The sequence below is a fragment of the Pagrus major genome, chromosome 6 (genome assembly GCF_040436345.1).
Source record: "Pagrus major chromosome 6, Pma_NU_1.0".
NCBI classification, from domain to species: domain Eukaryota; kingdom Metazoa; phylum Chordata; class Actinopteri; order Spariformes; family Sparidae; genus Pagrus; species Pagrus major.
In genome coordinates this window covers 6,703,066-7,272,333 of record NC_133220.1, presented here as the reverse complement: position 1 = coordinate 7,272,333, position 569,268 = coordinate 6,703,066, and the positions used below count along the sequence as shown (strand labels likewise).

Sequence of the window (569,268 nt, the reverse complement as noted above, 5' to 3'; positions counted from 1 at the left end):
GATGGTTGTGAAAAATAAAAACGTGATGTGTCACAGTTGTCCTGATGGATTGTGGTGCTGCTACACTCTCATTCATGCGCTCTCTATACATTCCACTCATGAGCGGTTAAGTCATGTGAGCCACCTAGTGGGCAAATTTGGTATTACCAGTCCAGGATGATGAGACAACTTTGGTTACTCTGTATCGCAAAAGTGACGATTCTCTCCGACCAATCTGTAATCTGCAGTGTTTTAACTCCACCTTTTAATATTGGCTTGCTAGGAACAACACCTGGGGTGGTACCACAAAAAGTACCAGGTACTATAAGCGAGTCATACCGTGTGGTGGAAATGAGGCATTTATGGCATAAAATTCAGTTTCAGCTATAATTGAACTCATCAAGTTACAGGAGGCCTGAGTTATCCACAGTGAAGATTTTGAATCGAATTTAATAAAATGCTGCGGAATCAAACCAGCAACCTTCCGATTACTGGACGACCCGCTCCACCTCCTGAGCTACAGTCACCCCACACACACACACACACACACACACACACACACACACACACACACACACACACACACACACACACAGCATGAAAGCATGTGCTATCATCATTCAAATGTCTAACATTGTTCATCGGACCAAAAAGCTGAGCTGCCAGACAGTCAAATTTCTGAAGCAAAGCAGAGAGAAAACCTCTGCATGCACCTGCATGCACCTACACGCATGCACGCACACACACACACGTGCGCGCACACACACACACACACACACACACACGCACACGCACCATGTGACCCAGGTCTCCATTCTCCATCTGCAGCCCTGGGCTGTCTGTGTTGTTTCTCTTCAGGTCAGACTGTTGAAGATCATTTCTGTGTTTCCACCAACACCTGCAACAAGAGGATGAACAGCTGGTGAGATGGTTGCCATGGAGATAAGCAGCCAGCTGATGCTGCATTGCCGTGGCCCAGACATCATCTGGCCGATTAGTCTCGCGTCCCTGATGTGTCCACACTCTGCCAGCCAGTGAAAACCGGAGGAGGAGCTGTGGACCTCATTTCTTGAATCTCAGAAATGAACTGATATTTAAAACACATGAATGACCCTCGCTGCGGCTGATTAATGAAACTCACACAGCATTTTAAGAAGCTATGATTAAATCATCAGTAATCAGACTCCGCTGTGGTTAAAAGGTTGTGTGCCTGTCAATTTCAATTCAAATGTTATTTTTAAACCAGCGTGCTGTAAATTGAGACAAAGACCATTCTCAATTAACTGACTGATTAAAAAAGGAATAACACAGATGCAGCAGAAGTCTTTTTCAGCCACACATTCTCCTGCCTTGTCAAAGCCTGGCACCTTCGCTACCCACAATGCAACTTGCCCACTGACAGTTTGCTTATAGATTTGCGTGTGCTATGCTAGAAGTGACTGATCGCCTGGAGTTGCAGGCCTAAAGCAGAGATAAGGAGAGGTTGCACATCTTTCTAACTCAACACCCTCATTTTTCTTTTTTTCAAATTTCAAACTTGTGCTCTTAAGCCCCAGATGATGTTGCCTCAAGTGACCTCACTGGAGACAATCCATCAGACTTTTCACAGCTCCCTCTGGAGCCAAAAAGTGTTAGACAACATTTTCACATATACTGTAGTCCTCACCAATGCCTGTTATCAGACTTTGATGTGTAAAACCCCCTTAAAAAACTCTCAAGAGAATAATAAATCTAGTTGCCTCTTGTTAGCTGTTTTCTTTATCTTGGAAGCTGCTATGATCATTATTCTTTACATTAACAACCCACAGAGAAATAAATTACCACACTACTCTGCTCTCTCAGCTCTACTGAGCTTCATAGCCTCTTTCATCTCTTTGTTTAGGTTTTCTGGCCCGCAACTTTACTGTTTTGAGTCATGCTCACTGATCTCATCAAAGGTGTTTCCAGCAGCAGGCAGCTCTTTTCATCAAATGAGCTCTGATGAACCTGCTGTGCACTTCCTGCACAGCACCAAACTGCAGACAGACATGTAAAAACAATAGTAGAGAATCACAATGGATTTAAAGGTATACTATGCAGGACATTCCTGATAACAACAGCGCATAAACGTACACAATCAATCTCAATGATTACGCATGATTCACTTCAAGTGTGTGGCGTGTTTGTATCTGCAGACCCCCTATCCTCTGCCTGTAATTTCTTAGTATTTTGCTGTCTTTTATTTAGGACGTTTGGGGGCATCAACCATTGGGCAGTGATGTGTAGCTCCCAGGCAATAACAGCACAAGATTGGGACCAGGGTGGTGAATTTGATTAACCCTCAAGCCACAGTGGCAGGTTAGCAATTTGGACAGGAGGATTTTCAGACAGAGAGCACTGAATTGAGTTACACAACTGACCTGTTGGGGCAGCAATACGCCTGTGCTGCCGCTAGTCTGTACCAAATGCCATTATCAGTAGAAGATCAAGTAGTAGAAGAAGGCCGAAGAGCGCGGAAAGAGCTGACAGTGGCGAGTTACGTGACTGGCTAGTTTTTGATGAGAGCAGCCAGTCTCAGTATGTCTACTCATAGTGAGTCAAGGAGCTGCCGTGGAGGGAAGTGAGCAAGAAAGTCAGACAACCTTGTAAGTTTTGGAAATATGTCTCAGCACAGCATAGCATACCTGATCGTTACAAACTCCATTCAGGGAGCAAGCATTTTGAAAGTTGTTTGCTTGTCCTCTAGCTGACAGACCCGACAAAGCATGAATTCAGCCTTTTTTTTTTTTACAAGGCAGCATTATGAGGTCGTTATTTTCGGTGTCCTTTTGATACATTTATTGCAGTCAGATCACAGCGAAATTGCTTCGTTTTAGGGTTCATACCAAACACATTAATTCAGTCTACGTCTACTTGCTTTTCACAACATACACAAAAAGATGATGCATTAGCTGACTGCTGAACTCTTGAGCCCCAAAGCTGTTTCTGTAATAACAGTCGGGGTGCAATCTGACGGATATACAAAGGCTGTATATTCACACTGTTGTGTCTGAGGACATTCCTTTCTGTCTGGTCTGGTTTGCTGTAGGTGTGCAGGTGTGGCCTACCACCTGCTCTACAGGTTTAAAATCCCCTCCTCCACCAAGCAACATCCCCTATCCCTCTGTTTCCTCTTTGTTTTCTTTAAAATTATTGAAAAAAGTTTCCAATTTCTTTTCTCTCTTTATGTTGTTTCTCTTGAGCCAGGGTCGTTAACAACATGTACCTGAGCTATTATGCTAGCATGAGAAATTCAGCATAATGGATGCGAGCAGAATATTAACTCATCCACGCGAGAGCTGATGTGATTATTTGATTAGTTGTTAGACAGAATTATTTTTTTTTCTTCCCATTTTTTAATATCATTTTACAGGCTTAAGACTTAAATAAAAAAAACAAACATTTGACATCATCTGATAAAACATTAAATTAACAGATAGTGAAAATATTTGCAGCCCTAATCAGTAACAGAGCAGAAAAAGTTGATCAACTAATCGATTAGTTGATTGACTATCTTAATTTAAAGACTTACGCTACTCAAAATGAGTTAGGAATATTGTGATATTTTAGTGTTTCACTTGATTGTTTATTCTGTGAGATATCAGAATTTTTATTTGGTGTTTTGTGAATATTTTTGGTCCCCAAAAATAATATGACACATTTCATTTTATCATACATGCACCCGTATCCCTCACTAATTGTATGTAGTGTAATCTTTGGCTTTAAATTGTGATATTGTTCATGATTTTAACTATTTAATTTCAATGTCTCCATGTTCAGACAGTGAAACATGTGCACCACTTTCCAGGACAACAACACGCACTGAGGCACCAGCTTGTTACACAGTACCACAGCAGTACAACACAAACCCTGAGAGGCACGATATTATGTCAGCTGTTGTTGTTTGGTGGTGCTGAACTGGACTGCGTCATACTGTTAAAAACAATCCTAGTTTTTCCAGATAATCTCTGAACATGAAAGTGATGCTAACCTGTTGTGTGCGATGGTTAGTAAACACTTGCTGTCTCCCTGAATGAAGCTAATCACTGCGGCTAACAGCTAGTTAGCATAAAGTGTACGTGATGCAGAAAAAGACGTCACAACGTCAATTTCACAGATTTAATAAAAAAATTTCTTTAAAAAAAAGTCTGTTTGGTCTTACCTATAACATCCCCATCGCTGCTGACTGCTGCTTTAACGCCACACACAGCTGGAGGAGGAAGCCTCTAGCTAACGCGTCTGTTTACCTCCATCAGCTGCACCGTCACTACCACTGGCAGCAGACTTCCGGTCAGACCTGTCAAAATAAGACCTCATGAAATAAAAGAAGTTACTATGAACATGAGAATAAAACAATGAAATGTGTTATAGGGTAAATACTTAAAGAAAGCCATTCTAGTCAATATCAAATTAATAAATAAGTGTATGGAATACATATATATATAAGTAAATAAGTGGGTAGGAACTTTTTCAAAGAAGACTATTAGTATTTTCAGGGCACTTTTATTTCACCATGACACATTAATTTACACAATGATACATTTATTTATTTCAGGGGGACTTCTATATCAGAAGAAATGTGTCATTGTGAAATTAAAGTCCCATGAAATAAATAAAAGTGTCCTTTGAAATGTATTTTTATATCTATTGCCCAATATATTCATTTCGGGAATTATTTATTTAATATGGACTAAAATGGCTTTCCATACATACTGAGCTGTAGAAATGATTGAGAAAATACTGAGATCATAAGTATCGCTTATTTTCATTATTGAGTTGTCTACCGATTACTTTATGGATTAATTAATAATTTTAGGATTTGGTCACTAAGAAATATCCATCACAGAGGCCAAGTCATCACATTAGAAAATCTGAAAAATGGCGAATTTTTGGCAACTGTTTTTTTTAAAGATTTCAAAATTAATCAATCATCAAAAGTGTTTCAGATTTATCCGAGATTCAGTTTCGTCCTCTGTCCTCTGAGCGTGTAGCTGGACGGACATGCAGTGTCGCCCTCCCGCCACCTGGGGGCGCCAGCGGCGGTCTGCCCGCTAACAGCAACACGGAAACTATCTTGTTTATCAGTGGCTACATCCGGTTGGTCACAGCTGTACTGTTTTCTATCTGCTCTGCAGTTACATCTGCCCGCTGTTCCCTCTTCGCAGCGTTGTAGATCGGGCAGACTTTGCCGCACACGTCGCTCAAAGCGCCCGGGAGAGTTTTACACTGAAACATCTGCCTGGAAGTCTCTGATTTTCTGGCGGGCTTCAGTGTTAGCTAGCACTGTTAGCTAGCACTGTTAGCCTGCTGCTGCTCCGTGGACGGCGACGACCCCCGACAGAGTTTTTCTTTCTGCGTATTTCGATTGGTGACTAAAACCGGAGCCCCTCCGTTTTACTATGGCGAGTGAAAACACCGAGACAAACGCGGGGAACGACGAGGAAACCGGCCCCCCGTCTGAGACAAACGAGCACGACTATGCCCACTCCGCGGCTAATAACACCTTCGCCTCCACGGATGCGTCCTCCTTCTCTGGTACGCCGGCGGCTGACGGCGGAGTCCCCGCACAGGGAAGCTTTACTGCGGCTGCTGGAGCCGAGCAGAGCGGGTCAGCTCAGCCCACCATATCCGTAGAGCTTCCCGAACCGGCCGTGGGCGCGGAGGTGGACTGTCCTGGTGGAAACGATGTGGAGGCATCCTCTCTGCCGCAGACCCCTGCAGCCTCTGACCTCGCCGATGCCGCCGCCTCCTCCCCCGGCGTGTCCCGGAGCGGCCGCCGGCGGTCCATGCGGCCGGAGGACCGACACTGCTCCTGCTGCAAGTCCGAGTTCGAGCGTCAGGGCCGCAGCTTCAACCGCAGGGCGGTGTTCACCTTCACCACCCCAGAGACTGTGCAGTGGGCCTTCCCGGGGGCCACCGTGAACGAAAAGTCCTTCCTGTGCGAGATCTGCGCGCAGGTCATCAGGAGCAAGTGCAAGTGCAAGCGCAAACAGAGTGGGAAGAGAGTCATGTGGCTGAAACCGCCTGCGTTAAAACCGGTGTGTGTCTCTCTCTGTGTGTGTGTGACTCATGATATCGCGATATACCGGTAACAGTGGTATCGCAATTCAGGCGATTCTCACATATAGTCCCAATACTGTCTCTCTACTGTATTGTTAGTATAGTCAAGTACAGAGTTTTAAGTATCGGTTTGTTTTTTTGTGAAAGATAAGCAGCGCTGTAAAAAAGTACACAAAAGTCAGACTTGGAAGAAAAAAAATCACTTCAGTAGACGTGACAGTCACTTATATGAATAGTACTCGAGTAAAAGTATTAAAATATCTGATAAAAATATACTTTGGTATCAAATATACAAGTAAAAGTAGATTATACCTCTACGACTGATTATCAGCCTGGCCAGTTACTGGATGGATCAGATATTCAGCATATTTCTGATTAAGGATGCACATTTTAAGCAATTTCTTCAATTGATAGTCGGCTGCCTTTAACAATCAATTATCAGTTGACCATTAAAAACATGAAATATGTTGGACGTTTTTCCATCAGAGTAGGCTACGTTAGGATTCAAAAGAATAGATAAAGTCATCATTAAGTTACTTGAATGATATACTAATTGACACAAAATAATGACTTTATTTTTAAGTGAAAGTGTAAAATAGAAGAAAATGGAAAAAGTACCTCAAAATTGTGTTTATGTACAGCACCTGAGTAAAGAAAGTTCCTGGAAAAACTCAGGCTTTTATTAACACTTGAACACATGTTGATTGTAATTCAAAGACTCCTCGGTTCATCACGATATAAAGATATTTTCTTCGAATTTATAACAAGTTTCCCTCTTTGCAACTACTTTTCTAAAAAATCCACACAAAGCTATGTTTATGTTCTGTCCAAAATTGCTTATGATTTACTATTTAGTATGCATTTTGTAATGTTGCCTCCGAATATCTATCGACAATCATTAGAGTAAGTGTTTAACATTCAGTCTCTGTCCTATAAATTATAATATTGGTCCAGCCGACTCAAGATGTCCCAAAAGTAGTGTACAGTCGATGGTGACAGAAAGCTTCTAGTCTGCAAACTGCCGGCAGATGAAAAGGAAAGAGTGGTGTCCAAAAAAGTTCCTTTGCTTTTAACAATAATCCTCTACATAGATGATTTTGGACACAGCCGTAAAGTGTAATATAACATGGCATTGTGATCTGTAGTGATCATGCTTCATTCACTTGTCATGTTTAAATATGATTTCTGTGTTTTTTTGTTGTTTTTTTTGGTGTTGCTGAGTGCAGTCAGAGATTAGAGACAAAAAGAAGAAAGGTCGCAGGATGGGGAAGAAGAGCAAAGCGGCGGAGCTGGTGAGCAAGTCCTGCTACAAGGCCGCTTTCAAAATGCTCTGGTCTGCCAAAGGTGCCCGGAAGCCCATGATGGATTTCTGGGTCAAACAGTTGAAAGAAGAGGTGAGAACAGAAGATCCTTGTGGTGGCTTTAAGTTTTCAGAAGTAGTATTTTTTTTTTCATTAAGTAATCATGGCTTCGTTTGCGTCCTGGTGCTGGTGTAGATGAAGATGCTGACGCGACAGACGGACAGTCCCTTCCATCAGAAGGTGTCGAGCAGGAGGCCGCTGTCGTCGTTCCCCTGGCGGCGCTGTCTGAACTGGTTCCAAGACAAAGCTCCACTCGTCACCACCTGCCTCACCTCGCTGTTCCCAGACATCAGCCACCTCTCTAAGAGCAGCCAGTAAGTCTGAGCCAGGTTAGACTGGTGCTTGGTTCACACAGTCCAGAGTCCAAATTACTTACTAAGAACTCATCATGGGTGGTGGTTGAATCTATGTTCTGTTTGTGTGGCAGCCAGATGTCAGAGGAGCAGGCCCAGACGCTGCTGGAGCGCCGTGTTGTGGTGGCACTCTCCATCCCGCTCTTCACCAGGAACATCTGGAAGAACAACTACCTGCAGGCCGCTCTGGGGGCAGAGCTACGCCTGCAGGGCTGCTCCGGCTCCGCTCTCGACGCCCTCAACACCATGGGACTGTGTCAGAACAAGGACACCGTCAGGTTACTGCTGCAAAGGCTCCGAAACGGCAAGAAGAACGTGAGTATTATAATTAGCTGTGCTGGGAGTGCTGGCCCAGAACTAACTTGGTACTCAAACAAACTTAAGTCAAGTTCACAATCGTACAATCGACAATATCAGGTTAGTTTAAGAAGCATACAATTTGTTCTCAATAAAGGGGTTGACAGATTTCGGAGTCCTTCGTGTGTTGAAGTCAGTAAACATGAGCTTTGTTCAGATTGCCATCCAATATTGGTTTTTTGGTATTCCCAGATGGATTTTAGGAAGTCTGCACAGAAAAAAAATGCATGAAATGCAATTTTTGCAAATCGTTGGTGGTTTGATATGTAATTAACAATTAACAAATTTTGCTGACATGGGTATTTTTCTTGCATAAGGCCAATTATGTGCCGTTATTTAAGCTAACATCCATCAGGACTGTCTCCTTACCAAGGATATGTTTTGAACTCCCGTTGGTGTGTTTTGAGGCCTCTGAGGTGAGGTGTTTGTCCTTGGGTGCGTTTTGATGTGTTTCACAGCTGCGCCTGTGGGAGTGAGTTTTGCTGTGTTCTTATCAGGACCTCTTGGATGGCGTCGATCCAAATACTCATTGGCGCTCTGCAGCTGTGGCCTTGAGCCTTATCTGAACTCCTCTCTGACTGCATTTTGGTTGCTTCTTTTAATCTTTGGTTACATTTCACACTCACAGGTTTTACAATACAGTGTTTCAACTGATAGGTGCTCATTCAATCAACTGATGTGGAATAACATACATTTTTAACCATCTATCATGATTTCTTCACACTGACAAAAGCTCTTAAAAAAACATCAATGAGCCACACCATGAACACAGACACTGTAGTTTATGTTGCCTCGGTCAGACGCACACAGTCCTGCTGCCCCAAATACTCACCTGAGCAGCAAATGTGGATTAATCTACCACTGAAAGTAGTCACCAACAAATTCACTATTTCCTTCGGTTTGAGAAACGTTTGCTTAAAATGACATTGAGCAGCTGTTTAAGGAAACTACTGAGCCTTCACTAAATGTTTTAAGATTTAAGAACCACTGGGCCTGAGGCGGAGTGCAAAAGTCCGAAAGTATTGAGAGATTAACTCATTGTTGGTTTTTGTCATGTATAGAGGATAAACTGCTTAAATTAAGCTCAAAACATGACGTATCTATGGGACAAACTTCAGTGTCCACTGTATTTTAGATCAGTATCAATCAAACATCAAACAAATGTTTTTTTAAACCTGAGAAGCAAGTTCGTCTCTTAATTTTTTGTCAACCCCAGATCATTTAATTTGAAACAGCCAATGTTAAGTTTCTTAACTTTGTGCTCTTTTCTTTTCAGGCCACACAAAACGGACAACAGAGGATGAAGATAAAACAAGAGCAGATGAAAAGAGAACACATGACAGACATGGATGATGAGGAAGAGGAGGACGAGGAAGATGAGAATGAAGAAGAAGCAGAAGAGGAGGTAGACTTGGAAATGGAGGAGGAGGAGGATGAGGAGGAGGACGAGGAGGAGGAGGATGATGATGATGATGAAGAAGAGGAAGAAGAAGAAGGGGAGGAATTGGAGATGGCAGCAGAGGAGGAACAAGAGGAAGAAATAGTGGACGGAGTGCAACAAGAGGAGGTAGAGGAGGTTCAAGCAGCAGAGGAAAAGAAGAGGAGGAGGAAGAAGGCGAAGAAGCAGAGGAAGGAGGAGAAAAGGAAGGAGAGAGGAAAGCGAAAGGTGAAGGAGACTGAGGAGGAAGAGGAGGAGGAGGGTGATGAAGGGTCGGAGGAGAAGAAGAGGAGGGTGGTGGTGGTGAGACTCGGCCTGCTGAAGGGACACTCAGAAGTCGGACGATCCGACCTCTCAGCTCCTTAAGACTCTGTAGACTCCGCCCAAGAACTAAACAGGCCCCGCCTCCAACCAGAGAGCAGGCAAGAGGTCCCGCCCTCTTCTCTGGGAGGTGTTGGAAGGCATTCTGGGAATTGTAGGAGGTCAGTAACTGGGGAGGGAAACTAATAAGAGCTTTACCTTATTTTCATTTTTGTGACATTTAAAAATAAGCCAGAAGTGAGAAACTGCTCCACTGAAACTGAGACTAACATTTACATGTTATTATCTGCGTCACTTTTACCCCTGATGGTCGTTTAACAACCAACCAACAAACCTTTTGTTCCACTTTCACAATTTGATGGAACATTGGTAACATTTTGTTTTACAGCTTTCACAACTCTCTGGTAATTCACTGGTAAAGGAACATGATATATCATTTTCAGATCTTTGAAATGCTTGAGGACAGAACTACGTAATTTGGTGCTAATTGTAGGGACATATGGAGTACCAGTCATAATCCAGAAATATAAGATCTGTTATGAGATTAAAGCCATAGTGTAGTGAAAAAACTGGCCAAGAAACAAATACACTGACTATAGCCAGACTTGAAATTAGGGCTGCAACCAAAAAGTTGATTTAACTGTCAATGAATCTGTTGTTTTCTCGATTATTTGTTTAGTTGTTTGGTCTGTAAACTGTCACACAAAGATGAAAAATGTTGCCCAAAGCTGGAGATGACTCCCTCAAACGTCTTGTTCTGTCCACACCCAGCGATCTTCAGTTTACTGTCAAAGAGGACGAAAGAAACCAGAAAATATTCACACTTAAGAGTCTGGATTAAGAGAGTTTTTCCTTTTTTTCCTTTTAAGAAATGTCTCAAACTGATTTGACGATTATCAAAATAGTTGGCGATTAATTAAATAGTTGACAACTAATTGATTCACGGATGCAGCTCTACTCGAACTACCCTATGCAATTCTTCATTTCTAACATTAAAACACAATATTGCATTAAAGATAACTCTCATCCCGCATGCTGCTGTCTGTACCACATATTGCATTGCTTACAATACATCACCCACGGAAGAGACTGTTAAGTGATTGTCTGATCAGTATAACCATCTAATTGGCTCCGTCACTCTCCATTTGTTCACGTAGCTTTGATCTGCTAGTCAGTGAGGTGAAATGAAGCTTGGATTCAGAAGTCAGCGGACATTAAAGGGCAATTTGTACAATTTGCCTTCATGATTGACCCACACAAAAAAAAATTGATGATGTTCTTTATTGGCTACTGGAGGCAATATTTAACTTGTCTTCTGCTGTATCATTTCCTGGTTTCCTTATTGAAAACTGGGCATTGACTATGTGTACTCTCTCAAAATATTTCCGTATAGTTAGAACCAAATTACCTGTTACTTATTTATGTTTTACAAACTTTGAATTTTGGCCTTCAGAAGGGAAAAACTAAACTCCACCTGGGGTGAACGGTATATAAAGGAAAGTAAGGTACAGATAAGTGTCCAGCAGCCAGAGCCTCATCTGTTCTTAATGTTTATCCAGCTGCTGGATGATGGTTATTATTAAAGTTATCAGGAGGTAAAAAGTGCTCATTTCTTAATCCTGTTAAGGGTTTAAACCTCGTTATTAAAAGTGACTGCAGCTCCTTCAGTTCAGAGTTTGGTTCCTCTGACATAAAGTTTATGAACTCACAGGAACAGAAAATGGTATTTTTTTCTTACGAACGCTGTAGATGTTGAGGATGTTTCTGTTCATCGACTGAAGCTGTTTGTTTGTTTTAAACGATGTGTGCGAGCAGAGTGGAAGGACCTGGAATTTACTGCATCTTTTTCTAAGTTTTATTTTCTTTGTTAATTGTTTGTCGGCCACAGTGAACCCAACAGAACAGAACCAAGGCTTCAGCGTGCTTGTGTGAAGCACCATTCAAACAGATTTTGACCAACAAGGTTAGTCTAAGGTGTCTGTATATGTTTGGTTTTCAGGCATTTACAGATTTTTAGGAGACAAATCTGCAATCTGGCATTGCTCTCTATTTTAGTAAAAGCACAGCACTGAACATGAGACGATGTGAAATTCATCTACAGATTTATACGCAGAGTAAAGTTTCAACATTTTCTGAGTTACGTTACTTTTCCAGGAAGTTAGAAATAATTTATAGATGCATAAAATCCATAAAACAAAATGTGTAAACTATCCTGTTCTGTGGTGTTCACTGAATAATTCGACACTTGGCTCAACTTTTCTCTCCTGGTCAGACTGTTGAAAGTTTCTGAACCGGGAGACGTGTAATATAGTTTGATTTGTAACGAGAGCTTGTTCTTTGAGTTCCTCAAAGCTTCTTCAGAAAATCAGACGGATGTGTTTTCTGACTGTTGGTCTGATGCAGATCATCAGATCTGTGTTAGTTCCTGTAAAGGTTTGCCAATAAAAATGTTTAAGGCTTCACCTCGTTTTGTCTCATCTGTCACTGACTCAGTTTTCGCTCCTGCTCCCCACTAAAACCAAGCATTATTTCCCAGGCAGGAATCATATCATTGGATAACTTCATTACTAAAAGTCACCAAGAGCTGTTGCTTGACAAAAGGCCCTCATCCACTGTGGTTCTGGCTCGTCTATTGACCACCGATTACCCTAATGTCAGGGTAATTATAGTAATGTAATAACCTAACCCCATTTGCGACCTCATTGACACAAATACCAGATTTTAACAGGGTCATCCTGATCAAAGATCATCTCGAGTAAACATCTCTGAAGCTGTCACTATGACCCACATCCACAAACCAACCAGCCAATCTGACAGAGAACTTAACCTGCTAAGGACACAAAGCAAAACAGGAAGGATACCGCAAGGACAGAATAAAACTGAAAGAATGAAGCATCACGAAGGACTGAAAGGTTTTTATTTCTGTAACAGAGTCATTTACAGCAACAAAAACATCCACAGAGCTGCTGCAGCTACAATAAATATTCCCGACCACACTCCACCTCCAGCACTCAGCTGGCCCATTCTTCTTCGCTGCTGCTTTTAGAGACGAACCAGAGTCAGTGTGAGGAATTACAGTAAGTGAATAGACTGACTATACAATATGTTTTGGTGGTTAGAAATATGTTGGAGTTAATGGACAACAAAACTACTGAGAAATTTAGTCTGCAAGTGTAAATTTGAGAGCACACGGGAACAGATCAGGACTCAAAGTACTTTTCTCAATACTTAGTTTGGGGAATAAAACATTTTGACCCATGTTTTCATTTGACAAAATTAAAAAGGTTTGGTATCAGTGTGAAATAAATATCCAAATAAAGTGTCGCGCTGAGCAATTTCTTGAAATTGCAATATGGTCAAGTGCAACATCCAAATCACTTTTTTGATAAAAGTAAACTGTCACAAAATACTGTTATAAGTGAAGCACTGGGCTACAGAGAAGCTCTGGGGTGAAGAAACAGGATTCTTTACACAACAAACCTGCACACTGATCCAACCCTGACATTGTTTTGAGCCCACTCAGCAGTTTTGTTGTTACCAAACATCCTTAGAAACACAGAAAAGCCTACAGGAAAGAGCAAGTTTTATTTTGAAGAGGAGGGGGTGGAAAGAGCAGCCAGAGTCGCACACAGAGTTCGGTCAAGTCTGTCTGCGAGTTGACCGAGCCCTGTGTGTCCACCGCTCTGGGTGCAGATAAACAGCTGTGCGCTTCTTTCACCAACATCTGGTTGGAAACATTAATCTGGAGCGTTTTTAAAGGACCCGTTTGGCTGTATTTACACATGGTTCAAATGTTTGCAATGTCTGTGTGAACAAGACAAAGAGGATTCCTGTGTGTTTGTGTGTCAGACATTGAGGGTCTTTTTGACAGAGAAGATGATGTCTTTGATCTGCGGCAGGCTGTTGTCCTCCAGGATTTTGGCGTACGGCATGGGGATGTCAACACCCGTCACCCTGGTGGCCGGGGCATCCAGGTAGTTGAAAGCGGGACCTGAAAACACACAGAGGAAGTTTACAGTTTTATTCAAGTGGCCCTAAATGTTCTCCAAACTCACTGCTGATATTTCACACCATCAAGGAGAGTTGGGAGCTGTATGTCATAACAAAATCTTAAAATCAAGACATTCCAGGTTAAGCCTTTCAGTCAGTCTACTAGCAGACCAGCCAACGAAAAAAATTGAAAGACTGGAGGGAATAAAATGACCAGCACAACTAGCGTGCCAGCTGTCTGGTATTTCCTTGACATTTGCTTTTTTAAAAAACAGTCTGCATTGATCTATAAATTAGTGAGAAGAAGACATGCAGCAAGAGAAACAGTAGGCACATTAATCAGGCTGACGGAGCAGCAATAATCAAGTCAGTTACCTTCCATGACCCTGGCACAGATCTCAGCTCCGACCCCAAACTGAGGCCAGCCGCCCTCCACCGTCACCAGGTGGTTGGTCTTCATCACGCTGGTCTCAATACAGTCGACATCCAGAGGACGGATGGTTCGCAGATTGATCACCTGACACAAAAGACACACAGGATGTAGTTAAAAGGCTGTTGGCGCAGGTCATCTGTGTCACACAACTACAGGTGTGTTCCTTCCTCTACCTCGCACTCGATTCCTTCCTTGGCGAGGACAGCGGCGGCATCCAGGCAGTGACTGACATACCGAGAGTGAGTGACCAAAGTGACATGACTCCCTGAAACACAGAAAGGAGAAGAAGTAGAGAGTAGTTCAGACACATACAGATTTCTGAAGTCCAGGTCACCTTTAGCTTAACATCCTCACAGACCTCACCTCACACTTCCCCAAAAGTATCATCACCATACTAAAAGTCTGATAACAAAAAAGGCTAATATTCAATTTTTTTATGCAAACCATCAAAATCTAAATATTTTCTATAAAACTATTACAGACTGCTGCACCTCTCCTGATCAATATAAACCGTATTATAAGCTGAATCTGTTTGCTGTTGTGTGAAGCTTCCTGTCGTCACAGTGAGGTCATCATGTTTGGTACCATCAAGTCTCACCTTGTCTCTCAACCTTGGCCTTGCCGATGGGAATGGTGAAATCTTTGGACTGTGACTCTTCTGACATCTCGAAGGGAACACCGTACATCAGCTCGTTCTCCAGGAACACCACTGCAACACACACACAAACACACACACACACACATTGAGGCAGATCTCATTTACATTTAGTCACTTCATGCATCCTCAGAAAGCTATCCAATGTTAAAACAGTGGAAACTTTCAAGACAGCTTGGGGGTTGTTTGAGATGCATTCTAAGCAGGATGCTGAAGATGTGTAAATGCATCAGTTTCTCCCAGATGGAAACTTTAAGCTAAAGTTACACTGAAATTAGCCAAAGCTCTTCTTGTTGCTTGAGACAGAAAGAATGACAACTGCTACAACTAGCAAACCACGAGCAAGCCATTGTCTCTGTCTTGTCAGCTGTAATGTGGTGTTTTACCTGGGTTGTCGTCTCTGATGGCTGATTTCAGGAGACCTTTGGCATCTTCTGCGTTCCAGGGACTCACAACCTTCAGACCTGGACAGTGACCATACCTGTAGAGACACATCACACCATTGATACCAGGAATGTCACACCAGCATCGCCTACTGTTACTTTAACTACTACTTCCAACATTAAAGGGTTGGGATCCTTTTTTTTGGGACATATTTTCACAGTTTTGTCTCCTTGATTGTTTAACTATTTCATGTTTCTTGACAAAACTCCAAAAATAAGTTGTGATAAAGCTACCATACAGGACACTGCACGCGGTATTCAGAGCTAAGTGAAAGTAATAACAGTATCAAGTGTAAGTGAACGCACCATGCAGCGAAGCACTGCGAGTGCTGTGCAGCAACGCCTGCTGACGCTCCGTTGGGTCCTCTGAAGACGATGGGCACCGACTGCAGACCGGCGGACATGTAGTAGGTCTTTGCTGCAGAGTTGATGACCTGGTCGATGGCTTGCATGGAGAAGTTAAAGGTCATGAACTCACAGATGGGTCTCAGGCCGGCCTGAGGGGGACAGCAGTTTGATATGAGAAATTAAAGTTGTCTTTTTTTAATAATGTATACTTGTTTTGTGTTACAACATAGGTATTTGGTTATTGAGCTGTAATAGAAATTCATCAAGTAGAGTTCTTCACAGGTCTATTCACTCCCAGTAACAGAGACCTAGTAACCGATGTTGTCATGTGGATAAAAAGAAACTCACCATGGCGGCTCCGACAGCGATTCCGGCAAAACCCATCTGTACCAGAGAGAGAGAGAGAGACGTTACCAGCTGAGAAAAGTTTCTCTGAAGGAGTGTTTGGATCACAAAGCCAACACAGTTTACAACAGAGAATGTGAAGAGCGTTTCACCTCTGTGATCGGAGTGTCGATGATGCGTTTGTCTCCATACTTCTTCCACAGACCCCTGCTCACCTACACACACACACACAGACAGGGTGTTATCAAGTAGTGCTTATCTTATCCTGACCACTTGCATTTCCCGCCTTGCTGGGCTTCTTTCTAGTGATCTTCTTTGTCTTATCAAAGGCTAGTTTGAATCTCAGCATGAGTTGACGTGCTGAAATAAGTCAAGCTGTCTTCTACTGAGCGTCTTCTCACCTTGTAGGCGCCGTCGTACTGGGCCACCTCCTCACCCAACAGGAACACACGCTCGTCCCTCTCCAGCTCCTCGTCCATCGCCTGGTTCAGGGCATCACGGACTGTCACCTGACAAAAAACAATAGCGCCACAGTCAGTACAGACCCGCTACTGCCACCCACAGTACAGAGGTCACCCTCATGTCTTTCACATGTGAAGACGTCAGATCGGTGAAGACTGTGTAACATATTTCTGTGGTTATTTCTGCTGCTGTTACCAGTTGTTTCAATCATATTCCCCCTAAACCCTGTTGGGCGTGGTGACAAGTTAACCTGTACTTTCACAGACATTTATGCATTCTGACTTAAAACAACAGACATCCCTGATTTCTCTACACAGCCATTGGATGACAGTCAGATATTAGGCAAGCATGTCAAAAGCATCTGAAAACTATAGCCAATCGCAATGTAGGACATAGGAAAAAGACACAACAATGCTGTGCAATGCCACATAAAATGGGACAACTGGTCACCCTGGGTCAAAACTAAATCTAGTGTACAAGTGTTCTCGGTTTCTCTGTTTCGTATGGTTTTAAACTGAATCATTGGTTGGATGAACACAAAACATTTAAAGAAATCACCTTGGAGGTGCACTTCTACCTTTTTCTGACATTTTGAAGATGATTACACAAGTGATTAGTTCACAGGTTGAATTTAAATATTCACCATCCTTTAGTCTTTAACTTTAATTTATTTGTTACATTTTTGTGACATTTTTTTTATGTGTAATGCAGAGAGAGCAATGTAAAACAGAGGCTAACAAAGCGGATTCTGATTCAACAGTATATTAAAATAGTTAAGACTCAGTGAACTAAACATTTCACTGCACTGATACCTTGTTTATCTCTTCATAGGACAATAAAGCCCTTGAATCATGTCAAAAGTTAAAAAAATAATAATAATGTGGCCATTTTTTGTTAGATTTTTACAGTCTGTGACCTAATATTGTCATCCACAGTGTCAATAAAAAACAACAAAGGAGCAAAATCCTCATTAATCTTACAAATACTAAAAAATTGAGGGACTAACCTTTAACATTACCGTGAGATGATTATCTATGATATTTAGCAGAGAAAATAATATACAAGAGGACAGCTAATCTTTCTCTTTTTGCTTTAATGTCTGCTGTTGCTACCAGTCAACAGTTTCACATGTAGTCTCAGTGGTTTTATCCAAATCTAAGCTAACAGTTAAATCAGGTTTGACATGATGTGACAGCCCACATCTCTGCTCGGTGACCGGACAGCAGCAGAAAACTCTTAAAAATGACTCGTTACCTACTCCGACAATGAATCCACTGACAATAACCACTGCCAACTGTGCTTTGTCATTTCACTCTTTAGTTGTAGCAGCTTACAAAAACAGATACAGCAAAAAAAACAGCTGGGATGGTTAGCTTTAGCTAAAGTTAGCCTGCTAGCTGCTAACACTGACCTGCACTGCGGCCGGAACACTCCTGTGAAATTCCCGCCGCCGCAGAGCCGACACGGCATTCTGTCGACACACAAAGACACGTTATAAAAGATATTAACCATCGACGAACACAAAATGATGATATAAAGGGCAATTTCTTCAATAATCCCCAACCTTTCCTGTGCGGAGAAAGCACCTCAGGGACGCAGCCATGTTGAACCTGTCCTCTGCCGGGGAGAGGGCGGGGACTCTAACGAGGTCGTAGGATTCCAACCAATCACAGCTGCATGACAGAACGTGTCATAGCACAGAGCCAATCACAGGCGTTCAGCTGAGACGGAGGCGGGGTCAACAGCCACAGGGTGAAAAAAAGGAAACAGCAGCCAAGGACACTGTCCTGAGCTGTCTGTGTGTGAGGAGGATCAAAGCTGCCACGAGGAAAAATACATGAAATGTGACAATGACAAGGGTAAAAATACTAATGAATGAATTACTGGAAAGTCAAGCTTTTTTCATATAGTGTCAAGATAAACATATGCCCTTAAGCCAGATGTGTAGCAGCTGCAGATGTGAAAAATCCAAGCTTAAAATGATGTTGCCTGCGCTGCCAACAGCAAGTGGTAGCTAAAGATTTCCCTGTTGGGAAAACTGATAGTGTAGCGTATTAGTACACATCTATTGATCTGTTTGACCAATGCAGCTGAAAATAGCACTGATGTAGCTTAAATCAGCTCGCTTTGAATTGTGATTTGACTATTTGAATATAAAGTAACAAAATCTTTCAAATGTTTTGATCATCTATAAACCTGAATATTTCAAAGTTTTTTCTTCATGGAAAATAGAAATTGTTAAATCAACATACTCACTTTCCACTTCTCCTACTGCTGGAATATTTCCATAAATTAAAAAAATATTTAATATAACTCATGGTCAGAATGATCAAATAATAAGTCAAACTTTTTACTAAAAGTAAAAGTTATAGGAACTTTGACTTATCATAAATAAATTGTCATACAAAGTGCATTGTATTTTACTTCATTTTCTTGAATTGATTGTATTTAGGCATTTTAAATCTTCCATATTTCCAAGGTGGGTTGAAAAAAAAAAACAGTTCACCACAAGTATTTGCAATAAACACAAATTACTCTCAATTTTCCTGAACCATTTTTATTCAAATATTCATTCGGTTGATACAGTTATCATGTCATCACAGCAGGCTCGCTATTTTTTATTTCAATATTGATGATGAGGATATTCGCAGCTGCATTAAATGTAGAGGAGATGATTTTACCTAAAGGTGAGATTGGGACAAAACATTTGATCCATCTATTGTGTGGAAACATTAAATGACCTGGAGATTGAAGAAGAGTGTTTTTTTTAATACCAATTTTCTCTGGAAGTCTGAACTGAATTGTTTTCACAAACACAAACACGTCTGGAATTGTCTTCATGGGTAAAGTGCTGCAGAGAAACATTCTGATACAATTCAATGACCATTCAAGACCATCGCATTGGACCGGATTGCACTGAACAATACAAACAAACGATTTCGGCAAAGAGCGGCCGTTAAAAACACGCTCCGAGTGCTAAAACTTGGACTGTCGTGAAAAGAGTCATCAGGCGGCAAAATTCACCTGAACTCAAGATTCACGACAAAATCTGCTCCAATAGCCGCTCTGTCTGCCACATAGGCTAACACTTTAGCACACAGCATGTCAGGTAACCACAGGTGGGGATTCATGAGAGCTCAGACTGTGCAGATCTGCTACTGCTGCTTCCACTGGCAATTCTGCTGAAGTTTAGGAGAAAAGTAGATCCTGGCGGCCTCATGATGATGTGTTTCTACCCCGACAGTCCACGGCAGCTCACACACACTTTTAAAGGAATAATTCTACATTTTGGGGAAAAGCATTTTTTTTCCCCCGCTTAACATCCTGTGTGCTAAAGTGTTAATATCTTCTTCAGACAGAGCTTCAAACATACCAATGATGTGGTTACAGATATTGTCACACACACTATTATAACAAAAAAACATTCAGATTTCCATAGGCACAAGGATCCATATGGCACAATAAAATAAAAGAATCTCAGCTCTGTGACAACGACAAACATTAAAATACGACACAATTAAAACAAAAGCAAAACACTTAAAAATAATAACAGGATTCAACACGATAAGGGTCTGAAATTAACCCTCGACAGCCGTCAAATGACGGTTAACTGAGCGCTGTGGAGGTTATCAATGTCAAAGTTACCAGGACGTGTAACTATTTCTGTCTGCTTGTTAAACATGTCACGTCTCTGATGACCTGATGTTCTTCTTTCAAGGCTGCCAATGAGTGAAAGATGTGAAACTTGCTGCAGAGAGAAAGATTTATTTGCTTTTATTGTTTATTTTTATCTTATATAAATGACATTATGGTTTCGTGATACTGCACTTGTGAGCAGGGACTGTTTCAAAATCATTCCTCGGTGATGAAGCTATAAACACATCAACATGTCATCTGATAAATGAGTCGGCTCGTTGCCAAATCTGAATTTTTCAAGCCCAAACCTGCTTCCTCATTTTGTTTTGTCTTGTGCTTCAATTCCCCCTTTTCCTTTTCTATTGATATATTTTGGGTTTTTTTTAAAAAAACCCTCAACATTAATATGAGTGTGTCCTCATCAGTGAGTTATTATGAGTACTAGATTATTCAAATTTCGACTCGAGGGTGCCTGACTAACATTTTGAACCTCTGACAGGACAGAATCAGTTACTGAAAAAGGCGTTGCTTTCATGATTGTTTAATACAGTCCCTGCAGGAAACTTCAAACGACCACATGACTGTAACGTCATGTTGACTAAATGTGCGACTGTGACGGATTTTCACTCTGTAGCAAGTTTCAAGTCTCTTTTTCTTTTTTTCAGAGAAACAACAGCTGCCTGGAACACAGGAAGTCTAAAAACTGATGAAACGTTTTAAAGTTAGCGGACCCAAACTTGCAAAAGCAGCTGTCTGGGTCGTGCATGTTGAATAATGACATTTAATTCTGTTTTTGAAAAATCTAAAACTTACATTTTGGTATTTTTAATCTCCTGCCACCGCTATGGTGGCAGGAGATTAAATATACCAAAATGTAAGTTTTAGATTGGTGGAAGAAAAAAAAAAAAAAAATCAGATTAATTTCAGACCCTTAATACAATCAGAGCCGAGCGGCTCGTCGCTGTTGGGTCCGTGTTGCTCTGATCTGGGACAGAATGGACGTCAGAACAGAATCTGTGTCTTACAGGCTTTCACACCAAAAAGTGCAAGTTTGACATCGCGTAGAGCGAGGACATTATTTCCAATGGAGAGAGCAGCTGCACGTACACTTCTTTCTCTGCCACGTTTAGCAGCCAAAGTTCAGCTAAATTGAACTGGAACGACATGTGTCCAGTGGTGTCCTCTCACTGATGCGAGGCAGAAGTTATGACGGTGATAATTTCACTGTAAGAATGGCGGAAACGTTTATTGTGCTTCTCTGGCTTCTAGCAGTTTTGTAGTCTTATTCTCCAGTCCTACCAGGACTCGACTTAAAAAAATAAAGAATGAGAGGATGAGATGTAAGAAGATTTATATTATGATTGTTTTTACATCCCGTTTGTCAAGTTTCCGTCCAAATGAAACAAATTTCCAGAGAATTGGCAAAAGACAACGTGAATTAATGTGCCTTTCTATCCACTACTGTTAACGAGTATTGGGAGCATCGAGATCAACAGCTGGTGGCGCCCGTTTGAGGAAGGTTACAGTCTCCTCGTCGCTCCACACAGATCTGAGGTTTGCATCTGTAGCTATGTTTAGTCTCTTTAGTGGAAGACTGAGTGGACGTTTAAACGTATATTATGATTTATCCATTGCACAGTCGTATCCTGTTTTTATCTAAGCTCCAACGTTTCCATCTCAGCCAAGCGTAAACATTTTTTGCAGTGTTTTCTCTTTTTTAATCCACTCAGTTTTATTATGTGCAAAAAACATGTCCATGATGGATGGAAACACACTTGGCGGTTAGCTGCTTTGTAGTATTATGTGCTGCTCTTCATTTTGCACTCGACCTCGTGCAAACTAGTTCGCTCTCGGGTTTGGTCTGAAGCAGCTGCAGAGTTGCTCAGATTTTCTCTACAGCTGACCGATCAGGACGTCTCGCGATACCACCGTGACTGTGGCGACAGATTGTGACACATTGCAACAAACATCCTTCTTATTAAGTCACTTTTGTCTATAATTTGAGTCGTATTTTCTTTAAACAAAAACACAAATCTGCCAATTTGTTTTCAATGCAAATCAACTTACGTGTGAATATTTTTAAGATCAGTTTCCTGTTTTCTTGTTTCCAATACAGCGCTCTGCCTTGTTTTTCTCTTTTCAAGATGCAGAAACATTTCATGTGTTAATACGACATTTATTTTTATCAAAGCTACTACAAGGAACTTCCTTTTTTTAAAAATTGATTCTTGTGTTTTATCTGTTCTTTCCTTCTCAATTGATCCTCAGCACTTCCCCATAAAACGTAGTTTTGATTTTATAACTCGTCAGCCCGGATACGCCAGAATCTGACCCGGTTACAGGCGCCAAGAATAACTACAATGTTTATACAGAAATACGAGTCTCCTCGCTGATGGTCTCGTTTGCTTTTTTAGGTCATAGAGAGGCATCAGTATTAAATCAACTGTTTCATAACCAGTTAAAAGTTCCTTCTAGTACCTTTATATTGAAGAATGTTTCCAAGAAAAGTTTGTTTTTGGGGCTTAATTATAGACAGAAATTGCTTAATAATGGTGCATTTTGTTTGCAGGGTAGCTCTGTTGATTTTCTGGAGTTCTTTGTCACTTACGTCCTGCAGTCAAACGGTCCCAGCAGAGCCTCGAGTGTTCAGGGATGATTTCAAAGACAGAAAGCTGGAGTTTGGGCCGATTTATCTGCTGCTCCAGGATCAGGATCGGGATCAGTACAGCGCCATGACAGCGTCAGAGCACTGATGTTTTGAGTTTTGGATCCGGGAAATCCAACCTCATCATCCAGCGGCCTCCAAAAGTTCCACTTCCAAACGTTCAGCATCCACTTTTATAAAGCAGAAAAAAACCAGCGGGCCACCTGCTGAAGCAGCCCCTCAACCAGACAAGCTCACCACACTCAGGTTAGAGTTTACCACCTTCTTTTCCATCTGGAGCCTGGTGGCTGCCTTCTCGTGACACAGCAGTCAGAGGAGACAAACCTTCAGGTGCCTAAGATTGTCCAGAGTTTTTGAAAGGGCCGACTGAGAGCCTCCCTCTCCTCTCTCTAACCACAGCAACAGATTTTTAAAATTTAAAAGCAGAAAAAGCAATAAAAACTAAAATGGTAATTGGATTTTTTTTGTTTTGTTAGTGATTCCTTTTCACATCTCGAGGAGCGTCGACGTGAACCAGTCCGGACCACAGTGCAGAACCAGCGGGTCAGTCATGTTGCCGTAGTGACAGTTTGCCAGTCGAGGACAGGTCGCGGAGATGGGCGGGGTCAGATGATGGGCTTGCTGCGGTCGGTGGTCTCGGCCTTCTTCAGTTTGCCCTTACTGAAGCCCTGGATGGAGCTCAGCAAGGCGGAGCGGCCTCCTCCGGCTCCGTCAGAGGAGGACAGAGGAGGAGGGGGACAGGAGGAGGAGTTCAGCATAGGAGGGGGAGGAGGAGGCGGAGGAGGAGGGGGAGGAGGAGCAGTCTGGGCTCCTGGATGGAAGAGAGAAGAACGAAAGAGTGTGAGACAACAACACGACTGGTTTCCGGTGAGTTTCTCCAGGAGCTGGTTGCACAAAGATGCTTCAAACTGGTCGACTGATTCACGACGTGTTGTAGTTTTACTCTAAGACAATTTATGTGTCTCTCACTTCAGTTTAAACATTTACAGGCTGCAAGAAAATGTGTCCGCCTCGTGTTTTTTCTTCTTTGCTTTCATAAACACACTGAAGTGACAGAGGCACTTAACATCACAGCGAGTCATTGGCTACAGAGTAAACATGGAGAGGCTGTTGACTTCAGACACACGATTACTTTGGTAGAAACTAGTTTACAATAAGCCACCCTTTGTAAAGTGGTTTTAACTAATGGCTTAATTAATTCACAGTTAACAGATAATTTACTGATGCTTCACAGATCAGTTATGAGCCATTAATAAGGACTGCTTTCAAAAACACCTCATTTATAGTCAAGTCATCATCTGCAGTAATAAATGTTAATATGATGTTAATGAATGCAGTTTGCTCCAAATGCTCTGTAGCTGTTATGTAGAAGGGAGGTGATGCAGTGATCCACTTGAGGCTGACGGAGGATAAACAAAGTATTTTAGAAAACCTAAAAACAGACAAATGTTTGTTTACATTTTGGTAAACTGGCACCGTGAAACGAACTGTCTGCCAAATTAGCGAGGCTCTTCAGCGATGTGGATCTCTCACGAATGTCCAACAGCTTGATGCTGAAGAGAACCTACAAACCTGATGTTTTCAGGCAAGTTCTGGACATAAAAGCTTTTTTTCCTCTTTGATTTCTCAGCAGCTTTATGGACGTTTCTGAGAGACGGACATCTGAAATAATGACATCACAGATATTTTTGGATCGAGTTACGACTCTGAGGAGGAGTGTGAGGAGGCGTGCTTCAGCCTGTTGTGATTAATTACTCATATCTGTTTTATAAAGCATTAGTAAATTATTTATTAATAATTACTGAAGTCAACAGATACAACCTATGAACCCTTTATAAAGGCTGACTTAATACAAAGTGTAGCTTCTCAAGAGACACGTTTCCAGAACGAGATCATCTTTGTGTAACCAGCAGCTGCAGATCAGCGTCCAGGCTGAACTCAATCCACCATCAGTTTCAACCCAACTTCTAACTTCCAACTTCCAACTTCAATGTCTTGAACCGACACACGTTGGTTCCTACAGTAAATACATTTAAAGTGTTTCCTCTGTTTATTTTGTATGTGTAGTACCTCTGAAAACTACAGTACCCATGAGCCTCGGCAGCTGTTGCTAAGGAGAAGGAATGAAATCAGAGTTCAAGAATATTCAGATCAAACTGATCCGAAATCCAAACAATATATTTTATTTTATCTAACGAGGCTCAACCTCTGAATTCACCTCACCAACAGCTGCCCGGCAACAGAATTAGCCAATCAGAGAGCTTCAAATTCTACCAGCAGCGCCCTGTCACAATAATTAAATCATGAAGCAATCGTACATATCTTATCAATTTATTGATATATGTACATGACCTGGATTATGTTTGCCGACGTTGATATTGTCCTTTTAATTTATTGTTTTAGCTTTGTGGTTTTATTTATCTCTATCAGAGCTTTATTTAACATATATATAGATATTTTAACATTTGTTTCATATTACAATTCCAACGTCTGAATACTCCTAAGATTTAAAAGTTCATCTCTCCTTGTTTTTGCAACATTATGCTGTGATAATATCATTAGATTAGTGGGGTAAAATGGTCTTAAAACGACAATATCATTTATCACAATTATCTCTGGGACAAGATATCGTCCAATAAAAATAGTGATCGTGACAGATTCCCTCATAAAGGTGTTGTGTCCTGGACTGAATGAGCTGCTGCTTCGGCTACAGAGATAACTGATGGTGAATTGAACCTAAACCTGGTTCATCTCTGTATTCAACTGTGCCATTTTGCATCCCAAACTGAACCCGGTAACCCAGCGATTGCAGGCAGAGAAATAAAAAATGTTGTGAAGCTCCAACATGAAGGTAAAGCAGAGGTCAAAAGCTGCGACTGGAGTCCGCAGACTCCACGTTCTGTCTGACTGCACAGTGAAGCTTCTGCAGCGTAATGAAAGGACATCCGTCAGTCTGACAGATGGTCACCAAACCTGGAGGAAACTTGTCACTGCAGAGATAACTAACATGTTTGAAGATGATGTTTTCTATTGGATGTGGTGACCACATTAGACATTTTCAACAATGACCAGAACCACTGAAGTCTGCAGCGGGGACAGATTATCTCCAGGATGGATGTGGAACAAACTTTCATTACATTAAGCAGCCACAGTGACCTTCAGTGTTTTGACTGTGACTCTTCGTCCACAGTCACACCTTCAGTGAGACCTCAGTGATCAGATCAGAGCACAGCTGTGGCAGCATTTCACAATCAGATGTGAAATCTGTGCTCAGATCTGCGATCACATGCTGACACTACATCTCCAGATTCACCTAAAAAAAAACCTGAAAAAACTACAATATTTCCCCTGCTGTCAAAGCGAGATGTTGCTTTTCTCATTTTTTTTCAAAATTATTTTATTATTGTCATAATGAGCATCTCTCATCCTCTGCTAGTGGCTCCTAATATCAGTGGAAATAGTCTTTTCCTTGGGTAAGAAAGTTAACCAAATGATTTTACTCTTAGTCCTAAAAGAAGAAGAACAAAAAAAGCCTCACTGGCCAGTTAGGACTGATTTTCTACTCGGACAGAGCTGATAAATATGGGCCCAGATCTCCAAAATCATCATCAGTGATGTCAATTATAAAATATTTGCAGTTGATATTAAACCTGGCAGTGTAAAGACACCACACCGAGTGCAAACGAGTGTGATCTGGCTGGTTCAGATCACTGTGGACAGACTAATAACTGGATATTGACTGAAGGGTTTGGTCAGCTGTAGAGCAGCTCCATAAGACTGGGAGGAAAATCTACGGGTGACAAAGAAACCGATATTCCCACAAGGATAAACGTGGAGGATAAGAGTAATAATCAGTGTCTTCACCGTGACACCCGTCCCAAAAAACAGACACACAAGCAGACGAAACAAACAGGAACAGACATGCTGTAACCGACTGACCGAGCAGACAGACAGAAGTGACAGATCACAATCTCCAATGAGAACAGCGGGTCTGAATCAGTTGGACTGTCTGTGAGGTTTGGACGTCATTGCAGATTGTGAGGTTTTTATAAAGATGTGCGTACACCCCGTTCCAGGCGAGCAGAGACTGATTGATTCAGAGAGGAAGCTTCTTCACTTCAGAGCTCGTCAGGCATCTTCACACCGACTCAGTTCTGCTTAACCGTCCTCAAACAATGTTGGGCATCATGTTCTTAATATGCACTATGATGTTAAGATGGTAGAATGAGGAAAGACACCATGATGTAGTTTGTCCACCAGAGAGCACTGACAAGTTTATTTTCTTGTTTCTATACTGTCAAAGGTCTCACTCAGTACCTTCTAGTAACAGAGACAGAATATGTTATAGTTTAATAATAAAGTTTGAACAATGACATCACGGCACCGTTAGAGTAAACTTCTCTTTTTAATTTAATAATCATGAATCAACTGAGCATCTTTAATGCAATTTTATGTCTACAAAACAAAAGTTTCACATCAGTGCAGATCGCACAACATATACGCTATTACGATATATTGTATCTGTTGATAATATCGGCCAACGAATGTATCGATCGGGCTCTACTAATTAAAAAATTGCTGTGTAATTTGTATTCAGTAACTGACTACAAAATAAGTTTAAATTCCCAAATACCGATATCAGTATCAGCCACAGAAGTCCTGTATCGGTGAGGCGATGTTTTTAATGTTTTGTGTTTCATTACTGACAAATTATTCTTACGCAAGTTTCAACACATTTCATTGTCTATAAATCACTCAGAGTTAAACTAGAGACATAAAGACGAAGGATTTTTGGGCATATTAGTTTAGGGGAAGCTCTAATCAGGCTTGTGATCTCACGCCATCAATTTTCCAAGTCAGTTTATTTTTCATTACTTGATCGTAAGCATGTGGCCGGTCGCTGTGACCAGGAGCTTGCCGGGAAACGAGGGTGTACGACAGCTTTAAAAACCGCCAGAGACCTTCATCATCATCATCATCGACATTATAAATCGACATTTTACTTTACCCAACGACACGGTCAGAATGGAGCATGCTCTATGGTGGAGACAGCACAGGAAGAAGAGAGAGAGGGAGATGACAGTTATCTGTTCAGTGGACCAATCAGCATTTACACACAGTATCACCGGGACAAAGAGGAGAGGAGGAGGAGGAGGAGACGAGGAGAGAGGATAGAGGAGAGGAGAGGAGGAGAGGAGAGGAGAGGAGACGAGGAGAGAGGAGAGAGGAGAGGAGGAGAGGAGGAGAGGAGGAGACACTAACAATGCCCTAATATCAGGGTGGGAAACTGATGCTGCATTCCTGTCAGTCTGGTGATATTCTGTATTTTTCTCAGGAGTATCACCAGACGTATACTTTAAAATATAAAATCAAACATCAGTGTTTCCCATCCTGCGTCCAGCTAGCTAAAGACACGACAACGTGAATAAGACACACTGCTGTCACAGAGACAGATACCTGTCTGAAAACCAGTTAAAATCACATGACCAGAGAGGAGGTGAAGAGACAGACAGAGACAGAGACAGAGACAGAGACAGAGACAGACAGGTCAAGTTAAATAATTAGTCTTCATAATCACACAAGCAAATTTCAGATGACAAGTGAGGGCAGAAATTCAGAGTTAAAGATAAAGATGCTGTTATTGATCTGGGCAACGTGCCGAGACACACTTCTCACCACAAGGGGGAGCTAAACGGTCTGTCCAATAATGTCCCAAACTGAGAGACGGACAGACAGATGAGAGGACAGACAGACAGACAGACGGACAGACAGACAGACAGAGAGCCATACCTGTGGTGGATGGGGGAGTGGGGGAGGAGGGGCATGTGGGAGGAGAACTGGCTCCAGAACCTGAAGACAGACAGAAAACTAAACATTAATCCTGCTGTCGGAGCAAAAGTTTATCCAATCCTGATGACGACAGCAACGCGCCAACAGACGCAGTGAAGAAAACTAGCAAGCTAGCAAACATGGATGCAAACAATGTTGGTGTCAGTTTCTTTTTTGCGTCACAACACCAGAATTTGATCCATTCGGTGCGATCAAATCTGGAAAGTCAAGAACAGCTACATGATTAAATACTTTTATCTTGATTAAAGTTAGCTGAGGACTAAACCGGAAGTTAGTCGCTCGGCTCTAACGTGCATGCTCCATCTATGGACCTACTGTATATTTTAGACTAGCTCAATAAAACACCAACAACATGAACTCCTCCGGTAACCAAAACAATACCCACCAGGCTAACTGGCCATTTAATTAGCTTTAGCTTGTTAGTAAGGATTGCTATCATGCTAACTAAATAACTGAAGAGTGTAAGTGTTTGTGGAGGTGAGCGACAGCAGCGACCCACCAGAGTTATTGTTGTTTCTGACGGAGACGTCTTCTTCATTTTCATACGCCGACTGTCTGGACTTCTGCAAGGACAAAAACACGACACTGTTTTGGACTTCACTGTGTTGTTACTTCACTATAGCTAACATGCAGCTACATGTACGACTTCTAGTAATCTTGTAGAGAAGCCTGCCGCCCTTCACACACTAGCCTTTGTTGTATTAATCTCAAGCGGACATGTGCATTAAACACATTTCATTTCACGGTACAGAGTTAACAAATCTGCCTTGTCTTTCTAAAAAAGACAAAACAACCCATGAGTCTTAGTCACACAGGTACTGATAATGTTTATTTTGATCTGAAGTTGTTGAATGCCTTTAAAATAATCTGTTTTATTGCAAAACTGACCAGCAATCAGTCAACACGTTATCTTGATATTCAGATGTCGTGAGGTTTATTTGTATTGCTGTGTGTGGGAGACTCTTTCCTACCTTCCTCGCCAGAATCTTCCTCCTCTTCTTCTCCTCCTCTGAGCCGTGGTGGGACTGAGCTCTGGTCAGCCTCCTGTGCTGGTGGAGCTTCAATCAAACATTAAAACACGACTTTATCCTCTATACAAAGAGCAAACTCCATGTTTACAAGTTTCTATGCCGCATTACGCAAACTTTGCCTCGGCGTGGGAGTACATTTCAGCAGGTGAAACCTGGTAAACCCACGTGATGTCACCCTATTGGCTTGTGGACTACCATTTTGAAGCCTCAAGTTTGGAATTACAGCATTACGCCCGTTGTCATCCTGGTTTTCAGGAGCCAGAAGTGAATATATTTGGACTGGAGGGTTGAGCTGGGGAGGATGTCGTGACTGGATCCGAGGACACACCGTAATAGCGACTTGTCAATCACAATGGTAGCCACGCACAAAAGCATACCCCGCTTTGTCGTCTATTTTTGTCTAAATGGGACCATAATTTACAAAATGAACAGAACGCTGTATTGAAGAAGACTTGAAACAAGAAACTGAGGCCATAAACTCATTCGAAAACTGCTCACTGAGGTAATAATCTCATGTGATTTGTCATGCGAGTAGCTGCTGAGGGTTAAATTGCTCTCACTTTCACTCCTGCCTGTTCCTGGAGTCTTTACCCAGTGACCATTACGGGAAGAACAGCTTGAAATATTCCACATTTATGTCAGCACAGAGCGCTTGTGTTTGCAACATGTAAAGGTTGTGGGAAACTATGTGGTAAGGATTTTCCACAGCCGCAAGAAGCAGCTAAAATTCCTCTGTGAAGCAAGCCTCGTGTCCAGCTCACCTAGAAGGTCACTGATTTGAAGTATAGAGATTTGTGGATTGTTGATGTAGCCCTGAGGAAGGCACATGACCTCCTAAATGTCTCCAGCTGAGCAGCTCAGTGATAAAAAAACAGAGAAGGATGTGAAATGAGAGTAGTGACGCACCACTCTCTGCTCCTCGTGCAGCCTCCTCTCCAGACTCTCCTTTGCCGTCTTCAGTGCCTCTTTTAGCCTGCTGGGAACCTGCAGGAGTGGAGAGGGAGTCAGATAAGTGTTTTAATTTGTATGTTTTTGTATTAATCAGAGTAACTATTCTCAAGCAAACCCTATCAATGCATGAACAAACTCTCAAACCGAGCCTCTCACCTTGATCTGGAGTTTTTCTGAGTGTTGGAGATGGACGTCACTGAACAGCCTGCAAAACACAAACTGTGACTCAGATGACAAAAAAAGATTAAGCTCTGCTTCCTGTTTCATATTCAAGACATTTGTTTATATTCAATGAAATTAAATAAAAAACTGGTAACTGTTCTTGTAAAGACGTACGATACTGAGGTTTCTGTTGACTTTCAGCTTTAAGGAGTGCCTCAACACTAAACCACCGGGACAAGTGTCTATTGATCGAACGTTAAATGAATGACAGTTTAGAAAATTTTGGCAAAAACGGAACTTGTAATATGAGAAAATTGAGGATGTAAGACCACAAATGGAGAGAAAAGGGGGCATTTTCATTTTCAGTTTCAGTCAGTCTATTTAAAATGTCGTTTTGAATCAAGCTCCACAAACAACGTACTGTGTAACGAAAATCTGTCTGAAACAGGTGAACTCACGGTGTCTGTATGAGCTCCGATACTGTTGGCATCCCGCTCTTACAGGCTTCTGTGGACAGGATGGACTGCAGCACTGACACTGAACACACACACACAGACACACAAATAGATAAATATCACATAAACAGACAGACGCAGCCACCTTTTACACCGCGTACCACCTCAGAAAATATAAGGCTCTCCAAGTCCCACCATTATGACTGACGTTAAATACAGTCACGTAGGTTTACTCCACTCAGTCGCTGTTTAAGTAGCCATTAGCGAGTTGGCTCATGTTGTCAAGCTCAAAATATTCTCCTCCTGCTCTGCACTTCCGTCCCTACACGTCCCGTTTGAAGCCGTTTTTGGACCTTTCATCTTAAATAAGCGCTAAACTCACGCAGGAAAAACAATAATTACATTTTCAGTTTACATATTCTAATTCAAATTTCTGCATTTTGACAGAATTATACTGTAGTTTTTTCAAATGAACTTATTTCATTTTCAAAAAACATTTCTGGGACTCCTAAGCGTACCACCAGAGGGAGCTCTATAGTTTGAGAAAAGTTGTTTTAGGACATTTCAGAAAATTTTATGTTTCAGGTCAAGATGTCAAAACATCCTGAGGTACAAAGAAGCCACATGAAAGCACCTGTGTGTATATTATGTTAATCTGTGTGTGTGTGTGTGTGTGTATAAATATACTGACCCACAGTCGTGTAGGGGACAGCAGGGTATTGATCGATGGGGACGCTGTCTGGCGGACGGCCGTACGTCATCTCGTACAGTAAATGTCCGAAGCAGAAGACGTCGATGCTCTCTGTGGACTGCAGACACAAACACAAACACACTCAGGTGAATAAATCATCTTTCTTTTTTGTAATCTAGATATTCAAGACAACGCACATATAAAAGAAAAGAAAAAGAAATAAAAGTACGTTGATCTTCCTGAGCTGTGTGAAGGCGGGTCGCAGCGCTGAGGGGACTCCCAGCATGCCGTTCTCTACGTCCATCAGTCGGCACACGCCGTCATCCACGATTACGTTGGACGCATGCAGGTGACCGAAAAATACGCCGCCGTCATGGAGGAGCTTCAGGCCCTGCGCACGCACACACACACAGCCAGACTGCTCTAGTGACGAGTAACAGTGTGTGTGTGTGTGTGTGTGTGTGTGTGTGTGTGTATGCGTGTGTGTGTATGCGTGTGTGTGTATGCGTGTGTGTGTGCGTGTGCGTATACCTCCAGGATCTGACGGCCGTACTGTTTGATCTGCTGCAGTTCGAGGCCCTGGCTCTTCTTTGGGTTACAGTACTTCTTCAGGTAACTCTCTCTGGGCTTCACCTGGAGGGAGGATGATGAGGAGTCAGGTGCTGTTCAGCCATCCAACAAGCACTTTGGTTGAAGCGTATTGTTGTCTTTACACACACACACACACACACACACACACACACACACACACACACACACACACACACACACACACACACACACACACACACACACACACACACACACACACACACACACACACACTGTTTACCTTACAGATGTGGTCTCTCAGAGAGCCTCTCTCACTGAACGGTCGGATGAGCAGAGCTGAAGACTCACCGGTGCTGGAGAACAGCAGTGGACAGAGATATGGAGTCTGGAGAGGAGGAAGAGGAAAACACTGAGCTGACAGTCAACACTACTCTGCTATGACAGTTACTGTGATTTACTCTATTGTGTTTAAAAATGCTATTTTAAACAGAAATGATAAGATTGTGTGGCACAATAATTGTTTCACTTGATAAAACAGATGCTAAAAGTGGGACACACACACACACAGACACACAGGCACACAGACACACACACACACACACACACACACACACAGATAGCAGCAGCGTGTACGTACAGAGAGGCTAGTCAGCAGCTTCATGGCTGACTGCAGGTCTTTGTCTGACAGGAATTTATCAGGACCCAGGTCCACCTACACACACACACACACAATCACACACGAGGGATTAGACATTTTAATAACTAGAAAAAAAGGAAAAAAAAACAATTGTTGCACAATTATTAATCAAACTTAATCTTTAAGTGCAGGTCAAGGTAAAACAATGAATTCCTTCAAGTCTGTTTTCAACAAACCCTCACCAACAGAAATGAGAAGAAAAAAAACACTCTTACAAACTTATAAGCTGCATTTTCTCAAAACATTTCTTATGATCTAATCACGGCACATTATATTTTGCATTGAAAGCTTGTTTGAAGTCAATAAGAAGAACTTGAGTGTCACGTGATCTCTGTTGTTCTCACCCAGCTCAGCAGGTACCGCTCCTTGGGCAGCTCTTTGTTTTTGATTAGAAAATATTTCTTCCTGATCCTCCAGCCTGAAACACAAACATCACGTCAATTCATTTATCTCCGTGTTCATTTCTGACTCTGTCTATAAGAATTAAAAAAGAAAGCATCTGACATTTATTTAAAATACTTCTGTTTATTGCTTTAGAGCGACACAATGTACCTTTTGAGATAAGAGGAAACACATCCTTCCTCTTACAAAGGGAAGAGCTGATAAGCAATAAAATGTCTGATACGATCAGTAGCTTGTGGTAGCGAATGTTCAGAAGCGAGTTAATCGTCTTGCTTTAAACGTTGGTGTGAAGCTTTTCTGTGGGGTTATTTCAGGTCTTATTTTATTTATTTTCTCTTTTCTTGATTATGAGCCTCATCAGATCATCGTGTCGTCTCAGTGACGACGGCAGCTTGATTAAATGTTTGACTGAGTAGATGCAGGTTTCACAACAACACGTCGTCTCACAGCTCATCTTGAATGGAGAGTTGAAAACAATGGTTGCTAATCACCGTGTTTACATTTCTTCTAATCATTTGCTTAAAAAACAATACTCAGGCTGAGGTCTTACTCTGAGTGACTGGAACAGACATTACCATTCAAATGAATCTTGTTTCGTCCAAACAACAGCCTGGTTTCTTTTTAATGATTTAATTCACCAAAGTCAGAGAGTAAACAGCGTGTTTGAATGAATATAATGAGGAGAGATGAAACAATTAGGCTTCTAAAATGTGAGGATTCACTTCTTTTTCCACATCATTGGATAGTTTGAGCAGTTTGACGATATCATCTCAGGCTTTTTAAGAAATTGTGACAGACATTTGTCACTAAACTACAAGTTTGTTGACTTATCGAAATAATCAAGGAAATTATAGGCAGATTAATCGATAATCTAAATAATAATCGCAAGTTGCAGCCCTGATAAAGAATATACAGTAAAAAATACAATAAAAAAAAACAAAGTAAACGTTAAACATTTCAGGTTCGGGTCGACCCGGAGTCTTACCCATGTCTCTGAGAGGCTCCAGGACCTCCCACTTGGGGTCGGACCTGAAGAACATGGAGACCTGCTGCAGGGCGATCTCTGAGGAGGACAGGCAACGAGAGACAGACAGAGAGACAGAGTACACTTTAATGAGCTTACAAGTTAGATAATGTCTATTTTTTTAAAGAAAGGACAGCGATAACTCAAGTGGAAACACCGTCTTTGCCTGCTGATGTCCTCCTTCACCTCTGAATAATACAAAATAATCTCTCAGTGAGGACGAGGGGACACACCTGTGTAGTTGGCAGAGTAGTTGTTGGGGTCCAGAAACTTCTTCACATACAATGAACTGCAAAGCAAGGGGTGCTGGGTAATTGAGTCCAGATAGGTCTGCAGTCCTCTCTGCCTCTCTGCGATGAACTCCCTGTCCATGTTTCCAATTAGCTTCTTGGGTGGAAGAGGGAGAGTGATGCCACACACCTGGAGGGACAGCGAGGAAGAGAGAGCCGTTGACACATGCTGCGTGTTTGTTTGTTTTATTACCATTAAATGTGTTTTTTATCAAATGTTGCCCTTTTCTAAATGTTGCAACCACGTATTTTAAGATGAACGTCAGGTTTCTGACAGTGTTGCTGTATGTTGACTGAAGATCAGGGGCTGACTGGAGGTTGGGGTCAGTGCGAGACCCCAGAAGGAAACGAGCAGGCGAAACGTCAGCAGAAAAACTGCTAACTTCCTGTTATCCAAGAATGTGACCTGACCATAAGACGAGTCACAACCAGTAAAATCTGACCATACATCCCAAAGTCAGATCCACTTCAGTGCGGTGCAGTGCAGCTCCACTGATTACAGATTAATTACAGATGGAAGATGTGTTTCCTAGAGCCACATGGCTAAACAATTATCATAAAACGAGCCCCATGTCATCAGCAAGAGCGGTGCAGAGTGAGCAAACTGCAGCTTTTTGCACAGATTCTCCTGAAGAGTGCTGCAGTGCACCCGTAAAATCAATTCTAAAACCAACACTCATCAAACTGCCCTCTAACAGCACTGGCAGGGGCTTCTGGGAAATCAATGACACAACAGCAAAGATCGAGCATGTTGTAACGACCTGCCACAGAGATTACCCAAACAGGAAGGAGATTGGCTAAGACGAGGCTGGTGTGTGTGTGACAGTGAGTCTCTGTGTGTGTGTGTGTGTGTGTACAGAAAGACTTGTCAATGTAACCAAAATATGTTGTACATTGTAGAAAAGAGTATGTATGTACACCCAACTGTGGTTGTATACACAATGTTCTGACCGCCCACGGACACTAGTTGTTTAATCTACAGGGCTGAGTCATCATGACGAGCTCTCTCTCTTCACTGTATCAAACACCGAGAGCTGAAAATGTGTCTGTGAAAAGTTTGTAGTTTCCTCCTTCAGCAGCAGACGAGCAGCTTGACTTTATGTCAGACACAATACATTTCTCTGCTGTCCATCAGAATGTCTCATGGTGCGTTCATGTGCCGTCAGAATTATAAGAACAATGTTTTTCAGGTGAATGCCCTCTCAAGTCTGAACAACAACTTGTAAAGTCTGAGATGTAGGTACACAAGCTGCTGAGTTGACATCATATGACGCTGAAACATGGCAGAAGAAATTAAACATTGGGTCGTGTGTTGCATGGTCATTGTATCGTTTCCTTTCCTTGTTACTCAAGTACTGGAAAAAACTTCTTTTAGGCGTCCATGTTCCCGTAATCCAACATGACGCACGTGAACACAACAAAGTCAGAAAAACGACTTTCCAACTCGGGACATGGGACCAATCGAGGAGCACGTGAATGCAGCGTTAAACACTGAGAGTGATCGATGTGGGACTCACCATCAGGCTGCTGTTGAGAACATCGAAGTCACTGTAACGTCGAATCACCTGCAACACACACAAACACACCTATTGGTTACAGACAAAATGGCTGTGATTGGTCAGCTCGTCTCCTAACACATTCTCATTTGTCCAATGATCTGGTGCGGACATTTTCGTTGGTCGGTATTTTTGCCAAACAATCTGACTCATTGGCTTTGCAGAGTTGTCAGGTGAATTCTAATTGGTCGCCCACCTGACCACCCGAGGTTATGATTGGTGCATTTACCTGCCAGCTATTCTCTGAAGACACGCCCCTCTGGACTCGGACGATATATTCCTGAGAGAAAAGAGAGAACACAATCATCATTATACTGTTTTTTCTATATAAATAAAAGGAAAATGACTTATAGTAATTATCATGAATAGTTAAAACATTACGATGGGGGGGGGGGGGGGGGGGGGGGGGGGGAGAGCTGAAGTGAAAAAAGGTGAAATGATCCTTTAAGGTTTAGACAGCAGTCACTGCATGAGTCCGACAGTCAGCCAGCTGTGAGCAAAAATATGCATCGTTACGACATTATTGGGTTAATTTTGAGTGAAAAATGTCGTAATATAGTAAATAAGTTATTTTAGAATTTAAAAAAAATCAAATTTTGGGGGAAAATATCCTAATTAAATGCAAATAAACCAGGTTTTATAAGAATAAAAGACAGTGAAATCACTGACAACACTCAGAGTAGGTTTATGAATTCATAGTTCATTCATAAGTTGTAAAATAGTCATAAAAATACACAGAAGATATTAATATCAATAAATATTATGAATATCAGATTGTCATTTCACTTAAAAAGTTGCAAAGATTAAGTGCGACTTTTACAATAAAAACTTTTAATTGAATTATGTCGTCATATTAGTTGAAGAGTGTAATTTGGTGATTACTTTTCTTGTGACTTCATTCTTAAAATGTCATGATTTTCTTTCCTTTTAAATTAATCTCCATAAATTAAAAACATCTAACTTTGTCCTGAGAGTGGTCCCACAACCCTGCAAAGGATGAGGAAGTTATGGATAATGAATGGTTTGTTGTGGTGCCAGGGGAGAGGCCACGCCGAGCCAGAAGAGATCGCATTTCACATTTCAGAGTTCACTTTCTCTTTCATTTCTAAATAAATGGTTCAGGGGACACTGTTGAGTCGAGGATCTGTGGATCGTGTCATTTACAGATCTCTGCGACGGGGCGGCAGCGTCGATGGACAAAATTATGAAAACAAGAAGCACAGTGTCAACATGGAGTTTTTCTATGATCTAATCCTCTCAGTCCTCTTACAGTCTAATTCCTGCTACAGACTTTGGTTTCTGATGTAATCCTGCATTCATTCATTCATGTGTGCTGAGCGGCTACACAAATAGCCAGGAGGATGTAAACAGCTGACTTCACTTCCTGTCCAGCTGCTGTGGCTCACGACACTCTCTCATTAAAGATCTCTTTCATCAGTCTTCCCGACAAAGTTATTTTAAAAAACGATTAATGAATCAGAAACGACAGCCTGCGTGGAGTCCACCCTCTCTTTTTAGCTGTGATCTTTGACGTCTAAAAGTTCAATGTGACATTTTCTGACAGCTTTTTAAAGTCTTATGTAAAGAACTTATAATTGCCTTGTAGTCCACGTTGCCTTCATTCTCACAGCTCTCCACTTGACTTGAATCTGTCAAGCTTATGACCTTTAACCTGCACTGCTTTTGGGCTCACTGAAGCCGTGAATAACAGGGATTTAACGATATAAACGCAGCATTACGCTGGATTGATAACTTCACCAGTAGCAACCTTACTAAGCAGATCAGGCAATCCACATTAAATACAGTTAACCCCCAGCCCTAACCCAGTGACATGTAATTGAGAGTTTCTGCTGCATTCATTCAGTCGTGGCGAGCTGCTGACTCAGTGTTTGGTGCCACAGTAATCTCCGGCCTCATGTTACTTAACATAGAAATGATCTTAATGAGCTCCACACCGTGTGAGCTGCGCAGATTTAAAGCGTGGGAAAATAAGAGCGCTGAGTTGGAGTATCAATATTTGGAGAATAAAGACTAAATCAATGCGTTCCTGTTGAACTGTTGATGATATTTTATCTTTTTGAGTTTTTCTTTCCATCCACATTCAGACAGATGGAGTAAAAAGGTTATTATTCAGTCCTGGATTATTTTAAATCTTTTTTTTTTTTAAATGTGTGTTGCTAGAAATGTCAAATGGTGGCGTGACTTTGAATTGGAAATTTTGGTGTAATTAATAATAATTTTGCCACTGCCTGTATAAACAGTGCATTTTGTTTACTATATGTTACAGCAAACGGAGGGAAACACACAGAGAAATGCCATCTGTGGACTTTCTTTCCTTCTAGTCAGTGATTTGTAATTGGTTACTGGTGGTAAATAACTTGTCCTTGGCGAGAAGCCTGAAACAGATGTCAACTTTGTCCTGTGGAGGCCCGTCCTCACAGTGTCACAGTCATTTCAGAGCTGCTTACATGTTGAGAAACTCTGGAAAGTCATCTGACAGATTTTGCATGAGGCAAATCTGCAATAATTCTGTTCTGACTTCCAGGAAAGCTGCTGTTTGGGTTGATTTTACACTATTTTTACACTAACTAACTCTACAAGGACTAAAAACACAGACATGTAAATATATAAACCATCAGTCATCAGCAAGTCTCTGCTGCGTCTTTATGGCTCTGTTTTACAGCAGCAACATCATCAACGTGATAGCTGAGATTAGCATGCTAAGCTAACTGGCTCAGCTGATCTCAGCCGGACTGTCAACAACAAACCCACGAGATGTGCGCCCATTATCGGACACACGGCGGATATCCTGCTCTATCAGGCACATTGTTGAAGCGCCGCTTTCTAAACTTACACACGCGTTCAAAGTTCACATTTTACTAGAAAGCAACGCTAAAAACCAAACTTTGCCCCCGACACTTGAGTTTTTAATGTTGGGAGAGTTGCCACACCAAACTCCGTAAGAAAATCGTACTATTTAACGTTTCCGTGCACTACAGCAGACGCGTGATATTTTTTTCACGGTACTTTTCATAATTATAATCACAGAACTAGTCTCTCTTCAATTCGGCATAGATAATTTTAAAAAAAATGCAGTCACTATTTTAATGACATCTCATCATTTATGCCCGTCTCATGGTCTTAAAACAGTGTTACCAGAGAGCTGACGACAGGCGCGAATAATAAAACTACGTGTTTTATGACAGGTATCTGGTGGAGGGGTGTGTATGCAGGAAAACCATGGGAGAAAACCTCCAGGAAATCAGTGACAGCGCTTCAGATCCGACCCAGTGAGCCGCCCGCCCGCCACGGAGCCACGGTTGCATCACATCACAAAAAAAACACTGACTGTCTGCCTGTCTGTCGTGCCTTTATAATTGACCGGTTTGTGAGCGATACACACACAATTTACAGAAAAAAGGAGACAAAATGAAGCGTCTACATCTGTGTCCGATAATGGAACTAGTGACGCAGCGATCGACCCCAAACGCCCCCTTAAAAAAAACCATCTAATTTTAAAAAACACACCACCAGCGACGTGTCGGTGCGTCTGTGGCGGCTCACAGATGGATGTTTGGCCGGTAAATCTTCAGGCTGTTAGCGGGTGAAGCGACGCTGACTTCCAGCACAACACTCACCGTGTGGGACTGCAGGTTCTGGCTCGCTTCGATCACCGCCGTCAGGGGCACGGTGTCGTCCAGCAGCAGCCTGCCGGGGGACGGCTTCTTCTCCAGGAAAGACATCCCGGAGGATTAACCGGGGAAAGTCTGATCCGAGTGTCCCGTCTGTCACCGACTGAAGCCGCGGGGAAGACACCGAGGAGGAACCCCGCCGGAGGAGCAGGAGGAGGAGCAGGAGGAGGAGGAGGAACACCAACAAACCCCGAGGAAGCGAAATAGCTGCTAGCTTTTAGCTTTTACCGTAACCAGGAAGTGCTGCTCCGCTCTGACGTCACCAGGCTGCTCTGTCATCGTAATTGGAGGATGGAAAACCACGTGAGGTGCGCGTCACCGCCACCTGGTGGTCCGGAAGAGGAACTGCCAAAGAAGATTAATGGGGGAAAATACTTAGGATAAAATAAACACTTTAGCTAAATAAATACACAGACTATAAGAGCTTATAATGACAACTAAAACAAACATGTTTGCGAGGCTAAAATAAAGAATGAATAAAGTGAATAAAAAAATAAATAACATGCTCCTGATTCACACTGTAATGCTGACACTTTTCAACCACAGGTGCTCTCCTGATTATGATTTCACCATCCAAGGCCAACATTTGAATAACCAGGTGTGTTAGACTACAGGTGGCCACACAGATACTGATAAACACTAGAGCTGCAATTGCAATTAATTGATTAGTTGTCAACTATTAAATTAATCAGCAACTTTGTTCATAATCAATTCAGCTGAATTAATCTAAATAAATCTGATTTCCTGGTTTCTTAACCCCTTTAAGGTAACGAGATAATCCTTTATTAGTCCATCAATGGGGAAATTACCATTATTACAGCAGCAAAGAGGGTGGCAAAAATAGAGAAGCATCAACAAAAACAAATACTATATAAGTAAAAAGTAAAAAAATAAATGTGTTTTTTAAATAACCGTAAACTGAGTAAGTTTGGATTGTGGCCAAAACAAGACATTTGAGGATGTTGTCTTGGGCTTTGGAAATACTGATTAACATTTTTCACCATTTTCTGACATTTCATAGACCAAACAACTAATCGATTAATCGAGAAAATAATCGGCAGATTAATTGACAATTGTTTGAAAAAAAGAATTGTTGTTTAGCGTTTTTATTCCACACATTAAACAAAATACAGGGCAGATCTTACAAATTAAACACGCTACAAAAATAAATCCTCAACGACTGACATGTCTCTGTGGTAAACACTCTGTCCAGTTGCACTTCTTGTTGCCAGGATTCAAGTACATGATCAATAAAAAACAAAAATAACAGCATCGTGGAGCAAATTCCATCGTGCAGAAAAATCTTTTTCAACCAAATTAACCTGACACACGCCGAGCAGCACGGTGTGTCCTCCTCCTCTCACTCCCTCTGCTGCTGATCCTCAGGCATCATCACCATCACCTCCCCCTCCATCACCACTTTGTCCTTGACGGAGCATGTCACCGCAATGAAGGCGAACGACATCTTGATCTTGCGGACCTCGGCTTCAGCCAGCACCTCCTCGCCGATGTAGAGCGGCGCAGGGAAGCGTATCTCTTGGTACAAGAAGACGCAGCCACGGCCGGGCATCTTTGTGCCGAGCACGGCTGAGATCAGGCCGTTGATGAGGACGCCGTGGACGATGGGTGTCTCGAAGGAGGTGGTCTTTGCGTAGGCCGGGTCCAGGTGGAGGGGGTTGGTGTCACCTGTGAGCTCGGCGAACAGCTCCACGTCCCGGGAGGAGAATGCTTTGGTGAGGGAGGCTCGCTGTCCGATGTGAAGCAGCCGACAGGAGGACGGAGCTGCTGCGACGGACGAGAGGCAGAGCCGAGAGTTATTAACGATACTGCTCCACATGAAACTCATCCTGAAGAAAACAGCAATCCTCCTCCTACTCCTTCAGTCCAGCTGCAGCTCCCGACTGTTTCCTGTCAGCGCAAGCAGGAACGGAGACACCTGAAGTTGACATAAGAGAAAGATAACACAGTCTTTAATGTCTGAGAGGGAGGTTTGTTTTCACAGCTTCTACGGATTCAACACTTCAATATAAACACAATACATGCAATAATATACAATTTACCACATATACATTCACGCCCCAGACTGTATCCAAACCATACGAGCTCCTGCCAGAGTGAACTCCATTTTAAAGTCCTGAATCTACAATCCTGATTCCAAAAAAGGCTGGGACACTGTGTAAAATTAGATTGCACTATCCTGCTGTGGAAAAGTGCCTTTAGTCAGTCAGACTGACAGAAAGATTATTTCTGGACACTGAGATGAAGTGAAGTCTGCTGACCTGCAGCACTCTGAAGGCACAGGCCTGGTTCTGGTAGGAGCCCAGCAGAGTCAAGGAGCTCCACAGCTTCACCAAACCCCTGAAAACAACAACAAACATTTTTTTAAAAATCTAATCCGGGACAAATTAAAATTTATTCCCATTCTGCTGGTGTTGACCTCACCTGCTGTAAACACGCAGAAAAGCAGTGAGGGTGTCTTCATCGTACTTCAACAGGTCAAAGGTCAACGCTGCTCCCACCTGAAGAAAACGTATACAAGTGTATGAAAAAATGTCTTGCAAACAGACAAACAAAACCATGAACTTCTCAATCACAAGAACTGGAGGGCGACAACTAATGAGAATTTTCATCATTGAATTATCTTCTGGCTATGTTTCGATTCATTTTTCGTACCTAAAATGTTAGAAAATAGTGTAAACGCTCATTAAAATTTCCTGATGTCACCACGATCTGTCTGATCAACACTCCAGAACTCAAAAATAGAAAGTCAGCTATCACATAAGACAAAAAAAAAGGAATATCTGGTATTATTAAGTTTCTGTTTGTCCCAGCGTCAGAGCAGATCACACTGTGTTCAGCTGACTGTGGTGATGATCTCACCTCTCCATACAGACTCTTCAGACCTGAGATGATAAACTGCTTCAAATCAACTGCGCTCAGTCTGGTAGATTCATCTTCCAGCACACTAAACACACACAGAAATATTATGAGGGATGAATCTATAGTTATTATTAGTTACTACTATTGACATGTATTATCAACACATTTATATAACCTTTTAAGGAATACAAACCACAATATCACTATGAAAACGTTTTAATAATAAATAATAGTGAATTATATGCACATTAATAAAAAAATGTATATTAATTATCACCCAAAAAACATGTCACGGTGACTTACAGGCAGACCTTCATGTAGTGATACGGCGAGGCGTTCTTCAACACGACCCGTTGGTAAACTGCAGGTTTGTCCTTCTTGTCTGTGGGGCTCATTCTATTAAAGCATCAGTGACTCCAACAGGTGAAGAGCAGCAGGTCGATCAGCTGACTGGAAAACAAACCACTGAAGGTCAAACAGACATCAAGAAAACTCAGCGTGATTTCAAACCACACAATGTTGGGTCTGTATTTTGTACACATACAAGTATCTGTGTGTGTGTGTGTGTGTGAGTGTATTATGTAGTTCAAACCTGATAGTGGGTCTGTTGTTTTGAGGTTTTCGCATTGTAATTATTTCATTAAACTTTGTAAACAACAGAATTAAATCAGCACGAGCCAGACAAAGGATGTAAATGAATGTATCCACATGAGCCTAAATTGATTTCTATGTATTAATTTGTACAGAACACCAAACCCATTCAAAGATCCTGAACAACAAAAAACAGAGAAAAAATGTGATTTATCCTAAAAAGAGTAGCTAAATCCAGAGTCCCCCAACAAAACAAATGGAAATGGTTCACAAATCCTCCACAATGCGTCCGACTTCAGCTCAATTTATTAGAACCTGACCGATGGATCAGTTGGCTGATATTATCAGCTGATATTGGCCGACAGCAGATAGATCAATATCTGCAAATATGTTGCCTGATATGCACACATGAAAACTTTTTTTGCCCCCCAATAAAAGAGATTATAATGCAGAAAGAGATGCTGGGTGTACTTTAGAATTAATAACTTCCTGGCAAGGTTATTGTTTTGGTACACTAGTGTCATCTTTGCAATAACATATGTATTTATATACATATGTTATTATTTATTTATTTTACCATGGTAAGACTACATACTAAATAAATACAATCTTGCTGTTTTCTTTCTTCCAATAACAAATCGGTATACGTCTCTACAGTATTTTTGATATGAAGGTCACAGGACAAAAACAATAAATAAAAAAACAGCTCTGTCAGACTTTTACAGCAAAATCTTTCTTTATAAACACAAGTGAAATTGTATTCGTGGACACAAACAACGTATGTAAACATAGCTAACAAGATAGCAGCTAACCACCAGGCTTAAGCTGTTGAACTTAAAATATTTATAATTTATAAATAATTATTTTTTACTTACAGGCTCCACATGTCTGACAGACTTAACATTTCCACGTGTGAGTGTCAGACACTCTGCAGTTTAGCTACACGGCTGCACAACCTGAAGGTAAAACCAGCTAACAGGAGGTCAAACATTAGCTAAGTTAGGTGGCTAACTTCAGCTATGCTAACTCGCGGCTGCTACACTGACGGCTAAACACAGCTAACATTCAATGAACTAGTGTTTGTTATTGTTGAATATCTTATAAAGTAAGAGTCAAACATTTAACTCACCAGCTACATCCACGTGAAGAGATGACAGCGTGTTGTGAACAGCTCAGCCTCCATGTAAACTTCAGAGTACGCAACCTGTCTGCGCATGCGCAGTCATCACAGCCGTGTTTAATATCAAAGAGGTGTAAAATAGTGAGATGTGTCATACTGTCAGATCTTCGGACATCGAAAGGTAGATCCAGTTTGTATATTTATGCCATGAAGTTTTAAATTTGAAATATTTGTATTGATGACAACATTAGATTCACAGAAATAAACATGTTTTCCTACAGACAGTAATCAGAAGTCAAACTAAAATGTGGCATTTGACAATTTTTCATTTTGAGGACACGATCGAGTTTGTGTCTCTTTTTAATCCTTTAAAAAATCATGCAGATGAAAAGGTAGGAATGATAAAAAAAAAAAAAATACACCAAATTTCTCACTATTTTTCAGTATATGAAAGCAAATAATTTTCAACCTAAAAAGATTGAATGTTTCTACTGTGGAGTGGTACATCTTCATTCAAATATCTACTCTTTGATGTTGATAAAGCTGTAGAGATGTGTCGCCCCCCAGCGGCCTGGTGACGTATTACTACATCAAAACAAACCAGCACAAGTTTCCAATAAATTTTCAATGAAATCATTTTCTTCAGGAGATTTATTTTTATAATCCAAAGACACTCTGAAATTATGGAATCATCTCGTTTAACAAACAGTAAAATGAATGTGACAGCTTTCTCACTTACAGTACTCAACACCCTTCTTTCTTGAATTTCAAATCTGAATGTGTTTTTATGAGGTTAAATATGCAGTCGGTTCAGAGCGGGAGACTTCACATAAAACAAAAGACCGAAATACAGTTTCTTATGGAGGCAACATGTGCAAAATCCCAAAGCAGAATGTTCGACATTAACATAAAAAAGAGACCACAGCCACCTGCGACTAAACAGGTAAACACTTCAGCAATATCTGACAGTCTGTGATATTTTTGTGCATTCATTCAATTCTCACAGATGTCAACACTGTCATAGAAAACTTTTGTATCATCACCTTCAGTGTTTACATCCTCATCATAACCTTCATTCTCCTCGCCTTCATCGTCCATCGTGAGGTCAGGGGTCAGCATCGTAGACGTATTAAGTAGAAACATTAAACACACGGTTAAAACTTTTTCTTTAGGAATGTTTCTTAGCATTTTCACCGTTGGCTTCCTCCACAGACAGGAAGTCCATGATGAGCTTTGCAGCTTTCCTGGGCCGCTCCAGCGCCACAGAGTGACCGCAGCTCTCCAGCAGCTCCACCTGGCAATTTGGCAGCGTCGACTTCAGCACCGTCGCCCCCGACACGTCCACCACCTGAGACGGTAGACATGTTTATCAGCAGCTTGTCAAGTTTGTGGATTTTGGTAGCACCTCCTATATCGACTATGACCTGCTGTTTGGCTATTTCTATCCTCATTACAGTAAAATTTATAGAATAATCAAGAGGTGTGCGGTTATGCCTTTTTCCTTGACATATTTTTTTTAACAACCTTCGCTGCATCGCTGTGCTTCTTTCATACCTGGTCCTCCTGCCCCCAGATGACCTGCACAGGTGCTGTGATTAGATGCAAGTTCTCCTGCAGCGAGTGACGAGACTTCTCCCCGACGATCTCCATGAACACTGAACGACAGACACAACAGGTGCTATCAATGTAACGCAACACTTCATTATTCTTTATTTGGATCCCCAGTATCATGCGAACACACTTGTCTCTGAGCTGCTGAAGGGCTTTTAATGTGAAACACCTGTGCAGGAAGTGTTTAGTTTCATCTTCAACATCTTGACAGAGCGGTACGATGGAAACAGTCTAGGTGTTAAAAAAGATGGAGTGGTGAGAGCGACATGATCCTGTAGGTGTACTGACTGAATTAGTGCTGTGCAAATGTATATTATTCTGTATTTATCAAGACAACAGTTCGCATGGAGGAAGTGTTGAGTTTGGATCATCAACAGGAATTAATCTTTCTTATTAATTAAAAGAAAGACAGAAAAGTAAGGCAGTGTTGGTGATCGATATGAGCAGACTGACCTTCTTTGTAGAAACCATTGTTGGGGATCCTGTTGTCAAGGAGACCCCGCATAGCCTGACAACACACACACACACACACACACACACACACAGACAATGTCAATGGGTATTCCCCAAATACTGCAGTAACAGTACTCGCTGTACAATACTTGTTAAGCACAGGTAGTTGCACTGATATTCTTGTACTGTACGGTACATGAAGTTGTGTGAAGCCTTTAAAGTGTGTTAATCTGGATTTTAGAGCAGGTAGCGCGGTTCTGTACCGGCCGGGGGAGGTTGATGGGGGTGTAGCAGCAGAGCGTCAACATGTCCTCCAGCTCCTTAATGGTGGAGGGGATCAGAGGGATCGGCTCCTCCTGCTTGTCATTCTTCTCCAACTCCCTCAGACGACTGATGAACTCAGAGTCCGTGGGATAAACAAGACCTGGAGGACAGGGAGGAGGACAGAGAGGAGGACAGGGAGGAGGACAAAGACACATCTGTAGTTCTGCTTCTTGCAACAGTCTCAAGGAAAAGTTATCAGGTGTCTGCTGTGTTTACCTGCCGGGCAAATCAAGGTAGCACTGCACAGATAATCGGGGTAATGGGCAGCGTACACACCCGCGACGTTCCCACCCATCGACGTCCCGATCACATGGAAGGGTTTTTTGTCCAGACCGATACTCTGCACAAACTGAACGGAGAGACACAAACAGAGAAATGTGTTATCTGACTGATTATCTCTCAGGAGAACAACAGTTTATCCATCAGGTCAGCATCTACACGTGACAGATACAGAAGCTAAGCTAACCATGTCCTGCCTCCAGCTCCAACCTAAACATCTCATTATCAGGAAGAAGAAGAATGTGTGTGTTTCCCAGAACTTTTCTTTTAAGTAACTTGTGACGGCTAAACAGCTAAACTAACGGCCGGACGGCTCACAGGGATCAGTCAATCTGCAGGGCACAGCTGAACAAAGGTGAACCTTGACCTCAGATACTGAACCAGAACCAAGCCTTAGCTTGCAGAAATTCCTGACCTGCGTGCAAAGGTGACTGAGCAGAGGCCGCCAAGGACAGACTTCACAAGATTAAGATTGTAAATCACACCGAAGTCGTCAAACTAACCGAGAGAAGGCAAAAGATTTGTGACATGCTGGTTTTTTCATCAGAGATGCTGATGCCGTCTCCAACTACAACAGGGTCCCTCAATCTGCATCACTACAGCTCTTATCCCAACCTAAACCTAATTCTAACCAGGTCTCATCCAAATTCAATGTTTTTGAGGCCAAAATGTTGCCAAAAAGCAGAGATGTCGTCACGATGCCGTCACTCGTACAGACCTGGTGGATTCGGCAGACCTGGCCCTGGATGCTGTAGTCCTCTGCCCCGGTGCGACTCGTCCCCTCGTGTCCCGGCATGTCCACACAGACCACATGCTGGTTTCTGGGGAGATACTGGAGGAGAAAACAAACACACCCAACTGAAATGAAAGGTGGTCCACACTTCTCAACACTGAGGCAGGTTTATAGTATCTTCATCCATCATTTCTGCCCCTCGTTCCATCCGACCATCTCACCTTCTTTCTTCTTCCAGAAAAGTTTGTTTGAGAAAGATAATCTCACATTCCTAAGAGTGTGTGTGTGAGAAGAGTTGTGTGTCTGTGTTACCTTGACCACAGGCAGCCACATGTCCTTGGTAGCGGAGAAGCCGTGCAGAAACAGCAGTGTCGGCGTGGCGCCCCCTGGCGTCCCGCGGCTGGAATAACAGAAGCGGTAACTTCCATAGTTGGAGTAACGGACCACGAGGCCCAGCCTGCGACGCCAGTACCTGCAGAGGATCACAGCAGGGTCATCATCAGTTTTTATCATCTGTATAGTTTGCAAAAGCATAATGTGTATAACTCTATCATCCGTGCAGGATTTAGTGTTTATTATTCCACACAGTCCACAAAACTTGATTTGTAGTTGTGCTACGGAGACACGCATGTAGCATGTAGCTGACGTGTGTTACTTCTGCTTCACATAACGTTCATCACTATAGATGTTGTTAAAATTTCTAAGGTTTCTCCCAATGGAGAGCAGTGTTAAACGGACCAATTAATCAAAATGGCCGTCCTCTTGGGGATAAAACCATTGAACGAGACTAACGCTGTGATCCAGTCAAAGTCAGACGTCTGACCTCGACACGTTCCAGCAGCAAAACGCCAAAAAGTAACAAAAAACTCGGCTGACTGTAACAAAATCACGTGTCTCTGACTAGTGTACACACAGTTTTACCCTCAGTAGTGCTGCCTCCTTGCATATTTAAGGGGTTACGACCAAATTACACATTCGAATAGTAACGTCAGCGTTCAACTAGTATTAATTTTCTCACCATTCAGACTTTCAGAATACTTATTTAACCCTTTATAAAAGCTCGAATATGTTGTTTCATCTGCACTTCTCCTTGAAAATCCTGTTGTCATTTTACCTAATTTAAATCTAATCTTATTTCATGCGACGTTTCAGTGTTTTGTAGCATTTTATAACTTCACAAAGAGGTTATTATATGACAGTGACTCAGCTCTGTGTGTGCCTGTGTGTGTGCCTGTGTGTGTGTGTGTGTGTGTGTGTGTGTGTGTGTGTGTGTGTGTGTGTTGTGTACCTCTGACGATAATCTGCCAAGTGGCCAACAAATAAGCTCTTTTTTTTACAGCTTGGACGAAGTTCAGTAGGCAAGGTCACAGTCCTGCCCCTTCACAACATAATTATATTCTGGAGACAGCAACATTGCAGCAGCAGAAGCAGCTGTGACTTCACATTCGGTCACAAAACTATTATTATTAAAAGAAAATAAATAACAGCTTCAGAATCGTGTTGATGGTTCAGTGTCTTGTAACAGGGTGAACGGTGTCTCTGTCACTTGTTCCTGCACTATGTAACCTCGGTGAGCGGGTCGGGTCACAGTGTCACATGTTTCAACACATCACATTGTTGTGATGTAATGAGTTTTGTTTGTAGTAAGCACCTGCATTACATCACACAGACTGTTACAGGGATTTGTATTACAACTTTGGTGGCCCATATTGCACAAAATGCCAATTTCTACATACTGTTGCTTTAAATATGTTTAAAAACAGCAAGATAACATGCTTGTGGAAACACGACTTGAAGCCCTGCAGGACATCTGTCTCTCTGCTGTCCGCAGTAACGTATATTGTCTTTAATTTGTCCTGAGGGTTGTTGCTCTGCACCGGAGAGTTCGACAAAAAAAATATGTAAAATTAATCAAATTTTCTCAAGTTGTATTTGTTTATTTTCTATATATGGACAGTATGATGGACGAGAAGAGTCATTTTTATTTCTATTTATGCCTTAGATTACCTGAGAGGAAAGTTCATTGATAGATATTGTAAATAAGCCTGTGATGTAGGAATTAATGGGTACAATGAGAGCCAATGAAATCTAAAATTCATATCGGAAATAATAATAATAAAATAAACCTCTTTTACCAGTTGTAGGCCTTCAGGAGCTGCCCTGGCCAGAACAGGACGGAGGTGATGAAGGCGAGGACGGGGACGACCAGAATCCCTCCTGACAGCATGATCAGCTCCATCGCTGCAGCCTGGTTGAAAAAAACGACGACAAAAACCCCACGACACACAAACAGACGTCATCATTTACCCACACAGGCCTCTTTGAATACTGACTTGTGTTCAGATGAATTGAGATGTGCAGTTCCCTCTGACCATTCTGGGAAACTTAGCTGATTCCCTGAGTCACATGGGAAGGTGAATATCAGTGTCATGAAGTACAGATGTGGTACTGTGATTCGTCTTTAGCCTAGCTTAGCACAAAGACTGGAAACGGAGGCAAACTGCTAGCGTCCATGAGCTCATTTTCTTGCCCAAGGCGGCCGAGCTGTTAATTTACCACAAATATTCAAGACACTGGTCAATCATTGAGCCTTTGTGTCCTCATAAAATAACAGTGACTAACTGCAAACCATCACCCATTAGAAAAAAATACAAATTAAAAAACAACTCAAAACTACTGTCATAGTAATTAAAGGGGCATTCCACAAATTTACCCGAGGCCGTTATTAGTCGTAGTCAGCCTGTGAAACAGTTGTATAACATCTTCTGTGCCTCTGGCGGAGTTTTATCAGGTCTGAGAAAAAAAACCCAGATGATGGCATAACAATGTCATCAAGGTCATTTTCAGCATGTGATTAACGATATGTCATTTCTGCTGCTCGAAGGCTCTCAGGTCAAAACACAAACACAAAATTTGTGCACAGCATGCAGTGTTACATTTTACTACATACTAGTCAGCTACAAATGAAATAAAAAATGTTTTTAAATGTGATTTGTCTGCATGTCCAGAGATTTTCAACACAGAGGAAAGTATCTTTATATAAATGAGCAGAGGAGGGAAGAGTTACAGTGCAAAATGATGTCTTGCACACAATCTACATACAAATCTTTAAAAAAAATGTTTCTTGTGTCATATTTCATTCTAGTTGCACGAATGTTAAGGTGGTCAGTTTGTTTTTCTATCTACAACTCCTGTACAATTAAACATTATTGATTAAAGTATACAAAAGTCATACTTTAATAAAAGCAAAGATATCGTGTTAAAATCTTACTTTGGTGGAAGTGAAAGTCGTCCAAATGAATTGTACTTGAGTAAAAGTCTGGAAGTATTTGCTTTTCAATGTACTCAAGTATCAAAAGTACAAATAAAAGAAAATTCTAATTGTATTTTTTAAATAAATGTGATACTTTAAAGCAAAGTAACTAGTGATTAAAGTAATCAATTAAATGTAGAGGAGTGGAAATGGGAAGTAGCAGAAAATGGAAATACTCGAGTAAAGTAAAAAATACTTCAAAACTCTACTTAAGCACAATACTTGAGTAAATGTACTTAGTTACATTTAATCACTGCTATTCAATGATATGATAATAATGTAAACATCTTGAGGTGTTTTTTCCCCACAGATTGACATAATTTAGGATCAATACTGAACTTTGCTGCTTTGAGCCGACACACACACACACACACACACACACACACACACACAACAGGTGTCAAACTCCCTCCACCGATGAGCCCGTGAGCAAGAAGCCTTTGGGTCGAGACTGTTTTGTAAGAAAAACAAAGTTAAATAAAGTTTTTATAGAAACGAGAGGAGGTGTGGAGTCTAAAAGGGGAGTAGATGTAACTTCCCTTTAACAAGAAACACCGCTGCTTTCATGTTATTGTAGAATAATTGTTTATATTTCTATAGTGAATGATTGAATAAAGAGAGGAGAGTTCAAGATAAAAGGTACACAACAGGTTGTTTCACACACACACACGTGTGTCCTGGTTTTGATTCCTGTTGGAGAAAACATCACATCTCAAACACGACACAAGGAAACTGCAGGTTGGACACAAACACACCGACTGAAAGACACAGTCCGCCGCTGAAGTGACGACACATTATCTTCATTTTCATGATATCATGTTTATAATGAGCTGGACAGGAGCAGCACTGTACCTGTGAGAGTCCTCTTCGACCTGTCAAAGGAAACTGTCCTCCATTCAGCCCGCTCCTCCTCCTCCTCCTCCTCTTCCTCCTCCTCCTCCTCCTCTTCCTCCTCTTTCACCCACATTACACAACAGACACTTTCATCTGCGTTAAAGGGGCAGTACAGTACAGGCCGAGCTGCGTTCAGGCACTGTCGGAAATACCACAGTGGTGGGAATACACAGCTTCACAGTTTCATTTAACAGTGTTGATGCGCATCTGTCCAGGAAGCAATAAAAGTTTAAACATTTTTTAAACAAGTATCTGTAAATCTTAAAATATCTATATATCTTAAAGTAAATGTATTTCTTAAAGTAAATGTATTTCTTAAAGTATCTGTATCTCCTAAAGTAACTGTATATCTTAAAGTACCAGTATATCTTAAAGTATCTGTAAATCTTTAAGTATCTGTATTTCTTAAAGTATATGTATTTCTTAAAGTATCTGTAAATTTTAAAGTATCTGTATATTTTAAAGTATTTGTATATCTTAAAGTACCAGTATATCTTAAAGTATCTGTATATCTTAAAGTATTTGTATATCTTAAAGTATTTGTATATCTTAAAGTATCTGTATTTCTTAAAGTATCTGTATATCTTAAAGTATCTGTATGTCTTAAAGTATTTGTATATCTTAAAGTATCTGTATATCTTAAAGTATCTGTATATCTTAAAGTATATGTATATCTTAAAGTATTTGTATATCTTAAAGTATCTGTATATCTTAAAGTATCTGTATATCTTAAAGTATTTGTATATCTTAAAGTATCTGTATATCTTAAAGTATTTGTATATCTTAAAGTATTTGAATATCTCAAAGTATCTGTATATCTTAAAGTATTTGTATATCTTAAAGTATCTGTATATCTTAAAGTATTTGTATATCTTAAAGTATTTGAATGTCTCAAAGTATTTGTATTTCTTAAAGTATCTGTATTTCTTATTTGGATGGTGCTCGGGGATTTCTGAGTGTGGATGAAGATCTTGATACTACACTGAGGGAAGAATTTGCAAGTATAATGTGTATACATGCGTACATAATATATTTTATTTGTATCTTTATCTCTATATCTTATCAATATTAATTTTTTTTCTGACCAGCTATGAACTGATATCCACCTAAAGTGAACTGCACTGTACATTGTATTGTAATCTCTGTGTATGTGACAAATAAAGAACCTTGAACCTTGAACGGGTTAATTTAGTTTTCAGTTTGAACATGTTGTAATCCAGAAGGTGGCAGCAATGCAACGCATATTGATGCCAAACATCATAAAATAAGAAGAAAGTTGTCAACAAGGAAATAGTTTGACTCTGTTCACTTGTGACTGAGAGGAGACACATCTAAAGACAAGATTTACCGTCATTACAAAGTTTCTGACTTCAGCTGAGAGAGGACAGTTACAGGTAGGAGTTTTTAAATAATGAAGGAATGAAGAAGTGAAATGCTTCAGCCAGTATGGAGCTAAATCGGGGTCAAATGTTTTGTACTTGGAAAAAGTAAAATTTGAAACTGAAATTTCAAATTTTCATTTTTTTCAGGTTAAAAATAATTATGATCAACTCTGGTAATTCTTTTGAATAAATCATTTATTTTCATTTTTCACTTTCATATGTTTTGATATTTGGGATCCTATTTCTTTCAGTTACATGTTTTATCTTTTCAGATTCAGATCTTAGTTTTTTTTACAGTTTCAGACTTTTGACCCTGATCTAGCGTGGGGGGCGTGGCATCAACTGAGAGGGGCGTGGTATCAACTGAGAGGGGTGTGGCATCATGACAGACAGCTTAACCGAAAGGCTACAGACCTTCCCCTATCATGTTGCCTTCAGGGAACGTAGGATCTAAAACGATTCGGCTACGCCACATGATTGGCAGTGAAAAAACTGCTGTCAGTGACAAACTTCCATTTGCACACCATGCACGAATATCCTGCACGGCTAAAACTGTTTTAATTTCCAAGGCTGTTTAGATGTGAGATGTGGAAGCTGTTTTAGACAGTACTGAGGACCAATTGTAGTACAGGAGCAACAAAACCACGCCAGATTGTGCACAGACACCCACACTTTAAGTACTGGAAAACACACACAAAGACTCAAAGTGAAAGTAACTGAGGCAACTCTCTACAGCAGGGAGGGGACACACACCTGACGTCCTGTTTTAACGTGCTGTCTGCTGTGTTTTCAGCTCCACTCAGAGAAGACATGGCTTCCAGATCAGAGGAGGATCTCTGCTGTCCGGTCTGTCAGGACATCTTTAGAGATCCTGTTGTCCTGTCATGCAGCCACAGCTTCTGTAAAGACTGCCTGAACAGTTGGTGGAGAGACAAACCAACACGCGAGTGTCCAGTTTGTAGGAGAAGATCTTCAAGAACCCAACCACCTGTTAGTCTGGTGATAAAGAACCTGTGTGAGACCTTCCTACAGGAGAGAGACCAGAGAGCTTCAGCCGGGTCTGAGGCTGTCTGCAGTCTGCACGGTGAGAAACTCAAACTCTTCTGTCTGGACCATCAGCAGCCAGTGTGTCTCGTCTGCAGAGACTCAAAAACACACAACAACCACAGATTCAGACCCATCGATGAAGCTGCACAGGATCACAGAAAGGAGCTCCAGAAATCCCTGAAGCCCTTACAGGAGAAACTGAAGGTCTGCAAAGAAATGAAAGGAAACTTTGATCAAACAGCAGAACACATGAAAGTCCAGGCCCGACACACAGAGAGGCAGATTAAAGAGCAGTTTAAGAAGCTTCATCAGTTTCTACAAGAGGAAGAGGAGGCCAGGATCACTGCTCTGAGGGAGGAAGAGGAGCAGAAGAGTACGATGATGAAGAAGGAGATTGAGGCTCTGAGCAGAGAGATAGCAGCTCTGTCAGTCACAATCAAAGCCACAAAAAAAGAGCTGAGAGCTGAAGACCTCTCATTCCTGCAGAACTACAAGGCTGCAGTGAAGAGAGTCCAGCAGCGCCCCCTGCTGGATGATCCACAGCTGGTCTCAGGAGCTCTGATAGATGTGGCCAAACACCTGGGCAACCTGACCTTCAACATCTGGAACAAGATGAAGGAGTTGGTCTCCTACACTCCTGTGATTCTGGATCCAAACACAGCTGACTCAGAACTCATCCTGTCTGAAGATCTGACCAGTGTGAGATGTGGAGAGGAACAGATGCTTCCTGAAAACCCAGAGAGGTTTGACTGCTTTCGCATTGTCCTCGGCTCTGAGAGCTTTGGCTCAGGGACTCACAGCTGGGATGTCGAGGTTGGAGACAGTACTGACTGGGAACTGGGTGTGATATCAACATCTGTCCATGGAAAAAGAGACATAGACTCTGGATTATGGGGAGTAGGGTTTGGAGTAGGTCAGTACTTCACACGCTCACCACCAGGTCCATACACTGGTCTCGTACTACAAAGGAAGCCCCAGAGGATCAGAGTTCATCTGGACTGGACCGGAGGAAAGCTGTCGTTCTCTGATCCTGACACTAACACACACATACACACCTTCACACACACCTTCACTGAGAGGATGTTTCCATACATTTACTGTGAGGATGAAATGAAGATATTACCACTGAAAGTCTGTGTCACAGCAGCAGGTCTGATGGAGTGCTTGGTTAGAAGGTGGTGATGAGTAAACAGTTAACTCCTCTAAAGTTAATGTGTTCATAAACGTGTTTGTGGAGGATAACACATGTAAAGAATCAGATCAAATACATTTGTCTCACACTAAAAATATCCTTTTCAGGCTTTTCTTTCATGGTTCAGGGTTGGGATTTCTGAGTGTGGATGCAGGTCAATGGGATCAACTTTGTGTATAGTGTATATTGTGCTTATGTGTTTATGTGCAGTGTATATGTTGTGTATATAGTATGTGTATACATGCGTACATAATATAATATTTTATTTGTATCTTTATCTTTATCTCTATATCTTATCAATATTTTCCTTTTTTTCTGACCAGCTATGAACTGATATCCACCTAAAGTGAATTGCACTGTACATTGCATTGTAATCTCTGTGTATGTGACAAATAAAGACCTAAAAACCTTGAATGGGTTAATTTAGTTTTCAGTGTGAACATGTTATAATCCAGAGGGTGGCAGTAATGCAACCCATATTGATGCCAAACACCATGAAAGAAGAAGAAAGTTGTCAAACAGGAAACAGTTTGACTCTGTTCACTTGTGACTGAGAGGAGACGCACCTCAAGACAAGATTTACTGTCATTACAAAGTTTCTGACTTCAGCTGAGAGAGGACAGTTACAGGTAGGAGTTTTTAAATAATGAAGTAATGAAGAAGTGAAATGCTTCAGCCTGCTGCTGACTGGAAAAACACACAAAGACTCAAAGTGAAAGTAACTGAGGCAACTCTCTACAGCAGGGAGGGGACACACAACTGACGTCCTGTTTTAACGTGCTGTCTGCTGTGTTTTCAGCTCCACTCAGAGAAGACATGGCTTCCAGATCAGAGGAGGATCTCTGCTGTCCGGTCTGTCGGGACATCTTTAGAGATCCTGTTGTCCTGTCATGCAGCCACAGCTTCTGTAAAGACTGCCTGAACAGTTGGTGGAGAGACAAACCAACACGCGAGTGTCCAGTTTGTAAGAGAAGATCTTCAAAAGCTGAACCACCTGTTAGTCTGGTGATAAAGAACCTGTGTGAGACCTTCCTACAGGAGAGAGACCAGAGAGCTTCAGCCGGGTCTGAGGCTGTCTGCAGTCTGCACGGTGAGAAACTCAAACTCTTCTGTCTGGACCATCAGCAGCCAGTTTGTCTCGTCTGCAGAGATTCAAAAACACACAAGAACCACAGATTCAGTCCCATCGATGAAGCTGCACAGGATCACAGAGAGGAGCTCCAGAAAACCCTGAAGCCCTTACAGAAAAAACTGAAGCGATTTAAACGAGTTAAAGGAAACTTTGATCAAACAGCAGAACACGTGAAGGTCCAGGCCCGACACACAGAGAATCAGATTAAAGAGCAGTTTAAGAAGCTTCATCAGTTTCTACAAGAGGAGGAGGAGGCCAGGATCACTGCTCTGAGGGAGGAAGAGGAGCAGAAGAGTACGATGATGAAGAAGGAGATTGAGGCTCTGAGCAGACCAATAGCAGCTCTGTCAGAAACAATCAAAGCCACAGAGGAGGAACTGAGAGCTGAAGACCTCTCATTCCTGCAGAACTACAAGGCTGCAGTGAAAAGAGTCCAGCAGTGCCCCCTGTTGGATGATCCACAGCTGGTCTCAGGAGCTCTGATAGATGTGGCCAAACACCTGGGCAACCTGACCTTCAACATCTGGAACAAGATGAAGGAGTTGGTCTCCTACACTCCTGTGATTCTGGATCCAAACACAGCTGCCTCAGAACTCATCCTGTCTGAAGATCTGACCAGTGTGAGATGTGGAGAGGAACAGAAGCTTCCTGAAAACCCAGAGAGGTTTGACTTTTATCGCATTGTCCTCGGCTCTGAGGGCTTTGGCTCAGGGACTCACAGCTGGGATGTCGAGGTTGGAGACAGTACAGACTGGGAACTGGGTGTGATATCAACATCTGTCCATAGGAAAGGAAACATAGAGTCTGGATTATGGGGAGTATGGTGTGGTGAAGGTCAGTACTTCACATCCTCACCACCAGGTCCAGACACTGATCTCGTAGTACAAAGGAAGCCCCAGAGGATCAGAGTTCATCTGGACCGGACCAGAGGAAAGCTGTCGTTCTCTGATCCTGACACTAACACACACATACACACCTTCACACACACCTTCACTGAGAGGATGTTTCCATACATTTACTCTGAGGATGAAGTGAAGATATTACCACTGAAAGTCTGCGTGTCACAGCAGCAGGTCTGATGGAGTGCTTGGTTAGAAGGTGGTGATGAGTAAACAGTTAACTCCTCTAAAGTTAATGTGTTCATAAACGTGTTTGTGGAGGATAACACATGTAAAGAATCAGATCAAATACATTTGTCTCAGACTAAAAATATCCTTGTCAGGCTTTTCTTTCATGGTTCAGGGTTGGGATTTCTGAGTGTGGATGAAGGTCAATGGGATCAACTTTGTGTATAGTGTATATTGTGCTTATGTGTTTATGTGCAGTGTATATCTTGTGTATATAGTATGTGTATACATGCGTACATAATATAATATTTGTATCTTTATCTCTATATCTTATCAATATTTTCTTTTTTTCTGACCAGCTATGAACTGATATCTACCTAAAGTGAATTACACTGTACATTGCATTGTAATCTTTGTGTATGTGACAAATAAAGACCTAAAAACCTTGAATGGGTTAATTTAGTTTTCAGTGTGAACATGTTATAATCCAGAAGGTGGCAGCAATGCAACGCATATTGATGCCAAACACCATGAAAGAAGAAGAAAGTTGCTCTGAGTCAAACAGGAAACAGTTTGACTCTGTTCACTTGTGACTGAGAGGAGACGCACCTCAAGACAAGATTTACTGTCATTACAAAGTTTCTGACTTCAGCTGAGAGAGGACAGTTACAGGTAGGAGTTTTTAAATAATGAAGTAATGAAGAAGTGAAATGCTTCAGCCTGCTGCTGACTGGAAAAACACACAAAGACTCAAAGTGAAAGTAACTGAGGCAACTCTCTACAGCAGGGAGGGGACACACACCTGACGTCCTGTTTTAACGTGCTGTCTGCTGTGTTTTCAGCTCCACTCAGAGAAGACATGGCTTCCAGATCAGAGGAGGATCTCTGCTGTCCGGTCTGTCAGGACATCTTTAGAGATCCTGTTGTCCTGTCATGCAGCCACAGCTTCTGTAAAGACTGCCTGAACAGTTGGTGGAGAGACAAACCAACATGCGAGTGTCCAGTTTGTAAGAGAAGATCTTCAAAAGATGAACCACCTATTGGTCTGGTGATAAAGAACCTGTGTGAGACCTTCCTACAGGAGAGAGACCAGAGAGCTTCAGCCGGGTCTGAGGCTGTCTGCAGTCTGCACGGTGAGAAACTCAAACTCTTCTGTCTGGACCATCAGCAGCCAGTGTGTCTCGTCTGCAGAGACTCAAAAATACACAAGAACCACACATTCAGTCCCATCGATGAAGCGGCACAGGATCACAAAGAGGAGCTCCAGAAAACCCTGAAGCCCTTACAGGAGAAACTGAAACGCTTTGAACGAGTTAAAGGAAACTTTAATCAAACAGCAGAACACATTAAGGTCCAGGCCCGACACACAGAGAGTCAGATTAAAGAGCAGTTTAAGAAGCTTCATCAGTTTCTACAAGAGGAAGAGGCGGCCAGGATCACTGCTCTGAGGGAGGAAGAGGAGCAGAAAAGTACGATGATGAAGAAGGAGATTGAGGCTCTGAGCAGAGAGATAGCAGCTCTGTCAGACACAGTCAAAGCCACAGAGGAGGAACTGAGAGCTGAAGACGTCTCATTCCTGCAGAACTACAAGGCTGCAGTGGAGAGAGTCCAGCAGCGCCCCCTGCTGGATGATCCACAGCTGGTCTCAGGAGCTCTGATAGATGTGGCCAAACACCTGGGCAACCTGACATTCAACATCTGGAAGAAGATGAAGGAGATGGTCTCCTACACTCCTGTGATTCTGGATCCAAACACATCCAACCCAGAACTTTTCCTGTCTGAAGATCTGACCAGTGTGAGACTTGGACAGAAACTGAAGCTTCCTGAAAACCCAGAGAGGATTCAAATGCACCGCATTGTCCTCGGCTCTGAGGCCTTTAATTCAGGGACCCATGACTGGGATGTTGAGGTTCGTAATGATGCATTTTGGGGCCTAGGTGTCTTAAGGGAGTCTGTCAAGAGAAAGGGACAAATACTAGATGGATACTGGGAACTTTGTCTCCTTGATGGAATATACAAAGCCGTCTCACCGCCACTCCCACATAAAGTTCTTGCAGTAAAGAAGCTCCAGAGGATCAGAGTTCACCTGGACTATGACAAAGGAAAACTGTCGTTCTATGATCTTGATACTAACACACACATACACACCTTCACACACACTTTCACTAACAGGTTGTTTCCATACATTGGCACCCGGAATAAACTGCCACTGAAGATATTACCAGTGACGGTCTCTGTAAAAATGGAAGACCAGACAGTGTAGACAGGCTTCTGGCCTAGTCTCTAGTCTTAGCTAGACATGCTATGTGTTATTATTTTCAGGTGAGGTTAGCCGACTCAGAAATGTCATCATTTGGCGTATCAGTGATACGACTTCTTACGAGTTCTTGGAGTTGAATGAACAGAGGAGCGTCAGTGTTTCATGAACATTTATGAACCATGTTGTTGTGAATTTCTGATTTTTTATTGTTTTTTGAAAAAAATTTACTGACTGTGTTAAATGAAAAAAAAGCTTTTGATTTTGTTACTTATATTGTTCTACTTTCTCTAATGTTCTTACTTTGAATACGATGATGACGTTACATCATGTGTGCATATAGTGATTCTGAATATTTGATGCTGCTTCACCATAAATCAAGATTGTGGTTATGGTCTGGTGAGGTGTAGGCACAAAAAACACTTGCTTAGGGTTAAGATCAAGTTTTAGCTTCCCTGCTTCTGTTTTCAAAACAAAAATGGCTAAAAATGATCCTGTCTCGTCAAAAATATATATTGCTGCCACTTACATGGCGGGAACCATCTCAAACAGTCTCGCTAAACTAGCACTCTGACACTATTTTCTCATACCACCTGACATGAAAGTCAGCTCATGTAATCTGAAGGTAATATTTGTAAGAAATGTTTTGAGGTTTAGGCACAAAAAACACGTGGTTAAGGTTGCTTCCTTATAACCCAGAGAGGTTTGACTGCTCTCACATTGTCCTCGGCTCTGAGGGCTTTGGCTCAGGGACTCACAGCTGGGATGTCGAGGTTGGAGACAGTACTGACTGGGAACTGGGTGTGACATCACCACCTGTCTATAGGAAAGGAAACATAGAGTCTGGATTATGGGGAGTAGGGTTTGATGAAGGTCAATACTTCACACGCTCACCACCAGGTCCAGACACTGGTCTCGTACTACGAAGGAAGCCCCAGAGGATCAGAGTTCATCTGGACTGGACCAGAGGAAAGCTGTCGTTCTCTGATCCTGACACTAACACACACATACACACCTTCACACACACCTTCACTGAGAGGATGTTTCCATACATTTACTGTGAGGATGAAATGAAGATATTACCACTGAAAGTCTGTGTGTCACAGCAGCAGGTCTGATAAAGTGCTTGGTTAGAAGGTGGTGATGAGTAAACAGTTAACTTCTCTAAAGTTAATGTGTTCATAAACGTGTTTGTGGAGGATAACACATGTAAAGAATCAGATGAAGAGCTGAATTATTCTCTGACATGCTCTGTAAACTCACCCTCGTCACGCTGGGTGCTATTAAAGGCCATAAAACTGCAAATCAAATAAATTTGTCTCAGACTAAAAATATCTTTTCAGGCTTTTCTTTCATGGTTCAGGGTTGGGATTTCTGAGTGTGGATGAAGGTCAATGGGATCAACTTTGTGTATAGTGTATATTGTGCTTATGTATTTATGTGCAGTGTATATGTTGTGTATATAGTATGTGTATACATGTGTACATAATATAATATTTGTATCTTTATCTCTATATCTTATCAATATTTTCCTTTTTTTTCTGACCAGCTATAAACTGATATCCACCTAAAGTGAATTACACTGTACATTGTATTGTAATCTCTGTGTATGTGACAAATAAAGAACCTTGAACCTTGAATGGGTTAATTTAGTTTTCAGTGTGAACATGTTATAATCCAGAAGGTGGCAGCAATGCAACGCATATTGATGCCAAACACCATGAAAGAAGAAGAAAGTTGTCAAACAGGAAACAGTTTGACTCTGTTCACTTGTGACTGAGAGGAGACACACCTTAAGACAAGATTTACCGTCATTACAAAGTTTCTGACTTCAGCTGAGAGAGGACAGTTACAGGTAGGAGTTTTTAAATAATGAAGTAATGAAGAAGTGAAATGCTTCAGCCTGCTGCTGACTGGAAAAACACACAAAGACCCAAAGTGAAAGTAACTGAGGCAACTCTCTACAGCAGGGAGGGGACACACACCTGACGTCCTGTTTTAACGTGCTGTCTGCTGTGTTTTCAGCTCCACTCAGAGAAGACATGGCTTCCAGATCAGAGGAGGATCTCTGCTGTCCGGTCTGTCAGGACATCTTTAGAGATCCTGTTGTCCTGTCATGCAGCCACAGCTTCTGTAAAGACTGCCTGAACAGTTGGTGGAGAGACAAACCAACACGCGAGTGTCCAGTTTGTAAGAGAAGATCTTCAAAAACCCAACCACCTGTTAGTCTGGTGATAAAGAACCTGTGTGAGACCTTCCTACAGGAGAGAGACCAGAGAGCTTCAGCCGGGTCTGAGGCTGTCTGCAGTCTGCACGGTGAGAAACTCAAACTCTTCTGTCTGGAGCATCAGGAGCCAGTGTGTCTTGTCTGCAGAGACTCAAAAATACACAAGAACCACAGATTCAGTCCCATCGATGAAGCTGCACAAGATCACAGAGAGGAGCTCCAGAAAACCCTGAAGCCCTTACAGGAGAAACTGAAGGTCTGCAAAGAAATGAAAGGAAACTTTGATCAAACAGCAGAACACGTGAAGGTCCAGGCCCGACACACAGAGAGTCAGATTAAAGAGCAGTTTAAGAAGCTTCATCAGTTTCTACAAGAGGAAGAGGAGGCCAGGATCACTGCTCTGAGGGAGGAAGAGGAGCAGAAAAGTACGATGATGAAGAAGGAGATTGAGGCTCTGAGCAGAGAGATGGCAGCTCTGTCAGACACAATCAAAGCCACAAAAAAAGAGCTGAGAGCTGAAGACCTCTCATTCCTGCAGAACTACAAGGCTGCAGTGAAAAGAGTCCAGCAGCGCCCCCTGCTGGATGATCCACAGCTGGTCTCAGGAGCTCTGATAGATGTGGCCAAACACCTGGGCAACCTGACCTTCAACATCTGGAACAAGATGAAGGAGTTTATCTCCTACACTCCTGTGATTCTGGATCCAAACACAGCCGACCCAGAACTCACCCTGTCTGAAGATCTGACCAGTGTGAGATGTGGAGAGGAACAGAAGCTTCCTGAAAACCCAGAGAGGTTTGACTTTTATCGCATTGTCCTCGGCTCTGAGGGCTTTGGCTCAGGGACTCACAGCTGGGATGTCGAGGTTGGAGACAGTACTGACTGGGAACTGGGTGTGATATCAACATCTGTCCATAGGAAAAGATACATAAAGTCTGGATTATGGGGAGTAGGGTGTGACGAAGGTCAGTACTTCAGATCCTCACCACCAGGTCCAGACACTGGTCTCGTACTACAAAGGAAGCCCCAGAGGATCAGACTTCATCTGGACTGGACCGGAGGAAAGCTGTCGTTCTCTGATCCTGACACTAACACACAAATACACACCTTCACACACACCTTCACTGAGAGGATGTTTCCATACATTTACTCTGAGGATGAAGTGAAGATATTACCACTGAAAGTCTGCGTGTCACAGCAGCAGGTCTGATGGAGTGCTTGGTTAGAAGGTGGTGATGAGTAAACAGTTAACTCCTCTAAAGTTAATGTGTTCATAAACGTGTTTGTGGAGGATAACACATGTAAAGAATCAAATCAAATAAATTTGTCTCACACTAAAAATATCCTTTTCAGGCTTTTCTTTCATGGTTCAGGGTTGGGATTTCTGAGTGTGGATGAAGGTCAATGGGATCAACTTGGTTTATAGTGTATATTGTGCTTATGTATTTATGTGCAGTGTATATCTTGTGTATATAGTATGTGTATACATGTGTACATAATATAATATTTGTATCTTTATCTCTATATCTTATCAATATTTTCTTTTTTTCTGACCAGCTTTGAACTGATATCCACCTTAAGTGAATTACACTGTACATTGTATTGTAATTTCTGTGTATGTGACAAATAAAGACCAAAAAAACCTTGAACGGATTAATTTAGTTTTCAGTGTGAACATGTTATAATCCAGAAGGTGGCAGTAATGCAACACATATTGATGCCAAACACCATGAAAGAAGAAGAAAGTTGCTCTGAGTCAAACAGGAAACAGTTTGACTCTGTTCACTTGTGACTGAGAGGAGACACCTCAAGACAAGATTTACCGTCATTACAAAGTTTCTGACTTCAGCTGAGAGAGGACAGTTACAGGTAGGAGTTTTTAAATAATGAAGTAATGAAGAAGTGAAATGCTTCAGCCTGCTGCTGACTGGAAAAACACACAAAGACTCAAAGTGAAAGTAACTGAGGCAACTCTCTACAGCAGGGAGGGGACACACACCTGACGTCCCTGTTTTAACGTGCTGTCTGCTGTGTTTTCAGCTCCACTCAGAGAAGACATGGCTTCCAGATCAGAGGAGGATCTCTGCTGTCCGGTCTGTCGGGACATCTTTAGAGATCCTGTTGTCCTGTCATGCAGCCACAGCTTCTGTAAAGACTGCCTGAACAGTTGGTGGAGAGACAAACCAACACGCGAGTGTCCAGTTTGTAAGAGAAGATCTTCAAAAGCTGAACCACCTGTTAGTCTGGTGATAAAGAACCTGTGTGAGACCTTCCTACAGGAGAGAGACCAGAGAGCTTCAGCCGGGTCTGAGGCTGTCTGCAGTCTGCACGGTGAGAAACTCAAACTCTTCTGTCTGGACCATCAGCAGCCAGTTTGTCTCGTCTGCAGAGATTCAAAAACACACAAGAACCACAGATTCAGTCCCATCGATGAAGCTGCACAGGATCACAGAGAGGAGCTCCAGAAAACCCTGAAGCCCTTACAGAAAAAACTGAAGCGATTTAAACGAGTTAAAGGAAACTTTAATCAAACAGCAGAACACGTGAAGGTCCAGGCCCGACACACAGAGAATCAGATTAAAGAGCAGTTTAAGAAGCTTCATCAGTTTCTACAAGAGGAGGAGGAGGCCAGGATCACTGCTCTGAGGGAGGAAGAGGAGCAGAAGAGTACGATGATGAAGAAGGAGATTGAGGCTCTGAGCAGACCAATAGCAGCTCTGTCAGAAACAATCAAAGCCACAGAGGAGGAACTGAGAGCTGAAGACCTCTCATTCCTGCAGAACTACAAGGCTGCAGTGAAAAGAGTCCAGCAGTGCCCCCTGTTGGATGATCCACAGCTGGTCTCAGGAGCTCTGATAGATGTGGCCAAACACCTGGGCAACCTGACCTTCAACATCTGGAACAAGATGAAGGAGTTGGTCTCCTACACTCCTGTGATTCTGGATCCAAACACAGCTGCCTCAGAACTCATCCTGTCTGAAGATCTGACCAGTGTGAGATGTGGAGAGGAACAGAAGCTTCCTGAAAACCCAGAGAGGTTTGACTTTTATCGCATTGTCCTCGGCTCTGAGGGCTTTGGCTCAGGGACTCACAGCTGGGATGTCGAGGTTGGAGACAGTACAGACTGGGAACTGGGTGTGATATCAACATCTGTCCATAGGAAAGGAAACATAGAGTCTGGATTATGGGGAGTATGGTGTGGTGAAGGTCAGTACTTCACATCCTCACCACCAGGTCCAGACACTGATCTCGTAGTACAAAGGAAGCCCCAGAGGATCAGAGTTCATCTGGACCGGACCAGAGGAAAGCTGTCGTTCTCTGATCCTGACACTAACACACACATACACACCTTCACACACACCTTCACTGAGAGGATGTTTCCATACATTTACTCTGAGGATGAAGTGAAGATATTACCACTGAAAGTCTGCGTGTCACAGCAGCAGGTCTGATGGAGTGCTTGGTTAGAAGGTGGTGATGAGTAAACAGTTAACTCCTCTAAAGTTAATGTGTTCATAAACGTGTTTGTGGAGGATAACACATGTAAAGAATCAGATCAAATACATTTGTCTCAGACTAAAAATATCCTTGTCAGGCTTTTCTTTCATGGTTCAGGGTTGGGATTTCTGAGTGTGGATGAAGGTCAATGGGATCAACTTTGTGTATAGTGTATATTGTGCTTATGTGTTTATGTGCAGTGTATATCTTGATGAAGGTCAATGGGATCAACTTTGTGTATAGTGTATATTGTGCTTATGTATTTATGTGCAGTGTATATGTTGTGTATATAGTATAATGTGAATACATGTGTACATAATATAATATTTTATTTGTATCTTTATCTCTATATCTTATCAATATTTTCTTTTTTTCTGACCAGCTATGAACTGATATCTACCTAAAGTGAATTACACTGTACATTGTATTGTAATCTCTGTGTATGTGACAGATAAAGAACCTTGAACCTTGAATGGGTTAATTTAGTTTTCAGTGTGAACATGTTATAATCCAGAAGGTGGCAGTAATGCAATGCATATTGATGTCATACACCATAAAAGAAGAAGAAAGTTGTCAAACAGGAAACAGTTTGACTCTGTTCACTTGTGACTGAGAGGAGACACACCTTAAGACAAGATTTACCGTCATTACAAAGTTTCTGACTTCAGCTGAGAGAGGACAGTTACAGGTAGGAGTTTTTAAATAATGAAGTAATGAAGAAGTGAAATGCTTCAGCCTGCTGCTGACTGGAAAAACACACAAAGACTCAAAGTGAAAGTAACTGAGGCAACTCTCTACAGCAGGGAGGGGACACACACCTGACGTCCTGTTTTAACGTGCTGTCTGCTGTGTTTTCAGCTCCACTCAGAGAAGACATGGCCTCCAGATCAGAGGAGGATCTCTGCTGTCCGGTCTGTCAGGACATCTTTAGAGATCCTGTTGTCCTGTCATGCAGCCACAGCTTCTGTAAAGACTGCCTGAACAGTTGGTGGAGAGACAAACCAACACGCGAGTGTCCAGTTTGTAAGAGAAGATCTTCAAGAACCCAACCACCTGTTAGTCTGGTGATAAAGAACCTGTGTGAGACCTTCCTACAGGAGAGAGACCAGAGAGCTTCAGCCGGGTCTGAGGCTGTCTGCAGTCTGCACGGGGAGAAACTCAAACTCTTCTGTCTGGACCATCAGCAGCCAGTGTGTCTCGTCTGCAGAGACTCAAAAATACACAACAACCACAGATTCAGACCCATCGATGAAGCTGCACAAGATCACAGAGAGGAGCTCCAGAAAACCCTGAAGCCCTTACAGGACAAACTGAAGCGATTTAAACGAGTTAAAGGAAACTTTGATCAAACAGCAGAACACATTAAGGTCCAGGCCCGACACACAGAGGGGCAGATTAAAGAGCAGTTTAAGAAGCTTCATCAGTTTCTACAAGAGGAAGAGGAGACCAGGATCACTGCTCTGAGGGAGGAAGAGGAGCAGAAGAGTATGATGATGAAGAAGGAGATTGAGGCTCTGAGCAGAGAGATAGCAGCTCTGTCAGACACAATCAAAGCCACAGAGGAGGAACTGAGAGCTGAAGACCTCTCATTCCTGCAGAACTACAAGGCTGCAGTGAAAAGAGTCCAGCAGCGCCCCCTGCTGGATGATCCACAGCTGGTCTCAGGAGCTCTGATAGACGTGGCCAAACACCTGGGCAACCTGACCTTCAGCATCTGGAACAAGATGAAGGAGATGGTCTCCTACACTCCTGTGATTCTGGATCCAAACACAGCCGACCCAGAACTCATCCTGTCTGAAGATCTGACCAGTGTGAGATGTGGAGAGGAACAGAAGCTTCCTGAAAACCCAGAGAGGTTTGACTGCTCTCACATTGTCCTCGGCTCTGAGGGCTTCGGCTCCCAGACTCACAGCTGGGATGTCGAGGTTGGAGACAGTACTGACTGGGAACTGGGTGTGACATCAACATCTGTCTATAGGAAAGGAGACATAGAGTCTGGATTATGGGGAGTAGGGTTTGATGAAGGTCAGTACTTCACACGCTCACCACCAGGTCCAGACACTGGTCTTGTACTACAAAGGAAGCCCCAGAGGATCAGAGTTCATCTGGACCGGACCGGAGGAAAGCTGTCGTTCTCTGATCCTGACACTAACACACACATACACACCTTCACACACACCTTCACTGAGAGGATGTTTCCATACATTTACTCTGAGGATGAAGTGAAGATATTACCACTGAAAGTCTGTGTGTCACAGCAGCAGGTCTGATGGAGTGCTTGGTTAGAAGGTGGTGATGAGTAAACAGTTAACTCCTCTAAAGTTAATGTGTTCATAAACGTGTTTGTGGAGGATAACACATGTAAAGAATCAGATGAAGTGCTGAATTATTCTCTGAGATGCTCTGTAAACTCACCCTCGTCACGCTGGGTGCTATTAAAGGCCATAAAACTGCAAATCAAATAAATTTGTCTCAGACTAAAAATATCCTTTTCAGGCTTTTTCTTTCATGGTTCAGGAAGCGGCTGTCAGACGGTCAGCGAGGTGACGTAACCGCTCAGGAACGCTGGCTGAGAAACCACAGGAATAACTCGCATTCCTGCTGGGAGTAGGTCAGCACACACATACAGAACATCAGCAGAGGTTTATGATCTTTGTTTTAGGACTAACTTATAATTTTCCCGACTTTACACAAGAGCTCTGACTCAAAGCTGTTAAACGTTTTGCTCCAGCTGGACGGATTCAGTTCACCGGGACCTGAAACTGGATCAGCTGATTGATTTTGCTGTAATTTGTGCTCACGACTACATTATAGATTATTGGATATTGTTTATTATTGCTTATTAATGCTACATATTTTTTTAATGGCTCTGAAGTTCACCAAAATTGGTTTCCAACTTGTGGATACTTTTTCAAATCTAATATATTTGCACGTCATCATTTGTGACAAAGCACAGTTGGCAGCTTAACTGTTAAATTCTCAACATGAATTAGTGAAGATATATTCACAGATTAAACTTGTATCTGATCACTGAGTGAGACTGATCTCCGCCCAGCTCTCTCTAAATAATGACGACAACAGGCAGTTCAATCAGAGGTAACTTTTAATTCCAACCAATCAGCTTTCAAAAAACAATCAGCAGAATAATCTCTTGATTCCCTCAAATTTGTGATGATTTTGTGGGATTATCATTAATCCCTGCAGGTGAAGACATAATCACTTTAAAAACATTTTATATTAAACACCATCACTGCTGATTTACAGCATGAAAATATGTCTTACATATATCATTCACTGTTCACTGTGGAATTCAGTAATTAGTATGATTTTTTAGTGTTGTTTACTTTATCCCACAATGCAGTTGAAAAAGTGCCAAACACCTGATGGTTACCTTCAAAGCACGATTACTGCACGCTGTTTTTTATTCATAGTAGACCTTAATATTTAATCGGTAACTCCTCATCGTGAATGTTGAATAACTTTAAACACAGTATCAAACTTCCTATTTTAAAATATGAGTTGTTACAGTTTTATATACGGGCAGCTGCTCAGGAAGGTCCTGAATGTGTCAATCTGACAGTTTCTGGTCTTTTTTAAATTTCTGCACATTATGTATAAAAAAAAAAATGTCTAATTTCCTTCAGAGCAGATTTTTTTGAGAAAATCCTTGTTTATCATCTTAACCTGACAAAAGATTAACTTAATATCTCATCTCGACAGATTCATCTCATGACTAAGCCAGACTAGGCTAGCAGTTTCCCCCACTTCCAGTTTTTGTGTTAAACTAGGCTAAACACGTCATATTGGACACACAGACATGAAATTACTATCAATACTCAGCTTGTTATTGATATTGCTAAATTCTGCTGTCATCTTGTCCGTCAGATGACATCATATTGAACAGAATTGTTGTCTATGCTACAGATTTAAACTAAACTGCTAGCTATACTGTTTTCCTTGTTTCTAGTTTAAGAATTAGCGTCTCGCTAGCAGCAATCAATTCAAAAAGTAACTGAAGGATTAAAAAAAACACAAGCTCATATTAGCTGATGCAACGCAGACTGATTGTATTGATACATTTGATTTCATGGAACAAAAACTAAAGCAAATGAGCCTTTTATTTAGTTTCTTTTTAGGGATTTCAGCACAAGGCAAATATAATAATTTTGCAGCCGTGGATCTGCAGTCGGAAAAGTGTTAGCAAAATGCAAAAGATTTTCAAGATTAGCTAAAGCAGCGTTTAGCAGCAGCAGAGATTCATGTTCATGAAAGAGATTAAATGTGAAATAATAGTATTTTGCCTAAAATAACACATGAAATGACATATTTGGCTGATGATCATCAAATACATACTTTCTACTCGTAAAATAAGTACATCAGAAACACGACCCAACTTCAACGGGTATTAAAATACAGAGAATCTACTGTACAATCTAGTTATCTATAAAGAAACAAGCCGACTATGAATCACTAATTAGTTATATGCCTTCTCCAGCCCTCTGCTCGTCCAGTTCTCTGAGGTTTAAATCAAACAGTTTCTAGATTATTTCATCTGAAAAAAATGTTAACAAGTGAAATCTGCACAGATTCAAACCTGACATGTTAAGAATTAATTCCAATTTAACACACGTCTAGCTAAGTTTTCCATTTGAAAATGTGTTAAAATACTCTCACAGCACTGGCTCGTTATTTCACCTGTTTTAAGGAACAAAAAAAGACAGTTTTTGTGTGTATTGCTTCAATATAATCAGGTTTTCTTGACCCTTTATGGACCTGCTACTATATTTTCATAACCCCAAAAGTTTAACTTAATACAGTATTTCATTGTGACTCTACATGGGAGGATCCCAAAAGCTGAGAAACTCTTTGTCCAGGACAAAATAAATCCTGTGACGTGAGTGAAATAAATAAAATCTATTATTGAGCTTGACAGTCCCTTCATGGTAGATGTTTAAAATGTTCCCAATGATGAAGATGGTGCAAAAAGCTCCCAAGCTAGTATCACGAGTGGAGGCTGTTTTATCAAACAAGGTCAAGAATGTGGTTTCAAGCTTGACTCTTGACCCGACATGGGACAGAAAATAACAAATAACTGTGAAAAATGACTTGAACATCATCACTTCTGTAATAACTGCTGATGCAGACTGGTTGAAACTCTGAAACCTGGTTCAAGGTTCAAGGAGGACCTTGAGTTAAGAGTTTTTGTGTTTACAGAAACATTTATTTCTCTCTTCTTCTTTTTTTTTTTTTTTTATCATTGACTCATTTGTTTCCTAATCGGTCGGGTCTGGCTCTTCGTCCTGTAAATTGCAGTTTGTGTCTGAACCACTGCAGGATGAAACCAGCACATCTGGCTCCAGTCACTGTCAGTACTTTAAGTGCTACTAAATCAAACAAATGATTCTTTAAGTACTTTAAACACTTTTGTGTCAACTAAACATTTCATCAAGTACTTGAAACACCAGTAGGCTCAACTCAACAAGTCCTTGAGTACTTCGATGCCAGCTAGATGGCTTAAGTATTTTAAACATCAATATATCAACTGGACGTTCTCTCTTTGTTAGATTCAGTATTGTGAATATTAAACGTCAACCAAACACATAATTTAAAGGTTTTAAGCTCTACTTGTTTGCTATTATTTATCTGGTACTTAGTTCTTTTGTTTTTATATAAAACAAGCTAACCAACCACTCACTGTCAATATGTACTGTAATAATATTTTTGTCTTCACTATCTCTGCTGCGCTTAAACGTCTTAAAACCACATTGTGTTGAGTTGTACATTGTGTGTCTCAGTGCTGACAGGGTGTATCCAGGCTCTGGCCACACTTCCAGCAGCAGTAATGATGTTGATGCCACGTCCGTCCATCTTTTGTCGAGTGAAATGACTGGCAGAAGATCAGCTGAGGAAAAAAACAGAGAGGAGATAATTAAATCAGCCACTACAGATAAACATTATTCAGTGTTTGTGGTTACTTCTCCAAACTAAATATAGTCAGATGAACACAAAAATCCTTACGACTCAACAATGTCTGTTCACAATTTTATCCCCTTAGAGTCGATCTGGTTCTCATATTAATCGTGTCTCCAGGAAGTGATGTCATCTCATCTCACCTCATCACAGCCTGAGCATCGCGGCCAGACCGACTGACAGTAGTGTCTTCCGCAGAACAGCTTCTGATTGGACCAGAAGTAGACCAGGTCCACCAATCCCTGGCCACACTCTGAACATTTGAAGCAGGGGGAGTGCCACAGGGCGCTATGGTAACCTGCACGCTCAGCATGAACAGCTGGAGTGTCCTTGGCAACCTCACCTTGGCAACCGGTACACCGCTGGAGGACAGAGGATGAAAGTGAAAGAAGGTCGTGTACCAAACTACTGAAACAATACAGTGAGGCATTTTAGGGGAAGTTTGAGTATTACATAATCTGCATGAAGGGCATTTCTGACACAAAGAGGAAAAGGTGGGTGGGACTGGTACTTTATTCAGGGAGACATTAAGGAGTCTGAAATTCTTACATATTCGGTCTTCGTGCTGTCATTTGTTCCGTTAGTGGAACCAGCAGCGGCAGCAGTGCTGAGGTTGGTTGAGCCGTGGTCCTGGTGGTCCAGAGCCTCCTTCTTGTTGCTGTTGCTGCGGTCCTTGGCCTCCTTTGCTGTCCTCTGAATGGCTGCTTCCCTCAGAGCTCCGCCCTCGCCAGGTAAGGCCACCTCCCCGACTCCCAGCACCTCCTGTTTGTATTGCTTCACGAACAGCAGCATAGAGGAGATCTGCAAGAAGACGTAGGAGAAATAAAAGATTAATGTCAACTTGCAACAAATAAATATTGTTTCATTAGACTTTTCTATCACATAAACACAACTTAAGTAATAAATCAGCCCATAGTGAGCTATATCAAGTGCTAATGTTAGCATGTTTCCCGTGTTGTTGCCTACCTCCTCCTCACTGGCGAGGCTCTGACACTTCATGGGGTCCTGATCGTAGACGGGGAGCTGACTGAAGAGCTGCCTGCGACGCTCTAATGCTCCGACTGTCCCCGACACCGGACGTTGACTCTCTGGCATGAGCTCCATGTACTGCATAGCCTGAGGAGGATCAGGGGCATATTACTTTTAAATACTTTTGTAAGTAATTTATGACTATTACAGCAGTTTAAAGTACATAATTCGGAAAACGCTGGTCTTACATTGGGGATGGGCTTCAGAAATATACATCAGACATGTGCTTGCCTGCCTGTAGCTAAGATGGCTTGATAACAGAAGAGTCTGTTTCAGTTGTCGTCACTCTGTCCAGGTGTTGTTAGTGACACATCTGTGTGTTGTCAGATGACTTCACCAGAGTAAGACGGTGACAAACAGTCTGCAGCTGCACCAGCACACTCATACATGTTGCAGCAATCATTTCACAGCACAATAAATAACTGTCGGATGAAACAAACAACATGCTGAAGATCTGGAGAGCAGTCCCAGTGTTGGATCTGTCTCTACAAGTTCAACCACAGTAATGTCCCCCGTGACTCTGCTGCCGCACTGCAGGGCTCAGTAATCACTGTCATCCTGATAATTGTTGGTTGTGAAACCTGAAACATACTTGAGTTTCACTTAATGGAAACCAGACGCTGCTCGAAATGCAGAGAGGGCTGCAGAAACTAAACTGTAATAACTGACGAGTAAAGTGTCAAATCCCAGTGGTCAACCTTCAGGATGGGAGTTCGTTTTTCATGTCGACAAGAGGAAGGAGGAGAATGCAGCCCGACACCGGCACCCAATGGCTGGTTCAAACCATAAACCTACATCCCATGAGTCAGACTAACCCAACATTGTGTCATCAGATCTCAGCAGCATAGCTGGTCAGTAAAATGTGACTTTTTATGCTGACACAGACCAACAGACTGCAGCTTCATACGAACAACCAACCTCCTGTACTTCACACTGATCCTCACCAGTGTCTGGTTGAGGCCGGGCGGCGCCCAATCATACGTGGTGGTGTTGAAGGTCGGGTCTTTACGCGACACCACCGGATTGGTCACGATCATGCGGTTCCTCTTGTACATGCGAAGGCCGCCGCCTCCTTTAACCTTCGCCGTCAAATGGCCGCAGGGTGAGTCTGCGAGCAGGCGTCCCATTCGCTGGTCATCTTCAACGTCGCCTCCAGGAGCGTGGTCGGCCGTGCTGCAGCCGCAGGTGATACAGGCTTTCCTGCACAGCAGATAGGTCAAGAAGAACAGGAGGAGAGAAAGAAGGCACTGAGTAATGAGACATCAAAGTAATGAATGTCACATGACCAGCTTGCTTTAACTTAATTGGGTTGGTAAAATTTGGAGCTTTGGAAAGTGTGTGAGCAGTAAAAGCCGTCTGTTAATGTTTATTATAACATTAAAATAGAAATAGTTTCATTGCACTGCTCATCTTCTCATCTTCAGCCAGTGCCTTCAGTCAATTGGCCAAAATATGCAAAACCACTAACATGTTCCTTTAAGAGCCGAGAAGGAGAGAGGGAGAAGTGGAGAAACCACGAGGACTGTATTCAGCACTTTCCGTTCTTTTTCTTCTCATTCCTGTCACTGTTTTTTTTTCCTTTCATTTATCAGGAAATAGAAACGGTACCAAAAAAAAAGCGATAGGTTGTACCTCCAAGAATGTGGCTGGAATCCAGAGCAGCTCCCGTCACAAACGAGACACACTGCTGCACCTCCCGCACTCTGCTTTACTGACATCTGTGTGTGAAAAAAAAGGAAGAAAGCACAAATGATTTCATACATTCATTTCGTTTATATAACTCCCATCCTGTGAGGTGCGGTCCGATTAAGTCTCAGGATTATAAGCAACCAAACAGTGAGTGTGTCGGAGATCAGAGGTCACAACAGCCTGACAAGATCTAAAGATGATAAAAACAAAAAAATACTATAGTGAGTAAAAAATATAAACACTATATATCAGGTGTTTATCCAAAGCCTGATTTGTCTTATTCCTCTGTGTCATAAAGCTCCATTGTTGTCCAAAAACAACTTTAAATTTAAACTATTATGTAAAAACTGTTCCTTGTACTCACTTAAGCCCAAAATGTGTATTAATCTGTTACTGAAAATTGTCCCCCATAACTGCTCTATTTCCTCCTTTTTAGGTAACATTTAAAAACTACAATGACCAGATGTTTTAGAAAATGAAACTTTATATTTGTGACTAATTTTTAAATATGTGTTTAGTTTGAAGAAGTGGTCTTGGGGCTGAGTGTCACAGACAAATAAAGGAAGTCAGAAACGTTTCTAGGCATGTTGGACCACTCTCTGGTTTCTTCAGTAACAGACAGACCTGAGCCTGTTCAGTTCCTCTGTACCTGATGAGGAACCAGTGCTGGCCTGAAATATAAAACCTTTCCTCATGCAATGAAGACAGGAATTTACAGTGACAAGTTTTGACATCATAGCAAGTAAATTCCTGATTAAATCATGAACCACAAACTGAGTGTGAAGTTCATTCTTGACTTTTAAATAATCTTGACTTCTAAGCTAAGTTTAACCAAGAAACCTGCTGATGAGATGTGGGTGAAAGTTTAAGTTTAACCTCAAAGAACTGAGCCAAAACCGAACTGAACAGGTGTGACAGCAGTTTGTTGGAGGAAAACAGAAATTTGCAATGATCTGATCTGAAAAAAACAACCAATTATTACATTTGTACGACACCGAGCCTGAAGTGATGATGATCATTCAGACATGTGAAGAAGTGTTGGACGAGATAGAAGAGTTGTTGTTTTGAACTCTTCTCTGTGGGAGGACAAGAAGGGAGTGAACGCACATACTCGCACCACACGTGCAGGGTGGATGATCTCATTGGCCCACCCAGTGACATCATCATTACAGTACTGACAAACACTCTTATCTGTCGTCCAAACACTCAATTCCTCATATCCTCCCCCTCGGCTCTACAAACTTTTAGTCTTTTCTCCTCTTTTATCTGTTTCAGCTGTCTCACTCTGTTTTCTTTTCCGCTCCTCTCCTCCTCGTCCTTACTTTGCCTCAACCTTCCCCCTTTCAACACAACATGCCAACAATCCTCTTCCATACTTATACTTGGCTTGCATAATAATGCTCGCCTTAGGTGGCTTTTGACTTAATGAGAGGTGGAAACACCTTCTCCAAGTAAGTTCTGACTTAGCGTATGTTAAACTCACATTACTGAACTGCTGTTTCTGTTGCTGCTGCTGCTAAGAAGAAGAAGAAGAAGAAGAAATATTGTTTCCAAAGTCAATAAAGTTAAAGTTTAATTTGGCAATCTGTCTGCTTCTAATCGACCTGAGATTTGTGTATGTGTGTATGTGTGTGTGTGTGTGTGTGTGTGACTGTTTTTAAACCTTCTGGCAGGAAACATGACGACTGTTCTGCTAAAACAACCCGCTGGTATTTGTTTCACAGAGAGACGGACCGTCCACCTGTCCATCTGTCACCAGGTATTAAACCAGCACATCTCGACTGAAATTCATACACGTAATATACTATATATATATATAGAGAGAGAGACACAAGCTCTGCCAAAATGATGATTTAGCTGCAGGGATGTGCTTCTCTTCGGCCATAAGAGCATTAGTGAAGTCCAACTCTGATGATGGGTGATCAGGTCCGGCTCACAGTCCCCATTCCAGCTCATCCCAAAGGTGTTGGATGGGGTCAGAGCTCTGGGCAGAACAGTCAAGATCATCCACACCAAACTGGGACATCTATTTCTTTATGGACCTGGCGTTGTGTATGGACGCTTTGTCATTTTGAAACAGGAGAGGAACGTCCCCAAACAACCTTGAACTGGCTGAACTCTGTTGTCTAACATATCACATAAAAGGGGCTCTGTGTAACAATTCGTAGCAATTAACATGTTATTAATCACTTTTTTATTGTCCATATGTGAGCGGATTTTAACGTGACATGAAAAAATGAGACCTTCCCGTCTCTCTCAGTTCTCTATACAAGCCTGTGTACTAATTGTTTAGTTGTTTGATGCTGCTGGACTTTGTGAAGGACTTGGGATGGGATGAGATGTGACTTTATGCACGTTCTCGAGTGCCTCGTCTCAGTGCCTCTCTCTGCTCTGCTAACAGAGAGCAACAGTAGCTAATGTTAGTTTAGAAATTTCCTTTAAGATAAACTAACAACCTGCAAGTTCCACAGAGTTGCTTTAAAGGAAAAGTTTGACATATTGCTCTTTCACTTTTTTCTGGCTGGGGGTTAGATGAGACAATTGATACCACTGTCATGTCTGTACAGTAAATGTAAAGCTAAAGCCACTGGTACCTTCCTGAAGTCTCCGCTTGTTGCATGGCGACTGGTTGCCACGAAATAATCTGACACATAATCCCCAATAAAACTAAAAAGAAATCCTCTTGTACAGATTAAACAAATAGGATGTAAAGGGACAATAAGTGAGCTTTAGTTACTGGAAGATAGAAACAGCAGGCTAGCTGTTTCCCCTTGTTTCCAGCCTTTGTGCTAAGCTAAGTTAGCAAGCTTTACATTTATTGAACAGACAAGAGAGATTTTAAGGACCCAAACAAGGAAAACAGACCCAGACCAGTGGCTGGATGCAGTTTCCACATACACCTGGCCATATAGGGTGTTGTTTTTAACCACACATTTTTCTATACACAATCATACAGGGAAACGTCAGCTTGTGTTGACTGTTGCATTGTTGCTCACATCATTTTTATGTTGCTAACAGGCTCAATTCTCAGAGGGAGAGCCAGTGTGACACATCAGATGTTAACAGGGGGAGTCATTAGCTGTGATAGAGGACAGATGAGTGTATTTAGAGGTGTGAAGAGAGAGACGGAGTGTGTGTGTGTGACAGTGAAGAGGCTGTTGATTGGTCCGTGTTGAAAAGGTCACAGCGCTGACGGCCAGAAACAGAAACAGCTGACGAAGAACAAGACTTCATTACATCCCTGTGGAATACACTGACTGACAGTCCGTGTGTTTTCATTGTTATGTTACTGAGTTGACACCAGCTAACAGCCACCAGAACTGCTTCAATACGTGATGACATCAGAGACGCACCTTTCTGAAGTCAGCTTTAAAGGAACATTCCACTTAATTTAACTACCTGCTGCTGGTAATGAGCGTCACATCTTTGCTCATTGTAGTATTTAAGTGTAATTTTCTTCTTGTTTGTCACCAGTTTGTCTAACAGTGTGTCACTGTGACTCTGCTGGGAAAAGCTTGTGAGTCACAGAAAGAGCAGACGTGACTCCAAACGTGAAATAAACCCTATTACTCAACCTGCAACCAGTCATGACACGGCTGATAAGACGCAGGTCGTGATGTGTTTGTGTTGTGACAATCGAATGTGAATCTGTGTGAAAACTCCAACAAGTTACGCTGACAAACTTTTGCAGCATTTCCTCGGGGTTGCACATACAGCGAAATTGGTTTTCGAAATTTCCTCTATCATAATTTTTTCAGGCAGTTAATGCTTTTACTGGAACAATGGTAGAGGGATGACTGGAAAGACCTTAACCACAGGGTCACCAAGGAGTCCCAGTTCCTTTTAACAAACATGAACACATATGCCTCAACACAAGAATGAAGTGAACTGAAAATGTGTGGTTAGAAAACCAAGATCATGACAATTCAAAGTCTTTGTCGATCAAGACAAAACAGGGCAGTTTGTCAGTTGTGATTGGTGACAAAGTCTGTAATGAAAAGTGGCATCATGTAATAAAATATCTCTTGTTCAGAAGTTAATTTAGCTTCATACCCTGCAACAAAACCGTTAATAAGAAGCCTCCAGTAACGTTATGCCAATAATGTTATCTGGCACTGGCTGATTTATTGAGTTAATTCTTCTACAATCCACTTGCATCAGACAATAAGCGGCATCAAAACAAAACAGCAGCTACGAAAACATGCAGGCAAGCACGCCAACGTTAAAAAAAGGTAAGCTGACGTAACACGATAAAGTGTGGCTGATGTGGATGTTTATTCAGTCGGTTTTATTTCGTGTTGCTATTGAAAGAAATGAGAAAGTTCCAGGAAGAGTGTTTACAGCCAATCATCTAAATCGTCTTAATGTTGTCTAGAAAACTATCACTTCACTCTCTTCAACCTTCTTTTGGCATCCGTAATAATCGTTTCAGCCTTCATATTTTGGCTGTTTTATGTCGGATCCTCAGCCTGATGCAAGTAAAATATTTCCTTGCCTTCTCTTCAGTAAAGAAACAGACCTTCAAGTGGTCTGATGGAGTTATCTTAACCACAAATACTGAGCAGTTCAGTATAATTAGCCGGTCTGAATAAGAGCGTCTACCAAATGAGTCAAACTAGAAATGCATTTTTTCAGAAAGAGGGAAAACGCGGCAGCTCTATATTTAGGAGTCAGATAAGGCGAGTATGTCGTAGTTGGCTCGGCCTGGCTGAGTAATTCTAAACATGTCGAGCATGTGAAGGGGAAACTGCAGGAAACGATGTCAGATAAGGAGCTGGAGGTCAAGGAGGCAGCGAGTCGACCTGCTGCAGTTAACGTGATGAGTTCAGAACTTTGTCACATGGCATCTTAAATATTTCCTGTTGTTCTCTGTTTACAACTAAATCAGACAATGTGCCACAAATGATCTGGCATTTACAGAAGAGCAAATTATGACTGGATGAAAGACTATAGTGACTTTTAATTTATTTTTTTTGTATTTAAATAGATCTTTTCACTGAAGAGCTTCAATGGATAAACCTTTTCTTCTTCTTGTGTGATAATAAATGTAATATTTTTTACAGATAATTTCACGACATCACCTCGGGCTTCAGGAAATATTTTTCACTTACGGGCGTAAGTTGCGGCGTTATTTAATTTTATCTAAGATGAGAGTTTTTGTTTTGTTGTTTTGTTTTGTTTGTATTTTGGTTACAGAGATACACCCCCACACACATTGTGTGTGTGTTTGTGTGTGTGATGGGGGTTATTTCCGTCCTGGTGATGGCAGTTTTTCCAGCTCTGGGGGGGGATCAAACCCCCGACAGGTGACACTAATCCGTCAGGTTATCCGCCTCAGACTGATGTGACCTCTGGATGGACAATTACAGGAGGGATCTGTGGGAGACAAACTGTACGCAGTCGCCAAAACAGGCCCAGCGGGGGGGGGATCAGGTCCTCGTGGTGATGGATTACCTTCACTGACTGAATTAGAAACCTCCAGCAGTTTGACTGGACCGCCAGTCATCCTTCACTTTCTGTGGAGATTTTGTGCCTGGTGGCTGACAAAATTACAGAGCGAAAGGGAGGTTTACAAGGAACCGATCTAATGATGGTGTCATTTTTCTTTAACCATTACACTGTGCACTTTATATAATGATACAGTAAGGCAAAAAAGTCTCCAACCTGCCATCACTCACTGTAACTGTTGCACTTTTTATTCTAGCAACACATTTCCTTTTTAGCAGAATGTCCGCATCAACCATAGTCTCATCTATTTTTAACGGATTCATTTGGCTCTTGAGTAGATCATTTAGCTTCTTTACCATTTTGATTGATCGTACCTTCACCACGTGTGAACAGCAAGACTTTTCCAAAATATTTAAAAAAAAACTGTTCAGCTATGGAAAACAATTTGGCAGCTGAGACGCATTTTCTTCCGCAGAGTTCCTCAGATCAAAAGGACTATTATGAATACAGTCGATCAGTTTCTGCCAAAGAATTCAGCGGTCGTTTGGAGTTTTGTCAAAATAACATTCTTTGCTTTATCTATAAATTTGCTCCGAGTTGAGAGCAACCTTGGACTCATGTTGTTTCAATGAAACCTGAGGAAGAGATAACAAAAGGCATCCGACACATAACTCATGTCTTCCACATCACTTCCAGGACATGCATGCATAATTTCCTGAGAATCCTCTCTGTAACAGGTTACGCAATTCAATCCCACACAGCAAAGTTGGACTCCACAATGAAACTACTATGCAGAGAGGCAATTACAGAATGTAACTCCTTTCTTACATAATCATATTTGTGGTTTAGATTGTTTTAAAGTGTGCAGTTAATTGTTTGTGTATTTGAGTTTACAAATAGTCTGAAATTGTCCCTTGAGGAACCAAATCAAGTATTATGAATTGAATTGAAATACACTGAGTGGCTACTACTGGAAAAAACTGCAATAATGTGGTGTGATTTTAGGAAACTCTTAAGGATTATAACTTTCAGTTGTTGAGCTCATTAGTCTCAATTTTATCAGTGTATTTCTGTGTGCATTTTGAAGTATCGCATTAGAAAAAGCCAATGGAAGCAGCAAAATTCAGAGAAACTTTCTCAATTTCGCAAAAAAAGATTTACACTCACATGAGTTGGCTTTTCAAAAGAGTTGATGTTTTTTTAATGGGAGATGGAAACAACTTCTCCGAATATGTTCTGACGTTGCTAACATTTAAATCTCATGACCGAACAGGTGTTCTGAGAAAGGATTGAGACACTGTCCTCCTACAAAGCTAACTAGCCACCTAGAAAAGTGTATGTAACAAGAAAAGCTGGAAATTGAGGCGTCACTCAGCCTTTCTGCCAATTTTAGCCAAATGGCATTTTCCCTATAAAACTCCATTATAAAACAAGTATATTAGACGTCTGTACAACCAATAACATGGCACCTCCAACGACAAACAAGGCCAGTTATTGCTCATGTAGCCTATATGATCCATGAACTCATGTAGAGAAATCCTGAATGAAAATATTACAAAATGGATACAAAACATTAGGTTTACTGTTTCTAACGAGCGCTACTACAGCTTCTGTGTTGCCTATTTCTCTTATAGAAATGTACTTAATGAATAACGAGGTGAAACAAAATTGCTGTTTACTATTAGGCTGACTTCATGAAAACAGCAGAACAGAGGAGAAATGTGGGAAGTTTCTGGGTGTTTTGTCAGATCATCTTTCAAACTTTAAGCTCTCTGATATTTTGTCTCTAAGCTGTATGGAAAATGACAATAAAGTTCACTTGAACTCAGACTCCAAGAGTTTCTCCAGATCCATCAACAGAAGAGGCTTCATCTCATCAAACTGTTTGACCCTCTGACCTTTGACCTCCTCATTACTGTTGATAATCTGTATCTATTAAAAACAACTCCAGATGTACAGATGTGAATGTTTCTGTCCTACCTTCTCCATGGCTGAGCTCACGTCCATGTTGTCCAGCGTCTGTCGGTGGTTTGACTCCTCAGCTCTCTCTGCCTCCGCTCTTCCAGAACAATGGGACTTTAAATTCCTCTCCTGTCGACCACACTTCCTCTCTCCCCGCCCACCGTCGCTCCTGCCGCCGCTCTGCTCCGCCGGCTCTCCACAGCCCACTGCAATTTAACCGTCTAGACTTTCATCTCATTCCTGCTGAGTGACAAACATCAGCTTCTCTACTTTTGACTCTCACTGCGGCGTCTTTTCTCTTTTCCACTTGGTTCAACACCTCCCTTTTCTTTCCCTTAATAAACTCAACAACTCAACAACAAAACTCACCTTTCTCCTCCTCAGCTCTGGACTCCTGCTTCTTCTACTCTGTTTTATTTTTTCCCTCCACTCTTCCCTCCTGATTCGTCCTGTTGCCAGCTCTCCTTCTCCACCCTCTGCAACATGAACTCAGCAGGTTTCTTCAACTCCTCATTTCGCCCCTGAGAAACTGATAAGTTTCCCAACACTTTCCCTCTTCCAGTGAAATTCCAGCTCACTCATTCACCTCTGTTTTGACTCAGCAGAGCAGTGATTCACCCTGCTTTGCTAAATATTACAGGTACCTTCTATGTGACAGCTGTAGACCATGTAGCAGCAGGGAGATTTATGGTCTGGAAAACAGCAGCTGTAGTGTTGCTTTCGGCTGCAGGACAGCAGGCCGGGGCTGTGAATTTAGTCCTAGTCTGGAGGACTACCTGGAGCAGCGAGGCCTGACTGAACTGTTTGTGTTTTTAATCTGAGACAAAGACAGAGAGCCCTGAGGGATTCCCTGCTCACTCTCTGCCAGCCAATCGCAGTGAGCCTGAAGACCTCCACGGCCAATAGAAATGTCAGGGATTCCTCCTCCTCCTCCTCTAATTCTGCAGCTTTTTAGTGTGTGGCTTAAAAGAATGTCGGCCACAAAGCCAGGCAGGGCCCAACTGGGCTGAACAGAGCCAGACAGGACCCAATGGTGTTAAACACAGCCAGACAGTCAATAGAGGCTAAGCAAAGCGAGTGGGAACAGGGATTCAAAGACTCAAATGAAGGGCAACAGGGCAAAACAGAACAGGACCGGACCGTCAGAGCTTAAAATACCAGGCCAGGGCCAACCAGGGCTTAACAGAGCCAGATAGTCTGTAGAGGCAAAACAAAGCCAGACACGGCCAGAATCAGGCTAATAACTGCTAGACAAGGCACCTGGGTTGAACAGAACCAGTCCCGCTGTACAACCAGAGGGAGGGAGGGAGTCGTCGGCCACGATGAGTTTACCGTTTAATCAAATCACAAAAGAGACAATAATTAACTTGTGTGCTATTCCCCTCACAGTATGTTCAATGGTTGCGAGCACCATCTTCTTCGCCGTGGTGTCCTGGGGTGGACGCTAACAGACTGAATAAACTCATTAAAAAGGCAGGGTCTGTTGTTGGCTCTAAGCTTGTCACCCTGGAGGAGGCTCGCCTGCACCAGAAGACAGAGCTGAGGTCCAGAGGTGAACATAAAATTGTTACAAGCTCCCCTCAGGACTGATTCATTGGTTTTCCCCATAAATACTTTGGTATACCTGAAGCCAGTGTGTTTTTTGGTTGTTGAGTCCTCCTCCACCTCTGCTGCTGGGCTGTTCAACCTCTCCATACAATTCCCTGATGGAAAGAAAAGATGTTTGTGGCACTTGTTAAAGGATGTCGAAGTTCACTGCAGTGGCAATAGAGAAAAACTACCTTTGCTCATACGGTATGAATAAAAGTTGGTAATAGCCCAATTGTTTCTATCTTCTCTAGCCAATAAAAAACAGGGCTGTTTGTAGAGAGATGATGTGAATTCAGTGAACAAACTGAACCAAGTCTGTTTCACAAGGCTGGTTTGGAGCTCATGTGAAGAATACAGACAGTCTGTGCTTCCTATCCACACAGAAAGACAGTGCAGTGACTTAAAAACACAATAAAGCAGAACCTCTGTCTGAACTCCTCTGAGACAAACACACAGAAACGTTCTGTGCAGACTACAACAAAGCTGCATATTGTGTGTAAAAACTACTCTTGCTGCTCAAAATGACATTATACTTGTCTGCTTCGTGTTTTTGCACATTTGGTTCCCTCGTCTCGTCTCAAAGTCTGAGGTTTTTAAAAAAAAATTTCATGGTTACATGCCTGAAATAAGGTCCGTGGTTACCACAGGCTTAAGATATTTACCCATTTTGTTCTACGACATAAAATACATCATTAAATGTCCCACAATTTAATTTGAATCACTTAGGTGCCTTAAAAACACTGGTTGCTGACAAGTGGCTAAATGAGACTACAGATGTTGTCACTGACATTTGGAATAATTATTACACAGACAGCTTATTTTGTAGGATTACAGCTCTTCCTGTCCAGTGAAACCCAAACTCCACCTAGGCTAATTAAAGTATTTAAAAACCCTCTACGATTAGCTGGAGAGTGCATGATCAAAACACTGAAAACAGGCTGTATTTTTGACTTTTTACAGACATGTGTCTCTCCCAGTGACCAACAAACACATGATCTCATACAATATGATGCATTGCTGTAGATTAATCTAGTCAACAGTTTATAAAGGAGTTAATATTAGCTCAACATTAAACATCTACAGCAGTAAAATGATACATACACATACACCACAGCAATAATCATCCAAAAACATCAGATATAATGGTAAAACACTGACAAGGAGCATTTTACTGCAACATCCTTTTTCTTTTTATACTTTAAGCAGCCATTTTAAGTAGAGGTAATACCTGCACCATAGTTTTAATACAGCAGTTAACAAGAGCAAAATAGGAGTAACCTGAATTGTCCACGTTTTCAATTCATAGATAACGACAGGGAATATTTTTTTAATGATATATCGATCCTCTTTGTCGCCTTATATTCAGAGTGTTTCCAGATATTCAGGGGTAATGATGGCGTCGCTGAGCCTGTGGGCGGGGCTTATTTTACGACAGCACCTGAGTGACTGTTACCTAGCAACCGTAGCTCACTGATTATTGCCAACAGTAAGACATAATACATACATAATTATGACTATTAGGCAAAGGTAATTGCCTTAAGCGCCAAATGTCTCATAAACTGATGGTTTAGAAAGTTTTCTTTGACTTTTCTCTAATTAATTACGCTTTTGTTTTTTTTTAATCCGCGCTAGAACGACGTCATAATATCAGGACCCCCCCTTCAGTCTCCACCACATTGGACTATCCCATCTTACTGCGCATGTGCAGAAATGATCTAGAAAACAAACCGCGCGAAAATGAAGCAAACTTACGCCGACGGTGCAGGAAAACGGAGGAAGACGGAAAGTTTGTGGCAAAACGACCGAAGGTGAATAACTTTTTTCACGGCGGCCACTAACGATGACAACATTACTGAACAGCAGTAGAAAGCAGGCGCTGCTTGTTTTAGCGCTAGCGATGCTAACAGCGTCAGCCCAGCAGCTAACGTTAGCATGGTGGCTCGACTGGAGATGCTAACACAAGTGCCGCGTTCACTGTACATGACAACAACAACTAGTGAGTATTAAAACTGTCAGAATGGTAAATTATACTAAATATTGATCTATATTCACAGTCTTTAATTAAGTGGAAGTACTTATACCACACTGTGAAAATAATCCACTACAAGCTAAGGTTTTGGCATTTAATATTACGGCTGTGTTCATGTGTATGTATAATTTTTCCTGCTGTAGATGTTTAAGGTCGAGCTCATTTTAACTACTTTATCTACTGTTGGCTACTTTAATCTACAGCAGTGCATCATATAATGTAAGAGCATCATAAGTTTGTAGTGTGGCTGTACTGTGAAGAGCCATGTATCTGTAAAAAGTCAGAAAGAGCCATTTTATCTTATTTTCTGTTGTTTTTTTTTACTTAATTTTTTTAGGATAATGCTGCAACACTGTCTTGCTTTGAAGCTCCAGAAATGTTTTGTGGACTACGAAACTTCACCTGACTTTCCATCAGCATGGGGGTGAGTAGATAAAGACTGAATTATCCTTTTTGGCTGAACTTTTAACTTACTTGTTTCACCAATGCAGAGACATTAACTGCTGATATCTTCAGTGGGAGTTTAAACACATTGCTTATACATGGAAACGTAATCAAGAATTTCACCACAATCCTCATCGTCAACACAATTATCATCACAGACAAACGGTAATATCTTCAGGGGGAGGTTGTTTCCTGTGCTAATGGCCAGAAACAACTTCTCAGTGAAGGAATTCTTGTCATGACCCTTAGGGGGCTCCATAATGACTAAATAGCCTTCTTGCAAAACTAATGACAATCCCATCAGCCTCAGCTACACAATTTTGTGCTAGCTGGCACATTGTGAACTTCCTGTAAAACATCAGCATGTTAGTATTGTCTTTGTGAGCCTGTTAGCATAGTGATAATTAGCTCAGTACAACCTCAAAGAGCCATAACAACATCCTCTAATGACAACTTCAGCTAGGGTGCAATACCGAGTTTGACCACACACAGCGTGAGACATTTACCAACCATTACAACCCAGAGGGGCGCTGTTTCTCCCAGCAACAACAACATAGGAATAATTTGTCATTTCCATCTTCTGTCTCTAGAGACGATATAATATTTGGTATGATTTTACAAAACAGTTTTGTTTTTTTCTTGAATGAATGCAAATTATGCGTGAAACTGTTAAAACTTAAAACTAGTAAATTAAATAAAAGCACAAAAATGTTATGATACTCTTGAACATTTTCCCACTGGATAAGAGAACCTACTTAAAACTCTACTTCCCCTTGTATGTAAAGTTATTTATTTATTATTTGTTTCTTCTGTCTTTGGTGTGCGTGTTTTTATGCATATATATTTAATATTACATTTCCCCTCAGAGTGTATGATTTAAAGCACTGTAATTCAGTTGTCAATCTTGTATTATAAGATGTTTGTATTTAATCACCATACTGATGTTCTTTTTGGAAATTATATATTCTCCTATAGATTGTTAATGTTGTCATACTTGTTTAGTACATTGTGAATTTGCAAAAAGAAAAGTGTTAGAAGAAGAATTTGTCATGTGACAAAAAAGTTACAACACACTTGAGGCGTGGTCACGTGTGTCTGTGTGGGATGTTTGTTCCTCATTCTACATATCTGGGCATCAAATGACACAAGTCATTTTGCACTGCTGCACTTTGTGTCCAGTGCTTTCATATTCAGGAACTGACCGAACTCAGGAATTTGACAGAGAAGTTGGAGTTACTGGACTACTGGATTTCACTTCAACCTGCTGCTGATTTTACATCTCAAATGGGGGATTAAGAGAAGCTATGACTTAAAGTGACAGGAACTTTAAGGGATTTTTTTTGATTTACTGATTTTTCCATTATTGTTCTGCCTGCTGTGTTTTCACTTAGAAAAACAATGTCTTCTCAATTAGAAAAGGATCTCTCCTGTCCGGTCTGCCATGACATCTTCAAAGACCCTGTAATCCTGTCATGCAGCCACAGCTTCTGTAAAGACTGTCTGCAGTCATCGTGGAGAGAGAAGCCTGTACAGGAGTGTCCAGTTTGTAAGAGAAGATCTTCAAGAACCCAACCACCTGTTAGTCTGGTGATAAAGAACCTGTGTGAGACCTTCCTACAGGAGAGAGACCAGGGAGCTTCAGCCGGGTCTGAGGCTGTCTGCAGTCTGCACGGTGAGAAACTCAAACTCTTCTGTCTGGAGCATCAGGAGCCAGTGTGTCTTGTCTGCAGAGATTCAAAAACACACAACAACCACAAATTCAGACCAATTGATGAAGCTGCACAAAATCACAAAGAGGAGCTCCAGAAATCCCTGAAGCCCTTACAGAAGAAACTGAAAAGCTTTGAACGAGTTAAAGGAAACTTTGATCAAACAGCAGAACACGTGAAGGTCCAGGCCCGACACACAGAGAGGCAGATTAAAGAGCAGTTTAAGAAGCTTCATCAGTTTCTGCAAGAGGAAGAGGAGACCAGGATCACTGCTCTGAGGGAGGAAGAGGAGCAGAAAAGTACGATGATGAAGAAGAAGCTTGAGGCTCTGAGCAGAGAGATAGCAGCTCTGTCAGACACAATCAAAGCCACAGAGGAGGAACTGAGAGCTGAAGACGTCTCATTCTTGCAGAACTACAAGGCTGCAGTGAAAAGAGTCCAGCAGCGCCCCCTGCTGGAGGATCCACAGCTGGTCTCAGGAGCTCTGATAGATGTGGCCAAACACCTGGGCAACCTGACATTCAACATCTGGAAGAAGATGAAGGAGATGGTCTCCTACACTCCTGTGATTCTGGATCCAAACACAGCCGACTCAGAACTCATCCTGTCTAGAGATCTGACCAGTGTGAGACGTGGACAGAAAGTGAAGCTCCCTGAAAACCCAGAGAGGATTCAAATGCACCCCTGTGTCCTCGGCTCTGAGGCCTTTAACTCAGGGACTCATGACTGGGATGTTGAGGTTCGTAATGATACATTTTGGGTCCTAGGAGTCTTAAGGGAATCTGTCCAGAGAAAGGGACAAATACTGACTGGATACCTGGGAATATGTCTCCTTGATGGAAAATACACAGCTGTCTCACCGCCACTCCCAGATAAAGTTCTTGCAGTAAAGGATATCCAGAGGATCAGAGTTCACCTGGACTATGACAAAGGAAAACTGTCGTTCTATGATCTTGATACTAACACACACATACACACCTTCACACACACTTTCACTGACGGGATGTTTCCATACATTGGTACCTGGAATAAACTACCACTGAAGATATTACCAGTGATGGTCTCTGGAAAAATCAAACACCAGACAATGTAGACAGGCTTCTGGACTAGTCTCTAGTCTTAGCTGGACATGTTATGTGTTATTATTTTCAGGTGAGGTAAGCCGACTCATGTCATCATTTGGCGTATCAGTGATACGACAAGTTCTTGGAGTTATAATGAAACTTGAGCCTCTCTGTGTGTCTACAGGTTAAAAACACATGAATGTATATGAATGAACAGAGGAGCGTTGGTGTTTCATGAACATTTATGAACCATTGAATAAGATGATGAGGTTACATCGTGTGTGTATATAGTGATTCTGAATATTTGATGCTGATAATGATGTTTGATTTTTAAAAATCAAATAATGAGAGTACAGAATTACATAACATAAATCAACATTGTGATGAAAAGCTCTTAAATTATTGATAATTAAAGATCAAGATGCATATCAAGCAGCATATATATGGGCCTATATAGCCAGACATTTTAACATTTAACAAAACATTTTAAATCATTGTAAATGAAGTTAAATCATGTAATGAAGACAATGTTGTAGAATTATCTTAACCACAACTTTCACATTTCTTGTTGAGCAACCCAATCGTCAGAATAAATACTGCAGTTCTGCAAACCAGGGATATGTTACCTACAACTATACTTTACTGTTAATAGCCTGTGTTAAAACGCTCCTTTACTTTATGTTCACTTTCAAATGTAATGCTGTGACAACACTGGTTATGGTCTGGTGACGTTTGGGAAGAAAAATAAACACTTGCTTAGGGTTAAGATCAAGTTTTAGCTTCCCTGCTTCTGTTGCAAAGCAAAAATGGTCTTGTCTCATCAAAAATATCCGGTTTTGTTGCATCTTAAATTGCGGGAACCGTCTCGAACAGTGGTCTCTCGCTAAACTAGCACTCTGACACTATTTTCTCATAGCATCTGACATGAAAGTCAGCTCATATGTAATCTGAAGGTGGTATTTGTAAGAAATGTGTTGAGGTTTAGGCACAAAAACCACGTGGTTAAGGTTACGATCAAGTTTTAACTTAGCTTACCTGAGTCTGTTGCTAAAAACTGTCCCGTCTCGTCAAAAATGTCCTGGTTTTGTCTGATGATCATTTTTCAATATTTGTTGTTTTTTTGTTGTTGTTATTATCCTGTACTATCAGTCATTATCTTAACAGAGTGATTACTTCTTTTCGAAATTAAAGACTTTAGATTCAGGCTTAATTTTGAACTCACTGTAAATTACTATGTATGAGAGGCGGGTGAGTATTATGAATGTAAACGGTACATTACTGACTGTGTTCTGATGAATCACTTTTAATTCTTAAACCAATAAAGAATACAATTTAAATGGTTTCAGGTTGTCCATTGATTTCAAGCTTGAGTTAAAAACCTATAATTTAAAGTACTTTAAAGAAAATTAAAGATTTCCAGGATTCAGTCAAAATATTTTTAAAAGATCATATTTGTTTGAGTCAAACGAGAAAAAGATGTCATGTTTTGACACTGAAGTCATATTTTAAACATTTAAAATTCTAATATTCAGGAAAAAGGTGTGGGATTTGAGAATGAAAACATATTACAAAGCACTTAACTCATAATAATATTTTATATTATGCCACCACAGAAAAGTGCAGAAGCTGAGAGCAGCTGCCATTGTGGAGAATATTTTCAAGCTTGTTGTGTCTACATCTGAAGTTATCTCAAAGTAAATCATGTTTCTTCACGTTCAGTTTTATCTCAAACATGTTTTTCTGATAATGTGGACTTCTTGTGAAAATAAGTTGCCTCACTTCATTTTCTATAGAAGCAGGGTTTCATATTGCAGTTATTCCTTTCAGCCTTGACAGAATAAAACACCACAGAAGAGAAAGGATGAAAACTTAAACAGGATGAAGAGGGTATGATTACACAAATAACTTTCATTGGGACAATTTTCTACTTTAAAACCAACTGTGCATTGTGATTTATTTTATAATACTCCAGTGATTTACAGGAGTATTGCAGATCTAAAAAAGTTGAGGCACTTGAGAGAGATGGACAAAAGAAAACTGGTGTAATCAAAGCAGCATTTTGAATTTAAGTCCCTAATGTTGGTGAATCTCTGAAAACACTTGATCCTACATTTCCCAAAGTGCAACTCAACAGCGTCTTTCATCAGACCCTGAAAGTAAAAGGCTTTATACAAAAGAAAATCACAATACCCAATTAAAACTACTCTTCAAACTAACACCATACCTTTCACTTCAGAGTAATGCAATCAGATTTCAGGGGTGGCCAATGCCAGCAGGGCCAACTTCTGGACATGCCCCTGCACGTAACGCGTGTGTGTGTGTGTGCACTACGTGGGTTCCTCATTCCACAGATCTTCACAAACCAGACCAATCTCCACAACGAGGCTGTACGAAGGAAGAAATACTGGGATTATTGGAATACTGTACTTCAACCTGCTGCTGATTTCACATCATAAACAGAAGTTTCAGAGGAGCTACGACACGAGGTGAAAGCAAAACTTTCAACTTGATTTGCCGTCGTCCCCGTCTGCCTTCATTGTTTTCAGCTTCAAATGTCTTCTCAATCAGAAAAGGATCTTTTTTGTCCGGTCTGCTATGACGTCTTTAAAGATCCTGTTGTTTTGTCATGCAGCCACAGCTGCTGTAAAGACTGTCTGCAGACATGGTGGAGAGAGACACAAATACACAAGTGTCCAGTTTGTTTGGAAATATCTTTGTTGAGTGATCCACCTCGTAATCTGGCATTAAAGAACCTGTGTGAGACCTTCCTACAGGAGAGAGACCAGAGAGCATCAGCAGAGTCTGAGTCTCTCTGCAGTCTACACGGTGAGAAACTCAAACTCTTCTGTCTGGACCATCAGGAGCCAGTGTGTGTCATCTGTAGAGATTCAAAATCTCACAAGAAACACACATTCAGTCCCATCGATGAAGCTGCACAGGCTCACAAACAGAAGCTTCGGAAGTCCCTGAAGCCCTTACAGGAGAAACTGAAGCACTTTGAACAAGTTAAAGGAAACTTTGATCAAACAGCAGAACACATTAAGGTCCAGGCCCGACACACAGAGAGTCAGATTAAAGAGCAGTTTAAGAAGCTTCATCAGTTTCTACAAGAGGAAGAGGAGGCCAGGATCACTGCTCTGAAGGAGGAAGAGGTGCAGAAAAGTAAAAGGATGAAGAACAAGATTGAGGCTCTGAGCAGACAGATAGCAGCTCTGTCAGTCACAATCAAAGCCACAGAGGAGGAACTGAGAGCTAAAGACGTCTCATTCCTGCAGAACTACAAGGCTGCAGTGGAGAGAGTCCAGCAGCGCCCCCTGCTGGATGATCCACAGCTAGACTCAGGAGCTCTGATAAATGTGGCCAAACACCTGGGCAACCTGACCTTCAACATCTGGAACAAGATGAAGGAGATGGTCTCCTACACTCCTGTGATTCTGGATCCAAACACAGCCAATCCAGAACTCTTTGTGTCTGAAGAGCTCACAAGTGTGCGATTTGAACAGAAACTGAAGCTTCCTACAAACCCAGAGAGGATAGAAATGCACCGCTGTGTCCTCGGCTCTGAGGCTTTAAACTCAGGGACTCATGACTGGGATGTTGAGGTTATCAATGATGAATTTTGGGCCCTAGGTGTCTTAAGGGAGTCTGTCCAGAGAAAGGGACTTATACTGACTGGATACTTGGAACTTTGTCTTCTTGATGGAAAATACACAGCTGTCTCCCGCCCACTCCCAGATAAAGTTCTTGCAGTAAAGGATCTCCAGAGGATCAGAGTTCACCTGGACTATGACAAAGGAAAACTGTCGTTCTATGATCTTGATACTAACACACACATACACACCTTCAAACACACTTTCACTGACAGGCTGTTTCCATACATTGGCACCCGGAATAAACTGCCACTGAAGATATTACCAGTGACGGTCTCTGTAAAAATGGAAGAGCAGACAGTGTGGACAGGCTTCTGGTCTAGGTTCCAGTCTACTTCCAGTTAGGCATGCTATAGATTATTTCAGGTTAAGTAAGGCTACTTAGCATATCAGTGATACTACAAGTTCTATGAGTTTTTATGAAACAAAAATGTATTTTTATGACATTTGAAACAGTTTGAGTTTGTCAGGTTTAGAACACATGAATGTATATGAATGAACAGAGGAGCGTCAGTGTTTTAGGAACATTTATGAACCATGTTGTGAGTTTCTGATCGTTAGCTCTTTCAAAAAATGTACTGATAGTGTTAAATGAAAAAAAGCTTTTGATTTTGTTACTCATATTGTTTTATTTCTTACTTTTAATAAGATGATGTTACATCATGTATGCATATACTAGAGTGTGTTTGATGCTGAATATTTGATGTTGATAATGATGCTTGAATTTTAAAAGTCAAATAATTTATTCACAGATGAAATAAGAGTACAGAATTACATAATATAAATCAACATTGTGATGAAAATCTCTTGTTATTAAATAACAAGATGCCTAGCAGCGTGTATATACATATATATAGGCCTCCATAGCAGGACATTATACATTTACAAATAAAATCATGTAATAAAGACAACGTTGTAGAATTATCTTAACCACAACTTTCACTTTTTTCGCTCAGCAACCTAATCACCAGAATAAATATTGCAGTTCTGCAAACCTACAACTGTACTTTAATAGCCTTTGTTAAAACGCTACTTTACTTTATGTTCACTTTTAAATTCAATGCTGTGACAACACTGGTTATGGTCTGGTGAGGTGTAGGCACAAAAAACACTTGCTTAGGGTTAAGATCAAGTTTTAGCTTCCCTGAGTCTATTGCTAAAAACTGTCCTGTCTCATCAAAAATATCCTGGTTTTGTCTGATTATCATTTTTTAATATTTGTTGTTTTTTTGTAGTTGTTATTATCCTGTACTATCAGTCATTATCTAAACAGAGTGATTACTTCTTCTGAAATTAAAGACTTTAGATTCAGGCTTAATTTTGAACTCACTGTAAGTTACTATGTATGAGAGGCAGGTGAGTTTTATGAATGTAAACGGTACATTACTGACTGTGTTATGATGAATCACTTTTAATTCTTAAACCAATAAAGAATACAATTTAAATGGTTTTAGATTGTCCATTGATTTCAAGCTTGAGTTAAAAACCTATAATTTAAAGTACTTTAAAGTAAATCCAAGATTTCCAGGATTCAGTCAAAATATTTTTAAAGTACTATATACTTTTGAGTCTAATCTTTAGGAAAAAGGTGCGGTATTTGAGAATGAAAACATATTACAAAGCACTTAACTCATAATATTGTATATTATGCCACCATAGAAAAGTACAGAAGCCGAGAGCAGTTCATGATAATGTGGACTTCTTGTGAAAATAAGTGGCCACACTTAATTTTCTATAGAAGCAGGGTTTCATCCTGCAGTTATTAATTTCAGCCTTGACAGAATGAAACACCACAGAAGAGAGAGGATAAAAACTGAAACGGGATGAAGAGAGTATGATTACACAAATAACTTTCATTGGGCCAATTTTCTACTTGAAAACCAACTGTGCATTGTGATTTATTTTATAATACTCCAGTGATTTACAGGAGTATTGTAACTCTAAGTTGAGGTAGTTGAGAGAGATGGACAAAAGAAAACTGGTGTAATCAAAGCAGCATTTTGAATTTCTGGTGAATCTCTGAAAACACTTCCTACATCCTACATTTCCCAAAATGCAACTCGGCAATATCTTCCATCAGACCCTTCCTGCCTGTTAACATGAACATCTTTCAAACTCCACAAATACAGTTTGAAAGAGATTTCTGTTGTACATTTTTAGTCTCCAAACTCACATCTGAGATTAACCTGATGACATCACTGTGACATCATCAGGGTTGTTTTTTCCTCCAGAGGCAGATGACATCATACAACTGCTTTCACCGCCTGATAACAACTAAACATGACCAGTAAACTGATCTTCATGTGTAAAACTTACCCAAATTAAATGAGTAAGTTATGCAAAGATAACACAATAAGTGTTTGTGATGTGACAGAGAAAGTTATGCAGGCGTGGCGTCAAGTATCACACACACACACACACACACACATTGAAATAGCACTATTTAACTGTTTCTCATATCCTTTAATGACCAACACTACATTGTCTCAGTTTCTTACATACCAATCACAACACCACAGAAACCAAACATCACAATACCTGGTCAAAACTATTTTCGAACTAACACCATACCTTTCACTTCAGAGTCATGCAATCAGATTTCAGGGCTGGCCAATGCCAGCAGGGCCAACTGGAAATGCACCTGCACATAAGGCGTGGTTGCATGCACCTTATGGGTGTGTGCGCTATGTTCCTCATTCCACAGATCTTCATGAGTCAGACCAATTTCCACGAAGAGACTGCACAAAGGAAGAAATACTGGGATTATTGGAAATACTGTACTTCAACCTGCTGCTGTTTTCACATCATATACAGAAGTTTCAGAGGAGCTACGACACGAAGGGAAAGCAAAACTTTCAACTTGACTTGCCGTCGTCCCTGTCTGCCTTCATTGTTTTCAGCTTCAAATGTCTTCTCAGTCAGAAAAGGATCTTTCTTGTCCGGTCTGCCATGACATCTTTAAAGATCCTGTTGTTTTGTCATGCAGCCACAGCTTCTGTAAAGTCTGTCTGCAGACATGGTGGAGAGAGACAAAAATACTCAAGTGTCCAGTTTGTTTGGAAATATCTTTGTTGAGTGATCCACCTCGTAACCTGGCATTAAAGAACCTGTGTGAGACCTTCCTACAGGAGAGAGACCAGAGAGCATCAGCAGAATCTGAGTCTCTCTGCAGTCTGCATGGTGAGAAACTCAAACTCTTCTGTCTGGATCATCAGGATCCAGTGTGTGTCATCTGCAGAGATTCAACAACACACAACAACCACAAATTCAGACCAATCGATGAAGCTGCACAGGATCACAAAGAGGAGCTTCGGAAATCCCTGAAGCCCTTACAGGACAAACTGAAGCACTTTGAACAAGTTAAAGGAAACTTTGATCAAACAGCAGAACACGTGAAGGTCCAGGCCCGACACACAGAGAGTCAGATTAAAGAGCAGTTTAAGAAGCTTCATCAGTTTCTACAAGAGGAAGAGGAGGCCAGGATCACTGCTCTGAGGGAGGAAGAGGTGCAGAAAAGTATGATGATGAAGAAGAAGATTGAGGCTCTGAGCAGAGAGATAGCAGCTCTGTCAGTCACAATCAAAGCCACAGAGAGGGAGTTGAGAGCTGAAGATGCCCCATTCCTGCAGAACTACAAGGCTGCAGTGAAAAGAGTCCAGCAGCGCCCCCTGCTGGATGATCCACAGCTGGTCTCAGGAGCGCTGATAGATGTGGCCAAACACCTGGGCAACCTGACATTCAACATCTGGAACAAGATGAAGGAGTTGGTCTCCTACACTCCTGTGATTCTGGATCCAAACACAGCCAACCCAGAACTCATCATCTCTGAAGATCTGACCAGTGTGAGATGTGGACAGAAACTGAAGCTTCCTGAAAACCTAGAGAGGTTTCACTTTAATTGCGTTGTCCTCGGCTCTGAGGCCTTTAACTCAGGGACTCATGGCTGGGATGTTGAGGTTAGAAATGATGAAGCTTTGGCCCTAGGTGTCTTAAGGGAGTCTGTCAAGAGAAAGGGACAAATACTAGATGGATACTGGGAAATTTGTCTCCGTGATGGAATATACAAAGCCGTCTCACCGCCACTCCCAGATAAAGTTCTTGCAGTAAAGAAGCTCCAGAGGATCAGGGTTCACCTGGACTATGACAAAGGAAAACTGTCGTTCTATGATCTTGATACTAACACACACATACACACCTTCAAACACACTTTCACTGACAGGCTGTTTCCATACATTGACACCCGGAATAAACTGCCACTGAAGATATTACCAGCGACGGTCTCTGTAAAAATGAAAGAGCAGACAGTGTGGACAGGCTATTGGCCTAGTCTCTGGTCTTAGCTAGACATGCTATGTGTTATTATTTTCAGGTGAGGTAAGCTGACTTTGAAATATATCAGTGATACGACAAGTGTTTGGAGTCATTATGAAACTTGAGCCTCTCTGTGTGTCTACAGGTTAAAAACACATGAATGTATATGAATGAACAGAGGAGCGTCAGTGTTTCATGAACATTTATGAACCACGTTGATGTGAGTTTCTGATCATTAGCTCTTTCAAAAAAATGTACTGATAGTGTTCAATGAAAAAAAAAAAATGCTTTTGATTTTGTTACTTATATTGTTTTACTTTCTCTAATGTTCCTACTTTGAATACGATGATGACATTACATCATGTGTGCATATAGTGATTCTGAACATTTGATACTGCTTTACCATAAATCAAATTTGTAAATAAAGATCAAGATACCTAGCAGCATACTGTATATATGGGCCTACATAGCAGGACAATATACAGTTACAAAATAAAATCATTATAAATAATGTTAAACCATGTAATGAAGACAATGTTGTAGAAATATCTTAATCACAACTTTTACTTTTTCGCTAGCTGTACTATCAGTCATTATCTAAACAGAGTCATTACGTCTTCTGAAATTAAAGACTAGATTCAGGCTTAATTTTGAACTCACTGTAAGTTACTATGTATGAGAGGCAGGTGAGTTTTATGAATGTAAACGTACATTACTGACTGTTCTGATGAATCACTTTTAATTCTTAAACCAATAAAGAATACAATTTAAATGGTTTTAGATTGTCCATTGATTTCAAGCTTGAGTTAAAAACCTATAATTTAAAGTACTTTAAAGTAAATTCAAGATTTCCAGGATTCAGTCAAAATATTTTTAAAGTACTATATACTTTTGAGTCTTATCTTTAGGAAAAAGTGCGGTATTTGAGAATGAAAACATATTACAAAGCACTTAACTCATAATATTGTATATTATACCACCATAGAAAAGTACAGAAGCCGAGAGCAGTTTATGATAATGTGGACTTCTTGTGAAAATAAGTGGCCACACTTAATTTTCTATACAAGCAGGGTTTCATACTGCAGTTATTAATTTCAGCCTTGACAGAATGAAACACTACACTATTACCCTGATGACATCACTGTGACATCATCAGGGTTGTTTTTTCCTCCAGAGGCAGATGACATCATACAACTACTTTCACCGCCTGATAACAACTAAACATGACCAGTAAACTGATCTTCATGTGTAAAACTTACCCAAATTAAATGAGTAAGTTATGCAAAGATGACACAATAAGTGTTTGTGATGTGATAGAGAAAGTTATAATACACATACACAGTAACCACTCCAGAACCACCTCAGTCAATGTTAAGGGACCGGTTTGACTGTCACTCCTTGTTGTTGGTGTTGGGAGGGAGGAGTCAGGTGGTGAAACAATTGGGCTCAGTCAGACCAGTTTGCTCAACATGTGCTTTTGCCAGCATATGTTTATATAACACATGTTCACAGAAGCAGGGGAGTCCAGACTTTATTGACTGGGGTGACCCAAGTGAGGCATGGATTTTATTCAGGGGTGGCATCAAGTATGACACACGCACGCATGTTGGAATAGCACTATTTAACTGTTTCTCGTATACTTTAATGACCAACACCACATTGTCTCACAGTTTCTTACCGACCAATCACAACACCACAGAATGGGACCAAACATCACAGTACCGGATCAAAACTACTCCTCGAACTAACACCCTGCCTCTCACTTCAGAGTAATGTGGTGGCACTAGAGGGGGCAATCAGATTTCAGGGCTGGCCAATGCCAGCAGGGCCAACTTCTGGAAATGCACCTGCACATAAGGTGTGGTTGCATGCTCCTTATGGGTGTGTGCGCTATGTGGATTCCTCATTCCACGGATGTGTATATAAAAAACAATGTGCGTCATACGACACTGCTGCAATTTGTGGCCAGTATTTTCAATATTCACAAACCAGACCAAACTCCACAACGAGGCTGTACAAAGGAAGAAATACTGGGATTATTGGAATACTGTACTTCAACCTGCTGCTGTTTTCACATCATAAACAGAAGTTTCAGAGGAGCTACGACACGAAGGGAAAGCAAAACTTTCAACTGGACTCGTCCCTGTCTGCCTTCATTGTTTTCAGCTTCAAATGTCTTCTCAGTCAGAAAAGGATCTTTCTTGTCCACTTTGCCATGACATCTTTAAAGATCCTGTTGTTTTGTCATGCAGCCACAGCTTCTGTAAAGACTGTCTGCAGACATGGTGGAGAGAGACAAAAATACTCAAGTGTCCAGTTTGTAAGGAAGTATCTTCGGTGAGTGATCCACCTCGTAACCTGGCATTAAAGAACCTGTGTGAGACCTTCCTACAGAAGAGAGACCAGAGAGCATCAGCAGAGTCTGGGTCTCTCTGCAGTCTGCATGGTGAGAAACTCAAACTCTTCTGTCTGGATCATCAGGATCCAGTGTGTGTCGTCTGCAGAGATTCAACAACACACAACAACCACAAATTCAGACCAATCGATGAAGCTGCACAGGCTCACAAAGAGGAGTTTCGGAAATCCCTGAAGCCCTTACAGGACAAACTGAAGCACTTTGAACAAGTTAAAGGAAACTTTGATCAAACAGCAGAACACGTGAAGGTCCAGGCCCGACACACAGAGAGTCAGATTAAAGAGCAGTTTAAGAAGCTTCATGAGTTTCTACAAGAGGAAGAGGAGGCCAGGATCACTGCTCTGAAGGAGGAAGAGGTGCAGAAAAGTAAAAGGATGAAGAACAAGATTGAGGCTCTGAGCAGACAGATAGCAGCTCTGTCAGTCACAATCAAAGCCACAGAGAGGGAGTTGAGAGCTGAAGACGTCTCATTCCTGCAGAACTACAAGGCTGCAGTGAAAAGAGTCCAGCAGCGCCCCCTGCTGGATGATCCACAGCTGGTCTCAGGAGCTCTGATAGATGTGGCCAAACACCTGGGCAACCTGACCTTCAACATCTGGAAGAAGATGAAGGAGATGGTCTCCTACACTCCTGTGATTCTGGATCCAAACACAGCCAACCCAGAACTCATCCTGTCTGAAGATCTGACCAGTGTGAGACTTGGACAGAAACTGAAGCTTCCTGAAAACCCAGAGAGGATTCAAATGCACCGCATTGTCCTCAGCTCTGAGGCGTTTAACTCAGGAACCCACGACTGGGATGTTGAGGTTCCTAATGATGCATTTTGGGCCCTAGGTGTCTTAAGTGAGTCTGTTCGGAGAAAGGGACTAATACTGGGTGGATACTGGGAACTTTGTCTTCTTGATGGAATATACACAGCCGTCTCACCGGCACTCCCAGATAAAGTTCTCGGAGTAAAGAAGCCCCAGAGGATCAGAGTTCATCTGGACTGGACCGGAGGAAAGCTATCGTTCTATGATCTTGATACTAACACACACATACACACCTTCACACACACTTTCACTGACAGGCTGTTTCCATACATTGGCACCCGGAATAAACTGCCACTGAAGATATTACCAGTGACGGTCTCTGTAAAAATGGAAGAGCAGACAGTGTGGACAGGCTATTGGCCTAGTCTCTGGTCTTAGCTAGACATGCTATGTGTTATTATTTTCAGGTGAGGTAGGCTGACTTTGAAATATATCAGTGATACGACAAGTGTTTGGAGTCATTATGAAACTTGAGCCTCTCCGTGTGTCTACAGGTTAAAAACACATGAATGTATATGAATGAACAGAGGAGCGTCAGTGTTTCATGAACATTTATGAACCATGTTGTGAGTTTCTGATCATTAGCTCTTTCAAAAAAATGTACTGATAGTGTTCAATGAAAAAAAAAAATCCTTTTGATTTTGTTACTTATATTGTTTTACTTTCTCTAATGTTCCTACTTTGAATAAGATGATGACGTTACATCATGTGTGCATATAGTGTTTCTGAATATTTGATGCTGATAATGATGTTTGAATTTTAAAAATTAAATAATGAGAGTACAGAATTACATAACATAAATTAACATTGTGATGAAAAGCTCTTAAATTTGCTAATTAAAGATAAAGATGCATACATAGCAGCATATATATATAGGCCTACATAGCAGGACAATATACAGTTACAAAAAAAAAATCATTGTAAATAACGTTAAACCATGTAATGAAGACAATGTTGTAGAAATATCTCAACTGCAACTTTCACTTTTCTTTGTTCAGCAACCCAATCGCCAGAGTAAATATTGCAGTTCTGCAAAACGGGATATGTTATATTATCTGCTGACACACACTAATATCAACATAACCCATCTGTGAAACTAATGTCGGCCTGGTGATGGTACATTGGCAGAGCTCTAGTTTTATTGTATTTATGGGGGAGGAATGACTCATTGAATTAAATTAATATATAGGCCTATTCTTTTTTAGGACAGTTGATCATTTTTTTATAGTTATTATCCTGTACTATCAGTCATTATCTTAACAGAGTCATTACTTCTTCTGAAATTAAAGACTTAAGATTCAGGCTTAATTTTAAACTCACTGTAAGTTACTATGTATAAGAGGCAGGTGAGTTTTATGAATGTAAACGGTACATTACTGATTGTGTTCTGATGAATCACTTTTAATTCTTAAACCAATAAAGAATACAATTTAAATGGTTTCCGGTTGTCCATTGATTTCAAGCTTGAGTTAAAAACCTATGATTTAAAGTACTTTAAAGTAAATTCAAGATTTCCAGGATTCAGTCAAAATATTTTCAAAAGATCATATTTGTTTGAGTCAAACGAGAAAAAGATGTCATGTTTTGACACTGAAGTCATATTTTAAACATTTAAAATTCTAATATTCAGGAAAAATGTGCAGTATTTGAGAATGAAAACATATTACAAAGCACTTAACTCATAATATTGTATATTATGTCACCACAGAAAAGTGCAGAAGCCGAGAGCAGCTGTGATTGTGGAGAATATTTTCAAGCTTGTTGTGTCTACAATACATCTGAAGTTACCTCAAAGTAAATCATGTCTTTCAGCCTTGACAGAATGAAACACAACAGGAGAGAAAGGACAAAAACTGAAACGGGAGGGAGGAGTCAGGTGGTGAAACAACTGGGCTCAGTCAGACCAGTTTGCTCAACATGTGCTTTTGCCAGCATATGTTTATACAACACATGATCACAGAAGCAGGGGAGTCCAGACTTTATTGACTGGGGTGACCCAAGTGGGGCACAGATTTTATGCAGGGGTGGCGTTAAGTATGTCTCTCTCACACTCACACACACACACATACGCATGCATGTTGGAATAGCACTATTTAACTGTTTCTCGTATACTTTAATGACCAACACTACATTGTCTCAGTTTCTTACATACCAATCACAACACCACAGAAACCAAACATCACAATACCTGGTCAAAACTATTTTCGAACTAACACCATACCTTTCACTTCAGAGTCATGCAATCAGATTTCAGGGCTGGCCAATGCCAGCAGGGCCAACTGGAAATGCACCTGCACATAAGGCGTGGTTGCATGCACCTTATGGGTGTGTGCGCTATGTTCCTCATTCCACAGATCTTCACGAGTCAGACCAATTTCCACGAAGAGACTGCACAAAGGAAGAAATACTGGGATTATTGGAAATACTGTACTTCAACCTGCTGCTGATTTCACATCATAAACAGAAGTTTCAGAGGAGCTACGACACGAAGGGAAAGCAAAACTTTCAACTGGACTCGTCCCTGTCTGCCTTCATTGTTTTCAGCTTCAAATGTCTTCTCAATCAGAAAAGGATCTTTCTTGTCCGGTCTGCCATGACATCTTTAAAGATCCTGTTGTTTTGTCATGCAGCCACAGCTTCTGTAAAGACTGTCTGCAGACATGGTGGAGAGAGACACAAATACACAAGTGTCCAATTTGCTTGGAAATATCTTTGTTGAGCGATCCACCTCGTAATCTGGCATTAAAGAACCTGTGTGAGACCTTCTTACAGGAGAGAGACCAGAGAGCATCAGCAGAGTCTGGGTCTCTCTGCACTCTGCACGGTGAGAAACTCAAACTATTCTGTCTGGACCATCAGGAGCCAGTGTGTCTCGTCTGCAGAGACTCAAAAACACACAACAACCACAAATTCAGTCCCATCGATGAAGCTGCACAGGATCACAGAGAGGAGCTCCAGAAAACCCTGAAGCCCTTACAGGAAAAACTGAAGCGCTTTGAACAAGTTAAAGGAAACTTTGATCAAACAGCAGAACACATTAAGGTCCAGGCCCGACACACAGAGAGTCAGATTAAAGAGCAGTTTAAGAAGCTTCATCAGTTTCTACAAGAGGAAGAGGAGGCTAGGATCACTGCTCTGAGGGAGGAAGAGGAGCAGAAAAGTATGATGATGAAGCAGAAGATTGAGGCTCTGAGCAGAGAGATAGCAGCTCTGTCAGACACAATCAAAGCCACAGAAGAAGAGTTGAGAACTGAAGACGTCTCATTCCTGCAGAACTACAAGGCTGCAGTGGAGAGAGTCCAGCAGCGCCCCCTGCTGGTTGATCCACAGCTGGACTCAGGAGCTCTGATAGATGTGGCCAAACACCTGGGCAACCTGACCTTCAACATCTGGAACAAGATGAAGGAGATGGTCTCCTACACTCCTGTGATTCTGGATCCAAACACAGCCGACTCAGAACTCATCCTGTCTGAAGATCTGACCAGTGTAAGACGTGGACAGAAACTGAAGCCTCCTGAAAACCCAGAGAGGATTCAAATGCACCGCTGTGTCCTCGGCTCTGAGGCCTTTAACTCAGGGACTCATGGCTGGGATGTTGAGATTAGAAATGATGAAGCTTTGGCCCTAGGTGTCTTAAGGGAGTCTGTCCAGAGAAAGGGACAAATACTAGATAGATACTGGGGAATATGTCTCCGTGATGGAATATACAAAGCCGTCTCACCGCCACGCCCAGATAAAGTTCTTGCAGTAAAGAAGCTCCAGAGGATCAGAGTTCACCTGGACTATGACAAAGGAAAACTGTCGTTCTATGATCTTGATACTAACACACACATACACACCTTCAAACACACTTTCACTGACGGGATGTTTCCATACATTGGCACCCGGAATAAACTGCCAGTGAAGATATTACCAGTGACGGTCTCTGTAAAAATGGAAGACCAGACAGCGTAGACAGGCTTCTGGCTTAGTCTCTTGTCTTAGCTAGACATGCTATGTGTTATTATTTTCAGGTGAGGTTAGCCGACTCAGAAATGTCATCATTTGGCGTATCAGTGATATGACTTCTTACGAGTTCTTGGAGTTGAATGAACAGAGGAGCGTCAGTGTTTCATGAACATTTATGAACCATGTTGTTGTGAATTTCTGATTTTTTTTTTTTTTTTTTTTTGAAAAACATTTACTGACTATGTTAAATGAAGAAAAAAATGCTTTTGATTTTGTTACTTTTATTGTTCTACTTTCTCTAATGCTCACATTTATGAACCATTGAATACGATGATGACGTTACATCATGTGTGCATATAGTGATTCTGAATATTTGATGCTGCTTCACCATAAATCAAGATTGTGGTTATGGTCTGGTGAGGTGTAGGCACAAAAAACACTTGCTTAGGTTTCTGTTTTCAAAAACCCGGCTAAAAAAATTTGACATTATGTCGGTCTGGTGATATAATAGTAGAGCTCTAGTTTTATTGTTTTTTATGGGGGACTTTTATTGTGAAAACTTCAGATTCAGGCTTAATTTTGAAATCACTATAAGTTACTATGTACGGGAAGCATAAAGATTTAAACGGTATATTACTGATTGTGTTCTGATTAATTACTTTTATTATGATTCTTAAACAAATAAAGAATAAAACTGAAATGGTTTCAGATTGTCCGTTGTCTTCAGTCACGACTATGTTGGGGTAAATCTACGATTATTTATTTTTTAAAAACTCTTAAAAATCTTTTGAGAATAAAGTCAAACAAGTAAAAGTTTTAATGTTTCGACATTAGAGTTATATTATAAACAAGTTTTAATATTTAAATAAAAATGTGTAGTATTTGCGAATAATATATTACAAAGCACTTAACTCTATATTTCTCACTCATATTGTGAGAAAAATAATTTTAAGCTTTGTTCACGTTTCATAGTTTTACCTCACTCATCTTGTCATCTTTCGATAATAAATGTCTGTATTTCATGTTCAGTATAAAAAGTTTCATACAGGAAGAATGAAACATCACAATACCAAGAGTGAAAGATGAAGACAATAGGACTACGCACATTACTTACAACTGAAGAAAGACTACATTTAAAGTTCTACTATAGACCAACTGTACATTGTGATTACTTTTATAATTTATAATATAAGATCAGTGAGTTAGTATTGCACCTCTGAAAAGTTTGAGTACATGAGACAGACAAAAAAAACCCCAGAATTTTAGTCCTTAATGTTGGTGAAGCTCTGAAAACACCTGATCCTACATTTCCCATAATGCACCTTGGAAGTCTTTCATTATACCCTCCCTGCCGGGTAAACATGAACATCTTTCAAACTCCAACGTCTAGTTTGTCACAAATTTTCTGTTGTACGTTCGTCGTCTCCAAACACAAACTAAGATTATCCTGATGACATCACTGTTACATCATCAGGGTTATTTTCTTTTCCAGAGCTACAGATGACATCATACAGCACTTATCATGACGTGTGACCTGATCTCCATGTGTAAAGTTCCTGGAGGGACTCTTCAACATACACGAAAGAGACGAGACGAGACTGTGGTCAGTAGATTATATTATTCTCTTAAAAAAGACTTCATTACAAGAGTTGACTTCATTCATTCAGACACAGTCAAAGTTAACATGTTCAAATTCTGTTCATCACCAGCTGCATATAAACATGGAACCGCTGCATTCTGTTCAGAGATCAGTTTTGTTGATTATCAGGACAGACAGCTGACATTAACCTGCTGCATGTGTTCATGGTCAGTAACGACAAGTCAGACACAGGAGACACATCAACACATCCGTGCATCTGAGGTGACAAAAACATAGAAAGCTTCAGAGGCCATCAGCTAAGTTCATTTTTATTTCACAGCATCAGGCGTCAATTAATTTAACTTTGCCCCTGTTGAACGTTTAAATGACCCTTTAAGAGCAAATCAAGAGGCGTGGATAATTTGCTGCGGTCTTTTGAGTGCGAGGAGTGAAATCAATGTTCAGCAGACTCTTCCCTTTAAGTTCATGAGTGCAGTTAATTCAAAATGTCTGATGTTAAATTCAGCAATTTTAGTCAGTCAGTCTAACGAATCTCTTAGCAACAATCTAAGGATTACTTTGAAATTTGGTTCGAACGTTAAGGGTCCCTTAAGGAAGAAACTCAATGACTTTGGTGATCCTTTTGATTTTTGATTCTTTTGACATTTAATGTCACTAACAAGTCAAATTCTCCACTTGTTCAACAGCTCAGTTCACGACAGTTCACTCCTTTGAAGTGATGACTGACTTCCAAACAGCCTCTGTTTGAGATGATTGCTAAAATGACATGCTAATATACTAAATGTTACATGATAACGTTAGCATGTAAACACCTAATAGCTGCATGTTAATATGCTGGCAGTAGGTAAGTCATGTATAGTTGAGATGAGAAAGTACAGCGCAAACTGGGTCTGGGAAATGTCCTAAAAGGGCCACCATACAGAAGAATAATATTTGACTTATCTCTAGTGCAAGCCTCGGGACAAACTTTACATTTTTAGCCACACTAGTCTAGTCTTTTTGAATGAATCCAAAAATAAATTCACCTTATTGTCTTTAAAGAGCAGCTTAACAGCAGCCTGTAAAACAGTATTTTACCAATTTCTCTTGTCTAAAATTTCGAGTCTGTTTCACTTCTGTTGGACCTTTAACCACACTGAAAAGTGATGTCACATTGTCCTGGAGTACACCTGTACATCACTGCAGCAGGGTGAGAGGTTAAACCACTGGAGGTCAACAACAACCAAGATTTTTAGAGGAGGTTAAGGTACTCTGAGTAGAATATTCCAGATGCAGCCTGACACAAATATCTCTAAACAAACTTAAAAAAAACTGCAGTTTGTTATAAAAAGCCTGCTACATTTCACTCAGCAGTAACCAGTTTGGCATCGAAGCGCAGTTTTTATGATCAAAAGAAAAGAGCAGAAAAACATGTAAAGTTTACCAAGGCAGAGAGACGTCCACTCTACAGCTGATTAAACCTGAACTAATCATTCCTTTTTTATAAAAATGGATCAAATTACATTCATCAGGTGGACACAGACATGAGTTGCATGATAATGTTCCTGTGTGTCAGCTGGATGTGTGAATAAGCAGCTCTTTGCTAAAACATTCGCCATAACAACTTTATAAGGTGTTAGGTGTTTACAGCGTTGTGTTCTGCTGCCCCCAAGAGGACAAAAAGTAATCTATTAATGCAGCTTTAACTGTAACCAATACTGCATTTTGGTTAATAAGTCAGGACATAATTCTCAGTGCCAGTAGTCATGATTCCAGTCTCTACAGCAGATGTAGTATGATCCCTCAGTACCTGTTCACGGATACTCTGCAGCTGTCCAGGAAATGTAAATGCATAGTGAATCTAAGCAGCAGTGTTCGTATCGCTCTCTAACCCGCTCCCCCTTAAATACACGTTACATTAGTCCCTCCACCTTGTGACAGACAACCAGCCCAGGTATATCAACCCCATCCTTCACCTTTTCTCTATTACAGCAGAGACATTTATCATCCACCATATTCAGGAAACTAGTGTTATAAACCTCTCTGACGGGCCGGGCTGCTTTTTAACAAATCATATGCTCATCATTTCTGATTGATGGACGGTGCAGCCAAGCAGGGCTAAAAACGAGTTCAAACTAATTAAAATGAGAAAAGAAAAACATTCTTTTGTTCTTTTTTCGCTCCTCTTTCACCCCTTTCTCTCTCTGGCACAGTTTGGGTGTTCGGTTGAGTTCATAGAAAAGGCTTTATGTTTGCTCCACACGATGCTACATGATGATTCGGGGCTCTGGGACCGATTCGTTGATGGATTTGTGAGGCAGGACGTTGGCACCGTTCAGGTAAAGCTCGTCGTTCACAATCACATCCTCACCCAACACCGTCACGTTCTCCATACGAACCTGTTGACACAGACAATGAAAGACAAACCGTCAACACTTGACAACAATCATAACACAAAATTGTTCCTTTAATAAAAAGTAGGACAGGACCAGTAGATTCACACACAGCTCAAAATTTTGGTTGGAATCAAATAATAGACCCAATACTTTTTACTCTTGGTTTACATTTTAAAACAGCTGCATTGAGAGTGAATAACCTTTACATCTACACAGACTTTCTTCACCCTTCGGAGGAGCAGATGCCGGCTTTGATTAACCCAAACATCAGTGTTAATGTCTTCAGTTCCATTCACGCTGTCAGATTCAGTTACTCAGACATTGATCTTTGCTTGGAAAAGGTTGGTGTCCTCTGTGCTTTACTCACCCACTGGCCAACAGAGGAGCTCCACCCCACGATGCAGCTCTCCAGCCAGGAGTGTGATCGAACCCGCGCTCCCTTCAGCACTGTGCAGCGTTTTATCCTCACGCCGTCCTCCACAACCACACCAGCACCGATGGTGACATTGGGGCCGATGGTGCAGTTCTCCCCAATCTGCGCCGTCGGGTCCTGCAGAGAAAAGCAAGAACGGGGGATTATATCGAGCGTGAGTTTTTATCTGAAATGTAGCAGCAATGAGCTGGACTCACCACCAGAACGTTGCCCAGGAAACCGGGCCCTGTGTGTAGCCTCTCGGGAGCGTGTTGTCTTACTGACTGAAGGTACATGCACATCCCTGTCAGGAAGTCTTTAGGCTGACCAATGTCCATCCAGAAACCTGCACAGAAAGACGGACGGGCAGACAAACAGTATACAGAGAAACAGAGCAATTAGTTACCATGGAAACAAGGACACAAAACTAAGAGTTTCCTGGTGATCTACAACAGATGAGGAACTGAAGCATGAGGTCACAAGACAGGAAGTCAGTGACCGCTGATCACTTAACTGCAGTTTTTTTTTATCGTTTCCTGAGCTGGGAGCTGCTCAGTGTTTCACCAGAGTTACTGGGAAACGAAGCCACTACGACCTGGACCAGAGTCAGAGACTCGGACCAGTCCGCCTGCCGGGACTACAGCTTGGGGGGAGGGAGGTTTAACTGCTCAGCTAAATGTTTCAGCTGCTTCACATAAAGCTGCTGCTCCCAGAGAGGGATGATGATTGAGAGATGCACCGATTCCAGTTTGATGTGGCTCAAGGTTGGTTGCGATCTTCCACTCTTTATCTGAACATTACAGAATCGAGCTTGTTTGTGAATAAAGGATGTCGGCCATGTTTTGTTGGTATCGGTGCTTCTCTACAAACGATTCCTCTCCAAAACTACACAAGTTCGGATGTGCAGAAAAGCCCAAACACTTACGTCTGGCAGAGCTGTAAGCTGTGAGACCAGAGTAAGCACACAGGTCAACTCCCTACGATACACTCCATTATCATGTTACCATTGTGTAAATACATAAATAAAATGAATCACAGGGTCACATGTTAGACAAAACTTATTCAGGAGAGAAATCGAACAGAAAAAATGATGACCCAAACAGTGTGTTATAAACATCCATCATAAATATTGACAGATATGATAATGCAGCCATAAATAAGTTGTTGTAATAGTTACCCTGTAGCTCCATTGCGTACAGATGTCCCTCTTGTGCCATGACGGGAAATATCTCTTTCTCTATGGATGTTGGTCTCAGCTGCACACACGCAAACAAAATAAGAGTCACAAACATATAATTAAATGCCAGCACTATACATCAATATTTACAGTAGTTATGAATGTAAATGTGTCCAAATACGCATCAGTAAACATCAAAGAGTGTAGGAGTCACCTGGATCCTGCTGAGCATGCTGGGATTGAAGATGTACATGCCGGCGTTGATCTTGTTGGAGACAAAGACCTGAGGTTTCTCAACGAACCGATGTATTATGCCGCTGTCTGACTCAAACACCACCACACCGTATTTAGAGGGCTCCTCCACACGTGTTACCTAAACAAACACACAGCAGCCTTGAATAGTCAATCTTACACCAGGTTTTACTGCCAAAAAACCCAAAGTAAGGCTCAACTTAGACTAAGTAAGTGTCCATAATCATAGTTATGTAATGGGACTTTGTGAAATTGTAGAATCAAGATGGTATGGATAATATTATCCTCTTCTGTCTTTGATCTCCAAAACTCTGAGTCTGTCTGGCCAAGATTTCACCCCTTTCCTCTCACAGTTGTCTGGCACAGCTTGAAATGGCCAGAATCTGACTAAAACACATTGCACCGTCTGTGTCTCTCACCACGATGGTTCCCTCCTTGCCGTGGTTGCGGTGGAACTGCAGCATGTCTTTGAAGGGGAAATCACAGATGACGTCCGAGTTGAGGACGAAGAACGGCTCGTTGTCGATGTTCAGCAGCTCTCGAGCCAAAGCCAGGGGGCCCGCTGCACACAAACAAACACATGTTCATTTCTCATATTTATTAATTATATCAAACTTTCAGTCAAAAATACAAAACAGGACACAGGACATTAATTCAGTGAGAAGGACTAGTTAATGACAACATTGGAAACACAGAGTTTATGCATCAGTTTGATTAAATTTGTTTATTTGTCAAGTAAATGATGCACTGGATGAGCTCAAATCAGTCAAATCTAGTTCTTTTTTCTATTGATTTCTTTAAATTCTTTCAATTTCCAACAAAATTGTTACATTTCATATATAATTATACTTTGTTAGAAGAATATACATACCATTATTATACAATACTAGCGTAAATTTGGTGGTCTCGCACTTTTTCCAGGCTCTTACTATTTCAGTCACTGGATAGGTTTAAAATGTAAGTCATTGAAGTACTGAGATAGTTTAGTGTCTGTCTGAATTTGTCTGTAGTGAAGAGAAACTCACCCGTCCCCAGAGGCTCCTTCTCATGAGACAGAGAGATACGAATCCCAAGCTGAGGAGAAAACAGTGAAACATTCAGGATACTGCAGACTGAGCACAATAATCAGTTCTGTATTACTGAAAGTGCATCAGAGTGAATAAAAATGTTTAGAAACAAACTGCCAGGGGGTCAGATTAAAAATCCAGGGATACTCTGAGTATGATTACATGATTGTAAATAAACAGTCTTCCAGTTTTGGACTGTTGTTGGGAAAAAAGAAACAATCTGAAGACGTTACTTTGGGCTCCGAGACTTGTGATGAGACTTTTTACCCCAATTTTGATGATTTATAGACTAAATGATTAATTGTGAAAATAATCGATAATGACAATCATTGTTAGTTGCAGCTCTATCACTCAACAAACAAAAGCTACCTGCATGACTCAACACCACCGGGGATTTTCTGGGATTTGTGTGAATTGCCCCTTCAGGAAAGTGAATGGATAGACCCGATGATCTGGTCCAGTACTCGATTAAAACATTTAGCGTGTGTTGTGTGAGTGCTGATGTGTGTCACAGCAGGAACAGCGTGTCAGCGTAATGGTTTGTTTGCATACCCTCTCCTCTTGGACTCTCATCTCTCTCTCCAGCAGCTCTGACATGTAGCTCACCGCCAGAACCACATGGTCCACCCCGGCCTGCGCACAGACAGAGAACATCAGCTGTACAGTTGTGTTGGATATTAAAACTTCTCACTGTGACGACAGGACAGCAGCTGGCTCACTGAACCCCACCTGAACCCCACCTCCTACGTACCTTTACCAGTGCCTCCACCTGGTGCAGCAGGATGGGTTTGTTGCAGAAGTCCACCAGCGGTTTGGGGACGCTCAGCGTGAGCGGTCGCAGCCGGGTCCCATACCCTCCGACCAGGATCAAGGCCTTCATGCTTCTGCTGTTAGCAACCCTTACCAAGGTGACCACAGCTCATCAATGACGAGACAGGAAGAAGCCTGAACGGGAGAAAGGAGGTTAACAGTGACTGTGTTTCTGTGACAGATGATCTACTCTGTGTAACTTTCAGTTCAAGTTGATTTTCATGACTCTGAAACCTAAAAAGGTTAGAGGACATTTGGTCATCCAAACCCTTCTTCAGGAGGCACGACTGTTATATTTCATCCCTCATTTACTTATTTGGGTTTTTCCTTTAATCTCTGACGTCAGTCCATCACTATGTTATGTGCAAAGTTCATATTTTGGCCTGACAGAGGCGCTCCTGAGATGACCTCAGGAAGCTGTTCACCTGCTCACCTGTCAACGAGCATCCTGACGCACGTCAATAAGTACGGTATCGTAAAACCAGTTAAACCTGCACTTCAATACTCAATTTCAGACAAAGGAGCCTTCATTGAATCTACATAAAGTTTCAAAACACACGACATGGTTTGAACGATTTAAATAATATTAGCTTCTGTATAACTTTGACAAAATAATGACCTGATTTCTAACACCAGAGTTTTAATCCGGACAGACGAACTAATGGGACACCGGAACCGTGTCCTTCATTCACTCTGGTTGTCCTCTCATGATGTCGTACATGTCTTAATTTAGTTTCTGTGTGGTGTCAACAAAACAACCACATTCACAGGCGATAAAACGAGAGCACAGAGAAGGAGAGCCCCAGACTGAAGCAGGCACTATTTTCGGCACATCACCAGCAGCTAACTTAGCCGTCTTAGCCACACAGTGATACAGTACTTTATCTACCGTAAAACTGCGATAATTTACGTATAAACATGCTTAAATCTACATTGTAAGTTACGAGCCTAGAGGTGAGTACAGACTGTGCTCATGTTTTGAACTGTGACACAAATGAACTTACAGTGATTGTAGCTAACTCACGTTAGCTAAGCTAGCTAACTTACTGCTCACTTGTTAATTTAGCGATGCAGCAGTTTAATTAAAAGCTGCTTGTTAACATGACATCCCGCTCCTGTCTTTGGTCTGTGTGGGAATGGATAAAAAAGGAGGAAAACTTACAGGAATTTGTTCACCAGCAGTCTCCAGGAGGTCTTTGAATCACTGAAACTCTGGGAATGACACGTAAGATCGTTTAAATCCTCGTTCATTGTTTGGTTTCCTGTTCAGCCGCTCAGCGTCAAGCGAGACAGCGGGACACACGACGCATCCGGTAGAGGGGTTTCAGAATAAAAGCATTCTTTTAATCAGTATAATTGAGCCTTTTGATATTTTCCTTCATAAAGTGGTTTTACAGCCTGAAATATAAAGACAACACAAAAATAATTGAAGAGTACTGTTAACATCTGACCACAGATTACAGGAGTGAACGGAAGTCATTGATTTCTTTTCGTAACCAACATATAATAAGAAAATAAATGAGCCGATACAACCTACCTGACCACATCTCAGCAAGTGAATTTCTATCTACAAGACATCAGTGCTCTGTGACTAAAACTAATTGGTTGTCGTTGGATCATCATTGGCTGTGACCTGTGTTTTTTTACATTAGGAATACAGACTGTTAATTAGTTATGTCCTTTCATAGACATGTGCACTAAGCATGAAAGACATGAACTTTTAACACAGAAGGCATATGACAGTGTGAGGCAACACAAAGCATTTATCAGTTTATCATTTTTTTCTGACAAAATATTTGATACCCACTTACTTTACCCACTGACATTAACAATCACTCAAGAAGAAAACAATGACTGCATGAATCTAAACCTCTTCTACACAACATTTTTAGAAAAAATTGATTTTTTGACTTCCATGATTCTGTTAAAATAGCAACAACTCCTTAACCCAAGCCTAAATTGAGATCTTTAAAGGTAATCACAAGCGTTTATATTTTATTCTACTTTCTGTGTCACGTGTAAACCTAAACAGTGAGTAATTACATCCTTGAATGGGGTCTTGGATCTACAACCTTCAGCAAAGAAGATGTTCATACTTTTATTTTAGAGGCAAAATTTGCCAGTTTCCGGTCTGGCTGGCTAACTCCAGCACGCTTGAAGGTCTTTCTCTCTCCGCTGTCACTGACGCGGGGATGTTACAACCCGCCGGAGCCGTAACTGAAAGGCAAATCTCCCTAAATGTTTACAAAAATAACACGAGAGGTGTTTTAGTCTTTATTTTTACAGTAGTCTCTTAACTATATATTGCTCAAATCGTCACGGCTGTTCCGCGTAACCTGTAACCTTTATTCAGACCTTTCCCAGCGCCCCTAACATGAGACACAATGGTATGTCCCAAACACTCCGGGTCCGCCTCCCTTCCACTTCTGACCAATGAGAGAAAAACAGCGTGGCGATGGAGGGTGGACGCACCGCACACCGTGAGCTGTATTTACATACTATGGAAAATGAAGACACACAGATCATGACGGTAAAATACTTCACTGTCAGTGTGTTTACCTACTTCCGGTTCTCCATCCGCTTTAACATATGTGTTTAAGTGTTGCTAGTGTCAGAATTAATAACAAAATACAGAAGAATGAGCCAAGAACTGACTTGTACGTAAATTCAAACTTTATTAAAAAACTCAAAAGGACCACTGAGCAACTTGTCCGACCAAAATAATATCAATAATAAATATGTTCATTCAAATATTACTATGTATTTATCATTGAATGTCTAAAATTTGTTAAAACAGCAGTTTTTGAGGGTGAGTCACATTAAATTTGTTTATAATGAGCTCAGAATATGAATTATTAACTCAGTGTGATGCGATAACTCAAGTGAGTTTTCTACAACCAAAGCAGTTTATTACTTTTAAGAAAAATAAACAATGTGCAACTCATTCATTCTCCCGGCAACAACCCCAACACTGAATATCAGTGATTAAAAAATTCATGAATTATCGTACTGTTAATAACACAATGTCATGTTGTAAGTTAAGACAGTTCTGCGTTTGATGATTTCTCTGCTCGTCCATGTTTCTGTTGTCTGCCGCAACATGTTTCCATGCTCAGATTTCATTCAGTATAAAGTCAGATTGTATTTGCAGGAGCGACTGATGGTCCAGTTCTCCAGTGTGTTTCTTCCAAGTGGTTTGAGGTCAGACGTCAGAGGTCAGGGGTTCCAGCGCAGGTCGCAGATCAGGGCGATGTGGTCGGAGGGGTGAGCCACGCTGGGCAGAGCCTCGTAGGTGGTGACCTCCTGGTGGGTGGGCAGAGGAATCATCTGCTCCACCTACAGAGACACACAGCAGCAAGTTAGCTTCGTGGTTAGAGTCGTCCACAATTTATGAATAAGCAAATCTAGCTAATTTCAAAAGTTTAACAGCTGGAAAAAAATTTTTTTTTTCCTATTTTATTGAAGAGTCCTTTCTCAAGTGTATTATTCACTTAAGGCTACCTACAAGCAGTCACATGATCTGTTGTTATTACAGAAATATCGATTATAGCCAATATTTATAGATTGATCTGCAACAAGACACAGATCAAAGAGACAAGATCAGCACTAGCAGTAGTACATGTATGCAGTATTGGCACTGCTTCTACTGCCACTAGTGTTAGTAGCAGCATGAGTATGATTAGCAGTTGGAAAAGCAATAGCAGTGGTTGCATCAGTAGTGATAACAGTAGTATCAGTGTCAGTATCATTACCTGCATGCTGTCCGGCTGTATAAAGATGTAGTCCAGGCAGCCGTGAAATCCTCCCACGTAGTTTGTGTAGGCCGGCTCGCTGCAGGCGCTCAGCAGCGGAGGGAAGGCTGAGGGCAGCTCCATACTGCAGGACTCCTCCGGCCCAGAGCTGCTCCAGTCTTCATGCTGCTGAGGAACCAGAGCCTCGGTGACCAGCTGGAACACACCTGCAGACAGGATGAGGAGAAAAACACACTGCTATCAAAACAGGACATGTATTTTTAACATCAGTCATATGAACATCTCCTGTGAAGACAAAGTGAATATTGGCAGAGACTGGTGCTGCAGTGGTCTGTCCTTCAGGTGTGGAGTTACCTGAGTTAGGGCTGGAGTTAAAATCACCACAAAACACCAGAGGGGCTCCAGGAGCGACCGCGCCGATCACATGACCCAGATGTTGCAGAGCCACGCCCATCTGGACCAAACGAACGTTCCCTCCTTCAAAGGAGATGAATTCAGTTTTCAGGTACTCACGACTAAAATAATAAAATGTATTGGAATCATTGTGCAAGGATTCGTTGCGTAACATTTTTTTAATTGGAATGACCGATTAAAGAAAAACAGACTTGGTGTGTAAAGGCCTGAAGGTTACAGGGTCATCACTCTGCTGTCTTATATCAGTGACTCAGGTGTTCATCCAAAGAAATTTGTTGTAGAAGTTGTTTTACCTTTTGGGTGCCAGTACAGGTGAGTGTTGGCCACACACACCTTCCTGCCTGGTTTATTCAGGTCCTCGAGTACACTGACCTGCAGAGAAATGAATCAAGAAAGACAAGTGTCAAAAGCTGACAAAGCTGAGTATTTACAACAAGGAGACTGTAAATGTTTAGTTTTTCCATTAGTATTCTGTTTATTCTTTTTTGGAGGAGTCAATTCATCCATTAAAAGACTGAGTCCTCTTCTGATTGATTTACAAAGTAAAGTGAACACAGCAGGTGAAGAGCAGGTGTACAGTAGTACCTGCAGGGCGGTGGACCTCTGTAGTATCTTGTCCTTCAGAGCACTGTTAGCAGAAACCTTCTCCAGCAGCGTAGACTGGACGGGGTCAGAGGTCAATGCCTCATTCAGCACGATGTCATGTTGGCTCAAGAGCTTAAACTTTGACCTAATAAGGAATCAAATGTCACTTTTAAATGACCAAAAGTTGAACATCACATAAACTAAATACTGTGGTTGCAGTCTGAGAGGTATGCAGCATTGTTTAGGTGCTCTTGTGTGGTTGAAGCAGGAACGGCCAGTCTGAGGACCGTTAAAGGGTCATTTTAATTTTTTATGCTACTTCCATATGGACCAGTAACATAAAGCACCTTGTGGATGTGGCTTTTAACTTATCAATCAAATCCTGTGTGACAGGAACAGAACTGCATCAGACTGAAAAAACACAGACAACGTTTTCTTCTGATTCTGGCTGCTGGCAGATCTCACCTGCGGTAGAAAGTGGCCAGTCCTTCATGCTGCTTATCTTTGATCCTGAAAACGCCGTCCAGACCGAAGGCATCCAGAGCTGGAGTCAGACTGTCTGTGAACACCCCTAAAGAGTCCAGAGAACATGAAGAGAGTCAGAGACCAGACACATGCACTAGATGATGGGACTTTACAGAAATGATGGAGACACTCATCACTCACGACTTGGTTTAGTTGTGATTAGGATTGAAAGCAATGAGGAGACATGTTACCTTTGTCGACCTCCTGCAGACAGATGATGTCAGCGTTGTATCCAGCCAGCTCCTTCTTGATCAGGTTCTGCCTGTAGTCCAGCTGCAGGGCGTAGGGGGCGCAGTACGGGTAAAGCACAGTCTTGGACAGTTCTGTTTGGGCGTACACATCGGCGAGGATGTTGTACGACACCACCCTCACAACCGGCCACTCCGCCTCTTTGACAGTGTACGCGTGTCGGTTGTCGAACGTGCACACGCCTGGTCCGGCCTCTACGGCTCCCACAGAGACCAGTTCCTTCACCTGGCCACTGCGTCCTCCATCTTTAGGTGTGCAGCGCAGTTTGAGCCTGCAGCCGATGTCCTGATTGGACGGGACGTGGACTCTCTCACTTCCTACCTCTGTCCATCTGCTGTCCTGAGTTGGGACTTGTCCAGCAACTTCAGGGCTAGGACAAGAACAAGTAGAGAGAAAAACAAGGACAAAGGTGTTGGGTGTCCCATAACTTCTTTCACTAAATGACATTAAATTTCAGATTGTCCAGTCTGATTTACAACAACCTTGGCAGTCTCTGTAGTTGAACAGCCCTGCCTCCTAAATGTGAAAGATATTTCTAAAAAAGCTTGTTTTTTTACCCTCTGATGACCTCGAGAAAGTTATCTACGCATTTTTTTAGTCTTGTTTATCATTTATCTTCATGCAGTTCAGGTCTTAGCTCTGGTGACGCTTCTTATGATCTATTACACTGATTTGTCTCTTTACCAAACTGACTTCGATATTACAGGACAGATGATCTTGAACCAAAAAAAGTTTTCATACCTGCTGATATCGACAGCTTATATGCTGGTACCAATATATCTGCCATAATATCGGCCAGCCGATTTATCAGTCGGGCTCTAGTGAAAAATAAACTTGAACAAACTAACCCTTTTTTTACAGAACATAATGCAGAAAAAGATGCTTGAGGTAATTTATAATTATTAAATTACCAGAGAAGATTACTTTTTCACTGCACTGCTGTCGTTTTGGACAATAAAGCTACTAACAAGCTAACTGTAAAATAACATCCCACCATTATGTACATATATTTTTGATAACCACATTTGAAGGATGATTCAAGAAAAATCAACATTATACTGGACAAAGTGTGCAGCATGATCTGTCAGTAGCACTTTTGTGTAGTTACCTTGTGTTCATGGTATTTTCTTTATACCAGGTGAACTCGCAGTCTTGCAGGTTCCCAAACTCCACCTCCAGACTGGGGCAGACGGGGAACCCGGCCAGCAGAGACGCCGGCAGCTCGGCGGCGGTGAAGGTCGGAGCGTTCCTCTGCACCGAGTACTTCACGTCCCCCACCTGCAGCACGGCTCCGTCCCGCCACGCCTCCGAGTTCGGCACCGTGTCGGCCACCTCGTCCCCTTCGTAGTACAGCTTCACCACGGCGGACTCCGGGGTCTCACACGGCTGCTGTCCCTTGTTCTTCTTCGACTTCTTCGCCTTCCTTTGGTCCTTGGTGATGCCGTTGGAGATCCGGGCCAGGACCTTACCCAGAGCCTCGTCCTGGTCCCGCAGCATGCACTTGTGGCTCCCGTCCAGGCAGAAGGAGATGGTGAGTTTGGGCTCCCCGGGGAGGCACCTCACCGCGGCCGGCTCCATCCTGCGGAGGAGGCGGCGGCAGACTCCGGTCAAAGTCCTCGGTGAGGTGGAGAGCAGGCGGCGGGGAAGCAGTGCGAGGGCAGCGGAGAGGTGGTTGAACATGAAGTCCCGGCGAAAGAGAGATGACAGCGAAACCAGTCGGACACTCAACTACACCGGGAGGCTGGTGGTCCCCTTCTGACGTCACCTGCTGTGGGACCGTCCTACGGCTACACCGGTTGGACAAAAATGCTAATCGAGGAAGCTAACCAGCTAACTTGAAGAGAAAACAAGCAAATGCGGAGTTTAACTCGACCTCCGATTGTCCGATTCAAAACTTAACAACAGACAGGCTTCAGGAATCAAACCGCTGTTTTTAATTAAATATCATATCGTGTTGTGAGGAGTATTTGATCATGCACATGTAGCTTAATCATGCTAGTTTCCCTTATATTTGATTAGCCGAATCATGGACAATATAACATTTGACTGAATGAACCCTGACCTGATGGCTTACGACATTGTTTTCCACCTAAATTTCATCAAAAGATCCTTTGACATTTACCTGATCAGCTGTTTGTCGTGAGAGCAAAGTTTTGCTAACTGTCATTGGCAACCTCATCCAGGAGGTTGCGTTTAAGTTCAATACGGAGAACAGCGTCACAAGATAACTTTCAATTTGGGAACCTTGTTCTGAGCCTTAAAAATGCGGCAATACTTTTAGAGATTGTTGTCTTCTTCCTTGTTGTCAGAGTGGTACTACAAAGTTGCCACGACAAGTACAATGTTTTTTTTTTGTATACAAAAGTTAGTGGCGTACATTAACTGTCCGCACTGTCCCTGAAGTCAGCATGAGCGTCTTCTTCTTCGTCTTCTTCAACAAAATATGGCTACCTGTGCGCCTCTGCAACCATCACTGCCACCTACCGGTCAGGATTAAAATGACACCAGTCGTTATATGGACTCAAACCTAATAAGATCAATAGGCTAATTCCAAGAATGTATTGATTTTTTTCATCTTTAAATTTGTATGATTTAAATGACTATGCTGTATGTCTTTGCTTTATATGATGTCATATCCATAAGTGAAGACAATTTACAGACTATAATCATTAAGTAATCAAATAATAATAAAGTCTACAGATAAAGTATAAAAATAGACAAAGGGGTTAGGACTACAAAGGTTTTCAACTTCTTCTCACTCCTTTTCAAACATTGATTGCCTTATTTGATTAATCTACTGGAACTTAAACTTATGATATGTATGTGTTTCTGATAACATTTATGTTTTTGTTGTCTTGCCTATATTTTTATTTATCATTTTTATTTAATTTTAAAGATGTTCAAAATAAATAAAATAATAAAATACAATAAATAAATAAAATACATTTCGAATTAATAAAATACATTTAAGCACAACTCAGAAGTATGAAATATTTTTCATCCTGTTTCTTTTTTTTATAAAAACTGGTTTACTGTAGGTCATTTTTTTTTCTCTCTATCAAACCCACTTGTTGATGAGTGTGTAAATGGTTTGCAATAAAATGAATAAAAGGGATAAAATAAGAATTCATAATAATGAGCTAATTAAAAACCAACTTTGAATATTTTACAATTTTGTTGTTGCAGTTTTGTTCTATATTCATTCACAAATTTTATTTCATAACATCTTTTTTATTTGTGATTCTTAATTCTTTTGAGAGCTGATAAATGCCCCCACGTGTCTAAACCTACTTGTTCTGCTGCCTCTATAGAAGCCTGTGAGTGCAAATATTACAAAGTCCACAATATATTTTTTATTTATATTTTTATTAAATTTGTTAAAAAGACAAAGACAGATATTCACTAATGGGCAAATTAAAAAAACACACTAAATATGAAATATATATTTAAAAAATCTAAGCCTGAGCTCAAAGTATCTCATCACATCAGAGGTTTGATGCCAGTTGTCAGCATCAAATCAGCTGCGTCTCTTTCTGAAGTTTATCTATTTAAAGTCTCTAATTATTTTCTTGGCTACAGTACAGAATATTTTTCTCAGCCACATTTTCCACACAGCAGTGATCAGGCTGGTCAGGGTTTTGAGGGTAGTAGATTTCGGCCTTGTGTTCGTCGTCGTGCTCTATGTGTTTCAGGTGGATGACCATGTGGAGGGCGTAGGCCAGGACCAGCAGCAGGATGAGGGAGGTGATGAGCCCCATCAGGATGGCCGGAGTCAGGAAGGTGGCGCAGTCGCTCGCAGGGGAAAATTTACCAGAGGTGACGTTGAACGCTTGAATCTGAGGAGGGAACAGAGACATTTTGTAAAAGTGGAAAAGATTTTTGCTGCTAGGGTCCTTTTAGTGAAAGCAATGAACACAGGAGACGTAGTTTCATGACATTAAGAAGTAGTGCGGCATCATGGGAGGTCTTGTCCTCATTGTTAGCCACCACTGCCGAATGAAAGATTATCTGATTTAACCTCTTCTTTATTAATGTTATGTTTAGTACCTGGAAGTTGGTGAAGGTGACGGACCAGCGGCGGGCAGGCTCGGTGCTGGGCAGCAGCAGGGCGCTGTAGCGCTGCAGGCTGCTGACGTGGATGCAGTGGTAGGAGGAGGAGGCTGGGGCGTACACCTCGCTGGCGTTGAACACGGCCTCTTCAGAGGTGTTGTAAAGCAGAGAGACACTTTCCACCGAGAACCACCACTGACCTGAAGACTCGTAGAAAGTGTTGGACATCTGCAGCCTGACACCAGAGGGACGAGAGGAAACAGTCAGTCCAAACTGTAGATTTAGATTTATCATGTGCAACGAGATTTTAAAAATGGTAGTATAGAGTTGCATAAATTGGATATAGTAAAGTACAACTTACAGTATAATCAAGTTAAGTACAAGTGCCTCATAATTGTACTGAAGCACACAACTTGAGTAAATGTACTTAGTTACATTCCAGCACTGGTTTATAGATTGTGCTACTGACCTGATGGAGAGGCCTCTCAGATCCTCCACATCTCCAAACCTCATGACCAACCTGTGGACAGACAGACAGACAGGTTATGTGTTATTGTTATTGCTTTATAAGTGTTCTGATGCTTTTACAGGTAGACAGACAGGTAGACAGACAGGTGTACATACGTGGCCTTGTCCTGGTGGCAGACAGACTGGCTGGTGTCGACGGGTTTCTGAGGGGAGAAGGTTCTCTCCGTCAGGTCCAGCTGCTTCTGCCTCTCATATCGGAGAGACAACTTCCTGGCCTGGAACAGGACACATGGCTGCCCGTTGGACAACACCTGGTGCACGGAGACAACAGTGTTACACCTGAGATCCACTTTTGTAAGTTACTTTGTATATGTTTTGTATAGCCCACATACATCATAATCATGTTGATACCGTAAACTAAAGCTACAATAATCATATTTTTTTGACAACATTTCCAGTTGCACAAGGAGGGAGGATCGTTCATATTAAAGCCACACTGTGAGATTTTGTGAATTATTTTTGTTCTTTGTCGGATAAGAAGCTGAATGTAACTTTAACATGTGAAAACTCTATATAAAATTAAAACTATAAGCCAACGCCATCAGCTCAATATGCTCTTTGAAATTTTCCCCATGACTGTCTGTGAAATGCGTTCCAGCTGGTAAAACGCCACCTTGAGAGGAGGGAAGGGAAGCGCAGCTCCTGGCGCCTGAAGCAACTTCCTCCGTGAAACATCTGGAGACTGAAGAGGAGATGAGACAGGGAGAAATAAACATGTAATCAGTGAAAGGGAGAAAATTACTCTTTTTTTATCAAGTGAAGTGATACTTGTGATGCTGTATTTCTGTATTAGTAACAAAACCTCCACTGTCCTCCACTCAGAGTTTACCTGCTGTTGTCTGGACGGTTGGTCTGCAGATATCAAACTCTGCTCCATCCACATCCCTCCATCACCCTGTGTCATCCCTTCATCTGGAGAGACAAAAACAGGATGAATTTCATAAACAATAATCAATAATAGAGAGAGCACCGTCATAATTTGTTGCAGGGAAATGTTCAGATAGACAGATAGACAGATAGACAGATAGATAGATAGGTAGATAGATAGATAGATAGATAGATAGATAGATAGATAGATAGATAGTAGATAGATAGATAGATAGAACTGACCTTGAACTGTAGAGACAGCGGCACTGTGAACAGAAATGACAGAAGGATCAATAAATAACTGACATAATATTCATTATCATTTCCCACTTTTAACCTGACACAGCATCTTCTGTCTTGTTTAAACTTTTAGAACCATTAAAAAACAAAAACACAAAAGTGTCTCATAAAATGTATAAATTCTCATTAAATAACGAGTAAAGGGATGATAAAAAATATGTAAATATAAGTAATGCAAAACATTTTAAATCACCATAAACGAATGAGGATGACCTGTGAGGTGTTGAGGACCCTGAATGCACCTGGTGAGTTCAGTGACTCGGTCATTCAGCCTGTGGATTAAAGTGGTTTCAGACAGTGATCAGTCTGGAACAGAGATGTTCTGTCGCTGAGAGGAGCCACTCTGATCCAGACTACAGAGACAAAGACTCGTGTAGCAGCTCTGATTGCTTTTTACAAAAACATGCAGCACTTTCAGGTTTTATTCAAAGAATCCTGAGCCTGTGCAGATCAAAAGGTCGAGTGAGGCAATGACAGGAACTGGGGGGACATCTTGGGTCCATCAGTTAAACTTTGGAAATCAGAGCCTAAAGTATATCCACATATATCTGTCTAAAGCCCACACAGGACTGTTGTCTCTACTCTGGTCAGGTAGGGAGGAGCATCTCATGTGCATGTGCCAAGTGGACGCTCCACCTTTGACCAGAGGCCGTCTTCATCTCAATACGGTCATGTCAAATAAAATGTGTTTCACATTTCTCTCAGCGCATACTAAACGTATTATAGATGTCCTTAATACAACAATAGAGATAGAGTTGTCAAATCCTTTCCGACTGCCTGCAGCCAAAAAAGGGTTTAGCTCCTCTTGTGCACTGGGTCAGAGCACAGGACTGTGGATTGTGGGATTGCACAGATTACATAATCATACAATCATGAGCAAACACACATAAACACACACACACACACAGTCAGGTCATGAAGGATGGGGAGGCTCTCAGCCAAAAGGAGATTTTGCAGCTTCTCCCTCTGTTACCGTCAGCAGCCGCCCACTGCAAGAAATGACAAAGTGAACAGCTGCCTTATTTAACACCCAACAGAGCAACATTATCATCCCATTTGTGATGTAATTGTGTCAACACAACCAACAGCAATGTTGATATTGAATGATTCTGCAAAGCTCTGGGTCGTGTATAATGAGGATTTTCGGTCCAGGGAACACATTATACAAATCTCGGTTTCCACAATATCTGTGCAGAGCAACTAGGATGTGGTTGAGTTTAGAGAAAGATCATGGCCGTGGCAAATAAATTGTTAGGTCATGGTTTAAGAAAATTAAACAGGAACTAATGATGCACTATAATGAGTCTTTGCCGAGATCCAATATGCCGATAGTGTCCAGCTCATTTTGGCTGACTGCTCATGCTGATATGGAGACATGTTCATAATTTTCCACCTTATTGCAGAGAACATCAGATCTCTCCTGTAGTGGAATTAACGTGTTTATTTGTTGGTTGGTTGGTTGGATTGTCCGCAGGTTTACAGAAAAACTATGAAACTTGGATGGAGGATGAGTCTCGGCCCAGAATAGACTCAGTGCAGACCAGATAAAGGGATGGATCCATCTTTTTCTCTTTCTTTAACATTCTTGGTGTTTTTTTGCCTACATTTCGTTAATGTCTCAGGGAGTAATGCACGGATCCTGATGAAAAAAATCGGGTGTAAATAGGTGGCTGGTGGCTGTTGCAGATCCTAATGAAAATCTATACTCTTTCCCAACACGATGTAGGTGATAACTGTCTGTTACAGACCTGGTGAGCTTGAATAATGTTTAAGCAGTTATTGGTGGTTTAAATCTAGGGTGATACAGGGCCAGTTTGATATTGGATTAGGCTCGATTGAATAAAAGGGGACCGTTGGGCCTTGGCGGAGGTATGCGCTCTACTGAGTACAATTCTGTGATGGCCCACTGGCTGATGCAGTCATACAATGCTTTTCAAAATGTACACATTCACTGGGCAGATAAGCATCACGTGCACATGATTAAAGCATCATCATATCAACAGGAATGTGCATTTTGTGCTGATGCCGATATTTGATTTTAAAGAAAAGACATATTACGCTCGTTTTCAGGTTCATCATTTTCTTTTGCGTTAATACTTAATGCTTTAATGCTCAAAAAACACATCAGTCTTCTCATTCTGTCCAATGTTTTAGCTCCTGTATCTTTAAGGCCCCTCCGCCCAAATACCCAGTCTGCTCTGATTGGTCGGCTCACACACGCCTGACCCAGCACCGCTAACAACAACAGAGCAGCTTCGCTAAATAAATTCTTAGTTGCCGAACTAACCGCTAGGCAGAAATCATGCAAATGCGTGACATAGTGTCATAGGGTGATGTCATAAAGTCACAGAATTAAAGGCGGGACTACTGACGAGGCGTTTCTGTGGGAGAGAGGAGCTTCTGTTGGTGCAGACTTTGACCTTCTTAAACCTTAAGACCTTTTAAATGCACAAGAACAAAATGTAAAACACTGAAGGAAGGGGGACAAAAAGGGCTCTTCTCCATCAGCCGATACTGATCACACACTGACATTATCCCATACAGGAACGTTAACGTCAGGTCTGCAACGGGACCCAAACTCGTGCATGGAAGTCAGACGTGCAGTGCTACGACTGGAGATTCTGGGATACGGTTTGATGAAGTCAAATATTCACCCTTTTTAGCATCTTTTTAGCGTCATTCACTGTGTGGTTCAGAGTCGTTTTCCAGCAGCGAGCAAGCTCTGGAAAACCTACTGGACGCTACATTCCCTGCACCAAACAGCAATTAGATCACATTGGAGATCAGCCGGTGAAGAAAGTGGAATATCTAGCAGCTAAAGAGACAGATATTTCCCTCAGGAGACCAACACGCTGCTGACAAAAAAAAAGGGATTTAAAGCAAAGCATTCATTAGGCAGACACAAACACGAGACTGCTCTGGGATCATGGTGGTGCTTTGTGTCTGCTGGATGTGGAAATAGGTGGCTGTTTGCCAACACTGCTTTATAAGGTGATGATACATCACATGTTGGGTCCCTCTGCCTCCATATGACCAAATAAAAAAATCACTCTAAGCACCTTTAATGGAAAAAAAACCCCACAATCAATGAAACTACCACAGCTCCCGGTGGTCCACACAGTCGAGGCGCATCAGTAATCTTTGAGCTGAACGTGTCAGGAGTCAAAGATTAGAGAGAGTCAGGAGAGGTCGGTGACAACAACAAAGCACTGAGGTAAATCATCATCTCTGTGTCTCTGCCTCTCACCTACCTGTCAGCAGGCTGTCGGTCGAGGCAGGTGGACGACTGCGGATGGAGGATGAGGAGAGAGAGGAGGAGGATGCAGCAGTGTTTCCATGGTGAAGCCATCGCTATTGTGAGCAGAGATGCCAGCACGCGCTCTCCCTCTCTGCCCCTCATAATCTACTTTAATCAGCCCACCGTCTGTAAGCCCCCCTGACAGACGGCCGGATCAGCCAATCAGGGCCGAGCACAGGCAGACGGGGTTGCGGGAGCACGGCCCTGCGGGTTAAAGACATTTGCTGTTACCACATTTTCTCATTTTCAGTTCGCCTGAGTCAAAATAAATTCCATTACAGCAGATTATACTGTACATGTTTGGCTCATGTGTTTTTCAGGCAGCCTGGTGAAAAGCCTCAGATATTTGTTTTTTTTTAATGAAATACAGACATGGATTATATAACACTGGTGGCTTCTCATTCATTTAATCATTTACTGAATAATTATGATGCCTGTTTCATAAAGTATGATAATTTTATTCACACCAACTGCCTGGAAGACACTGAGAATATATGGAGGGAGAGCTGGTCTGATCACTACTGTGGTGGCACGATCATGAGTATACTTTTTTCCTCCTGTGCTGCACCACAAGGGGAAACAAGAGTCTACTGCCATGCCGCATGGCTGCACCATGGACCAATCATACACTATAAAATATCTCATGGGAATTTTGAGGAATCAGCTCATCTTTAATATAATAATATATCATTCTGAATTAGATCAACTTAACGTTTATAGTTTTTATTTTCAGATGTCTTCAGAAATCCCAGGGTTTACAAAGAAACATGGTTTCATGTTTGAGACAGTTTCTTATCTGTAATTTAAAGAAAACATTACATGATGGAAATGTTCTGTGTGTCTTTGGAGTAAATCTTGTTCTTTCTTTTCTCTTTACCATGAAAACAGTTGACATGATGACTTGTCAGTCCTCTTAAGGGGGCTGAACAAGATGTAGGCCTACATTTAATGTATGTGTGTTTATTTCCTGCAGCCTTTACATTTATTTATTACTTTACAAGTATAGAAAGGCTACAGGTAAGACGGCCATTGTAACGTTTCATGGATGTAGTTTTACCACTTATTCAGACATGAGTCTGACATGTAACATTTTATGTAACAAGGTGCAAGTCTGAAAGAAACTACTGAAAAGGCTCATGTTTCTCTTTTACTTACATGTTAATGCATCTTTAGCCAATAACAACAGGCTACAATAAATAATGACTATAGTCGCCTGACCTTACAAATATCCATACAATATAAATAACTTAAAAAGGGACAAAAGAAAAACAAAACAAAAACAAATATTTTAAATAAAACAAAACAACAAACCTCATGGATTGCATGTCAGATTTTAAAAAGTCTCAAATGCAAAAAGCTGACAGGTTTGGAGTAACCATTAAAAGACTATATTTTGGTAAGCAGAGCTTATATAATCTCGCAGTGTGGTAAGAAAAGTATTTAAATTATTTGTTCTGCATTGATTCTTCTGATAATTTCAGTCAGGCATTTTCTGTGGCCACACCCAGCCGGGGTCCTCCGACTAGACATTGCCGCGGTGCATCCTGGGTCCTTCCTTTCCATCCCAGGCTCGCTTCTGCAATCATGGGTATGTCTGTAACTTCATCCTAAATAACGACTAATACCTCTTACCGCTTCGATTTTTCATGTCGGTGTCGTACGTGAATATCTTATAAACTATTTTCGAAGTGTTTGTGCCGGAAAAACTTCAGTCAAATAATAAATTGGCCGTTTTTAATGGTTCTCTCTCCCCGCAACGTGGAGCGGCCATAACACATCTGAGCTGGGGACGCAAGCGGCACGTTAGCAGAGTTAGCTTAGCATTGCAAACGTTACTTTAACACCTTAAACCGGTTGTTGTTCAAGTTAAAGTGTTTAATTAAACTGCTGGATGGCGAAATAATAAAGTTACCGATGTTATTTTGTTTAAATTCTGATATTCTGAGTGTTAGGCTGGTTTTCCGGACGGTAGCTTGAGCCTGGTTACAGTCGTCTTGCTTCAGGCAGGTTTGGGGGAAAACGCTGCGACTTAACCTCATAGACGGGATTTGGGCAGGTGAACAAGAAAGTGTTTGTTCAGTAGTGACATTTAGTAAAGTCATGAAGGAAACGGCAGTGTCTTAAAAAGGCTTTAAAGCTATACCGTCTTAAGATGGTATCTGACAGATCGTCACTATATGCTCAGTCTGCCTTATTTTAGTTTGTGCCCATCATGCAGTAATTGTTTGTAGGTGTTTTATTTATTTATTTTATTTTTTACTTTGGTTAGAGTTGGTAATTGGTGTGAGTTCAATGTAAACTCTAGCCCTGTGTTTGCTTGTGATGCTGCTTGTCTTTGGAAAGCCATGCTGCTTCTTGACAATTGTGTGTCAGTGCCTTAGGAGAAATAACTCAACTATTCAGAAAATGTGGAGAATTTAATTTTCAATTCATTCACTGCTGCCACGGTACAGGGAAGCCTTTCTGTGCCTCTAAATCATTTTTTTCCTTAATTATCTTTCATATTTTCTTTGCTCTACTGCAGGAATGTGTGGTTTTAAAAGCATTGCTAAGAACACTTTTGTTTAACTCTGCAGCTATAACTACAAGATATTGGTCTGACTTAATTCCTGCTGGTCTTTGTCTTCTAGGAAAGTGTCGTGGTCTGCGCACAGCCAGGAAGCTCCGTAATCACCGCCGTGAGCAGAAATGGCACGATAAACAGTACAAGAAGGCCCATCTGGGCACTGCCCTGAAGGCTAACCCCTTCGGAGGAGCCTCCCACGCCAAAGGCATCGTCCTTGAGAAAGTGTGAGTACCACTACCTGATCTATATAAGACGTGTACACATGCTACTGACATTTCCTTCCAAGGAGTTTGAACTTTTTTCCAGGTTAAATTTATTGAAGTGTCTTTTGTGTTTCCTTTCTGCAGTGGTGTTGAGGCTAAGCAGCCCAACTCTGCCATCAGGAAGTGTGTGAGGGTGCAGCTCATCAAGAACGGCAAGAAGATCACCGCCTTCGTCCCCAACGACGGTTGCCTTAACTTCATCGAGGTAAATTTTCACCTGTATACATCACTGAATAACGGCCAAACGAGCTGTGGTGCAACTGATGACATTCTGTTTATGTGCAGAATCTGAGCAGAAAGTGTCACTAATTGAATTGACAGGTTAAAATCAGCCAGCGGAAATATTTATGCCTTTTAATTGGATTTTTACACCTTTGACAAAAATGTATTGATGAAGCAGAGTGTCTGTGTATTGTTATGGACCTAAACTGTCTTGAAGGTACTGACTGACTGACTGGTTCTGGATTTGAGTTTTCCCAAGTATCTATTTTGTTTTTGTTGACTGGAACATCCTGTGTAATTTTTTTCATTTGGTCTTATAAGGTCGTCAATATGAAACATAGCTTTATCTACAAGGCACATAATTACAGTGGGCTTGGCCTTGTTTACAGTATTTCCCCTCAGCATTTCTCTCTCTCACCATCTCTCCCCTCTGTTTGGTCCTACAGGAAAACGACGAGGTTCTGGTGGCAGGATTCGGACGTAAAGGTCACGCCGTTGGTGACATTCCTGGAGTTCGTTTCAAGGTGGTCAAGGTGGCCAATGTCTCCCTGCTGGCACTGTACAAAGGCAAGAAGGAGAGGCCCAGGTCATAAACAGTTGAGACAGAAAATGAAATAAACATGTTTTCAATTACACTCTGGTTGTGTGGTGTTCTCCTTTGTTCGCACAAGTGTTACTATCTGATGTAAAAGCATGAAAATTACTCCAAACGCTGTCTGTAGAAAACTTGGCTTGGGTATCGCAGGATTGCTGACTTTAGTCATGTGGGTTTGTTTTTTTTATGAATGAAAAACGATGGTTCACAAAAAATGGATAACGTGGTTTTCCCACATTAAATGTCATGTACATTGGCTTTAAATGGATAGAACAGAGTTGGTTACATTTTCAAATACATGGCTACCTGTTAATTTAAGTGCAGTGAAACAGCAACATGTCTTTGAGGAAAAAGACTTAAATTGTGTAAAACGAATACATTCAGTGACATCTATTTATTTTCCTGTCCTCATTTCTACTAGTGGACTTAATGGACAAAGTGCTGTAACAATTTGGCATGCAGGTGTACAAGGTGCTAGCCTGCCAATCAGGATCATTTTGGGGTTTAGTGTCTTACCCAAGTGGGCAGGAGTTGTGAAACAAACGGCTAACGCTGCTACTAGTGCCACAGTTGTGGCCCTTAACGTTTCTTTGTAAATGCTTTTTGTAGAAGAGTCCTGTCTAAAAACTAGCTGAGGAATAGCTATTCTACTTCATATTGTGCACACATACTACTTGTTTTACAGTACATCAAAAAGACAGCTACACAGCACTGCTAGTTATGATTGTTTTCTTGTAGACAAACACGTCAAACATTTTCTGGCTCCAGCTTCTCCATTGTGAGGATTTTCTGTTTTATATAATTAACTGAACATCTGGGTTTTTAACAGCTGGACATCCAAAATGAGACATTTGATATCCTCATGTAGGACCATTACTAAATGTGATAAACATTAAAACGTGTTTATTAGTTGCAGGAAATGAATGTTGATTCAGTAGATGCAGTCAGCTGGGACTTCAGATATGTGATCATCAGATGCCTGACACTGGATTTACAGCTTGATCCAGCTGGCTCTGCTCTGTAGTGTCCCACTTGACTTTTCTGCTGATAGGTTCAGTGTATGAATGTGACTCAGCTGAAGGGGGTAAATATAGTAATAGGTATCAGGTGCCCTGCCTCCCCACCCCACTGATCCAGAGTGGTGTAGTGAAAGAGCTTAACATTGCGGTCTAGGGATCACAGAAACCAATATTTTATTTTATTGTTAAACTTTAATGAGACAGATGTGTCAATCTTGTGTGTGTGTCATGTTTGTGCAGACAGGCCACCTGTTTTAACTCGTTTATGGAACCTGGCTTCATTGCTTGAACCCATGTAGGCGTACAGCTCTGGTTTCAATCGCAGGTCTGACCTCCTGCCATCCTCGGCAACAACAACAGATTCTCAGTTAATCTGCAGGAACTCAGACGAGTAGAGGGACTCGACACAAAACCACAAGGTAAACAAACAACACAAAATGTCCTGTTTATCCCTCTGTGTTTGCTGCTAATATATTTTGATTAAAAATTGTACAGTATTCTTAAAATTCAACTACAGTTTGGTCAAGGTTAGGTAAGATTTCTATAGTTACATATTGAGGAAAGACTGTTGACTGTTGGTCTGATACGAGACGTGACCTCAGGCCTCGCATGCCTTCTCAATCTCGACAAGATCACTTGTTACTGCACCTGCTGAACACTAGTCTCCACATGCTCCAGTCTACTTTTGATCCGGATAGTTTGTTATGGTTTGAGACCCTTTAGCTCAAATGAAGGGAAATCTTAATCCTATAGCATACAGTGTTATTTTGGCGAGCAAACTGTAGTTACATTCTGTAGCACTTCTGTGATGAAATAGACAAGGAGGACATTATACACACAGATAAAGTGTACTGAGTGATGATGCACAGCAAAGGTTCCCTGCAGAATTTGAATTGGCAGAGTTTCAAGATGATCTGACACTGATCTGACTTTTTGGAGTTAAAAAACAAACTTCAGACAGCTTGTTCTTCCTCTTCCAACTGTGTTTAGATGGTTTGTGTTTAACCCTTTTCTGTTTTAACATGACGGTACACATAGCCAGGTACATAAAGAGATGAAGACCTTGACTTCAACCTCATCCAACACCTTTGGGATGAACTGGAACGACTGTGAGCGAGACCTGATCATCCAGCATCAGTGCTTGAGCTCACTAATGCTCTTGTGTCTGAATGGGAGTAAATCCCTGCTGTCGGGTTCAACATCTGGTGGAAAGACTGAAATTATATCAGCAGATTAATAGTTTTGGAATCACTTGCACACACATAGTTTCACTGTGTCCATATACTTATGGCCATATGGTGTTCAAAATGCACTGCAACAAATATGCAATCTGAACAAACACACACATGCTCGGTGAAATACACCTTCACCAGATGTTTCCCTCTTTTACCAGGACCAGGAGCCTTTATGTGGACATCATGGAGTTGGAGCGGTTTGGGACAGAGGCTGATGAAAATGATGAAGACGATGCGGCGATGCAGTACATGATCGAACAGAGCCTGCTGGAGAGCAACAAACAGAAGGAGACTCACCGAGACTCCACAACACGAAGCGGCAGGAGGTCAGTCTGACACAAACAGAGATTATAGATATTTCTCTCAGATGTTTGGTTCGATTAAAGTTCTGCTCATTACTTCACCGTCCTCTATCACTGAACCCGATGGTAGTATTGTCATCATACTGCAGTGAAATCTGCAATATTTTCTTCTTCGTTGTTTTACCCAGCAACAGAACTGCATTTTAAAGTGTCAAATCTGCTGACTGAAGACATCAGACAAGTCAAAAATATAACTGAATACGTCCATAAATAATGCTGTTAGTTTAATAAATCAAGTGGAGTGTTTAAAGAAATATGAAGCTTTATAGTTTTCCCCTTTTAACACCAATTAATTGATAAAAAATAACTCTTGAGGCTTCAATCTGAGATCTTTTATTCACGGGACTGAATATTTCAGTCTTGTGGAGTTACTTCTTGCAGTAATATTATTCCCAGCAGGTGAAGCTCTTGTTCCTCCTTCTCTCACAGCTCTGGGCCTGAGTCTGAGTCTGAGTCTGCAGACAGCAGCACGATCTTCACTGCTATAAGACAAGGTGAGGATACGAGGCTTGTCACAGCATAAATGTATTCGTTGTTATTCACTATTGAAGATTACAAATTGAAATGCACATTTTTAAGATATCCTCAGAAATGTTTCAAGGCAAATGTATGAGTTTAGAGGCTGACTCAGTGTTTTATGTCCTTAGTTTTTTATTCAACTTTATTTTAGATCAGGGGTTGTAGATTTTAACGTCACTGTCCATCCGTCCCTCCAGGTAACGAGAAGCTCTTGAAGGATCTGTGCGTTCGACAGAAAGAAACGTTTTCACAGACAGACAGCAGAGGTTGGACTCCTCTGCATGAAGCATCATCTCAGAGCAACCAAACCATCCTGGAGCTCATATTCAAAGGTTTGTATTCACTTAATACTGATTCAGTACAGTTAAACCCCGTTAATGAAACAGAGGCGTGGATGGATGGATGATAAAGAGGTTTATCCTGTGTTCCAGTTTCAGGTGTGGACTCTCTGGAGCGTTGTACTTCTCGTGGTCAGACTCCTCTTTTCCTGGCGGTAGAACAAGGTCTGATAGAAAACGCCTCCTTCCTCCTTGAACATGGAGCTCAGCCGGACAGTCAGGACCAGGAAGAGGACTCACCGCTGTTTGTAGGTAAGACGACCAGCATTTCACCGCCCTGGAAAGCTGCTGTTGCCAACGAAGAGGTTAAATGTTCCCTGTGGCTGTTATACTTTCATATACAGTATTTACCTCCACCAGTGTCAGCCTGTTTGTGGGTTGGTTTGTCAGCAGGATTACACAAAAACCTCTGAACAGATTTCCATGAAACTTGGATGGAGGATGTGTCTTGGCCCAGAATAAACCCCATTAACCTTTGGATCCATATGAAGGGACGGATCCGGGAAGTTTTTTATCTCGTCTTTAACGTCAAAACACATTTTGTTTTTTGAAATGTTTGTTAATTTCTCAGGAAACAACGCTCAGATCACATTCCACAACTGACAAACCGTTCCTTCCCTGCAGCGATCCGTTCAGACCGCTCTGACCTGGTGAAGCTGCTGCTCCTGCGGGGCTCCAGAGTGAACCAGCAGGGCTGCAACGGCCGCCGTCCCCTCCACGAGGCCTCACGGCTGGGCAAGGCTGCGCTGGTGACCCTGCTGCTGGGGGCTGGAGCCCAGCCCGACCCTCGCAGCCACTACGGCCTCACGCCCCTGGCGCTAGCTGCTCAGGGAGGACACCTGGAGGTGGTGCAGACTCTACTGAGGAAAGGTGAGAGAGTCAGGCATGTTTCTACAGTATTGCCCTTACCATTCGTGTATACATTAACATAATCCCTTTAAAATTTCAACTAGAAATGGCAGCTTATTGGAGCTTCAAATGGCAGAGGGATCCGAGTCTGGGACCAACAGTCTGAGATAAATAAAGTGGATATTTTTATAACTTAGTGTTTGTTTTGTTTGTCCTGCAGGAGCAGATGTCCTGTCCCAGGCGCAGGATGAGGCGTCTATCTTGTACGAGGCGTCCTCGTCTGGAGATCCATCTGTCATCAGTCTGTTGCTGGAGTACGGCGCCGACGCCAACGTCGCCAAACACACAGGACACATGCCGATCCACCGTGTGGCTCACAGAGGGCACCTGGAGTAAATCTATATTCTCTCCTTTGAAGCAAAAAGCATTAATATTTGAAATGTAAAAATAATGTCAGATTTGTTTGGATTTATTACACAAGTAGTTTAAAAACAAATACACACACACAGAAACTATATTTATCTGATGCTGTGTGTGTGTGTGTGTGTGTGTGTGTGTGTGTGTGTGTGTGCCTCAGCGCTCTGAATCTGCTGATTCCAGTCACTTCTGTGGGTGAAGTGAACGACAGCGGGATGAGTCCTCTACACTCTGCTGCTGCAGGAGGACACTCACAGTGCCTCAAGGTGTGTGTATGACTACCGCAACTAGCCATTATTTTTTACTATCAATCAATCAGCCAGTTATTTTTTTGACATTGTCATATGTGACAAATACAAAAATCAAACCATCAATTCTGAGAAGGTGGAAACTTTTGACATTTTGAGCTTTTGCTTGAAAAATGACAAAAAAATGAATGAGTTTTGGTGCAACTCTTAATCTTTAATTTCTTGGAAAATACTTCAGTCAACAGCAGCTCAGTGTCCCTCCTCACCTCCTCCCGTCAGGTCTTGCTGGATGCAGGTTATGACCCAAACTACATGCTCCATCCCTGGGTTCGCCGTAGTTACGACGACGAGAGGAAGTCGGCGCTCTTCTTCGCCGTCTCCAATAACGACGTGACGTCAGCTAAACTGCTGCTGGAGGGCGGGGCCATGGCGAACCAAGACCCAATCAAATGTCTGCAGGTACTTGGTCTCTGATAAGTGAAGCCGATGTGGAAGTGGTGTAAACCTGCACTCTTTCCAATGGCCAGCAGGGGGGGGGTGAATCAGCTGGTTTCAAAAAGGTCTCCAACTGTATGTAAGCTTATGAAAAATGTGTCCAACGTATTACTTGATTTATTACCTCAGTGAACAGTTTCCTGACGAGTTTATGGTCAGAAACTACTTTCTTCTAAACATGATATCAAAGCTTTGATCAGTCTCATGTCTTTGTCCACAATGTATAGATCTTTCTCAGAAAGTCCTTGTTGCTGATCTGATCCAGGCTTTGCGTCTTTCAGGTTGCGTTGCGTATGGGCAACTACGAGTTGATCAACCTGTTGCTGAGGTTTGGAGCCAACGTCAACTATTACTGCAGAATAAACACGACACACTTCCCCTCCGCCCTGCAGTACGCTCTCAAAGACGAGGTGAACTTTTAAACTCACCGAATTATTTCTGTAAGTACAGCTGTCACTTGTTTCTTGTATTTAATCTGTCTTGTCGTGTGTTAGGTGGTCCTCAGGATGCTGTGTAACTATGGCTACGATGTGGGGCGCTGTTTCGACTGTCCCTATGGCAACAGTCCCCACATCCCAGAAGGCTACGAGGGGTGGACCAACACTGTGATCAAAGACACCTTGGTAATGAACAGCTCCACATCTGGTCCTGTTTGTTGGTTACTCTGCTCACCTCGATGAAGCTGAAGCTCAGTCAGACCTTTGAAGAACTTAACATGTTGAACGTCTGCCTGTCTGCCTGTCTGTCTGCCTGTCTGTCAGTGCAGTTCTGTGAGGTGATCACTGTCCGCTGGCTGAGGCACCTCTCAGGTCAGGTGGTTCGCGTCCTGTTGGACTACGTGGATCATGTGACCTTCTGCTGCAAGCTGAAGGCGGCTTTGATGGAGCAGCGGCAGTGGCCCGACATCTGCCGGCTGCAGGGTAAATTAAATTTAACTTTATCGATCAAACTTTATTAATCCCTGCCTGGACGACACAAACAACAGACTGGTCTTCATTAATCTTTCTGTTGGATGTTTTGTCCTTCCTCCTCTCCAGAGAGCGCTCGCTGTCTGCAGCATCTCTGTCGTCTGCGGATCCGTCGTTGTCTCGGCCGTCTTCGTCTCCGGTCGCCTGTCTTCATGAGCTTCCTGCCGTTGCCAGGGCGACTGAAGGACTACGTCCAGTACCGGGAGTACGACCTGTGGGGCCGGCAGAGCAGCACGCCGGGATGACGCAGGAGTGAGGAGTAGTTAAATATGAGCGTTCAAAATCAGTTTAAAGTCACCTTCACAGTTTGTTGATTGATTTTCCACATCAGACATCTATTTAACTGCAGGAGCCAAAAGAAAGTTCATATTTTCTTTTATGTTATTGTGTTTTTATATAAAAAACAAATTCATTTCCTCTCCTGAAATACAGTGTGTTCTTATCGTCTGCGATTGTCTATATTTGATTTAAAAAAAGCAAACAGTATCTGAAATTAAATTACTTATTCGGTCTTCTACGCACGCTCCTGAGCTGTACTCTGTGATAAAAGGATTTAAAATGAAAAATAAAAGATGCCAGCAACCAATAATAACAAATAATAATAAGTCCTAAACCTGTGAATTTAATGGTTTAATTCACAAAAGATTGATGAATTGAAGTCAACGTTGAAGCTGACCCAGCAGCTGAGTGGCCTTGCAACTTGAAAATCTGGTTAAAAAACATTTCCTCATAAAACAAACTGATACTTGATGAAATGAGCCGAGTCACACTGAAGTCACAGATTTTATTTTGACCCCTGCAGGAAGATTTCTAAACACCTGTTTCTGAGAGAGAAAAAAAAAAAACGCCTTAAAGATTGAATACAAGATTAAATGATTCATGATGAGTATTTTTACATTTCACACACTGATCCGATCCCTGCTGCGAGCCGACAACAGATGTGGACGACACACACAGCAGGAAGTCACAGAGACCACGTTCAATGACCAGACGAGACGTGGAAAAAATCTGAAGACTCCCACTGGAGTTTTGTCAGGTTTCAGATGGGAGGCTCGAACATCTTGGTCCCCGCAGGAGTCCTGATTGTCTCATGAACATAAAGAAAAGCTCTGGATCTTGTTTGTTTAAAGCATAAAGACCTCTGAAGATAAATATCTAACTGTGTGGGAGAAGTTTTCATGCATGCATGTGTCTGACTGCTGGTGATGTGCATTAAGGCTGTTAGCATTCTATGATTAGCGTAAATGATATTGCTTACTGTAAGTTTTCACCCTGTTAGCATGAAGGTGTGTGTGAGGTGTCAGTCATGTTTACAGTGTCGGGGTCTGTTTCTCTCTCTCGGTCATATAGAAGCCCATTTCTGCCAGAAAAACAAATTAAAATCTATGAATCAAAACAAAAATATTGATGTTCCTCAAGATAACGAGATACTCATGTAGTCGGGTCAAAAATGACATTACACAGGCGTTGGGAGTTTAAAGGAAAGCTTCACCGATTTCACACATCAAAGTCTGTTTACAGGTCTTGGGGGGTACTAATGCATATGAAAAAAGTAGCATAAAGCCTCCTTTAGAGGGAGCTCTGCAAAATCTGACAAACTGCCTCAGGCGCTGATTGGATCAGAAGTCGGGCTGCAACTAACGGTTTTTTTCACAATTAATTAATGAATTAAAGTAAACCTTTTAGGCTATAAAATGTCAAAAAAATCATGAAAAATGCTCATCATAATTTCCCAGAGCCCAAAGTAACGTCTTAAAATTGCCCCTTAATAGTAGTCCAAAACCCAAAGTCTCTTCATTCATCGTCATAAGTGACAAAGACAAGCAACTAACTCTTAACCTTAAGAAGCTGGGACCAGCCAATGTTTAATATTTTTGCTTTAAAAATGATTAATCAATAATCTAAACAGCTGGTGATGAATTTTCTTTTGATCGACTAATCCTTGCAGGTCTTATCTGAAGACTACAAGTTTAAAAATGAATAATATCTGGGGTTGTGGAGTTTGAAAGAATTGATCGTACCAGATCTCTGTAGCTCGCTCCTGATCTCTGCTTGAGGGGTAACTAACTACTGCATGTGTGAAAAAAGTTGTATAAATCCTCCAGAGGAAGCTGCATTAATCTGATAAATTGCCTTCAGTGATGTCATTCACTGGCTAAGTTGCATTGTGGCTAATGTGGGCAGCAGCCACTTAGCCACTTCCAAGAACGTGTGATTAAATAAGATGATATCACAAAAAAACCTGTCAGCCATTATTCTGACAATGTTACAGAAGTCCTCTCTCCCCTCATGTGCTGTCATCTCCCATTCTAATAAAAAAAGCCATAAAACACTGAAAGATACTCTGAATGTTCTCCCTCAATGAGTCAAAATTATGTCAACATCTGACTTACTACTCTGAAATTATGTGATACGTAAAAAATGTCTCCCTTAATTTAAACCTCCTGATTCTTTTAATTGTCATAATTATGAGAAAAGTATCCCTTACTTATGAGACTCAGAGGTCTTTGCTATTATTCCTGTGAATGCGATACTCTTCCACGAGTATCCTGTAACTCTTTTTTTCTCTTCCTGGCAGAAATGGACTTCCACAGAGTGATTTAGACTCGGTTCAAGGTGGCATCAGCAGGTTTGAGGGCTCAGTGACGCTCTCTAAAACTGAACCCCTTTTCCAGGAACCCTTGAAGAACTCATTTCTCAGAATCTGCAGTTCTGATTATCACAAACCTTGAGAATCTTTCATTGGCTGTCACTTGTATCCATTTAGGGATTAGGGATGGAGCTGACAACTGTTTGGTGTATAGAAGTCTCATCATGGTTTCCCAAAGCCCAAAGATTTCATCTTAAAAAGCCGTGTTTAGTGGGACCAACAGTCCAAAACCCAAAGTTATTTGTTTTTACAACCGAAGAAGACAAAACAAACCAAAAAATATTTTTTAAATGACTTGATTTTTTTTTTCATGTTGCAGCTCTTTAGACAGGATAAAAACACTGAAAGGAATGTGAATTTAAAAGGAGCTATTTATATTTTTTATAATGACAATGTATCAAATGACAATATGAAAAGTGTGAAAGGTGTCGCTTGTAGAGATAAAAGTGGGGCCTGTGGGCCGAAGTTGGCAGGCCAGAAGTTTTATAGTGAAAAAAAAAAATATAAAAATTGTATTAATTGCTATGCTGTTTGATTTTGTGTGAAGTAAACATGCTTTTAAGATATGTAGGCTCCCTAATTATTGGTTATTTTTCATAACCTGAACAATGGTTTACAAAGGAAGTCATTCAATTAAAGGACTTGGGATCCCAGAACCATTTTACATCTTGAAAACTCAACTGGTGTTTCAGTTTTGGCTCTCCCAGGGAAAAAGTTTGGGCACCCCTGTTTTAAAAGATCTCACAGATCAGATCCCTGATGTCTAATGTTGTGTTAAAGGAACATTTCACCCAAAAATTAAAATGCAGTCATGATCTACTCACCCTGATGGATGCTGATGGAAAGTCAGGTGAAGTTTTGTAGACCACTAAACATTTCTGTGAAGCTCCAGAAATGTAGACTACGAAACTTCGCCTGACTTTCCATCAGCAGAGGGTGAGTAGAAGCTGACTGAATTTTTATTTTTGGGTGAACTTTTCCTTTAATGTGATTATTAAAGCGACTGGAGAGAGCTTGCAGTGTCGTGTCGAACCCATCTCACATGACCCCGAGTCTTCTGCAGTAATTACAACACGAGCCCAAAAGCTTCTGGAAAGATTTAATCTCACTTACTTTCACTGTTCTAACAAACAGTCAGGATGATGTCAGATGCAGAAAATGCAGCTAAATAACTGATCAGTCATTGAGGCTAATATCCATGATGAGATACCAACGATCCGAGAGGAGACGTGGACCGTCGCTGCTTTAGACTCTGTGACGACTGTAACAAGAATGTATGACGCTGTGGTGGAAACTGACCCAAACAGGAGGACGTTAATGTGCATGCACTTCTTTACCAACTCCTTTAAATGTGAAGTGAAACAAACCAAAGACTAAAGATGGCGTCTACCTCTGTTCTAACACACACACACGCACACACACGCACACACACACGTTCAATAGAGCTTCCCACCTGAGCAACAACTCCACAGCAGGCACAAGTGTTGGGTTCAGTGAGCTGACTGAAGTCTGGATTTGCTGCGACAGTTTTCTTCATGAAACACGATCTGGTTCGGTCTGTTGACACCCAACAAGTTTTTAGACTGAAGCAGCAAATAAAACAGACTTGAGTCAGCTCAAATAATACTGTGTATTCTCCTGACGTTTCACACATTGTGTCTCTGATGCACCTAATTTCTTTACATTTTATACATTTGGGGGGGACACATGTAAAAGACAAAACATTTACCCACACAAATGGGCAAAGGTACAATAAAAAAATAAATTATCACCTCGATAAACCAAAATAAAATATTCATATTTGCTCTCTCTTATTCCAGCTCCTAGGGTTGAGTTCCTGTCGCCGTCCAGCAGGGGGCGGCGCTGCGTCGCAGCCGGCCTCTGGAACTTGTTGAAGGAAGCATAAATGGACAAATGTGATTGGCTACCACTGTCTCATCAGGACCAATCAGATGAGATACACGGTGACATCTTCAAATGAGACACTGCGGCCAATTCTGCTTCTGCAGTTAAGAGGAGGATTGTTTTTGTCTTTAGTGTGTTTGACACGTTTGAGGCAGGGCTGGGCAATAATTCAACAATGTATTAAAAACATCCAGCTGATTCCATCACCGTGATTTAGTTTTCTTCCGATTCACACGGTTCATTGTGATGAACGTGAATTTAAGTATTTTGTGTGATTTTTGCGGATTTGCCGTGTTGTGATTTTATCACATAATGTATACATGTATAGAATATATGTAAGAAAATATTATTTTTAATAAATACTCAACCGTATCACCCAGCCCTAACTTAAAGAATAAGACTGGTATTATTCTATCGTTTTTTTTACTATCAACAAATCCTTTGAGAAGATTCAAATCAACAATGACTTAGTCCGTCTGTTGACACGTTCATTTGTTCCAACTGAAGATGTAAATGTTAAAAATGGCTAATAAACATAGAGCTGACAGAACAATCCCACCACACGGTCCATTAAGTAGCTGTTTCTGGAGCTTCTGATCATATTGCACGACGCACTATTTCTATTATTTCTATTTTTCTGAGTACTTCTTGACATTGAAACACTGATTAGTAGCTGCTCTGGAGCTTTAAAAGTGGGGCTGCACAAATTTTTTTTTTTTCATTTCAAGTGAAAAACCTGTTAAAATCATGATGATGTGACATTTATCTGCGTCTGTACCAAATCTCTGCAGCTCTACAGTACTTCCTTAGAACGCTGTTTTGTCACATTTTTCCCTTTTTAAAAAAAACTGAAGCGTCTTGTGATTTGAATATTGCACTTATATTATGATAACGATAATATTTAGATTAATTGTGCCAACATTGATGAAAACTCAACATCTAAAACTCCCTGACAACTGAGCAACTTTATCTTTTGAGGAAGCTCCAGATATCAAACGGACATTGTGGGAGGAAATGTTTTGTGTCCAAGGTCAGAATAAACTTTCAGGGACGCGTCAGACGGAGTTCAGCCAAAGGTTTCCTGCCATCTCTTTACTGTCGGCTATAAAATAAAGGCATAAAATCCCCCCTCCAAAATATGTTGATATATGAAAACAACTTTTAATCTCACAGATATATAATTTAATAACCGTCTCAGTAACTTCCTAAAGCAGCTGAATAATGTAGTCACTCAAACAGGAGGAAATAACGCACTTATTGGGGGATTCTTTTCAGCGGCGGATTAATCCACATTTGATGCTCTACTGAATATTTGGGACATCAGGACGATGTCTGTGGGCCTGAGTCAAAGCACTGAGTGACTCACTGATGTGTTTTAAATAGTTTTTGGACAACAATGGAGCTCTATGGCACAGAGGAGTAAGATATATTAGGCTGACAATACTTGTTAGATTAATTCATTGTTGGTTTGGGTCTTTTTTTCCCTGGGATTTGTTGACAATAAGAAAAATATCACCAGACCAGGTTTGGGAAAGTGACACTTATGCTTTCAATATTACACAATAACCCCATGGATGATTTTACAGGACACCGACTACTAACGTTTTTGAATAAAGCCCCAAAAACGGACAAACAGCGGTTTAGAAATGATCTATATTCTCTCCTTAAAGCCTACTTCTACGATGCAAATCTCTGTTGCACTTTACCACCGTTCTCCCTGCGGGCGCTGCTGCCCCTCCACACTGCTGCAGAAAAAAGTTGCCGTCTATCGTCGCCATCTATTGCTTTAACGGATGCTTGGATGTGTTTCTGAGTGCGTTGTCAAGGTAACGCTAAAAAGAGTCTGATCACCTGTCCTGGTTTGGTTTCTGTAGAGAAAGAGGAGTGAGGGGGAGTGGACGTGATGTGGTGGTGGTGGTGGTGGTGGGGGGGAGTCGGGGGGTGAAAGGGGGGTAAAGTGAGTGTTGGCCAACTTCAGAGGGCGGCCCCTGGGATCCAGCTGATTGGTCGTTCAGAGAGGACGCTCTGTCCTGCTGTGTTGTCAAACAGCTCCACAGACAACTGTTCCCAGGACATGTGTGTGTAAGTGTGTGTGGGCTGTTGTTCGTCTATCTTGGTGAGGACCGGTTTCAGTTTTGGATCGTAGGAGTGAGGACATTTTCGGACGGTCCTCGCATCCTTAGTTTGAATTGGTGTTTTGATTAAAGACCCATCTACTCACGAGTGTGTTTGCTTGTTGTTACTTTACTTGGATGTTTGAGCTTCACTCTGCAGAATGAAGTGTAAGCAGAGTCAGACACCAGAAGTTTGTTTTCATTTTCATCTGCTGAGGTTCTCTGTGCTCACCTTAAAGGAACAGTCCACCCAGAGATAAAAACTCAGTCATTATCTTCTCCCCCCTCATGCTAACCTTCTGGAGCTTCACGGCAAAACAGCAGTGCAGCATTCTCCTACACAGCTGAAGTAGATGGAGATTTGTTTTGAAATGTAAAAAACATAAAGAGGCTCCGTACAGCCTGTCCTGTGTAATCTGAGCCTCTGGAAGCCCTGAAAGTGATTTGAAAAGAAGTTATTTACAGCCTCCCCACTTCGGACGGTGCGTGCTATTGTTTTTAGCTTAGCGGCTACAGTGATGATTTCCGCTTAAAAGGAGTGTAAATAATATCTTCTCAAATCAGTTTGGTTTGGGCCTCCCGGAGATTTGGATTATGCCGGAGGAGCTGTGGGAAGCCATTTTTTTTCTTGTCGTTTTTTTACGTCTTCATCTACTTCAGGGGATTTTTTTGGTGAACTTATCCTGTCCTTAAATCTGATTCCCTTTTAAGACATACAAACAACATAACAATAAGCAGAACACATAACAGGACTTTATGTTTAGGATTCAGTTTAGGTTTAGTTTAGGGTGATGGTCGTGGTGAAGCGTTCAGTTATGATGCTGAAGTTCAGGGCGGGGGGGAATGTCAATGAGGGTCCTCACAAGTATAGAAGTACAAATGTGTGTGTGTGTGTGTGTGTGTGTGTGTTGTGCAGACCCTCAGACAGTCTGAGGCTCTCCATATCAGATTGAAGTTGCAGCCATTTCAGCTCCACTGTCCCACCTCCTGGCTGTTGCTATAGTAACTACTCGACTGTCGAATGCCCATGTTGCCATGGCGACATCCTGGAGAACCCTGTTCCATATTTACAGCCGAGTCGTCTCAGTTCTTGACAACACCGCGGCACGACTTGCACAGACTGTACAGCCTGAACCAACTCACAACAAGCTGTGTGTGTGTGTGTGTGTGTGTGTGTGTGTGTGTGCGTGTGTGTGTGCGTGTGCATTGGGGGGGGGTTGTGTGCGTTCATGCTCCGAGCTACGGCAGGTTGTCGTCCCGCAGGCTCTCCAGGATCTGGACCAGGCTCTCCAGTCCAAACACGTAGCCCCGGTCCGGCCCGTCGTGCACCGCCGTGTCGCCGCGGAAACCCTTGAAGGTGGAGTGGGCGAAGTCGATCATACGCACGTCCACCAGGGGGGGCTGCTGGGGCCGGGGGGCGGGAGGAGGGGAGAAGGACATTAAGCTGGGAGCAGGGGAGTCCGGATGGGCGAGAGACGAGGGGAGAGGGGGGAAGAAGGAGTGGCAGTCTGAGTTGGTGGGCGGGGTCTGTAGGGGAGGATGCCGGTTGGGTGGGGGCGGAGCCATCAGTCCAGGTCCCTGAGAGGGCAGTGGCCCCGGGTCTGGATTCTGGCTCATGTCCGTTTCACAGGGAGCGCACGGGGCTGGAGGTGCGTGGGGCCCGGGGCCACAGTGGGGGTCTGCAGGGGCCGAAGGAGTCTTCAAGGTCGCATGCTTCCCAGAGCTGAGGACTGAAGGGCCCTCAGGTTCCTACAGACAGAATCAAACAATAAGAACCAGACGAAACCCAAACATCTGCTCAGGTCACTTTAGACCGTCTGTCTCAGGAAGAAAAGCTTTCTCTTTGTTACCTTCAGAGAAATTCTGCTTTTCTTTAAACCCGCAATCATTTCTAATTCTGTCTGTTGTGTGCACACAGGGATTAATCGAACATTTCCATGACTCACTTTTAGTTTGCCCTTTAATAAAATGGTTCAGATAAAATTATTGATGGAAATGATGGTCCAAACAATGAAATTTAAACCCTAGACGCAGTAAACAAAAATGATCTTTTAAAGTGGCTGTGAAGTGAAGTGACCTGAATCTGCAGCTCCCCAAGGCTTTTTACGTTGAACTTCAGCTCATTGTTTATTTGTCTTTTATTGTTCAATCTCACAGAAGTACACAAAGAACATCATAATTACTATTGCTCCAGGACCATCATTTCAATTTTCAAAATGATGACGAGGGTTCATATCCTGTGTGGAATATATTATTATACTGTTTAAATATTATTTTTACACTATTTCCCCCGTTTTTCCGCTGTTTTTCTCTTGCTGTTTTGTGAGGTTAAGGAAACTAAAATACTTGGTTAGGTTAAAGCAAACATGTTTTGGGTTAAAATACATCCTTTCACAACGTCAAACATGACTTTTTAGGGATATCTTCTCCCATGTGCATATTTTGTCGCTAAGCTATGACATTATAAAAATGTGATTAGTCTGTCAGTCCTGGAGCAACATTAATTATGAAGTCCCAGGAACGACACCAACATTGTGATATCAGATCAACAGCAGACAGGCACAGTTAGCGACTAGCATTTCCGAACCCTTGGCATTTTCCCACAGTCACAGTTTTCTTTGTCTGTTGAGTTGCTCTCTCCGCCATCCTACTGGAAGTCCCCTAGCAACTAGTATTGAGCAGCTAAAGAGCCAGATTTTTACCTCAGAGCTAAAAGAAACTGAATATTGGACTTACAGTCATCAGCTGGCCAGAAACAGATAAATAGACTCAAAATAAATGATGTTACTCTTTAACTGCTGGATGTCTAAATAAGCAACCATTTGCTTACAAGTTCGCCATATCAGCTTAAAAGGTGATAATGTCAATTTTGTGTTCACAGAGGGAGAAAACAGACGGTGATGTGTTCCAACAAATACAACTTTAAGTGTTAGTGGGTGGGAAGCCAGTGAGGGATCAGATTCTTGTTGTTGCACTAGAGTGGTTTGTCGGGGTGTTTACATGGAGGGGGATATCCAACACCTCACAGTGTGCTGCAGGAATAAATCACTCGAGGGAACCTGAGGTATTAAACGGTGGTGGGCTGATTATAATTTGATTGAAAGAAAATTAAATTCATTAAACCATCCCCGGGCCTGGTTGGTAATTCAGGCTCGGTTGCTGGTATTTTTGTTGATGTAAACAAACCTCATCTGAACTTCGACTCTCGTTATCATGGTAAAAATACAAAACATGACAAACTCATGTCATCTGACAGGTGCTCACTGAAGAACAATCTAGCCCTAATCCATCAACTGAGAAGCACTTCATCACAGTTCAACTTTATTATGAGGCTAAAACAGAAACCTTCAGAGTGTTTTAGTTCCTGCTCACCTGTCCCTCATAGATGATGAGCAGTGAAGACGAGTAGAAGCGGTAGGACGCCTGCCTCTCCAGCACCGCCTTCAGGCTGCGAAGCTTATTCAGGATTGGTTCAAAGAGGTCCTGCCTCAGACCCGTTCCGTTGTGCATGTACTGGTAGAGGGCCTGGCGGAAGCCTTCGATCGACAGGCCGCGGCCGTAGTACTTGTTCCTGCAGAGGTAGTGACCGGTGTTCAGCTGGTACACCTGTAGAGACACATTCACATTCGAGATGAGCATTTTAACATACCTTCACTTGTTAAATGCATTTCATTATGTAATACATTAGAACATGCAGTCAGATTTTCAAAATAAAATAAGACCACTAAAGGATCCAACGACTGTCCTCCTTTTTCTTTTTACTCATATTTCTCTTTTTGGACCCTAAATATCAGTACTGCCAATGTATGACTGAGAGTGTATGTGCACATGTAAACCGACTGGAATTGAAAACAATTAAAAAGTAAAACCTATATAAGTAGAATAGTACCTGCATGCCACACACTCTGACTCCCAGCGTCGCTGAAGTGCTCTGTTCACATTTCTTCATCTGCCTGGCCGCCTTCTCCTCGGAGGCGTCGTCTCCGTGCTGCCTGGTGCCCATCTTCAGGTCCAGGATGCAGGGGTACGAGAAGTGGTGAACCACATTCTCCAACAACAGGAACTCTGGTTAAAGCAGTGCAGTTACGGAACAAATTTCGGTTTGATGACTGAACCTACCCAGTGTGCAGATTTTTGCTTTTAGTGGGTGGAGAGATGGACACATGGACACATTTCCATACAAAAAAGTAAACGTTTTTAAACAAACTATTGTAAATGAGCCAATGTGAAGTTGCAGAACTGCTAAGGTTAAAAAAATTGAATCTATTCTGTGCTTTTTTTTTTTTTTTTTTTTTTACCAATCAATGATTTACTGTCATACTAAAATTCAACACTTCTTGCAAATGTTTCACAATAACAACTTTCTGATCCTTTAAGTTGCTGTAACGCTTTTAATGTGAAGTAATCTGCAGCAAATACTCTAAAATTTTAGGTTTGCATAAACCAAAAAGGACAAACTAAACTAAACCGAAATGTATTTGTCAATGAGAACCCAATTCTTGTTCTAAAGAGGGAGAGAAATACTGATGGAGTAAGTGCTGTGGAAATGAACATTATGCTGAATTTATCAAGACAACATGTAAACAAGGAGGAAATGTTGGGAAACAAAACCTCGATCACAGAAGCTGCGGACAAGAAAATCCTGTCAGCCTCACAGATGATCACTGGACGCTTTCATTATAAATTCAATAATCTGAATGTATCTGCAGAGAACCTTCTCTGACAGCAGCCCTGTTGAATCTGCTTTGACTGAACACAGATGTGTGTGTGTGTGTGCGTGTGTGTGTCTGCAGCTGCAATCTGCTCTCTTTGAAGCTGAAGATCAAAACATGACCTTTGACCTGATAACCTCGACACGTCCCACCCTCCCCTTTATTCCTCACACTCTCGCTGACATTTACATTCAGCGCATCCTTATGTAACACTACACTACTCCTCTAATCAGAACTGCGGGCAGGCGCCGACTACTTGTGGATCATTTCATTTCACTAGATTTGCAATAGCTACTCTGCTGTACTGTACAAACATCACTTGTATAAACGTAATTACATCATTTCTGCAGCTACAGTCATTCAGCTGTAAGGATCATTACTGGTTTTTATCGACAGTTGTACACTGTTTCTCACTGGAGTTAGTTTTCAGAGCTGAGATAAAAGCTATTAAGTCGATTTAGATATTTTTTCAAAATGAATAAAGATGAAACATATCGGTGGATGTGATTGGCTGAAGAAGGATACTGAAGAGTTTGCGGTCCTTGGATTCAGACCTCATGCGGCTGAGCTGCTGTTTGTGGCAGCGGAGGCTCCAGGGGTTGTAACTGATCTTCTCTGAACTCAAACCACTGTTCCAGTCCAACATCTGGAAGGGAACGTCCGAGTGGATCTTTGGGTCGAGCCTGGGACTCTTCAGCTCTGCAACACTGCAGGGAGAAGGAGAGACATGTTTTAAACTCTTAAAACTCTTAGCGACCCACTGTTCAAACTGTTGAATCTACAACGGATGTAAAAGTTTGTGTTGATCACACGAATATGACTTCTGGACTGTCCTGTGAAGTCTGCATATTTGACCTCAAACTACTGAAGTTGTACCTGCCTGGGAACTTTCACAGACTGTGTTTCTGAGTGTCAGCTCAACAGAAACTTCAATAATATAGACCCAGAAAAGCCTCAAGATAAGCTTAAAATATTCGCATTTTCACCTTCCACTCAATTTGAGCTGCCCTGAGCAAAGTTGTGTCTGTGTGTACCCACTCACGTCTTTCTATTGACTTTGTGTCCGACTGTGCTGCATCTAAAATTGACTCTGTGTTCTGTGTGAACACAGCTGAAGACATAAACAAGACTTAGTCTACAGACATGCTAGCTGCTCTGTGAGGCTGCTCTTAATCACAGCTTTGAGCTTAATACTGATCTGAGCATACTAACATGCTTCTGCTAGAGTAGTTATAATGTTTACCTTGTACACTGTCTTAGTTCAGCGTGTTAAATTCAGCTGATGGGAATATTATTAGTTTGGCAGGTATCTAGCGACATAACTTTGACAAAATTACTGTATACTCTTTGAAAATCATTGACATTACAGATACAAGCAGCTGCATCCTGGATGACTTTTTGGGGAGATGTTCTGGGCATCTCTACAAGAGTTGTTGGAGGACTACATTTATGCTTGTGATCAAATGTCTATAAAATATCATACAATAGTGAAAGATGCCCCTCACAGTACACCAGAGCCATGCGTGATGTCTTCAAATGTCCAAAACAAATATATTTACTTTACAGAGATATAAACCAAAATCAAATCCTCACATTAGAGAAGCTGCTAGCAGATCTTTTTGGGAATATTTCATTTATTGACCAATCATTTCACCACTGGTTTATTTATTTATTTATTTATTTTTTCCTTAAATATGATCCTACTTTTCAGAGGTGTCAGTGTCGTGCGACTCCCTCCTGTCGCCTCGCTCGTCCTTGTGTTCAGAGGAGGAGGAGGAGCGATGGAGGCTACGTCTGGAGTGCTTCCTCCTTGGCTGCTCCCTCTCTGGGGGGTCACGCTCCTCGTGCTCCGCGATCCCTCCCTCCATGTTGCTCTCCACGTAGGGGTAGGCCACCAGGTTGATGTAGCCGTCAGAGTCGCCCTCGAAACAAACCAGCACCACACCTGAAAGGACGGAGCATAACAGGGACAGGATGATTAGATGTATGTGTACATTAGCTTGACAGCAGAATCTAGAAAAGTGAAGACACCATAACACCAATGAGAATCACAAAGAGTGTTTTAAGTTTCAATTTATCAATATATACAACGGAAAATTTGAAAGGGTTTCAAAACAAATTTTTTGCAGTATCGAAACACCGGCCCAAACCAGCTGTGGTTTCTCGCTTTCTCTTCTCTCCGACGGTACATTGACACACACACACACCACTGCAGTGCCCACAAAGCCCCACTGCCTCTCACTTACTCAAGGTGTCGTCTTCTCATCACTCAGCTAATTTCCTGTTTTGTTATGGTGTTATAGCTCATTCGAGATAGCAAGTGCAGAGCCCCCAAGACTGGTTTTGGTTGACAAAGAAAACAGCAGGAGTTTGAAGCAAATGAACAAGGAAAGGCAAAGGATATATATACATGTCAAGCATGCCTGTCTTTATGCAAGTGATGCTACTGTACAGATGCCAACAAAACAAATTTAACAGCCATTTGTAGTTCTCAAAGCTAAGCTAATCCCCCTCATAGATGAAGAATCTCAGACAGCAGAGTTTCAGTTGATAGGAAAAATACTTCAGCCTTTATTTATCTAAACTTTTATGCCCCTGATGTTGTGTTAAGTTTTCCCTATCATGTTTCTTCAAGTTATGAATTCTGGTGTTGTGACAACACTACTCATCAAAGCAGGAAGTAACAAACAACAACTGCATTTTTAAAAGTCTTCATGGATCTACTCAGTTTTTAGTAACTGAGACCTGTAACAAGTCAGGTTGGGTCCAAATTATATCCAGTCTAAACCTCCACCATCTCCACTGAGACGGCATTTAGATCATGAAAACACTGTGTTCATTTGAACGCAACATTGACCTTAGACTGAGATTTTGCTGAACAGCAGCCATTGCGGCTAAAAGTGACGATTACAAAATGTTAAAAACTAGTGCAACAGTAACACAACTACAGTAGAGAAGAGACATAAAGTCGACAAACTGACTATTGTAAATTATTCAGCTGTGTCTTAGATTAGCTAACACTAGTCACCATATTGCCACCATTGCTGTATCCGCAAAGGCCCAGAGTGCATTAAAGGGAGTAAAGGTGTTTTATTATTGTGAATTGAACTTTTATTTTGTAAGAGGAAGAATGGTTTATATCTTCTCTGAGAAGTTACACAGTTTCACTTTCAAGCTGTTGTAATCAATATTTTTATATCAACCAAAGATCAAGTGTGTCATATTAAAGTGTCACTCGTAGAATGATTTACTTTTACTGTTAAATATTTGCTAATGAAAATAATGTGGTCACTTGTTTTATTAAATGACCATGACCCAAAGTATTCAGCCTTGGGGTGGGCAACAAGGAAAAAATAGAACAGAATGCTTTTATTGTCTTTGCACAACAGCACAACTAAATGAGTGCGTCCGCTGGGTAGCACATGAAAAACACGTCAGCAGCAAAACATCATAAATTATAAATAAATTACTGGTGAGTTGGACAGACCTGCTGTGCAACAGAGTCCTTCATGTGTCTTTGGAAAATCTTGCATGCAGTGTCTACTTTTATATCACAATAGCTTGAACAGACAGGTGATAAATCAAAGGAAAACTTGGACCGTCGCTGGTATGATTAAGTCCTCATTCACAGGGTTCCCCGGGCTCACTGAATGGTTTGACGAATATGAAAATGATGTGGAACATATGCTCTGGCCTTCACAGTCACCAGATCTCAACCTAACTGAGCACTTGTGAATCTGGACTGAAGTGAAACACCACGCTCCACCACAGTCATCGCCAAATGAGGTATGAGTATCTGTTGGCAGCCGCCAGAACCGAAGCTCTTCAGGAGGCTCATGGTGGAAAAACACCTCACTAACGCACTTAAAGTTGGATTTTAACATCATTTGTCATCCATCTGTGCATCAAGATATTCTGGAAATTCAATTGAGAAACTGTTTATAGATTAAATACCCAGATAGGAATGTCTGACGATGTTTAAGTTAAACATTAAGCTGTTATTTTTAGCTTTACAAACAGAGTAGACCGTCCCTGCCCTGCTGAGTGAGACGCTGAACATCCTCCCTGATTGTCCAAATTTGATTTCGCCATCAGTTTGCTCACTGGTGGGAAAACAACTCCAAAGATCAATTCCAAACTGGAAAACTGGACTTGTCCACCACCTCCACCACACCCACCACACAGGCAGAACTTTAATCTCATCATGTCAAACACTTTTGGGATGAAACAACCTTGACAGAATCAGAAAGTCATCCTGGGCAGCTGTCTGTCTGCTGTTATTTAATCAGCAGGACAATGGTAGTGGGCAGAGATCCAGGGATAAATATAGACTCCTTATGGGCCACTGTTGTCATGGCACTGGGACCAACAACACCAGCAGCAGGGTGGACTGGTGGGAATACAGACATACCAGTGACTGCAGGTCAGTGAAGTGGGAATTTATCCACCAGGTGTCACATGGGGAAGCTCAGTATGTTAGAAACAATGAGTCGCAGGTCAACGGTGGGATGTTGTTGAAGCAATAATCTGCAATATTTTAATATAAAATATTTTAATTCCACCTCAGGTTTTATTTTCTTCATTAATTGATTAGTGTTTAGCCTATAACATATCAAATAATAACAATTTAATTAAGTGCAAAATAATTTCAAGAAAATCTGCAAAGGAAAGTTCAATGTAGGTTATTCGTTCCGTTTCCTTTTGCTTTAGATGTGTTTTATATAATTTATTTTCTGATGTAATTATTATTGGTGTGGACCCCAGGAAGAGCAGATTCGACCTCGGTATTGGCTCATGAGGATCCAAACATAAATGTGTCTTTCCAACCGCTACTGTCATGTGAATATTAGGAGTTGCTTCATTGAGATAAACAGTCAGTGGTGCAAATTCTCCAGTCGGCTGGTAACAAACCACTACAGAAGAGGGCACAATGTAAAGATGTAATTAAAAGAGCATCAGTCAAACCTCAAACAGTGGAAAACCATCTGGAAATCATTTCTGTTTGTTTCATCTATCAATTTGAGGAAGGTCTCCTTATTGCTTGTCCTCTCTTCAGGGGAAGCTGAGTGATGTTCACATGCTTCATTTGCGTCATGATTTAATCCCTAAGTCGATTTCAATTTCCAGCGTTTCCTCTGCGTTTGAAAATGCAGACACAAATAGGTGGATACTAGTAATCAATGAGTCGAGCACAGTTTATATAGCTTCATTTTCACAGCGTGATACGGCACTAACACATTTTCTTAATTTCTTTCAGTTCAGTTAGATTCAAAACACTTCATTTGTACCTGATTGCAGAGGCACGTCAAGTAGTAAAAATAACAAGTAACACAACACAGGAGAAACTTTTAAACTACATAAAAAATAGAGAACACAGGTAACACTTTTTCACTGCAGAAAATAAGCCAATTCCGAGCTGATGGTCACAGCGACACAGCATGAACCTGCCGTGCGACACAGTCACACAAACACAGGAACAGCGGAGCATATTGAATGGATGGTGTTCTCAATTCTCAGTATTTGGCTCTTTGTGAAAGCAAGGAGAGAAACCTTGTTTCAGAAAAGGCTGAAGGCAGCAAGACAAAAGACTGCCCAACTAAACTGGAGAGTTTGGGAAATCCTCCATCAGCTCAGACAATGAGAAGAATGGCTGCTTGGTGTTGTGTAAGTGATGATAATCTCTGACCAATCAGTAGTCCACAGTGGTTTCTCTCCACCTTTCAGTATCAGCTCAGCTCGCTTGGAACCCACCAGGTACCAGATCCTATCCACAACTTTTGCAAAACCAAAAACAACAGTTTTCGCGAGCCAGGGAGCCAGCGTGAGCCGTACTGTGCAGTGGAAATCAGGCATATGCACACCCACACAGTCCTTACAAGAGGTCTAATCAAGCACAATAAGTGAAAACACCTGAGTGGGTGCACTGTGGCTGTACCGGGGATTTAATACTTTTTGTCTTCCAAGATCTTTTTGCGAGCTTTCTCACCACACATTACAATTAACTTGGGACAATAATGTCAATCAAAGCCCACTGAAAAGACCTTGTTACTCGTCTGCATATTGCATTTCCCAGTTTGTCAGTGTTGAACTGGGACACAGCTCGTGTCCTGTAGCACTTTCCTGCCAATCCTTCCTGATGGCAGACTTTTTTTACATCAAAGGAAGATGAAACTAATGTATTATAATAATGACTGCACTCCATTTAAGTGTTTCAGTGTCAGGACCCTGGTGCTTTGTTTGCTGGCTCACTGTCACGGCTTAAAGTAGGCCTAAATGTAACAGAGCCATCATTAATGTTATGAGTTACACCTGCTCCATCCACCATCAAAATCATCTCCCTACCTCCCCCACCCCCACCCCCACGCCCCTGACTTTGGCCATTGTCTCCTCTCTTACATACTTTGCTAAAATGATAAATAGGTCACATACTTGTAAGAGAGGATGAGGTGTGTGCGTGTGTATTCGCTGGCTGTCAAAGTGTGTTTGGGTCGGTTACTAAAGCAAAAGCAAGTGGAAGCAGCTCCAGTATGTGCCTGGTGATGAAGAACAGAGCAGCTCCACCACTTCTCTGCCAGTAAACATCCGCACTTCCGTCTTTCTCGTCTGCGTCTCCATCCGCCACCGAACGCACAGTCATCAAAATTATTTAGAGCAGTGTTTGAATTACGGGGTAGCTGAAGAGGGATTGAGCGTCACTAAAAGAGACAAGTGCTCCACAGAAAGGAGCAAAAATGTCTAATGGCGTCACAAAAAATGATTCATTATCAAGCGCTAAAACCTGATGTCATCAACTACAGCAAAGGTATCTGCAGAACTGAATGTGAGACAGGTGCATTGCAGGGCAGTAAAAGTCCAATAAAACTGGCTCATTTCATTTTTAATACAGCACTACAGTCAAAATGATTCAGTCTAGCTAGAAGTAAGACAGTATGTGCATGATTTTAACTTCTTATTTTCCAAGAATTTCTAATCCTACAATGAATGATAAGACAAGTACACATAAAATCAAGTAAAGATCCAATATACTAGTGCACTAGTTAAAAATGTGTTTGTGGCTCTTTAATCTGTTCTTTGTCTTCCGCCTGTCACATAAACGATGTAGATGTGGCAGGATGTGTTTTTATGTGTTGTGTGTGACTCTGTAATCTGTAATCTTGTGATGTGGCCGTGGGGAATTGGCCACAACAGGACAGTTGTTGACAGTCAGGACAGGTTCCTGCAACTGAGAAAATGTGTTCATATTTAGGAGTGGCGACAAGTGAGTTTGGTTTATTTATTGTCACAAAAACCACTAATTGTCCAGCTACGACTGACTGACTGACTGCAAGGGATATGCCGTCCTTCATCGGTTGTAAAATTGAGCAGAAATGTCTAGCAGAAAGTAATGGATAGATGGCTGAAATGTCCAGCTTCTGCCAGTCTGAGTGGTAGTACTATGAATGTAAACTAGACCAAACAAACTGAAAAGAGAGACAAAAAAAACCAAAAGGCCAAAAACTTGGAAATCCCAGGATCACTACGTCTCACATTGAGTCACATGTGCAGCTACAGGTCCAACATAATCACCTTGCTACCCTAGTAAACATGAGCGAGTTGTGACCTGGGCACAAAAATAAACACCAACCACAAGCCAAATGCTGGTAAAATATGCAAGTGGCTGGCAGACAGCCATCCGCCAGAACAACAATGGTTATCTACCGAGAGGCTGATAAAATGTGAACATCCACTAACCATTTGGCCAGTAGACAACAAAGTTAATTTTGCACCCTGGTTGTGACTGACCTTTATACTCGGGCGTGAACTCCTTCATCTCTGGAGGCAGAGACTCGTAGAAGCGCTGCTCTCTGCTGATCAGAGGTTTACACACCGTGTGGTCATCATAACGCATCATACTGGTGTGACCTCCCACCTGCACGCACAGACACACACATGAAGAGAAGAACAACAAAAACTGATTCTTCTTTTCTTCATAAACTTCAGATGTTTATGTTTGTTTTGTTTGGGTGACGGTATAAATAAAAAGATTCACATCATCAACATGGAGCTCTAAATTTATGTCAGCTTTTCTGAAACACACGTCATTCCTACCCACCTGGTGTATGAAGGGCTCCAGTGGAACGCCTCCTGCCCGTGGTCGAAGTGAAGCCCCTCCCCCCGGCCCCGTCCCCTGTAGCTTGCTGTTGTCCATGTTGTTGGTGTGAGGGAGGCACATGGCTCCTGGCGGACGCGCCACGCCTCCTCCTGTAGAGGAAAGAAGGGTTCATCAAAGGGGTGACAGAGAGGACTCATCTGGATGGTTGAAAAGCTTCAGACGCACCCTCTCCCCAAACTTTCATGACATCGAAACACATTGTTCAAACCACTTCTTTAATAGCATTATCCTTGAGGACTGCTGCACTTTTCTGCTCAGGCAGCAGCTCTTACTACAGTTGGGTATCACTTAAAATGTTTGGATGAGAGCGCTGCTACAATATTGCTACAATATATACTGAGAGTCAGTTTTCCTTTGTGGTAACAATGTTTCTCAATCAATACAAATTTAATACTTCACTACCTCGCTTCAAGAAAGGTTTTCCTCAAAACACTTATTTTCATTTTCTGTAACAAGCCAGCATTTTTTTTTAAAAGGTAAAAAATATGTTTAAAATATATTTAAGAAATATTAAGAGCGACAGGTGTTTACTGCAGTTTGGGGAAAGATGAAACCTCCAACAACAAAATCAATGGGAGCAACACCTTTCCTCAAACTACTCCTGTCCTGTGCTGCTTATTTAATCTGAACAGAAGAAACATTTAATGTAATTTCAGAGCAAGTTGTTACCGCTGCATTTGCACTCCGTTTTGTCCGGTACTATGTTATGAAAACAAGAAAACAAGAGGACATTTTCATCGGTCTGATATAATGAAATTCTTATCAAGTATCATAAATATTTTTTAGGTTTCTATTATCAGTTAAAGGAAGCGATGTAAAACCTTCCTCTCTTGTGTTTTGGGGATTTCATGTTCACAACTCTTGGTTTCATGAAAAAAAAAGGAAGTGACTTCTGATTAATCATTTTCTACTTTGGTCCAGACAAACGAAACCAACCTGCAGGTGTGAACACTAAAAACTCCATATTTATACACTAAAATGGTTTATGACACTGATCTGTGGGATCTCCACTGGGTGGTCCTGGTCCTGGTTCTTACCCTGGGCATGGGCTCTGGTGTGCAGTGACGGGGAGGGGGGGGCACAGGGCACCACGGGCTGCTGGGAGCGCACGCCGGCCCCGGGGGGAGGCGGCGCCAGACCGAAAAACCACCTCGCAAAGCCTCCAATCAGAGTGCTCCAATCCACCGCCGGCAGCACGGAGACCCAAACAGGACAGGGGGTGGGGGGGCAGAGTTGGGCCGAGGGCAGGAGAAGCAGGGTGTCAGTTAGGCAGGGTCACCGCTTCCTGTAGAGAGAGAAGATGTTAAGTTTAATTGTTGTGTCTCTAAAGAAGAGTCAACTGATTAACTCATAAAAGTGTTAACCCGTTTTACATTCACAGTCATTAAATCCGTTGTTATTAAAAAAATATTGATGAGTGCAGACAACAGTTGAGAAAATGTATATGTGTCGAGGCTTTTTCAATAGCTGTGATTGGAGCGTGTTAAACGGTGACATATAGCCTGAGAACAACCGCCTGAGCAAACAAATTTCGGGGATCCCTGACACATTATGTTACAGCATCTTCAGCATATTCTCATTTACCACGGCTCTGATCTAATCGAGTCTGAACCGGGCAGCGTATAAAAATAAAACCCACACAGTTTTCTGGGCATGTTGCCATAAACAGTTGACATCAAATGTTTCAACACGTTGGCTTCAACCAGACTGTGTCACATACACACACACACATAAATACAGACACACACATATTTTGATTCTCTATATAGCTCAGTCAGTGGGGTAATCCTGTTGTCAGCAATCCTAACTCTGTTTGGAGGGCCACTTCTGAACAAATAGAAAGTATTAAGCTATTCAAACGAGAACTTTGCCAATTTTCAAGCCGCTTTGTATCACTACAATGTTGGTGGTACATGCAAATTATCAATGTTACACTTCTCTACATTTTGCCTGCACCCAGAGCCCTCAACTCTTCTGCAGGAAAAAAAATCTGCCAAATGACGCAAAACCTGTCATCAGGAAGATTTAAGTGCATTTGTATCAGCTACAGTTGGTACTTCTGCATTTTGGTTGAGTCGCCCCTCTCTCTTTCTCCTCACTGTCACACTATCTAAACTAGGCAGCGCTGATAAACGATAAATCAAGATCTTGTTACTACGTTACCTTTTTCTCAGCTAAAATGTTTCAGAAACATATTTCAACATTCTGTGTAGCTGCAACAGAGAAAGATTGTGAAGTGGGATCAATTTTTTGCCTTGAAATGTTTTCAGAAATAAACTTAAGTGTACTGTTTTGATGTAGGCTGCTTTACTGTTTCCTGTTTCAAAACGGATGATGAGGTAAACAAAGCACCACCCAACTCGCAGTACCTCACCCACTAATGGGAGTGTTTATTGGTCCGGTGCAGCACAGTACATTCTGGTTGCCGTAGGCGAAAGGACTACCACAGCCGTTTCTCTAGTGTCATGTAGCACCAATTTCAAGAATATTTGCATCTTTCTACTGCATAGACAAACTAGTTTTATGAAAGGGCTATCATTCCAGTGGTGAAATACGTCGGTAAGTATGACACTAAAAAACAGTATAGAGATACGGTCCATGATTTTGTTGTAGTGTACAAAGATCTCCTCCCAGCTCTCTGGTGATGATTTGAAACCAATTTGAATTTCAAAACATTAACACTCATCTGAGAGGATGTGTTGTTATTCAGGATTTGTTCTCCCCGTAAGCAGCCAGCACACACTTTCCAAAATACAAAAAAACAAACAGAATGAAATCAAAGCCTATCTGTTGCTGATTAACATTGAAAAAAACAAACAAAACACAATTATAAATGATTTGCATTTGAAACAATGACACTGGAGATAATAACAATGGAGTCCAGATGTTTTTGTAATTACCACATCAAACACACAAATGTAATGGATAGTTTCTAAAAGCATGTAAATTATTTTGAAAGACGTACATTTTTTAATTGAGGGAGGACAGAGGAAAAATTATCGTCTGATATAGTTTACAGCTGTTTCTATATTATATTGTCATGTGAAATGCAACATGAGAAGCGTAGTTATAATGTAAACTGTGTCTGCATTAAAATGATGTTTTCCTCACCATTAACCTCCTACACGCCTGTGACTACCTTTATATAAACAGTGATCTGACAAAGAGACGTCTTCAACATAAGCAGACACGCTTCAGAAATTCAATTAGCACCGCCTCCTACCCCATCATGCACCCCAAATCTTCCCCAAAATGACTCATCATCGCCTGCCTGAAGACATGAAAAGAAGAAAGAATAAAGGGGAAGAATGGAAGAAAAGGGAACAAAGAAGGAGAGTGATTGGATGAGAGGAGCAGGGCCATTAATGACGTCACAGCCTGCGTGTGTGTGTTTCTGAAGGCATCATCTGGTCAGTGTCACGGCTGTAGAGAGGCATGATGCTCGCTGGTGATATCACGATGTGGGCTAAGTGGTGTTAAAGACAAACTCAGCCGCCATACGCAACAGTTCAGACACGCTGCGACGGCTTTCTAACACAAACCTCTCTATGATACAGAAGACAACAACTCTTCTCATCTTTAACATCAGTTTAACAAACGTTAGGAATTATTACTGTTTTGATTATTATTTTATTGATTTCTCAGCCATTAGATTAAATTGCCTACTAAACTGATAATCACTTAAATCAGAGCAGATTTCAACTTCTTAAATGTGAATATTTTCTGGTTTCTTTTCTCCTCTATGACAGTTAACTTAATATCTTTGGGTTGTGGATGAAACAAGGCATTTGAGGACGTCATCCTGGGCTTTGGGAAACATTTTTAAATATTTTCTGACATTTTATAGATGAATCAACTAACTGATTAATCAGGAATATAATGGACAGATTAATCGACAATGACAACGACTGTTAGCTGCAGTCCTAATTTCAGTCCTGGGTGGTGTTGACTGTGCATACTGGTGGTAACAGCAGATGTGTTTTAATAAAACCAGAAATCACTCGACTGCATAAAATGTCAGCCAAGTTTTTAATTCACACATCCAACCCTGATTGTGACTGATTAAAATGTCTGTCTCTATTTTTCACAAGTTGTAACAACCCAAAAAGATTTATTTGTTCCCTAGACAGCAACTCACGGGAAGATTAATGACCACGACACAAACATACAACATCATTGTTGAATCAATCACCTGCTGAGCTGAATCAGTCACATCCTGATGCATCTCATCTGGTTGTCAGTGGAGTGAATACATGACCTTTAAACAATCTCCTCATTTATTAAACATGTCGCCTTTATTATTGTGATGAAGCACCTCTGATTGTTTTCCCTGAAGGTTAATGAGCCTAATTTTAAATTTCTTCAAGCATTAGCAGAGGTGCAGTTTGTTTCAGGCAAGACACGACGCTTCACTATAAAACGCTGTGCAAAACCAGTCATATCAACCATCGAGGGCAGCAAACACGCCTTCAGCAGGGCCTTTCCAGATTTTCTGTTTACCGTAAACAACACGAGGGCTGAGAGGATTCATCACCTTGTGTTGCTTAAATAAAAAGGACTGAAGAAAACAACTCATGATCCAATGTTGTGTTCTTAACCACATAAAATGTGCATCAGTTTTTATCTGCAGCACCACATGACGCGCATGTGTGCGTCTTTTCCTGCCAAACCTTATTGTGTGTGGATTATAGCTGCATTAATCAGTGAATAAATAAAAATTTTGACAATCCTTTAGTCACAGTCATTTTTCAACCACGAATGCCAAACATTTGCTGGTTCCAGTTTCTCAAACGTAAAGATTTGCTGTTATTCTTTGTCGTTTTTGATTATCATGTGAATTTATGCCACTGGGTTCAGGGAAATTGTGGTCAGCATATTTCACTATTTTTTGACATTTTATGGACCAAATGGCTCATAGAAAAAATAATCTAGAGATTAATTGACAAAGAATAACAGTTAGTTGCAGCCCTAGTGTACATATGCAATTTCATGCAATGTGAAAATGAGAGTTCCTGTATTTCAGGAGGTAATTACACATTGTGAATATGGTGTATTGAAAGGCTATAATCCTGAAATAAGAAGATGAACTGCACCACAAATCCGAGACATGCTACTTTGTCACAGTACAAAAACAACACCTTGTTTTTAAACCACCATGATTTAAAGATTTGGCCATAAACAACAAATTTAACTACTATTCAGCATCCAGTATTAAGTTCAAGTGTTTAGTTTTTATCACTGGGAGCAGTAACTGACTCACTGGGACCAAGAACCTCAATTCTCCTTTTCATATGAACATTTTTTGACATTTTTTCTGTGCTGAGCTGCAGGCACCATACGATTACTGAAAACCTTGAAAACCTCAAACTTCCAACATGTCATCAAGGTAAGAAACGCCTTTAACTACGCTGTTCCTGTTGTCCAAAAACACACTGGCAGCGGGCCCACGTCACAGGCTCCGATCACGACTCCTCACAGCACCCTGCACGTATTTAGCCACGATGGAAACTCGACATCTCACAGTCTCAGCTCAAGATCACGATCCAAGCTTGACCAAGCATGAGCCCCAGATGCAGGCTGGAAAACGCACGCACACACATACACACACACACACATCGACACACACACTTTAAGCAGTGTTTCCCATGAGCAATGACATCTAAACTTAGCAGCAAACAGTAAACATCAGGTCACATCTGTTCTGTTCTGGGATCAGTGAAACCAGCCTGATGATCCGTGACTTCTAACATTCCACTGCACTCAACAACACACACACACACACACACACACACACACACACACACACACACACACACACACACACACACACACACACACACACACACACAATTCATATATCCAACACGTTAAAATAAAAACACACACACACACATTGTCTCTGGGAGGTCAGCGGTCCAGCTGAATACGCATATGTGCCAAGAGATTATTAATTAATAACAACTTTCAATTTTGAATGCTTTATATTTAATTTCATCTCACAGAACACACAAAACGAAACTGTATTTTATATGCTCATCACTTAATTTTACTCATTGCTGTTGCACTATATCAAATAATCATTCTCATTCAAATAGGCCAGAGACCACAACTGGACAGTCCACAGTCCAACAATTTACAATCAAAACGTTGCAACAGTAATCCAGAGAAACGGTCGACCTCTAATCCCAACAACCATCAGATGGATTGAAGTCCGATTTAGTCCGGACATTCATGGTCCCCAGAGGATGATGTACAATAACTTTAACCCCCTGACCCTTCCATCTAGCACCACCAGCAGCATTTCACTTTGCCTGCAAAACTGATAAAATCAGCAGTATGTTGTGTTTAAATGTCAGCATGCTAACAAGTCAAATTATCCACTGCTGTCATATATTTGAAGCGTATGTCAGCGGTGGTGAAGTCAGCAGTTATGTTGAAATGCAGCTCAACTGGGCAATGTTGTTTGAAAAAGTCTGCATTGATTCAGTGGTCTAAACTTGATAGGAGGTGTTTGTATTAGGACTGAACGTGTGATTCTGTGTTTTGCACTTGGACAGATCTGGAACGGCAGAATTTGGGGTTTACTTTCAGCAGAGTGCTGCAGATAAAAAATAAAGCAAAATATTGCAAAGGGGCAAATGCCTTAGTATAAACAAGACACCAAATCTGACAGTTGACCATCAGTTTTATCCCTGGTTTAGATTTTTTTTTTTAAGTATCCGGTCACACAGAGGTAGGTAATGTACATGGAGTACTCAGTGAACAGCTGGTGTTTGGTAAGCCCTCTGTACCGTGGTCTTGTCTCTGGTATCTATATGTGTCTCCAGTGAATTCCTGGCACACAGACAACAGGTGTGTTTCTATCAGCCAGCGTCCTGTATGTGGTCTGATGCACAGGGCTGCGAATAGGCTGGTAGAGGTCAAAGTCAAGGACGACTCGCCTCCCCCGATACTCTCTCCTTAGCACATACTATCCTCCTCCTCCTCCTCCTCCTCCTCCTCCTCCTCCTCCTCCTGTCTCCTTCATCCCTCTCCCAAATCCCCTCACCTCGTATCCCCTCTCTCAATCCCTCTGTCTCCTTGGGCCGGGTGATGTTGAAGAAACATTCTACGAAAACAATATTTGGAGCAAATACCCCAGTCACTGATAAATATTGACATACAGTTATTATATTCATGATTGGCTATTGGTGATTAGATAGATATTTACACATAGGGATGTGCAATTACCACATTTTGATGCTACGATTATGAGCAAACACATCAGGGAAAAGGATACCAAACTGGTCCCAGTCCATGCAGGGTTGGCTACCGTCCACAAAGATGTTGTCTGACAATAACGGACATCTCGTCTACGCTCTGTCCCTACGCCACCTCCTGCCAGCATGAACCCGTCTGTCGGGACAGAAGCTGCAGGTTGCAGCGATGTAGTACAAGGTCCAAATAAACAAACAGACAAACAACCCAACCTCTAATCGGCCCACTGTGTACTGCCAGGTGTGGAGAATGACCCGAGCGGCCAGCCAATCAGCTTACAAGACCTGTGTGAGCATACCTTACATCATCATCCATCACTGGGACAAAGCTGTGGGCTCACTACAGCTCTATGACATCGTCACACCGATTAAGCTGCTATTTCTGACTGAAGGGCCGTGTGTGTGTGTGTGTGTGTGTGTGAGAGAGAGAGAGGGAGGGAATCCTTCTGTCCTTCAGTAAGTCAGAGATAGAGCCAATTAAACACTTCCAGGAATATCTAAGGGTAAGAGTACTGTACGTAAGGCTTGCATCTGTGTTGAATTTGAAGGTTTAGTGAAGATATGCAGCACATTTCTAGAAGATATCATCTGTCTGGCAGAGTAGTTTAAAGGAAAAGAGAAGCCAATACTAAGCTGGTATTACAGTCTGTTTTTTTTTAGAAGACTTTGATAACATTCTGCAAGATTTCACAAACTTTTAAAAATTCAAAAGTTATTAGAATATTTAAATCACTTATAAATGATTGATGGTTTAGTTGAGCTGAAATCCAAATGTAAGCACTATTTCTTCCACACAGCTTTCCTTCATTAAGAAAGAAGATGGTATGAAAACAACTAGTCTTGTTTGTTCATCTAAGTCTGCAAATTGTTTTTTTTATACCCCCTTAAGTTTCCTGTTCCTGCCCGAAGTGTCCAGTAAAGACAAAATGCCAAAAGGAAAAACAAAGACTTAAAAAAGATCTCTCGCAAAATGACAAATAACTGAAACAAAGAACTCAATTTATTGTTTAAATCAATAAAATGTTTAAAGTATAAAGAAATACTCATGATGCAACAATGGTCAGAGACACCTTAACACATCAACTGCAACACGTTCTCTAATTCAAACGACTGAAAAAAGGACAAACCCATCAGAGCTTTGTTGGTGGAAATCAGAATGATGAGATCATTTCTGCCTGTGACACAACCAGAAAGATTACAACAGAAAAACTGCCGTGAAACTGGTGACAGGCGTGGATGTCATGGATGTAGCTGTGTGGGTTGTTTTTCTAAGTCGACTTACAGAAATAGCAACTCTCAAATCAACATATTTCTTCTGTTGACGTGACAAACATTAACCGCACCTAGCAACCACTACCACATCCTCTGGGTCGACTGAAACTGATGCCAAAGTGACAAATAAATCTGTCACAGTGGTTTGGACGTAACCCCCCTCAAAAAGAAAACAGCTAACATGAGCACAATGTCGGACTAAATAATGACCAAATCTTTTTTATTTTTCCTTTGACATGTGGACTTTTTCATCTGGCCTCATCTGACCTCAATAAAGTTTGATGCAAATACCTCTTAGGCAGTAATTCATCCTGCAGCGCTTTGTGACAACATTCGGCTGAGCTGGTCCGCACCACATAACCAAATTTACATCAGATCAGAGGGCTCAGTGCCTGCTGTTTCCTCAATGAAGTTGACAGGATTAAAATGTCACAAACGGGGGAAAGAACCACATTAAGCTGCAGCATATACATCGCCTTGTAGGAGCTTTGCTGATGGAAAACTAATTTCAGCATGTGGATCCCAAATGGAAAAGAGATCTGGTATGCTGGAGTAATGGTAAGATAAGGCGCGAGGATGACATTAAGTAACAACAGTGAAGCAGGTTTTACGTTGACCTGACGCGACCCAGCAGATAGGCAGCAGAATATGGATGGATAGATCCAGAAAGGAAACACACGCATAAGATTGAACATAAATGGACTGTGATGATGCTGATGGACAAGAGAGAAAGCCATAAGATGTGCTTCCTGTCTGATCTAAGTGACCATTACTGCATATTACATGATGAAGTGACACGTGTAACAATCAAGCGAGGAAAACCGAAACTTCAGTGGTAAATATATAGATTATATTGAAGATATAATACTGTCACACTAACCTGGAAATAATGACAATGTAAGTGAACGAGTAAGAGGTCAAATTGTCTTTTTAAGAAAAGAGGGTCTCTCTCAGCTTCAAATTATGGCTAGACTAAATTTGGGTTACTCTAAACACTTTACAGAAACTGGATCAGTTGTATCCAAAGCATGATCAGGCACAGCCAAAGTGACAACACCATCAGAAGTGTGAAAAGCCGGCTGTCTTGTGGTGGTTTCAGAGGATGAGTAGCAGTTTCTTAACCACTTCTCAGGGCGGAAACAAGGCCCAACACTTGAGGTGGGCTAAGAAATACCAGAATTTCACAGTGGATGACTGGAAAAAGTCCTACTTACTGATCAATCCAAGTTGGAGATTTATGGCAGTAACAGAAAGGTGTATATAAGGAGACGAACAGGAGAGAGAGAGTGATACCACAATGTTTCAAACCCACAGTGAAACATGGTGTCGGACACCTACAAAGAATTGGCTCCACCCTGACCATGAAGCGCCGCTCCATTCTTTAGAGACACGCTCCACCCTCTGGTTTGATCTTTGTGGAGAAGGATTCATACTGCAGCAGGATAATGAGCCCAAACACGCCCCAAAGCTTTGACAGAACGACTTGAAGACAGTGAGACTGAAAAAAGCCAAGCATTTTGTGACATCACAAGACGCTTTGTGCTAGACTGTCGAATCATGCTGGGATAACATGAGTCATCAGGCTTTGCAGAAACTTGAGGAGCCCATGTCAGCTTGAGTGCACGCTGTCATTAAAGCAAAAGGGGGAAATACCAAATGCTAAAATATTCTGAAATTCAAGGGTCAAGATTCAACTTTTAGACTACCATACACAGAGAGCCAAGATGTCTTCATCATCATCATCATCATCATCATCATCACCCACATTGCGATGTCTGAACTCAGCTGCTTGTGTGTGTTTTTGCTGAGTAGTTGCATTAGTGAAGTGTAACATAACCAGGCTAAATGATGCTAAATAAGGGTTGGACGTAGCTACTGCTGACACACACACACACACACACACACACACACACACCATTATCCTGGGAAACTCACTGGGCTGCATGGTATGGTCAAAAAATGATACTGAGATTATTTTGACAGATATTGGGATTGCGATATAATTCACGATTATTATGGACGATTACATTTTACATCACAGTTTTCATTGCCAATGGATGAATGTTCTCTGCCAAACGAACATGTTTTATTACATCTGGAGAACAAACTTCGTAGGCCAGAGCATCTCTGCAGCACTACGAAATGTCATTAAAACACTGTTTTATGACACATTTTACCATTATAAAATAATTACAGTTCTTGCGATTTGGATATTGCACTTAGTCGTATGGCGATTTCAATTATTTTGCGATTAATTGTGCAGCCCTCATACTCACAAACGCCAAAAAAGAATAAGAGAAGAAAAAGGAGACCTGGGTTCAATCGTAATAGATAATCACTTAGGCAATATAAAGGTGATGTATTCAATGCGAGCGCCAGTGAGACTTTGCCTTGAGGATTAGGGGGAAAAAAGAGGAGATGGTCAAGGAATGGAGGATGTAATGAAGGAAGAAGAGAAGAAAGGAATGACAAGAGGACAGAAGGAAATGACAGGAGGAAGTAATTAAGAAGGGAGGAAGAAAGGGAGTGAAGGACAGACAATTAGAAGGGAAGGAGGCAAAATAATTAACCAAAGAAAATAAAGAGGCAGTGAAATAAAAGAATGACTATTAAAAGGAAAGGAGACGCTATTGAAGGACAGAGGAAGCAATTAAATTAAGTAAAGGATAACGATAAATAGGAGGAGGCAGGGAAGGAACGGAGGAAATAGTGTAGGAAAAGTAGATCCAGTTCTGTCTCTGTATGGTGCAGCCCTGTGGGAGAGAAACCCCAGACACATCTGTCAGTCTCAAACATCACAAACTACAAACTGGGAAAAACACAGGAACACATACACAGCTGCTGACCGTGTCCCCTGACAGACCTCAGCAGCTGCTGAGCGACACACACACACACACACACACACACACACACACACACACACACACACACACACACACACACACACACACACACACACACACACCAAGTAGAACAATCCGTCCTATCAACAACTGCTGAATGAGACAACAGCTCACATCGGTCAAAACAACCACCGAGACCACACATGTCCATCATCATCATCATCTGGGCTCCTTCCTCGCCACATAACTGAAGACTGTGGCGTTACCGCGGCAACCATAGCCCCCCCACGTGTCAGTCAGCTGTTAAGTCTTTCACGTCATTGAGTCACATACATCTACTCAAATGTAACGTTTTGGGTCAAAACCGTGGATTGTGTAGCCTGTTTGTGTTTTGTTTGTGTTGTTTATTGGGAAACGTCACTACTGACTACAGCCTCGATGATAAACAAAGTGTATTCTTGCCCACCTGTACGATGATTTAGACACATTTTTATATTGTTGAGCTCTGCTGGTCATACTTTATTTAGGGGGAGGGGCAGGATATCCATCATTGTATTGTTTTATTGCTGTCCTGATGGTTACGCTTGTTCTTTGATGCAGAACCGCTGAGCCTTTGTTATTCATATTTCATGTTGTTTGCTTCTTTTTATGTTGCCCTTCATGCTGCAAAACCAATTGCCCTTCGGGGATGAATAAAGCTGAACTTAAACCGAACATTATTCTCTTTATAAAGGTAGAATTTATGGCTACTGGATTGGATCGTATTAGATTTTACAGGTGTACCTAATAATGCGGCCGCTGAGTGTATAACCCTTCGTCATGTTCAACATGTTAATAAGCTTTATCAGCTGTGGAAGGAAATGGATCACGACAAGCAGCAGCATTTCTCCAGATGATGCCTGATAGGTCTGTGTAACTGATGTGTGCGAAGGTCATTAGATTAATTTTCAGCAAGCAGTCTTCTCCCTTTTTTCAATTAAAAAGCTGATTACTGCCTGTCATTACTTCACGGTGGGAATAGTCATCATTTGTGCGATACTGTCATCTGAATTCTCCAATAAAGTCTTTCTATTCATCAAGTCACCTCACGTTCACGCTCAGGTCTGCACTGATGGAAGATGAGAGCAACAAACTGCTACTAATAACGACACTGACAGTTTTGATCAATCTGTTATGTGCAAAACGGAAATTGTATTAATTAGTATGGAGCACTGGTTGTATTACAACCCTGTACTATGATTGTGTGAATGTCATCTTTTACAGAATTTACCATATTTGTGGGACCAAAAAGCCAGATTTTAGCCCAAAGTTAACCACCTGCCTGTCCTTCTTCATGTAACCTCATTCAAACAAAAGGCACATAGGTCCTACGTCATCATCGCTTTGAATGGAGCACTCCATGTTTTGAGTATAAGAGCTCCAGATGTTGGTTGGTTATCAAATTATAGACTTCAATTTAAATTACACTTCAGTAAGATCTCTGTAACACACAATTTTATATTTATAGTTTGGCGACAGTGCACGCTGATCTTATAGAAAAACAGACGTCATGCTGACTGAGGTTTGTTTACATTCTACAAAAGAGAGGCAGCGATGCAGAAAAAAGTTGAGTTTGGAGAAGGAGTTTTTTCCCCCCCCCATCTACAGTTTGCTGAGATGATAAAGCGATAGGAGCGGTCGAGGTAGATCCTAAAATAGAAAATTAAAATGACTTATTTTGAGTTCTGGTCCATCGCACCAATCTAATACGCCCGATCTGCACAGATATTGCACAAATATTGACCTCATGTAAAGGAGAACGTGTTGACTAGATGTGACCAAAGATTAACTTCACTATCAAAGATGACAGTATCTTGAAGATGACAGCAAACTCTAAACAGACACACGTCAACGTCAGACGCGTATGTAAGAGTCAAAAAAGCTCAAGAATGCAGTTTATGAAACATTTATGCACTGCTGCCGTTTGTTGCATTAAGGTATATGTATATATAGATACAGACACATCTGTGAAAGGTAGGTATCGACATGTCGATGTATCTGTTGGGCTCTCCAGTTCAACTTAAGTTTCAACATAACTGCCTTCATTTTCTCACCAGATATGTTTTTCTCGGTCACCACATCTATTCACAGCTCTGACACCTGGTCATGATGGCGTCTGTAACTTTCCACGAAGGAATAAAAAAAAAACTACAACTGATACAAAACAAAGCGCTGCTGACAGCTGAAGTCATTGATGTCAAATTTGCAACATGTATATCTGCAACGTGTCCACTGAGTTTTCCCTCAGGCACAGACTACGCTTGATAAGACTTTCACACACAAACACCAGAGTTGTTTACGTTGCCATTACAGGATAATGAACTTCAGTTAAACCCTCGTTTGGCTCGCTCATCACAGATCTCTGCCGTTGGTTAAATCCTGTCCGTCAACATTCAAACAAACTGGTATTTTTACATTTAGTTCCACACACACATCATCACAAAAACAAATCATTTAACCAGATTTAATGATAAAATATCTGCTGCAGAGAACTGTCGACTTTCAGTTTATCAAACATAATTATTTCGGTATTTACACACTTACACACCAACTGAGATTATTTTAATGATATAATTTCTAAAACAACTCTTGAGTGTTTGGATTTCTGGCTGTGGGAGCTTTTTATGTATTGTCATTACATTGTTTTACTGAATACTTGGCAATCCTTGAAAATCTAGAAAGTTGTTCAACAACAAATCTATAATTTTGCGATTTATTTACCTATTCAGGTAGCTAGATTAAATAAATCTACAAGCCTTTCAATGTGTAGTAATACAAAACATAACAAGGTCACACTGACATATCCAAATATTACTGATAATCACGCTTCAATTTTGGTCAATGTAATCCCACAAATTGAGTAGGGTCATATTATAAAGGCATTATATTCTAGCTGCAATTCAGGAAACTATTTAAATATTTTGCAGTGGATAAAGGAGCTTTAAGGATTAGACAACCAAAGATGCACAAGCTGCGGCTAATTTACCATGTAATAAGTCAGTAGCTACCACACAGATTACTGCAAAACAAACTACATTTTCCTAGAAATTTCTAATGATCACAATCCCAAACCTTTCAGTATAGAGATCTGGAAAATGTCCTTGCGATCCACTGATGAAATGGTGAGAGAAACCAGGCAGACAGACAGGAAGCAACCCTTTTCTCTCTGCTCAAATATGAACAGTACTGATGTGCTGTAAATGTTCTCGGCAGGATATTTAGCAGATCACAGAGGCCAAACAACGTCAGTCACGAATCTGTAAAACCAGATAGGCACCTATCTGATGCACGGCAGCCCGTTTATTTACTGATAGTAAGGTAATTTGTAGAGCAGCATGATAAGGCAGTCCTACAGCAGCTGTTTGACAACAAATAAACACGACTAGCAGCATGGTCATCATCACACCCAGTGCAGCTGCAGCTTCCTAATTAAACCTAATCAAAGCCACCAAACCTGCACTGTCAACATGTCATGTCGTAATTACACCCTAATTACTACAGATAACCTGTCAGTCAACATTACCCTCTGCAGCCCATCCGAATCCAAGATACATCCACTGAGACCTTAATTATTTTTAGCTAGCTTCAGGCTAATGAAACTTTTACAGACCCACCTCTTGATCTTGAAAACGACACCAGCCCAGCGTCCAACGATAACCTGATTATAACGTTAGCCAGCGCTGCTATTCACTGGTAGCAGTGTGGCTGGCTGCCACATAGCACGTTTATAGACTCCTGGGTACCACATTTGTTAGCGTTAGCTGTCAAGACTGGCCAGCTTCTTGACCTTAGCCTGACAACACGCTAGCTAGCTCAGTCAGCTTACTCATTTTTAACTCAGCTTAAAATGAAAAGTAAAGCTCCGCACCGCTTCGTGTCATCTCGCTTTTTCAAAGGTCTCCTTTTACTGCTGCTGTGTGTGTCCCGGACACTGATGGACACAAACACTGACGTTTGTTCGACACTAGCTGCCGTTTTAAGTAGCCTCGCATGCTAACGCTAGCTAAACAGCTAACATCACGGTTTGACGTTACGCAGTCTCTCCGGTTTAGAGGCAGCGAGCTGTCACAATAAAAACATACCGTCAGGATCACCGTGAGGACGCCGAGCTGACTTCGCGGAGGCCACCGTGGGTGTGCGTCAAATATCGCAGAGCTTCATGGATGTCGGTCCCCGGTATCCAAACTCATTAGCGGCGGAAAAAACATCCAGGAGGCTAACGTCATTACAGCGAAGCTAGCGCAGCCTGTTTGGCTTTTACAGTCCGTTTGCGTGACTGCGACGCTTTGGCGCCACCTACAGTCCGCTGCTGGACCTACACACCCCCTCTACCCCCAACACTGAAGCCTTGTTTTGTTTTGTATCCTTTCTTTCTTTCTTTCTTTCTTTCTTTCTTTCTTTCTTTCTTTCTTTCTTTCTTTCCATCTAAGCAGATTAAATGTGCGGTCAGTAATCTAACTAACATATCGTCGTTTTGAATAAATTCCCAGTCACCGTGAACGCAACATCTTCTAACGTTCCATCCAAATGAAGACGTCTGATTGGTCGTCAGTGGCCACAGTCAAAAGAAATCAACCAATCGGTGAAGCCGTTCTTGGTCGTGTTTAGCAACCAACGTACACAATTAAGCAACCAGGAAGTGGCGTGTGACTGGCGGTGCGGTCGGTGCTGAGCTGAGCAGAGCCGCTTTTTATCAAATCACACGTTATCTACTAACTATCTATTTCTGTTTTTTACATGGGGTTGACGGTTAACGTGCCGCCATTTTATATATATATATCCTGTCGGCATGAATCTCGGGTGAGTCTGTTTTTTCCACAGTACTAGTAGCTAGCTAGGCTAACATGTTGAGCGAATGTGTCGCAGTGAAATACAATAATAGCTCGACCAAACTGTGAACAAAGAGCTAACGCTTTCTGTAAAGCATTACAGCGACATTAACGTACAGATAATACGTGCACAATGCAGATGACAGGTAAAGGAGTCGTTATTGTCACTGTGGTTCATGTTGGTTTGAAAAAAACATTATGAAAACAGAGACAAATATCCCTCTTACTGCACAAGTACAATACTTTTATGACATTACCTGCCACTGATGAGTTGCAGGTGTACCTGTTAACTTCTCAAAACATTATTAAAGCGCCATTATCACCAACCAAAGCCAGTTCATATGGAACAGGACAGGTCAGAAAGCAGACTAGTGAATATAAATCTGTCACGTTGTGAAATATTGCCTGTGTTTACTCATTATGTGTCTTTTACTGTGCTGCACCATGTGACACTAATGTCATTACCTGGCAACATGAGACAGCATGTACTGTTCTGCCTCAGTGTATTGTTCTGCCACACAATCTCCCTGTCACAGAGATTAAGTCTGCAAACTCTTTCTTAAAGCAACCAGTTTGTTTAAGACCATAGGCAAGCAAATATTTAGGATAAGAGTTGAGATGTGCCTTTATTGGTCCTTTTGTAGGAGAAATTTCAGTTTGATAAAGCGAAACAATGGAACAAACTGTGCAAACAATAACAGAAGAATATTTATTATATTTTCTATATGCTGGGTCCTACACTAACTCAGTGTTAACTCACAGACCATCTGTTCAGTTTAGTCCAACAAAAGTGTGTTCTGCAGCAAGACAGCATTAAAACATAAACATAGTAAGACAGTTCAAAACATTAACAGGGCTTTTACTTCACACGTAATACAGAATGCTATTAAATGTATGTTATGTTTCTGCTATTTGCTCTGATATTTCCCCTTTTGGTGAACAGAGACGGCCTGCTGTTTGAACTTGAGAATGGAAAACCCAAGTTGATTTTACTCAGTCATGGTGAGACCTTTCAGCTTTATAATCTGCTATCTTCCAGGGAAATATCACTCACTTGTTTGCTTTTCTTATTAGGTTCTTACTTTCTGTTAATAATTATTATTTAGCCTTTAGGTGAAACAAAGTAAACTTTGTTTTCGTGCTATACCACCAAATTACAGCTTCTTTCCTCAGGCTGTGGGACTCCTCAATTCATCCTCAGCACTCCACCATGAAGAATAGTTGTGATTTTATGATTTTGGTGTAACATTTATGTCCTTCCTCCACTGCAGGCATTGAGAAGAATCCAACAAAGGTAGGAATCATCCTTACAGTCTGGCCATGAGATGTCTACACATAAAGCACCTGGGTGTCTACGTACTTTTGCACATATTGATGTTTCTAATAGACAGTAATGCTGTTTGGGAAAAATTTAACTGCGCAGGTACCTTTATTTTTTATGATTTAATTCTCATTTGTTCTCTGCAGCTGTCATGTAGGCCCAGAGCGGCTAACATCCTGAGCTCCAGGCAGCCGTCCTGTGTGGAGGAGGTTCAGGGAGAGCAGCGTCCAGCCCGACAGCAGGCAGGGAGGCACAAAGAAACCAAGAGCAAGGCAGGAGGAGCAACCGCCTCCAACACCGCCAACACCGGGAGGAAGAGCACCACTCTGACATCATCCAAGACAAATGAGCTGAAGGGGGGAAGCATCAAAGCTGAAGCTAAGGTATGTTTCATGTTTCATATTGCGTCCCATTTCTTTTTAAGATAAAATTTATTGAAGATAAAATTGTTTTTTTTTCTGCCTCTGTGTGTTTCTGTGCTGAAGGTGAAGTCAGACAGACAAAAACACAGCACTGCTGTCAGCTCCCTGAGAGCCAATGGCAAAACAGGACAGCCTCAGAACACGGGGACACGAGCAGGTGGAAAGGTCAAGGACACTCTGACCAGTGGGGACACAGGACAAAAAGACAGTGTGGTGTGTCTGACCAGTGAGCAGCTACAAAAGATCCTCAACACAGTCCAAACCACCAGCAATGGCCAAGACCCACCAGAGGACCACAGGACCCAGAATGGTAGTGATGGTGTGACTGAGTGAAGTTAACGGACAGTTTCTCTCGTTGTCAATATAATGTACAACTTCATGTCTTTTTCTCTGTTAGGAAATCAAATAGACTCTAATTCTGGCTCTTCAATGGGTGAAGGAGGAGGGAAGGAGAAAGAGAGAGGAGGAGGAACTGATACAACTGGAAGCTCACAGGATAAAGACAGCAGGTGAGGACTCCACCTCAACAGGTGTTTGTGTGTTCGACAAATAGATTTGTTCTGGATGCAGTTACATACAGTAAAGAAGACATTGTTATATTTATTAAGCTGATAACAATAAATGTACAGGACTCAGAAAATTTAGTTTTCAATCAGCACAGTCAAGCCTCTCTTCTTCGATCACTACAAATGCAGTCGAACTGTGGTAAGTTTGACTCTAGGATAGGACCAGATGTCCGTCATGTCTTCACTTTATTATAAACACACAAGAAGATGTTTTATGTTAAGTATAATTTATAGATACATCAGAGACTCCTTTTTTTTCTCTGATGCGTTTTAAGAAATCTGTTTTCAAAGCAGAATGTTGCTGCTGTTGTTCAGGTTGTCTGGATGTCTGTTCAGCTGGCTGGAGGAGCGACAGTCAGAGAGCAGAGCTGCCATCGACGCCAAGAAGGCTCAGTGGAGGAGAGAGCTCGGTATACTCACACAAACATTTTATAACAGGATTATCACCAGCTTTTAGAGTGTTTTAGCCTCTTTTAGCTCCTAGTTTTGGTTGTACGGCACATTTACTGTTTAGTTCAGTCTCCTTGAATCCAGCAGCACCAGGCAGCTGTTCTCAGCTCTGATAAAGTCACTCTAAAGTCAGAGATTAGTTGGTGAAGAAAATGGGAACATCTAGTTGCTAAATAGTCTGATATTTTTATTAGGAGTTGTTTAAGACCAAACCAGAGCTGAAAGGAGAGTGAATCGTAGCCCGGTGAGCTACTGTGAGTTACTGTGAGTGATGGGATTCATCGACACTTTCATTTATAATTAATATAATATACAGCTAGGTTTGAGGCCTACAAACCGACATGTCGATTCATTTTCTACCATAATTAATTAAATAAACTAGTCTCCAAACCCTTATGAAAACATGCTTAAAATGTCAGAAAGATCATCAATACCCAATACAAAACACAAGCCTTATTCCAAATGTATAATCCTACACAAAAATCCCTGCATTTCTCTGTTGGGGAGAGAGATGAGCAATGTTGGCTGGGTATAGATGAGTTCACTGAAACACGTAATCAATAATCAAAAATTGCAAGATAAAGTTGATGATTAAAGTAATTTTACAAGAGAAATTATTTTTTTGTGTGTGTGTGTGTGTTAGATGAACAAGTGGCACTGAAGCAGCAGCAGCAGCGTTCGGCCCCTGGCAGACTGCAGGTACAGCAGATATTTCACTTTTTTAAAGGAAAAAGAAAGAAATATTTTCCCGCTAACAGTCATAGAGGCCAAAACACTTCATAACTTTTGTGTGTGCGTGTGTGTGTGTGTTTCAGGCTGAGGAGGACACAGAGAGTGTGTTATCAGTTCAGAGCTCCGTCAGCCACAGAGAACTGCCTGCAGCCGTCAGATCCAGCCTCAGACTCGGGGTAAATCCTAATTTTATGAGCCGTGTTTAAATGATTATGTGAACCAGTGGGATTGGGTGCCACAGACAGAGTAGGAGAGTTAAAAGTTACTGAGAGAGGGACCAAAACATTGTTGTTTTTGGTCTTTTCATGGGATTTGTTAAGATGATGATGATTAAGGAATCAAAGAATTTTGCTCATATGCTTTAATGCAAAATCACCATCTGACTGTCTTCACCAAACCTTCAAAACATTTTTTTAATAAAAAAAAAAAAATCTGAACTGTGTTGTCTCTGAAGGAGATCGCTCCGATGGAGGATGTGCTGAATGTCGAGAGGAAAGAGGAGGAGAAGAGACGCTGGCTGGAGGAGCTGGACCACCAGAGAGAGGAGGCGACCGAACGCAGGAGACGAGAGAAGGTGCTGCAGAGACAGGTAGAGTAGAAACCAGAGGAAGATACAGTGGAGACACAGTAGAAACCAGTCAGGAGAGTTTTTGTAAATGTTGAACCTCTGATGATCTATTTTTTCTGTTGATGACTTTATGTTCTGTGTCTCTGCAGACAGAGGACCACGAGCTCTGGGCTATACACTTTGACTCGCTGCAGAGGAGGCCTCCTGTCCAGATTGCAGCTCCATCAGCTCCACCTCCAGCACCATCTAATGGCTCTGAACGAGGGGAGTGGGAGCCCACGTCCAGCCTGTCTCTGGTCTGGGAGGCCATGAGCAGCTGTGGAGCAGAGAGCATCGGGGGAGCCAGCGTAGATATGACCAGTGGATACCCGACCAGAGCCAGGTACGGTACATCTATGAACAAAAAAAGATTATTTGACAGGTTACGGACTCCTCACTTGGGACCTGATTCTGGATTTCTTAGATAAGGCTTGCAAGACAGTAAATCTGTCCCACCTCTGCTATTTTTCTGGCTCGGGCGTAAAAAGACACTGTCCCTATTCTTGATCCTGTCTACAAAGCTCTGACTGGCTCAGTTGTTCTTCCAACCAGAGCCTTCAATAGGCACATCATCAGACTGTATTTGATTCGCTGAACAAATCTAAGATGTTGACAGTGGATCAGAGGTCTGGAAGTAGCCCCACATGTACATGAGTAAATGTTTAGTGTTGCTGTGTTTTTCGTCCAGCCATCTGAGGACCATGACCGCCCTGCTGGACCCCGCCCAGATAGAGGAGAGAGAGAGGAGGAGGCTCAAACAGCTGGAGCAGCAGGTAAGAAGAGGAGGAGCAGAAGGAGAGAGGGGAGGAGAGGAGGAATAGACTTTAAATACTAAAAGATTGTAGCTGTATTTTCTCCTCCTGTCTCCTCCTCCAGCGAGCCATCGAGGCCCAGGTGGAGGAACGGCGGCGACTGAGGGAGCAAGAACAGGCGAGGAGGAGAGAGGAGGAGGCAGAGGAAGAGAGGAGGGTGGCGCTGGAGAGACAGATGCTGGAGAGACGGTACGAGCTGGACGCACTGAAGGAGAGGCAGAAGGTGAAGACACACACACAAACACAAACACAAACACAAACACAAACGCATGCAAAAAGTGCACGATTCTCCACCAGACTAATTTTCTCCACACCGTCACTGAACTGTTTTCTATCAACCTCCGTCCTCCAGGAGCAGCAGAGCCATCAGGCCGAGCAGCCAAACAAAGATCAACATGACGACAGACATCAGGAGATCCTGGAGCCCAGAGGTGAGCAGAGCTTCTGCAGTATGGCTGCAATCAGGGGCGCCTTATAGGGGGGGAAAGTTAGGACAATTTGACTGACAGGGGCCCCAAAAAATAGGTAGAAACTAATATAAAATTATTAAACCATCATCATTGAGTATATATTTCAAATATGATAATAACATTAATGATCTCTTTGTTTTTACTTGTTTTTGGCAGTAAAAGTTAAATATCCCCATTAACCAAAAAGTAAACATCCATACTGACCGACCACCCCCCTGTATCTGCATGAAATGGTTTGGTCCTGCCTTGTTTAGTTGCAGTCAGTAGGTGCGCCCAAACTACAGTGATCACAATGTTGCCTCAATCACAATCTGGTTTTCAAAAAAGGAAAGAGAGAGAGAGGAAAGACAAAGGAAAGGGTGTCAATCTGTAACCCAGTTTTTCACCAAGAAAGGTGGGTAGCCTATAGTCTGTGAGTGGTATTAACCTGTTGGCTTAATGTCCATAGTGAAATAAGCTAGCTAGCTACAGACTAGTGTTAGTCTACATTTCATCAACATTTAATCAGTGCAGGGAAACGTTTAGCAAGATATTCATATTAAACATTGTCCCTGCCCCTTTTAGCAGACTTAACAACAGATGAGTCAGCAGCACCCCAGCCTCCCCATAACTGTACCCCTCCCTGTCCCAGTGAAGAAGGTGAGCAACGTTGTGTTCATTGACATGCCAATTAGCATCATTGCAGGGAGTCTGTGGGGATTTCTGTCTCTCTTGCTCTTTTTACCATTACAAAAAAGAAAATGAAATATTTATTAATGACAGAAATTCAAACACAAATTATTTTCTCACATAATGATCATTATGAAATAAATAGAAATAAAAAAACAACCTACTGTCTGTACTGGATGCTGGACAGTTGGAAACAGTGAGTAGCATAAATCAGCCTGCATGTAAGTTACAGACGATATTAAAATAATCCAGTTTGATACGTTCATTTAGATTGAATTATGGAATGACATCTATAGATACAGACTTTATTATTCCCATCATGAAGGGCCCTCTCAGGTAGAAGGAGGAAGAAGTGTGGAAGCAGAGGAAGAAGGGAAAGAAAGTAACAGTGATGATGAGGATGAGAGATGCATGCTGGAAGAAGACAGACAAAGTCATAAAAAGGATGACCCAGGTTTGTGGCCAGCAGATTTGACTGATAGGGACAGAGAGGCTTTTGTGAGGGCACTGGCCACCAGAGATGATGATGATGATGATGTACTGCCACAGGATTCTGAGGGAAAACCATTCCCAGAATACTTATTGTCCAGGCAAAACTTATTGCCTGGACGAATACTTAATGGACTAATAATTCTCAACCAGCTGAGCTCAGTGTGACACCTGAGAAAAAACATAAACACATCAGGTTCATTAAAGTACAGCACGACCTGCTGTCAGTCACGCTGATGAAGCAGGATGACAAACTTATGATTATTGATTATGAAACGGACAAGAATTAAAGTTAAAAATGTATTAATGTATTAAAGGCATACATATTTGTATGCCGCTTAACACCTGTACTAACAGTGTGTGTATGTGTCCAGCAGTGACCAGACAGGGCGAGTGTTTGGAGGAGGGCAGCAGTTCAGCCTCCACATACAGAGACACTGCAGTACAGACAGGTAACTCAACTATTACTACTGCTGTTACTTCTGTTACTACAGCTACTGCTGCTGCAGTGGGAAATGTTAGTACTGCTTCTACATCAGTGTACGAGGACAAGTTGCTGACATATTTAGAAACTGTACTGACGATACATTCACACTAAGGTATCTATGTTTTAAACTTTTTCACATGTGAAATAACGTGTGTCTACGGTAGTGTTTAAAGGTGTGTTTTTGTACAATGAAATGCCTGAATTGATCACCTACACAGCTGTTTACAGTTAAATTCTGCTCATTTATATGTTTTATACTCTATCAGCTGTAGCTTCCCAATGCTGCTGATTAATTATTTCAGGAATATTCTATTGAAGCAACATAATGACATTAGCAGTGCCGTGTGATCAGCCAAACTGACATTTAAACACACAGTATATAATCTCTGCCACTAGAGGTCTCTCAATTAAAACACTGAAAGCAAAAAGATGTGAACGTGGGATCATAGGAGGGGCTGTCTTCTTTGTTAAACAACCACCATAACTGGTGAAAATCTATCTGATGTGACTCAGACAGAATTGTTCAGACAAGTAATGTACATTTAGTTTCTTTTACTGACTTCCTTCCTCACTCTGTGACGTATCACCTGATGTTTCCCAGTAGTTATGGTACCTTGTGTGTATCACAGTTTTCTCCCAGTTTGAACGTTGTTTGAAAGATTTGGGATAATGCAAGTACATAGCGCAATAACATTAATAACAACGGTCTAGTCGTTTTTTTTGCCACTTGACGCAGAAATCTTGCATATTATATTGTTAAAACGATCGATCAGAGAGAAAGTTACAGGTAACCAAAGGTTGTCTTAACTTTACTGTCACACATGCTGTTAGCATGTTTTGGTTTGTTTATATCATCATTTTGCAAAAGATACTGAAGTGCAAAGCTGATGTTGATATTTATCCACTGTGGAGAATTCTTGGGCGAGACAGACTTAATCCTCGTGTCTCAGACAGAGATGCAGTTCATTATTTGATGGTTTGGTGTGGATCTACTCTCAAGTGTTGAAAATCCTTCCTGACACAGCTCACCTTTTCTGTGTGTGTGTGTGTGTGTGTAGAAGCAGCTGGCAGAGTTCAGACACCTCACGTCTCTGCACAGTACCAGCCACCTCCACCTCTGTCTGCTGCACCTCCTCCTAACAGCAGGACCCGAGTGTTGAGAACAGGCAAGGAGAACATCTGTCTGCCTGGAGGAGGTGGAGGTGGAGGTGGAGGTGGAGGAGACCTATATGAGGCGTTTGCCAGGACAGAGAGGAACAGGAAAGACAAGAGGAGGCCGGAGTGGAACACACAGAGGTAGGTGTCAATTCAGAAACATGTCTACCACGACCTCCATATTGTCTTCAAGAATGAAAACCACAAAAAAGCTCAGTCCCAGTCAGACAGTATTCTGTTCCCTGTTCCTCCAGGCCCAGTCGTCAGTTCATTCCAGCCTCGGCTCGTTACCCGGCCTCTCTGCAGAGGAACAGACAGGAGAATCGGATGAAGAGGCAGGCTGAGCTCCTCGCTCTGCAGGAGAGGACCTGTCTGTCCAGACCCAACCCTCCTCCTCTTCTTCCTCCCTCTCTTCCTCAGAACCTCTGCTCCAACCCCACACAGACCAGAACCAGTCCCACCAGGAAGGTAGGAGGCTTCCTGCTTCTGAAAAGCTTTTTTTTGTCTTAACTTTTTAAATCTAAAACTTTACCATGCTCTTCAGGTCCATCGTTTTGATTTACAAACCTGTTACTTCCCTTGGTGACTGTTCTTGTTGCAGGTGGAGAGTGTTTCCAGGGGACACGACCTCTCCACAGCCATCAACAGTGAAAGGTGAGCAGCTCTGACTGCAATTATATGATTATTAAACCCTTTACTCGCAAACACACAATTAATAAGAAGTACATTATTGGAAATGTACCAATTGAACACTGATCCGGATGGTGAAGTGACGTCTCTGTTTTGATGTCTTGTGTCGTGTCGTGTCCTCCAGGGGGCGCTCTCCTCCGGTCCCTGCTGTCAGACACAGAGTTCAGAGTCAGCAGGCACCGCCCTCCTCCACCTCTCCTCCTCCTCCCATCCTGGAGTTCATTCCTTACGTCCGGACTGATGAAGTCTTTAACCTGGATCCACTGGAGCCTGCTGACACACCACCACCGCACATACACACAGGTTAGAGACACACACAGACACACACTCTCTGAAAGGAGCTGTATATTTTTTTATACTTACACTTGCAGTATAAACACACAAACTGTATACTTTATGTTGAGTCAATCCCACATACAGTCTTGCAGCTGGAAATACTCACTTGTCGAACTGAAAGTAAAAAAAAAAAAAAAACGATTTGCCACAGTTTTCTCTGTTTGGAAGAGAGAAAAACTCCCAGAAAACCCTTTTATTAATCGTAAAATTAGAATAAAAAGAAACAGAACGACACCTGTCCGACTGTCTGCTCTATAAACTGTAAGTAAACTAGACTTTCTCCTCGTCAGCAGCTCCTCCTGATCCCTCACATCGGGATCCTCTCCTCCACCCGGAGCTGCTCCGTAACAAACACACACCCAGACAGCAGGAGATCCTCAGAGGCCTGGCCCAGCTACGGCAGGTAACACACACAACAAACTGCTCTCTAAATCCTGAACAATACTTCAGTAGATTTCTGAGGCCAGTATCAATATTTAAGAGTTGTGAAAATGTGATGTTTTATTGATTTATTGATTAATCAAAATATATAATAATAATAATATTTGATAGTTAAAACAGCTGCACAAAGTTTAGTTAAAGGATCCTAATGTGCAAAGAAACACACGATGAGGATGCTCACAAGTAAAGATGTACAAACCTGTGTGTGTGTGTGTGTGTGTGTGTGTGTGTGTGTGTGTGTGTGTGTGTGTGTGTGTGTGTGTGTGTGTGTGTTTGTTTTCAGGGTTTATTACAGAAGCAGAGGGAGTTGGAGACGGATCTGAATCCTCTACTGAAGCGCCATGACAACGTACTCCGGTGACCTCTGACCCCTGACCTCAGTGTGTGTGCTGACTGTGATCAGTGTGTTTGTGAGTCAGGGTGAATAAGCAACGCTACAGTCTGTTCCTGTAACAGAAAACTTTTTCTTTTTTTTTTTCAAGGTAATGCTGATGGTGTCACAGTAAATTTGACAGATAATTTTGATTTGGGGCAACACGTCCCGACTGTCCTGGATGTGTTTACCATCAGGAGGCGGAAGTAATTTTTTTTTTCTTCTCCTCCGTTAGTCCAACAATACAAGACTGTTTCCCAAATGTTACACATACTTTTGCAATCCTGATATTTTAACTGTTGAAGGGCTGGACGATACTATATATGGTGATTTTTGATACGGTTCTATCGTGATGTGTTTCCTGCTTTTAAAGGTGCAATTACAGTAAAGTGATGTTATTTGTAACTGTGAAAGTATCAATAGTCATCCTTAATAATGCTGCAATATCAGTAGAGAAGGATTTGGTCAAAAATATTGTGATATTTGATTTTGCTGCCCATAAGTGAGCCTCAGAATGTGACAGAGCAGCATCCAGCTGACATTTGGTGTCATAGATGAGCTGTGGCGGGAGCTACTTTCAGTCTGAACACACCTGATTTATAAAATGGTTGTGAATCCTGATAAAACTGATGTCAGCTGCAGAATTAACACCAGTTTTTAACTTTGGCTGTTTGACCACAAACATCTTTAAACCTGCTCCTTCAGTTCTACCTCACTTCAACATCTTTAATACCATTTTGCTGATTTTCTCTTACCTGATAAGATGAACATGTTTTCCTCTGCTCACCAACTGCATGAATGACCGTCAAGTTTTTAAAAAGCACTTTTCATAAGAATGAAGCTGACCGTACCAAACAGGTACTGACTTTTACCTTTTTCTTCTTCTTCGGGGGTTTGAGGCACCACACTCCTTTTCTTTGGCTCATCTTTCCTGCAGAGGCGATTTATTTAAATCATGAATCTCAAAGTTTCTTTGTTTCTTCAGCTTCCTGCTGGCCGAGGAGCTGTGTTTCCACTTCTACTTCTGTGGTATTGAAAATGTTCTAGTTTTAATGTATTTGTGTTCTTTATTTATTGCACGTGTAATAAATAATGTAAAGTGAATGAGACCCTTTACCCTTTGTTTTGATTTGGCTGATACCTACAGTGTGCTACATCTCAAAACTCTTTAAATACATTTTGATTGTGAACACAACTTTATTGCTAAAGCCTCGTTTCCTTCAGCTCCAACAGAGACGAAGCATCTAATTTAAAGATGCTCTGACAAATGTTAATGTAATTTTGATTAATAATAACTTTGTACTCACCAAGTTTGAAGCCGAGATCTGGGATCAGGGTGAATTCATTACACGAAGTCAGACAATCGGATGTGCTCACTTTCAGGCTCGATTTGTTGAAATGGCTACAACGACGGTCCCATGTAGAAAATTCTTCTTTACATCTGGCTTCAGGTGTTTGCAGACACATCTGTTACATACTTTATGTACTACTAGTGCAAGTTTGGGGTTGTAAGCAGCCTGCAGCTCCCATCATGGTGCCTCGAAGGTGTTCAGGCAACCCTTTATGTCCTAATGGCAACTTCCTGGGGAGCAAATGTCTTCTGACAGAGAGCCACAGAGAATAACCTTAAATAACAATGACTCTACGATTGGTACAAAAAGGATCAAATATGAAAGATAACTCTTCAGGAGCTGCGATTTAAGGTGGTAGTACTTGTCAAAGTGCTTGTCAGATGGCTCATGGGAGACTGAAGTACGTTGAAAGAAGCTAACACTGAGTGATGCTTCTCGGGGTTAAACAAATGCAGCACAATTGCGGGCAAACAATCCTGGAAGAGCAGCTGATGTAGTCGATATGTAGGGCAATACAGGAAAACTTCAAAACAATGATGTTAATGTCCAAGAGTGGCCAATATCTTTTATGAAAACATGGATTTTTTTTATATTTATAATACATTTAGACCACTTTGAGATGTTTTCACTTGACATTGAAGGGACTTTTTATCAGTGTCACAAAAGCCACATTTTTCTAGTTTAACTGAATGTTGTCAAAACAATAAAATATGAACTTCCAATAGTGGTGATTATTTCTTATAGGCACTGTATTTGCCTTTAGTCATGTTCAGCTGCAGTTTATATAAACTATTTTTTCTGAACTTGTCCACACAGCGATGCCAGAAACCCTGTGAACACCGATGGATGGGAGTTGATTAAGTTCAGATATCATCTGACTAAAAATCTATTTTATGGAAGTCCTGGGATATATATTTTTTTTAATCCTGTGTGCACAAGACATTAAATCATGCAAACAAGTGTTCAAGTTGTTTTTCTTACAAAATCTACATCTCATTGAGAGAATAAAAAATACATAATGTATGAGTCCCACGTCATGAAGACCTGAAACTGAGACTTTCCACCTGCACGATCATCTGTTGTTACCATCACGCAGCAGCTCAATCTGAGGTCAAGAACATCCCAAGAGAAACTCGCTGGTTTATGCAGGCAAGTTTTAATACAAAAAACCTCTGATGTAAAAAAAAAAACATACAAAATGACTTTTAAGTTAAAACCAGTCTGTTACAGTCTGTCACGTTCTACTGTATTTACAACATTAACTAAACACAAACCGCTCCCAGGGTAACAAAGCAAACAATCAGTACAAAAAACTTATTTTTACAAGACATAAAGAGTCCACTGGAAGATGTGTAAGGCAGTCCGTCCATCTCTTTTCGGTCTTTTTTTTGTTTTTTACAGTTCTTCAATAGTCTCAGTTTAAGAAACAGGGTGCATCTTGGTGTCTCTGAGAGAACAAATAAGCTGTTCATGTTTTTGTATCTGTAAAAAACGTTGTCAGGAGGTTCCTTTAAATATGTCAGGTTACTGGAAAAACAATCAGAGTTCCCCCTGTGCCCTGAAAACATCTATCTTTTAGTTTCCAGAGTGCGAAAAACACAGTCGTAAAGTGTCAAAACAGTCAAGGTGGTGGTGCATTCAGGAAAGCTGGGAACTGGGATCCACCCAGAGGCGTTTAAGCATGTCCATGCTCTGACTCAGAGCAGCGTACAAAAACAGAACACATAAATCATACTCAACGCTCTTGAACCGATGAAACCTGACGGCATTCATTCAAGATCTCTGAGGCAGAGCTGAAAAACACCTCCAGAGATGTACGCGTCAGGTCTGATATATTTCAATAAGATTAAATAAAACGTATGAAAACATGGCAGAGAAAGTCAACATTTCCTCTTTTTTTCTTTGAATCTCCTATGCACAAGGCAAAAGGAAGACATATTGCCTTTTCCATCAGTGTTTCTCTGATTTCTTAAGAACTAACAGATCAACAGTTAGTGGTTACAGGAAGTAGTAGGTTGGTTTCCTCTCTGAGATCCAACAGGCTGCAGGTTTTTATTCTAGTCAAACTCTACAGCAGCTGATTTCTGCTGCGTGAGCAGGTGCATCACAGTGCTACAGAGGGATTGTTCTTTTTACGAGCATTGAATTAAATCAAGGTGGTACTTTTATCTACAGAGTTTCATTGAAAGAGAGACAGTGTATCAGCGTCTGGTTGACGAACGTCACTAAACCCCAATCCAGGATCTGTCACACCACATCTCAAAGACCTGGATCGCCCGCTTCTGGACTTCAGACATTTCAGTTGCAGAGAGATTAATTTAACTGGTTACAGGAAGAATATTGAAAATAAAAATTGAGTCAGGTCAGTGTAGAGAAACAAAGACATAATTTACTCAAACTAAGAAAGGTTCCTTCTGAGCCTGAGCAAAAAAATCTTTCCATTTCTGTGAAAATGTTTTTATCACATTTGATATTAAAGTTAAGTAAATGGACCAATGTTCGTATCAAAAACGACACTTGAAAATATTTCCTTAGGATGTCTGAAATTATAACAGGATTGTTTTGTGTCACATTTTCTAGACAAAACATACATTTAAAAAAATATTCAACCTTTCCCAACGAGTGGACGGCAGTTTGAATTTTGAACAAAAACCAAGAGCCGTAAAACAAACTACAGGAAAGACTTTTAAGGTGCGGAGGAGTCATTGTCAGGCCGGTTTAAGACTCCTGCAGTTACATACAGTAGCTTCCAGCCATCACAAAAAAAAGAAATCCTGCACGTCTTTGATTTATAGGGACTTTAACAGAAGACACCTCTCCCTGTCAGTAAAAAAAAATATTTTCCTCAACGACTGCCTGATATAATTTCATATGATCCCAGCAGAGGAGACATGAGTTTGTATTTTCTATGTTCTTTCTGTAACCACTTTCATTGACCTGACTGACGGAAGCATCCAGATTCTTTGAGACGACCATCTGTGACTGTGATATGTGTCAGTGCTGATCAAGGTTGTGCTCATAAATAACGAACGATGGGAGCTGCATACAGAGTGTGGTCACTCCTTCCCTCTTTCTGTTAGTTTTGTGATATGCTTGTTTCAGCCTCTTCCTTTGGCCAGAAAGAGATTCTGCACAGTCTGATAACAGGGTGCTAGTTTTGGGTTTTCTTCCCCCTCTTTAACCTGCTGAGTGAACCGCAGCAGGTGTGTAGATGTCAGTGAGGAACGTTATCTACTCAGTCAGCTGGTGTAGTTAAACTGGCTCTCTACATCCCATTAAAGCCTCCTCCTCTTTGCCCCCCTCTGTACATGTTGCTGCCCTGGCCTGCAGGGTTGTGGTACCCCCCCATCAGTCTGGAACCAGTGAAGTCCCTTGCGGCCGGGTAGCCCCAGACCAGAGCAGGAGCACCTGTGGGGCCCATGGCCCCTGGCCAGACAGGTGTGGGCCCCAAGAGGCCACCTCCTAGGGTGGTCAGGGGTCCCAGCAAAGGGCCATGGGAGAAATGCTGGTTGTGGAGATGAGGCAGGTGGGGGGGCTGCAGGAGGCTGGTGCCCCTCTGCTGGCTGTGAGGTGGTGGTTGTAGGTGCGAATGACTCTGCTGGAGATGCTGCTGCTGCTGCTGGTGGTGGTTCAGGTGCTGCCGATGTTGTTGGGGCAGTTGGATGTGCAGTAGACGAGGCACAGCAGGATTTGGATTGTCCTTCTGGTCTGTTACCGCGGTGATACTTCCTGTTACCTTGGTGCCAATGGCAGTTCCCAAAGTGCTGTTGGCAGGTGGTGCTCCCTCTGCTCTTACTGGCTGGTCTGGGCCCACCTGTGTGTCTCTACAAGAAGGACACAAGAGGTTCAACAGCAACATACAGGCAAACTGCAGGGCTTCATGTACGGCAGTGTGTAGAGAGGCCAAGTTCCTCCGCTCCCGTCTCCCTCATGGGATAGTTTATAGCAACAGAAACAAATCATTTTTTGTCAAAGTCAATTTAAAAGATAATCTTACAAGTCAAGAAAGTCAATTTATTGTAAAGATAGAAAAGTTGGGTTTTTGTGACACCGCTCAGTGAACTTCATTGTCTCGCTCAACACACGTCAGAGTTCTGGAGCGCCCACATGGGGCAGCAGTAATTATATTTCTGGATGAAAAAAACACAGACTTGCCCTGACACTCAACTGTCATCAGTAATCAGTTACTATTTACTAACCTTGATCTATCGCCCTCTGCAGGACAAGCGTTGGTACTGGAGTAGGCTGGCCCGTGTTGATCTGCTTTCTCTCTCCTGTCATTGGTTGAGTCTGACTGGTTACTTGGTTCTGTCACTGCAGCTGTGTTTGGATTGGATGAAGCGGTGGATGTGTCGCTCTTACTGGGACCCAGGTTTCCTCCCAGCGACCCCACTGTTCTTACTAGAGTACCATCTCTCTGATCTCGTCTTCCTCTAGGCCTCCGTCCCTCTGCTCCCGTCTCCCTCAGCTCGTCCTCCAGCTCCGTCTGCAGTGCTGAGTGAATAAACTCCAGAGTGGCTGCCACTGCTTTCTTGCCAGGATTGAGCGGGGCCGACTCTGTGGGACGTAGAGGAGGAGTGGTGTGACGGCTACCTGCACTAACGGGATTGGGAAGGAGGCTTTTGAGGGGGTTGATGCTCAACTCCGCCTGGGAGTCTAACCGCTGCTGCTGCTGCAGCTGTGCCTGACGTTCAGCCCGTAACTGTGAGATGGCCAGTCGAAGGTCCTCTAAGTCTTTGCCTGAAGGCTGCGGCCCACCTTCCTTACAGGAGGTGTCAGGTACGAGCTGGTCTGAGAGATGGGAGAGGGGGGGGAGGCCAGAGCCGGACTGATTGAGGAGATGTTGGGGCTGGTCACGGGATGAGAGGGGATGGATGTGTTCTGGGAAGATGGAGGGGGAGTGTTCAGACACAGAGTCACTGTGACTCAGTTGTCTGCCGAGACCTGAGAACAGAGGAGAGCAATGAGTAGAACACAAAGAGAACGTAGAACGTGGATAGAGACAGTATAACAGAGGAAGAGATGGTAGAACGGGGGCAGAAGGAGTGTCACGATTCTACAAATCCAACTTTCAATTTAAATTCTTTTCAGAGCTGATGGCTATCCTATTGTTAGAAGTAGACGATTATGCCCTGACAACTGCCTCTTACATTTGTTTAGGAGGTGCACTTGAATGCACCATGACATCCCTGTACACCTATCTTTTGCAGTATGAAGCGATGTAGAATTCAGAATTTAAGACGTGAACCTGAATGCACCACGACGTCCCTCTTAGTGAAATGTGTAAATCTACACCAGTTCATGGCAGAGACGCTCAGCAGAGTTTTTTGTTTTTTTTATCAAATGACTTTCAGTACAAAGTGTCAGTGTGGCGGAGAGTCTAACGGGATTTACTCACCAAACTGAAATCATACCCACATTTGGGGGTATCATCTGGTTGCAGGCCGAAGTCTGGCCTTTGATGAGCTCTGCAATAAAGGGTCTCTGAAACATCTTTGATCTCTGAATTACCTTCACACCAGTCGCTTGTTTGTCTTCCTGCACACAGGATTTGTGTCTCGAAGTGCCGCTGCAGGCTATCTGAACAGTCTGATAACAGGGTGCTAGTTTTGGGTTTTCTTCCCCCCCTTTAACCTGCTGAGTGAACCGCAGCAGGTGTGTAGATGTCAGCGAGGAACGTTACCTGGTCAGTCAGCTGGTGTAGTTAAACGGGTTCCCTACAACCCTGTCCTCTGTGTTTTTCTTTTCCCTTGGATGTGCAGAATTGTGACACCCAAATGGATAGAGACAGTACAATGAGGATAGAAATGGCATAATGGGGGTAGAGACAGTAGAATGACAGGTTTTGTTGTTTTTTACATCCTCATCTGTCACGTCTGGCCTGAATCGCTACTTTGATTTCATGTTGAAAGAGCACCTCATGTTTATGAGAGGAACCACATGTTTTAAAGCAAGCGGTGTCACCTGAGTCTATCCTCTCGTGCTCCACATCACAACTCATGGTATTGTTCAGTCACATGAGAGCTCACGGTCAGCTGTGTGGTGCTTCTTTTTTCAGTGTTTCTGATTTGCAATGATCATCTTGTAAGAGTCGAGGTTTGTGAAGTTTAAGGGTCCTGCAACATGATTCAGGGAATACTTTCTAATTTAAATGAAGTATGTCAAACTGACCTTTGGGAGACAGCATGTCGTCGATTATTGGCTGGCTGTTCTTGTCCCCTTGATGGTAACCAACCAGTCTGGTGAAGTCGTGCAGGATATCTTCAATAGTGGCCACGATGATGCCACAACTGGAGTAGGCTGGGAACTTCTCAAATTGATCTGTAAAACAAGACAGAGAACATCAGTGTGACACGTCAGGTGGTAAATTAAAACTGAGTCACCGGTATTGACTAAGTGGTCCTGACATGTACGTACCAGTCAGGAGGACTGTGTGTCGGTACTGTGTGTATCGGGCCTGGAGCTCCATGAGACAGTTGAGGTCGGGTGACTGATGGTTCATGTCGCATTGATGATACGGGAGGAACTCAACAATGTGCCGCTTCTGATAGGCTGCGAGTACGTCCAGCAGGTTGGCTGCATCTCTTCTGAACCTGTCAACCAAACGTTATCGTAAACACGTTAAAAAAAAAGAAAAAAAGGGCCAGCATTCAAAGGGTTAACACCGTTTAGTTAAATCTAATACAAGAGTTTGGCTGTACAGTGTCATGCTGCGCCTGCTGTCTTCTAGTGTGGACTGTTAAACAGTGCAGACATAGAAGCAGTACCTGGATTGTTCTTTTAACTTCTTGTGGGTTTTGTGGTGAACCTTCCACCTCCACACACTCTCTGGAGAATTGTGCTGCTCCAGGATCATCAGCAGGGAAGTCAGTCGATCTGTGGAACAACATTCAACACTTCAGTTAAACTGCAATAAATACTAACAACACTCCTAATAACAAGTCCACTGTAAGTAATGGTTTGTCTCATAATTTATCAAATTATATGTGTATTTCCTGACCGGTGTAACACTGAAAAGGTGCAGAAAATGTCCCATTTTAATGACTTAAACATGTATAATGTTGGATACAGCTGTTGGATCTTAATCCCTGACCTACCATGACTCATGAAGTCTGGATTGAGGACTAATTCGTCCGAAACGATGCAGCCTCCAGACACAAAGAGCTCGTTGTAGCTGTTGTTCCTGATGTCGTCATGTGTGTCGATTCCCACAAACACGACAGACGGGTGTCGCTTCAGAGACACCAGACCTGGAATCTGATATGTATAAACACAGACACATCAACACACTTCCTGTTAGTCCCTTTTATGTTTCGCCATCAAACATCCAGTAAATCTGTCCGCGTATCTGTCCAGCAAGAAAAACGAGACAGTAACACAAAATGGACGCATCAAAATGAACAAAGTCAATTGAGATTTCACTTAATTTTTGGGTTCAGCCGGTCAGTAGGACAGATTTGGACCATGGAGCCCTGAGATTTATGTCTTGGCCTCTTGTAAAACCATTAACCACTTGCATATTCTCATTTATAAGGCTGTTCTTGGTCTGCTTCCATCTTACCTACAGATCTACGTCCTTAAAAAAGGACAGGAAGTTTTCTAATTTTCTAAAAATTCTACAACACTGTGTTTTTACCGTTGACCCAGGGCAGCACTCGCCTTATTAGTTAAGATAACTTACTTGGTCAACATTACATTGTGCGTAATCAATAACTCCAAACATACATATAAAACTCTCATCAACACTCAGATAGTGCCCACAAAGCAGATTTCATGACAATAGATGCACCACAGATATCAGCATATTTACTCTGAGGGGATTTCCTCCAGAGGCTCAGGGCGTTGACGCTCTCTGAGCAGGTAATAATGATGAAATACTGTGTTTATATTCTGGTTCGTGCTCCTGGAACCCTCACAAAACAGTCGTCTCAGTTAGGGGGCGACAACGAAACAGCAAAGACCTGATCTGATTGCCTAGAGGCTCCCCCACAATTACAAACATGAGGGCTTATGGCCATCCCAGAGGGGCTCAAGTCAATTAGTCAGTTAACACATCTGGCAGGGTGTCATCTCCACCCTGCTGTGAGTAGGACAACTACTTCTGGAGCGTATCAAACCAAACAAACCACAAAGTCACAGCTACCTTGGCCTGATTATGACAGAGGTAGCTGTTAGACTGATCAGGTACCTTGTGTACGTGTCCAGCGATCTCTTTGTTCTTAATGATGACCAGCAGTCTGCTGTCGGAGTTTTCTTGGTTCAGAAAGGCGACAGGACTCTGCTCCACGTTACCCTGCTTCAACAGATGTTCCTACAACATAAGAGGACACACAAACACTGTATCAGGGAGGATGTAAGATTTTATTGCCGGTTTGGATAAAAACACTCAGGATAATCTAATCATGGCTAATTTCAATTGTCAGGATAATTTGTAAATCTGGATAATTGTAAATATCATCCAGCTACATCTGAGATTATTGTGCTCTACTGTGACATCTAGTGGCAGTGAATGTCATGGACAGAACCTTTAAACTGAATTAACTTTTTAATCAGTTAATTTAAACTTTTTCATAATTCACCAAAATCTTCTAAAATAATTGATCTTTCACATTCCTTGACTAAGAATTGATGAACCACAGAAACTAAAGCTCATATATTTTTTTTAAACAATTTATTAATTCACTGCATTATTAATAATGCTGCCTGTGAAGTTACCTTGATGTCTTCATGGACCCGGTCCTTTCGCTCGGCGCTGTGGAGGTAGAACTGCAGGGAGTTTCTCTTCACGTCTTTGATTATCTCCACCAGGTTGTTGAACACATCTGGCTGCAGCTGGCTGATCAGGGAGCTCAGGTCTGCAGCCGGGGCGGTGACGGACACAGAGGCCAAACTGGAGACCTCAGTGGAGTGTGATGCTTCCGTTAAGGGTTTCGACACACCACTGAATCCTGGCAAAGTCACCTCAACAGAACCTGAGACACTACTGCCACCTTCTGCACCAGGGGTATAATGTACAGTCCTGGTAATGCTATCGTTTTGTGTTTGTCTGGTGTTAGGAGTGACCGTTCTACTGATTTCTAAAGTGCGACTTTGCTGTGGATTCCAGTTGGACTGTGGGGACATGTCAGGAGGAGAATGGAGGACAGCAGTGTTGGTAGGCTTGTAGAGCGAACCAGACGCAGAGGTAGCAACATGGGGATTCCTGCTGTCTGTAGGATCTGGGAGCTGATTGTTGACTGAATGTGGCTGCCATACTTCATCTTCTCTTGAGAGTGCAGGAGTTTGACCGACGTCAGCAGCTGTCACTTCACCGTCACTATCATCTACGCCTGTTTTTAAATTAGCTGCTCGGATGCTGGACACAAAAGCACTAACTGTGTTCGCCAATGCAGCATCAATATTAGTCCCGCTGGGGGCAGGCTTGTGGCTCGGCCAGCTGTCGCCAAGCTCCGTTAGCATGCTGTTAATGCTGTCCTGTAGTGAGCTAACGTAGTCCTGGACAGGGGGGCAGGGGTTGTAGAAAGACACATACTGTGAAAACTGCGATATGGGCGTGTGTGGGAGTGTGTGTTGAAGTGCTGCGGTGTCTGTGTTTGAAGTGGAGTGCGGGGACTGTGGGAAGCTGTAATGAACCCTCTCTTCCTGCAGGACGAGCTGCATCTCTGAGGCGAAGTCGCCCAGATGTTTGTCCACGATGTTGTCGATATGTCTGAGAGGACGAGGAGGAGGCGAGGTGACGGAAAACAAAGAGCCACCTAACAGTTCCTTCGCTTCTCCCTTTTGCTCCTCGTCACTACCTACCACATGCATCATTTCCACCACCTCCGCCTCCTCTTGCCTTTGCAGTTTCTCAACTGGCCGAGTCTCTTTTTCCTCTTCTAAAGGTGCTGCTTCTACCTCCATTACCTCCACCCCTGCATCTTCCTTCTCCTGTTCAGTGGGTGGTAATGAGTGGTGTGTCCTACTGTCTGGAGCTGGAGGGATAGGCGGCTGGATGGATGCAGAGATGGACGGCTCTTTATTCTTCTTTTCTTTCCCCTGAGGTTGCTCTTCTCTATCCTGGGATACTCCTGTAGGAGGCAGACAATGTTAGACTGGAGACACAATATGTAGATGCATACTGAGTAAAGACACTGTATAACAACACAAGTCCTGACTACCGTGGCAATGTGTCAGTTCATCAACCTCAGCTCTAAGTCTACGTTCTCTTGACCAGGATTTAGCAAATACTTAAAATAACTGGGCCAATTTTCATATCTGACATGGCAGTCAAAACTGTGGGTGGTGTTACAGTCTCACACCTGAATAGATGCAACAGTGCACCCTGAAACCAACTCAGTGTGGCTGAGGTTACCTGTGAACTCCCTGAAGGCTGCGGGGGCTAACAGCTCCTCGTTAGCACCCCTGAGGTCCTTGTTAAACGAGCTGAGCTCATTGGGCTCTGGGGGCTGGCACCGGGAGGGGGACGGGGGATGGCTGAGCTGAGGGGACGGGCATTGGGAAGGAGATGCAGGAGGGCTGGGCTGTGGAGATGGGCACTGGGAGGGAGAGGGGGGAGGGCTGGGCTCCGGAGACGGGCACTGTGATGGAGAAGCGGGGGGACTGGGCTCTGGAGACGGACACTGTGAAGGTGAAGGGGGAGGGCTAGGGTCTGGCGATGGGCACTGGGAGGGGGAAGCAGGGGGGCTGGGCTCGGGGGATGAGCACAGGAAGGGGGAAGGAGGAAGGCTGGTCTCAGGAGACAGGGTGGGGCTCATCCTGGGGGGTTTGGTTGTTGTGGTGATGCTTGTTGCCGGGGTGAGGTGCTGGAAGCGAGGGTCCTGAGGGATGTTTCTGTCTCTCTGGGTATACCGCTCTGAACACAGACCTGCAGAGACAGTTAAGAGTCATCTTCAACTTCAATCTGGTCAGCTTTTAAAACCAATGAAAACTATTTTGGTATTTTATGTATATGGTATTGTTTTCTTATTTACAACCTGACTAAGCAGACAGACAGACCTGTAATGGGGATGAGGACCCACGGGATCTCCCACTGTTCCACCTCCTCTTCGTATCCTACAGCTCTCCTCCCCAGGCCTCCTCCTCCTCCTCCTCCTCCACCTCCACCTCTACCTGCTGCTCCGTGGTGATTCATCTCCCCGCTGTGGGAGCCGGGACTGAATCCCTCCAAACTACTGACACTGCCCGCCATCTGCTCCTTCACACACACACATACAAACACACACAAACACAAAAACAAAAAAGAAACTTTTTTATGAGAAAGGGTCTAGGCTGCATGTTCAAACAGATTTTTGTACAGACTGAGTGTGTGGAAGCTTTTTTCTGTTCTAGTTTGAAGTTTTATAGCTCCAGCAGCTCAGCTAAGTTTGATACTGTGTGAGTGGTGTTTTTTCCCCATTTAAGAAAAAGGGTCAAGAAAAGTGAAGAACAGCCAATCTCTCATCACCTCATTTGCTAGCAGTGTTAGCAGGTGCCACTGTGATGCCACCACGGCAGACAGGATTAACCAGCTCAGTGTGTAAATAGTGACTGGAGATACTGTATGCTCCCTTTAAAAGGGCTTTTGTGAGCTGGTGGCGGTTATTGTGCTGGAGAACAAGCCGACACTGCAGCAGAAATCAACTACATGATCGGAGAAGATAGATGAGCAAAGTGTGGTGAAATTGAGCGCTGATCTACAGCGAGAGGTGTTTAAGATGGATTACACACCCTAACCCCTACCAGCACTTTTGATTTGGTGTTCAGTGCGAACCTTACTTATCTTAGTTCCACCTGTTGTATTATAACATGAATGTGCTGCATGTACAGGCAGTCCAGGCAATGTTAGCTTAAGGGAAATTAAATGACACCAACTGTAAGGTGACTGTATTAAACTACAGGCAGCTGGTCGTACTATTACTATCGATGCTATGATTTGTGGAAAAGACACCATTAATAACAAATATTTACTCACACTTACCTCCAAGTCATCATGCTTCCTCAGGTCGATGTCACAGTTGGTGGGCAGACCCAGCTTGGTGGCCAACTTATCAAATGGAGAGGATTCCTTCTGCACCTCCTCTTGAACTGCTGTTTCTCTGGCAGTCTGGATGAGAGCTGTCAGCGAACAGAGAAACATTAATTTTCAAAGACCTGTTTTTCATCATAGCAAATGCTTTCATGAAATCTCTCTCTAGTTTTTTGATGCTACAAAACCAACTGGAATGAGACGATGTGAAAGGTGAATTGCAAGCAAAAAAAAAGAAAGTGCGACTTTGCAGTGACAAAGAAAACAGATGTTGGCTGAACAAATGAGTCAAAAAGAACCCAAAATATGAATGGAGAGTTGAAGGTCGTCTGATATGTTAGTCACAGTATCCAGTCACCTGTCAGCAGGCTGAGAAGTTTGGCAGCTAGTTCAGATCCATCTTCCCTTAGATCAACATCCCTCAGACCAATTAAGCTAATCACAGATGCAAGAGAGCCAGGAGAGGCAGGCACTTGGTTCCCATCAACTAGAAGCCAAAAGCGTAAGACAAAACATGTCAGTTAAGCACACATTGCCCAGCGTTTGCAAGATAATATGAGAATAGTAAAAGATACGTCAAGGTGTGCTCAGACTGAATGTAAAGCAACAGCAACCTTTAGAAGCAAAGATGAACCCAAAGCAAATAAAAGGCGTTTTGCTCTCAGCAGCACAAATGTTGGCAGAGATGCGTCTGTGCAAGTTGAAAATGATTCTTTACTAAATGAAATTTGTGGCTGGCAGAGAAAAGAAGCTGATGGTGTTACTCCGCGTCTTGTTTCCTTACCTGGAATCTTGCCGTGTCTTCCGGGTTCCTGTGATGCCTTTAGGAACTTAATCGCCCTCTCTGCTGTCTCCTGTTCCAGTCGCCTCTTCCTCCCAGATGATATCCCCACTCCTCCTCCTCCTTCCTCCCTGGTCATCTCATTCTCTGCATTTCTCTTACAGGTCTGGACCAGGTCGATCAGCTGCTGGATCTGAAAACACAGAAAACACATTAGAGTTCACTAAGGACTGAAAGTGATTGTGTCCTCTGTACATCATAATGACTACCTTTTTTGTCCGCACAGTAACGTTTTCCGATGAAAGCCAAGGTCGTATAAATTTCAGTTTTTACCTTTTGAGTGTTGGTCTGTCCGTCTCTACTGTTGCTGGTCACCTCCTTCCCCGTCGCCTCTCTCTGAACTCCACAGCTCTGCCTGAGCCTCACCTCCTGCGGCTCCTCAGGGCCACAGAACGCCTCCACCATCACACTGGCCCGGGCCACTGACAGCAGGTAGAGGGCAGGGTTGTACAGGTAGGAGTTCAGATAGCCCTCCATGTTCACTCTGTGGTGTTTGGGAGGAGGAAACGGCTTTCCTTCCTCATCCAAGTTGGATTCGTAATTGCCCATGGGGTACTGTCGAACCTGGAGAGCAAAGACAAAAACATGTTCTTTAATAAATATAAAAGAATAAATACAAAAAGGTCTTCCTCTGCTCATTGGTCTGTCGTGTTGCCTAACATCAATTACACTTCTATAATTTTACACAGGTCTGAAACTCCCTTTCTACCCGATGTTGTTCTCTGTCTCGTCTAGTTTAGCTTTATTTTGTTGTCTCGTGTTTTGTCAGTAGATTAGTTAATAAATGTTTGTCTGTAAAGTCGTTGCCCTGGTTTTCAATACTTTTACATTCAGTCCCTGAAGGCATGCCCCTTCTGGTCTTTACCTGAATTACAGAAAATATTTCCACTATTCTTATATGAGCATTAAACACTCTAGCATGATCAACAAGAGGGTTAATGATTTTATCATACAGATTATGAAATCATGTTGCTGGTCGAATGATATTCGTAGTGTTTTAACTCTTATTAATGCTCATTATTATTCATATTTCCCTGTATCAGCGCTAAAAATGTGCCTACAGCTGCAACAGCCACCGCTCAAGCTCAAGAATATAAGAAAAGAAAAGAAAAGAAAAGAAAAGAAAAGAAAAGAAAAGAAAAGAAAAGAAAAAAGCATTGGAGAAAATCAAATGAAGATCTTGTGCCATGGAAAAAAAAATACAAACAGAAATTTGGGTGTTGCGATATAAAGAAAAACTGGTCACACCTTGCCCTCGTTCAGGCCGGTGAGGTATTCCCGTGCCTGGTGCTCCACACCAGCAGAAAGCTCAAGAGGGGGGTTGGCTCGGGCTTTGACTAGAGCATGATGCAACGCCGGGATGAACTGGGTCAGCCGTGGCATCACCTTCCCAGCAGACATCAATGACTCAGAGGCATCATGGGAAGAAGGAGCACGCGTTGCTGGAAGAAAAAAACAACATCAATATGTGTATCATGGTGATAATTTCAAGTCAAAGCTTCAGTTTGTGTTTTGTGTAGGTGTTTCTCTGCTACACTAATCAATATTATCTATTACCAATCAACTGATTATGTACAGTATAATGTGAAAGCTGCTGCTTGTAGTGACCGAATTGTCGCTCCTCTCTGCACCTCTACTCAGCTCAGCGAAGCCATTAATCATCTTTTGGCTAATTTAAACAGTCGATAATACAGTTGCTCTGATTTATAATCAGAGCAACTGATTATAAGCCCTCACACATCAAAATATTGTATTATAATGTGTTACTCACTGGACTTGGTCACATCTCTGGACTGTGGGAAGACAAACAAAGCCTGAAGACACCTCTTCCAGCTCTCTCCTCTCTCTGAAAATACAAAAACACGTGGTCTCATTTTCCGTCAACGTCCAAAAAGATACATTTTTCTGGGTTTGAAGAAAGTTGACAGAGTACATTAAACCTTCAAGGCCTGACTTTAGCTGACTTGATACAATAAATGAGTGAGAATGTTAATTTCTGGCATCTACCAGCTTGCTCTTTATTCACTTGTCTTTTTCCATTTCCTTTGTTCGTTATAGTATCTAAGGTGCAGGCTGTACATGTTCAACTGCAAATAATTGAGACCAATGTCATAAAATAAACTTCTGAAGAGCCAGACTGTAAAATTGATATCATCGAACACAATGCAATTTTTTGTTCTGTTTTAAGTTTGTACAATATTGTATGAATCCATCTGCACTAATATTGATACTATGTGAAATTAATGTTATTCCAAAATAAAAATTAAAACATGTTTTTTTAAATACATGAGGTCTCTCTCATCTATTCTACACAACAATACAAACTCTACATTTAAAGAGTGTACTGGCCATAATTATGACATCGTAAATCAAAGATACTTGATACTACTGTAATGTTTACAGGTGGCCATGGATAAAGTGACATAATTGACGACAGTTTAAAAAGCAAATACAAAGGCACCAGAGGCTAATGAGCCCTCACTGTTGTGGTTTATATTTTTAATAACACCTGGCTTGTCAAACATTATTATGTCATACCTGTGGGTGTGGCCATCTGTACGCTTGAAAGCAGGAATAGAAAGCCTCTCTCTGTAAGTGGAGTCACCAGAACCTGAAGGCAGAAAACACACCTGTCATTCAATATTTATTCTATATTTGCCTATCCGCCTGTTCTTTGTCTTTCCTTTCCCTTCTTTGCTCCTGAAAGGGGAGTTACTGAGTGTTGCCACTCTGTAATGCATCAGCATCCAACGCACTCAGCAAAATAAACTGATTTACAACATTAACTGATTTACAACTCACCACTCTCTTTATCTCCAGTTCCTGCAGCAGACCTGTCACGCTGGTCGTGGCCCGATTTCTATCTGTCACCTCCAGGAGACTGCAGAAGTGGCTGTTATTCTCAACTAGACACACAAAAACACACAAAATACCATTAAATTTCAGTTGAAGTTAACATCTGCATCTATAGACAAAATATACAGAAGATGCAACAATAGAACAGTGATAATACAGAACAAATGTCAAAGCATATTCATCGCTGAAAGGATTTTAGGCATCCTGTGATGGTCTGGAGGCAGTTTCAGAAATGCTGAATAAAACAAAATTAAGCTACAAAACATTTTTCATATTAAAACGATCATCTTTAAAGATAGCTTTGAGTTCCTTAAGTTGCACCCCGGTGTGTAATGCACCATCACTGTGAAGGTATATTGGACTGCACCTTCTTGGCTGCCGTTGTAGAGGTTGTAGGAGAACAGTTCGGCGGGGAGCAGCTTGGTCACCTTTTCAAGCCTCATCAACCAACCAATTTCCAACTTCTCTGGTCTGAAGGAGGAATGTGGTGAGATACACACAGAACAACTCATTTAATAATCTGAGGATGCACTCGTATCAATAAAGCCGGCTCTTGTATTGAAGTCACTAACATTTAGTTGGCACAAGTTCTATTTAGTTTGGTTCTCTTCCACAAAGCAATTAAGGGAAGGAAGACAGATGCTGGCCAAAGCTACACATTTCTTCATGCTCTACCTGTCCAGACACACCAAGCTGACACTGAAGAAGTAAACACCGAGAAAGATCAACTGATCAGACACTTTGTTTAGCCATACTTCCTCTGTAAAAGATGCTCTTAAACATCCTGCAAAGTCACTTTCAGAGTCAAACTGAGTGATGTTTTTGATATAATTCTGAAAAATAAGATTGCAATTTATGAAGTCAACTTAGTGTTGACTCTGCCTGACTCTGCCTGAGGACCAGTGAAGTGGTATAGCCAGTGGTGGTGATAATGATGTAGCTGAAGGAAAGCACTGCTTTTGAAAGTTTGAAGTTTGAAAAGAGGGGATCTCTACGTCATGGCCCTAAAGATTTTCCACAAAGCTACCACCCATTAAACTATAAAAATATGCTGCTAATGGTGAGTTCATCCACAGTTTTCCTTATATTTTTAAAACATAAGGCGACAGCTAAATTAAAAGGTGAAAAATAGCCATGAGCAAAATGCATGGCAGAAACATAACTCATGGATTACAGGAGCAGAAAAATGCTTGAGTTCTCACAGTTTGTGGGGCAGGGAGGGAGGAGAGAAGGAGCGAAGGGAGATCTGGTAGAGAACGGTGTCATGTTTCACCAAATCTCCAGTCCACACTGTGAACTGAGCAGGCTCTGTGAGAGAGAGACAGACAGAAAGAGATGACAGCTTATCAGCATTCCTGATGGTTCAGGGCAAAACAGGAAAAGGCAGACTGCTTTTGTTCCCTCTATTTACTCTGTAACTATCTTGTTTAACATCTCACCTTTACTCCCCTCTGCTGATTGGCTGTTCAACCTGTCCATTAAACACAGCACACACACACACACACACACACACACACACACACACAAACACACACAAAAACGGTGAGGACAAGATTTTAATTCAGTGTTTGTCACCATAAATCTTCACAACCATGTTGATGGTTTTGCAAGTTTAAGCCCATTTATAATTAATGTTACTGCCAAATGTTGAGTTTAACTTTAATCTTGTTAATTTTCACACCTGATTGGGGCCAGAGGTTTGCTGGTAAGTGCAGAGTCTTTTCCTTTAAACTGGAAGGCGAGAACGGCATACGGACAGACCTGGCGAGGTCGCTGCCGCAGCTCGTCAAATGTGTACTCGTAGAAGTAATGCTGAAATAAACAAGAGTTTAATAAACAAGTATTAATTTTCACTTGGTACTTTAAGCCCTCACACATCAGGATTACATATCTAGTTTTAGTTTGACATTTAAACAGTGCTTTTAACACAACTTGACCCCAACATGACCGGACCAACCAGAGCCTCAGAACAACAAAGGATCATGTTGATCACTTAAACAGCTTAAACTTTTCAGAACTGGATCTTCACTTCACAGCAGATAAAATGAGATGTCCACTACCACAGAATCATTTTTGTTCAAGCACAATAAAGCTCAGGAATAACTGGTCCACTAATATGTATTTACTTGTGGTTTCCGTACGTAACTGTCTTTACCTGTGTGAGGTCGAAGGCGCGGTAGGAAGTGAGCGAGGTGACTTTGCTGGCGTTTTTGGAGATGTGGCTGTCAAAGCGAGGTGTTGGATCTTGGAGGTTCTTCATGTTTTCGTACATGCTCTTTACTTTCCCCTGAAATAAAAAAACAGATGAAACTCCACCGCCACAGACTGATCACTACATACAGATTCATCAAAGAAGTTAGCAAGGGTCTTGGTGGACTGTGGACAGTTAATAAAGTTCGAGAGGAACAGCTCAGTGTGGTAGGCAGGTACTTTTGCTGTGGTTTCTCTCTGTTCAGCCCTCTATAACTTTAAATAAACATCCACTATTAGTTTTGCAGGAACGAGACACTGAGGGACAGAAGAACTTTACCTCACTATGATTTATTCTTCAGATTGCGGTTAGAACAACACAGATCTGGTAAATGAAGGATCTGAATGCAGAACCAAACATTTCTCCCAGCATCCTCTTCTATGCCAAGTTCACACTACAGGATTTTAGACCTGATCTTGCCATCACTCAAAAAGCCCCAAATCAGAAGCAGATCAACGCACTCCCATGAGTGACGATTAGTATGTGTGAACTGTTCAGAGACATGATCCAGCTGCACAGCTTGGGGAAGTGTCGGCAATATCCACAGGCTAAATATCTGGCTGAGTCACAGATGAGTCGGGGAGCCAGCAACGAGCTCCAGCCAATGAGAGCAGAGCATATCTGTAGTCGCTCTCTGAACCCGGTTTTATCATCTATTCGTATTTAAAGTCAAAGTTAGAGGTTAAACTGTCTTTTCGATGGGATTTTCCCCCTTCATTCCATCCCCATGCCTTCCTTTATTGCTTCTTTCCTCATAATTCTCCATTGTCTGTTCTTATCAGCACACATTTCCATTTCTGTTTCACGGACAACTGGTGTGTAGTTTATAGTTATGATGTAACCTTTGGCCATCTGGCAGCTGTCTGATGTCAAAGTTGGCTGAGATGGAGCCATAAACGTTGCCCTCCCTGGGAGTAAAGTCTTGCATTTATCTTTATATTTTGCACTCAGGATATCCCAGCAGGTAGAAATCCCTGTCACAGCATATGGCCTCACTGTTTAAGTGAGAGTTATGGTGTCATTTAGATTTGGCTGCTCATTTCAATCCCGCTGAGTTGAGACATCACAGTTCACAAGACTTCTCCTTCTCTTATTTAATCCTTGTTTTCAAGTACAGCAATTTTCTGTAGTGATTTATGGCCATCTGTGCACGTCATCGGTCTGGATTGGAACAGACATAGTGGTGACCAAGATATTACAGTCAATAATCCAGTATGGCAACTGAAGACAGGTACAAGTCGATGACTGTGATAGTGTGTTATAAAAAAGTAGCAAACGTAGCGTGCACGTTTACTGCCAGTGATTATGACCACTGGCCAGCTGATTTACCTTCATCACTTTGAAGATGAGGATCTCCCCAGTGGCTCCAGGTGTGAAGACGTTCGTCTGGAGCAAGTCGGAGTACCTGGACAGATACACTCCTAGACACACCAACAAATAAAGAAGAACAAAATTAAGATCAGAGGTAATTTCTCTGTGTATAAATCCCCACACCCACTGCTACAAGTCAAGACACATTGTGAACTCTCCTTTCAACATGTACAAAGAAGCTCCGAATGCACAACAAATGGATTAAAAAGGTAAAAACCAAACTAATTCTGTGTTTTTTTTCTATGAATTATCATGTATCTGTTCACTCTTACCTTTATTGGGGTTTCCCAGCACTGTGGTCCTGCTCTGACCCACAAGCAGTCCCTTCTCACAGAGCCAGTGCAGCTACAGACAAATAATTCAGAAAAAAATGTGATTATTAACTTGATAAAATATCAATCTTAAACAACAAGGCTCATAGACCATTATAAACTGATCAGGGCTGCAGCGATACACCGTTTCCAAGGTGTACTGTGGTATGAATATTGATGAATATTATATAGTTTCTTACATAATTGTCCATTTTAAATCAAGTTTCATGTCAGGACAGTATTTTGTGACCCTTTTGTTTTCATCCTTTTAAAAAGGTCATTGTAACTAAAACACTTGCGAAACAGTTTTTAGGAGCTAAGCAAGATATGTCTCAACCACAGAGAAGCGAAGCACCTGTTGTCTGTGTTTGCATCCTTGTAAGGTGTTATTTTTCACGCTCACATTTTGTTATCGCGTTGCTGCACGCAGCTTTTAACCGTCAGGCAGCAACTCCCATGTAACTAGGAGACACCCAACTTCTAATAAAAAGAGAGGAAACGAACGAGTGTGCTTAGAGCGGTTAGGAGATTTGTAACTGAGCGCATCTCTGTCCGTTCTCCTCGCGAGTAAGAAATTGAACGCCTTGTCTGACTCTCTTTGTGTGTTTCAATAATGTTTTAGGTGTTTGAACCTGACACTTATCTAACTGAGATCTCTTCTTGTCCTCTTGGACAACAACAAACAACAACATATCTCAGTGTCAATCTCACCTTATTATTATCAGCCAACAGGAAACAGTAGCTCTCCTCCAGCTCCTTTTCTGTCCTCCCGTCTGACTTCATCTCCCTCCTCTTCTCCACAAACTGTCACACACACACATACAAAACACACACAATTAATCAATGAATGAACAAAGAAGCAGCTCAGCTGGTCAAAACAAACATGTCCTCATAGTAAACAATCGCAGCATATCCCACTTTGTCTGAATGACCTTTTTATTATTCCTCGGTTGAAGACAAATCAAGTCTTTTTTCTAGTTTTTTGTGAAAGCTTTTAGAAATGTTTGACACGTGTTCTTATTTATACTGTTTTCTTTTCGCTGTCATTGATTTCATTCATTTTAATTTTGTTTATTTTGTCCATTTTCATGTACTTCATTCTCATTTTATCTGCCTCGTCTGGTTTATTTTCTGTCGTAAAGCACTTTGTAACTTTGTTAAGAAACGTGCTATAGAAATAAATAAAGTTGATTATTACTGTATTATCAGTTACACAGGCCAATCCTGATCATTCCTCCATATTAGGAGTTTTCATTTGCTCAAGACACTTGATGTTCTCCGTAAGTCCACATTAAGCGATCACAACCAAATTTAGATGACGGGTGAACATTTCAACTCTCGTTCATTTACAGGTGGTGATAAAGCAACATGTGGCATCTGGCCCTCCACCTGTCCATCTGCCTCTCACCTCTTTCTCTAGCAGCTCACTTTGGACAAGCCGAGGTTGACAGTAGGTGAAGCAGCCGGCAGAGCTGGTGTCAAGGTAGCTCGAGGTCAGGATGGTCATCATGTCTTCATACTCCCTGGACTCAGTGGAGACATAATGGAACAGAGCTGAAACAAAGACAGGAGGATAGACACAAAAGTCAGTATGTGTTTAAAAGTGGGCAGTGATTCACTGGTGAACATGTACAAAAAGGTTATGTTCTCTCTGCTAGCTGTCCAAAGTTTCTGCATTTGACCAAGAAGCTTAATTCCAGAGTCGTACACTTAATGGCCAGTGGACATCTGAACATCTCAGCCATATGCAACTGTTGAACATGTGATGCCAAATCAATGGGCATGAAACTGCTTCCTCCACTCTTCTGGTTTCAGTCCCAGTCCAGACTTCTGACCCTGGCTGCAGGGACTGGCATCAATCAGACCAAATCAGGGACTGCGGCATCTAGTGCAGGGTTGTGCGGCAGAGTGTAACAAACACAACTGGGGGAGTATCTTCATTATCCTTGAACTGTGCATAGATAGAGCCCTGTTTCCAGCTCGAGAACAACAACTCCTTTTCCATCCACAACAGGTTTGCAGAGTATTTCTCCTCCGCTGCTGGTTCAGTCTGCCAGCACATAGTATTTGAGGCACCGTGCAGCATTTGAGAAACTCTGAGCAATGTGTTGGACCCTCTGAATGTTTCTACATGTGTGGGCTGTTTTTGTCTATATGACAGCATCTATTTCATCCCGACACCAAACACGTCATGTCCAGCAGCACTTATAAGAAAACAAAATTTGATGTCGGGTTGAGTTTCTCCAAAAGTCTGTTTTAGCTTTTCGCTGAAGGGAAAAGCAGGGAAGCTTTTTTTCTTGCAACCCCTTCAGCCCACACCGCTGCATCCTAAACCCACTCAGAATGAATGTGAGGATCACCTGATTCATCTCAAAGGTGACAGATGCAGTTTATCTTTTGACCTGGCTTTGTGCATGGGGGCATCGTCCCAGTGAAACAGAAAAAGACATTTTCCAAACCGTTAACACAAAGTTAAAAGGGCACCATTGCCTAAAATATCATTGCATGCTTTGGCAGTAAGATTTACCTTCACAGTGTGATGTTAACGTATCAGAAATCAAAATACTGCCAATCCTATGTGCAGCTTTAAGCACCTGTTCAGGTGAGCCTCGCCCACACTCAAACAGAAGGTTTGGGCATCTGGGGAGCCCACAAAAACAGTTGTTACCCCGCCCCAATTATAACAAGACCACTGCAGCCTTTTTTGAGCCAAATTCTCAGGAGAACACTGAACCTGCTGCCTCCCTCAGTGTGGAGGAGAGGGCTCAGCTGGAGCATCACACACCTGAGACAGGTGTGGTCGATGTGCACACACAATCCTCTCATCACAGAAATTTGACAAAATAATGCTTTGTCTGTGACACCAGCTTTTCACAACCAGTGGAACAACACTGGGCATCAAGAGCAGGTGCCACTTTTGTAAGGACCCGTGTTTTGCTTGTTTCAATATGTTTTTTCTGCACCCGAAAACAACAAATGCCTTTTTTCCATCTACACTGCAGGTCACACATGAGCCAACACACATTTAAAGTGTTGACAATTAAGACAGACCCAAACTATAGCTTAGCAAAATACAGCAGAGAGTCAGCAAAATGTAAAGACGGGTCTGTAGGATATTTACAATTATCTCGATTCACAATTATCCTGAAAATGAAAATTCACAGCGATCAACTTATCGAGTGTTTTATTTTAAATCACAACAACATCTTTGATCATTCTAGCCCTAAGCGCTCTTCTGTGTATTTTTTCCCTTTCAATAGTTCACAATGTTGTGAAAATATTGTTGTTGACAGACATTAAACATTAGGGGTGGGACAAAACACTTCCTCCTGAGATATGATTATCAAAACACTGGCGTCAATTTGCATTTTACGATTACAGGAGCGGGAAAGGGGAACTTCATACCTACAAACATTAGAGACCGGGCTTAAGTTTTGGCTAAAATCAGCACAAAAGTGTCTTCACTAATGATCGCCTTGCAAACACCGTCTATCACACTGATTCTACTTTTTCTACCGATGGACCTTTATGTATCGTGTTGTTTTATGTAGTGCAGAGTTTGCCACTTTAGGGGTGTTTTGTATTCTTCAGTTAGACATACATCGTGATGTATCGTTCGATGATCGTCTCGCAATGTATCGATTATCACAGAATCGCTGTATCGTGATACCGTCGTTATCCTGGGCAATGCATTGTGAATCATCGTCACACGTTTTCTTACATCTGGAGACAAGGATTCGTAGGCTGCAGCACTACAGTACTTCTTTATAATGCTATTTTGTCACACATTTACACACTTTTATCAAACTAACTTCATTTGGATATTGCACTAGGCCAAGTGTTTTCTCTCTCCTTCAGATACTGTGTCATGTAGTGTGATACTATGTCAGTTGTCCTCTGTGGTTAGGGCCAGAGTTTAGGTTAGGGTTGTAGATATAAGCTTGGGTTGGGGTGAACACTAATCCTGAAGCTTCACCTCTACAGCCACAAAAACAGCAGCACAAACTTACTGACCTGACCTGAACCCCAAGGCACAAGCTAACGTTACACTCCCAGGTTGTAACATCGCCTCACTTGGTCAAAGCAAAACACCAACAAAAACTTCCTGAATTAGACTGTCTTCACCTTATATTAGTGTCGAGCTTGTGGCAGTTTACATCCCAAAAAACAAGGAGCAGACTACGTCATCCACAACAATATACACATACGCGCGCACTCTCCCAACAAACGTAAACAAAACAAGCTTAGCCAAACAATTAGCTGGCTAACTGCTAGCTAGCATCCTTGACTTGTCTTTAGCTACCTCCAACACAACTTTTAGTTGTTGTTTAAGTGTATCATGGCGGTACAGTTAAACAAATATGACATACGTGTGTGAGAATGTGTGTAATTATGCGCCCTGCGACTAAGCTAACATGTCGGACATGCACCTGTCCGACAATGGATGAGTCGCTGTCCGATAACGGAACTCTGACGTTACTACGGAACGTTAAGGGGAAAACTCCAGGGCAACGGTGGAAACACGAGAACAAATTAATCAGCTAAAATCAATAAATATGTGCAACTTTTGGCGTCTATTAAACTATTTCTGATTCGTACGAAGAATGCGGACCAGCCCACCTTTATTCTCCTTGTTTTTCCTCGGTATAGTCATCTTGAGGAGCTCAATGGGCATGTGTCTCTGGTGCCCCGGTACCGAGTTCCTCCTCTCCATCCTCGCAGCGAACGCGGCGGCAGCAGCACCGGCTCTGCCCGGACCGGGAAGACTTTCTCTGGGTGAGTTTACATCCATTACCTCGCCATCTTGCGGGCTAACGTTAGCTCCGAGCTCGGCGGCAGCGGCAGCAGCAGACACCCTCCGCCTCCGAGCCAGGTTGTCGTCCATTGTCGGATTCTCGAGCGAACCCGACGCCTCTGTCTCTCCTCGAAGCCGTGACTCTGTGGCTGTTTCTCGGTTACAGCCGCCGCGATGACACCGCCGCTACCTGCTGCTCCCGCAGGGCAGCGAGACCAACGGATACACAACAGCCGCCATGCTTCCTGGGAGCGGACGTCTTCTTCGGCGGGAGCTGGTGGGCGAAATGTCGCTTTACTGCCATCTGCTGGAAATGTGGTTGTCTCCAGCCATGTTGATTTGGTGAAATCTTCCAGGAACAGAAAATAAACAGATAAAATGTGAGGAAAAATACATATGGTGGGTCAGAATTGTGAATTATGACACTGTAGCCGCAGAGTACGGAGGCCCTGAAGTGCCAATCAGAACGGCGAATAGGAAAACACAACAACAGATGAGAAAACATAACTTTGAAGTTGTTGTTGTTTTTTCTCAATTTGGGCACATTATGTCTCACCATCAGCACTTATATATTTTTATTTCATTATTTTTTGCCCTACACCTTTTATAAAAAGGGCTTCCATACATTCCTTTGATTTATTATTATTATTATTGATTTTTTTTTTGCACAGATGGTCAGTAATGCTCAAGCTGAACAATGTCAGACAGCTAAAACAGCCTATCGCTGAAGTATAGAAAAATATATATATATATATTTAAAGAGTAGGAACCTATACTTAGTGTAAAAGTCTAAAAAGTTACGTCTACAAAATGTAAAACATAAAAAATGTTAGGGTTAGAGAAAGAAAGAACCTAAAAAATCTGCTACTAAGCTCTAAAAAACCTCCTAAGTACTCCTAATTTTATCGATTACTTCTTACAGAGTATATCCTATGCATACCTTACATGAGCAGAACTGTACATTTTTATTTTACCAAGAAGCACCTGGACAGTTTCACAATGAATAAGCATTATTGCTTCACAGTGTCAGTTGTTTTATAGCTGAACATCCTGTCTGCTTCAGATAAGCCGAGGGGCCCGTACCTCTGCTTCACACATGCAGAGACTTCTTGTTGCCTCGTCAGAATTAAATGTGTGAGAAGCCTCTCGGTTCCTCTTTTGTGGCTGGCTGGTTAAGGAGCACCAGTGTAGTGCATGTTGAGGAGATAATGACAGAATTTTCATTTTTGGGTGAACTGTTCCCTTAACAACTTAAAATGAACTCTTGTTAATAGACACAGTTAAAACACAGAGCATACCACCTGGTATACATTATTAGTATCTCCCATTACCTGATCATTTAGTTGACTTTTCAGTGGTTAACAGGTTAATTTCAGTTACTTGAGGCTAACAAGGTAATAGCTACAAACTAATAATTGCCTTGCAAAAAGTCCTTAAAGCAACACACCCATTTTGCAGCCTCTCACCAAATATTGTGTATTCATAATGTGAGAAAGTGCCGTTAATAACAACACGGTTGGCCAAGAAATTACCTGCCGAACAGATTTCAGTGTGTGGTGCTGAAGTTGTCTGCTCTGGTTTTTTTCCCACAATAGCGGTGTTCCTCAGGGTTCAATCTCAGGTCCTCCTCTTTTCATAATCCACATTAATATCCTCAGGCTGTATGTTTATATCAATTGCATTTTTGTGTAGTTGTTTTAAAAGGCAACTTTTTTTTTTTTTTTTTTGCCATTTTTAAGGCAGCAACATATTCTTTGCAATAACCAGTCACAACCCGTTAACAAGCTTCTTTTATAACAATTTATTGGTGCTTTGGTCCTGTGACAATCCAAACATTAGTTGATACCTACATTTTACCTTGTTATTTTTTTACTGAACAGAATAAAGAACAACTGACAGTGTGCACAAGTTCTGTTTGGTACATTTCTCTTTGTCTTCTCTGACATGTGCATATAACCATAGTTTAAAAATGTGGTAACTGGTTGCTTTAATCCAACGTCAGCATCACAACTATCCTGAAAATGGTAATGTATAACATCAAACTGATTGTCTTGACATTCTTATGTTTCTTGCGTAATGTATAAGCACATATAACAAACAGACATGCTTGGCTTTCTTCCTACATTCATATACAGATAAACTTAATATACATTCTTTACATACGTACAGTACATACAAACAGGCTCCTCCTTCAAGACTTCTCTGATTGCCATGACAAAAACACTGAACATTTCACTTTACAGAATCTCTGTAGTAGCACCTACAGCAGCTGAAAGCTGTTTAAGGATGTTGTGGTAAAACTAAAGAGAAAGATGGTCAATCACACATCTGGAAAGCTTTAAGAAGACTACATGGTAACATTACAATACTGTATCGGTAACCGTGTCTCCCATTACGTCCATTCAACGATTATTTGGGGTAGCAAATGATCTTTTGAAGGAAAACTCAAACCACATGGTACATTTTCTTTACATGTCTGCAAAATGTTCACTGAAAATATTTTCTGTGTAAATGCAACTATTGTAAACACTGAATTAATTCATTTTGGCACATCTATCACCATCTCACTGTATACTGTTGTTTTCACTAACAGCTTACAGAATTCACTCTCTTTAAGCTCTGGTTTGGTCTCCACCAACTCCTTAGAAAGAAAAAGGCTTTTTAGCTCCAACATGTTCCACTTTCTTCACCGGCTTGTCTCTAACTTTGTACGTCTGCAGTTTGGTCTTAAGCAGGTTACTTTCAGCGACTTTATCAGAGCCTATTTGCTGAAAACAGCTGCCTGCAACTGCTGGAAAACTGATAATGATCTATTACCTATCTATAACCTATAATCTATCAGAACTGAGCGCACAGCTCTATTTTCTCCAGTGTTTTTAGACATTACAAATTATTTTAAGACATCTTTTAATGAGTTGTAGATGCAGAAAAGGTTGGGAGAATATCTGAGGAGGAAGGAGTCCTTTAACTGATCTGGAAAAATGAAAAATCCCTAAAATTGTAGATACAAAATACAAGTTTGAGATGATTACTGAGAGAGCTGTAGGGGGCTTGCACAGAGTCCACAAATCCTGAAAACATCCAGAAGTTCATAAAGTATGTGCCCTTCCATGTCAATTTCAAATAACTGGTCAAGCAGTGTTTCTTTAAAGGTGCACTGTGGAGTTTGTGCATCAAACCAATTATTTTTTACATTCAGTGTTTCTACCAGTTTCCCAGGTGCATTGCCTTTCTCTGACGTTGTTACCTTGTTCCTCCACTAGCTGTCAATCAGTGAATAATCTTTATAAGCGGGAAGTGCAAGAAAATGTGTATTGCTTGAATGGCTGGGAATGCTTGCCATGACCATGTTGTTTTCACGGGCAGGTGAGGCCAAACGTGTCAGTGACATGGTGCACTGAACGTGGTGCCACTGATGCTGAACGCAGCAGGAGCCACAGTAACCTGACAAAAGGTCAAACCAGCAGGAACAATGCTGCACTGAGAGGCAATGTTTGGCACAGGGGCCAGAGTTGGAACTACAGGTAACGTAAGACATATATCATTTAAAGAAGATGGTAAAACCATACATACATTTTAAGTCTTTCAGAATTTAAGCTGATGGATCTGATATAAATTAAAACCTCACTGCATCAGTAAATCATTTTGGTGACATGCATGTGTGTGAGGAGTCAGTGGGAAGTGGGCCAAAAAAAGGGAAAAGCCTGAGGAACCTTAAAAAAAAGTTTTTGCAGTATGTGCCCGGTGAGAATCCTTCATTTAAATGAACAGGGCACCATCTTTAAACATGGCATCCAGTGTTTCAGGTCGTCATGTTGACCAAGTGGTTACCATGGAGACCAGCAGTGAGGATACAGCAGTTAGGGCGTCCTTCAACATGTTGGTTAATGTTCATGACAAGTTTGTCTGATCGTTGACTTTGTCTGTCAGTGACATCATCGTCAAGTTCTTGATTTGATAGGCTGCAGTGCCAGTCCCCTCGAGTGTCATCAGCACCTGTGGCTCAGTGAGTCAACCTCGCCGATGTCCATGCTGAGCTCTTCCCCCTCCTCTGCGCCGCTCTGCTCCTCCTCCATCACCTCCTTCTCCTCATGCTCCTCTTGACAAGGAGGAGCAGAGGTGTGAACGTCATTAGCACCTCCGCTGTGAATCTCTCCTTTTCCTTCTCCTCCTCCGTCCAGCTTCAGGTCTGCTCTTTCTCCTGGCTCTGCCCCCATCTCCCCACCTGTCTCTGTCTCACCGATCGCCTGCCTCGTCTCACCGTCTATCCCTGTTTCTCCATCTAATCCCAAACCCATCTCACCGTCCACGCCCTGCTCTGTCTCCGTCTCCCCCGCCTCTTTCTCTCCACTCAGACCTTCCTCTCCTTCCAAACACAGCCCTGTTTCAATCTCCCCCCACGTCCCCTTTTCATCCTCAATCCCTGAATCACAGCGCAAACTCAGACCCGTCTCACAAAGCGGCCCTATCTGTCCACCCAGCTCTGTCTCCAGACATCGTCCTGTCTCTGGCGGCTGGTCTCCGGTCAGTGCCGCGGCCTCTTTGGCTTGTCTGATGCAGTTGATCCACTGCTGTTTGTTGAAGGCGTCACTGGCCTGGAAGCAGTGGCTCTGCAGCGGACCTCCAGTACGGTACGAAACCCGGAAGAAGTTCTTTGCTGTGAGGAGAAGAAAGTGAGAGAGACAACAGGAGACGTGGGGGGTTATTATGGTCGGTGAATTTTATGAAACTCAAACTGTTCTCCATTTTCATCAAGAATGGGCATATGAAGTATAGCCTGACTGAAATATCTGATAGGAAACCGAAGAAAGTCCATCCACTGATTATAACAACTGTCCAAAGCCCAAAAGATAAAATACATAAATTACAACAAATTATCCTTAAATTTAAGAAGCTGGAAATAAAACACATCTGTATTTGAGATCTACTCACTCCGCTCGTTGTTGCTGAAGGCTCCTCTAATGGACCCGCCCACTCTCATCTCTCCGTCTGATAGGTCCTCCAGGTCCAGCTGCCGGATGGGGATCGGCTGTCGGCAGAGCTGGTAGCTGACGGGCTGATCGTTCAGCGAGATGGACCTGGTGATGACCAGGACATCCTGGAACAGAAACACATGAAGCTTCTGCAAAGAAAGAAAAAGACGGACAGAGACAGAGACGTTATTTTCCTTCACTCAATAATTCCTCTGTCAAGTGTTTTTATGTATATTTGTCTAATTTCTTTTCTATTGACAAAGATTGATAAAGATCAAAACTGAAAGAATCACACAATTACACAGAAAACATACGTTACACATCTTTAAAGAACCCACAGTCACATTACAAAAGATATTACATAAAGGTACGGGAGAGACACAATGGATAAATGAATATAAGGGTATAAAATTGTAGAAATCTACTGACGAGTCCTCTGTTGTTCTTCAGTTCTCCGTGGCAGCTGAGGGTCCTGGATCGGTCGATGAGTTCGTCCCTCTGTCCGTCCTCCGTGTACAACAGCCGGTCCTTGTAGTACTGACACTCTGACTCTCCGGTCCGTCTGTTGATGTCCGCCACCACACTCTGAACCACCAGCATCTGTAGAAAAAACAGACAAAGTCAAACCCTCATCTATTTTCTCCCAAACACAAATCATGTTTTACTCACTACCAGAGTGTACACCATGTTTGTGCTCACCGCTTCGTCCAGGTGCTGCCGGTCTGGGTGGTCGTTCGGCGTGTGCTTCAGGATCTCCCTGAGCAGCAGCGGGTATTTCACCAGTCGGCTGCGGGGGATGTCCAGGAAGTTCCACAGGTCCAACTTCCTGCTGAAGGGCGACTGGAGACAGCGCTGCAAGAAGTCCTGCACCCGCCGATCCTGCTTCTTCTGGTCCAACAGGGGCTTTGCCTTCACCTGGTTACTGCAGTACGCAGTGTAGGAGGAGAGGCAGGGCAGCTGGAAGGACACAGACACAGAGACATGGTAACTACAGAGTGGAGAAGATAAGGAAACGTGAAAAGGCACAAGAGTGTGTAAGAGGGCAGTCCAAAGTAACCGCCAACAACGAAGATGGCAGACGGGGACAGGAGAGACATGAAGCGAATGAGGAGTGAAAGAGAGTTGGGCATCAGCAGCGGGTGAAAACAGTGTGAAGAGCCGGAAAAATTCCACATCTGACTCTGTGACTTGAGGACTCGTTTAGACCAAACCAGAGGTGATTGTGGAAAGACAGTTTTGGTGAGTTTTATTTTGTTTATGTCCAGTTTAAATGAAGTTTGTTCAAAGGGAAATAAAGCTCGTCTTAGTTTAAGAGAAGCTTGAATTCGCGAGGTGTACCGTTCTATTTTTCTTTTTTGTAAAGGAAAATAGGTGTACCGGGGTTATCAGATAATCACCTCTTGTGGTATAAAGTGGGTATCGACCTTTATCGAGGCAGACGTTTTGATTTGTCAAATCAGGAAAAGCACAGGTGAAATTTCTAACATGAATGATGGCTGTATTCCATGTAGCTGAGCTGGTTCCAAGGCTCTGGTATTGTGCATGCTCACTCACTGGAGCCATTGTTAACCGTTAAAGGTCACACCTGTGCTTTTCCTACTTTGCCAAGTCCAAATGTCTGCGGTGAAAAGGGTTTATTAATAGACCAGACAGGCCAGGGCTAGCTGGTTAGCCTGCTAACTTCAGTAGACATCTCTGCAACACAGTACAGGTCTGTGACATGACGTCAACACTGCTGTTTCATCACTCTTTGTTGATAATCTTAGATCATTTCTTGAATGTTTAAAACTAAAATTCTGGCCATATCTTACAGATCAGGACGTTAATTCTGCAGAGCGTAATTATTTAAAATGTGACTAAAAAACTCACCCAGTCAGTCAGGATGTGGCCCACGTGTTCTGTGGACCCGTCAGGTTTTCTGGCGTCTCGGAGGCGACTCAGCAAGTCTGAGGAGAGACAATTATGACACATGTTAAAGCGTTCAGGACCCAGAGCAGTATGGGAACACTGACGAAGATAAGATGGGCAAACTCAATCCATGCCATCTTTCATTTAAAAAAAGAAGTCTAAAATCAAGCTGTCGTGTCAAACACAGTTCAGATGCTCCGCCTACCTTCATGCAGGGGTATCAGTGACTCCAGGGTACCAAAGATCTGGTTCAGCTCCTGCTCAGTCATGATTGACAGCTTCAGCATCGGGTCATGGTAGGCCTGCAGGAGACACACACACACACAAGCATACTCAGAAAATGCAGGTAAGTGCAGAGGAAATGTGGGAGAAAAGTCGGTTCTTCAGGGGAAAAAAAAGGGTTTTGTTTACCTTCTTTGCCAACTTGAGATCCTCCACCAAGTCTTGCTCGCCCTGAGCCAACTCAAAGATAGCCTGGAATGAGAGACAAAGTGTGTGACTGTACTGTAAATGTTGAGAGATGCACAAGATTTCAGTATGCTGGGGGTCCATAAATTATAAGTTTGATGAAGTTTAAGAATATAAAATTGCCCACTGAGAATAAATACCTTATTTTGTAAAAATAGTTCTCTTGTATGCTTAATAATATTATTTTCTTAACTCACAGACTGATTGATGGACTGTACGACATCACTGTGATAAAAAAGAAATCGATGGGACTCAGACTCAAAGCATAATCCTCCAGTCCAACACTAATGTGTATCTCACCTCCTGTCGTTTTATCTCTTTCGGGCTCAGAGGTTGCGTCGCTCCCAGACGGACGTCGAACGTCTCACTCCAGAGCTTGCTGTCGCGGCGCTTGGTGGCCGGGGCTGTTGCTGTGGAAACCCGTGTGGCGGTCATGGAGGAGGAGGGGTTGGAGACCTTCGCTGAGATAACACGTGTCTTCATTGTGGAGGACGAGGGAGGAGGATGAGCGGTTCTCTCCGTCTGGCTCTCATTACGAAAACTGATGGAGCGCTGCAGACAGAGGATGGTGGAAAAATATAAAACTGTCCATAGAATAATATCTTATTTTAGTTCAGATATTGTTTCTTTAGCATAAAGTTGCAAAGTGGGAAGAGCTAGTTTTCTGTAATAGACTTGGTTTGCAGTTTACCTGCAGCGTCTGACCAATCCTCTTCAGCGGTGTGGTCTTGACGGGCGGCAGCAGGCTGGCCAGAGACGTCACCCTGGTTAAAAGTTTACTGCGCTTGGTGCTGGGCTCCTGGAGGAGGAAACAGAAAACAAACTGAGTTCACATTATGACACAAAAACAAGAGCACTGTAATCCATGTGTGTCTTCACACAACATGATGTCCGAGAGCTGCGTGCTCTCGTACTAATGAGGTTATATTCCAGGGATTTATAAACATACTCCATTAAAGCCTTTATGCAACATTTATGCACATCACCACCATCGAAGGTGAAGGTGAAGGTTGGGGTAAAAACTTGACCAATTCATCAAGTAGATTTTGAGCTATTTCACTGGAAATACCTTGCACCAGCTTGTGTCACAAGAGGAAAAGTCAGTAGGATTAATCCATTGGATCATGATCGTCCATTTAACATATCATGGCAATCTGTCTAGGAGTTGTTTTTATTTTAATTTTTGGGCTATTTTTGTCTTAATTTGGCATGAAAATGCAGGGAGGGAGAGATGGGATACAATAATAATGATAATAATAATAAACTTTCTTAATATAGCACCTTTAAAAACAGAGTTTATAAAGTGTTTTGACAATCAAGCAAAAGCAGGAAACTCAGGAATATCACAGAATAAACACTGAACAGTCAAGCCAAACACAAGGAAACCTCGTTTACGGTGAGTTAAAACAGGAAGACAGAACAGAAAATGTAAAAACACAAAAAGTCCATATGATTAACTAAAAGTAAAGGCAATAAAGGACACAACAAGGTCCCGACAGCAGTCAAGCTGTGGCTGTTTTGTGGTCAGAGCCTCAACCAGTCTAATAGTTTTTGAGGTATTTCAGTCCGACTGAAGATGCTGGTATAGCTTGAAAAAATCTTATATGCCACTTCCTGAGGAGATGCAATCTTTGTTTTGACTCTCTAAAGGTGCTGTAGTTGTTGATGTTGGTGTCTGACGTTGTGTGAGTGTAGACTGTTCAAGTGGTTTGCGGGAAACATGACTCCATATTGTTGATATTCTGCCGGTTAAACAATAGTGTGACTCAAAACTCTCTGCCAGACTCACACACACACACTGTCTGTGTTTGTGAAAACGCCACCAGGCTGCTTGTCCTGGATACAGACTTACAGTAAATCAATATGTGTTTGTGTGTATATCTCTGCCCTGAAGCCGATCGTCAGCTGACCTACTGGAACACAGGAACCATCAAACTTTGTTTCCATCGGCGCTCACATTCAGGAATCAGTCGACCTAAAATAAATCCTCTCTGGCAAACGGTGTTTTCCCAAATGTGACCACAGTTTACAGTAATTTCTTCTCATCAGTAAAGAAGAGATTGATACTTTAAAGCTGTGATTTGGTAGCCTCGAATTTTGCTGTTAGAGGTATATAAAACACAAAATGTAAACATCAGTGTTTTCTCTCATTAAGCAGACGATACTGTGGTATTTATTAAAGATATAAGTGTTGGTTTAAAGGAGTTTTAGGGTTCAGGGGGGATCATAAATAATCAGTTCATCTGCTTTGCTATGGAGAAGTTTCCATTGGACATGCTGTAATGGGTTCTCTGTGTCTGATGGCACTTCAGTTGATTCAATCTGACAAAGATCAATTTAGTGCAGTGACTGGTTATCTAATGACGGCAGTTTTACAGCAGACTGACTGATCCTGCAAAACTGCCATAGGGGAGACCTGTCGTTACGTCTGCTTTTTGACACTGAACCAAACAACGTCATTGTAACGCTGCTTCGGTGTGTGGTTTTGGATAGCATGCCAAAGAGGTGTGACACGTAGCAACACATGTAACAGTGAGTGTACCATCCTGCAGTCTCACCGGTTTTTTGGGCCTTTTTTATGGCATTGAATGAGAGAGAGAGGGGATGACAAAGGGCCACAGGTCCGATTCAAACCCTGGACCGCAAGGGTGAGGACACAGCCTCCGTACATGGAGCACATGATCTACCAACTGAGCTACTGGGGCGCTCCTGTCTCACCCTTTTTACACGGACATCAATTCAGTTCTGTTACTACCTCCACTGCCAAATACTGTGACCCAAATACTGTCGGCCTACGTCTGGAAGTGTACAGTACATTGTACATACATTTTATAAAAAAGAAAATGCTGTAACACTGGTTTAAAGGCAGAACAACAATGTCCCATTCTGTGTTTGTGCGTTAATTACAGAACTGCAAGGCGGAAAAACGGCACAACATTCCTGCCTTGAACACACCGTGTAAACGAGGCTTCAGATGAAAGCGCTTTCAGGAGAGACTTTATGACTGAACTATGATCAGGACGCACCCTTTTAATTTCTTTGAGGTAATAAACAAAGGCATAACAACATGGGTGTTACAGGTGAAACATGAGACTTGAAACATGAGTCATGTCGGCTGTTACAGGAGTTCAGGTACTCTGCAGGTACTCTGGAGTCTGAACTGACTGGAGGTGTGAATAATGTAGGTCGAATTATCATAATCATCGGTAGGGTGTTGATGAGAAAACTAGCTTGTTCCAATCTAATTCTGACCTGAATGTGGATATCTGTTTATACCAAAAACAAGTTGTTTTCTTCCTTTTCTGTGTATCAAGACTAATATAACTGAGTTAACTGAGTTCACTCAGGGGCAGACTCTCGTGACGCACAGGCGGAGCGAGATTCGTCAACGTAATGACCCTTCCTTCTTTTTTATGTTCTTTGGGCATAACCAGGAAGTAAACGCGGAAGCCAGAAAACGTATTTTGCGTATGCGCTGGGCGAGCAGTTCTCACTGGTTTGAATGTTCGCCATCTTTGCATCTGGTATCTAGTCCTTCTGGTCATCTATGGTAATCATCTCCACCAATTGTTTGGTTGGTTTGTCAGCAGGATTACACAAAAACTACTGAGCGGATATCCACGAAACCTGGATGGAGGCTGGGTCTCGACCCAGAATAGGCACCATTAACTTTTGGTGCGGTTCTGGATAAAGGGACAGATCCAGGAATCTCTCTTTTGGAGACTTTTGGAGGGATGAGTGGAGAACAGAGGACAGAGGACAGCTGAAGACTGAAAACATGATGTTCCCTCAGTTATTCTCACATAACTACGCGTGACGTCTGCCACGTCACAGTTTTATTATTATGGTCGAGGAAAACAATCACTGAGGACAAAAAGCAGCTTTAGTTGTTTTGATGCCCGAAGCAGAATCTGTTTTTACAACCACCCCAGATGTCATGTGGGTTAGAGAAGAGGGAAACCTACAGCATGAAAGAACTCCCTTAATGCCACATAGTCTTTGGTAATATAATTAAAGGTGCATTATGTAGTTTTGGGGAAGAAATTTTAACCGAAGATAAAGATCTTCACTGACTGATTTTTTAAATGTCTAAACAAACTAAATAAACTTCTCTTGTCTTTGTTTTCTTTACTGAATAAACTGAATAAACAAACTGACGTTAAAGGACAACACACTTTCAGACTGTTTGACTTTGTTTATATTTGGCGGACCCTGCCACATTTATAGCTCCAAACTGTGTTCTGGGACCTTATTTTCCTCTGAGAACAGCTTGTTTTTTCAGTTATGGAAAAAATAAATATTTACGAGTTTGTATTATTACCTCATTAATATTGTAAATATTATATTGAGTTTGAACTTCTTCTCTAAAACTACATAGTGCCCCTTTAATGTAGTAGTAATATAATTCACTAAGGTGCAATAAATCGAGAGAAAGGAGGAGCTGGAGGGCAGCCAGACGATTTTCACATAACGCAGTGAATTAAGAGTGTATTTCAACCAAACCAGAGTTGTTGGAACATTAAAGAAAGCTTCAGTGAGTTTTATTTTGTTTATGTCGATGTTAAATGTGTTTTATGTTGATAAAATTACAGTTTCTATAAAAGGAGTCTGGTGACTTGGTGAGCAGCTGTTTAAAAAGGATCATACTGCAAAATACAGAAGTTACTCTCTGAGGTTCCACTGATGAAAATACAACAACAATAAACACAACTACTGAGCAGAAAATATTTCCTCCATCTTACCTCCACCTGTTTCCCCATCTTATTGTTCCCTTTGATGAACTCCACAGAGCATCCAGACTTAAACTGGTGTACCAGCAGGCAGAGGGGCCTCTGCCCCGCCACCATACTGCTCACCCCAAAACCCAGCACAGGATCTGGACCTTTCCCAGCACCAAGAGAAATATTTTCAAACTGAAGAGTTCAGTGCTGGTAAGAAGACGGGAAATAGTCTGATCCAAAGAACTAAAGTCCAGCAGAGTGTCCAGGACGAGTCAGGTATCGGTAGAGGGTCCAGTAAGTGTCAGGATAAACTGTCTGTAGTGCCTTTAGTATCCAAAAAGTAGCCCAGATGAAAATTGATACTGTTCGAGTTTCAAATAAAAGTTTGGTACCAGTTTGATGTCCTGAAAATGCCTGATGCTGTCAGAAGACTGTCAGGAGGAATCTGGGTCCAAATCAGTACCGGCGGAGGATCCAGAGAGTGTGTAGAGTCCAGCCCAGAGTTCAGACAGGTTTAGACCGTCTGGATCTTTTATTCAAGCTTTCTTCTCTATTAAAGATCTGTTGAAGCTCTCTGATGCTCAGCGATGGTTGTGGACTCGAGCGCCTGCTGACTCTGTCTGCCTGAAAACACACAGCTCGCTAACGCTCTCTCTCTCTCTCTCTCTCTGACTCACGGGCTCGCTCACCCACTCACTCATTTCACATCCTTCCTTTCTTTCCCTCGTTCGCTCTTATTTTAAAAAAAGTCGGTCCGTTTTTCTTTCATGTGTGATGTAATAAGTATTCTGAGCTTTTCCTTAGACAATAACATGTTGAACATTTCTTATTGTCAACCAATCCCATGATAACAACATCAACAATGAATTGTCTGACGTCTGATATATCTTCACACTGTTGGTTTTTCTCTTTTTAAGGGACATAAAACATAACCGCCTTATCATTTAAGTAGAAGTTAACAAAATCAGTTTTGCTCATGTAGAAGTCAGCAGGTGTTAGTGACCATGTTGGTTGTCTCAGGTCTCTAAAGTGCTCATTCATGAAGACATAAAAACATTTGTAAAAAAAAAAACAAGTGTTGCTGGAGTTTGGACCTGTTTGGACTTCAATGCCAAAAATCCTGACTCTGCTTCTGCAGCATTCAAGACCACGCCAACATCACCCAGTCTCTCACTGTCGGTACTGATGACCTTCAAGGAGTACTCTTCTTCTGTGGTTTCAGTCCCACAAAGGTTTTAAGGACAACATCACCTTTGTAACACAATATTAACCAGAAAACTACTGATCACCAGAAGAAAAAGTATTTTTCAAAAATAAATAATGTCAAATACACATTTTTAATCAAAGGTAAGGCTACAGAGGTAGGTTTAAAAAGTCTATGCATAAAAAGGAAATGTGAAATCTCAAAACATGGGACATTAACTAGGTTTAATTTGCCATATCAAAAAAAACGTCAGACCAAACTCCATTGAAAATTTAGCTAAATTAATTCCGCCTTATTTATGTGAAAATGTTATATAATATAAATAATTGCAGGAGTATTAATCAGAACAATAATCATAATTATAAACAGATTAATCATCAACATTGAGGGACGACAATTAGCCTACATTGTATTTGATGGGGGGCAGATGATGGACAGGGCGCCTCGGCCAACACATACCTGGAGAATCTCTCATGATTGAATCATCGTTTGAATGTCTTTCACCACACTAGTGTTGTAACGCTCATTTTTCTTCTAACTTCATAGTTTAACTTACTTTTAAAAGTTACATTTCTATTTTATTTTTCTGTCTTATTCTATTTTATTGTCTGTTAATTCATTTTTGAAAATGTTTTGGTTATGTTTACTTCACAACACTTTTGAGGGAAATACAGTGTTTTTTTCTTCACAACTTGCACTGGAGGACTGAACTTTATATGTTAAATTTTCTTTTTTTGAGTATTTTATTTTGGTTTTCATAAAACTATAAAAAACCACACATGAGGTTTTTCTTTTTTCACTATGGTTTTGTTGCCATAAACATGATTGAATAAGTCCTGACGTCTCGTTGAAAACATTTTTTTTGTTCAGTCATTAAGTTGTTCTGTGTGATAATCATGACTTATTATCCAATAAAGATGTTACTATCTAAAAACAATGTATATAGTGTAATTCTGTGATAATAAGTCATATTTTTCTGACTTGATACCAGATAATTAAATAACCTAATTGTGAGGACAAAAAGCTTTGATGATGTGTTGTTTGTATAGTAATTGAAAATCAAAATAAAATACTTTTTAATATAATTTTGCACATAAAGTTCAGTCCTTCAGTACATGCCGTGAAGAAAAAAAAACAATATTTTCGTTCGAAAATGTTGTAAAGTTGACATAAACAAAGCAGCTACAAAAAGAAAACTCTTATAAGGGCACAAGCACCTGAAACTATAATGATAACCTGAATACACACACTGTCGTGATGCTGCCTGTGACGAGAGCTGATTCTGGAGCTGCTGGTGGTGCTCGGGCCGTTGAGGTCAACATCAGTCAATATCAATCTGAACTTTAATTACTACAGAGAGAGAGAAGCCTGCAGGCAGCCAAAGCTCTGCCCTGATTCTCCAGTCGTTTAAAGTTAATTACTGTGTGTGTGTGTGTGTGTGTGTGTGTGTGTGTGTGTCTGTGTGTGTGTGTGTGTGTGTGTGTGTGTGTGTGAACTTGTATTCCTCACGTGGTGAAGTGGTAAACATCTGAGCAACATTGTGGGTGGAAAAACATTACGTTTTTAAAAAAAGGACTTGGGTTGTTACATGTGTGGTGGTTAGAGAGCTGACATGATGAGTTTTATCGCCAGAAAATTGATTCTTAATTGATAATCAATTAATTGTTTAAGTGAATTGTTTGTTTTTTTTTGTTTTTTTGAATCTCCAAAACAAGGCGCACAAGAATGAACTGCAAACTTGTGCCAAAACAGCAACTGTTTTTTATTATCAATTCATCGTGTGAGTCTTTTTTCAGGAGAAAAACTTTAATTGTTTTCTGCTTCTCAAACGGACTCAACTGAATATCTTCTTTCTTTTAGAAGACAAAAACAATGGCTCAATTAATCAAGAAAAGTCTCCAGGAAATGAATGTCAGACGAACACACATCCTGGATCAGCTGTAGGTAACCGAGCATCAGAACAATACTGATCATTGTGTCATATTTAGAAACGTTGCCATGGTTTCCCTTGAAAGCTGTGACTGGTTTCAGAGTCAGAGCATCTCTGACCTCCCGACATGACACGAGACAGACCTCAAGCTCTGCTAACAAAAGCTCCCCCCTCTGACTCAGCTCCATTGTCCGTAAATGGGCCAGTTGGGTCAACGACACCCAGCGAGGAGGAAAAGTCACCGACTGATCCAAGAACAGATTCAGTTGTCTCCCTTCTGAGTCAGACGGAGACGCCTCGTTTCATCTGTACTCTGACACATCACACTTACAACAAAGAGAGGCGTCTTTAACAACCCGATCGCCAGAATACTCCTGGCACTGTATGTTACATTAAACGATCCACATGTAGGTTAAGGAAAAAATTATATTTTTGCTTGAAATATTTAGTTTTGTTGCCGTAAACATGGTTGAATAAGTCCTGATGTCTCATAAAAAATTAAATTCTACAAAGCCGACATTTTTTGTTCACTCATTAAGTTTTTCTGTGTGATGTTTATGACATATCATCTCATAATGATGTTAATATCTAAAAAACAATGAGTAATATTATTATTATTATTATTATAAAGTGTAACTCTGAGCTAATAAGTCATATTTTTGACTTGGTACCAGATAATCAAAGTACCTTATTACAAGGAAAAAGAAAACCTCTTGCGGTGCATTACTTATTTCAAGCGGTGGAAATGAAATCAAATCTCTTTAAAATTATTTAAGAAAATAAAATAGTCTGCTTTTATTCTGATAGTCTTATTAGTGGTCGTTGTTGTTGTTGTTGTTAAAAGATGCCCGAAGAAAACACGTCTCCCGTCACAGTTTGATGATCCGTGGCCTCGCTTCACTAAACCACATCAATAAGTGTTAATCACCCATGTGAGCCTGAGGGGCTCGGCAGATTTTAATTAACCAGTGAAAACATCTATAATCACTCTGGTGTCAAACACAAACCTCCACAGTGCATGAGCTGCATTTTATTTTATATTATTAATTTGTTTTATTTGGTCTCTTTGCTTTAAAAGTCCCCTTGCTTCCTAAAATTCCCTGCAAAGGATCTGAAACACTAATTGTAAATACATTGGAGGGTTTTAAAAAGGACTCTCAGTCTGATTTCCAGTTGATTCACTGCTCGCTCGGGGCGGCAGTACCTCCGTCCACAGGGATTTGGCTCGGGGATTAGAGGGTTGCTCGGAGTCTATATGGACCTGAGACACTGCTGAGACGCTCTTGAGCAAAGCACTTAACCCCTAACTCCTCCTGGCTGCTCATACAGGGCTGACACCTCTCCATATATATATATATATATATATATATATATATATATATATGTATATATATATAAATATATATATATATATATATATATTTATATATATATATATATATATATATATATATATATATATATATATATATATATAATGCATCTGAAAAGGGATTAATAAAGTATTAATTAATTAATGAATGAATTATAATTAAGCAACTAATTGCTACTATAATCTACTGTAGTGTAGTGTAGTACTACACTCAGTACAAAGCAGGTCAGCTTAAAAAGCTTAAAATGCAGAGTAAAGTTTATAATGTTCATTTTGTGTTGTAATTGTGTTGTTTTATTATTGAGACATGTTTCTAATTTTTTGTCCAACCTATTTACACACAGGAGTGGGTCTGAATATCAGAAACACATCTTAATACAGAATGCAGTCCAGAACAACACCACGACCAACTATGACCTCAATATTAAACATATAGTTGATTTAACACCTCTATCTCTATAGCAGTGTCGAAAAGATCATTATAAACATAGAAAACACATCAGATTGTACAAATGTGCCCTTTAAAGCGGAGCGTGTATGGATAATGAGGTTTTTAATATTAAATGAATAACGGATTGATATTTACTTTGGTTAAAATGTCAACAACTTCTTATAAACTCTAAACAAATAACTAAAATCTTTAAAACGCCTCATGAAATTACTGGTAAATTATTGACGTACAAAATAAAACGTGACCTTTGATTTTATTCATCTCCAGTCCAGACAAAGACAGCGCACCTCCTGAAGTTAATAATACTGATATAACATCTAAACTCCTGTCCCGACTTTACAGTCCCCAGGTCCTTGATTTTCAGTAAAAGCACAATATGACTGTGACTCACTGAGCTGCAGGGACTAACAGCACGAAACAATAGCATGTAATTTATTCTAGGTTGACTGACTGCCGCCGCTGGTTGGAGCAGAAGACTGATGGTGTGTTTGTCGCACAAACACTGGAGTGTATCGAACAGGGTGGACATCCTGTGTTAGACCGAGCAGGGAGGGAAACGCCCGGGAAGGAACGGGCTGCTGGCAGAGCACTAAAAATACAGACACAGTACATGAGGAGTGGCCCCACACGAGGACTGAGGGCCCACGAGGGTCCAAATATACAATAACCAACCTTCAGAGCTGAAGATAATAAAGTGCAAAGTTCATGAATCCCCTCGTCTATGAATAGTGACAATGCATTCGGATGACTGTTAGTCCGCTGTTTGTCCTATTTAAAAAGAAAATCCCAAACCAGCTTCTCATGCAGGAGGTAGTTTGATTTAAAACCAGAGAAAATGAAATGTAACATCCGATGAAAATCTGTTAACTTTTAGGGAAGATATGGACACATTTTGTATCCTATTTCTCACGGGGATAAAAAGTTGGTGCTAATAGTGCCAGAATAAGATCCTGACTTGTATCAACGTATTATTTTTAGTAGTATTATTTCTTTTTGTATTATAACTCATATTTTACATTTAAACGATTTCATTGTAGCCTGTAGGGGAGGGAAAGGTGTGTTTCAGTGGATAGAAGTATTCTTCTCCTGTGTGTGTTCATATACAGTATACGTATATATATATATTCTGGAAAATGTAATTCAATAAAGACAAACTTGACTGTAGAGATTAATTAAATTATATTTGTGTCCTTCACAAATACAAATTCTTGCCAATGGTTTCACACCAGCTCACCAACAAACGTCACAAAGCACCAGCAAAGACAGTGAAGAAGAAGAATACTAGCAAGTGAACATGGAAGTAAACAACGCAAGAATGGTAGAGTGCATACCTCCACCAAGGCCCAGCAGTCCCTTTAAATAAATCAAGTCTAATCTAATATCAACACACCCTCATATCAGACAGGAGCTGTAGCACATGGTGGACTGAAGAAGAGGACCAGCTCACTCTGTTGATATTGTTGTCCGTTAGTCCGACACTGTTTTTTTGCAGGCACACTTTATATGACAACACAGAGACCTGGCAGAGACGCATCACTTCCTGTGAGGCAGTACAGCAGACAGGACATACACAAGTAGGGGAAATACCCCTTTTTTCTATTTTGAAGTCATATTTCAAAGGTGTGAACACGTCGCAGCCACTGAATCAGGAAGTAATCAGGCTTGTCGGAGTAAAAGTCAACAGCTTATAAGGACAATAACATTTTTCAGCCAACAGTTAAGTTTAGAGGAGCTGAACTTACGTTGATGTCCAGACTGCAGAGACTGAGGGAGTCTGCATCTCTGCTCGTCTGCTTCCTCTTCTTCTGCAACACACAAAAACACAGCAAACATCATGTTTAGTATGTTTATCTTTAAGAAGCGTTGATCAGTAGACACACACTCAACTGTCACTGAATCAAATGAGAGTGAGAGTTTAGTTTGTGCTGGTAAACGCACTGACAGGTAACAACTAACCTGCAGCTCCATGCAGCTTTGATCTGATCATCAGCAAAATGAATTTATAATGCCACCTGCTCTGCTGCTGCTCAGTTTTGGTTTGATTCGTAAAAATACTAAATAGAAGACTTTCTTCCTTTCAAAAATCAGCAGACAAAAAGTTTAGTCGTGTCAGCTGTTGTATCAAAGTCCACAAAACAATTTGATAATATCATTCGCACGTTTCAATGACGTGCCGTTAGAGCAGCACTGACAGAAATAAAGAAGGAAAACTCCTCTAAAGGAAAGTGATGCATGAATAATATGAGAGGTGGTCATGTGACAGTCGGACAGGAGGATATTAGGCAGGATGATGTACAAACAGCAGGTGAACAGAAGATGATCCTGGACCTGGGTGCCGTGGCATGTGTACATGCTCACCGACACACCAGTCTGTTAACACACACTACAGCCCTCCTCATCCAAGAGAAGAAGGAACAATCACTGGACAAGAGAGGACATTTCAAACTGAATTAATAATATTCATGCATCTCTGAAGTGTGATATCTTGTTAATTCATGTATCTGATATCTGGTATCATTGAGAAGCTGAGAGCGCCACCTGTTCAGACCTGTTAACCTCAACTGAGAGGGACACAGGTGAGGAGTGAAGTCACCTCTGATGACATCACACGTCACCTCCCAGTCTCAAGACTCCTTTAAGGAAAGGATGGTGCTTCCTTCACTCAGCTAAGAGCCGACAAAAAAAGCCTAAAGCCGGTCCCGGCTGGACCGGACCTCAGCTGCATGCTCTATTGTGTTGCTGAACACGGCTCCATTTACACCTGGTTCAAACCCAGAACCTCTTTGTCTGTGTGTAACGTCCTGTAGTTCAGTTTGTGTCTTGTTGCTGTCTTTGTCTTTAGATTAGACAATAAATGTTTGACTATAAACTCGTTGTTTGTGGTTTCTGTACATTTTACAGTTCTGGCACTGAATGCATTATGATTTTGCGAAAGCTTTACTTAAATTACAATAAATTATTCCCCTAAATGAATATGTGTGTTAACAGACCCACTGTCTGACGATGGCGAACACCATTCATCTGGTGGGAATCTGCACAGGTGCTGTTTTACACACAGTTCCTGTGCGCTGCCATGACAACAAAAACAGGAAGAAATCACACAAACACCTGATTGACCGGGTCACTGAGGACAAACAGCTGGAGGAGGTAGAGGAGGAGGAAGAGGAAGAGGAGGAGGAGGAGCGGAGGAGATGGAGGGGAATGACAGACGGAGGCGAGACGACCTTCAAACCAATCCTTTTAGTCCAATTAAGAAGATGGAAGAAGAGAATAAGAGAGGAGCGAAGGGACGAGAGGAGTGAGGAGTAAGGCAAGAGGAGAGGAAGGGTGAAGTGAGGTGAGATGAGGACATGGATAAGGAGGAGAGGAAAGAAGGAGGGATAAGGGGGGAAGAGGAAGGAGCAATGAAAAAAGGGGACATAAGGAGAACAGAAGAGGAGAGGAAAGGAGGCAAGGAGAGGAGATGAGGAGAGAAACAAGGAGAGGCAGATAGGAGAAGAGGAGGGAAGAGGTGACAGGAGAGGAGAGGAGGACATAGGGAAGGGATGAGGCAGGACGAGGAGGAATGTACCATGGAAGAGGAGACAGGAGAGGACACAAGGAGACAAGGAGCAAAGAGGAGAGCGAAGATGAGGTGAGGACATAGAGGAGGAGAGGTAAGGGAAGAAAGAGGAGGTTGAAAGCGATTAGAGGAGGAAAGGGGAGAGGGGAGACAAGGAGAAGAGGAGGAGGAGGAGGAGGAGGAGGAGGAGGAGGAGGAGGAGAGGAAAGACAAGGAGAAGAGAAAGAGGAGGAGGAGGAGGAGGATGTTGGGGTCGGTGCAGCAGAGCGTAACAATAGGTGGAAGTCTGCTGTTTGTTCAGTATTGTGTTGAGACTTTGTTGTCGGCCGGACGTTATACAACCTGGCACACTTTACCTTTAACTCACTGTTGCTATAGAAACAAATAGGAGGAGGAGTCTGGACCTTCAGACCATATAAGGTCATCCTCTAAACATCAGCCTCATCAACTGGATATTACAATATCACAAAGATTATCACTGAAATATGTGTTGAAGTTCATTTATTTCCAAATGATTTTGACTTTTAATGAAGAATTAGATATTTTGGAAAACACACTTATTGTACATTTAGGTGTTCAGTGTGGATGAAGAACATCCATGAAATTACAACATGTAGTGTGTGTAGACATTCAGATTGTCATGATACCAGAATCGGCACGCAAAATATAATCAGTTTTTCTTTTTTCAAAATGAACAGCCTGCACACAGCGCTGGTACAGAAAAGCCAGCGATAACATACCATCATTTGTAATAATGTAAGACGTTTTCATTGTGGAGCTCTTTGGAGTCTTTTTGTATTTTTTAAATGACATTTACTGGTATTTTAATGAAATACATGTTCTCATCTCTGTGTTTTGTATTTTATTTTTGATTTAATTGATAAGAACAAGCTTCTTTCTGATGCATTTGTGCCACTCTATGATTGCCGATTTACATATTTTTTTAGTCATGATTAATCGATAACATCCTTATTTTCAACACATGGTATCAAAAAGTATTTAAGTATTGAAATGTCTTCTGACAACCTTTGTAGACTCATACTTCAACAGGACCTCATGGATGCAGGCAATGCACGTAGCCTGACCGAGGTGGAGGTCACGTTGCAACGAACCAAAACACTGAAGGAAACTGTAACACGGTCTGATCTGAGCGTGATATTCATAAGAAATCTGCAGCTGAAGACACTTCACGCAAATAAAACATGGAGCGACAAACACACTGTACAACAACAAGACGACTGTTCTGCAGGGTCTCATCTGTACGATCGACCTGCAGCATGCTCGCAAACCTGGTTACCTGTGAAAGGCATTCTGGGATACATTAGAGGACTCACCCGATAGTAAACAAACAGACAGCAGCCCATCATCAAGATCTGATCTGCTCCTCAAACACACTTCAAGTCAATTAAGTCTCTTTGCACACAGTCATCTGCTGCTCCTCTTCCTCCTCCTCTTCTTCTCCTCCTGTTCTTCCTCCAGATCACTTTGTTTTTTACCACAAAGTCACATCAGCTCTCCTTTCTGTTCTCCTCCTCACACAGCATCTGTGATCACTTCTCCTCCTTTGAATCACCTCCTTCACAGTCACATTGCTACTCTCCTCTTTTGCTTTTCTTCTTCACCTCCTCTTCTTCTCTTCCTCCTCCAGTCTGTCTCTCCAGGAGCCACCTCTCCTCCTCTGTCAGATTTTTAAATGCTCTTGTCTCTCCTCTTTTCTCTCACTCCTCTTCGTCTCCTCCTTCTGCCCCCTGCCCTCCTCTCTTCTCCTCCTCCACCACCACAAGTCACAGTCCAAAACCTCCTCAGCGGCTCCTTTCTGCTCTCCTCTCTGAGTGGATCTGCAGACCCTCAGGAACAGGAACACCTCACAATGTGTGTGTGTGTGTGTGTGTGTGTGTGTGTGTGTGTGTGTGTGCGTCCACTCAGTTCCCATTGGACAAACAGGAAGTGACGGTCGTCGGGGGAAACTGGCCATCTATAATTAGGAGCTGGAGGAGACACGGAGACACCAGCGGCAGAGACAAAAGGACTCTGGTTTATAAAAATCACGCTGAGGGAAAACTCCGACGACGTCTGATGAAGAAGTGACGAGTTTATGTTACATCAGTGTTGGAGGGCGAAGTACTCAGTTACTTTACTTAAGTAAAAATACCACACTGTGAAAGTACTCAAACATCTCGCATGGAAAAGATTAATTGAAAAAAGAATGTAGGTATGATGAGTAAATGTAGACGAAGTGTTGAAAGTGAAAGAAAAATGGCCTCATTATATTTTATATCATCAGATTATTCTGACTAATGCATTAAAGGTGCATTCTGTAGCTTTGGGAAATACATTTTAATAGGAGGAGAAGGATCTTCATGACAGATGGACACCACCTTTGTGATTTTCGACGCAGGAATTAAATCGCTAGAAATAAAAGCTAACGTTACTTACTACACAGTTACTAAACACGTTTCCTATAAACTGATCAATGTATAAGATGTAAAGTTAAAGTTTGTAACTAAAGTCAGCCTGTAAAGACGGACTAGTGAGTAGATGAGTCTCCTGTTCACTGTGATGACGTTTAATGTCCGCGTCAACCTCTGCAGTCTCATTTAGACGCTTGTTAGCAACCACTGTTTTTAAGACACATAAGAGCTTTATAATTAAACTGTGGGACATTTAATGATGTATTTTATGTTGCAGAACAAAACGTGTAAATACATTAAGCCTGTGGAGTGCAAAAAAAACAAACTTGCACCACTCTACTGGATAAATTAGACTTAAATAATGTTTCAGGATACACATTAACTTTCAAACATACACACAATAGTGAATAGAGATAAAGCAGGTTTGCATCCAGTCTACTGAAAACCATTTCGCAGGAGGAACGCCACCCAAATCACATCTTTTAATTCATACATTTCATTGGCCTGCTAGCTGTGAGCTCTGTGGAAAGCGATGTCAGTGAGTTGGTCCACCTCTTTGGTCCTGACTGAAATATCTCAATCACTGCAGGATGGATCGAACTTTTACAGACATTCATGGTTCATGGACGATGAATCTTTCCCCTTAAAAGCAAAAACCGTGGTTGTTTCTATTGATCTCATGGAGGAAAGAATGCAGATAATCTTATTTAAAAATGACAATGCAGCCAAAAATGTATTTCTGTTAAAGAAATTCTTGCTTTGAAATATTCACTTATTTGCCGTCTTGTCTGTTTCTCACGGCGTTACCAGTGACCTCTGACTGGTCAAACTAAAGCAGAAGCAATCAGATTCTTCTTTGAGTCCTTTGGGATGTGATATTAAAGCTGTGACGCACTCTGAGGGGTTGAGGATTCTTCATCCTCCATCTCATCCTTTATCATCTAAACCTTTGTTGTGCATTAGGTCTTATTATTAAGGTGTCCAGTTGTCAGTGAATAGTGTGAATCAGATTTGTTCTCACCCCTCTGAGGGACCAGCCGTCAGGAGGGAGAAGAGAGAAGGAGGACGTCTTCTTCTGCAGCTTCGACCTGAAGATGAGAGAGGAGAAGATTAGTTCATCAGCGTTCGCTCCTCCTTCAAGCAGAGACTTGAGAAGAACAAATCCTTTAAGGTGTATAAATCCTACAGAGGGAGGCAAAACGCTGCAGTGAGCAAACAAGCTAATCTCTCACATGTGTGGACCTGCTGCTGATGTTACGTTTGAGTTTGACCAGAGCGCCCCCTGCTGGTGTCTTTGGGTCCGTGCATGTAAACGGAGTCTGAAAGTTTATTTTTATTTCAAAGATTTCTTGGACATCAGGGCAGAGAGCGAGGCAGACGGAGGGGAAACACACAAAGACAAAGACAAAGACACAGACAGAGGTCAAAAATATCTGAGGTCATAATCGCCGTTCAGCCCAGAAACATTACATCATCATCATCACACACACCCTGGTCTGAGAACAGCTGGTACAGACAGACACACAGAGACGTCCTGGAGCCGGCTGCACCAACTCTTCACAATGTAGAGATTAGCTATGTCTAAATATTTACACACAGGGCTGTATAAAGTAGCTAAACGTCATACATGAGTAAAAGTAAAATGTATCTGTTAAAATACTACTTGTAAACTGAGACTATGAGACGAACGATTATCAGCCTGATCGATTATCGGTCCAATATTCAGCATTTTTCTCATTCTCAGACAGTGTTTGATTCATTTAATTGCTGATTAAATAATTTACTTCTGCTACTCGAGCTCTGATGCAGCATTTAATCTGCAAAGTAACTTGTAACTAAAGTTATCAAGTCAATGTAGTGGAGTAAAAGTACAAGATTCAAGATTCAAGATGTTTTATTGTCACTCCAGTTGCACAAGTACTAATGAAATGTATATAATAATAATAATAATAATAATAATAAAGAAAAACAAAGATGGAGTATGCAGAATAATAATGTGCACAGCAGGGATAAGGTGCATGTATATATACTATCTCTACATGCATGTACATGAGACACAAATATAATTACAGAATATAAAGGCAACAAGGGTGTACTGTTGGTGGGCAAAGATAATAAGTGTAAAATAAAGCAAAACAGTAGAAAAACAGCAATAAAAGTGATCAAGTGTACTGATATTGATTGACTGAAGGTGCAGCAGTAAGATAAATGGTGTACGGAGCACAAAAGACGCTAAATATTATATAATAAATCATAAAATGGCATGTGGCCCTCCCTCTGCGGCGCCATCTTACACCAGATGACTTGAGTCACATGTCTGCATTACACTATTAATGTAGAATAAATGACCAAACACCATCTTAATCAGATACTATTCGTTAATCTCTCATAATCATTAACTTCCCAATCAACCTTAAAGCACCGTGAGTTTCCACATGAACACGCCCGGATTGACAAAGAATCGTTTTGAAAGGTTTAATATATGATTTGGACCAAAATGCTCATTTCGAAGGTTATATTACAGCTCGTGGTGCAACAGTATCTCATAACTCTAACTGTTTATGTGGATGTTTCCTAGCAACGGATGTACACATTACTCAGGTCATTACTATCTGAAACATTCCTGCAGTGTTACTAAACTAACCTGATTCAGTGAGTCAGGAGTCTGAAACTAGAAAGCTGCTGAGAACTGAGGAAGGAGCTGGTGAGGGATTTACGAACAGCTGCTGCAACCCAGTCCTGCTCTGTTTCCTGCCCTCAGTCACCTCACCTACAATAGGAAACACACACACACACACACACAGATTCACACACACACACACACACACACACACCAACACACACACCTAACGACCTCTGCAGAGTTCAACGTGCTATAGGGTAATTTGAGTCCACTCTATAGAGGATTACACAAGAAAATGTTCGACAAGAGTGTTCAGTTTCACTTGCTAACACAAGCTAACACATGCTAACACAAGCTAACACAAGCTAACACATGCTAACACAAGCTAACACATGCCGTGGATGGTATTTTATCAACAAACCCAATACCAAACAAAAACCTGTTCTGCATTTCTGATCTGATCAAAGCTCCTCTGTTCTCCCTGTGTGTGCATGTGTGTGTGTGTGTGTGTGTGTGTGTGTACGTGTGTGTGTGTGTGTGTGTGTGTGTGTGTGTACATTACAAGTTTAAATATGTGTGTGTTTAAGTGTGTGAGTCATTCGTTCCTGGGAGTTGCAGTGCTTTTTCCAATAGCACAAATCATCCCACCCTGGATGCACACACACACACACACACACACACACACACACACACACACATATATAATCCAGATCAGAGGTGTGTTTGGCTGCAGGCTCTCTCTCTCTTTTCTCGTTGAATCTTTACCCCCTCATCTGTTTTTAATCTCTCTCTGTCTTACTCTCTCTCTCTTTGTGTGTGTGTGTGTGTGTGTGTGTGTGTGTGTGTGTGTGTGTGTGTGTGTGTGTGTGTTACTCTCAGCAAACATTCAGTGTTCAGTCTCTACACTAAACTCTGTTTTGGTGTTCAGACTGAGAAGTTCTTACCAGGAGCCCAACTTTAGTGAAACTGCACACATTGTTGCAGAGACTCTGACTGGGACACAGAGTGAAGACATGTGATTAAGACATGTGATAATGTAGTAACGACTAGTGAGTGGACTTGGGTCAGAACATGAATATGTGGACAAGGGTCGCAGCTTGTCTCTAGTTTTCAAACCCCATAAAAAGACCAAATACAAGAATGAATTTTTCTGTGTATCAACGTCTGATACGTCTTGTTCCTCTGTGCCATAGAGCTCCATTGTTGTCCAAAAACTACTAAAAACACATCATGAGTCACTCTGTTGCGCTGGGTAACATGTTGCTTCATCACCATGAACACACACACTGAAGTTTATTTTGAATCAATCCCCACACACACCTTCCTGCTGCTGGAAATACTCACCACACGCACCAAATGTGGATTAATCCACTGCAGAAAATAGTCCCCAACAAACAGGAAGTAGTCACTAACGCTGGCTAGCTTACATTATACGGCCATATGCTGGACAGAGCCTGCAGAAGTCAGCCATTTTTTTTTTTTTTTCTTGGCGACTACCAAGACTGACGAAACACAGATACCACATGATACCAACAGCGTCACAAACCGTGTTAGAAGCCGGAACCAACACTCAGAATTCTTACACAGCGATAAACAAAACAATCATTTTGGACCCGACAAACATTTTAAAATTATTCATTCACAGTCATAGAAGTGTTTTTAAGGAAAAGAGATACTTTATTCTGCACCTTTCTACAAGCTCGACAATAAACAAGTGCTTAATAAAATGTTTATAAAGCATTTTATCGTTTGTTAACGGTGAAATAACTGTTAACTAAAGTTTAATTAACTGTAAATTTATCATTTATTATTGATGGTTATGTTTGTTAGGATACCAAATCAAAAAGTTTTGTCTGGCTTTTGTCAAAAGCAAACTTTCATGTGCTGATGTGTTCAAAAGCTCCCTAACAAGCGAGTAACTGGACCTCGGGTGGAGCGTGTTCTGTTCAGTTATTCTGTGATTTTGATGTAAAACACCAACAGAACTCAGAAACGTATGTGATGGGTCCCATGTTAGCTACATCTTATCTTCCAGGCAGGTGGGCCGACAACATTTCCTGCCGTGGAAAAAGCTGAACACGATGTGATGACATCGTTGAGGAAACAGCAGAGGAAACACTGACCCTCGTTGACTCAGCTGATCTCGGGTCAGACCTACAAGTCTCAGCTCAGAGCTGAACCTGCTCCATCGAACACAAGTATGATCAAGACTATTACTCACTATAATATCATTTATATTCTAATTTGCCATTTAATTTTCTAAAAGCGTTTCACACGTAGATTTAGTGCTCATGTATTTGGCCTTGTGTCTTTTAACTTGTCTGTATAACATCTTATGTTATTTGTACAAGCACTTTGTAACCTTGTAAAGAAAGGTGATATACATAAAGATTATAAAGTCACTGAAGTTAGCATGCTAACCAGCTAGCACGTAATGGTCCAAAGCTCCTGTGCAAGTGGTTTAAGCACCAACTCTTCCCCCGGTGCTCTGAGTTCACAGACTGGACCGCTACCTGCACGTCTAACTGAGCTAACTAGCTAATGGCGGCTACAGTTAGCAGCAATCCGTAGTTAAAACCGGTTCTTTTCTTTAATATAATATTCTTAAATGTCGCACCTTTAAAAAGACGAGCAATCATTGAGTCAGACTGTGTTTCGGTGCCACCTGTCATCAGATAACAACGTGAGAACAATGTAAAACGTGAACATGTGGAGATATTCTGGTTTACGTGCTGTTCCTCTGATGTTTCTCTGCACTTCCTCTCGCTCTTCTCTATTTTTTTGTCTACGTGGTGGACTAAGAGATTATTTTGACCAAACCACAGCTGATGATTGTTGGAACAACGGAAAAACTAACCAAGATGGTTTTGTTGAGTCTTATTTTTGGGGTTTGAATGAAGTGTGTTTTACCATAATGAAATGATTGTTTCTGTAAATGGAGGCTGGTGGATTTGGTGAGAGCGACATCGTGGCTGTTTCTGGTTAAACAAAGTGAATTTTACTACTTTTTTTACTAAAAACAAGCACTTCTAGTCGACGTGATTTGACGGTTAAAGTTTCCAACAAACATTACGTTGCAGCTTGTGTCGCAGACCGACTGCAAAACTTTTACCTTGTAGTCATTTGCACACCAACATATGTACCAACACAGAGTCCAGGTTTAAAAATAAAATCAGAATTCCCCTTTAATTAAAGATCTGAATACGTCCTCCACCACAGATCATAAGCGATCGCTGCTGGCTGGTTTCAATTACACCACACTGTACTTTCACATCCTTTTCAAGAACCTGTCATCATTAATTTTAGTGCTTTGAGGCTGAATAATTTCCACTTTCACACGGATTAACTACATCTGTCGGAGGCTTTGACTGTCAACCGTCATTTAAACAAACATCTCTGCTTCCGCTCTGAGTCGAAATCTGTTCAGTTCACACAAATCAGCTGCAAAAAATAAACAAAAAATAACTTTTATGTTCAGTTTCCTGTTGAGACAAAATTGTAACCCTCTGGGCTGCTGCTGACATTTGATCAGAACTGTTAATCAGCACTCACTCACACACACACACACACACACACACACACACACACACACACACACACAAACACACACACACACACCTCCAGGAACCAGCAGGGCGGCATAATAACGTGATGATTAGTGACAGAACAAAGCAGCAGAACAAACGTCACCTGAACAACGTTTTTATTGTCCGTCCGCAGCGGCTGAACCACATTCCTCCTCAAGTCACCTCACAGCTTCATTTCCTCCACTGTTATTATGACTGTACATCACATCCACACGGGGACACGCTGATTCAGCTTTGACTGCAAATGTTGGGAGATTATTCTGTTCCTCACAAATTCAGAGCAACACTGATCAGTATCTTTGTATCAACAAGGAATCAAATGACCTAGTTTTGGTTTCTATCACATTTTCTGTACGTTGTTTTTCCCCAGCAGCAACAGCTGGCAGCTCTTTTCATCAAACAAGCTCTGACAAACCCACTGAAGACAAAAAAGTCTGAGATTCGCTGATAAAAGAAAGTGAAGCATTTAGCAGCTGAAGAGACACATATTCCCCCGAACGAGTGCAGATGATGACTGTTTTGTCGCCTCAAAGTCGCATAAAAAGCTGCACTTGAACCCACCGCAGAGACTACAGCCGACACAGAACTAGCTGGTACGTCGTGTTCCCACGTGATGGGAAATAACTCTCTGTACCACCAGGGGAAGGTGGTCTGTATTCATCGTGCAAACAGGCAAACTGACAGATGCAGGACTGCGGATGTACAAAAAATGTTATGATAAAACAGTGTTTTCACTCCACTCTCGCTAATATAGCCACTTCTAACCAAGAACACGTCGGATAAAAAAGTTGCAGGCCAAAAATAAGGAGTAACCGCACCAGAGGCGTGCCTTCCTTTTTCAGTTTCTCTTCCGCAGCACTGATCTGTGTAGCTGAAGAGCCAATCATACTGACCTGCCTTGCCGGCGAGCTCTGTAGCCAACAGAAAAGGATCGACTAACAGCAACCGAGCAGGACACACCGCAACAATCACGGCCACAGACCATAATACTCTGTTTCCTGGATGATGAGTTAGCTTAAATGTCTTGTTCTGACTGTGATATCTATGTTGTGTTGTTTAATGTACCGTTTTGCACATACAAGCAAAGACAATTGACTATTTTCTGTTCTACTCCATTCATTAACATTAACAACCAACGAGGTGATCATACGTTTGGGCTGTGTCGGCCATCTTGTTACTGATCTGCAACTATTTTTTCTAATTAATTAATTGTTTTGGTCACTTTTACACCAAAATGCCAAATATTTGGTGGTTCCAGCTTCTCAAACGTGACATAAACCCACGAGTGTCATCAATAGAATTGCTGTCCGAGCCTGACGGGAGCTGTAGCTGTCACATGTTGACAGGATAATCATCGTCTTTATCTCAGCTTTTACTATCAAGTGCAGCAGCTATCTGTTGACTTACAGCGTGGCCGGAGAAACCACAGGAACACATTTTAATGCTTTGCCACTGAGAAACAGATGATCAGACTCCACATGAGCCGACTCTGATCATCACTGTCCGCTCTGAACGCACAGATCCTTGATCTTTGATCTCTGATAAAAATCTGCAGTCATGCATTTGACAATCAGCCGTCTGAGGACGCTGAAACGTGAGAATTACTGAACACGCGTGTGCTCGTGTGTTATGTAACTGATTAATTACATTTTAACACACAAAGCCTGCAGGCAGGTAGCATATCTTTATTTTAAAGCAGTGTTTGTCAGTCTGATCTGTGGAGAGCTTCTTTTTTAAATATATATTAATAACACACTTAGTACAGAAAACTGTGTGTTTGAAGAGTTAACACATGTAAAAACTTGTGTCTGAGTCTTTCTGAGTGTCAGTTGAGCTCTGCAGACATGTTTCTACTGCTGCTCATAATGTTGTAGTCCTGTACTAGTGTTATGCTTTCTACTACTGTACTACAGCCTGTAGATAAAGTACACAGTATTATACGTTTACTCCAGTCCTGAACTGAAGTATAACTTTGAGTGTACTTTCAATGCTTTCATTCAATGCTCCTTTATACTTTGACTCAGTACAATAGAGGTGGTCAGGCACGTGCAGAGAAAGGCGCTAAGGGTTGTTGTTTTGTTTCAGTTTTGGGGGATAAAGCTCATGGCCCTTATTAAGAAGAAGAATATAACACCGGCATTACATGACATTACATTACGTAACATTACGCAACTAATGTATTCAATCCTTCTCAATGGCAGCGTGGTTGACTAGTTAAAGGAGCACTATGTATGAAAACGACGAGTTTGTTTTTTTAGACAGAAAATCAGTTAAAGTTACACAATGTAAGTTTAAAAGCGGTCGTAGCGGCCGCGGTTCTGTTAAACAGTTTGGGTAAATTGTAGGAAGTTGTTTCTTTGGCTGTTTTGCTGCTTTGGAGAGAAAAACATCCTTTGCGATACATTTTTTTAATTTTTAAAGGAGCACTCTGTAGTTTTTGGGAACGAAATTTTAATCCTGTTCTACTTTGTTTATACGTGGCGGACCCTGCCACCTCTCTATCTTCAAACAGTGATCTGGGGACCTTATTTTCCTCTGAGAACAGCTTGTTTACTCACATATGGAAACAAATAAACACGCCTGAGTTTGTATTATCACCTCATGAATATCGTAAATATAAAAATTCTGAAAAAAACTACATAGTGCCCCTTTAACGCAAAAAAACATCAAACATGTTCTGGTTCCAGCTGGTTAAATGTGCGGATCTGCTGCTTTGCCTTTGTCATTTATGAAGCTAAATGAGAAAGAGAAGCAGAAAGTAACCGGATCACCTTCAGCTCTGAGCCCCTCGCCTCTCTAAAGGTGTCTGCACAGCCCCTGCTAACAAATAAACATTATTTTCCACACCAAGCTGCCATGATGGCAAACTGTTTACAGAAGACTGTGTGTGTGTGTGTGTGTGTGTGTGTGTGTGTGTGTGTGTGTGTGTGTGTGTGTGTGTGCAGACTATAAGTCACTCTCAGGCAAACTTGTGACTCACAGGGCAGCAATAAAACCCTCTTTTCTTTCTTTCTCTGCCCTCCACTCTTCTCTCTCTCTTTAGTAAACAGTGTGTTTCAGGGTCTCTCTACCACACTGACCAGACTTTAACTTGTCCACACCAAGTTTTTATAGTCCAGCAGACAGACAGACAGACAGACAGACAGGCAGGCAGGCAGACAGACAGACAGGCAGGCAGGCAGACAGGCGGTGGAGGAGTTAACTCCCTGTCTGTCCTCCTCACATTCTTCATCTCTCACAGAAAAAAAAACGCCCATTATTCTCAGTCTAAAAGTCTTTTTCTTCACAACAAACGCGAGTGAACTGAAGTTTTTCCGCCGCAGCTGCTCACCTTGAGCCCCGCTGACATCCATCACCTGCCTGCATCGGGCTGCAGCTCCTCCCAACGACCCGCAACAGATCCACAATCAGCTGCTCGACCAAACAACAAACACTCAACAGCAAACGTGTCCGTCCTTCTGTCGCGTTTCCGGTCCGGTCCGGTCCAAACCAACTTTTTTCTTCCTCCGAAAATGAGTCAAAACTTCAGTCCGAAGACTGAGCCGAACAACAAACCGCGAGACGCTGTGATTTCAGTGAAAATCCTCCTCTCATCTCACAGACAAGCTGCAGAAAGAGGCAGGCATCGCTCTTCCGGGGGGCACCTTCAAAATAAGAGCCACTGAGCTCATTGGTCACTTGGTCCTAAATTTTTTTCCTCAAGTCAAAGTAGCAACATTAAACTGTAAAGTAAAACTGAATAACATATTTTCACTGAAGAAAAATTCTTAAAAATCTTAGCAATAAAATGTACTTTAAGTATCTGAAAGTAAAAGTACCGATAATTCACAAAAAATACCCCTCAAGTCTGAAGCGACTGTATCAAACCACATCTGATTATATTAATACTTTAATATCACCAGCCTCACAGGCCTACTTAGTTATTACTTCCTTACTGGCCGACTGTATATACACGTCCTTATGCCTTCACATAGCCATAGATATTTATACTACTGTGCTTTGTGTCTTCACATCATGCTTCCAGCTGTTTATTCTGCATATAAGATCTCACTATAGTCATTACTTGTACCGTCGCTTCTTCTTCATACTGTATAAATCTTAGTGTCAGTGTTGTAAAAAGTAAAAATATAGATAAGTAAACTTCACTTTGTCAAATGTGAAAGTCCCCCAAGCAAGTAGTCCTTCAGTAAGAGTCCTCAAAGTATCTGATATCAAATGTATTTAAGGATCAAAAGTACTAGTAAATGTAAATTATACATATATTCACATGTATGTATACAGTATAGTCTGAATTCTAATAAAAATGAAATTATTCAAGAATGCACTACTTTGCTTCTGCAATCTGCATTGTAAGTAAAGTTACACATAAATGTAGTGAAGTAAAAAGTATATTTGCCTCAAAGTGAAATGGAAGTATAAAGGAGCAGAAAATGGAAATACTCAAGTAAAGTACAAGTGCCTCAAAATTATACAGTAGTACAGTACTTGAGTAAATGTACATCACTACTACACTTTACTGCTTTTTGTATTTCTTGTAAATGAAACTGACCTTTAATGAAGATATTTACTTATTAAATATTCAACTTAAATAGAATCTATTATGATATTTTCAATTCTAGCGGTGACACAATATCTGAGTTTGGGAAACCAGAAATATTGTTATTACTGTAATTTACTTTGAGTCAAATGATTCTGATTTTCATTTTACAATAGAAGTTCTTAAAGGTTAACTGTCCACTCAAATGCAGCCATAAAAGTCTCAATTACCTTTAAAAAAGCTAACACAAGCTTGATTTAAATCAGGAACTTTCTGTTCACAGAGTAAATGAACAAGGTAAAATGCCGCCTTTCATTAATTAACAGTTTTTAATATCAGAGCTATGGCACAAAAAGAACTAATGTTCAAGGCCCGACACAAAAATAAACAATTACATGAAAAATATTAGCAGATTATTAGATAATGGATTGATTATTAGTTGCAGCCAGACACCTAACCGTGAGAAGGCTTATGCTTTTATTTTGAAGGTAGACCAGTGCTGGCTGTCTGTCTGTGAGTTTTAGAGGCTGCTGTTGTTTTAAGCTTTGAGGCTTCACAGATCACAAACTATAGAGCTGTCTGCTGGTTTTTATGTCACTGAAGTCTGTGTGTGTGTGTGTGTGTGTGTGTGTGTGTTTTACTATAAGAAACTAAAACTTGTTAGTCAGCTTGAAGTGAATTACAGATTATAACCAGTCGTAAAGCAATTTAAATACTTTGCGACTGATGGAGTATTTGTACTCGAGTATTTATCCTTCTTGTTACCAGATACAGTCATTTCTGTGACAGCTTCATAACGTAGTCTGAATAAAAAGCACGCATGAGTTCATTTTACCTCATATTGTGCTTTTTCTATTTTGGCAATCTGGTTTAACTGCAAAAACTGTGCTTATAATTGAATCATAAACTGCAAACAGTCAAAGATTGAACAAAAAGATTAGAAGAGAAATGTTTTATTAGATGGATTTAACTATTTCCTGCATTTAGGTACTATAAAACAGTACATTCCTAGAAAATGAGAGAAAGAAATATAAACAAAAGTCTAACTATACAAAACCGAAGCAGAACAGACATTTCCAGGTTAAAATAAAAATAATATTTACAAGTAGGAAATGCTGAATCTTCCCTTCCATCAAACTCAAACCCGCAGATGAACCAGAAGTCGCCGCTCAGCGTTCAGCAGCAGCTCAACATTTGTGTCAGAAAATGTATAAAACTTTAAACACAGTTTGGTATAAAAGAACAAAACGACGGCAGCTGCTGATCCCGAAGAATCAATAACTGACAGACATTGTGTCCCTCTACACGTGTCGGATATGAGACATGATCATCGGATCAATATTTGAAGCGTATGGAAGCCCATTTGAGCCAGAAGAAAAAAGGATTACAACTTGTGAATTATTAAAATAGAAATTCTCAGGGTGACTCACAATAGTTACTAATCACAATCTTACAAGTTTTTCCCTTTTAAGTGAATTAATTTCATTTTTTTATTTATATTTTATAAAGCCAGTCTTTTCAAGTCCAAGTTTTGACTTTCTGGTCATCTCAAAATCAAAATGTTGACTTCCCGTAATTTAAATTTGACTTTCTACAAAATTTGACATTTCATGTATCCATTTCTTGCTCTGGCAGGAGAGGGCTTCCATACAGGCACCTTTAAAGTGGTTTAGTAATTGTAGAACTTTTCATAATGCCCTCATCATCGCTGCTTCCTGCAACAATGTTTAAAAAGGATTACAATGCATGAAGAAATACAAAACTATAAATGTAACATTAACAGTCAATACTTTAAATACGTAACCACAAGCTTTACGATGTAACCACAGTTTTCAATACGTTACGGTGTAGGATTGGCGCCAACAGTCGAATTCATTGGAATTTTATATTCTGAATTTGTGAATTTAAATGCAGAAAAACAAAATTCAATAAAAGCTAAATGTCAGTTTAACACAATTCACACAAATCTTTCACCATATTATCACATTAGCAGGTTTTAGTACATTTTTGACACTTTCTTGACTGAGTGTCAAAAGTCTTTCGACAATTTAATGATTTATGATCAGGCAGTGGTCATCATGTTACTTGCTGCTCCAACGATGAGTCATTGTCAACAAACAATTAGAAGACATTTTAAAATAAGGCATGCTGTTAAAACATATGGTCATTAAAAATCATTAAAATCCAATGAATATTGATAAAAATGCGATGTAACTGTTTTCTGGGGAATTCCCCTTTATAATGAAAAATGCACATTAAATGGAAAAAATGGCACTTTTTAAAGAACAGCTTCCATTGATGAATATGTGGTTTTCCCCATTAGGTCCTAAATGTTGAGAATAATACAAAACATGTCCTCCGAGTTGTTGCCATATCATCGTCCTCCTACAAGTGTTGATACATTCAGCAGCTGGTCGTTAAAACCTCAGAAGCTGCGTTGATCCCGTCACATGTCGTTGCCGGGGGAACATCTCAACTTGTTTGTGTCTTTCTGTGTTTCTGCATCAAAAAGTGCCTGAACATACAGTTTGTTTCAGCTTCAGCATCACACAAGAGTCAGCTGTCCATAAAGAAATCAAGATGCAGTGCTGAGGCAGTCTTTGGTTAGAACTGGTCCAGTCTGCAGCTTCTGGAGGTCCAATCCAGGCCGGGTGACCAGCGAGGCCGACAACGTACCACAGTTACCAGGGACCAGTGTCATAGAACTCAGTGGTTACCATGGTTACCAGGGAGTGTCACGGATCTCAGTGGTGACCATGGTTACCAGGGAGCGTCATGGATCTCTGTGGTTACCATGGTTACCAGAGAGTGTCATGGAACTCAGTGGTGACCATGGTGCGTCATAGAACTCAGTGGTAACCATGGTTGCCAGGGAGCGTCATAGAACTAAGTGGTTACCATGGTTACCAGGGAGGGTCATAGAACTCTGTGGTTACCGTAGTTACCAGGGATTATTGTTATAGACACAGACTGTATAAATAGTGGACGTAGCTTTCGGTTAACAAAGCGAAGCCAATGGGAAAGTGCCTTAAAGGTGCATTCTTTCTAATAGCCAGCAGGGGGCGACTCCGCTGGTTTCAAAAAGAAGTCCAATTGTGTTTAAGCTTATGAGAAAATGACTGTACTTCTCACTTGATTTATTACCTCAGTTAACAGTTTCCTGATAAGTTTATGGTCTCAATCACTAGTTTAAACTCTTCTTTAGTTCGGATCAAATGAGGATGTCCTCCTCAGTTCCTCCTTCTCATTATATATGCTCACTTCTGGCTCCAATAAGCCAAAATGGCGACAGAAATTATGTCAAACTTGAGGATTCATAACGGTAGTGCACAAACCAATGGATAACATCATGGTGGTTCCGTCCACTACTTAACGTACAGTCTATGGTTCTAGACACAGTAGTTACCATAGTTACCACCAGTACCTCTGTGGTTACCAGATTACCAAACACCAGCACACTAGAACTTAATGATTTCCACAGGTGAAACACTGCAGTGCGTTTTGATTAGTTCCAGTTTTGTTTCCAAGGCGATGGGATGACAGCACTCAGGAAAGGGTTCGGGTCCAACACCAATACACTTTTGGCCTTGAATATCTGACACTTTTGGTCCTTATTTGACTGGCCGGAGGCGTCCCCCTACGATGAGGCCACGGGTGCGAGTCCCTCGCTGTGCTCCAGGTGGTGATTGTGGTGCAGCTCAGCTTTACAAACCGTGGCAGCGCTGCAGTGGAGCGACGTGACTGCAGGAGGCTCCTCGTCACCTGAAACACACAGCCAGGTGTCAGCGTTGAAATTATTCTGCCTTAATCCAACAGTTACAGGAAGAAATAAAATAAATCTATCATAGTTTATTTTATAAAAATTGCATGAATGTATTATTTAGAACTGGATACGAAGGCCTTGTTTCCAAGTAAACCTGGAAGCTAAAACATTTTTTGGCGAATGCACCAGGCGAGCAATTCTGACTGGACTGAATAGCCGCCATCTTTGTGTCGGGTGTCTAGTTCCCCTGACATGTAAGAAATTTAAATTGAACTATAACAACACAGAATAATAGTACAGAATGATATTTCACTTGTAAAAGTTTCTTAAAAACTAGCTAGCCTTACCCAGCCCAGAAGAAGATGATTCGCTCTCAGCCAGGGAGGAGGAGTCAGCCTGGTCATGTGACAGTCCCTCCATCAGGGGAATAGAAAGCTCTGAGGACGGGACAGACGAGTCATAAATGCCCGAATCACGAGGAGGAGGGAGCTCTGGAGGGGAGGGCCCGCCTTCTTCTGTTGGGGAGGGGACGGGGCACACCACCTCCTGGAGGATGGAGGGAGCAGAAGAGGAAGAGGAGGCGGAGGCGGAGGCTGATGATTCTTCTGGTAACAGTCCAGATATTCCAGAAGTGGACCTGAAGGAGCAGGAAAGCAGACTGGTGAGTGTTCTCAGATTATCTGCTGTGGAGTCTAAACTATTTATCTTCATGTTCACAGTTAAACAAATAAAAACTGCTGTAGTTTTACACCTCGCTTTACCTTGAATTGGGTCCCAGCATGGACAGAGAGCAGTGTGGCAGTCCCGGACTGGGACAGAGACCAGGACTGGGGCAGGGACCAGGACTTGGACTTGGACTAGGACTGTGGCTGGGGCCTTGATTAAGGCTGGGACTGGAGCCAGGAGCCAGCAGCAGGATGTTCCTCCTTGGCACCTTTCCGCCCTCCAGCGACGGCGTCTTCACCACCACCTCGTTCAGCACCAAGCCGGAGTCAGTGGAGCAGTGAGGCTTTGGAGGAGGGCTCGGAGCCGCGTCGGCAGGGAGAGCAGGATGTTTGGAGGAGGAGCCAGAGGAGGCTGAGGAAGCTCCTGAAGGAGCCAGCTGCTTCTCAAACCAGTCAGGATTCTGGCTGATGTGCTGGTGCATGTTGCAGATGGAAACGTAAAGTGAGCGTCCCGATTTACTCCTGAAGTAGTTCCTCCTGGAGACGTTGAGCGGCTGCGACTCACGATCAGCTAAACTGGACTGACTGGAGTGGAGGCAACTGAAGAGCTGAGGCAGCTGGTCCATCAACTTAAACCTAAACAGACAAAGTTATTTTCACCTTTAACGCCAGAAAACATGCACAAGTAAATGGTTACATGAGCAGTGCAGGCTGGTGGCGTTATTTTTAAAGGTGTTTGTTATTTTGTCCACAGTGTTGCGTTTACCTGGGAGCCAGACTCAACATGGTGGGGATGTCGTTTTCTGTCGAGTAGTCAAAGTAAACCGACATGAAGCGGGTCAGTTCCTGAGCTCCGCCCCCCTCGCTCTGCTTGGCCAGCCGCAGCTTCTCAGCGATCATGGCCACGCCCACGATGAACAGGTCATTGCCTGATCCACCAATCGGAGAGCTGCTGCTGCTGTTGTTACTACGGCGACCGACTGGTGTTTTCCCTTTGCGGCTCTTCTTCTCTGCGTAGTAGCTGCAGGAAGAGAACCGAGCCAGTTAGAATAGAAAACTATCTAAAATGTTAAATGTTAAAAAAAAAAAAAAACAAGGAACAATGGACGGAAAGACAGGAAAGATGCAAGACGAGTTTCGTTCAATGGCTAAATGTCATGTCTTAGTCTATATAAGATTCAATCTGTGGGTCAGTTAATAATCTTTAGATGTATTGGGTAGCCTAATTGAATGTCTCAACATCCACTATAGCTACTGAGTGGGGTGGTTGTAAATCAGGGCTTTCTCAGTTGAAAGAGCATTCAGTTTTAAATTATTGATATTTTTTATTTTCACAACAATAACTATGAAAAAACAATGTGACAACATGCAATATCAAATTCACTATATGAACTTAAAAGGTGATGATATGTCAATGATGAGTTCACAACTTGTTTCTGCTGCCCCCAAGTGGCCAAAAACAATTATTGCAGCTTTAAATGTATACAGTACCCTTTACTTATATATATATACACACATTTTTGGACAGTGATAGTAATAGGTTCAACAGGGGTACAAGCTACAAGGCACATTTTCAATAAAACCCTGAACCATTTTTTTTTTAAACAAAGATTTGAAAGGGAAAGAGGGAAACACACAGGGTCAGTGTGAATGAAGGATGGAAGAGGAAATGACAGAAGACAGATAGGTGTGATAGGTTGAGACATCAGTGAAAGGATCTGTTCAAGCTTTAAATTCTTTAAATGAAACTATATCAATATCTACACAACAACTGCTGAGTACCTAACTTCTTAGAGGAAATATGTATGGTGTTTCCTCCATATTCAGAAGTCAGTGTTTTAGCAGCATCTAGTGGCCACTGTAGGAACTGCAGCTGAGAGCACTTGAAGATATCAGCAGTAGTTTTGACACAAACAGAGCAGACAGTAGGGAAAGTACCGGAGGCCTTTGGAGCAGACGGTGATGATGAAGTTGGCTTCGTCCAGCTGTCTGCTGAGCCACGACATCTGACCCTCTTTGCACATCTCCAGGTGTTCCCACAGGTCCAACACAACCTGAACAGGGTGGAACAGACATTTTACAACTATGCACAACCTTCAAAAGGGGACTTTCCATTTTTCCTCCTCATCATCGAAGCTTCTCTCAGGTTTGTCACCGTCTCACCTCACAGTTGCAGAAGTCCTGCAGGAAGTAGGCGAAGCTCTGGATGACGCTGCTGTGTTTAGGACAGTCTCTGTTTGAGTAACAGATGAACACTTTGGGGCGGGGCCACGGCCGCTCCGTGTTCAACGCAGCACTGTGATTGGACGACTCACTGCTCTCCTCGTCTAGCTGGCTGTAGATGTTTTCTAATGGACAAGAAGGGTTAAAGCATCAGAATAATGCAAAATATCTGCACCAACAGGAAGAGTTTTCAAAACAGCCCCAGCTTGTAACAGTTATAGTTTCCTTTAGCCTTTCAGAGCATCACTAGGCTTAAAGTCCCTCATATCACCAATACCTAGTGCTCTCACCTTGCTGTTTCTTGCGGCACATGACAGTGAAGAGTGTGGCGAAGGCCGACATGATGACCAGCGGCACTGTGATGGCCATGGCACGGATTGGCCCGGCCCAGGGGGAGTGGACTGGAGGTAAAACAAACACACCCAGCATGAGACAAAAGACTCAGATCATTCAAAGTCCTTTAAAACAACACTGTGCAACCGTGTAAGTATGGCTCAACTACGTAATGATTACGGATGATGCTAAATGCTAAAACATAGAGCAACAGAAGCACAAGTAGAGTCTATTATACAGAATTATCTAAAGTTTGTTAGCATTAGCTGACCATTGCAACTGGTCATACCAGAATTGAGACAGACATCAGTTTGTTTGTGTGCGTGAGTGTCTCACCCTGGCTGACGTGATACTGAGTCTGCCTCCTCGTCGTGTTACTGTCGTCTCTCAACTGACACAGAAGAGAGAAAAGGTAGAGGAAGAAAAGGAGGGAACAGAGGAGAGAAACATCATACATTAATTGTATATTCATATAAATATGAATTTGAATCTACAAATTGAGAATTTTTACGTCTTTACATTCCAGTTTAACCAGTTCAGAAGTAAACGCTGCCTAGTGATGACACTGTGTTGTGTAAATGAAGCTCAGTCCTGTGCTGTGTTTGTGTACCTCTATAGCGTAGGTCCCTGGAGTGACGTCCTGCAGGATGCATGTAATTCTGGGCTGGTTGAAGTCCTGCGCACAGAAAACTCATTAGAACTTTGACAAAATAAATCAAAAACTTAGCTAAGAATGCAGGCAGTATTATATCTTCATTATTATTAGGTAATAACTCCTCCTGCTCGTATGTATGAGCAACACATTAAACCTCAAATTGACAGCCGGGTCACAGACAAATTTGACAACAGCTCAGTCCTTTTACCATTGGCCTCTAAAAGACTGTGTAACCGCCTCTTAAACTTCCTCTTTTACGCCACAATCTGAAAAGTTTTGTGACTTTCCAAACCTGACAACACTTACTGGTTTGCAGCGCTGCAGCTTGAAGGGTCCGTCCTGCCGTAGTTTGTAGTACAGGTAGTAGAAGTGGAAGCCGAAGGAGGACGGAGCCTGATCGAACGCCACGTGGAGGTTCGACCCCAGCTGAGAGACGTTCAGGGTCTTTGGCTTCCAGACTGCACAGACAGAAACAAGGCTTAGCCTCCTCTCTCTTCGACATGTGATGTTTGAGCTTTAATTATGCAATCGTTATTTTCATTAAATGTGCCAATTATCATAAAATCTCCATTTTCTTATTTACCCCAACAGCAGAGATAAACAGGTCTTCATCCATACATTTCATCAAGTATATATGATCATATTTTACAAGAAGCCTCCCTGTTTTCTAGTCCGCTTTTGTTTTAATTGGACGCCAAGTTAAATTCAGTGTCCATGTTTACCTGTTGTCTTAATAAATTCAGTATAATCCACATTTGTGCAGCACTGACTTCATCAGTAATGTCGTATTCAGCACTCTGCTGCTCTCAGCTCTTCTTCTTGAAACTAACACTGGGTTCAGTAACTAATTATGTGTCTCAAGTGACTGATAAAATCAACTCTTCCTTCAAATATGTGGGAAAAGATATCTATCTATCCTTGTAGACTTTTAATGTGAAACATCTGCACCAGAAATATAGAATAAACAGCTTTCATATCTCATATCATGATGCTGAAGGTATTAAAAGCTTTTCTACATGCTCAGTCCACAGAGAGAAATTGTGTCAACTATTTTAGGGTTAAAATTAGTTTGTGCAAAAGTTTCACTTACATTAAATTACTCTAAGAACAAGACAATGAAACCCTGGAATAACTCTGTCTACATATGGCTCTGGTTATGACGCCGACACTGAGGAACTTACATGGTTTGCAAACCAGGTTGTCTGTTCCCAGGAGGACTTCACACGCTGTAAAACAAAGAAATGGTTAGACAGCTTGTCCCTGACTGTTCCTGTTCTCATCGTGCAAACTCTTCTTCACTTCAGCGATCTGACAAAGTTGGAGGGAGTGTCCTCTGTCTTCTCCTGACGAATATCGCTCTAATCTAGCGCAAAGATAAGTGCAGCGGTTAACCTGAAGCCTTCATCACACTACAGTAAGCAGTAATGGAATGTAACTTAGTACATTTACTCAAGTACTGTATTTATGTGCAAAAGTCCAGTTTCTACTACTATATACTTCCACTTTATTTTGGAGGAAAATATTTCTTTTACTAAATTTTTTATAGGTATTATTTGGTAACTTTAGTTAATAGTTACTTTGCAGATTACAATCTGATGATAATTAGAAAAATGCTGAATATCAGATACAATAATCAGTCAGGTCAATAATCAGTTGATCATTAGTATACAGAGTAAATGTAAATATATATATAATTTACTTTTACTTGTACTTTTGATACTAATCAATCGATCCTGTTTGGACAAGAAGACTGCTGGACTCACAGTTGGTCCTGAGGAAGGATGGAGGGAAGAAGCTCTCGTTCATCAGAGTCGGGAAAGGAACAACACGAACCATGTAGTCGGTGTCAAAGGTCAACCCGCTGAACGGCTGACTGCTCAGCTTCTGTAAGAGTACAATAATAATTAAGTACAGATGATACAAAGAGTTTGGTAACAACAGTAAATTAAGAAACAGAAAGACTGTACATGAATATAAAAACCCTAAAAATAAAAAAAATGGGTCATTATTTTTGGCCCTACCGTGTACTTGTAGGAGAAGTTGAGCTGTCGAGGGTCTTTGAGGATGAGATGTTGACACTGTTTCCCTTCTGGATTCTTGTCCTCCAGATAAACTCTGAAGCCTTTAATGTGTTCGATCCCTGAAGAGACACAACAACAAGTTCAGCCTCCAACAAACATCCACAACCATCCTTCTCAACTCATTCTGCAATCTATCAGATCTCCTTTTTTCCTTTCCTCAATCTCATCTCCCTGCTTCTTTTCCTCTCCTTGTATCCTTTCCTCTCCTTGTTTTACTCTGCTTGTTCCAGTTCCAATCCCTCTTCCCCCCCAGTTTCCTTTCCTCTTTTCTCCTCGTTTCCTTCACTTTCTTTTTTGCTTGTTTACTTCCCTTCCCTCCTCTTCTTTTATTATGTCCTCCTCTCATTTCCCTTCCCTTCCCTCCCTCCCCCTTAGTTCCCCTCCCTCCTCCTAGTGTCCTTTTATCTCCACCTGTCCCCTCCTTGTTCCCTTTTCTCCCCTCCACTCCTCATTTCCTTTACTCTCCTCTTGTCATTTTCTTTCTCTGCCAATCGCTTCTCCTTGTTACCTTTTGTCCTTCCTATCCTACCCCTGAAATCTCCTTCCCTCCTCCCTCTTTACACCACCCTTCCTCCTCTCTTCTCCTCGTTTCCTCCCCTCCTCCTCCCTGATCTTTGAAAACACGTCTGTCTTGTAATTACACCTTTACATCCACAGGACATGTTTTTCCTATTAACTCTGTGGGGAGTGGAGAGAGAGAGAGAGAGAGAGAGAGAGAGAGAGAGAGAGAGAGAGAGCGATCGAGCAGTAGTCGAACAGGTTTTTGTGTCTTGAGGCAGATTCCTGAAGCTCTCTCTCTCCTGCAGAGTTGAGGACAGACGAGGATGTTTTGCATATTAACGACAGCTGCAGCGTGACGGCAGACTTGTTCTCAGTTTATGTTTGTTTCCCTCCCCTCAGTATCATAACTGGAGTATTTCTACATGTTTCAAGCTCGATTAGAAATATATCTGTTCACCACTTCGGACAAGAAGTTTGGTTCAGTACATGTTCCCTAAAGGATTAATCCTACTGCCTTTGGTGATCTTAGATGTTGCGCTTCCGTTCTGCTCTGTTGGTTTTCAGCTTCGAGTTAGCTTCACTTTTACCGTAATATAGGCATAAATTATGCAAATGTGTGACGTGGTGATGTCGCGTGATGTCAAGAAGTCAAGGACTCTTCAGCTCGAAGCATCACTATGTGTAAGTACCCTCACAAAGACACTACCACGGCTGCAGAACACTACTTTGTCATATCATTGTGCCTTGAACTTTTACCCTCTTGCTCTCATCTGTCAATGAACTATCATCTGTCTGTGGTCTCTTGGCAGCTCAGTCGATGTGACCAATCTTCTGCTGTGCAGAGGATTGTGGGTCAGAACAGCCAGGAAAGCATGCTGGCTTACATTCTGCAAAATGTGACCAGATGTAGTGAGACATCCTGGTTAAAATCAGTTCAGAGGAACCTCTCAGGGTCCTTCGTCACCAGAGAACAGCTGGAGAGTCTGATACAGAAGATGATGCATCACTGTGGATCACCAGCAACGAGCATGATATCATGGCAAAGATTTGGTTTTGCATGATGAGTTCACGTCTGTTTTATGCACGACCTGCAGCGAGCCCGAGGTCTAGATTACACAATTACATAAGACAAGAAAGAACAAAGCAAACTCTAAATAAAGTTAATAAGATTAACTTTCCCGATGGTGCTGCACACCACCTGTAGCTTCTATCCACCTGGTAAAAGTTCATGTCTATACAATAATAAATAAATTCCTAATCCTGATTCATAACATTCAACTAATTCATAATGAAAACAACATGAGTTGTTATGCAACAAAATGAGGATCACATGACTTTTGGCAGTCAACTCTTGTCATATCCTCAATTCCCAGCAAAACCAAAACCAAATGAACCAAATCCTCCACCTGCTACAGTCTGTAAAACCTAACCAGGAAAGAAACTTTTACTAGTTACCTACAGGAGTGAATCACATTTATATGACAGTGTTTCAAAATGTCTTATTTTAGAGTAAGTTTTAGAAAAATATGAAAAGATGAGCAACAGTGATAATCACACTGGACCTGAAATTAACGCCCACTGTTTGATTTAAACACATTAAATCTACTAATCATCTTATCCTCTGTTTTGGCTGCTGCAAGACACATGAGACACTTTGCCAAGGAAAAACTTTCTTAGCTTTTGTTTAAATTTTCAGATCTGCAGTTCTCAGCGAGAAGAAGTTAAGCGGATACTGAAGAGGAGGAAATCGGACTGATTTGTATTATTACTTTTTCGTTTTTTGTTTTCAGATCACGGATTCTGGCTGCTGTTCACATGTGACTGTGACACGGAAGATTTCTGTGTCTCTTTGAGAAAACAACAGGCTGTATTGTCACAGAGAGAGCGAGAGGTTCACCTTACACCGAACACACACACACACACACACACACACACACACACACACACACACATTCCTTCACGGTCAAATCGTGGTATTGTAGTGTGAGATGTGATCCTCTCTCTTATTCTCATGGCCTGATCAAAGGGACACACACACACACACACACACACACACACACACAGACTAGCTAATCTTACAGATTTGAGCACTTTGAAGGTTTTACTTTCCTTTCCTGTTCCTCCTCCCTTACTTTCCTTCCTTTCTCTAAATCTCCGTGAGAAGCATGTAAACAGACGGACACAGGTAAACAGACGGACACACAGGTAAACAGACGGACACAGGTACCTAGTGGACTGGCAGACCAGTGGACGACCACAGCGGCCTGATCCTCACAGGCCAGATGACTGAAGGAGACGTTGGCGACCTCGTGGATCACATGTTTTCCCAACGGGTAGTTTAAAGAGCAGTCTGCAGGGCGAGAGACATGGACAGAGATGGAGAAAGAGAGAGAGACGGGTCAACAAGGGCTCATTCAACCACACCTGATCCTCTTTGACTAATTATTACATATTATCACCTCTGTCACACCTATAACTGTGGTAAAGGTAGAAATACTACAGTGTGCAGTTTAAAATTAGTAGTAAAGTACAAAAGTATGAGAACTGAAACATACTTAAAGACACGTTATGCAGGATTTGTTGACTGCAGTCAAAATGGTTAAAGGAAGGATACAACTATGTCTCTCTAAAATCTTTTCAATTCGTGTAAATTTAAGTTCACACCAGAAGGAGTCATGAAGTAGTGAAGTAAGTCAAATAGTCAGGGGAATCTTTTTGGAGTTTCTGCATGTTTTAATGAAAATATCAATATTTGGTGCTAGTGTATCGATAATCGTATCGCAAGAGGAAGCGATATTTTGTCCCAGCTCTACATCTGAACCATTTCACAGTGGCTGAGATGGTGAGAAATCAGGACACACCTGGAGGAAGACGATGAGATACCTGGATACTGTTATGATCATGCCAATAAACAGATTTTGCATGTTCAATGTAAGCAACCCATCCCAAATATGATCCAAAACAGAAAACCAGGACTTAAATGTGCATATAAATGCACTCAATGTCAAGATTCAGGACATTAAAACTTGGCTTTATTCTATATTTTTCTCATACATTAAGACATGAAACATTTGAAAATAAGAAACATATTGTATTGATTCCCCAGCTGTTGTAGTTACATCAGCCTCCTCCTGTTCCCTCTTGCTTTATCTCACGAAGGACGAAGGTGGAGAGGGAGAGCAGGAGGAGGAGGAGGTGCAGCCAGCCATGAACCAAGAGGGTTTGGAGGAGAAAAGATGGACTTAGGATGCAGAAAGAAAAGGGGCGTGAGCTCAGACACGACTCAGTGCTCCTCTTTCCTCCTGCCAGCTACCTATTGACGGAGGGGATTGAGGTGAGGAAGAGGAGGAGGAAGATGGGACAGAGGAGAGGAGCTTAGAAAGGATGGAGATGGCTGAGGGGAGGTTAGGAGAGCACGGGATACGTCACGAGTCACTGCTCCTCTTCCTCTCACCTCCCTCAAAGCCGGGTCATGTTCAGGGCTAAAGGAGAAGGTCATGGCTGGTCGCTCCTCTTCCTCCTCCTCTTCCTCCATCATAAAGCTTCTCTATATATAGAGGACGTAACGGTCATAGTTTTTGCCTATTCTTCCAACTTTCCTCCTTTTTATATTCAAAATTTCTTTAAAAAACAAAGCAGAGGAGGAAGAGGAGGATGGAAAGAGGGATGCGAGGGTCAAAGTTCACAGCTGGAGGAAGAGTGAAACCTTCATCTTTAGTTGACACCTCCCTGCTCCTCTTCCTCCTGTTATCGATCCAGTTTAATAAGCACGACAGTTTAAGCCCTCACACACCCTCCTCCTTCTTCTCCTCTTCAAAAGTCTCGAGGGAGAGATGAGGAAGCTGAAGGAGATGGTCACATCTGCCTCCTCTTCTTCATGATAAAACTGCCTCTGAGTTCTTCCTCAGGAATCTGAGTTTATTATTTGAAGTTTTTTTTCTGAGAAATCTGTAAAAAGTTTCACTTATTTCCTAAAACAGCTAGTCACTGTAGATTCTAGCAAAAATTACTTACACAGAAGGAAATAGAGTTTTTGTTTGAGAGTATTCTCAGCAGTGAATGAATCCCCATTTGGTGATCTAGTGAGTATTTCCAGCAGCAGGACGGTGTATACGAGACTGATTAAAATAAACTACAGCGTGTGTGTGTGTTCATGCTGATGAGGGAACATGTCATCAAGTGCAACTGTGTGAATCACTGATGTGTTTTTAAATAGTTTTTGGACAACAATGGAGCTCTAAGACAACGAAGAAGAAGATATATCAGGCTCTGGATCTATATTTGTTGACAATAAGAGAAATGTGGAACATCATCAGACCCGTGTGCGAAGATGTGCTGATCTAATCACCTTCCATTAGAAGCGTCATAGAGGTCAAAGGTCAACCTGCTTTAAATCCCCCATGACATCGCAGCAAAAAGAGAGAGAGAGAGGGGAAGCTTCCGACTCTGCTTCATCCTCCTTCATCCTCCGAGAGCTGAGGATGAAGCTTCTGGAGGATGAAAAAGAGGAAAGGAAGCACTGAGGTGTGTCACTCCTTCCATACACACACACACACTCTCTCTCTCACAAACACACACACACACACACACACACACACACACACACAGACACACAATGAGCTGGTCCTGATTGTCATGCTAAAACACCTCAGTGCGTCACTTTGGCTTAAAGTTTGTGGGTCTCCACACTTTTTATTTCATCTGTTTTAAAGAACAGGATGCATCATCACTTCAGTGCCACGTGACCTTCTGACCCCTGACCTCCACATTATCTGTGACCTCATACGTATTAAGATTAGATTAAATTAAAATAAATCGTTTTTTTCTAGAGAAAAGGAGTCGTGGACACAGCTGAAAGTTTAAATTCACAGGGAGACCCTCAGAGAGAGAACGATCCTCTGCCAACACTGATGATAACTTATAACTTAGAAATAAAAATGAGTTCAGTTCAAAAATAAGTTTCAGTCATTTATCAAGAAAAAATTGTAAAAAATGCCTCATTTTCTCTGGTTACAGGCTCAACAGTGTGATGATGTGCTGCCTCTCTTTGTTATATACGACAGTAAACTGAATACTTTTTTGTTTTAAACTTTTTGTAGGATGAAACAAGACCTTTGAAGACATCACCTTGAACTTTTTTGGGGATTTTTGATATTTATGGGAGATTTAATCTGCTGAATATAAAGGTGGTGTCTTGTTTCAAATGATTAGAAATCTAAATTATATCATAGACATCTCAGACACACATCAGAGTCTCTGACTGATCCGATCATAACCTAAAAGCTAAAATACAGTTTATTATAACCAGAAACACGTGAACTCACTGATTATTATTAAACTGTTATACACTTTATTTGTGTTTTCTCTTTTTCACAGCAAAAACTCCTTTAAAATAGTTAACTTTAGGTTTGATATAGGGTTTGCTTGAAAACTGCAGACACACACTCTCTCTCTACACACAAACACATGCACACACACACACAGACACACACAAAGAGTGATCTGAAAGTGCTCCTCGCTCATGGTCACGGACAAAAGCAGGAGGGAGGGATCGGCTACGGCTCAGGAACTTGACTTTTACAGAGAAAAGAACAAAAGACGAGGAGGAGGAGGAGGAGGAGGATGGTGGAGGAGGAAGAGGATGGGGGTGGAGAGGAGGTGTTGAAGGGGGCTTCAGAGGGGAACATAACGGAAAATAAAAAATGGCTTTAGGCTGTGATCAAATTGTGTGATTGAGTTTAACTTTAGAGGAGAGGAATATTAGTATTCACAGAAAACGTGACCTAAATGTGGAACATAAATAGAGAAGGACTGAAATCACAATCCAGACGTCAAACCACCTGCATGAAGATACGTTCTGTTGTTTTATTTTAAGTTTTACTGACTGAGTTTGATGCCAAAATATTACATTGCTTTGAATAGTGCCACTATCTTGGCAATTGCCTAAAGTAAACAAGGTCCCAACACCTGGGAATACGAGATAAACTTCAGACATTATCAAACTTCACAGAAGTAAAGAGGAACTCACTGTCAGCTCTGAAGGTGACGGCCAACCTGCGACCTCCATCTGTAGCAGACTGCACCTGAAAGACAGACAACAACACGACATTAAACTCAAGTATCCGACAGAGCTCTTAACATTCCCACATAGTAGTTAACATTTTAACTCTGTATGTTTAAAAGACACAATCCGCTGTTCTGAGTCTCCTCGTTTCCCATTTTGATAATGAATACAGACTACAGCCACCGGATGGGATGAAGAGTTATTTCCTCTCACGCAGGCGCAGAGCGTCCATCAGCTGTAGTCTTCGCGGTGTGTTTGAGTGCAACTTTTGGCCGAGATACAGGCGACAAGAGGTGACGCAACAGTCGGCTTTCACTGCCGCCAGTTTCTTTGAAGTCGGTTTCATGTGTCGGGGCTTTTATTCAAAGGATCTGAATATCCGTCCATGCTCCACCCAGCAGCTCTGTTTAATACAAAGGCCAGCAGATACAGTAACACAAGATGAGTGGCTGAGGTGTGAACACCGACTCCCCTGTGAGCTACAGTTACCCACAATCCCTTTCTCTGTGTGCAAAGACATGAATTCTCATGAGGTACGTTTCAGCCTCGACTGTTTCAGCAGTTTTACAGCTTTGACCTTGTTTTCATGTTGCCGTGCTGGACACACACACATACGCACACACACACCACCTTAAGGCTTGTTACAGAGGTGTCAGACTGTGGTCACATACAACAACCACACACACACACCTGAAACCAATCAGACAGACCCCCTACTGTGTGTGTATGTGTGTGTGTGTCCTAAAGAAAGTGTGCCATGCTTGTTAGCAGTCACTGTACCTTAACAGCCCGTGCACACACACACACACACACACACACACACACACACACGTTTGTAATTATAAACTTGTGAAGACCCTCATTGCCAGAACACATTCCCCAGACATTAAACCAAACACTAACATGGACCCTAAAACCATCAAAAGCCTTTTGAAGACGTGAGGACAGGACAAGATGTCTTCGCTTTCCAAAAATGTCCTCAAAATGGTCCTTGGAAAGACAGAACTACACTCACACACAGCTTTATCCTATCATTTCTTTCTAATTACACATTTTGCCTTCAGTTTGCCTCCCCTGCTGACCTTTGACCCGCAGAGGTTTACATGCTGCTGTGCACAGATGTCCTGCTGGCAGCATGAAATGGGAGGCTAATTAAAATCAAGAGAAGGTTCTCACTGACAGAACAAAAAGTAGACTTCCTGATTGGTTGCACCGAGACACCCCCCCACCCCCACCCCGAAAAAGTTGGTAATGGTACGACTTCTCCTGCAGCATGTAGGCTGGTAAATGCAAGGTTTTTGTAAAACCAGAGCACCTGGTGGAAATGCACACAAAACACATGGAAATCCCACACAAAAAGACCCAAACCTTCCAGTTCTGGATTCAAACACCAGTACCAACATGCGTTAAAAGACACCAAAAAAGCCCCTGCGTTGAAAGAAGACTCCAGTTTAAGTAACAGGTCCCCGAGTCTGAAGGTTCATCAGATGCCAAAACACTACACAACTGTTTAGAAAACAACCACACAGAATATTTCTGGAAAGTTATCATGGCGATAATCATTTTGATTGTGAGACAAATGTTAAAAAATATATCCGATTGGCCAAGACTAGACATGACACCACATCAGTTGACCCAGGCTCCACTTTTGTGGGACATCTTGGAGGTTTTTTGCCTCGACCTCCACTGCGTCAATGAAGTGGCCTCGTTTAAATGAACGGCAAGGAACAGGGTTTGGCATTTTTCATGCAGTGCTGTTGTCTGTCTCAACGTGACCTTAGGACATCCAGCAGAAGCATCTGTCAGAGGGTCCACCCACACCTTCCAGACACTCAAATGAAGGGATGTATCGGACACATCCTGTAGATTTCTGAATCAGTTTTACTTTATCATAATAATAAAGTAAAACTCCATCTTTACTAACAGACTTCCTGCTCATTTAACAATGAGTCAACCAGACACCGACTTCATTCAAGACATTTTACACTTGTCTTTTTAAACCCCAAAACATCTGCATCTGACTGACGGGTCGAGTGCTGCAGACTGAATCCTGCAGACTGAATCCTGCAGAATGTCAGCAGGATGGGACTGCAGTACTTAAACAACTTTATTGGCTTTTTACTTACAAACTTTGATAATTGAGAACGGTGTACTCCGCCGGTGACCCTGTATATCGCCACGAGCCAAACCTTCATACTTTACAACTGATCATTTTTCAAACAGACAGACTCTTTTCTTCCTTCCTGTTGCCAGGTGTTTCTCACTAGTAATAATCATTATCCCACTCACACATGCCCCGAGGCCAAACAGACTGAGTCACATCAGTAAACAACTAAAGAAAAGAAGTAAAAAAGGAAAGAAAGAAGAGAAAAGAGGAGTTCATTATGAGTGAGAAAAGAAGAACTGAAAAGCAGCTGTTGGACATCAAACATAGTCAACAGACTCGCCGAACGTTTGGGAAAAGTTACAGGTTCGGCTCCTCGCTGTGGTTCGCTTTTTAAAAAGGCAAGAAAGGAACAAAAATCAACTACAAATGTATAAACACAGGGAAACACAAAAACTTGAACCCTGACGAGAGCAGAATTTCCCTCGGGAATCCCCAAACACACACAGACAGAACGAGTTCCTGTGGTAATCAGACAGCTAATTGCAGGCTCAGTTAGCTGAACATCAAGAGCAATTAATCACGGCGCTGGAGGGAAGGAAAGAGGGGGGGAGGAAAGGATTCAAGGAGGCTGGAAAGAAGGGGAGGACACAGAAAAAGGAGGTTTCAGATTCAGAAGAGCGAGTGAAAGATGATGGGAGAAGTAATCACCGATCCTACAGAGAAGGAAGGAAGTGAGGAAGAAGAGAAGGAGGAATCTGATTAAACAGGAACTCCTTCAATTACGGCTTTCAAGGTTCACGTAGCAGACTTCTCCTCTGCCTCATTTTGTTTGGGGCGACCAGACCAGTTCCAGATGTGGGACAGAGAACATGGGACGCGCTCACAACTGACCTCTAATCAACATAATGCTCACGAGCTGAGGCACAAACAGCGGGACAGAGTCTGTTTGGGGAACCAGGGTTAAAGTTTGGTATTGTTACCTCTACGGTGCAGATTGTGTCTGTCAAATACTTACACTTGTTCAGTTAAGCTGCCAGTGTGCGTCAGGATTGGGGGGCTGTGTGATACAAGTGAGCAGGGTTTGAACTTTTCTCTCAAGCTTTCCCTTTTCATTTGTTACTATTCCTGTCGTTTTCTCTACGCAGAGCTCGTCAGTAACAGTTGCCAGGTTGGAAACCACCTCGAAAACCACTCTGAGGAATTGGCAACCAATTCTTCACTTTTGGTTGCCATCAGGGGAAACCTCAAATTAAAAGAATTTTAATATGCCTTATGAATATCCAAATATTGCTGACACAGTCTGAACCAGAACCACACGACGCTGCATGTGTATAGTGCGTTTACATTGTTTTTGGAAACAATGGCGGAGCAACGAGAGACTTGCTGGATTCCTTTTTTGATTACAGCTGCGTTAATAATATTTTGTTAAGTATCTAAGTTACTCAAAATACTGCAACCAAATTTTTTGTTTTGGCAACTGAAAGCCGATTCCTGGTGGCAAAGTGGCAACCACTTTTAGAAGTTAGTGTTGAACCCTTCTTTGGCTGTTAGCTTTTCACTCTGCTGGTCAGAACACGTCGTAGGAACTAGTTTTTTTTCTACTATAACACGATCCTTCGCTCGCCAGCCACAGTAGTTCATCAACAAGGCCTCAAGTCACCAAGTTTCCAGAAAACAAATCTACTTGTGCAAAACAAATAGAACAAATGTTCTTTCTGGTTTAAAGGAGCACGAAGGGACCTGCTGACGAAGCTGCCGAACAGCCTAAAACTTATTTTTAGTGTTCACAACATGAAAATCTTAACAGCCACAAAGAGCCTCACACTTAAACTTTGTGTGCTTGTGCGTGTGTGTGTAGTTGATGAGGGTCTTGTTCATGCAAATGCCTCAGGGCTAAAAACCCAGCCCTGTTCCTCTTAATGTCTTCCTGTCTCTAACTCAGACAAACACTACCATATGGAACAACACGGCCGCACTAGAATATCTATGTATGTGTGTGTGTTTGTGTGTGTGCCGTTTTGTCCCGTCATACACGAGCCTCACATCCCACCGGGACATTTCAGAAGTGGACGTCATGCTTTTATTTATTTCGTCATTTTTTTTTATGATTGTGTTTGTATTGAGGTTGAGTCAGCTACATAGTTAAATAGTTTTGTTAAATGTCCTTTTTTATGTGTTTTTATTGTTAATATTTCCAACTTTGTAGTGATGTAGGTCCCAAGTCAGCACACAGTGTTTTGGAGCAGAGCGGAAAGCGGCTTTTGGGACACTGCTGAAATGTGCCCTGAATGAAAACACATTTCTTGTTCCCTTCACTGTCATCTGATGTTTTCCACCATTAAAATTAAGCTTTATATCAGCTGGTCAGCTTCAATGAAACCAGTTTTTTTCATTTGTGTCAGTAAATATGAACACATGAACTGTGTGACAGGCTACACTAACATAAAAACAACTTTTCACAAAACAGAACATGTATTTTGACTGTTTTCGAGTTTCAGTACTGAAGGAAAATTAGTAAAGAACGAGGTTAGCTTCGTCCCTGCGTGTCGAGCAGATCTGTAAATCATCTGAGGTGCACACTGATGGGAAAACCAGATTGTGTTAAATCAACTGCTGACACACAGTGAAGAGCAGTTCAGCCAATGAGCCTGAGAACATCAATCCAACAGAGGATGTGAGATTTCCAGAGTCTACAACCGTGTTTCACAATTTGCATTCATGAAAACAGACTTCGACTAGCTGTATTAAATTTACTGTAGCCGAGTCAAAATGTTATATAAATGAGTAGAGGTTAATATGTAGGTATGATGATTAGGAATGCACAGATTTCGTTTTTGTCTCAGGTGACCAGATGTGATCAGATTTTGTTTCTGTGGTTATGTTTTTTCATCAAATCTGATCTCAGCTCTGCAGCTCCAGAGGAGGAACAAATCCAGAAAGAGAAAGCTGGAAACAAAAGTGAGGTGCAACAATGCAAACTGTGTGTGTGTGTGTGTTCGGGAGCAGCCAACCAGAGATTTCCCACCACAGGAACAAAACCTGCAGCTTCCTCCTCCTGCATGACTGCTCCTCAATGACCCCCCACCCCTCTTCTTCATCTCAACTCCTCCTCCTCCTCCTCCTCACCCAGGAGGAGTTATTCCCCTCCTGCTGTGACAGTTTGTCCTCTCTCTCTCTCGTTACAGAGTCGGGATCAGGACGAACCCTGACTTTCTTTGAAAAGACACAAACCAACATCGGTCACCACAAACAGCATAAATGTAACGACTATGTGTGAGGGTCCAATCCAAAGACAACAGAGGATGTAGTCATGTGACCTGGACTTACAGTCACCAACTGAGACACTGAGGGTGGGTTGAGACACATGAGTGTGACTGAACGAACGAACCATGAAAATACAAAATATCCTCAAGAAATAACATGAAATCTGCAGTGAGCTGCAGACAATTTATCAGTCAAACTCTAATACTGACAAACATCCCAAAAAAGAAGAGAAGAAGAGCAGTGTTGAAGTTTAAGTCTCTTCTATAGCTGGAAATTATTGAAATATCAATTATCTTTTTTCCGATACCTTACTTTGAGAAATGTAACAACAATTAAATAAAACATGAACAAAAGAAGCCAAAATTGTTAAATGTTGTCGGAACTCAAGCAGCTGTACAAGAACTCTGTCTAAATAAAATACAGTCTACATTTGGATATATTAAATTAGTTCCGGTCCTAAATAATCTGACGATGATTTTGCCTTTGGCAATGGCCAGTTTTTCAGGGCTTTTGATCTAACTAGCAGACATCTGGATAATAAATATTTGAGCCAAGACTTCCTCTTCCGTATACCTTATTGTTGACAGTCCAATTAGGAACTTGAGATGCGAGAATAAGATTAGAGTTGAGAGAAAACTCTTAATCTGCAGATGAATACAGATACATTTTTTAAAAGCTAATTAAAAGCTTAATCATTGTCAGACAATAACTGATCGGAGCTTGCATTTTGCCTCTTCTGCCCTCCACGCAGACCATTTACCTAATTCAACCACAGCAGACTCAGACATGATCGGTCAACACTACTCATACCAACACTTCCCATACCAAAATTATCTTTTCTACAGATATCTGGAGTCATAAGAAGATATCTGTTTACCAAGATTAGTAACTGTTTAATCAAAGAATAAGTAAACAAGATTATGAACTTGACCACATATTTGAGGGAAGCTTTTAATACCTGACAGTTTTTGATGGTTAATCTGATATCACTGTTCTGGTGTTGTTCCTGGAGCATCGTAATCAATTTTGTTCCATCATTTCAACTTACAAACGAGCAACGAAAACGACATCTGAAGCAAGGCGTTGTGGTGTGTTACGTTTAGGAATCTCACTCAGGACACCTGGGTTTGTATCCATCGTGGAAACATATTATTTTTACGCTAAATTCACTTTTAATTTAAATTAGTTTTTTGGCTCTGTTTGGTTCATCTTAGGCAACAAAAAATACTTGGTTAGGTTGAGGAAAACATGATTTGAGCTTAAATTTAACCTTACAGAATGTCAAACATGTGTCTGAAAGGATAACTTCTCCCACGTGATTGTGTGTTTTTGATCGCCAGTGCTGCAGACACATTTCGTCCTGTACCAAAAAAAGTATTAGGACTCACTTTGTCTGCCATGACTCTAACGCCCAATGTACTCACACAGACTTTAACACTAGCGAAGGGACAGGACACTATTCCTTGAACCGTGAAAAACATGCTGTTGCTGCCAACCATGGCTCAAAGACTCCAAAGTTGCCCAGCTGCGAGACATGGAGAAGTTGAGAAAGATTTAACTTCGTGCAAACGTACTCTGAAGTATGAAAGAGACATCCTGACAACAACATTGCACTTATTGTGATTCCCCCATGTCTGAAACACATGGTTGTTTTCTCCTCATTCACTAATAAATCTAGACAAAAATTAATTTCCTTGAGCCTATAAACTCGTTTTGGATATTTGACTGTGAAGAAATATTTCCCTGAGACGTTTTATGTCAGAGGTGAAGCCCCAGCCTCCGTCCTTCACCTTCTGCCTGATTCAGATGCCAGAAAACCAGAAAACACACGTGTTTCACATCGGACGCCCACCGAGCCGTGACGCCCTGTGAGGCTCCACCGATGCCAAAAACACACCGAAGCCAAGGAGGACGAGGGGATACGTGACACGGACACAGAGTTTAAACCTACTTTAAAACGAGAGAAAGAAGGATGAAGAAACCAGAGCAGGACAAAGAAAAGGAAGCGGAATTATTTCCTGGTACGTCTTCCTCCACTGAGACAGATGTGATGGTTTCAGCAGATGTGCTTAAACCAGAGAGAGTTTGAACACGGACCTAAATCATCCTTCGTTCTGGCCCTCTGGAGTAACCTGTAGCCTCTGAAGCATTCAGTAAAAATGAAGCACTTTCTGCCATCAGATCCAGGGGTTAAGTGTTTTTTTTTAAACATCTCCATTTCTTTTGGAGAAAACTGATTATTTGTCCATCTAGGAAAAACACCTATGATTATACACAGGTTTTCCGAAGTTGGACGGAGCCATCTGGGAGCTGGATGAAGTCTGATAAAGTGATCAGTGACTTGAGTCGGGGTTGGTTGGCGTTGAAGACTACAAGAATGAAAATGAAAAATGAAGTGAGATTTCCAGACGTCTGTAGGCTCCTCATCTCCGCTCGAGGCAAGAAGCTACATTAGCCACTACTAGCATAACACGACCAAATCTTCAACTGAACTGCTAGTAGACAGGTTGGATTGTTGGTAATGCAGGTGCCAGGCTTTGAGCTCCTGTCTCTTTAACACCCCCTATGCCCAGTCTGCTCTAATTGGTCAGCTCTCACAGGCCTGAGCAGGCACCGCCCACCATGTTTCCAGCTCAGTTTCTGAATACAGGCTGCTTTAATTCTCCGAAGATTGTGCAGTTGAACACTTTCACAATACTTGCCTAGCTACTAGATCTGCTTTATCATCAAAATAGACATCTCACTTTCTGCAATATGGGACCTTTTACTGGGTTTTAAGAGGGTCTTAATATGTCAGGGTCAGCATGTGCGGAGCATCATCTCACGTAGCTTTAGGTGGGAGATGAGGAGGCTCAATGCTAGACAAAAAATAACATTGGGGAATCAAAGTTTAAAACTGAAATGTTTGATTGTTGCTCAAAGAATATTACTCAGTTTTTCCTGACACTCAAACTAAACCCATGTTTTCTATTTTCTGGTGCTAAACTTAAGCCTTTATAGATGTAAATGCAACCATTAAAGAAAATGTTACATATATATCATTCCACCAATCTGTCCTCGGATGTGTCTACTAGGAAACAATAAGGAGGCTTTACAAGAAAGAAGATAATGACCAGAAGTTGATCCTAAAGGAAAAGTACAATTGCTCGATATTGTTCAGAAAGGTGGAATAAAGAAGAAATAAGATGCCGAAAGAGTAAATTAACTGTTACAATATGGACTAAGAGGAAATGAGAATGTGTACATCTTTGTCGGAGTACTTATAACAACTATTTGTTCTCTGTTATATTTGTGCTTTTGTCACATGTTGTTAGTTAAGTATAAAAAATGAACATGCAGCAGTGAAAGTACACGTAAGGATCACTAAAGCCACGTTCTTCACAACAAAACCAATCCAGTTTCAACTTTTCAAGTAGACGACTCTGCATATTCATGACATGGCTTCCCCACTGTTCCAACGAGGGATTCTGATTGAAATGAATGAGGAGGAAACATTCACTCTCACAGTGTTGACGCCGTTCTGATCACAGCTTTACTTGACACTGAAATTCTGACTGAAACTGAGGCTTAAGGTTGTTAAACTGGATGTTTAACTTCTTATAAATGATTAAAAACATTTAAACGTCAGAGGAAAAAACATCTTTAGCCTTAAGTGACCTAAAAATGTCCCTCTTGAAATTTAAAGTGTTGCTCTATTTTTCTCACTAGCAAACAGACAAACAAACAAACTAAACAAAAACAAAGTAAAGTATAAAAAGTGTAATTCTTGTATTATACTGAAACTCAGTTATCACATGGGCACCACTAGCATACCAAAAAACTTCTAAATCAAGGCTGCAACTACTAGTAAGTTTCATTACCGATTAATCTACTGATTACTTTCTCAATTAAATAAATGTCAATGACAAATTCTTCAAGACTTGAGTGACGTCTAAAGTCATGTTGATTTGTCTGAACAGTCTTAAACCAAAACAAACGCCACATAAAACAAAGACAAGAAGCTAAACATCACGATAGAGAAACTAGAAGCAGGAAAGTTTGATCCAAGAAATTACAAACAATTAATCGAATGTCAAAATAGTTGCAGGTAAATGTTTGTCGATAAAACAGTGAATCGAGTCATTATTTCAGCAATGTCTAAATATACCCAGCTCTACTCAGGGCGCCTTGTAAACTTGTAAAACTAGCAGAGCATTTATAGGTCGGACACACACACACACACACACACACACACACACACACACACACAGAGCTCTAATAACCTCACACCTGTAGAATAGCAGGTCCTCACACCCCCATCCAGCAGCCTTTGATGTGTGTGTGTGTTTCTGAAAAGAGGGGAAGCAGGAGAGAGAGGGGGGGGAGGTGGTCGAGAGACAGGGCATGTGTGTGTGTGTGTGTGTGTTTGGGGGTGGGGGGGGGGGGGTGTGTGTGGGTGTGTGTGTGTGTGTGTGGGGGGGGTGTTGCAGGAAGGAATGTTTCAGCAGAGTAAACAGTGTGAAGCTTCCTGTAGAAAACACTTCAAAGCCAGAAAGAGGAAACCAGGATAAAACACACACACACACACACACACACACACACAGCGAGAGAGAGCGAGAGAGCATCAAAGGCAGGTAGGAGTCATCTCTCAACACAGGAAAATTAAAACCTGTGGAGCGCGCACACACACACACACACAATCGGATAATATTACTTTCCACATTACAAACATGGAAAAGAAAATACTTTTTCAATCCTGACAATTAATCCATTAGATGATCGACAAAATTGATCCAATTACTGACTATTGTTTTGGTAATTTTTCAACCAAAACTGCCATTCAACATTTGATTTTAGTGTCTCAAGTGTGAGGATTTGCTGCTTTTCTTTGCCATACATGATACTAGTAAACTGAATATCTCTGGACTGACATTTAAAGACGTCACCTCAGACCAACGAGCAGTTTTTACATAAATTATCGAATGATCATTAACTAGAAAACAGTGAAAATAACCGTCAATGTAAGTCCTACTCAATAGTGTAAACACCTACTCACGAGTAATGTCAGGTGAGCTCAACACAACCCAGCTCAGCATTGGTTAAAAAAAAGAAAAAGGTAAAAGTGGTTATTATAGCAACTATATAATTACTCTATGGTTATTATAGCAACCTGTAATCCTACAGAAGCTTCTGGCAGCAACATCAACTCCTCTTTTCTAACTGACAAAGATAACATGACTGTTCAATAAGTTGTAAAATAATGAATCTGAGGTCTGGTACAGTCTGAACGACAGAAACGAAAACCTGTCGAAAAAGATCACTGACTGTTTATAATTCAGAATAATGTTGGCACATCTGTACAAAATAAGGTTAATACGACAATAAAAGAACAAGGAGTATTAAGGCATCCAGTTTTGAGGCATCTGAAGACCATTTAAAAATGGAAAAGTTTTCTTTTTAAGGCTTTTTGTCAGGCTAAACTTTAAAGTGTGCACATTTTGATCTCAGATGATGGTGCAGACTAAATAGTGGCTCATTCATGCCCAGAATCAAAGCTGCTGTGAAGTGCAAAAGCAGAGCAGCAGTGTGGAGGCGGTGCATCGCTCCACATATTCCTGTTTTCCACATCAAATGTTTTTAACAGAACACACAAAAGGCAGGAAATCAGCTTTACTACCTGCAATTCCCCCAAAACCACAAAACTCAAAAAAAAAAAAAGAGCGAGGAAGCTCTGTTTTATCTGTCAGAACTCATGTTATTAAATCTTTTTCATCGTTTCTGCTTTAATCAAATCCTCTAGTTTTGTCTAGCCTGCAAATATAACCCTCTGCATTGGATGTTGGAGTGCATTACATGCCCTTTAATGTATTATGTACATGCCCAATGTAACCAAAGACATACCGGATACAGAAAAAATACTTTAAAGATAAAAAGATCTGCTTCAAAGGGAGGAAACTTCTAATTATGACTTTCTTTAAAGGAGTTTGGTTTAAAGCAGAGAACAACCTCTCCACAGACAGGACAGGTAGGACAGGACAGGACACTTTAAGGACATTGTTAACAACGTTCAGCTATTTCTCTGCAGGAGATAAATTAAGGTTTTGTTTTGTCTTGTAACAGTTAAATGATGACTGAGATGATATCTCAGATGAATCACACAAACATGAGCTTTGGGTGTCACTTTTCAATTCAGCATTGCACTGAATATCAAACGTAACTTCTTAATGTCTTTTCTATCTTGGAGGACAGTGAATAATGTGAACAAGTTAGGGTTGTAAGTGGAGATTATATTTGATTTAAAAACCCTCAATGTTAGATTACACGTGTGCCGAATTAAGTAATACATCTGACTTATTCTGCAAAACAAGTTTTAATTCCTTTCTTGATCTCTTCAGACTTCCAGTAGAGCGAGTGATCTTTAAATTAGCGCTTTTTACACCGGAGTTTGGTTTCTCGCGTTACGTAAAAATAGGTCAAACCCTTCGAAACGGAGCAGACAGGTGAGAAAAGGTAACAAGCGTGACTGCAGCAGCCCGACGTTCAAAACACTGCGAAGTCACGACTGTTTGAACAAAAGTGTTTCCAAAACTTCATCTTATTTCATCTGTTAGCTCAATAAACCGGCTGTGAGTTTACATCTACAGACGATGAGACAGAAAGCAGAAACAGACGGAACCGACCACCTCCGAATTTTTTTTTTTTTTGGGAGACTTGAGACGACGCAGCAGCTTTTTCGCTAAATGTCGCAAAAACAACACGTTAAAGATAAAAAATGTAGTGTTTTTTACCTTGATGCCGCATCGCTCCTGGTTTGCTCTCTTGTTGCCGGAGGTCGTAGATCCACAGGAGAAATATAACAGCAGAAATAAAGCGGAGAGAGAGATGAAGAAACTCCGAGGAGCCGCCATTCCTCCCTCAAGTCTGAGCAACTCTGAGAGGAGAGAGCACAGGACAGGAGAGGAGGTGTGTGTGTGTGTGTGTGTGTGTGTGTGTGTGTGTGTGTGTGTGTGTGTGTGTGTGTGTGTGTGTGTGTGTGTGTTGTGTGTGTGTTTACTACCCTTCTGGGGACCATGAAGGTTTAGGCTGCTAAGGTGGGGACATTTTGTCTGGTCCTCACTTCTTCAAAGGGGCTGCAGAGGAAGAAGTATGGACCACATCAGACAGGAAGATAAGCACGACTGATGAAAAGGTAACTAAATAAAGTTAACTCAATTCAGGTTGAACAGTTTGTTTAAAATCTTCTTTTAGGATTTCTTTTTTTGTGAAACACAATTTAAAGTTAACTGAACTTGAAAAGACATCTTCAGTTAACTTAATATATTAAATTGAATCAACGACAATTAAATACTTGAGTACTTTGAGTACTTTGGAAAGTCAGTTCTTCATTTCACACAAGAAACAGCAGCAGCTGCTCCCATTGGAGACATAAAAGACATAATGTTAACCAACTCACGATAATTTGACAGGAAATGTAAAGGATTTGATTAAGTAAAGACTGAATTTAATATTAACCTTTATCATGGTTAGCATGTTAGTCTTTTCGTTATTGTGGGGAAAAGAACGATGACATCTCTCAAAATGTATTAAAGAAAAAGCATCAAGTTTCCAAAACATATGTTTTCTTCAAACTATTAAAAAAGAAAGGTCTCAGGAGAGTTTTACCGCTCAAACAATGCATGCTGGGAAGTCTGCCAATATGCAGATCGTGTTTCTTTAGAAACTTATTTCCATGAGTTGACTGAACTCTGTATATTACATTAAAGAACTCATGTTTATAAGTTCAGAAGTGGTCTGAAAAGAAAATCTGTAAACTTTAAGTAGAAACAAATAAAACTTGTATATGTATGTTAAGTTAGTTAGAAAAGATGCGTTTTTACAGTGAATAGAAACATATTCAGTCAGAGGTTTCATAATGTCTATCTTTCCCCGACCTCCTCATTATGCTGACTATCTCGCTCTTTATACGACTTCACCTGACTTCCTCTTTTGCTGCTGTAATAATAACTACGGCCACTTGAGGTTGCTGCCTAATAAGAAAACGTCAGTACGGGTCGTAATCTGGCTGCCTCGGGCTGCAGACGCTTCAATAATGGACAGGTAGCAGGTGTGTTTTTATTTATTGTATCTATTTTGTTTGTTTGTTAGATATTTGTTTGTACGAAACAGAAGCTACACCAACTAAAACAATTTTAAAAATCTCACAGATTTTGAGACGATCAATGTACAAGTTGTAAAGTTAAGTGAGAATAGTTGGTAACTAAAGTCGGCCTGTAAAGACGGACTAGTTGAGTCTCCGTGTTCGACGTGATGACGTTTAATGTCCCCGACAACCTCTGTAGTGTCATTTAGACACGCGTTAGCAACTCCCACTTTTAACACATGTAAGAGCTTTATAATTTAATTGTGGGACATTTTATGATGTTTTTTATGTCGTAGAACAAAACATGTAAATATCTTCAGTCTGTGGTAACCACAGACCTTATTTTAGGCATTTAACTAAAAACCAATTCAAAAACCTTCGTCCTTTGAGATGAGGGGAACCGTAAGTGCGAACTGATTTCATGTTTTAAGACTACAAACTACACCACTCTACTGAAGACCACATCCCCTGGAAAGACATACAAATAAAAAATCATCATTATTTCAAAAAAATTGTGAAATGGATAATCAAAATTGTTATTATTATGTATTATTTAATTTTTTTTTGGTTTTGTATCCGTGAAAAAGTGTATAGAACAGAAACAACAGTCAAAAAAATAAAACTACTGAAAAACAAAACAATGGGCAAGTATTTTTGCTTCTTCCAGACTTGTTCGTAAAAGTTAATTTTTGTCTGTGTCTGTCAGGACGCCATTACGTTTTAACAGCTTGTAAAACTACCCACTCCTGGAAATGTTTTAAATGTGCCACATTTGCGGCCAGGTAAAGGCTGCAATTTGCCGCCTTGTCTTTGTAAAACGGAGGCGTAATATTCCTCCTTTTCAAAAAAGCTGGTGTTGTATCGAGCTCTGTTTTTCTCATCGAGATTTGTTTCCCCTAGTCCCGCCCCTGTCCGAAATGGCCCGAAGGGCGAAGGAAATGCGCGTTCACAAAAAGTTCGCCCCCGAGCTGTTGTGCTCGTACCACAGAGGCACTGTGGAGAGAGCTGAGGCTCAAAACTGACATTTTTTAGCGAGTTTTATCTGAAGATGTTGTGTTGTAGAAGTGAAATCCAAATTTCAGGACTGTCTAGTTATATTTTTAAACTGGGACAACAGCACATATGTTTGTGTTTTTATGTCTTTATTAACACAACCAACTACTGTCATTTCTATCAATAAAAAATATTATATTTGTGAGAGACTTTTCATTTTGAATATTATGGACTTTTGGAAGAAAGTATGCTCATTCATTTATAAATCGCTATTTTATCATATTTATCTTAAATCCAGCTCCATTATAGCAGGTAAAGCAACTCCTGACAGCAAATTCAAATTCATACTCTTGACTTATTTCCCCACAACAGATAAGTCCTGTGATTTTCTGGCTGATGTCATTAAATTTGACCATTTACAACAGGGGGAACGCATCCTGACAGCTTGGAGTATTACTGTCAGATACTGTTCCCCCTCTGTTAGGAAAGGAGGCTCACACATCTTTCAAATTAGTCTGTATAAAAGTATGTATATAAGCCCCTTTGTATACATTTTTACAGCACCATGTTAAAATCTGTATATAAATCAACCAGTGTAAAAAGCTTATTGGTCTGTATGATTCTTTAGTGAGCCATCTTTAAATCCTCTCTGAGGTTTCTTTCATACTCTAATAATTCATGTTTCTTTGTCAGTTGTGAGACAAAAACAACAAACCATTTAAAAAAAGATCAAAATAAAAATGCAAATGTAGCACATTTGGAAAAAAAACAGAATTATGATTTTATTCTTTTGCCGTTATTCTGCAAAAATGTATACTTTAAAGTACATTACTGTCCATGGTCCTTTCTGTTCATCTGTTGTCTCATGACTGCACTTGATTGTGTTTTAGTCATTGGCTTTATGATATAGATTGACCTATATAAAGAAAGATAAAGCAAGGTGTGACATCATCTATTGGTTTGGTCCTGACAGGAGCTCAGGCCCAGCGCTAACACACCCTCTTGTGGCAAAAGTTAGTAACAAAGCTTCCCCAACTCCCCACTACACCTCTGTTAGTAGTGGAGGAAACTCAGATCCTTTAATTAAGTAACAACACCATAGTGTAGAAATTTTGGCTACGAATATTACAAGCAAAAGTCCGGCATTCAAAAAAAGTCTCTAAATATACAAGTAAGCTCTTCAAATGTATATAATATATTGTTGTATTATGAATATTGATGAATCAATGTGTTATAACTTTAATGTAGCAGCTGGTAAAGATGGAGCTAATTTTAATTATTTTCCACACTGCTGGATGTCTTGTGAATTTACAATTTGAATACAATCTCATCCTGACATATAAAAATGCATCATCAGTTGATTATAGTTTGTATTAATAAGCTGAAACTGTAAATAAACTAAAGCAGTCAAATATATACAGTGGATTAAAACATATTTATCTATGACATGGAGTGAAGTTTAAGTAAAAAGTAGCATGTAATGGAATTTATCAAGTAAGTACAAGTACCTCAAAATTGTGCTTAATTAAAGTACTATGTAAATTTATATAGTATAGCAGTAGATAGGCTAATTATCACTGATGCAATACTATTTAGAGAGCATTTTATTCTTGTTGAGGTTTATACAATTTTAACTGAGAATAATTTTTCTTTTTGCGTTAATCTGAATTTTTTTACTTGATTAAATTAATATATTTTGTGGCTGCATAAAACATAAATACTCAAGTAAAGCACAACTACCTCAAAATTGTAATTGAGTAACTGTACTTACTTGAGTAAACGTACTTACATTCTATCACTGTAAAAACAGTCACAGATTCATTTTTTCCAATAACTGATCATCAATAAATTGATTAATCAACCAATCTTATAAGCCTAAGCCTTGGTTTGGAGTCACTGGGTCACATGACATGGAAGCTATAGAAAAGAAATGCTGAATTTTCATTAAAAAAAAAATTCATATAAAATAGAAGAAGCAGTAAACTAGAATAAAAACAGATGTGTCTTATGCGGTATGTTGTTGTTTTTTTTGTTTTTTTTCTTGACTTAAAAAAGTTTGAGATCCATTGGTCTAGGTGGTGGTTACTTAGTAGTGATTTGATTAGCTGAAAAATCTTTTGGTAATATAAAAACACTAAAACACAGTACAGTTAATGTTGAGAGATTATTCTTCCAAGGAAAACAACAGCGTGGGACATTTAAGCAAAAGGCAAATAACATTTGTTTATGTTAAAGTCCTCTAGAGGCCATAAAGTTGACAAAAGAGGAAGTAGTGTGGCGTTACAGAGCCACAGAGGCTGGAGGACCAGGTGGATGGAGGGATCAATAAAATGTTAGACTTTGACTGTTTGTTTTCTGTTTTACATTCAACGTTGGTTTCTTTAAACCATGATGACGATCTTTCCCTAGTAAAGAAAAACCTTTTGTGAGAAACTCTTATTTGCTTGTTATTGAGTGGAATTGATCTCCTCATCTAACGCTCAGCGAGCAAACAAATAACAGTAATAATCATTATTAATATTAAAAAAATAACAATGTGTTTTGTAGATTCATTTGAAGGGATTTTGCCAACACATCTTTTCTAAAATGCTGACAGAAATGAACTGAAGGATGATGGATGTTAATATCACATTACTACCAGTTTGTGATTGTGTGCGGCTTCTGCAAACATCCGTGAAAAGAGAAGTTGACACACAGCTCTGTAAACACGAGGCCATCGATCAAAACCATCCCCACGACAAAGCCTCAACCTTTTTTATTATCTGAATTTTAATCGGGTGAACTGTTCAGTTGTATTTTCTGAATGCTATTTGTACTTTTTCCTAAATACAACATGATTAAAGTATTTATACTCGAATTCCCAGAAAAATACAAAGGACGTGACTTTGGTGGTGTCTCTGTCACACAGAGAGCAGACTGTGGTGTGTTTTGTGGTTCACAGCGAAGTGAGACATCCTCTTTGCTGCACACATCTCTCTGAATGATCTGGTTTCCATCATGTAGTTTGTTAAGACATTGATGATTGTGCAACACTCCATGAACTATATCTGACTTGTCTGTATCGTAAACTTTATCTGGTTTATTGACAGATGATAAATAATGTGAAAAAGCCTGGGCCTGTTCACTCTGCAGAGCCGCTTCTTTTCCTCAACTCTTCCTCCTCATTTTATCAATGTATATAGTTATGTAAGAACAGTATATGTTAGTTTGAATTGTTTTTCATTCTATTTTATTTTATTCTAATTTAAATGTTTGTATGTTATATGTATGTGCAGCACGAAGGGGCCACAAATGTCATTTTGTAAAGTCTTTTGTGGTGCATATCTTTTGAGAAAGATGGCTGGTGTTATGAATAAAGTTTATTATTATTGTTATAATTACTATTAATAAGAATAATAATAATAAAAAGAAGAAGAAGAGGAATATATATACAGTATATAGGAGCTTCTATGCCTGTCTTAGAGTCTACAAAAGCCAATAAGCGATCATGTAGACAAGAGACCCACTCTCTTCTTTCTCACCTTTCCTGAGCCACTTACACAGCAGCCTACGGATGATAGATGCATCATGTTGTCAATGAGATTTCAAATCCAGTAATATATAATTTATATCAGTTTTTAAAGCCCCAAACTTGGAAATTATGCAGGTTTATGTAGTTTTATGCATTTTGCTTTTTGAATAGGCTGTTTTAGGCTGTGTTTGCCACCTCAGCATTTGTTTGTTTTTTTACATATTATATGCATAAAGTTAGTGTAAATATGGAAATCCAATGTTACTCTCAGGCAGGGGTATTCTGATGTCATTAAATGGCATTTTTTTTGCCAGCCACCTGAAAATCACCTTTGAAAAACAAGCATTACAAAACCATGCATGTACTCCAAATGGTTCAACAACAGCTTTTAATTTACTTTGGGCCGGACTGGGGAAATGTGTTTAAGGATAATTTTACAGAAGAGTCCAGGAATAAGATAAATAAATTCTTAAGTACCTCAAAACTGTAAAAATACATAAGTAAGTACAGTACAAGAGTGAATGTAAAAGACTGGACTGTTATTGAGCAACACTGGTGGGAGACAAAAGGGGAGTGGGACTTTCTTGTTTACACAGAAATGAAACTTAAAGTGGCTGCTGATGTCAGACCCAGGAAATGAGAGTGTAGGAAGGACGTGCAGCCAGCAGACGGATAAACCCTCTCACACAGTGAGGACACACAGACGCTTCTGCAGAGACTCTGATCAGCCGAGCGAGGATGAAGATGAAGCTGGTTCATGCTCCTCTGGTGATGGCAGTGATTTCAGCACTGGTGAATGTAGCATTGGCAACACAGAGACGTAAGACCAAACCAGCGACAACGTGGACGACACCAGGTGAGCACACATACACATACATGAACTCACACTGTGTGTGTGTGTGTGTGTGTGTGTGTGTGTGTGTGTGTGTTGGAAAACCTTTTTTTCAGTTTTTGAGCTTGTTAGTTAAAATGACAACTGGTTTGTGTGTTATCTCTCCCTCTCTCTTTCTGCAGGACCTCAAGGAATGAATTTAAAAGGGAAGATGTTTACTTTGTCTTATAATGGAGGAGGAATTTCATTCTATCCACCCTATTTTTCCCCAACCTCTTGGCCTTCCACTCCTTCCTACACCAGCAGTCCCTACTACACCACTACCGACGTACCCACCTCTACCTCCTATCCCTGGACCACAGCACCTTCTACTAGAAGTAAGTCTAACCACAAACCGGCCTTCGTAACCAAACAGAAACACAATGTAAGGATATGAAATCCAAAATGATATTTTATTGTACACATTTGCTCCCAGATATTTTTCTCCTGTTAAGACGTGCTGCTATAAGATGAGATAATTTAGATTCTTGTGTGGAAAAGAGGCAGAACTGGACCAGAAGTCATCACAACGTTTCCCCGTCAAAAGGCTAGAATTATGTTCGTCATTAAGTTTTCAAGATCAAAGCTGCAGTAAGTGATTTCTGACCACAAGGGGGCAGATCAACTTATACCACTTTTACACCAAAGTTAGCCTGCATACGCAGGTTTTTTAACCCGGGTTAACCTCTTCACTCTTTTCACATTGCCTGTCTGTTGATTTTTTCCTTGTGTGTCACATAAAACAGGGAACAGTAGAAAGCAGCATATCATATACCTCAGATTACATCTGTAACATGGCAAACTTGTATTATAATTCTTCATCAATAATATTCTGAATTAAGGACGTTTTTTCATCTGGTGTTGAAAAACAGATGTTGCCAAGGAGTGAGACATCTCACTTCTTTCTGATCTCTGTTGAGAGAGTTGCACATGCGCAGTGAAGATCAGACAGCTGACAAGGCTCCGATCACACAGAGGCAGTTACACAGTTACTTATTAATATCTTTAATAAGTGTATTGCTGCTGCACGTTATGACCTGAAACTTTTATTGTTATAAAAAGATATTTTTCATTATATAGTTATAATGTGGAAAGGGCTCATATGCAGTCAAACAGAGCTGTTGTCATCATCTTTATTGATTATTGATCATAATCAAAGGCAAACTCTATGTAGAAAGATAGGACTGTCAGTAGCTATGCTGGGTAGTTTGTATACATGCTGCCTCCAGCTGATCAATGAGAAATGACACTACCTCCAGAGGAACGAGTACGTGCAAGTCACATCCCCTTTAAGGTTTCATATTGAAGAAGCCAAGGCTGACTTGAAGCATGACAGAATATCTGAACACTGATACCAGCTGCATTACAAATTGTCCTTTTTTATTCATGTTCTTAAACAACAAAACAACTGTGTCAATGTGTTTTTTAAAACTTTGTCAACTAAAAGAGTTGATCACTTCTGTCCACTGATCCCTGCAGGTGTGTCCGTGTGTCTGCGTTACCTCACCGACTATGTACAAACAAGTAACCCCAGCATCTTCACACTCAGTCCATCCAGCAGCCCTGTGCAGGTGTACATCGATCAAGTCGGTGGTTATACACTAAGCTTTAACTCATACAGTTACAACACGCTGACCTTGAAACCTAGCATAAGATTCTGGTCAAACATCGGACCGGACATCTGGAGCAGAGTCTGCCTCACCTTGGACTCCATGAAGAATGTGGCCCAGGTGTTTAGTGGCTCCAACATCAGCATCAGGAAGGTGATACCTATTCAGGTGAGAACAGAGGATTTATATGCATACTGAACCAAACTTCTCTTGTTCAGCATGTTTGTAGCTTTAGCCTGATAATCAGACTGAGCAGATAAATGAATCCTGCAATAATCCATGTCTGAAAATCGCTTTGACTACAGGTCCATCGACAGTTCAATGTCTTTAATCTTCATCATGTCTCTAATATCATATATCTGCTGTGTGTGTCCGTGTGTGTCCATGTGTGTGTGTGTGTGTGTGTGTGTGTGTGTTCAGTATGTCTGGTCAGGTGAACCTGTGATTGAATTTACAGGTTTTGATGGTCAGGTGACAGACGTCCAGGTGTGGGATTATCCTCTCAGCTACAGAGAAGTCTTCAATTACATGACCAGCGGTGTCCACGGGTATGTGTGTGTGTGTGTGTGTGTGTGTGTGTGTGAGGTTTAAAACTGTTGTACAAACAATTAAAGTATCTCTTTGCCTTAAAAACTAATTATAAAGACTACACAGCTGACAGTCGCATTAGTGACATCGAGATCTAGATTTATAAAATAAACAAATAAAAGCTGTAAAGGAAGGTAAGAAAATCACATGAGGGGAATTAATGATGAGAGAATAATGATTGACAGGATATACCACAATGTTACTTTGCCATTAATTTACTATTTGTTTTTTATTTTAGGCCGTACCGTGGCTCCGTCCTCACCTGGTCCTCCATCAGCTACTCTCCCAGACGAGACGCACTGTTGGAGGACGTCTATGAGTGGCAGGCGAAACAGCAAATCAGCAGCAGGAGGAGAGGCCTTCGACCAAAGGGAGGGAAGAAGACCAGAAAGTTTGTTAATGTGGAGGAAAGAGAAGAGGGAAAAGGAAATCACCTTGAATGAAACATACAGAGGTGTGTGTGTGAAAAGCTGTATCCTCTGCTCTTCATCTTCATCGTGATTTCCTCAACAAGAATGATCATTTGAGCATTTATCCAATCAATAGTTAATCATTAATGAAATTCAAACATCGCTGATTTGATAAACGTATGTGATTATATTTCCAGAATGAACTTTTAATAACATCTTTGACTTTATATTGTTCTTTTCAGTGTATTTGTTTTTCCCAAGTTTATTAACTTAGGATGGATCTCACACTCTTTAGGGGTAGAAATAAAATATCACGTAGCTATTTAAAGATTTGTATTAATGATTTTCGTTTGTCAAATTTTAAAAAGGAGTAACGAAGCTCTACAGTTCACATTGTAGCTGCATTGTGCTGATTCTGATGGTCATACAGACAGACATAGTTAGCAGCTATCCGGTGAACATAATGGAGCATTTTGCAGTTTAGTGTTTAAATCACATATGTCTTGCTCCATATCTCACATATACGGCAGTATCAGGCCTAACGGTGTTAAAAACAGCTGTTTTGAAGGTGTTTTATGGTATTTTAGAGTTTGTAACTTCCTGGAAAACCATTAAAAATGTTGATGACTCATCCTGCTCTCGGGGCGTATGTTCATTTCTGGTTCCAGGAAAGTTTTTAATTATTATTATTAATAATAATATATGTTTATACATATACGTATATACACACATGCACACACACATATACTGTATATGTACATATGTCATGCTTTTATTTGCAAGAAGACTCATCAAAATAGATTTCACAGCAGATGACATAATCCCTCTACACCAGAGATCCGGAGATTGCAGTCGTTTGATTTGCAGCTCATTTGATCAGATAGGAGCTTCTATGTCCGCCCTAGAGCCTACAACAGCCAATGAGTGATCATGTAGACAAGAGACCCGCTCTCTTCATTTTCTCCTGTCCTGTACCACTTACACACCAGCATACAGATGATAGCATGTAAAAGACTGGACTGTTATTGAGCTAAAACAACACTGGTGGGAGAGAAAAGTGGAGTGTGACTGAATCAGAGACGGACTGGGGGAGAAATGAAACCAGGAAATGAAAGTGTTGGAAGGAAGTGCAGACGGATAAACACTTTCACACAGTGAGGACACACAGACACTTCTGCAGAGACTCTGATCAGCCAAGCGAGGATGAAGATGAAGCTGGTTCATGCTCCTCTGGTGATGGCAGTGATTTCAGCACTGGTGAACGTAGCATCTCCAAAACCAACGACAAGTTTGACGACACCAGGTGAGCACACACACCAAAATTAATTTAAAATATATTTTTTTAAAATACAAATAAACATAAATGACTTCCTGGTAAAATGCATCTTATATAAACAACACACAACCACACTTTTATTCAGAGGAACTCACACTGCAACATGTCCAGAAAGTACATAAGTGAATGTTAGTGTGTGTGTGTGTGTGTGTGTGTGTGTGTGCGCGCGCGCGCGTGTGTGTGTGCGTGTGTGTGTGCGTGTTTGTGTGTGTGGTAGAAAAACAGGTCATGTGTTTCAACTTCGAGTTTTTTTGGATAAATAATTTTATTATGCCTCATGTTCTGCATGAAAAACGACCTCACAATTATTTTTTTTGTGTTGCTGCCAATGACAATATTGTCCAGTTATGCCATCACAAATGAAACTGAGGGGCTACTCAAAATGACAAAACAAAAAAAGAATATATATAATATAATATATATAATATATATAATAATTAGGCCGATTAATCTACAATACAATATAAATAAAAAGAGCTATGGACATGACATCAATTTACTGTATGCAGCCTTTAAAACCAGGAAAATGCAAGACTTATGCCATATCATGATGTAATGATATCCAAAATCTAAGACGATGTGCAGGACAAGCTCAGATCATTATAGCGATATAATAATGATATATGGCCAAGCCCTAATTGCATTGTTACGTATTGTTTTACAGTTCACTAACCGCTCGCCCCGGCCTACAAGTATAAAGTGAAATGACCTATTTTAAAAATTCTCAAATCAGTGCACAAAGAGTGACTTTGTTACAGTAGGGAGAGTCAGTGTAATCGGTGACTTATACTCAGGGATAGTGGTGACACAAAACCATCAGAAACAAAAGAAACCATTTTACTTCCACTTTATGATGGTTGTTTTGCAATGCCAGTTTGGCCGCATTCCAATATCAGAGTTTGACTGACAAGCCTGTGTGTCGACATTTGTATTATTTTCAGTTAAAGCAGAAGTTGATTTCTCACACACTAACTGCAAAACATCAATTTTTTACAGCATTTATAGAGCTCCAAAAACACATCATTGAGACACACACACACTCATTGACCATCCCGCTGCTAAAAATACTCACTGGAGCACCAAATGTGTATTAATCCACTGCAGAAAATAGTCCCCAACAAATGCACTATTCTCTAATGTTACAATGATGCTTGCGGAAAAACTATAGGAACCAGCTGTTTTAGAAAAATTACTGAGCATTTTTAAAAATGAAAACTATAAATTTACGATGTGTTTTTTAAACTTTTACGTACTCAGTGGGAGGCAGAGGAGAGAAGACAGAAAGTATTGAAACGACCCACAGGGTTCTGTTTTTGGTCTTTTTGAGATTTGTTGAAAATAACAAAAATTTAGTTTGTCACCAAACTTCTACTTAAATAATGCTACAAGACAATTCACTCTGATTAATGCAGTAGGCTATTGTGTTGTATATTATACCATGGACTGGGTGAATACTCAATTCTGATTGGCTGCAGGGTGACATTATTAAATCTAATTAAATCTAAAGAACTCCTCAACTAGTTCCAGTGAAGCAATGAGCTGTAGCATGTATCTTAAATGAGCATCATTGGCATCAAATGGCTTCAGACACCTCAGTGTTAGAAAAAAAAAAGAAAAAAACATTTGTATATCTTATTTAAAACACTGTGTTGTCCATCGGTGCATCATCCTCTGAACACCACAGGATGGCGCCTGTCTGTCACACACAAGCTTCAAGAAGTATGTCTGTGGGCACATCAACAGTCTCTGATTTCACATTGTTTTTCCAGCCTGAGTCCCATTTTGCGTTCATTTCCTTTTCCTGTGACCAGACATCAGCCAGCAGCCTTAAACCAAACTGGATTAGCATTGCTCTTATTCCGACTCTCTTCTTGCCTGGGGTGGCCAAGCAAGTAAGGTTGGATGGTTGATAGACGCTGTGGGCCGTGGTGTTCTCAAAGTCTGCTGCACTTAATCCAAAACACCTGCTTTCTTATCCAATGATGATGACAGAATTTCTTCCAATGGCAATGCGTGTTTCAACAATAAGGCCGAAAAAATCATTATCCCATAAATATAAATGTGATGTGTCATGATTAAAAACAAGCACATAAAACCCTGAAACATTTATAGGATGCATAAGTAAAAACACTTTTTTACATATATGCTGACATCTCTCCCTCTCTCTTTCTGCAGGACCTCATGGACTAAATTTAAACGGGAAGATGTTCACTTTGTCTAGTGATAGTGGAGGAATTTCATTCTATCCACCCTCTTGGCCTTACACTCCTTCCTACATCACCAGTCCCTACGACACGAACACCCCTCCCTACACCACCGAGCGTCCCTACCCCACCACCACGCATTACCCCACCACCACCGAGCGTCCCGACCCGTCCACCACGCATTACCCCACCACCACCAAGCGCCCCGACCCCACCAACACGCATTACCCCACCACCACAGCACTTTCTACTAGAGGTAAGTCTATTCACAAACTAGCCTTCATAACCAAACAGAAACACAATGTCAGGATATGAAATCCAAAATGTTGCTGCTATAAGAAGATATAATTTAGGTTCTCGTGTGGAGGCAGAACAGGAACAGATTCCATCAGTGTTCCTCCGTCAAAAGGCTATAATTATTTTCTTCATCATGTCCTCCATATTAAAGCTGCATTTAGTGAAGTCTGACCACAAGAGGGCAGATAGACTGAGAGTATTTTATATGTCAAGTCATTTTTTATTACACTTGCCTTACTTAGCATGTGTTATCTTCTATGCTGGGCAGACAGCACTGGTCTGCATGACCGCAGATCATAAACAGAGCAGAACTGGGATGGAGAATGTATATGTATATATATATATATATATATATATATATATATTAAATCCCTTCTAATCCCACAACAAAACAACTGTGTCAATGTGTTTTTTACTTTGTCAACTAAAAGAGTTGATCACTTATGTCCACTGATCCCTGCAGGTGTGTCCGTGTGTCTGCGTTACCTCACCGACTATGTACAAACAATCTTCACACTCAGTCCATCCAGCAGCCCTGTGCAGCTGAGCGACAATGGTCTTGGTTATACACTTACCTTTAACTCATACGACACGCTGAGCTTTACATCTAGCACAAGATATTGGTCAAACATCGGACCGGACATCTGGAGCAGAGTCTGCCTCACCTTGGACTCCATGAAGAATGTGGCCCAGGTGTTTAGTGGCTCCAACGTCAGCATCAGGAAGCTGATATCTGATCAGGTGAGAACAGAGGATTTATATGCATACTGAACCAAACTTCTCTTGTTCAGCATGTTTGTAGCTTTAGCCTGATAATCAGACTCAATAGATAAATGAATCCTGCAATAATCCATGTCTGAAAATGGCTTTGACTACAGGTCCATCAACAGTTTAATGTCTTTAATCTTCATCATGTCTCTAATATCATATATCTGCTGTGTGTGTCCGTGTGTGTGTGTCCGTGTGTGTGTGTGTGTGTGTTCAGTATGTCTGGTCAGGTGAGCCTGTGATTGAATTTACAGATTTTGATGGTCAGGTGACAGACGTCCAGATGTGGGATTATCCTCTCAGCTACAGAGACGTCGTTAACTACATGACCAGCGGTGTCCACGGGTATGTGTGTGTGTGTGTGTGTGTGTGTGTGTGTGTTAACGTATGTGTGTGTGAGGTTAAAAACTGATGTACAATTAAAGTATCTCTTTGCCTTAAAAACTAATTATTAATTAAGACAATACACAGCCAACAGTCGCATTAGTGACATCGAGATCTAGATTTATAAAATAAACAAATAAAAGCAGTAAAGGAAGGAAAGAAAATCACATGAGGGGAAGTAATGATGAGAGAATAATGATTGACAGGATAAACTACAATGTTACTTTGCCATTAAATGTAATTTCCTATATGCATTATTATTATAGTATTAATTTACTATTTGTTTTTAATTTTAGGCCGTACCGTGGCTCCGTCCTCACCTGGTCCTCCATCAGCTACTCTCCCAGAGGAGACGCACTGTTGGAGGACGTCTCTGAGTTGCAGGCGAAACAGCAAATCAGCAGCAGGAGGAGAGGCCGTCCAAAGGGATCGAAGAAGACCAGAAAGTTCTAGTAAAGAAAAGTAAAGAAAAGTAAAGAAAAGAGAGAATAAGAAATCAGCTTGAATGAAACATACAGAGGCGTGTGTGTGAAAATCTGTATCCTCTGCTCTTCATCTTCATCGTGATTTCCTCAACAAGAATGATCATTTGAGCATTTATCCAATCCATAGTTAATCATTAATGAAATTCAAACATCGCTGATTTGATAAACGTATGTGATTATATTTACAGAATGAACTTTTAATAACATCTTTGACTTTATATTGTTCTTTTCAGTGTATTTGTTTTTCCTAAATTTTAGGTCAAACCCCCAATGTGCCCACAACATTTTGTGAAATTCAAACGTGTGTTAAGTTTATTAACTTAGGATGGATCTCACACTCTTTAGGGGTGCAAATAAGATATCACCCAGCTATTTAAAGATTTGTAGTAATGATTTTCGTTTGTTAAATTTTAAAAAGGAGTAACGAAGCTCTACAGTTCACATTGTAGCTGCATTGTGCTGATTCTGATGGTCATACAGACAGACATACAGTCCTGCTCACCATTATTGGCACCCATGAAGTTTAAGTACATAATGTGGAATATTTTCTGAAGTGAAACATTTTTTTTCTATAGAGAACTCGTGTTTGATACAAAAGAGCAAATGATAAACAACAATATAAAACAATTAACAATGGGAGGAAAAAATAGAAAAACTTAAAGCTTGCTGTGTCACTGGTATTGGCACCCTTTGCTGTAAATCAGTATGGAAACACATTGTGACTCACCTGTGGTAAATCACAAATGAGAATCATCTGTGATAAATTGTCTGTGCCCATGTGACATGAATTAGCCAATGAATGATGACTTCCCTGTTTTAAAAAGCCATCTGTTATCCCCTGTTCCTTTGTCACAATGGTGAAGACAAAGGAGCTGTCTGAGGACATCAGAAGTGCGATAATTGGCAAACACAAGACCTCCAAAGGGTATAAGGCCATCTCCAAAGACCTTGGTGTCCCTGTTTCAACAGTGCGTAATGTTATTAAGAAGTTTGCCAAGCATGGAACTGTCAAGAACCTCCCTGGACGTGGGGGGAAGAGAAAAATTGATGAGAGAAGTCTTCGAAAGTTGGTGCGAATGGTGGAAAAAACACCACGTCAAACATCCAAAGACCTGAAGGCCAACCTGGAACAGTCTGGAGTCATGGTTTCAACAAGTACCATACGCCGCACACTAAACCAAACAGGGCTTCATGGGCGGAGGCCAAGGAAGACATCACTGCTGAGGAAAAGACATAAAAAGGAACAACTAATCTTTGCCAAAGAGTACCTGGACAAACCACAATCCTTCTGGGAAAATGTTCTGTGGACAGATTGAAACAAAAATAGAGCTTTTTGGCAATGCACACCAACAGTTTTTTTATAGACGACGCAATGAAGCCTACAAGGAAAAGAACACCCTACCAACAGTTAAGCATGGTGGAGGATCCATAATGCTGTGGGGCTGCTTTGCTGCATCTGGTACTGGAGGCCTTGACCGTATCACAGGAATCATGAAATCAGAGAATTATCAAGAGGTTTTAGAGCGAAATGTCCTACCCAGTGTAAGAAAACTTGGTTTGAGTCGAAGATCATGGGTCCTCCAGCAAGACAAAGACCCAAAGCACACATCCAAAAGCACGCAGGAATGGTTGAAAAGGAAAAAATGGACTGTTTTAAAATGGCCAGCCATGAGTCCTGATCTCAATCCGATTGAAAATCTTTGGTATGAGCTGAAATCTGCCATTGGGGAAAAGAAACCTGCAAACGTTCAAGAGCTTGAACAATTTGCAAAGACAGAGTGGGAGAAAATACCAGCTGAGAAGTGCAAGAAGCTTATAGAAGCGTATAAGAAACATTTGGAGGCTGTCATCACTGCCAAAGGGTGTGCAACCAGATATTAAAGAGGGGTGCCATTATTGCTGCACATGCTGTTTTTTCTGTTTCTTCTTTGAAATTACAATATGTAAGTTGAAAAAACAATTTTCTTTGTTAAATTACTTTGGACCTCCAATTAAAAGATCCTGATGATATAAATTTGGTACATTTCCATTTATTTCTGACGATACTGTAGAGGTTATGCAAAAAATGAAGGGGTGCCAATAATGGTGAGCAGGACTGTAGTTAGCAGCTATCCGGTGAACATAATGGAGCATTTCGCAGTTTAGTGTTTAAATCACATATGTCTTGCTCCATATCTCACCTATACGGCAGTATCAGGCCTAACAGTGTTAAAAACAGCTGTTTTGAAGGTGTTTTATGGTATTTTAGAGTTTGTAACTTCCTGGAAAACCATTAAAAATGTTGATGACTCATCCTGCTCTCGGGGCGTATGTTCATTTCTGGTTCCAGGAAAGTTTTTAATTATTATTATTAATAATAATATATGTTTATACATATACGTATATACACACATGCACACACACATATACTGTATATGTACATATGTCATGCTTTTATTTGCAAGAAGACTCATCAAAATAGATTTCACAGCAGATGACATAATCCCTCTACACCAGAGATCCGGAGATTGCAGTCGTTTGATTTGCAGCTCATTTGATCAGATAGGAGCTTCTATGTCCGCCCTAGAGCCTACAACAGCCAATGAGTGATCATGTAGACAAGAGACCCACTCTCTTCATTTTCTCCTGTCCTGTACCACTTACACACCAGCCTACAGATGATAGCATGTAAAAGACTGGACTGTTATTGAGCTAAAACAACACTGGTGGGAGAGAAAAGTGGAGTGTGACTGAATCAGAGACGGACTGGGGGAGTTTCTTCACACAGAAATGAAACTTAAGACTTAAACCAGGAAATGAGAGTGTTGGAAGGAAGTGCAGACGGATAAACACTTTCACACAGTGAGGACACACAGACACTTCTGCAGAGACTCTGATCAGCCGAGCGAGGATGAAGATGAAGCTGGTTCATGCTCCTCTGGTGATGGCAGTGATTTCAGCACTGGTGAATGTAGCATCTCCAAAACCAACGACAAGTTTGACGACACCAGGTGAGCACACACACCAAAATGAATTTAAAATATTTTTTTTTTTAAATACAAATAAACATAAATGACTTCCTGGTGAAATGCAGCTTATATAAACAACACACAACCACACTTTTATTCAGAGGAACTCACACTGTAACATGTCCAGAAAGTACATAAGTGAATGTTTGTGTGTGTGTGTGTGTGTGTGTGTGTGCGTGTGTGCGTGCGTGCGTGCGTGCGTGCGTGCGTGTGTGTGTGTGGTAGAAAAACAGGTTAGGTGTTTCAACTTCGAGTTTGTTGGATAAATAATTTTATTATGCCTCATGTTCTGCATGAAAAACGACTTCACAATTATTTTTTGTGTGTTGCTGCCAATGACAATATTGTCCAGTTATGCCATCGCAAATGAAACTGAGGGGCTACTCAAAATGACAAAACAAAAAAAGAATAATTGTGGATTCTGGCAGGAATGGAAATAATGCTTGAATACTATACTCAAGTACAAGTTAAATGTAGTTAGATAAAAGTAAAAAGTGGGTGAGTGGATTGCATCATCCGTCTGCAAATACAGCGACCTTGTTCGGTGTATTATATAATCATTAGGCCGATTAATCTACAATACAATATAAATAAAAAGAGCTATGGACATGACATCATTTTACTGTATGCAGCCTTTAAAACCAGAAAAGACAGTTCACTAACTGCTCGCCGCAGCCTTCAAGTATAAAGTGAAATGACCTATTTTAAAAAGACTTTGTTACAGTAGGGAGAGTCAATGTAATACGTGACTTATACTCAGGGATAGTGGTGACAGAGCACGGACACAAAAACACTTCCACTTTATGATGCTTGTTTTGCAAAGCCAGTTTGACCGCATTCAAATCTCGCAGTTTGACTGACACACCTGTGTGTCGACATTTGTATCATTTTCAGTTAAAGCAGAAGTTGATTTCTCACACACTTACTGCAAAACATCAATTTTTTTACAGCATTTATAGAGCTCCAAAAACACATCAGTGAGACACACACACACTCACTGACCATCCCACTGCCAAAAATACTCACTGGAGCACCAAATGTGTATTAATCCACTGCAGAAAATAGTCCCCAACAAATGCACTATTCTCTAATGTTACAGTGATGCTTTTGCTTTGCTCTTATTCTGACTCTCTTCCTGCCTGGGGTGGTCAAGCAGGTCAGGTTGGATGGTCAACAGACGCCGTGGGCCGTGATGTTCTCAAAGTCTTTTGTACTTAATCCAAAACACCTGCTTTCTTCTCCAACGATGATGACAGTACTTCTGCCATAGGCAATGCCTGTCTCAACAATAAGGCCGAAAAAATGTTTGTTAAAAAAACTAAAAATGTAGCAAACTTGGAGGAGCTACTGGCTGCTGGACCTTCATGTTAATAAGAACCTTATAATTGCATAAGAACCTCATGGGGTGGTGATGATTGTTCCAGGTATTAGTCAAACCCTCAGATGTTGTCACAGAAACAGAGTTCTTGCTTGAGAAAAACGTCTGATGGTTCTGGCTTCCACGTCATCCATTGATACCTGATAATGGACACTTCGTCGGGCATTATCCCTTACATATAAATGTGATATGTCATGATTAAAAACAAGCACATAAAACCCCAAAACATTTATAGGATGCATAAGTAAAAACACTTTTTTACATATATACTGACATGTCTCCCTCTCTCTTTCTGCAGGACCTCATGGACTAAATTTAAACGGGAAGAAGTTCACTTTGTCTCGTTATAGTGGAGCTCCCAACACCACTACCAAGCGTCCCTACACCACCACCACCACAGCACCTTCTACCAGAGGTAAGTCTATTCACAAACTAGCCTTCATAACCAAACAGAAACACAGTAATCCAAAATGTTGCTGCTATAAGAAGATATAATTTAGGTTCTCGTGTGGAGGCAGAACAGGAACAGATTCCATCAGTGTTCCTCCGTCAAAAGGCTATAATTATTTTCTTCATCATGTCCTCCAGATTAAAGCTATTAAAGCGAAACATTTATAGGATGCATTAGTAAAAGCACTTTTTTACATATATGCTGACATGTCTCCCTCTCTCTTTCTGCAGGACCTCATGGACTAAATTTAAACGGGAAGATGTTCACTTTGTCTCGTTATAGAGGAGGAATTTCATTCTTTCCACCCTCTTGGCCTTCCACTCCTTCCTACACCACCAGTCCCTACTACACCAACACCCCTCCCTACACCACAAAGCGTCCCCTCACCACCACCAAAACTCCCTACCCCACCACCTCCAAACCTCCCACCACCACGCATTACCCCACCACCTCCAAACCTCCCACCACCACGCATTACCCCACCACCTCCAAACCTCCCACCACCATGCATTACCCCACCACCTCCAAACCTCCCACCACCACGCATTACCCCACCACCTCCAAACCTCCCACCACCACGCATTACGCTCCCAACACCACCACCAAGCGTCCCTACACCACCACCACAGCACCTTCTACCAGAGGTAAGTCTATTCACAAACTACCCTTCATAACCAAACAGAAACACAGTGTCAGGATATGAAATCCAAAATGTTGCTGCTATAAGAAGATATAATTTAGGTTCTCGTGTGGAGGCAGAACAGGAACAGATTCCATCAGTGTTCCTCCGTCAAAAGGCTATAATTATTTTCTTCATCATGTCCTCCATATTAAAGCTGCATTTAGTGAAGTCTGACCACAAGAGGGCAGATAGACTGAGAGTATTTCATATGTCAAGTCATTTTTTATTACACTTGCTTTACTTAGCATGTGTTATCTTCTATGCTGGGCAGACAGCACTGGTCTGCATGACCGCAGATCATAAACAGAGCAGAACTGTGATGGAAAACCACCAGAGTGAACAAATGATTCTAGCCAGATCAAGATTTTTATGACACAAGGTGATGGGAACACTACCCTTATTGTCCACAAGGGGCCACCACAATCATCACAAGATTAAAATACCCATATGTGCCAAATATTTACTATGATATTAATCCGCTCTTGGCCACTAAATCATGATTCTGATGTTTTTTATAGTTATGTTTTGACAAATGAAGCACTTGTTTAAAGGGGCTCTGTGGGATTTCTGTGTTGTGGTGGAAGCTGATACCAGCTGCATTACAAATTGTCCTTTTTTATTCATGTTCTTAAACAACAAAACAACTGTGTCAATGTGTTTTTTACTTTGTCAACTAAAATAGTTGATCACTTATGTCCACTGATCCCTGCAGGTGTGTCCGTGTGTCTGCGTTACCTCACTGACTATGTACAAACAAGTTATCCCACCATCTTCACACTCAGTCGATCCAGGAACCATTTGCAGCTGAGCGGCAATGGACTTGGTTATACACTAACCTTTAACTCATACGACACGCTGAGCTTTACATCTAGCATACGATTCTGGTCAAACATCGGACCGGACATCTGGAGCAGAGTCTGCCTCACCTTGGACTCCATGAAGAATGTGGCCCAGGTGTTTAGTGGCTCCAACATCAGCATCAGGAAGCTGATACCTAATCAGGTGAGAACAGAGGATATATATGCATACTGAACCAAACTTCTCTTGTTCAGCATGTTTGTAGCTTTAGCCTGATAATCAGACTCAACAGATAAATGAATCCTGCAATAATCCATGTCTGAAAATGGCTTTGACTACAGGTCCATCGACAGTTTAATGTATTTAATCTTCATCATGTCTCTAATATCATATATCTGCTGTGTGTGTCCGTGTGTGTCCATGTGTGTGTGTGTGTGTGTGTGTGTGTTCAGTATGTCTGGTCAGGTGAGCCTGTGATTGAATTTACAGATTTTGATGGTCAGGTGACAGACGTCCAGATGTGGGATTATCCTCTCAGCTACAGAGAAGTCTTCAACTACATGACCAGCGGTGTCCACGGGTATGTGTGTGTGTGTGTGTGTGTGTGAGGTTTAAGACTGATGTACAAACAATTAAAGTATCTTTTTCCCTAAAAACTAATTATTAATTAAGACAATACACAGCCAACAGTCGCATTAGTGACATCGAGATCTAGATTTATAAAATAAACAAATAAAAGCAGTAAAGGAAGGTAAGAAAATCACATGAGAGGAATTAATGATGAGAGAATAATGATTGACAGGATATACCACAATGTTACTTTGCCATTAAATGTAATTTCCTATATACATTATTATTATAGTATTAATTTACTATTTGTTTTTTATTTTAGGCCGTACCGCGGCTCCGTCCTCACCTGGTCCTCCATCAGCTACTCTCCCAGAGGAGACGCACTGTTGGAGGACGTCTATGAGTGGCAGGCGAAACAGCAAATCAGCAGCAGGAGAGGCCGTCCAAAGGGAGGGAAGAAGACCAGAAAGTTTGGTAATGTGGATGAAAGAGAAGAGGGAAAAGGAAATCTGCTTTAATGAAACATACAGAGGCGTGTGTGTGAAAAGCTGTATCCTCTGCTCTTCATCTTCATCGAGATTTCCTCAACAAGAATGATCATTTGAGCATTTATCCAATCCATAGTTAATCATTAATGAAATTCAAACATCGCTGATTTGATAAACGTATGTGATTATATTTCCAGAATGAACTTTTAATAACATCTTTGACTTTATATTGTTCTTTTCAGTGTATTTGTTTTTCCTAAATTTTAGGTCAAACCCCCAACGTGCCCACAACATTTTGTGAAATTCTAACGTGTGTTAAGTTTATTAACTTAGGATGGATCTCACACTCTTTAGAGGTCGAAATAAAATACCACCCAGCTGATTTGACTGATTTTGTTCAGCTCAGTTTAAAGATTTGTAGTAATGATTTTGGTTTGTTACATTTTAAAAAGTGTAAAGAAGCTTTATTGCTCTACAGGAGTTTGTAACTTCCTGGAAAACAGTTAAAAATGTTGATGACTCTTCCTGCTCTCGGGGGCGTATGTTCATTTTTTTGTCCAATAAACGCTTTCTTTATTTTATGAAGCTGCTGTGTGTGTTTAAGCAGGTTTGAGCGTACGATTTAAGAATTTGTGCGCAGTTATTAAGTTTTGTTCAGTTTTGTTATCCGCATGCTCAAAATGGACACAATCATACAAACCTCAGTGACAGAAAACAGGCAAAACATTCATCAAAATGGAAGCTGTCTGTTTAATGACAAAAATAACCACCATGGTTGAAGTCATGTCAGCTCTTACTGTCAGTGCAGAACAGAAAATAAGCAAAATAATAATAAACAAATACAATCAAGGACCTCACCAAACCTGAAATGTTGCATGAAAAATTCCCTCTGACGTTATTCTCACAGCAGCCTTCTTGATAATTTGGTCAGAAACTAGAATGAATAAAAGATCCAATGGTTTTATTTTAACAGCTAGCTGGAAAGCTAACCAGCTGCTCACTACAGTACAAGACTTAGCTAACGTTAGGCTACCCAGTGCGAGCTAACACTAGCTAACGTTACAGGCTACAATATTAAAATGTGGACCTACTGTATATTCCTCTGGATTCTATTTGTTTTAACATGTTTTTCCACTTGAAAACTGTGACATGAAGAGGCTATGTAGTGCAGTTAGACTTCCCAAATATTCAAAATGGCCGCTGTGTGAATTTATTATAATACTGTAAAAGCAAAACAATGTCATGAAAGACAACCAGCAGTGAATATATTCCAAAAAAGCTTCAAGTTACAATAAGTTTAACAGAAGAATGTGATAAACATTTTTTAATTTGCTTACAAAAACCCCAATAGGCCATCATGTGAAACAATAGAGAGCAACTTAATGCCTATTCTGGCTTCTTTTATTAAAACTGTAGTCCTTCAGGCCATAGGAGTGGTTTAGTGTAGTGGTTAATATGGCTTTAACAAACATCGTCAGTGGAGCAAAATAATGTGTAGCTATGCAACATAATGGCTAAATGAGCTTGTATTGGCTTACATTGACATTTTGAATTTGTAGTGTCTTGTTTTTTTTTCTCTCCAACAGCACTTGATTTACGTGTAGGTCAAATATTTTGGCACTTTGACCGAATAACGCCTTTAAAGTATTGTTAGCAATTGTTTGTCAATTTAAAAGATAATTTTTCAACCTCAGAGTTGCAGTTTGTCGTAAAACTAATGAAATATAAGACTGTGACGATACATAATTATACGCAGCGAACAGTCGCGTCAGTGACGTCGTCTCGTTGAACGGTCACCAAAACCCGTAACTTAAACCTGATAGAGTTGACCCTGTATATCAGCAGCTCGCAAAACTTATATCAGTGTTTTTCTGGCAAACGTTGACAACGTGAGTGAGATATTCTCCGGCTCAGTGAAGAGAAATGCTAAATCTTTTCCATTCTCATGGTGGCTGTTGGCAAACTAACTACAAATTCAAAATGTCAAGGTGTCTCAACAACATTGTAATTAGTCAAAGAAAGGTAAATGAACATTATATTGAACAGTTCTTATTTATATCTCTGTATTTAGTAAGACATCTGTTTTAATAGCAAAATAATTATTGTACATCTGGGCTGCTATTTCACTTTACACCATTATGTACAAAACTCTTCATTCTCTACAGAGTGGAATACGAGAATAGCCCTCCTTAAAAAATTCTACGTTGTTAAAATACGTTCGGTTTTTTTTTTTACAAATATAAAACTTACATGGTTGCCCAACAACCAGATGTCACAGGTTTTTCCACCCAACACATATTTTCATTATTTTTCTTTACAATTCTGCTCAACAAAAACAATAAAAAAAGGATTTATACGACATTTTACAAGATGGCTTAAAGGAAAATGACTCAAAAGTAACACAAGAACAACACAATCCATATGTCTGACAAAAAAGGTCCATTTAACATTTTGAAAATGTGTTATATTGAAAAAAAACTACAAAAACCAGAACCACAAATATTCTTCTAATAAGCCAAATTCATTTACACTCTGAAGATACAAATTACCGTAATAAATTAAACGACCTGTTTAGTTGTTATTGCTGTCATTGTTCAGTATATGGTTGTGTTAATTCTTACAATGTTAGGTGTCCAGGAATGTTTGTTTTCACATAACTAAGGCCTAAAAAGCTTTAAGATGAATGATTTTCATTTCATTTCTTTAACCCCAAAATTGCTAGAACACTTTTTTTGTTTTGTTTTTGAACAATTTTAATAATTGACGATAATGACATTACTCTTTTCTCAACATCCACATGTGACCTGTAATGGTCAAATGGTTTGTAGAGGAATAATGTAAGTCTGAAGTGGATAAATTAGTACAATTTGAAGTCAATGGGCTAAAACATACAGCAAAACGATGCTTTGATGGACTCAGCAGTGCCAGTCATCCCTTTTTTAGAACGGAGTTTGTTGGGTTTCTGTTACTTTAGAGGACTCTGTGACTTTTTGCAGGATTTAGTTTTAACGCATCTGAGAAACCAACTAAAAACAAACTTCAGATATGTTTTTTGTCTGAAGGCAACACAGAGGATCCTGAGCAGGAGGGTCGTCAGAGTTCAGTTTCAAGTGGTGCTTCAGCAGAAAGAATTTAGTTTAGTGTAAGAACAAACATTGAGCCGTGAGCGGCAGTGAAAGAAGCACTGCTCTTAATATCTTTACAGGAAAACTCATTCATTCAGATTAACTCATCGTCTTTGGTTCTGCTCTCATTGTGTTCTGCTCTCATTCCTGTAAGGCACCAGCAAACCAAAAGAGCCGCTCCTGTTACATATCAGTTTAAAACGACGCTGGCTGTAGTGTTGGGTAACGCACACAGGCCACCACAGAGTTTACTAAACACTGTGCGGCCACCAATCATCTGAAGGACCTCTCCTCAAAGCACGCTGGTTAATACATGTCTGGTTGTTAGTTATTAGACATTATTGCAGGAGTTTTCTCTGTCAGTTTGTGGAGGTGAACTGATGTGAGAGCTGGAAATTGAATCTATCAAGGAACTATGGAAGCACATTTTACCAAAATACAAAAAAGAAGAAGAAAATAGTTTGGAGTGACAGAAATAAAAGTGGTAAGTCAGGATTGTCAAGTTATAATCATAAACAAGATTTATACGCCCCAATTATAAACGATTAAATGTTAATGTTGACAATCCAAATTCAAATTATGAAATAGTGGATAAAATATACATTTTAATTATGAAATTTAGTAAATCAGACTTGTGACTATTTTGATCTTGACAAAATTAAATCAGTATTTTCTTTCCCAAGTCAAATTTTAAAGATTTACCAAGTTAGGTTTCTGAATACTAACTCCAGATTATTTTTATTTTAGTCCAAGTTATGGATTAATCTAGTATCACAAGTCAAAATCAAGATACTAAACATCCTAATTTTCTTTATTTTTTAAATCATTCTCAGCTTATTTTCACTGGCACAAATGGGCTTCCATACCAAACTCAATATTTGGGGTTGCAATGCGTTTTGAATTTCTATAAACATGTAATTGTTTAACTGCTGTCTGGAAACATACTGTACACACACGTCTCATTATAGGTGAAGCATGAAAAACATTGTAATGTCAGTTAACTTTGTCACGATTCTATAATATGTGATTTATCTCAAATTAATGTACTCGTGATAATTGGGGGGGAAAATCTGAGACTGTTAAGGCTTAAATAATCTTGTCGTAAACTGTAATGAGGATTCAGGAATAGTATAATAATGTATAAAACACTGTTAGTACAGCAACCACAGGCCATGCCCCACGTATATGTGTTTACATTCAGATACCAGCACATGAGACTTTTATATTATCGTCTGTTTTCTCACCACATAATCACACGTCCAGTCACAGTCGAGAGAAACAAACGTCATCTGTGAGAATACAAACTCTCAAAATGTGTTACAACTATTGACTTTGCTTCATTTTTGTCACGCAACATGTCCCAAGTAGAAACCAGCCTCGACTGTCTCAGATAGAAATGTCAGCTGAGTCTGAAAGAGCAGCTTGTGAAGAGGGAGTGCAGGTTCATCTGTGTATGTAAGTCGTGTGTTAGTACCAAGCTTCATTCAGCTGGAGCCACTGGAGACATTTGATTTCATCATAAAATCAACGAGCTAAAAATATCCTCTTACAAAATGTTACACAGCACCAAATAAATTATAATCTTTTAAAGTAAAATCTCAAATGAATTAAGATCATAATTAATCCAATTAGATGACTTTTGCAGTGTGGAAGTCGGATTGAGTAAATACATTTCTTGTGTCACAAGTGAGGAAAGTAGTATTGCGTCGAGCTCAAGATTATCAAAGAAGTTTCACTATAAAAGCTCATCTCTGCCAGGAAAAGAAAAACAACAGATGAAATATTTAAAATGGACAAAAATGAAAATATTCATGGTAACTCAAAGTGAATGAATAAAAGCTGTCAGACTTCATGTTCATAATTCAAAACTATTACTTTTAACAATAACTCAAATTATGTACTCTGACTTCATTCAGTCTTAATTTGGGATTTCATATTTTTGCATAAATCTGAGTTAGCGTCTCATAATTTTAACTTAAAAAAGACAAAGAAATGTCTTTAAGTTAGTGTCCAAACATTTTTGAGTATTTTAGAAGTTGATGAAAATTAAAAGAGCACTATGTCGTTTCAGGGTGGAAAAAAATCAACATTAGAAAGTTAATATTTACAATTTTAAGAAGGTAATAATCAGTTATATTTCAATGATATATTTCCATATAAACAAGTCGTTCTCGGGGGGAATAAGGTCCCCAGAGCACCTGTTGACCCTAGAAAGGTAGCCACTTTTCTTCCTCAAATCTACATAGTGCACCTTTAACTGTTCATTGGTTTTCTTTTTCTTGGCAGAAACAGGCCTCCACAGTTTCACAGGCCAGCACGCTAAAGACTTTCCTCAACCTTTGGGAGAGCTCAGAATCAGTCAGTTGGAATAAAAAAACAGTGATTCAGAGTCAATTCAGTCTTCAGAAAAGTACAAATATGACAGCCCGCACCAAGATTTTTGAACATTTCAGGACAGTTTTGAATATTTCCTCAGACTGAGATCATGTGACGTGGTTACAGGGGTGTGACCGGCTCCCGCAGCACACCAGACAAGAGCCGATTACTGCATCGACAGTTATTACAGGGTCGCTGGTGCTTAATGCTCTGTGTGTGTGTGTGTTTTAACACTGTAGTAAAATTTAATTATAAAGCACTGCTTGGCTCTGCTCGGTTCAGTTTGTTTGCATAACTGTGTGTGTGTGTGTGTGTGTGTGTGAGAAGGGCACACTGGTCCGGTTAGCGATGAAGTGCACTTCTTTAAAAAACATTTCTTAAAAATGGATGAAAAACTCCTAAAGTCAGTTCCACTGGACTGCAGCAGTCCGTCGTCAAGTTAAAAAAAGTGGAAATCAAAATGTCAAGAGGTAAAAATGCTGAGGGTCAAAGGTCAGCTGGGCTCATCTTCCTGCTCTTACCTCCAAGCTGATGATAAATCCTTTTGCACACAGGCCACCGCAGACTCAGACCGACCTTAAGTAGTGAGCTGCACGCTGAAAGACCGAAGCTGTGACGAATCAGAGATACATCAAGAGCTCCGTCCTTGACATAATGTCTCCTCGTGATTTTTAAATGCTGCTCCACCTTCTGAAAACCCTTCAGAGGAGTTCACGTCGGGCAGCTGCGGCCTGCTCCAGCTGGTTGTTTGTATACCACATGATCACTGAGGGACAGATTTGGTCTGAAATCCACCGAGCTGCCACAGCAGCCGTTTGAGGGAAAAAGATAATATAACTGAAGTTGGATGTAAATTTAGGGAAACAAAAATGCACCGTGTGCTTTCCACTTTAGACCAGACGAGGTCCTCAAACTGTGATCCAGTCTGAGTAAACAGGGGTCCATCCACATGGGAGCCACTAACCCCCAAACTTTAAAACAAGCTCAAACGTGGGTTAGAGTTGCAGACCGAGGGGTTACAGGTCAGGGTGTGGAGGGCTTGTGGAGGATGCCCTGCAGGTCCTCTGGTAAGGCCAGGATGACGGCCTCGATGTGGGCTCTCAGTTTGGCCACAGTCCCTGGACGCACCGGGAGCTGCTCCTTCTCCGCCTGAGTCTGCAGCAGAAAGCACCAGAGTGTAAATATCAGTGTTATAATCATTATACACATTTTATTAACGCTAATCATCTATTGTTTTAAATTAAATCCCTAGTCACACATTACAATTAAGCATTTCAGATCTAGTAGATTTAAAATAATTCTGGTTTATTACAACTTTGGACTTATTTCCGTACTTCTGATGATCATTTCTATCAGTAACAGCAACAACTGTGATAAATCAGAAAGCTGCAGAGTTAATGAGCCTCAGATGAGTTTGTACTGACCAGTTTGTCTTTCAGCTTCAGAACCAGGTCGACCGTCTCCACCTCAGAGTGCATCTGAACTCTCTGCTGCAGATCCTGAAGACAAACAGACACACACACACACAGATACTAATGAGGATGAGTTATTCCCAGGCGTCATTAAATAGGGGTGCATGAATTGGATTCTCAGCAGGAAACTCAGGAAGACAACATTACAAGTTGTCACGCTCATTCGCTTTTCCCATCCCGCCTCACCTCCTCACAAAGCGCCTCAAGGTGCAGAGCCTCCAGTTTCTGGGTCATCTCTCTCCTCCTGTTGCGGAACCAGCCGTCAAAGTTGGGAGACTTGAGGAAATGCCTTCAGACGCAAAGAAAAAACACACATGATGCTCGGGATGATAATGTGCATTTATACAACACTGATATATGGCTGCGTTCTGCATGGCTTTACTATGAATTAAACTCAACACTTCCTGCTGATGTTTTATCTTAAAATACTACCAAACAGGAAGTAAATTTGCCATTTGAGCCTATGTTTGAGCAGCAGCAAATTAAATTAAATTATAATGAAATACACATACAGTATATAAAAGAAGGGGAATTATAATAAAGGCCCGTCTCTAATATGAGCCAGTAACCGTGTTGCATTTTTTTAGCAGGATTAAATGAAGTCGTGTGTGTGTGTGTGTGTGTGTGTGTGTGTGTGTGTACCTGTAGAGTCCTATCCAGTCTCCTTTCAGTCTGGATGTGAGCTGAGGTCCAGCCTTCTCCAGCGTCTTCATGAAGTCCTGCTGGATGAACGGTCGCAGTTGAGGAGGACTCTTCCAGGGACTGATGGACTTCTGCAGGGGCATCAGACTGGCCACGTACCGCTCCTGTAACACACAAACACGCACTCACTGAGTTATTATTTCAGGTCGACCCTGCGGCAGCACTGACTGAACACAGGAAACACTTGATTTAGAACGGTGTTTCTCAGCATGGGGGTTGAGATCCTTTAGTGGGGCCCAAAGATGACTAATGATGGAGTATTTTGTTAACATCATCGGCCCTGCTCCTATCATAGATGATTAAAAAGGTGACATTGGGACACACAAGCAGCACCATATCACTATGAGACCATCTTGGGAAACAAACAGATATAATAATTTAAAAAAATCATTGTTCGCTACCAGAGGAATGATGAAGCTCTGCGTCAATTCTAAGAAGTAGCGCCGAAGAATTGCATTTTGGGCCGGCGAGGGTCTCTTTTGTTGAACGCCCTGAAAAACAAACAAACAGAAATTAAAAAGGACTGAAGTGCATCGCTCCACTCATTCAACAAAAGAAGTAAAGTGATGTGCAGGACATGGAGGTCTTACCTTCTGAAGCTGTTTGATGATTTCTTCATCTTTGTTCAGATACGGCTTGTATGCAGTGTACACACCTGCAACACACACACACAGATGAAGAAACAGAAGCTGGTCTGACAGTGACTGAACAGCTCCCTCTGGTGGAGAATCTGCTGAATGTGAGCTGCAGTTTTGTGAGGCGCTTCACATGACAAAATAATGAAGAGTATGAAGTATTTACCAGGTTTAGAGTCCAGAGTTTTGAGGTTTTTCAGTTTCTTGACCTTCATCTGCTTGGCCATCTCTCCTGAGAGGAACCGACAGATGGAAAGAGGAAACATTAGATAGACAGTTCAGGTAAGTTTCAGTTTCTGTGTACAGTGTACATCTCTGAGGTTTTTCAGTTGTCCTTAACTGCATTAACATTTGTCTTTTATAAATGAAAGACAAGCAACACATTTTAAAACTTCTTGACTTGTAGCGTTATCATCTACCTGCTTGCTTCATGTCTCCGATGCGGATGATGTGTGGCCAGTGCTGCAGGGTTTTAGCAAAGAAGGGATTGGTCACTCCCAGAATGACTGAGGGCCTGTAGAAAGAGACGAGAACAGAGACACGGATCACAGCTGACTCTACAATTATTAACTTCAGCAAATACTAACAAATATCTGTGTGTGATAACAGCAACAAGGAACAAACAGCAAACGTATCACAACATCCCAGCTAGTGGACCCCGAGCTACTTTCTCTGACTGCATGGAGCATCCAGTGTGTGCTACAGGTAAGTCACGACTACATTACATCGAACCTCTCAGGATCAGACTTATAGTAAGTTTTTCTTCTTACAAAAGTTCTTTAGTTAAAACCCCAGGACCAGTAGGAATCACACAGGCCCCTGAGACACGGCCCTTCCCTAAACACATCTGAAGTGCTGCTAATTAAGCAGCCAACAGAATGACTACTCATCACTACTGTGGTTCGGGGTTCATTGTTACTCACGGAGCCTGCGTCCTGGTGGTGTACTCCTTAAACTCGCTGTCGTGGATTGTGAAGTACGGCCGGAAGTCACTGCAGTAACGCAGAGGAGAGATACAGCTGCAGAGAGGGAGACAAAGACAAGAGACAGAGACATCTTAATGTTTGAATAACCTCCATGTGGCTTTATGGACAGAGAGCTGCAGTTTAACTAAATACAATCAGCACTGATAGAAAAGAAAAATGAAACAACGTTCACCAAGAAAGCCCAAAACTTAAAACTGAGATCATGATGTGAAACATGGGTGGACTCAGGATGTTTGAGATCTGCTGGAAAGGCATCCAAGAAGGCATTTTCACTGTGATTGCCCCCTCAGTGTTCCCTCCGAGTCCACCAGTGAGCTGAAATGCTACATTTAGCTGTACTAAAGACACATGAAGACTTGGTTCTGGACATTTTAAATACACTGAAGTTGATTAAACTTCAAATTTGCAATGGCCTGCCCCAAACCCTCTCCAACTCACCTGACCAATGCCAGCACAGTATCTGATGATTCTGCTGGCGACGGCGCCATGACAACAAGTGCCTCCCCTAGCAACACCAGCTCCCACAGCATCTGGATGTGGAAGAACACTGGGTAGAAACACCTGGAGAGAAAGAGAAAGAGAGAGAGTAAATTCAAGGTTTAGAGAGAATATAGGACTGTTTCCTTCCCTACCAAAACACAATATGGTGACATTAGTGTTAGTATAGCTATAGTTAGTATAACTATTAGTTATTCTCTGATTTCGCAGCACAAATTTTACTGACAGAACAAATAAATACAATTTCTTTGCTTTGCTGAATATTTATTTTGGACTGGGAGTACACAGTAAGCATTAGTTGTCCAAGATGGCGCCCACCATGGCAGGCATCTTTGCTAGCTCCGCTCTTGAACACCTTGGGTTTTTTTTTTCTATTCGTATGTACTACTATATGTGAGTTTTTGCGCAGAATTTCATTTATTGCACTGATATTTTAGATCTGTATCGATTTTTATTTTGTATGATACTGTGCATTTGTATTTTACTGTACGTTGGTATTGATAATGGCCATTTATCACCATTATATACATCTTCTGTATATATTCTTATATATTATTCTAACTTTTAACTCGTGTTTTCAGCATTTATAGTGAAAGGCAAAGGAAGAATGTCACTGTGGAGGGAAACTTCCTTCGTTAACTCTGCATATGACAATAAAAGCTTTGACCTGACTTAGTTTTCTTATTCGACTTTACACATCTTGAACGAAGCAGGAGGTGTTTTTTGTTTCCAAATACTCCTGGTAAGGTCAAACACCTCTGTTAGTTTGCTTTATACTGCTGTTTTTCATTAGTCACATCCAGTTTTATTGTTTTCTTTCTGGCCTGTTTCTACTTCAGGAGTCCTTTCAGAGCTGCCTGAGAGCAGAATAAACAAAGCAACCTGAATGTGAGCAGGAGGTGGCTCTTGTCCTTTTTTGACCTGAATGCAGAATAGGCAAATGAACACAGCAGGGTGACAGTGCTGTGACAAAAACAGTAAAACTGACCTTTTAATAGTGACCATGACTATTCATGCAGGTCACGCTGACCCTGTGGAGGAGTTCTGTGAATAAGGACACCGACTCTACAAGTGAGTAGTTCCAGTTTTAGTTTTAGAAACACAAACTGAAAATTGCAATGAAGTCTTTCTTTATTCTGTCCCATAAAAACCATTTCTGGCAGGTAATCTTTAGGAGAAAAGATGGTTTTCCTCACCAAGCATCAGCAGGTTAAACAGAGGAAAACTACTGCAATACCACCACTGAACAACAGGTGGGGACAGAGTGTGACACAGACATGTGACTGTGGGTCTCACCTGAAGAGGTCGACTTCATGGATGGTTGGGAGCACGATGGACACCTGACTGTCACTCTGAAAAAACAGACAGACAGACAGACAGTAATCACATGTTCAGTTTTATGTTCACACACGTCATGTAAAGATTACACAATACACAATGACAAATACAACTTCTTCACTTAGAAAACACTACTATTTTTACGCGTGCGAGTGTGATTTTGTGTGTGATCACCTGCCCGGACTGGACCAGCTGTGAGGTTCCTGGTTTGTCGTAACAGGTTGGGATGCGAACCTGCAGCAGCACACAGTTAAACACTCATCAGAAAACAGTTAAACACAGATTATTACTCTGAATATTAACACTACACTGCTCCAGCTCGCTGAAATCACAGATCGGATCGGAGTGAAAACGTTAGTTAGTTTTGTCTGCATGATTGTTTGCACAAGGATAGAACACGAGTCATGAGTCACTCAGTTGTGGTATTTTGGGCATCCTATCACTTGTTTATGCTCCAAAATATGATAAAAATGTTGTTGACACAGTACAGCGTACTTTCATGAGGGTGGCTTTGGTTGTGGTTGTGTTCTGAGCCATGTTTTTCTTCAGTAGAACAGGACCTTAGTCCAGTGATCACAGTTCACCAGTGGTCCCACTGATAACAACACACTAGTCACATGCAGAACTAAAGCCTTCTGAAAAATCTGAAAAACCGTGGAGGGCTGTAAAGCCATGTTTCTGTTAATTTAATCAGAAACTATAAAAACAGAAATTATCGTTGGATTTTTTAAAATTTCGACAACCATGAGTAATGTGTGACAAATGCCTACGTCAGGAAAAATGACCATATTTAAGCTTAACGTAGTGATATTTAATCAAAATCACGTTTTTGCAGTGTCACTTGCTCGAAAGGTCGACTGCTTTGTTGCAGTAAATAATTTGGATGATGGAGCTGTGCGGTGTGCAAGCTGCTTTTTGTCTCATGATTGTGCTCTATCCACAGAGGTATACGTTTATATTCTGCAGTGAAAAACAAGCTGGGGATGAGTAAAAATGTGACGGAAGCCACAAAAAAAAGGAAGTCCAGGAACCGCCTCTGCCTGTGCTTCAGAAGGGTTAAAAGAAACTCAACAGGATTTCTCCTGAAGGACATTCTGACTTGTCAAACGCAGGTGTAACTAATTACATTAACATTACCTGCAGGGCCCAGCTGAGTTCATGAGCCATCGCTAATGTTATCAGTTGCACCTGTGCTTTACCTGCCCTGACACGTCAAAATGACACATCTACCTGTCTCCACTCATTCAGTTTGTGTGTTTGTGTGTGTGCGTGTGTTTGAGTACCTTGATGACCACGCCCATGATGGGCAGCGTGAGGATTCGTCCAGGATGGGGCGTCGGCCAACGGTCTATATCATTACAAGCTGTCAATCAACAACAACAGCGATCTGAATCAGAATTCACTCTTCACAGATCAAAGCTCTCACCATGAGGCCACACACAGTTAAGAAAGTTCATCCGCACTCAGCTGACAGTCTAATACAACTACCCTGCAATAAATCCTTCTTCCATGAAGTTAGGAATGTATATTTCACTGGGACAACACTGATTCAGGCTTTGTTGAAAGTGTTTCAGTGAGATGTTCATTTATCTGATCTTAACTGGAATTACAAAGAAGTTTACAAAAGACGAGAGATGAATAAATCCCTCCACGTTGACAGTTTTTGTTCAATTTGTCCAGGTTTTGAGAGATCTGAGATTTCTGCCTTCAACACAATACAATGGAGGTTAACAATAATAGAAAAATGTCAGTGGAAAAACAGAAGAGCATCACATCTTTCCAGAAACAGATTTCTTCTCCTGATGAACTCCTAAATTACATGGTGGATAGTTGTAAGAGGGACTATTTGTTCAGTGGAAAGTAGCTAAAATGCATTACAACATTTATATCTTTAATATTTTGGTGGCCACATACGGGACAGGTAGAGACAGACAGGTAGAGACAGACAGGTAGAGACAGACGGGTAGAGACAGGTAATCAGACGTACCAGCCTCCAGGCAGGGCTCCTGTTTCTCAAAGTATTCTGGAGCCATGATCTTCAACAGGGAGTGGAAGAAGGTCACATAGGGCAGCTTACTGATCAGGACCAGAGACTGAAAGAGAGACACGAGAATATAACTAATATTACATCAGTGTTTCCTGCTAAACCTGTGACCACTGAGCCTTCCTGTAAGATGTTTGATATTGTAACGTGAGGAATATACTGCATACTGATCATTATATATTTCAGTATTGATTATTTTCTCGGTAACTTCTCTATAAAATGTTTTGTTTAGGATCAACAGTCCAACACCCAGAAACATAGTTTTTGTTGTGGTGAGGGTGAGCTGCAGTCTGACACTGACCTTCTGGAAGTATCCTCTCTTCAGGGATTTGTCTCGCACCTGACGGAAGTACACGTAACCGTAGTAATGGCCCTGTTCCCTCTGCAACACACACACACACACACACACACACACACACACACACACACACACACACACACACACACACACACACAGAATCAGATTAGATTTTCAGATCATTTAACCAGACTCGGTATATATTGCTGCCTATCTATGTGTGTTGAGTGTGCGTGAGTCACAACCTTCAGACAGGGCGGTGCGTCCCGGTCGGTGGTTTCCAGGAAGCAGCCCAGCGACGACTTCCTGTTGGAACCCTGACGGAAGCGGAAACAGAACTGGGTGTCGCCAAGGCAACCTGGGAACACAGCAGAGTGACGGTGTAGTTACCATGGGAACACAATGCCTGACTTTTTGTCTGTGACATCGTTAAAATACATTTTAAGATCTTTATATCTTATTTTATTCTATTCTGGCCGGACAGGACAGGTGGAAAAATCATTTCGTTATGAGATTCGGGGCAATTATTCCACCACAACATGATTAAAACCTCTGTTTTAACTGTTTCAACAATCCTGGCACAATTATCTTTGCTTTAGTCTGATCAACATTAATCCCAAAATTTCAATTTCAAACCAAAGGAGCTTGGGTTGGAGTCAAAAACGCAGCTTTATTTACAAGAGCTCTTTTCTAAAAAAGGCCAACTGCCTCGTCATCAGCGAACATAAACAAAAATGACCTTCAGCCTCAATTCTCTTAAATCTATGGGTAAAGTATGAAGCGAAAATAGAAGTGTACACGAACATCCGAGCCGAAAAGGGGCAGGCGCTGATTCAAAAGTGAGCAAAACATACAGACAGTTTAGACTGAGTCTGATGAAGAGCAGTTTTGCTCAAAATGTCTACTGGTGCATTAAATTATTAGGATATTGGAGCTGTGCAGCGTACGAGCTGCTTTTTAGATCATGTTTAAATACGGAGCAAACCATTTCACTGCTGCTGGACATAAACTCAGACAGCCTGTTAAGCAGTAATTTAGGAACATTTTCTGAAAAGTTTTCATAATCTACACTTTTAGAATGTATTTTGTTGTATTGTAGAATGAGGTATTTTCAGTGTCTTCCTGGTTTCCTCCTGATTTTTAAACAAACAGGAAGAGGAAGCAAAAAAAAAAAAAAAAAGAGGAAAAAAGGAAGTGCACGATGAAGCACCGACCAGCCTTTAACCCCCACGTGACCTCTGCACATTCTCCAGCAGACACGCCAGAAGAGTTTAAGATATTTCAGATAAAACACACACACACACAGACACAGACACACTTCCCAAAGCTCTGCCAAGAGTCCATGACATCATCCAGTCGGGTTGCGTTCAAGACTACCCAGCATGAAACAGGACATCAGTAGCTGAAGTCTCAGTCTGAATCAACCTAACAGGCTCCCAATTGTCTTCATTTTATTTCTGTGTTGACCTTAATTAGAGTGTGTGGATACTGTGATCAGCATTTTCTGTGTCTGAGGTCTGAGGACCCCGTTAGCAAAAAAGAAAGTGAAGAAGAAATCAGGTCGAGGAATTCACTTGATCATCACAGACAGAAAAGTCAGAAGTTTGGAGGAACAGTGGCTTTATTTCCAGGAATCACAAGATAATTGATTTGTTAATAATTTTTATTTTTAGCTATTATCATGCAGCCCCACTGCTGACATACAAAAATATAAAGAGCTCTACTTTGTAACAGTGTAAGACACTTGTGTCATGTTGTAATTCAGACCTTAATCTGGCTCATTTATTGCTTCGATGATTAAAGCTCAGTTGGCTTGATAATGTTTCATGTCTGCTGGTTTGAGCTCTGTTTAACGACCTGATCAAAACCATAAAACTAGCTAACCATAAACTTTTATTCTAATTCTGTCGCTATTTTGGTCCCATTCCTACAGCTGAGAATCAGCACTTCACCGCTGTACTTTACATCCTGTGTGCTGCCGTTCAGACAACAGATGATGGGCTGCTTCTCCTTTAAGAATGCACTTGAGGTTCCTGACCTTCATAAAAATCAAGTAAATTAAAGACAAATGATACCAGCTCTGATCAAGATGTGAGACTGAATTATGTGAGTGAGAGAGAGAGAGAGAGCTGCAGGTGTAGAGTGTAATGTCTCTCTCTGACACACACCTACAGTATATATTTATCTTCCAGCCCTGTAAGCATTCTGTCCTAATCCTGTCGTCATCCTGAGGGCAGCAGGGACGTCAGCTCTGCTGACTCACAGTCAACACAGCCACACACCTGCAGACACACACATCATTTCACAAAGGTGTGTGTTCACATGTGCGTGTAAAACAATCCCTGCCGCACTTTATCCTGACCTCAGTGATACATTGATTGTCGAGAAGTGTTTGATAGCTTTTCTAAATGGTCTCAGACTGTAGCTGCTGAGCCAAACAATTATAATTTAAACAAAAATTAAAGGCAACTAGTGAAACCAAAGCTTCCAGGTGATGTTTCAGAATCACAATGACATTTGTAATATTGCAAATAGAGTTGCAGCAGTGCACCGATTTCGGGGTATACTTTTTAGCTATTATCATGCAAAGTTTATATCAAGTTTGTCTGTCAGGACACAGTAATGTGTGAAATTATAATAAAGTTTGTTCAACCAAAAAAAAACATTCGGTTTCCGTTCCTTTCAGGGTGACTATAACTGACAGTAATAATAGTAACTGTGTAATAACGTACACCATGAATCTTGGTCAACAGTATGTTGTGTTGTTCACTGTGTTGTCTGAACAGTAAACAATAAAAATGTTATATTGTTGTTTGCTTCTCTATCTAGCTCTCTTTTTTAATTCTTCATGCAACTACTGTGTCTTTTTTTGAATGTACCACAGAGATCAACACTTCAACTGTGGCTTTTCTGAGGAGCTATTATTCTTTTGCCTTCTGATGTGGTCGGATAACAAGTCATAGGAACGAGCGGTTTTGTTGCATAACCCGTCCTTTAATCTGACTTGTCATCTTAAAATCAAGCTGAAGTCTTCACATTGGTCTCTGAGATGTCAGGTGGAAGTTTACAAGGCTGAAACGGGACACTGACCTGAGTTGGAGTCAGGAAAGGAAAGGTAGCAGATGCTCGTTTTCTGTAAGAAAAAAGATTTTGATTGTTTTTGTCCTCTTTATCACATCATCTCAGGTTGATGCAGTCATTCATAAAACAAACGCAAATGACAAACAACAGATAGCAATAGGAGATTAACGATTATCATTATGATGAATATGCAAAATATTACAGCGTGTGATAACTTTATTTACAAAAAGAATATATATTATATATCTTTAAAATTAAGTCTTTTATTTAAAAATCCCACCCAGTCAGTCTGACTCACCTCTTTCTCTGACAGTTTGGAATGATGAGGATAAATCACCTGAAAGACAAATGAACCGAGTTAACACACAGCAGCATTTACAACACACAACATCAGCACAAGTGTTTCAAACGTCTTTACCAACATGCATCTATCTGTCTGATGTCACCGGGTCCACTACTCTCTGTAACTGCAATCTGCCATTTTGCTTCACTTGATTTTGTCACGATTAGCAGACAACATATTAAAATATACCAATATTATGAATCTCGTGATAAGGTATTGGGTTAAAACTTGTTACAAAATTCCAGATAAAGAGTTTACAAGTAGTGTGGTAGTGTGGATTGATGCACTGTAAAGTTCAGCTATAAATAACATCTTGATAAAACATCTATGACCAGGTTTTGACTGAAATTAGTCCATGTAGTGGACAAAGTATTGAAAATATTGAAATATTGAAAAAGTACTAAAGGTTTAATGTCTGATCATAATTGCCGTCTTGTTAACTTATTCTTTAATCAGATTTTTGCAGTAGTACTTACTGCTGCAAAAGTAGCTGCAATGATAAGTCAACCAAGCGATTATTTAATCAGAAAATTAATCAGCAACAACTTTAAACGGTAAATGGTGTTTTGAAAACATCTGTAAACCCCACAGCCATAACATTTTGCTGACGCGCTCTCCTTGGAAAGGAAACGGATATTATTCAGTCAGAAAATGAAAATGACAAACTGTCCTAATCAAAAATGAAAGCAGGTTCTGCAGTCTTTGTGTTGCTCAGCGGATAAGAGAAAGAGAAAGTCTGGCAGGAGTCTGAACCTACATTAGTGTATATTAAAGGGGCACTACGTAGTTTTGGAGAAGAAATGCAAACTCAGACAATATTAATGAGGTAATAATACAAACTCAAACGAAATATTTACTTCATCCATAACCCGAATAAACAAGCTGATCTCAGAGGAAAATAAGGTTCTCAGAACACTGTTTGAAGCTAGAAAGGTGGCAGGGTCCGCCACATATAAACAAAGTAAAACAGTATGAAATTGTGTTGACATATGCAATGTTTATTCAAAGTGTGTTATCAGCTTGTTGCTTCTGTATCCAAAACTCATGTTGAGGATCACAGGTGTGTGTTGTTAGCTTTGATGACCAACAGTGGGATTGTTTGTGTGTGTGTGTGTGTGTGTGTGTGTGTGTGTGTTTGTGATGGAGACTTTTAGCATCCATGAAAAGGAGAAGCTGAACTGATGATGCTGGAACAGACTAACTCCTGGAGAGAAAGCTCACACTAGTCACCTTGGCTACGATAAACAATATCCAGTAACGGACTCGCTGTCCTACAGTAAAACTAAATACACTGCCGTTTTAGCGGCACGTGTGAGTAAACATGTCAACACTGGCAGACCAAATAACAGCTAAACAAAAGGACCAAACACACAGCTTCACTGGGAGGTTTGTGTGCTCCACTCCAGGAAGTAGTCGGAGCCCTCCATAACTGCTAACTTAGGCACATTTCAGCTGCACCGCGGAGGACTTTCATGCCCCGGCTGTCCCCGGCGGATCCCTCTGCCTCACCTCCACCGCTTGTCCCAGCTCCAGGTCGAAGCCGACCACGCAGATGCAGTGCAGCCATGCGGAGAAGCGGTCCCAGGGCAGCAGGAGAGCCTCCTCCGGCTCATCGTCGCCTCCGGGCCCGGGAGGCAGAGTTATCTCCTCGGCCGGAGAGATGCTACTAGCGTCCTGGTCGTCCAGATCCTCCGGCTCTTCGACCTGCTCCCCCAGCTCCTCCGGGCCTTGCAGAGCCATGGCGACGGCCCGACACGGACACTCAGGCGCTCTGGAGAAAATTAAAGTTTACCGGGATTTATAGTTGGTGTCCCTCGGGTCACAACAACAGGAGGCGGGCGGCGGTACAGAAAGTAGCCACTTTAAGCTAGCACAGCACAGGAGCAGGAGCGTACGCACGACGTGATGACGAGACGTGTAACGTCATCACGTAAAGGCCGTCCCTGGCTCTGAGTTGTATTCAAGTCAAGATAGAGCTCCGGAAACTACAGAGTGGGAGATACTTTTCTCCAGGAAGTGAAAAAAATGAAAGGTTGGGACTGATTAAACTGAAAATACTACTGTTTATAAAAATGACAGTAAATGTACCTTGTAATCTTGTAAAAGTATGAGATATTAAGTCAAACTATTGACTTTCTAAGTAACGATAATGAGACAAGTCAAGCACTTAATTAAAAGCCAAAGTCAAATTCTGACATTTGAACTCAAAACTATGACATAAGTAAACATTCTGGATTGATCATTACACACAATATAAGTCAAAAGTTGTGTCTTTTTAAGTCAAAACTATGAAATATCAAATCAAAATTTAGATTTTCATAATATTTAGATATCAAGTCAAATGTGCAAGTTTCACTTGCTCAGTAAATGCCTGACTTTTTTTTTTTTTTTTTTTTTTACCTAAGAATCACATACTGATGGACTTTGTTCAGCCCAAACTACTGTAGTATATAAAAACAAACTGTCATCAAAGTCACATTAAGATTTCTGACTTGAAGTTTTTTAACTGAATATGAAAATCGTGATGCACAAAATTCCCACTAATCATGACTCTTATCGTAATCATAATATCTGTCATCAAATATCACAATATGATTTTTTGACTGTATCGTGCAGCTGCTCGTATTTACTGTAAAGTACTTTGGCACCTGCTCTGCTGGACCTGCATTCTACCCCTTCACACTGAGTGTAACTCACATCACTGGATGAATTACTTCTTCAATTACAGCCTGACTCTCAGGAACAAGGCAGTAAATCAGTTTTATCTAAATCCTTTAATAGCTCTATCACTGAGCAAACAGATGGATGAAACAGTGTGGGGGTGCTCACAGAGGGAAGGGGTGCAGCCTCCGTTGACCCAAGCTGTGACACAAATCCACCTTATTAAAGGTAAGCAGATAGAAGAGGAAAAGACATTGTTTCCTTCGGCTTAGGATGCAATTCAATCAGATTAATTTACAGAAATGTAGCTTATATTTGTCAAATAACTTTATTGTATTACTGTAAACTGATATTAAATATATTACTAACCTGCTCCTGTATGTTATTTTTATGTTCTGTAAATGGTTTTGATATTTCTGATGTTTTTTATACTCTGGTTCTAAGAGAATTGATTTAATTAATGGTTCAAATGACAAAATAAACTTGACAGACACATACTGCGCAAATATATTTAATGCATATATTTAAACATCATTAAAAAGCATAATATGTAAATAGATAAACAAATTAATTATTGGGAAATTCTACAATAAATATTTCCTTGAGGAAACAATCTCACATCAAGGTCCATATAGGAACTGTTCTGGAGCTTTTTATATCATATCACATGATCTTCATCAGCTGGAGCTGTGATGCAACTGTAAATATCAAAGGTCATTTTTTTTAATAAATAGTTTAATGACTTATTAGCGTATTGGATTAAATATGGAATCAATTAGTTGCAAACAAAAAAACTTCCAAATAGATAAACAAATGTTAAATAAAATGCAACATTCAATATAATACAAGTAAAAAGTAAACTTAAAAGTAATGTTACAAACTGCTTCCTTCACATGAAGTTGAATTATGTAATTAAATAACAAAAGAACAACATACAACAGAGCACAGTATTTATAAAACTGTGCTCTGATAAAAGTAAGTTTGAACTCGTAGAGATGAGCCTGTTACTGACACAGAGCCTCTGTATATCTGGACAATGTGATGTCAAACTGGGCTAAGAAACTAAACACAGTAAGATGCTGTTAAATCTCAAATAATAGTCGGACTGTTAGCACAGTGACAGCTGGTCCCCTGCTCGCTCTGTGGGAGGGCTGGGCACGGCTGCAGGGACAAGGACCAGGATCTATACCATGACCACCACCAAGACCTGGTCCTGGACTTACAGTAAAAGACTTGTGGTCCCGACACAAACAGAACCAACCAACACTGTGAGGCTGAGAAGCTCAGATGTTATTGATGTGCACCTCTAGTTGATCTTGAAAGTCTGTGTTAGTCGCTCAGTCCTTGTCTTGTCCTTAACTCTGGTATATTTGGAACAGACTGATAATCAGTCTGATCCTGGGTGACCCTGTCTCAGCCCTCGGGCTTCTCAGACCTGCCAAGACCTCCAGCAGGCAGGACTATAGGCTCATATATGTACAACCTTAGATATTGTGTTAAAGGAACTGATTATAACGCACTGAACATCAGCGACACAGGGGTTTGTATAACATACAATAGAGGGGACACAGAAAAGAAAAAAGGAATAGAAGTGCAAAAATGGGTTTAAAGGAATATTCAATGTTTTGGGAATTTGACTTGTTCGTTTGGCTTGATATCACTCAAAATGAAGCTGCAGGCAGCGTCCGGAGAGACTGAGAACAGGAGGAAACAGCTAGCCTGGCTCAGTGCAAATGTAACAAAACCTGCTTACCAACACCTTCAAAGCTAAAGCAGTAACTTCCTGAAGTCTTGTCATCACTGTAAGGTTACCAGGAAACCAGCGGAGACTCCAACTTACTGTTCCCGGCCTCATAACCCTTTGTAAAACCACAACAAATTGTTTTAGCACTTTGATTTTAGTATGAATTAAACAGCTGCAGAATTAATTCCCCAAGAAATGTTGCATCGTCATGATGATGATTACTAATCGTTAATTATATCGCAATCGTAATCCGTCAAAACAATCGCAATATGATTGTTTCTGACAATATCATGCTGCCCTAAATCAAACAAACATATATAACTTGTTAATGTGTGAATTAGAGGTTCTGGGTGGCAGATTTTGTGATCACTGGACAAAGCCAGGCTGGTTCCTCCTGTCTCATGTCTTTATGCTAAGCTATGCTAACCATCTGCCAGTTGTAACTTACTGTAACAGATATGATATATTGATCTTCTCTTCTCTCGACAATTAAGTACGAAGAACAAAATCTGTGTATGTTTTCTTAACTCCTGGAGAAGTAACTGCTGAACTTGATTTGACAATGAATCTGCATGTCCTATTTATTATAACTCAAGTAAAAAATGTGTTTTATAATAAAGGAAACTGACGATTTGGGCCCATGACATGTGTAAGTGTAAATACTAGGCCTACTATAAACAATGTTCTTTGTTTTTAAGACGCTACTCACCTGTTAGGTCTGTATTTCACAGACATGTGTGCCTGAACTTGAATGTGGAAAGCACTAAACATTGCAGATAAGTCGAGTCTCAGCCAAGAAACAAATCCAACAATTCACTTAGCAGTTTTCCCAGGGCTGGTGCCATAGCAACCGTCTGAATCTCTGAGGAAAAAACATTCATGTGAAGGTGAATTGTTACAAATGTATCTCTGAATCCTGAACAGAAACTTCTAAAATCATTCAGAAAGCTGCATAATTACACGACAGTTAATCCTGATTTTAATAATTAATTATTAGATAGTGTTTTTTTTGTTATATCTCCTGTTACACGACGGCTAAAGTGAGCCAAAATGAGCAGCAGCGATGCACTGTGCTGTTTTATCCTCCAGTATTATCTGCTCTACTGTCTCATCCAGCATTGATTTGGTCTCAGCTGTCGGTTCACCAGAACACAGCAGGGACGTTTTTGAAGCCATAAGCAGAATTCGATCTCCTCCCACGTCGCCCCCGCCCCACCCTGCACGCTGCTCCTGTCCATAAATCACCTGGATAAAACCATAATACAACTGTGAGATATTGTCTTCGGCTGTTTTCATTAGTATACTGTACAGTAAGTGATACCGGTAAGTTACAGTGGTGGTTTTATGAACATGGTCTGCTGGAAAATACCCTGAAACACAATAACAGGTACTAAAGATAGAAAAACATTTATAGGTACACTTCAAAATGTCCTGTCCTCTGAAACCCAACTTTTATCAAATCATAGAAATGTGGAATTCAAATGTAAGTTGATGCTTTGTTGTTGTTGTTGTTGATGCTTGTTTGTTTGTTATTCCTTTGACTCTGTGACCCCACGAGAGTCTCGGCTTGAAGAAACTAAATAAATATATTTCAATAACTGTAAAATCAACTTTTGTTTATCTAAAATACCACAACAATAATACATGTGATGTAATACGGTTGCTTTGACATACAGTATAGTTTACATATGGTACTACACACTTTATATCTTTGTAGCTTGAAGAAAATCCAAATGATGCTGTTTTCTGTTGTTCATGATAAAAACCTGCTGTCTGTGCATCGAGTGGACCTGCTTTATATTATTAACATTTAACAATACAGACCAGAAATTGTTTTATTTTCATTTGACATAGTAGGAATACTGTATTACACGTTTTTCTCATTAAGGCATGACTTCTATATTGGTTACAACTGAACCTTTATTACCCTAAAACCCCATTTCATTCAAAAATGCTGCCTATATTGATTCACTGCCAGCCTGAAAAAGTAAATTATTAAACTAAGTATTAATTAGGCGACACGAATCGATGATGAAATACCCAGGTGAGGCTACAGGTCGTGCAGAAAAAAAGTTGATATAATGTTACGAAAGACTAAAAAAAACAACAACTTATAGCCTCATACATCATATAATTTTGTTCATAAACTTACATAATATTTCATCATATTCTCTGGCACAAACGAGCCTCCGCAGTGTCTCTAATTAACTACGTCTATTTAAATCCACGTTTGAGGAGCGGACTGATGAAACGAGCTCGGCGGTGAGTGGAGTTGATGTGACTCGGGCCGTGAACGCACCGCGCCTGTCTGCTCTCTAGTTACAGTTATGGCGGCGGCGACTTGCGGAGGAGGACAACTTCTTCTAGATTCCTTCCCGAAAACTGTGGGAAGGCGACGGCTTTAACTCGCGACCCGTCACCCGCAAAACGCGACCTGGGACTGAGATACGTGACGACGGCGCAACTTATGGCGTTTTCCCTGGAAGATAATCGGCGCTGGTGTGTGTGATGCGTGAGGAGCCGCAGTCAAGAAACTCCCCTGATTTTTCCGCGTCTGTTTTCTGCCCCCTGACTGTCAGTTAGCCGGCTAGCTGCTTCATGCTAACGCTCGCTTGCAGGGCTCTGTAGTTAGCCGAGAGACGGGGCTAGCTCGCCGCTTTTATTTCGCTCCGGGAGACAGGGATGGCATTTCGCCTCCGTTTGGTAAGCGAACTGGTTGAGGAGGGTGGGGGAGAGAACATTTGCGGACCTTCGCGATAAGTTTGTCGGCACTCATTAGCATCGCCTAGCCTAGCCTAGCTTGCTGGTACAACGCCAGAAAACGTTGGCCGAGAAGTTAGCGTCCACTAGCGAGCTAGCCAATTAGCATTTTAGTTGCACAAGAAGGACCTGCTAATCCCTCGCTCATCCCGGCTGAGTGTTTTGAAGCCTCTGCACTAACCGATTCAGACTGAACTGCATTAGTTGACAAACCTTAATTGATTATAACTCAGGGGTGTTTTTGTTTTTTTTGCGTTCAGTCTTGCTAGGTGTCGTTAGCGGTCTTATAGGTGTATCTCTTGGAGGGAGTGGTAACGTTAGGTAGCTAGCTAAGGTTTCCCTGTATCAGGGCAACAATGTCACTCAGATTATGACAGGCTGTAAAATGACGATTAAATCACAGATGACACATTTCTAAAAACACCAAACGTGTGTTGCACATTGGGGTGTGTGCCCGGTTGTTAGCTTCGCTGCAAGACAAGACTTGACACAACTAGAAAGCGCGCTATAATTTGGTTAACTGCACCCGACAGACATTAGATGGATGGTTTCCTTGACTGATAACTGATCCGATCAGTAGTTATAATAATTGGCGTGAGCTGTTTTGTATCTGTGGGCACTAAAGATCAAGTCAGGTGGTTGACTGGCTTCCCTCTCCTGCTTCGGTGCTGGAGTAGTTTGATGGACGTGGGAGGCTGTTTGCCAGACTGTCAGAGCTATACTCAGTCATGTATGTCTTGACACATGGCACCCTGGTCTGTACATAGTGCCTGCTGTCAAAAAAAGTGAGTGTCGTAATGTAGCTTTGGTGGACAGTCAGCGAAGGGAATGTCTTGTCTTTTTTATACCTGTTGGTTTTTTTATGTTCATTTTTTTCACACACAGGGGAGTCTTGTTGAATCAAAGTGGGAAAGCGGTGCAGCCTCGGCTGTGTACAGTGGACAATGTGTATTAGTTAGTGCCTAGAAGATTAGAGGACTAACGGCTCTGCCTACACACACAGTAGGCCACAAATATATTAGATTAATTCATTGGGGGATTGCAACAGAAGCCCGCCACTCTGGATCAAGAAAACCTGTCCCTCGTGTCTGGTTGGAGTAATACTCTGAAGCCAAAATCAATGCCTTCAGCGCTGGCCGTGTTCGCCTGCCGACCCAACTCGCACCCATTCCAGGAGCGGCATGTGTACCTGGATGAGCCAGTCAAGATCGGCAGGTCTGTGGCTCGGTGTCGCCCGGCCCAGAACAATGCCACCTTCGACTGCAAGGTGCTGTCCAGGAATCATGCCTTGGTCTGGTTCGACCACAAGGCTGGCAAGGTAAGAGAAGATGATAATGACAAGCTGATGTCATCACTGTCTTTCTCCCCAGGATTGACTGAAAATGGTGTAAATCTTCACACACTTTCTTGTACTTATTTGTGTCTTCTGATGAAAAGTCACAATTGAATAGTCAGCAGGAAACCCTCTACCATAACCTCATGGACCATATCTTCACAATAGACCTCGAAATGATTCTCAGTCATATTTAAATTACCAGCAGTGCTTCCACAAACATCAACTGCTTTACGCAATAACACCCTGGAGCAAGACTTTCTCCCGAGTGTGAACTCTGCTCAGACCTGAACAGATTCAGTTTGTTTAAGGGTGCGTTCACATAAAGCATGTTTGAAGGGAAACGTCAGACTCTGCACTGCTGCCTTCTGTACACATATCCAACACTCTTCTTGGAGGGTAATTCATAATCCCAATTGAGCACAGGAAATGTTCTCAAAACTCAGGGGATTATTGGTAGAAAGACACAGATGCTAGCAAAGCCGAAGAAAAGGCAGAAAAAAGTCAAGTCTGGATCAATTCTCCCCTCTCCCAAAATACATTTCCTTCTGTAAGACTATAACCTCGTCCAAGCATGAGGCTGTGTGCAAACTTAAAACCTGGATAAACAAAACAAATACTTTAGTTTCATGCTCCACTTCATCATACATGTCTTCTTCTTCTGCACCTTTTCATAAGTTGAAAACAAAGTTGTAATTTTTCGAGAACCAAAATCTACATTGGCCCTGATTATTATCACTGCGTTGTGATAAATCAAGACGCTAATGCTACAAAATCAAAACATAGCAAACAGAAAATGCAAAATCACATTTAAGAAGCTTGAACCAGTTCATGATTTGTTTATTTCTTCTATTATTATGTAAAATCATTCATTCATTCATTATATTTGGTATATCAGCTGTTCTTATCAGCACTACAACACCTCTTTTTACACAGTTTTTATCTAAATGAAGTAATTTCTATCATTAGTAAAAGTAAGTGTGACACAGCTGTTATTTTCTCATTTGTTATGTATATGAATGAATAGAACAGAGTAAACATTTTGTCAGGAAATGTCACGCTGGTCTCATTTTTCAGGCAGGAGCTAAACTTATTCCTGGACTAAACAAGATTCAATGCAGATATCCACTGAGGCATATCCCCAGTTCAGCCTAGGACTAGTTTTAATCTTCATCTGGGAAGTCGACCTGTAATTTATTCAAAAACCACGGCTCTGAGATCTAAAGCAGATGGATGAAATCTGTGTGTTGTAGCATCTGTCGGCGTGAAGCTTCAGTGTCTGTAGTTTCTCTGTAGAACAGGTTGAACAGGCTGAGACAGCCACGGGATTACCCAGTTATGTGGCATGCAGGGACTTTGAAATACCCTGTGTGTGTGTGTGTTGGTGTGTGTGTGGACACAGCGTAAGCTATTTATAATGACACCGGTCGCGTCATCCTTTCCTCTCTTCAGGGATACACACACACACACACATGGATTGACCAGTATACACACACACACACACACACACACACACACACACACTAATATACACATTTATTGGTGGTTATGATTCGACAATATATCCTGAACTGAAATGGATCGAACAGAGAATCAGTTGTTTTCATGCCTCCACGCCTGGTCGGTGGTCTGTCCAGCCGTCCCATTCTCATGAATGTCTCGAGGAATTTCCTCACATTTCTCTCAAACACTTGGACTTAAGGTCAAAGGTCACTGTGACTTCACAAAACACATTCTGACCAAATTTCACAAAGTGTCTTAATAGGATGAAATGAGGACATTTTCCCAAAAAGACAAAGGTCATCTCCACTGTGAGATCACAATGTTCTGCTAAAACACTTTTCTGGCTGTTATTCAGTACCATAACTCAAGACGAGAAGGGGAGATTGTTCACATATTTCACATTCGGTTGGATACTGACTCGCTGAAACTAATCTTGGGTGTCCACCTTCAAACTGTGGCGATTGTCTCGTATATGCAGGTTTTGTAAGTGCGGGTAAACACGCGATAGATTCGCCTTTCTATGTTAATAATCTCTTAAACTTACTTATTTTTGGGAGCTTCGTGGGTCATCATACGTTAGGCCAGAAACATCAGTCAAACTTGTCACATGACATGAATTTGTTCACCAGCTAGTTTCTAACTGTCTTTCTGCTGACTGGTACTGAGCAGGTAGTATACAGTGGTGTTGTACTGATTTAGAAATGAGCTGAAACTCACTATAAAGCTTAGTAAGGCAGAGAGGAGCTGGTTCATCACAACAAACGACCCAATTAACATTGTCATATGTTTTCCACATCGTTATTTGGTAAATTTAGGTCATCTTTTATAGCTGCTTTAATGCAACATGTGGCATTTGGCCTCCAGCAATATTTCTTGCTGCAATACTGTCCACTTTCTAACATTTTGGGAGTTGTATTGGTTAATGTTGCATGTGTATTTAAAAAGGGGATGTGAGCCGTTATGACATCTTTTGTTTTTGTTTTTTTTACTTTTGTATACTAGTATAGTTCAGGCTGTATTTACATGCATATTTAATTTTCACAGTGTGAATTCGCTACATGCACAAGCGTGGTCACAGGATAAGTGTATACAAATAGTAACACATAAATTGAAAATACACTGCATTCAAGTTATGGAAATTAATATAATTATGGTAACTGTTACATGGCAGTGGCTCAGTATTCACGCTTTCTTGCAAACACACGCAGAGGAATTAAGAGCTACATAGAGCTGGCTTGCCTAACCAATACCTCACAACTGTAGGTTCCTCTAAAGTGCAGTAAGAACACTGTTTACCACATGAGTTTGCAGTTTAGGTTTGTTCAAAAAGCCAACCGATAGTTTCACTTTGCTCTAATATGTTGGAGCAGAGTTTTGTTGCTTTCACCTGTGTCGTTCTGAGTCTCGAGTGTGTTGATCTGAACTCGGCACAGGAGCCAAAAGTAGAATGAGAACTGATGTTAAATATTTCTTCACTGCATATTGACTCTTTGTCTTTCTGATGGTCTTTGTGCTCGGCAGCTTTCACCTCCATCTTGTCTGTGGGTGATAACTGTGCACTGGAGAGAAACAGGTGTGATTGGTCGCATCCTGTGATTGATGAACCAATCAGACGCCTCAGTGATCCAGCAGATTGCTTTATTATTGATGTCATCTTTTCGAGCAGGGTCTTCTCCGGTAAGACTGGAAGATATTCTGCAAAGATCCCTCACTCTTTGACTCTGAGGACCACTGCTGGATCACTGAAACATGTTCCCCTCTCAGACTCCACTGGAGCGGCTGGAAAAATGACAACACGATGACATCATGTCTTCTGTGTTTGGTCAGTTTTATTGTTTTGCAGCCAGACTGAAATGTGATTTAAGGATTGAGACCTGTAGCGCTGAGTACATATTGTGCACTGTTGCTTGCTGATTTCAGGGCCTCCTGTAGACACGGTTGCCTTGACACTGACTACTGTGAAGAAAGGATGAACTAATTGACACGAGCGCAGCTGGTGGGATGAATATCTGAAGGGCTCTTAGAGAAAATAATGAAGTGTGTTCTTTATATAAGCAGCAGCCATCATGGGAAGGTCAGATCAGACACAGCTGCTTCTCTCTTAACCCTGAAGGTCCTGGGACCTCACTTTGGGACCCAGTGTGCTAGAGGAGCTGAGAGCCAGCCAGTCAACTAGAGAAGCAGTCAGAAAACCGTCTCAGGAGAACAGTCAGATGAGATGACAGTTCTGTATCCTTCATAAGTGCTTGCTTCTTCCCTCTTCTCTAAGTTTTCAACAAGTCTGCAAGACTCTGACAGTTTCCAGCTCCATCAACAATTTTTATATATAGTCCTTTTTTTTTTCTTTTCTATCATTACTGCGACATCATCCATATGTCAAGCCCAGCTGCAGTTTGTTTACTTTCCATCAAAACAAGACACATCTAACCATGCCAGAGGCCCAACATGTTGCAAATGTTTGATCCAAGATACTTCTCACAGTCTTAGATCTGTTTAGGATAACTTTCTCAACATGGAGTCCCCCACAAATGCGCTCCTTCCTCCTGTTTGAGAAATATTTGTAAAAACTGTATACAGTAGCTAGCTATTTGGGGAAATCACTCAGTTTTCTTTAAGTGAAACTGCCGTATGAGGTCCTTTTTTTAAAGATTAGATCTTCGGTAGGAATCAGTGGGCTTGAAGAGTGTCACAAAGGGTAGTTAAGGACACCATAAGTGAGACCTTTTTGATTTTTAGATGTAATTGTGGGAAAACAATAGATGGTTTTAATAACACCAATAAAGGCTGCTTTGCATGTGGCATTACCAGCTCTAGCTAAGGCTATGATGTTGTGCACAGTGACTCATTGGCACTCATTGGTATTCTTCCTGTAATGACCCGTCAACATGTATGTTGTGAAATGCTACATAAGAAATGTCCTTGTTATTGAGACAAGGCAGTTGTGTTTCTGTCTGTTACTTCCATCAAACCAACCAGCTCGTCTTCACCAGTGTTGAGTGGAGCCGTTGGATCAGATCTATTGGATACAGGTATATGGGATGTTTCTGGGAAGTAGCAAGGTCATGTTTCTAATAATAAACTATCTCTATATCTAATCGATAGATTCTTGTACTTGGGCTGTGTTGGAGGCAGAACATCCCTAATTTTTGGTCGAAATTCTCCAAATGGGTCAAAGTTCGGTGCTCGAACCAGAACAGAACTGGTTCCATGTTGGTGGAAAAGGAGCAGCAGCTCGTCAGTCAGTCAGTGGTGTGCTTGGGCAGATACTTAGCAGATTAAACCCGATTTAGGACTCACAGTGGAGATCTCTGTAACATATCTGTATTGGAGTCATCCAGCCTGTCATTCATCGATCCAGTGACTGTGTACACTGAACCTTAACATGTGTCAGAAGTCCACTCGAGCTGCAGCTATTATTTTCATTGTCAATTAATCTGTTATCTGTTTTCCAGAGTAATCAATTAGTTGTTTGGTCTATACAATGTCAAAAATTGTGAAAAATGTCGATCAGTGTTTGCCAAAGCCCAAGATGATGTCCTCAAATGTCTTGTTTGTCCTTTACTGTCACTGAGGAGATAAGAAACCAGAAAACATCTCTAGACTTCACCCACAGAGCCCTGACACTGATCCGTTGGTGTCCTCGCTACAATCAGGTTTTATTAAATTTTAAAAGAAAAATATCAATCCAAGCTGTTAGTCAAACTCTGAAGCGCGATGCTGCTGAGTTTATTCTTACAAGCAGGTTAGCATCTGATGATGGGGAGGTAAGATGTTCATTCGTTCAGCTTCCTGTTTCATTACAAGTCTGATAGCGAGTGTACATACTGGTGCATCAGTACTGCAGCTGTGTGTGGTACGATGCTGGAGCTAAATTTGTCTTCTCTTGTCCTGCTTGTTTCCCTGCTGGCGGCCTATATGCCCCGTGCAATACCTCACGTCAGGGTCTGCAGCGATTTTTCTGCAGGCTATTGTCATGTTTGGTCAGCCCTCTGCGGAGGATTTGGAGTCGAGAAGTGAAAAGAATGCAGGGGAAACCCGGACTTTAATTATAGTGTGAATGAATGGTATAAGAGCATTATCAGCTTCAAGCCTCGTGGTTTAAACAGGTGTAAATACCAGTCAGCGAGTAGAAACCTGTGCTGGGTTCCACTGTTAACAGAGGGAATGTTGGTGTTATTTGTACTTGCTAAAGGTGCCATCATCAGTTATGTAATGTAGGCTGTTTAGCTCTATGGTGAATTTGTAATCTGTATAAATCTTATTTTACATTTTGAAAAATATGTGGCAGACAGATCATAAGAACGTCAGCTGCTGTCTGCTTTTACTGAACCTCTGAAAGTATCCATCCAAAGGTTGTAATTTCACTGTGATGAAAGTTTTAAATTTAGTGTGAAGGATGCTTCAGTGATTTGTTCAACTTAAAATTCATTGTCGAAAAGCAGCAGGCCGTACCTTGTTCAGCAGGACAAATACAAAGTGACCTCTAATCTATGAAACACTTAAACAATGTTATACAATGTAGTTTGGGATGAGGCTTAGTGGAAACCCTGCTGTGTCTCTCAGGAGGTAGAGCGGGCTGTCCATCATTAAAAGGATTGGCGGTTTGATCTCTGGATGTCCATGTGCCTTGTGCAACGGACAGACCAGCATCTTGCATGTCAGGTCCACCATTGAATTTTGGAAGGTAAACCCTTTGATTCTGGTACCATGTCCTCCTCTCATGTGCCACCCTCAGGATAAACTTTAGAAGAACATCTTAGTCTTAATACGGTCTGTTTTTCAGTTTCCGGTGTGAAATGCACTTTACAGCCTCATTCAACTATTAGCTTTACAATTAGGTCTTGTTGATTTAAGATAAAAGTAAAACGATTTAATAACTTGAATGGCAATTTGTGCAGCTATCAGACCTGAGCGTTACAACCTTGGCACGATGGCAGTTAATTTTCAGGAGGTTTAATCATACAAATGCACATCAAGTGGTGTTTGTGCTTGGAGAAAGATTATGGTTTTGTCGGTCTGGTTGTTAGGTTATAATGAAAACGAACACATGCTCGCACACATTCCCTACAGTAGATGAGTCATGAGATTGCTGTAGGCCTCAGGTGGGGCCACATGCACTCTGAAATAGGGATCCTCCACTCACTGTACCTGTCGTGTTACTGCTGGACTACAAGCGCCCCCTAACAGTCAGTATTGGTGAGCATAAACACACAGAGTACGCAATGGAGAGGCTTTTATGTGCATGACTAGAAAACCAATTTAAGGAGCTATCATGTTTTTTAAATTGATTAAATCCTAAAATCTCTTAATAATTATGTCATACATGAAAAAGCTGACAGTTAAATGGTAATAATTTGTTTGGAAATGAAACTGCCACCACAGCAAAACATACATCTAACACCACTGTAAGACACAGGCCACATTCAGGGAGCCAGCCAGTTTATCAGTCAGGGCAATGTTTTAATTCAGCATCATTCACCAGCCTCTCCAGGCTGTTTTTCACAGGAGGGTAGTTGTTCTTTAATAAGGACGACAAGACAGAGAGCTAATCAACCAGACAGCCAATGGAGAGCAGTGCTGCTGACGGGCAGAGCAGAGCTGTTGTTTGGTATCAGTATTCAACAGTATGGTAATGATCTCAATCTGAATACCAACACAGCGCAGCAACACTGTTACACAAGCAGGACACAGATCTGTAACTGAGTGTTAGTGTGAAGAAATAAGAGACTGTCGGCAGGAATGGCACTCTGGCAAATGTGCACGTGTGTGTTCACTGATGGGTATACTGCATCCAGACAGGGCAACGGGAACACCACAATCGAGTATTAGGAGTAATCTTTGGGAATCGATTCTGGTTCCTGATTCTTTTTCGTCCACCCTTAATTAGAAATGAAATTCCTGACATAATCAAACAAATACAGACAACCAAAAGTAAACAGTATAATGTGCAGAGAACAAGCAGCCGCTGGTAGGGATGTCAAGGGTCAGAGGTCGCAGTGCCTTGACAATAGTTTAAGATGGAGGTATTTCAGTTATTTTGTAGTATTGAGGTTTCATACCAAGTCCTGTGGATGGAGGGAAGGGAAAGAACTAGAGCAGGTCTGATCATGATGTATTGAGGTTGACACAGTATCCAGTCCAATATCCAATATCAGTGTTTCCAAAAGCCCAAGATGATGTCGTCAAATGTCTTACAACTCAAAGATATTCAGTTAACTGTAAACCCATGAGAAAATATAATAAAAGAAGCTGCTATCAGAGAATTTTGACTTTTTTACCTTTTTAAAAAGTTGACAGCAAATCGGTTCATCAGTTAATCTTTGCAGCTCTAATCTATATGTGACTTAAAAATCTACGTTTCTCATGTTTTGAAATGCTTTGGGTGCCCACTTCCAGCAGAAACCTTTTCTTTCGGACACCATTGAACTTCAGACTCGTCTAATGTGTCTTCTTTTCCACCTGTTTTCTTTCTGTTGAAGGCGCAAGTGTTTGACATGTGACACTAACTTTTACTATCTTGAACTTGATCCTCAAACATGCTGAGCTAGAGGCAGGTTGTGTAACTTGTTCATACATGATGCACGCTGTTTAAAGCAATTAGTTAGAGTGCACGGGTGTTAAAGCCCATTAACTTTTTGTACGTCTGATTCATCACTCTGTTCTACACTAACCATTACATGGAGCTCTTTACCTACATATTTTGTTTGCTGCTAAATAAGTGATGGTAACCTGTGAAACGATTAAACATACCAACCACAGCTGAACATTATCTAACCTGGTAGGAAGGTTGTCGTCAAAATGCTGGAACAACGAAAGTGTGAGCTGCACTTGTTGACTAGAGAAAGTAGTATTCAAGTGAACCAGTTTCTTCTACTATCTGATGAAGCAACTCACCCTGAGTCCTCATCTTTTCAACACTTCCTCAGACAGAAAGCAGGTTCCTGTCGACACTAAGTGGCTTCATGAACTTATCATTAGCAGTCGCCACCAGCCACCAGAACACGTGATGCTAAATCCGGGAATGTGACTTATAAGTTTCGGTTAACGAGCTGAATTACAGCAAAGGTATTTCTCCTGCAGCATTAAGTATGTAAGTCTCGAAAGACGCTGCAGTGTATTAAGTGATTTATTGATCTTGTAGCCATCAGAACTGTTGCTATTAAATGTATAATAGAGTATCATAAAAATGTATCTGTGAAGCAAATGCTTGCTTCCTCGCATTTCATTAGGATCACACACAGGTCGTTTCATTCAATCAACAGTATCTTTAAGTTTAATGAAACATAGAAATAGAAAACACCACATGTAAGCTGCTTGGTTAAAAAAACAAAAAAGCTTCCCCTTGCCCCCTGTTGATATCCGTTTAGCTTCTTTAAAGGACAAATGTATTACTTATAAAAACAGATTTGAATGGGTTTTTCTAATAGCAGATGACAGTCAAACTTTATGCCAAGACAGAGACATAACCAAGAGTGAAAACGACATTTCATATTATTTTCCTGTTATTGGACACCGTTATTTAGAGTGAGAGGAAACACTAACATCGACTGATTTTCTTTGATTAAGCATCAAAAATCAAAGTAAAAAAGTTGATGTCTTGATGTCACAGATATTCAGTTTATAGTAAGTAAGTTAAGATATATTTTTTTAAAGCACCTTTCACAAAAAAATCCAAAGGGCTTTATATTAATAATAACAGTTAAAAGCAGTGTGCATAAGCAGCACATAAAAAAATATATATATATATAAAATAAAATGGCCGGATGACAAAATAGTAGTTTATATATCATATTACTTAAATCAGGAAATATTGGTAACATTTGAGAAGCTGGAAACGGATGTTTGACATCTTTACTTTGTCAATTACCTCCATCATTAATTGATTTATCAAAATTGTTAATTATTTTTCTGTCTAATTTATCAGTCATCCTTTTTTTTTTTTTTTCCAGTTCAAATAATTTGAGTCCGACTGATAAAAATATATCGGTATCAAGGTATATGTTGTGCGATATGTGGTGATATGAAAACCTAATTTCTTTCTTCGTTTTTACACAGCATATGGTAAACATTTTTTTTTTTTTTTGAGTTTTGATAACAAGATTTGAGGCATCCTTGCAAAAATTATGTATCAGAATATTGGCCAACGGAAGTTTTTTTTAACTTCCTAATATTGGTATCGATATTGGCCCCAAAAATCATATATCAGTTGGGTCCTGCTAATAAATACATATTTATCATTTTGTCGAAATCTTGCGAGCCACGAGTTCAACGAGATAACAGATACTGGAGGATACTGTCGTTGTGCTCTCTCTCTCTTCCCCCGTCTTCCATATCGACCACTAAAGTGACAGAGCTGAAAATAGGCAGCTGAAAATAGGCAGCTAAATTCTGTAGCCGAAACACACGCCAACACGCACCTTTCAAGGAAACGTGCACACTCTGCTGCGGGAATATGCTCACATGCTGACTGATAAAACCCTCTTTCTGTCTGCCAGTAGCAGCAAACAGCCTCTTTTGGAAATGGTGGCAGGAGTCCAGGCTTCAGTCAGCTGGCTCTCTGCACCGACACACACCAGGATCAACAAACTCTCCTGCTCTCCCTCTCTCCATGTACAGCCTCTCTCAGACACAAACTGTAACCTGTAAATGTCAGTTTTACATGCCTGAATCATGTGTGTGCCCTGAGTGAACTTTGAGTAAAATTCACAGCCAAGTTCTCACTCTGTGCTGAGGATGCGATAACAAGACGGCTTCACGGCATGTTGTGCCAAGCAATCTTTCATCACCTACATTATACATAACTTCGTGCTGTGGCTAGGCTCATGTGGAAGTTGCCAAATATCATGTGAGCACTGCGGCACCATCCAAAATGGTGCCATTATGTTTGAACTAGAGGTGTCCTGAGCCTATCCTAGGAGCTGGTATTGTTATCGACTAAAATAAAGCCAGTCAGAAGCCAATCCTTTCTTTTGACATGTATTGTCCTTGTCAGCCTGATAGTGTAGCAGCACTGCTCTCCTTTACAAATAAGGATCCCCTGCTTGCCAGTGGCTTGTAAAATGCAACCTTGGGCTAGTGTGTAGCAACTTACTTGCCTGATAGCGCAAGTGGTAAAAAAGAATTGGACACATGTCCCAGTTTAAGGAGTGAGTCAACTTGCTCCCTTCTCATCTCTTTTGAGAGCTGCACATGCACAGAATGAATGGGCACTTGTGAGAAAATGGCGGCAGGTGAAGATGTTAGAGCTGAAGTGCAAGCAAACATTTTAATTACCCTGCAAACTGGAGTTTAGTTTGGTGGCGTTACATGTGGGCGAAACTTCAACTATTTATTGCGCAGTTTGCCACTAGTGTAAGAGCAAGGCGGACAAGATTTAACATGACCGTTAACTTTAGTCTCTTTAGTCTAGGGACAAATAAAAATTGACTTAAGGTAAGTAGATTTCTGACTATGGATGGGATGATATTAAAATGTCATGTCACAATTATCCGGGCCAAAAAAGACATACTAAAATATACTGGAATAATGTTATCTTTATTTTGTTAAAAACACACACAGATGAATGACACAGTAATTATAAATAGCAAATTCAGGTAGCAGCTTCTCGCCTTGAACCAGCGCTGACCTTCACTTTCACTGATTTTAAAAGACAAACATTGCAAACTGCAGGTTTTATCAGCTGTTCGCTCCTGAGTAGACCAGCTGACTTACTTTCATATCATGCACGTAGATAATTTATGCTTATTAACTTAATATTTTTGAACTAGAACCTTGAGTGTTTGGAAATGTGTCAGATTGGGTTGGCTTTAGCTGTTATTTCAGTTTGTCAGTTACACATTTAATCGCCATTGAGGCTACTATAAATATCAAGCTCGGTATTAGCAGATACACGGTATTAAAGGATGCAGATCCCTAGTTTGTACTGGAAATGTTCCATTTTGGCTGTTAAGAGACTATGTACGAACGCTAGAAATACATTATTTTAACAGATGGAGGAATCCAGCGACGTGACTGGTTCAATGTGTGGAAGGCGACAGTCATCCATTGCTGTTAAGTTCCTCTCTCTCCAGCCCTAACAAGCCTCTATCCGTCTTCTCTCTGCTCAACAATAGTGTTAATATAACAGGTTTATCGTACCAGTCATGACTTGTTCCCTTCAGCGTGACGGACTTATTCATTAAGAAAGTATGGAGAAAATCTCACGCATCAGTTCCAGTCCTGTAGTGTGACCAATCCTTTTGACATCCAGCTCCCCAAAGGACCTTTTTTTTTTTCAGACTTTAACTGTCAGTAATTATTAAGACAAATTTCACAGCTTCTTTTTTGTCTACCATTTGACCGTCCACTTCTGGAGCTATGATGTTGACCCTTGGTTGTTCTTTGATCTACAGAATAAATCGTATAGACATTACACGACATAACCTTCAGTATTCCTTTAGTAAAGTATTCAATGTTTTCCTGGTGGGAGATGCGAGTCAAGGGAACAAGTCTATCAAGTTGAGTAGGAAATCTGTCGTGACTGGCCCGAACTCCCAGTATGACAGATGTTTGCTTTGACCTTTTACTAAAAAAGTATTTTATCATTTGTCCTAATTTGGGGAAAATCATCCTTTCTCTGCTTCACAGCTGGTCGGACCTGTCGGGACTTAAGTGCAGGTGGTAAATGATTGGACAAACGCTGCTTTATCATAACAGTTTGTATATCCATAATCCTGTGTCCTCTGGTTTCTCTTTATGAATGTCGAATCCAGACTACTGCCACCTGGTGGTATGGAGAGTTATATCCTCTGATGCAGGCGCATGTACAAGCTAGTTTGTCTGTCGGCTGTAGTCTTTGTGATGTGTTCAAGTACAGCTTTTTGGCAAGACACAGGCAACGCAACTCAGCCTTTGTGCTGCTGGTTCTCTGATGTCAGTTTGTTTGGGCCTTAATATATGGGCAGCTAACTATTGTTTTAAAATGATCCAGAAAAATTTCAATGCTTCTTGTGACTGGTTTTGTTTATTTTTTTTCCAATAATTATGTAATCGAGCGCAGGAAAATACAACTCCAGTGATGCACAAAAGCCACACTAATGCTACTAATGTGACAAAAATATTTTGAGACAAATTGGAGGCTTTCCAGCTAAATTAAAAACACAATATCAAGAGGTCTTGATCCTTTGTGTTTGGACCAAATGGTCTGTTGAGCTTGATGCACAGATCTGGACCAATGCAGCACATCAGTGGACAAAAAAGTCACGAGAGACCGAAAGTTATCACAGTTCATCTTGAGGGGAGATATTAATGTGTGTACCCAGTAATACAGTAGTTGTGAAAGATCAGGGGGTCAACAAAGTCAGGAGGAGTCGTCCTCTGTGGTCCACGAATATCTGTACAAAAGTTAATGGCAATGAATCTTAAAATTTGTGAGATAAACTAAAACGCATTCATTGATCCATCCATTGAATCATTCATTCATTTCGTTATAATCAGTGTGTGTAGTTGGAGTGTAGAGTGTTAAAAAGGGGATTATTTTTCATAGACCTACTTCTTCTTGCATAGAGTTGGAAGTATTTTTGTGACTTCTACGAAGGATTCAGTGACTTGATAAATACAGGCCCAGAGTTTATCTGTCAGGAGACTAGTACGATCTGTTAATTAACTCGTGTGTGTGCGTGCATGTGCACTTGCAACAATGCTACCAAACTGGTGTCATGTGTCGACCTGCTGACTGGTTAAGTGGTTGTCGTGCCTGTTGGCTTCCAGCTGATGGTTTGCGCTGTTTTTGTAGGCTGAGGGGAAATTAAAATCCAAACACAATTACATGGCATTCATTTTGCTGACACTAATGAGGGAGGAGGCATGGAGAGAGAAGGGGAGGAGGAGGACACAGAGAGGGATAAAGGGATACACTGTTTCCCCAAGAAATTCAGTTCAGTTCAGTTCAGTTAGTGGGTGGAGGAATGTTGGTGGTGAAAATTAGTCAAAAGTTTGGATTGGTTTGCAAAGTTGTGCACTTGTGTGGTGTTGTATAAATTGAAAAAATATGATTCCTTGTTCGACTATTAATTTCAGATCCTGAATCTTACAAAATGCTTTTCTTTTGTTGATCTTGTACGTTACCTCGTCAGGATAATGCAAGTTAAACAATATTTTCATACAACCCAGAAATTAATAGAAAGCAGTGGTTGTCATGATGGTAGGATTAATGTTGTTACATAATTGTTAATGGGGATGGAGATTAATCACTAATGGTTTTTGTGGAGAAACGTTAGGATGAACGCAGAGGCAGAGCTGGATTGTAGAAAGGATAGACTTAAACTGCATTGGACAGACAGAAAGATCACTAAATATGCTACAACAATGAGTCGTCTAAGTGCTTAGGTGATTGAAACTGTATCTCTATCTCTTCTAATATGGATAGACTGTAACGGTTCAGTTTAGGTTCTACTTTAAACATAACATGTAGGGACACTGTAACCCTCTAACACGACCATTTAAAGAGTAATTCTAGGTAATTACGTATTGGATCTGATTTTCATGGGTTTGGCTATCATTTAAGGTAATTATGATATCATTATACAAACTAAAATGATATGAGATAAGGAAACATGATGACAGGAAAAAAAAAAAAATTCAAACGCGTGACATAACATGAGGAACCAGATGATCAGACAGGTTGTAAACAAATGTTCAGGTTAGACAAGCTTTGTTGGAGGAACAACAGAATTTTTACCCATCTAGACTAAAGTTGTAATGAACCAAAATATTGTTTTTTTTGTTTTTTGGGAGCAGTTTAAAGGAAGTGAAGGAGACAGAAGCAAGATGTTGGTATGTGGCAGTTTACCAGTTGACTGAACAGGGAAGGAATTTTTTCCCTCACAGTCTGTCAACCACTCACAGAGGAAATCTCAGCTCATATCCACGGTTAGTGTGTCAGTAAGTCAACCAATCAGTGAAGTTCTCTATTATCTTCTGTGTTGATGATTGGGAAGGGAAGATCAGATCAACTGTCAGAGCATCACACCTGAACTCAGCATTAAAAAAAAGAAAACAGCCAGCTGGTCTGTGAGCGAAGCTACCACCCGAGCTAAACAATAAATCTGTCATTCATTTATTAATTCTATTGAGTTTAATGTCAGCCGCTTAAAGGACTGTGCTTCACAGTTTATCAGCTGGGGTTACTGCAGAGTGAGAAAATGACTGGCTGCTGATGGACAATGTCACCTCAATGTTCATTGTCAGCTCAGCACTGTAACTCTGATAAATGAGGAAATGAAGCAACAGTGATTCAGCTTAAAACCATCGTTTGTATGTGGAAATGAAAGGGTTTCCTGTCAGAGTCACGAGGGTTAGGTGTTTAAAATTAGTTTGAAAGATCAAACGCAAACTGAGATCAGTCACCAACCTGTAACCGAGAGCAGGATACTGGGAACTCCTCTGAAGGCCGAAAAAGCTTTTATCTGTCCGCTGAATTTTTAAGTATGGAAAGTGCTGTCTGTTGAAGGTGAAAACGTCCCACTGATTCACAGGTTAGTAAACCTTTACCCACAGGTCTTATTGCACAGTACACGTCCAGTAAGTACATTTACACATTTTCATCCACCCACCACCCTCCTGAACAAATGATTTTCTCAGATTTAGAGACCTGCACCCTTCTGGACATTTCACTCCACCTTTACCTGTTCCTGTAGGCTACTGGTCTGTTGCCTTTTTAAATTATGTCAAGCAGTGCAAGCTTTCCAGGTGATTTATTTGTGTTGTATTGATATAATGCAGTGTGTCTTAAACTTTTGATGCAGTGTACCATCTCAAAAAAAGTATTAGGCTGTTAGACTGATGTTAAAATACAGGCCTACTCTATTCAGCTTACTGTTTTGTGCCGTTGCTAACGTTAGCAGGTGCTGTGGAGGCTTAAGCAGTGCCGCGTCAGTAGCCATTAGTTCTCCTGCTGTTGTACTTCTCTTCTGACAGTGTTTGAAATTTTCATTTTACCTTCGCTCACAAACTTGCCATCACAGTTTGAGTTGAGTTTGTAAACAGTCATGGATGACGTATTTATGTGCAACGTACATGAACATGATTGCGTAGCAGGCTAAATATATTATATTACAGGAAAGATGAAACTTCTTGAAATTCTGCAGTATCTTAATTTGAAATGTTTCCATGCACGCAATAATGTCACTGCAGCAAACTTTGTGGGAAACGACCGAGGCTTTAGTATTGTTTTCTTGCCATTTCATTGCTGTCATCACTTGATTCTGACTTGTGGGCTGTATGACATGTTTCTTATAATGCTGTGAAACAAGTTAATATCAACATGTCCAAATGCTTTATTAGAACATGTGTGTCAGAGGACGTTTGCCAGGCTGAGATAAAACCAGCAGTCTGCTGCTCACAGGTCGATGACGCCATGTATTGTGTGTTTGTGTGTGTTTTGTGTGTGTGTGTGAGACATATGAGATACAAGTGTGTGAGAGCCATATGTGAGGTATGTGACGCATAGTGTGTGTATAAGTGTGTTGTTGCTGGGTGAAATGCTCTATAGTTAGGTCCCTCCCTCCCTGTCTCCAGGTTACCATGGGGACAGGAGGTAACTGTGTGTGTGTGTGTGTGTGTGTGTGTGTGTGTGTGAGAGTGTATTTCTGTGTGTGTGAGAGTGTGTTTCTGTGTGTGTGGCTATCATGATCTGTGAATTGGTAGCTTTTCGTGGCACACTGCAGCAGGATAAACAGCGAAGTCAACCATTTCGGCAGCTCTCTCTCTCTCTGTTTTTTTGTTTTTTTTCCTCCTTCAGTCCCTCCCTCCTCTCTTCAGTGTTCAGTCTCTCTCTCCGGTAGATCGACAGTGGGTTTCAGTCATGACGGAGAGCTGAGAGCTGATGAATGAAACTCCTGGAACGACAGACAGACAGGCCTCAGGCATCCAGATCAGATCGCTAACTGTGTGTGTGTGTGTGCGTGTGTGTTTGTGTAGTGTAATTTATACCTTACTGTGTGTGTGTCTTAGCGTTCTCCCGTTTATTTATGCTTGTGTGTGAGGTTTGTGTTTGAATGTTTGCTTTTAATTACTGTCTGTTCATGTGCAGTGTTTTGCCTGATATGTGTATGTACGTCTGTGTGTGTTTGTGTGTGTGTACTCTTCATTTCTGTGTCTGTGATTGATTTCAGCGTATGTGTGCTTTCTGAATGATGTGATTCTTGCTGTGTGTGTGTGTGTTCCACTGTTGTATTTGTTGTCCTCCTCATTGATTCGTGCTTTGTGACTGTGTCCAAGTGCTTTCAAATGATGTGAAATGTTGCTGTATTATCAGTATCATTGTTGGACACAGCTCCAAGTGCTGACGGGAGGGAAATAGTAATGAGTTTATTGTGAATGGAGTAACAAATCAGAATCAGCAAATACAAATAACCTCTTTTATCTAATAGAGCTTGATAGTCAGTCAGAGTTGCTGACAGTTTGTCCTGGTGGCCAGGTGCAGTACTGCAACAACAACAACAACAACAAAAAACATGCAGTTAAGAAAGCATTTTCTGACAGGCTTTTTTCAATTCTTAAAGATGTTTTTTAAAGTAGGACTGTTGACAGGATACCTTGAAAGGCAGACAATGTCAATTTTTGCTCTCTTTTTAGACCATAAAGGTTTTATATTTCTTGGATATATACCTTGGAAAAGAATGCATTGTAATCTCAGTGTAACGTCAACGGAACAAATCCGGGGGCAGTCACTGCCTGCATGCAGCCTCATCAGACTACATGGTGTGACTCCCACCCGGAAACTTAAGCTGTATGCTGTTAGTAACATGTGCAAAGATAGGCACAACATGCTGATTGGTGTGCGAGACAGTCACACTATGGCGAGCGCAAATGGAGCTGGAAGACTTGCGTCCCTAAAATCAGTTGTTTAGGAACAATTGACGCTCCTGATCATCTACAACAGCAACAGAGAGAGAGGGTTGTGGCTAAGACAAGGATGGTGTGTTGGCGTTGCTCCACTGTTGAGCAATACAAGGTTGTTTAGGTGCACAAGTTTGACTTTTTATTAGTCTATTTATATTTTCAATTTGACAGTATAAGGATGTGCCTTTTGGGAAGGTGTTTGTTCGGTGTTCGTGCATTGTAAAACAGAAATGTTTAATGTTCCTGATTATGCAATGAAATAGTAAACCGAAGTTGCAAGTGGGCGTAATGCTACCTCGTCCACATCAAGAGGATTTTATCTGTCTATGATACTTTCACCACTGTCTGTTCAACGTAAATGAAAAGAAACATAGTCTAGATACATTCGTTTTTTTTCTCCTGCTGAACCGAACTCTCACCTACACCGGGTTATGAACCGAACCGTAACTTCTGTGTACACTCTGGAAACGGCAGCTCTTGGCTGCTGTCATTCAGCATAAGTACTATTGACCGTTGTTAAATTTCATTATGAGCTGCGGCTGAATGTTTACTGTCATCCTGTATCATATTTTTTCTGTGATTTGAACTTAATTCTGTTTCATCTCAGCAAATATAATCGTCCGTTGTCTTCACATGGTTCTGACCTGCTGTCTGTTGTCCTCGCATGGTTCTGACCTGCTGTGTTTTTCTGTGTGTTTCAGTTCTACCTGCAGGACACTAAAAGCAGCAACGGGACGTTCATCAACAGCCAGAGGTTGAGTCGCGGCTCAGAGGAGAGTCCGCCCTGCGAGGTTCTCTCCGGCGACATCATTCAGTTTGGCGTCGACGTCACTGAGAACACACGCAAAGGTATGTACGCAATATATTTCCACACAGTAACGTATTAAGATTAGTAATTTCAGTACACTCAAACTCTGTTTCACAGGATGCTGAGAGAGATGCAGAAAGGAAAGAATCAAAGAGAGTAGACAAGAGAAATGTTTTTCTGTCCTCTACCAGCCTTGTAGTTAATGATGCACACATACAACGGTGAAATAAATTACACTTGACTAAACCTCAAGGGTACCTTAGGGCTCATTTTGCTTAGGTCATAGACAACATGCTGTGCATAATAGATATTGAGGTCAAATTTTCAGCTCCACTAATATCCTTTTATTCTGGACCCAATGTGCATTCAACCTGCATTGGACCTCATTCATATTTAGAGTATTTAGACTACTGTTAAAGGTTACTCTGTTCACATCACTTTTTCAGAATGACTCCAGTCTACAGTTCCAAACATAGCACAGATAAACCATAGGATTGCGTAAAATTACATAGATAAAATCAGCACAAAATACACAGATACAGCCCCTTTTTCTCAGGAAGAGTGTAATGATACTTTGTGTGTTGGCAGGTTTTAGCTCTTCAACTAGAAATCATGGGTCCTTTACTTTTTTGCCGTCCAGTTTAAAATTTTTACATGCATTTTTCTATTGTTCTGGACAGCAATTGGTTTCCATTTATTAACAATATAAAAATAAGTTGGCAGATTCTTGAAACATGCTGGAATTATGTTATCCATCACAACAAAGGTATCAGTTCATTGTGGTTACCATTGTTAAGTTTCCATATTGTTGTGACTCGTATCCAGGTATCAAACTGACCTTGGGCAAGGCACTGCACCAGGATTGCAGTGTGTGCATCTTGTATGTGGGTAAAAAATCTAAGTCTCAATTGGACAAAAGCATAGTCCAATTGAATGTAACGTGAACAGTGAAACGGGAAGCTTTGGGCAAGAGGGAGCACACACACAGTGACAACACGCATGTTTCTGTTGAACATAGCAATCACTGGAAGAATGTATAAATCAGTACTGAGATCAGTTGTTTAGGTTTTGCACCCCCACATCAACATGACAACGCTCTGGGACAAAAATGTCTTGTATTGTAAACAGTGCAGCACTGTCTTATAGTCTTATAGTCAGCATCAGCTTTAACATGTGTCACTAGCTGCGGTTACTCGGACAATATTTCTTAAAGCCAAATGAAATTATTCCGATTTAAGATTCCATCTTAACTGTGTGCATGGACTTAAGAGTTTACATGGTTATTAGGAGCATATATTTTCCCATTCAACGGATTAGCAAGGGTTTAAACCACCCCTCTAAACCTGATTAGGAATTCCTTCTGATGAAGCCAAATTGGGCCAGTCTCTGAGCTATATTTACGATAATCAGAGGAATATGAGGGTTCGTGTGAACACAGCTACTCTGTCCATCTGAATGGTGTAAAATTAAAAAAAGTAAACAAACGTTTTTCATTGGTACTGGTGTATTTCAGGACTTCTCTCCACATGTTCACTGACCATGAAGAATTAAATTGTAAATTTCTCCCAACATGATGTTGACTCAGAACTGACCACCATTACTCAAGTGTTGTACATTAACATGGTGGTTGTCTGTCTGTTTTTCCAGTCACTCATGGCTGCATCGTGTCAACAATCAAACTCTTCCTACCTGATGGGATGGAGGCACGCCGACGAAGCGAGTAAGCAGTCTCATTGGTTAATGCTGATCCATGAATCTGTCATATTGATCCCTCAGAAACTGTCACAAACTGTCTCAGTGGTTAGACGGCTTCATTATCATTGGACAGAATGAACCAGTGGGTGGATATTAATAGTTCTCTGGTTACTGTAAATGATTGTGTTACTGCCTGTCTGGCTGTTATTACACACACACAAATGCACAAAGTTTCTGCTTGCATGGTGATGTGATTAGTGTCAGTCTAGTTGTTGATGGGGACAGTCATTTTGTTAATGAGCTGTGAGGGAAATGGTGTGTGTTTGTTTGTGTTCCTGTTTTTGATCTTTATGACAACATTTAAGAAGCTGCTGTTGATGGTTGATGAGGGGTCATTTAATGTTTACATGAATTCATGCTGAGGGTTTGAGAAAGAACATATTCTGTTCACACATTGTTGTACTTTGTGTGTGTGTGTGTGTGTGTGTGTGTGTGTGTGTGTGTGTGTGTGTGTGTGTGTGTGTGTGTGTGTGTGTGTGTGTGTGTGTGTGTGTGTGTGTGTGTGTGTGTGTGTGTGTGTGTGTGTGTGTGTGTGTTTGTACAGTTAAATGCAGACCAGCAGCTGACCCAGCATGGAACTTCCTACTGTATTGGGAGTCCCACCTGTGTGTGTTTGTGTGTGTCTGCGAGTTTGTAATTGGCTGCTGTAGTTGCCATGTGGAATCTGTGTGTGTGTGTGATGCCGGGGCAAGGTGCCATGGTGGGCAGTGCCATCTGCTGCCCTGCTGTCCAGCTTTCAGTCTGGAAAACACAGACGAGCATCCTGACCTACATGAATACAGACTGAAAGAAAGAGTTCTGGGACAGTTCTGCTTCTGCGGTTTGTGATGAACAAGAGTTGATTTACACTCTTTTGACCATTTACACATTTCATCTTATTTTAGCTCAGTTTTTAGTCTCTATCAACTCCTGAAGGAAATATCTGGCTGTTCAGGTGCTAAATGTTCCAAGAAGTTCACAAGCTAGTTGCTAACTGCGTCTGTTTGGCTTTTGGTTCTGAGATGGGAGTGTACATTGGCAAATATCGGCGCTTTTTTCGCTGAAAAGGACACTGTAAGAGCAGGAAGAGGGAACCAAAATGGTGGAGTTGAGCTCTGTGAAGCCAAGGAGGGCTGCAGATGCAGGTGATGATTCTCTGTAGGTTCCTCACTACAAGCAACATGACATTTGATGCATTATTATTAAATAAATTATAGATTTTAACCAGAGAAAACACAAGCATGTCTACATGTTCAGGGCTGAATCGTATGAAACAACTTGTTAATAAAATAGGTTGTTTGCAGTCACTTCGTTCAAATGAGATTCAGATGGAGGGCAGAATAGACAATATGGAGTAAAGTTACTTATCGTTGCTACATTTTGTTTTATTAATACTTACAGAGGCATAAACTCCAGCGAAGTAAAGGAAAAAAACAATAACTTTAACTTCCCAAAGGATGGAAACGAGCATTATCCGACTCCATTCCTCCCTGCGACAGACGAACATCTGGGCAACTTTCGGTAATGCAAACCAAAAGCATTTTGAGAGTTTGTTGAAGTGCTTCCTGTATTTCATCAAGGAATCTTGTGTGTATCACTACATGTATCTCTACATGTCAATAATCACTTCCTGCCCTCCATTTGCACTTGCAATGATGTGACATCACGTGTAAACAAGCTACTTGAAGGATTATTTTTGCAAAGGTTTGTTGCAAGACTGGTCAAATATGCAGCAGCAGTGAGCTGCTTTGATGAAGACTTGTGGCCGCTCATTTTATCATGGATTAACTCGAACCACAAAGACATCATCAATGTTAACATCACCTTCTTATTCAGCTAGTGGTGTTTGGCAGTGTAGCCTCACAATTTATCATATTTAAAACATGTGCGCACAGATAAATAGTACACAAATAAACAAATAGTAAATGGCCCAGTTAATATAATCTTCATGCAGTTAAACTTTTATTGATTAATCAGTCGTTATTTAATTATAAACATCCCTTTTCAGGACAATATGTCCAAAATTACACCATCGTATGCTGAAATATCAGTGATTCCACTCACCGTCACAAATCCAAGTAATATTAACTTTCTCCAGCATGTCATGTTTTTTAGTTAATGTACATTTTCTTTAATCAAGGACAGCCCTACTTCTAACTGTATTTAAGTCTATGCGGCCCTGTCTCTATAATGTGCTGCTGGAGAGAGAGAGGGAGAGTGATGTGAAGCTAAATCAGACAGTTTTATTAATAGCTGAAGAATGTCTCTGCTCCCTGGTGTTAGCATTAACTATCTGGAGGTCTGCCAGTTGCAGCTTTGTAAAGTCGTCGTCTGTGTGTGAGCAGAGCATCTGCATTTATACAGGAGACAAAATCTATGCCTGAAAACTTCATCTCAAGGTTTTTTTTTCATCACAACTATGAAGGTGTGACCCTGAAGCATACAAAGAAAGATGAAGTGACCTTTTGAGCTCTGCTCTTTTCTGAAGGGTTTAAATGTTCTTCTAAAACATGTAGTAGCGGTGTCTTTTCATTAGCTGAAGTCTGGAGCTCCTCCAGCCACTTCCTTTAGATTTTATGTAGAATAAAAAGCAGTGACAGACAAAAAAGTGTGTGAACACACCCATATTACTGTGTTTTCCATCTAACTCAAAACACCTGCCGTGACATCATTGATTGGGGCGTGGCCAGAGAAGTTTGAAAACGTGCAGCAGCTTTCTGCTGCTGTGATTCAGTGTGGAGTCATTCTTTCACTTCATTATTATTAATGTGGTGACACATCAAGTGGAGAACAGTACAAAAAGATCCACTTAACAAGTTAGCACAAGTGATTTACAGCTCTGGCTCTGCTTTATTTGATGTTTCACAGTTCCAGTTTCTGTGCAGGAAACGTGACTTTTATCTGGTGAAAATATGAAGCTGTAATAGAATTCAGACCTGTTTCAGGTTTAACCACCAGTGTTTATCTACAGTCACTGCTTTGTTCGTGACAGTACCTCTCCTTTGTTTTCTCTTATCAGTGTTATCACTTGACATATTTCCTTAAACCACACACACTGTCACACACACACTCATGGTCAAGTGGTGAGATGGGATGTTTCGTTTCCACACCCACTGCTCTCCCAGGTGAGTGGAGCTTTTCAATGTTATAAACGGATGAGACTTAGAAAAATGATGACTCCACCCCCTCATCCAGTGGCAGGTTAATTATCCAGCACACCCGTAGCCTCCCACATACCATAAAGGCAGTGAAGAGCTATAGCTGCTGCAGACAGGAGTTCGTTTCCTCACACTGAGTGCCAGGAGAGGTGGAGCTACAGTAACTTGCACGAGTTAAAAGAGGAAAATCATCTGTTTTGCTCGGAGGAGAGGAGGAGCAAAGAGTAGAAAGAAAGAAAGTTTGTGTTATGGGATGACTTCATTCACGCTGTGGAAAAGAGAGGAGTCAGCTGTTCAGCCTGAAACTAGTAGAGAAAATGAAGTTACAAGGAAGGATCCATTTTCTCACTGTAGTAGCTGAGTCAGGCTGAGATAGAGGCCGAACAGTGAACTTTGTCCTGTGACAAATCACCAGCGGCCGGACACACAGGAAGAAGTCCTGACAGGTAACGTCTCTGCTGTTCAGAATCTTTACCAGGATTTTTAGGTTCACGCGGTTCTGATCAGGCCAGGACATGCTGCTGATTGTTCATTGAGCTTTATAGCTAAATATTATTGTGGTGAAGATTTGTGTTTCAACACAATAGAAGCTTGAATGGATGATTATATTTGTTTAGGAGGCAGCAGATGATCTAAATCCTGTCATAAAATGAAGCTGGAAGTTTGATGTGCTTGACACTTGCTGCAGGATATACAACACAGCGCTGGTTTCTTTTGGTGTGTTCAGGTGATTGACTCATAGGAGTCAAGATAGTTAAAGCGAGGGATGCAACGATTATAGATTTTGATGGTACGATTATAGTCTCAGGAAAAATCCAGTTTCATGGCTTCACAGTGTTTTTAACAGTTGCTGCCTTTGGAAACACAAATAATACAGAAACCAAATAATACAGTACAAAATGATGAATATAAATAAACAAAGAGTCGGGTCAAATCAAGTTTTAATAGGCTGAAAATGAAGAGAGAAATCAAAAGCAACTCTTATGTAGGTCTAATGCCCTTGAAGTGATTATGTCTCTGTGATGACTGTTAATTATCCAAAATGCTTCCATACCGTTAACTTAAGGCATTTTTAGTCCCTCTTCCTTTTTTTTTAATCTGTAGGCCCCCTCAAATACAAATGAGGAGCTTCACTGTTGTGACAGCACTTGCAAGTTTGCTTACATGAACTTGTTGCTGCACGACATTTTGAACTGGTGCACCAGGTTTGTGTTCGTTCCGCCTGCAGGTTGTGACTAACCCATGACTTGGATATTAATCGCTGTTGTTGCTTTTCTGTTTTTTGACTAATTGATCGATCCACCTCTGGTTTTAGCACTAGTATTAATGCATTGATTCAATAGCTTGCCTATTGACAGATTGAAATATAAACAGGTTTTTGACACAGTGACACGTGTCACTTGATTTTATAGCAAACTTTATAGCAAACTTTTTGTAAAAGAAGAAGTAAAGAAGAAAATAAATCTAAGACAGTTTAAGCTTCTGGTTCTCTACAGTTTTTTGATAGTCAGTGATCCAGAGTCCGGACATTTTTCTCTCAGTGCCAATAAGCAATAAGTTTGATGCTGAGCCATGTGTGGGACAGTTAAAAATGTTCTCGAACACAGCCTCACAAGTTGTCCAAGGCTGGTCTGAGTTGTGGTGTGATTGTAAAACTTCAAATTCAGTGGTAGAAATATCTGAGCAAGGCACAGATGGAAACTACTGCCAGTGTTTTCCATCATCAGTCTCTGCTGGACTGCATGCAGAACACACTCAGCTAAATCTGATGTGGATGACTGATTCCTGTGGACCGGCTGCTCTTTGTGTGTGTGTGTGTGTGTGTGTGTGGGCAGACCTGATGTTCTTGTGAGCCATAGTTGAAGTGCTGTAAATTTAGGTCATGTTATACAGTGGAATTTTTTCCATATGAAAAAAATGTTCCTTTTTAAATATGTGATATTTTGGAGCAGTGCCGGTCTGGTCTTTGCAGTGAGTGTTTGATGATGACTGAAAATGAGTGATTTGTTTGATGTAGACGGAGCCTGCTGTGGACACCTGCTGTGGGGCTTTGAGTTCAGCTTTTTAACTCACTCTGAAGGTTGAGCCTCTATGCAACAGAGGTCTGTGGTCTAGTGTGCTGACTAGACCAGGAGATGTTGTGGTTAGGGTCTCAAACCCATAGACCACGAGGGTGCCCAAACACTTGTTCCATTGTTGTTAGTCAAACAACTGTTTACTTCTGTGTCCTACCAAACAGCACATGACAACACTAAGAGTCTACAGTCATGCCAGCAGCTCTGTGAGGCTCTACATGGGCACAGCAACAACATCAGCACAACAATGCTACCATGCTGATGTTTAATAGAAAGAATGTTTTACATGTTCACCATCAGTATCGGCTGATAAAGGCTTTAACATTAATGGGCATCGACCCAAAATGAGCATTTCTGCTGATAAGACTTACCGATAAGATGATGGTTTAATTATGCACACATGATGCGAACCGTTGATTTAAGTTTCCTTATTTTGCTCAGTGAATTTGTACATTTTTAAAAGCATTGTATGACTACCTCTGCCAGTGGGCCATCTCAATAAGACGAGGCATAATATTGTTAATTCCACTACAGGAGACACTCGTTTTGCTTTCCAATTACGTGGGAGGAAAAAAGTGCATGTAGCAGCATCAGCAATCCGCTAAAATTGGTTGCAAAATATCCACACATTGGATATTGGCAAAAATCCAATATTGTGCATCTCTATTCACCATAATATTTTAGTGTATTGGTGCGCTAACATTTACTAGTTGGCACCAAACATAAAGTACAGACGAGGCTAATGGGATTGTCATTAATTTTGCTGGTATTTGTCCTAGGGCTATAACTACTGATTAATCAATTTCTCTGCCATTACAATCAATCTGATTGTCTTTGTCTGCCTAATTGTTAGTTTTTTATGCCATTTTAGAAGGGCTGCAAATTAACCATGAAAGTCCTATATATACATTGCATCGTATGCACTTTGATAAGATGTAACAAAGCCTACATGTATGGTCCCTGTCAAATGAACTGATGAATACAAATAACATGATGCTGCGAGATGAAAAATCGGGTGATCTCCAAAGTTATTTTTAATTCATCCTGAGAATCCATCTGAAAATCCATCCAATTGTTGTGGATGCATTTCACTAAAAGCCTCATGTGAACCTCATGGGGGTGTAGGAGGAAACGAGGCCGTCTCAAAATTCATTACATTCATTCATGTATCGAAATTATGAATGTCTGTACAAATTTTCTTGGCAATCCATTTAACAGTGTAAATATTTCAGTCTGGACCAAAGTGGTCGACTGAACACTACCATCCCTGAAGAGATGCTACAAGCATGGCCAAAGAGGATGAGGTCGGTCCCACTGTTGCTTTATTTCATGACCTACATCTGACACATCCTTGTTTGTAAAATACTCTGGAAGCACATGTAAAAACCTAGCAATGAGTCAACTTCATAAATTCAGGTTATGTGAAGCCCCAGGTTACAGGTTACAAGAAAAGAAGAGCTTACTTGCTGGTAAATGTATTATTTCACATTTGCCCTGGATAAAAGGCCAAAAAAAAATGTATTTCTTACACTGTTGTTCAAAATTACAGCCAGTTTCATTCAATCTGTCCTGTATGTAGTATCTCTTTGCAAAGCATTCTGCATGTATAACTTTTGTAACCATCACTTTTTAATGATTTAATTTTTTTTTACAGTGTGTAAAAGATGCTGCCTGAGATGATCTGCTCTCACAGCTCACAGAGACTTATTTAAAAGATAAAAGATGAAAGAGTGAAGTCTGTAGGACAACTTTCTGAGGAGGATTATTTCCTGGAGGACATTTGAGGTTCTTTCTGTCAGTGTCAGGTGATCAACAGACAGCGGAGCTCAATGTTAATGCAGCTCTGATATAAAAACGCTGAACTCAGCACAGTGACATCACCGAAGGTCTCTGGTGTTTACTGTGATGGATGATTTTGGTCTCTGGAAGTAGTTTGTCACACTGGAGGAGAACAGCAGCAGCAGTAACTGATCTCTGTAGAGAACCTGCACTGCTGGTGCTAGAAGTACTAAAGACCTTTTAAATTATTGGCTTATCCTTTGAGGCGTCTTTTACCCAATTCACTTACCGAAGCTTTGGCCTTGAGTTCAAAGCAGCGATCGCTAATGAAAGTACTTATCCCACCGAACTCCTTTATTTTCTGGCGAGGTCTCCGCTTTTGTAGATTCATTAAAAAGACCAGGGTTTTAGCGCTAGCAACTTTTTTTGGCTTTTGTTTTACTCTACCTTCAGTTTGTTAGTTTGTCTCTTTCTTGCCGTCTCTTGTTCTATTCCTGAAGTAGAAAAACATTATGAGATTATAACCAGGATTTGCCAGAGCTATTTATAAAGTCTTCCTTAAGTATTTAATAACAACCAGCTACTCTCAAACTTCTGATTTACGAAATCTGGTTACATCATTAAAACTTGTGGAATGTCTTTGTGTGTAAAGGCCTCAGCAATGTCTTAATCGGTAACATAACTTCCAAAAATAAAGTTCTGACAGACAAAAGCAGTGTATTTAAATCGCCTCACAATCCAGTTGTGGGTGAGAACAAGTAGTCGTATTTGTCAGATTTTTGAACTGTTCCAGGGTGTTTACGACCTCCCGCCCTATCAGCTGGGATGGACTCCATCCCCTGCAACCTTACAAATGATATATGCGTGTATTTGAATGTTGTTAATTTTATTATTAATGGCGTCAGTACACAGGTATTTCAAGTATTTGAATATGAATGTCTTAAGTGTTGTGTTATGGATCAAGAGAAAGTTGTGTCATTTCTTGCTAGTTGCCGTTGAAGCCGTTGGAGTCTCCACCGCTCCTGCTGGTTGGTCGTTACACATTAACAGAGTAGGCTTTTATTTTTATGAGAGTCAAGTTTACCTTCATTCCTGAACTCTGACTGTTCCCAGGTAAATGCTGGGTTATCTTCACCCCCACTAAAACAAACCCATGTGACCTTGTGTTGTTGTACTTTAGATAATATATCCACTGATGTAGGGCAGAAACTGAAGGTGGCCAATTTTCCCGACAGTGTGACTCAGATGTGTTGTTGGTTTAATGCTGTGAGAGCAAAAACCTCGCATGGAGTCTCCTCTTTTTCTAGTTGTTGTATCAAAGATAAAATGGAATATGGTTGATCAGATATTTTGTGTTGCTTTTTGGCTGGTTACTTTAATCTTAATCTCTTCTCATTTCCGTGTTTAAATCACTGCTATACAGTCAAGAAAGGGACCTCAGCTCATGTTACAAAGGCTATGAAAATACTGACAATTATACCTACTGGAAAAAAGTTATCTGTTTTTAAAATAAATGTTATGATTAACAATAAATCCAAAGCAGAATAACTACAGGTTCCTAATTCACACTTCAGTTATAGAGTGAATTTATTGATTGTACCTCTAAATTATGGAGTACTTTACATGATTTTAAAAGTGCACACATTTTCAGTTTTGAGTTTTTACCAGTGAAATTACTGCTTTCAGTAATCTAACCTTGATGAAATGGATACAAAGGTTTAATAAACCTAAATCCTCTTGATTATCAGGTTCTTACTCATCTTCCTCTTTGAATGCAGACGATTGCAGATGCCTTTGCAAAGCTTGTTCTGTTGTTTTGTTCTTCTCAAATGTCTCATTGCTTTACTTGCTACATGTGGTGATGTAATCCCATACTTTGCCTCTGCACTGAGCTCTGCACCTCACCCTACCGTGAATACAGCTAATCATGTGTAGAGAGCTTTACTTGTACTCTTGGGTCCTGATTGACTGGTGTATTATATGTGCACTTTTGTGATTGGTTGAGCTCGCTAAAGGCAAAAATTGTATAACTTGTCATTGGTAACGCTTACTCATTCTGAAAACTGGCCTCAGGCTGCTGTGTGAGTGAGCTGTCACATCCCTCACTGACTTTAAATGTACTTAAAGGAATCCCCGTCCAGCTTAATGATCAACGGACTGTGATTGATGTTAACTCGGTTCCACACAACAACCACAACACACTGATGTACCCTTTCTGCAAAGCTTGTTCATCTGTGTCCATTCGCTGCAGCGCTTCTTTTTAAAATTATACAATTGCTCTAGTTTGGTCTTGACTGAACATGATGGTCCTTTTTTAGGCTCTATTTGAAGCTGATGTTGAGCCTGGAAATTGAACGAGTCAATTAAGTAAATCAAACAAAATTTCAAAAGAATCATTGAAAATCAGTGTTTAAAACCAAAGAAAGCTTCACAGATATTTATAAGTCCTTGAAACAACGTGGAGTCGAGAAAGTCGAGGTTAGATTTCTCAGCGATGTGCTGAGATGAGGATTTTCTTTAACGAGAAGGTGAAAAACGAGTGTCACAAGACCTCAGAGAACCAATTTTTTTCCCACTCCTCTGTCGCCGTGGTTACTCCACGTGTCTTTCTTCCCTGCTGTTTCCATGGTGACAAACTGTTTTCTCCTCTCCTTCCTCTTTCAGTGTCATCCAGACTCCGTTACCACTACCTGTAGACAAGGTAAGAACAGAAACGTGTGTGTTGTTGTCGTCCCGTCCCGTGTGCATGTTGTTTGTCCCTGTCCAGATTTGTATGCTTGACGGAGCTCTGTGTGTGTGTGTGTGTGTGTTGGGGTAGATGGCACACACTAGTACACTTTGGACACACATGCGCATACACACACACCCAGAGAGTGGAGTAGTCAGCTGATAGAGGAATGCAGGGATTGCTGCCAGTTTCTGCTGCTGCACGACAGAAGTCTTTTAATGTGGTTTAGGGGGCAACGTTTTTTTCCCACCATTCACTCCGAGTGCTTTGTGACTTGTGGTGTCTAAAACTACTTAAATTTCAACTGTAATCAGATTGCATTTATTTGTCTGTGACAGCATACATATTTACTCTGTAAATGAACCGGCCTGTGTTCTTCTTTGAGAAAAAATGAGAAACCAACAGGAAGAAAATAGTATTTGACATGTTTTGGTTTCATGGCGGCGCCCCCTACTTTTACTTTAATTTGTACAATTCTGGTATCTGTCTTTGTAGATCAAGACCTTATCTTAATAAAGGCAGTCAAATTTTGAATGAAGCAGTAACGTGATCACAGACAGAGCAGACAGACACACAGAGCCAGACAGCAGCTACTCGCCACAGGAGCCACAACAACCCACATCAGCTTTCCTGCAAAGTCTCCTGCTTATCTAACTTACATGAACCACATCTTGTCCTGCACCTTAGCAAGTTGAGCCATCAAAGAAAACATTCACCAGGGAAAAGTGAACCACTAATGTCAGTTTGCAGGCTAGATGGTTAATTAGCTGCTCAGCTGCAGCACGTTAAACAGCTTGTTAACCCACCTGCAAATGTCACTCCGGTCTAATTAGATGCTGGTGTGGTCATTACTCTTCGTACCACTAACAACACACTGTCTGGCCATGACATGTGGGCTACATGTATCATTAACATTCACTTAAAAAAAACATGTTAACATTGCGGTTGACTAGTCTGTGATTTTTGAGTTGAACTTGAGATGATGATGGTTCATCAGAGTTAATCATCAGTGTCCCATATGTCTTGTTCTGTGAGCGGAGCTTAAAGTGGGTGCTGATGCTGTAGGATCAGGAAGAAGAAGGCTTGTTTAGACGACATTTAAGGTCACGTTGGGAACATTTTAATGTAGACAAATCATTTTTATAAGTTACAGACCTTTTATAAAAATAAAAGGTGCAGGATAAAAGTATTCTTTTCCTTAAGAACAATTATCATGATTATAAATTAATCAAAATGATTGTTTTTGTTTCTCTATAAGAATTCAAACAGTTGGTTCCAGCTTCTAACAAGGTTTGAGCATTGGTATCATGTGGTATCCACAATCTGGCAACTAACAAGACTCTTGATGCTGATTAAATACAGTTAGCCAGTGTAACAAACTTGGAACCACTTGAAAGGGCAGATGATTCGGACAACAGCAGTGTTGTAACATGAATGCAATAAAAAATGTTGGAATGTTATCAATAACACCGTTTATCATAGAGAACTTCTTTTGTTCACTGAATAAAAGGTTTTGTAGAACAACGTGTATGTAAACAGTAATGCACTAATATTACTATTTTATGTCATGTGATGATGAGGTATGTGTCTGGGAGCAGGTGGAGAGGTTCGGTATCATTTTATATTGTACAATACATTGCCAGGCTAATACTTCACCACACTGTACCATGTTAGCGTCCTCTGCTGTCTCGCCCTGTTCTGTGTTTCCCTGCAACAGTGAGAACAACAGGGCCTCAGTGTAACCGGTCTGAGGAATGTAGGCTGGAGTCGACTGTGTGCGTGTGTCAGGGAGGAGCTGTGATTACATTTGTACCACTTTCTCGAACATAATTAAGTGTCCTAAAACAGGAGCCTTGCACCTCCTGGGTCTCAAAAGACAGACACACACGCTCATAAACGCACACACCCAGCATGCCACATTGGAAGTGTAATAAAAGCACAGACAGAATGTGTGGTTTTCGACCACATTTGGCTGTGGTTTCACGGCAGAATGCTCATGATCAGAGTCTGAGATAATTCAAATTGTGGATGCCAAATGGGTCACGATACACCTGCTTTCAGCACCATCGGGCTTTTAAAACAGCATCGTAGAGGCTTCAAACGGCCCTAGGAGGAGCAGATCCAGGCTTAGAAAACACTGGCGATATAGTCTTCTTATGAACTGTTCTTAAATTGTATGATGACTTGTTGTGGTTTTATCTTGTTTGTTTTTTATTTATTTTTATTTTTTTTACCACCAAACAACCTCTGCTTGCAACTTAAATCTGGAGTCAGAGAGTGTGTATGTGTCTGTGTGTACAGTACACATACTTGGCCAATAAAGCTGATTCTGATTCTCTAAAGCTCACTGATGAGCAATGTGGTGTCTGTTTTTGTTGAATCTGTACACAAACAGAAATGTAAAAAACAAGGCCTGTGGTTTTAGTGGGATTTTTGTGCTGGAACAATTGTTGAACACAAAGATGGTAGCATGGTAACATGGGACAGATGACTGTAGTGTAGTTGTATACAACTGGGTCACTGGTCCACCAGTCAATCATTGTTGCTACTGCGTATGTGACCTTGTAGGGTTGTTTTTCAAGGCCATTGACTTTTGGCCTCTTGTGGTTTTTCATCTGTTTATCCACCTTCAATTCAAACACAAGACTTAATGACTTCATGACAACTGTCTATGTTTCAATGGTGTGTGTTTCTTTTCTAGGTTGCAGCCAACGCTCCCAGTATGTATTCTCAGGAACTGTTCCAGCTCTCCCAGTATCTACAGGTAACACACTGACACCTACTGGTCACACTGTGGAACTGCACTGCAAATCAGGAGTCAGACATTCAAGTTGGTTTTTCATTAGTCATCAGCGATGTTCTCACACATTTTTAGTGTCAGATTGAACATGTTCACAGCAGGTTGCATGATCTGAGTCGACAGGAACAGAGGAGGAGGAGGAGGAGCTGACTTTATCTCATTGAGCAGAACTGGCTCAATTATACAGCAAAAAGCATTATTAGCAGCAGAATTATACCCAGAAAAATATGAAAGACTCTAGCAAGTCAGGTACATGACAAGAGAGGAGATCACACAGAATGTCTTACTAAGAAACTAACTGTCTCTGATCAGTGAAGATCTAAAGCTGAGGAGTGGGTTGAAATGCTGGGGAATCTTTTCCTAAAGATTTATGTAACCTCCTCTTTGTGATTTATTAAGGACTTTGATCCAAAGCATGTCCCCTCCTCAACCAAAATGATGTAATTTTCTCATGAAACAGACCTGATTTTAAGAGAGGTTTGATACAGCAACATGCGTCAACTAACGGAAAAGCGTTTGACTGAGACCAAACGAATACTGGAAAATTACTTGATAGTCACACGTATTGAAGAATTATGACATTATAACACAAATGGTGAGCAGAACTCCAGCACACTCAGAGAACACATCTTATGATTGGTACGCTGATGAAGGTGTAATGCTGAAACGCGTTTTGCCCACAATACAGATTTTTTTGAGTTTTGTCACTGTTGATTCCTGCCACTTCCGTGCACCTGTAATATATGTTTTTTTAAGCTTTTGAGAAGTGCAGGTTGCTGTTTTTTCATGATATAACACATGGACAAAGAGGAGCAAAGTTACAAGTGACCAGCAGTGACCAACTTGTTTATAATCATGGTTGTTCAGCTGACTAAAAGCACTTTTTTGTTAAATGTTTACAGAAGAACATATTGCAAATAAGTTTTTCTTCTTCATTCTAAATGACACTGTAGTTTTTCTTCTTCCTGATTTCTTTATTTGTCTTATCTGAGTCATTGATTACCCAACCTCTCTTCCTCCCTGTCTTACACAGGAGGCCTTACACAGAGAGCAGATGTTGGAGCAGAAGCTTGCCACTCTGCAGCGTCTGTTAGCCAACACTCAGGAGGCCTCAGAGAGCAGCTGGCAGGTAAGAAATACTTGAATTCTACTTCAACCTTGTACTGTGACACAGAGAGGAACAAATATCATGATACATCCTCTGTGCTTAACTCCAGCTGTCACCCTTTCAGTTTTCAGCATCATAAGCACACCTGTGTACATGCAGCTGTTTGTGTGATGCCCTCAGACACTGATGGATGATTTCACACTCTTTGAAAATGTATTTTACCTTTTCAGGGCTGTGTTTCCTGCACTCACACAGAAGGGATGATATATCTTGGATGCATTATATTGTCTACAACACTTGCTTATATATTGTATAATTATCAAAAGGGGTAGACCGATAAACGGGGCCTTTATTCTGCATTTTCCGATTATCGGTATCAGGGAATTTTCTGTCAGATTGCCGATGAGGTACACTAATTTAAAAATGTTTTACTTTGGCTCTGATGCATCATCCTCTCACACAATCCCCACCCACAACGATATCTGATTGGTAACTCATCAAAATTATTAGCCTATAAACAATAAAATGATGTGAAACTGCAAAGTTACTGGTAACTAAATGTATCAAATAAGTGTAGTGGAGAGAAAGTACAAAATGGAAATACTCAAGTAAACTACCTCAAAATTGTACTTGAACAGTATTGAGTAAATTGTACTGTACCTTCGTTCCATCACTGGTTGTTCAAAATTGACACTTAACGATTAATTTTTACTGCGAGTGATTATTGGCCCCAAATATATGATTTCAGTCTCCTTGATTTCTAATAATCAGTATCGGTATCAGCCCTGAAAAAAGGCATATCGGTCGACCCCTAATTATCAACACTTAGAGCAAAGTTTAGTCGTGAATTCTGATTTTTCACCTTTGGCATGAACTCCCATATGCACCTTGTAGGCCGATTTTTATTTAAATGCTAAACTCTCAAAAGTACACTAGTTAATAATACACATATGATAATATCGTCTGAATAATCCAGGGAAGATGTTTGGCCTTGTACATAGTTTGTTTATGATTTAATGGTTATGAGTTGATAGAAATTGTTCTTTTTGTACACTTGCTGTAAACTGAGTGTGTCTTCACCAGGCTCTGATTGATGAAGACCGTCTGCTCTCCAGACTGGAGGTGATGGGCAGTCAGCTACAGGCCTACTCCAAGGTAATACAATATAATATCTCATGATACAAACAACAAATTATCCTGCAATAAATTAATCATAACTAAACTTTAAGTCCCAGACGGAGGAAGGGATGCGTAAGGAGCTCTTGGCTCTTCAGGAGGACAAACACAACTATGAGACGACGGCTAAGGAGACTCTGAGGAGAGTCCTGCAGGAGAAGATCGAAGTGGTCAGGAAGCTGTCAGAGGTGGAGGTAGGATTCACATATACATACTATGCACACACCCTATGTTGATACATTGACATTTTAATGCATGGGGCTCTTGTGTCGGTGAAACCAAAACGTTTTTTTGTTTCTTCTGTCCTGTAGCGCTCGCTCAGTAACACGGAGGATGAGTGCACCCACCTGAGGGAGATGTCTGAGAGAGGCCAGGAGGAGCTGAGGGAGCTCGCCAACAAGTACAACGCTGCCGTCAATGAGATCAAAGAGCTCACTGACAAAATTAAGGTACCTGCACAAAAACTACCATATGTTGTGTGACGTTGCTCTGAATGACACAGGATTTAATTTTCCTGCAGTAATAATTTAATAGAAAATGGTTATATATTTAATTTTGCAGATTGTTCTGAGCAAAGTCTTTATGCTTGTTTGCTTTTATTAGAATGATTTTAATGCTCGCTCTTTCCATCTCTGTCCCCCTTTTCTCCTCTCCTCTCCCTCACTCGTCTTTCCTGTTTGCTCCTCCAGGCGGCCGAGGGCCGGCAGGAGGAGCTCACCCAGCGGGGGGCGACGGAGAAGAGGGAGTTGGAGCTGCGGATCGAGGAGATGGAGGAGAAGGAGCAGGTTCTCCAGGCTCGCATCGAAGCTCTGCAGGCCGACAACGACTTCACCAACGAGAGGCTCGCCGCCCTCCAGGGTACACACATGCTCACACGTGCACACACAGTCCTGCCCTAACATTTAACAAACTGACTGCACCCTTTAACTCCCTGGCCATCACAAGAGTTACCATAGTAACCAGTGGCTTGGTCAGAACACGTCTTTGACCAGTCAGGAGGCTCGGCTTGGACTTGTCAGTCAACTCTTCTCTCTGCTGTTGTTGTTGTTGTTGTTTACAGTGCGGTTAGAACAGCTACAAGAGAAAAGTACTAAAGAGAACAACAGTCTGGGTGAGTCCACTCGTCTCTGGTCTGCTCCGGGACACTCGTCCTCTCCGCCGCTCTTTGTCTCTTCTGTGGTCGCTAAATTCACTTCCTCATCCTACACTAATTATGCATGACAGGTTCCTGCATGATTTCCACATAACTTCCTGTTGCTTGCTGCTCTCTTTGGTCTCTTTGTTCATCTGTCTCTTTGTCTGTCACAGTGGAAGTCTGGCTCTTCTTCTTCTGTTTTGGTCTTTATGGTATCCTGATCCTGTCTAGCTGTCAGGTTTCCGTTGGTAGTTACAGTGGATGGTATGATTTTGATTCATGGACAGTTGAGATATTTTCCACAAGAATTGAAGCCCCCCACATACACCCTCAGTATGTTTCTGTCTTGATCTTAAATCATTCAGAGAGACTCAACTATCACTTTAACACTCAGAAACCTCAACACAGTCACACTGGCAGCTGATTGTTACAGCAGGCCTGCTGCTCTTGGCAAGATAAGTAAATAATAGAGTTCACATGTTAGGAAATGTAGAAAAACTTGTACTCTACAATTAGAATTGCATACTTTTTTGACACTTATACAGGAATATTACTTTTGATGCAGGTGTTGGTACAAATAAAGTAACAAAAAAAAAACAAACTGAGGTGAATAAAAAATGGGTAACTAATATGCAAATTCACATGAACAAATATATACTAAACGTTTTCAAGCTGAAACTATATTGATATTTTAGAGTAAGAACAGAACAATTAGATAAAAATATGTTGTCTATCCCGCAAATATGTCAATGAATTGCAGGGTGCAAGATATCAAGATATGTTGCCAAAAATACCAAAAATGTTCCTTAAACCAATATTCATGTCAGCCTTTGATGTGCTAAAGTGAATTTACAGGCATCGTCTGATTTTGTTATATTCATTATGTTCATAGGGTGCAGAAATATAATTATAATGATTGTGTATGGGGAGAGTCTGTCTAAATTAAAAGTGACCTGCAATTTCAACTGTGTCCACTCTGCAAAAATGAGTTTGAATGACCGGATGGTTTGTGTCACCTCTGTGTGTCTGTTTCACGGGTTGTCTCAGGGACTTGGTGGCACTGTGTTGAGTCTAAACAGGGTTTGTTGGGGTTTCTTGATAATCTGGGTTGTTTCCACGGTCGCCAAACTGTCCACTGCTTTGTTTTCTTCTTCTGGGGGAAAAAGAGCTTTTGGTCACTGATTGACTTCTGGTGATTGAATGACAACACTGAATATGAATGCTGGTGGTCTCACTGCGCACTTGGACACAGTAGCCACTTTGTGAAGGAACCTGCCATCATTTGGACTCTGACACTGTTCTGAACTTGTGTTTGGCGATTCGACACAATCGTATATATCTGATCTGGTCACATGACAGATGACGACATTGTCTCCCACGGACCAGTAGAGGAGCCTATCGAGGACAAACAGAGCCAGCAGACACCTGAGAGCCAGGAGGAAGAGGAGGATGAGGAGGATACAGACACAGATGATGGTGCAGTTGGAGAAGATGAAGACATTCATGGTAGTTAGTTTGATTATCATAATAATAGACAGTTTGATTTATATTTTGCACTGATCCATCAAAGGTTTTACAAAGTGCTTTACAGAAATCTAATAGAATACCATCAATAAAAAAACTATCTACTCTCGACAAGTATAAATCAGCACAGAATAAAATGGTATTCACTGAATAGATATGATAAAATACTACAAAAATCAAACCTGTAGAATGAGATTTTATAAAGGACTAGATATGGCCTTTGTTAACCTTATCGTGTGAGGTCATTATAGACACAATTTTCTAACTGCAGCCTGCCTTTCTCTACCAAAAATCTTTATTCTAGTTTTCTGTTTTTACAGAATGAAGTTTATCAGGAGTGCTTAAAGCAGAAATGGACACCGTTTCAATCTCAGTGTTATATAAAGGCAGAGGAAAACAATTGGTTGTATTAATAAGTTGGCAGGTTTTGTTACTGACTGATCTTGTAGAAAGACTGCCTGTTTTGAACTGTCTCACGCCCTGGTGGTGAGGGGGAACACATACCACTGGAGCTCTCCATTGAGTGAATGCCCGTCCACTCACTCTTGTTCTACCTCAGTTTCTATCACTCTCCCTCTTAAAGCAAAAAGTTTATGTAACTTTTTATCCAAATAGATATTTAATTTATCTTAAATGTTAGCCTCACTTTTAGATTGGTTTAATGTGCATTAGGATATGATGATCTTGGATCATGCAAACTAAATTTCTGCATACATAATGTGAGGTGATAAACAGTTGCAGTCCAGTTTATGTGTCCGAGGAGACACTTTTGGATTTCACTTTGTTTTAGTCACATCTTGGGTGGAGCAGATTTCATGAAAGTTACCATCCTGACTCTGGAGTTGTGAGTCTGATGCAGGAACTATAATGAGATGAAAGGATTATTTTCATCAAGTTGTAGTGTAGTTGAGTTTAAACTGTTGGGCTGGCTAGTTTCACATTTCGTTGGTACTGCATTAAAACTAAAGGTTATTGAGAGACAGAAGTTTGTCTGTCTGCTTGGCCGCATGTGCACATCCTGTCTGTTGTTACAGTATTGTGTTATCTGTCTGGAACCACTGTAAAAAAAAAAAACCTGCCATGTATGGCTTTGATTTCTGCCCTGTCCGTTTGTTTCTGGAGCATCTATCTGTCAGTGCAGTATCGATCTCTGTATGACTTGTCAGTTCTGTCATGCTTTCAACCTGCTTGTATCTGTCTGTCCTTTATCTGTCACGGTTTCCGTCCTCTCTTATCTGTCTTCGGCTCTGTCTGTCTCGTCCTCTCTTATACAGAGTTGGGTATTGAGAGCAGATTCTGAATTGAGAAAGATGGTTTTTGATTCTGCTCATCGATTCCAGAAAGTAGAATTTTGTCCCTCTGCTTATATTGTCACAATTTATACTTACGAGTAATTAAACAGTAGCAAGTATTGCAGCTAAAAAATCATGCTAAGAGGAAGTCCGTGTAACATGAAGAATTTTCTTGCTGTTTATTGTCATAATGCTTTATAATCAGATAATTATAAAACCACAGGGAAATATGAATTGGTGGAAACAAGTGAACATTTAATTACTGCACGGTGAAATAGATTATATTACTATTTTTTATTTCATCTTTTACCAAAAATAATCCCAAGAAATGACAAATGGCAGTTTGAGTCAGCTTCAGATATAGGATGTGTTGCCTAACATATTTTGTTTCCATTCTTAAAAGATAAGATTGAATGAGATTTGGCATTGATGAGCAGAATCAATCAAATGTCAGGCAAATACCCAACTCCACTCTGATAGTCGTCGTAGTAACGTCGGTGCTCTGTGTTTTCTATCAGACAACTGTCACGTTAACAACAGTGGAGGAGACTCGACTAGAATCCAACAGTTGATTGAGTGTCCGCGTGAGTACAACCATCCATTCCTGCTGGTCGCTGCTACACAAACACACACAGAAATACACACATTAAAGCACAGACAACTATCACTGCCAGGAAAAGATCCATGATTAAAAGATAAAGTGTTTGATTTTTTTTTTTCCAAATCCGAAGTGATAAGATTGTTAATCCAAATTTTTAGACAAATCGAAATTTGCTTGTTTTTAACATATCTAATTTTTTTAATTTCCTGGTGGACCTGTGCTTTCATACATACTCCATTCTTCCTTGCCCTCTTTGATGGAGCAAGTTGTGGATCTTGGTTTAAGGACAGTTAACTTTATTTATACATGGTGTACAGTTTATAAGTTAAAATCATGAACATAGGGGAAGACGGTTTTCAGAAATGGGGTTATCAGTCAGACAACAGCTGGATAGATGGATAAAGACCCTCTTTTAAAAGCTGTCAGGTTTCTGGATACGAAGAAACGGCTTTTTTGTGAATACGTTCTGTTGATATCAATGCAGCACAAATTTCTTGTCATGCAGACCTGATGTTTTTGTTTTTAAATCAATTCTTTTCCAGCAGTTTTTATTCAATTTTAAAGTAAATGTGTTAACTTTTTGTCAGTATACTGTGTCTCTGCACGATGTAAAGAAAGTATAGAGGTGAGGTATGAGCAACATCTTTGATTTAAGTAAGGCAGATTAATATGTCAACAGATAGATCACAATGTACACATTTTTTCTCCCCCATCTCCAGTAGTATCTGTCCATGCAGATAGTTTTGGTTTTATTTGCACTGGTTTTGGAGATTTTTTTTTTCCTTTTACCTTGATAACAGAGAACATGAATGATTTAAGGAGCAGCATCTCTCTTCAGAAACAATTACTATCAACTATCAACAGTTTGCATTCGAGAATCTTTGAATGATTTTGAGACTTTAAACCAACAATCTAACTTCCAAGTGCATGTTGTAGATATTATTCAACTACATTGGTGTCCCTCTGCTGGCTAATTTGTGTTGTTGGAGACGTGTTTGTTTCACAACCAAGGAGCTCTTTGAACTTCTTGTCTGGTAGGAATGGGTTTTACTGGTGCTTTCGGTAATGTTAGTGGTATGTTGTGGTTCTTCGGGCTGGTTTTGGCTTCTCAAACACTGCTCAGTTCTTTTCTTCTTTGGCCGATCTGCACATCTTTTTTTCCCTCCGCATGCTGCCTTTGTAGCTTTTCACTGGATTAGTTTACTAACCTCCTCGTTTCTCTCGTTTTCCTGTTGTTTTTCGGTTCTTTCTTCTTCTCTGGTCATGTGTTCATATCTGATGCAGTCCGAGTACTTAGTCTGTAGAAAACTTCTCTTCGCTGCCTACATTTCTGATACCAGCCAAACATCAGCTGCTATTGAGCCGGTACCTTCTTTTCGCTTCTTTTCCTTGTTTGTTGGCTGCAATGATATGTGCGATCAGCTGCCACTCACATACAAGGGTTTCTGCAACATTACTGGCAGGCCTACTTGCTTCCATCTTGCCTGGATATTGAAGACATTGTAGAAGTCCTCCATCTGCTGCTACTGGTGGTAGACAATTTAAAAGTTTCGCTCACTAATGACACTACCATTATGCAGTTCCACTGACGGTGAAAACAGTTAAAGTATAATTCTCTTCTTTGCAGCTAGGAAACACTGCTTGTTTACAATACCATGGCTTTAGATGTACTAGGAGATCTAGATTACATTTTTACAAAGCTACTGTATCTCAGCTAGCTTATCACCGATTCTTTTAATGTGCAAAGTCCAAAAAACAAGAACACCCTCATTTAATGAGCGACTGCAGTAGCTAAAGTGAAACATGAGTTCAAGAGACTGTACACACAGATCTGTACTAACCAGCCACTAATCCAGCTGATAACTCACCCTGAGTCTGTGTTAATGGCTTTGCGACTGCTGGTCGTGGTTGGCCTGTTGGACATTTACGGAGATTGGCACAGATTTGAACTGAGTTTAAAATCTGTGTTTTCGAACACATTTAAACTGGATTTATTCGCTGATTTTCCTGGTCTTCTTTTTTCTTCCTGCAGCCGTCAAACAGCTGAAGGAGACTGTAAGCTCTTCAATCCACAAACTGGCCAACTTTGATGGTAAGAGCTCCAATAAGGTTCAAGTAAAATATTTTCCTTCTGTTGTCTGAGTCCTCGAGCATGTTCAGTCTGTGAACTAACACTAGAAATCAGAGAGAAAATAAACTCTGAATCTATTGAGACTGTTTTAAAACTAGTTTGTACATATATGGTGAATAGGCGGCTGACTTTGTGAAGTTTTAAGATCAAAATGTGTGTTATTACATTAAATTTAACTTCATTCTATCAATACTAACATTTGTAAACTGATTTGTAAACTCTTATATGTGTGTGTTTGTGTTTGTAGAAGTGATGGACGCCCACCTACAGAACAACCAGACGGCAGAGGACGATATCCTGGCCAGCCCCGATCGACTCAAAGGTAGATGAATCACACCTACAGGCTTGAACTGGATTTATATTTGTCACAAGGTGTTATCAGGAGCCCTATGGGGAATGTTTTGATTTATAGTTAGCCCCCTAACACAAAGGAATAAATCCAGCTTGACAATCTTCATGTCTCAACTTCTAAATAGATAATAACTATAATTGATTGGATGTAGGGCTGCAACTAACATTTTCTTTCATTAATCGATAAATCTACCAACTCTTTTTTTCATGATCGATCGTTAAGTCTATAAAGACTCTTCATCTACCGTCATAAATAACAACCAAAAGCAACAAATCCTCACATTCATGGAGCTGGAACCAGCAAATGTTTGACATTTTGCTTGAAAAACTACCAAACAATTTGTCAATTATCAGAATAGTTCAGAATTAATTTACTTCCAATTAACTAATCATTGAATCGACTAATCATTACTGTACGCCAACATGCTTTTTTAAAAATCGTGAGGTTATACTCGTTCAATCTCAGCACAGCATGAACTTTGTCCTCAAATGGAACATTTTCATGTCATCTGCTTCTTCCAGTAAATAACCATCAGAATCTCACCACTTACTTAATTATGTTTTGTGCCAGTTAAGTTCTTGTGATCTTATTATTAAATTTTAGAGAACATCCTCATCTGTCTGGGTTTCATCAATTCTGAAATGTTTTAGTTTTCAACAGTTGCATCGACTGACTTTTTGTCAAGTCGTTATCACAAAGGGCAAAACTGCTGACAAGGAGACATCCTACTGCAGTGACCTCTGACCTTTGACTTTTCTGTTGTGAGAGGTTTGACTGTTTGTCGTGCTTTGGATTCTCTGTGGACACACAATACTCACCAGGGCTCACCAGCAGCCATGTGTGGAGGCTTTGAAGTACATTTTCTCTGGACACACACATGCACACAAATTGTATAGTTTTGAGGATGCAAACTGGCATCTTTTCAATATTTTATAAAAAAAAAATTTGTAAGGTGGAGTGAGTTTAACTTGTGCCCGTGCACCATGAACTGCATCCTTCATCTAACCACTTTGAAATCTGATTCTAACCTCAACATAAAAATAACATCTGCAGCTCAAGGTCTAAACAAGTCAACGTCCCAGGGCTGAACATTTGATTGGATCCAGAAAGATAGATTTACAAGAGCACACACACACACACACACACGCACACACACACACACAGAATAACACTGAGTGGTTTCAAAGCTGCTCTAAACCGCTGCTTTTGTTGTTTGCTTCCCTGCTGTGCCTCACACACTATAATCCAGTCAGTGCACTCCACACAAGTGTCTGTGTGTGTCTGTGTGTGTGTGCACATATACACACATTTGTGGGGCCATATTATTTAATTTTTTTCTGTGTCTTTCTATTTGGTATTTTATTTTTTTCCCTCCTTCAGTTTTTTTGCGCTGGTGTTTCGCATTTGATAGTTTTTCTCATCCGTTCTGTCCCTGCCTAACTAACCTCTGTGTGTGTCTGTGTGTCTGTGTCTGTGTGTGTGTGTGTGTGTGTGTGTGTGTGTGTGTGTGTGTGTCCCCACAGGGAATCAGATGGATGCCAAAGAGTCAGACATGTCAGACACTCTCAGTCCCAGCAAAGACCGCAGCAGTGACGATACATCAGGTCAGTAAAACACACACACTGTGTCATTTTATCATGAGTATTTTTATGTTAAGTCTCATTTATATGATTCTGTCCTTCTTCAGGTTTTATCTCATTCATCAGTTGTAGTTTCAGGGTTTTAAGCTTTAAGTTGGACTGCTGTTTACTCTTAATAACTTGGACCTGAAGTCTGTTCTCTCACTCATGTGACAATCTAAGTAACCTACTGAACTAAACATATTATTATTTTCGTATATAATTTAATTGATAATTCAGAAAAGGACAAAGTACGATTTTAAATCTTTAAAAAATGTTGTTGTTGAATATGTGTGTTTGTTTCAGACGGCAACATGGACGACCAAGAGTTAAATGAACCGCAGAACAGAGTAGCTCTGCTTAAAGGTAAATATGTCTGCTCATCTCTGCTTTGTAGCTCTTCTCTCTGCTGCACAGGCCACCAACATTAACCAAGGTCACAAGTGTTGGACAGATTCAGTAGTACAGTTAACTGCCCATCGGGGGGAGCTGTTTATTTGTGTTTGGGGGCTGCAGGTCCTTTTTAAAGCTTTATTAGTTTGTTATGTATGACATGGCCACGTGTTAAGAGTTTTTAATGAGTAAAAAATTCAGAAGTCTTAAATTACTATGTGTGTTGTGTGTGTGTGTTTGCAGCTGAGTTGCATCGGGCCGGTCTAGAGCCTGGAGACACGGAGCAGGTCATCCACCATCTCCACAGAGAGCTTCTGGAGGCCCAGGAATTAGCCAACACTGGCAAGCAGAGATGTCTGGAGTTGCAAGGTAAATAACAGTTGAAAATAATCCCACTTAACACAGAGTTATTTTGAGAGCTGTGACAAAATCTAAGATACACTTAGGATCCACAAATACTTAAATTTCCAGCTGTTCTGAGAATCAAATGGTGACTGTGTTAAATTACATAACAGAGCAGAGAGAGATGATCTGGCTCTGTCAATTCCTTTTCCTTGTGATATCCGACATGAGACTTGTTGATATTTTTTGAGGATATTTAATTTGATCAGCCTCCTCAATGTCACATGACATCATACCAGATTAAGATGGTGACCGTATGACTGTCTGTCTGTCTGTAGCTCTGCTGGAGGACGAAAGGAGGAATAACTCTCAGCAGACTGAAGAGTCGACCAAACAGATCCAGTACCTGCAGAGTTAGTACACACACACACACACACACACACCTATATTACTACACTATACACCTGTATGTAACATAATCTACGTTGCTCCTATATCACTTGTTTAGCTCAGCTCGGGAAGCTGCAGGCTGACATGGAGGCACTGAGGGAGCAGAGGGAGAGCACCATCTGCACCACCAGAGAGGAGCTCTACTCCGCCCAGGAGGAGGTACCACTCCTTCTCACTAACACTCCTGCTTATTACTCCCTGACTCCTCACAACTCCCTCTGATTCGTCACAACTCCTCCTGATATCTCTGTTACTCCAAGTGATGCCTCTTTGACTCCCCCCCAACTCCTCTGTGATCCATCTGAAACCCTTCTCTCTTCTTCTGACTCCACTTGGACTCCTCCTGACACCCCTGTGACTTCTCCCAACTTTTCTCTGACACCCTCACGACTCTCTTTTGACTCCTCCTGTCACCTCACTGGCTCCTCGTAAGTCCCTTTTACTCCCTTCACTCTACTACTGACTCCCCTCTGACTCTTTTTTCCCCCCTCACTCTCACTCTGACTGATTCCTTCTAACTCCTTCTGTTCTTTTTTTTCTTCCCTTCCAGCAATTTCTTACTCTTTCTGACTTCTCGTGATTCCGTCTGATTACCCTGACTCCCCCCTGAGTTCTCCTGACTGTCCTCTGACCCCCACACCCCTTTGACTCCCCTCTGATTCTCATCAACTCCCCTCTGACTCTTACTGACTCCTCCCTGCACAAGGAAACAAAACCCCCTCTTGTACAGAATGTGACTTAATGTCTGTTAGTGTACAGAAAATCCAGTCTTATGACGTTGCTGACCGACGCATGGATTGTGTTTCTGCCGTCAGATTCTTGTCCTGCGGCACACCATGGAGGCGGCCACAGCGGAGCGGGAGCGGGAGATCGCTGCCCTGCAGGCCGACCTGGGCGGCGTGCGATCTGAGCTGGAGCACTGGAGGAGCACGGCCTCCAAATATGAGGAGGAGATCAGCCGGCTGCAGGAGGCCTTCACACAGCAGCAACAGCAGCACAACAACGCCAACCAGCTGCAGGGTGAGCTGTGTTTGTGTGTGTGTGTTTGCTAGTTTTCTGTTTCAATGCAGAAGCCTCAAAATCGTATTGATAGTCAGTCTGTTTTTTCAAATTATATGAATTATAACGTTTCTTCCTCTCCCATGTCTCTCCCTCTCAGCGGAGTGTGTTACGTTGCAGCAGCGGTGTGTGTGTTTGCAGCAGGACTGTGACGCCCTGAGAGCTGAACGGACATCTCTCACAGACAAACTGCACCGTCTGGAGACTGAGCTGAGCAGGTACACACACAACACAAGCTAACTGCTGCTGGATCAGGATTCTGCCAACTTATTTGCTTTGCTTTTTTTCAACCTGCCAGTTACAACCAACTATAAGTTACATATAAGCAACACTTTCCTACAGTCACATCCTAGCTCAGTGATATTCACAACTAAGGTCGATGAATTAAAACTTAGTCCTTCATCTACAGAAACATCATCAGTGGTAAAGATGATGTTACAGATGTTACAGAACATATCATGAGAGATATTAAACCACAAGTCTTACACACAAGCACACTCTGGAGTCCCCATAAGAGAAGGTTAAATAAATTGTCTCCTTAAGAATATTTTTTCTTCTCCCTTGGAGCATTTTCTATAGCCTCAAACATCAAAATATGCACAAGTGCTCACATATTTCTTTGAGTCTCAGACACCTGAAAACTTCATTATGAGGCTTGACCTTTAAAATAATTGATAATTTTAAACTTGAAATTAAAATATAAGGCACTTAAGAGGGTAGAAGTTAAAAGGCCTTTAATTTAATTGACTATAGAATCATAACAACAGTAAAAACACGTCTATGTGTTTCTGCCATTAAGGCCTTCATCAGGAATGTACAGCCAAGATAAATTAAAGGCTTTTTAACTCGGTACCCACTTTTTCACCGACTTGTGAACGAACAACAACGATTTTTAAAACGGCTAATATTTCAGCCTAGTGGCCACACTGTGATAGAAACCTTACTATAATACATATTTTGTATTAGACTACAAGAATTTAATATATTATTTAATATATTAATATATTACACTTCAAACTCAAAGTCCATCTTAAAAAGTCCCCAGACTCTTAATTAGATGTAAAGCTGAGTATCACCCTGGGACATATCTGGAATGCGTGTCCAACTGTGCGAGGGTGGACATCCTAACTGGACCTAAAGTCTTCGTGACAGCCGTGATGGAATTGATGAATTCTGGCTCAGGGCGACTGACAGGAGCGCCGCCAGATCCACGGGTCCTGACAGCTTCAGAGTTTGTATTCAGCATTAAAAGAAGGACTGAGAACGAGATGGACAGGAGGAAACATGGTGTCTAGCTGATTCAGGTAGAGCAGGTCGACAGCTGACTGACAGCTGACTGAACCAGACCGATGAGTCAGCAGGTTCACGGACTGCAGCTCTATGCTCTGTCTGATCTCCATGGAAAGAAAACATCACTGCATTTGATGTTTTCACTCGTTTCCAATAAACTGTAGGAGCCGCTGGCAGCACTTCTCATGAATACCTGTGATGCACCACTCCAGTAAAACTGCAGATGTCAGCTGCAGCTCGCTGTCCCATCCCTGCTGAGATGCCGTACAACATAAAACTACTTCCTAAACATCTTGAAATGATCAGAGATGTAGCTGACTTCAACAAAGTGTGATATAAGTGCAAATATTTACCTTCAGCCGCTCAAAACAAAGAGAGCAGCAAAGCAAATGTGTCCCAACTGTTCCCCCAACACAAACGTGTGTTATCTGATTCAGGTACATGCACTGAATGCAAATGATGCAAGATAAACTATTATTTTCCACTGTGTATTATTATGTAGGCTTGCCACCTGACCTAAAATACAGACCGTCTGCCCTTCAGAATAAATAATTATACCTTTTATGAAATCATACATCAGCCTTCAGGTATGATAGCAGAGGTTGTTTATCAGACAGTGAGGACCACATACTTGCAGAGTGAGGCAGCTGTTCATGCCTTTTATGTAAAAACTAAATCCATCACGAGATGAGATGTGTCCAGATCTGTCTGATTCAGCTTAGACTGTGACTGATTGATTCATCATATCAATCTTTTGCTTTATGGTCGGGGGGGGGGAAACAATAACAGCTTTTAGACACTGGGAGAAATGGGCTCCATCAGTCACAGTCAGCTGAGGATATTTGACAATAACTTGTGGTCTGTGGTGACGTCATCCTTGACACCCAACTGATCATTTCCAGGTTTATCTAACATGCAACACAAGCAAGACTCCAGCAGTAAATGTTACCTACATGCAGACATTCGAGGCTTAGACGCACTGCAGACTGCAACTTAAAGCATGAACTGTTATTTTCACTTAAAAATGACAAAAACAACTCTTGCAGGACAGAAAGCCTTTATTGTGAAGCTGACGACTTGACTTTCCATTTACAAGGCAGCACGGTGTGTGTCACAAAGAGGAAGTCCAGGAAAATGTCCCATCAGATCAAAAACTTAACTGTTAAATGAAATCACCCATTCAACACATGATGTACCCAGATCTGAACACATTTTAAAGACAGATGTGTTCAGTCAGCTGGAGCTCGAGCAGGAAGAAAAATAAACGGTCTGATCTTAGTGACCTGAAGTCCACGGTGTGTCATAGCTGACATGTCAGTAACTAATCCCTGCAGAATGTGTTTCGTCTTTTATTGTGGCCTAAAAATTAATAAGAGAAAATGAAAAATGAATGAATTTTCTGCTATTTATAGGAAATTGAGTTTAAGTTACTCACAGACAATAATAGTATTTGAAACATGCCAGTGAGAGTAAAAACCAGTTGAGGAATCTCGGTCAGTAACTAATGAAAATAACTGACAATCACAGACGAAACATCACCTCAAACATCAACTTTGTGAATTCCTGGATTTGAGTGTGTTCTGGTGGTTAATGACTGGACACGGTTGTGATGTGTGTGTCCAGCTCCAAGGAGAAGAGTCAGGTCCTCAGCAGCAGTCTGGAGTCTCTGGAGAAGAGGGAGGAGGTTCTGCAGGACAAACTGGGTTCTCTGGAGAATCAACACCTGCAGGACGAAAGCAGGCTGAAGACCCAGCTGGACCAGGCCCAGGCCCACACACACACACTGCAGAGAGAGGTACACAATCCCTTTTTAGATTTAGTCACTTCAAGGATATTTAATGGTTGATATGGAAATGATGTGATAATGGTTTCTGTGTGCTTGTTTGTGTGTGCGTCCGTTCAGTATGAAGACACGCAGTCTCAGCTGTTGGACCTCCGTCAGCGCTACGAGAGAACAGAGAAGGAGAAGCTGAACATCCACCAGGAGCTGGAGCAGTGCAGGAGCAGCCTGAAGCTGCTGCAGGACAAGACCAGCTCCGTGAGTACACACACACATACACACACACACACACACACACACTTTTTTTGAAAAAGACCAAAGATTATATGAACTGTTTGTGCTGTAACCTTTGTTTTTGTGTTTGCTCAGCTTTATATTCAGGTGTTTTTGTTTTCTTGATGTTTCTTTCTACAGTTTTGGGGTTTTATGTTTAAATATTTACGCAGGAGAAGCACCAGACTGTCTCATGGACACTGTGGCAGTCTTGGACTTTGTAGTCGTCACCCACCTGGCACTTCCAGTTCACAACCCCTAACAACACCCCCTAACTGTGGACACACAAAGTCTCATCATCCAGTGTTGTTTGAATCTTGAGTGATTCTTCAGTCCTGACAACTAACAAAGAGGACTGATTGTAGCAAACAGAATCTGGTAGAAGTGATGAATAATAACAAAATAAGTAAAAAGCACAAATTTTAAGTGATTCCAGCAGATTTCTGCAGCTCAATTAAAACATAAATGAACATAGAAACTTGTTTTTTAGCTGAGGTGACGTCCTGTGACATCGTCGTTTCATCCAGAGTTAATAAATAACAGCTGTTAGTTTCTCTCTGTGAAAACTCCAGGAAATACAAATCAGAAAATCAGAAGATGACAGCGAGGCGGAGCAGCCTCCTCCTCCTCTGTTACCCCTCTTCTTCCTCTCCTCCTCCTCTCTCATCTATGTCATCAGCTCTTCCTCCTCTTTAGTCTTTTGTTGATGTGACCGTAGATGTTTGTCTCATTCCTCAGGGTTTGTTTCTCTAGAGCTTTTCAGAATAAGAGTCCTGGCATTAACAGGACTGAGATTTCAAAAGGATAATATCTGTTTATTATAAGCTTTGGTCTTATTTTCATACTTTTGTCCATCATTTCAGTTCACTTAAAGCACTCCTAGTTAATAGCTGAGCTCTGGAAACATGGTGACGAAGATGAAGTCTAGCGGTTCAAGAAACAGTCAGTCAGAGGGTCGGTTAGAAACAAACATCCAGGTTATGACAAACTTATTGAACGGTGATCGTTAAAATTACGACCCAAAGTGCACTTTAAAACATCAATCACAGTTTACAGAACCACTTCCTTCCTTCCTCACGTACTTACTGTAGTTGTGTGCACACAGTTTTCGTGTACACTGAGGGATTATTAACAGGATTAAGTTACATCACTTGAGGCAGTTTATCTTCACACAGCTCCCTCTGGAGCAACAAATAGCCTTTTTATAATTTTTATTCACATATGCAGTAGTGCTCTACATGACATGGAAACCTGACATCTGTGGGTTTGGATATAAAACACAAGTGTTTTGCCATGTGTCACTTCCCCTTGTCAAACATCTGTTGTCAGCGTGTTCCCAGATCTCAGCTCTCACTTTGAGTGCAGTAGGATTTATAGTGACAGAAATGATGGACTAAATTATTAAAGAGTCTCAAGTTTTACTAACCCAGAATTATCTTGTAAAAGTCCAATATTTATCTTCACTAGGCACAACATGTCATTTATTGGCACCTGAGTTAAGAAACATTTAACATTTTATGATAACTTCTGTTTAGTTTTATTCTTTATTCAGTTTTAAGATCAGATCAGATTCTTCACACTTCACACTGGCCTGTTATCACGGTCAGCCAGCAGCTGGTAGAGATCTCTTTCTGAGTGTTAATGAGACGTCCTGTTGCAGAAAGTTAATGTGCCGATGTCCAGCAGGAGAATGTTGCCTGGTGACGGGTGGTGTTTGCTCAATGTGGCTGTTGAATGTGTAGAGATAGCGGTGTTGCTTTGTAGAAACTGCTGCCAGTTACAAACCTACAAACCCCCCCCCCCCTCTCTCTCTCAGTCTCTCAGTCTCTCTCTCTCTCTCTCTCTCTCTCTCTCCCCCTCCTCCCCCCTCGCTGTAGCTGCTCCATCCTCCATGTTGGTTTTGGTTGATTTGCTGGCTGATTTCTTCTTATCCCTCTCCTCCTCCTCCCCCCGCCCCCCCCTCCTTCCCTCCCCTCTAGCCATCCATATTGCAGCCTGTCCAAGCCATATTCATTGGCCTTGTCCTGGCTCTGCTCTACTGGTGTTTCGGCCAGTTGTGGTAGAAAGGTACACACCGACATGACATCAGTCTGTCTCTCTGTCTGTCTCTCTGTTGCCTCCATCTGTCCATCATCTGTGGAAGGAAAGATGACAGAGGTGAAAACATCGTCCTGATCTGTGATGAGTTCAGGGAAACATGTTGAGAAATATGAGAATAAGATGGAAGAGTAACTGCAGTCTTCTTTTGGCTGAAATGATCCAAACCATCGTCGTGACCTTTTAGTGCTCCTATAAAAAGTAATTTACAGCGGGGTGTTAGTGAGGTCTTATTTTCTGCAAACATTTTATCTAATGTATCCATCTTTAAATTTAAGCTCTTCACTGTGAAAGTCCACATTTATAACAACTGAACCTTACCTACTTTATATTTACACTTACCTGTTACCTGTAAAATGTAAATCAACCGAACTATTGTCCTTCATAAAACCCTCCCTTGCATGGGACCACATATATTATACTATATACCTTTTATATTTACCTGCAGCGCTTGAATAAGACAAAGATAATTTATCCCGAAGTCTTGAATCTGGTTAAAACTATCTTGAAAAGGTCTTAAAACTAACTTAATTTAAATGTCTGATACCTGTAGATACCCTGATAAGTGATGCCAACACTTCAGTGATGCTGACTTAAGTTCTTGCACGCACAGTGTTTGAATTTTTTTTTTTTAATCCATAACATCTTTTTTTTTTTTCTCACAACAAAAAAAGCTAAAGTCGCTATAATGTGAAATATTGTCTAAAACATTGTACAAGACTTTTGCCTTAATAGATAAATAAAGTCTAAAATGTATTAAATTAAATTCTGATTCCATTCAGTGATTAACTGACAACAAAACAGGACAAAAAAAAAGGACATTTAAAATGTATTAGTTTACTTAGTTTAGTATTTTGTAATGAACTGTGCCATGTGTTAGACTGCTGTTACTTGAAGGTAACCAGGCTGTTAGTGTTGAACCCTGAATTCTGATCAGCAGGACGCTCTTCTCACCTCCTACACTTCCCTTTAAGACTGAGCATCATCTTCATCTTCTTCATCCTCATCGCGGTGGTCTGTCTTTGTTTTCTGGTTTAAGCAGCTTTAACTGCATGGGTGTCAGTCTTCTGCTTCTGCTCTACTGTTGCTAACACTGAACTCGGCTCTTTAAAGGGACGAGGCACCAATCACAGACTCTCTGTTTACAGGGATACCTGCAATGCAAGGAAACATTAGTCTTCAGGCTCCCACAGGATGAGCTCCCAGGCTTTGTTGGCACTGTACTGTATATTTTTAATATGTAGTTTCATGTTTACAAAAGGCTCTGTAATTCCCTAAAGCAGACAAACATTGCCTTTTTAACTGTAGAGATTTAGACCTGAATTGGTTACCCCCGCCTAATTTTAGAAACGGACAGAATTTCAACTAATCTGACGTTTTCAGTGAAGTTTGAGTTCATGATGCCTGAATAATCATTTGAACGACTTCTGCCATGTCAGATTTCTGCTGTTTTGCAGCAGGAGCTGTTCTCACATGGCTGCTGTCGAAAAATCCCTCATAAATTCTAATAAGCATGTTTTAATTTAGTGGAGTAGTATTTTATATAGACTAAACTTTCTATGATATAAAACTGAACATATGGTCTGCGTCAGCCAGACATCCGCGCCTAATTATTCTATTTTCATACTGTCTGTTCGTGGCAGAAATGCACAAAGTAATGCTGCGTTTTGTCTCTTTTTGTCAACAGTCTTGTTTTAATAAACTTTATTGGAAGTATCACGAGACATAACTGATCAGGGGCTCTGTGCTTATTTCAGTGCGAGCTCCACGTCGTGACCAGTCAGTTGATCTGTACAGTGTGAGCATTAAACTCGGAGCGTCTGGCTGAGAAGAAAAGCAGATTATTAAGAAAACATGCAAGATCAATAAAAACGCACCGTGTCTGCAGAGCTTGAGAGCTCAGGCCGAGGAGGAAACATTCAAATTAAATAAAGTTCAGAAAATGCAGCTTATTTAGACAAAAGCGAGGTGTATCAACTTATACTGTACAGTGACCCTGAATTTGATCATCATCCCTCGAGTATTAAACAAAATTACAAGAATTTTGCATAAAAAGATGCAGAGTTTGTCAGTCCAGTAAATATCCTGTTAGCATGAAGCTCAGTGAGTCTTGAGGTGAATCCTTTTAAAGAGTCGGCGCTCTCCTTCTCGTCTGACTTCCTCTTCAGTTGCTTTCATCTCCCTCATTCATTCACTCATTGTCTCTTCCCTCTCACTTTCAGGGTGTTGGTGCTTTTTTGTAAAAATTGTATTTCCTTTCATGCATCAGTTTCTCTTGTGACAGAGTTTGTTTTACTTTCTTTTTCTTGCATCCAGTTTGCAGCTTAATCTGAGTTGTTTTCCATCTGATTCAGTCTTTGCCTGCCGACCAGTGTACTGTTTTGTTGACTCTGTCCCTGCAGCCTTTTTTTCTTCATTTTTAAACATCCATCATTGTGTCCATCATGTTCGTCCTGTGTTGTGCTGCTTGTCTGTTTATTTGGGAGTGTCTGACCAGCGTTTCCAGTCGTTTGCTGTGCAGGAAAACTGGTCTGTAACTGTTCTGTTTTTCTACTCAGGTTTCTACCTCGGCCTCGTTTGCTTTGCTGCTTCCAGCTGTGTTTTTGATTTTACCTTCTTGTTTTTCTTATATCCTGCTCTCCTCTACCGCTCCTGAAGTCCCAAAAGATTCTATCTTTTATTTTTTCAGTCTTACGTCAGTATTTTCTGTGCATGAGTTGTGGGAAAAGATGATTTAACTATGAACACACAGGCTTCTTTCCCACGCAGCTTTCTTATAATTGATGCAGATAGACAATTAAAAATTTGGTTTTTACACATCAGAAAATCATATAAAGGTTTTGTTGCTGCAGACTTTTCTTAATTTAACATGTCGCAGGCCTCGCTGGCTGATAAAAAGGACGACAGATTTAGACCTTGTTGATTTATTAATCTGTGATCAATGACGTGGTTTTGGAAGCTGCAGAGGTTTAGATGGATGTTTATGAAGCGCCAAGAGAACTGAAACCTAAACACTCGTCACCATCAGATAAGATTTTATCAAGGTCACGATTAGAAACACTCAGAACAGATGTTGTTTGTGGTGAATTTCCATTATCGGGACATTCGTGGATATCCTCAAATTAATGACTTCATAACGCTGTTTCCAGCTGAAGTACAGTCCTGAACTGATTTGTGATTTATTTTGAATTTCCACACGATTTATCCCATCTGTGACGTTTCTTAACAAAATGTAAGGTTACGTGATTCCAGCGTGTTTTTGTGTCGACATCCCAGCCTCAGTAAACACATGCGCTCATTCCTCCTCATGCTTCTAGTGTTGACAAATTTAATAGACAAAGACTGAAACTAAAAACGTTTCCTGTGTATTTTTAAAAGTATCTTTAATTTTTATCTAATTCTTTATTCAGTTTACTAAAACGTTTGTTTTTTTTCACATCTAGTTTTAGTTTTTTGTTTTTCTGGCTCATTCGCTCTTATGAATTAAGACTTATGTGAGTATATCTGTAAACAAACGCTTACGGTTCTTTACATAAACCCAGTTATTATTATCTCCATTATCACGTCACACAGAAATGTAATTTACAGTTCCTCCTGGGACAGAGACGACTCTTCTTCCATTCTGCTGATAATCAGATTTTTGTGTGAGCAGCTAAGCTCTGGAGCACCAGTGGAAATAAATCTGTTTACTGTGTTTTTGAGATAAAATGTGACATTCTTGAGGATTGAGAAGATAACGATTTCAGCTTTGCCATGAATTAGGATTTTTATGGTTGTCAGTTTTTAGTAGCGTTAGGACTCCAGGGCCAGACTGTAACCGTGGCAGCCCTGGCATTGATTAATGTGCGCTGTCCTCTATAAATGAGCAAAAAACAAAGTGTGCACCCTCTTCAACAACTTCCCAATTAGATAAATAACTCTTGCGATCAAAATGTCATAAATAGGATCTTTTGGACTTGGGCTTGGCTTTTTTTTTTTCTTTCTATTTTCTGCAGTCCTCTTTTTTTCTCTCTCCCTCTGCTCCTCTTCATCTTCGTCCCGCTCCTCTTTCTTCTTTCTTCCTTCCCTCTTTCCTGGTTTCAGTCAGTTTGAGGCCTGAAGTTCAGACTTGATGACGCAACTAACTGGGTTTCTTTTTCTGTCTTCGTGTCTGTGTCATCGTCTCTCTCGGGCAGAGCGGCTGGAGCCCCTGGATGCCGGTCATCGCAGTGATGGTCGCCGTGACGGCAGCCGTCCTCTACCCCAACCTCTCCAAGAGCAGCTCCACCTAGGACACACAAACACAACACACACACACAGAGCGCTGTGAGGAGAGCATCACTGCTTTACTTGTATAAAGTCTAATTGTACATAATTGTAGAGGGAATATAAAGGTTGTGGTTTCTACAGAGGATTCAGATGCTTCTTGGTTTATTTTGTTTTTGTGTGTTTTATTTTTCTGCGGCGGAGAGATCTGTTTTTATTCTCGGCTCTCTCTCGGCTGTGGTGGGGGCTTTTTGGTTTTGTCTCTCTGCTGATTTCTGGGTAACAAAACGTTCTCCAGCAGGCCAATCTTGACGTTCACACCCGTCCCGTCGCACACGAGCGGGATGGAGTCGAACGAAACACTTTCCAGCAGCTTCGGTCCAGTCGGGGGAACACGATCCACGTTCATCACTGAAAACAGGCGGGTGTGCAGTTTGCTGAAGGAGCATCTGCAAACAATTTGACGCTGCAGTCAGTTTGTTTCACCTTCAACACTGAAGAATAGCTCCTCAGTGTCTGTACTGAGAAACCTGCTCGTCCTGCTCTCAAACCACCTCCAAATTCAGCTTTAATTTTCATAATTTAAATCTTCAAACCAGCTCAGTGCTTTCACCTGCATCCTAAAAATGTCTTTCCACTTAGTCATCTGTCTGTGCAGCTTTCTCAAAGCAACATGAGTCACTTTTGGATAATAACTGCTCATAGTTGCACCACTAAGGCGTATTAGAAACTGTAATGACAACGGCCCTCACATTTGCTACCAAATCTTAAAGCCGCCGTAACAGTTAACATTATGTCAAAGATGTCTATGTATTGTGTTAAGAGATATGTACTGAAATTAGCATGCTAACCAGCTAGCTGAGGGTCTGAAAACCTTTTTCTTTCAGCAGTCTGAAGCTCCTGTGCTCCCCTGGTAGTCCAGCTAGCTGCACAGCTAACTGAGCTAACGGTAGTCTTTTGATGTGTCTTTGGGATCGGTGTCCTGTTGGAGCGCCCAGCTGCACCCGCGACCCAATCTTTGGTACTGAAGACTGCTATGATATACATTTTCTTTACAAGTGTATGTAAACATTTGACCGTGACTGCATAAACAGAATACATTTAGCAGTAGTTAGCAGTCATTCTGGTGATATGCTGCCCCCTGTTTGTTGGGAGTATGAATTGTTATGTATTGCTTTAAAAAAAATAAATGTGTTTAATTAAATTATCCCAAACTAACTAACAAATAGCCACTTTGAGGCAGGAAGTGGATGTCATTTTTTATCCTAAATTCACACACGGTCTGTCCTCAGCTCACTGCTTGAATAATTTCACAGTTGAATTTGAATCTGCAGAGTATTTTTTTTCAAGTAATCGATTGTTTAGCTTGTAAAATCTCAGAAGAAATTGACAAAATAATTCAAATAATTTTTTTAAGTTGTTGTCACTCAAACAAAGAAAATCCTCACATTAAAAAAACAACGTTTGTTAAGTTGGCTTCCAAAATAATTTGATTATATTTTCCAAATATTAAAATAAGTTAATTATTGCAGCTCAGATAAATTGGCTGGAGATTGCGGTGCGTTCAAAGTCATTTAGACAAATTAGGTTTTAGTTAAAATTCAGAAGAGGATTCAAAGGATGTTTTTTAAAATCCTGTCTATGTTAAACATTTTCCTCTTACACAGTAAATCACATCAGACTCAACATCACATTTCAGCTCGTTATCTCAGAACACTAAAGTAAATCAACTTTAAAATACTGCGTTGATACTTCCTGAAAATCACCTTCCTAGTAAATCTGAATTGAGGCTGTTTGAGAACAAATGAAGCACAAACAGTGATCAGATCTGTCCTGTCCTGAACTGGGTCTGCTGGAAAGTGTTACAGGTTTCAGGAAGTCCTGCTCTGTTCTGTTCTGGTTTTAGTCGGCCATGTTGGACGTCTAACATGGTGTTTTTCTCTGTGTTTTTTTTTTTTTTTTTTTTTTTTTCCAGGGGAGTCTGGGGTCGGGGGTTAAAACTTGAAGCCAAATTATTATTAAAATAAAAATCTGATTTATTTTCTTTCATTTAATTTCACACAGAAAAAGGGGGTCAAAGTGCCTCTGATGTAACTAACACCACAGTTTGTGTATGTGTGCGGGCGAACGTGCACAACCACACACACGCACACACGCTTTCACTGATGGACACACACAAACGCACACACTCGGTTTATTCCACTGTCAGAAGTCTGAGTGTTAAGAGTGGAGAGAAGCTGGACTTTGTCTTGTTTCTGTAGCTTTTTCCAGAGCTTTCGACTGCTACTCATGGCCTTCTTCAACCAAGAGTCAGCTCGGTTGTCACAGAGTTGGTACAGATGAAATGACAACAGAGCTAACTCTTCGTCAAGACGGAATAATGACTGAAAACTACAGATTTTTGTGAAAATTCTGACGCCAAAATCTGTCTGATGACATGAGACATCTTTGATTTCTATCATTCTTCTGATATAACACGTCTGTAAATTTCAGGAAAAAGAGAAACTTTAATCTGGCGCCATCTTTAAGAACGAAAATTACATTAAAGAACAAAAGATGTGAGTTTTTAACCATCCATCCTCTGAAGTAACGAGCCTCACAGAGCTGCTGGTGTGGCTAAAATGTGGAAGTTCAGCGTCTCTCCAGACGAACTCTGAAAACACTTCAGACCTCTGCTGAAATGTTTTTAAACAGACATTACAGTATTTTGTGTGTGTGTGTGTTTGTGAGCGGGGGGGTAGGAGTGTGTGTGTCGGTTCACACTCTGGACTCTTGTGCAGCGTTTGTCATCGTCCGTGTACTCTGTCTTGTCTCCGTGTTTAAGAAAATAAAATAAATAAATACAAACAAATATTCCTGATGTTTAAAGAGAAAAACACTACAGTACAGAGAGAGAATTGTAAAATAAAATGTTATTGAATGATGTGCTACTAGACTTATTTTGTTAAAATTGTTTAGAGATATGAGAGGGAGCTATGTAGAGGATGACGATGATGATGTATTGATGAATATGCAGAGCAATGTTTGGATTAAAGTTGTAGCAAGCTGACCCACCAAACCGGCTTCATTTTGTGCTCATTCTTTCATTCACAGAGCTGAAAATTAAAGTGTTACACATCAAGGTCCTCAATCATGGGTTAAAGGACAAGTCCACCCAAAAATGAAAGATTCAGTCATTATCTGCTCAGCCTCATGCTGATGGAAAGTCGGGTGAAGCTTCACAACAAAACAGCGGTGTAGCACTCAACGTAACAAACAAACACTATTAAATGGCTCCGTACAGCTTGTCTCTGGAGCCCACATTGATTTGAAAAGACGTTATTTTACACCATTTTTTAAGCTGGAATCTTCACAGTAGCTACCAAGCTAAAAGCCTTACTGCACCCCGTCTTCCCGTCGAGGGTGTAAATGAGGGAAATGGGAAGCGGTGTGGCAGCCGTGACCACCTTAACTGAGACAAAGTCATGACCCAGTCCCACACTGCATGACACTGAAAATATAATGTGGAACCTGCAAATCACAGGTACTGCTAAAATCTGACTGGTCCACTTTCACATAAAAACACCTGCTGAGGACAAATTCCTCATCTTTCACCTCTTTTACTGCCAGATATACTGTATGTGTGAGTGTGAGTGTGAGTGTACCATGTGGAAAAAGCATTGCAGGGGTGAATTTCACTTTGATTTCTATGAGCAAACACTTAAACACTAAAGAGCTGAAATCAACCGAACCATCACCCAGTACCCCTGTAGTTCTGGTCTTGACTGGTGTTTAAGTCCTCTTTGTCTGAGACCGAGGAGAGTCGATGGCGAGATGAGAGCGATGCCTTCAAAAAGGGTCCAAGACCAACACCGATCTTGAGCTCTTCAACACGACAGGGAATAGAGATGAAATCTTAAATGGAAGATTATGATTATTTTTCAGTGATGGGATGATTAGATGATGAATAAAAGCTTAAGTTTGGGGCTGTGCGATGAGTTAATTCAAATATAGTGAAGTAAAAAGTACAACATTAACCTCTGAGGTGTAGTGAAGTAGAAGTATAAAGTCTCATAAAATGGAAATACTCAAGTTTAGAGTACAAGTACCTCAAACCTGCAGTAGAGTAGAGTCCTTAGTTAATCTCTACACAGAGAGATGTGATGTAATACAGACAGAGAAAGAAAGAGTACACCATTAAACAGGCCTGGACCTGTGTGTGTGTGTGTGTGTGTGTGTGTGTGCTGTGATGTTAGCTGAACGTCTTCACACGACAAACACGCATCAATCATCCAACAGGAGCATGAGGTCATCTTTACGAGACGGTTGAAACATGCAGAAGGAATCGACGCTAAGCTCACAGCTCTGAGGCTCTTTGTCATAAAGTCTGGTGTTGAATCAGAAAAATACGTCTCAAACAAGGTTTTCATTCTTACTCACCACTCTAAAGATTTAAAGTATTCAATTAAAAACAAGTTCATGCTGAAGAAAAAGCAAGACATTAAAATATGACGTGGGTTGATTGATGTTTAAAAATTCGAAGCTTGAGGCGAGAAGTCTGAGACAACATGAGCTCATCTGTTTAAGGATCTGTTCTTCTTGTCATGTAATATATTTTCCCATGCTTTGACATTTAAGATTACATGATAAGAACATGAAGTCAAAGATCATCTTGTATCCTTAAATGTGACCAGAAGAGTGAATTTGACTAAAGCCAGCAGGCTGTTTGACAAACTCACTGCTGAGGAGACGTTTAAAGAGTCGTGGTGACAAAGGGAGCGCCGCTTCTTCAGGAAAGGAAAGGAGAAGAAATATGAAGCGTGGAAGAATAAAAAATGACAAAAGCAAAGCTTACAAAGTCAAAATTATGATTATGACTTTTTAGGACAACTTAAAAAAAGTCTTAATTTATCCTAAACCTTAAAAAAAAAAAAGGAAGAGTTTAACTCAAAAGGTCATAATTTAATGTAGTGTCTCATAAAATTGTCTTTAAAAGTACATTTGACTTTTTATCTCATTATTTTTGTTTTGAATTCAAATAAAATACAACAATTAAAACAGTTTGAGTTCAGGCAGAAACACAGAATCAGCACAAAGAAGGGCGTGTGTGTGTGTGTGTGTGTGTGTGTGTGTGTGTGTGTGTGTGTGTGTGTGTGTGTGTGTGTGTGTGTGTGTGTGTGTGTGTGTGTTGAGACTTGTCATGCAGGGTTGGGTTGTTCTGTCTGAACATCAGATTAGAGAGTCTGACTTCGAACGAGCACAAACTCACTTTGTTCACTGTTCAGGTCTGAAAATATGAAGCTGATCACATCAAACTTCAAGATTTAAACCTTTATTGATCCAACGGTGAAGAAATTCAATCAGACAGAGACACAAGGGAACAAACTGTGTGTAGGAATAAACTGAGAGGGAGAAAATAGAATAAAATATAAAGATACTCAAAAATACAGATACATAAACTTCCTGAGATGTACAAACAGTGTGAGCAGATCAATAATTCAGCCTGACAGTGACGGAGCTGCTGATTCACACAGAGAAATAAAGCTTCGGTCACTTGTCATGTGAGGATTTGATTATTTTTTGAAGAGGTTTGTACTTTTTATTGGACAGAAAAGATTTTACATTTTTAAAAAAAATCAATCAATCAATTAACGGAGAAAATGTAGCCAGTGTAAAAAGCAGTGATGGGATGTAACTAAGTACTTCTAAGTTCAATGTTGAGGCACTTGTACTTTATACTCTACTACATTTTGAAGGCAAATATTGTACTTTTACTCATTGTATTTATTGTATAACTTTAGTTACTAGTTACTCTGCATCCGAGCCATTTTTTGTTTTAGACCACATATTAATTTAATACAATTTAATTTAATTTATAGGCAGATAAAAAAAACACTGACTTCATTAATCAGAAAATGAAAAAACTTTTACTTGTACTTTAGATACTTGGATACTTACTGGGTATGGTAAAGTATGTTTTTTGGGTACTTTTTACAACACTGCTTGTAATCTAGTATTCTTACAGCATTGTGTGAGTATTTTTTACTTCAGTAAAGGATCTGAATACTTCCTGGAGGCCAGTGTAAAAAGTATAACAGAGTGTGAAGAGAAGAAAGTGGTCATTTAGTTTAATGAAAGCGACAGGTGAGGAGAGTTAAATCCAGAGGGAGGCAGTAATGCAACAACTTTTGTTAGGCCACAAAGAAGAAAGAGGAAAATTCCGAGCTTTGAGAGCAGCGCCTGAACGCCTCAGCAGCCAGTCAGTCTCAGCGAGGTTGAGAAAAACTTTCAAACCTCCTTCAGGCTCCGAGGAAACAGCACGTTCACCGGACCACTCGGTCACATTTCAACCACAGTCGGAACCAGAACCGTCACAGATCATCACCGAGACGAGCCGCTCAGCATGCCGGCCACAGAGAAGGACCTGGCGGAGGACGCCCCGTGGAAGAAGATCCAGCAGAACACCTTCACCCGCTGGACCAACGAGCACCTGAAGTGCGTCAACAAGCGGATCGCGGACCTGCAGCTGGACCTGGGCGACGGCCTGAGGCTCATCGCCCTGCTGGAGGTCCTGAGCCAGAAGAAGATGTACAAAAAGTACCACACGAGGCCCAACTTCGGCCAGATGAAGCTGGAGAACGTGTCGGTGGCTCTGGAGTTCCTGGAGAAGGAGAACATCAAGCTGGTCTCCATCGGTGAGTCCCATTCATTCGTCTGGGAGTTTCGAACTGCCTTTGATAATCTATCACTTTTAAAGTTGAATTCGTTTTCCACATGAATACACATACTATACATTATTATAAATACTTTATTTTGAATCAGTTGGATCCACTCTTCAATTCGGCATACGTGTAACACACTTTGAAAGTACATTTCTTGTAAAAATCTGAGGTTTTGTGAGTGGATCGCGCCGTCGCTGCCGCCCACCTGGCTGCGTTTAGCTAGGTGTCAGGCTGCGCTGGGAATCGAGAGGAAAACCCACTTTTAAAAGTTGATATCTTAATGAAGTTAAGGCTATTGGCTGTGTTAAAGTAAATGGTGATCCAGGAAGTTTCTGAACTTACTTGTGTTTCATAATAATGGCTCTGCGCTGGAGCCGGAGACCAAAGTTCAATCCCTACCGTTGTCCTTTCTTTTGTGTGGAAGTTTCCCCACATTTCTCACCACAATGTGAACCCAAACTAGCCTGTTGGTGGGAGTTTATCGCCTGGCATGAGACATTATAACACTTAGATTCAACTTTAAAAGAGATTTATTCTGATTTTAGTCAGTTTGGGTCCCGTTATCTCCTGTCCGTGCAGCGTGACGAGAACTCAGTGCCAAACTCCATTTAAGAATTCTGTGATTTAACGTCTCCTTGCTAATCTTGACGTTACAAAAAATTGTGAATTATTTTGTTGTAGTATCTAAAGAAATTGCATGTACTCATCTTCAGTTCGGCATACACATAACCCACACTCAAGCTAGTTTTTTTAAAATTAATAATCATATTTGTGTCTCACCTTATGTGAAGAGCTAGAGCCAAATCACCAGTAAAAGTCTTCAGTTAAGTGTGGATAACTATGAGAAGCAGTCAGACCACAGACTGATGACATTTATCATGTTGCCAACAGCAGAGATTAAATTGACAGATTTCTGGATGGAGTCTGGCATGTTGTGGGTGCAGAGTGTCTACATGACAACAGCAGAGTGTGTTTTAATGAGCAGCCTCCCACAGAGAGGGGACACACCTGTGGTAATGAGCCCGGCTGCATGTGGAGAGCTCAAGTCTCTCAGTTTGTGTATGAAGATGAAAATATTTCACCCTCCAACCCTAAAAACACATCATGTCGTTAATGTGGTTTGTCAGCTGCGATGAGCCTCCACCTGCTGCATATTTCTCTTTAACAAGCTGCTTGTTGTTGAGTCCCAAACACAATTAGTACACAGATGATTTTAATTAATGCTGTTTGGCTTCCACACACCCAGGCTGCACAGGACCGACTGTGCTATCAGTTATTTTCCTGAATATTTGTTCTGCAGATAAGTTTTTCTGTGCTGAGTCACTGTCGAGCCTGAAGCTTGTGAGAAGCTTCAGGTGTTTTCCATTCAAACCAAAGAAGGTTTTTAAAGTAAAGTTGTGTGAACAGAGATCTTGCAGGTTGGCTGCGTCTCACACCGTGTGACAAAAGTACACAAAAGTCATACTTGAGTTAAAGTAAGGATGTTTTTTAAGCAGTTTCTTTAATCGATGGTAAGTTGCCTTAACACTCGATTATCGGTTAATTATTAATAATATGTTGAATACAGTATGTTGGCTGTGTTTTCCGTTAGAAAAATGTTTTAACCGCTGACTCAATCTATGTTTGATGCAAAACCAGAGCAGGCTGAGTTAGGGGTTAAAAACACGTGAAGCAAGTTACTTGAATGATAAACACAAAATAATGACTTAATTGTAATTACCTAACTCTCATCTGTCACTATTAACAACTGGCCCAACAAAATCCAACATACTCAGGCGACTAAATGGCTAAAATTTAATAATATCATTTAAGTGCATTTTAATTAAACACATTTTCTCATTCCAGTATTTTGTATTTTGTTTTATATGCTGTATTTGATAAGCCAGTATTTGCATCTCCAGTTGTCAGTTAATGCATTTTGAATTGAATTAATATTTAACGGCAATTAATTGATTAAACAATCATTAATGCCCCTAGTTGAAATATTACTTTGGTAAAGGTTAAAGTCACCTATTCGAACAGTACTTGAGTAAAATGGTGGTAAGATCCTTTAGAAAAGTACTAATACCTCAAAATTGTACTGAAGTAAAGTACTTGAGTAAATGTACTTAATTACATTTCTTCACTGGAGATGTTCCAACTCGAGCCTGACCGATATACTGGTAGGCTGATGTTATGCGCTGCTCGACCGATGTGTTATTTTCAGGGTCGATGCCGATTATTCGTAACCATGGAGATCGACAACCGACAATTTTGAGGTACTTGAGTATTTCCTTTTTCTGCTCCTTGATATTTCCACTCCACTGAATGTATTTGTCAACTGTTGTTACTTAGTTACTTTATTCAGTGTTGACTATTACTCGTGACATGTAACCAATCAGATGGTGTTGTGGGCGGGACATGGAGTGAGACCAGAGGGGAGAAAGGACGCTGCATCAGAGCCGAAGTACTGCATTTTTAAATTAATTTATTTTATCTGCAATCTGACAGAAAAATCACAGAATATTGGCCCCAGATTATTGTCCAGGGTGATAATCAGTCGACCCCCTGAGTAAAAAGTACAATATTTGCCTCCAAAATGTTGTAGAGTGGAAGTATGAAGTGGAAGAAAATGGAAATACTCAGGTATAATTACCTCTAAATTGTACTCACTGTAAGTACAGTACTTGAGGAAAGGTACTTGGTTACAGTCACCATGTCACAAGAGTTTGATGGCCACACTTGAGGGATCGTGTGTGTGTTTATCTCCTAAATTATATATATTGGCATCAGCCCCAAAAATCAAACTCTAGTCCTGATGAAGTCTTGTTCACAGTCTGCGTCCGACTGCACGATTATCTTGTGTCAGGCTTGTCAGACTGTGTGATGAATGTCTGGTGAATCATGGAGCTACAATGGAAAATGGAAAGAGGAAGTCTGAGCAGAGGGACGTCCTCAGGTCACATCATCAGTCTGCACCGCTGTTTACATGTTCAACAGAGAACAAGCTTTTGTTATAGAGCTGGTACTGTTTAAAATAACATGCACAAATGACTGTGTATCTCGGTGCATTCTGCATCACCTCATGCTGTATCCAGATTACTTGCTTTGTAGTCAGCGGCAGCAGTAACGTGGAGTTTTGACATTGTCTGTGTTCGGCCACCAAAGCTCTGAATCGCCCGTCGTTGCACGAATCTCACATTAAAGTTTCATTAAAGAAGGGATTACTTCATCTAACTTCATCTAAGATCATAGCGTTCGATATACGACTGAGGATTTCAACACATTTCTTGGCCAGACACTTTCTTTTTCTCTCACAGCTGCCAACTTTCGTCCGGGACTGTCTAATATCAGTGGTTCACAAAATGACGTGTGATCATCAAAATTGTTTTTAAGAACAAAAACAATACGCAATGTTCTTTTTCTGCCTCTTTTTGTTGCTGCAAACCAGAATTTGCCAACAAAGCGAACTTTTGACTGATGTGTCTCCACCACTATATCACTGTTTGTTTAAACAGAATTTAAATTGTCATGTCAGCTGTAGTCGAGTTTTTTGTTTTGCTGTATCAGACATCGTAAAACACTTTTGCATTTAAGAAGTCGGACTTATTTTGTTTGCTTCCAAAAACAGTTTTTAGGGAAAGTTTTTATGCTCTACAAAGCTGCATGTGTTCTGGGGACCTTATTTTCCTCTGAGAACAGCTTGTTTATTCAGTTATGGAAAAAATGCCTCATTAATATTATAAATATTAAAATTCTGAGTTTGAATTTCCTCTCCAAAAGTACACAGTGCCTCTTTTTAAAGCAGAAATCTTGAACATTTACAGGTTCCAGCTTGTTAAATGTGAGGATTTGCTGCTTTTCTTTGTCATTTATGACGCTAAATGAAGAGTCTTTGTGTTTTTAAAGTGTTGATTGGACAAAATTAATTATTTAAGGGCGTCGCTTTGGGCCCTGGAAAAGCTTTTTCTTTTTTCTTTTTCACAATCTATGTTATAGACTTGCACAAATGAATCGATAATGAAATGATCGATAGTTTCAGCCCCACAGAGTCGATGTGAAGCGATTCTGGAGATATTTCATTCTTAGTTTGCCATCTTTCTGATAATTTAAAGGAAACACAGAGCTGCATTCATTCGATCATTCACAGATGTGGTAAACGAGTCCCGCTTGACTCTGATTCTGGTCTTGTGAACTTCAGTGTGACGCTCCTTCTTCTTCTTCTGTGGCATTTGTGCCAGTGCAAGTATCCGAGCATGACGAGCTGCATCCGTCCTCTCTACCCGTGATCTCTTTTGTTTTCACTAAACTACAGGAGGGTGTTCAGGACGTGACTGTCTGCGAACGCAGCCTCGGTCTGCAGATATCTGTTTGTGCAAGCTCTGCTCTCCTCCGTCAGCTGCTCCGTCAACAGGCTGATGGAGCAGACCACACCTTCACACTGTCGTTTTTGTAGGAAACATCTCGGGCCGTTTATTAGTGACATCACCTCAGGTCTGTGGTCAGACGAGCTCTGTTTGTGGAGGGATGAAAACTTTCAGAGCTCATGATTCTTGTTTCGTGTCCTTTCATGTGATCTTCGGCACTTTGACTCGTACTTTTATTCAAAATGATTTCATTCAAAGTCGGACTAAGACAAAAACTGAGGTCCAAATACGGCCTCAGCTCATGAGTTGTCTGTTTTGAGAGACTTTCAAACTGCACCAGAGTTTGCTTGAAAATCCATACGACTTTTTTTTTTTTTTTTTTTTTTTTATAGATTCAACAGGAGCTTTTATGCTTTAATCAGACAAACTGAATCCTTTGAACAAACTGTGAAACCGTCCTGAGACACTGGAGCTGGTCGGTGTTCGGTGATGGCTGTGAGCTGTGAGGTCGGAGTGTGTCCAGTGATGTAAAACTGTGGAGGTTTGATTTTCCACAGTAGGGAGGAAATGACTGGGTGGGACACACACACACACACACACACACACACACACACACACACACACACACACACACACACACACACACACACACACACACAGTGAGGCAGCACCGGTCGTGTTTCAGCTCTCAGAGCTCCAGACAGATCAGAAAACATCGATAGGGGTCGTTTTTAAAGAAAATATGAATGAAACCTTTCTGTATTTATATTTCTGGAGACTTAAAGGAGCAGACTGTAGTTTTTGAAGAAATTCAAATCCAGAGTTTTAATATTTACAATGTTAATGAGACACCCTGGCGTCTGAAGGGTGTGTCTCCTATCAAATACAGGTTTCAGAAGCCTCATCTTGTTTGTAATATATGTAATATCCTGTTGCATTGTTACGTCAGCGCAGCAGCTCTGACTCTGACGCTGGAGTCTGCAAGCTGTGGCAGCGATCCAGAACGTTTACACAGGTAACGTTAGTTTGTCAGATACCTCACCTCCATGACAGACAAACGGAGAGAAGGAGAGCGTGGGAAGGAGATGTTTGCTGATGAAACCCGACGTCTTCTTTTCAGTTGTGTGTGTTTGTTAATGGTTAGCCGTGGCGTGGGGCCCCTCAGGGAGGCCCCTCGGCTTTTGTCCGTAACACACACGGAGACAGAATGAGGAATATTTTCAGCAGCACATGTGTCGAGTTAAAGACTCGGAGATTCATGATGTTTTTATTTAAATTCGCTGAGCAGCCTACAGTTTCTCTCTTCAGCGCTTCCTCGAGCTTCAGACTGATTCTTCCTGCACTCTCTGCTGCTTTCACTGTCTGCTGGGAGATTTGAATGTCATCCTCAACATTTGACCCTTGTGTTTTTGTTGACTTTGGCTTTACTTTTTCATTATAGCCCTCTGTGTTGTCTGTGAAATTAACTATTTTAAATATTTTGTTAACCTTCTTCAGATTTTCTTCTTGTTAAAACCCAGTACCTATGAAAGTATAAGGTGCTAACCCTTTCTTTTGCCACAAACTGTGTTTGTGTATTTGATGAATTTCTCTTAAAAAATATGGAAATGTCCTAATAAGGACATTAACCTGGGCGATATGCATTACAGTCCGACCGGTACGCTGAAGCCGATACCGATAGGGAGTACAAAAAATGATGATATTGATATATTGGCCGATGTTCTTATATACACAGAATATATACATAAAGGCATTTTTTTTGTTATTAAACACTTGGGAAAAAGAAATGTATGTAATAGAGGCAGGATATTTTACAGTACAATATTAGACTTTATTGTCCTAAATGAAATTTGTGCACTAAAACAGTAAACTTAACTGGGAATTTAATAATTATAAAATCACCCCAAGCATCATTTGCTGCATTATTATGTCCAAAAATTAGTTTTATATTGGTACCAGGCTTTAAAATGCATTCAAATATATGTTCGTTTTGTTTGCCAAAAAGTCTTGTCAAAGTCATACATGTCATGAGGTTACTTGTGTTTGGGATAACTCCCTGTTAGACCTCAACTTATTTTGGATTTGTGGAGGTCGCGCTGCATAAAAACACTGTTGACAACCCACAGACGGAGCAGATGAAATCTATCTGTCCACATTTCACAGCTGTGGTCTCCAAAACCCCAAACAGAAGCAAGCGAACATCAGCAGCATGTCGTCACTTCAGGGTAGCTGATAAAACAACGTGACGTATTCTGAGATGTTTTAAAAGGATGAAAAATAATATTTATGTCAAATAAAGTAAAAAAAATATCTGATCTGATCCTCCTCATGAGCGAATAATCTGAGGGAGCTGTTAGCTTCTCACACTGCCATGGTTCACGTGGGTGTATGGGTGTGGCAGTGTGTGTGTGTGTGTGTGTGTGTGTGTGTGTGTGTGTCGTCTCCTCCCTGCTTCATATCCACCAGCTGTTTGTTCCTGATGTAACTGTAGCTGAGGATCAACCTCATCTGTCATCTTCTGCAGTTTCTGTCCGATAACCATCATGTTACATTTGTAAGCAGAAGATGGTTTTAGTTTCATGTCTGTGAGTTTGATCTTAACTGTGTAGAAGTCGAATCATTTTCAGGTTTCTGACCTCCTTTAACACTTTGACGCAGCTTCACCCTGAAATACTGTGAGCCCCTATTTAAGACTAACCGATATGGTCCTTAAATGCATCACAGTTGTGTTGAAGGTGGAAAATCAGCATTCAGCGACTTGCATCGACACTTCATCACTCTGAGATTGCAAAACCCTGTATGTTTGTGTTTAAGCTGCCAGTGTGGATGTTGGCCAAGGTGTTGAGCAGCAGGTGTGTGCGTGTGTGTGTGCATGTTGTATAAAAAGGGTGTTGGCCATCCGCTTGTGCAGACAGGTGTGTTGCATCACCGCCGAAATTGAAGAACAATTTCTGCCTGTTTGTGCCGGCTTGACAGGCGCTGATTTTTATAATTTATTAATCACTCATTATCAGAAGGAGAGGGCGCTGAGTGCTGCTCCAGTTTCTTTGAAACCGTGTTTATTCATTTTGTGGCTCCTTTTTTGGTCAGAGAAACGGGCTGTTAGCACAACGTTGCACACGACATTTTAGATTTGTTCTGTCTAATGTGATATTAAAGGGCAACCTCCACCAATTTTACACATTAAAGTGTGTTTACAGGTCTTGTGGAGTACTGCTGCATATGTGAAAAAAGTAGTATAAAGTCTTCTGTGGCTCCAGAAGAAGCTGCATGTAATCTGATAAGTTAAAGTGATGTCACTCAGTGATTAAGCTGCATTGTGGGTAATGTAGGCGGCAGGTTTTTTTAAGCAGTCCACTGGTCTCACATTGCAGTCAGAGATATCACCTTTTTATTTCACACATCCACAATGCAACTAATATCACCTTTTATTGTACCATGACGCTTAACGAGGTCCGTTGAAGCATGCAGAGAGGAACCAGGTGAAGACATGAGAACAGGCCCAACGGGATCTGACGCTTTCAGTTGTAACCTTAATTAGACTCTGTGACCTCATTCTCACACACACACACACACACACACACACACACACACACACACACACACACACACACACACACACACACACACACACACACAGTCAGTTAGCCTGCGGTACCTCCAGGCTGTGTTTTTGAACAGTGACAGTAGCTTGCGGTGAAGTGGGGCGTTGCCGTTGGGAGTTATTGGCCCAGTTTTTCACTGAAGTCAGTTTTAACCTGGAAGATATTTATTTATTCATTCGTGTATAAATGTATCTGTTACATTTTAATATGCAGAAGTGATTCAGCTTATTTCCACTTCATTAGAAGCTTTTTTTCTGCTCTCTGTTGCTCTAAACGCTCTGACACACGGTCTGTTTCGGCACTTTGTTGCTCAGAACACTTTTCTGTCTAGTTGCTTATTCCTGCTGCACAGGAAGTGATGATGATGATGATGATGATGATGATGATGATGATTATGATTCTCAGGCTGCTGTGTTTGGACATCAGCACTGCATGAATGCCCTAAAACAAAATCACAGTCATCTGACTACTGCAACCTGACTGTAAAGCTCTGTACAGCTGCAGGTTCAGGTCATAAATCTCTTCAGGTTCAGCTTTCACATTGTCACATTGTTTTTACATCCGATATGTTGTCAAAATATTGATTACAGCCACTTTTATAATGACGAGGACAAAGATCACAAACTGCAGGTGTAGGTTATGAAGATGTGGAGCTGGGGACTAAATGTCACAATGTTTCTGCCTCTGCTGCTTTTATTTTGACCTTTTTTTTATTGTATTTAATTTAATCTCATCTCCTCAACTTGCTTGCTGGAGTTTTGCTTTGATGTGGCCTGTCTCATATCGTGTCCAGTACCTGATCTGCTTAACCAATACAGTGATACACCAACATTACATTTTATAGACTAAATGATTAATTTTAAAACATAATTGACAGATTAATCTTATTGAATTTTAGGGCAAAGGCAAAGTACCAGGTTTCTGGTTGGTGTCAATGCGACAGAAGTAACCCCGCTTAGATACGATCTTGTTGTTTTGTCTTGGCGTGTCGGAGTCCTTCTTCTGTTTGGAACGACCCGTTCTGTGTCACGTCAACCGTCCTCCATCTTTGTTAAGAAACATTTTATTATAGGTATCGTCATATCACACAGCCCTGCTGTCGTAAAAATATTGATTTGTTGCAAGCCTTGTCTTAATGACACAGCTAACATCCAGACAGGTCATGAGTCACTCGTCTTTCTCTGTGACATATTAACTAACTGAGGTGCAGGGTGCTCGTGTCCTGCAGCAGAAACCACACACACACACTCTCTTGCTTTCACTCTCTCTCTCTCTCTCTCTTTCTCTTTCGGCCACTCGGTTGCCATGGCGCTGTGTGTCAACAACAGTCTCGGTCCAGCTCGGCTCGTTGAACTCTGAACAGCTGATGGATGTTTGGTTTCATGTTTTCCTGAAACTCGGCTTTCCGTTTCTGTCGTGCACGTTTCTGTTGTGATTTCTGTGTCACGTCTTTCATTGTTTCCTCGTTGTTTTGTCACTGACGTGTTTTTTCAGGGAGTTTTCTTTCACTCACAAACTGGCTGGTTGTTGTGTAGGTTGCTTTTTTTTAAATTCATGGTGGTTTTTGTGTTGTTAATGGAACAATAACAGCATTCACACACTAAGTCTTTAAAAGGGGAAGTCATCATTGTTGTGTTTCTGTCTATTCAATTGTCTGTTGATCTGTGCGTGTCAGGTTGTTGAAGGCTGTTTTGTCTTTTTCAAACTTGCTCGACTAGATGAATTTCCCCTTCAGGACAATTTAGTTCAACCTGACTTTGTCTATTTTTATCTGTCTGCATGCGTAAAGAAGCAATAAAATTAAAGGACAAAAGAAAAATTAAATACAAAAATATATTAAAAAACACAGTCAAGAAAAGCCTTCTAAAAATGTGTGTTGTGATTAACGTTGTGACTGTTTCAGAAGATCAGACAACCATTCAGTGTGTTAAATTTTTTTTTTTGACATGGATGGTTTGTGCATGTGGCAGCGCAGTATGTAAACATTAATGGATAAAAAGCACTACAGGTAAAGATATGTATTTTTTATTTTGGGGTCAGCTGTCCCAGACTGATCGCCAACAAGGCTGGCAAACGTCTGACCGCAGTTCGAGTCACAACAGTGCATATTTGCACATGTTTTAAGGACACCTAGGGATATTTTCAAGATGTTTTTCTGGTGGCCACAACCGGCAATTCTTCACGAGAAGTCAGGCCATCGGCATCCGTGATTGTGGCAACTAAAACAAGTATTTGAACCTTGATGCTTTTCTAACCCTAACCAAGTGTTTTTTGTGCCTGAACCTAACCAGAGCATATGCACAGCGTCGTGACAAGAGAGAAATGGAAAATTCAACTTAAAAGGATGTAAAGCTGCAACATAAATAAACTTTCAGCATTAAGTAATCTGTGGTTTTGCAGAAATAGGGTTGACTGTCCTTTGAAACACCAGTGAATGGAGAAACTATGTAAAATACATGAAAATAAAGCTTATAAAGTTATTAACTTTCTGGTGTTCACCAGGTCGCCCAGCATGAAACTATCACAGATACCAAGACAAAATTCAACTGAAACTGATTTGACAACATTGTTTCATCATCATAGATTATACTTCAGAGATAGACAGAAGTATATGGGCCACACACACACACACAAACGCACACACACGCAGAAAAGTGTCAAGGTCGGCACAGAATAAGGTGCATTCCACCTGTTGTCTCGGCAACCTCGGTAAACAAAGCCAGTGATTGGCTGGAGTCCACCGGAGTGGGGGTGTGGCTTTGACGAGAGAGCGTCACATAACTCCAATGACCCAGAGCTGCGTTCAGGTCCGTTGAGAAAGATAGGAGATAAGAGATGTAGGCGATGACAGAATGAAATCTCCAGAGCGAGAGTTCAAATACACAGTGTGAGGCGATAAGACGGCCGTCCAATCGGCAGCCTGGAAAACAATCAGCACTTCAGATTGATGTGAACGTCCACAGGTCCAGGCTTGTCGAGGCTGTTTCCAGGATCCTTCCCAAAGGTCCAAATTAAATCTGTTAAGCAGTGACAGGTTCATTCCCTTGTCCACTTTCAAGCAAAGATATCAACATATGCTGTTTCCAGCTTCTTGAATGTGATGATTTGCTGATTGTCATCCATGACAGTAAATGAAGAGTCTTTGGGTTTTGGACTGTTGACATTTTATAGATTAAATAATCATGAAAATAATCAGCAAATCAGTCAACGATGAAAATCACTGTGAGTCGCAGATCTACCGTGAACACCATGAATGTATGAGGAGAACATGGCGCTCCACTTATTTCGATGAAAGCTGCTCACTGGTGAAGAACCTTCACGTTTCTCTTGTTTTCTGAGTGGCTCTCTGCTCCGCTACATGTGAGTGCACCGGGTGTATGTTTATGTGGGCTGTAAGTTTATGTGGATTGTGGGGGTTGTTGTGGGATTTGAATGTTATGGCGTGGATGTTCAGACTGTGTTTATTTATGTACATAAAGGATGAGAGAGCCGGACGCTGTACAGTAAACATGAACATAAACATGAACGTGAACAGAACGGACGGATCTGGTTCTGATGTGGCTTCACTGCTGGCATTTTGTTGGCAGCGACATAAAGAGTATGAGCCGAGTATGCCAACATGCTGAACCGTGTTCAGGTCCTTTGTTAGGCATGTCAACCTTCTAACATTTGCCAATTAACATAGCCGAGGCTGATGGGGAGGTCATTAGTTTTGCAGGTTTTTGGTCATAAACTAAGGTGACATTTTGACCTGATGGTAATGATGACAGTTTATCTTGAGTGGGACATGAATGCGTCAACTAGAGCTGTGGTGATTAATTGATAAGTTGTCAACTACTAAATTAATTGTTTTAATTGTTTTTAAGAAAAAAAGTGATCTGATTTCAGCTTCTTCAACTTCTTTAGGGATCGACCGATTATCGCCTGGTATCGCCCGCGAAAGTCGACACATGAAGACGTCATCTTAGGCTTTGGGAAACTCTGATCAACATTTTTCAGCCGTTTCTGACATTTTATAAACCACAACTAATTGATTAATTGCAGAAATAATTGACAGACTATTTGACAGTGAAGGTAATTGTTAGTTGCAGCCCTAATGTGATCAGATTTCATGGCAAACCCTTTAACAATTATTGAGGCATTTCATTAAAAACCGCTAAAGTGGTAACATGATGGCATGAGAGGAAATCCGAGGATTTATCCCCTGGAGACCACAAATGAATAAAAATTTCACGGCCATCCGTCAAATAGTTTTGATGTTATTTCTGTCTGGAGTGCGTCGATCTGTTTAACACTTTATATCTAATGGTGGAAGAGATTTGCAGTCAAGTGAAGAAAAAACTTAAAACAATAATATGTCAGTGAACTGAAGTGCAGAGACGAGGAGGATCAAGAATCACTTTCATTTCCTTTGGAAATTGGAGCCATAAAGACTCTAATGTGCTCTTACATGCGAAGGTCTCCCTCGTCTATAAGTCATGGCTGGCAGGAGTGTTTGACTTGGCCATGTTCTCACTCTCTCTCTCACACACACAAACCTCACAGCTCCTTCACTCCTGTTTTGTTCCGTTTTCCTTTTCTTTCGCGTGTTTCAGTTCTTCGGTTTCACTCCTCCAGGAGGAAAATCATCGGAGCTGCTGTCGTATTTATGGCTCCGGCCTTTGTTCCCATCTTTTCTTCGATTTTCCCTGCATACGTTGTCACAGCAGCTCATAAGTTATGGTAGAACATAATAATGAAACGCCCTGATAAAGAAGTGGTTTCAAAGTCCAGATTCTCAGCTTCAGCTCCCTGGTTACGGCTTCTGTCGAGATGCAACCACCACGATAATTACAACCACATCAATAATCACAACCAGATCACGACTCGCGTCACCCACAGATACGGGCAAAAATAGAGAAGGTATAACCTCATAAACAGGCCTGGGTAACTTTTTGCATTTTTCTTGCGATGTTTTGATTCTCCAGGATGGTTTAAGAGGAATTTAAGAAGCATGACTTGTGGTGTTGGAACGTAAAACACATTTTTGGGGGACGAGCAAAAAATGCTTCAGGTTACAACTTACACTGGAAGAAACGGAGCTCGAGTCAGGACGCATTAAAACCATCAGCGCAGAAAACACCAACAAGAATCATTTGGTTGAGCTGATGTTTCCTGCAGAATCCCAAACATTAATCCAGTCCATCAAATACATCCTGTGAACGGAGGATTTTTGTAAATATTAGGTTACTTTGTTGCTCATTTTTAATAGATTTCAAGCTGGAAAACATGTTTACAGTCATGTCAGTTGGCAACCATCAAATTCTCTGTCTATAGAGTTGTAAAATTATGATTTATTTAATTGTTCTTGTCCCATTTCCCATTTTTCTTTTGAAAAAAAAAACTTGATGATGTAACAATCCTGTAGACTTATATTGTGGCCACCAGTTATTCCAATATAATTTGAAATCATGTGTTCTCCATCAGTTTGGTATGGTGGATGGTTCAAAATGCTACAGTACCCATGAGCCTCGGTGCCAGTCGCTATGGAGAAGAAGCCAGTCAGAGCCGTGAATCAGAGCTGTCGCAAAATGCTTGATATTGAGTTTGTGAACGGTGACATAGTTGCTGAATTCATCCAAAATTGACCCAGAATCCATGTTGAAAGTGATTTAACGTGCAGATCGTATTGGATCTTTTACTCCACCTTTAGCAGCACTTCTTACACAGTTTAAGCTCTGTGATTGGATGTTTCTTGCCCAAATACAAGTCAGGAGTCATCGATAACTTCTTAGTTTGGAAGAAGAAGAATCTTTTCTTATATCACATGGTGAAACTGGTAGTCTGCATTTAAGCCATCCCGAGGGAGCAGTGGCAGCAGATCTTAGCCAGTGCCTTGGTCAAGGGCACTGACTGGAGAATTAAACTAATGTATATGTTTTGGTGGTGGGGAAAACCCGAGTACCTGGAAGAAACCCATGCACGCACAGGGAGAACATATAAACTGCACACAGAGGCCACAGCAGGATTGGAAACTGGGACCTTCTTGCTGTTGGCCGACAGCGCTAACCACTGCGCCACTGTGCTATTTTGAGAAGCAGATATTTTCTAACACACTTGTTAATATTTTTGTCGAGATTGCACGCCCATCCTACACTTGAAGTCACAAACGTGAGTCAACTAACATTTCCGCTGTGTTTCCATCCAGTTTCTTCTTCTTTCCCCTTCGTCGTCGTCGTCTTCTTCTTCTACGTCTCTCAGAGCAGAAACAGCTCATCAGTCATGTGAAACGTTGCTACGTCAGAACTTATTCAGATCTTCCACCGTCCTTTAAGTGTATTGACTCTTTTTCAACAAAGACATAAACTATCTCAAGCAAGAGTAAAAACTTTTTTTGTCCATCTCCATCAACCTTTTTTTTAAGGAAAACTTCAAAATACGCTGCAAAATATGTTGATGGAAACACGACTATTGTCTTTTGGAGTTTGCCAGAACATGCATCGTATCACTCGCATGCAAATTGGTGCCATTTCTGAGTAGCTTAACTTATCCTGAAAATAACAATATATGAGATGCTGAGTTAAGACATGAAGTGCCTCTGCCAAAAGCCTCATTCAGGTGTGACTCAACCATAAAGGAGCTTTCAGTCGGAGGAGGGGGAGGTCGAGTAGGAGGAGGAGGAGGAAAACACACAAGGTGCACCACATTCTGGACCAATCAGCTTTTGAGGGCAGGTCAGCCGACGCAGTCTGATTGGACATCGATTAATTAAGCTTCCTACTTGGACAATAACGTTTGTCCTAAAGCTGCAGCTCAGTGCGCTACACACAAAGACGGAAAAATATAATCTCAGCGCTGCGTGGCAGGATTATTTCTGTTTGATTCTGACCTTCAGGATGTTTTATGTAAACATCGAAATAAAGTTTCATGTTTATCTTTTCACTCTATCAGCTCTCGTCCCACGCTACAAGGCTGCAGAGTGTGTGTGTGAGAGACACAACACACAGAGCCTCTGTGTTGCTGCAGAAAAGGTAACATGAGAGTGGCAGGGATATAGACTTTCACTCACACACTCACACACCTCGTCTCTGCAGAGAAAGCTTCTTTGTTGGTTTCAGGTCTAAATGTTGCAGCTTTGTGCTGTTTTTTCAATGTGAATCTCAGAGGAACAAATGTCACTGAAGTCCACTTTGAGAAACATTTAAAGGATTAATTCCACAAAGTCTCCGTGTTCATTCGTGATCAAAGTGATGACCACACTGGTTAGATGTGATTTATTTATTTTTTAATAATGTTTGTCAGTGTCGGTCATTCCCAACCTCTTTGACTTGTGACTCGAGCAAGTCGCCTTTTGTTTTTGTACCCCTGGTCCTATATTTTTTTCTCCTTCTAACTTGGCAGCTGGGTCGCGTAGCACAAAGCTGGGTACGCTTTAGGACAAGGATACCTCATGATGAACAAATTGTTACAATGGTGAACATCAGGACAGAGTTGTAGCAATGCTGCCCAGCTCCTCTCTTTCATCCAAATATGGTCACCTCTAGCTCCAAATAACTGAGATGCCGACACTGTAATGCCAAACTCAGAGCAACGACACTCGAGTGGTATCATTCTCCTCACTCATCATCTCTTCTTCTTCGCCTTCTTCTTCACCTTCTTCTTCTTTGCCTTCTTTGCCTTCTCACCTTCTTCTTCGCCTTCTTCACCTTCTTCACCTTCGCCTTCTTCTTCTTCTTCGCCTTCTTCTGCTTCTTTTTCTTCTCCTTCTCCTCCTCCTCCTCCCCCTCCAAAATGCTGTGCTTATTGTGTTAATCGGCTATAAATCCACCGATACCTTTTAAATAGCTGAGAATATAACATTCCTATAAATGTACATTGTATGTCATGCACCACTAGTATAAGTTTTGTGGTGCCAGACCTAGTGGAAAAAACCCCGTCCAACATCCAAACACACTCACACACCTCTCTTTGTTTCCTCGTCACTACCAGCCGTCCTGTCGACTCGCAGCAGACGTTCACGTCTTTATGAAGCTGAATTATTGTCATCGTGTCTCTGGTGTCATTGTGTTCTGGTGCTGCGCTGTCTTTGATGTCGGGAATGTTCAGCCTCCGTTGTCTGGTTGGAGATGAAGCAGACGTGACGCTGAGTTACAGACGCTCGCTGTTCAAATATTTGGTTAATGATGATGCTCTGACTGATGATGAAGATGACAGAGACGTTTGACTCCAACAAAGAAACTGTTATGTCACTCGCTTACACACACAAACCTCAGACCTCTACATTTAACCAGCCCCACACTGCAACTTCCCAACACACACACACACACACACACACACACACACACACACACACACACACACACACACACACACACACACTCACACATACACACACACACCCACCCTGTGGTGCTGAAGTGTGTGTGTTTGTGTGTGTGGTTGTGGTTGTGGTAAACTGAGAATTGTTCAGTGATAATCACCGTGGTAAACCTCCTGCAGCCTGGCTCAGCTACAAACATCTCTGCTCTTCTTACTCACTCTTTTTTCATCGCTTCCTCTCGTCTCTTTCTTCTTCTCTTTGTTCTGCTTTCTGCTTCACATCTTGGTGTTGAACCCGGAGTGCTTTTTTGGCACCGAGGGTCGTCTCTATCCCCTAGTATCCTGAAAAGGCTGGCACCAATTGGTCTGGTGACACTTATAATATTAATTGTTTATTCTTTGAGATAATTCCTGATTTAAACCACATGTTTGATCATTTTAGACTGTATTAAAAACCAAGGATTTAGTGGCATCTAATGGTAAGATTGCCCTCGTCTCACCCTTGTCCATCCTGGGCTACTGTAGGAATATGGCGGACTCCGTGAAGAAGGACCCACTCCCTCTGTAGATATAAAAGGCTCAATCCAAGGTATCAATAACCATTCACAATTTCCAAAAGTTCCAAGTTGTCAGTCGTCTTGTTTCGTCTGACCAACAAACCAAAACCAAAGATGTTCAGTTTACGGCCACAAAAATAAAAAAAATGCAGCAAATCCTCAAAGCTTTGTTTGTGTTCTGCTGTTCCTCCACTTTCTGAACGAACTGAAACGGGAGAGAAACTGAAGTCTAGTATATATTTAAACACACAGTATGTGATTTCTGCGACTCGGGGCCTCTGAAACAAACAACAGAAGTAGTGTGGGATGATGAGATTTCTCTGGGTTTGAACATTTGTTGGATACATTTGAGATAACGTTACTACCCAACTCAACAAAATACATAACTTGGGTCTGGTTTTTGAGCAGAAATGTTACATATTACATCTTCAAATATACATTTTTATGTTTGCGTTAGAGTTGATAAATATTTAATAGCTTTCCTGGAGCTTTTGAACATCAGTGACTGTGAATGCACTCTTACGGCTGCTAAAAAGCTTTTTGTTCTACCTAAAACACACCTAAATAAACTTCTCTCCAACCCTCCATCACTATCACCTCTCCTCTCTTCATCCTCCTCTTCCTCCTCGCCACATGGCCGGTCTGGTTTTGATGACATCATAGCCTGGGAACCAGCAGGGTGAGGTCATGCAAGGCTAAATGCTGCAGTGTGTTTGTCAGTGTGTGTCCTGTTTATGCGTGCAGACGTAATGCCAGATGTGTGTGTGTCTGTGTGTGTGTGTGTGTGTGTGTGTGTGTGTGTGTGTGTTAATGACAGAGCAGCACTGTGCTGGTTACTCAGCTCTCTTGTGGTTCTCATGTTTTCATCTTTCTTCTGCTCTTTCTTTGCATCAAACTTTGTCGAGCTCCGTCTTTCTAGTGGAAACTGGTTTAGTATGTACGCAGTTGTAAACATTTATTTTATGTTTAACTTAACTTACTTCTGTCCTGGTTCCTGTTGATGCTCCATTCTGATACTACTCGACTTTATCTTTACATTTGATACTTAATGCTGCAATGATTTTTTTTTTTTAAATCTTCAGATCATTTTCATAATTGATTAATTATTTAGTCAAAAAAATTGTCCAAAAAAAGCCAAAAGTGACATTTTCAAACTGCTTATTTTGTCCAAAACAGTCCAAAAACTCTGCATTTACTGTCATTAATGACAAAGAAAAGCAGAAAATCCTCACATTAAAGAAGCTGGGACCGGCAAATGTTCGACATATTGGCTTAAAAAAATGACTGGAACAATAAATAAAAAATGAAAGTAGTTGGCTTCTAATTTTCTTTTGATTGAGTAATCGATTATCTGACTAATCGCACAAACACAGTGGACCTCAGTGGGTTTCAAATCTATCTCAACCATAAAACAATCTTCTGCTCAGATTTCCAAATCACATCCAAGGCTGAACTAGGTCTGGCACCTAACCACATCTACTGAACTCCTGACCCCCTTTCGAGGCCCGGTCTCGGCCCGAAATCCTCTGCCAAGGTTTCCCTGTCTGTTCCTAGAAGCTCTTTCACAAACACTGGACACTCTCCAGTTTTTATCATTTGACCTTTTTTTCAGTTTTTTCTTTGATTCCTTGTGAATGAGTCTGCAACACACGAGAGCAAGTTTTCCTTCCACTTTGATCTCTCTCTCTCGCTTCGTCTCTGCAGCTGCTTGAGTCCAACCAGTGACCAGATTAAAGAGCGAGCGAGACAGAATGACACACACTGTATATCTCGCTCGCCCCTCATTAACCAAATCAAAGACATTGAAAGCCTCTTGCCTCCTCCTCTGTGTCTGTAATCTGGGCCTTTCTCGGTGGGATCGCCCCCTCTGAGCTGCTGCTGCTGCATGACTCATGTGACTCTTATTAAGCGGCACCGTTATTACAGCAATGCATCATGCGATGATGTCATCAGTGGGTGCCACGGTTTGGGAGTGCCGACGTGATGCTATGGGGGAAGACTGCTGACTCGTCTGGAAACGGTTCACGTGTTGGACCTTGAAGGCAGACTTTTAGGTGATCAGTCATTTTTTACAACAACTTAAAACCCCCACAGGAGGCCTAAAGGTTCAGTTCACACAAATTATTAGAAACATACCTTCTGACTTGCCTCTTGTCATAGAGAGCCATGTTGATGAAATGTCTGCCTCCACCCCAGTACAAGGGTGGTGAAGTTCTGGTGCTCAGAGCATTAAAAATGAGATATTTTCACATGACTCACGGTAATACGCAGAACATACTATGAACTGTTGACACTAGAACTATTTCGTCAGGCGAAATTGGTTCCATCCATTTGCCTCCATTGTGTAGAGGACAGCTTTTACATGATCAGCACAACTCAAAACATCTGAAAGTAAAGTTAAAGTATTCGGAGAGAGCTGGCTGAGCTTCAGTGATGGACTATAACCAAGAACATTTACTCAAATACTGTTCTTCAGAACAATTTTGAGGTACTTGTACTTTCTACTTCCACTCCACTACATTTTAGAGACAAATATTGCACTTTTTACTCCACTACATGTATTTGATAACTTAAGTTTACTGATTAGGCTACTTTGCAGATTAGATGCTGCATCAGAGCCAAGAAGAGCATTAAATTAATTTATTTTATCAGCAATCAGATAAAAACGAAAGAAAAATACTTAATTTCATTTAATTACAAAATCATCCAGGCTGATTAATGTTTGACCCATAGTATACACTACATACATCCATGTAAATCTTTGTATAATTTTACTTACTCGAACTTAGGGTATCTGATATTATATGTACTTAAGACTTTTACTCACACTAAGTAAAGTAAAGTTGTATTTGTGTGGGTGACTTTTCACTTTTTCCAACATCATTTTTTTAACATGATCCCTTTTACACAAGAGACTTCAGGGCCTTTTTAACAACACTGCTGAGCAACACGTTCGTACTGTGAACTAATATAGTATGTTAGTGGTTTAATGGGCATCACACATGCAGCAGTGCATGACACACAGCAAAACACCTTTACCAATTGTTTTCAGTTTCCCACAAAACAGCAGCCTATTGAAGCCGCAGTTCCTCATTTTTAGGAAATGCACTTAGCCAGACTTCTGTTTCCCTCATTTTCATTTGGCATAGAGATTAAAGCTTTAACAGGATTCTGGAGAACTAAATGTTTCTGTGATATGTTAAAAAATGTGAATGGAAAAAAGTGACAAGAAAGTTTTGATGGGAGCAAAAAATTAAAGCGCTAAAAATTCTATTAAGTTCATATGAAGTTTTGGGTGAACGGCTGTAAGTGAGATTTTACCGTTACCAGTAAAAGTAATGTTTAGCCAAAGCTGTGGCACACACACACAGTTACCAAGGAAAGGAAGTTAAAAACAAGCATGAAATAATGTTAATTGATCTTTAGATGAAGATGAGGATGATGAGGATGAGGATGGTCTTCACTGTTGGATTGTTTATGTGATCAGTGTCACAGCACAGAGGAGTGATGTCACACACGTGTGTGTGTGTGTGTGTGTGTGTGTGTGTGTGTGTGTGTGTGTGTGTGGAAAGTGTACTTTTCACCCTCAGCGTGTTGAGTGAAAGACGTGTCTAATAACTGACCTGACATCAGTTTGAAAAGTGTGTTTAGGGTTTAAATTGAGTGTTTGTTGAATAACGTTTGACGTATAATGAGAGAGAGTATGGAGTGTGTGTGTGTGAGTGTGAGTGTGTGTGTGTGTGGCTTTTGTTCCTTTGCCACCATCCATTGGGTCCTCGTAGGGGAGGGAGTGTTCAAGTGTGTTTGTGGAGAACGGGGGGGTGGGTGGGGTTATGATCTCACCATTAAGGAATCTGTGTGTTTGTGGGTCAAACCTCCTGTACACACACAGACATGCACACACACGGTAGCTCCACATCCTGTTTACCACTGCAGGTACCTCCTGCCCTCCTTTTTTTTTTTTTTTAAAGGGCATTTCCACCCCACATTCACTTTCCCCGCCAGACTTCCACATTGTTCTTCAGCTGTAAGGTTTTTTCTCCCCCTCACTGAGTTCCTAATGACAATTTAACGATGCTCTCCTGCAGCTGGTCGTGAAATAACTGACACATGATGTCCAAATCTGGCAGAAGTGTGTGAAAACCTTTTTCAAATCCAAAAATGACCATACCATGATGTTTCGACCTACCTACTACAAGCTGTGTACCTAAAATCACTGTGGCACCATTTTGTGAATCCTGATGCATTGTTGTCCCCGTCATCCACACCGCCTGTGGTGTCCATTTATTAATGTATGGTATTAAAATCTGTCATTAGGCTCTAAAAACTTACCTGCTCAGTACCAGACAGTACCATGCAGAACATCACATTAGCAAAGAGACGATCAGTTTTATCCACTTTACAGTCAGTGGTTTTCATGTTTTGGCTTATCGGCGTCGCTACATTGTCATCATACATCATAAGGTTTCACTTGAGTGTTCATTTGCTAATGTGTTTATCTATAATGTAATAAATGTCATTTAATTAAATAGCATCAGACTTAAAAGAGTCACGATATGTGTTGTATTACTTATCAGATTAGATGGCGTGTCCTCACTCTGGCTGCTGGTGTGGGACAGTACATTGTTTTCAGGTGCGTGTGGCTGGCTGCGCGTTGGCTGGCATCAGTGTGATGATCGGCCTCAGGCGTCGGCTGTTCTGTGCCGTTCAGCACTAAATTGTTGGGTAGGAAGCAGAACATGTGTGTTTGTCAGACGCTGATGTAGTCATCGTGTGAAGGAACAGCTGTTGTAAGCGAGACAGCAGTTTGCCTCTGAGGGCGAGAGACATAGAAAGAGAGAGGGAGAGAGAGAGTGGGGGGCAGGGATTCAACTGTCACAACAGTGTGAGCTACAGTTACCTGACAGAATGTTCCAGATAACTCACCTGTAGGCCAGGTGTGACTGGACCTCACAGATGAATGTGTGCGTTTCAACAGTGGACTGAGAAGAACGTTTCTTAGTAACTTATCTTTTATTAGCTTCTAAATGTCTTTGCTGATGGATAGAAAAGTCAAGTAACTCTGATTATAACAAGACATCTCCTGTATAAGAATAGTTGTGTAACGTGTTCTAGAAAGAGGTTCAATCCCTGGCTGACTCCTCACCCCCACACAGCTGGAACATCACGGTGTGAGTATCAGATTGACAGTTTTGAAAAGTTACAGAAATGATGGGAAACGGCCTTGACTAATCCGACGCAGGAAACCTGTGGGTGGGAGGCTGTTTTTTCAACCGTCTGACAAGCACTTCTGAAGAAGCATACCTGCAGCTTCAGACCTGCATGTGTACGACATGATGTCGCTAAGTGAAATCGGTGTTGACGTGGAGAAAAGTTACACGATTGACAACAAGGTGTCCCACGACCGGACATATGGGGGATATAACGGACAGTGTAAATTAACACCTGGTAATACATGAGTAAACATGCCAGAATTAGACAAAAGGCTATTTTTCATCTGTAGTCCCCTGGCCAAGGTTTTGAAGGACTTCCTAAAATATGTAAGACGAAGACAAGAAAAGGGCACAAGACGACGACGAAGACAGAACAGGACAGAGGGCTCCGTCCATATTTGTATCCATAACTTATGTTGAGCATAAATGAGCCTTTATGGTCCCCAGTTCGATTCTAAATTGAAAATCTATCAAAATGAGCTTTCAGTTTTGTTCAACGAAATCAAAAGCAGGATCAGTGATGCTCCCATTATTTCCTCTCCAGCCTCACCTACTTGCACATGTCAGAAGACGCAACACATCAAGGACGGCACAATTAGCTTAGCGGTAGCCTGCAGCTTCACTTCCACTTATCAACTGACTGGTACTGGAGATGTTGGGTATATTTTCTTTTTTAGAGATCCATTATTGTTTTGTTTGGGAAGATGGTTTACTCGGGACAGATTCTGAGACTTCGTAACAAACTGAATTTCTATCTTTTGTTGTTTATTGTTGAATCATTGAAATCTCTTTGCCTAACCACAACCTGCAATAAGCCACCAAGATAAAGTCAAACTGTTATTGTAAAATAAAGAACAAAAAATGTAAGCTACAGTTGTCAGAGCATCTTTACAAATCAAGTTGCAATAGTTTAACATGAGCATGGCTGTGTGGACTATTTTTTTTTAATTTTTTTTAAGTCTAATCGAACATTGAATTTAGAGTATTGTGACACCTGATGTGAGGTTATGAACCTCAGATTAGTAGGTTACCAGTTTGATCTGATTGAGCAGACTGTTGGTTTCACAGAGCAGGTATTACTGTAGTCTGCTGCTGGCTCATTATGTAACTTCCTGTACCAGAGAGGGTGTGCCACGCTGATAAGAAAGGCATTTTGTTCCAACCCGATTCACCTTTACTTGCGCACACACACACACACACACACACACACACACACACACACACACACACACACACACACACACGTACATACACTCTGACTTTATCTCTCTCCCTCGCTTTCCGTTTCTCCTCCTCATTCTTTGTCTCTCCTAATACAAACTTAAACCCTCCCAGCCCCCACTTCTCCATTACTGTTCTTGTTGCCTCTGTATTGTTGTGTCTCCATAGCGATGTGTCAACAAATCAGCAGGTACCTGCAGCGATAGTTGGCCGGCCGAGCGGCTCGAACGCTGTTTTTCTGACGCAGATCCGGGCTGAATGAAAACGGCGACCTTTTGTGAATGGATTTGAGGACAGATAAATCTCTGAATGGACGAGGAGGTGACTGTAGTGTGTCATGCTCCTGAGAGGGCGGGGGGAGTCGTCGTAAATCCCCTCTCTGAGACTTTAAATGGTTGTAGCCTGTTAACACACAGCACTAAAGCCGGTGTAGATCAGTAGACGAGGGGGTTACTGGTTCAGTTCTCACCTGGACCATCCATGAAAACACATGAAGTACCCAAAGTCACACTTGAGTAAAAGTAAAGATATCATGTTAAAATATTATATTGGTGAAAGTGAAACTCACCTATACGAATAGTACTTGAGTACTGAATGTACTTGAGTATCAAGTAAAAGTAAATTTGATATATATTCACATTACATATGCTGTATACTGTGGGTCGACCAATAACCAGCCTGGCCAGTTATTAGCTCTGATATTCAACATTTTTTGTTTTTGATTATCAGAATATTTTTTTTATTAACTTGCAGATAAAATGAATTAATTTGAAGATAATATGTAGGAATTCTACATTAAAATGTCTAAAAACGACAAGGCCTTTGATAGATATTTTGGATTATGTACTTGCATTATCCCGAATGTTTGTCAGCAGTCAACATAACAGAACATAAACACCCGACAACAGTTGTCACCTCGCTGATCACTGCTGCAGTCAGGTTGATAAACAGGAGTGAAGATAAATCCCAAATCCCAAAAAGTTAAAAAGTAATATCTGAGCTCTCCTCCTGTCTGTGAATGGCTCTGGATCAGAGCAGAATCAGATGTGGCTCTGGGTGTTTATTCCTCCAGAAGTTCTGGCTCTGCACCGGACTCTCTAGCCCGGTGTGACCAGCTGATCAGCGGCACAACACTCGGCAAAAGTCCTTTTGTTTTATTTTGATAGACAGACCTATATGACACATTAATGTTTGAAAAAGCACTACGTTGGCTCTGATGCAGCATGTAACTTGTAACTAAAGTAATCAAATATATGTTGTGGAGTTAAAAGTACAATATTTGCCTCATAAATAGCAGAAGATGGAAATACTCAAGTAAAGAAACTACTATCTGAAAAGTGTACTTAGTTACATATCATCACTGAAAACAAGAGGGCTAAAGGAGTTTTTACAGGAAAACAAAAGAGAGTGCAATAAAGAGAGGATCAACATTTTATTTTAACGAATCCATTAACATACACTGGATTTAATGTTGCCATGACCTTTTGTTGGAGTCGTCATCCAGCCTCTTATGACCATGAGTCCATGATTCACAAGTGAGAATGTTGACTTGGGCTGGGCAGGGTCAAGTACTTTCAGGACCCTCCCGCTGGCACGATTGTGTTTTAACAAGGCATGACACTTCCTTCAAGACACGAAGGATATGACTGATACTATTCGGCATTACCTGTCCAGGTGTGTGTGGCTTTTATGGTTGTTTTCTTTGGACCAAACCCAGAACATTACATCACTGTTAGTTCATTTGGACCGTGTAAGATATTAGTTGAAGATTTCTTTCTGTAGAAGATAGGCAGCTGCTGTCAAGGAAGCAGAAAGCTGATTTCTGTGTCCTCAGACCTGAGAGTCACATGAGGAGGATGAGGGGCTCAGAGAGGACGGAGAGGTCAGGTTTTAAACAACAGGAAACAAGGCTGCAGATTATTAGAGCTGTTAAATACCTCAGAACACACTCTTTCTGTAGCGCGCACACACACACACAGACACACACACACACACACACACACTCACTCTTATGGATTTCACCCTTGTTTTTGTTGTTTTGCTTTTCTTCCATCATAGTTTTGATCCGCTGCTTTTAAGTTTTTACACCCCCTCCCCCCCCTTTGTCTCTCACTTACTCTCGTTCTTTATGCGAACAATAGGCTACCATGGCAATAGCCTCGTTACTCACAAAACTGTGTCGGCAAGGACACACACACACACACACACACTCATACACACACACACTCATACACACAGTTTTTAGCTCCCTTTATGATGCTCTGTGCTTTGGATGAACTGTTTGAATGAAATAAGTTCAAAGGCAAAAAATATTTGTGTGAGTAAGTCAAATTTTAAATGTTAAACGTACAACATTAAAACCTGACCACATGGCACCACAGCTGTGCTTCTCCACATCTAAGAGTCCAGACACACCAAACTGACATCAGAGAATTCACAGCGATGAACCCTGACTGTAATGTCGCCTCATGTAACCTCATGTCGCCTGTGTGTTGGCCGAAAAGCTGCACTCGAACGCACCGCAAAGACTGCAGCCACCGGCCAGCTAACTCGTACGTTCTGCCTGCATCAGAGGAAATACCTCTCCGCACCACCAGGTGGCGGTAGGCCGTATTCGTCATTCAAAAAGGGAAACCAGAAGACTCATGACTGCGGATATTCAAACTGTTGTTAAGATAAAAGATGAAGATAAAATTAAAGTTTAAATTTAATGTATAGGTTTTCACTACAGTGAATGTAAAACAACAAATTACATCCCTACTGGTGACCCCTCAGATTTTCCACGTGACCTCTGACCTACTTATCTTTGTTTTCTTCCCCCCATTATTTACTAAAACAATGGGGAAAAAAATGTCGTGTTTGTTTGACTTGATCATAACCCACAGACTGTTAAACTGGTAACAATGGGTCCAAAAAAGGTCAGGGACCGTGCACCAGATGTTGGTGAGGAAACCATTTAAACGCTTAGTATACGCATGTCGCTGGGGGTCTCTTTAAAACAAAAACAAAAATTGTTGTCTTCGTTGTTAAACACCATTGCTGATGAAAATGGATCTAGCAGAAATTTTCTTGGACGAGGTCATGTTTTAAAGTTTTATTCACGTTACATTTAGTCTCGTTAGCCGACTTCCTCACCCTCCGAATGTCTTAAAGCGACAAACGGCTGAATGAAATGCACCACTGCTTGAATAAAAAAAGGATTTCTTCGGTTTGAACAACGTTGGAAACAAAAACATCCATTTAATTTCAACTTTAACCTCTGTAGCTCTTCACCTAAGTGTCCCGTCTGGTGTGACTGATGAGTGTTAAGCTGAGGGAGTGAGCTCAGCTGTGTGTGTGTGTGTGTGTGTGTGTGTGTGTGTGTGTGTGTGTGTGTGTGTGTGTGTGTGTGTGTGTGTGTGTGTGTGTGTGTGTGTGTGTGTGTGTGTGTGTGTGTGTGTGTGTGTGTGTGTGTGTGTGTGTGTGTGTGTGTGTGTGTGTGTGTGTGTGTGTGTGTAGGGTAAAGGCCGCTGACTGGTGCTCATTGACAGGATGTTTGCTGGAGAGGTGGCTGGTGGTGACACACACCCACACACTAAGTCACGCAGGTGTGGCAGATCAACCGGAGAGGGCAAAAGAAGAAGAGGGAAGGCCACAGAGAGATTAGAGAGAAATGAAACACAAAAACATCAAACAGGTGGAGAAGTGAAAAAGGGTTGGAGGAGGGCTGTGAGTGGAAATGAGTGACAGGAGTTGAAATAGACGAAGAAAAAGAGACAGAAACACAAAGAGATAAGAGTGTGTTGAGTCTGGCAACTGAAGGAGAGATTAGGAATGAGGAAAGCAGTATGTCGCAACCTCTCCGCTACATATATGTGTGTGTGTGGGTGTGTGTGTGTGTAAGAGAGAGTGAGTGAGTGTGTGTTGAAGAATATCCTCCGTCATTAACAGCGTTGTGTCACCTGTGGGTGAGGCAGCAGTCTCCCAGAGCTCCACCTAAACCTGAGTTGCTGAAACATGTTTGGGCCACAGCTGGCCCGCTGACAGCGAGGCAGAGCTGGAGACTCACCAGGTGGACTCAAACACACACACACTCGCACACTGTGAGGACACGACTCCTATCTGCTGAACACACCAATACACACCAGTGTTGAAAGGCTGCACACACACTCAGTTATATAAGAGAGGAGAGATGAACATATTTGGTAACTGTGAAGGTGTGGAGGCTCTGTATGAGATCGTTTACTGATTATACATCTATAATTCCAATATATGGACCGTGAAGTGTGTTCTGGCCTAGAGGCTGATGGACTGTAGATAGTTTTGTTGTTTTTTTTAAAATTATTATTTTTGGTAGGAATATTTTGGTTTGGTAGTGATAGGAAACGGGATTAGAGAGCGGGGGTGATGCAGCAGAGGGCTACATGTCGAGGACGCAGCCTCTGTACATGTCGAGGACGCAGCCTCTGTACATGTCGAGGACGCAGCCTCTGTACATGTCGAGGACGCAGCCTCTGTACATGTCGAGGACGCAGCCTCTGTACATGTCGAGGACGCAGCCTCTGTACGGCATGAGGACGCAGCCTCTGTACGGCATGAGGACGCAGCCTCTGTACATGTCGAGGACGCAGCCTCTTTACAGGTCGCAGCTCTCTGCAGCTTTTTGTAATGGAGTAGCAAAAGTTTTTATTCAATCCTGACCAGTTCTCAATTTTTGGAGCCGATACCGATATAAGGAAGTAAAATATTCTGATATTCGTGTATCGGCCTGTATAACAACATTTTTTGCTCTGATCCCTCAAATGTGAATATCAAACACTTGATATGTAACAGAGGCAGGATATTTTACCGTTTAACAATTAACTTTACTGTCTAAATTGACACCAGTGCACTGAAGCCATAAACTTAATTTGGTATTTAATAATAATAGATTTCCTCAAGCATCTTCTACTGAATTATAATATCTGAAAAATAAGAGTTTTCATATCGGTGCATATCGGGCAACATACATGCCAATACCGATATATTTGTGATAGACCAACATCAGCTAACAGATAAGTCGGTGGGGCTCTAGTTTCTATGAAATATGATATTAGGCTTATTATGCCTTAGGGAAAAACAAACAGAGGTGATGCATCACACAGCAACAGTCCCATATTTGATGAGTAAGGAGAGTGTTGTAAAACGAGATGCGTCAAGATCCGTCTGAATAATTTCTTGCGAACTGTAGCTGAATCAGAGCTGCATGTCGCAATGTGGAGAAGAAAGTAGGCGTGTACAGATGAACTGATACACATCTGAAAACTGATCAGTGTCAGAGACGCATCTGTGTCACTTTACAGCCCCCGATCGGAGCCAACTCCGCCAGAGAAACTCAAAACAAGAACTTGCAGATTCTTCTAGTTCCCAAGCCACTCTCTCTCTCTGCACTCTGAGGTTTTGGCGCATGTGTGGGTGTATGTAACTCGCCCCTCCAGCTACGTTACCTGGTCACACACCTGCTTCAAGCCATCAACAATATTCCTGCACTGACAGAAATGTTGGACTGACATGTACTTGACACCTTGACATCACATCTTCAAAGCTCTCTGGTGCTCAGGAGGCAGAGGGGCTCGTCCGCTAATCACAGAGTTGAAGGTTCGATCCCTCCCCCTGACATGTTGACGTGTCCTTGAGGCATAATGCTGAACCCCAGGTTGCTCTGGATTGGTCAGACGGCACGTTTGAAACAAATTCTCCGAAACGTAAAAAAGTTTTTTTCTTGCATTGTCTTATTTTATCAATAAAACTCCTCCGTGCTGTCAGTGAGTGATGGTTTTGTTCAAACTCTGACGTGGTGCTCCGTTTATATTTTATTTTGAATTTAGAAAAATATAATCTAGTGGAATTAACGAAATCTTTATCTCTGATGTACCCCGACCTTGTACACTAACTTCTTTGACGCAAAATGTCAAGTTTTTTGTTATTAGAGACGAGAGATTAAAAATGACTGGAATGTTTTGTCTGCTTCACTCTGAACTCGGTGTGCTGCAGCCAAAGATTAGCTTATATTACCGTGTGTGTGTGTGTGTGTGTGTGTGTGTGTGTGTGTGTGTGTGTGTGTGTGTGTGTGTGTGTGTGTGTGTGTGTGTGTGTGTGTGTGTGTGTGTGTGTGTGTGTGTGTGTGTGTGTGTGTGTGTGTGTGTGTGTGTGTGTGTGTGTGTGTGTGTCTTAGCTGGTGTGAGGTACCAGCTGGTACAGTGAGGTCTGATTAATGAGAAGCATTAACCCAGCAGTCTCTGCTCTGCTTTTAAAAGGTAAAATGAAGTTGGCAGGTTTGTCACTGCCTCGTAGTCAGATGTTTTGTTTCACAGGTCAAACTCTCACAATTTTTCATCCCTGTTTAAATAAACTTAATTCTGTGGGGTGAGGGGCCAAACAGCAGACTGAAGCTGCTGCGTTTAAATGGATGTCGGCAGTTAAATCCTGCAGACTGTAGGAACTGAAATGATCTCAACTCGATCTCATTATTTTCTCTCCCTTCATCATGTGGACATAAATATGACTTAACTAAATTAAGCAGATTTCCATAAAAACATTTGAATGTGTTTTTCCTACCTTCAAGGTGGTCATTGAGTTATTTTTAACTCGGTCTTAGTCATTGCTTTCCTGCTGCTTTCTAGTACCAGTCGGTGCTGCTGTAATGTTTCTGTATTAGTAGTAAAAATAGTTTTGGTAATAATCGCAGGAGAACCAACCAGCAGCAGAGAGGGCTGTGCTGCTTTGGATTGTGTAATCTCCAGAGTAGTACGTGAAGCTGACCTCAGGTCTGTTTGTTTCTCTCCTTCAGACTCTAAAGCCATCGTGGATGGGAACCTGAAACTGATCCTGGGTCTGATCTGGACTCTGATCCTGCATTACTCCATCTCTATGCCGGCCTGGGACGGCGAGGATGAAGAGGTAACATTAACTTCTGTTCATCTGAACCTCTCAGGACAAAAAAAAACATTAAATGATGAAACCTTTGTTTGAAACCTTTCTTTTTGTTCAGATGGAGTCAAAGACACCTAAACAACGTCTGCTGGGCTGGATCCAACACAAAGTCCCTGATCTGCCAATCAACAACTTCAGCCAGGACTGGAGTAACGGCAGAGCACTGGGAGCGCTGGTCGACAGCTGTGCACCAGGTATGCTGAGTCTCTGAGAGTCTGTGAACTATTAGGCCACTTTGACAACAGGAACTTTCCAAGAGGTCCAGGAAACTTTTGAAGAAATCTGCACCTTTACTTGCATTTGACAGAAAGAAGCACAAATTAAATTCAGTTCTAGCTGTAGTAAAAATTAAAAACAGTCCCTCCTCAGTGGATGGTACTTTTTTAAAACATCACTGCAACATGAACTTGAATACAGCTTCATCCATGAAACAAGGAAGTACTCGAGTATTTATATTTGGATGCGAGTTTCACATTTCTTGATTTTTTGTTCATGGTAAAAACGGAGTTGGGTGAAACATTGGTTCATGACTCATTTCAGAAAAAGGGAAGAGAAACAAGATTTGTTTTTAAGGGTTTTCCTTCTTAAGCAGATATAAATAACAATGTCGATCATCTGTTCCAAGAAAATCTTTTTTGAGCCTTTTCATCAGTAAGGGACGGGAGATCCCCTCTAGACATATTTTTAGATGTACAGTATATGTTACTTGGATTCAGATGCTGTGTCTCTGTTGTTGTAGTTGACAGTGTTGTCGTATGTGTTGTTTGCAGGCCTGTGTCCCGACTGGGAGACCTGGGATCCAGTGAAACCAGTGGAGAATGCCACTGAAGCCATGCAGCTGGCTGACGACTGGCTGGGCATCCCACAGGTTAGATTCCCCCTCTGACGCTGCTCCGCACACTGCTGTCCGCCTCATCACTGTGACCTTTAACCTTTAACCTGTCCATACCCTTAATTTTTATCATTTCAAGACAGGCTTTTACACATTATATAACGAAAACTGAATGTAGAAAACCTAAAATAGATATATACCAAGTTTTATTGAATGTGTTGGCATGCTGTGCTCAGTCAAAAACTTCCTGCAGCTGCTTCACAATAAAAGTCCTCCAGCCACCAAGTGTCTGAATGCAAAAATATGAGGCGTCTTTCGGATAATTTATACGTGTAGTGTCCATACAGTGGTCTTTAAATGTTTGCTTTGCAGCTTATTTCACCTGCAAATATCTGACAAACCTCACATCCTGTATTTTCTCTGCAGCTCAGTAGAGGCAGAATTTGCTCTGCTGTGATTTTTCTCCAGAGGTCAAAGGTCGCCTGCAGCATCTCACACAGATGTGTTTGGTTTCCTGATTGTTCACAGCGGAGGAAACTCACTGAACCTGAGCTTGTTGTTTTTTGTTTTTTTTTTACACACTTTTGTTTGAAGCCAAAAGGATTCATCCTGCAGATTCATGAGCTGAAACGGAAATGTGTTATAATGACTTATGTAATGACCGACTGCTTCCGGAAAATCATTAGTTAAGTACTTGTCGCTTTCAAAATGGCCGTTTTTAAAAAAATAATTAGTTACGGTTTCTCTGCAGATATTAAAACTCATTTTTGTCCTTCAGAAAAAAACTGTTCTTTGTCCTTAATATGAAGAACAACCTCTGCTGTAATAATGAAGAAACTTTGTTTTGTTCTGATTTTCATTAATTATGAACTGAATGTTTTTTCTGTCACGGCTGCATGATGTTATGCTTCCTGTCAATCAGCTGACACCCACAGGAAGTCTCCTCCTGAAATAACACAGCCTACAAACGTCACTGTCGCACCCATGATATTAATTTAGGCGCTTCTTTATTTGCTGGAAAAAGTACATTCCAGACGAGGTTTGACAGTATAAAGATTGTTTTTAAAATGCTTGGGAAAATGTTGAACATGATGATGACTGTAAAATGACACCGGTGTGACAGAGTTCAGTGTCCTGGGCTGAACCAAGTTCTCTCACAGCCACATTTCCCCCTAAAATCATCACTCATCTCCGTCCACGTCACACCTCTGATTCACTGATGATGATTCACGGCTAATAAAAACTTTTTTTCTACCCGGTGCTTCTGTAAAAAATCATGAAGGCCTTGTACCATTATAATTTTGGCTTATGTCACCCTCTTTTTAAGAGTTTTAGGCATTATGTCAATGGCCAATGTATGTGGACACTCCTGTCCACATCCTGGGGCAGTTTTTTCCTGGTTGGCTCCTTATTTCCATTGAAAGGAAATCTTAACGCTAGAGCTTGGAGTGATATATTGGACAATAATGTTCTTTCAACTTGAACCCACCGTGCACAAAGCCAAGTCCATAAAGAAATAGTTTACCCAGTTTGTGAAGAAGAACTCGATGCTCAGTACCTGACAAATTAGTGAACTTTATGACACTGATGAAAAAATATTATCACAATAAGACACTATGTTTTAGTGCCTTTTTAAGAGTTGAATATACCTTTTTTGTGATAATTGAATTGCAGTTTTTTCGGCCAGGATAATAGTGACATGACATTTTTCCTCCCATGCCTAGTAAAAGTCTTGTCACTGCAGTATTATCTTAAAACCGCTCCACTCATTTATTCACATCATCTTCCAAAATGACAGATATCACAGAGATAAATATCATGAGACAGACAGTTGAGCAGAATCTCTGACAGAAGACAAATCTGCCTTTAACATCCTGTGTTGTCATGATATCACCCAACAAGTGTTCATCGGCAGCCCAAATCTGTTTTTAGGGATATTCAGGTTTAATGTGTGACAAACCTGAACTCTCCGTTTGTGTGTGTGTGTGCTCCTGCAGGTGATCGCTCCAGAGGAGATCATCGATCCCAGTGTGGACGAACAGTCGGTGATGACATACCTGTCTCAGTTCCCCAAAGGCAAACTGAAGCCAGGAGCTCCACTGAAACCCAAACTCAACCCCAAGAAGGCCCGCGCATACGGACCAGGTACACACACACACACACCCACACATATCTTCACGTTGCTTTTAGGTTACTTTTTAAAAACAGTTTTGAAAAGGACGTCTGGGTGTCGACTGAATAACACGAGAGCTTCTGTGTTTGTGACCTGTTCCTCTCCATGTGTTGACTAATGGAAACACTGGTCTGTTTGACAATGTGAGGAAGTGAGCAGCTGTGAGACCAAACAAAGGACCGCACTCGTATAAGATTCACACGCAGTCAAACACTCGCACACACAGATTGGTGAGTTTGGCAATCATCCTCAAACCTTGATTGTAACCCAGAGAAGGAAATCCCTGGAAATGGTTTTACTTATAACACACACACTCACAGCTCTGCTTCCAGTTGCTTGTGCTCCAACCAACAGCAGCACTGCCTGTGAAACCTGTAAACACACTTTAAGGTGTAAATTGGTGGAGTCACCCTTTAAAATGATCAGAAAATAGTCCAGTATGCCCATAACTAGAACCCAAGATGGCAAAAATGGCAAAGAACAGCGACAGATGTTTGTCATTCAGGTGAAAAGATGCGTGAAACCATTAATTGATTAGCAAAACAGCTGCTGAATTACTGTCTGTGCAGATTATTGACAGATTGTTCTGGTCAGTTCTGATTCTGATTGTTGATTTAAAGAAAAAAGAACATGTTGCCAAAGTACATAAGGTAAATGAACAGTGCATACAGACAATACATAAAAAGTTAGATCATTTAATAATGGATAAATCGATTCTTGAAGTGATTGATAACCGTTTCTTTACCTGACTGTATCTGATAATCTTCTCCTGTAGGTATTGAACCGACAGGAAACAGGGTGATGCGTCCTGCTGTGTTCACCGTGGACACGTTCAGTGCCGGTCAGGGTCAGGTCACCGTCTACCTGGATCATCCAGACGGCACCAGAGAGGAAGTACGCACCAAATCCTCCCTTTCCTCTTTCTTATCTGCTTCAGTTCAGACTACAGTGTTTTCTCTCCTGTTAGATGACAGACTTGGTGTGATTTTATATTTTTATATATAACAATTTGATAAATTAGTCTTGAAAATAAACCCTAACGTCTTTCTGTGTGTGTGTCGCTCAGCTGAAGGCTCAGCCTAACGAGGCCAAGCCCAAGACGTTCACCGTCACTTACATACCTCGAGTCATTGGAGCTCACAAGGTGAGCTTCATCTCATTTTCTTTAAACATCTGACAATCAATACCATGATTAAATGTTGTTGGATGCACATATCATGAATGTCTCTGAATATTTGTTGTTTTTGTTTCCTAGGTGACGGTGTTGTTTGCAGGTCAGCCAATTCCCAAAAGTCCGTTCGAGGTGGGCGTGGACAAGGCGCTGGGCGACGCCTCCAAGGTCACGGTCAAAGGCCCAGGAATCGAACCCGTGGGCAACGTCGCCAACAAACCCACCTACTTTGACATCTACACTGCAGGTCAGAGAAATCACAGAGACTTGAACTTAAAGTTTAAACCATAGGACGATGAGAATACGAAGAAGGCGAGTGTACGCCAGCTGCCCAACACCAAACTGGAGAGTCGAACATTGGCAGCTAAACCGTAGCTTACTTAAAAAAAATATTTGGTTGGAATCAATATTTAAAGTCATATTATTTAGCTTTAGGACAAAATAAAAAAAACAATTCTTCCTCTTACAAATAAAAAGTTGACTCAAGAAGCATTAAAATTCATAATTTAAAGCTGTTTTGCTGAACTTGAAGACTGATCTGCTAAAGTTTCCTCTTCCTGTCGTCCTCTCCATAGGAGCCGGTACAGGAGATGTGACGGCCATGATCAGAGACCCTCAGGGCCGCCAGAACACCGTGGAGGTGATGATGGAGGATAAAGGCGACAGCGTGTATCGCTGCACCTACCGGCCCATTCAGGCCGGCCCACACACAGTTACCATCACCTTCGGAGGGGTGGGGATCCCCAAGAGCCCCTTCAATGTGGACGTGGGGCCTGGTGAGAACTTCAGTTTATTGTTTTAGGGACTTGTAAACATGGTAATCATGACCCAACATGAACACACCATTATACATGTAATCACCTCTTCATGTGTGTTTGTCCAGCCTGTATGCCGGGAGCGTGCAGGGCGACGGGTCGTGGTCTCCAGCCGTCGGGGATGAGAGTGAAACAGGTCGGTGACTTTAAGGTGGACACCAGAAACGCTGGCAGCGGAGACCTGAAGGTGCTCGTCAAAGGACCCAGTGAGTACAGTTCATACTGTCGAGGCTTTATAGAGACACAAAGTGAAACCAGAACTTCTGCGTTCTGTTCCTGAAGTGAGAAATGGTCATTCATTGTCATAGTGATTGATGGGAGCTGTAGTTTTTTGTCACGCTAGCAGAATGGCTCCAGGGATGGCACTGTTGGTCGGCTGTCCACACATTCGTAACTCAAGTAGATTTACAGATACTCGGGTAGAAACAGACTCGGGTAAAAGTAGAAGTACTGATTCAACTTCTTTACTCAAGTAAAAGTAATAAAGTACAGGCTCTGAAATGTATTTAAGCATCAAAGTAAAGAGTCTCCCTCTGAAGGACGTTTCTACCGGCCATTTCTCTGCAAAGCTAACTGAAGCTCAATATTAATGTAATTCAAAGACTGTTAAACTTAAAGGTAGAATCAGTAGGATTTGGCCCAGCTGTTCGTAAGTGTTGCAATGACACCAAATAAAAATACTAAAAAACGTACAGATATCTGATTACTCTGTTTGGTTTGGTCTGTTCAGAAGGCATCGAGGAGCCGGTGAAGCAGATCTCCAGTCAGGACGGCGTGTTCTCCTACGAGTATTATCCCAACAGTCCTGGCAAATACACAGTCTCCATCACCTGGGGGGGTCAGCACATCCCGAAGAGGTGAGCTGTATACTCTGTGTGTATACTGTGTGTGTGTGTGTGTGTGTGTGTGTGTGTGTGTTTCAAACAATTACCTCAGCACATTACCTCATCTGATCTGAATGGTTGGATCCGCAGGGAAATGAGGACTTTTAGTCTGGGCTTCGTGTTCTCTTTGTCACCTCTCTGTAGAGCAGATTGAGATAGTTTTGTCTTTTTTTTTTTTATTACTCTTAGTTTTATTATTAGTTTTAGGGGCTTAAAGCAAATTTCTGAGCTGGCGGTTGGACGGGGCCGAGACAGACACACTGACGAGCAGCCAGACTTGCACAAACAAGACATGGATCAGAAGTTGTACATGTCAGGAAAATACCTGTGAATACATGACGAGATGAAACAAACATTTCAAACGTGCCTGAATGTGCTTCATCGAACAGAACAGAACCCGGGGTCCAGGCGTCCTCGCAGGTCGTACAGGGTCAGAAAGTTCCCACAATGAAGACGCTGTCTGGGGGGTTGAGAAGCTGTCCTTGAGCAGGTTTCTGTTTTACTTCATCAGCACTGACAGTTAGCTCACCAGCTAGTGTAACAACCACAGAAAGCACTTTCTGTCACCCAAAGAAAGAGACTCAACACCAGGCTGACAAAAGCAGTGTGTTGCTGCACTCTCTGATTTAAAGTTTCAAGTCTGTTTCTTCACAGCTAGCGTCAATGATGGGTGTGGTTAGTTCAAGTCAGTTTTGTTTATATTGCCCAATATCACTTATAAGCCTCAGAGGGCTTTGAGACCTGTACGGGACTCGACACCCTTTTCTTTAGACCCTTGATGTGTGGTCAGAAATGAGCTATAGAGGCTGTAATGACACTGCAGCTGTAGAGCATGTATTTTTGAAAACTGCATTTAAGCTTCGAGCCCTGCTGGTGTTGAGCTGCGCCTCTTTCATGGGTCCAGATGTGCTGACGGTAAATGTCCAGACTAACAGGAAATGTTACAGGAACAGGTAGTCCGGTGACCTCAGCACTTTATAAACAACCGATGATTTAAATCAGGACACAGAGGGCTGAAATCACAGATTAGGCTAAACAATGGCTCACAGATTTGACTCAAGCTGGTTTAAACCTGCACAGCTGATGTGCTCCAACCTGCCTGTTAGTGACTGGAGGGAAAGTGATATTACGAAACACCTTCAGTGCTTTCCCTCACGGATACAAGGTACAACAAGTTAAATTTGTATTTTAGAAAATGGGGTGTTGATGATGAGTTCAGGAGCCTCACAGCCTCGGGAGGGAAGCTGTTCTGTAGTCTGGTGACACTTCTGTATCTTTTGCCAGATGGCAGCAGGATGAACAGACATCCCACTTCACTGATGTCACTGATGTTCTGTAGATGGTACCAGTGATGTTCTGTAGATGGTACCAGTGATGTTCTGGGCGCTTTCTGTGCTTTTTTTAAACCAGGTCTGCTCCAATAATAATGTAATAATTACAACTTATGTTAGAATAATGTAGTTATTACTAGTAGTGGCTGTGTGAGTTGGAGGAGTATTTTTGGAAAAGCAAACAAAGACAAAAACTGAATGAAAAGGAAAAAGAATAAGTGTGTGTGTGTGTGTGTGTGTGTGTGTGTGTGTGTGTGTGTGTGTGTGTGTGTGTGTGTGTGTGTAATGAAGACAGTAAATCCCAGCAGACAGTTTTATTTTGCGTGAAGCTAGTTTCCATATGTACACACACACACACACACACACACACACACACACACACTTTTAGCCAGTTACTGCAAGAGACCGAAGACTGAATTATAGTCTGTGAGGCACTGAGGTTGTGTGTGTGCGTGTGTGTGTTGACAGCCTTGTGAGTGAACCATCACATACCACACACACACACACACACACATTAAGTCATATAAACATTCTTGCTGTATAATGTGTTGTACTGGTACCACGCTGCCTCAGGGCGCCTGAATGTGTGATTTACTTCATTTTGTCGGTTCTCTTCTCTCTTGTTCTGTCATTCAGCCCATTTGAGGTGGTGGTGGGTCGTGAGGCAGGGCCTCAGCAGATCCGGGCCTGGGGTCCTGGGCTGGAGGGAGGCATTGTGGGTAAACCTGCCGCCTTTGTGGTGGAGTCCATCGGCACTGATGTCGGGGTGCTGGGTGAGTGTCCGACTTCACTTTTTTTTTTTTTTTCAAACCAGGTATATATTTGATTTGTCAGGCTGATATTTGTTTTCTTAGTTTAAGTTATATTTGAAGCTAAAAGGCAAGGGACGCCTACATTACCCACAATGCCATTAAGCCACTTGGTGACATCACTGGAGGCAATTTATCAGATATCATGCAGCTTCTTCTGGAGCCACAAAATGCTTTGTACTACTTTTTCAAAGATGTAGTAGTGCTCCCCAAGACCTGTAAACACACTTTAATGTGTAAAATTGGTGGAGTTACCCTTTAACATTACAACTAGTAGTTTGGAAAGGCTTCACATTAGATTTGAGTGTTTGACACTGGAATGAGATCAGATTAAATACTATCAAATTATCTCATCTGACCTGCTGTGTTCCAGGTTTTGCCATCGAGGGACCGTCTCAGGCTAAAATCGAGTGCGAGGACCAGAACGACGGCTCGTGCGATGTCCGCTACTTGCCGACAGAGCCGGGAGAATACGCCATCCACGTGACGTGTGATGAGGAGGACATCGAACACAGCCCCTTCATGGCTTACATCGTCCCTGACAACAATGCCAGTGACCCAAATAAGGTCAGTGAGGTACAAATTTTAACTGGGAGAAGAGTTGCAAAGGAAGCGGAAGTTCTTCTCTCAGAGACTTTGACGATTACAGACACGTCTTGCAGAGAGCATTTTGACCAGGACAAAACACAATAGAAAGGATTTTAATTGGCTTATTTTAGCTGATACCAGTCCAGTAAAGTATGCCAGGTGTTTCCCTGATCGGCTCGGGACATTTCTGATAACCCACACTGGTTTTGTGGTTGTAGGTCCAGGCTTACGGGCCGGGGCTTGAGAAGACCGGCTGCCTGGTCAACCAACCAGCTGAGTTCACTGTCAGCGCTAAGGATGCTGGGAAAGGACCTCTGAAGATCATGGCTCGGGTAAGACGCAGAAATCTTCTCATGCTCCGTCAATACAGACACACACACCGTTTGAATCCAACAAAGGGTTTAATTCTATGATTATGTTTTGATGCCGCTCACGTTCATTGCATCTTGTTTTTGTGTAGCTTTGTGTCTCATACAAGTGAGACTGTGAGACAAGGAATTTCAAGGAACACATTTAAAAGTTAGACAGAAACTAGTTGGACGGTTCTTGGAAATGTATTAAAGAAATTACCAGTTATTTATGAACTGCTTATTGGAAAATATCCAAATAAATTGAGGTAATTTTCAATAAATTTTGATGTAATTTGGGGATAATTTCAGAGAAATTTCTTTAATGTGACCATCTGACCATGAAATTATCAGGCCTGTAAAATTAAATGTGACCCTAAGTAATTATACATAAAATATGGCTGCAAGTAAGATTATTTTGTATTATTGATTAGTCTGTGCAGTGCTTAATTTAAAGGACAAGTTCACATTCTTTCAAGTGTCTTTAAACAATACTCACGTGCCCATAACTATTGTTACTGGTCGCTGTCCATACTGGCAGTGAAGACATTCCTCCATTCTTTCATCCTCCGAACAAACGTTTTTATGCAGCCACATTTGGACTTTCATGAAGTGTTGACCAACTTCTTAACCGTCTGTCTATCTGTCTGTCAGGATGGAGATGGACTCCCAGTGGACGTGAAGGTGAGGAGTAAAGGTGACGGGCTGTACTCCTGCTCCTACACGCCCAACTCCCCTCTCAAACACACCGTGGCCGTCGCCTGGGGAGGAGTCGGCATCCCCAACAGCCCCTTCAGGGTAAGCAGCCAATCACAGCACCCTGTTACAAAAGGAAGTGGTTTCCCGTCCAAAGCCGAGGATCCGGTTGAGACAGAAAGTGCTAACGTGGTCCGATCAGAAGCTTTAGTTAAGGCAGAAAGCATCAAAGGTGTCCGATCCGAGGGAAGTTTTAATGTGGTGCAGTCAAAATATAAAGATGCGAGTATTAAAACAAAGAAGCCTCTGATCATCATCACTACGTATACTGAGAAGAGGTTCAGCTACTAGTTCAGCTGCACATAGAAATCACAGAAGTGATGTTTTAAAACAGGAAGGTCTTTATGCTAAGCTAGGCTAATGATGCTCAGACTCCAGCTACATATTTAACACACAGACATGAGATTATTTTTGATCTTTTTATCTGTTTCTTAAAAAGAAAGTGAATATTTTGAATTGTTGAAGCATTTTTTCCCCGAAAAATAATCACAAATGTTTGCCAAAAACAGTGCCAATATTAACTAGCTAACTAATTAGCTTCTACCAGATGTTACCTTTTTGCTAATCAGCTGTGTAATTAATGTTACTGGGCAGCAAGCTAGGAAACTAATTCTACCTAAAAAACAAACACGGTGATGAAAGAGGCTGTGGCATGTGGCATGGAGACATCTAAATGTTAGTTTGTGTTCTTTCCTATGATCAGAAATGCAGTTCCAGCTAACAAACTAATGTATTTTGATTCATTTTCACATTTTATATGTACTAGTTATGCACCATACTCACACTGTAACCTCTGTCTGTGCCCTGCCACAACCTGTGGTTTGTCTTTTACTCACTAATCGTAACATTTTTGTGATTTTGATTTTTTTTTTAACTCAAGTTGTTTGTATTTAGACAAAAAACACAATATGCACTAACAAGTATTTCCTGCACTGTAACCTCTATTCATGCACTGTAACTGACTTTACATTTTGTATTTTCTAACACTTTTGGTGGAGCTGCAGCTGAACTTCACTTGTCTGAATCGATGTGATCCAAGCAACAGACCAGTGAAGAGCTTTTGTAGTTCAGTATCTGATCTGATACCAGTTCAATATGATATTTGACTTAAGTGTTGAGTAGATGTGTATCTGACACAATGAAATATCAGCTGGTACTTGATCTGACACACCTCATTTTTTACCAGCAACCAGCTGGCATACTCAAATTTGCCTGGATGGATCCATTTCCTGTTTTGCCAACTTTTGACTTAGTCGTGTCAGTTTTCACGGTTGTGCTCCGGCAGCCAAGAGAACTCAAAGCTCAGTCCATTACCACTTTTACACTGAAATTAGCACTCAGCATGTACATGCAGGTTTTTTAAACGCAGTTAAATCCGCTAGAAATACACCTCAAACAGTGCCGGTTCTGTTTTGTTTCCTTGTGAAAAGTAGAAAGCAGCAGATCATATACCTCATTTGTTTTAAAAATTCTTAATAACATTCAGAAGTTGCTAACGAGTGAGACATCTCACAACGGTTACTTTTTAATATCTCTAACTTCTCTTTCAAAGTCAAATGTTGAGTTTAGGAAAAACTGACCTAATACCGATGATTAAGACACCTTTACTCAAAAGCTTGTTGTTGCTGGTGGGAAGCCAGTGAGGGATCACATCGGCGACGCTGCACCAGTGACTCCTGTTCATTGATCGAAGGCGTCTGCACAGAAGTTTATGGGATTTATGGGGATAGAATAAACATGCCAAGTATTACGTCCTCCCGGAGAAGCTGTTGGATGTGAAACACTGAGACTGTGCAGTGATTTATGTTTCACAAAGAAAGATGTGGCGCTGAGTTGAGGTTCAGATAAGTGAAGCTCAGCTGTTTTCTTCACAGCACTGAAACATTAAGTGCACTTACTTCCTGTTGAATGGAAACCTTTTCACCTCCACAGACCTTTGACCCCTGAGTTCCTTATTATATCATCATTTATGATGATTTCTTGAAGGGATAGAAAGACGTTTCATCACATTACATAATGCAAGTCTACTAAACTGTCGACTAAATGATAGAAATGAACAAAAAGAAACCCGGAAACAGTGAAAAGGTTTTCATTTCACTTGAGTTATGCACTAACCACTCTTCTTTACGCTGTAACCACGTTTAATTTTGTGTTTTTTAATCACAGCTTGAGAGATTTGTTGCTGTCAGGTTTCTGACTTTGTTTATCAGCTGTCTTCCCTTCTCGCTCTGTTATTTATAAGGTGTTTATAGTTTCACCCGCAGGGCAAATATGTCTCATGAGTAACTTCCAATGGGCCTTAGATACGTCTGGATAGGAGTTTGTGTGCAGCTCAGGTATTTATAATGATACCAGTAAACTTCAGGACACATTCCTTTCTGTGTTCAGACGACGGAGGTACAAAGTCCAAAATGTACAAGATGGAAGAACTCTTTGTGCAATCAATCAGAAAATGATCAGACTGATTGTTTAGATCATGATAAGGTTTTTCTTTTGGCTCCGATGGATCACAAGTATTTGTACAAGTCCACATATCATTTCAACAGGAGAGTTTGTACTTGTCTAAAAAGTATTATTCCGGGTTTAGATCTGATGTAACTGTGGTGAGTCAGCAGGCTTGTTGTGAGCTGCAGCAGCCTGCAGGCCGCCTGGCACCGACAACACCTTTCTCCACCTTGAGATAGATGGATAGAAAGTAAAGAGTCACACCCAGCTCTCAGCACTGCTGGGAACAAACGGCAGTGACACCTTTTCATTGAGGTAAAGACGCCAGTGTGACAGAGCGGCTCATAGTGGAAACCTGACTGAACCAGACCAGGCAAAAAAAATATTCTGTTTTTTTTTGGGAAACGTTCCCACTGTACTCATCCGTTTACCAATTAAAATAATACTCCACTGATACTCCCGATGCAGCCGTGCAAACTCCGATTTAACATAGATTTCCTCTTTTATTCGTTCAGTCGTCTTCTTGAAAAGTTTCCAAAAACCTGTTGATGTGCAGACACTTTTTCCATTTTTGAAAGAAGTTATGTTTCTCCTCCATCATCCAGAAATGTGGGCTTTTCTTTTGTGCCGGCGTCTCTACTCCGCCCTCAGAAAATGTTGTCTAAGACACAGAGCTCGCAGTAAACAGACGAGAGACCACAGTAAATACCATAACTAAGTCTTATATTATGAATGCCTAAAGAAAGCTCCTGAGTCTGAAATGTAAACCTACTGAGTGATGGAAACGGCACATAACTGATGTTTTCTGTGTTTTAATTCAACTCCATTGAGAGCAGAATACTTTCCTTTGCTGACTCGGCTTGATTTAATGGGAGTGCTCTGTTTGATAGCAAGAAATCGTTGCTAACATCTGTAAGAAAAACCATCCAGACCTCTCTCCCTGAAGCAAAAAGAGTGAAGTTAATTATTCTTTGCGGGTGACTCAGTCACACCACAGTTTAATTATAGTGAGATTTCAGACCACTGCAGTGAAATTACCACAGTGAGCTGATTGACTCAGTCAGCTGAAGTCGATCTGCAGAGAGGTTTCGTGTCGAGTTCAACTTTAGCGACTTTAACACGTGAGTTTGTGCCGTTAACCAGCTCTGTGAGAGTGAAGTGATCTGCAGTCAGCTGTGAGACGAAGATAAGTCAGTCCAGTGTTTGCCTGTTTCTGCACAGTGAACTGCACAAGTACTTTTAGGTTGATACACAAAACTTTGGAAGCTCTTAGTTTTCCTTTTTTTATCTTTAAAACAAATGTGGAAGACAGCTGATACGTTTATCTAACTACTTTGTCTTTTATGTTTCTTCTTACAACTGGATCTGTAACCAAACTCACATTAATCATCAACTGTAGATAAATCCAAGTCTTCAACCACCAATCACAGCAGATTGGTTTCAAAATAAATTCATTTCATTTAAATGTTTCGCTGTGTTGTTTGGTTTGTTCGCTTTAGCTTTTGCTGACTTGAATATATTTTACTTCACAGGACCAACCTGAATTAAATATATTATATTCCTTCTTTTTGTTGACTTTGACTAAACAGACATACTGACCATAAACATCAGAGCATGTGTATATAAAACAATGTGTAGCTGTGTGCATGTGATGTAAGTGGAAATTATCATTCTTTTACTAAAGAAAAAGCATTTTTTAACAGTGTCCACTTTGTAATTAAGTAGATTTTTGCGTCTCATGTCCAACTCATCAAATACTGAAGCTTTGGGAGGACTACTGACCCGACCCACAATCCCAAAGCATCTGAATTTGACGAGAATGAGACTAAAAACTCAACTTAATTACGAAGTGAACCTTTTTAAGCTCGATGTTGGATGTGCTTTGCTGAAACTAGTTTACTGACTCCACCCTGCAGGATTTATTCTTTAAGTCCCTGGTTTTTAAAAAGTGAACCTCTTGCTGCTCTTTATTCCTGCCTACTTCTGCAAAACATCTTGAGCAGCTATAAAAGACAACAGTAGAGCACTTTCTTTTCAAAATATATATAATATAAATGATGTTTTTAGCATCTCTGTTGGGGTAAAACTTTTCTCACAGACCAGATTGTAGATGTGATCCGCCTCTACATATTTATTCACAGGTGCTTTTGTTCCTCTTGAGATGAAGTTTGACGATCAGCTATCAGCTCTTGATTGCAGACTCCGGAGCTGCAGCACATCACAGCTTAATTTCTTTGTTGGAGTCGAAACTAAAGAGAAATCTGAAGAATGATTAGTTTTTTATCAAGAGGAGCCTCCCTCACTTTTTAAATACATATCGAACGTTTCGAATAGACACATTATTTTAAGGTCACATTTAGGTACACTTAAATTTGACTTCAAGCTAGGTACCACTTTCTTTCAGGAGCTCCTAGAGACATAATATTTATAGCTCCTTAAATAACCTTTTTAAAATAAAAATAAGTGATGTCATTTCCTGTTCTAGGTGAATGTGGGGAAAGGGAGCCACCCCAATAAGGTGAAGGTGTTCGGCCCTGGAGTGGAGAGAACTGGACTGAAGGCCAACGAGCCCACGCACTTCACCGTGGACTGTTCAGGAGCTGGAGATGGTAAGACACACACACACACACACACACACACACACACACACACACACACACACACACACACACACACACACACACACACACACACACACACACACACACACACACACACAGTAATTATTGAGACAGGAAATCCCCACTGACTGTTTTATTTGGTGTGACAGTCGTTTCCATCTGTGTCAGGCCTCACAAAAGAGAGTCAACACACACTCACCTGCCTGTGAATGAATCACACACACACACACACACACACACACACACACACACACACACACACACACACACACACACACACGCTGGTATGTCCTGGCAATGATCTCAAGGCAGAAGCATCCTGACAGGAAATTCATCACTCTGACCTTCCTGAGCAGAACAGTGCGCGCGCGCGCACACACACACACACACACACACACACACACACACACACACACACACACACACACACACACACACACACAGTATACAGCTCACCTCTTCACACATTTCATCACCTACTTCATCATCTTTCAAGAGAAACTTAAAGAGAAACCAGTGATGTCACTCAGTGGCTGAGTCGTATTGCGGGTAATGTAGTGAAGTATGAGTGGAATAAAAAGGTGATTTCTGTCCAACAGTGTTATAAGAGTGTAATTCTAGACCAGTGGACTGCTTTTCAAAACCTGGTGCCTACATTACCCACAATACAACTTATCCTCTGAGTGACATCACTGGAGGTAATTCATCAGCTTACATGCAGCCTCCTCTGGAGCCACAACAAGCTTTATAATACTTTTTCAGATATGAGTCGTACTCCTCAAAACCTGTAAATACACTTTAATGTGTAAAATTGTTGGAGTTGCCCTTTAAGTAAAAGATCCAAAGACTTCTTCTTTTGAGTCACATGCAGGCACCGAGTATCTGATACTGAAAGGATTTACATATAATGATCTAAGAGGAAGAATATTAAAGGGTATCTTTCCCGTGCTGAATAGGCTTTTGCACAACAGTTGATTGTGTATGTTGTTCTGTATGAACACACCTGTCTGTTACACTTCACTGAGCTGGTTGCTCCTCCCGGGCATATGAGCGATGGGTTAACGAGGGATGGCTGAAGAGAGTTTCACGCTGTCAGTGACTGAAGTATCTGACCTATTTCTGTTGTTTGACATGGTTTCCTGCTTCATTCCTCTCATGCTCTGAATTCCTCTGCTGTGATCGACAGCTGTGTTCTGCTGCATTGTTCGTTGTTTACGTTAGAGTTTATGACAGTTCATCATCTCAGGAGCAAAATGTTTCTGACATGAACTTACAACTGAGTGAACAGCGGAAAACAAACACTCCAGCACCCCCTTGTGGACGATAGTGTCACTTGAAAGAATAAAGCTGCTCATCAGCTCTGTACACCGACGCCAACGAGGGTCTAATTTCTCCAGGATGATCGTATGCCTTCTAATTCATAAATCTAGTCTATAACAGTGAAGTCTGATTCTTTTGCCTCAACTGTGTGAAATGGTGTGTGTGTTTGTGTGTTCATCCAGGTGATGTCAGCGTGGGCATTAAGTGTGACGCCAATATGGTCGGTGACAAAGAGGCTGACGTGGACTTTGACATCATCCCAAACGCCAACGACACGTTCACTGTCAAATACATTCCTCCTGCGGCTGGAAGACTCACCGTCAAAGTCCTGTTTACTGACAAGGTACACACACACACACACACACACACTCACACACTCACACACTCACAGCTGAATCGTAATCTTTGGTTAGTCTCGTTCGTCTGTTCTGATGAATTTCAGTGAATTTTTCCACACAGGAAGTTCCACAGAGTCCCTTCAGCATCAAAGTCGATCCTTCCCACGATGCATCGAAGGTGAAAGCAGAAGGTCCTGGACTGGCTCGCACAGGTGAGACACACACACACACACATAATGACAGAAAATAATATTTACATTTGATGTGTTTTAATTTAATTCCAACTCTATTAAATTATTCATGTCAGCGTGTATTCTTGCCTGACTGTTGAACTGTGAATCTCTCTCTCTACCTGCGCAGGTGTAGAGAGCGGTAAGCCGACTCATTTCACAGTGTTGACTAAAGGAGCTGGTAAAGCACCGCTGGATGTTTCCTTCTCCTCCCCTGTCGAAGACTTCGACATCATCGACAACTACGACTACTCCCAGACTGTCAAATACACGCCTGCACAACAGGTACGCCAATTAAGCAAATAAATATCAGGACAAGAGGTTGTGTAGCAGGAATTCTCCACAGTTATGTTGATAGATCAGTAAAAGCAGAAAAAAGATATCCAGCATTTTTACGATTATTGATATCTGTGGTTTTTCAGTCAGATTGCGGATAAAATAAACTACTTTTAAATTGTGCAAAGTAACTAGTATCATAACAATGTAGTGGAGAGGAAGTATGAAGTAGCAGAAAAAGGAAATACTCAAAGTACCTCAAAATTGTACTTAAGAACATGACATTTGTACTTAGGTTAGCGTTAGAATCTTAAAAAAGAGAGAATTACAAACAAATTAATAAAATGGATCTGCATGTTTTATGTGTCCGCAGGGCGAGATGACGATTGTGGTGAAGTTTGGAGGAGATCCCATCGCAAAGAGTCCGTTCACGGTCGGGGTCGCTGCCCCGCTGGATCTGAGCAAGGTTAACCTGGACAACCTGGATGGAAGTAAGAAATCATGTAGCTTTCTGTACAACTGTAAAGAAACTTGTGAGCAAAATTTTAAATGTTAAAAAAACATCCAATTTGTCTCAGTTCACACATTTTTAACTCAAGGTTCATTTATTTATCGTCATAAGACAGAGTCACAAAACGAAAAACAAACTTCAAGTCAAGTTTATTTAATGAGGCCTCCCTTGGAATCATTTTCACTTGATTGTTAAATTGTTAAATGTCTTTCAGGAGTGGAGGTCGATCAGGAGCAGCAGTTTATGGTGGACACCAAGGGTGCAGGAGGTCAAGGTCGCCTGGAGGTGGCAGTGGTGAGTGTCAATGAATGCTGCATTTATTTCTTATCTTTAAACTTTGATCGTTATAGGCTTGTTCGAAGGATCAATTCATTTTTGACTTTGTTATTTTTATGTGATACGTTTACAAAATTAAAAATTTCACCAGAACTGAGGTCAACACATCTGTGCTCGTCTGTTTGTAGCTGAGTCCTAGCCAGCGGGCGGTACCCTGTAAAGTGGAGCCTCAGGCCGGTAAAGCAGGCATCAGTCGGGTCCGTTACACCCCCACAGAGGAGGGGGTTCACTCCGTCAACGTATCCTACGATGGACATCCCGTCCCGGGGAGTCCCTTCCCTGTGGAAGCTCAGCTGCCTCCAGACCCGAGCAAGGTAACATCAGCATCTTGATCTTTAAGTTGGTCTTTAAAGGAAAACTGAAAATGTAGTAAAAGCGCCTGCATGGCCCCATTATCGTCTCTCCTCCAGGTGAAGGCGTTCGGTCCTGGTCTGAAAGGAGGTTTGGTGGGAAACCCAGCAGAGTTCACTATCGACACAAAGGGCGCCGGCACCGGAGGTCTGGGGCTGACAGTGGAGGGGCCGACCGAGGCCAAGATCGAGTGTTCGGACAACGGCGACGGGACCTGCTCCGTGTCCTACCTGCCCACCGAGCCCGGAGACTACCTGGTCAACATCCTGTTTGAGGAGGTCCACATCCCGGGCTCGCCATTTAAAGCCGACGTCCAGATGCCCTTTGACCCCTCTAAGGTGGTGGCGTCAGGGTCGGGCCTGAAAAGAGGCAAGGTGAGGGTCTGAAAAGAAAGAGAGGCGAGCTGAAGCTAAAGGTCACTCCCAAAAAATGATCTCTGCTTTGAGGCCTTGTAAGACTGAATAAGGAACTGTCCATTGTAATAATGTATGAAGTCTGATCCAGGTTGTTGTCTGTGCAGGTTGGAGAGACCAATGTGGTGAATGTAGACTGTTCCCGGGCCGGACCGGGAGAACTGAGCCTGGAGGCCGCACTAGACTCCCCCCCGACCAGTCCGACTGGCTCTAGACCAGGCTCTGGTAACACTAACACCGCTTTCATTCAAAAGCCTTTACACACTATCAACCATAAACATGTATACAGGTGGTTAAACGCGCTGTTTAGTCGCACCAGATCTGATGATCTTCGGTCTTGTTGTATTACTACAGAGTCTCAAGTCTCAGAGATCATTTGAACATAAGACATAGTCGACACACTAACAGCTCACATTTTAGATATTCAAACAATCTCCGGTTCTTGGATGAAAATGTTAAAGCTGTATCTTTTGTTCCAGGTGCTAAAGCCAAGACAGAGGTGGTGAACAACAAAGACGGGACGTACACGGTGACCTACGTCCCGCTGACCTCTGGCATGTACACTCTGCTGCTGAAGTACGGAGGCAAGGCCGTCCCCGGTTTCCCTGCTAAGGTGATGGTGGATCCAGCTGTCGACACCTCCAAGATCAAAGTGTTCGGACCCGGAGTGGAGGGACAAGGTGCAGTATGGTCCATCTGAGTCAGTGTGTAGCTCTGTGTTTGTGTTGAAGATAAAACAACACTGTTTATGAGGTTAACTCCAACCCTCAAGCACTGTATGTTGTGACCTTTTGAGCAGATGGAAATACCACAGCCCTTTTCTCTGTTTTCTCTGGTCATGTTGCACCAGTTTCAAAGAGATTTGTGTCTTTCTACTTCATAGACGGCACTCTTTCCAGCTGCGATGCACGATATCTGTTATGAATCTGTGGTTTCCAAACTGAAGTCGAAGTAACCTAGATGACATTACAGAAAACATAAATTGTATGGATCAAATGTCAGAGCCACAGAAGACATCACACAACAAAAAGCCAACTAACTGCAGAGTGTCCCTTTTTAAACAAACGCTCTCTCTCCTCCAGCTGTTTTCAGAGAAGCAACCACAGACTTCACGGTGGACGCCCGTCCTCTGACCAAGCGAGGAGGAGACCACGTGAAGGCGGAGGTCAGGAACCCGTCTGGAGCGCTGACAGACTGTCTGGTCACCGACAACACCGACGGGACCTACAACGTCGAGTACACTCCATTCGAGAACGGTAAGACACATACTTAACATAAAGCAAACCAAACTCTTCTACTGTGATCTACATCCATCAGCTGCTTGGTGTGTATTTCAGGCGTCCACAGCGTCCAGGTTCTGTATGACAACACACCGGTTCCCAAGAGTCCGTTCAGGGTTTCCGTGACGGAGGGATGTGACCCCAGCAGGGTCGTGGCTACTGGCCCCGGGCTCCAGAAAGCACTGACTGACAAGCCCAACAACTTCAACATCATCACCAGGTACTGTTGGTGACAAAAGGACAGAGATTGTTTTGATGAGTGAAAAAGTCTCCTGCTGATTTTGGGTGTGTTGTTCCTTTATCAGAGGGGCAGGTATTGGTGGTCTGGGCATCACTGTGGAGGGTCCATCAGAGTCAAAGATGTCCTGCAAAGACAACAAAGATGGCAGCTGCAGCGTGGAGTACGTTCCCTACACCCCCGGCCTGTACGACGTCAACATCACCTACGGAGGAGAACACATCCCCGGTGAGATCATTAATAATTAATTTTCTAATTAGCCATACTTTTAAAGTTCGTCTGTCCTTTGTTGGCTCTCTAAAAACTAAATTCTGTTTATTTCTGTTGTTTTTGTGACTCACTCCAACATTTCCTCTTCTTGCTCTTTCCAGGAAGTCCATTTAAGGTCCCAGTGCAGGACGTGGTGGACTCCAGTAAGGTCAAAGTGTCTGGTCCTGGCGTGGGGTCAGGGGTCAGGGCCAATATCCCACAGTCCTTCACGGTGGACTGCAGGAAGGCGGGTGTGGCCCCGCTGGCCGTGGCTGTCACCGGTCCCAAAGGTGTCGCAGAGCCCGTGGAGGTGACGGACAACGGGGACGGGACTCACACGGTGTCCTACACTCCGTCTAAGGAAGGACCGTACTCTGTGGCCATCAAGTATGCAGAGGAGGACGTCCCCCGCAGGTACAGAGCAGTACTGCAGTGTAGAAGTACAAACATGAGGGTTTTTTCACGCACTGGTCAACATGTCTTCTTTCACCCTGTTCATCAGTAGTGTCTCCCCTTAAAGACAAAACCAGATCTGTAATATTTGTGGGACAGCAAAGTGATTTGTTTTTTAGCCGTACAGCAGAAGTTGCCTCAACAGTTCTTTGTTGTATTGTAGCATAATGATCCTTACAGACTGAGCTTTTCTTTACAGGACTTTGTTTCACTTGGACCTTTTTTTTTTTTTTTTTAAATTCAAACTATTGTGGGGGAGTAAAGTATTTAGTCTGTAATGTGCATTTTAAACCCAAAAGCCAAAAGCATCTGTTTTTAAGTGTGTCTGTGGTCTCTTCAGTCCCTTCAAGTTTCGAGTTCTGCCGACTCACGATGCCAGTAAAGTGCGAGCCAGCGGTCCCGGGCTAACCAGTGGCGTCCCTGCCAGCTTCCCTGTAGAGTTCAACATTGACGCCAAGGACGCCGGCCAGGGCCAGCTGAGCGTGCTCATCACTGTACGTAACACACACACACACACACACATAATTATACACACTAATGAGAGAAGACATCACGCCTAAACTGTTTGTCCTCCTTCCACTTCAGGACCAGGATGGTAAACCTAAGCAGGCCAGTATCCATGACAACGGGGACGGTACATACCGGGTGTCTTATATCCCCGACCGCACAGGCCGGTACACCATCGTCATAAAGTACGGCGGTGACGACATCCCTGCCTCACCTTATAGAGTCCGCGCCTCGGCATCCGGAGACGCCAGCAAGTGCACCGTCACCGGTACGTAACAACTAATGAACACGTGAAAAACATTTATAAAACATTTAAACAACGAGGGGGGAAAAAAACAAATAAAATGTCCTCCTCTCAGGTCCAGGTGTGGGTCCCACGGTGGCCATTGGCGAGGAGCTGGGCCTGGTGGTGAACGCTAAGGGTGCTGGGAAGGGGAAGGTGAGCTGCGTGGTGGTTCAGCCCGACGGCAGCGAGGTGGAGGCCGAGGTGCTGGAGAACGAGGACGGCACCTTCGACATTTTCTACACTGCGCCGGCACCCGGGAACTACGTCATCTACGTCCGCTTCGGAGGGGAAAACATCCCACGCAGTCCCTTCAAAGTCATGGTGAGGAAGGGATTCAGAATGGTGTTTAATCTGGGGTTTATTACACTCTGATGAGGGATCCAAAATGGGTTCATGTAAGATGACCACATCTGTTGCAGCTGACTGGTCCTTACGAGAAGGCAGACACCTCTACAACATCTCACACCAAAACAGTCGAGATGGATAAATAGCACTACAGATAAAAGGGAAAATATGCATTTTGGGGTGAACTGTACCTTTTTAAAGTGCAGAATGACTTGAACAGAGTCCATAAAGTCAGTAACTGCAGGTGTAAGTCGTTGATTAAGTTTGTTGCCTATGAACTGTTGACCTCATTCATGTCTTCAGGTTACAGACCAGGATTTACCCACAAGGCCACAGCGTGTATGTCAGCATCAAAACGTGCGTGTGTGTGTTTGCGTGTGTGTGTGTGTGTGTGTGAGGTCAGATGTTAACCCTTACTGTCGTGTCTTCAGGCTACTGATGAGGTACCCATGGTGCAAGCGCAGAAGTCTTCACAGCAGCAGGCCGCAGCCCCCGGAGCTGGCTTCCAGCCCTGGGTACCCTCAAACGGACACACACACAAACACACAAACACACACGCACACTTTCAAATATTACACACACAAGCTTACATGCTCCTATATACACACATTAATTTGAACACGGCACGTATGTGATTATGGTTTTGGTGAAATATCCCTTTAACATAACATGATAGGCACACGCACGCATGCACACACACACACACACACACACACACACACTGCTCCTCTCTCTTGCAGATGAATGGCCGCTGGTTAAAAACTCGACCTCTCTCTCTCTCTCTCCATTCTAAAGTGTACTCGCTCGACCGCTTTGCCTCCTCCATGTCATCGCTTCTCTTTTTCTCTCGGCCAATGAGATCGCAGCAAAAACATCGCAACATCATGAATGAAAGAAAAAAATCAAAAAACAGGCGTTCGTGAGACCTGTTGCAGAAGGTGTTGCTATGGTTACGGGTGTGCACTCTTCATCGCTGCGGCTGCATCACAGAATCACCTCATCATCTTCTTCTTCCTCCTCCTCCTCCTTCCTGCTCCATCGCACTACACCTCCCAGGATGCCTCTGTGTGGGCGGGGCTGGGATGCAGCAGCAGCAGCATGTTTCTTATGCAGGTCGCTGAGGCGGACAGGAAGTTGTTTTTAGTGTTGAACAGACTCGTTAAACTCTGCCTGTCTCTGTCTTTCTTCTCCAGGTGACGACGGACAACTACAAGCCAATCAGCAGCAGCGTTAATGGAAGCGGCTTCAGACCGTTCGACATGGTGATACCGTTCTCCTTCAGGAAGGGAGAGATCACCGGTGAGGAGCTGATCATTTTGGATACTGTTTTCAATTTAGTAAAGCAAAAAACAAAAACCACCAGAACATTGTTCATCATTTTAAAAATATCAAAAATGTAGAGCAGTCATATCTCAAACTGACTCTCCGAAGAAAAAAAAATCATAAATGCACATAATGGCCACTGATTATAACCCAATCAGACCTCTCGGGTCATCAGGTGGAGGTCTTCTGGCTGCACCTGGCATAAGATCCAGGTCTGGAGAAGGTTGTTTAACAATGAAGACAACAACTCCCATGAGCCCACGCTGCTCTCTTCTTTCGTCTTTTGCTTCGTTTGGATTGAGAGATGACTGAGAGAAATGACATACTGTGCGTTTAACTCACTTCTGTCTACGTGAGTTTACAGAGCTCAGCAGTGTCTCCAGAATAATATAGATTGAGTCCAGCATAGAGAGGCTGAGTGAATGTGGTGTGGAGAGTCATTCAGAGGACAGGATACCTGCGCTGTGATCCAGGTACACTCCAACTCTGGAGGGCTGAGGACCTGAGAAGGAAGTTGTGATGTTGTTGTAATAATAATCAAAACTATTATAACCTGTAGTTTATCTCTCACCTCTGACACAGCCGCTGTCACGTCCTCAAAGTAGCTCAGAGGACGGATATTTAGATACGAGTGTGTAGACTCACTGAGTGCTGACAGTGAGGGGTAGTTGTGTAGAAACTGGCTGTGATCCTCTGTGTGTGAGAGCTTCTTCAGCTCGACGTCTTTCCTCTTCAGCTCAGTGATCTCCTGCTCCAGCTTCTCCTGAAGCTCTTTGACTCGACTCACTTCAGTTTCCTGCTGCGATCTGACCTGCCGCTTCACATCAGAGCGTCTTTTCTCCATGAGACGGATCAGCTCAGTGAAGATCCTCTCACTGTCCTCTGCTGCTTCATCAGCAGAGCGATTGATGGCCTCCACCTCCTGTTGAAGCACCTTCACATCTTCCTCTCTGTCCTGGATTCTCTGCTGGATGTTTCGTCGCCTCACTTCGAGCTCTCTCTGCCTCTCAGTCCTCTCTGCCTCAGCTGTCACTGTGTCGTGGCCTTTATGTTGATCCACAGAGCAGAGATAACAGATACACTGCTGATCAGTACAGCAGAACATCTTCATCACCTCATCATGATGAGGGCAGATGTTCTCCTGGAGCTTGTGTTTTTCAAAAGCAGAAGATTCATAATGAGGCTGGCAGTGTTTCTCGCAATAAGAGACCGGACAGGACTTGATGGCTCTCAGTTTCCTCCCAGTGCAGAAATCACAGGCCACAACTTCAGGTCCAGCTTTGCAGATATCAGCTGGAGCAGCTTGGAGTCCAGTCTTCTTCAGCTCCTCCGCTAAAACTGCTAACATGGTGCTTCTTAGCAGGACAGGCCTTGTTGTGAAAGTCTGCCCACACTGAGGGCAGCTGTGGGTTTTCTTCTCATCCTCTTCATCCCAGAAGCTTTGAATACAGTTCATGCAGTAGCTGTGTCCACAGGCGGTAGTCACCGGATCCTTCAGCAGATCCAGACAGAGCGAACAAGAGAACGTTTTCAGGTCCAGCTGAAATCCTTTGTGAGCCATTTTACCGCTCGGTGGCAACACCTGTCTTGAGTTTCACTTCCTTCGAGCCTAAACTGGTTTGAGCTCTGATCCAAGCAACATGTGTGTCTGCAGGGAACGCAGCCTGTCAGCACCTGCAGTGCAACACATGTTGGTTACACCCATCTTCAACTGTAGATCTGAAGGGGAGGAAACAAAGACATATGTGGACAGAGAAGAGCTCGCTGTGTTTGAGAGCAGGAAGAAAGAAGAGGGAGGGGTTATGAAGCTGTTCCAGGAAGGAGAGCAGCTCTGTGAATCTTTACAATGAAGCCTCAGTTAAAACCAGCTCCACCTTTGAAGACATTTCAGTTTTTAGTTGTAAGATACTTCTTGACTCCTCAGACTTTGGTGACGACTTCATATTTCTCTGCTTTTCCTCTAATTTTGTTTAGTTTTGTTTTACTGGCTTAAAAACCCATAAAAATGTTTACGAGTTCATTTTATGAGTTCATAGACGCAGAAAAAACTGTATGCACACAGATATGGTTTTAAAATAATTCAACCTAATTTCATTCTTGTTATATTGTTCATATACATAACAAGAACCTAAAACACACACACTGTAGTGTGCAAACAATATACATGCATACCTTAACTTAAAGTACAAATGTATCTAAAGTTATTAAAGCTACACTGATGGCTGTAAGGAAAATTGTCTCTGTCTTCAAACATCTGATCTGTTATATATAAATTAGAAGTGGTGCAGCTCATACAGAGCACCATGTTTGCACTCTTTGTCCGTCTTAACATTCAAAGCATGCACTAAACAAAACATTAATCAACCTAATAATACATAAATATATAGCAGAAAAGTCAAATGGAAATGTACAAACAGTATGAACATCTGTCTCCGTCTCTCTGACTCTCTCTCAGGTGAGGTGCTGATGCCTTCAGGTAAATCAGCTCAGCCGCTGATCTCAGACAACCTGGACGGGACGGTCACAGTGCAGTACTCTCCTACTGAGGCCGGCCTGCACGAGATGCACATCAAGTACAACGGCACACACATCCCAGGTCAGCACACAACACACACACACACACACACACACACACACTGACGCTGACTTGTGATCAGAATTAGAGAGGTGAAAGGGGGACACCTGGTGTCCAGAACGAGAACTACAGCCTCCCACGCAAAAACCTCAACATCTCGGGATGTTTGGACACTGAAGTCATAGTTGGAATGAAATATGGAGTTGTGTGTGTGTGTGTGTGTGTGTGTGTGTGTGTGTGTGGGTGTGTGGTTAGGCCTGTGTCTAAGCTATGTAGGAAATGTGTGTACTTTGCTACAGTATGTCATTGTTTGTGATTAGGAGGTGTGTATGAGTGTGTGTGTCGGGGATCTGCAGCAGAAACAAATGTGGATGCATATCAGAGATCTTTCCAATATTTAATTTCTGATACCGAGAACTTTACTTGGATATGAAATTTTCCAGACCAGACCAGAAGTAAACTTAAAAAAAGCTCTATTGTTGTTTTAATGTTTCGGTTGTACTGATGTTGATGTGTGTGTGTGTGTTGCAGAGTCTCCCCTTCAGTTCTATGTGAACCACGCCAGTAGTCCCAGTGTCACAGCCTATGGTCCTGGTCTGAGCTATGGCGTCGCCAACAAGATGGCCTCGTTCACCGTCTTCACAGATGACGCCTCTGAAGGTACGTCAGCTGCAGGAGGAGGAGGAGGAGGAGGAGCAGAGCTGGTAGTTAGTCTGGTAACGACATCGTCTGACAGCAGTAGAAGCTGAGACGACAGTGAACAGGACGTTTATTTTTGTAAATAAGTGAAAACATCCTGATTCAAATGCATCCTGTCCGTCTGTCCAGGGGGTCTGGACTTGGCCATCGAGGGTCCATCCAAAGCAGAGATCAGCTGCGTGGACAACAAGGACGGGACGTGCAGCGTCACCTACCTGCCAGTGCTGCCTGGAGATTACAACATTCTGGTCAAATACAACAGCGATCACATCGCCGGCAGCCCGTTCACCGCCAAGATCACCGGTGAGACACTCAAACAAACATTAACGATTAATAAACCTAAAACAAATGATTAATAAAGAATCTTTCAAACTTGTTTTCTTTCAATGTGGATCACTGCAATTTATATCAGTCTGTCAAACAATAAAGTATCATTATAAAATATCCATAAAACAGTAGAAAACAATAATATAAACATTTTAGGGTCTGATCAAAAGGTAGATTTTAATGTGTAATGTCTGATGTGCTGTCTAACCTTGGTGTGTGTTTTTTTGTGTTTCAGAGGACAACCAGCGCCGCTCTCAGGTCAAACTGGGCTCTGCAGCAGATTTCTCTCTGGACATTAATGAGACGGATCTGAGCCTGCTGACCGCCAGCATCCAGGCGCCATCCGGCCGTGACGAGCCCTGCCTGCTGAAGAGGATGGCCAACAACCACATCGGTAACACACACACAAATAAATACACACATGGCGATTGTCAGCATCTCTACCTCTTCTCACCCCCTCCCTCTTCCTCCTCCCAGGTATCTCCTTCATCCCGCGGGAGGTGGGCGAACACAAGGTCAGCATCCTGAAGAACGGCCGTCATGTCGCCAACAGTCCCATCACCATCATGGTCGTCCAGTCTGAGATCGGCGACGCCAGCCTAGTCAAAGCTCACGGCGACGGCCTCGTCCAGGGAACCACCTTCACCAACTCCAGCTTTGTGGTCGACACGCGGGAGGCCGGTCAGTGTGCAGACCTTCAAACTCCACAGCTGTGTTTAAATATTTAAAGTTGTTTTTTTTTAGTCATGCTAGTGACATGGCTCTACTGATGGCAATGTTGGTATATCAGGCACTCATTCACCACTAAAGTCCAGACTAAAATGTCTGATAGGTAATATTATGCTGCATTCATGTGCTCCTCACATAGTCGCATTTCAGAGTTAGGAAGTCGTTTTTCTGACTTCGGTGTGTTCATGTGCTTCACGATGATTTGCTATTTATTGCTCAGAGCATTTTAACTACATGTTGACAACTGTGACAAGGAAGACCAAAGGAAACGACACAGTGATGATAAATATGACTTTGGTAAAAGCTTCTTCCATCAACCTGATGTTTACTTTCGTCCGCCACGTTTCAGCGTCATATGACATCAACTCGTGTACCAAACTTTTCCAAGACTTTCCAAGTTGTTGTTCAGACTTGAGAAGACATTCACATGAATGATAAGATGAGTGTAACGATAAGTGTTAGCTTCATATCAACTATGTAACTACTATGTATCTGTGCGTGTGCAGGTTACGGTGGCCTGGCTCTGGCCATTGAAGGTCCCAGTAAGGTGGACATCCAGACAGAAGACATAGAGGACGGGACGTGCAGAGTCATCTACTGTCCTACTGAACCAGGAAACTACATCGTCTCAATCCGCTTTGCTGAGGAACACGTCCCAGGTAGAAAAAACAAATTATTACAGATATGATTTTTAAAAACTAAACTGTTGTAGCTAAAAGTATCTGCACATTCATATATATAGTTTTAATGAGGGAGGAGTGTGTGTCTGTGTGTTTTCAGACAAATAATTTCAGATGTGTGTGTCAACAGGAAGTCCGTTCACAGTGCGGGTGACTGGAGAGGGTCGAATCCGAGAGAGCATCACCCGACGACAGAGGGCGGCATCTGTTGCCAGCGTGGGCAGTGTGTGTGACCTCAGTCTGAAGATACCAGGTACACACACACACACACACACACACACACACACACACAAGCTTTCTACCTTGCTAATGAGGTGATAGCAGTGTGTGTACGTGGATGAAAAACGTCTTTAGATAAAAGTGAGCTGGTCTTGAAGTCGTGAAGCCTCAATGGACTGGGCTTCAATCTGGAGACGACGTCCTGCTCCGTCAGAAATCCTCCTCCTTTTCTAAAACTGTTTCCCGTCTGAAGTTCTGACATTTCTTTATTTTCTGTCTGTTGTTTCTTGCTTCTGCTCCGTACTGACTGTAGTCTGTGTCAGCATTGACTTTTTTCCTTTCTTAATCTCTTCTTTCCTGTCTCTCTTCTTCCCCCCGTGCCTTTGTCTCACCGTGCCTTCTTTTTCTTGGTCCTTTTTATTTTTAATCTTTCTTTATTGTTTCTTTCTTTCTTTCTTTCTTCCTAATCTTCTTCTCTCTTTTACTCCTCAGCTTCTCTTTATTTTCTCCTCCTCTGCCTTTTGTCTCTGTCTCCAATCATTCCTCTCCTCCTCCTCCTCTCTCCACTTCCTCTCCTTGTGTCCTCCTCCCCTTTCTCCTCCTCCTCTTCCTCCAGTGACCTGGTTCCTCCTGATCTTGTCTCGGCAGCTCAGCTCTCACACCTCCTCTCGCTCCTATTGCTCCATCTGGTGGTCTGGGAGGTCCAGAGGTCGAGGGTCTCGTTCGTCTTCCGTTGCCCAGGATCAGAGCCTCTCCCCTGGGCACGTCCGACTCATCTCCGGCCTCTCTGGCCTGGTGCTTACGGGAGGGTCGAGGGCAGCGAGGGGTGTTTGGGTCGTTGATGCCCGCTACTCGGTTGGCGGTGCCAGGGTGGAGGGTGCGTGTTAGAGTCCTACAGAGAAAGAAGTGGTGGGATTGTTAGCAAAGTTTATTAGGTTGCAGCTGTGTGTGTGCCAGTGGAGGTAGAAACGGAGAAACAGAGGCGAGATGACGTGTGTGTGTGAAAGTGTAAGCTGGCAGTGTGGGACAGGAGTGTGTCGGTCTGATGTTTTTTTTTCTCAGTCTGACAACTAAACAGATCCTTCACTCATCAAATAAAAGAAAAATGTCCCACACTTCAACACACAAAGCAAAGCTACAAGACCAAACAACACCGCAACGGCAGCATGCTGTATGAAATGACACACAAGCCTTTGTTGCGGCGATAGTGCAGAATCTCTGTGTGCACATGCAGCTTATATATTTATTGTGTCTGAAGTCAAATTTTCACACTGGACGAAGAGACTGTCCTGAAAAACTAAACTTGCAAACATATACACTGACTGTGCCAACGACATGCTGATTAATAAACATAAAGAGTTAATAATAAATCAGTTAAGTCAGCAAATACACAAATAAGAAATGAAACTGTCTTTGCAGCGATCGACATGCAGGACGTCACTGCTGAGGTCACCTCCCCCTCTGGATCCAAGCAGCCTGCCGAGCTGGTCCCTGCGGGTAACGACACCTACTGTGTGCGCTTCGTGCCCACAGAGATGGGTGTGCACAGCGTGAGTGTGAGGTACAGGGGCGTGCACGTGCCGGGCAGCCCCTTCCAGTTCACCGTGGGGCCGCTGGGAGAGGGCGGGGCCGCCAAGGTGAGAGCAGGAGGTCCAGGACTGGAGGGAGCACAGGCGGGAGAGCCAGGTACACAAACACACACACACACACACAGTATCCTTACGGAGACTTTACACCGAGTTTCCTAACCTTCATATCAGAGCTACAAGGATAAATCATTAAGTAGCTGATAAATGATGATCTGTAACACATAGTTCTGTTACAAATGATGTTACATTCTGTGGATTTAGTTAAACCTTCTCTCTTCAACCAGCTGAGTTCAGTATCTGGACGAGGGAGGCCGGCGCCGGCGGTCTGGCCATCGCCGTGGAAGGACCCAGCAGGGCCGAGATCTCCTTCGACGACCGCAAAGACGGATCCTGCGGTGTCTCGTACATCGCTCAGGAGCCCGGTAGAGAAAACACACACACACACACACACTCTTAACCCTGATGATGATCACTGATGCATCTCTTTGACTCTCTGAGTTACATCCTCGCCTCCTCGTCTGCAGGTGATTATGAGATTTCGGTGAAGTTCAACGAACAGCACATACCCGACAGCCCCTACCTGGTTCCTGTTGTTGCTCCAGCGAACGACGCTCGACGCCTCACTGTTACCGGCCTTCAGGTGAGGCATGAGGAGACACCTCCACACCCAGCCCGCCCTGCCTTGCTCAAGGGCTCTGGGGCACAGTTGCATAAAAATGTGACGTTAGGAGCAAAGATAGATTTTCACTGTTGTACAGAACAGATGAGCTGTGCGTGATGGTTCGACTGGTTTGGGTTTTTGATCGAACACAGATAATTGTAAATTTAGATTCTGTATGTTCTGTATGGGATCAGATTTCGGGCCCCTGATTGCCGCAGCACTGACAAGTTTCTAACTGCTGCTGCTTCGAACTGAGCAGGACTGAACCTTAAAAACCTACAATCCAGTTTGTAATGTTGTTAAACTCGACATCAAACTTCATTGCCGAACATTCAAGTGTTAAGTGAATTAATGATAATCAACACGTTTTCAGAACCTTTTCGACTGCTACAAGAAGGCAATACTTTTGAAAACACTTTGATTTTTCAAGAATTTGAACGTCTGGCTCAATACTGCCGAGGGCTGCAAGTTAAAGCTCATTTATGCTCCATGTTAGTTACACACATTTTCTGAAAGCTTACGGATGCGGTCCAGCAGAGCAGTACCTCCTGTAGTCATGAGGAGCAGTGTAGCTGATAGAGGAAGACGTTTTAAAAAATGGCAGAATTTTTTGAGGAGAGGTTGATGTGTGTTCTCTCACATTCTCACATTTAAGAAGCTGGAAACAAATAATGTTTGACATTTTTGCTTAATAACTTAATAACTTCTTTTGATCGATTATTCGCCAATCATTGAAGCTCTAACACCAGCCTTTAATAGCCCATATCAGTCGAACCGTTGCAGTTTTCAGATGGTCAGGTTACAGTTTTAATTCATTTCAGTTTTCTTTATGCAACTGGCCTCTCATGGATGTGACCACAGCCAGGCAAACACACAGTTTCTGAGTGAAGTTGACTCTTTGGCCTGACAGAAGTGAAAAAGGAAACATCACGGAGAGTCGAAACTGGAAATCATTCAATGATCACTTTTGGACACGTTCTTAAGGATGAACTGATATTTTTCATTATCATTTAATTGATTATTCCAGAAGTCCGAACCCAAAATGAAGACTTCAAATGCAGTTTTAATCGCCCAAATCAAAAACACCCTCCAATTAACAGTCACGTAGAAGAGGAGGAGCTGGAACCAAAGAGTGACTAAACAATTCATGAATTATTAAAGTTGTCACAGATTGCTTTTAGATTAATTGACTAATTGTTTGGAGCCTTTCCATTTTGGACCCCATAATGTTTCTGTTGGATAAATCGTCAGCTTCACAAACAAAAAAACACCGATCATCACACGGACTGATGTCAGCTGTTCAGACTGTTTTGCCTGGCTCTGGTCATCCCTCTTCTGTCTGGTGTGGAACTGCTGGTGTTTCTCTTGTGTTTCATTTAAAGGCTTTTAACAGCACCATCATCTTCATCATCACCAGCATCGTCAGCTCCCTGGTTGCCTAGTTACAGCAGACGGAGGCGGGTCACAGCAGAGCTCGCGCTGTCCTTTTTAGAGACTGTAGTTTGTTTGTCGTCTGTAGCTGTAGACGAACTTCTGCTCTGTTCAGTCTGCAACGCTCTCATGTGTTCGTCAAGTCCGAGTCTTACAGTACAGTCCTTGATTATAATTATGTTTTAGAGTTGGAGGATATGAAAGGGAAACATCTCATCCCTTCTAATATCTCTGGTCCCATCAGCGTGACAAAGTATCTTGATCTGTCCTCTACAACGTTTAAGTTACGAGCTTTGGTGAGCGTTCAACGAGACGACGTCACTAACGCGACTGTCGGCTGTGTAGTCTTTAAAATTACACATTTTCACAGTCTGATATTTCATTTGTTTGATGACAAACTACGACTTTATTGACTCAGAAAATTATCTTTTAAATTGACAAACATCATATGTGTGATTCATCAAATAATGTTGTCTCACTTCATTCACTACCGGACAACGTTTTTCCTAAGTTTTTGCATTACATAGTTCCTCCACCAGAGGGCACTAATATGCAGTCTTCCTTACCATAAATGGTGATGTAAATTTAATAGCTGGTGAAATTATTACATCTAAAATCTTGTGAGTCATGTCAGATTCATTGATAACTCCCTTAAAGACTGTACTGTAGCACTGTAAGACTGTAGTTCAGTGTCAATGTGTCTGACTGCTTTTTAACACTGTGGCCGTCGGCCTCTGTCTGCTGGAGCTGCACCGACAGGAGCTCAGGTAAGAGTAGAAGACAGTGAATTAAAAACATGGAGACAAATGGTAGAAATAGAACAGAAATAACAGAATAGAGTAGAAACTGTGAACAGAAACATAGTGTTTAGTTTCTAGCACTTCGCTCTCCTACTTGATGTGTGTTTGTATATGCGTCTGTGTTTTCCTCCTTGTTGTCCGTCCCTGTCCTGTGCATTAAACGTGTGTGTCCGACCTCGTCAGGAGTCTGGTCTGAAGGTGAATCACCCAGCATCCTTTGCGGTGCGCTTGAACGGAGCGCAGGGCAAGATGGCTGCCAAAGTCCACAGCCCCTCTGGAGCTCTGGAGGAGTGTGTCGTCACTGAGCTGGAGAAAGGTCTGTGTGTGTTTTCAAGGCAGCACATTGCAGCTTACAGACGTCTGCAATATCTTCAAGGAGAGAATTTTTTGTTGTTACGACTGTTGGTTAACAAATCCTTCTGTCTGTCCTCAGACAAGTACGCCGTCCGGTTCATCCCCAGGGAGAACGGTGTCCACTACATCGACGTCAAGTTCAACGGCTCTCACATCCCAGGAAGTCCTTTCCAGGTCCGAGTCGGGGAACCAGGACAGACTGGAGAGCCTGGCCTGGTCTCAGCGTACGGAGCTGGACTGGAGAGAGGCGTGACAGGTGGGTTACCTGTCTGTCTGACTCTTTACCTCTTCACTACTGTTTATTAAAACAAAACAAATTGAGCATTTATTTCTATTAAAGGTCTAATTATACATTCTAATTAAAGTTTTGTGTGTTTAACAAAAGGACCACAACACAAAGTGCTGTTATCTTGCAGGTACCCAGTCAGAGTTCATCATCAACAACACTAAGGCGGGCCCCGGGTCCTTGGCCGTGACCATCGAGGGTCCGTCCAAGGTAAAGATGGACTGCCAGGAGGTTCCAGAGGGCTACAAGGTGCAGTACACTCCCATGGCACCTGGAAACTACCTGATCAGCATCAAATACGGAGGACCGAACCACATCGGTGGCAGTCCCTTCAAGGCCAAAGTCACAGGTACAGTGGTGGAAGTAAACTAATCCGTACGGTGTCACTATACCTGTACACAACAAGTCAGATGTTAGTAAAGCATTCATGGCTCTGTTATGTCGGTTGGTGTTCATATTTCTACTGGCTCCAGTGCAGTTTTAAAGCAGAACAGATGTAAAACTGTCTAAAACATCGACAGTGAATTAAAGAGTGACTTTTATTTTCTCTAAAATGTAAAAATATGTTAATTGACAGTCGGTATAAGGCCAGTGTCAAAGAAATCGAAGCTCAAGGGTCCGCTGAAGAGCCTTATTTTTAGCTTTTAGCTCATCTCATGCAGTTTAAAGCTGCTTCTCTTATTTACACTAACAAATGTTGTTTTGATCGAGAGTCCGGTTTCTGCAGAACCACTTTTTATTATTACTGTTGTTTGCTCTCCTGCTCTGTGGAGCATTGTTAAAGATTTATAAACTTCTACTAAAAGGTCTAAAAAGTTTTGTCCCTCTCGCTCAGGTTCTCGGCTGGTGAATGTGACCAACGCCAGCGAAATGTCGACCCTGACGGTGGATCCGGCAGTAAGAGCGTCCAGCAGCGGCTTCACACAGAGTGCCATGCCCAGGTCGGCCGACTCCGACGCCAGCAAGGTGGTGAGCCGCGGCACCGGCCTCAGCAAGGCCTTTGTGGGCCAGAAGAGCAGCTTCACTGTCGACTGCAGCAAGGCTGGTAAGGATGTAATGATGGTGGATGAGCTCATAACATGCTTTCTGTCCTGTACATGAAAAGATTGGACCATGTTCACTGATTCTTCAGTCAGATAAATGGGTTCCACCTCCATCAGATAGATTAAACATTTTTTTTATGCACCTACAGTTTTTGTACGGCTTAGATTACATTTGAGAACTTTGACTTCTTTTGTTACGTAAAATAAAAAGCTTTTTTGAAAAGATATTTCTCAAAGTAAGGTATCGTTTTTATATTGATACTGAAACTGATTCAGATCCAGTAGAGCTGCAACGATTAATAGATTAGTTGGCTATTAAATTAAGCAAACATTAGCAAACTATTTTGATAATTTAACTCTTTTCACATTGATGTTGGGATAATTAACTCACCGTTCTCTTCCTCTCCTGTCCCCAGGTAAGAATATGCTCCTGGTGGGAGTGCACGGCCCTCAGATCCCCTGCGAGGAGGTTCTGGTCAAACACATGGGCAACCTGCAGTACAACGTTAGCTACCTGCTGAAGGAGCGGGGCAGCTACATCCTGGTGGTCAAGTGGGGCGACGACCACATCCCAGGCTCCCCCTTCCAAGTCACCGTCCCATGATGCACCGTCGTCACTCCTCCTGCACCATTTTGCATCCCTGTTTGAGCGGACTCATTAGCTGCACTGCAAATAACTGTCCAATGAACAAGTTGCTTAACAAAGCTCTGTGTGCTAATTATGTTTTCAGATGTATTTAAAATCAGATGTCCAAGGATTTTCTACCCCGTCACAATCGAATTAACTTCAACTTTCAATCTGCCAAAAAGGAGAAAAGTCAGATTTTTAAAGATCTGCGGTGAATCAGGGAGGCTTAGTGGTAAAAAGTGGTAGATGCTGATATCTTGCCTAAAGCTGGAGCTGTACATAAAATGGCTAAAAGAAATGACCTGATTGGGAAAACAAATATCTAATCTGTTGATTTTTGCTGCCCTGAAATTATCAACTGATAAATTTTGCACTTGACGATAGTTTTTATACTTGATTGGTAAATTAAAGATGGCTGGTTGTCTCTGCACGTTTCCAAGATGTTAAAACTAGATTCGGACCGAGACGACAACTTTTTAAATGCATATGTAAAGAAAAAATAACTGGATTACACGGCACTTTGCTTCAGGTCACATAAAGAACAGGAACAAAATGAAAGATTAGAGACACATTTAACCTGAAGGTCTGTGAGGTTTCTTGGTGGTTTGATTGATGAGTAAACCAGCCAATTCTAAACAAATCTGTGCAGACCTTTTCTCAACAAAACGATAAAGTGCTTTGAGCGAAAATGCCGAAACATCTCAATTTAAAGCAGAAAACTGGAACCGTCTGTATTTGGTTTATTGTCAGTATGTTTCTTTAAAGACTCGCTCTGACAGGAAGTGTCAAACTGTACGCTACTACTGATGTTTATTGATTTCTTGCTCTTGAAACTTCGCTCCCAGAATCCCATGAGAAAATAATGTTGCCATAACGAATTAATGACTGTTAAAGGGACAGTTCACCACAAAATCATAATACATATTTTCCTCCTCGGACCTGTAGTTCTGTGTATCCATCTAGATTGTTTCGGTGTGAGTTACCGAGTTTCGGGACTTTGCTTGAGACGCTTGCTTTGCTTGTACATTTTCTTACTGCATCACCGCTAAGAAGAAAGCGTACATCCACTCATGAACAAGAGGCGGGCTGGTTAATATAAGTAAGCCAACGTACAGAGCTCATCTGAGGAGGATGCCAATAATGTTTAAAAGAGAAAATAGTTTCTCCGAGAAACTTCTCACATCATCATCATGATTTCTGGAAGGAGACATTGCTGTTGAGTTTACCAAATTAATTCTGTTGAAGCCGTCTCGTTCCATTACATTCAAGAAAAGTTATCTCTATAGCTGATATCTCTCAAAAGGGAAAATGATGATGATTGATTGATTTCGGGGTGAACTGTCCCTTTAAAGCTGCCTTCACACTACTGGTTCCTGCACTGTACAACAGACTACTTAAATGTGTGCTAGAGTTTTGGGTTCATCGCTGTTTTCTGTTCTTTCAGCTGCATTTTCACATGAACAGATCTGACTTTTAACTTTGTGGCTCAGCTCTGATCTGCTTCAGGTCGGAGTAGAAATCACTCCGGTAGAGATGCTGCACGACCAGCGAAAGTACAATTAAAAACACACTGTTACTGTTACTCCATAAAATTCTGGAATAAAACATTAAAACAACCTGAGCTGGAATATTAGAGGTCAGATTTTAGTTTTTTGTGTAAATCCTGTAGAAACCTGGATGAATCTTTGTCTTACCTGGATGTTGTTGCCTAATCATTGCTACTTTTGATACTTAAGGGATGAGAGGACTTTTGTATGGGGGGGGGGGGGAATAACTTCTCATTTTGTATTAGGGAATGGGTGTTTTAATGTGAAATTAAACCCTGAGATGGTGTACATTTGATAATTAAAATCAACTGGAATTAAAAAAACATTTACTGGATCTCTGTTTGTTTGTGACATTCAGTTTCATTCAGTTCTGTGCTAAATTCTTAATTAAAAACAGAAGGGGGGACAAACCAGGGGCCAGATGTATAACTGATGCATACTCACAAAAAACACGTCTTGAATAAGGTTGTGGAAGAGTAAAAATAAATATGTAAAGACTGCTGCATGTTTTACATTTGATCAATAAGCTTTGAACCTCTGGAAAACATCTCACTCACCTACAGAGAGGAGATGGTGTGGGGATTTTGTAAGATGCATTAAAATACAAAGAAGACACTAGCACCTCGCTTTTACAGGCTGGGATATGGTGACCGTATTTTGATTATAGTATTATAGTATGTTGTAGGAATGTATGTGCACACTTTTTTAAAAAATGTTTTTCGGTGTCCATGTGGGCTTTGAGATCCCTGGCACCCCCATTGGACACCGAAACATATGTACCGGGTTTGCACACGGTGCACGAAGCCTCCCACTTGTCCCGACCTGGACGGTAAGTGGGGAATTTCTTTTGTAGCTCTTAGTTACATGTAGTTGCATTTACGCTTCGGCATGATGATGCAGGCAAGAGTGCTGTGGCTGTCTGCTCGCTCGTTGTGAGTGTACATGTAGCAGCCTCTCAGGGATTACGTCACATGCAGCGTCAATTTAATGGCCCAATGAAAAACAATGAAAACCAGGACATTTCACCACTTTATAAAACACTCCCGGGACGGCCAGGACAGGACGTGAAAACAGGACATGTCCTGGTAAAAACAGGACGTTTGGTCACCCTAGGCTGGGGATCATCCTGCTCAACAATCATATGGAAACACTGTATCAATAAATTCTGTATTAATAATCAGAATCTGCAAAGTAACTAATGTTGACAAATAGATAAAGCAAAAGTAGAATAATTATCTCTCATAATCTCACAGTGAACAGGTAGGACGCCTGAAAGTGAAACTGTTCAGTCTAACGGTGCAGACTCCATTTTGTGTCGACGGAGCAGCAGCAGCAGGACTGAAGTCTGACGCAGGTGAGTGTGAAAAAACAACAACATTTTTTATTATTTTACGATTAAAGTCCGTTTTCTCGACAGTCTGTGAACAATGACGTCAGAGTGGTGGAGGGATGACGTTTTATTGAAGGCTAACTCTGAAGTTAGCATCGCCCTGGTTCCCTCCAAAAAAAAGCCTCCAGGATTTTTGAACATGGCCAAAAATAATCTCCGTGTCAAACACAAGTTTATGATATTTACACGTTTTGTCCAGCAAGATAATCCTCACAGACGAACACAATTTTTGTGATTTTCGGAGAGTAAATTAAATCTCTAGCAGTAAAAAGTTAATGTTAGGCTACAGACCACCGGATGTATTTTTATAATGTTTTTATGAGTGTTTACAGCTGCTACTGTGATGTTAAATGACGGTTAAATATTGAATCTGTGTCTATAATAACCAGATCCTGACATGTAAATGTGATGTCTGTTGGAATAAAAAGTGCCAACGTCGTTTTTACACAGTGATTTCTGATAATCTAAGTAATAAAATTAACAATCATGGAGACAATAAATCAAAAAGTCCGCAAATCAAGATAAGAAACTGCAACTGGCAGTGAGCCTGCTTTCTGTTCTTTTAGCAGTGAAGTGATAAACTCCATGACAACATTATAAAATATGACATTGTATAAAATAACATTACATGGTAAAAAAAAAAAGTAAAGTTGCAGTAGGCTACTTTTATAAATATGCACTATATATATAGTTTGTATTATTATTATTATTATTAACATTATTATTATTATTATTATTATTATTATTATCGTTATTATTGTTATTATTACTATTTTTCTGCATATTCTTGACTTTGAATGGGAGCAGCTGTGACGCAAGCAATTTCCCGTCGGGGATTAATGAAGTGTTTCTGATTCTGATTCATATATTATGCAGTCAGTTGTCCATATTTAAGTTGACAGTATGGTAGACAGACATCACATTTACATGTCAGGATCTGGTTATTATAGACACAGACTCAATATTTAACCGTCACGTATCATCACAGTAGCAGAGTTACAAACGTTGGCAGCTGTAAACACTCATAAAAACATTATAAAAGTACATCCGGTGGTTTGGTGCCCACCTGTTTACTGAACATATGAGGAGTAGTTAACGTTTGAAATCATCAGAGGACGTTACAGACGTTGTTTTTGGTTCCTGTCTGTTTCCTGAATATATTCGTACGTGTGTGAATGTGTAAGTGAGAGATATTAACTTACAGCACTTTGTAGAAGGAGCTTTGTAAAGTTCACTCCATTCACTTGTATCAGATCTGCCACATCCAATATGGCGGCGACGTCGTCGTATAGGCTGTATAGGCTACAGACAACATCACGGTCGCATGATTTAAACGTCACCACCACTAAGCGTCTTACTACACAGTTACTATACACGTTTTCTATAAACTGATAAATGTACAAGTTGTATAGTTAAAGTTAGAATAGTTTGTAACTAAAGTCGGCCTGTAAAGACGAACTAGTGAGTAGATGAGTCTCCTGTTCGCTGTGATGACGTTTAATGTCCGCGACAACCTCTGTAGTCTCATTTAGACGCTTGTTAGCAACCACTGTTTTTTACACACAGAAGCGCTTTATAATTAAACTGTGGGACATTTAATGATGTATTTTATGTCGTAGAACAAAACGTGTAAATATCTTCAGCCTGTGGTAACCACACACCTTATTTCAGGCATTTAACTGAAAACCAAATCAAAAAGATCCGTTAACTTTGAGATGAGGGAACCGGAAGTGCAACAATACTAACTGATTTCCGGGTTTTAGGACTACAAACTACACCACTCTATGAACTCGACAGTTTGATTCATCTGTGGACGCAAAGTCCTGATATAATGATTAATCCACATTAAGAATAAACGAGCACAGACTCAAAGAAAGGTGACCAGGTGGTTTTATTACACTGTTTATCTTCTCAGACTGACTTCAGACCAGAAGATGAATGTTTCTGTGAAGGAAGAGGAGGACGGGGCTGAGTCTCCAGGATCGAGCCGTCTGTCTGTGAAGGCTGACGGCTCTAAAGATCATCTTCAAATGTCAAGTAATGAACTTGGACCCTCAGGAACAAAGTAAGACAATGTTTTCAAACTGATCTGATAGAAGATGATGCATCTTGGATGAAGACAAAATGTTGACTTAAAGTCTTAATGTATTGCATTTGATGCTGAATGTATAAAATGGCACAGATGACTAAGAATTTGCAGTAGCAGTTGCACAAAGTTAGTGAAGTATCTCATCACTCAGCAACTCTCAAAATGGATTCTTATGCCTCAGTGTCAGCGACCACTGTGGCCGAGGCGTGATGTTTCATGTTGTCCGTCCATCTGTCAGTCCCATTCCTGATCTCAGGAACTTCTTGAGGGAATTTTCTTATATCTGAAAACAAAACGTCCACTTGGACTCAAGGATGATTAGGTTTTGGTGGTCAAAGGTCACTGTGACCTCACAAAAGAACATTTTTGGCCACAACCCAAGAATTAATGAGCTTATTGTGACAAATGTCCAATATGATAAAATGACAAAGTGATGACATTTTAAATCCTGCTGGTCTACCACAGTTATTGTCACCACTTCTACTGCAAGAGCAGTTTAGTAGTGTAAATGAAAGCAGAGGAGCTGAAATAAAAAAATATATATATATTTTCATTGCAGACTGAATGCTGGATTTCAAACAGAAAAGAAACACTAACTTTTCTATTAAGTTTTTTTTGCTAAATCTTATTTATTTTTTAAAAACCAATCAACAAATCAGGTCAGTTAAACAGGACTGTCTCCACAGAGGTACAAAGAGGAGTCATGTTTCTGAAGAGGAGCAGCTGTCTTTGGATAGTGACTTGTCCCAAGATCCTCTTGAAAAGATCGTCAAGCCCAGTACTGTAACTGGACCCTCAGACACAGAGTAAGACGCTTTTTTTTTTTCTTTCTGTAAACTGACCAGATGGAAGATGTTGTGTTTAGGATGAAGACAAAATGTCCTGCTAAATGATTTATATTCATAATGCAGAACTAGTGCAGAGACTTAAGATGGACGCACTGAATTACAGACACTTATCCTGTGTGCACCAAGACAAACAAGAGACTGGTATGAAGGTAACTCCAGCAGCCTTGGAGAGCGTTTCAGAGATCCTTTATTGATTTATTTCAGAAGATGGTTTACTCGTGGAGGAAAAACTGAATTGAACTACAGTGATAACATTGCCAAAGATCCTTTACGGATTTGCTTGGGAAGAGGGTTTACTTTGTAACAAACTGAATTTCTAAGTGGTAAATGAATGAAATTATGAAGCGCTTTTCTATTCTGACCAACTCAGTCTCAAAGCGCTTTACAACACAAGTCAGCATTCATCCATTCACACACATATTCATACACTGGTGGCAGAGGTTGCCATGTACAGTGCCACATGCTCATCAGGAGCTATAATCATTCATACACACTCACACACCGGTTTACTCCCTGATTAAACCATCTTCCCAAGAAAATCAAGAAAGGATCTTTGCCAATGTTATCACTTTAGTTCAGTCAGTTCAGTTTTTCCTCCATGAGCCGTCTTTGTAAAGAAATTGTCAGTACTGCATTTTGAATTCGATTGTTGACAGTGAAGGTTCATTTCCATCCATTTTCGATGTAACATTGGAATTCTGTAACTAAGCAACCGACCACAGAGATTATTCTGAAATGCTGCTAAATAACTCGTCTGGAAGGTGATTATTTTTTACCCATGTACATGTGGACTAGGCCTTAGCACCTCTCATTAAGTCTCCCTCTAATGATCATTCTTTCTCTCACTTGAGCCAAATACTTGAAAGAGAAATTTATACATATTTAAACTCTCACTAAGATTTTCTCTCCTTTCCCTCCAAGGAAGTACACAGTGATCACCTCTCCGGAGCAGCGTCAGAGGTGTAAGAATGATTTCAACAGCAAGTACAATGAGTACGAGCATCTGCGTGCTCAGTTAGAGTTCATCTGCCCGTGCTTGACTGAGCTTCAAAATGAGTTTAAACAGGTCCAACAAAGCAAAGGAAAGAAGGAGGTAGATTCCCTAAAAGATGCACACAAATCTGTTCCTTGTGTTCAACAATACCCTGATTAAAAAGTGCCCCATTATATTTTACTGGTTCAGTTTTATTCATATCATTTGCCCTTTTGTGTCTCCTCTTCTCAGACAATCCAACGTCAGTTAAATCAAGAGTATTGGAAATTAAAAAAGGTAACGACTATCAAGTATCTTGATCATCATGTATCTGTTACATTATTAGATTGTGACTGTGCTTTTTCATATCCCTTTTAGACTTATCCGAACTATACTCAAGGGAGGAGACGCCTTGAATATCTACACAACAGACTGGGACATAAAAAGAGAAGTATTGCCATGTACGATCAAAGTCTTCATAGGCAAGTCTTGCCACTCGGCAGCCATTCTGGCAACATCAAGTGGCCTCCACCTGACAGACGTGAACAACGTGAGTAAAAGCTTACAGGAATATCGTAAAGAAACTTAAACTGTTATTAAAGTGTAACTGTAAGATTGGCTGCTGTGTGTTAATGACACTCAGTAATTTCAGCAGCAGATCTTTTGCGTTGTTTTCTGTTGGGAATGATGATGTCTTGTATTTGTTTTGCCTCAATGCTTATTAGGGGTTGAATCTCTCTTCTTCGTTAATTTACTTTAATTATACAGTGTGGACTTGGCATTGACCCTCTTTGGACCTTGTCTTGACTTAAACATACCTGCACTTGGCCTTAACTTTTTACTTGATTTTCTACATGTTGGCTTTATTGGAGGGTTTGCCAATAGATAACGGCTTTGAACTGTGGACTTGGCTGTTAGAAGTTTATGAATGTTGGGTCACCAGGATGTGTGAAAGTTTGACATCTGCTGCGTCTCCATCCACTAGATCCATCCGCATCTGAGTCAGACCTCACTGTGTCTGACGACATCAGAGAGGAGAGTAAAGAGGATAAAGAGGAGCAGCCGCGTCCTGATGATCCAGAGAGGTCGAACCAGCAGCATCAGCTTCTGTGTGGAGAGGCTCAAAATACAAATGTCAGTTTGTCACATTTTTAAACTGGGGTTTCTTAGTTTCGCCACAGAGTTTAGTATTCATTACCTCCTGCATTCTGTCCATCACAGTCCTGCAGGCTTCACTTGCGCAGGATAATTTCACTGAATGATAATAATATTTTTAACAAAGGATAATGAACTGATGAATAAATATGAAGGAGTGCATATAGACTAAACTGTACGTAACTGGGAGAGTTGAGCTGCAGTCTTTGCCCCCATCTCAATGTGTTTTAATTAACTCTCCCGTCCAGTTTATTTAACTAAGTTTGTGACTCTTTTAATTTTAGGACAAGCAACATTTTCTACCTGAACTACTAACTGAGTCTGGAAAGACATCATACAGGTAACAACACATCAAATGCTCTATAAGAAATGTACTACAGAGCGAGATTAGTGGATTAGCGAGGTATGTTGAATCTATTCTGTGTCACAAACCTGGCTCTCTTTTAAAGGTTCACTCTGTAGCTTTGGGGAAGACATTTTAATCAGAAGAGAAAGATCTTCAGTGACTTTTGTTTACGCCTAAACAAACTAAATAAACAAACTCTTTTCATTTTCATGACTAAATAAACTGAATAAACAAACTGACCTTAAAGGACAACAAAGTTTCATAATATTTTACTTTGTTTATATGTGGTGGACCCTGCCATCTTTCTAGCTTCAAACAGTGTTCTGGGGACCTTATTTTCCTCTGAGAACAGCTTGTTTATTCAGTTATGGAATAAATATTTCTTAGTTTGTATTATTAACTCATTAATAATGTAAATATTATAATACTGAGTTCGAATTTCCTCTCCAAAAATGACATATTACATATACATTTAATCTAGAGAGATCACCATGCTAATTTAAGATGCTGACATAATCTGGTCCAGATTATGGAGCTCAATCAGCCCTGTAGTGTATAAATGTAGTGTAATTCCTCCAAACGTTTCCACTGTGGATTATGTTTTTATGCTTGGTCCTGATTTGCTGAAGTCTGATCAGTCTCTTGGCATTTATCACAGATAATATTCAGTCAATGAAAGTAAACAGATTACTACATATACCTCAATATGTGACTGTCAGACCTGTTTGAAACTCTTGAGCAGAATATCTGAATATGCTTTATCAAGTTTACAGTTTAAAGGCTCAGAATGTGCAGTGAAATGCCCCTTTTAATGGGAACGTGCACAGAGCCTGAAAAAGAAAGACTGGGTTAACAAAGCAGATTTATAAATACTACTACTACTACTACTTTATTATTACAGAAGATTTATTTATTTACTATTTGTTACCTGTAATCCATGACTGAGGTTTCAGGTTTTGTAGAGCCAACTCATGCAAAGAAAGCCTGGCAATGTCGATCCTGCTTAGTGGTACAGGGAACTAGTCGACTCCTTTCAACATTTACAGGTTAGGTAATTTCTTACATTTTAAAATTTGTGGTGAACTTCTGTCTGTTGGACGATGGGATAGTTTTCAGTGTGAGCAGAAAAGTTGCAGGTTGTGCAGAAAGGAAGATGTAAACATGTAAAACACAACGTATATGATGAATAAAAAAAGCCAAGCATCTGCACGTCATAACAGATCCTTTGACGACAGACTGGCTTGTTGTTAACAGCTCCTCTGTGTCCCACAGGTTCAGATGTTCTGGTCCAGGTGTGTTCCAGTGTGAATCGACTGGACTGGTGTTTGTTATGGTTCAGGAGGCGGAGCTGCTGTACAGGACTGCCAGATGGGATGAGAATCTCCTCAGATCAGCTGACAAGATGGCTGCAGGGCTGCTGTTCCATATCAAGTGTTCAGAGGACGCTGCTGTCTGTGAGCTCCACCTGCCTTACTGTGAAGTTATGGATGGTAAGGACTTTATTGTGCTGTGTTAATAGAGTTTTGTTAGATTAGTCCTTTTACTGCCCCCTACAGGCTGCAGGGTTCATTACAGCCACAGTCTGAACCAACAACATCCTGATGATTTACAAGTTCTTAAGGTTTGGTGCAATAGTCTCATCATATGTCCTTTCTTAACCCTGATTGAAACAAAAAGGAAGTTAAGTCGTGATGTGAAGGAGATTTCATCAGGAGAAACAAAAAGACAACTGCTGTGCTGAGAGAATCCGACTGCCCTTCATTTTTCATTTTGCACGGAAGTTGTGAATTTTTTTATTGTGACATTAAGTACTGAAACAATTAGTTCATTATTTTTTCAACAGGAAATTTATTTTGATTAGTGTTAATGCATTGAAGTTACCTTTCAGGCCCATCGACTCTTCACTGCCAAACTGAAACAAAGAAGAAAATGCCCCCAAAAACTAAAAATGTACTTTTCAAGCAAAACTGGATGGTGCAATCTGAATATTATTTTAAAAAATAAACTATTTTCTTTTTATTTATTTTCCACAATTTTCATTTATTTTTAATTTGGACTAGCAGTCAATTTATCTTCCCCTTGTAGGAGCAATGACACAGTCAGTCACCGGCTTCCCATCCTCCATCACTGAATGTGTGTTCAATAAATTGCTCAACCTGGACAACAGTTGTACAAAGACTCGGCTCAATGTTCTGGAAAACTCAATACAATTAGGACTATCGTTGTAATGAGCAAAAGTTTAACAGCTCTGTGTTTTCACAGCTCCACTGCCTGAAGGTCTGCTGTCTGTCGTCCACATCACTGGTGATGGAATGAACTTCCTCGAGCCGCTGGAGGTTACAGACACTCATGTGGTTGTCACAGTCCCTCACTTCTCTGCCATTGGTTTATTGAAGAATTTTATTAAAAGGTTATTGAACAAAATGAGACCAGTTAGCGGCAAAGTCCTGCTGTTCCTCGGACAACCAAACCCAAAAACACAGAGACAAAAACTCAACGTGTTTCTCCTGCCGAAGAACATCCATCTGGACGAGGTAAAGCTTCATGTTACAGCTGTCAGTCCAAACTTGTCTCCTAAAGGACAACTTTACAATATGCAGACCTGCCAACATGTACGCATTTTTCGCACTCTGCACGCATTTTGACCCTTAAGTACGCTTGTGCGAATTGCTGCTCTCCAGGTACGCATTTTGTTGCATCTTGCAGTTCGCCGGTTTCAGTTTCTGTGCAAGTTCAATCTATGAAATTGATTCTGCCGCTGAGCCACAACAATCTGCGTGTAAGTGGAGTGAAAAGCTTTTGGCCAATCAGAGCGCTACATTTTAACACCCTCGCCCACCTGCCCCTCCGAGCCAAATGCTTCGCACGTTCAATTCAATTCAGTGCCTCAAGCAAGCCAGGGTGGCCGGATAACCGATCCCTCTTCGCCCGCTTGCTGTCACTGCTAATCGCCTGCATCCCTATAGTTCTCAGCCAATGCAAACAGCATTGAAAAGGTAAAATTAAGACGTTGAGTTTAGCCGACGGTGTTGTTAACCACTCGTCAAAGTTACTGTGTGTGTGGCAAATAGTAGTGTAGCGCCAGTTAAAATGAATGAAGCTTTTACTGGTGGTGGTCTGAAGTATTTTATTCCTCGAAGCAATTCTTTATGACCAACAACAACAACAACAACGTAAGAGCTAAAATAAAAACAAATAAAAAGCCATTAGTCCATACATCTATAATTAGCTTGTGGCATTTAGCTTTACTTAACATAAAACGAACTTAAATTTCAACACAAACATAAATGAACCATAAGCCTTCACCTTGTTGCCACTTTCAACCAGGCTAATAAATCACTCTTGTAGTTTAGTTCAACACCGTAGTTATTTTCCTTTATCCGTGCATTCCTTATATCCATGTGATGCTAGTTTACCTTCCTCAATCAATTTACCGTCCATTTGCTCCTTTTCCATTTACCAAACCCTTTCAAAATAAGCAGCTCAACAGGGAAACCATACGAGGGAATTTTATGCAGAACAAACTGTTGTGTTATTCAGTCTTGTTTTGATAACGGATCATTAAAATAATTTGCCACATTCACTTGTAAAAACAGAGCAAGCAGCTCCTAGCTGCTCTCGTGTCTTGAATATCTGAAGTGAGTGGACCCTGATGTTTATATTTTTAAATGAATGTATTGGCACTGAAGAAAGGATTGTTCAGAAACCAGTATCGAAGTCAAGGTACCACTATCGAGAGTGTTTTGAACGATTCCCAGCCCTAGTTGCAGCCCCACTCTACTGATGCAGTATATGATGGTACTTAGCGACCTACAAATACACTGATACTGATTTATCTGTGATGAGATATAATTGGCCTGTTAATGTCAGGCTCTACTGAGGAGAAACGGTTTAAATGTTAAAATGTTCTGATGTCTCTTCAGGTGAGCACACAGCAGCGATATACAGAGAACATCCAGGTTCCTTCAAAATGTAAACTCGTTGAAGATCAAAGTTACAGTCTTCACTGTCCTCAGGCCATTAAAATACAGCCTAAGGTGAGTATTTGAAACAAAAGTCTGTGTTAGTGCTGCAGCATGCTGACACAACTCATCATTGGACACTATAAAGATTCTGACACTTTGGTTTTCAGAGTGCAGATTTCGACCTGGAGTTTGGACCAAATTATGACCCAACGTTTGAGGTCCGCCTGCCTACAAACACAGAAGAAGTGACTTTAACAGTCAAAGATCAAAGACAGATGGTGGTCTGGGAGCATGACGTTGATCTCACTGGTAAGACTTCATCCACCTGATGGAACAACAGAGAGGAATAGAATAGATTTGAACTGGTGATGTTGAAGGGTGTGTGTTGTCTCTGATGCATTCAAATCTGAAAGGATGCAGTGAACAGTCCAGAATAGACCTCATTAACATTTGGTGCCGATCCCAATAAATGGACAGATGCAGGAATGTTTTCCTCACTTTCTTTAACACTGATGGGGAGTTTTTCAACATTTAGCATAGCATGACACCCTCCCTCCTCTTTTTTTTTTTTTTTTCATTCTTACTTTATCGATGGTGAAATGTTGTGGTTTCTTTCTTGTGACAAATGTACTTATTGTAATTTGCTTTGGACAAAAGTGTCCGCTAAATGCCCTAAATGTAAATTTTCTTAATTTCACTGGGAATAATGAATCTTGATGAAAAAAATCCGGTGTGTTTAGGTGGCTGGAATCTAAGAGTGAGGACAATCTGACGCAGACACATATAAAGAACTGGATCTAGTGGATTTAAATTTGTTTCATTTGGTATTGGATTAGGCTTAAAATTTAAGCCTTAAATGAATTAAAGGGGGCTGTTGGGCCTTGGTGGAGGTATGCACTCTACTGAGTGAAGTTCTAGTTTCAGTAGAACCTTAAAATTTTGTGCTTTCTAAGACTTTTCTTTCAAAGTGATGTTGGTTATTAAAATATTTTTTCCCTGTGTATCTTCTAGATTCAAGAAGGAGAATTGAAGGAAGAAATGCCCCAGCAGGGCAGAGGCTGCATTTAGTTCGACCAGAGTTTGTAAGACGAGTGTCTGGACCTGTTCTGAACCAGCTTCTGGATAAACTTCTTCATCTGGACTTTATAAATGATGAAGAAGTGCAGTCAGTTAAAGCAAAACCGGTCATACAGGATAAAGCACGAGAGTTGATCGACACAGTACGAAAAAAGGGAACTAGAGCCAGCTCGGCCCTGATCGCTGCTCTCCGTAAGGTGGATCCAAATCTTTTCAGAGTGCTGAAACTAAGATGGAGAAAAATCAAGAAATGAGTGTGATGATGAATCTTTATAACAGCTGTTTAAGGGTGTTTTCACACCACATCATTTGATCAGGACCAAGGGGGGGGAATGATAAGAGTGATGCATTTCAGTTCTGGTCCGGCTCCTGTTCACACTGACTTTTTACAAACGGACCAAGAGGAGTAAAGGATTGTGGTGATTGTCATCCTGCATCATCAGGTCCCACGTGGGGAAATCAAATTCTTGTGACTGACAGAAGTTCATGCAGCATTTTAATGCTTCTAGTTTGTATATTCATGTTGTTTGGTGTCACAAAGAGCTCAAGAGGCAACTGAATTAATTCTGTTGAAGCCGTCTCGTTCCATTACATTCAAGAAAAGTTATCTCTATAGCTGATATCTCTCAAAAGGGAAAATGATGATGATTGATTGATTGATTTCGGGGTGAACTGTCCCTTTAAAGCTGCCTTCACACTACTGGTTCCTGCACTGTACAACAGACTACTTAAATGTGTGCTAGAGTTTTGGGTTCATCGCTGTTTTCTGTTGTTCTTTCAGCTGCATTTTCACATGAACAGATCTGACTTTTAACTTTGTGGCTCAGCTCTGATCTGCTTCAGGTCGGAGTAGACATCACTCCGGTAGAGATGCTGCACGACCAGCGAAAGTACAATTAAAAACACACTGTTACTGTTACTCCATAAAATTCTGGAATAAAACATTAAAAAAAACAACCTGAGCTGGAATATTAGAGGTCAGATTTTAGTTTTTTGTGTAAATCCTGTAGAAACCTGGATGAATCTTTGTCTTACCTGGATGTTGTTGCCTAATCATTGCTACTTTTGATACTTAAGGGATGAGAGGACTTTTGTATGGGGGTGGGGGAATAACTTCTCATTTTGTATTAGGGAATGGGTGTTTTAATGTGAAATTAAACCCTGAGATGGTGTACATTTGATAATTAAAATCAACTGGAATTAAAAAGACATTTACTGGATCTCTGTTTGTTTGTGACATTCAGTTTCATTCAGTTCTGTGCTAAATTCTTAATTAAAAACAGAAGGGGGGACAAACCAGGGGCCAGATGTATAACTGATGCAAACTCACAAAAACATCTTGAATAAGGTTGTGAAAGAGTAGAAATAAATATATAAAGACTGCTGCATGTTTTACATTTGTGCAATAAGCTTTGAACCTCTGGAAAACCTCTCACTCACCTACAGTGACGCACAAGAGAGGAGATGGTGTGTGGATTTTGTAAGATGCATCATAGTGGAGAGGGAGGGAACCTGGAAGTGAAACTGTTCAGTCTGTCGCTTCAGGCTCCATTTTGAGTCAACAGAGCAGCAGGAGCAGGACTGAAGTCTGAGGCAGGGTGAGTGTGAGAACATTTTTTTTTATTATTATTTTACGATTAAAGTCTCTGAGTCAGTTTTCTAGACAGTCAATGAACCAATGACGTCAGAGTGGTGGAGGGATGACGTATTATTGAAGGCTAACTGAAGTTAGCATCGCCCTGGTTCCCTCTAGCAGTAAAAAGTTAATGTTGTCGCATGATTTAAACGTCACCACCACTAAGCGTCTTACTACACAGTTACTATACACGTTTTCTATAAACTGATAAATGTACAAGTTGTAAAGTTAAAGTTAGAATAGTTTGTAACTAAAGTCGGCCTGTAAAGACGAACTAGTGAGTAGATGAGTCTCCTGTTCGCTGTGATGACGTTTAATGTCCGCGACAACCTCTGCAGTCTCATTTAGACACTTGTTAGCAACCAGACGCGGATTAATGCACAGGCTTCCCTAGGCTGCAGCCTAGGGGCCCCACGTGTGGAGGGGCCGTGGCGTCACAGCCGTGGGGGACTTTTAAAACAAGGTGATTTCATCCCCATGACTTTCTCCTAAGGTATTAAACCGTTTGCCCGCCCTCGCGGTGTACCGGCGTACTAAAATGGAGCGCACCTCAGTCCCCCATACATGAAAACCCATTTGCCAAGTTAGATTGATTGACAGCCATCAAGCCAATCACAGCCATTTGACCAAACCCACTAGTCCCGCCCCCCGGGAAAGTAAACACGTACATGTAACACGGAGCTGCCGCAGACAGCGAACAGAGCAGAGGTATGAAACAGTTATTTAACTAGTTAATAATGTAGGATTGTGTCTGTAAATAACTAAACTGTGTCTTGCTTTGTGGCATGTCCGCTAATATTAAGCAAGCCAGGTGGCAAAAAAGTTAATGCAAGCCAGGTAAAGTTAATGGTAACTGACAGATAGTTTTCTAGAGACATCCACTGATTTTGATATTATTCAACATTATCATTATTCTTTTTGTTAGGAATGCCAAACAGGAAGAGGCAGCAGAAGATTGACTGCTTTTTCAAGTCAAGTTGTCATTTAATTGGAGTTATGTGACAGGAGGGAAACAGAAAGCTAGCTTTCAATCCATAAATGCACTAATTCAGTTTTATGGTAGTACATTCATATTCTTGCATTAATGCCATGTAGGTGTTCATTTACGTAACTTAAAGCTATTTGTTGGAGCTTAAAACCTTCTTTTCAATGAAGAAAATCTCCTACATCAACTCATCCCTGTTACTGCTCTCAGAAACTAGAAAAGAATAGAAATGAAGACAATGAAATGCAATAAAACTATTAAAATCTTAAATAATAAGAGGAATAAAATAATATACAGTACAATAAAGGCTAGGATGAAAGATTAGTTAAAACAGATTAGAACAACAAAATATATGTAAAATAATTAATAAAAAGCAGATAAAAGAACAACAAAAGAATTGAATGTTTCCTAATCAAAATCAAGGCTGTTTGTTCTAAGTTTACATGTTCAGGAATATTAACACTCAGTTCTTTATGTAGGATGTTTCTGAGGAAGGGAAGTTCAGGAGGCAGGACAAAGGAGAGCATGGAGAAGATGAGGGAGAGAACAGGAGAGAAGTTGGAGAGAAGACAAGAGGGGAGAACACAGGAGAAGAGAGGGAGAACATGAGAGGAGGAGAGGGAGATAACACAAGAGAAGAGGGAGGAACACAGTGTTCTTGCCAATTTCACTCATTCACACTTGTTCTTTAATAAGACATATACATTAATTTCTTAATACCATGGTATGTGATTGCTTGTGAATATATAATATCTCAGGTTAAAGAGCGTTGTGCTATAATGTACATTTTGAATGCAATATTATTGGCATATCCTAGTGAAGAAAATCTAGAAATGCATCGCATTAGTTTTGGAGACTGAAACAGGGGCCAAAGGTGGTTGCGGTGCCCATGTGCTACCCCAGAACCCCCCCACATTTAAAATTGCTGCTCCACCCCTGTGGAGGGTCCTTGAATTGGTCAGATTATTTTTTAGAAATTTAAATACACTTGTATAATTATGGTACTTGTACAATAATGGAAAAATTCATTGACCTCTATTGGTCCATGGGGTAATAAACAAACAAAACAGCACTGATTGGGCAGACACGGGTCACCTCATCCAATCAAGCTCATCGATTCGATTTGACCTACCTGTGTGCTAACTGGAGTGTGTGTGGATCATGTTTGCCAAATATTATCTTGCACTGTTACACATGGTGCAAAATTACATTTTTTCTGGTAGAGCATGATGCATAAGGGGGGGCCCACATAAAAAATAGCCTAGGGGCCCATGACTACCTTAATCCTCCTCTGTTAGCAACCACTGTTTTTTACACACACATAAGCGCTTTATAATTAAACTGTGGGACATTTAATGATGTATTTTATGTCGTAGAACAAAACGTGTAAATATCTTCAGCCTGTGGTAACCACACACCTTATTTCAGGCATTTAACTGAAAACCAAATCAAAAAGATCCGTTAACTTTGAGATGAGGGAACCGGAAGTGCAACAATACTAACTGATTTCCGGGTTTTAGGACTACAAACTACACCACTCTATGAACTCGACAGTTTGATTCATCTGTGGACGCAAAGTCCTGATATAATGATTAATCCACATTAAGAATAAACGAGCACAGACTCAAAGAAAGGTGACCAGGTGGTTTTATTACACTGTTTATCTTCTCAGACTGACTTCAGACCAGAAGATGAGTGATTCTGTGAAGGAAGAGAAGGACGGGGCTGAGTCTCCAGGATCGAGCCGTCTGTCTGTGAAGACTGACGGCTCTAAAGATCATCTTCTCCAAAAAGTTAAAAAACTGTAAGAGGACTGACACTAACTCATTCAGTGTTAGCTGATTATATTTTGCCATTTGCTAAATGTTAGAGTAACATTACGCTTCAGGAATTGAAGAAATACTCTGTCAGACCTCCATATTTTTAAGCAAGTGCTAGATGGCAGATCTATTTCATAATCACAAGCTATAACCAGATCACACATCCTGTTGTCGAGTGTCTCCAGCAGCAGGATTAGCAGTTACTTACAACCCAGACTCCCAAAAAGTTGGGCTTTTGTGTAAAACACAAGTAAAACAGAATGTGATCATTTGCAATTCTGTTAGCTGCTGTGATCACAACTTTAATTTTGACCCACAAGAAGTTCTCTAGACGTCTGTGACTGGTGTTGAAAATATGTCTAAAATTACATTTTACATTACTTTAATTTTAATCAGAATGTAAGAAGGATTCATGATTTACGAATAAAAATGTCCTGGTGTTTACACAGAGAGAGGTCAAAGTCTGCAGAATCCAGATCTGTGAAGGGTCACCGGTCCAATGAATATGCTCCAATGACCAGGATTCAACGTAGACCACTATACACAAAGTAAGAGAACTGATACCAACTAATTCAGTGTTTGCTGCAAAACGTTGTGACACAGAGAATTAATTTGTCACATCTCCCTCTGAGTGTCTGTGACAGCTGTCACTGACTTTACAAACTTTTAAACCACCTTATTATGGACAGTAGCACCACTTTGTGTTTTTAGACATCTTAAAAGATCTTAGTAGAGAATATAAGAAGAATTCATGTGTTTATGAATAAAAACATCCTGGTGTTTGCAGAGTTCAGTACAACAGACGGAAATCAGAGTCTGGAGAATCTGACTGTCTGTCTGTGAAGGCTGACGGCTCTAAAGATCATCCTCCAATGTTCAGTAATGAACCTGGACCCTCAGAAACAAAGTAAGCAAATGTTTTCACACTAACCTGATAGAAGATGATGCATCTTGGATGAAGACGAAATGTTGACTTAAAGTCTTAATGTATTGCATTTGATGCTGAATGTATAAAATGGCACAGATGACTAAGAATTTACAGTAACAGTTGCACAAAGTTAGTGAAGTATCTCATCACTCAGCAACTCTCAAAATGGATTCTTATGCCTCAGTGTCAGCGACCACTGTGGCCGAGGCGTGATGTTTCATGTTGTCCGTCCATCTGTCAGTCCCATTCCTGATCTCAGGAACTTCTTGAGGGAATTTTCTTATATCTGAAAACAAAACGTCCACTTGGACTCAAGGATGATTAGGTTTTGGTGGTCAAAGGTCACTGTGTCCTCACAAAAGAACATTTTTGGCCACAACACAAGAATTAATGAGCTTATTGTGACAAAATGTAATGTGTAAAATGTCCAATATGATAAAATGACAAAGTGATGACATTTTAAATCCTGCTGGTCTACCACAGTTATTGTCACCACTTCTACTGGAAGAGCAGTTTATTAGTGTTAATGAAAGCAGAGGAGCTGAAATAAAAATAAAAATAATATTCATTGCAGACTGAATGCTGGATTTCAAACAGAAAAGAACAGAAACTTTTCTCTAATTTTTTTTGCTAAATCTTATTTATTTTTTAAAAACCAATCAACAAATCAGTTCAGTCAAACAGGACTTTCTCCACAGAGGTACGAAGAGGAGTCATGTTTCTGAAGAGGAGCAGCTGTCTTTGGATAGTGACTTGTCCCAAGATCCTCTTCAAAAGATCGTCAAGCCCAGTACTGTAACTGGACCCTCAGACACAGAGTAAGACGCTTTTTTTTTTTTTTTTTTTACTGTAAACTGACCAGATGGAAGATGCTGTGTTTAGGATGAAGACAAAATGTCCTGCTAAATGATTTATATTCATAATGCAGGACAAGTGCAGAGACTTAAGATGGACTCACTGAATTACAGACACTTATCCTGTGTGCACCAAGACAAACGAGACTGGTATGAAGGTAACTCCAGCAGCCTCTGAGATGTTTCAGAGATCCTTTATTGATTTATTTAAGAAGATGGTTTACTCGTGGAGGAAAAACTGAATTCAACTTCAAATTCAGTTTGTTACAAAGTAAACCATCTTCCCAAGAAAATCAAGAAAGGATCTTTGCCAATGTTATCACTTTAGTTCAGTCAGTTCAGTTTTTCCTCCATGAGCCGTCTTTGTAAAGAAATTGTCAGTACTGCATTTTTTAATTCGATTGTTGACAGTGAAGGTTCATTTCCATCAATTTTCAATGTAACATAGGAATTCTGTAACTAAGCAACTGACCACAGAGATTATTCTGAAATGCTGTTAAATCACTCGTCTGGAAGGTGATTATTTTTCACCTATGTACATGTGGACTAGGCCTTAGTACCTCTCATTAAGTCTCCCTCTAATGATCATTCTTCCTCTCACTTGAGCCAAATACTTGAAAGAGAAATGTATACATATTTAAACTCTCTCACTAAGATTTTCTCTCCTTTCCCTCCAAGGAAGTACACAGTGATCACCTCTCCGGAGGAGCGTCAGAGGTATAAGAATGATTTTGCCACCTTGTACAGTGAGTACCAGCGTCTGCGACCTCAGAGAGAGGCCATCTCCCGGCGCTCAGCTATACTTCAAAATTATAGTATACGGGTCCAACAAAGCAAAGGAAAGAAGAAGGTAGATTCCCTGAAAGATGCACACAAATCTTTTCTTTGTGTTCAACAATAACTTGATTAAAAAGTGCCCCATTATATTTTACTGGTTCAGTTTTATTCATGTCATTTGCCCTTTTTGTGTCTCCTCTTCTCAGAGAATCCAACGTCAGTTAAATCAAAAGTATTGGAAAAGAAAAAAGGTAACGACCATCAAGTATCTTGATCATCATATATCTGAGTACATTATCAGATTGTCACTGTGCTTTTTCATATCCCTTTAAGACTTATCAGAACTTAAATCAAGAGAGGAAACTACTTGAAGATCTACATAACAGACTTTCAACAAAAACAGATGCACTAACTTTAATTGAAATTCTAAATCATACTTCTGACCAAAAGCTATGAAACAGCTGAGTGTTTACATTTCATTTTATGGATTGTTTGGCCTGTAAAAATGTCAGAAAGTAGTGAAAAGTACTCATAGTAGTGTCCATAACCAATTCTCAGAGATGGTTAGTTTATCGACAATTTGTTTCACATCTGCTTTTTAAAACAAGATGCAACATGCTTTTTACATGCGATTAATAGTGAGTTAACTATGGACAATCATGCGATTAATCACAATTAAATATTTTGAGCGATTGACAGCCCTAATTTTTTTCACATGCCCAAACACAAACAAAAAAACTCTTAATAGTTGAAAAGAAACAATCCAAGCATTAACTAATCCTGATCAAAATGTACAATCAAGTGAAGTAGAAATCATCTCTCTCTGTCTCTCTCTCTTTCTGTGTGTGCGCAGTCTGCCTCTCTCGCCCCCTCCACCCCTCTGACAGGACGAGTCTACCTGAAGGAGAAGGACCTGCTCGTCACGCCCGTCTCCTCTGCGACGCAGAGTGTCAGCCGGCTGCAGAGCATGGTGGCCGGATTAAGGACGTCCCCGAGCGACCACCTGATGCAGATCTTCAGGTCAGTTCCTCTTTGTGCTCAGGGTTCTTTCTGTAATTGGTGTATATTTATTGGAAAACAGTTGGGGGTGGGGTGGGGGGTGTTTGTATTACCAATCTATGTTGTATATTCTATGGTAACATTTCATTGGAACATACATTAAACGTCCTATTATAAAGATCAAATGTGGGTGCTAAAGTTATGCATATTGGTGTCTTCTTTGGAATGTTTCTTTAAGAAATGTTCAGTAATTAATACTGATGGACGATTTGTTTTAAGTTCAGATTTTCCATGACAGTTAAGAGGATGTGACTTTATGCATGTTTGAGTGCCTCGTCTCAGAGCAACAGTAGCTAATGTTAGTTTAGAAATGGAGTCCGCTGACATAAACTAACAACGATCTTCCAGCACAACACACAACTTCCACAAAGCTCCTTCAAAACTTTGAGCAGTAAGAACATAAAATGCCCCCATATGGATCATGACAAATCCTACAAACACATCATCATCATAACGTCGATAAACAAACATCTTTGAGGGCAAATATCGGTCAGGCTCTATTTTTAAATGATGTCAATTTGATTGCTTTAGTTTAATTGTTTTGAGGTGTTCAGTTATTGTTACTGTGTGAAATGTGAATATTTACTGTCCATAGTAACAGTGTGTCCTGTGCTGTTTATTAAAGGTCGTGCTCCAGAGATCCCTCAGACAACATCCTGACCAGAGTGAAGACACTGGGACAAACCTTCAAAGAACATTACACCAAAGACTCAGAGGACATGCCAGGCTCTCATATAGGTACCACACACACACACACACACACACACACACACACACACACACACACACACACACACACAAATATAAGTATAAATAAAGCAGAAATAGTTCTTGGTGAGTTATCCTGAATTTCAAACAGACAACATGTAATAAACATCTCGAGCAGGTGGTTCAACAATCTGCAGTCACACAACTTTGAAACAACAATGCTTCAACCTTCTTAAATCATCTTACAAGAGGATTTACTCATGCCACTGTACTATACACAAAATACTATATATTGTGCTTATATAACACGCTGTAGTTTTACATGTCAACACAGCTCAATCACTACATACAAACGATCTTCCTTTTGTCTTTTCCAGACTTTGCAGAGAACCGTTTGAAACTGGCTGAGATCCTTTATTACAAGATCCTGGAGAACGTCATCAGTCAGGAGACCAAACGGCTGCACGGCAAAGACATGAGTGTAAGCATCATTCTCAGTGTGTTTCATATCCTTATACAATAGTAGTCTTTCTGTTTGATGAGAAGATTGATGGAAAATTCAGAAAAAAAACCCTCAAAGATCCACTTACTAGCTTTTTCTAAGGTTTGAGACTTATCAACCAGATGTGGTTAAACATCAGTAAACTTTCATACATGAGTGATTTAATATACAGTAAATGTTTTACATAGTTCTTTGAAATGGCCCAAAATTCTCAGAAATTTCTCATCCGGTAGAATTTTTCTTTTTTTAATATATGTATAAAGTAACACTTTTTCTTTCCTTCCTTGTTTCATTAGACATTTCCAGATGTGTTTCAGTGTTTTGTGATAATCAGTTGGCTGCCACATGAGTGATAAATATGAATCTGTGTGTGTTGTTAGACGTTACTGGAGCAGGATATCTTCCACTGTTCCCTGATGGCGTGTTGTCTGGAGGTGGTGTTGTTCTCCTACAGCTCTCAGAGAACCTTCCCCTGGATCATCAACATCTTCAAACTGTCCCCATTTGACTTTTTCAAGGTCACACACACTAAAACGTACACGCTTTAACATCTTTAAACAGCCAGTCAGGAGTCTGTTGGATACAAAGTTCAACTGCAGTTGCCAATAAATCTAATTATCAATTGCTGAAAAAGCACATTCAGGCAAAACTCGTGTCAGCTTCCTAAGTAATATTTGTGTGTGTGTGTGTGTGTGCAGGTGATCGAGGTGTTTATCCGCTCAGAGGAAGGCCTGTCCAGAGACATGGTGAAACATCTAAACCAGATCGAGGAGCAGATTCTGGAAAGCCAAGCGTGGAGCGCAGACTCCGCCCTGTGGAGCGCCTTACAGGATGCAGGGAACAAAGTGCCCACAGTGGAGGAGGTCAGCAGGAATCTTATTTTGTTGATTCAAGCAGAAGTTTCTCTGCCATAAATCAAGGCGTTCCAACTTTCTAGAATATATTTCTTAATACTAGTGCAGCTGTGTGCCTCAATTGGTTTTGCTTTAAGATACAAACACTTTTGCTGAGAAAGAAGATGTCACTGTGCAGAGAACAGCTGTCATTATGACACCACGTATGTAGATTTTTTGTCTTGAAATGGAAAAATAAGTCCTCAAGGCTAAATCATAGACATAAAAGGCAACATTATGAAGGATGTTACTTGCTCCTTTCCTTTGCTGGCTGTCTTTTGTTATTTTTCTCAGGGCTGCCTAAAGTTGGGCCTGTGGGCCAAAGTTGGCCCTCCGTAAGGTTCTATTTGGCATGTGTCAGCACAAAAAATCAAAAATTAATAAAATTATTTATTTGAGTGACACTTTGAGCAGGAAGTCAGTCAATTAAGGGAACTTGTGATCTTGCACTACTTACAGTACAATACAACAGGTGTTTGCTTTTGGATGCACCCTAACCCGTCACACTTTGACTGTATAAACATAAGAGAAATATCCTTTTTTGCCTGTCTTGCTACTTCCTGTCTTTGTCTTTATTTCACTTTCTCTCTCCTCATCTCTCTCTAGGTGAATTTTTCGTCCAGTCTGGACACAGGCTCTGGTTCTGGTTCTAGTTCTACCAGCGTAGGGCAGACCCACCTGCCTCTGGTTGCCCTCCCCCCCGTCATCCACCCTCGCATCAGGGAGTTCAGGTCAGGCCTGGGCAGTGCACGTAAAGGTGGGTGTTGACTGCATCTGTGTGTAAATAGTTTGTATTTGCAGTTAAAAAATGAACTGTGATAAAATGTATTATCTGTTTTCTTCCAGATGTTCCTCCCTCTCCGTTGTCGGTCCATGACCGGTACAGCTCCCTGGCAGCTGGCAGCCCTAAACAACATCTCTTTGGTGATGACCCTCCAGCAGCAGGAGTGACCCTGAGCCCGATGTCCTCACCAGCTAAAAGGCTGACGTTCAGCTCGACCAGCACCCTGAGGATCGGAGCTCAGGGCAGCCCGGCCACCGTGCTGAGTTTCCCACTGCAAGGTAGACGACACGCACATTTACACATGTTTACATAACTGAACACGGAGGATACAAAGGAGATGCTGATGCATAAAACAGACACAACTGCAGTGAAAGACCCCTTCAGAAATGTCTTCTTTATGTTGATCTGAATGACATTTGACATCTTGGTCTCGGGTCTGAACAAGCACTTTTACATCTGTCATGACGCCGTTTAGACCAGAAACATTTCTTTATTAATTTCAATGAGACAAATCTGAATTATGTCCTGCCCCCTGAGTGGACAGTTTCACTTCCTGAGGGTAGGATGGTCTTTGATGGATGGTATGACTATGATATGATCTTTTATATTTATTGTGAATATCTGCAGGTATGAGTAACGACCGAACCATCACACTGATCCCGGTTCAGTCTTGCGACTCCTCTGGTACCATCAACGCTCAGTTCCTGCTGGCTTCACCGCACCGCACCGCCTCCCCAAGCCGCGTCACAGCCGCACCCACGACCTCAGACCCACAGACCGGAAGTGGTGGGCTGCGGCACACTGAATCCCTCGCTCTGTTCTTCAGGAAGGTAGGAACTGGAAAAAATAATTGGTCATCTTAAATGTGACTTCAGTGATTAACTTTAGTATAAATTGAGGGAAAGAGTTCCTAAAAGAGACATTTTATAACTGCAACAAATCCTGCCCGTGTCTTCAGTGTGTTTGTTCAATAGCAGAATATTTCCACATGAGGACTGATTAGTTTTCACTTTGTCTGATAGAATATAAACACACTTTGACGGATGGATGTTTCTGTCTTCTGACCATCTTGTCTCCTCTGTGTGTGTCTCCAGGTGTATCATCTGGCCAGTGTACGTCTGAGGGATTTGTGTGTGAAGTTGGACATCCCGTCGGAGCTGCGAGGGAAAATCTGGACATGTTTTGAACACACTCTGGTTCACAGTACTGATCTGATGAAGGGCAGACATCTCGACCAGCTGCTGCTGTGCAGCGTTTACATCATATCAAAAGTGAGGAAACAAACCAAACACTTCTTATTTAATTCAGCATAAGCTGCTGTGGTTTCAGGATAAATATGTTTCTGGCAGCGATCCTGAAAACCTGCCAGAGAAATTTTACTCACATAATCCTAGGGTCTAGTAACTTTTAATACCAGGGTTCATACAAAGTTTTCAGAGTTTGGAAAATGCTTCATTTGAAATGGTTTCAAGAATATGCTTGAATTTGAATGTACTCTGTGAAAAATGAAACCAGGTTTTTAACAGTCAAATGTTCAGTGGTGGAAACAGACTTCTTCAGACGTTATGAGGCGTGCTAACACACTAGTTGTAATTCCTGTGATTCAATCCTCCCTTACAGGTCACCAAAGAGACTCACACCTTCCGTGACATCATGAAGTGTTACCGCAGCCAACCACAGGCCAGCAGTCATGTAAGAACACACGGACAGACCACTGCAAACCATTATGATACAACAACAATCCATGAACTGAAAAACATCTTGCACAAGTTTTTTTGTAGAAGCTCACTGTTTGTGTGTATGTGTGTGTAGGTGTGCCACAGCGTCTTGCTGCGTCACACTCCTAGAGAGCAGGTGGCTGATGAGAACATGGAGGTGGATCCTGTTTCGGGAGGCGAATGTAAGAATCTCACACTGAAATGCTTCATAAACACACTGTGTAAGAAGAAGTCTAATGAAGCAATTTCCCCATCACAGGTTGAAATCAGTTTGTCTACAGCATCTTTTTATATAAGTTGTGAGCATTTTTACTGAAGTGATGTTTTTTGTTTCCTCTGAAAAACTGAACCAGAAAGTTTTGTGCATTGTTGATCTCTTGCACTCACTTTTATAACAACATTTTGGTCCTCAGAACCTCATCAAACAAACATTTTGGGAATTCTGGATGTATGAATTTCAAAATCCAACAGACCTTTCGAAAAGACTTTCTGGCATTGAAAAGCTTTTCGTGACTGTTACAGAAGAGGTTCTCATTCATTGTCGGTATCAATTATTTGTTCTACAAAACTAAAGACAAGAAAAGCAATGTGAGCAGATGTTTTGTCTTGTCTGACTTCCCCACCAAAGCCTCAAAATATAAAATGTACTATAATTTTAGACCAACAAAAGCAGCAAATTATCTCTGTTTTGGATTTTTTGCCCTCAAAGTGACTCAAACCATTAATTAATAAACAAAATAACTTGATTAACCGACTAATCATTATGAAAACCCAACAGGATTCAATTAATAATATTTGGCATTTTCATCTGATAGATTTCTTAAACTATCGATCCTTCTGTTTCATCAGCTGCAGAGAAAACCAATCAGGTCTCAGGAGACGCAAACTCCAACCAAACAGCGGAGGAGGAACGTGGTGACCTCATCCAGTTCTACAACAGTGTCTTTGTCCTGAAGGTTAAAAGCTTCGTGCTGCGATACGCCACCAACGATAACCGGGTACAAATCTCACTAAAAACAACAATTTAGTCATTTTGACAAGGGATAATGAAGTGAGGAATAAAAGCAAGATGAGTTAAGTGGCAGTCTCTGCTCCAATTTCAATGCATTTTTTCCAATATGGTCTAATTCATTATATTTGTGCCTTTTTCAATTTTAGGACAAGCGAGTTTTCACACCAGAACTGTTGACTGATTCACAGAAGACGTCATACAGGTAACCAAAAAATGAAATGCAGAACACTTAAACCTCTGCAACTCTTTTCAGCACTTTTGGCTCATTTCTTGCAAAAGATGCTAGTGTACTTCACCAGAACTGTTGAATGGTGAAACAGCTTCAGAAACACCCTCCCTCACACATACACACCTTTCAGATCTGGGCTTGGCAGGGGCTATGTTGAACACTGTTCATACACACGATATGGACAAAAGTATTGGACCACACCTCTCAATCATTGAATTCAGGTGTTTCATTCAGTCCCATTGCAATGAAGCAACTAGCCATGTATTATGCTTTTACAAACATTTGTGAAAGAATGGGTCATTCTAAAGAGCTCACTGAATTCAAGCTTGGTACTGTAATAGGTTGCCACCATTGCAACAAGTCAGTTTATGAAATGTCTTCCCTCCTAGATATTCCATCAGTGGTCTGATGGACAAGTCTGGGTTTGGCTAATACCAGGAGAACTTTACCAGCCTGACTGCTTTGTGCCAACTGTAAAGTTTGGTGGAGGAGGGATAATGCTATGGGGTTGTTTTTCTGGGGTTGGCCTAATCCCCTTAGTTCAAGTGAAGGGAAATCTTAATGCTACAGCTTACCAAGACATTTTTGACTACTCTATGCTTCCAATTTTGTTGGAACAGTTTGGGGAAGGCCCTTTTCTGTTCCAGCATGACTGTGTCCCAATGCTCAAAGCAAGGTCCATAAAGGCATGGTTGGATAAGTTTGGTGTGAAAGAACTTGACTGGCCCGCGCAGAGCCTTGACCTCAACCCCATCGAACACCTTTGTGGTGAACTAGAACAGAGATTGCAAGCCAGGCCCTATCGTCCAACTCAGTGTCTGAGCTCACAAATGCTCTTCTGGATGAATGGGCAAAAATTCCCACAGACACAGTCCAAAATCTTGTAGAAAGCCTTCCCAGAAGAGTGGAAGCTGTTAGAGCTGTAAAGGGGGGGACCAGCAACATATTAATACCTACGGATTTAGAATGGGATGTCATAAAAGCTACTGTAGGTGTAATGTGTAGGTGGTCCATTACTTATAGTGTATGTAGATAATTTTTAAAATCTGCCTATGAAAAATGAATTGGATATTGTTATGATTTTAGTATCCAATTATAAAAACGCTGTAGTAAAAGAACAAGAAAGTAATGACCAAACGGAAAATCTACCCATATCTGCAATGTGTTGGGTGTTAATTTGGGACCCATGGTGTCAACATTAAGTAATTCAGTAACTTAAGGAAAATAGCTGATTGATGGCACACTTTTTAAAAAATACATATTTTTTTTATCTTTGCGATAGGGGAAGGTAATAAGTAAATAAATAATTTTCAAGTCAAAAGGCTCAAGTCCAAGTGAAGTCACGAGTATTACTGGAAAAGTCCAAATCTAGTTGCAATTTTCCTTTGATTTTGTCAAGTAGAGTCGAAAGTGATTCGAGTCCGTCTTGAGTCCAAGTCATGTGTCTTCAGTCCACACCTTGGCTGCTTAACAGGACAAAAGCTGGATGTGTTTGTGTTGTCATAAAGCAGGGCAGATGCTATATGCATAAGGCTTAATTCATGTCAGAATTTGGCTTATTTTAAAATTGCTATCTGTTGGACGATGGGATAGTTTTCAGTGTGAGCAGAAAGGTTGCAGATTATGCAGAAAGGAAGATTTAAACATGTAAAACACAACGTATATGATGAATAAAAAAGCCAAGCATCTGCGCGTCTTAACAGATCTTTTGACGACAGACTGGCTTGTTGTTAACAGCTCCTCCGTGTCCTACAGGTTCATTTGTCCTGGTCCAGGTGTGTTCCAGTGTGAATCGACTGGACTGGTGTTTGTTATGGTTCAGGGGGCGGAGCTGCTGTACAGGACGGTCCAATGGGATGAGTATCTCCTCAAATCAGTTGGCAAGATGGCTGCAGGGCTGCTGTTCGATATCAAGTGTTCAGAGGATGCTGCTGTCCGTCAGCTCCACCTGCCTCACTGTGAAGTTATGGATGGTAAGGACTTTATTGTGCTATATGAATGGAGAGTTTCTTCTTTCTTACGGTGCCAAGGAATAGTCACTATATCTTGTTGGGACCTCATCCACATATTGCAGACAATAGAGAGGCCTGTAGGTAAAACCAGAAGCCTAACTACAGCATTCGCACTGCTGATTGTAACTGAGCAGTTATTTTGCCCATCTAATATTTTAATAACAGCTGGTTGAGACAGTCGGTGCTCGGATTTACCCCATTTGATTATTGTTCTCTGATTCCAGGGTGGTGCTCTGGTGATTATTAATGAATAATAATAACATACATTTCATTGATTAATGATTTAATTAACAGTCAATAATCAAGTAATATTCCCCATCGATTTCAACAGTCTTCACTAAACCACTTTTCCCTAACCCCGATTGACAAGGTCACAGGGTCAAGTCATGATGTGAGGGATTTCATTAGGAAATCTGATATTTCAGACTGTGCTCATACTTGCCAATGATATTATGCAACTACAGATGTTACTGATTCTGGCCATGGTGAAACTGTAGTCTTCTGAAGATGGCCCACCAATAGCCCATCTTTGATAATTTTTTGTTGTTCATACAGGCTATAAAAACACGACAACCAAGTGAAAAATACAACCACATTTGGGATGCTGGATAGGTTACAGCAATGGCTAACCAGGCATTAAATCTTAAAATAAAAAAAATTTTCCCCAAAGGCGCAACAATTTATCTTCCCCTTGTAGGAGCAAGGACACAGTCAGTCACCGACTTCCCATCCTCCATCACTGAATATGTGTTCAATAAATTGCTCAACCTGGACAACAGTTGTACAAAGAATCAGCTCAATGTTCTGGAAAACTCAATACAATTAGGACTATAGTTGTAATGAGCAAAACAGCTCTGTGTTTTCACAGCTCCGCTGCCTGAAGGTCTGCTGTCTGTCGTCCACATCACTGATGATGGAATGAACGTCCTGGAGCCGCTGGAGGTTACAGACACTCATGTGGTTGTCACAGTCTCTCACTTCTCTCCCATTGGCATTGTAAAGGATTTTATTAAAAGGTTTTTGAACAGCAACAACACGAGACCAGTTAGCGGCAAAGTCCTGCTGTTCCTCGGACAACCAAACCCAAAAACACAGAGACAAAAACTCAACGTGTTTCTCGTGCCGAGGAACATCCATCTGGACGAGGTAAAGCTTCATGTTACAGCTGTCAGTCCAAACGTGTCTCCTAAAGGACAACTTTACAATATGTCTTACAACAACAGTAATATGTTCATATGAACACTGAGCAGCGTGTTCTTGCTGTAGTGATTTCTTCTATTCATACTGGATGTTAAGAGATCCCTACATAATGTTCTTTCAATGTATGTGATGGAGGGAAACACAAAGAGGGAATTTTATGCAGAACAAACTGTCGTGTTATTCATTTTGTTTTGATAACGGATCATTAAAATAATTTGCCACATTCACTTGTAAATGCAGAGCAAGCAGCTCCTAGCTGCTCTCGTGTCTTGAATATCTGAAGTGAGTGGACCCTGATGTTTATATTTTTAAATGAATGTATTGGTACTGAAGAAAGGATTGTTCAGAAACCAGTATCAAAGTCAAGGTACCACTATCGAGAGTGTTTTGAACGATTCCCAGCCCTAGTTGCAGCCCCACTCTACTGATGCAGTATATGATGGTACTTGGCGACCTACAAATACACTGATACTGATTTATCTGTGATGAGATATAATTGGCCTGTTAATGTCAGGCTCTACTGAGGAGAAACTGTTTAAATGTTCTGATGTCTCTTCAGGTGAGCACACAGCAGCGATATACAGAGAACATCCAGGTTCCTTCAAAATGTAAACTCGTTGAAGATCAAAGTTACAGTCTTCACTGTCCTCAGGCCATTAAAATACAGCCTAAGGTGAGTATTTGAAACAAAAGTCTGTGTTAGTGCTGCAGCATGCTGACACGATTCATTATTGGACACTATAAAGATTCTGACACTTTGGTTTTCAGAGTGCAGATTTCGACCTGGAGTTTGGATCAAATTACGACCCAACGTTTGAGGTCCGCCTGCCTACAAACACCGAAGAAGTGACTTTAACAGTCAAAGATCAAAGACAGATGGTGGTCTGGGAGCATGACGTTGATCTCACTGGTAAGACTTCATCCACCTGATGGAACAACAGAAAGGAATAGAATAGATTTGAAGCGGTGATGTTGAAGGGTGTGTGTTGTCTCTGATGCATTCAAATCTGAAAGGATGCAGTGAACAGTCCAGAATAGACCTCATTAACATTTGGTGCCGATCCAGATAGATGGACGGATGCAGGAATGTTTTCCTCACTGTCTTCACCATTGATGGAGAGTTTTTCAACATTTAGCATAGCATGACTCCCTCCCTCCTCTTTTTTTTTTTTTTTTTCATTCTTACTTTATCAACGGTGAAATGTTGTGGTTTCTTTCTTGTGACAAATGTACTTATTGTAAGTTGCTTTGGACAAAAGTGTCCGCTAAATGCCCTAAATGTAAATTTTCTTAATTTCACTGGGAATAATGAATCTTGATGAAAAAAATCTGGTGTATTTAGGTGGCTGGAATCTAAGAGTGAGGACAATCTGACGCAGACACATATAAAGAACTGGATCTAGTGGATTTAAATATGTTACATTTGGTATTGGATTAGGCTTAAAATTTAAGCCTTAAATGAATTAAAGGGGGCTGTTGGCTTTGGTGGAGGTATGCGCTCTATTGAGTGAAGTTCTAGTTTCAGTAGAACCTTAATATTTTGTGCTTTTCTAAGACTTTTCTTTCAAATTGATGTTGGTTATTAAAATATTTTTCCCCTGTGTATCTTCTAGATAGAAGAAGAAGAAGGAGAAGGAGAACTGAAGGAAGAAATGCCCCAGCAGAGGACGGGGTCCCAGCAGAGCAGAGGCTGCATTTAGTTCGACCAGAGTTTGTGAGACGAGTGTCTGGACCTGTTCTGAACCAGCTTCTGGATAAACTTCTTGATCTGGACTTTATAAATGATGAAGAAATGCAGTCAGTTAAAGCAAAACCGGTCATACAGGATAAAGCACGAGAGTTGATCGACACAGTACGAAAAAAGGGAACTGTAGCCAGCTCGGTCCTGATCGCTGCTCTCCGTAAGGTGGATCCAAATCTTTCCAGAGTGCTGAACTTAAGCTGAAGAAAAATCAAGAAACATGTGATAATGAATCTCTATAACAGCTGTTTAAGGGTGTTTTCACACTTGGAGTCTGGCTCATTGGGGATGATAAGAGTGATGCATTTCAGTTCTGGTCCGGCTCCTGTTCACACTGACTTTTTACAAACGGACCAAGAGGAGTAAAGGATTGTGGTGATTGTCATCCTGCATCATCAGGTCCCACGTGGGGAAATCAAATTCTTGTGACTGACAGAAGTTCATGCAGCACTTTAATGCTTCTAGTTTGTATATTCATGTTGTTTGGTGTCAGAAAGAGCTCAAGAGGTGACTGATCATAAGCATTATTACTATTGTTGTACTGCAAATCACATGTTATGAATACTGACTAACAGGAAGAGACGAAAAGGAAGCAGCTTGTACATGATTTGGAGCTTTTTACTGTGGGATCACTGAAACACTTTTTAATCGATCCAATGAAACAACAAAGTAAACAGAGTAGGATAAAAGCACAGCAGTTTTAACAGCTTTTCACCTGCTCATCAGGGAAAATAAAAATACATTTATGAAATGATTCACGTCAGGGGAGTCTCAGAAAATCCCACAAAAAAGCAGTGAAGTTTACAAATGAGTGACTGAATCAGTGTGTAAATGCAGGTTCAACAGTCTGTATATAAATGTAACAATTCAAATGATGTTTTTGATGAAAATTGTAAATACTTTAAATACACAGTATATTTACATATTTCTACTACATTTATTTAAAACAAGAAAATGTTTTGCTTGCATCAAAAACACATTTTTAAACCTTTTTATATGGATTTGTTTTATATTTTTATACAATGATGTTTTTTGTGTGTATTGAAATGTTTTTTATGTCATTTATGTATAAATCCTGAAAATACATTCATTTATTGAGACTGATCTGACTTTCTCTGTACTAACTGGGAAGTTCTGTTGTAACCGAACCAAGCCGGTTACTTGTGAAGGCGTCCTCACACTCTCACATCACTCAGTGTAATCTGAAAATATAATATAAAATAGAAGAAGCAGTAGAATTGAATAAAAACAGGTGTGTCTCATTTGTCCCATACAATTCAGCACTGGTTTGGAGTCACTGGGTCACATGACATGGAAGCTATTGATTAAGTCAGATTTTTAAAGATCTGCGGTGAATCAGGGAGGCTTAATGGTAAAAAGTGGTAGATGCTGATATCTTGCCTAAAGCTGGAGCTGTACATAAAATGGCTAAAAGAAATGACCTGATTTGGAAAATAAAAATCTGTTGATTTTTTGCTGTCCTGAAATTATCAACTGACAAATTTTGCACTTGATGATAGTTTTTATACTTGATTGGTAAATTAAAGATGGCTGGTTTTCTCTGCACGTTTCCAAGATGTTAAAACTAGATTTGGACCGAGACGGCACATTTTTAAATGCATATGTAAAGAAAAAATAACTGGATTACACGGCACTTTGCTGGATCTTAATTGTTCTTTTCAGAGTCACTTAACTTCATTCAGGGGTCGTAGTCACAGTTCTGTGCTAAAATCTTAATTAAAAAACAGTAGGAGGAACTAACCAGGGGCCAGATGTATAACTGATTCAAACTCACAAAAAAACACGTCTTGAATAAGGTTGTGAAAGAGTAGAAAAATAATATATAAAGACTGCTGCATGTTTTACATTTGATCAATAAGCTTTGAACCTCTGAAAAACATCTCACTCACCTACAGTGACGCACAAGAGAGGAGATGGTGTGTGGATTTTGTAAGATGCATTAAAAAACAAAGGAGAAACTAGTACCTGACTTTTACAGGCTGGGGACATCCTGCTCAACAATCATATGGAAACACTTTATCAATAAATTCTGTATTAATAATCAGAATCTGCAAAGTAACTAATGTTGACAAATAGAGAAAGCAAAAGTAGAATAATAGTCATTTCAGTTCAGTCAGCTCATAAACACGTCATGGTAAACAGCACCACACACACACACACACACCATAGTGGAGAGGGAGGGAACCTGGAAGTGAAACTGTTCAGTCTGTCGGTTCAGGCTCCATTTTGAGTCAACAGAGCAGCAGGAGCAGGACTGAAGTCTGAGGCAGGGTGAGTGTGAGAACATTTTTTAAAAATTATTTTTACGATTAAGGTCTCTGAGTCAGTTTTCTAGACAGTCAATGAACCAATGACGTCACAGTGGTGGAGGGATGACGTATTATTGAAGGCTAACTCTGAAGTTAGCATCGCCCTGGTTCCCTCTAGCAGTAAAAAGTTAATGTTGTCGCATGATTTAAACGTCACCACCACTAAGCGTCTTACTACACAGTTACTATACACGTTTTGTATAAACTGATAAATGTACAAGTTGTAAAGTTAAAGTTAGAATAGTTTGTAACTAAAGTCGGCCTGTAAAGACGAACTAGTGAGTAGATGAGTCTCCTGTTCGCTGTGATGACGTTTAATGTCCGCGACAACCTCTGTAGTCTCATTTAGACGCTTGTTAGCAACCACTGTTTTTTACACACATAAGCGCTTTATAATTAAACTGTGGGACATTTAATGATGTATTTTATGTCGTAGAACAAAACGTGTAAATATCTTCAGCCTGTGGTAACCACACACCTTATTTCAGGCATTTAACTGAAAACCAAATTAAAAAAAAAACGTTAAATTTGAGATGAGGGAACCGGAAGTGCTAAAATACTAACTGATTTCCGGGTTTTGGGACTACAAACCATAGACATATATATATGTATATATAGTATATTTATATAGACAGTTTGATTCATCTGTGGACGCAAAGTCCTGATATAATGATTAATCCACATTAAGACTAAACGAGCACAGACTCAAAGAAAGGTGACCAGGTGGTTTTATTACACTGTTTATCTTCTCAGACTGACTTCAGACCAGAAGATGAATGTTTCTGTGAAGGAAGAGAAGGACGGGGCTGAGTCTCCAGGATCGAGCCGTCTGCCTGTGAAGGCTGACGGCTCTAAAGATCATCTTACACGCTTTGACGCAAAGTAAGAGGACTGACACTAACTCATTCAGTGTTAGCTGATTATATTTTACCATTTGCTAAATGTTAGAGTAACATTACGCTTCAGGAATTGAAGAAATACTCTGTCAGACCTCCATATTTTTAAGCAAGCACTAGTTGGCAGATCTATTTCATAATCACAAGCTATAACCAGATCACACATCCTGTTGTTGAGTGTCTCCAGCAGCAGGATTAGCAGTTACTTACAACCCAGACTTCCAAAAAGTTGGGCCTTTGTGTAAAACACAAGTAAAACAGAATGTGATCATTTGCAATTCTGTTAGCTGCTGTGATCACAACTTTAATTTTGACCCACAAGAAGTTCTCCAGACGTCTGTGACTGGTGTTGAAAATATGTCTAAAATTACATTTTACATTACTTTAATTTGAATCAGAGAATTTAAGAAGGATTCATGAGTTATGAATAAAAACGTCCTGGTGTTTACAGAGTTCAATACAACAGAGAGAGACCAGAGTCTGCAGAGTCCGGCTATGTGTCTAAGAAGAGAATCTGGTCTGAAGAATATTCTCCAATGCTCAGTAATGAACCTGGATCATCATACACAAAGTAAGAGAAATGATACCAACTAATTCAGTGTTTGCTGCAAAACGATGTGACACAGAGAATTAATTTGTCACATCTCCCTCTGAGTGTCTGTGACAGCTGTCACTGACTTTACAAACTTTTAAACCACCTTATTATGGACAGTAGCAGCACTTTGTGTTTATAGACATCTTTAATGACTTTAAGTAGAGAATTTAAGAAGGATTCATGTGTTATGAATACAAATGTCCTGGTGTTTGCAGAGTTCAGTACAACAGTCCGAGTTCAGAGTCTGGAGAATCCGGCTATGTGTCTATGATGAGTGACGGCCCTAAAGTTCATCTTCCAATGTTCAGAAATGAACCTGCACCCTCAGAAACAAAGTAAGACAATGTTTTCAAACTGACCTGATAGAAGATGATGCATCTTGGATGAAGACAAAATGTTGACTTAAAGTCTTAATGTATTGCATTTGATGCTGAATGTATAAAATGGCACAGATGACTCAGCTGCACAAAGTTAGTGAAGTATCTCATCACTCAGCAACTCTCAAAATGGATTCTTATGCCTCAGTGTCAGCGACCACTGTGGCCGAGGCATGATGTTTCATGTTGTCCGTCCATCTGTCAGTCCCATTCCTGATCTCAGAAACTTCCTGAGGGAATTTTCTTACATCTGAAAACAAAACGTCCACTTGGACTCAAGGATGATTAGGTTTTGGTGGTCAAAGGTCAAAGGTCACTGTGACCTCACAAAATAATATTTTTGGCCACAACACAAGAATTAATGACCTTAATGTGTAAAATGTCCAATAGGATAAAATGACAAAGTGATGACATTTTAAATCCTGCTGGTCTACCACAGTTATTGCCACCACTTCTACTGGAAGAGCAGTTTATTAGTGTTAATGAAAGCAGAGGAGCTGAAATAAAAAGAAAAAATAATATTCATTGCAGACTGAATGCTGGATTTCAAACAGAAAAGAAACACTTACTTTTCTATAAATTTTTTTTGCTAAATCTTATTTATTTTTTAAAAACCAATCAACAAATCAGTTCAGTCAAACAGGACTGTCTCCACAGAGGTACGAAGAGGAGTCATGTTTCTGAAGAGGAGCAGCTGTCTTTGGATAGTGACTTGTCCCAAGATCCTCTTCAAAAATTCTTCAACCTCAGTACTGTGTACAGTGCCACATGCTCATCAGGAGCTATAAACATTCATACACTCTCACACACCAGTTTATTCCCTGAGTAAACCATCTTCCCTAGAAAATCAATAAAGAATCGTTGCCAATGTTATCACTTTAGTTCAGTCAGTTCAGTTTTTCCTCCATGAGCCGTCTTCGTAAAGAAATTGTCAGTACTGCATTTTGAATTCGATTGTTGACAGTGAAGGCTCATTTCCATCAATTTTCGATGTAACATAGGAATTCTGTAACTAAGCAACCGACCACAGAGATTATTCTGAAATGCTGTTAAATCACTCATCTGGAAGGTGATTATTTTTTACCCATGTACATGTGGACTAGGCCTTAGCACCTCTCATTAAGTCTCCCTCTAGTGATCATTCTTCCTCTCACTTGAGCCAAATACTTGAAAGAGAAATGTATACATATTTAAACTCTCTCACTAAGATTTTCTCTCCTTTCCCTCCAAGGAAGTACACAGTGATCAGTCAGAGATATAGGGAAGATTTCTGCACCTTGTACAGTGAGTACCAGTGTCTGCATGCTCAGTTAGAGGACATCTCAACTAAGCTTCAAAATGAGCTTGAAAAACAGGTCCAACAAATCAAAGGAAAGAAGGTAGATGCACACAAATCTGTTCCTTGTGTTCCACAATACCTTGATTAAAAAGTTGTGACTGCTTTTTCATATCCCTTTAAGACTCATCCAAACTATACTCAAGGGAGGAAACGCCTTGAAGATCTACACAACAAAATGGAAAATATAAAGAGAAGTATTGCCATGTACGATCTAAGTCATCTTAGGCAATTCTTGCCACTCGGCAGCCATCATTGCAACGTCAACAGGGCTCCACCTGACAGACATGAACAATGTGAGTAAAAGCCTACAGGAATATTGTTAAGAAACTTAAACTGTTATTAAAGTGTAACTGTAAGATTGGCTGCTGTGTGTTAATGACACTCAGTAATTTCAGCAGCAGATCTTTTGCGTTGTTTTCTTTTCTGTTTTAAATGTTGTGAAATGATGATGTCTTGTATTTGTTTTGCCTCAATGCTTATTAGGGATTGAATCTCTCTTTTTGTTAATTTTCTTTAATTATACAGTGTGGACTTGGTCTTAAATTTGCATTGACCCCCTTTGGACCTTGTCTTGACTTAAACATACCTGCACTTGGCCTTAACTTTTTACTTGATTTTCTACATGTTGGCTTTATTGGAGGGTTTGCCAATAGATAACGGCTTTGAACTGTGGACTTGGCTGTTAGAAGTTTATGAATGTTGGGTCACCAGGATGTGTGAAAGTTTGACATCTGCTGCGTGTCCATCCCCTAGATCCATCCACATCTGAGTCAGACCTCCCTGTGTCTGACGACATCAGAGAGGAGAGTAAAGAGAATAAAGTGGATCAGCTGTGTCCTGATGATCCAGAGAGGTCGAACCAGCAGCATCAGCTTCTGTGTGGAGAGGCTCAAAATACAAATGTCAGTTTGTCACATTTTTAAACTGGGGTTTCTTAGTTTCGCCACAGAGTTTAGTATTCATTACCTCCTGCATTCTGTCCATCACAGTCCTGCAGGCTTCACTTGTGCAGGATAATTTCACTGAATGATGATAATATGTTTAACCAGGGATAATGAACTGATGAATAAATATGAAGGAGTGCATATAGACTAAACTGTACGTAACTGGGAGAGTTGAGCTGCAGTCTTTGCCCCCATCTCAATGTGTTTTAATTAACTCTCCCATCCAGTTTAATTAACTAATTTTGTGACTCTCTTCATTTTAGGACAAGCAACATTTCCTACCTGAACTACTAACTGAGTCTGGAAAGACATCATACAGGTAACAACACATCAAATGCTCTATAAGGAATGTACTACAGAGCGAGATTAGTGGATTAGCGAGGTATGTTGAATCTATTCTGTGTCACAAACCTGGCTCTCTTTTAAAGGTTCACTCTGTAGCTTTGGGGAAGATATTTTAATCAGAAGAGAAAAATCTTCAGTGACATTTGTTTACGCCTAAACAAACTAAATAAACAAACTCTCTTTGTTTTAATGACTGAATAAATATACATTTAATCTAGAGAGATCACCATGCTAATTTAAGATGCAGACATAATCTGGTCCAGATTATGGAGCTCAATCAGTCCTGCAGAAAATCTGCTTGTTATAAGAGAAGTCACAAAACATACATCAAAAGTTCGCTGTTATAAATCAGTGGCCTACGATGACAAATGAAATGTAGTGTAATTCCTCCAAACGTTTCCACTGTGGATTATGTTTTTATGCTTGGTCCTGATTTGCTGAAGTCTGATCAGTCTCTTGGCATTTATCACAGATAATATTCAGTCAATGAAAGTAAACAGATTACTACATATACCTCAATATGTGACTGTCAGACCTGTTTGAAACTCTTGAGTAGAATATGTGAATATGCTTTATCAAGTTTACAGTTTAAAGGCTCAGAATGTGCAGTGAAATGCCCCTTTTAATGGGAACGTGCACACAGCCTGAAAAAGAAAGACTGGGTTAACAAAGCAGGTTAATAAACACTATTTATTATGACAGAATATTTATTTATTCATTTACTATTTGTTACCTGTAATCCATGACTGAGGTTTTAGGTTTTGTAGAGCCAACTCATGCAAAGAAAGCTTGGCAATGTCGATCCTGCTTAGTGGTACAGGGAACTAGTCGACTCCTTTCAACATTTACAGTTTAATTGAAAGTTCAACATTTACAATTTAGCTAATTTCTTGAATTTTAAAATTTGTGGTGAACTTCTGTCTGTTGGACGATGGGATAGTTTTCAGTGTGAGCAGAAATGTTGCAGGTTGTGCAGAAAGGAAGATTTAAACATGTAAAACACAACGTATATGATGAATAAAAAAGCCAAGCATCTGCACGTCATAACAGATCCTTTGACGACAGACTGGCTTGTTGTTAACAGCTCCTCTGTGTCCTACAGGTTCAGGTGTTCTGGTCCAGGTGTGTTCCAGTGTGAATTGACTGGACTGGTGTTTGTTATGGTTCAGGAGGTGGAGCTGCTGTACAAGACTGTCCAATGGGATGAGGGCCTCCTCAAATCAGCTGACAAGATGGCTGCAGGGCTGCTGTACGATATCAAGTGTTCAGAGGACGCTGCTGTCTGTCAGCTCCACCTGCCTCACTGTGAAGTTATGGATGGTAAGGACTTTATTGTGCTGTGTTAATAAAGAGTTTTGTTAGATTAGTCCTTTTACTGCCCCCTACAGGCTGCAGGGTTCATTACAGCCACAGTCTGAACAAACAACATCCTGATGATTTATACGTTCTTAGGGTGTGGTGCAGTAGTCTCATCATATGTCTTTTCCTAACCCTGATTGAAACAAAAAGGAAGCTCAAGTTGTGATGTGAAGGAGATTTCATTAGGAGAAACAAAAAGACAACTGCTGTGCTGAGAGAATCTGACTGCCCTTCATTTTTCATTTTGCACGGAAGTTGTGATTTTTTTTATTGTGACAATAAGTATGACTGAAACAATTAGTTCATTACTTTTTCAATAGAAAATTTATTTTGATTAATGATAATTCATTAGACAAGAAAATGTACTTTTCAAGCAAAACTGGATGGTGTAAAAGGGTTCATCGTCCAACAAATTTGTCACGATTTATCGTCTGAATATTATTTAAAAGAATAAACTATTTTCTTTTTATTCATTTTGCACAATTTTCATTTATTGTTAATTTGGACTAGCAGTCAATTTATCTTCCCCTTGTAGGAGCAAGGACACAGTCAGTCACCGACTTCCGATCCTCCATCACTGAATGTGTGTTCAATAAATTGCTCAACCTGGACAACAGTTGTACAAAGAATCAGCTCAATGTTCTGGAAAACTCAATACAATTAGGACTATAGTTGTAATGAGCAAAAGTTTGACAGCTCTGTGTTTTCACAGCTCCGCTGCCTGAAGGTCTGCTGTCTGTCGTCCACATCACTGATGATGGAATGAACGTCCTGGAGCCGCTGGAGGTTACAGACACTCATGTGGTTGTCACAGTCTCTCAGTTCAGTTTCTTTGGCATAGTGAAGAATTTTTTTAAATGGTTGTTGAACAAAATGAGACCAGTTAGCGGCAAAGTCCTGCTGTTCCTCGGACAACCAAACCCAGAAACACAGAGGCAAAAACTCAACGTGTTTCTCCTGCCGAGGAACATCCATCTGGACGAGGTAAAGCTTCATGTTACAGCTGTCAGTCCAAACTTGTCTCCTAAAGGACAACTTTACAATATGTCTTACAACAACAGTAATATGTTCATATGAACACTGAGCAGCGTGTTCTTGCTGTAGTGATTTCTTCTGTTCATACTGGATGTTAAGAGATCCCTACATAATGTTCTTTCAACGTATGTGATGGAGGATAAATTTCACTGCCCCTCCACTGCAGCTCAACAGGGAAACCATAAGAGGGAATTTTATGCAGAACAAACTGTTGTGTTATTCATTTTGTTTTGGTAACGGATCATTAAAATAATTTGCCACATTCACTTGTAAAAGCAGAGCAAGCAGCTCCTAGCTGCTCTCGTGTCTTGAATATCTGAAGTGAGTGGACCCTGATGTTTCATATTTTCTTTATTTTTGAATGAATGTATTGGTACTGAAGAAAGGATTGTTCAGAAACCAGTATCGAAGTCAAGGTACCACTATCGAGAGTGTTTTGAACGATTCCCAGCCCTAGTTGCAGCCCCACTCTACTGATGCAGTATATGATGGTACTTGGCGACCTACAAATACACTGATACTGATTTATCTGTGATGAGATATAATTGGCCTGTTAATGTCAGGCTCTACTGAGGAGAAACGGTTTACATGTTAAAATGTTCTGATGTCTCTTCAGGTGAGCACACAGCAGCGATATACAGAGAACATCCAGGTTCCTTCAAAATGTAAACTCATTGAAGATCAAAGTTACAGTCTTCACTGTCCTCAGGCCATTAAAATACAGCCTAAGGTGAGTATTTGAAACAAAAGTCTGTGTTAGTGCTGCAGCATGCTGACACGATTCATTATTGGACACTATAAAGATTCTGACACTTTGGTTTTCAGAGTGCAGATTTCGACCTGGAGTTTGGACCAAATTATGACCCAACGTTTGAGGTCCGCCTGCCTACAAACACCGAAGAAGTGACTGTAACAGTCAAAGATCAAAGACAGATGGTGGTCTGGGAGCATGACGTTGATCTCACTGGTAAGACTTCGTCCACCTGATGGAACAACAGAAAGGAATAGAATAGATTTGAAGCGGTGATGTTGAAGGGTGTGTGTTGTCTCTGATGCATTCAAATCTGAAAGGATGCAGTGAACAGTCCAGAATAGACCTCATTAACATTTGGTGCCGATCCAGATAGACGGACAGATGCAAGAATTTTTTCCTCACTTTCTTAAATGTTGATGGGGAGTTTTTCAACATTTTGTTAATTTCTCTGGGAATTATCCATGAATCTTGGTGAAAGAAATCGGGTGTATTTAGGTGGCTGGAATCCAAGAGTGAGGACAATCTAATGCAGACACACACAAATCTGGATGTAGCAGATTTAAATATGTTTCATTTGGTGTTGGATTAGGCTTGATTGAATTAAAGGGAACTGTTGGGCCTTAGTGGAGGTATGCGCTATACTGACTGAAGTTCTAGTTTCAGTAGAACCTCAAAATGTTGTGCTTTACTTTCAAAGTGATGTTGGTTATTCAAATATTTATGCCTGGGTATCTTCCAGATTCAAGAGGGAGAATTCCACAAAGAAATGCCCCAGCAGAGCAGAGGATCCCAGCAGAGCAGAGGCTGCATTTAGTTCGAACAGAGTTTGTAAGACGAGTGTCTGGACCTGTTCTGAACCAGCTTCTGGATAAACTTCTTGATCTGGACTTTATAAATGATGAAGAAATGCAGTCAGTTAAAGCAAAACCGGTCATACAGGATAGAGCACGAGAGTTGATCGACACAGTACGAAAAAAGGAAAATGGAGCCAGCTGGGTCCTGATCGCTGCTCTCCGTAAGGTGGATCCAAATCTTTCTAGAGTGCTGAACTTAAGCTGAAGAAAAATCAAGAAACATGTGACAATGAATCTCTATAACCGCTGTTTAAGGGTGTTTTCACATTTGGAGTCTGGCTCATTGGGGGAAATGATAAGAGTGATGCATTTCAGTTCTGGTCCGGCTCCTGTTCACACTGACTTTTTACAAACGGACCAAGAGGAGTAAAGGATTATGGTGATTGTCATCCTGCATCATCAGGTCCCACGTGGGGAAATTAAATTCTGGTGACTGACAGAAGTTCATGCAGCACTTTAATGCTTCTAGTTTGTATATTTATTTTGTTTGGTGTCAGAAAGAGCTCAAGAGGTAACTGATCATAAGCATTATTACTATTGTTGGACTGCAAATCACATGTTATGAATACTGACTAACAGGAAGAGACAAAAAGGAAGCAGCTTGTACATGATTTGGAGCTTTTTACTGTGGGATCACTGAAACACTTAATCGATCCAATGAAACAACAAAGTAAACAGAGTAGGATAAAAGCAAAGCAGTTTGAACAGCTTTTCACCTGCTCATCAGGGAAAATAAAAATACATTTATGAAATGATTCACGTCAGGGGAGTCTCAGAAAATCCCACACAAATGCAATGAAGTTTACAAATGAGTGAATGAATCAGTGTGTAAATGCAGGTTCAACAGTCTGTATATAAATGTAACAATTCAAATGATGTTTTTGATGAAAATTGTAAATACTTTAAATACACAGTATATTTACACATTTCTACTACATTTATTTAAAACAAGAAAATGGTTTGCTTGCATCAAAAACACATTTTTAAACCTTTTTATATGGATTTGTTTTATATTTTTATACAATGATGTTTTCTGTGTGTATTGAAATGTTTTTTATGTCATTTATGTATAAATCCTGAAAATACATTCATTTATTGAGACCGATCTGACTTTCTCTGTACTAACTGGGAAGTTCTGTTGTAACCGAACCAAGCCGGTTACTTGTGAAGGCGTCCTCACACTCTCACATCACTCAGTGTAATCTGAAAATACAAATGCTTTTATTAAATGAGACCAAGGGAACAGGCACAATTAAAAGTGTGGTCAAAAACCTTTTAAAGCCAACTTAGTAGTTACTGATTTACCTCTTCTACTGCTTCTCCAGTGTTTTGAGATGAACTGCTCTTTAGTTCATAGCTGTCTAAATGTGATATGGGTTCATGCAGCATGTTTGCTGACACACAAACTGAGAAAACAATTAATATGATCAATATGTAGCCAGAGTCGGAGGGTGTATGTGGTCTGAGCAAGGGCACCGGAAGTAGGAAGTAGCCATTGGCCCCCGATTTTACATCGCTGGCCCACATTCGCTTTAAGTTGCAGATCTTTGTATCCCAGTTTCAATCCACAAGTTAACAGGTGATTTTAAGATAATACTGTGTGTTTGTGCGGGTGCTATGTAGACAATTGTCCACATAGAAAGAGTGCTCCACGACCTCGACCAAGTTAGACTTGTCACCACAGTTGTCCTGAACATGACGTTGGAGGGCATATACAGCGCAACAGGGGCTGCATGTAGTGCCGAACGGTAGCACCTGCCGTCGTAGATGGTCGGCTCCTCCTCCCTCTGCATGTCTCTCCAGATGAACCTCAGCACCGGTGTGTCAATGGGCTGCAGGCGGATCTGATGGAACATAGCCTTTATGTCCCTGCTCACAGCAACCGAGTGCTGACGGAACCACAGTAGGACACCAAGTAGGGACGGCCCTAAGGTTGGTCCAAGCAACAGTAGCTCATTCAGTGACTGTCCTCGGTATTGGAAAGAACAGTCAAAGACAACTCTGTCCTTTCCGTTGTGATGGACCATGTGGTGTGGGATCAACCATGACTCTGATGACTGGCTGGCTTCTCCTGGTGAGACCCTTGATACATAATCAGCTTCTTCCAGCTTCCGGATCTCAGCGCAGTAAGACTCAGCTTGTGTGGGGTTCCTAGCTAGCTTCCGCTCTGTGCTACGAAGCCTGGAGAGTACTGCTTCCACAGGAGCATGGAGAGCCATGTCGGTCCTATGGCGCAGAAGAGGCGTGGCATAGCGTGAGATGCCACCTACTGTTACTCTGGTAGTGGCTGTCTGGAGCAGAGTAAGAGCTTGCTGGTCCTCCTTTGAGCGAGTGGCAGCCTTCTCACTGTAGGGTGAGGCGTCCATCTGCCAGAGGCGCTCCACGTTCTTGAGAAGCTCACTGGAAGCTGAGGCGGTGGCGACATGCAGGCATTGCTGGACCCCAGGTGAAAGATGGACAGTATCAACTGGCCCTTGAAGCGACCAGCCCAGCTTAGTGCAGATGGCAACAGGTCCACCTGGTGGTCATGCATGCACCGGTTGGACTGGGGTAATCAGGTGAGGCATGTCAGACCCTATAAGGAGCAAAGGTTGGGCACGGTTCACCAGTGGTAAGGGAAGCTCTCTGAGGTGTTTGTATTTCTGCTGCAGCATGGCAACTGGATAAGTGTGTTTGGCGAGAGCCAGTCCTTCTGCGGTGAAGGCGTTGGATATCTTGTGCTTCTCGGATGGCCGTAGTGGTGATGATACTTCCAGGGAGACTGATGCACCATTGAGTTGCTTAACGCTTTGGTGCACAGTCTGCAGGGGTAGAGTCTCTGGATGGCAGATGAGGTTGAGCTGTTGCACCACTTGAGGAAGGACAATGCTCCTCTCTGAGCCGTCATCGAGTACGGCATAAGTCTCCATCCTTCGGTTGCCGTTATGGAGGAGGACCTTGACCACTTTAAGCATTACCCTTTGAGATCTGTTGGGCCGGTCCAGATACACCTTTGTGGGAAGAAAACTGACCGTGTATACCTTATGCTTGGTTTCGTGGACTGACTCATGCAAGACAGTGAGGTGCGTTTCCTTACAGGTTTTACAAGGGCGCTTAAGAGTGCAACGGTCCTCGGTGTGATCGCGTCCGCATTTCCGACACCGTTTGCCATCCTTGAGCCACTGTAAGACCTGGTCGGTGTTCAGCTTCTTGAATTCCTCACAGGAGTTAAGGTAGTGGTCGCGACTATCACAATATGGACAGTAAGGTTTAAGCTTGGATTTGGCCCTTGCCTGTGTAAGCTCTGGCCCGGTTGTCCCTTCCCTGTTTACCTTCTCAGTGGTATTGAAGCACACAGTCAGCTTCTCTTTGGGTTGGACAATTTGGTGATCTTTCCTAGCCGGTGTGACTTGAGAGATGATGCCACCTGAGCTGTCGTATGGGCTAAAGGTGCTGAGGTGATGACATGCACCGAAGGGTGTGTCACCGGTTGTATCACAGGAACAGGTGCTAACACTGGGGCAGGTTGTAGTCTCACAGATCTAGATGCCATGGGTACTGGACCCTGGAGCTGTGCCGTCGGGTTTGCCAGGGGAGCTGGTATCGCTGGGGTGGCAGTAGGTTGCAGCATTGGCTGTGGTCCAGCAGGAGGTGCCGTAGAGACTGGAATGACTCGTTGCCCCACTTGTGGGGGAGGAATACGCGGGCGCACTACTGGTGCGGGCGTTGGATGTAACTGGGTTGACGGTGACAGCTGGTAGGTAGATGACAGCATGTCAGCCTGTACTGGCGGTGGTAAGTCCAGGAAAACGTTTGACTTGTCCGAGGGCGCAGGTGAAGGTGCAGGCGTCCTGCTATCAGAAAACATCGACGAACGAAGCTTGGCGATCTCAAGGTCTTGTTCCGCTCTCGTTAAGCGCCGCTGTCTTTCTAGCCGCTTAGTGAGTGCTTCTCGGGCTTTGAGTGCCTCTTCTTGGAGCTGCTGTGCTTCTTTCGCTTGATCATCCAGCAGTTTACACTCCAAGTCAGCTTGAGTCTCGTGCGTAATCGAACGGCGGATATCTTCCAGTTCCAACTGCTTTATTCTCTCTTCCATGATTGCAGCTTGTGCAGTTGAGAGACCCTGAGTGGGATACGTACCAACAGAGTAATATGTGCGCCTACTAGATCTGCTATGAATGTACAAACTGCTGCTGGATGTCCTGCTCGGGTTGCTGCCGTGGTGGCTGTAGGAGCGGGAAACAGTAGCATGTGGAGCTGGGTGCATGGATGGTGGGAATCCAACTTGGTAGTCCTCCAAGTAAGCAGGTAATCAGTGGTCTCTCCGCGGACGGCTCCGGTGCTCGGAGATGTCTGATGCTGCATTGTCCATGATCTTCTTATTTGGTTGCACTCAATCTGGCTCGAAGGACCAATGTTTGAGGGCACACCTCTTTAAACAGATAGCTGGTTGAGGCGGCAGATCATGGACTGTGACTCCAGTCAGAGAATCAAGGCACTTTGACACAGAGATCTGATTTCACTCCTTTAATGAGGTTGTTGGAATCTACGTAACGTACAACAAATGTATGTGTGTAGGTGGGTGTGTGTGTGTGTGTGGTATCTCCTCAAGAACGCACACGTCATTAGCGAAACACAGAACGTCCATGCAGCCTCACACCTCTGCTTGTCCTGTCAGTTGTACCAGTAGAGGGTGCTGTCGGACCTTGACCTATAGGGCTTTCTTACACTGTGATTTATGAGATTTTTATATTTTTATACTTCGTCTATTTTATATCAATATTTTGATTTTTTAAAATTTGTTTCTTCTTCATCATTCTCCTGACAATAAACAAACATGCTCATATTGTGCTTCTCAAAACTGTGAAAACATGTTCAGTTTGCTACAACCACTTTGCTTTGTTGGTGTGTCCTATGTGGCCTGTGTAGTGATACAACTCAGCATTAGTTTGGAGTCACTGGGTCACATGACATGGAAGCTATTGGGGGAAAAAAAAACATCTTATACAAATATTTTTGCTAAATAAATACAAAACACATAGCAATCATAATAAGTTCACTACATGAGATCAGTTTAGTATTTTTTTTTTTTATCATAATTTTCACTTATATCATCAAGTCAGCATGAAGAAACATTTGTTTTTCTGTAAATCAATCAAACAGTAGTGTAATTTACTGATGGTCCCTAAGTCAGCCTCCAGTGCAGTGTGAGGTTCTGGGAGGCTCTCTGGAGTGGATGTCTGTCCAATATCCAACCTGAAACTAACTTCACCTCGGTCACAGTAGGTGGTGGTAATGCACCCTAATGTTGATCACCACCCAAAGATCCAAAAGTCTAGCTGCATAGAGACCCAAAGTCACCCCCCCTTCCAGTTTCCCTAATGGGACCTTGTTTTGGAAAATGTATGGAAGTGAATAGAGGAAAAACAAATACATTTTTGATACTGTTTGAATTGCATCATGAATCACACGTAAGTTTAAAAGATATTTTTATAACTTGAGAAACACAGTTTGTAGTAAATAAAGTAAAATATCATCTAGTTTTGTGTTAAACCGCTCGGTGAACTACATCGTCTCATTCAACACGTCACCAGCACAACATGGCCGCCAACTCGGGTCAGAAAAGGTACTAAAAAAGGTGAAAATCACAATAAATCTGGTCATTTCAATGACTGCGGTTATCTCTAAAGGTTTGTCAGCTCTGTGAGCTGCTGATAAACAGGAGCAGCTCTACAATGTTTAAGTTATGGGTTTTGGTGACGGTTCAAAGAGATGATGTCACTAACACTACTGTTGGCTGTGTAGTCTTTATAATTATGTATTTTCAGTCTGATATTTCATTAGTTTTATGAAAAAAAACAACTGGCTTTCTCAAGTTGAAAAGTTAGCTTTTAAATTGACAAACGTGTGATTCATGACAATTCAAACAGGAGAAAAAAAATTTTCAAAAACATTTTTATCTCATAGTTTTTCTAAAATAAAGTCCCATGAGGGAAACTGGAAAGGGTGTGACTTCTCGACTTAAGGAATGATTCAGCTGGGATACAGAGATATGCAACTTAAAACTAATTTGGCCCAGGGACATAGATTCAGGGCCAATAGCTCCTTCCCAGCTCCCTTCTTCTGGTGCCCTGCACACCTGTGAAGTTTTAATGTGTCGTACAGCTTCTTCAGTGTGAACTTTACCTGTGTAAATTTTAGAGGCGATACAGATGCTCAAAGTTGGTCCTTCTTGTTGTCTTTGGAGAAGGTACTGATACTTAGTCAGCACTGAAAGGTCTTTGCCTTCACACCTAACCTGTTGGGTTAACCTAAAAACAGACCATTTTCCCAGTTAGTATGACGAAAGACAGATCAGTCTCAGTATTGATAAATGAACAAGCCTCAGACAAGTATTTCAGGATTTATACTTGCATTACTCTCTCCATAAAAATACATTTCATTTCACAGACACCAAAATGTATCATTGTATAAAAATGAAAAAAAAAAACAACAAATCCACACATAAAATAAAAAATATAAGTTTTACAAATATATTTTTGAAGCAGACAAATATTTACTTATATAAATGTAGTAGAAATCCATAAAAATATGAATGTAGAAATATTGAATGTTGCTACATTTATACACAAACTGTGTAAACTTTTGTAAACTTTACTGCATTTGTGTTGGGTTTTTTTATTGTTATTTTTTTTTTTTAGACTCCCCTGACGTGCCTCAATTCATTTTGAATGACCTGTAGCCAATCAGTTAGCTCCTCACTCCTCACATACATATCTGTATATGGGTATTTTCCCTGATTAACAGGTTAAAAGCTGTTAAAACTGTTGTGGTTTTATCCTACGGTTTACTTTGTTGGTTCATTCAGTCCATTAAAAGTGTGTTTCAGTGATCCCACAGTAAAAAGCTCCCAAATTATGTACAAGCTGCCTTACTTTTCATCTCTTCCTGTTAATCAGTATTCATAACATGTGATTTGCAGTCCAACAATAGTAATAATGCTTATGATCAGTTACCTCTTGAGCTCTTTGTAACACCAAACAAAATAAATATACAAACTAGAAGCATTAAAGTGCTGCATGAACTTCTGGCAGTCCCCAGAATTTGATTTCCCCACGTGGGACCTGATGATGCAGGATGACAATCACCACAATCCTTTACTCCTCTTGGTCCGTTTGTAAAAAGTCAGTGTGAACAGGAGCCGGACCAGAACTGAAATGCATCACCTTTTCCCCCCTTGGTCCTGATCAAATGATGTGGTGTGAAAACACCCTTAAACAGCTGTTATAAAGATTCATCATCACGTTTCTTGATTTTTCTTCAGCTTAATTTCAGATGGCTGGAAAGATTTGGATCCACCTTACGGAGAGCAGCGATCAGGGCCGAGCTGGCTCTAGTTCCCTTTTGTCGCACTGTGTCGATCAACTCTCGTGCTTTATCCTGTATGACCGGTTTTGTTTTAACTGACTGCATTTCTTCATAATTTATAACATCCGGATAAAGTTTATCCAGAAGCTGGTTCAGAACAGGTCCAGACACTCCAGACACAAACTCTGCCCGAATAGAGCTCAGCTTGTCGTTTGCCGGCACATTGTCCTCTGCTGGGACCTCGTCCTCTGCTCGGACATTCATCTGTGGAGTTCTCCTGCTTGAATCTGGAAGATATCAGGGATAAAACTTTTAAAAACCAACATCACCCTTAAAGAAAACTCTTAGAAAGTTCAACTGAAATTCCAACCACCTAATTACACCCAATTTTTTTGATAATTCCCAAAGAAATTTACAAAATGTTGAAAAACTCCCCATCAACGTTTAAGAAAGTGAGGAAAACATTCCTGCATCGGTCCGTCTATCTGGATCGGCACCAAATGTTAATGAGGTCTACTCTGGACTGTTCACTGCATCCTTTCAGATTTGAATGCATCAGAGACAACACACACCCTTCAACATCACCGCTTCAAATCTATTCTATTCCTCTCTGTTGTTCCATCAGGTGGATGAAGTCTTACCAGTGAGATCAACGTCATGCTCCCAGACCACCATCTGTCTTTGATCTTTGACTGTTAAAGTCACTTCTTCGGTGTTTGTAGGCAGGCGGACCTCAAACGTTGGGTCGTAATTTGGTCCAAACTCCAGGTCGAAATCTGCACTCTGAAAACCAAGTGTCAGAATCTTTATAGTGTCCAATGATGAGTTGTGTCAGCATGCTGCAGCACTAACAGACTTTTGTTTCAAATACTCACCTTAGGCTGTATTTTAATGGCCTGAGGACAGTGAAGACTGTAACTTTGATCTTCAACGAGTTTACATTTTGAAGGAACCTGGATGTTCTCTGTATATCGCTGCTGTTTGCTCACCTGAAGAGACATCAGAACATTTTAACATGTAAACCGTTTCTCCTCAGTAGAGCCTGACATTAACAGGCCAATTATATCTCATCACAGATAAATCAGTATCAGTGTATTTGTAGGTCGCCAAGTACCATCATATACTGCATCAGTAGAGTGGGGCTGCAACTAGGGCTGGGAATCGTTCAAAACACTCTCGATAGTGGTACCTTGACTTCGATACTGGTTTCTGAACAATCCTTTCTTCAGTACCAATACATTCATTCAAAAATATGAAACATCAGGGTCCACTCACTTCAGATATTCAAGACACGAGAGCAGCTAGGAGCTGCTTGCTCTGCTTTTACAAGTGAATGTGGCAAATTATTTTAATGATCCGTTACCAAAACAAGATTGAATAACACAACAGTTTGTTCTGCGTAAAATTTACTCTTATGGTTTCCCTGTTGAGCTGCAGTGGAGGGGCAGTGAAATTTATCCTCCATCACATACATTGAAAGAACATTATGTAGGGATCTCTTAACATCCAGTATGAACAGGAGAAGTCACTACAGCAAGAACACGCTGCTCAGTGTTCATATGAACATATTACTGTTGTTGTAAGACATATTGTAAAGTTGTCCTTTAGGAGACACGTTTGGACTGACAGCTGTAACATGAAGCTTTACCTCGTCCAGATGGATGTTCCTCGGCAGGAGAAACACGTTGAGTTTTCGCCTCTGTGTTTTTGGGTTTGGTTGTCCGAGGAACAGCAGGACTTTGCTGCTAACTGGTCTCATTTTGTTGCTGTTCAAAAACCTTTTAATAAAATCCTTCACAATGCCAAAGGCAGAGAAGTGAGAGACTGTGACAACCACATGAGTGTCTGTAACCTCCAGCGGCTCGAGGACGTTCATTCCATCACCAGTGATGTGGACGACAGACAGCAGACCTTCAGGCAGCGGAGCTGTGAAAACACAGAGCTGTTTTGCTCATTACAACTATAGTCCTAATTGTATTGAGTTTTCCAGAACATTGAGCTGATTCTTTGTACAACTGTTGTCCAGGTTGAGCAATTTATTGAACACATATTCAGTGATGGAGGATGGGAAGTCGGTGACTGACTGTGCCCTTGCTCCTACAAGGGGAGGATACATTGACTGCTAGTCCAAATTAACAATACATGAAAATTGTGCAAAATAAATAAAAAGAAAATAGTTTATTTTTTAAAATGATATTCAGACGATAAGTTGTGACAAATTTGGTGGATGTGAACTTTCCTCTAACACCATCCAGTTTTGCTTGAAAAGTAAATTTTTAGTTTTTTGGGGGCATTTTCTTCTTTGTTTCACAGTTTGGCAGTGAAGAGTCGATGGGCCTGAAAGGTAACTTCAATGCAATAACACTAATCAAAATAAATTTCCTGTTGAAAAAATAATGAACTAATTGTTTCAGTCATACTTAATGTCACAATATAAAAATGTACAACTTCTGTGCAAAATGAAAAATGAAGGGCAGTCAGATTCTCTCAGCACAGCAGTTGTCTTTTTGTTTCTCCTGATGAAATCTCCTTCACATCACGACTTAACTTCCTTTTTGTTTCAATCAGGGTTAAGAAAGGACATATGATGAGACTATTGCACCACACCCTAAGAACGTATAAATCATCAGGATGTTGTTTGTTCAGACTGTGGCTGTAATGAACCCTGCAGCCTGTAGGGGGCAGTAAAAGGACTAATCTAACAAAACTCTATTAACACAGAACAATAAAGTCCTTACCATCCATAACTTCACAGTGAGGCAGGTGGAGCTGAGTGACAGCAGCATCCTCTGAACACTTGATATTGAACAGCAGCCCTGCAGCCATCTTGTCAGCTGATTTGAGGAGGCCCTCATCCCATTGGACAGTCCTGTACAGCAGCTCCGCCTCCTGAACCATAACAAACACCAGTCCAGTCGATTCACACTGGAACACACCTGGACCAGAACACCTGAACCTGTAGGACACAGTTTGTTTATTTAGTTTGTTTAGGCATAAACAAAAGTCACTGAAGATTTTTCTCTTCTGATTAAAATGTCTTCCCCAAAGCTACAGAGTGAACCTTTAAAAGAGAGCCAGGTTTGTGACACAGAATAGATTCAACATACCTCGCTAATCCACTAATCTCGCTCTGTAGTACATTTCTTATAGAGCATTTGATGTGTTGTTACCTGTATGATGTCTTTCCAGACTCAGTTAGTAGTTCAGGTAGGAAATGTTGCTTGTCCTAAAATTAAAAGAGTCACAAACTTAGTTAAATAAACTGGACGGGAGAGTTAATTAAAACACATTGAGATGGGGGCAAAGACTGCAGCTCAACTCTCCCAGTTACGTACAGTTTAGTCTATATGCACTCCTTCATATTTATTCATCAGTTCATTGTCCTTTGTTAAAAATATTATCATCATTAAGTGAAATTATCCTGCACAAGTGAAGCCTGCAGGACTGTGATGGACAGAATGCAGGAGGTAATGAATACTAAACTCTGGCTGTGGTGAAACTAAGAAACCCCAGTCTAAAACTGACATTTGTATTTTGAGCCTCTCCACACAGAAGCTGATGCTGCTGGTTCGACCTCTCTGGATCATCAGGACACAGCTGCTCCACTTTAACTTCTTTACTCTCCTCTTTGATGTCGTAAGACACAGGGAGGTCTGACTCAGATGTGGATGGATCTAGGGGATGGAGACGCAGCAGATGTCAAACTTTCACACATCCTGGTGACCCAACATTCATAAACTTCTAACAGCCAAGTCCACAGTTCAAAGCCGTTATCTATTGGCAATGAAGAAGAGAGATTCAATCCCTAATAAGCATTGAGGCAAACCAAATACAAGACATCATCATTCCCAACAGAAAAGAAAACAACGCAAAAGATCTGCTGCTGAGTGTCATTAACACACAGCAGCCAATCTTACAGTTACACTTTAATAACAGTTTAAGTTTCTTTACAATATTCCTGTAGGCTTTTACTCACATTGTTCATGTCTGTCAGGTGGAGCCCTGTTGACGTTGCCAGGATGGCTGCCGAGTGGCAAGAATTGCCTTAGACGACTTTGATCGTAAATGGCAATACTTCTCTTTATATTTTCCATTTTGTTGTGTAGATATTCAAGGTGTCTCCTTCCTTGAGTATAGTTCGGATGAGTCTGAAAGGGATATGAAAAAGCACAGTCACAATCTGATAATGTACTCAGATACATGATGATCAAGATACTTGATAGTCGTTACCTTTTTTCTTTTCCAATACTCTTGAAGTAACTGATGTTGGATTGTCTGAGAAGAGGAGACACAAAAGGGCAAATGATATGAATAAAACTGAACCAGTTAAATATAATGGGGCACTTTTTAATCAGGGTATTGTGGAACACAAGGAACAGATTTGTGTGCATCTTTCAGGGAATCTACCTCCTCCTTTCCTTTGCTTTGTTGGACCTGTTTAAACTCATTTTGAAGCTCAGTCAAGCGCCGGCAGATGAGCTCTAAATGAGCATGCAGACGCTGGTACTCACTGTACAAGGTGGCAAAATCATTCTTATACCTCTGACGCTGCTCCGGAGAGGTGATCACTGTGTACTTCCTTGGAGGGAAAGGAGAGAAAATCTTAGTGAGAGAGTTTAAATATGTATAAATTTCTCTTTCAAGTATTTGGCTCAAGTGAGAGGAAGAATGATCATTAGAGGGAGACTTAATGAGAGGTGCTAAGGCCTAGTCCACATGTACATAGGTGAAAAATAATCACCTTCCAGACGAGTTATTTAGCAGCATTTCAGAATAATCTCTGTGGTCGGTTGCTTAGTTACATAATTCCTACGTTACATTGAAAATTGATGGAAATGAACCTTCACTGTCAACAATCGAATTCAAAATGCAGTATTGACAATTTCTTTACAAAGACGGCTCATGGAGGAAAAACTGAACTGACTGAACTAAAGTGATAACATTGGCAAAGATCCTTTCTTGATTTTCTTGGGAAGATGGTTTACTTTGTAACAAACTGTTACTGTTACCATCTTCTTAAATAAATCAATAAAGGATCTCTGAAACACCTCAGAGGCTGCTGGAGTTACCTTCATACCAGTCTCTTGTCTGTCACAGGATAAGTGTCAGTAATTCAGTGCGTCCATCTTAAGTCTCTGCACTTCTTCTGCATTATGAATATAAATCATTTAGCAGGACATTTTGTCTTCATCCTAAACACAGCATCTTCAGTCTGGTCAGTTTACGGTAAAAAAAAAAAAAAAAGTGTCTTACTCTGTGTCTGAGGGTCCAGTTACAGTACTGGACCTGATGATCTTTTCAAGTTGATCTTGGGACAAGTCACTATCCAAAGACAGCTGCTCCTCTTCAGAAACATGACTCTTCTCTGTACCTCTGTGGAGACAGTCCTGTTTGACTGAACTGATTTCTTGATTGGAAATCCAATCCAATACTGTTTTTAATCCAGCATTCAGTCTGCAATGAGAATATTTTTATTTTTATTTCAGCTCCTCTGCTTTCATTAACACTAATAAACTGCTCTTCCAGTAGAAGTGGTGACAATAACTGTGGTAGACCAGCAGGATTTAAAATGTCATCACTTTGTCATTTTATCATATTGGACATTTTACACATTACATTTTGTCACAATAAGCGCATTAATTCTTGTATTGTGGCTAAAAATGTTCTTTTGTGAGGTCACAGTGACCTTTGACCACCAAAACCTAATCATCCTTGAGTCCAAGTGGACGTTTTGTTTTCAGATGTAAGAAAATTCCCTCAAGAAGTTCCTGAGATCAGGAATGGGACTGACAGATGGACGGACAACATGAAACATCATGCCTCGGCCACAGTGGTCGCTGACACTGAGGCATAAGAATCCATTTTGAGAGTTACTGAGTGATGAGATACTTCACTAACTTTGTGCAACCGCTACTGTAAATTCTTAGTCATCTGTGCCATTTTATACATTCGGCACTAAATGCAATACATTAAGACTTTAAGTCAACATTTTGTCTTCATCCTAAATCTTCATCCAAGATGCATCATCTTCTATCAGGTTAGTGTGAAAACATTGTCTTACTTTGTTCCTGAGGGTCCAGGTTCATTACTGAACATTGGACGATGATCTTTAGAGCCGTCAGTCTTCACAGACAGACAGTCAGATTCTCCAGACTCTGATTTCCGTCTGTTGTACTGAACTCTGCAAACACCAGGATGTTTTTATTCAAAAACACATGAATCCTTCTTAAATTCTCTACTTAAAGTCATTAAAGATGTCTAAAAACACAAAGTGCTGCTACTGTCCATAATAAGGTGGTTTAAAAGTTTGTAAAGTCAGTGACAGCTGTCACAGACACTCAGAGGGAGATGTGACAAATTAGTTCTCTGTGTCACAACGTTTTGCAGCAAACACTGAATTAGTTGGTATCAGTTCTCTTACTTTGTGTATGATGATCCAGGTTCATTACTGAGCATTGGAGAATATTCTTCAGACCAGATTCTCTTCATAGACACATAGCCGGACTCTGCAGACGCTGGTCTCATTCTGTTGTATTTAAGTCTGCAAACACCAGGACATTTTTATTCGTAAATCATGAATCCTTCTTAAATTCTGATTAAAATTAAAGTAATGTAAAATGTAATTTTAGACATATTTTCAACATCAGTCACAGACGTCTAGAGAACTTCTTGTGGGTCAAAATTAAAGTTGTGATCACAGCAGCTAACAGAATTGCAAATGATCACATTCTGTTTTACTTGTGTTTTACACAAAGGCCCAACTTTTTGGGAGTCTGGGTTGTAAGTAACTGCTAATCCTGCTGCTGGAGACACTCGACAACAGGATGTGTGATCTGGTTATAGCTTGTGATTATGAAATAGATTTGCCAACAACACCTGCTCAAAAATATGGAGGTCTGACAGAGTATTTCTTCAATTCCTGAAGCGTAATGTTACTCTAACATTTAGCAAATGGCAAAATATAATCAGCTAACACTGAATGAGTTAGTGTCAGTCCTCTTACAGTTTTTTAACTTTTTGGAGAAGATGATCTTTAGAGCCGTCAGCCTTCACAGACAGACATCTCGATCCTAGAGACTCAGCCCCGTCCTCGTCTTCCTTCACAGAAACATTCATCTTCTGGTCTGAAGTCAGTCTGAGAAGATAAACAGTGTAATAAAACCACCTGGTCACCTTTCTTTGAGTCTGTGCTCGTTTAGTCTTAATGTGGATTAATCATTATATCAGGACTTTGCGTCCACAGATGAATCAAATTGTCGAGTTCATAGAGTGGTGTAGTTTGTAGTCCTAAAACCCGGAAATCAGTTAGTATTTTAGCACTTCCGGTTCCCTCATCTCAAAGTTAACGGGTCTCTTTCAACATTCGTTTCGGTATCTCACTATGGGACACGCCCCCTGCGCTTGTCCCCAGAAGCTATTTTTCACCGCTCCCTGGAGGAGGGACTTCCTCCTCCTTATAAAAAAGCACGCCAAGCTAGCCTGACAATAACTGTGGTAGACCAGCAGGATTTAAAATGTCATCACTTTGTCATTTTATCATATTGGACATTTTACACATTACATTTTGTCACAATAAGCTCATTAATTCTTGTGTTGTGGCCAAAAATTTTCTTTTGTGAGGTCACAGTGACCTTTGACCTTTGACCACCAAAACCTAATCATCCTTGAGTCCAAGTGGACGTTTTGTTTTCAGATGTAAGAAAATTCCCTCAAGAAGTTCCTGAGATCAGGAATGGGACTGACAGATGGACGGACAACATGAAACATCACGCCTCGGCCACAGTGGTCGCTGACACTGAGGCATAAGAATCCATTTTGAGAGTTGCTGAGTGATGAGATACTTCACTAACTTTGTGCAACTGCTACTGTAAATTCTTAGTCTGTGCCATTTTATACATTCGGCACTAAATGCAATACATTAAGACTTTAAGTCAACATTTTGTCTTCATCCAAGATGCATCATCTTCTATCAGGTTAGTGTGAAAACATTTGCTTACTTTGTTCCTGAGGGTCCAGGTTCATTACTGAACATTGGAGGATGATCTTTAGAGCCGTCAGCCTTCACAGACAGACAGTCGGATTCTCCAGACTCTGAACTCGGACTGTTGTACTGAACTCTGCAAACACCAGGATGTTTTTATTCATAAACACATGAATTCTTCTTATATTCTCTACTAAGATCTTTTAAGATGTCTAAAAACACAAAGTGCTGCTACTGTCCATAATAAGGTGGTTTAAAAGTTTGTAAAGTCAGTGACAGCTGTCACAGACACTCAGAGGGAGATGTGACAAATTAATTCTCTGTGTCACAACGTTTTGCAGCAAACACTGAATTAGTTAGTATCAGTTCTCTTACTTTGTGTATAGTGGTCTACGTTGAATCCTGGCCATTGGAGCATATTCATCGGACCGGTGACCCTTCACAGATCTGGATTCTGCAGACTTTGACCTCCATCTGTGTAAACACCAGGACGTTTTAATTCATAACTCATGAATCCTTCTTAAATTCTCTGATTCAAATTAAAGTAATATTTTCAACACCAGTCACAGACGTCTAGAGAACTTCTTGTGGGTCAAAATTAAAGTTGTGATCACAGCAGAAAAATAACTGCAAATGATCACATTCTGTTTTACTTGTGTTTTACACAAAGGCCCAACTTTTTGGGAGTCTGGGTTGTAAGTAACTGCTAATCCTGCTGCTGGAGACACTCGACAACAGGATGTGTGATCTGGTTATAGCTTGTGATTATGAAATAGATTTGCCAACAACACCTGCTCAAAAATATGGAGGTCTGACAGAGTATTTCTTCAATTCCTGAAGCGTAATGTTACTCTAACATTTAGCAAATGGCAAAACATAATCAGCTAACAATGAATGAGTTAGTGTCAGTCCTCTTACCGATTTTTAACTTTTTGGAGAAGATGAACTTTAGAGCCGTCAGCCTTCACAGACAGACGGCTCGATCCTGGAGACTCAGCCTCGTCCTCGTCTTCCTTCACAGAATCACTCATCTTCTGGTCTGAAGTCAGTCTGAGAAGATAAACAGTGTAATAAAACCACCTGGTCACCTTTCTTTGAGTCTGTGCTCGTTTATTCTTAATGTGGATTAATCATTATATCAGGACTTTGCGTCCCCAGATGAATCAAACTGTCTATATATATATACTATATATACATATATATATGTCTATGGTTTGTAGTCCCAAAACCCGGAAATCAGTTAGTATTGTTGCACTTCCGGTTCCCTCATCTCAAAGTTAACGGATCGTTTTGATTTGGTTTTCAGTTAAATGCCTGAAATAAGGTGTGTGGTTACCACAGGCTGAAGATATTTACATGTTTTGTTCTACGACATAAAATACATCATTAAATGTCCCACAGTTTAATTATAAAGCGCTTATGTGTGTAAAAAACAGTGGTTGCTAACAAGTGTCTAATTGAGACTGCAGCGGTTGTCGCGGACATTAAACGTCATCACAGCGAACAGGAGACTCATCTACTCACTAGTTCGTCTTTACAGGCCGACTTTAGTTACAAACTATTCTAACTTTAACTTTACAACTTGTACATTTATCAGTTTATACAAAACGTGTATAGTAACTGTGTAGTAAGACGCTTAGTGGTGGTGACGTTTAAATCACGCGACCGTGTAGCCCAACATTAGGCTCGTTCGAGATGAACTGCGCCTCGCCTGGAAGGTGGACGAGACCAGGCGGCAGCAGCAGGGAGCGGTGACAAAAAGCTGCAGTCCAGTCGGACAGTTTCCAGCCGCCGTCAAAGAAAATACAGGAAGTCACAGAAATATTTACATCCTGTTAGATCCACCTGTAGGCTACCTGTAGTTTGCAGAACACGTTCGGATAGCTATATATATATTTGTAATTATATACAGTATATATGTGGGAATATGTGTGTATCTGGCATTGTATTCTATCCTTTGTACTTTTTGTCTGCCTTGTAAAGCACTGATTGCTCGTTTTGATAAGTGTTATATAAATAACCTTTATTTTTATTATTATTATTATTATTATTATTATTATTATTATTATTATTATTTTTATCAACCACACAAAATATGTTTGTTAACAGATTTAACCTTCATTGCACAACATGAGATTCATATAATCTAGCATTGAATATAACAATTACACAGAAAACTAGGATTTTCGACAAAACGTAGTGTTTGTAGTCCCAACTAAGAGCCAATCAGCTCTTTGATCAGGCGACAGCCAGGCGTTTCCCATCATGCCCTGCGGTCTTGCAGTCGGTGGAGAGCAACTGCGGCTCCTGGCTCTAAAAACTGCGGCCGCCTTGATCTCGTGAGGTTATCGTTGCCGGCGCGTGCATGACGTCAGAGCAAGTCGGGATCAAGTCGGACACAAATCTAACCGGCATGCATTGTGCGGTGGTCGCCGGTGATCGATTCTGCGCAGGCCTGGCTCATCTCGAACGAGCCTATAGACTTATATAAGCATAGACGACTTAAATATGGACAACTGACTGCATAATATATGAATCAGAATCAGAAACACTACATTAATCCCCGACCGGAAATTGCTTGCGTCACAGCTGCTCCCATTCAAAGTCAAGAATATGCAGAAAAATAGTAATAATAACAATAATAATGATGATGATAATAATAATAATAATAATAATAATAATAATAATAATAATAATAATAATACAAACTATATATATAGTGCATATTTATAAAAGTAGTCTACTGCAACTTTACTTTTTTTTTTTTTACCATGTAATGTTATTTTATACAATATCCTATTTTATAATGTTCTGTCATGGAGTTTATCACTTCACTGCTAAAAGAAAAGAAAGCAGGCTCACTGCCAGTTGCAGTTTCTTATCTTGATTTGCGGACTTTTTAATTATTTGTCTCCATGATTGTTAATTTTATTACTTAAATTATCAGAAATCACTGTGTAAAAACGACGTTGGTACTTTTTATTCCAACAGACATCACATTTACGTGTCAGGATCTGGTTATTGTAGACACAGATTCAATATTTAACCGTCATTTATCATCACAGTAGCAGAGTTACAAACGTTGGCAGCTGTAAACACATAAAAACATTATAAAAATACATCCGGTGGTTTGGTGCCACCTGTTTACTGAACATATGAGGAGTAGTTAACGTTTATAATCATCAGAGGACGTAACAGACGTTGTTTTTGGTTCCTGTCTGTTTCCTGAATATATTCGTACGTGTGTGAATGTGTAAATGAGAGACATTAACTTACAGCACTTTGTAGAAGGAGCTTTGTAAAGTTCACTCCATTCACTTGTATCAGATCTGCCACATCCAATATGGCGGCGACGTCGTCGTATCGCAGCAACGGGCCAACCCGCTCAGTGAGGCGTCTGTTTACATGTCTATGGTTTTTAGAGCCAGGAGCCGCAGTTGCTCTCCACCATGGATCTATTATTAATAATATTAGTAATTAGTAATATTATAGATCCATGCTCTCCACCGACTGCAAGACCGCAGGGCATGATGGGAAACGCCTGGCTGTCGCCTGATCAAAGAGCTGATTGGCTCTTAGTTGGGACTACAAACACTACGTTTTGTCGAAAATCCTAGTTTTCTGTGTAATTGTTATATTCAATGCTAGATTATATGAATCTCATGTTGTGCAATGAAGGTTTAATCTGTTAACAAACATATTTTGTGTGGTTGATAATAATAATAATAATAATAATAAAGGTTATTTATATAACACTTATCAAAACGAGCAATCAGTGCTTTACAAGGCAGACAAAAATAATTATATATATATATATATAGCTATCCGAACGTGTTCTGCAAACTACAGGTAGCCTACAGGTGGATCTAACAGGATGTAAATATTTCTGTGACTTCCTGTATTTTCTTTGACGGCGGCTGGAAACTGTCCGACTTGACTGCAGCTTTTTGTCACCACCGCCTGGTCTCGTCCATCTTCCAGCCGAGGCGCAGTTCATCTCGAACGAGCTTATTAACTTTTTACTGCTAGAGATTTAATTTAGGCTTCGAAAATCACAAAAATTGTGTTTGTCTGTGAGGATTATCTTGCTGGACAAAACGTATAAATATCATAAACTTGTGTTTGACACGGAGATTATTTTTGGCCATGTTCAAAAATCCAATGGAAAAATCCCAGAGGCTTTTTATGGAGGGAACCAGGGCGATGCTAACTTCAGAGTTAGCCTTCAATAATACGTCATCCCTCCACCACTCTGACGTCATTGGTTCATTGAGTGTCGAGAAAACTGACTCAGAGACTTTAATCTTAAAATAATAATAAAAAATGTTGTTTCCACACTCACCTGCCTCAGACTTCAGTCCTGCACCTGCTGCTCCGTCGACTCAAAATGGAGTCTGAACCGACAGACTGAACAGTTTCACTTCCAGGTTTCCTACCTGTTCACTTTGAGGTGTGTGTGGGTGGGTGTGGGTGTGTGGTGCTGTTTAACATGACGTGTTTATGAGCTGACTGAACTGAAATGACTTTGAATCAAAATGTTGGTTTCACACATTTCAGATGGAATTATTCTACTTTTGCTTTCTCTATTTGTCAACATTAGTTACTTTGCAGATTCTGATTATTAATACAGAATTTATTGATAAAGTGTCGTATTGATAAAGTCAGATCGGTCTCAATAAATGAATGTATTTTCAGGATTTATACATAAATGACATAAAAAACATTTCAATACACACAAAAAACATCATTGTATAAAAATATAAAACAAATCCATATAAAAAGGTTTAAAAATGTGTTTTTGATGCAAGCAAAACATTTTCTTGTTTTAAATAAATGTAGTAGAAATATGTAAATATACTGTGTATTTAAAGTATTTACAATTTTCATCAAAAACATCATTTGAATTGTTACATTTATATACAGACTGTTGAACCTGCATTTACACACTGATTCAGTCACTCATTTGTAAACTTCACTGCATTTGTGTGGGATTTTCTGAGACTCCACTGACGTGAATCATTTCATAAATGTATTTTTATTTTCCCTGATGAGCAGGTGAAAAGCTGTTCAAACTGCTGTGCTTTTATCCTACTCTGTTTACTTTGTTGTTTCATTGGATCGATTAAGTGTTTCAGTGATCCCACAGTAAAAAGCTCCAAATCATGTACAAGCTGCTTCCTTTTCGTCTCTTCCAGTTAGTCAGTATTCATAACATGTGATTTGCAGTCCAACAATAGTAATAATGCTTATGATCAGTCACCTCTTGAGCTCTTTGTGACACCAAACAACATGAATATACAAACTAGAAGCATTAAAGTGCTGCATGAACTTCTGTCAGTCACCAGAATTTAATTTCCCCACGTGGGACCTGATGATGCAGGATGACAATCACCACAATCCTTTACTCCTCTTGGTCCGTTTGTAAAAAGTCAGTGTGAACAGGAGCCGGACCAGAACTGAAATGCATCACTCTTATCATCCCCAATGAGCCAGACTCCAAATGTGAAAACACCCTTAAACAGCGGTTATAAAGATTCATCATCACATGTTTCTTGATTTTTCTTCAGCTTAATTTCAGATGGCTGGAAAGATTTGGATCCACCTTACGGAGAGCAGCGATCAGGGCCGAGCTGGCTCTAGTTCCCTTTTTTCGTACCGTGTCGATCAACTCTCGTGCTTTATCCTGTATGACCGGTTTTGCTTTAACTGACTGCATTTCTTCATCATTTATACAGTCCAGATCAAGAAGTTTATCCAGAAGCTGGTTCAGAACAGGTCCAGACACTCGCTCTACAAACTGCATCCGAATAGAACTCAGCTTGTCGTTTGACGGCACATTGTCTTCTGCTGGGACATTCATCTGTGGAGTTCTCCTGCTTGAATCTGGAAGATATCAGGGATAAAACTTTTAAAAACCAACATCACCCTTAAAGAAAACTCTTAGAAAGTTCAACTGAAATTCCAACCACCTAATTACACCCGATTTTTTGGATAATTCCCAAAGAAATTTACAAAATGTTGAAAAACTCCCCATCAATGTTTAAGAAAGTGAGGAAAACATTCCTGCATCTGTCCATTTATCTGCATCGGCACCAAATGTTAATGAGGTCTATTCTGGACTGTTCACTGCATCCTTTCAGATTTGAATGCATCAGAGACAACACACACCCTTCAACATCACCGCTTCAAATCTATTCTATTCCTCTCTGTTGTTCCATCAGGTGGATGAAGTCTTACCAGTGAGATCAACGTCATGCTCCCAGACCACCATCTGTCTTTGATCTTTGACTGTTACAGTCACTTCTTCGGTGTTTGTAGGCAGGCGGACCTCAAACGTTGGGTCATAATTTGGTCCAAACTCCAGCTCAAAATCTGCACTCTGAAAACCAAGTGTCAGAATCTTTATAGTGTCCAATGATGAGTTGTGTCAGCATGCTGCAGCACTAACAGACTTTTGTTTCAAATACTCACCTTAGGCTGTATTTTAATGGCCTCAGGACAGTGAAGACTGTAACTTTGATCTTCAACGAGTTTACATTTTGAAGGAACCTGGATGTTCTCTGTATATTGCTGCTGTGTGCTCACCTGAAGAGACATCAGAACATTTTAACATGTAAACCGTTTCTCCTCAGTAGAGCCTGACATTAACAGGCCAATTATATCTCATCACAGATAAATCAGTATCAGTGTATTTGTAGGTCACCAAGTACCATCATATACTGCATCAGTAGAGTGGGGCTGCAACTAGGGCTGGGAATCGTTCAAAACACTCTCGATAGTGGTACCTTGACTTCGATACTGGTTTCTGAACGATCCTTTCTTCAGTACCAATACATTCATTAAAAAATAAAGAAAATATGAAACATCAGAGTCCACTCACTTCAGATATTCAAGACACGAGAGCAGCTAGGAGCTGCTTGCTCTGCTTTTACAAGTGAATGTGGCAAATTATTTTAATGATCCGTTATCAAAACAAAATGAATAACACGACAGTTTGTTCTGCCTTAAATTCCCTCTTATGGTTTCCCTGTTGAGCTGCAGTGGAGGGGCAGTGAAATTTATCCTCCATCACATACGTTGAAAGAACATTATGTAGGGATCTCTTAACATCCAGTATGAACAGGAGAAATCACTACAGCAAGAACATGCTGCTCAGCGTTCATATGAACATATTACTGTTGTTTTAAGACATATTGTAAAGTTGTCCTTTAGGAGACACGTTTGGACTGACAGCTGTAACATGAAGCTTTACCTCGTCCAGATGGATGTTCCTCGGCAGGAGAAACACGTTGAGTTTTTGTCTCTGTGTTTTTGGGTTTGGTTGTCCGAGGAACAGCAGGACTTTGCCGCTAACTGGTCTCATTTTGTTGCTGTTCAAAAACCTTTTGATAAAATCCTTCACTAAACCAAAGGCAGAGAAGTGAGAGACTGTGACAACCACATGAGTGTCTGTAACCTCCAGCGGCTCCAGGACGTTCATTCCATCACCAGTGATGTGGACGACAGACAGCAGACCTTCAGGCAGCGGAGCTGTGAAAACACAGAGCTGTCAAACTTTTGCTCATTACAACTATAGTCCTAATTGTATTGAGTTTTCCAGAACATTGAGCTGATTCTTTGTACAACTGTTGTCCAGGTTGAGCAATTTATTGAACACATATTCAGTGATGGAGGATGGGAAGTCGGTGACTGACTGTGTCATTGCTCCTACAAGGGGAAGATAAATTGACTGCTAGTCCAAATTAAAAATAACTGAAAATTGTGCAAAATAAATGAAAAGAAAATAGTTTATTTTTTAAAATGATATTCAGACGATAAGTTGTGACAAATTTGGTGGATGTGAACTTTCCTCTAACACCATCCAGTTTTGCTTGAAAAGTACATTTTTAGTTTTTGGGGGCATTTTCTTCTTTGTTTCACAGTTTGGCAGTGAAGAGTCGATGGGCCTGAAAGGTAACTTCAATGCATTAACACTAATCAAAATAAATTTCCTGTTGGAAAAATAATGAACTAATTGTTTCAGTCATACTTAATGTCACAGTAAAAAAATTCACAACTTCCGTGCAAAATGAAAAATGAAGGGCAGTCAGATTCTCTCAGCACAGCAGTTGTCTTTTTGTTTCTCCTGATGAAATCTCCTTCACATCACGACTTGAGCTTCCTTTTTGTTTCGATCAGGGTTAAGAAAGGACATATGATGAGACTACTGCACCACACCTTAAGAACTTATAAATCATCAGGATGTTGTTTGTTCAGACTGTGGCTGTAATGACCCCTGCAGCCTGTAGGGGGCAGTAAAAGGACTAATCTAACAAAACTCTATTACCACAGCACAATAAAGTCCTTACCATCCATAACTTCACAGTGAGGCAGGTGGAGCTGACAGACAGCAGCGTCCTCTGAACACTTGATATTGAACAGCAGCCCTGCAGCCATCTTGCCAACTGATTTGAGGAGATTCTCATCCCATTGGACAGTCCTGTACAGCAGCTCCGCCTCCTGAACCATAACAAACACCAGTCCAGTCGAATCACACTGGAACACACCTGGACCAGAACACCTGAACCTTTAGGACACAGAGGAGCTGTTAACAACAAGCCAGTCTGTCGTCAAAAGATCTGTTATGACGTGCAGATGCTTGGCTTTTTTATTCATCATATACGTTGTGTTTTACATGTTTAAATCTTCCTTTCTGCACAACCTGCAACTTTTCTGCTCACACTGAAAACTATCCCATCGTCCAACAGACAGAAGTTCACCACAAATTTTTTAAATGCAAGAAATTAGCTAAACTGGAAAGGTTGAACTTTCAAATGAACTGTAAATGTTGAAAGGAGGTGAAGTACTGAAAGGAGTCAACTAGTTCCCTGTACCACTAAGCAGGATCGACATTGCCAGGCTTTCTTTGCATGAGTTGGCTCTACAAAACCTGAAACCTCAGTCATGGATTACAGGTAACAAATAGTAAATAAATAAATCTTCTGTAATAATAAATAGTATTTATAAATCTGCTTTGTTAACCCAGTCTTTCTTTTTCAGGCTCTGTGCACATTCTGAGCCTTTAAACTGTAAACTTGATAAAGCATATTCACATATTCTACTCAAGAGTTTCAAACAGGTCTGACAGTCACACATTGAGGTATATGTAGTAATCTGTTTACTTTCATTGACTGAATATTATCTGTGATAAATGCCAAGAGACTGATCAGACTTCAGCAAATCAGGACCAAGCATAAAAACATAATCCACAGTGGAAACGTTTGGAGGAATTACACTACATTTATACACTACAGGGCTGATTGAGCTCCATAATCTGGACCAGATTATGTCTGCATCTTAAATTAGCATGGTGATCTCTCTAGATTAAATGTATATGTAATATCTCATTTTTGGAGAGGAAATTCGAACTCAGTATTATAATATTTACATTATTGAGTTAATAATACAAACTAAGAAATATTTATTCCATAACTGAATAAACAAGCTGTTCTCAGAGGAAAATAAGGTCCCCAGAACACTGTTTGAAGCTAGAAAGGTGGCAGGGTCCGCCACATATCAACAAAGTTAAACATTATGAAACTGTGTTGTCCTTTAAGGTCAGTTTGTTTATTCAGTTTATTCAGTCATTAAAACAAAGAGAGTTTGTTTATTTAGTTTGTTTAGGCGTAAACAAAAGTCACTGAAGATCTTTCTCTTCTGATTAAAATGTCTTCCCCAAAGCTACAGAGTGAACCTTTAAAAGAGAGCCAGGTTTGTGACACAGAATAGATTCAACATACCTCGCTAATCCACTAATCTCGCTCTGTAGTACATTTCTTATAGAGCATTTGATGTGTTGTTACCTGTATGATGTCTTTCCAGACTCAGTTAGTAGTTCAGGTAGGAAATGTTGCTTGTCCTAAAATGAAGAGAGTCACAAAATTAGTTAATTAAACTGGATGGGAGAGTTAATTAAAACACATTGAGATGGGGGTAAAGACTGCAGCTCAACTCTCCCAGTTACGTACAGTTTAGTCTATATGCACTCCTTCATATTTATTCATCAGTTCATTATCCCTGGTTAAAAATATTATTATCATTCAGTGAAATTATCCTGCACAAGTGAAGCCTGCAGGACTGTGATGGACAGAATGCAGGAGGTAATGAATACTAAACTCTGTGGTGAAACTAAGAAACCCCAGTTTAAAAATGTGACAAACTGACATTTGTATTTTGAGCCTCTCCACACAGAAGCTGATGCTGCTGGTTCGACCTCTCTGGATCATCAGGACACATCTGCTCCACTTTAACTTCTTTACTCTCCTCTCTGATGTTGTCAGACACAGGGAGGTCTGACTCCGATGTGGATGGATCTAGGGGATGGAGACACAGCAGATGTCAAACTTTCACACATCCTGGTGACCCAACATTCATAAACTTCTAACAGCCAAGTCCACAGTTCAAAGCTGTTATCTATTGGCAAACCCTCCAATAAAGCCAACATGTAGAAAATCAAGTAAAAAGTTAACGCCAAGTGCAGGTATGTTTAAGTCAAGACAAGGTCCAAAGGGGGTCAATGCAAATTTAAGTCCACACTGTATAATTAAAGTAAATTAACAAAGAAGAGAGATTCAATCCCTAATAAGCATTGAGGCAAAACAAATACAAGACATCATCATTCCCAACAGAAAAGAAAACAACGCAAAAGATCTGCTGCTGAAATCACCGAGTGTCACTAACACACAGCAGCCAATCTTACAGTTACACTTTAATAACAGTTTAAGTTTCTTTACGATATTCCTGTAGGCTTTTACTCACGTTGTTCACGTCTGTCAGGTGGAGCCCTGTTGACGTTGCCAGGATGGCTGCCGAGTGGTAAGAATTGCCTAAGATGACTTAGATCGTACATGGCAATACTTCTCTTTATATTTTCCATTTTGTTGTGCAGATCTTCAAGGCGTTTCCTCTCTTGAGTATAGTTCGGATAAGTCTAAAAGGGATATGAAAAAGCACAGTCACAATCTGATAATGTACTCAGATACATGATGATCAAAATACTTGAGAGTCGTTACCTTTTGTATTTTCAAATACTAAAATATAATGGGGCACTTTTTAATCAAGGTATTGTGGAACACAAAGAACAGATTTGTGTGCATCTTTTGGGGAATCTACCTTCTTCTTTTCTTTGAGTTGTTGGACCTGTTTTTCAAGCTCATTTTGAAGCTTAGTTGAGATGTCCTTTAACTGAGCATGCAGACGCTGGTACTCACTGTACAAGGTGCAGAAATCATCCCTATATCTCTGAATGATCACTGTGTACTTCCTTGGAGGGAAAGGAGAGAAAATCTTAGTGAGAGAGTTTAAATATGTATACATTTCTCTTTCAAGCATTTGACTCAAGTGAGAGAAAGAATGATCATTAGAGGGAGACTTAATGAGAGGTACTAAGGCCTAGTCCACATGTACATGGGTGAAAAATAATCACCTTCCAGACGAGTTATTTAACAGCATTTCAGAATAATCTCTGTGGTCGGTTGCTTAGTTACAGAATTCCTATGTTACATTGAAAATTGATGGAAATGAACCTTCACTGTCAACAATTGAATTCAAAATGCAGTACTGACAATTTCTTTACAAAGACGGCTCATGGAGGAAAAACTGAACTGACTGAACTAAAGTGATAACATTGGCAAAGATCCTTTCTTGATTTTCTTGGGAAGATGGTTTACTTTGTAACAAACTGAATTTGAAGTTGAATTCAGTTTTTCCTCCACGAGTAAACCATCTTCTTAAATAAATCAATAAAGGATCTCTGAAACGCTCTCCAAGCCTGCTGGAGTTACCTTCATACCAGTCTCTTGTCTGTCACAGGATAAGTGTCAGTAATTCAGTGAGTCCATCTTAAGTCTCTGCACTTGTTCTGCATTATGAATATAAATCATTTAGCAGGACATTTTGTCTTCATCCTAAACACAACATCTTCATTCTGGTCAGTTTACAGTAAAAAAAAAAAAAAAATGTCTTACTCTGTGTCTGAGGGTCCAGTTACAGTACTGGACCTGATGATCTGTATAGCATGATCTAAGGACAAGTCACTATCCAAAGACAGCTGCTCTGCTTCAGAAACATGACTCCTCTCTGTACCTCTGTGGAGACAGTCCTGTTTGACTGAACTGATTTGTTGATTGGTTTTTAAAAATAAATAGGCTAAGTATAAAAATAGTAAATACATTTTCAAAAATATAGAAAAGTTTCTGTTTTCTTTTTTGTTTGAAATCCAGCATTCAGTCTACAATGAAAATATTTTTTTATTTTTATTTCAGCTCCTCTGCTTTCATTAACACTAATAAACTGCTAACTTTGCGCAGCAGCAGCTGCAAATTCTTAGTCATCTGTGCCATTTTATACATTCAGCATTAAATGCAATACATTAAGACTTTAATTCAACATTTTGTCTTCACAAAAGATGCATCATCTTCTATCAGGTTAGTACGAAAACATTGTCTTACTTTGTTCCTGAGGGTCCAGGTTCATTACTGAACATTGGAGGATGATCTTTAGAGACGTTAGTCTTCACAGACAGACAGTCAGATTCTCCAGACTCTGATCTCGGTCTGTTGTAATGAACTCTGCAAACACCAGGATGTTTTTATTCATAAACACATGAATCCTTCTTAAATTCTCTACTAAAAGTCATTAAAGATGTCTAAAAACAAAAAGTGGTGCTACTGTCGATAATAAGGTGGTTTAAAAGTTTGTAAAGTCAGTGACAGCTGTCACAGACACTCAGAGGGAGATGTGACAAACTAATTCTCTGTGTCACAACTAGGGCTGGGCGATAAATCGACATAATCGATTAATTCGAGTTTGTGGATTCGGACGATTTTAAAAAATGAAAATCGATTTTCTCCGCCTCTGCTTCCCATGCGCTCCCGTAGTTCATAGTGGGCTCTGCCCTCCCCCCGCGTTGTCTTCCCTCAGAAAGACAAACACAAGCAACATGGCCGCAAGCACGGAGTTTGTCCCCAAAAAAGGTTCCGACTTCGAACAAATTACGGTCCGGTGTAAAGTTTGTTTAAAGCCTGTCGCCACTAAAGCTAGCAGCACGACCAATTTATTTCAGCATTTAAGACAGAAGCATGCAGCAGAGTGGGACAAATGTTCTCTACGTGATGCACAAGACCGCAGCAGCCCACAAACACACGCAAAGAAGCAGTCAACTTTAGCGGAGTCATTTTCTCATTGCATCCCACATGACAAGAAACGGTCCCGGTGGAAAGCTGTAACGGATGCAATCATGCATGCAGCGTGGACATGGTGCCCATATATACTGTGGAAAAGTCGGGGTTCATCCACATGATGAAAACGTTGGACCCCAGGTATGTGCCACCAAGCCGCAAGTATTTTGCCAAAGTTGCCTTGCCTCACCTGTGCACAGGCTTGTCTTGCCAAAAATGTGTAAAAAAAAAAAAAAAAATGTTGAAACTAAAGACAGCAAGCATGCACCTTATGTCAAAATATGTTTTGTATACAAAAGGCACCTCTTATTTATCCACAAAAAAATGTGTTTAATTAAAGTTATGTTTGCACTTTATCAATCCTAATGGGGAAATTGATGTTTTTGTAATAGCCTGCAATCCTCTGTTAAATTTATGTTTACAAAAGCATATGTTTACAAAAGCGTTATCAAGAGAAACATTTTTTTTTTCAAGAGGTAGAGCTTTTATTTATTTTTACAAAATAAAGGTGCACACTGTTTACAATGGCAGGACCATTTTGATTACAAAAATGATATTTTTAAGCATAAAAATAAAAGCAGTTCTGTAAAAAATGTCTGTCATTTGAAGTTTTTTTTTTTTAAGAAGGAAGAAAATTAAATAAAATCGTAAATCGAGTTTGGTGCGAAAAAATCGGAGATTCAATTTTTAGGCCATATCGCCCAGCCCTAGTCACAATGTTTTGCAGCAAACACTGAATTAGTTAGTATCAGTTCTCTTACTTTGTGTATGATGATCCAGGTTCATCACTGAACATTGGAGGATGATCTTCAGACCAGTTACTCTTCATAGACACATAGCCGGACTCTGCAGACGCTGGTCTCTCTCTGTTGTACAAATTAATTCTCTGTGTCACAACATTTTGCAGCAAACACTGAACATTCATTACTGAACATTGGAGGATGATCTTTAGAGACGTTAGTCTTCACAGACAGACAGTCAGATTCTCCAGACTCTGATCTCGGTCTGTTGTAATGAATGCTGCAAACACCAGGATGTTTTTATTCATAAACACATGAATCCTTCTTAAATTCTCTACTAAAAGTCATTAAAGACGTCTAAAAACACAAAGTGCTGCTACTGTTGATGATAAGGTGGTTTAAAAGTTTGTAAAGTCAGTGACAGCTGTCACAGACACTCAGAGGGAGTTGTGACAAATTAATTCTGTGTCACAACGTTTTGCAGCAAACACTGAATTAGTTAGTATCAGTTCTCTTACTTTGTGTATGATGATCCAGGTTCATTACTGAGCATTGGAGAATATTCTTCGGACCAGCTACTCTTCGTAGACACATAGCCGGACTCTGCAGACGCTGGTCTCTCTCTGTTGTACAAATTAATTCTCTGTGTCACAACATTTTGCAGCAAACACTGAATTAGTTGGTATCAGTTCTCTTACTTTGTGTATGGTGACCAGTTTCTCTTCATAGACACATAGCCGGACTCTGCAGACTCTGATCTCTCTCTGTAGTGAACTCTGCAAACACCAGAATATTTTTATTCGTAAATCATGAATCCTTCTTAAATTCTCTGATTCAAATTAAAGCAATGTAAAATGTAATTTTAGACATATTTTCAACATCAGTCACAGACGTCTAGAGAACTTCTTGTGGGTCAAAATTAAAGTTGTGATCACAGCAGCTAACAGAATTGCAAATGATCACATTCTGTTTTACTTGTGTTTTACACAAAGGCCCAACTTTTTGGGAGTCTGGGTTGTAAGTAACTGCTAATCCTGCTGCTGGAGACACTCAACAACAGGATGTGTGATCTGGTTATAGCTTGTGATTATGAAATAGATCTGCATATAGCACTTGCTTAAAAATATGGAGGTCTGACAGAGTATTTCTTCAATTCCTGAAGCGTAATGTTACTCTAACATTTAGCAAATGGCAAAATATAATCAGCTAACACTGAATGAGTTAGTCAGTCCTCTTACCGTTTTTTAACTTTTTGGAGAACATGATCTTTAGAGCCGTCAGCCTTCACAGACAGACGGCTCGATCCTGGAGACTCAGCCTCGTCCTCGTCTTCCTTCACAGAATCACTCATCTTCTGGTCTGAAGTCAGTCTGAGAAGATAAACAGTGTAATAAAACCACCTGGTCACCTTTCTTTGAGTCTGTGCTCGTTTAGTCTTAATGTGGATTAATCATTATATCAGGACTTTGCATCCACAGATTAATCAAACTGTCGAGTTCACAGAATGATGTAGTGGAAAAATACTAACTGATTTCCGGGTTTTAGGACTTGCATCTGGAATGCAGCGTCTGTTTATATATATATATATATATATGTGTGTATATATATATATATATACACATATATATATATACGTCATTACAGCGAACAGGAGACTCATCTACTCATTAGTTCGTCTTTACAGGCCGACTTTAGTTACAAACTATTCTAACTTTAACTTTACAACTTGTATATTTATCAGTTTATAGAAAACGTGTATAGTAACTGTGTAGTAAGACGCTTCGTGGTGGTGACGTTTAAGTCATTCGACCGTGATGTAGTCTGTAGACCAACATTAGCTTTTTACTGCTAGAGATTTAATTTACGCTTCGAAAATCACAAAAATTGTGTTTGTCTGTGAGGATTATCTTGCTGGACAAAACGTGTAAATATCATAAACTTGTGTTTGACACAGAGATTATTTTTGGCCATGTTCCAAAATCCAATGGAAAACCCCAGAGGCTTTTTTTTTATGGAGGGAACCAGGGCGATGCTAACTTCAGTTAGCCTTCAATAATACGTCATCCCTCCACCACTGTGACGTCATTGGTTCACAGACTGTCGAGAAAACTGACTCAGAGACTTTAATCGTAAAATAATAAAAAAAAATTCACACTCACCCTGCCTCAGACTTCAGTCCTGCACCTGCTGCTCCGTCGACTCAAAATGGAGTCTGAACCGACAGACTGAACAGTTTCACTTTCAGGCGTCCTACCTGTTCACTTTGAGGTGTGTGTGTGTGTGTGTGTGTGTGTGGGTGTTGCTGTTTAACATGACGTGTTTATGAGCTGACTGAACTGAAATGACTTTGAATCAAAATGTTGGTTTCACACATTTCAGATGGAATTATTCTACTTTTGCTTTCTCTATTTGTCAACATTAGTTACTTTGCAGATTCTGATTATTAATACAGAATTTATTGATAAAGTGTTTCCATATGATTGTTGAGCAGGATGTCCCCAGCCTGTAAAAGTCAGGTACTAGTTTCTCCTTTGTATTTTAATGCATCTTACAAAATCCACACTCTATCTCCTCTCTTGTGCGTCACTGTAGGTGAGTGAGATGTTTTTCAGAGGTTCAAAGCTTATTGATCAAATGTAAAACATGCAGCAGTCTTTATATATTTCTTTCTACTCTTTCACAACCTTATTCAAGACGTGTTTTTTTGTGAGTTTGAATCAGTTATACATCTGGCCCCTGGTTTGTTCCCCCTTCTGTTTTTAATTAATATTCTAGCACAGAACTGTGACTACGACCCCTGAATGAAGTTAAGTGACTCTGAAAAGAACAATTAAGATCCAGCAAAGTGCTGTGTAATCCAGTTATTTTTTCTTTACATATGCATTTAAAAATGTGTCGTCTCGGTCCAAATCTAGTTTTAACATCTTGGAAACGTGCAGAGAAAACCAGCCATCTTTAATTTACCAATCAAGTATAAAAACTATTGTCAAGTGTAAATGTTATGTACAGCTCCAGCTTTAGGCAAGATATCAGCATCTACCACTTTTTACCATTAAGCCTCCCTGATTCACCGCAGATCTTTAAAAATCTGACTTAATCAATAGCTTCCATGTCATGTGACCCAGTGACTCCAAACCAGTGCTGAATTGTATGGGACAAATGAGACACACCTGTTTTTATATTAAATTTGACTGCTTCTTCTATTTTATATTATATATATTTTTTATCACTATATTTTTTTAATCACTACACAGGCCACATAGGATACAAAGCAAAGTGGTTGTAGCAAACTGAACATGTTTTTACAGTTTTGAGAAGCACAATGAGTATGTTTTTGTATTGTCAGGAGAATTTTGAAGAACAAATACAACTAAAATTCAAAATATTCATATAAAGTAGAAGAAGCATAAAAATATAAAAAATCTCATAAATCACAGTATTATCTTAAAATCACCTGTTAGCTTGTTCACATTCTGACCCATGAGTACTCAGTATTTTGTACTACATTACATACTGTAAGTACCCAGTACACATTTCTTGAAAAAAAACAAAAACATATTTGAACTTAATTTGAATTTATTTTTATCTCAACTACACACCTGTGAAGTTTTGTGTTGACATAATCCTCAGACAGACGTATGAACACCAAAGTACTGTTCTGTTCAGTTCTCATTACAATAGGTTTCTCCATGAACGTATTTCAGTGGACAGGATTGAAACTGGGATACAAAGATCTGCAACTTAAAGCAAATGTGGGCCAGCGATGTAAAATCGGGAGCCAATGGCTACTTCCTACTTCCAGTGCCCTTGCTCAGACCACATCCACCCTCCAACTCTGGCTACATATTGATCATATTAATTGTTTTCTGATTGTTTGTGTGTCAGCAAACATGCTGCATGAACCCATATCACATTTAGACAGCTATGAACTAAAGAGCAGTTCATCTCACAACACTGGAGAAGCAGTAGAAGAGGTCATCAGTAACTACTGAGTTTGCTTTAAAAGGTTTCTGACCACACTTTTAATTGTGCCTGTTCCCTTGGTCTCATTTAATAAAAGCATCTGTATTTTCAGATTACACTGAGTGATGTGAGAGTGTGAGGACGCCTTCACAAGTAACCGGCTTGGTTCGGTTACAACAGAACTTCCCAGTTAGTACAGAGAAAGTCAGATCAGTCTCAATAAATGAATGTATTTCCAGGATTTATACATAAATGAAGTAAAAAACATTTCAATACACACAAAAAACATAATTATAAAAAAATATAAAACAAATCCATATAAAAAGGTTTAAAAATGTGTTTTTGATGCAAGAAAAACATTTTCTTGTTTTGAAGAAATTTGTAAATATACTATGTATTTAAAAGTATTTACAATTTTCATTAAAAACATCATTTGAATTCTTACATTTATACACAGACTGTTGAACCTGCATTTACACACTCATTCATTCACTCATTTGTAAACTTCACTGCATTTGTATGGGATTTTCTGAGACTCCCCTGACGTGAATCATTTCATAAATGTATTTTTATTTTCCCTGATGAGCAGGTGAAAAGCTGTTAAAACTGCTGTGCTTTTATCCTACTCTGTTTACTTTGTTGTTTCATTGGATCGATTAAGTGTTTCAGTGATCCCACAGTAAAAAGCTCCAAATCATGTACAAGCTGCTTCCTTTTCGTCTCTTCCAGTTAGTCAGTATTCATAACATGTGATTTGCAGTCCAACAATAGAAATAATGCTTATGATCAGTCACCTCTTGAGCTCTTTGTAACACCAAACAAAATAAATATACAAACTAGAAGCATTAAAGTGCTGCATGAACTTCTGTCAGTCACCAGAATTTGATTTCGCCACGTGGACCTGATGATGCAGGATGACAATCACCACAATCCTTTACTCCTCTTGGTCCGTTTGTAAAAAGTCAGTGTGAACAGGAGCCGGACCAGAACTGAAATGCATCACCTTTTCCCCCCTTGGTCCTGATCAAATGATGTGGTGTGAAAACACCCTTAAACAGCTGTTATAAAGATTCATCATCACATGTTTCTTGATTTTTCTTCAGCTTAAGTTCAGATGGCTGGAAAGATGCTGATCCACCTCACAGAGAGCAGCGATCAGGACCGAGCTGGCTCTAGTTCCCTTTTGTCGCACTGTGTCGATCAACTCTCGTGCTTTTTCCTGTATGACCGTGTTTTTTTTAATTGACTGCATTTCTTCATTGTTTATAACATCCGGATAAAGTTTATCCAGAAGCTGGTTCAGAACAGGTCCAGACACTCCAGACACAAACTCTGCCCGAATAGAGCTCAGCTTGTCGTTTGCCGGCACATTGTCCTCTGCTGGGACCTCGTCCTCTGCTCGGACATTCATCTGTGGAGTTCCCCTGCTTGAATCTGGAAGATATCAGGGATAAACATTTTGATAACCAACCATCAGATTAAGGAGAAGAGGGCAACTCCGAGTCAAGCCTAATCCAGTATCAAATAACATGTAGATCCAGATCCAAAACCTTTTTTGCAGAACATCATGACCTCATAGTGAAGTTGACCTTTGGGATATAAAATGCCTCAACTTTTGTTTTATCCCATTATATCCGTTTGTGTAAAAATTTGTGTAAAAACAACGGAGAACCTCGAAAACATAAGCGTCTGGTCACAGCTATCGCCAGTGCACAGGATAAATGCAGACTGAAGAACAATCTGAGGCAGAGTAAGAATAAAGGCACAAAAAATTAATTACAGGTGGATGAAGTCTTACCAGTGAGATCAACGTCATGCTCCCAGACCACCATCTGTCTTTGATCTTTGACAGTTAAAGTCACTTCTTCTGTGGCTGTTTTCAGGCGGACCTCAAACGTTGGGTAGTAATTTGGTCCAAACTCCAGGTCGAAATCTGCACTCTGAAAACCAAAGTGTCAGAGTTATAGTGTCCAATGATGAGATGTGTCAGCATGCTGCAGCACTAACACAGACTTTTATTTTAAATACTCACCTTAGGCTGTATTTTAATGGCCTCAGGACAGTGAAGAGTGTAACTCTGATCTTTGATGAGTTTACATTTTGAAGGAACCTGGATGTACTCTGAATATCGCTGCTGTGTGCTCACCTGAAGAGACATCAGAACATTTTAACAAAGGGAAAATTACATCATGACAGTACAATTATTCACTTCAAATGCAGAAGCTGTTCAAAGACCTGGGAGCTGGAAAACGTTTTTTACTCTGTGCACTTTACTCAACCTGGATCACTGAACTAAAATCAAGAAACTGATGGTATATCAGCACAGTGTTGGACTATATAAAACAATACAAATAACTGTCAAAAGGAGCATTATTGATTAACAGTGGAGGACGGCATTACGCCATTGCAACATCTAGTCTGCCTAATCCAGCGTGACATTTGTGGTACTGGAAAATAGTGAAACAGTTTGGACTGACAGCTGTAACATGAAGCTTTACCTCGTCCTGATGGATGTTCCTCGGCAGGAGAAACACGTCGAGTTTTCGCCACTGTGTTTTTGGGTTTGGTTGTCCGAGGAACAGCAGGACTTTGCCACAAACTGTTTTCATTTTGTTCAAAACCCATTTAATAAAATCCTTCACTAAGCCAAAGGCGGAGAAGTGAGAGACTCTGACAACCACATGAGTGTCTGTAATCTCCAGCGGCTTAAGGAAGCTCGGTCTACCAGCACTGATGTGGACGACAGACAGCAGATCTTCAGGCAGCGGAGCTGTGAAAACACAGAGCTGTCAAACTTTCGTTTTACTTATAACAACCTCATTACAAGTTAAGTCCTAATTTTACTGACTTTTTACTGGCCAGGACACTGATTCTTGTCGTAGGATTAAAATGTAGCCCAGGTTCAGCAAATTGTTGTGCTTGGAGAGAATGCCAGTCAAAATTAACAATGAATTGAAATTACATAAAATAAGTAAAAAGAAAAAAAGTTCGAGATTTAGAAAAAATAATAATAATATTCATGATCCAGAGATGACAAATCTTGATGCATTTGGTGACCTTGGGAACACTCTTCTTGCACCATACATACTTTTTATCTTGGCATTTTCGTTTTCATTGGACAGTTTGGGATTCAAGAGTCTGACAGGAAACTAGTGTCGAGACGTGGTGCTGTAACCATCAGGCTACTAAGGAGTAACTTTAAAGAATTCTCATTAATCAAAATTAATTAATTTTCTGTTGAAAGAATAAAAGGACAGTAAAAGGACTTAACATGGCTCTGAAAAAACTCTTTATTTACACAGCACAATAAAGTCCTTACCATCCATAACTTCACAGTGAGGCAGGTGGAGCTGACAGACAGCAGCATCCTCTGAACACTTGATATCGAACAGCAGCCCTGCAGCCATCTTGCCATCTGAATAGAGGAGGTTCTCATCCCATTGGACAGTCCTGTACAGCAGCTCCGCCTCCCGAGCCATAACAAACACCAGTCCAGTCGATTCACACTGGAACACACCTTTACCAGGACACCTGAACCTGTAGGACACAGAGGAGCTGTTAACAACAAGCCGGACTGTTGTCAAAAGATCTGTTGATTAAAGACCTGAAGACACTGCATTTTAATTTATCTTGTACAAAATGTTTTGCATGTTTTAATCTTCCCCTCTGTAAAACCTGCACATTTGTATTGGGGGGTTCTGAAGCTGTCCGACCATTTGACAAACAGATCTGCTGAAGAATACTGGTGCCTTCATGAGCTAAACCGAAAAGGTTTAACTTTCAACTCAAGTGTGTGAGTGCAGAGAAGAGTTGAGAAGACAGGTAGAACTGGAATCACTGACAGGAGTTGACGTTCATGATTTGGTTACCTGTATGACGTCTTTCCAGAATCAGTCAGCAGTTCAGGTGTGAAAATCTGCTTGTCCTAAAGTTAAAGATGTCAAAACATTAGTTAATTAGACTGGACCAATCAATGAGAATACATAGAGGATTGGACAGCAGCGAGTAGTTTTAACGATCTAGAAACTAGAATTAATATTAAACCCTGGAGGGGTCCGAGTCTGATCACTGACAGATGAATAAAAAAAACAGGATTAACTGACATTTGTATTCAGTGTATCTCCACACAGAAGCTGATGCCGCTGGTTCAACCTCTCTGGATCATCAGGGCACGGCTGATCCTCTTCATCCTCACTCTCCTCTCTGATGTCCTCAGACACAGTGAGGTCTGACTCAGATGTGGACAGATCTAGTGGGTGGAAGACGCAGCAGATGTCAAACTTTCGGACATCCTGGTGATCCAACATTCATAAACTTGTAACGGCCAAATCCACAGTTCAAAGCTGGTCAGGGTCCTCTGTAGCATGTCTTTCTACCCATGTTTCCTGTTGTAATCTACTGGAAAACCCTCCACTAGAGTCAAAATGAAGAAAGAAATCAAGAAAACAGTTCAAGACCAAGCACAGCCATGTTTAAGTGAAGGCGAGGTTGAAAGGGGGTCAATGCAAAGTCCATATAATATTTAAACAAAACAAAGACTGAGATTCAAAGCCAACAGAATTCTTCCATTGAGGCAACAAAACTCCAGGACATCATCTTTCCCAACATTTAAAACAGAACAGAACGCAGCAAAAAATCTACTGTGGACACTGAAATGAACTCGTGCCATTAAAGAAACAGCACCAATCTTACAGTTATGATTTTTATATTATTTTACTCACGTCCTTCATGTCGGTCAGGTGGAGCCCTGGTGTCTCTGTCACCCACCCTTTAGGAACAAATACAGCATCATCCCTCATGAAAAGTAATAATATAATATATTCATGATAAGTAATAAGTATGTAATATACCTCATATTCAGGGGCATTCTCTTCACTAAACAAAAACTCGTGATTTGACACAACCAAAGTCACTAGGAAGAGGAGGAAGACAAAGACGAAGTAAGAGGAGAAGAAGAAGGAGAAGGAGGAGGAAAAGAAGAAGAAGGAGGAGGAAAAGAAGGAGTTGAAGAAGGAAGGAGACAAAGAAGAAAAAAAAAGAAGAAAAGCTTTGGACGTAAATTACCAATGCAACAGCAGGAGCTTAAAAGCATTCAGGTAAGCTCTATATTACAGTACAGTGCATTATTGTACAGTTCGGCTCAGTTTACAGTAGAAACTCTTTCTTACTTTGTGTCTGAAGGTCCAGGTTCATTACCGACGTCTGAAGGTCCATCTTTAGACTGGTCACAGCTGGATCCTGGAGAATCATTAAACTTCTGGTGTCCAATCACCGTGACAGGTGAACCCTCAGTGCTGAAGAAGATAGAGATATAGTATTAACACAACTCAGATACACCTGACACCGAAAAATTAATCATTTATTGCCCACAGTCATACACTCTGAACCCTTCAGATATTAACTTGACGAGCGCGTGTGGGTAGATTCGAGCTTGCACTTGTCACAGTCCTGTGCTCCCAGAGCACAAATGCTACCTTGCAAGGATGGGTTTCCTCTGCAAATAATGTTCTGTGTGTGCATATCATAGCACAAATTTTAAGACTAATAAAATGCCATAGAACAACTCTATGTCTCACTCTTTACCAGTCTTTTACCCCTTTTCTGTGCAGCCAATGCAATGTCAAGAAAAAGAAAAGAGAAGAAGCTTTCAAAGACAGCTCTGGACTTCAATTACCAATGCAACAGTAGAAGCTTAAAAAGGTTTTGGGCAAGCCCTATATTACAGTAAAGGGCATTACTGAATTGTATTCTTTTGTGTAAACAGTTCAGATTCAGTTTACAGTAGAAACTCTTTCTTACTTTGTGTCTGAAGGTCCAGGTTCATTACTGACGTCTGAAGGTCTATCTTTAGACAGGTCACAGCTGGATCCTGGGGAATCACTAAACTTCACTGTGACAGTTGAACCGTCAGCGCTGGAGAACCTACACATACAGCATATACACATTTCTGATACACTTAACACCAAGACATTGATCATTTACTGCCAACTGTCATACACTCTGAATTGTCAGAGAAGTCTTTGCTGTTTGAGGGAGCTCTCATTACATTTGTGCAGAGCTTGTATCCATACCGCGGATGGATGAACCCCTGAAAATCAATGACTGAATGAACTCAAGGTTCCAATCTCCTCTAATAACTCCAACTCTTAGTAATTCAGTCACGGTACCAGGAAATACTGGATCTTTGATTGGATGCCAACTGTACTGTCCAAATAATCACCTCTGAGACCAACAAATGGGCTGATCAGCATGGACTGACTCCAACCCCCTACTGACCTCAGAGTCTGCAGACTACAGTGTGGACTCTTCACAAGATCAGACAGCTGCTTCACTCCTGAATCCAGCAGCTCGTTCTCACTCAGGTCCAGCTCTCGTAGATGGGAGGGGTTGGACCTCAGAGCTGAGGCCAGAGAAGCACAGCTGATCTCTGATAGCTCACACCTTTGAAGCCTGCTCTCCCAGGATACAAATGAATAAAAGATTAAATGTACTGAAACTTCCACGTACAACAAATAATTTATTAGGATCTGTTCTTTGAAGATGGATCATCTACAAGAGAGGAATGACAGGAATGAGTGCTGACCTCAGAGTTTCCAGGTGACAGAGAGGACTCTTCAGTCCAGCACAGAGATGCTTCACTCCTAAATCTTTCAGCTCATTTTTACTCAGGTCCAGCTCTCTCAGATGGGAAGTGTTGGACTTTAGAACTAAGGCCAGAGAAAAACACCTTTCATGTGTGACCCTACACTTTGACAACCTGCAGAAAGCGAAAGAATTTAATAAACTTTTATATATCACTATATGCAAGGAGTGTTTCATACACAAGGGAAATAGGTGCCCTACCTCAAAGTCTTCAGTCTAAAGAGTGGACTCAGCAGAAAATCACAGAGATCTCTGACTCCTGGATTGCACAACTTGTTTTCACTCAGCTCCAGCTCTCTCAGATGGGAGGGGTTAATCTTCAGAGCTGAGACCAGAGAATCACAGCCGATCTCTGACAAATTGCAGTGTCTCAATCTGTATAAAAGGACAAATAAATTAAAGGAAAATTCTGCTTCTTTTCAACCGTCACAATGTTTCCACTTTGGCTCCATGGGTCGTGTCAACTTTGCACTCACTCCATTGTAGTCAGGGATATGAGGACGACGTATATCAGGGTGAGCTGTATAAAACGCTTTGAAAGCCACTTGCAGCTTACCCTGATGTATGCTGTTTAGTTTTCTCTGCACTGGAGGTGGAGAGTGCAAAGTTAGCATGACCCACAGAATCTCAACAGACACATTTATGGGAAACATGAAGGTTGGAACCAAGAGGAACTTTCTTTCGGGTGCTTTTACTGTTGCAGAAGAGATTTCACTGCTAAAATTTAAAGACAATATGAATTTTCTACCTCAGAGTCTCCAGTCTACAGAGTGGACTCCTCAGAAAATCACATAGATGCTTCACTCCTGAATCACACAGCTTGTTGCTGCTCAGCTCTAGCACTCTCAGATGGGAGGGGTTGGACTTCAGAGCTGAGCCCAGAGATGCACACCCGCTCCCTGTTATTTCACAGCGATTGAGTCTGTAAGATAAATTTCACAACAGACATTTTTATGGAAAACTTGCTGCTCACATAAAAACACACATCTTTTCAGATTAAAGACACACACTATAAAGTAACACACAAAGTGAACTGACCTCAGAATCTCCAGTCTACAGTGTGGACTCTCAAGACCATTAGACAGCAGCTCCACTCCTGAGTTTCCTGGATAATTGTTACTCAGGTCAAGCTCTCTTAGGTGAGACGGGTTGGACTTTAAAGCCCAGGCAACAATGTTGCAATGTATGGTTGACAGTTCACAGCCAGAGAGTCTACGGATACAGAGATTGTGTAAAAGAAATTAGTGATTTTATACGCACCCATGTACCTGTATGCATGGGTGCGTGTATGGACTACACATTCATAAAAGTGAATGACAGGAAATGCAGAACAACAATAAAAAATAACGTGATATATTTTTGGTATCACAATTGCATTGTAATGTGAGCATCTGTTAATAAAAACAAATCTTTGCACAAACAATTCAGTGATTTTTCAAAACAGAACTGCTGCAGAATTTCGACCTCCTGGATACTTAATTGCATAATGTTACTGTACTAGAACTTAAATGAATTTTTCATATAATTCATTTGTTGTGGAGTGAAGTAGTTCAAGTATTTTTCAATACAGTCATGTAAACATGAGAATGTAAGTAAATGTGTCAGAAGTCAAAGGGTTATCTTAAGCAAACATGGTCAGCATCAAATCATGGCTAGGCTAAAGGTTTCTAAAGAGGCAGTACATATAACTCTACAACACTTTGGCCCTGCCAGACGACATCAGTACTAACCGAGCCCTTCTGCAGTTCCTCACAGCTGGAAGCAGCCTTTGTTTTCCCTTTATTGATGTTCTGTACTTCTTCAGGTCCAACTCATCCAGAACCTCCTCTGACATCTGCAGCATGTAGGCCAGAGCTGAGCAGTGGATCTCTGAGAGTTTCTTCTTTGATCTGTTCTCTGACTTCAGGAACTCTTGGACCTCCTTATGAAGTGAGTGGTCGTTCATCTCCGTCAGACAGTGGAAGATGTTGATGCTTCTGTCAGGAGAGAGTTCGTCCGTGTTCATTTTCTTCAGGTTTTTGATGACTCGCTGGATGATTTCTGGACTGTTGTCTGTTCGACCCAACAGGCCTCTTAACAGTCTCTGGTTTGACTTCAGAGACAGGCCATGAAGGAAGCGGACAAACAGGTCAAGGTGGCCATTTTTACTCTCTAAGGATTTCTCCATGGCTCTCCTCAGGAATCTATCCAAGGATGAGTTACGGTCATTTTTCTTGTTGTAGTCGTCATCATCATCATCATCATCATCATCATCATCACTGACAATGAATGAATCATCATCATCATCATCATCATCATCATCATCATCATCACCACTGACAATGGATGAATCATCATCATCATCATCATCAAAGAAGTCCTGCAGGACCTCTGTGTTCCTGTTGGTGTAACAGTGGAACATGTAGACTGCAGCCAGAAACTCTTGAACGCTCAGATGAACAAAGCAGTAGACGGTTTTCTGGAAGATCACAGACTCTCTTTTGAAGATCTCTGTACAAACTCCTGAGTACATTGAGGCCTCTGTGACATCAAGACCACACCGCTCCAGGTCTTCTTGATAGAACATGATGTTTCCTGTCTCCAGATGTTCAAACGCCAGCCTCCCCAGCTTCAAAAGAACTTCCCTGTCAGCCTGAGTCAGCTCCTGTGGACTTGTCTCATGTCCCTCATCATACTTCTGCTTCTTCCTCTTTGTCTGAACCAACAGGAAGTGTGAGTACATGTCAGTCAGGGTCTTGGGCAGCTCTCCTCTGTCGTCTGTAGTCAACATGTGGTCCAGAACTGTAGCAGTGATCCAGCAGAAGACTGGGATCAGACACATGATGTGGAGGCTCCTGGAGGTCTTGATGTGTGAGATGACTCTGCTGGACAGATCTTCATCACTGAATCTCCTCCTGAAGTACTCCTCCTTCTGGGCCTCAGTGAAGCCTCGTACTTCTGTTACCCTGTCAACACATGTAGGAGGTATCTGATTGGCTGCTGCAGGTCGGGAAGTTATCCAGACGAGAGCCGAGGGAAGCAGATTCCCCTGGATGAGGTTTGTCAGCAGCACGTGGACTGATGACCTCTGTGTGACATCAGACACGACTTCATTGTTGTGGAAATCCAGTGAAAGTCTGTTTTCATCCAGGCCGTCAAAGATGAACAAGAGTTTACAGACAGTGAGCTGCTCTGCTGTCACCTTCTGTAATGTTGGATGGAAAACATGGAGAAGCCTGAGAAGACTGTACTGCTCATCTCTGATCAAGTTCAGCTCCCTAAACGAAAGCAGAATCAGTAGACTGACATCTTGGTTCTCTGAGCCCTCCGCCCAGTCCAGAGTGAACTTCTGCACGGAGAAGGTTTTACCGATGCCAGCGACACCGTTCGTCAGAACGACTCTGATGTTTCTCTGTTGGCCAGGTGAGGCTTTAAAGATGTCGCTGCACTTGATTGGAGTTTCATGGAGATTCTCCATCTTGGAAGCCGTCTCAAGCTGCCTCACCTCATGTTGGGTATTAACGTCCTCACTCTGTCCCTCTGTGATGTAGAGCTCGGTGTAGATCCTGCTGAAGTGGATTCCACTTCCTGCTTCATCAGTTCCTTCATTCACACGTTCATATCTCCTCCTCAGACTGATTTTATGTTCATCTAGAACCTTCTGCAGACCAAAGTCCCCTGTAGGACAACAAAAAGATCCAATTATCAACGGTGTTGGTTTGCAACAACGAAACAAAAATTATTTATAAAAAGAAGAGAGAATGACGATGGAGATGGAAATGGAGATTTTTTTAATGCAGCTTAGCTTTAAATTTTCATCATACACAATACGTGACCGTTGCAACAAAGGAATCCCAGTTTTCAGACCTGATAACATCTGCATACAGATGTATGATCTTACCTTGTACAGTGCTGGTCTGACGGGCTTTCTGCAGTCCAGGTCTTGTTCTGGATCTTTTTCTACACTGGGGGCAGAAGAAGTCCTCTGATGAAGCAGACTGGTCCCAGCGTGAGGTGATGCACTGTCTGCAGAACCAGTGTCCACAGCTGGTAGAGACTGGATCCTTTAGGACGTCCTGACACAAACCACAGCAGGACGACTGCTCCTCAATAGAGAAAATTCTTCTTGGAGATGCACTATGTAGTTAAGAAGAGAAAGATCTTTATCGACTGTTTTTTGTTTATGGATAAACAAACTAAATAAGCAAACTCTTTGTTTTCATGACTGAATAAACAACTGACCTAAAACGACAACACAATTTCATACGTTTTACTTTCATACGTTTATATGTGGCGGACCCTGCCACCTTTCTAGGTTCAAACAGTGTTCTGGGGACCTTATTTTCTTCTGAGAACAGCTTGTTATATTATATGTTTTATATTATATTTCTGAGTTTGTGTTATAACTTCATTAATATTGTAAATAATACAATTCTGACTTTGAATTACTTCTTCAAAACTACATAGTGCCCCTTTAAGTGAAAAACATTTCATGGATTATGTAACAAAATATTCCATGATTTTAACTTGGTACTTCTTGATCACAGACTGTGTGGGTGTCTCCACTCCATCTTATCTTATGTATAACTTCAAAACTGAACTTAAAAAGTTAATTCTGGACAAAAAGCTATTCAGTATGCTCTGATGTATCTGTTTATCAACAGCAGAGACAGTGTCTTACTTTGTGTTTGAGGGTCCGGGTTCATCACTCAAGTCTGGAGGATGATGTTTGGACATGTCACTCTTCATCGATAGTGGAGAGTCTGATCCATCTTCCTCTTTCTCCAAACCACTCATCTTCAGTCATTCTGAGGTGAACCAGAAACAACACACACACACACACACAACCATAATGTTAAAGTTGAAACACAGCTTTTCAACTTTCCCCACCTCCTAGTGTTTCCCTGTGGTATTACTGCTGGTGTCTCTGGCCTGGCTATTGTCCAAAGCAAAAAACAAATTGACCTAGAATCAACATATTATTTTAAATGACGAGACCTGGACCTTAATGTGTTTTGCTGCTTGATCATAGTTTCCTTTAACTTGTTCAAAGTGCTTCTGTTTCTCCTGTAAAGGCTTCAGGGTTTTCTGAAGCTTCTCTCTGTGATCCTGTGAAGCTTCAACAATTTGTCTAAATCTGTATTTGTTGTGTGTGCATTTGATTTGATTCTCTGATTAGCGTTCACAAGTTCAGTCTAACATGCTGCTCGTACAATGTCAGACTGTGAGTGAAACTTTGTACAATCACATATCTGCAGATATTTACTGGAAAGTTGCAACAATTAGTCCATTGAAAGAAAATTGATTGTTGACTATTTTGGTAAAAGGAAAAAGGCCCAGCAGAGGTTGTACTTCCTGCGACAGCTCAGGAAGTTCAACTTGAAATAGTAAACACTGTTGGAAATGCTGCACTCCTTACAATAGCACCATCTTGTACATATTATTATTCATTTTTCAATTATTTATATACATTTTTTAGATTTAATATTTATTATACCATTCACTGTACATTGAGAGCAAACTTTACTGGTGTCAAATTCCTTGTTTGTGTACAAATAATTGGCCAATAAAGCCGATTCTGATTTTAAAAGAGAAATTGTTTCAGTCATTGTTCAAGTAAAAATGTCAATTGTTAATCTTAAAATGAAACAAATTGCTATTCTCAGTGTGTTTTCTTCAGAAAAATCACACAGCTGCTTCCCTCCGGAGTCCTGCAGCTTGTTGTCAGCTCCAGCTCTCTCAGCTGGGAGGGGTTGGACTTCAGAGCCGAGATAAAAGAAAGCACAGCTGATCTCTGACAACCTCGGGCCTCAAATCACGTGTGACTACATAATACTGTAAATTAACATAAATGCAAAACCAGGCACATGCTAGCTAGCTAGCTAGCTAAATAAATAAATAAATTAATACATGAAGTAGTGTGTGCTGGAGATCGTAGCAAACATGGCTTAACAGTCAACTTTACCGCCCCTAAACAAAGACAAAGCCCATCAGTGGAAACGATGTCAAAACACAAACGACGCCACTTTCCAGTCGTATCAATGTGGACAACAAGCTACAGTCTCGTTTTCTGAGCTGGACAGGTTACATTGGTCTAATTCACGTAGGTCGAAGTTCAAATCTGTGAATATATTTCCCAATTTACGGCAGTCAAGTGTTGTAGAAACACAGAAAAAACTCCAAGAGTCTCTGTCTTACCGGATAACCTTTCAAATCTGGATGAAAAAGTTTAATTTCCTCTCAGAAACTTTGACGTCTCCGCTTCATGATGAATGTCGCGCCACAAATTTGTGTTGTGACTTCTTCTTCGTCGTCTTTTTTCTGGACTACTTCCGGTAACCGGGATGTCTCGCGGCGCTCTGCTGCCCCCCACAGGTCGGGATGAGGTTGCAGTTCGCAGCGACTGATGGTCGGTGGAGGATTCAGCAGACTCTTCTCTTTTAGTGTCCTTTCTTCTTGATGAAGGGTGAAAACAAAAGAAAACAGAAACATTACATTAACCCTCATGCAACTTATATAACAAACATAATAATAATAATTTACTCAGACCACATTTAGTACATAAAAATGTCAAAAACTGTCATGAAAATACTACATATTAATATTATTTTCAACATTTACTGGGTTACAGTTTTCAACCAACATCAGTCCTGATAATAACTAACAAATATTCATTCATTTTCAGGATTTTAACCCTTTAAACACAAGTTTGTTTACATGATGCTGCTGTTTTTGGTAAATGAAAACAACAGTTTTTTTCTCATATACTTGGTTTATAGTATTTTTATTGCACTTTTTGACATGGAACATATATTTTGTACCAAGTATGGTCTCTAATCAGTTGCATGAGAGTTATTTTATTATTCATAATATGTTTTATTAGAGACCCTAACCCCTAAACTCTATTATAGACAAAGCCCCCTAAGACACAGGTGAAATAGCATGTATTTGTCCTATCTAGTGAAAAATAGTACAAATTATAAAAACTTATCCAGGACCACAGAGTGAAAGCCTGATGACATGGGATGCTGTAATGTCAGTTTGGATAATAAAAAAAATGTTTATAAAGTTTAATGATATGAACAACAGTTGTAGCTGTCTGTCTATAATATACACAGTGTGTTATAGAGATATTATATGAGCTGAGGTTGAAATTTAAAAGAAAAAAATATAACAAACACCTTTGCCAAAATGTATGTGTTGTGCATGTACAGGCAAAATGATCCAAAAATGAAAGTAAAAAATGTTCAGCGAGGGTTAAAGGCTTTTAGCATTTCAAAGGATCATATTTAGATTAGTGTAACAGGTTTGTAGTGGTGGGAAAACAGGATGTGTGTGTTTGTGTGTGTGTGTCTCATGTTTCCCGGTGTTACAGAGTGTTATCTGATCCACATCTCATTTCCACAGTGAGACGCTGATCCTGCACAGCTCTGCATCAGACACACTGAAGGTAAGTTCAGATATTTAATAATTATCTCATCTTATCATTTCATGTGAGGATTTCACAAATGCAAATCCAATTGCCTTTGATTTATATAATTTGTTGGTGTTTGTGGTGGTGGTGCGCAGTACTTATGGACTTTTTGTCTTAATGTAAGAGAATTGAAACCAGACAACATTTTCTTTCCTTCTTTCTTCTCCATACAAACATTTGACAGTTTTTTTTACAGATTATTCATAAATACAAGTCATCCAACCTGAACGACTAAAAATGTTATTTGTCGTGTTTGAGTGTTTCCTGATCTGAAACTCCTTCTGACAGCGCGTGTCAGAACTATTACAGATTCATGTGACTGTTTTCTGATCTGCCGCCTGTAAGGTTAAAGTTTGGTTAATTTAAGGAAACTTTTGGGCGATTGCGATTGCGTGGTCATTGTTAATTGCAACAAACACTTCGTTACGATACGATACGATACAATACGATACGATACGATATGTTACAATCTGATATATACTTTATTGATTTAAAGCTCTGTGGTCGGATGCTTCGTATCCATGTGAACCTTGGCTTCGACTGTCAGCTTGAAATTATCTGTCGCCTGACACTGTCAATGAGATAATCTGTGATGCTGGCTCACCTGGTTTTGATCTTTGCATCTTTGTTTGTTGACGTTCATTTTTATAGCCCTTTAAATTTAGTCTAACAAAGATGTAAATCCATATAAAACTCTGTCAAACGTGTACACTGAGTTGCTTATTGAGGCTCTCTGGCAGGAGATGCGCAGCCTGTTGACGACCCAGAGTCAGAACTGCTACCGAGAGCAGATCCAGAAGGAGATGTTGACCCGTTTGGCCTGGAAGAGCCGCTATGCCAAACTTTACCCGTCCTGCTACGATCCACAAAACAACAGCGGCACAGAGCCAACACAGCTGCCCCATCTGCCTCCTGACCCCCGGTGAGCTGCGTTATTCACATTAAAGGTGTTTTCATGTCCAAAACCAAATGTGTCTTCAGTATTGTCAAGATAAATCTGAGCAGTGACGGTTCAAAACAATTTTAGATTCTACTTTGTCATTTGAAATGTGTCAGCTGATGCCCCTAGCACATGAAGATAAGCCATGCAGACAGTGATGTGATGAGATTTTGATTTTGATTTTGATTTTGATGCAGTCGGTGCTGGAAAATAGGACAGTGGTTAATGTCAGTGTGTGTTGAATTCATTCATGTCTGTCCTGTTTAGTGAGCAGTGGTTACAGTCATCACACAAACTATTGATGAGACACATCTTGTCTTTATGCTCCACCCACCAGGGCTGTCCTGCCTCCTGTATCCAAGACACCCGAGAAGCAGAGCGACCTTCCTCCTCCTCCTCTTCCTCCTCGACCTCTTCTGCTCTCAGTGGAAGGAGAGGGGCGTCTGGATGTGCCCCCCGTTATGAGGCCCGTTTCTCCACGGACCAGACACGCTCTTTATCAGGACTCCTCTCATCATGTATGAACTGAAGCTTTAGATTAAAATGTATTTTAATATTATGCATAAATAAAAAAGTCCCTTCAATTGTTGCTGTTTATAATAAGAAATGTTTTAACAAAGCTAGTCATGCTAATGCTATGTCAGCCAGTACTCCCTGTATTTTTGACACATTTTTAACTTTGAACATCACATATTCAAAGTCATTTTGAACAACACGTCCTCTGCAGGGGAAAGGGCGACGACTGTACCTGCAGAGACGAGGTCAGATGAGACCAGAGGAGAAGTTTGACTTTCCTCTGCTCTCATCCTGGGAGTACGGGTGGAGGCTCGGTGAGTTAACCAGATTTCATGGCAAGACATCAAATTCTCATAGAAACCACCGCCATCATCACATCCTCTTTGTCGTACCCTAGTTGTTTGCTCTGTAGTAACGTCACCTGCCCCCTGGATCTACAGGTGACTACACTCTGGACTACAGAACTCCATCTCGTGCCAAGTCGTCGGTGGTGAAGGACACCTTCTACACCAGGAACGGTGTGTTCAGCAGCCCGTCAGCTACCGACACACTGGGCTGAAGTCCAGCCTATCATAAAGGAGTATTATAAACAATTTTGTAATGATTGTACTGACTAATCGTGTGTAATAACAAATAAATCCGTCCAGTAATCCTGTACTTCCTGTGTGCTGCTGTCTGTTTATCCTCCACACGGCTGTAAGGTTAAGTGTCTGCCAACCTGATACTGCGTGATGGATAATGAATGAACTTCTGGCCGGGTTTCACACAGAAATATACACACCTGATACCTTTTAAATAGTGAGTCACTGGAGGAAATGTTACGCACCACAGCGTTAAATATTTCATGTCTGATCGGTCACTGTAATTCTGTTATGCTCCCTCCGAGCAGTGTAGTTTAAAATCCTGATGTAAAGATGTTTATAGTTTTTAACATATAAAGTTATTTAAAGGTGCAATATGTTATATCAGTGTGAGAATTTTAGTTTAAAACACTCAAAAGCGTGACTAAAATTATAACAGAATTTAAGGAAACTTGACACACCAAAGATGGAAGTTTTATTTTATTTGAAATCTGATTGATTGATTGATCAGATTATTTTTTATTGATTGATTGATTGACCTCACTCTGAGTGTCAGACACTCACACACAAACAGTCAATAGGAGGACTCTGGACGCTTTGTTTCTCTCTTTTGTATTCTGTATTGAGTTGACAAACCAAATAACGTGCAATAACTCATATTTCTACTGTAGCATTATATTTAGATATATTATTTAGATAGATTTTTATTTTTCTGCATATTTTCTACGACTTTTGAATGGGAGCAGCTGTAACGCAAGCAATTTCCCCTCGGGGATCAATAAAGTGCTTCTGATTTTGATTCTGATTCTTGATGCTGCCACCAGGGGGCGCCAAAGTCTAACAAGTGTGAATCTAAAGGCCTCCAGTGTGTTTGTATGTGTGCACATACAACAGACAGACGCCTCGTGCTCTGGCTTGAATGACTGTGCTTTAGGCTGTAGCCCGCTTCACCAATCACAACATGACTGAATAATAATAATAATAATAATAATAATAATAATAATATTAAAAAATAAATAATCATCACAATAATATCAATAATTAATCATCAGCACCATGACATTTGATGTTTTTGTGATAAAATGCCGTAAATAAGATTCACAGCTGCAAACAAAGACAAGTTTGAATTTAAAAAATGCACCTGCTTCATGAGAATTGTTTTCAGGCCTCTCAGCCAAATGGAGGCCGATCATTTGAACAGTAAAGCAGTTTGAAACGTGAAAACTGTGTGATGAGGGAGTTTTGTTTGTGACTGTGCGTCAGGCAGAAAAAAATAATAAGCAAAAAAATTAAAGTCGGCACCATGAGTGACACGAGGACGACGTGGAGGCCTTTAAATAGCTCAGGAACTCCTCAGTAGTTTGAAGTGAGTTGATTTCCACCGCAGTTCTCTTCACGCACTGAGGGGCCGACGTGCCGCGTCATCATAGATATCTATCAGAGATATATATCTGATGACGCGGCCGTGGCCCTCAGAGGGTGCCTACGAGCCCGGCCATGCCGAGAAGCATGCCGGGACACTGGCAACCACCCTCACCTGTGCGTAGGTATCCATACTGGCGCTCAGATCCCGCTAACAGCCACCCTCTGCCAAGCAGCGTGCACCTGCAGGGCAGCGTGCAGCTGCTGCGGACCCAGAGCCGCATGGAGGGTGCAGCCGTCCTCACGCTCGTGCGCTAAGTGGCGAGATGTCTGCTCGCTCAGCGCGCGCTCGGAGGGCCTCCTGTGGAGGCTGGTCACGCACCCTGCATGTCGGCTGTGGCTGAAGCCGGAGGCCACCAGAGAGGCTGCGGTGAGATATTTAGCGATGAGTTTGACAGAAAAGTCATTTTTGAAGACTTTGACAAAATGAGAAAATGATCCACACATCTCATCATCTGAGACCGTCTCAGCAGCAATCAGTTATCAGTATTTCGTTTTTATTTGGTTTGGCTTTTTTTGCTTTCTCCCACATCCTGACCTTGAAATAAGGCTGAACCATGAATTCCTTGAGTGTCTTCACTTCATGTGTAAACGGTTCAGAGGAGCGAATAACTATTTGGGAGGTTGGAAAAATGACGCATCTGGAGGGAGAAGGCGACGCGAGATCCTCCGCCTCTGACACCTGGGCCTGCAGGCAGGTGCCTCATCGATATGGCAGGTGGACAAAACGTCATTAGATTGTGTCCTTTAATAGTGGTGTCATTGAGTGAGTCCGTGTTTTGTCATTTTCTAATTCATCATGTATGTTAGACACGTTCAGTGGCGGTGTAGTGCCGAGAAGAGACTGCTTGCCGACGGGAACGCGCATCAGTTCAGAGGAAGTGGGCGTAGGTCTACTACGGGTCAGCTGGCAGACGCAGCACCGAGAGAAATGTTTTGTTTACTGTGCAGTCCTGTAGCCCAAGTGAAGAGGCTACGGAAACAGAACGGCGCAGATAAAAAAAGTAACCTGATGTTTCCATAATGTAGGCTAGTTGTCAACAATTGATGAGGGTAGATGCTTTACCTTGCCACTTTTATTGTTGTTGTTGTTGTTGTTATCGTTGTTGCAATGTGATTTTACACCGCTTTGATCTATAAATAAAGTCATAATTCAATATATGTTTCAGTGATTTTATAACGAGGATTAGGAAATCAATGCAGAAAAGTTTCCACGTCACATTAGAAAGCAATCATATAACACATACTGAGAAATTAGTAAGTGCGATCAGAGGTGGGTAATAACGATTTACATTTAGGCTACTTCATTACATTTACTTAAGTAACTTTTTGGATAACTTTTAAGAGCATAATTATGAATACAATAATGCAGTATATATAGAACTGTAGGCTAACTGTAACGGATTGCCTTTACATTCTGCATAACATCCTCTGTGTTTGCCAGGTGCATGTACAGTGAATTTGGTCAATATCACTGTGTCACTGTGCAGTCACTTTTCGGCAGGCCCTGCCGAAAAGTGACTGCACCCTGTAACTCTGGATTGGGAGGGGTTACATTCTCTGTCTTTTCAGCATTAATAGTAGAGGAAACCAGGTGCATGTACAGTGAATTTGGTCAATATGACTCCTTGCAATAAGGACTTACAGGGTGCAGTCACTTTTCGGCAGGGCCTGCCGAAAAGTGACTGCACCCTGTAACTCTGGATTGGGAGGGGTTACATTCTCTGTCTTTTCAGCATTAATAGTAGAGGAAACCAGGTGCATGTACAGTGAATTTGGTCAATATCACTCCTTGTAATCCAGAGTTACAGGGTGCAGTCACCTTTCGGCAGGGCCTGCCGAAAAGTGACTGCACCCTGTAACTCTGGATTGGGAGGGGTTACATTCTCTGTCTTTTCAGCATTAATAGTAGAGGAAACCAGGTGCATGTACAGTGAATTTGGTCAATATCACTCCTTGCAATAAGGACTTACAGGGTGCAGTCACTTTTTGGCAGGGCCTGCCGAAAAGTGACTGCACCCTGTAACTCTGGATTGGGAGGGGTTACATTCTCTGTCTTTTCAGCATTAATAGTAGAGGAAACCAGGTGCATGTACAGTGAATTTGGTCAATATGACTCCTTGCAATAAGGACTTACAGGGTGCAGTCACTTTTCGGCAGGGCCTGCCGAAAAGTGACTGCACCCTGTAACTCTGGATTGGGAGGGGTTACATTCTCTGTCTTTTCAGCATTAATAGTAGAGGAAACCAGGTGCATGTACAGTGAATTTGGTCAATATCACTCCTTGCAATAAGGACTTATAGGGTGCAGTCACTTTTCGGCAGGGCCTGCCGAAAAGTGACTGCACCCTGTAACTCTGGATTGGGAGGGGTTACATTCTCTGTCTTTTCAGCATTAATAGTAGAGGAAACCAGGTGCATGTACAGTGAATTTGGTCAATATCACTCCTTGTAATCCAGAGTTACAGGGTGCAGTCACTTTTCGGCAGGCCCTGCCGAAAAGTGACTGCACCCTGTAACTCTGGATTGGGAGGGGTTACATTCTCTGTCTTTTCAGCATTAATAGTAGAGGAAACCAGGTGCATGTACAGTGAATTTGGTCAATATCACTCCTTGCAATAAGGACTTACAGGGTGCAGTCACTTTTCGGCAGGGCCTGCTCACTTGGGCTACAGGACTGCACAGTAAAAAAAACATTTCTCTCGGTGCTGCGTCTGCCAGCTGACCCGTAGTAGACCTACGCACACTTCCTCTGAACTGATGCGCGTTCCCGTACCAGAGAGGCTGCGAGTTATTTAGCGTTGAGTTTGACAGAAAAGTCATTTTTGAAGACTTTGACAAAATGAGAAAATGATCCATACATTTCATCATCTGAGACCGTCTCAGCTGCAATCAATTACCAGTATTTCGTTTTTATTTAAGCTGTGTCTGTGCTGTAACTATAGAAAGGCTCCACTGATTGTAACAAAAGGACTGTTTTGAACAGTGTTGTATGAACGACCAAAAACTCAAGCTTGAATAATGATCAGACTGTAGGTGGTCCTTTGGAGTGCAGGGGGCACTGGTGAGGACCTGGTTTGACTCTGCTGTGGCATCGGCCAAATACTCAAGAAAAGTAACCCAGAAGATTTTTTAAGTACAGTACTTGAGTAAATGCACTGATTTTGAATGAATATATGTTTAAAGGAATTTCAGCTGAAATTTGTGTTGGAGTTTTTCATTTCATAATGTTTCCAAATGTGTGTTATCCGTCTGCCTGATCATCAATAATCATTAATGGCCCAGAAAAAATTAAATAAGAAACATATTGGTTGACTCCTAATCCATTGAATGTGCTGAGTCAGCAGAAAACAGGTAACTTCTTTACGTTTTCTCTGAAGATTAGAACAATAGATATCCGACACCACGGCTCTTTGTGCTCCAGCTTCTCTCCTCCTCCGCTGACTCCACCTGGGGAGGCTTAAAGGCCATGAGACACCTGAGATGCCTCACTGTGCTCAGACATCTTACACTCACCTGTTTCACTTCTCTGCCTCTCATTGACTCAGTTGTTCATTCTCTGCTCAGCACAGCCAGAGAGTGTCTTCTTAATCTGTATATTTGTCCTCTATCTCAGTCTTTCCACTATCTGCTCTCCTTCCTCCATTCATTCATATCTCCATCTTCCATCTCTGCACCCCATCATCTCTGCCTCCACCATGAGTCTGAGTCGTACCAAGCGGATCAGCTCCAGTAACTCCGTCCGGAGCAGCAGTGGGTCGAGGAGGCTGAGCGGTTTCGGTCCGGTTCAGGGGGGGTTCAGTGGCATCTCCCTGAGCAGCAGCTCCCTCTATGCTGGGACCAACGGGCACCACCACGGCCTGGGCACCCCTCTGGCGTCCCTGTCGGTCAACAAGAGCCTGCTGGCGCCCCTCAACCTGGAGATCGACCCCAGCCTGTCCATGAGCCGAACCCACGAGAAGGAGCAGATCAAGAGCCTCAACAACCGCTTTGCAAGCTTCATAGATAAGGTAAAGGGCTGAGAGCTGAAGTACTCAAGAACTGTACTTATGTGCAATTTTGAGGTACTTGTACTTTACTTGTGTACTTTCATTTTCTTTTACTTTCTACAACCCAGATTCCAAAAAGTGTGGGACGGTGTGTAAAACATAAATCTGTTTTTTGTCGCCCCTGTCCCAACCAGTGTTGTGAAAAGTACACAAAAGTCATACTTGGTTAAAAGTAAAGAAAGTCTTAAAGTATCTCGTATTAAATGAAGTCAAGCATCAAAATGTATTTATATCAAATCCTGTATTCAGAAAAAAATGCACTACTGTTGCTCTGATGCAGGATGTAATCTGCAAAGTAATTTCAGTTATCAAATAAATGTAGGGAGTAAAAAGTACAATATTTGGCTAAAAAATGTAGAGGAGGCAAAGTATCAAGTAACAGAAGATGAAAATACTCAAGTAAAGTACAAGTACCTCAAAACTGCACTGAAGTAGGACTACAGTACTTGAGTAAATGTACTTAGTTACATTCCATCACTGGTACCAACGATTGAAACGTGTTGCTGGCATCAAATTCAGAATAAACATATTTACAAAAATCAATGAAGTTGATGAGGTTAAACATTAAATATATTGTTTTTGTGCTGTTTTCAATTTGAGAATTAGCAACTTGTCACATTCTGTTTTATTTATGTGGATGTTGTTCTTCTCAAGTATGAAATGTACAAAATGTAAAGCTTGTTAGTGATTTATAAGTAATTCATGTTTTAAGCCAAAATAATCCACAAACACTCTCTGATCAGACTCAATGTGAGAATTTGCTGCTTTTCTTTGCTGTGGTTGGAGAGTTAGTCAAAAGAAGCGTTTTGAAAACATCACCTTCAGCTTCAGGAAATTGCTCCTTAAATGCATAAAAGCAGCAGCAAGCCTTTGTAAACTGAAGCTGACTGTGAAGCTCTGTGAAGCTGAGGGGAGCTGTAGATTCAGCTGATGATTCTCTGCAGGTTCATCGTTACCAGAGAGGAAAAAGACACCTTTTACACTGTTTTCACTTTGTCATTTGTTACATTATTATGATACTGATTATAACGACTTTAAGAACTAAAGCTGACCTTAATGAAAACCTTTACAAGGTCACAATAATAACACAAGCTAACCTCATATTTAAGAGCTTGACTACACAAATAACTTCACCTGGCATTTTGCATTGTAAATCTGAGAGGTAACAGCGTTGATGTTCCTGAAGAACACAGCCTGCACACATTCCCACAGGAGGAGCGACCGGCTCTGTGATAATGTCGGACATTGATACCGTACTTAGGGAACATCTCCGCTTTCTCACGGAGCAGGTAACACAATCTCACAAAAGAGGCATTGTTGGCTTCTCACATCAGCAGAGATACACTTCAGGCTTAGAGACACAAAGTGCTGCGCTGGACCGAGCTCCGTTTGTCCAAATGCACAAAACTAACCTCTTTGTTTTAGAGTCCTGATTTAAATGCACCACAAATATGTCAGATTTAAACGGACACAGGAAGGTGTCCGGTGATCATTACACTCATCCTGTGTTTCTTCTTTAGAAAGTATGGTCGGTATCTTCACATTAAAAGTTCGACATCCACTTAGACTGCGTTTGAGCACCAAGCATCGAGTCCACCTCTCCTCTCCTTGAATCTCGCGTTAGTGCCAGACTGTGGGGACGGCTGTATCAAAGTCTATGGGAGATGCATGGAGAAACACACTTAAACCCAACATATCCATGTCATATGACTTCTGATGAAGAAATACCTCCAGAAAATGAAAGACCACACTTCAGAGAGTTGGTTAGCCACTGATTTTTTCCCCAAAATGATTGATGGGGCTGATAATATTGACCAAACGCAGCAGATCTGACCAAATACTGCTGATGAGACTGCACTTACACTGCAAGCAGGAGCCTTTCAACATGTTGATAAGAAAATCAGTGGTTAACCTGATTGAACCTTGACTTCAACACAGTCCAGCCCCAAAACAAGATGATGTAATGACCCTTCCTTCTTTTTTAGGTTCCTTGGCTCATGTCAGGGAATTAATGAAAATGAGACAGCGTAGACTAAAACCAACCACCGATCACAAAGTGGTCACATTATGGCACTTTTGGCAGTATTGAGGGCAAAGTTTTCATACAAATACAATAATTATCATACATCTTGCAACACTGCCCAGTGGGCACCCAAGCGTTGGTCACAGAAAGACTAAAACTGGTCTGGAAATTTAGTTTAAAATGTTCTCAAGGGTTGTTTTTTTCATCTATTTAAGGCTGCCAAAGAGAATGACTTTGCAGTAAGTGAAGCGACCAGGGTCTGTGTTCGTAAACCCTGTTAGATTTTGTTGGAAGTTATCCACCAAATTAGCTTCAGTGTTCCGAGACAAAATATTGTGAAACCTCTCAGGAAACATTCGAAAGCTTGTCCGTCCGTCTCTGTAAATGAGCTGGTCGATGTGACTCCCCAGGTAACAGCTGACACACAAAAGAGTCCCTGTTTGCTCTTCTTGGAGTCGTAGGTGATCTCAGTTCCAGGTGAAGTGAGGCGACTTCAGCCTGGGCTCATTTTATTCTGTCCAGGTCACTTTGTTTTTGCTCTGTTTTATAAATCCAGGATGGTTTTTCTGATTTATTGATGGAAATTAAAACGCCAGAATCTGCTTGGTGCAGCTACATTTGGCGAAGAATCAATTAAATGCAAGAAAAGCTGTTTGTTTCTCATGATGCTTTTTCTCTTTAAATATTGGACATCCTGCTCGTCAGCAGCGTGTTAAGAAGAGAGAAAGCTGCTGAAAGGCAAAGTCGAGTCAACTGATGAATGAACTAACCCTGACATTACTCGTGTAATCCAACCCTGAGTGGCCCAACAGCACTGAAACATTAAAGAGCTGCCTCCCTCATGCAGAGCAGCAATAAGTCCAAAACAACGGGCAAAGTTGTATTTGTTGCACGATCATAGCCAGATTTTAATCTGAATTAAGGAAATGTGATATTAATCATTGATACTGGTTATTGCAGACATGATCCCTGAAACAGTTAATGAGACTTAAACCCTGAAAAAATAAAGAGAATTCAGTGAATGCATCTGGGATTTAAACGGCCATTTAAACTCTGTATCAGTGGTGCCGGGCTGCTGGATATTTAAGCTATCTGTCCCATTTCCTTCCCATTGAGTCCAGCGGTAACCTGATAAATCAGGTCAGACATGGTGCGGTCGTGTCTCAGAGGGAGATTATTCTGCTCTGAGCTGAACGCAGGCTTTGTGTTGGGAGGAGGAGGTACAATAGGAGGTGGACAGACCCGGCTGCAGGCTGGAAACACGAGCTGTGCAGATACAGGAGTACAGTCAGGTGATGACATTCACATCCAGCTGCTGGAATGATGCCGTTTCTTTAACCTCTGATTAACCAAAGGAAGGACGTCATTCTATGGCTGCAATAATGATTATTTAGATTATATACTTTAAATGAATCTAACTATTTTTTTATAATTAATTATTTGGTCTGTAAAATGTCAGAAAATATAAAAAATTGTCCGTCATAATTTCCCAGAACTAAAAATTATGTTTTCATAATATTTTGTTGTTCAATCATCAATTCAAAACCCAGTTCTGGGACTGTATAATCAAGTAAAAGTAAAATTACTCCGATTAAAAGTAAAATTTACCTTTTGAGAACCAACTTAAGTAAATGAAAAAAGTGCCTGGTTAATAAATTGCTCGAAGTACAAGATACTTTTCATTTTAGTGCAAGAAAGTAACGTAACTTAATTACTTAAGTAACTTAAGTAATTAATCATGAACTGAACTGAACTGAACTGAACTTAAGTAATTAAGTTGAAGTTATCATCTGTTACGTCATCTTTAGAGCCTGAATTATCAATACAATTAAGGATTTTGATCAACAAAATGAGTAATCAAATGATATTTTCAGCTTTACATGCTTCACTGATAGGCATACATAAAAATGACCAACTGAGTAATGTTGATACATGTTAGCGTGGTAGAATGAACAAAGCTAAATCGCAGTAAATATTGAAAATTCAACAGGTGACTGGAAACCTGGACTCCTTGAGGATCCCTGTGTGTGTTTCAGAAACTACAACAGCAACAGATTTGCTGAAGCCGCATGAAGCTAACTGTGTTCATTTGATTTTCTGTTGGACTCACTAACAAGTCAAAAATAGTTATTTAAACTCAAAACCTCTGATATGACCCTAAAAAAATTCATTCTGGTACCTGAAAGCACTTTATTTAAACCTTCTATCTCATTTTTTCCAGGTGCGTTTCCTGGAGCAGCAGAATAAGATGCTTGAGACCAAACTGGAGCTGCTGCAGGGCCAGGGGGTGGGCCGGTCCAACGTGGAGCCCCTGTTCGAGGCCTACATGGCGGGTCTGAGGCGTCAAATGGACCTGGTGAACAACGACAAGATCAAGCTGGACGGGGAGCTGAGGAACATGCAGGGCCTGGTGGAGGACTACAAACACAAGTAAATAATATCCCTAATGCTACTGTGAGTTCTGTAATAAAGAAGTGTGTATCATTTGTGCGTCCTGTCTCTGTCACAGATATGAGGACGAGATTAACAAGAGGAACAATCTGGAGAACGACTTTGTTATCCTAAAGAAGGTCAGCATATCACACACACACACACTCATTCAGGTGTGGTAAGATGAACCACTCTATTGTCCTTTTCTTTTGTCCTTATTGTCTTCTCCTCTACATTCCCACATGCATTTTTTTTTGTTGTTCAGCGTTCATCAGTTTTCTCCTCCAAATGTGTGAAATGCTTGAACAGCCAGTCGTGTATGATAAACAAAAAATTAACTTTTCATCACAGAGCTGTGACCATGACTGTCAACTCTTCGGTCCTGTTTAATCTCTGTGTGAGTGAATGTTTCATTGTGTGTGTGTGTGTGTTCAGGATGTAGACTCGGCCTACCTGGTGAAGGCAGACCTGGAGGATAAGGTGGGATCTCTGACTGATGAAATCAACTTCCTGCGCAACATCTATGAGGAGGTACTGCAACTTGTTCATGCCTCAATGTTACAACAGAGTCATCAGCTTTATTTGCACATTTCCCGTCTGATATCAAGTTGGTTCTTTGTTCTGTCTCCATGTCACGACTCACTGGAGAGTTGACTTTTTTTGACGTTTTAAATAATTTTATAATATCAGCCAATGGAAATCTTTCTTATATTGTCCTCGTTGTTGCTTCTCGTAAGAAAAACAAGAAAAAGAGCTCAAACATCTGCAGCTTCACAGAAACATGCCTGGACATTTCATTTTTGGACGAACAAATAATCTTGATTTTAGTTTTAATATTGTGATTGCATGATTATGATTTGCTGTCACTTGTCACCCCTGTTTTGTTTCCTTCATCAGGAGCTTCGTGAGCTGCAGGCCAGCATCAAGGACACCTCTGTGGTGGTGCAGATGGACAACAGTCGCAGCCTGAACATGGAGCAGATCGTAGCCGAGGTCAAAGCTCAGTACGAGGAGATCGCGGCCCGCAGCCGAGAGGAGGCAGAGGCCTGGTACAAGAGCAAAGTAAGGACGAGGATACAGGAGACAGTTACTTTTCACCACTGACTCTGAGTAGTTTATCTGATGTTTATCATCAATTATAACTGTTTGAAGGTGATAAAAAATCTCCTTGTGGGCCAAATGTCACCCAGCTCTCTGTGATGCAGTTAATGTCGACCTTCCTCTGTGTGTAGTTCGACCAGATGTCGGTGCAGGCGAGCCAGTACGGAGACGAACTCCGTCTGGTGAAGGGAGAGGTGGCCGAGGTCAACCGACTGATCAGCCGACTGCAGAGCGAGATAGAGGCCGTCAAGGCGCAGGTACAAATACAGAAAAATGTTCAGACTAGCAGAATATAACTCTCTGGATGATTCCAGTCCAGCATCGATGATTTTTTGTCCCTGTGCTCCATCAGCGTGGCAATCTGGAGAACCAGCTGGCTGAGGCGGAGGAGCGTGGAGAGCTGGCTGTGAAAGAAGCCAAAGCCCGGACCAGAGACCTGGAGGACGCACTGCAGAGGGCCAAGCAGGACATGGCCAGACAGCTCCGAGAGTATCAGGTGAGGGAGGGGGGAGGAAGGACGGGCAGCAATGGAGAACAGATAGAAAAGAGCAGGATCAAGGATCAAGGTTTATTGTCAGTATACAATACACGATTGTACAGACATGTAGAAGAAGGAAGCAGAAGCAGATCCCAGTCTGCTTTTGGTGACAAGTCCTCATCTACTGCAGTTGTTTAGGAGAATGCTGCAACGCTGTTTTGCTGTGACGGTCCAGAAATGTTTTGTGGACTATGAAACTTCACCTGACTTTCCATCAGCATGAGATAATGACTGAATCTTCATTTTTTGGGTGAACTGTTCTTTTAAGAGGAAAAGCAATTGTTTCATTTTTTACACAGAAAATTTAATTTGTAAAGTAAATAGTAACTAAAGCTGTCAGAAAAAATGCAGGGAGCTAAAAAGTACAATATTTCCCTCTGAAATGTAGCAGAGTAAAAGAGGAAAGTGCCATGAAAAGAAAAAACTTGAGTACAAGTACCTAAATTTTTATTTAATCTTTAGCAAATCTACGGTCTACGGTTCCATGGTATGTGGAGTCAAATCAGTCTAAAAAGTCCTGAGTTTTATCTTCCTTTTCACCTGCAGGACCTGATGAACGTGAAACTGGCTCTGGACATTGAGATCGCCACCTACAGGAAGCTGCTGGAAGGAGAGGAGGACAGGTGAGAGGAGGAGAACAGGAGATGTGATGACTGTCTGTCTGTGTGTGTCTCCTTCAGTACTTTATACCAGCTAATCTCTCAGTCTCGTCTTCTGCAGACTGGGACAGCAGTCCATCCTCAACATCCAGGCCGTCTCCAGCTACAGTAAGTGACAAACTCAGCCCGAACCTCCACCTGCACTGAGGATGTGACAGATAACTGATATCTCTTTTCTGTTTTGAAATACAAGACATTTAACGATGCTACGTTGAGTTTTTAGGATGTGATTACACTCTTTTTTTTGCCCGTCTTTCTTCCTCTGTCTCTCTTTTTTTCTGTATTCTCTCTCAAGGTAATAAAAGTACTAATGGCTACCACAGTAACAGCAGCTCTCCTGCTCCAAGACTGCTGATAAAGACAACTGAGACCAGAGACAGCAGCAGATTCAGCATTCACTGAGGACACACACACACACACACACAGACACACACACACACACACACACACACACAACATGCATGCAGTGGTGGAAGGTAACTAAGTACATATACTCACATACTTCTTTTCTGCTACGATCTACTTTCAGAAGGAAACATTGTACTTTATACTCCACTACAATCTTCACTTACTAGTTACTTTATGTATTAAGATTTTAGTGAAGTACAATCACAATCACTTCATTGAGTACTTTTATTTTTAACACTTTAAATACATTTTCCTGATTATGCTTACATATATATATTTTTTTTAACAAAAGTTACATTTTAAATGCAGGACTTTTACTTGTAATGGAGTATTTTTACTGCGTGGTATTAGTACTTTTATCTGAGTGCTTCTTCCACCACTACACTCACACACACACACACACACACACACACACACACACACACACACACACACACACACACACACACACACACACACACACACACACACATCTACAGTTTTATTTTCTAACAGGTTTCTTGTGTGTGCAAGGGGTCATATAATTACTAACTTTTACTTAGTGTAGAATAATGGAAAAATAAAATCATTTATACATCTAAACATGGAAAATTAATTGGAAATAGAGCCGGGATTTTTTGCGCCTGATATGATTTTAACAATATAAAGATTTTAACGTCTTAACTGCAGTCTGTCGGACTTTAGTTATACCAAGTAGCTCGGGGCCTTTAACCTTCTTTGGCTCCTAACGCTGTACTAGACTTTGTATTATTTTCTATATTCCATTAATCTGTGGTGAGATTATTAGAATATAAGATTGTTGTAGTTTTTAAAATCATTTTGGGGATATTCTGTTATGCATTTTATATCCAACACAGAGTTTTGTGTCTTTAACTCAGACTTTTTCAGCTCAGTTTTTTACTCTGAGGTTGTTTTGTTAGAACGTTCTTGATGCTGTTATCAGATTAACTCGTAGTTTTCAGCTACAGATGTAATGGGATTAAGTGTCTTTATTACTTTACTACTGTTGCATTACAAATAAAGTGAACATGAACTAAAAAGACTCACAAGGAGTGTTTTTTCTTTCCTGCTTTTTAAAACATTTTCAGACAAAGTTATGGAGAGAGCTGCTCTCTTTTTGACAAGCAAGTGACTAATATTTCAAACGACAGACATGAAAACGGTTAAATATACTATTCAAATGCATTCTTTTAACTGTAATAAAAATACCACTATTTGTGAGAAATCAACACTTAAAGCACATGCACATACATTGTATGACCTAAACTTGTTTTTTTGGGGGGGACGTTTATGACCAGGTGTCAAATATAGAGTGATGCTCAGATGAGTGAATATGACTGATGGGAAAATAAACAAGAGTTTGCAGATGCCGACCTTTATTTCATTAAAATTCTACTTGAATTATTTTGTATTAGTTGCTTCCCCTGTTCCTGTGAGTGTCTTTGGCCTCTGAAGATCCACTGGACTAAAGCAGCTGAACATCAGCAGTGAGGTGCTCTCAGTTATAGCTGAACACTGCCCTCTAGAGCTTCATTCATCTATGTGCACCTCAACAAATAGGAAGACAGAGAAAGTTGCTACTCCATGTCAGGTTTTGACAAGTTGTGGTGAATCAAACTGAGATTGAAATCCAATAAAATATAATTCCCCAATTTTCTGAAAGCAGTTTGCATTTGTTTACATCAGTAATGTAAAGGCCTATAAACACAGATGTTAGGGCTAGCCTGTATTTTCTATACTCCTATGTGTATATATATATATATATATATATATATATATATATATATATATATATATATATATATTTATATATATATTTATATTTATATATATACATATATTTTTCCTTTACTTAAAACAGCTAGATTTAAATTTGTTTAGAGTATTAACAAAGCAAAGTATTTGCTATGAAGCATTAAGCATGACCTGATGATGGCATTAGAGAAAATTCATTCTCACTGAGACAGTGTTCATTCTACACTAACAAATATGTCAAAAATATTTAATAGTTGTTAAAATACTTCACTCAAAACCACTGAAATAGATGTCATAGTGGTGCTACAGTAAAAGTCACATGACAGCCTATCTGAAGTCAGTTTGATTCATCCTCTGGGGACCATGAATATCTGTTTAAAAAGTCCAGTTGTTTACGATACAGCACAGAGAATTAAAATGTTGTGCCAGTCAGACCTGGATGTTGAAATATTTTACAGGATAAGTGAAACCTTTGACCTGCTGGTGGCACTAAAGTCAGTGTAATCATCCTCTGGGGACCATGACTGTCTGCACAAAACTTGATGGAAACACACATTGCTACTCACATCCAAAATGGTGGACGAGCAAGTGTCACTGCGATCCCTCAGGTCTTTAATGCCTTTTAATGTGCAACCTAACTTAACATTTGTAAATAGTCTGGCTGAACATCATCAATAAAGTCAGCTGAGTAAAACTTAGCCTCCATTTTGTCTTTTTAACTGTAAACACTGACGTAAAGAAGGTTTTAATCAGTTTACGTCTTCGTAGTGAGGTGATGACCTGCCGGTTGCTTGGTAACGGTTGGCTGGAAGGAGCACGAGGCAGGACGAAGGGGGTTGGGCGAACGGCTCTCGAGACCGACGCTCCCCTCGCCTGTGATTGGTCGCCGCCCAGCAGTTTTCGCGCCAACGCGCTGCATTGTGGGGATGGTTAGCGGAAGTGCGCCGGTCGTGGGGTTGGCTTGTGTTGTTTCGATGCGGTGTTGTCGTGTTTTGGTGTGTTGGATTTGACGGTGGGGTGGATTTTTAAACTAGTCTGAAAGTGTAACTGGAAGTTTGCACGAATGCGGGGCGAAGAGTCGTCGGATTCCGAGTCCGGGAGGATGGAGGAGAGTTCAATCCGGAGGAGTTTGGAGACGTTGTGTCAGGAGCTGAACATGGACGAGCAGACTGCCACTGAAGCCATGGACAACTTCACTGCCATATGGAATACATACACACTGGAGGTAAATAATGTCCTCTGGATAGCCTCCTTGTGGCTGTTTAGTGGAGTTAAACTACATAATTAATGAAATACCTTTGACTTTAGTTGTGCTGTAAACTCCCTGCAGAACTAGCTAAACTTCATAGCAGTGTGGGACACAAACACTGGGTTAAAGGGCTTCAACCAACGATTGTTTTCATCATGTAATCCTTCTATCTTTTATTTACCTACTTAGTAACGTTAAGTTATGAATTACTCGATAAAGTATCTAACATATCTGTCAAAATCCCACATTATTTGAGACCAATATGATTATTTAACATTGTTTACTTCTGACCAACAGAAACAGCCCTTTTAAAAAGGCCTGCCACTTGTCGCCATCTTTATCTAGATATGGGTTGGTCTGTAAAAATGACAGAACAGTGAAAACAATTACAGCAACCAGTTCTTAGAGTCAAAGTTGACGTCTCAAAATGTCTTGTTTTGTTAAAATGCTTAATTAATCGACAACATTTTCACCTCTCCTTTCAAAATAAGCTACAATATGTCTTACATGGGAAAATTTAGAATTAAAACGTTTCAGGACCATAGCTGAACAACATCAGACAATTACAAGTAGACAATATGATGTTGAATAAAACACACCACAACAAAAACACACACAGGTTCTGAGCAGAAGTCAAACAGAAGACATGAGTGAACTGGGGAGATAAAACATATGGCTGATGTTGATATAAGGTTGACAAACCTTTTTAGATGTAGTCATTTCTGCAGACCTCACATTTGAGAAGCTGTTTCCTGCAAATGTTTGAGGAGATGACTTTTAATCCCACACAGATAAACGAAGTAAAAAAACACATGAAGTCGCTTTAAATTGAGGTTGACATATTAGAATATCCTCATTTGTATAACTAGGTAATTTATCGACTAACTGTTTCACCAAGTTCAAAATGTGATGTTGAATAAAACCCACCACAACAAAAACAGACATAAGGTACTGAACCAAAAATGAAAAGGAAGACATGATTGAACTGGGGAGGTAAAACCTATTGCTAAGGCTGATAAACGTTAAAATTGTTCCTGCAAACCTCAGATTTGTGAAGCTGTAATCAGCAATGTTTGATGAGATGACTATTGATCCCACGCACATTCAACAAAAACAAAAACAGATGCACTAACTTTAATTGAAATTCTAAATCATACTTCTGACCAAAAGCTATGAAACAGAGTGTTTACATTTCATTTTATGGATCGTTTGGCCTGTAAAAATGTCAGAAAGTAGTGAAAAAGTGGCCATAATCAATTCTCAGAGATAGTTAGTTTATTGACAATTTGTTTCACATCTGCTTTTTAAAACAAGATGCAACATGCTTTTTACATGAGGAAAAATCCTATTAAAACATGTCAGGAATACAGCTGAATAGCATCAGACAATGTCAATGTTCAAAAAGGGACCTAGAGTTAAAAGCACCACAATAGAACAAGAGATAAGATCGTAAATAAATAAGACAGAAGACATTATCATCCTGGAAAAAAACAAAAAACATATGGCCAACATTGATTTAAAGGTTTTAGATTTAATTGTTTCTGCAAACATCACATTTGAGAATCTGTAAGCAGCAGATGTTTGATGAGATGACTTTTGATCCCACACAGTTAAATTGAATTGTCACAGCTGCAGAAGAGGCCAAAAGAACAGATACAGTAAAAACAATAATACATATACATTATGAACAGCTACTACAATGTAATACAAGGCATGATAAAGCAAACTATGCCATGATAGATCTAATGCCATCCAGTACAACTGTTGTGCCATAAAGTCAACTATTATGATGCCTTTAATGTTTACTTTTTTTGTTGACACTTTCATGAAAGTATTAAATCAATTATATGTATTAATTATATGTATGGTGCTGGTGTTGTACTAGAAAGCATTATGGTGAGAGTTGTTTCTAATATTCTGCCACCCTGATGTTTGTAAAAGGGAAGGACAAACATTAGAAACATCTTTTAATATAATGTTGTCCAGTACAACACAACCTTTAACTGTGACCTCAATAATAAACATATTGTTGAATTTAGATATTGCAAACAATAATGGAACCTTTTGAAGCTTTGTAGGAAAGATGTTTAATGTTCTGACGATGAAGATTTTCTACAGCACCATTCTTGGTTAATTGACATGTTCTGACATGACAGCTGCCTATCTGCGTTTCCCTCTACGAGAGTATTTGCCCAACCCTGGGCCAGTGATTACATCATTATCATTATCACCATCGAACACAGCGATCAAAGTCCACCACATCATTACCACTTTACCTCAAGGTGATAAGAGAGGCAGGAGCAGCAACCACACGCTTGAATTACACAAAAAGTCACACACAACTTAAGTTATCCACCTTGCTAACAGCTGCTTTCGTCCTGTGTCATTCTACAAGGTGACAATTAGCAGTTTCGACTGACTTCAATTTTGTGTCAAGAATAGAGATGCTGATTATTATCGTTATTATTATTACAGATTTATCTTCAAGTCATTTTCCTGATAGGTGATCAATTGTTATATCTACAATATGTCAGAAACAGAAGAGCCCAAGTCGATATAATCACATTAATTGTTGCTTGTCCAGTTAACTAAAGCCCGAACATTGAATTTGTGGTTATATAAAACTGAGAAACGATTAAAAAAAATATTCACATTTAAGAAGCTGATCCAAACAAATGATTAGTATGGTGGTGAGATGTTGTGCAGTCTTATTGTGGTGCTTTTTGTTAAGACTTTCATCGCCATCAGTCAAAGGCTGCAGAATTATAATTACTCACTGGGTCCTAACATTTTGTTCACCAGCCTCATTAAAAACAACCAGCTGTATTTTCTTCAATTTAATCAAATAAAAAAAAAAATAGAAATTATTCTAGAATGAAAAAGTGCTGTGACATCCAGATGACTGGAAGCTAAAAAGAAGTTGTTGAAGCATTTCACTTCCACTTTCTGCTGAATTTGTAAATAGATGTTTCACTACATATTTTCCTTTCTAGACATACTCATCATGTTTTGCTCCAGTTAATGTGCATAAGTTTGTGTTTGTAATGGGTCAGTGACTGATGACCTTTTTATTTATGCAGAATGAAGATGGTTTAACTGTGTTGCTGTGTTTGTGCAGGGAGAGGTGGTCCACTGGTTGGCCTGTTCGCTGTATGCAGCCTGTAGGAAAGGATCCACTCCCACAGTGGGTAAAGGGTTGATGGAAGGAAACTGTGTCTCCCTCACCAGGATCCTTCGCACCGCCAAACTCAGGTCAGTCACTGTCAGCTCTGCAGTTCCTCATAATGTCAGAGATATAACACATCTGGCAAATCACAGCAACTACCATTTACACATTGAAGGGAGTTAGTTGGTGTTATTTTTTTTTTACTTTACATTTGTGTAAGAATGAATTTGTTAGTTGAGCTGAAGTTATTATGAGGTGTCTGTAGTCTGAGTTCGACAACTCAGGGAGGCGTCGTCCAAAGTGACAGACTTCTTGAAATAAAATTCACAGTTTTTTTTTCTTGCTGAGCTGCAGAGAAGGGGAGATAACGCAACGAGGGAACAAGTACTGAGGATTTTGATAAAGAATAATTACCATTAATCCTTCAATGTACACAGGCGTAAGCAATTCTTTTTGAACTCATTCTTTTAATGAGTGAGAGTTTTTGACTGGAGTTTCTTCAAATTACAATATAGCTGGGATTCATAATATTGAGATTAAACTTACTGCTCATCTTTCCCTGGTTGAAATGCTGCATTTCAGTCACATAGTACAAATGTTCAACTTATTTGACTGGTGTACGTGAGCGTAATGAACTCCATATCGCTCTATCTGCTTAGTAGACCTGCATTAACTATTTTATGCATCCATTCTGCTTCATCAGACAACGTTGCTTTCTTTGTTTATCAGCCTTTATTTTTTCTTCATGTTTAGACCTTTAAAACATCTGGCTTTTTTCCAGGTACCATTAGAAGGTTTTTAATGTGTTTAAATTTTTATCTCTGGAAACTGCAGATACCTTGTTTATATATTTTAGTGATACATTTCTGTTGCTCCTAACACTCCTCTGTCTGTCCTCCCAGTCTGATCCAGTTCTTCTCAAAGATGAGGAAGTGGGCTGACATGTCCAACCTCTCGCAGGACTTCAGGCAGCGCATGGAGCGACTGGAGCGCAACTTTGAGGTCTCTACTGTGATTTTCCGCAAGTTTGAGCCCATCTTCATGGACATGTTTCAGAACCCGCAGGGAGGGGAACCGCCACGGCAACCACGCAGCAGGAAACACAGGCAAGGCGCGCGCACACACAAACACACACACTGTTAGCCCTGAAGCAAAAGACACAAGCACAGCGATTTTATTCTCTCTGTCACATTTAGTTTTTGTTTCTGTAATTGCTGCTTACGGAGGGGAAAGCAAACGTAAACACACAGACAGTCACCCAGCCCGATCTATCTGAGTGTGTGTGTCCTCTCTCTGGCTCTGCAGGCGGCTACCCTGTCACATCAGCGATGTGTTCAAGTTCTGCTGGACTCTGTTTGTCTACACCAAAGGTACCAAACTCAACTCTGTAATGTTTCTGCTGACATCAGAGCAAATGCTCAAAATGAGGCTTTACAGCAGCTTTGAAAAAACAATATTTAAGTCTCTGATGTAGTTTTCAGTTAATCCAAAAATTTTAATTCGGTCATTATCAGATTTTTTGCTTCTCTACACCAAATCATCAATTATCTTAATAGTTGCATTAATTTTCTATTGATCAACTAATCCAATAATCAGTTAACTGTTATAGCTCTAGTTAGGAAGCAGATAACTTCTGTGTGATATATGATGTGACTGTATATATCAACTGTGTGTTTGTGAAGGTAACTTCCGTATGATCGGTGATGACCTGGTGAACTCATACCACCTGCTGCTTTGCTGTCTGGACCTGGTGTTTGGCAACGCTCTGCTCTGTGCCAATAGGAAGGACCTCATCAACCCCACATTCAGAGGTCAGACTGTGATCTGTGTTTAGACTGAACATAAAGCTCATTATTTACAATAATTTATTTGCTGGAGTAGTCTCTTTGTGTCCTGCCATGTATGCTTATTTTTATGTGTGTGTTTAGGTCTGCCTGCTCTGTACCGCGCTGACAGCCACGTTTCAGCGGACGAGCCTCCTCCGTGTGTGTTGGAGAGGTTGTGTGAGCTTCACGATGGGCTGGTTGTGGAGGCCAAAGGCATCAAACAGCACTACTTCAAACCCTACATACAGAAACTGTTCCAGAAACAGGTACTGACTGGATCCTTCCTTCCATCCTCACTTTATCCCTCTCTTCAGTCCTCCTCCCATACAATAATCCACTCCCTCTTTACTTGATCTTTCTCTTCTTACCAATCTCTACCAATATCCCTCTATTTATCCATCTGTTATTGGTGACTCATGTTTGTCCTGAATTTACTCTCTAATCAGATCCTGAAAGGCAGCGAGGAGCATCTGACAGAACTGTTGGATCCACAGAACTTCATTGATAACAAGTAAGACGATCACTGATCAGAAGTCAAAGGGAAAAGTAACTATCCTAAACTCTGTCTCCATCTGTGTCGATGAATTAAAGTTTTGAACATTGTGTGTGTGTGTGTGTTGCGTTCAGTAAAGCCATAAATAGGGAGTATGAGGAGTACGTGTTGACGGTGGGAGATTTTGATGAGCGAGTGTTTCTGGAAGCCGATGCCGATGAAGAGATCGGAACTCCGAGAAAGGTCGTTCAGGATCTACCTGCCAGCCGTACGACCGCCCAGAACCAGCTGCAACAACATGTTGAGAAGGTAAACGCACACACACACACACACACACACACACACACACACACACACACACACTGGAAATGTAAATGTATGTAAGGTATATAACAGAATACAAACATTTAATACATAAGACTGGCATTATCCTATATTTTCATAGTTTGCAATGAAGACGCATGGAAAACTGTACATGCGACAAACAGTGACAGCTAAATGGGTGGCTACAGCTTGCAGGCTGATTAACATTGTTTAGTTATCCTTTACAAGTGTAAAGTCGGACACTACTTTGTGTTACTTTTACTAAGGAATGTAACATTCAGGTCAGTATGCCCATCTGTTGTTACCTGTTGGGCCTGAGTTTGCCATGTTATGCTACAAAAAAAGCTCTTTTAATTGTTGAAAAGAAACAATCCAAGCATTACCTAATCCTGATCAAAATGTACAATGAAGTGAAGTAGAAATCATCTCTCTCTGTCTCTCTCTCTCTCTTTCTGTGTGCAGTCTGCCTCTCTCGCCCCCTCCACCCCGCTGACAGGACGAGTCTACCTGAAGGAGAAGGACCTGCTCGTCACGCCCGTCTCCTCTGCGACGCAGAGTGTCAGCCGGCTGCAGAGCATGGTGGCCGGATTAAGGACGTCCCCGAGCGACCACCTGATGCAGATCTTCAGGTCAGTCCCTCTTTGTGCTCAGGGTTCTTTCTGTAATTGGTGTATATTAGACGATTTGTTTTAAGTTCAGATTTTCCATGACAGTTAAGAGGATGTGACTTTATGCGCGTTTGAGTGCTTCGTCTCAGAGCAACAGTAGCTAATGTTAGTTTAGAAATGGAGTCCGCTGACATAAACTAACAACGATCTTCCAGCACAACACACAACTTCCACAAAGCTCCTTTAAAACTTTGAGCAGTAAGAACATAAAACGCCCCCATTTGGATCATGATGAATCCTACAAACACATCATCATCATAACGTCGATAAGCAAACATCTTTGAGGGCAAATATCGGTCAGGCTCTATTTTTAAATGATGTCAATGTGAAACAATAAACACATATCTGGTCATTGCTTTAGTTTAATTGTTTTGAGGTGTTCAGTTATTGTTACTGTGTGAAATGTGAATATTTACTGTCCATAGTAACAGTGTGTCCTGTGCTGTTTATTAAAGGTCGTGCTCCAGAGATCCCTCAGACAACATCCTGACCAGAGTGAAGACACTGGGACAAACCTTCAAAGAACATTACACCAAAGACTCAGAGGACATGCCAGGCTCTCATATAGGTACCACACACACACACACACACACACACACACACATATAAGTATAAATAAAGCAGAAATAGTTCTTGGTGAGTTATCCTGAATTTCTAACAGACAACATGTAATAAACATCTCGACCAGGTGGTTCAACAATCTGCAGTCTCACAATTTTGAAACAACAATGCTTCAACCTTCTTAAATCATCTTACAAGAGGATTTACTCATGCCACTATTTGGGACAATATATATTGTGCTTATATAACACGCTGTAGTTTAGCATATCAACACAGCTCAATCACTGTAGTATACAAATAATCTTCCCTTTGGCTTTTTCAGACTTTGCAGAGAACCGTTTGAAACTGGCTGAGATCCTTTATTACAAGATCCTGGAGAACGTCATCAGTCAGGAGACCAAACGGCTGCACGGCAAAGACATGAGTGTAAGCATCATTCTCAGTGTGTTTCATATCTTTATACAATAGTAGTCTTTCTGTTTGATGAGAAGATTGATGGAAAATTTGGAAAAAAAACCTCAAAGATCCACTTACTAGCATTTTCTAAGCTTTGAAACTGATCTTAATCTTATATCAACCAGATGTGGTTTAAAAATCAGTAAACTTTCATACATGAGTGATTTAATATACAGTAAATGTTTTACATAGTTCGTTGAAATGGCCCCAAATTCTCAGAAATTTCTCATCAGGGAGAATTTTTGTATAAAGTAACACTTTTTCTTTCCTTCCTTGTTTCATTAGACATGTCCCGCTGTGTTTCAGTTTTTGTGATAATCAGTTGGCTGCCACATGAGTGATAAATGTGAATCTGTGTGTGTTGTTAGACGTTACTGGAGCAGGATATCTTCCACTGTTCCCTGATGGCGTGTTGTCTGGAGGTGGTGTTGTTCTCCTACAGCTCCCAGAGAACCTTCCCCTGGATCATCAACATCTTCAAACTGTCCCCATTCTACTTTTTCAAGGTCACACACACTAAAACGTACACACATTAACATCTTTAAACAGCCAGTCAGGAGTCTGTTGGATACAAAGTTCAACTGCAGTTGCCAATAAATCTAATTATCAATTGCTGCAAAAGCACATTCAGGCAAAACTCGTGTCAGCTTCCTAAGTAATATTTGTGTCTTGTGTGTGTGTGTGTGTGTGCAGGTGATCGAGGTGTTTATCCGCTCAGAGGAAGGCCTGTCCAGAGACATGGTGAAACACCTAAACCAGATCGAGGAGCAGATTCTGGAAAGCAAAGCGTGGAGCGCAGACTCCGCCCTGTGGAGCGCCTTACAGGATGCAGGGAACAAAGTGCCCACAGTGGAGGAGGTCAGCAGGAATCTTATTTTGTTGATTCAAGCAGAAGTTTCTCTGCCATAAATCAAGGCGTTTCAACTTTCTAGAATACATTTTCTTAATACTAGTGCAGCTGTGTGCCTCAATTGGTTTTGCTTTAAGATACAAACACTTTTTCTGAGAAAGAAGATGTCACTGCGCAGAGAACAGCTGTCATTATGACACCACGTATGCAGTTTTTTTGTCTTGAAATGGAAAAATAAGTCCTCAAGGCTAAATCATAGACATAAAAGGCAACATTATGAAGGATGTTACTTGCTTCTTTCCTTTGCTGGCTGTCTTTGTTCTTTATCTCAGGGCTGCCTAAACACTACTTACAGTACAATACAACAGGTGTTTGCTTTTGGATGCAGTCATCGTGCTAAGCCATAAGATAGTCTCTGTAGTCTCACTTAGTCTGTACAAACAGAAAGAAATATAAGAGAAATATCCTTTTTTTTGCCTGTCTTTGTCTGTATTTCACTTTCTCTCTCCTCATCTCTCTCTAGGTGAATTTTTCCTCCAGTCTGGACACAGGCTCTGGTTCTGGTTCTAGTTCTACCAGCGTAGGGCAGACCCACCTGCCTCTGGTTGCCCTCTCCCCTATCATCCACCCTCGCATCAGGGAGTTCAGGTCAGGCCTGGGCAGTGCACGTAAAGGTGGGTGTTGACTGCATCTGTGTGTAAATTGTTTGTATTTGCGGTTAAAAAATGAACTGTGATAAACTTTATTATCTGTTTTCTTCCAGATGTTCCTCCCTCTCCGTTGTCGGTCCATGACCGGTACAGCTCCCCAGCAGCTGGCAGTGCTAAACGACGTCTCTTTGGTGACGACCCTCCAGCAGCAGGAGTGACCCTGAGCCCGATGTCCTCACCAGCTAAAAGGCTGACGTTCAGCTCGACCAGCACCCTGAGGATCGGAGCTCAGGGCAGCCCGGCCACCGTGCTGAGTTTCCCACTGCAAGGTAGACGACACGCACATTTACACATGTTTACATAACTGAACACGGAGGATACAAAGGAGATGCTGATGCATAAAACAGACACAACTGCAATGAAAGACCCCTTCAGAAATGTCTTCTTTATGTTGATCTGAATGACATACGACACAAATCTGAATTATGTCCTGCCCCCTGATTGGACAGTTTGACTTCCTGAGGTAAGATGGTCTTTGATGGATGGTATGAATATGATATGATCTTTTATATTTATTGTGAATATCTGCAGGTATGAGTAACGACCGAACCATCACACTGATCCCGGTTCAGTCTTGTGACTCCTCTGGTACCATCAACGCTCAGTTCCTGCTGGCTTCACCGCATCGCACCGCCTCCCCAAGCCGCGTCACATCCGCACCCACGACCTCAGACCCACAGACAGGAAGTGGTCGACCGCGACGCACCGGATCCCTCGCTCTGTTCTTCAGGAAGGTAGGAACCAGGAAATAAAATTGGTCATCTTAAATGTGACTTCAGTGATTTAGCTTAGTATAAATTGAGGGGAAGAGTTCCTAAAAGAGACATTTTATAACTGCAAAGAAAACCTGCCCTTGTCTTCAGTGTGTTTGTTCAATAGCAGAATATTTCCACATGAGGACTGGTTAGTTTTCACTTTGTCTGATAGAATATAAACACACTTTGACGGATGGATGTTTCTGTCTTCTGACCATCTTGTCTCCTCTGTGTGTGTCTCCAGGTGTATCATCTGGCCAGTGTACGTCTGAGGGATTTGTGTGTGAAGTTGGACATCCCGTCGGAGCTGCGAGGGAAAATCTGGACATGTTTTGAACACACTCTGGTCCACAGTACTGATCTGATGAAGGGCAGACATCTCGACCAGCTGCTGCTGTGCAGCGTTTACATCATATCCAAAGTGAGGAAACAAACTAAACACTTCTTATTTAATTCAGCATAAGCTGCTGTGGTTTCAGGATGCCTCGGAGGTAAATATGATTCTGGCAGCGATCCTGAAAACCTGCCAGAGAAATTGTACTCACATAATCCTAGGGTCTAGTAACTTTTAATACCAGGGTTCATACAAAGTTTTCAGAGTTTGGAAAATGCTTCTTTTGAAATGTTTTAAAGGTTAAGAATATGCTTGAATTTGAATGTACTCCGTGAAAAATGAAACCAGGTTTTTAACGGTCAAATGTTCAGTGGTGGAAACATACTTCTTCAGACGTTATGAGGCGTGCTAACACACTGGTTGTAATTCCTGTGATTCAATCCTCCTTACAGATCACCAAAGAGACTCACAGCTTCCATGACATCATGAAGTGTTACCGCAGCCAACCACAGGCCAGCAGTCATGTAAGAATACACGGACAGACCACTGCAAACCATCATGATACAACAACAATCCATGAACTGAAAAAAAGTTGTTTTGTTTGTAGAAGCTTACTGTTTGTGTGTTTGTGTGTAGGTGTACCGCAGCGTCTTGCTGCGTCACACTCCTAGAGAGCAGGTGGCTGATGAGAACATGGAGGTGGATCCTGTTTCGGGAGGCGAATGTAAGAATCTCACACTCAAATGCTTCATAAACACACTGTAACTTAAAGAAGAGGTAACCATCCGTCTAATGAAGCAATTTCCCCATCACAGGTTGAATTCAGTTTGTCTACAGCATCTTTTTATATAAGTTGTGAGCAGTTTTACTGAAGTGATGTTTTTTGTTTCCTCTGAAAAACTGAACCTGAAAACTGCAAATATAAAATTTTAGGCCAACAAAAGCAGCAAATTCTCTCTTTTTTTGGGATTTTTTGCCTTCAAAAGTGACTCAAACGATTAATAAATAATCAAAATAGATTGATTAACCGGCTAATCATTATGAAAACCCCCAACAGGATTCAATTAATAATATTTGTCATTTTCATCTGATAAATTTCTTAAACTATCGATCCTTCTGTTTCATCAGCTGCAGAGAAAACCAATCAGGTCTCAGGAGAAGCAAACTCCAACCAAACAGCGGAGGAGGAACGTGGTGACCTCATCCAGTTCTACAACAGCGTCTTCGTCCTGAAGGTTAAAAGCTTCGCGCTGCGATACGCCACCAACGATAACCGGGTACAAAACTCAGTGTGACTTGTTGTGGTGTAAAACTGGGGTTCAGTATCATTGGTGTTGAAAATCTAGCGACTGGTTAAATAATCTGACTGTGTGTGTTTGACCCGTCAGGCCGACGCCCCTCCCCTCTCTCCGTTCCCGTCGGTTCGGGCTCAGCCTCTCTCTCCTCGTCGAGTTTCTCAGAGACACTCGCTGTACGTCTCCCCTCACAAGAACTCTGCAGCCTGCCTCACACCGAACTCCTACACCTACAGGATCAACAGCAGCCCATCCAAGGCAAGAAGACACACACACACACACACACACACACACACACACACACACACACACACACACACACACACACACACACACACAGTCACATGTGGCTTTATTACCAGGTGTGTTGTCATTATCTTCTAACTCTAAAACTTTACTCTTTGTGCGTCTTCCTCTTCTGTTCCGTCTTCAGGAGTTATCGGACATCAACCGGATGATCCGGCAGGGCTGCGTGAGCAGGAAGAGGGCCTTCACCATGGAGGGAGACGTGATGATGTCATCAGCGTGCGACTCCCCCAGCAAGAGGGCGTGTCCGGAGAATGGCAGCAGTCCGGATGTGCTGCTGAAGCGGCTGCAGGATGTCGTGTCAGAGCGGCAGAGTCACTGATGGAGCCACAGATGGAGAAAATTAATGTACGTTCATGACAGTTCATCAGTTTTAAAAGTTTCCAGTTAAGTTGTGGAGAAATTATGAAACAAGACAGGAAGTCTTCTTTCATCACTGATGTCCATTTTATTTGACCGCGTATGTTATGACCTGAGGGTCATAGAACCTGTGCAGCAGACAATGGCACAAGTTTTTGCCTTTTGTTTCATCCAAAGCAGATTCCAGTTGCACATCCAGTGTTGTCACAACCACAAACTTCTGACTCTGAAACAACAACAATAATAATAATATCTTAAATGTGATATTTGAGCCACATCAGGAATCAAAACACAAAATACAGCAGACAGCTATCACTGAGACGCTTCACTTGTTTTACCCTCTCACTTCGAGATCTCTGTAGTTTTGTCAAGTAGCTCAGGTGAACCTCGGCTCAGCCCTTGTCCTTTTCAGGATCTTTAATCACTGTTGCACTGTGGGAAAAATCTCAGAAATGCAGCTGACCACCACGGCATTAACAAGAGAGCTATACTTCACAAGGTTGTTAAACATTTGCTGCTGCTAGATGGCAGCACACGCAGGTTTTTCAGGCTGTGTAGTTACTCTTCAAAAGTTATCCTTTAAAACTCAAAGGATAGTTTTGCATTTTTTTATTTTTTATTTATAAATTGCCTAAAAGGTAAAAAAAAAAAAATGTTTTGACCTAAAGAAAAGAGACTTTAAAAACATTTGTAGGAAAAATACATTTTGAAGTGAATTTTTATTGAATCCCTCCGTTGTGAAGCTTGTCCATCAGTCACATACTCACACTCTCCTCTGTCTCCTTCAGTCTCATTCACTGACAGAGGTGAGTTTTTGGCAGCTTGAGAGATTATTCTGTCTCGTCTGTTTCCACAGTAAAGACGTCATTAGAGGATGTACTTTGAACCTGCAGGAAATGATTTCCTTGGTGGCAGCACACGCTTACAGACAATTTCACTGGTTGAACTGGACTAACCAAACTCGGACTTAAAGAAACTCACTATTGTAGCAACATTCAGGCCACAAACAAGTCATAATTCAACACGACTGTCTGAGCAGGTGTTACACAACCAGTCTGTATATTCAAGGAGAATGTCTGCTTTAATACAGCCACACTTTACAAATATACATATCTGAAAAAGATCTTATATTTTGGCCAATATGCTATAAACTTTTATTAACTTACACTTAACACTCAATTTATCATAAGCTCTGAGTCGACCGACCTTCATCAGGCTTTTTCATCTTTACTTACAGTAATTTACTTTGACAGTATTAAAGAAATGTAAAAGCTAGAAGGAAAAACTCAAAGGAGTTTTAACTGGGCGTTGGCAATCGTTCAGTGGGCTTTCACACGTCAGGGGTTGAAAAGCAGGAAGCTCGTTGTTGTTCACATCAGGTCAAAATATATTTGGAAAAAGAAATGTTTGAAGTTGTGTATATAGTTTTCTTTAACAGGACAAATCAAGCTCTATTGTACATTTTCTAGTATTAAACTCGTCTTCCTCCACAGTATTTGCAGAGGTCTCTACTTTTTGTAGAGATTTTATCACTGAGGGAAAATTATCTTATTTTATTCTTTCACTAATTTGTTTCCTTCAATCTTTCCTGTTTGTGGTTATGAACCACTTAATGTTGTGTAATGCTGTAATAATAGGCTTAATGCTAACAAGAGTGCTTGATTGAAGCAGCATTTGTGTACCTGAGTGTGTAGTATCTACACTTCATCTTTTATTGAATTTAACATTTTAGAAAACGACCTTTAACTTTAAACAGTTTCATATCTAATGTTTTGTTCATACCTGGTTTGCTAAAAGCACAGAAGCAAAGGAGACAGAGAAAAACTAACCACTTGTTGTAAAATGCAAATTAAAAGTGATTATGTTCCCAGACAGCAAACAAAAAAATACAATAATGGGATTCTGTAAACACTGTCGTTTAACTGGTGTTTTGTGCTTTTTTTCATCCCACTTCAAGGAAATTTGTATTTTCTACAAACAGTCAAATGTTTTGTACAATAAAACTAAATTTGAGGACTCTGTTGTTTCATTTTGTCTCGATGATTTGCTGTAAACTGTATTTCTATTTTATGTTATTTTTTTCGAATGCTGTCTAAGACCCACCACACCTGACGAGGATTATAGTTGAGGTCGAGAAATACTGAATCATTTTAGATTTGAGGTCAAATGTTCTTCAGAAGGGACGGGAAGGTGATTCTGGAGACAGGCTGTTGATTGTTGAGTCTCGCTCCCACGTCGTCAAATACCGACGCCTCGGGTTAGAATTTAGGGCCGAATACCGACCCAGAGCGTTGGTATTTGACTTCCTGGGAATGAGACTCAGCGATTAACTATGAACTATCTTTCTCCAGAGTCGCCTTCCTTACCTTTAAATTACTCCTATTTAGTATAATAGTATTGAGTCAAACAAAACACTCGAGTTCCTTATGAAACTGTTTTGTTTTGGGGGGTTTTCCAACACATGGAACTTTCTTGCAGGTAAATTATTTAACATATTATTTTTCCACTCGCTTACTTTAATGTATTTTTTATTATTGTTTTAATCATTTTAATGTGCTTTTTACAAACTGAAGCTCTGTCCATACACACGTGAATTTTTCTTTAAATCTTGAGTTTAAACCTTATTTAATTGATTTTTGTTACGACACCATGTCCATCAGACACTGAGGAACATATATGTGTTTTTAAGATGACCTGGGAAAATATTCTCTTTTAGCTGTTTTTGGTCTCCAATAACTCCTGAGGAAAACACCTGGCTCTGTTAATGCTCCACTGTGTCTGAGTTTTTGGAGCTTGTTTGATGAAACCTGTTGCCTGCTGCGGCTAAAAAAAACCCCGATGGTGATGTGGTGAGAGTGAACCAAATAGGTAAAGGTGGTCTGTAGATGACAACTGCAGAGTCAGGTGATAAATCTGTGTTTTTCCCCACAAGAAGCCATTTTCTTTCATTGTTTATATAAAAATATTGGTTATAGCAACGTTGAAGCGTTTCTAACTACCTGACCTGTGCAGCTCAGAGGAAACGCTCTCTCTCCTCCTGTCCCATACATAATGCATCCTCTTGCGCCTTGATTGCCCAGTTACCATGGCAACCCTGTCAGTTTCCCACCCGCTGAATCTCAGTCAGTGTGTTTACATGTGCACCATGGTCCTGGTTTGGATCATATTCTGAATGTGTTTGTGTTTCCGTGGAAAAACCTGATTATTGATCCCGCTATTCATCACAAAAACTAATTTCTGCTGATGTCGTATTATGCAAATTTTCAGGTTCGTACTTTTATTTGAGGGTCCCAGTAGAACAGGTTCGCAGGAGCAGTAACTCCCTGTGGTGTGGACTTTGGGCTTTTTCACTTTGCAGACCTTTTACATGCACAAAAATGATTCATAACACAATAATGGAAAGGAAAAAAACGCAGATAGCATAATACGACCTCTTTAACAAAGCTTCTGGAGGCCACATTGAAGGTGTGACCTCAGCTCACGAGTCTCTTTTCATCTAGCTGACGTGTGTTTAGATAACATCTATGTTATAATGAGCTCCACCTCTGTCATAAATGTGCTGTTCCCTCCCTGTTTTCTGTGAGTGGACTGTGCTACGTCGAGTTCCCAATGGTCCTCCACCTACTTGT

At 41.1% G+C, this 569,268-nt stretch overlaps 44 protein-coding genes across 62 annotated transcripts in view; 26 read left to right on the top strand and 18 right to left on the bottom strand.

Moving 5' to 3' along the window:
* kctd6a (potassium channel tetramerization domain containing 6a) overlaps positions 1-4,294 on the bottom strand; it is a 9,777-nt gene extending 5,483 nt beyond the window's left edge. Inside the window, exons 1-2 of one of the 2 annotated variants that reach the window (XM_073468121.1) lie at positions 4,160-4,294; positions 775-877 (exon numbers count right to left, since the gene is read on the bottom strand). In XM_073468121.1, the coding sequence (XP_073324222.1) occupies positions 775-801 (27 nt within the window). In that variant the 5' untranslated portion in view covers positions 802-877; positions 4,160-4,294. The remainder of the gene's footprint in view (positions 1-774; positions 878-4,159) is intronic. The other variant, XM_073468122.1, reaches the window with a different exon arrangement.
* A 783-nt stretch (positions 4,295-5,077) lies between these two features.
* On the top strand, positions 5,078-12,349 carry LOC140998006 (uncharacterized). Its single transcript, XM_073468120.1, has 5 exons — positions 5,078-6,035; positions 7,284-7,451; positions 7,554-7,732; positions 7,846-8,086; positions 9,405-12,349. The coding sequence occupies exons 1-5, from the start codon at positions 5,397-5,399 to the stop codon at positions 9,930-9,932; spliced, it is 1,755 nt and encodes a 584-aa protein (XP_073324221.1). The 5' UTR covers positions 5,078-5,396; the 3' UTR covers positions 9,933-12,349.
* Positions 12,350-12,787: 438 nt separating this feature from the next.
* On the bottom strand, positions 12,788-18,215 carry pdhb (pyruvate dehydrogenase E1 subunit beta). The gene is made up of 11 exons (XM_073468992.1): positions 18,128-18,215; positions 17,975-18,034; positions 16,503-16,610; positions 16,254-16,316; positions 16,105-16,140; positions 15,715-15,905; positions 15,352-15,446; positions 14,909-15,019; positions 14,484-14,575; positions 14,253-14,394; positions 12,788-13,878 (listed from the first exon to the last, which is right to left on the bottom strand). The coding sequence occupies exons 1-11, from the start codon at positions 18,164-18,166 to the stop codon at positions 13,733-13,735; spliced, it is 1,083 nt and encodes a 360-aa protein (XP_073325093.1). The 5' UTR covers positions 18,167-18,215; the 3' UTR covers positions 12,788-13,732.
* An 889-nt stretch (positions 18,216-19,104) lies between these two features.
* pxk (PX domain containing serine/threonine kinase) lies at positions 19,105-40,442 on the bottom strand. Of its 2 annotated transcripts, XM_073469037.1 has the most exons (19): positions 40,164-40,442; positions 36,755-36,805; positions 36,487-36,534; positions 34,913-35,099; positions 34,641-34,718; positions 33,598-33,671; positions 33,194-33,268; positions 32,837-32,941; positions 32,536-32,637; positions 32,234-32,395; positions 32,005-32,122; positions 31,317-31,395; positions 30,853-30,901; positions 30,652-30,729; positions 29,686-29,772; positions 29,214-29,277; positions 28,655-28,714; positions 27,873-27,901; positions 23,619-23,675 (listed from the first exon to the last, which is right to left on the bottom strand). In XM_073469037.1, the coding sequence occupies exons 1-18, from the start codon at positions 40,266-40,268 to the stop codon at positions 27,885-27,887; spliced, it is 1,539 nt and encodes a 512-aa protein (XP_073325138.1). In that variant the 5' UTR covers positions 40,269-40,442; the 3' UTR covers positions 23,619-23,675; positions 27,873-27,884. The 2 variants fall into 2 exon arrangements, with proteins under 2 accessions (XP_073325137.1, XP_073325138.1); XM_073469036.1 differs by lacking the exon at positions 27,873-27,901 and having other exon boundaries at positions 19,105-23,675; positions 40,164-40,435.
* An 865-nt stretch (positions 40,443-41,307) lies between these two features.
* Positions 41,308-43,573, bottom strand: rpp14 (ribonuclease P/MRP 14 subunit). Its single transcript, XM_073467375.1, has 5 exons — positions 43,401-43,573; positions 43,098-43,182; positions 42,660-42,736; positions 42,497-42,575; positions 41,308-42,153 (listed from the first exon to the last, which is right to left on the bottom strand). The coding sequence occupies exons 1-5, from the start codon at positions 43,490-43,492 to the stop codon at positions 42,097-42,099; spliced, it is 390 nt and encodes a 129-aa protein (XP_073323476.1). The 5' UTR covers positions 43,493-43,573; the 3' UTR covers positions 41,308-42,096.
* Positions 41,578-42,063, bottom strand: LOC140997457 (hydroxyacyl-thioester dehydratase type 2, mitochondrial-like). Its single transcript, XM_073467374.1, has one exon. It carries the CDS (start codon positions 42,061-42,063, stop codon positions 41,578-41,580), a length of 486 nt encoding a protein of 161 aa, XP_073323475.1.
* A 1,868-nt stretch (positions 43,574-45,441) lies between the features above and the next one.
* LOC140997945 (monoacylglycerol lipase abhd6-A-like) lies at positions 45,442-52,430 on the bottom strand. Of its 2 annotated transcripts, none has more exons than XM_073468042.1 (9): positions 52,374-52,430; positions 50,344-50,456; positions 48,521-48,680; positions 48,194-48,307; positions 47,413-47,545; positions 47,136-47,296; positions 46,873-46,927; positions 46,363-46,463; positions 45,442-46,156 (listed from the first exon to the last, which is right to left on the bottom strand). In XM_073468042.1, exons 2-9 carry the CDS (start codon positions 50,445-50,447, stop codon positions 45,977-45,979), a joined length of 1,008 nt encoding a protein of 335 aa, XP_073324143.1. In that variant the 5' UTR covers positions 50,448-50,456; positions 52,374-52,430; the 3' UTR covers positions 45,442-45,976. The 2 variants fall into 2 exon arrangements, with proteins under 2 accessions (XP_073324143.1, XP_073324144.1); XM_073468043.1 differs by lacking the exon at positions 52,374-52,430 and adding an exon at positions 50,922-50,937 and having other exon boundaries at positions 45,767-46,156.
* A 1,319-nt stretch (positions 52,431-53,749) lies between these two features.
* LOC140997944 (nuclear factor 7, brain-like) lies at positions 53,750-56,104 on the top strand. Its single transcript, XM_073468041.1, has 2 exons — positions 53,750-53,809; positions 54,591-56,104. The coding sequence occupies exon 2, from the start codon at positions 54,608-54,610 to the stop codon at positions 56,024-56,026; it is 1,419 nt and encodes a 472-aa protein (XP_073324142.1). The 5' UTR covers positions 53,750-53,809; positions 54,591-54,607; the 3' UTR covers positions 56,027-56,104.
* Positions 56,105-56,571: 467 nt separating this feature from the next.
* LOC140998435 (E3 ubiquitin-protein ligase TRIM35-like) lies at positions 56,572-58,685 on the top strand. Its single transcript, XM_073468725.1, has 2 exons — positions 56,572-56,665; positions 56,836-58,685. The coding sequence occupies exon 2, from the start codon at positions 56,853-56,855 to the stop codon at positions 58,245-58,247; it is 1,395 nt and encodes a 464-aa protein (XP_073324826.1). The 5' UTR covers positions 56,572-56,665; positions 56,836-56,852; the 3' UTR covers positions 58,248-58,685.
* A 137-nt stretch (positions 58,686-58,822) lies between these two features.
* On the top strand, positions 58,823-61,234 carry LOC140998358 (nuclear factor 7, ovary-like). Its single transcript, XM_073468623.1, has 2 exons — positions 58,823-58,907; positions 59,078-61,234. Exon 2 carries the CDS (start codon positions 59,095-59,097, stop codon positions 60,496-60,498), a length of 1,404 nt encoding a protein of 467 aa, XP_073324724.1. The 5' UTR covers positions 58,823-58,907; positions 59,078-59,094; the 3' UTR covers positions 60,499-61,234.
* Positions 61,235-62,252: 1,018 nt separating this feature from the next.
* Positions 62,253-64,060, top strand: LOC140998413 (nuclear factor 7, ovary-like). Its single transcript, XM_073468697.1, has 2 exons — positions 62,253-62,347; positions 62,518-64,060. The coding sequence occupies exon 2, from the start codon at positions 62,535-62,537 to the stop codon at positions 63,927-63,929; it is 1,395 nt and encodes a 464-aa protein (XP_073324798.1). The 5' UTR covers positions 62,253-62,347; positions 62,518-62,534; the 3' UTR covers positions 63,930-64,060.
* A 462-nt stretch (positions 64,061-64,522) lies between these two features.
* Positions 64,523-66,377, top strand: LOC140998463 (E3 ubiquitin-protein ligase TRIM35-like). The gene is made up of 2 exons (XM_073468765.1): positions 64,523-64,588; positions 64,760-66,377. Exon 2 carries the CDS (start codon positions 64,777-64,779, stop codon positions 66,169-66,171), a length of 1,395 nt encoding a protein of 464 aa, XP_073324866.1. The 5' UTR covers positions 64,523-64,588; positions 64,760-64,776; the 3' UTR covers positions 66,172-66,377.
* A 433-nt stretch (positions 66,378-66,810) lies between these two features.
* On the top strand, positions 66,811-68,695 carry LOC140998396 (nuclear factor 7, ovary-like). Its single transcript, XM_073468680.1, has 2 exons — positions 66,811-66,905; positions 67,076-68,695. Exon 2 carries the CDS (start codon positions 67,093-67,095, stop codon positions 68,485-68,487), a length of 1,395 nt encoding a protein of 464 aa, XP_073324781.1. The 5' UTR covers positions 66,811-66,905; positions 67,076-67,092; the 3' UTR covers positions 68,488-68,695.
* A 607-nt stretch (positions 68,696-69,302) lies between these two features.
* On the bottom strand, positions 69,303-82,375 carry lmcd1 (LIM and cysteine-rich domains 1). The gene is made up of 7 exons (XM_073469319.1): positions 82,334-82,375; positions 74,849-74,934; positions 74,161-74,416; positions 73,154-73,303; positions 72,737-72,988; positions 72,331-72,549; positions 69,303-72,119 (listed from the first exon to the last, which is right to left on the bottom strand). The coding sequence occupies exons 1-7, from the start codon at positions 82,358-82,360 to the stop codon at positions 72,009-72,011; spliced, it is 1,101 nt and encodes a 366-aa protein (XP_073325420.1). The 5' UTR covers positions 82,361-82,375; the 3' UTR covers positions 69,303-72,008.
* Positions 82,376-87,776: 5,401 nt separating this feature from the next.
* On the top strand, positions 87,777-89,371 carry LOC140998639 (E3 ubiquitin-protein ligase TRIM35-like). Its single transcript, XM_073468983.1, has one exon. It carries the CDS (start codon positions 87,777-87,779, stop codon positions 89,178-89,180), a length of 1,404 nt encoding a protein of 467 aa, XP_073325084.1. The 3' UTR covers positions 89,181-89,371.
* Positions 89,372-91,703: 2,332 nt separating this feature from the next.
* Positions 91,704-93,146, top strand: LOC140997662 (E3 ubiquitin-protein ligase TRIM39-like). The gene has a single exon (XM_073467627.1). The coding sequence runs from the start codon at positions 91,704-91,706 to the stop codon at positions 93,144-93,146; it is 1,443 nt and encodes a 480-aa protein (XP_073323728.1).
* Positions 93,147-95,707: 2,561 nt separating this feature from the next.
* LOC140997661 (nuclear factor 7, ovary-like) lies at positions 95,708-97,141 on the top strand. The gene has a single exon (XM_073467626.1). It carries the CDS (start codon positions 95,708-95,710, stop codon positions 97,139-97,141), a length of 1,434 nt encoding a protein of 477 aa, XP_073323727.1.
* A 2,143-nt stretch (positions 97,142-99,284) lies between these two features.
* Positions 99,285-100,718, top strand: LOC140997660 (nuclear factor 7, ovary-like). Its single transcript, XM_073467625.1, has one exon. The coding sequence runs from the start codon at positions 99,285-99,287 to the stop codon at positions 100,716-100,718; it is 1,434 nt and encodes a 477-aa protein (XP_073323726.1).
* Positions 100,719-102,890: 2,172 nt separating this feature from the next.
* Positions 102,891-104,294, top strand: LOC140997659 (E3 ubiquitin-protein ligase TRIM35-like). The gene has a single exon (XM_073467624.1). It carries the CDS (start codon positions 102,891-102,893, stop codon positions 104,292-104,294), a length of 1,404 nt encoding a protein of 467 aa, XP_073323725.1.
* A 1,593-nt stretch (positions 104,295-105,887) lies between these two features.
* gmppb (GDP-mannose pyrophosphorylase B) lies at positions 105,888-113,233 on the bottom strand. The gene is made up of 10 exons (XM_073468752.1): positions 113,144-113,233; positions 111,923-112,116; positions 111,724-111,804; positions 111,130-111,178; positions 110,524-110,666; positions 110,067-110,225; positions 109,853-109,931; positions 108,894-109,021; positions 108,631-108,813; positions 105,888-108,266 (listed from the first exon to the last, which is right to left on the bottom strand). Exons 2-10 carry the CDS (start codon positions 112,049-112,051, stop codon positions 108,135-108,137), a joined length of 1,083 nt encoding a protein of 360 aa, XP_073324853.1. The 5' UTR covers positions 112,052-112,116; positions 113,144-113,233; the 3' UTR covers positions 105,888-108,134.
* Positions 113,234-114,632: 1,399 nt separating this feature from the next.
* pde12 (phosphodiesterase 12) lies at positions 114,633-119,745 on the bottom strand. Of its 2 annotated transcripts, XM_073467378.1 has the most exons (9): positions 119,629-119,745; positions 118,615-119,340; positions 117,449-117,876; positions 117,198-117,303; positions 116,733-116,877; positions 116,441-116,519; positions 116,088-116,210; positions 115,734-115,939; positions 114,633-115,317 (listed from the first exon to the last, which is right to left on the bottom strand). In XM_073467378.1, exons 2-9 carry the CDS (start codon positions 119,184-119,186, stop codon positions 115,198-115,200), a joined length of 1,779 nt encoding a protein of 592 aa, XP_073323479.1. In that variant the 5' UTR covers positions 119,187-119,340; positions 119,629-119,745; the 3' UTR covers positions 114,633-115,197. The 2 variants fall into 2 exon arrangements, with proteins under 2 accessions (XP_073323479.1, XP_073323478.1); XM_073467377.1 differs by having other exon boundaries at positions 118,615-119,745.
* Positions 119,746-120,920: 1,175 nt separating this feature from the next.
* Positions 120,921-122,258, bottom strand: LOC140998823 (V-type proton ATPase subunit S1-like protein). The gene is made up of 4 exons (XM_073469213.1): positions 122,181-122,258; positions 122,026-122,076; positions 121,554-121,791; positions 120,921-121,342 (listed from the first exon to the last, which is right to left on the bottom strand). Exons 2-4 carry the CDS (start codon positions 122,067-122,069, stop codon positions 121,064-121,066), a joined length of 561 nt encoding a protein of 186 aa, XP_073325314.1. The 5' UTR covers positions 122,070-122,076; positions 122,181-122,258; the 3' UTR covers positions 120,921-121,063.
* A 5,795-nt stretch (positions 122,259-128,053) lies between these two features.
* On the top strand, positions 128,054-130,235 carry rps23 (ribosomal protein S23). Its single transcript, XM_073468394.1, has 4 exons — positions 128,054-128,137; positions 129,180-129,339; positions 129,463-129,583; positions 130,047-130,235. Exons 1-4 carry the CDS (start codon positions 128,134-128,136, stop codon positions 130,191-130,193), a joined length of 432 nt encoding a protein of 143 aa, XP_073324495.1. The 5' UTR covers positions 128,054-128,133; the 3' UTR covers positions 130,194-130,235.
* Positions 130,236-132,613: 2,378 nt separating this feature from the next.
* Positions 132,614-136,963, top strand: asb14a (ankyrin repeat and SOCS box containing 14a). The gene is made up of 12 exons (XM_073468622.1): positions 132,614-132,775; positions 133,241-133,305; positions 133,528-133,662; positions 133,762-133,920; positions 134,293-134,538; positions 134,738-134,909; positions 135,095-135,200; positions 135,462-135,641; positions 135,959-136,087; positions 136,172-136,300; positions 136,444-136,597; positions 136,715-136,963. Exons 1-12 carry the CDS (start codon positions 132,633-132,635, stop codon positions 136,888-136,890), a joined length of 1,794 nt encoding a protein of 597 aa, XP_073324723.1. The 5' UTR covers positions 132,614-132,632; the 3' UTR covers positions 136,891-136,963.
* A 5,872-nt stretch (positions 136,964-142,835) lies between these two features.
* On the bottom strand, positions 142,836-171,815 carry ip6k1 (inositol hexakisphosphate kinase 1). Of its 2 annotated transcripts, none has more exons than XM_073468353.1 (9): positions 170,661-170,776; positions 157,216-157,463; positions 156,119-156,267; positions 155,809-155,935; positions 149,731-149,971; positions 148,552-148,733; positions 147,204-147,379; positions 146,687-146,920; positions 142,836-145,063 (listed from the first exon to the last, which is right to left on the bottom strand). In XM_073468353.1, exons 3-9 carry the CDS (start codon positions 156,236-156,238, stop codon positions 144,554-144,556), a joined length of 1,590 nt encoding a protein of 529 aa, XP_073324454.1. In that variant the 5' UTR covers positions 156,239-156,267; positions 157,216-157,463; positions 170,661-170,776; the 3' UTR covers positions 142,836-144,553. The 2 variants fall into 2 exon arrangements, with proteins under 2 accessions (XP_073324454.1, XP_073324453.1); XM_073468352.1 differs by lacking the exon at positions 170,661-170,776 and adding an exon at positions 171,671-171,815 and having other exon boundaries at positions 143,425-145,063.
* Positions 171,816-172,121: 306 nt separating this feature from the next.
* Positions 172,122-183,541, top strand: ccdc66 (coiled-coil domain containing 66). 6 transcript variants are annotated; one of them, XM_073467420.1, is made up of 22 exons: positions 172,122-172,388; positions 173,361-173,419; positions 173,689-173,711; positions 173,885-174,121; positions 174,224-174,470; positions 174,558-174,669; positions 175,042-175,136; positions 175,820-175,875; positions 175,992-176,084; positions 176,363-176,497; positions 176,626-176,858; positions 177,204-177,288; positions 177,392-177,550; positions 177,680-177,758; positions 178,362-178,436; positions 179,333-179,407; positions 180,501-180,738; positions 180,852-181,065; positions 181,199-181,251; positions 181,412-181,590; positions 181,914-182,026; positions 182,348-183,541. In XM_073467420.1, the coding sequence occupies exons 1-22, from the start codon at positions 172,378-172,380 to the stop codon at positions 182,423-182,425; spliced, it is 2,649 nt and encodes an 882-aa protein (XP_073323521.1). In that variant the 5' UTR covers positions 172,122-172,377; the 3' UTR covers positions 182,426-183,541. The 6 variants fall into 6 exon arrangements, with proteins under 6 accessions (XP_073323521.1, XP_073323519.1, XP_073323520.1 ...); XM_073467418.1 differs by lacking the exon at positions 172,122-172,388 and having other exon boundaries at positions 172,700-173,419; positions 178,365-178,436; XM_073467419.1 differs by lacking the exon at positions 172,122-172,388 and having other exon boundaries at positions 172,700-173,419; positions 181,917-182,026.
* Positions 183,542-184,926: 1,385 nt separating this feature from the next.
* tasora (transcription activation suppressor a) lies at positions 184,927-208,446 on the bottom strand. Its single transcript, XM_073468823.1, has 28 exons — positions 208,047-208,446; positions 204,835-204,980; positions 204,138-204,230; positions 203,388-203,460; positions 203,074-203,165; positions 201,649-201,780; positions 201,175-201,305; positions 200,933-200,964; positions 200,696-200,801; positions 199,861-199,964; positions 199,440-199,543; positions 199,176-199,248; positions 198,409-198,483; positions 197,886-198,079; positions 196,911-197,201; positions 196,581-196,770; positions 196,155-196,283; positions 195,749-195,885; positions 194,788-194,986; positions 194,144-194,656; positions 192,505-193,859; positions 191,978-192,100; positions 190,887-191,046; positions 190,557-190,665; positions 190,207-190,382; positions 189,961-190,110; positions 187,989-188,733; positions 184,927-187,613 (listed from the first exon to the last, which is right to left on the bottom strand). Exons 1-28 carry the CDS (start codon positions 208,309-208,311, stop codon positions 187,055-187,057), a joined length of 6,456 nt encoding a protein of 2,151 aa, XP_073324924.1. The 5' UTR covers positions 208,312-208,446; the 3' UTR covers positions 184,927-187,054.
* A 1,567-nt stretch (positions 208,447-210,013) lies between these two features.
* arhgef3 (Rho guanine nucleotide exchange factor (GEF) 3) lies at positions 210,014-230,596 on the bottom strand. Its single transcript, XM_073469065.1, has 11 exons — positions 230,145-230,596; positions 226,991-227,053; positions 216,262-216,369; positions 215,871-216,122; positions 215,514-215,576; positions 215,308-215,404; positions 215,064-215,140; positions 213,894-214,151; positions 213,624-213,794; positions 213,154-213,343; positions 210,014-212,878 (listed from the first exon to the last, which is right to left on the bottom strand). Exons 1-11 carry the CDS (start codon positions 230,175-230,177, stop codon positions 212,211-212,213), a joined length of 1,980 nt encoding a protein of 659 aa, XP_073325166.1. The 5' UTR covers positions 230,178-230,596; the 3' UTR covers positions 210,014-212,210.
* Positions 230,597-243,420: 12,824 nt separating this feature from the next.
* On the bottom strand, positions 243,421-270,511 carry il17rd (interleukin 17 receptor D). Its single transcript, XM_073467495.1, has 16 exons — positions 270,392-270,511; positions 258,218-258,272; positions 254,417-254,539; positions 251,629-251,747; positions 251,371-251,491; positions 250,789-250,833; positions 249,914-250,065; positions 249,563-249,628; positions 249,289-249,343; positions 248,910-249,020; positions 248,560-248,744; positions 248,335-248,450; positions 247,163-247,417; positions 246,493-247,032; positions 246,079-246,368; positions 243,421-245,730 (listed from the first exon to the last, which is right to left on the bottom strand). The coding sequence occupies exons 1-16, from the start codon at positions 270,509-270,511 to the stop codon at positions 245,606-245,608; spliced, it is 2,478 nt and encodes an 825-aa protein (XP_073323596.1). The 3' UTR covers positions 243,421-245,605.
* A 6,407-nt stretch (positions 270,512-276,918) lies between these two features.
* Positions 276,919-280,357, top strand: LOC140998064 (uncharacterized). Its single transcript, XM_073468201.1, has 5 exons — positions 276,919-277,103; positions 277,262-277,456; positions 278,598-278,896; positions 279,149-279,276; positions 279,555-280,357. The coding sequence occupies exons 1-5, from the start codon at positions 276,986-276,988 to the stop codon at positions 279,757-279,759; spliced, it is 945 nt and encodes a 314-aa protein (XP_073324302.1). The 5' UTR covers positions 276,919-276,985; the 3' UTR covers positions 279,760-280,357.
* A 573-nt stretch (positions 280,358-280,930) lies between these two features.
* Positions 280,931-287,492, top strand: LOC140998325 (uncharacterized). The gene is made up of 5 exons (XM_073468590.1): positions 280,931-281,029; positions 283,238-283,522; positions 284,027-284,304; positions 284,549-284,676; positions 285,012-287,492. The coding sequence occupies exons 1-5, from the start codon at positions 280,936-280,938 to the stop codon at positions 285,166-285,168; spliced, it is 942 nt and encodes a 313-aa protein (XP_073324691.1). The 5' UTR covers positions 280,931-280,935; the 3' UTR covers positions 285,169-287,492.
* A 567-nt stretch (positions 287,493-288,059) lies between these two features.
* Positions 288,060-292,961, top strand: LOC140998403 (uncharacterized). The gene is made up of 6 exons (XM_073468687.1): positions 288,060-288,190; positions 289,885-290,001; positions 290,268-290,681; positions 291,432-291,721; positions 291,970-292,097; positions 292,410-292,961. The coding sequence occupies exons 1-6, from the start codon at positions 288,091-288,093 to the stop codon at positions 292,603-292,605; spliced, it is 1,245 nt and encodes a 414-aa protein (XP_073324788.1). The 5' UTR covers positions 288,060-288,090; the 3' UTR covers positions 292,606-292,961.
* A 344-nt stretch (positions 292,962-293,305) lies between these two features.
* On the bottom strand, positions 293,306-311,397 carry dennd6a (DENN/MADD domain containing 6A). Its single transcript, XM_073468395.1, has 19 exons — positions 310,983-311,397; positions 309,429-309,467; positions 309,140-309,182; positions 306,295-306,407; positions 306,053-306,133; positions 305,695-305,800; positions 304,991-305,070; positions 303,882-303,941; positions 303,666-303,721; positions 302,310-302,432; positions 301,809-301,904; positions 301,305-301,399; positions 301,052-301,117; positions 300,841-300,905; positions 300,652-300,741; positions 300,191-300,354; positions 299,735-299,837; positions 299,501-299,575; positions 293,306-299,231 (listed from the first exon to the last, which is right to left on the bottom strand). The coding sequence occupies exons 1-19, from the start codon at positions 311,211-311,213 to the stop codon at positions 299,100-299,102; spliced, it is 1,818 nt and encodes a 605-aa protein (XP_073324496.1). The 5' UTR covers positions 311,214-311,397; the 3' UTR covers positions 293,306-299,099.
* Positions 311,398-317,666: 6,269 nt separating this feature from the next.
* On the top strand, positions 317,667-373,453 carry slmapa (sarcolemma associated protein a). 8 transcript variants are annotated; one of them, XM_073468711.1, is made up of 26 exons: positions 317,667-317,956; positions 336,058-336,205; positions 337,812-337,884; positions 347,575-347,611; positions 350,340-350,402; positions 351,472-351,567; positions 352,630-352,701; positions 352,776-352,916; positions 353,034-353,171; positions 353,412-353,580; positions 353,783-353,833; positions 355,217-355,363; positions 357,192-357,257; positions 359,307-359,366; positions 359,653-359,727; positions 361,281-361,361; positions 361,683-361,742; positions 362,013-362,138; positions 362,450-362,524; positions 362,620-362,720; positions 363,377-363,581; positions 363,721-363,838; positions 366,534-366,705; positions 366,814-366,948; positions 368,943-369,030; positions 373,236-373,324. In XM_073468711.1, the coding sequence occupies exons 1-25, from the start codon at positions 317,759-317,761 to the stop codon at positions 369,024-369,026; spliced, it is 2,691 nt and encodes an 896-aa protein (XP_073324812.1). In that variant the 5' UTR covers positions 317,667-317,758; the 3' UTR covers positions 369,027-369,030; positions 373,236-373,324. The 8 variants fall into 8 exon arrangements, with proteins under 8 accessions (XP_073324812.1, XP_073324813.1, XP_073324807.1 ...); XM_073468706.1 differs by having other exon boundaries at positions 317,670-317,956; positions 355,244-355,363; XM_073468712.1 differs by lacking the exon at positions 368,943-369,030 and having other exon boundaries at positions 373,236-373,413.
* A 6,091-nt stretch (positions 373,454-379,544) lies between these two features.
* Positions 379,545-447,316, top strand: flnba (filamin B a). Of its 2 annotated transcripts, XM_073467724.1 has the most exons (49): positions 379,545-379,979; positions 410,055-410,164; positions 410,256-410,391; positions 410,968-411,065; positions 413,027-413,174; positions 413,978-414,096; positions 414,269-414,346; positions 414,458-414,620; positions 414,949-415,149; positions 415,257-415,394; positions 415,919-416,045; positions 418,040-418,176; positions 418,586-418,779; positions 419,019-419,132; positions 419,802-419,945; positions 424,834-424,957; positions 426,472-426,632; positions 426,749-426,839; positions 426,988-427,142; positions 427,507-427,624; positions 427,859-427,938; positions 428,109-428,294; positions 428,391-428,705; positions 428,852-428,969; positions 429,224-429,424; positions 429,827-430,000; positions 430,082-430,244; positions 430,330-430,490; positions 430,634-430,925; positions 431,305-431,458; positions 431,550-431,739; positions 431,831-432,078; positions 432,534-432,617; positions 433,296-433,401; positions 435,881-436,021; positions 436,532-436,660; positions 436,829-437,002; positions 437,262-437,420; positions 437,504-437,707; positions 438,262-438,414; positions 438,566-438,688; positions 440,074-440,340; positions 440,528-440,665; positions 440,768-440,883; positions 443,319-443,451; positions 443,569-443,745; positions 443,906-444,124; positions 444,611-444,820; positions 445,235-447,316. In XM_073467724.1, the coding sequence occupies exons 1-49, from the start codon at positions 379,688-379,690 to the stop codon at positions 445,420-445,422; spliced, it is 7,851 nt and encodes a 2,616-aa protein (XP_073323825.1). In that variant the 5' UTR covers positions 379,545-379,687; the 3' UTR covers positions 445,423-447,316. The 2 variants fall into 2 exon arrangements, with proteins under 2 accessions (XP_073323825.1, XP_073323826.1); XM_073467725.1 differs by lacking the exon at positions 432,534-432,617.
* A 3,120-nt stretch (positions 447,317-450,436) lies between these two features.
* LOC140998772 (uncharacterized) lies at positions 450,437-479,152 on the top strand. The gene is made up of 25 exons (XM_073469148.1): positions 450,437-450,448; positions 463,130-463,261; positions 463,727-463,825; positions 464,065-464,184; positions 464,904-465,023; positions 465,738-465,909; positions 466,043-466,087; positions 466,690-466,856; positions 467,521-467,633; positions 467,981-468,084; positions 468,486-468,623; positions 468,804-468,968; positions 469,605-469,755; positions 469,845-470,060; positions 470,410-470,612; positions 470,877-471,053; positions 471,403-471,474; positions 471,595-471,682; positions 472,350-472,498; positions 472,659-472,714; positions 474,497-474,714; positions 475,622-475,899; positions 476,513-476,626; positions 476,722-476,863; positions 477,567-479,152. The coding sequence occupies exons 2-25, from the start codon at positions 463,149-463,151 to the stop codon at positions 477,896-477,898; spliced, it is 3,552 nt and encodes a 1,183-aa protein (XP_073325249.1). The 5' UTR covers positions 450,437-450,448; positions 463,130-463,148; the 3' UTR covers positions 477,899-479,152.
* LOC140998398 (uncharacterized) lies at positions 455,237-459,793 on the top strand. Its single transcript, XM_073468681.1, has 5 exons — positions 455,237-455,284; positions 456,057-456,328; positions 457,718-457,831; positions 457,927-458,068; positions 458,771-459,793. The coding sequence occupies exons 1-5, from the start codon at positions 455,278-455,280 to the stop codon at positions 459,088-459,090; spliced, it is 855 nt and encodes a 284-aa protein (XP_073324782.1). The 5' UTR covers positions 455,237-455,277; the 3' UTR covers positions 459,091-459,793.
* Positions 479,153-479,931: 779 nt separating the features above from the next.
* LOC140998755 (caspase recruitment domain-containing protein 8-like) lies at positions 479,932-489,627 on the top strand. Its single transcript, XM_073469126.1, has 13 exons — positions 479,932-479,986; positions 480,778-480,906; positions 481,372-481,491; positions 481,731-481,850; positions 483,124-483,271; positions 483,353-483,524; positions 483,985-484,133; positions 484,439-484,494; positions 485,623-485,840; positions 486,592-486,863; positions 487,531-487,644; positions 487,740-487,881; positions 488,408-489,627. Exons 2-13 carry the CDS (start codon positions 480,797-480,799, stop codon positions 488,725-488,727), a joined length of 1,941 nt encoding a protein of 646 aa, XP_073325227.1. The 5' UTR covers positions 479,932-479,986; positions 480,778-480,796; the 3' UTR covers positions 488,728-489,627.
* Positions 489,628-495,542: 5,915 nt separating this feature from the next.
* Positions 495,543-498,634, bottom strand: LOC140998643 (uncharacterized). Its single transcript, XM_073468987.1, has 5 exons — positions 498,608-498,634; positions 497,518-497,811; positions 496,745-496,858; positions 496,511-496,652; positions 495,543-496,156 (listed from the first exon to the last, which is right to left on the bottom strand). Exons 1-5 carry the CDS (start codon positions 498,608-498,610, stop codon positions 495,822-495,824), a joined length of 888 nt encoding a protein of 295 aa, XP_073325088.1. The 5' UTR covers positions 498,611-498,634; the 3' UTR covers positions 495,543-495,821.
* A 9,930-nt stretch (positions 498,635-508,564) lies between these two features.
* Positions 508,565-533,197, bottom strand: LOC140997656 (uncharacterized). Its single transcript, XM_073467619.1, has 18 exons — positions 533,073-533,197; positions 532,293-532,516; positions 530,741-532,069; positions 530,143-530,638; positions 529,451-529,624; positions 529,161-529,334; positions 528,614-528,787; positions 528,354-528,527; positions 528,047-528,220; positions 527,570-527,692; positions 526,967-527,064; positions 525,874-526,019; positions 525,640-525,695; positions 512,199-512,416; positions 511,103-511,380; positions 510,322-510,435; positions 510,088-510,229; positions 508,565-509,733 (listed from the first exon to the last, which is right to left on the bottom strand). Exons 1-18 carry the CDS (start codon positions 533,186-533,188, stop codon positions 509,414-509,416), a joined length of 4,530 nt encoding a protein of 1,509 aa, XP_073323720.1. The 5' UTR covers positions 533,189-533,197; the 3' UTR covers positions 508,565-509,413.
* On the bottom strand, positions 512,840-525,628 carry LOC140997576 (uncharacterized). The gene is made up of 14 exons (XM_073467521.1): positions 525,613-525,628; positions 525,090-525,344; positions 524,269-524,540; positions 523,803-523,916; positions 523,569-523,710; positions 523,018-523,204; positions 519,046-519,177; positions 518,506-518,583; positions 516,339-516,458; positions 515,002-515,152; positions 514,902-514,919; positions 514,648-514,819; positions 514,054-514,202; positions 512,840-513,748 (listed from the first exon to the last, which is right to left on the bottom strand). The coding sequence occupies exons 1-14, from the start codon at positions 525,626-525,628 to the stop codon at positions 513,689-513,691; spliced, it is 1,866 nt and encodes a 621-aa protein (XP_073323622.1). The 3' UTR covers positions 512,840-513,688.
* A 2,581-nt stretch (positions 533,198-535,778) lies between the features above and the next one.
* On the top strand, positions 535,779-537,893 carry LOC140998644 (protein SPMIP1). The gene is made up of 5 exons (XM_073468988.1): positions 535,779-535,841; positions 536,606-536,787; positions 537,143-537,323; positions 537,533-537,635; positions 537,762-537,893. Exons 2-5 carry the CDS (start codon positions 536,609-536,611, stop codon positions 537,878-537,880), a joined length of 582 nt encoding a protein of 193 aa, XP_073325089.1. The 5' UTR covers positions 535,779-535,841; positions 536,606-536,608; the 3' UTR covers positions 537,881-537,893.
* A 5,128-nt stretch (positions 537,894-543,021) lies between these two features.
* Positions 543,022-550,525, top strand: LOC140998642 (intermediate filament protein ON3). The gene is made up of 10 exons (XM_073468986.1): positions 543,022-543,333; positions 547,617-547,825; positions 547,905-547,965; positions 548,261-548,356; positions 548,723-548,887; positions 549,058-549,183; positions 549,279-549,422; positions 550,011-550,087; positions 550,185-550,231; positions 550,419-550,525. Exons 1-10 carry the CDS (start codon positions 543,022-543,024, stop codon positions 550,523-550,525), a joined length of 1,344 nt encoding a protein of 447 aa, XP_073325087.1.
* A 2,751-nt stretch (positions 550,526-553,276) lies between these two features.
* Positions 553,277-567,655, top strand: rbl1 (retinoblastoma-like 1 (p107)). Its single transcript, XM_073468989.1, has 22 exons — positions 553,277-553,511; positions 556,654-556,787; positions 557,604-557,807; positions 558,007-558,071; positions 558,384-558,512; positions 558,630-558,793; positions 558,974-559,038; positions 559,155-559,329; positions 559,807-559,973; positions 560,468-560,580; positions 560,896-560,999; positions 561,398-561,535; positions 561,723-561,887; positions 562,403-562,553; positions 562,643-562,858; positions 563,121-563,323; positions 563,589-563,765; positions 564,131-564,202; positions 564,315-564,402; positions 564,807-564,955; positions 565,067-565,231; positions 565,407-567,655. Exons 1-22 carry the CDS (start codon positions 553,350-553,352, stop codon positions 565,599-565,601), a joined length of 3,201 nt encoding a protein of 1,066 aa, XP_073325090.1. The 5' UTR covers positions 553,277-553,349; the 3' UTR covers positions 565,602-567,655.
* Positions 567,656-569,268: the final 1,613 nt, after the last annotated feature.

Bases quoted from the DNA above. Each gene is read 5' to 3' on its own strand.
- LOC140998403 (XM_073468687.1), top strand. From the start codon at position 288,091: ATGAAGATGAAGCTGGTTCATGCTCCTCTGGTGATGGCAGTGATTTCA. The intron at 290,002-290,267 runs GTAAGTCTATTC...CTCTTTCTGCAG, and splicing joins CACAGCACCTTCTACCAGAG to GACCTCATGGACTAAATTTA. The intron at 291,722-291,969 runs GTGAGAACAGAG...GTGTGTGTTCAG, and splicing joins GGAAGCTGATACCTAATCAG to TATGTCTGGTCAGGTGAGCC.
- tasora (XM_073468823.1), bottom strand. From the start codon at position 208,311: ATGGACGACAACCTGGCTCGGAGGCGGAGGGTGTCTGCTGCTGCCGCT. The intron at 204,981-208,046 runs GTGGGCTGGTCC...TCTTTGTTTCAG, and splicing joins GAAAAACAAGGAGAATAAAG to CTCTGTTCCATTATGTCTCC. The intron at 197,202-197,885 runs GTGTGACCAGTT...TTTGCTCTCCAG, and splicing joins CCGGCCTGAACGAGGGCAAG to GTTCGACAGTACCCCATGGG.
- lmcd1 (XM_073469319.1), bottom strand. From the start codon at position 82,360: ATGGACGTGAGCTCAGCCATGGAGAAG. The intron at 74,417-74,848 runs GTACAACCTATC...TCTGCTGTGCAG, and splicing joins TTCCAGCCACATTCTTGGAG to GAAAGCCTGTATCACCTGCG. The intron at 72,989-73,153 runs GTAGGCAACAAC...GTCTTCTTGCAG, and splicing joins GCCTCGCCAGTGAGGAGGAG to ATCTCCTCTATGCTGCTGTT.
- LOC140998643 (XM_073468987.1), bottom strand. The intron at 496,859-497,517 runs GTAAAGCTTCAT...ATGTCTCTTCAG, and splicing joins GGAACATCCATCTGGACGAG to GTGAGCAAACAGCAGCGATA. The intron at 496,653-496,744 runs GTGAGTATTTGA...CTTGGTTTTCAG, and splicing joins CCATTAAAATACAGCCTAAG to AGTGCAGATTTCGACCTGGA.
- LOC140997656 (XM_073467619.1), bottom strand. From the start codon at position 533,188: ATGAGTGGTTTGGAGAAAGAGGAAGATGGATCAGACTCTCCACTATCG. The intron at 529,335-529,450 runs GTCAGTTCACTT...TTTATCTTACAG, and splicing joins TGTAGACTGGAGATTCTGAG to ACTCAATCGCTGTGAAATAA. The intron at 527,693-528,046 runs GTCAGTAGGGGG...CTGTATGTGTAG, and splicing joins TGTAGTCTGCAGACTCTGAG to GTTCTCCAGCGCTGACGGTT.
- LOC140998755 (XM_073469126.1), top strand. From the start codon at position 480,797: ATGAATGTTTCTGTGAAGGAAGAGAAGGACGGGGCTGAGTCTCCAGGA. The intron at 481,851-483,123 runs GTAAGACAATGT...TTTCCCTCCAAG, and splicing joins CCTGCACCCTCAGAAACAAA to GAAGTACACAGTGATCAGTC. The intron at 485,841-486,591 runs GTAAGGACTTTA...GTGTTTTCACAG, and splicing joins TCACTGTGAAGTTATGGATG to CTCCGCTGCCTGAAGGTCTG.
- LOC140997944 (XM_073468041.1), top strand. From the start codon at position 54,608: ATGGCTTCCAGATCAGAGGAGGATCTCTGCTGTCCGGTCTGTCAGGAC.
- LOC140998396 (XM_073468680.1), top strand. From the start codon at position 67,093: ATGGCCTCCAGATCAGAGGAGGATCTCTGCTGTCCGGTCTGTCAGGAC.
- rps23 (XM_073468394.1), top strand. The intron at 129,340-129,462 runs GTGAGTACCACT...TCCTTTCTGCAG, and splicing joins GGCATCGTCCTTGAGAAAGT to TGGTGTTGAGGCTAAGCAGC. The intron at 129,584-130,046 runs GTAAATTTTCAC...TTGGTCCTACAG, and splicing joins GTTGCCTTAACTTCATCGAG to GAAAACGACGAGGTTCTGGT.
- arhgef3 (XM_073469065.1), bottom strand. From the start codon at position 230,177: ATGATGGGCTGCTGTCTGTTTGTTTACTATCGG. The intron at 216,370-226,990 runs GTAAGTTCAGCT...TTCCTCCTCCAG, and splicing joins TCTGCAGTCTGGACATCAAC to GAGCCCAGCACCAAGCGCAG. The intron at 213,795-213,893 runs GTGAGCACAAAC...TTTTTTCTACAG, and splicing joins GGCAGCACCTGGACGAAGCG to ATGCTGGTGGTTCAGAGTGT.
- LOC140998398 (XM_073468681.1), top strand. The intron at 457,832-457,926 runs GTGAGTATTTGA...TTTGGTTTTCAG, and splicing joins CCATTAAAATACAGCCTAAG to AGTGCAGATTTCGACCTGGA. The intron at 458,069-458,770 runs GTAAGACTTCAT...TGTATCTTCTAG, and splicing joins GCATGACGTTGATCTCACTG to ATTCAAGAAGGAGAATTGAA.
- LOC140998006 (XM_073468120.1), top strand. From the start codon at position 5,397: ATGGCGAGTGAAAACACCGAGACAAACGCGGGGAACGACGAGGAAACC. The intron at 6,036-7,283 runs GTGTGTGTCTCT...TGCTGAGTGCAG, and splicing joins AACCGCCTGCGTTAAAACCG to TCAGAGATTAGAGACAAAAA. The intron at 8,087-9,404 runs GTGAGTATTATA...TTTTCTTTTCAG, and splicing joins TCCGAAACGGCAAGAAGAAC to GCCACACAAAACGGACAACA.
- il17rd (XM_073467495.1), bottom strand. From the start codon at position 270,511: ATGGCGGCTCCTCGGAGTTTCTTCATCTCTCTCTCCGCTTTATTTCTG. The intron at 254,540-258,217 runs GTGAGTTCCTCT...CTCGCCCTGCAG, and splicing joins CGTCACCTTCAGAGCTGACA to ACTGCTCTTTAAACTACCCG. The intron at 247,418-248,334 runs GTACTTTCCCTA...CTCTTCCTGCAG, and splicing joins GTCTGCTCCAAAGGCCTCCG to CTACTACGCAGAGAAGAAGA.
- asb14a (XM_073468622.1), top strand. From the start codon at position 132,633: ATGGAGTTGGAGCGGTTTGGGACAGAGGCTGATGAAAATGATGAAGAC. The intron at 133,306-133,527 runs GTGAGGATACGA...CCGTCCCTCCAG, and splicing joins CTTCACTGCTATAAGACAAG to GTAACGAGAAGCTCTTGAAG. The intron at 136,301-136,443 runs GTAATGAACAGC...CTGTCAGTGCAG, and splicing joins CTGTGATCAAAGACACCTTG to TTCTGTGAGGTGATCACTGT.
- LOC140998064 (XM_073468201.1), top strand. From the start codon at position 276,986: ATGAAGATGAAGCTGGTTCATGCTCCTCTGGTGATGGCAGTGATTTCA. The intron at 277,104-277,261 runs GTGAGCACACAT...CTCTTTCTGCAG, and splicing joins GACAACGTGGACGACACCAG to GACCTCAAGGAATGAATTTA. The intron at 279,277-279,554 runs GTATGTGTGTGT...TTTTTATTTTAG, and splicing joins ATGACCAGCGGTGTCCACGG to GCCGTACCGTGGCTCCGTCC.
- LOC140997945 (XM_073468042.1), bottom strand. From the start codon at position 50,447: ATGGAGCTGATCATGCTGTCAGGAGGGATTCTGGTCGTCCCCGTCCTC. The intron at 48,681-50,343 runs GTAAAAGAGGTT...GATCCTCTGCAG, and splicing joins CTCCTGAAGGCCTACAACTG to GTACTGGCGTCGCAGGCTGG. The intron at 47,297-47,412 runs GTAAACACAGCA...CCTGTCCTCCAG, and splicing joins TACCTTGATTTGCCCGGCAG to GTCTTGTTTATCCCACGGAC.
- ccdc66 (XM_073467417.1), top strand. From the start codon at position 173,308: ATGTATGTTATGTTTCTGCTATTTGCTCTGATATTTCCCCTTTTGGTG. The intron at 176,085-176,362 runs GTAAATCCTAAT...TTGTCTCTGAAG, and splicing joins GATCCAGCCTCAGACTCGGG to GAGATCGCTCCGATGGAGGA. The intron at 182,027-182,347 runs GTAACACACACA...GTTTGTTTTCAG, and splicing joins GCCTGGCCCAGCTACGGCAG to GGTTTATTACAGAAGCAGAG.
- LOC140998435 (XM_073468725.1), top strand. From the start codon at position 56,853: ATGGCTTCCAGATCAGAGGAGGATCTCTGCTGTCCGGTCTGTCGGGAC.
- pdhb (XM_073468992.1), bottom strand. From the start codon at position 18,166: ATGGCTGCGTCCCTGAGGTGCTTTCTCCGCACAGGAAAG. The intron at 18,035-18,127 runs GTTGGGGATTAT...GTGTGTCGACAG, and splicing joins GCTTTCTCCGCACAGGAAAG to AATGCCGTGTCGGCTCTGCG. The intron at 15,020-15,351 runs GTAAAACACCAC...TGTGTGTTGCAG, and splicing joins CATCAGAGACGACAACCCAG to TGGTGTTCCTGGAGAACGAG.
- LOC140998642 (XM_073468986.1), top strand. From the start codon at position 543,022: ATGAGTCTGAGTCGTACCAAGCGGATCAGCTCCAGTAACTCCGTCCGG. The intron at 543,334-547,616 runs GTAAAGGGCTGA...CATTTTTTCCAG, and splicing joins TTGCAAGCTTCATAGATAAG to GTGCGTTTCCTGGAGCAGCA. The intron at 550,232-550,418 runs GTAAGTGACAAA...TTCTCTCTCAAG, and splicing joins CCAGGCCGTCTCCAGCTACA to GTAATAAAAGTACTAATGGC.
- LOC140998413 (XM_073468697.1), top strand. From the start codon at position 62,535: ATGGCTTCCAGATCAGAGGAGGATCTCTGCTGTCCGGTCTGTCAGGAC.
- LOC140997661 (XM_073467626.1), top strand. From the start codon at position 95,708: ATGTCTTCTCAGTCAGAAAAGGATCTTTCTTGTCCGGTCTGCCATGAC.
- slmapa (XM_073468712.1), top strand. From the start codon at position 317,759: ATGCCTTCAGCGCTGGCCGTGTTCGCCTGCCGACCCAACTCGCACCCA. The intron at 350,403-351,471 runs GTAACACACTGA...TGTCTTACACAG, and splicing joins AGCTCTCCCAGTATCTACAG to GAGGCCTTACACAGAGAGCA. The intron at 366,949-373,235 runs GTGAGTACACAC...TCTCTCGGGCAG, and splicing joins TGCAGGACAAGACCAGCTCC to AGCGGCTGGAGCCCCTGGAT.
- LOC140998772 (XM_073469148.1), top strand. From the start codon at position 463,149: ATGAGTGATTCTGTGAAGGAAGAGAAGGACGGGGCTGAGTCTCCAGGA. The intron at 476,627-476,721 runs GTGAGTATTTGA...TTTGGTTTTCAG, and splicing joins CCATTAAAATACAGCCTAAG to AGTGCAGATTTCGACCTGGA. The intron at 476,864-477,566 runs GTAAGACTTCAT...TGTATCTTCTAG, and splicing joins GCATGACGTTGATCTCACTG to ATAGAAGAAGAAGAAGGAGA.
- LOC140998325 (XM_073468590.1), top strand. From the start codon at position 280,936: ATGAAGCTGGTTCATGCTCCTCTGGTGATGGCAGTGATTTCAGCACTG. The intron at 284,305-284,548 runs GTGAGAACAGAG...GTGTGTGTTCAG, and splicing joins GGAAGCTGATATCTGATCAG to TATGTCTGGTCAGGTGAGCC. The intron at 284,677-285,011 runs GTATGTGTGTGT...TTTTAATTTTAG, and splicing joins ATGACCAGCGGTGTCCACGG to GCCGTACCGTGGCTCCGTCC.
- LOC140998644 (XM_073468988.1), top strand. From the start codon at position 536,609: ATGCGCAGCCTGTTGACGACCCAGAGTCAGAACTGCTACCGAGAGCAG. The intron at 536,788-537,142 runs GTGAGCTGCGTT...TCCACCCACCAG, and splicing joins CATCTGCCTCCTGACCCCCG to GGCTGTCCTGCCTCCTGTAT. The intron at 537,636-537,761 runs GTGAGTTAACCA...CTGGATCTACAG, and splicing joins GGAGTACGGGTGGAGGCTCG to GTGACTACACTCTGGACTAC.
- pde12 (XM_073467377.1), bottom strand. From the start codon at position 119,186: ATGTTCAACCACCTCTCCGCTGCCCTCGCACTGCTTCCCCGCCGCCTG. The intron at 116,878-117,197 runs GTGAGATCTGCC...ATTCCTTATTAG, and splicing joins CTGGCCACTTTCTACCGCAG to GTCAAAGTTTAAGCTCTTGA. The intron at 116,520-116,732 runs GTACTACTGTAC...ATTTCTCTGCAG, and splicing joins AGAGGTCCACCGCCCTGCAG to GTCAGTGTACTCGAGGACCT.
- LOC140997662 (XM_073467627.1), top strand. From the start codon at position 91,704: ATGTCTTCTCAATCAGAAAAGGATCTTTTTTGTCCGGTCTGCTATGAC.
- flnba (XM_073467724.1), top strand. From the start codon at position 379,688: ATGCCGGCCACAGAGAAGGACCTGGCGGAGGACGCCCCGTGGAAGAAG. The intron at 427,625-427,858 runs GTAAGAAATCAT...AATGTCTTTCAG, and splicing joins CCTGGACAACCTGGATGGAA to GAGTGGAGGTCGATCAGGAG. The intron at 432,618-433,295 runs GTACCCTCAAAC...TTTCTTCTCCAG, and splicing joins GAGCTGGCTTCCAGCCCTGG to GTGACGACGGACAACTACAA.
- pxk (XM_073469036.1), bottom strand. From the start codon at position 40,268: ATGTCTTTCCTGGAGAAGAAGCCGTCCCCCGGCAGGCTGCTGCTGGAC. The intron at 34,719-34,912 runs GTGTGTCCCCTC...TGTCCTCCTCAG, and splicing joins CTACTCTGCCAACTACACAG to AGATCGCCCTGCAGCAGGTC. The intron at 29,773-30,651 runs GTGCGTCACTAC...GTTTGATTGAAG, and splicing joins TGCACGAGGAGCAGAGAGTG to CTCCACCAGCACAGGAGGCT.
- ip6k1 (XM_073468352.1), bottom strand. From the start codon at position 156,238: ATGTGCCTCCCTCACACCAACAACATGGACAACAGCAAGCTACAGGGG. The intron at 148,734-149,730 runs GTAGGATCATAT...TTCTCCCTGCAG, and splicing joins GACACTGACACCTCTGAAAA to TGTTGCAGAGCTGAAGAGTC. The intron at 145,064-146,686 runs GTGAGCAGGAAC...TTCTGTCTGTAG, and splicing joins TCATCATCTATGAGGGACAG to GAACCTGAGGGCCCTTCAGT.
- rpp14 (XM_073467375.1), bottom strand. From the start codon at position 43,492: ATGAGCCCCACAGACAAGAAGGACAAACCTGCAGTTTACCAACGGGTC. The intron at 42,737-43,097 runs GTGAGATCATCA...CGTTTTCTTCAG, and splicing joins TGAAGAGTCTGTATGGAGAG to GTGGGAGCAGCGTTGACCTT. The intron at 42,576-42,659 runs GTGAGGTCAACA...TGTTGTTTTCAG, and splicing joins TTTCTGCGTGTTTACAGCAG to GGGTTTGGTGAAGCTGTGGA.
- rbl1 (XM_073468989.1), top strand. From the start codon at position 553,350: ATGCGGGGCGAAGAGTCGTCGGATTCCGAGTCCGGGAGGATGGAGGAG. The intron at 564,203-564,314 runs GTAAGAATACAC...GTTTGTGTGTAG, and splicing joins AACCACAGGCCAGCAGTCAT to GTGTACCGCAGCGTCTTGCT. The intron at 564,403-564,806 runs GTAAGAATCTCA...CTGTTTCATCAG, and splicing joins TCCTGTTTCGGGAGGCGAAT to CTGCAGAGAAAACCAATCAG.
- LOC140997660 (XM_073467625.1), top strand. From the start codon at position 99,285: ATGTCTTCTCAGTCAGAAAAGGATCTTTCTTGTCCACTTTGCCATGAC.
- dennd6a (XM_073468395.1), bottom strand. From the start codon at position 311,213: ATGGCTCTGCAAGGCCCGGAGGAGCTGGGGGAGCAGGTCGAAGAGCCG. The intron at 301,400-301,808 runs GTGAGTAACAAT...CTCTTTCTACAG, and splicing joins ACCACCAGGACGCAGGCTCC to GCCCTCAGTCATTCTGGGAG. The intron at 301,118-301,304 runs GTAGATGATAAC...GGTTCCTCTCAG, and splicing joins CGGAGACATGAAGCAAGCAG to GAGAGATGGCCAAGCAGATG.
- LOC140998463 (XM_073468765.1), top strand. From the start codon at position 64,777: ATGGCTTCCAGATCAGAGGAGGATCTCTGCTGTCCGGTCTGTCGGGAC.
- LOC140998639 (XM_073468983.1), top strand. From the start codon at position 87,777: ATGTCTTCTCAATTAGAAAAGGATCTCTCCTGTCCGGTCTGCCATGAC.
- LOC140997576 (XM_073467521.1), bottom strand. The intron at 523,205-523,568 runs GTAAGACTTCAT...GATATCTTCCAG, and splicing joins GCATGACGTTGATCTCACTG to ATTCAAGCAGGGGAACTCCA. The intron at 514,203-514,647 runs GTGAGTAAAAGC...TCCATCCCCTAG, and splicing joins ACCTGACAGACGTGAACAAC to ATCCATCCACATCGGAGTCA.
- LOC140998823 (XM_073469213.1), bottom strand. From the start codon at position 122,069: ATGAGGTTTGGAGATGTGGAGGATCTGAGAGGCCTCTCCATCAG. The intron at 121,792-122,025 runs GTCAGTAGCACA...CTCTGGTGTCAG, and splicing joins CTGAGAGGCCTCTCCATCAG to GCTGCAGATGTCCAACACTT. The intron at 121,343-121,553 runs GTACTAAACATA...TTCCCTCCTCAG, and splicing joins TCACCTTCACCAACTTCCAG to ATTCAAGCGTTCAACGTCAC.
- LOC140997457 (XM_073467374.1), bottom strand. From the start codon at position 42,063: ATGAGTTTCATGTGGAGCAGTATCGTTAATAACTCTCGGCTCTGCCTC.
- LOC140997659 (XM_073467624.1), top strand. From the start codon at position 102,891: ATGTCTTCTCAATCAGAAAAGGATCTTTCTTGTCCGGTCTGCCATGAC.
- gmppb (XM_073468752.1), bottom strand. From the start codon at position 112,051: ATGAAGGCCTTGATCCTGGTCGGAGGGTATGGGACCCGGCTGCGACCG. The intron at 110,667-111,129 runs GTGAGTTTCTCT...GTTTGTGTGCAG, and splicing joins GAAGGAGCCTCTGGGGACGG to CGGGCCCCCTGGCTTTGGCT. The intron at 110,226-110,523 runs GTGAGAGACACA...GTGTTTGTTTAG, and splicing joins GCAAGGAGGGAACCATCGTG to GTAACACGTGTGGAGGAGCC.
- LOC140998358 (XM_073468623.1), top strand. From the start codon at position 59,095: ATGGCTTCCAGATCAGAGGAGGATCTCTGCTGTCCGGTCTGTCAGGAC.